We start from the raw sequence: 576,716 nt of genomic DNA on the forward strand, positions 1-576,716 counted from the left end.
TCTGTTGAGCAAAGAGGTGGTATGTACGTCTGGGGCCTCATCGCCTTGTAATCATGGGATCACAGTGTCGAGTACCCGTGAAATCACACGAGTTTTCCTTGTTAGTAATTGTGTTATGTTTTGCACTCGAGGGTGAAATTGTAAGACAATCGGTTGTTGTGTGGTTGATACTATGATGACTTTAGTCAACGTTTTTGGCAATGGAAAATAAATATTGGACGAGGCATACACATCAGACCTCAGCGAAAAAAGATGCGATTTTTATGGTATGATATTGAGAAACAGTGCTTTTAGGATGTAATGTCAAGGAAGTTGAACTGAAACTAAATTTAAAGCCGTTTATTGTGCCTCTGCGCCGTTATTTTTCCAAAATACCTTTAAATAACTTACTCGAAGGTGTTAGGTGGTTGCGCCGACGTGTTCTTTGCATAAATGAAATTGAAAAACGTATTAACTTGTGTTTTCCAGAGCCGCATACGACATGGTTATTCTTTGTACCGCACCTATCTGGTTTTTACAGTGGATTTAATATATTTAATACCATATTTGTATAGTAAGCGACGTGTGCCTATGAATCATAGGCCCAGCCCATCTATAGCATGGTGAGGCGAACATTTAATCTAACACGTAGATTAAAGTAAACAGGAAGCAGGTTTTATATAAGAGTCTAACAACCGTTTCTTTGATCGCTCCGCAGTGGGAAGATAACGACCTCTAGTTTTCCTTGATCGAGCGAGGTGGCGCAATGGTTTACACTGTCTACCAGCATTCTGCAGCAATAAATTATAAATCGCTTTCTAACTACCAGAATGAAGTTACAGATGATTTCAGAATATATATATTAGGCCTGTTCTATGTTGCTTTCCTTTAAAAAGTTGGGAGCAATTAACTTTCTCATCCTTGTAATATCTAATCTCGTGATCTGTCTTTTACGACCTGGTAATCGACGTTACATTAATCTCTAATCTTCCATCTGTACTTCCCTTGGATTTCTCCATTTGACTTTTGCAAAGCCAGCCGATCAATATTTAATGGCCAGCGAAAGTTTTTAAGTTGATTTAGTAGTAAGCATGTAAGGCAAGAAAAACACTTAGGATTCAGGAAAGCAAATATTTCTTTCTTTATTGCTCTTTCATACCCTCAACAAACACGGGCACGGACGGCCTGGGACCGGTCAAGTTTGCTGTCCCTCAACTGAAGAATACACAAATTGATAGGTTTTGCATTTAAAACTTACAAAAAGAGTGATGATGAAATATTTCGTAAGCTGAAAACCATGTGTGTTGTTTTATGACATATGGGGACGCTGATGTCAGGGCTCTTGGTACCTGTGGGACAGGAATTTGGACAAGGTTAGGGCTTAGGAGAGGTTTAGGTAGGACTGTGTGTGTATATGGGCCAGTATTGAATAGATGGAATGTTGGTATTAGGCTGTGCATGTGTGGTAGATCATGAGACTGCATGTGAGGGGAAGTTCGCGTCCCATAGGAGAGGAAAAGACAGGTCACTAACCGAAAATATTGTTCTATGATAAAATTGTGTAAAACTACGGTTACATTTTGCTGAGAATGCGAACGCTAATAATTGGTGTCGCGAATGAGTATTCCGTAATGCTACGAGTAGCGGAATGAACAAATATAATAAACTACTACTGTCTGGGATGTCAGAAGAGGCATGAAATGCAGATACCCGGAAAATAGAATCTTTTTTTGTTAATGACACACATTAATAATTTTCAGTTACTGAGATTTTGATGTTAGAATTGCCTATGTATAGAGAGAAGTCTAACTTACGATTGAAAAGGTAAGATTTAAATTTTAAACGACTAAGAGAATATAACAAAGTTCATTTCTTCTACAAGTAATTCCTTGACCTCCGAAATGCGGTGGACACGTGAGCTCTGTTACTGTATACGAGCAAATGCAGTGAGATTCACGTAAACAGCGATCGCAGTTTTTGAGTTATAGGTAACTCATCAGACATGTCAATCAACCAACCATGAATGAGCTCAACCTACATAAACCTGAACGACACAGTAAAATGGAATTTGTTCAAAATGTTCAAATGTGTGTGAAATCTTATGGGACTTAACTGCTAAGGTTATCTGTCCCTAAATTATCCGAAGGACAAACACACACACCCATGCCCGAGGGAGGACTCGAACCTCCGCCGGGACCAGCCGCACAGTCCATGACTGCCACGCCTCACACCGCTCGGCTAATCCCGCGCGGCTGGAATTTGTTGGGTGAAGAGGAGGTCAGGGGTAAGGGAAAAGATACGGGATAAGGGAAAAGATACGGTGGACAGAACGGATGTGTACCGTGTGTGGTTAGGAATCATATGGGGGAAAATTTTAGATGCTGCCATGTTATCAAAGCTGGGAGGGTACAACGTCAGAGCAGGTAGATTAAACGAAAAGTGGGTAGGCTGTTGAATATAAAGTGCATCTGATCGTGTGATGGCAGTTGCAATATGGGGAAAAACAGATCGGCGCACCTACGGAAATTTCTTAGTTTGAGTACGTTAGAATGTATGAACGTATTATTTAAGTCAGCAGTCTGTAGTAGCCGTAGTCATTGAAGGTAAAATCTTTTAAAATGTGCATCGGCCGTGGTGGGCGAGTGGTTCTAGGCGCTACAGTCAGGAAGCGCGAGACCGCTGCGGTCGCAGGTACGAATCCTGCCTCGGGCATGGGTGTGTGTGACGTCCTTACGTTAGTTAGGTTTATGTTATAGGGGACTGACGACCTCAAAAGTTAAGTCCCATAGTGCTCAGAGCCATTTCAACCATTTTTTTTAATGTGCAGTTAGAGGCACTTTGAGCCGTCTGTATTTTTAATGTAATATGCTTATACGATGAGATTCGGCGATTCACTACGTTGTCTTCAGGCCCCCTAACCAATGTGAAGGAGGAATCCAACATGAATTTTAGATTTTATACTGGTCAGCCGATGTCCGCAGTCATCTTGTACAAAGATAGACTTACAGAGCCATAATCTTTTAGATTGTTAGGCTGGATGCGTCGAGTTCTTCTTCAACTTCTTCTACACAATGAGTCTGCAGCTAGTGGTGGACACTGGGTGATCCTGAAGATCGCAGTGGAAGGTTAGAAAAGTCGATCGTGTAGAAGAAATTGAAGAGGAACATGACGTGACCCAACAACCTAATAGATTTTGCCTTGAATGTTTTCTTATTTTGTAAAGCTATAGTCACCAAGGGACTATCCTCAGCAGTGGGAGGGGATGGAGAGAATGGTTTGTCCTAGACTATAGACTTCTCGGATGGGGATAATGAGTTTAGGTTTTGTTGGTGGAGATAAAAAGCAAAGGAGAGTTCATAACATATATACACTTCTTTTTCGAAACCTCGTAGCCTAGGTAGAAGTGATCTATAAACGTTTTCCACTATACTAGTAACCTTTTATGAATGCAGTTACAATATTTCGGTAACGAGCTGTGTCCCACTGCACTATGTCCTTCCTGTGACGCTGCAGAGTCTGCTATCCGCGGGGCAACAAGCCGCGCCAGACAGTCGAGGTCTCTGAAGTGACACTGGCGGCTTCTAGCGGCGTCTGGGGGAACCAGCGCTCGGCGGGTGGCGGCCACCCCGGCGGCCTCGGTCAGTGAGCGCGCAGCCGCCACCCGCGACGGACGGCGCGATCTCCCGCTGTCGCCAACGTTGCGGCCGTGGCCGGCGCGGAACGCATCCGACTATATCTGAACCGATATTCGCCGAGTGCTGGTAGTCGTAACACTGACCGCGCTTGGCTTTGTTTTTTTCTAGTCAATCTCTTTTCAAGTTCTGGTGAAACCTTGAACGGACAAACTATCAACTATCATGTGTAGATTTACTGTGCCATAAATCAGATTCCATCTGCCGAGCAGTAGCATAAACTGTGACATCAGCGGACCGCTATCCGAAAGCCGCCACAACATAAATTGCTTCATCCAGACATCGCCACACACTCTTCAGATTATGCCATTTCCGAACATATACACATTAATACGAAGTACAAATTCAGTGAACGATGGCTAGTTACTTTGAACATTGCCAGTCGTGTGCTACAACACTATAAGGATATACTGCTTTTAGCGGGTTTTATTCAAAACTTCTGCTTCTAATCTGAAAGCATCTTGGCGTAGGACTGCTGAGGAAAAAAAAGAATACAGTAACGATATGTAACTAAGCCTTGACAGTTATGATCTCTTCTACCTTTGCTTCTTCAAAGAATTGCAAACATGACACAGGCACAGAAAGAGAATAAGGTCTCATTAGATGGTCGATTTAGAAATGTGGAAGTAAAACGGTGGTAGCATCTGGACTTTCTCAACCATCAACCAGTAGTTGGTAAGTTTCAGAAAAAAATTCTGCGTAGAAGGAAGTCATAACTTTTTTCATTACTCAATTTTCATATAAAAATTTTTAATCATTTTATTTCCAATAATTTTTTTTCAATTTTACTGTAGATTTCCTATACCGTGCAGCCTAAATAACGTGCAAGGAACAGCATGTAAATAAGGCACACCAGTTGATTACATAGCTACTGTATATGACATTTTCTACCCTTATTTGAAATGAATATTTCATCTCCCTTGTATATCATCCAAAAACAATGCGCGAACTGATATACGGAATTCTTTCCCATTTTCGTGAGTGCTTTTCTCTTAGCTATATTCACACGTGCGTAGGACTCCAAGGGTCACTTCGTCCCAGGCACGAACTGATCGTGCGCTGAGGACGAACCAGTTGAGATTTAAGATACGATGTAACGTTATTTGCGTTCCTTGTATGTATCACAGTTTACTTCATAAATGTTACAATGTTACAGTTATCATATGTATCCAAAAGAATGTTTTTACCGTGTAGTAAACAAGATGACGAGGCTTTCCCTAGACATCGTTTCAATGCTTTACTAGCGAGTGCACGTTTTGACGCATATTTATCGCGTAAACAATTACAAGTCTATGTTTTCAGATGTAACCTACAAACCAACTATTCAGCCGCGGTTGATACTAAATACTTAAAGGTAAGCTACTATTTGCAAAGATGATCTCTGCTCGCAAAGTGCGAACCCATATCTGGTCCTCTGATTTTTAAAAAGCACAAGTGTGAAATGAAGTATCGTAAGAGACTGTAGTGATATTGCAGGTTGCACAACAAGGACATTTTGTGGTTTATCACCGTTCAGCACTCACCTTCAGAAACGATAGACCTTCGTTTATCTCCTCTAATGTTCTGACTGTTGCATACGTTTTTCAGAGTTAACCACCAGTCTTAAAGGCACGATTTACTTCAGTAGCATTTTTTATTTCTTAATGTCTATCATACTGTTCCTGAGGTCTTGTGTCATTCACGACGACTCCTATTAGAACCATATCATAATATTTTAATAAATATTTTAACCTCAGTTGATTACCATCTCTCAATCTGGGTCCAAAGAATCCCCAAAACACGAGTAGAATTTTACGTATCTCCATACCTCATCGTACATTGATACGGTAAGGCCGAATTGTTCCTCAGGTCCTATGGTAATGTTGGAGGATCATGACAGAGCTTTCTTTGTTAACAGTATTTACACACAAGTAGCAAGGTAGCATAGTAGAAAATACAGTCTAGAATCCCTCTACCAAGGACACTGCTGTATTTTGTCTCTAACAAGTTACATCCTACAACTTTGTAAGTAAAGCAGCGTACAATGTGAAGTTTGTACGGGCCGTATATGTTTCTGACTTTGTGAAAGCGAGCACAGCGGATACTCGATAGCATATTTTTCTTTGGAGAAATGCTGAGGGAAGCAATGTTTCAGACCGCAGATGAGCTAAGATTTGTGAAGACGCTGGGCCTGTGAAGGAGCCAAGCGGGAGAGAAAGAGAGAGAGAGAGAGAGAGAGAGAGAGAGAGAGAGAGAGAGAGACAGACAGACAGAGAGAGAGAGAGAGAGAGAGAAACATGAATGTATGAGAGGGACCGATAGCATTTTTAAAAGAATTTTAATGGCATTACTTTTATTCAGAATTTTATCAATACAATTAATGCATTCCATAGCACTTAATGTATAATTAGACAATTATTTGGCGAAATAATAATCACCAATTACATTTTACTAAATTTATTTTGACAGTTTCTATGGAAATGGTAAAATTATTTATAAATTTATTTCTGTGAAAACACAGTTCTTGTTAAGCCAACACGTCGAGAAAACTGTATCCCCTACTGTTTAAATGTTTTAAGCTTTATGTATTATTTTTTCGCTCATAAATATAAAAGTAGACTGTGTTTGTTGTTGGGAGTTCTCCGTGCAGTTTCGGTTAAGCGGAGATGGTATATTTAATACGCACAGGGCAAGTGTGTGCATGTGAAAGAACCTCGTAGGCGAGTTTATCTCTTGAGAAAGTGTTCCGCCTCTATTACTAAAGCACCTAATTAACATTAGTAATGCTGATGTTTCCAATGTCGATCAACGGCTACGTTCAGCCGTCCTTAGCAGATATCCACCACTGTTCATCCCGTTCACGGGTTTACGACTTAAATAAATCGGAATTGGAGACGTACGTTTGACCGCCTCTCACGTAAGTACATTTTCTAATATCACGTACATCTCTCTATCTTACTCGTCCCCCGTCACCCCATTCCACCCGTCGCCTTTTGCGCTTTTGCCTTCGCATCCTCTGCATTTTCACGAGTTTGAAAATGCAGTCAGTCGAGTAATATCATCCGTAATAATACGTCTAGGGAAACACGTCGCACTGAGTGCGTATCAGTTCCATATCGCAAAAAACAACAGGGATATACGCGATACTTAGTTCCGTATTTCGTGATGCCTTTATATTCACAGTGCGATTACTGATGAATATGTAAGTTATTCATACTCCAAGCACCTAAACGTCGATCTATATGCACAAAACACTTCGCTTTTCAGTTAGAGATAATTTATAAAATGACATCGCGTTTCAACCAACCGAGACTAATTTTTGCAAAAACAAACATTCGATACGAAAGTAAGATATTGGTATCGAATACGCACCAAGAAGTGAGGAAAATCATGTGGAGTACATCAGTTGGTGTAAGTGAACCATGATGGTGATGAATCTGGAGATCAAACTGAAAATATTTGATAAGCGTTAAAAAAAGGCTGATCACCATTAAATGGATGTTCGTTGTGTGAAGTGAAGAAATGCTGGGAATATTAGATCACAAAGGAACGTATGGTACACTTGAGAGAATAGGTTCGAGAGAAACCGATGACCAGTACACAATTCTATATAAAGTTAGTTTGCACTAGGTAATACGCACAAGAATTTTTCTTTGCTAAATTGTCTTCACGGTGTAAAATACTTTCGCTGTGGATGATCCTATAATACGACGTATATTAGCGTGACGACATTATGGTAAAATAGGAAGCTGTTCCTAAACATGCGACTGGTCATTTAGTAGTTTAAAACCCACGTATGTTTTCAACTAGGGAGTGGAACAACTTGCTGAGAGGTTGAACGATTTTTTTTTTGGGGGGGGGGGGGAATACACTTCTTCTGCAGAATGTTTTGTTTGACGTTATGAATTCTTGAGACAAGATTGGTATGGCGGTATCACACGACGTCTTAGCGCCACCTCCGCCGTCATTTAAGTGTGACGACCGCTGATGAGCAGATTTCTGACTCCAATAACATACGAATTTTCAGATTAAAAAACATTTTCACGTAATTTACTCCAATTCGTGCCTGTAGCTCTCGAAGACAATCTGTAAAAGAATGAACACTGCTTAAGGCCTTAGATATTACAGGTTAGACTTGTTTGAGTTTGGAATCATAAACTAAAACCTCCCTCATTCAGCCATTCAGTAAAGTATTGCGAGTCACTCGATTGCATTCAGATTAGTTACAGCTGTTCTCAGAACCAAAAACGTAACTGAGAGTATTTCCCCAGTGGATTCCGAGATTGAAATCGTAGTTCGCAAAAGGTTAATCATTTCGCCAACCGATATATTGTTAACGAAGTTCTGTATCAGATTCTAAGAAGCGTTCTGAAGTTGTTCATCAGATTTCATGTAAATTTACTCGCTGACCCATACAGTGAAGCACAACTAGTCGGCCCAGATATGTTGTTTGTAATCTCTTCTGTGATCCCATAAAGTGCGATTGACCAAGACAACTTTCGACATCTATTTTTTTCTAATTGTAATAACATTTGCTCCCGTATCCTTTTGTGAAAAGTGTGTAAGACCACACGAAATAGCTATTGGACCCATAATAAAAATATTGGAAAGTTCACATACCGTGCGCCAATAGCAGTCGAAATATTATGACATGTTTACAGAACAGGTAATAATAGGTTCACTGAAATATCATACAATATAGAAAATAGCCGATTAGAAGAAACTGTGGAATATTTACAAGGCATCAAGATTACGGAATAAAATATAATACATTCTCTGTCGTTTGAAGCACCAGTAACGAAGCACGGTGTCACACAGAAGCTTAAAAAGGAGACCGGCAGGAATAGTTAGAGGAACGGAAGAAAAAGCATAGTAAATTCAGTCGGCGGTTCTGGCAGAATTAGAAGATAACGGCCAAGTAAAAACACGTCATTCATAGAAACTACCATTCCTTTGAAATTATCTAATACATCAGCGTCGAACGTGAAACACGTAGAGATACTAGTCGAGTACTGTCGATACCTCGCAAAAAGTAGGTCGTAAACGAGTGCTAATTTTGTGCCTCTCGCGTAATAACAGTCTACTTCGTTTCGGTGACAGAATAGATTTAAATTAACCAAAGTGATTTTTTCAAACGAGATTCCTTTGTATTACAACGGACTGGAGAATCAGTACTTTTTCAGCCTCAGGGTTTGCCAGTACCAATTTCCTTCCGTTTTTTAATCTTCCGAATACCGCCAAACCGCGGAATCCACGTCGCGTTTAACGTAATTACGAGCTCAGCCGTTGATCAAACGGCGGCGCGGACGAATGTACGTGGTCTGCGCGGGCGGCCGTTTGATATCTCCTTTGAGGCGAGACTCCATTTCAGAGGGCCGCGATTTCACAGGAGAGCAGAGAGGTCGCTCTGTCGGGCCCTGGCAATCAAAACGGCAGAGGCGAGTCCTGTTGTCAACTGTGCCTGCAAAAGGCGCTTCCGCAGTGGCCCCTGAAATAAAGCGCTAAACTGGAAAATGAAATTCTGTTTAAAAAACTAGAGTCAGCGCTTCGCTTTCTACAGAATAACCTCGCCAACAATTTAATAACTAATTATAACGGACTATCTGTGCAAAGACTAACCTTTAAATTTTAATAATAACCATGAAAAAGTTATCTGGTTATTATATTTTTTGTTTGTTTTTAGGTACGTATGTCGCTTCGAGCTAGAGGAGGAAAAAAGTAACTGGCTCAGCTCACTGATACAGTGTCGTGGGCTGCGTCACGGGTTTTTGCTCCTCTACTCGCGTGGTATGGTACTACGGCTTACAGTTTTTCAAAGTATACCAGAGTTGAAGAAATGGAACTAGACCCTTTGACCCGCCAGTTTATGTGATAGTTATGTGAAACGTTATCATAGACGTTGCCTAAAATTTGACACCAGTAACACGCATAACAGCCTGTACATTTTGCTAGAGGAAATGTTTTAGATCCTATCGTATTAACTAAGATGTATGTCTCTGTTATAGATTTACTTAATATATCGCTGACGATGGGTATTAGCTCGAAAGCCGATTTTGGTAAATAAACGTTTGTAATGCATCTCATGGTACGCGGAAGATGTTCTTTAATAAATATCTGGAAGCTGCGGAACATTAATCATTCAAGATTATTTGCTAGTCTGTTCGACAGTACATTTCCAGCGATCTCAAATTGTTATCAAACGACATACTGCTTTGAGGAAAATATATATCGAGCTCTAGACTGTAATCTATCAAGTAGAAAACAACAAAGAAAAAGCTTCCGATCTGTTCATTTATGAGTGTAATACTGCTGAAAAAGACTGGGTAGATCGATACATATACATGTTCGGTATACATGGACCATACAAAAAAGAAACAAAATTATGAAAACAATCCATACATTTCAAAGTGTGATTACTTTGGATATCAGAATTAACGTTTATTTTCTCTAAACAGATGCCTTTTCTGTTACTAATAACACCCGCTCGTAAGGTGGTTACTCTAACAGATGCCTTTTCTGTTACTAATAACACCCGCTCGTAACGTGATTACTCTATGTCAACTACTAGTACAAGTAGAGCCATTAAGCCCTGACTGAAACTATGTTGTTGTTGTTGTTGTTGTTGTGGTCTTCAGTCCTGAGACTGGTTTGATGGAGCTCTCCATACTACTCTATCCTGTGCAAGCTTCTTCATCTCACAGTACTTACTGCAGCCTACATCCTTCTGAATCTGCTTAGTGTATTCATCTCTTGGTCTCCCTCTACGATTTTTACCCTCCACGCTGCCCTCCAATACTAAATTGGTGATTCCTTGATGCGTCAGAACATGTCCTACCAACCGATCCCTTCCTCTGGTCAAGTTGTGCCACAAACTCCTCTTCTCCCCAATTCTATTCAATAACTCCTCATTAGTTATGTGATCTACCCATCTAATCTTCAGCATTCTTCTGTAGCACCAAATTTCGAAAGCTTCTATTCTCTTCTCGTCTAAATTATTTATCGTCCATGTTTCACTTCCATACATGGCTACACTCCATAGAAATACTTTCAGAAACGACTTCCTGCACTTAAATCTATACTCGATGTTAACAAATTGCTCTTCTTCAGAAACGCTTTCCTTGCCATTGACATTCTACATTTTATATCCTCTCTACTTGGACCATCATCAGTTATTTTACTCCCCAAATACCAAAACTCCTTTACTAATTTAGGTGTCTCATTTCCTAATCTAATTCCCTCAGCATCACCCGACTTAATTCGACTACATTCCATTATCCTTGTTCTGCTTTTGTTGAAGTTCATCTTATACCCTCCTTTCAAGAGACTGCCCATTCCGTTCAACTGCTCTTCCAAGTCTTCCAAGTCCTTTTCTGTCTCTGACAGAATTACAATGTCATAGGCGAACCTCAAAGTTTTTATTTCTTCTCCATGGATTTTAATACCTACTCCGAACTTTTCTTTTGTTTCCTTTACTGCTTGCTCTATATACAGATTGAATAGCATCGGGGAGAGGCTACAACCCTGTCTCACTCCCTTCCCAACCACTGCTTCCCTTTCATGTCTCTCAACTCTTATAACTGCCATCTGGTTTCTGTACAAATTGTAAATACCCTTTCGCTCCCTGTATTTTACCCCTGTCACCTTCAGAATTTGAAAGAGGGTATTCGAGTCACTGAAACTATGTCTCGTTATAATAAATTTCCTGAGATAGCCAATCAATTTTTACCGCTATCTGACTTAGATAATGAAAAAGGAAATTAAATGCGCACTTCACACTTACATATATCGTGCAACGTGGCATTTGGCAGGCATAGTATGAATAATTTACAGCAAATAAATATGAAAATCCCTCGTAGAACCTTTCAAATTTACGTATGTGTAATGGTGATCAGCTTATACTCGAGCGCTGTGCAATGAGTGAAGAGGCTTCTCTCTGTAACTGCAATAGGCAAATATGAACAGAAAATAACTGTTAGCAGTACGGTTCAGAATCATTTCAATAATGTGTTGCTCAAAAGATATTAAAACTGAAACTACTAGCAGTAACCAAGAAATAGATATCCTAGAACGACGTCAAGACAACCAGAGAATGAGCTAAACTGAAGTAGAGAGTGAGCGAATTACTGCATAGTGTTTCACAGTAAATGACCCTAACATGATTCCGAAACTAGCTTTAAGCCTGATGAGTTCACAAAGACCAGGAACGTTTGAAACATCATGCGCATAGGTACTAAGTTCATCGCATATTTAGCATACGAAGCGGATGAAAATCAACTTTTGAAACATCATACGCATAGATACTAAATTCATCGCATATTTAGCACACGAAGATGATGAAAATCAACCGAGGGATACGAATACCATGTTAATGAACGAATGGGAAACCTTGTGTGTGAGCAACCGCTTCAAATAATCGCAAATAAATGAATAGTTCTCACCAATACTGCAGACACGCTGTCACATCAGTCTCCAACAAAAATGCCCAGCCATACTCTGTTCCTGCGAAGTGTGGTACACGGTTTTAATCTGCCGGGAAGTTTCATATCAACGCACACGCCAATGAAGAGTGAAAATTTAGTTCTGGGAACATCCCCCAGAGTGTGGCAAAGCCATGTTTCCGCAGTATCATTTCTTCCAGAAGTGCTAGTTCTGCGAGTTTCGCAGGAAACCATATGTGAAGTTTGGAAGGTAGGAGACTGGCGGCAGTAAAGCTGTTGTGCTGGGGGTAGCTCAGTCGTTAGAACGCATGCTTACGAAAAGCAGAGGTCCCGATTTCAAGTGTCTGTCCAGCACACAGTTTGAATTTGCCAGGAAGTTTCATAAAAGCGCACACTCTGCTGCAGAGTGAAAATTTCATTCTGCATACTGGGTTCTGTTACTTAAGAAGTGTTCGATCTACTCACATACCTGGGAATCTATTCCGTATGTTTTTACCTTCGTTAACAGTCCACAGTGTCAAACGTTTTACTCAAATCTAAGAATATGGAATCCGTGGTTCACTGGATCTCATGTGAGAAGAGGTCAAACTATAGTTTCACACGAGCGATGTCATTTGTACGCTTGTTGTTTTAAAATACATTGATACATGCCTTCAAATATCAGTATCTTGTCATATTGTTAATACCACTGTAGATTATTAACGTTCATTAGTAAAGAAACACACTCTGTTTCGTTTGGAACAGTGTTTTGGAGTATCACTTATCCTTAATCTACGCTAGGCAGTCGACGTGGTACAGACAAATATGTCCCACATTAACTCATCAACAACCTCTTCAAAAGAATAAGATAAGTCAGCAAAAAAAATCAAAATCTATACCACTGAAGTTATTAGATCATGTTTGTCTCATCCGTCACAGGATTAAGAGCGAACTGGCGTCGCCGTAGTGTTCTGCTACGTGGCAGCGAGCACTTCTTCTTCTTATACCTGGACTTTTGCTTTGACTCTGTTGGGTCGGCGTGTTACACCGGAAGAGGCAATCTTAGTGGTATTGGCTGTTTGGATGCCCTCTCTTAGGCCAACGTCACAGCATGCACGATTCAATTGAAAGAGAGGCATACAACAACAGCTGGTCGTAAATACGGGAAGTCACGGAAATATTCGACAGTAAGCGAACTGTAATGCACTAAACACACCCACAGAGCGACATCATGTTTCCTCTGTTGCTTCAGAAATTAAAGAAAATGAACTCAAAATACCATAGACGCAGTATTGTGGAATGTGGCGGGGGGAAGGAGGGGCAGGGGGGGGGGGGGAAGGCAAAGGAGAGACTTGTTTTACATCAAAAGGAGTGTGCAGACTAGGAATCGAGTGCACTATCTTCGTTTTCACAGATAATGCACATATCATTTGAACTATCCATGTATCGCTAACGTCGACTCAATCTTTCCTACTGCCAGTATCATTTTCTTAATTTCCAAATTACTCACCTAACGTCCTATGAAGAGTGAACCTCAGCTCCGCCGACAAAATTCCGATTTTCATTGATATGATTTGAGTATTTTGGTATAAGGGGCTTCGAGTCCTCAGTGGCTTCTTAAAGAGTAATTACTCCATTTCGCGTGATTTCTTACATGTGTTTATGTTTGTATAGTCACAATATTACTAATATCGACAATCAGCACCTTGTCTGGAAACAAGTGTGTTCCATACACTCATGGGTTTTGCTATTGACAGCAGCAGTGTTCATTCTCTCTTCGTCCTGAGACTTGCTTTCAATACCACGCGATTCTACATCGGTTGGTTTTCCCAAAAACGGAAATATGACTCACTGCTGGACAACACAAAACGCCACTCAAATTACAGCTTGTCTCTACAACATGGTAGTCTGTTTCCTGCTGCTTCCTGTGTCAGTAGCACACGACTCATGGCTACTCGTGTGGATGTCGCCAGTTCTGTCCGTCTATTTATCAGTCAATATCAATAAAATTCGCCAACTACTTTGTCAGTCAGTCTAATAGTCGTCGTCCAATGCGTTCTGCAGTTATTTCATTACGGCGAACTTTCTCTACAATCAGTCGGCATGACGCTCCTATGTGCCACTTGAGAATGATTCCACGCTTCTTAAAGTCTGAAAGATGGCAACGGCTGCATCTGCACTTTCTCTGGGCATGTGGATTGCGATTTTCCATTTGAAAATTTCCGGTAAGGTTATGAAATGGATCCTGTGGTTGGCAGGCCATTTCTTCATAGGTCTAAGTGGTAGTGGAGTGTCGTGGCGAGAAGTAGGCCGATGGAAGCTTAGAAAACAACATTAAAAGTCTTTTTTACTTAATTACATCTCGAGTGGCTACACTCATATGCCACGGTGTGGCTGCCTCGCTCCTTTCGTCGTAGTAGCGAGTGCCGCAAAGTGTTGGCTAACGCTCAGATGGTAGGCTCCAACGTCTGCAGCTCACAATGATGCTTGCTTGCCAGCACATGACCTACTTGGGCGTGCCGAAGCTGCTTGCGGGTGGTGTCGGTGGCACAGATGACGGCTCAGAGCACTTGTAGAGGATGCTAGCCTCCAATTGGGGAATCTCATCTCGGCGACCCGCAGGGCGCCCACACCCATGTAGAAGGGTGTCACGACGTACTGTCCTCTAGGCAGCAGTTGGGGTGCCGCTGGAGTGAGCCCGAAGTGACCCACCAGTGAATAGGCACCAAGTACAAGAAACAGGGCTTGGTAGTGGAAAATGGTGCAGTGGTGTTGACCTACAATTGTAGTGGTGGCTGCTTGCTGACCCATCATGCAGCGATAGCTCCCGTATACCTTCTCCCCTCCCCCCCCACATCCCCCACCCACTGAATCGTAGTAGGGGAATGAATATCTCTGCTAAAAAGCTACATATATTTATATGGGATAGAAGCTGATTTGTTGTGCCGACGTATCTCTTCTAGTCCTTTTTCTTATAGCACTTGTGCTGCCTGGTGGTTGAGAAACTACTTGGACCAGTCTTTAAGACTGCTCGCCGACTTCTCGCCGACTGCCTATGGCTTCAACCAATACTACACAGTTACACTGTTGGGCCTACAATACCCAAAAATTAGTGGTTGTGCTACATTTCGGTACACCTGAAGGCCAACATGTACTCACACCATACGGCTTCTGTAGGAACAGGTTTTTTATGAACTGAAAGTCCTCAAAATAATCTCGAATAGGAATGAAATTTTAATCAACATACCCTACAGTCATAGAAATGCTGGTGTATCAGTTTGGTAGCGTTCGGTCAAGGCGTTCATCGCTTATTGCTTTCCACTTAATTCAGTGAGGATATCGATTGCTGCTTTTGACTCTTCTGTATCCCCTGGTTCCGTAAACTTGCTGTTGGAGCCTAAATGGTGGTATAATCAATGCGTTTCCTGGAAGCAGACCGTTTTGCCACAACCGATATGGTTCATCTTTTGAAAATGTGTTCTACAAATTTGGCGTATTGAACACAGATAGTCTAAAACAGCGTTTATTTTTTATTATGTTACTGTCGAGTAATCATTGAAAATAGTCATGCCAATAGCAATAGTTGAGCAAGAATAAGTATCTAACAAAATTCTCGTTCGACCGACACTTTAGTATTAGTTCTGCCGGCCATCCTTTTCAGGAAACGGAGAAGCTTCAAAGAAGAGCAGCAGGTTTCTTTAGTTGTGTAGCAAGTGCTAAGAGAGAGGCACTGTCCTTCACTGTAAGATGTACACTATCAGGCAGAACATTAGGACCATTTACCTAATAGACAGTATGTCCATCTTTGGCATGGATGACAGCGGCGATGAGTCGTGGCATGGAAGTAATGAGGCCTTGATGGGTAGCTGGAGGGGTTTGCCACCACATCTGTACACACAAGTCATCTGATTCTCATGTATTCCAGGCAGGACGGGGTGGGAGCGACGAGCTCTGACGCCACACTCAATCACATTACAGATTTGTTCGATGGGGTTCAAATCTGGCGAGTTGGGAGGCTAGCACATCAATTGAAACTCGCCTCTGCGTTCGTTAAACCACTCCATCAAACTCTTTGTTTTGTGTCATCGCGCTATATCTTACTGAAAAACGCCTCTGCCAACGCGAAACATGATTATCATGAATGGGTGTACGTAGACTGCAACCGCTGTACGATACACCTTGGCCGCCATGTTACCTTTCACGAGCTCCACTGGATCCATGGATCCCCACTTGGTGTTCCCCAGAGTGTAACGGAGCTGCCGCCAGCTTATTTCCATCCCTCAGTACAGGTGCCGAGGATCTGTTCCCCTGGAGCACGACGGATTCGCGCCTTCCCATCGGCATGACGAAGAAGGTATCGGGATTCATCAGACATTGCAACGCTCTGCCACTGCACTAACGCCTAGAGCGTTGAGTCGTAGCTGCTGACGTCGTGTTGGTAATAATGGCACATGAATGGGTCGTCGGCAGTGTAGGCAAATCGTTAGAATTTTTCGGTGCAATTTTTTGCTCAGACACACTAGTACTCTGCCTAGCATTAAAGTCTGATTTTAGTTCCGCCACAGTTCGCCGCAAGTCCTGTTCTATCAGTCTGTGCAGCCTACGACGTCAGACTTCTGTAATGATTGCCACACAAACCCACGACATCTGGACGTGGTTTTCCCTTGGTTTCGCCACGTGTTGAGACACTCACCACAGCTCTCCTAGACACCCGACAAGTCGTGCAGTTACAATTCGCCCTCGTTCAAACTCAGATAGATCGTGCACCTTCCCCATTCTTCACACAGACAGAACTCTCACTGACACAATATTCACCGTGTATGTCTCTAGCAGCCCTTCCTCGCCAGTGATGCTGCTATCGTCTGGACGGGTTTATATCAGTAGTGGGTTGGCGGTCATGATGTTCTGGCTGTTTAGTGTACGTTTCTAGAGGAGATAGCATACAAACGGCTAGTATCCACGTACATCTCGCAAAAGACCTAGAAGGTAAATGAAAGAGATTCGAACTCATACAGATACTTTTCTAGAGCCGTTCTTCCTGTATACTATTCGCAGCTGGAGCGAACGGAGAAATGTAACGGTGGTGTACAAAATGCCTCCTGCCACACTACGTAAGGTAGCTTGTAGTACATATGCAGATGTGGATAAAGAAGTCTGTTATCGAAAAGTCTTGCTGGCACTTGTTTTTCACATTTTCAGTTTCTTTGAAGTTCCGTGCTTGGTGTTACACTGACCTTTCAGACCGCACAACAAAAGTTGTTGTTGGTCATTGGTGTGCACTATCGCCCTTCCATATTTAATCGTTCGTTTCTGGTACACCTTTGTACAGAGTTAACGATTTCAGAGAACCTGCATGTTTCAGTAAAGCTGCTAAATTTCCGATTTAGCTATACTATCGATGTTTGTTATTATTGTCTTCTAAGCCTGTACCTGTATGTTATATCATGGACGAATAATGCAATTGAAGAATGTAAAGTAGATTCTTACACAAGAATATGTTTTTTCTGCATATAACATGTGTATTATTTCACGGCTATTTATGTCGGGTTTCAAGATTATTTCGGGTGATCGGAAACACTGCAAATGTTGTAAGGGTGTTGCAGGGTAGGTTGTGCTGAAAGACAATTATTGAGAAAAAATCCGATACGTTGCGCCTTGAATTAATCATCACTGAAGTTAGCCTATCATGCCGTTGCGCGCGCTAGTTTAGACGCTCCGCCAGATACAGTTAGTCGTTCTCATTGTGTAGATGACAGCGCACGAGACTGTTTAGCCTTCGGTTCGGGGTAGATCATTACTACGGTCCCATACCCAAATTTTGTATCGCTCTCCCTTGTTCGGTTTTAGGAAACCAAACTAAGAACACGTCCCGCGACACCGTCTCTGGGTGGGCGCTTGAATTTACGAGCGCAACGGCCTTATTGAATAACTTCAATAATAATTACTTCGGAAACGGTGCAACGTATCGATTTTTTTCCTAACAGTTATTTCTGATCACAACCGACCCTGTAATACCTTCATAAGCTTTTCAAACTGATATGATTACCTTTTATTTCTAATATTGAAATAAGCATTTACATACATTGGGCTTAAGGCTAAGGGACAATACGATGAATTAAACATACAAAGATAACAAGGTGATGTGTACTTAGTTATCTATGTTAAAGTGCTTGAAATATTTTCGGGGCCACATAGAGCTCCTCCTGTCCTGTATAAACATATGCCATCATATGTTATACGCTCTCAAAACTACAGGAGCTTTATTATAAATCAGTTACTGATGACAAACTGGAAAATAGGTATCAATGGCGTGCAATTTGCGAAACGGTGACATTCAGATCACCTTGTGAAAATGAAGAAGAATTACAAGATATTTTGAATAGAATGAACCGTCTTATGAGTAGAGAATGTGGATTGAGAGTAAACCAGAAAAAGAAAAACGTAATGACATGTAGCAGAAATAGAATTGCGAGGAATCTGACGTCAAAATAGGTGGCAACGAAGCAGACGAAGTTAAGGAAATTTGGTACTTTGGGCGTAGAGTAACCCATGGGGATCAAAGCAAGGAGGACATAAAAAGCAGCTGCTGATAAGACAAGAAATGCGAAGGTATTCTACAGAACAGGCGAAGAAAGGGACATTTGGAGAACACTGAAAAGAAGAAGGAACAGGTCCTGTGTTAAACTGTCATTGTTCTAGAAGGAACTTTAGAGAGGAAAGCTGTAGAGGAAGACAGAGATTGGAATACATCCAGCAAATACACTAACGGGAAAAAATTGCAACACAAGAATGAGTTGTGCAACATAAGAAAGTTGGTAGGCATGTTTATATCTCCGAAAGATGAAGTCTATTCATACACATATAAAAAAGAAAAAGCTTTGCATCACCTCTGTTCCGAGAGTTTCGGTACCTGTACAGAAAATTGGAATAGAGATCAACATAAACATCATTTCCACCCTTTTTGCAGCTCATGAAAACCACAAATTACATGTTATACCACCATACAGCGAGACCTTCAGATATGGTCGTCCAGACTGATCTACACACCGGTACCTCCAATACCCAGTAGCTTGCCCTCTTGCATTGATGCATGCCTGTATTCGTCATGACATACTATCCACAAGTTCATCAAGTCGTTGTTGGTCCACATTGTCCCACTCCTCAACGTCGATTCGGCGTGGATCCCTCAGAGTGGCTGATGGGTCACGTCGTCCATAAACAGCCCTTTTCAATCTATCTCAGGCATTGCTGATAGGGTTCATGTCTGGAAAACTTGCTGACTACTCTAATCGAGCGATGTCGTTATCCTGAAGGAAGTCATTCACAAGACGCGCACGACGGTGGCGCGAATTGTCATCCATGAGGACGAGTGCCTCGCCAATACACTGCCGTTATGGTTGCTCTGTCGGTCGGCGGATGGCATTCACGTATCGTACAGCCGTTACGGCGCCATTCCTGACCACCAGCGGCGTACGTCGGCCCCACATAATTCCACCGCAAAACAGCAGAGAACCTCTACGTTGCTGCACTTGCTGGACAGTGTCTCTAAGGCGTGCAGCCTACCTGGGTTACCTCCAAACACGTCTCCGACGATTGTCTGGTTGAAGGCATATGCGACACTCATCAGTGAACAGAACGTGATGCCAATTATGAGCGTTCCATTTGGCAAGTTGTTGGACCAATCTGTACCGCCCTGGGTGGTGTCGTGGTTGCAAAGATGGATCTCGCCATGGATGTAGGAAGTGAATTTGCGCATCAGGCAGCCTATTGTGCAGAGTTTGAGTCGTAACACGACGTCCTGTAGCTTCACGAAAAGCATTATTCAACACGGTGGCGTTGCTGCCAGGGTTTCTCGGAGCCACTATCCGTAGGCAGAGATCATCCACTGCACTAGTAGCCCTTGGGCGGCCTGAGTTAGGCATGTCATCGACAGTTGCTGTCTCTCTGTATCTCCAAGTCAGAACAACATCGCTTTGGTTTACTCCGACACGCCTGGACACTTCCGTTCTTGAGAGCCCTTCCTGTCACAAAGTAACAATGCGGACGCGATCTATCTTCGGTATTGACCGCCTAGGCATAGATAACCTATGGACAACACGAGCCGTGTATCTCCTTCCTGGTGGAATGACTGGAACTGATCGGCTGTCGGACCCCCTCCGTGTAATAGGCGCTGCTCATTCATGGTTGTTTACATCTTTGGCCGTGTTTAGTAACATCTCTGAACAGTCAAAAGAACTGTGATACAATATCCACAGTCAATGTCTGTCTTACGGATTTCTGGGAACCGAGGTGATGAAAAACATTTTTGATGTGTGTATTTCACGCAAGTCACGCTGGTAGCTCTAGTATGAGTTTGCAAATCATGTTTGCTTTAAATACAAGGTGCAACAGTCGTGAGCGTTAGTTACCTTTGATATTAGACACAGTGAGTTGATGTTAGTCAGTGTGCTACACACTGCTTGCTTCAAAACAATTCCGAACCAGACGCAGTGTATTGTGCTTTCCACTGACCCCAAACCGTGCCATTTGTGAATTCAGTGGTGTCAAGCGAGGGCTCAGAGTGGCGGTCTCCTGTGTTTTCTAATGAAATCTGGTTCTGCCTCTGTGCCAATGATGATAGAAGGTGGGGAGTTGTGGGTCTGTAACCACCCTGTCTGCGTTCAAGGCACACTGGATGTACACCTGGAGTTATGGGCTGGGTTGCGGTTTCGTACGACAACAGGAAGACTCTAGTTATTATCTCACGCACACAGATTGCAAATTTGTACGCCTGTCTAGTGATTCGACATGTTGTCCTGTCATTCATGAACAGTACACGAGGATGTGTTTCCAACAGGATAACAACGCTCTCCCACTTACCACTGCTTTAACCCAACATGCTGCACACAGTGTCGACACGTTGCCTTCGTCTGCTTGATCACTAGACCCATCTCCAGTCGAACACTCAAGGAACATCTGACGACAAATCAAGCATCAGTCTCAACCAACATTAACCCCAGTATTGATCGGCCAAGAGCAGCAGGCATGGAATTCCATCCCACAAACTAACATCCTGCAGCTGCGGAACACAATGAATGCACTTTTGCATGCCTGTATTCAGCATTCTGGTTATTGATGTACCAGCATTTCACACTTGCAGTGGCTTATCTCGCGCTTTCATTAGCCTGTGATCTTGTAACGTTAATCACTTAAATATGTTGCGGAGACAAATATATTCCAGAAATATCATTATTTTGCAATAATTATTTTACGGTTTTGCGATTTTTTATTTTTATTTTTATTTTTTTTTGCGCCAGTGTAATTGAGGATTAAGAAGGGGCGGGATTCGTGTAGGTGCTGAACATATACACATTAGGAAACTACTCCCGAAAAAAGAATACAGATGCAAATGGTAGTAAGAATAGTATATGTGAAACATGTTTCTATTTTCTACATGCACTAATGCGGTAGTATGACTCGTACCCTCTTCCAAAAGCTTTGATACATGCAGTGTGGTGTAGCGGGAGGCGTGCTGTGAATCGGCGGTCCAAATCCGATATGCGGTAATTATTTTTGCTTGGAATTCATAATTTCTGGACTCTTTTTGAAATACACTCGTATTGTATTTGTAATATTTGTATAACCGGAATATTCGATTGCTGTATAAATACTAGTATTCTGAAATAGTCGATACCTTTATAAGTAACAGCAGTCTCCGTCTAGGAGGTTAGCTCTGACCTGGCTGTAAGCTGGTGATCGTAGTAATAGTGCGTTCGGTTCTAAATCTATTACGTTACTGACAAGCCGGCCTTTGGATTTGCACTTGACTGTGGTTTTGACGGCGTAATATGCAAATGGTGAAAACATACAATAGGCGACCGTTGTAGCACGTACACAGAGCGCTCGTGGCCACTGTAAGGGTACATGTAACATTATGATGTTACTAAGCTCTCCGGACGACAGGTTGTTACCCGAGTACACTGGTCGCTTGAGAGCATTTTAAAGTGTGCCTAAGTAGTACCTGACGGTCAAGTGATCTCCTTCTGCCGACTTAAATCACGGCAGTCGATTGAACGACGTCATTACAGTAACGCTGATCGACGTGGAGACGTTGCAGTACAGCAGAAAGAAATTGTCGTGTTTACAGGTGCCCATGACCGCAACGTAAATGAAGTTAACCCAATTTGTTCCTGGTGTCAACGCGTGTACCACAGCGATTTAACACGGCATAAAATCAATGGTCTTTAAGAGTATCCTAAGCGATAGACACTAGATGTTTCATGTCTTACCTTATAATGGAGTCGAATATCACGAAAAATACTGGTCACCGCGGCACGTAAAGCTGCACGACTGCAGTCGGCCAAATGACACAAAACTCAGGCTTGAAATAGTGTCCTGTGGTTCGATCAGTTGCGATTTTGCGTCCTGTCAATTGTTGCAAGGCGTCGAGTGTACCGATGCCACAATGCGGCGTTTAACCGAAAATGTGTGGGGGGTGTACCTCAGGCCGAAAGATATTCTGTGACGTATTTGTCGTGTTTTTTCCTACCACAAGCCGGGCCCGCTCTGTCAGGTCACCTCGAACGAGAATCTCGATATTTAATCCGAAATTCTTGGTGGCTAAGAATTGCCCTTTCTTCTGCTTCTCCGTGGTATTTATTTCGTGGTGAGTTCCTATGGGACCAAACTGCTGAGGTCATTGATCCCTAGGCTTATACACAACTTAATCTAACTTAAACTAACTTACGCTAAGGACAACACACACGCCCATGCCCGAGGGAGGACTCGAACCTCCGACAGGGGGAACCGCGCGAACCGTGACAAGGCGCCCGTGATAGATATGTTACGGACACTCTTGTCTGCTAAGGTGATAAAACCTGAGTTCAGAAGGCTGCTTTGTCAAACTGCTCTATACTAACTTGACAAGTCCACTACCTCACTCAATCGTTATCCAGTAGATATGTCTAGGATTATTTGTAATAGTAGACGAAACGAAGCAAACAACATTCCGCAATTCGGTAACTCTGCTGGATTTAAGTAATAATGAGTTGCTCCAGCTGAATGAGAGACTTTCACGATTTCAGTCTTTGCCAAGACTTGGGGCGATATCATACAGCATCAGCCTAGTGACTCCTGGGGAGTCGCTACTAATGTTAGTCTGGTGTGCCTTTAAACCTCACGGTGAAGTAAAAAACGCCGACGTGAAGTCTCTAAATTTAATAGCGTGTTGGTGCACCTTTGAAATTCAATTCGTAAATGACTCCGGGTGGCATGGATTAGATAAGTCCTGGGGAGCATTCTAGAGGTATGTGGCACAAAAATTCGACTTACAGGTCACAAAAATCCCGTAAATTACGGGCCGGTGGTTTGAAGGGCCAGGAGTTTACACCCATTGTGTTCAATCCGTTTTAGATCAGGCGATTGTGGTGGAGAAGAAATGAACATACTTTCACTATCATGCTTCTCACACCTCCACAACACGAATCCGGCTTTGTGCCACGGCAGCTACCCTGCTGGAAGATGCCATCGCCTTGAGGGAAGACGTCTGGCCTGAAGGGATTCGAGTTCTGCGCAATAACGCATACGAGTCCACAGTTGCCATGGTACCTTCGACTCTACCAAAGATCTCATGGAGGACAAAGGACCCTTAGGTAGGATGAAGGGGAAACCAGTCGCAATCATCAATCTGCTGTAACAAGAAACTCATTCACCTGACCATGCGACACTTTTCCATTGATCCACGATCCAATCTCGATATTGTTTTGAGTAGAGTTCTTTTGATTCGTAGCACCATGTCCAACAATGTATGCTTAACTAAGTGCGATATACTTGTAGCTGCGTCAGTGTGGTATTGTGTTGTCACATCTGCCATAGATCGCCACCTACCCTTCTTTACGGAGTGGACGATTCACCACCATCACGTCGAAAACCGTGTCATCTCTCATACTAACGACACTAGCACGCGAAGACACATCGAGCATCAACGTTTCCGAGGGTCTTATTCTCGACGTCAAAGCCGCTTATGTCAGACGGTTTCTTTTTTTGCGACCCCTACACTCGATAGAATATTTACTTTCCGCAAGTACATTTCTTACTGCGTGTGTGCACATAATTTCACTAGAAGGCACATAGTCTTGCTGTGAGCAGTAGTCATAACGTTTTGACCGAGTAGAAAATGTGCACCTGTTCAACCGCAAGTGGAATGTAATAGCAGGTAGAATTATATGATTATACACAGCGATTGAAAACAAACTCAGTCTCGCTGCTATACTAAGTACGAATATGTGTCTATGAACCTTGTACGTTCACTAAGTGAACAGTGCTAACAACAACCACATTAATAATGGCAACTCACATCCAATTTTGTAAACAGCAAGAAGTTGTGTAACGAGATCAATGTTTTTCAGCGCACGCAGGCATTTGCGGATAGTGAGCGGTTTAATCACACTATTTGTGAAGATTTTTCAAAACATTTTCGTCAGACGGCTAGGGGTGATATTTCAGGTCAACAATTTTTGTTGGACAAAATGTTCACCGATGCTTCCCAGCGACGATACGCGTCCTTTGGTATTAGCTGGCTCCCGTACGTCTGTATTTTACCAAACAGGCAGGGTCTACTAACTAGGTATGAGTCACACAACCTGTTCCAGTTAACTGATAGAGTGACTTCCATCAAGGAAACATTAAGAACGACTGTCGCTGAGTGGAGAAAGATACCGTACAAGCGAAACAGGAACTTTAATTTTGCTCAGTCTCCCTCTATTTCATACCGAGCAAATGACAGAATTATAGGAGACACAAAGGCACACGCACGTGACAGAAAGACTATGCGTTGTGCCCCTGAGAGGTGGCGAAACCAGTACAAAACGACACCTAGATATTGCTGGGAAGCAGCAGCCAACATTTGTTTCTAATAAATGTTGTTTCCACCACGCGATCTATCAACGCCTATAGGTTTGATGCAAAGTCTTTGAAACGCCGTGCATATACAGGGTGAGTCAGGAGGAAAGATACATGCTTCAAGGAATGATACTAGTGGTGATTCTGAACAAAAAAACTCGTAATAAACGTATGCCCTTTTCTTAGCCGTTTTTGAGTAAACCACTGAAAACAACTAGGGACGGGAAAAGTGTAGCGTTGTCCTTACTAACCGTGTCAGTATGCAGTTCACTTGCGCATGGTGCAGTTATTCACCTCAAGTCTCAGTCCGACAGTGCTTGTCATAGTGCACGTTACTACAGTGTTGTTACGTGAACAATGAATACAGTTTTGTGCAGTGAAAATGCCACGGATCTTCACACATGCAGAGTATGCTGACATGGTGTTTGTTTATGGTTTGTCCAATGGGAATTCCAGAGCTGCTGTGCGAGAATACCAACAACGATTTCCGAATCGCAGAGTGCCAGATAGCAGGATGTTCAGCAGGGTGATTCACGCATTGCGTGAGCGTGGTACGCTTCCCAGCGTTAATGTTGTCTCTGAACGCCCCGTACAACAAACTCTTAATGGAGTTGAGAACATTCTTCAAGCAGTAGAACGCAACCCTACTACTAGCTCTAGAAGAATTTCTGGCGAACTTGGTATTGCACAAACACGAGGGATACACACAGTACACGAGCACTGTCTGTATCCCTTTCATCGGCAGAGTTTACAACATCTGCATGAAGGAGATGCTGCCGCCCGGCAAAAGTTCTATCAGTGGATCATTGTCAATGACCGATTAATTCCACGTATTCTGTTCACCGAAGAGTCGCCATTTACCCACAACGGAATCAACAACACGCACAACTCTCATGTATGGTCACATGAAAATGTGCATGCTCCTGTGGAAACGAATTTTCAACGACGTTTCGCAGTCAACGTGTGGTGCCGTATTATTGATGACCAACTCATCGGTCCAGTTGTTTTAGATAACCGTCTTACCGGGACACGGTATCTTGAGATTCTTCAAAATGTGTTACCAGTAGACGTGGATGATATCGCTGTGGCAACACGAGTTCGTAAGTACTTCCAGCATGAAAGGAGCTCCTATACATTCCGTACTGCCAGAATATCTCAACACAACGTATCCTGATCGCTGGGTCGTTCATCGTGGAGTCATTTCTTGGCCACCGAGGTCATCCGATCTTACTTCATTGGATTACTACTTGTCGGGGTGGTGGAAGAGTGACATCTACAAGCACAGGGTGGACACAAGAGAAGAATTTTTTGCTCTTATTTCACATGCTTGTGCACAGGTAAAATAATTCAAAACTGAGATCCGATCGGCGACACAACACCTTTCTACAAGAGCAGCAATATGCATTGAAGTTGACGGTGGACTGTTTGAACATCTTCTATGAGGAAACGTACACAATGAAACAAACTATAACCTAACAGTATCTTAATTTATTGTCACCTGCACCTTTCCCATTCCTAGCTGTTTTAATTGGTTAACCCGGAGACGGTTAAAAAAAGGGTCTATATTTATTAGAGATTCTTTGTTCAGAATCATCAGTAGTATCACCCGAAAAAGCATGTACCTTTCCTCCTGAATCACCCTGTATTATATTCAACTGTAGAGCTGTGAATCGAACATGTTTTACCTGAAAATTAAAAAAAAAGGATAATGTATCTTTCTGATACGGCAATGCAATCTAATTTTTCTTTGTTGATAGGGATGTGGAACTAGATTCGAGATTTTCGACTAACTCAAGCAAGGACTGGGTAATATTAAATTCAAGTATAAAATTTTGAATTTATTTTTTCAATTTTCACTTGTTATTAACCAATAAAGAGAGCAGTAGTTTATAGTCGCAAATACTGTATGACTCGTACGTCTCCCTGCGTCTTAGCCTAGCGAGTTTACGTTGCATAACAGGATTTGGTTATGAAAGGCATTTCAATTTTTTTTGTGTATTACGACAGGCAGTTAACTTGTAACGTAATTATGAAAATATCTGTTTAGTTACTTCACCATATCCTGTTGTCCGACGGCTTCTTGCAGTTCTAGCAGTTCTTGCAGTTCTAGCGTCGTTCGAGAAAAATCGGCTGTCCGTCCGCAGATTGCACCCTGGATAGGAACAGCTCCAGACGCAGCTGCTCGTCGGAGAGTTCGAGAAACTCACCCGACCGAGTTAACTGGAGAAAGACTCTTGCGGCCCGAGGAAAGACAATGGAAACTTTCCGACGTAGCAAGACGTCGCTCTGCAGAGCACAAAATCGCGTTACTGCCACTCTCAGGATACATACCACTGACAGAACTGATCTCAACCTCTGAGCCTCATGCAGCAGCTTAAGATAGCTTTTGTAGACACTGCACTTTCAAGTACATTAGGAAATAAATTGTACTGTTATCTTTTCTGATTGCTGTACTTGAGCGCCCTATGAGACACTGTACGTAAATGGTACTTTCGACTTTGATATTCGCCTGTAAATTTACGTCTCGTCCATTTTGACAGCTTTCCTGTGCTTAGAACTATTGTCAGGTTCGACTTAACATTTGTTGCTAATCTGAACTCATAGGAAAGCGTGGTCTACGGTACTTTTAGAATTATAGCCGTCAGTTTCAACTTTTCCCGTCACGTGTAGGAAGTACCTACAACAGTAATCATCAAGACGAAACGTGTCTCAGGAGAATTTCTACATATTCAACTCTTCGGATGAGTCGGTGTTCTGTCAGAAGAAAGCCCTCAAAAAATTTTTAACAACGAACTAAATTTCAAAACAAATTTTAACTGAAATATTGAGCGAATGTACAAGGAATTAATGTGCTTCTTAGCCGAACTCTCAGTAACGGTAAAGTGATTTGTCACAAAGATCAGATCTCCTAATTATATGTTATCGACAGTCAGTTCAACAAAGACGTAATTACCTGACGAGTAACAATAGCAAATAAGAGAAAGACGACGCTAACGAAAGCATACATGTTTAATGGATTAGAGAACTCAATGAAAGTTTTTACAGTGTAAAGAAATGTAAGCGCTGTATGAAGAAGAAGTCTGCGATGAATGTGTTTCACCATCCACAGCAGTCCAAGTTGTAAGTTTAGCAGCGAGGTTTGCTTTAAAAAAAAAAAAAAAAAAAAAAAAAAAGAAATTCTTTCAAAGTACGAATTGTAAATTCAGACATGACCAAAGGTAAAACCAAAATATAGAAAGAAGGATCATGTGATGCATACTGAAAGTGGATAAAATACTTTTGAATGTGTTGAAAAACGTTGTCCGTGTGTGAACCAAACTTCTGAATGATAGGCGAGCAAGTGCAACTTAGCTTACACATGAGCATATATTCAAAAATAATCCGCCTGTAAATGAAATTTACTTGTCTTGAGTGTAATGTCCTTGAATACTAAATTACTGACAATGTATGTAAGTTAAACATTACTGAGCACTTCTGGGTGTACAGAGACGAGAGAGTTAATTGTTTCCACGTCTAACTTTCTGCTAGTCCTGTTCCACCTCCTTCCCCTTTCCCCTCACCCAGAGAAATCGTAAAAGAACACCTTAAAATCTCTAAGTTGGAGTAAACATCCATTGACAATGGGATACGGTCAATGCAGTCTTCGGTAGCCTCCCTATGTCAACTTGTTTTCAGAGTCATTATACGTATCGCACCAAGATATAACTTCATTTTATCTGGCGAAACATCTCTCCCCGAGTGGTATAGTGTATATTTCGTTTGTGGAGTAACTTTCTGTATTTTCGCTGTTGTACGCGCATTGTTATACAACAATATCGCTGATAATCGTATAAACGAGCTGAAAAATTCGAATTCAATTGTTGACTGAGCCCTTTGAAGATACACGAGTCCCTTTTGTGGAAAAGAAAATCGAAAATACACTCCTGGAAATTGAAATAAGAACACCGTGAATTCATTGTCCCAGGAAGGGGAAACTTTATTGACACATTCCTGGGGTCAGATACATCACATGATCACACTGACAGAACCACAGGCACATAGAGACAGGCAACAGAGCATGCACAATGTCGGCACTAGTAAGGTGTATATCCACCTTTCGCAGCAATGCAGGCTGCTATTCTCCCATGGAGACGATCGTAGAGATGCTGGATGTAGTCCTGTGGAACGGCTTGCCATGCCATTTCCACCTGGCGCCTCAGTTGGACCAGCGTTCGTGCTGGACGTGCAGACCGCGTGAGACGACGCTTCATCCAGTCCCAAACATGCTCAATGGGGGACAGATCCGGAGATCTTGCTGGCCAGGGTAGTTGACTAACACCTTCTAGAGCACGTTGGGTGGCACGGGATACATGCGGACGTGCATTGTCCTGTTGGAACAGCAAGTTCCCTTGCCGGTCTAGGAATGCTAGAACGATGGGTTCGATGACGGTTTGGATGTACCGTGCACTGTTCAGTGTCCCCTCGACGATCACCAATGGTGTACGGCCAGTGTAGGAGATCGCTCCCCACACATGATGCCGGGTGTTAGCCCTGTGTGCCTCGGTCGTATGCAGTCCTGATTGTGGCGCTCACCTGCACGGCGCCAAACACGCATACGACCATCATTGGCACCGAGGCAGAAGCGACTCTCGTCGCTGAAGACGACACGTCTCCATTTGTCCCTCCATTCACGCCTGTCGCGACACCACTGGAGGCGGGCTGCACGATGTTGGGGCGTGAGCGGAAGACGGCGTAACGGTGTGCGGGACCGTAGCCCAGCTTCATGGAGACGGTTGCGAATGGTCCTCGCCGATACCCCAGGAGCAACAGTGTCCCTAATTTGCTGGGAAGTGGCGGTGCGGTCCCCTACGGCACTGCGTAGGATCCTACGGTCTTGGCGTGCATCCGTGCGTCGCTGCGGTCCGGTCCCAGGTCGACGGGCACGTGCACCTTCCGCCGACCACTGGCGACATAATCGATGTACTGTGGAGACCTCACGCCCCACGTGTTGAGCAATTCGGCGGTACGTCCACCCGGCCTCCCGCATGCCCACTACACGCCCTCGCTCAAAGTCCGTCAACTGCACATACGGTTCACGTCCACGCTGTCGCGGCATGCTACCAGTGTTAAAGACTGCGATGGAGCTCCGTATGCCACGGCAAACTGGCTGACACTGACGGCGGCGGTGCACAAATGCTGCGCAGCTAGCGCCATTCGACGGCCAACACCGCGGTTCCTGGTGTGTCCGCTGTGCCGTGCGTGTGATCATTGCTTGTACAGCCCTCTCGCAGTGTCCGGAGCAAGTATGGTGGGTCTGACACACCGGTGTCAATGTGTTCTTTTTTCCATTTCCAGGAGTGTAATAATAGCATCACGATAAGCATTCGCTTTATTTTCAGACAGATTGTACGTTACTGTCACTAGACCGAGCGAGGTGGCGCAGTGGTTAGCACACTGGACTCGCATTCGGGAGGACGACGGTTCAATCCCGCGTCCGGCCATCCTGATTTAGGTTTCCGTGATTTCCCTAAAATTGCTCCAGGCAAATGCCGGGATGGTTCCTTTGAAAGGGCACGGCCGACTTCCTTCCCCGTCCTTCCCTAATCCGATGAGACCGATTACCTCGCAGTTTGGTCTCTTCCCCCAAAAAACAACCAACAACAACAACTGTCACTAGTTCAGCTCCGATCTCGGATTCATTACGATTTATATTACCGCATAGAAGACAATAATTCTTGAGCAAGATTTTCACTCTGCAGTGGAGTGTGCGCTGATATGAAACTTCCGGGCAGATTAAAACTGTGTGCCGGACCGAGACTCGAACTCGGGACCTTTGCCTTCCGCGGGCAAGTGCTCTACCATCTGAGCTACCCAAGCACGACTCACGCCCCGTCTTCCCAGCTTTACTTCTGCCAGTACCTCGTCTCCTACATTCCAAACTTTACAGAAGCTCTCCTGCGAACCTTGCAGAACTAGCACTCCTGAAAGAAAGGATATTGGGGAGACATGGCTTAGCAACGGGGCGTGAGTCGTGCTTGGGTAGCTCAGATGGTAGAGCACTTGCCCGCGAAAGGCAAAGGTCCCGAGTTCGAGTCTCGGTCCGGCACACAGTTTTAATCTGTCAGGAAGTTTCACAATAATTCTTATTCTGGCCCCTTCTCATCAGTGAATTTTTCTGTATTCTCTTCATCCCAGAAGTCCTCATCGTCGCTTGTATGCCTACTGATTGCCATTTTCATACGTGAAAGAAACCGCTGGATAAGGATATGTAAATTTGTCTCGTTTAAGTAGAGATTTACTGCTTGCGACGGCAGGCTAGGCAAAGAAACGTGACAAAACAACGCGTCGGAAGTAGACGGATGTTAAAGCCAAATGGGAAAATCAGTACGTTGGAAGACGTTAGCCAGTGGAGCGGAGCCCGTGATACCAACTGTGGGAGGATTTCATCAAAACAATGAAAGGAAAACACTTAAACACAAATGAATCTCACCGGAGTTTTCGGGCTTGCAGCCTATGACATCGACATCTTGCATTGATATTTGAGCTAAAAATCATTTTGTAATCTTCATACGAGTTTTATAATGGAGATGATTGGTGTACGTCACTGACTTCATTCCTGAAGTAGGCGTGGAGGCAGGTGCGCATAATTCACTGCTGCGTGAGGGCCTCTGCCAAGACTAGCGCCCCCTATCGAATATTACTCCATCTGAGCTGCGGAGAAGCGTCTGTAACGACGACACAGCTTGCACGCTCTCTGTAGAATTGTGGGACGGCGGGGTGATACTTCAAAGTAAAAAAATTGAACTGTTGTAAAATCATATATTAGTTAAACCCTCTATAAATTAATATCTTTGCTGCAAGAGAAAGACAATTCGTTAGGAAAGGGAGACTTCTATTTGCTATATTAGTGGTGTTTAGTACACGGACGCAGCGTTCGCTCGACTTCAGCACGTGGCCCGAGTCTTTAGAATGTATTGTACATCCTGTATTTCTATAAGAAGAGCGTCATTAGGAAACCCACTCTGATACTTGAGGTGACGTATGTTTCAGAAAATGACGTCTAGTCATATCAAATGATCAAATTATGTGGCAGTGAAGTAACGGCTCTATAGTAAGATTTCTTGGACGAATATGATCGAATGAAGATTAGCAATAAGCAAACATATTTACTGTAGGTGACAAGCCGACGGACACACGGTTTTCACCCTTTTATATGAGGAAATTAGCGAAGTCACGGTTCATCAGAAATGACCTTGGGTTACGGCTGTTACGTTATTGACTGTGCTCTACAAGATGCAAGTCTCCGATCCCTACGGTGTCATCTTGTAGGTGAGAGGCAAAAGGAGGACATAAGAAATATTTTAATGTGGGTAATGGCGTCACGCTCATCAAAAATGTTCAAATGTGTGAATTCCTAAGGGACCAAACTTCTGAGCCCATCGGTCCCTAGACTTACACACTACTTAAACTAACTTCACCTAACTTAGGCTAACAGCAACACACACATACACCCATGCCCGGCGGGAGGGGTCGCCCAATCCGTGACATGGAGCCTTTAACCGCGCGTCCACTCCGAGCGGCACGATCATCAAACTTCAGGTCATAAATCACATTCCATGTATAAATATATAGAGATTTAAAGCTCCAGTTATGACGGCAACCGAGAAGGTTACTAATTCTCGGCGACACTAATTAGCAAACAGCATCATGCCTGCAAATAAATTCTCCACATGAAGTGTAACATCGTTCTACCTCCCGAAATTTACGCATACGAAAAATCTCGTCTAATGCGACACTGAACAAGCAACTAAACTACGTCGTAGGATAACTGTATCTACGTCATACTCTGCAGGCCACCTAATGGTGTGTGTCGGAGGGTACTTTCGGTACCACAATCTGATCCTTCCAACCACGTTCCACTCGCGAATAGTGCGTGGGAAGAATGATTGTCGGTAAACCTCTGTATTGGCTCTAATTTCTCGATTTTCCTCCTCGTGGTCAATACGCGAGATGTATGTGGCGAGGGGGGAGGGGGGGAGGCAAAGTAAAATTTTGCCTGACTCCTCCTGAAAAGTGCTGTCCCGAAATTTCAATAGTAAATCTCTCCATGATACACAATGTCTCTCTTGTAACGTCTGCCAGTGGCAGGAACGCTCTCTCGCCAGCTAAACGAAACCGTGACGAAACGCGGCGCTCTTCGTTGGATCTTCTTTATCTCCTCCAATAGTCCTACCTTATAGGGATTTCAGCTAGATGAACAATACTAAAGAATCAGGCGAATAAGCGCCTTATTTGCCACTTCATTCGTGGATGAGTTACATCTTAAGATTCTTTAGATGAATCTGAGTCTTGTGTCTGCTTTTGCCCCTATCTGTTTTTCCCATGCATGCGCAATATGTTACATTTACATTATGTCCAGGGTCAACTGCCAGAGTCTGCATCATTCATCAATTCTAAACAACTGCATCATCTGCGAATAGCCTTAAAGAGCATCCGACGCTTTCTACTGGATCGTTTGTAAATATTGTGAACAGTAACAGTCCTATCACACTTCCCTATGGTACTCCGGATATTACCTTTACCACTGTCAATTTAGTTCTATTGACATGTTGAGTTCTATCTGCAAAAAATCTTGAATCCAATCGCAGTTCTTCCCCGATACTCCGTAAACACGTATTTTCTTCATTAAACGGCAATGCGTGACTGTCAAATGCCTTACTGAAGTCAAGGAACAAGCCATCAGCTTGAGAGCGGTAGTCCACTGCGCTGTGGATCTCATGGAGGAACAGAGCGAGCTGAGTTCCACAGGATTTCTGTTTGCGGAATCCATATCGAATTTTATAGAGGAGCTGTTCACTTTCCAAAAACGTCATAATTCTTGAGCATAAAACATGTTCCTTAATGCTACAACAGACTGATGTCAACGATATAGGTCTATAATTGTGTGGATCTGTCTTACGACCTTTCTTAAAAACGGAAATGACCTGCCCTTTTTTCCATTCGTTAGGTAACCTTTGTTGCTCAAGCGATGTATGATAAGTTACTGCTAGAAAGGGAGCAAGTTCTTTCGCGTAATCTTTATAGAATCTTACAGGTATCTGATCTTGTCCTGAAGCCTTTCCACTACTAAGCGAGTGCAGCTGATTTTCAATTCCGCGATCGGTTATCTCAATATCTGCCATTTCGACGTTCGCACGACGATTGGAAGGATGGACTGTGTTACGATCTTCCGCGGTGAAACAACTTCGGAAGGTAAGTAAATAACGTGGACGATTAGGGCAAGGCCACAGTTCTTTAAGATGTAATTGCATTCTCTCAATGATGAACTGTATCAATCAGAGGAAAAACCAAAGAAGAGTAGTATTATGGTACACTGCCTTACGGCAGGTCTCCCACTTTTGTCTGTCCATAGCCAGTCTTTTCATTTCTGAATATTTGTGTCCTTTGATATTGTCCAGCATTTGATATCTTCTTTTTCCTCTTCCCCTTTTTCCCTCGACCATTCCCTTCAAAGAAGAAAAAACAGATAAAAATAAGAAAGAAGAAAATCAACCGCTGCGGACGCCAAAGACTCACGGTATAAGAAGTCACCTTCGTTCTACCGACGGCCATGCGAAGAGAGTGGAGCAGCGTACAGGTTTTCGGGTAACTTCTTGCCACTAAAAGGAGGGTGAATCAGCAGTTCAAAATGGTGCTATTACACAAATGGACTTGGAAAACTGTATATTGAAAAATATAATCTAAGGACATGTAGCGCTGTAATTGAAAGAGTGATCATCTCTCCATTGGCGAAAGATTCCGGATTAGTCCCACAGTCGGATCTTTGGGAGGGGGCTGCCAAGGGGAGGTAACTTTGAGAAAATGATGGAATAACCAACGATGGGACAGCCTGGATTGTCAGAAGTTTGAATGTTGTAGAAAAGCTAGAAAATCTGGAAGCGGAAATACAAACACTCAATATACAGTGAAGCGCCAAAGAAACTGGTATAGGCATTCGTATTCAAATACAGTGATGTGTAAACAGGCAGAATATGCCGCTGCGGTCGGCCTATGTATGACAAAAAATATCTGGCGCAGTTGTTAGATCGGTTACTGCGGCTACAAAGGAAGGTTATAAAGATTTAAAGGAGTTTGAACGTGGTGTATAGTCGGCGCACGAGCAACAGGACACAGAAGCTTGATATGGAGATTTTCTCATACGACAATTTCACGAGTGTATCGTGAATATCAGGCAACCGGTAAAACATTAGATCTCCGACATCGCTGCGTCCGGAAAAAGATTCTGCGAGAACGGGACCAACGAAGACTGAAGAGAAACTTTAAACGTGACAGAAGTGCAACCCTTCCGCAAATTTCTGCAAATTTCAGTGCTAGGCCATCAACAAGTGTCAGCATGCGAACCATTCAACGAAACATCATCGATGTGGGCTTTCGGAGCCAAAGGCCCACTAGTGTACCCACGATGACTGTTCGATACAAAGCTTTACGCCTCGATTGGGCCTGTCATCACCGACACTGGACTGTTGATGACTGGAAATGTGTTGTCTGGTAGGACGTGTCTCGTTTCAAATCGTATCGACCGGATGTCCAGTGCATGTGCGTGTCATGCATTTGACTGCTTTTAAAATATCAAATTTAAAATTAGTAGCTCACTACTCCAGCGCTTTGTCTTAAAACTTTTTAAAATATTACAATTTCAATCAAAAAAAATGTAGTGTGTCACTTGAAACATTTCTATACATACGACATTCAAACAAAAAACGTGACATCGGATCCTACAGAGCGTAAGTACGCCACGTACAGAGTTAATGGAGTTAGCGCCTCATCACACGTTCTTGGATCCATTGTCAAATGTGTGGTAGTTTAAAAAGTTTTAGACGACGCAGCTTACAGTAGAGGGCTACTACTTCTAAATCATGTATTTTAAAATATGATTAAGTGAATGACACACACGCATACACTAGACAGATTTATCGACTTCCACATCAGAAACTGAAATTAGGTGATTCAAACCTAGGAAAATGCAATTTTGAAACTGCCGAAACCATGGTCAGGATGTAATAAACCTGTATTTTGCAATAGATTGGCGGTTATTTACAGTCCATTGAAAGTCAGAACTATCTTCGCTAAAATTAAAAGCGAAAGTGTCAACATTATGAGTGCAATAGTTACTCCACTTCAAGTGCATAGGAGAGAATGAATAGATGGTAGGAGTACACTGAAGGCCTCTACGAGGGGAGGTCTTATGTCATAACGTGATTGACTCCTAAATAAAGAGTTCAACGATCTTATTTGGCTTGTGAGAATTACCAGGTAGGCACTTCTCTCATTATAGTTTCTGAGCCTTTCCAGGAAGTTGTAGCAACTTGGAACTCTAGGCTGCACAAAAAAGGCTCGTTATGCAACGTCATGTGATGGACAGAAGTCACAAAGATATGACTCAAAAATTAAATTACACAACACTTTACGACCAAAGCAGGAACATTAGAAGAACCATACGAAGCACCAACCAAATAATAATGCGGGAAAAATTAGGATTAACAAGTGTAGCAGGAGAAACTGATTCTACTGGTCACAATATTAAACAAAGTGAGATGTGCTGAATGGAAAATTACACACAACTTAGAAGACAAGCAAGAAAATTTGCAGACTACTCCATTTCGGAAATCGTTAGGGAATTCAATATTCCGAGATCCACAGTGTCAAGATTGTGCCGAGAACACTAGATTTCAGGCTTTACCTCTCACCGCGGACAACACAGTTTTCACTTAACGACTGTATGCAGCGCCATACGCGTAGAGTTGTCAGCGATAACAGACAAGAGACATTGCGTGAAATAACCCCAGGAATCAATGTGGGACGAACGTTCGGAAAATGCAGCGAAATCTGGCGTTCATGTTCTAAGGCAATAGACGACCGATGCGAGTGCCTTTGAAAACAGCACGACATCGCCTGCAGTGTGTCTCCTGGGTTCGTGGCCTTATCGGTTGGACCCTAGACGACTTGAAAACCGTAACCTGATCAGATGAGCCCCGATTTGGTAAGTGCTGATCGCTGGGTTTGAGTGTGGTGCAGATCCCACGAAGCCTTGCCTCCAAGTTGTCAACAAGCCACTGTGCAAGCTGGTGGTGGCTCCATAATGGGCTGTGGTGTGTTTATATACACTCCTGGAAATGGAAAAAAGAACACATTGACACCGGTGTGTCAGACCCACCATACTTGCTCCGGACACTGCGAGAGGGCTGTACAAGCAATGATCACACGCACGGCACAGCGGACACACCAGGAACCGCGGTGTTGGCCGTCGAATGGCGCTAGCTGCGCAGCATTTGTGCACCGCCGCCGTCAGTGTCAGCCAGTTTGCCGTGGCATACGGAGCTCCATCGCAGTCTTTAACACCGGTAGCATGCCGCGACAGCGTGGACGTGAACCGTATGTGCAGTTGACGGACTTTGAGCGAGGGCGTATAGTGGGCATGCGGGAGGCCGGGTGGACGTACCGCCGAATTGCTCAACACGTGGGGCGTGAGGTCTCCACAGTACATCGATGTTGTCGCCAGTGGTCGGCAGAAGGTGCACGTGCCCGTCGACCTGGGACCGGACCGCAGCGACGCACGGATGCACACCAAGACCGTAGGATCCTACGCAGTGCCGTAGGGGACCGCACCGCCACTTCCCAGCAAATTAGGGACACTGTTGCTCCTGGGGTATCGGCGAGGACCATTCGCAACCGTCTCCATGAAGCTGGGCTACGGTCCCGCACACCGTTACGCCGTCTTCCGCTCACGCCCCAACATCGTGCAGCCCGCCTCCAGTGGTGTCGCGACAGGCGTGAATGGAGGGACGAATGGAGACGTGTCGTCTTCAGCGACGAGAGTCGCTTCTGCCTTGGTGCCAATGATGGTCGTATGCGTGTTTGGCGCCGTGCAGGTGAGCGCCACAATCAGGACTGCATACGACCGAGGCACACAGGGCTAACACCCGGCATCATGGTGTGGGGAGCGATCTCCTACACTGGCCGTACACCACTGGTGATCGTCGAGGGGACACTGAATAGTGCACGGTACATCCAAACCGTCATCGAACCCATCGTTCTACCATTCCTAGACCGGCAAGGGAACTTGCTGTTCCAACAGGACAATGCACGTCCGCATGTATCCCGTGCCACGCAACGTGCTCTAGAAGATGTAAGTCAACTACCCTGGCCAGCAAGATCTCCGGATCTGTTCCCCATTGAGCATGTTTGGGACTGGATGAAGCGTCGTCTCACGCGGTCTGCACGTCCAGCACGAACGCTGGTCCAACTGAGGCGCGAGGTGGAAATGGCATGGAATGCCGTTCCACAGGACTACATCCAGCATCTCTACGATCGTCTCCATGGGAGAATAGCGGCCTGCATTGCTGCGAAAGGTGGATATACACTGTACTAGTGCCGACATTGTGCATGCTCTGTTGCCTGTGTCTATGTGCCTGTGGTTCTGTCAGTGTGATCATGTGATGTATCTGACCCCAGGAATGTGTAAATAAAGTTTCCCCTTCCTGGGACAATTTCCAGGAGTGTAGAATAGACTGGGTCCTCTGGTACGATCACTAACTGGAAATGTTTATGTTAGGCTACTTGGAGCCCATTTGCTGCCCTTCATGGACTCATGAATTAGAGCGATTAATTGTGCCACGCACCAGCAACACTTTCGCAATTATGGACGGCTGTAGAGGTAGCATGGCTCTGTGTTTCTGCTGGGGACTTCCAGCGAGGTGTTGCGTTCCAATGGCACGTCGAGCTGCTGCACTACGCCGGGAAAAAAGAGGTCCTCCACGACATTAGGAGATTTCCCAAGGCTTTTGTGACGTCAGTGCAGATGTAGGTGCTCGCCTTCCTGTATATTATAGCGGTCAGCAATTTTGATGCCTGCGCTGTTGATTGTACGATTGTTTGCGCACTTATCTGCCTTTGGCGTCTTCGGAATTGTGTGGATGATATTTGTCCAAAGTCTGATGCTATATTTCCAGTTTCACAGGTTCTATAAACAAACCGAGTATTCGTTTGTTAGCCACTTTCTCAGTGATGACAGCCCTAGAGACCTGTATAGCATGACGTAGTTAATGAAAGCTCCAAACAGGGGACAATCTATACGGATTTCCTGGCCCCTGCGTTTATTCACCGTCAGATCTCGATTTTGTAAACGCTCAAAATCTCAGTTCTGCCTTCAGCGGAGCACAATGGATTAGACGTGTGGCATGCAGTGTGGTTATTCTCATCCTTCGATTGGCAGTTGTGGTAAAACTTCAACTTCTGCATAACTACAATTCCTGTAGACAGTTATGTATGGACTTGAGAAATGATAGCATACAACGAATATCTACTGTGTCTAATGTCTGAGGTCACTTTGTGACATGCTGCTGAGACAGGATATGTGCAGAATGGGTGCTAATCTCCCATCCTGTTTATGCTGCAGGGTGGTGGCGCCATAGGCGGTGGCTGGTTGTCTGCTGTGGGATGCTGGTAGCGGGTATGCGGCCGGCGGCGCAGCTGCAGCAGCAGCTGACCACGGCTCTGGTGGTCACGCTACTCGGAGCAGCAGTGGCGCAACAAGGTCAGTGGAGAGGCTGCGTACCATGTCAAGGTGTGGTAACGTGTCGAGAGCTTAGTTCTGTGGTGCGTATGTACTGTTGTCCTCAACACAGGATTCACAAATCTTCCAACATAATGAACCTTGTAGTGGCAGTAAATGTGCAAGAACACAGAAACTACGGACTATATTTACACCTCTCACAAGTCTCAGTATTAGGTAGCGTATGTTGATTTCCCACCATCACGGTAACGTTTGCTCTGTTGTTTTGGGCTTCAAAGAGCGACATTGTGTTGTATTCTCGTTTCGGAGTCCCTGTCGTAGGGGGGTTGTAAAAAGAATCGTACAAAGCGGTTGGGGAGATGGGGTGGAGGGAGGGGGAGCACAAATGAGGACGTTACCTCCTCTCCTAAAAGGTTATATGTCTTTACATATACATATTTCCCAATTTCTTAAATAAGCTGTAAAGAATATAGCAGCATAAGAATGAAGAGCCTGAAAAAATGCCGAAGAAGTCTATAAAATTCCAAGCCCACATGGACAGACCTGCGTCCGGAGCACCTGTGGAGAACATTCACAAGCTAACATGCTACTGCCTACAATGCCGACACGTTTAGAGTCCACGTGTAGAACCGGTGAAGCACAGGAAGTAGAATGAGCTGAGCAGAAAGGGAAAAACATTTTCTCCACGAAAAATAAAAATTACCAAAAGTAGGCGTCTGGAACGTGTGCGGAAATGATTGACAGAAAAAGTGTTCCCCTCATTCATGCGCCCACATATTCTGCAGACCTGCGTTCATAATCGTAACACCATGTAAGATGTTGACAAATGTGAAAGCGCACTCTGATTTTATATTATGTAAGTTTCAATGTTGTCAAAAAATGTAACAGTTTGTTACAATTATATTTCTCACATAAACTTCATGTCCCACGCACTTTTCAAATTTTTGGTCAAATGTTTTTCAAATGCTGTAATTCTCTGAAATGAAATTTCTTATAAGTTATTCTAAGGGAGTGTACTCACTCATTTAAATCAGTTATTGCATTAAAGTGTTTTATTTTTATTATTAATATAACCTAGACATCTGTGGCATGTTAAAAGCTATTTGAACAGTAAGTTAGATTCTTCGAGGTAGGAATGGGGAGAGAGACTGCAAGAAAATATGACCCATTCCTCCCTCCATCTAGAACCAAACTCTGGATCCACATCTCGCTGTAACGGGTTCAGCTACATCTTAAAATTTGCTTGGACTTGTAAACGATTTCTCAGAGCCACTCCAACAGGTATAAGTGCAGATAGTTTTATTGGTGACTGAGACAGTGTACTGAAAAACATTCCGTCAGTACTTAAGTCATTTGCAAACTAATAACTACAGCTATTACAAGTCGTATGATTTTAGGTTGGTTAGTTCCTCCAAGTACTTATGGCAAGACCAAACCATTAATGCTTATTTTCGACTGGGCAGCAGGTCAGGTGTTGAAGTGTGGACGCATCGACACAAAACGGTTAGCCTATACTGCCAAACGTAATCCACTCAGTGGTGCAGTATGATCATGCAGAAAGTATCAGGTGTAGACCTTGTGGCCGGCCAGAGTGGCCGAGCGGTTAAAGGCGCTGCAGTCTGGAACCGCACGACCGCTACAGTCGCAGGTTCGAATCCTGCCTCGGGCATGGATGTGTGTGATGTCCTTAGGTTAGTTAGGTTTAAGTAGTTCTAAGTTCTAGGGGACTTATGACCACAGCAGTTGAGTCCCATAGTGCTCAGAGCCATTTGAACCTTGTGACATGTTGTTGGGTAAATTATTCAACGCAGAGAAAAAACAACCAACTACCTAATGCGTGTACAAATTTAGTTAGCACATATAATATATCTGTACTTACACGTTGTTTTGTGTGTGTGTGTGAGAGAGAGAGAGAGAGACAGAGAGAGAGAGAGAGAGAGAGAGAGAAAGAGAGAGAGTTTTTCCATTTGTATGAAGTTTTTCTTATACAATCGGAAATTGTGCTCTGGCAAGTTCATTATTTGATGATCAACAGAATGATGAATATCAGTCTTCTTTTTTCTTTTACCCATCACTGTCAATAGCAATTTCTAAACATGCAACTTTTCTTTTTTCTCTTTATGGGGAAAGATGAATAGTCTCGAACGTTTAACATAACGCTCTCGGTACTAACATTCCTTTTTATATGGTATTAATATAGTTTCTTGTACGAAAAGAAGTGGAAAGAAGTTGAAACACTATTCGTGCCGCTTTTTCTTCCACGTACATTGCAGTTGCATAACTAATTAGTGCCACGTTGTTTTGAAATTTCAGTCTTCTGTTTTCAAGTGTCATAAATAAGGAAAACTGCAACAAATGATTGTCATCGTGAAGTAAACGGCCCTTTAAAATCGGTAATGTAAATGAAGATTGCCATATTGGCAAACAAACCGCTTGTAATTAATTCCAGGCTCTTCAATTAAACTAACATCACGTTCGTTTGAAAGTTCTAAATCTTAATTTTACCATTTACAGTCCCATAGGAAGCACAGAATAGTAACAGAATGCTTGCATTTGGAAGCTAGCTGTCGTTCCTATACGTATTGATTGGCCACAATTTTGAAGTAAACTCACACTCAGATGAACGTGAACAAGTGCTGGAGGTGCAATATAGCAGAGTGGCGAAGCGATCGATTCAGTATGTACATAATAACGGCAAACAAAACCAAATACGTTTTTATGCAGCATCCCATGGGTGCAAACAAAAATAAAAGTAGCTTTTTTTTAAATATTTCTATTTGTTATATATCCAGATACCCATTTTATCCCAGATATATCATAGATAGTGAAGAAAATTAGGCTATCTACTGACGTTATTATCTGTGACTAAAAACATATAAAACTATGAACTATGATGAGTGGGTCACAAACAGGAAAATGCTTGATAAACGGAACCTCTGTTCTGTTGTAAACGTATTTTACTGAAATTTAAAGACTGGCCAAGCTGATTATGAGTTATTCGCTATAACTGTCAGAACGGATCATATCAGTACCATAAGAGCAGTCATACTCTCATTCACCCGCTGCGAATTTCTAGTGTTACACTGCGAGAATAAATAACTACACTTACCTTAGAGCCTATGCAGTAGAAAATTCTTTCTTCGTTACCGGATACTTTTACGGTTAGTCACTTAAATTTTGTATGACACAATATGACCTTTAGGCACCAACGTAGCCACTAAGCCATAACTGGAAATCTGGTACTACATGAGAATCATCGAAGGCTCTAAAGTCTTCCCGTAAAGGTCATAATTATAACCTCAGATTTCAGAAATTTGGCCTTTCTCCGGATGAATAACATCAGCTATTTTTCCTTATTTCCGTCACCTAGTAAGCTCTATAGGAAATGAAAACAATATAGAAGAACGAGAAAGTCGGCATTTTACAAAACGTGGATAAATAATCGCTAACATCTTAATTCATCTCATTATGGGTTATTCATTTAGTATAAATGATATTCTTAGACTATTTAATGCTACAACAGAACACAGATTACCACCATCGCCAGGAATAACAGATACTACAAAAGGATTAGCATAGAAGAGGAATTTTTGTTTCTCGGACATAAAGCACGAGGGAGATCAACTAGTCTGACCAAGCGGATTATTACGTACTTTATAGAACGAAAAGAAGGGGCCCTGGTTGTTCGAAATAGGTGGGATCTTTAAAAAGATGTCGTCAAATATAAAGAACTCCATGACAGCGACTTATTCAAGAAGGAACGTGGAACAATGTAGGATTCACATGAAAACTGACAAGACGTGGACTGGAGGAATAAAGAGGCTCAAAGAACTCGAACGAAATCTACTGGGTGCAAGTTAAAGTACAAAGAAAGAGTTTGTAGAGATAGAGTGGTTTTCAGATGGACTTATGGAATTACATAGTATTCTTGCTGGTCAACCAAAATATTTTTACAGACGGCAGAAACGTGAGACTCTGTAGTGACAGGATCACTGCGAATATAGGCAGAGAAGTACGCAAAATATTAAAGGCGTTCGTTATAATCACTTTTCTCCCATCTCTCACAATCAGCGGCTGTACCGAGTGACGGCACTAGGGTCTGGCCCAGACTGACGATCCGGCGGTCAGTAAGCCTGTCCTTGCCTCTGGCGGTGGGCTGGCGGGACACAGCGTTACGTAAGTCACCCTAAGCCGGCGGCAGGCAGCGCCCGCTCTGGAAAAGGCGGTCCTTTCCTGGGGCTTAGCATCAGTTATTCAGTAAGCTGGTTTGCTTTACGCAACACGCCGGCTTTTGTGAGCCAAGTGGCCCGTCCGCTTTAAGACTGGTATTGGCAACGCCACCGGTGGAAACACGGGGGCCTCTACTGAAAGGAAACCTCGCAGCCCAAAGTCCTCTGAGGGCAGTTAACAACTGGTTTTGCTCTAAGGTCTTGGATGCCGCACAGTATTGGCAAATGTTAGACAATGAAGAACACCGAGTAAAGAGAAGAATGACTGGTAGTTCACACGAAACTCTTATTAGAAGTTCTACAGATACGACTGTAATTGAGACTTCCTGAGTGTTAAAGAGAGAGAATGCCATTAGCAAATATGATGTATTTTTCCAATTTTGTAAGATTAAAAAATTGCTTATGTGTTGCACCATATTTCCATTTTTTATTTTTTTTTTTTTACTGACGTCTATGAACACCTTACTATTTCAATCATTCTCATGCACTAACTTCACTTCTTATTTATTTTTACACTACAATGCATTCTTGTGTGTTCCTTTTGTTACATTCCTGCGATTTTACAACTTGTAGAATGAATATATAGGCAAACTAAAACTACGAGAATGAGAATCGAGACGGAAAACACGAATCAGTGTTTACAAACGCAAATGAAACTGGTTTATAAGCACATAAAATGATTAAGTAGTAACCTGTTTATTTCAACCAACTACCAAGTGCCATTGTTAGCATCATTGTTATTAATAACTGCTTTAACTTTCTTGTATGGAGCATAGAGCTACAACAAAGGATCGCCATCTTGTTCTGCCTACTGCTATTTTTTTCGCTTCTTCCCATACTATTCCTTGCTGTTGACCTTCTGCATCAACTGATCGTCTCCGCGTCATTCTGGGTCTGCCTCGTCTCCGTCGTCCCTGTGGGGTCTAATGAAGTGCTTCCTTCGCAATGTGTTCATTTCGTAAGTCTCCAAGGTGTATGTCGTAAACATCGCCACTTCCTGCTTCTCATTTGCAGCTCAGTTGGGTTCTGATTGATTCCTTCCCAGGGTGTTTCATTAGAGATGACATTTGGTCACTATATCCCCAGAATGTTCCTCAAATATGTGTTGCTGAATATCTGCAGCTTATTGATTATGCCATTTGTCACTTTCCATGTTTCACACCCATATAGGAACAGAGACTTTACGGTACTTTCAAATATCCGCACTTTGGTCCTCAATGTTATTCCCTTCGATCTCCAGGTAGAGCGGACAGTTGTAAAAGCGCCTTTGGCTTTGTTGATGCGGCTGTTGTTGTCCTCTGTTGAACCAACCCGCATATGGTGTACTCATGCTTTCAAGGTAGCCAAATTAATCCACCTTCTCGATTACCTGGCGCCTTTAGGGTTAAGCTCTGCGGTGTTGTTACCATTTGCCTGTATGTTTTTTGTTTTTCGGCATTAATTTTCAAACCGAGTTTCTTCCACGCAGATTTCAGATCTTATTGTATCTCTTTCATGTCGTTGAGGCTAAGGGGTAGAAGGCAGAGGTCCTCTGCAAAATCTAGGTCTTCTGGGTGTGTTCCATTGCTCAATTTTATTCATCTCACTTTATCTGTTGCTTGCGTCATTACAAGAATTAGTACTATGTTAAATAGTATCGGTGACAGCATGCAGCCTTGCTTACCTGCTCCTTTCACTGCTATTTTATCTGAAAGCAGGACTTGATGTTAAACCTGGCACTAATAGTTTTCATACGTGCACTGACAAGAGAAATTATTTTCTTGGGAATTTCAAAAGTTTGCAGTGAGCCCTATATTTTTGTTCTAATTATAGTGTCGGATTCTTTTTCAATGGCTACAAACAGCATGTAAAGCGGTGATTGGTATTCATATGAATGTTCAGCTACTATTCTCTGGTCAATGCAAGAGCAACCTCCCCTGAATCCTGCTTGTTCTCTTCCTATTTTCTTCTGTATATACGTTTTTATCGAATTTAGTATTATTCGCGAGAGGATCTTGCTTCGGATTGACAGCCTCTCCAAGTATCACAAACCGATAGATCTGCTATCTTGGGGACCTTGACGAGCATGCCTTTGTTCCAATCATTCGCTACTTTGGCTGTCATCAGTGGAAGAAATATTTCTGCTTTTCCGTTTTTTATGTATTTGGCTGCTTTAGCGATTTATTCTTCGGATAGCAGTTCTACGTTAATTGACATATCTTCTCCGTCTACATTCAGCTGAATCACCGTGTCTACTGTAGTTTCACGATTCATAAGTTTGTCAAAATGTTAGTTCCACCTCTGGACTTGATTTTCTCGATTTGAGAGTAGCTTTCTTTGCTTGTCCTTGGTTAGCATGCCAGCCCGAAATTTCTTATTTGACTGATTCATTGTGATGTTATATAGGGTCTTGCTATCGACCCTGTTAGCTGCTGCCTCCGCCTTATTGCGAGATTTTTGATGAAGGTTCCATATCTTCTCTTAAACTCCACTTCACCATCCTATTTAATGTGCAGAGTTCCTCTTGGATTTCTTCTTTAACTTCTCTTATCTGTGTGCAATTTAGCCAGGGTCTTACTTTTCTCCTCCTCTGTATTGCATCCAAAGTATGGCTAGAGATCCATTCTTGTCTGCCGAGGTCCTTTGTTCCGAGAATTTCTTCAGAAATCCATGCACAGGCCCTCTTCACTGGTTCCCACTGTTCCTCAGTGTCGTTCTCTTCGATTCCTCTGCTAAGCACTTCAAAACGATTTCTCAATTGGGTCGACAACTCCTCTCAGACTTCCCTAAATTAAACCTATTCCTTAACTGCCCGCAATGTCTCTTGTGTGCAGCTATTTTAGACTGACTGTTGGTAGCATAAAGTGGTGATTGCTACCAAGATCTGCTCCTGTTTTATTCCTCACGTGTAGTAGTGATCTTCGTCATGTCCTGGGAATTGCAAAGTGGTCTATTTGGTGCTTTGTTTTGCCCTCTGCTGAAACGCACGACACTTCATGGCACTGTTTATAGGGCTAAATAGAACCTTCAATGACCAGGTTAAACATACCTCACATGTCTATAGACATTCACCATTGCCATTACGGGTCCGAACCCATGTTGCCCTATAATCTGCTCTCTCCCATGGTTGTCATTCCCAATTTTTGCATTGAAGTCACCCATCAACAGGAGGATATCTCTTTTTCGACTCTTTAGTAGTGTTTCTTGGAGTTTGCTAAAGAACTGGCCTTTCTCTTCATCCTCAGACATTTCTGTTGGTGCGTAGCATTGTACAATGATCACTGGTCTTAACCTCGTTGCAATGCGAGTGACTGTGATTCTCTCTTTAACTGAGTGCCACTCTATCAGAGACTGCTTTGCTTCCTTTATTCTCTTTTCTCCAAATCCAGTTATTCTTGGTTCGCTTAATCCTAAAATTTCTAATCTGTATCGTTTCATTTCTTGTACTACTTCTTTTGTTTTCCTGTTTGTCACATTGTTCTCACTTTCCAGAATCCTATTCATGTTATCAATTTCATCGCCAAACTTGCTATCTTTAAATCCGTCCGACAATTAATTCAAAATGGTTCAAATGGCTCTAAACACTATGGAACTTAACATCTGAGGTCATCAGTCCCCTAGACTTAGAACTGCTTAAACCTAACTAACCTAAGGACATCACATACATCCATGGCCGAGGCAGGATTTGAACCTGCGACAGTAGCAGCAGCGCGGTTCCGGACTGAAGCACCTATAACCGCTCGGCCACAGCGACCGGCCCCATTTATTAATTAGTACTCTGTGTTGAAGTTCCTGTGATATGCTAGCTTCAGGTCCATGGATTATCGGTCCATACACCCTATCCCGATGGGAGGGCTCCTTCCTTGATTGCAACTGAACTCACGGATGTTGTCTGTCGAGGTTATTAGCTTTTGAGGGTCCTCTCTCTCTGCAAGAGAGCAGCTACTTACTATGGTCCGCAACCCATGTTGCCCGACAGTTTGCTCTATCCCATTGTTGTCATTCTGGGGAGCGTTCCCCTATCAGCCACCTAGGGACCAATAACCCCTCAAGGGTCTGTTCATATTGTTAGACATATAAATGCGAACGAATTTCCACATCGTCGAAATCATGATAAAAGTGCTCTACCGATCGTTGAAATACCGTGTGAATGACAGTGCGATGTTACCACGGCGACATACAGTAGCCGACAGTCGTTGCGGTCACCTGACCCCTGGATGGTAGTTCAGCAGTCTCCCATCGACCAACAGCGCAGTTCTAGAGTGACTATACAGTGTAGCACTGCTGCCAAAAGCACACTGTTCTAAGTGGATACTCGAGGTCGTAACACCCAGCCGTCAAAGCCACTACACGGTAAATTCTTCCAAATTACAGGTGCTCTATATTCTTTCCCTGAAAATATGGAATAAGGACTGCGTATTACCGGGTTGTCAACTAAAGGTAGTCTAAAGTTTCCTTAACACTATATGCGGGAAGATTGTTGAGGAGAAAGAAAGGTATCCTTAACAGGGCTAAATTTATATCTGGAACGACACTGCAGTGCATGTGTTGTTCACAAAGAACGAAGCAGTGTCCTTCGGACACACGGAAACGACGACGTATGGAAGTCTGGGTGTCTCCGTCGGTCGTGTGTAGATAGTCAGAGTGGTTCCGGCGAGCGTTCGCGTAAAGCAGGAAATCCAATTTCGTGTCTCAGTCCGGTACAAATTTTCGCTGTCGTCATTGCCTTACAAAGCTGATGGCTGTTCGAATTAGCAACTGCGTTTCATTTTACATCTGCAGACTTACGGAATTCTCAAAGCAAACTCTGTGCCATATTTCGCGGCTTTCCGTGTGTCAGGCTGGATGTATCATTCTTCATCAGTCACATAGACACACACTATTTTCAGAGCACGAAATGAGTGGGACAGTTACAGCTACAGAAATTGATTTGAATAAATAAATTACCGCAGTCGCTGCCATGAGATGATTTTTTGATCTCCTATTGATTCACAACTCGTTTCGTGACTGTAAGTAACATCCTCAGGTGCCAAAGAATTTACCTTATTAGACGTGGAAGCCGTCCTTCAATAAAACATGTAAGTCACCTTTTCTTATGCTGATCATAGCGTAAAAACGCAATATAAAAAAAACTTGACACTGGACTGCGTGTGTGATGTAACAAAAGCTGCCGTGAGAGACCGTATGTGTACCGGCCCAGCCCACAGGTACCCAAGTGTTTATATTGCAGCTATAATGTTCTTGACGCTTCCTTGGATGATTTCGTCGTGTTGGTCCGTGAGTTCTCCTCTGCTAGTTAGCAACAGCACCGAAAACTTTGTCTGCGTCGAGTCTTGAGATACTTGTTAGCGTCAACGTGTAAAGAATTATTCGGTTCACCTATCACATCACAAGGTTTTCTTCTGAGGCCATAAAGATAAAGAGAAGTTAACAAAGCATTTTTGCTCGCCTAGAAATAGAATCCGCCAACCAACTGAGACCGACATGTAAAAATAAGTTCTCCAAGATCTGCCACCGAGCTAGGTGGCGCAGTGGTTAGCGTACAGGACTCGCATTTGGGACGACGACGTTTCAAATCCACCTTCGGCCATCGAGATGGAGGTTTCCCGTGATTTTCCTAAATATTTTAAGGCAAAGTCTGGGATGGTCCCTTTCAAAGGGCACGCTCGATTTCCTTCGCCACCCTTTCATAATCCGACCTTGTGCTCCGTTTCTAACGACCTCTCTGTCGACGGAACGTTAAACACTGGACTTACTTCCTTCCACATTCTGACGTTTTGTGATGTATATATTCTATCACTGATGCTGCCACATAAAGTATTTCCTTCGCCCATCGGACTCTAAACAGTTGTCAGACCAATGGCGTAGAAAATGTTAGTTCAGTTTCCTCCCGAAACGATCTTATTTCCTTTTCTTTTTTTTAGTTGTCACGCCAAAATCTAATTTTGAGGTACGACACACTGAAAGGAAGTCAAGAAAGAAGTAAGCAGAACAATAATTTCAAGGAAATTTTTGGGAATTTTTTTTTCAAAATTCCAATACATTCGTTTAAAATTCGTGGGCATTAAAGCACTGGAAAAAAGCATTTCAGGTTTAGAAGTAATAACAATAATCAGAAATTCGTCGCCATTAAAGTAGAAAAACATCAAAAATACGCATGTGTGAAGTAATGAACAAATGAGTGTAGCATTTAGCGTTTCTTGGGTCATTGTGAAATTGTGGACGAAAATGTTGTGTAGACCAGAAAATCTAGATCAAATATCAGAGTAGAGATGAAAATAAGTGGAAGACGTAGTTCACTTACTTTATGAGAAAATACATTTAATCTAGAATTGTTATAATAATTACTCATGCAGCTGTATAAGAACGTCATTAATAATAACTATTACTAGGACATACCTTAACTCGCCGTATTTCAGCGGATATCCGTGTCCGCGTAACAGTCAAATTGTTTATGTGTTCACTCAATGCTGGTTGCAGAAAACAAATGTAAGAGTAGAAAATAGTTTATGTATGTGTTCACGCACCGCTGTTTGCACAGAACAAACATAAAAGTAGATTAAGCAAACAGAATAACTCTCACGGTGTTCAGTCTAGTTTCAGCTCTCTTCTTTGGGTTGTTGACTTTAATACTCCCGTTTCATCATGCGATCGAACACTCGTACAATAGTTATAGAAGGTTGAGGACGTGCCTCCCTACCAGTACCAAGTCTCACGCATGCAGCAAGCCAAGCCAGCAGCAGAGCGCAGTGTCATATTCATGACTCTCCACAGAGTTGGGCGCCGATGTTGTGCTGACGTCTTCGACAGCAGTAAACAGGTGTCTCATAGCACCCTAGACGTGGACTCCTTAAAGTGGTTATATGAACTGACAACATCCATCTGAGTATGGACAATATCGACTGCCTCGGATTTCGATGTCCAAAGATGCTTGTTCAACGAAGCGCAGAGAGAGACCATTAGCGGGTAAATTCCCCGTTCAGTCTCGGAGTTCAGCCCTCACCTGCGTGGGACTCCGCGATTGGCGGTGTCTGTCGCACTACCTGTCAATGTTGGTTTGATGATCGAACACATATGGCGAGCGTTAGGGCATCAACAGAGATATTCCGACTCTGCGCCCTCTTTATGCTAACCATCCTACTGATTGTGAATGTGTGGAACTTAATACCTTAGCATTGCTTAACATCGTGGATTTACACTTCCATTCGAGACTCTTCTTTCTCAACTGGCGCCTTGTAAATTTACAGCCGTTCCTATGTCTGCGGATGCATGAGGTTTCATTCATTCCTTCACCTTACTCTTGATTCAGTTTTATGAAGGAGGAACGTAGTTACTATTACAGTGTCTAATGACACTTGGAAAGTACAAAAGATATCGCTGCATTACCGCGTGTGGTGGCAACACTGCAACTGACGGCTTCCAAGCACATGAAAGCTATATTGTATTCATTAGTATCACTTCCACCCTTAATCTGGGAGTTCAACGAGTAGTTCTTAAGCTCAGAATTCTAACGCTTCCTGATGTAATGATTATTGTAGTTTGCAATGCGTAACATATAGTTACGGACAAGCCGGCCGCGGTGGTCTAGCGGTTCTGGCGCTGCAGTCCGGAACCGCGGGACTGCTACGGTCGTAGGTTCGAATCCTGCCTCGGGCATGGGTGTGTGTGATGTCCTTAGGTTAGTTAGGTTTAAGTAGTTCTAAGTTCTAGGAGACTTATGACCTAAGATGTTGAGTCCCATAGTGCTCAGAGCAATTTGAACCATTTGAAGTTACGGACAAGCCGACATTTGCTTGTGTATCCAGTACCCCACTGAGCAGGACGACCCCAATCCATTGTCACCACAGGAGGACGGAAAAGGACTCAGAAGATACAAACTGGTCCATAGTCGGCAGAGGATTATTAGACTGCTAAATCTGGAAGCAGGTTGGTACAGACACCCAGTCCAAGGAGCTTTGGGAATATTTAGTGCCGTAGCTAATAGGGTGTTTGCACTGCTGGTACCGAGTGCCTTTTCGAGAAATGCACCCATAACGTCTTCACGCATGATGTCCTTCTGTTTTTTATCACTTCGTTGTCGTGATGCAAGAGAAGTTGGATTGTTCACCTGCATTCGCAGGCCAAGGCTCAATGCAGCACGGCTCCTTCGATAAATGGTTTAACGTCCTGCACTTTCCAATAGTATAGACTGGTAGTTCTAGTGCCTCGAGCATTTTCTCTGTTATCCAATGCGTCCAACGCTTAGCACATTGGTGGTATGACCAGTATTCATCATCGCAAGATATGGCCTCATTTAAAGTCGAAATTCACTATCTTCTTCCGAACTATGAATTAACTTACCAAGCCAATTTCCAGAGCAGCTGCGTTTTAATGGGGTGTCAGCATCGTACGGCAGATTGGTATTCTATAAATATACGAGTACAAAAGCAGTGCCGCAAGTGAAGGTCGCAATAAGCAAGAGGACAAATCTTAGGACGGACTCAGTGTCCAACACCGAACCTTGAAATGAGAATCAGATACTTCGTTACGTTTAACGTGTGTTAACTTGCTGTCTGTGTGACTACAGGGTGTAACTTTACGTTCACTGGCAGCTGTGTGTAACCATTCGTCGTATACCGTGACCTGAAGTGCCGTAACTATGCTACTTTCGAATATAAACATTAACTGCATACATTTCATTGAGTATGTGATGTTTGATTACTCTAAACTGGACCTGACAGTCTGTAAATGATTAATAACTGAAGGCAAAGAGTAGGTATCTGTAATACTCTGGAAAACTTTCTCATCAACAATCAAAAGTTACAGTGGTCGACTGTCACTTATGAAATCTGTATGCTGTTGTGTATGTAACTTCTGAGTTATACAGGAAGTATACAAATTGATACAGTTTCCTAAGTCTTCCCCACAGTGTTCGTGATAGTCCTACAGTCGATTTTTCCCTGGGCGAAGGAAACAGCTACTCCGCTCTGCTTTAATATTTTAAATGAGTTGTGGTGTTACATGTTCCTGAAAGAAATCACTGCACGCCTGACTGCTTTAAAAATTGCTTTAGCTACCTTTCAGTAAAGATTGATACGTTGAAAGGAACGCAGCTAGTGCGAAGTATGATAGCAAAGTTACGTTACGTTTTACTTTCAAACAGTGAGACGAATGCTTAACGAACTAAAGGCAAACGAATGAAAATGTAGTTCTAAATTGAAATTATATTGCGACTATTAACCTCATAGAATCTGTACTGCATTGGAATGAGATCTGTAGTATTCTTCAGACATGTCACAGACAATAAGACTGAACAGATCAGCACTTACAAGAAGGAAATTTCTGGCCAGGAAAAGTCTATTAGTATTAAACATAGGTCGTAATATGAGGACGAAATTTTTGAGAATGTACGTTTGGAGCACATAATTGTATGGTAGAGAAACATGGACTGTGGAAAACCCGAAGCAAAAGAGAAGCATTTGACATGTGGTGATACAGAAGGATGTTGAAAATTAGGTGGACTGATAAAGTGAGGAATAAGGAGCTTCTACACAGAATCTGGAGGGAAGAAATATACGGAAAATTAAAGAATTGTTAACATTTAAGTTACATGAAATATTCTTTTTTGCTTTTTTAAAAATCTTTTTAACCGAAACAGAAGGATGAAAAATGGTTACCACAGCTCTTAACATGTGATTGATGATACTGGAATGGATACCAAAGTATAGATTGTTGATCAGAATTCAGCTTTTGCATTACGACAATTCGCGTAAAGTTAAATATGATGCAAAACAGCATACTTTAGAGTTATAATTAGCGCTCACAGCAGATAAGACCGTTCTCCGTATTGTCTCATTCATGCCTAAAAGTCGCACCCGGGAGCACCGCAAAAAATCATCCTGTATCCACCATGCACGCCATCCGCAGAGCTCTCTCATGGACCACCGACGACAAGAGACTAATCGCATCTGAACAGCAGTGACATCATCAGCAAATAACAAGGGCGCACGCTACTAAAACAACCTCTTTCAGCCGAAGCGTTAAATGTCACCAATGTGTTTACGTATCCAGAGACACTCTCTGGGGCATTTATTAGAAATAAAGCTGCCACTTGTCATAACTCAGCAACCTTACCACTTAAACTCTCAATTACAACGACGTTATTCGACAACTACTGAGGCAAATGGTTTCAGTTTTGATGTTTACTATTGTACGGAGGTATTTGATTAGTGAGCAGAATATGTTCTGTCACCCCATCTTTTGTCTGGCGGGACGGTTCGGACGAAATTACATACAATGCCATCCGTCAGGACACACATGACGTGAGTACTGCGCAGTCGACCAAGACGATATTTCCAGCCCTTAGTCATTGTCAGGGGAAATGTAGTTGGTAAAGTAACAGTACAATTTTCTCGGTTCACTTCAAGCAATTCCCGCAACATTTCCAGAACGACATTTTTCCCCTAATCTTCTGACTAAAATGATGATGACAGACTTGCAAAGAAAATGAATTAGAGTTTTATTTGAAAAAAAAACCGAAGACATATCCAGTTTCGGTTTACTAGTCTGTAGGGCCTGTTTTGAGTTAACAGCGTTAGAGTCCGGGTTAAACTGATAAGTAAAGTGCAGACATATTAGGAAGTTTCACGTTGCCTGTGGCAAACATTGGCAAACTGCAGTTACCGCCCGGGGCTGTCATTACCAAACGTTCTCTTTGTATTTACTGTATTATGCAAATAAAAAATTTTACACTCAGCTTTCCATTCAACTAATAATTCGATGGGCATGTTCAGTAATAGGCTTACGTTTGTACGCTGTACGCATGCGTGTTTTCTGTATTAACAACGGGCTCTTATCGTTCCCTTACTTACACCCCTTTTACACGGATTATGTCCACCCGTAATTGGTGGAGATGCTTAGCACAAGGTCACTTGCCATCACAGTATCACGCGTATCATTTTATGTCTGAAATGCAGGGAAGAATCTGCAATTCTAAACGGTTGATTTTCCGGTTGCAACCGCATCCCACCGGAACCAGACTCCGTACGCCTAGTGAAGAACTATGTTCTGGGCATGCTAGAGTCTCATATATCTGTTTGCTGTATACAGAATATTTTCTTAAATTTTAACACATCGATGGGTGGATCCGGAACTAAAAACATAAATCTCTAACCTTCTACAAGTGTTTACTATCAAATTTTCAAACAGTGCCTTTGTAGCGGCACTCACAGTTCCCTTGTTTTGGAATTGAAACTAACGAATAAACGGCACACAAGCAAAAGGAATAAATTTGTCCTACCAGGAGCAAAATACATCATCGACATGACACTGTTACTCGTTTGATAATCCGAGAGATGGAGGAGGCTATAGTGTTAGCTCCGTAGTCGCGACACACCGTTACGGGTAAAACGGTATCCGCTATTAAGCAAGTACTAGCCTATCACTGTTGTAACAAACCGGTTACTACGGGTTATTACGTTATTATTGGGAATGTAAATGCTTATTGCTTGTGAAGTTAACTTGAGAAGATTAGGGTCGCCACCGACTCTAACCATACAACTAATCGAAGGTTTGGTCGAGTCGGAAAATAAATTAATTTGATCACAGACCAAAAACTCACAAAAATGCACACATGGTGAGGTCGCTCATAGCGGGTACGATGTAATTAATAGTATTGCCCATGCACTGTTCACGACAATCAAACATTTAAAATAAAATAGAAAATGCATGAACACTGCGTAAGATGAGCTCCCAGCAACACGCCTGAAAATAAGACTTAATCTAAAGAATTTGTTATGAAATACAAGGGGAGACTAATCACTGGACCTGTGCGTAAGGAAACGCATTGGATGTGCTAACGGGAAAGCTACGAGGTGAGTGACTTAGGTGCAAAAACGTAATCTCGGAACACAAGAGAAAATTGTAGATAAAATCAGTTATTCTTAAGATAAGGGTGTGAGGCATATACAAGATTCCTGATAACACGTGGTTTGTGGAGACACAATTTCTAGGTGTAGTGCCAAATTCCAACAATATCACATCACACAATCGTGTTAACATGATCTAAAACAAACATGTGATCGGACAGTTAGTGATGCCGGTAGCCCAACAACTATAATGTTCTACCACGTGGTTGGCTCCCCACGGACGAAAGACACATAAAGAAAGGAAAATTTACGAGAAGGCAAGGCTCTAAATATTTAGAAAGGTGAAAGCTTATGCAGGCACAGCTGAAGGCAAACAGACATTCATACAGAAGCGAGTGCTCACTTCTTTTCGACACCTTTGTGTGGCGCTCTTCCGGTGGATCCAAGTCTGCTACAGAAATTGGCTAAAAGAAAAATCTGCCAAAGTTTTGCATTCCTTGCTGTGACAAGGCAAAGCAATCTTCCAGATTTCAAAAGCGAGACCAAAAGCTAACAGCTCTCCCCTCGCCAAGTAACAACGCGCCACGCGGTCAGTCTAACTCACCCTTCTTCGACTGGAGCACAGCTGTGGACGCTTCCCGTACCGGCGGCAGACTGCCCCCTTTTTCCTCTCCAGCCTCCTCCACGCTCCGCGTGGACCGGAAAGCCCAAAGATGCCATTTCCGCCACCAACCTAACGCAGGTGGATTTCTCACAAGTAGTGCAAACCTCTTTGCCTACTTGACCACTACGAGAGTTGGCTATTCTGTACCAGTGCTGCTGAATCTCTACGACTATCGCAGACTTTCTGCAGCAGACTACGCCACCGTCTAGCAACGTGACCCACAACCACATTCATTCAATCGCGCCACTATGAGAGTAAAGAGAAAAGAGAAACAAGGAAAAGAAAGAGAAATACTTGTGAAATTGGGCTACCGGACTAATGAAAGATGGCTACAAGACCCTTTCATCACCCCAAACGTCCCGGTGAAGACTGTGCCGCGAATTTTCTCGCCATGCTAGGAGATTCGCCAACAGTCTTCGAAACAAACATACCTAACGAGTAACAATTGCAACAGCAAACAGCAGCACGAAAGAATTGATTAATCTCTTATAATTGTGACCTCATGCGGTCCGCAAAGCAAACAGAACAAATTAAATTAAGCGTGATATTCTACGCTAATATCATGTCATCTGACCTACTACGACCACAACCATGAGATATTATTTTAAAATTGCTTTAAGCAATTATCAAAAGTTAACATAGAGACATAGATGAACAGGTACATAATATATATAAATATATAAACAAACACGATGATGCAAAATCATTATCACGAACCAAAGCAGTATCCGCTGTTGCTGACATATACAAAAACATGCAAGTGAAAGTGCAAAATACAATATTCACAACAAATACAGTGATACAAAATCATTAATGAACCCAATGGAATGACAGCTGGTAAATAATCACCTATGGAAAATAAGACATGAGTACAAAAACACATCCAAAAAATCAACTCGTTGACACGCTGTCATTTTTCATTTTCGTCACATGGTTGTTTCACTGAGTATTCTCTTTAGGTGCTGGGGTGGGCGTCTCTTCTAAAGGCGACTTGGAGGATAAGCTATTAGGGGACCACAACACTGAACTGGGGAGTTCGCAGTGGCGTTGATTGTAACGTCCGTTGTAACCCAGGTTGTTCCTCCTAGACAGCACCCCGCGACGTTGCCTCGGCCCGTTTCCACCCTCTGCGCCCATACAGTGGGATGGTTCGACGTTGCAGATTTGCAAGACATCGTCGCCTGTGGGCCCTGCCTCATCATCGAGAAGGCAGCTTGGCGGTCGTCGTCCGTGTGTTGTTGAGGAAGGTGTTTTACGACACACGCCCCTGTCTCCTGTCGTGACAATGGAGAGACACGTGCTCTTCTCCGTCGCATCGAGGTCGACGTAAATCCGTGCGGGTGTCGGGCTTGAGACCCGCCTCTTTGCACCGTCTCAGCTGATGCGTCAGTGGTGGGACACGCGTCCCTCCGGGCAGTAGGCGGTACCTCACCGCAGCGGCCGTCTGGACTAGCGGCGCTCAGGGATCGGCGGCCTTGCCTGGCGTGCGTCATACTTTCCCTTTCGCTTGTCAGATGACTAGCGCATGGAGTGGAACGCCGGCCATCAGCTGGCGCTGCCGTGGTGACACGCCCGCGGGCCCCGGTGTGAGCCTGGGCTTGGGGGAAGACCAGCATCCCCTCCCCTCCGATGGAGAGACAGCTGTGACCGCTCGCCGCACCACTGCCTCGCCGTTGATAGCAGCGTACTGCAACGCCTGCGGGTGGACCAAGCCCTGTGCTTTCTGATGCGGAGGCTCCCTAGGCGGCCTTGCACCCACTTAAGAACTGCGCTCACAGAGATCGTTACAAAATATCATGTGTACAGATTACCACAAAATCAGCGGAGTTTCTTACTCCTGATCAGTACGTGGAATATTGCCCAAAATTAACTTGACAAGAAGGGCCTTGTTAACAATACCAATTAAAAAAATAATGAGGAAAATTACATAACCAATATTCAAACAAATAAAAAATTGTTTTTATAAAATATAGTTCCAGCATTACATCTGCTGTCAATCATTCAGGGTAGATCTTGTACAAGGTTTGGTCAGGATTTGGATAGGATTTGGCGCCGCTGCTAACTACAGACACAAAGCTCTACCTACTCCTAACTACGCTCTCACACACAATCTACCCAGCTCGTACTAGTCACCATCACAATATAGCCCGACTACAATTCCCACATATAAACAAAATATTCCTTTCAACACCAATACACATATCGTTGTTCATTGACTGCTCCTCCAAGGTTAGCAGCACACGTTTGCTGATCTGTGAAAAATTTCCGAGACTTCTTTTCTATGGACATTGCATAATAAAAGTTATGGTTAATGAGACACAGAAGGTTCATTCAAGTCACATCTGGAATGGTAAATGTTTCAACATCTATTCATCAGACTAATGCAAAAGGTCAGTGGGCATAAAAATGGAAATAAAAATCATCCGATCCTATTAGCAAACACATAAACACTTCGTCCTATAAGTACATAAAAAAAGACTGTCAAAAGAAATCCATTGTCCAGGGTCATGAGTACCCAACTTACTGCTGTCATAAGATACTCATAATGATTACACAATTACTCACCACATGTCCCCAGGGGTCCTCACCTACCGTCATGTTATTTCAGCTTGGAGGTAGTCGCACTGATTCTCTATTAAATATCAAGTTGCTTGAGTTAATAAGCTGTTTCCATATACGTCTTCTGGGGTTTCACATTCTGGTGCCCTCAACCGTACCTAGTAGTATGTGGCGGCAAGTTACACTTTCCAAATATATTATAAGATGGCAACTCTGAAAATCAAACACTATTAATCTCCCTTCGTATACAAATCCTTCGCCTACAAGTCACCAAGTCGCTTCATCCACATCGCAGTACATTTGACAAATCTCACTGAATCATGCTCACCCAAGGGGAATAAGAACATTACAACTGTAATTTATCATTAAGAATTACCTTACGACCATTGACTCCCCACGCCAACACACCCGATACCTTTTTAGTTATCAAAAAACGAAAGACATCTTACTGTAATAGGAAACGCTTCATCTGAGCCTCATAATCATTCACATTCAGACGTTTTGAAGCTGCACAACACTACTCCTTTCTGCTGAGAAGAACAAATAACTACACACATATTGGGGAACCCTTTACAACTAATAGAAAATATACACTTTAATTTTAATCACACCAGAGTGAATCAAAACATTGGAAAATATACACTGTAAATGTATTAAACAGACACGACTGGGTTTACCGCAGGCACACCAATACTGTGGCCCTCCCTCAACAAATCTTCCATAATAACGTCTTCCTTTTTCAAATGCACATCAGTATCAACAATAGCACCGGTCCTCATTAAGTTTGACGCCAACCGAGCCAGCCAACAGTCATTGATCCCTTTGATTAGAGGCATTTGTCGGATTGTGCCGCGGGTTTGCGGGACGAATTTCAACAACCACTGGCAGACCACCCGTACTGTTTACGGCACCCCTATTGTTGCTTGTTCGATAATTATTCTGTGGTCGGTCACGACTACCGTTCCTAGGTCCGCTGTAATTGCGCCTAAATCTCTGCTCATTACCATATCTTCTATACTCCCGCGGGTGTCTTTGATTTCGTCTAGGCGAATGATGACCATTGGCATAGTTCGCTCTGCCCGCGTTCCATGAGGAGTCGCGACGCTGCCAACGCTCGCGCATTCTGTAACTCTCAGGCGACCCATTACGTCTGTATTGCCACCTGTCTCTACAGCTGCGGCTTCGCTTGCGCGGCCGCTGCTCGTAGGCGCTCTGACCGTAATCCTGCGTGGTGCCATTCGCATCGCACTCAAGCTCTAAAAGAAGATGACGAAAACCCTCTACGTCATCCTTACATCGCCCTGCAAGGATAACGTGCCGCAACTGCATTGAAAACTTTCCCAGGCAAATACGAATAATTTCCGCAGGTCCATAAGGATCGTCAAGATGTTCATTCGCCTGCAGCATGTGTTCAAACATCTGCACAGGGCTGGAGAATTTTGACCTGTGTAACTCTGGTAGCATAATGAGTCCGTGTTTTACACGACTTTGCGCTGCCACTGACCAATAGATCGACAGGAAGTGTTGTCGAAACTCCCCAACAGTGTAGCAATTGCATGCAATTGACCTCATCCGCGCCGCTGGCTCACCTTCGAGGTAGCCACACATATACTCCATCTTGTGCGCACTGGGCCACGTAGGAGGAAGGGAGAACTCGAACTGCTGTAACCAGGCCCGCGGGTGAATCCCCGTAGACGAGTTACGGAAGACTTCAAACTTCCTCACCGTCAGAAAATGTTTAAAGTCAAATTCGTGAGTTTCCCTTAGCGAACGTTCCTGAGGGGATACGCGCCGTTCCCACCTGGTACGAGGTCCGTGATCATGACGATGATCAAATTCGCCATCTTTCCCGGAATCATCGTCGGAATAATGGCCCTTTCGTTCATTTCTTTCAACTTCATGGGCCTTTAACCCTTTTAGGTGAAGTTCTAAAAGGGCCATACGCTCACATATTCCCTCGGTAACCCCTCTTTGTTGTATTTTTATATCACACTGTCCACGCGGACATTTCGTTATCGACCGTATTTCGTCTGCATCCGCTGATGACGAGGTAATCGTTTCCCTATTATTGTCAGACTTACGCGCCACTGCATCTGAGATCCTGGCTATTTCTTCTCGCATCTCTCGGTGGGCTGTGTCTTGTTTTGTTTGCGTAAGCCCTTGCTCTCTCTCGAGAGCTATTATCGCCTGGCTGAGGGATTCTACCTGCGCGCTAAGGTGGACCGGGCACTTAGCCACAGTGTCCTCTATTCGGGACACAAGAGCCGCATGGTCACTCAGGCATTGTTATGCTAACGCGCGGAGATCCCTGGCGGAATTTTGTCCTACTCGGGACTCAAGAGCCGCTTGTTCACTCTGGCATTGTTCTGCTACCATACGTATGTTCCCAGCGAACCTTTCTTCTTGCTCCATCACCTGCTTGCTAATGACTTGCTGCCTCTCTTCTAAGGCGGAGATGCGTTGGTCAATGATCGCCAGTTTCTCCCCAACACCCTGTACTATTTCACTGCTCAATATTTTATTTGCTTCCTCGATATCCCTTTTATTACTGTCTAGTAATTGCCGTAGCATAGTCTGTAATGAATTTGCATCTATCGACTGATTCGAAAACACTACAGTGGGCTCAGGATGGACAACACTTGTGCTTGCGTTTTCTGCGTTTCTTTCCTGGTCGGACTCGACGTTCTGATCTCGTCCTTGTTCAGAGTTGTTGTCTGACTGGATTTTCCGATCGCGGCTCCCTGAACAGCTACGCGTCTCCATCATAAGGATAGTTACTCCGTGCTCCAAAATACAAGAATAGTACCAAAGTCTCCTAATGGACTCACAGTCCCCACAAGGCAGCCAAAATTTACTATATGACACCGATACACGACACAGGACAAGAATCAACCCACACTTGTAGCACAATGGAATACTAAATCACAATGTCTATACAGTAATACATAAACAAAATAAAACGTGGAAGAAAATGCACACCTATATCCTAAATTCAAATCAATTCTGTGGTGCAGAAAGACAATATACCAATTAGCACATCCAACCGAAAATAACTAATCCTCACTGCGCATCAGAAGATCTCTGGTTTACCGAAATCCGTGAGCAGGGTAAGCCATGTGTAACAAACCGGTTACTACGGGTTATTACGTTATTATTGGGAATGTAAATGCTTATTGCTTGTGAAGTTAACTTGAGAAGATTAGGGTCGCCACCGACTCTAACCATACAACTAATCGAAGGTTTGATCGAGTCGGAAAATAAATTAATTTGATCACAGACCAAAAACTCACAAAAATGCACACGTGGTGAGGTCGCTCATAGCGGGTACGATGTTATTAATAGTATTGCCCATGCACTGTTCACGACAATCAAACATTTAAAATAAAATAGAAAATGCATGAACACTGCATAAGATGAGCTCCCAGCAACACGCCTGAAAATAAGACTTAATCTAAAGAATTTGTTACGAAATACAAGGGGAGACTAATCACTGGACCTGTGCGTAAGGAAACGCATTGGATGTGCTAACGGGAAAGCTACGAGGTGAGTGACTTAGGTGCAAAAACGTAATCTCGGAACACAAGAGAAAATTGTAGATAAAATCATTTATTCTTAAGATAAGGGTGTGAGGCATGTGCACGATTCCTGATAACACGTGGTTTGTGGAGACACAATTTCTAGGTATAGTGCCAAATTCCAACAATATCACATCACACAATCGTGTTAACATGATCTAAAACAAACATGTGATCGGACAGTTAGTGATGCCGGTAGCCCAACAACTATAATGTTCTACCACGTGGTTGGCTCCCCACGGACGAAAGACACATAAAGAAAGGAAAATTTACGAGAAGGCAAGGCTCTAAATATTTAGAAAGGTGAAAGCTTATGCAGGCACAGCTGAAGGCAAACAGACATTCATACAGAAGCGAGTGCTCACTTCTTTTCGACACCTTTGTGTGGCGCTCTTCCGGTGGATCCAAGTCTGCTACAGAAATTGGCTAAAAGAAAAATCTGCCAAAGTTTTGCATTCCTTGCTGTGACAAGGCAAAGCAATCTTCCAGATTTCAAAAGCGAGACCAAAAGCTAACAGCTCTCCCCTCGCCAAGTAACAACGCGCCACGCGGTCAGTCTAACTCACCCTTCTTCGACTGGAGCACAGCTGTGGACGCTTCCCGTACCGGCGGCAGACTGCCCCCTTTTTCCTCTCCAGCCTCCTCCACGCTCCGCGTGGACCGGAAAGCCCAAAGATGCCATTTCCGCCACCAACCTAACGCAGGTGGATTTCTCACAAGTAGTGCAAACCTCTTTGCCTACTTGACCACTACGAGAGTTGGCTATTATGTACCTGCGCTGCTGAATCTCTACGACTATCGCAGACTTTCTGCAGCAGACTACGCCACCGTCTAGCAACGTGACACACAACCACATTCATTCAATCACGCCACTATGAGAGTAAAGAGAAAAGAGAAACAAGGAAAAGAAAGAGAAATACTTGTGAAATTGGGCTACCGGACTAATGAAAGGTGGCTACAGGAACCTTTCACTGTCAATGAAAATGATGCTCGTTGGAGTGAAGTGTTGTACAGTACCACACTCTTCCTGCAGGAGACTAGTGCCGCTCGGTAACCCAAAGAGATTTTGCCAATGAAATTCTTCGAGAATGACACCAGTTACAGGTACAGGGCGAGAGCAAATGACCCTTAAAAAACTCCTAGGAACCACAAAGGACACCTGGTGGAGAATGATTTCAATACTATCTCACTACTGTTTTCGTACAACAGTAATGAATATGTAAAACAATATTGCTTACTTTTCTGCATTTGTTATTATCCAAATGGATGAGTAATAGCAATTTACTGATTGTCTGGCAACTTTCGCTTTTGTAACCTACTACCTAATGCTGTACGATGAGCAGTTCCAAAAGTTTTTTCAGGTTTGCTGCTAATAGAGGATTGAAAATGGGAATGTAGGCCATTTCTGTGACACACGTTTTTTTAATTTTTTTAAAATTTACATTTTATGTGTATCTGAGCAAGGCTCATTATGAAGTCGTTTAGCAGTTGGAAAAGTGGCTGAAAACTGTAATATATTTCATTCAGCTGATGACCTCCAAGGAAAAGCACTGTCTTAAACGATAATACGTGTAGAGGAGAATCAGTAAATCTGGGTGTTTTGCCTTTAGACTTCCACAGAGTTTTTGACAAATTAAGAGCATCCTGAACAAAACATCTTGGCTGATAAAACTATGTGTAGGATCAGTGCACGAAACCTATATCTAGCTCTTCACGGGGCACACGCTCTGCGGGCTGAGTGAGCAAACATGACTCACGATTCGTCGTCACAGTTTTGCTTCTGCCAGTGCTCTTCTCACACTTCCATAAAATTCTTTACCAATGTCTTCGCTTCCAGGGAAACCAGACCAGCAGGAGGGGCCGGAGTAGCTTACTTCCGTTCAGTCTGGAAAGTAGGAAAGAACTGTTGGTGTTAGTACAGCCCTAAGGGTGAGTTTTGTGTAACACTTCTGAATAACTCAGTGGATTGAACACTTCCTCGCGAAAAGTGACGGATCTCGTTTAAAGTCCCAGTCCGCGACACAGTTTTAATCTGTTTAAAACTCTCAAATCAGTACAAACTCAGCTGCAGAATGAACATTCGTTCTGAAATCATCTAGAATATTACTGTATAATATGCACACACCTGTTTATTGTCGTCTGTTGTTTCTAAAGAAAACCTTACTTTTGTGGTGCGCTATACACACCAAAGACAGTCGTGAGCTCCTTAACGTTTATAGTTATTATCTCGCCCCGGGAAAAGTAATCTAGTGGAAGACCCCTTCTCCTTTATCGGTTTACCATTTATTACACCTCAGTGGCTTCTAGGGCTTCGGGGAAGTGACAGCGAAGTGCCTGTGACACCAACTGCTACGCGTAGATCGTCGTGCGGCTGCGCACGTGCTGTTGCCCTTTCTCCTCGCAGCTCTGTGGGGGCGTAACTGGCGCGTTCCGCTGACGCGACGGATGGCCTCCTCTTCCGCGTACCGGAAGACGCCGCGAGGTGCGGGGGTGCCACATGTGAACTAAGCAGTGACGCAGGCGCCGCGGCCCGCCTCCACGCGATCGTATATTGTTTTACGATACGCGGAACGACGCCGCGTTGCGCGGCCCCTGCCAGCGCTTTTATTTACATATTGCGACATGTTTTATTCAGATACGGCGCCTCCAAAATTCAGCTTCTGCAACTCAACTTTATTTACTCGCGATTGCTTCCCTGGCGGTCTACAGCAGGGCACTGGCCGAACTGAATGTCTTTTCGGACCTCTTTGTCCTTGTTTCTCACCGTACTTACAATACATGCCGTCAAAATGAACGTTTGGTGCTTCGGAGAATAATTCCAGAATACGTACGGAAGCTACGAGTAATTACTTCGTAGTGCATCTTCCCAAAAAAGGCAGTATGATATGCGGGTGTGTTTTTACTTCACAGTGCGTACTGATGTGCCTATATTTTCCACTTACTGCATCCTTATTTGGCCGAGCGGTTCTAGGCGCTTCAGCCGTGAACCGCGCTGCTGCTGCGGTCGCAGGTTCGACTGCCTACACTACACTCGCCCGTCCTCTTTGGGACTACTCCTGCGCGGTGTGGGATCCTTACCAGATAGGATTAATGGAATAAATAAGAGCGTGCCGGACGGTGTGGCCAAGCGGTTCTAGTCGCTTCAGTCTGGAACCGCGCGACCGCTACGGTCGCAGGTTCGAATCCTGCCTCAGGCATGGTTGTGTGTGATGTCCTTAGGTTAGTTAGGTTCAAGTAGTTCTAAGACTAGGGAACTGATGACTTCAGATGTTAAGTCCCATAGTGCTCAGAGCCGTTTGAAGCATCCTAAATAACGTCCGTCTTTGGTACGTTCCGTTGTGGAAACTGTGATCAATGGGGCCATCCGTGAGGGGTTGTCGTCATGGCAGAAAGAGAAGGGAAACGGTGTCAATATATTTGAAAGAGGACGGTACGACAGTAGTGGGGAGCGAGCGAGCAAGAGAGAGGCAATAATTACAATCAAAACAATTGGACGACAATGATACTGAAAATAAGAATATTCAAACTTTATAGACATAGAATTTCACACCTACATAACCCCAGAACAAGATCTAGAGAATGATGGGTTTCGGTTATTAGATGTAGATAACAGAACAATTGTACCGATGAGAGATACACACACAGAGAGAGAGAGAGAGAGAGAGAGAGAGAGAGAGAGGGGGGGGGGGGAGAGGAAGCGACGGAGGGTGGGAGGTCAGACATAGTGGTGAAGGAGGATATCTCTCCCATTTTCCTCACGTCATGTCAGGGCATTTCATCGATTTTTTTCGAACTGAAATTTATAAAGATGCTTTGCTACAGATGAAGTGGTAGGAGTGCAGTGTAATACTTTTCCCAATTAGCGGTCCCAATTTTAGTTATAGACCATAGGAAATAATTTAGTTTCGTGTGAAGAAATTTCATTCGGATTAAAAAGAGATGGTTAAGAATATGAACTCTATGTATGCCTATTACTAGTCCCCAAGGGCACCCACATCTGGGAGGCTAGAGGCAACTGGTTGCGGTCTCCTCCTAGCTCTCATGGAGACACGCTGGTTTTTAACATGCTGAGAAGTGCCACTTTTTGTGACTACTTACAAAACAAATGAAAATTTATAGTACAAGTGACCTTTTCAATTCTCAAACATCTATGACGTTTAAATGTAGACTGAAGTGCCAAATGAAAATTAATACAGACTCTGAGTTTCGAACTTATGTCTGTTGCGCAGTCTTCTGATAATTAGTCAGATGCGCTAAACCTGCTCGGACTACAACAGCACACTTCCATCCTCAATTTATAGTTCTATTCGCGCCTCAGGCCACTTGATATTTCCTCCTAAACTCGAACAGCATTGCACAAGCTCTCTGGCTGTATTGGAATAGCACTTCAGCTTAGAATGAAACGGGGGATCCTGCCTGAAATCTAAGGACAAGAGCTTAAATAAAATGGAGTCTCAAACATCTACGATGTATATATGCTTCCTGAAGTGACGCCAGGTTAGCGTAGAAGCTGTTGCATCTCGTCCATCCCCTTTCCCACAAACAATCGCATGGGCGCCTTTGCCTGTCTCATCTCGCTCTTTAGATCTGTACTACAGCATTCCTAAAAATTAAAGCCACTCTTTGTCAGATAACATTTCAGCCTAGCACTACTTCAGTCCCCATTTACTCTAGTTATTATGTTTACAAAACTATTCATATCCAGTTTTGTAAATCGCCCAATGAAGAAGTCTGTTTTTCTGTTACAACGACAATGTGCACTCTTTCTTGGACATAGCTCGTACCTGAATTTTCATTATTTCTTTTCCGGCCCTAGGCCTCAGTTTTCACGTAATTATGGTTTTTTAATAATGTTTACGGCAACCTACCTGTGTTATATTGTATATGCCACAACGACACGCTCTCGCAGCAAGATTTCCGAATGCGAATCTCTCAGTACATAAAGGGCTTATAGAAACGAGTAACATAAGAGCGAAGAAAAGTACTAATATTTCCCTCATAATCTGCTGTCTTTGCCTCAGGAATATTGCTACGTAAGACCTCTAGTAATCGGACAACGCTGTGTTACTCGATTTGCCTTAACAAAGCTCTATCATTTGAGAATTGTTTACGTGCAACAATTCTCCATGTTCGACGCTAACGGTGCCAAATTTATTTCGCAAGATGTCCAAACGTTCGTTCAAAATGGCTCTGAGCACTATGGGACTCAACTGCTGTGGTCATAAGTCCCCTAGAACTTAGAAATACTTTAACCTAACTAACCTAAGGACAGCACACAACACCCAGCCATCACGAGGCAGAGAAAATCCCTGACCCCGCCGGGAATCGAACCCGGGAACCCGGGCGTGGGAAGCGAGAACGCTACCGCACGACCACGAGATGCAGGCCGTTCGTTCAAGAAATGTCACTTATATGATATGATACATCCCATAAGGTGATATTATTTCAGAAGTTCTTGTATTATAACGCGAAAGTTGTCTGTTCTGTGGTTGCCTAAAATGGTTTCACAGACGTTTGTGGAAGCCAGCCAAGCTGTTCTTTCAAAGCCAGCAAAGCTGTTGTTTCACCACCACTCAACAAATAAAGGAACTGTTCATCAAAAGCTAATTCCTTAATTTGCGTTCCTACCATTTTTTTCCCCTTTATTTTTGCTTCATTGATCCTTGTAAAGATTTTCTCTCAGGTACATGAATTCACCACAAGTTTTTTTTATGGGTTTCGTAAATTTTTGACGACACTCGGTATAAAGTTATGCGGAGCTAGATACACGTTTTTGATGTCAGCAAGAGGGGCGTTCACCACGTTCTTTTGTCCAGCAACAGCGTATATTCAGCCGGCCATCTTTTTCCACAGAACTGTTTTTTTTCTTTTTTGTCTCTTTTGTCCCACACACGTAGAAAGCAGCAGAACTTCATGGATCTGAGCTGCATGCCAGCAGTTCTAATTACCTTAAGGTATTCACAATGATGCCATTTGTATTTTACGTAATGGAAAGATGTTAGTAATGGTTTACAAAACCGCATCACCTTTCTTGAGACAATATTAAAAAATGGCAGTCACAACAGACACTGACTTTCGCACCGCGAAGAAACCACCATCGTTTCACATTTTCAGGAGGTCGTGCCCCACAGCGCTTATATATTTGAGAAAAGTCATATTACCGCCTTGAGCTTCAGGTTAATACTTTATTCGTGCAACTAGTTTCAGTCTTGTGACCGTCATCGTGTACCGTATACCAATAATACATAAGTAACATTACAGACTTAAACAGTCGCGAATTGGTTAACTGATGTAAATTTTAAAATAACACACATGTAATGAAATGTCACGTACTCACATAAAAGCATTCACGGCATCATTCTAGGTGAGATATAACACCGCTATCGCCAGGTTAAAAGCATGAATTATAACCAAAATTTAAGTATATCATGACAGAGTAGTGTGACTCATTACTGAAGCCACATATCATGAAGACGTAAGTGGTACATAATTTTACAAAAACAATGGCTCTGAGCACTAAGGGACTTAACATCTGAGGTCATCAGTCCCCTAGAACTTAGAACTACTTAAACCTAACTAACCTAAGAACATCACACACATCCATGCCCGAGGTAGGATTCTAAACTACGAACGTAGCGGTCACGCGGTTCCAGACTGCAGCGCCTAGAAACGCACGACCACACCGGCCGGCCATAATTTTACGTAGCTACCTATTATCATATAGTAATATAAATTATATCATCAATCTACAAAACTGTGCCAGGTAGTGGACTCATCCATGTTAAAACTTGAATCGACTTTAGTACTGTGATCATATGAATAACGCATAGAGGCGACTTCACAATTGCTCACTCTTTACTGGTCGAGCCAAATATGGTCAGGTTCATAGACAGGTTGTTTTATCAGCATCTCACATAACACAGGCTTTATAAATAGCTGCTGATGTCTGTTAAACAGCAGCACTATTGCTCTTTATTTTTTATGCTTTAGCTGCAGTTCACTATCGCTATGTTACCTCAACCTTGCGTACAAGTTAAACACAGGCTTAGACGCTTCATTTGTCTGACATTCTGCTGACATGGTCATTCTAGCACTAAGTCTCTCTACATAAGAGATTATATGTTTTGTAATATGAACAATAATTAAACCTACTTTAATTGACACTTCCAAAAAACATTATTTCAGTTAATATACGTCTATGCGTGAAGGAAAGATCCTCGATTCGACATTAATTACACGCTGCTGCCGCTTTAGTTTGTTATGTGAGACGCAGACGTAACTATTTGTCCATGAAGCTGACCATCTTCTGCTCTACCAGGAAACTAATCAGCTGTGAAGTCGGCTCTGCGTAATATACATCATAGCGTTAACGCTGATTACACGAATAAGTACGCTACCCAGCACACTTCTTTTTACAGTGACTATGTAATTTACATTACCATATGATAACGGGTAACTATGTAAAAATATTTGAACCACTTACGTCTTCATGATATGTAGTTTTCGTAATGAGTCAGATCAGTGTGTCATGGTATACTTTTATTTTCAGTGTTTAATTCATGCTTTTACCACCTCATGATTAACAGTTTCGTGACAATTTAAGACTGTCATATAAAGAGTATTCTGCCAGCAGCACAAGGTGGTAATACGATATTTTTCACCAACCATTTAATCACGATGCTACAATCTCAATCTGTTTCTTCAACAATTTTAAATCGCGGGGAAGATCTTTGAGATTCCCTTGAAACAAAAAGTATACTTTTCCTGCGTGTCCGTTACGACATTCGTCTTCACTATCATGTTCTAAGGATACCAAGTATTGGCATTTCTTACTATGACAATCAGGCCTTAAAGCAGACACTGTATTTCGATGTACATTTTGTTTCCGATGTAATAACATCTATTTTTGCCTGACAAAGGTAACAGCCCATTGTATACTCGTTGGTTCCCTCCGAAGCATAGGATAGTAGCATTGTTGAACATCATATGTGGGGGCCGGACTGTGTCGTGATGGAGAACGCAGCATTAACATTCCACTTTTGCTCTTTCAAATTTAGCACTCGACATATACAGCAAAAAATATCTGCGCTCTTTACACACGTACAAGGCATTGCGTCTTCTAAATAATCACAAAATACAAACGACAAACCTTCGCGATATTTTGCAAAAAGGAGCGTCTAGATCGCTAAAAAAGTTTCTTTGTAAAAAAAATTAATAGCTATCTTGACGGTTTTCTTCACAAAATAAATACAGTGATCACAGACTCATACAGGAAATTCATCTACTTTATTAATAAACCTTCACTAACTTAGAACATCAATCAGTCACTTCCAGCAATTGTTAAAACTTACAATGTTGACATGCAAGTAGTACAAACTCATCATGATTCTGTAGTCGGGCATGGCATTTCGTTAGTGACGTTTTTTACCTGGAGGTCCATTTCTGAACTCAGAACGATGTATTTTACTTTATTGAACATACTTCGATTAGTTGTAAATAATTAAATCTGCAGAATATACGAGGGTTGGAACTTAAATAGTGCTATTTATTCACAACCGATACAAAAGAGTTACATGTTTCCACCTGTTACTGTCCTTCAAATTAGTCACCAGCGTTGTGTAGAGCCCGTTGCCAGCGATGTGGAAGGCGTATTATACCGTTAGCAGAGCCTGTTCTGTTGACGGTGCGAATGGAGCGGTCTACTGCCTGTCAAATCTCTGGAACAGTTCTGAAGCGAATGCCACGAAGTGGTTCCTACATCTTCGGAATCAAATCAAAGTCACAAAGACGTAAGTCCGGGGAGTATGGTGGATGGTACAGTACTTCCCAGTCACATCGACCGAACAGAGCAGCCACAGCTTGCGCTGTATGCGCCCGCGCATTGTCGTGCAAAATGATGGGTGGGTTGCGCAGGAAGTATCGCCGCTTCTTCCGCAAAGCTGGTCGCAGGTGATGCTCCAAAACCAAACAGTAATACTGTGCATTGGAGGTCTGCCGTGGAGGAACGTAATGCGTTAGGATAAAACCATCACAGTCGTACGCGAGAATCACCATAACTTTCACCATACTGGGACTCTGACGCACTTTCGACTTTCGCGGCGACCCACAATGACGCCATTCATTGGATTGGCGTTTCAGTTTTGGCTCGTACGATCCGGCCCATGTCTCTTACAGTGTTACGGTACGGTGTAAGAAAGCCTTTCCTTCGCGCTCATAGCGCTCCAGGTGCGTCTGAGCAGCGTCGTAACGCATCCATTTCTGCATTTCAGTCAAGTCATGGGGAATTCATCGTGATGCAATTTTTTGCATGCCCAGGCGTTCCTTCAGGATAGGAAGCACATTCGTTTGCGCTAATCCGGTTTCGTAGGTGAGCTCACGAATCGTATGGCGCCGATCACTGTGCACTAACGCAGCAACAGCATGCTCTTCTTCTTCAGAGACGCTAGGACGAGCTGCCCGATGCATGTCTGCCACAGTTTACCGACCTTCGTTGAAGGCTTTTACCAAACGTGCCACTGTTCTGTACGGCAATGCCAATTACCCGCACGCCTCTGGAAGACCTTGATTAAGACCTTGATGACACTGTCGTGCTGTACAACCTTTGGCACATTCAATCTTGATCCAATTCAGTTGTTCCTGTTTCTAAAAGATGGTGATACCGTTACTTTTGACCGCTCGCTCACAAGTGGCTGTGTTTCCCTCGATTGTCCACAAGCCAGTGACGAGGGACAAGCGAGTCCATGTGCTCGGAGGTAAGGTAGGTATGTCAACAACGTGTGCTATCAGCGACAGTAGTAGTTTCCATTGCATAGTGTCTCCACAGCAGTGTTGCCACTATTTAAGTTCCATCCTACATGTAAGTTAAGCCACAGATGATTGCAGCATAGCCGGCCGCGGTGGTCTAGCGGTTCTAGGCGCTCAGTCAGTCCGCCTTTAGCCGCGGAGCAGCTCGGGCTTGTTTACGTCCCGGCTGCGAACGTTCGCGGAAGAAGCGGTGTTTACACCGTCGTCACTCGCGTGTGTTACTTTTTGAATCGAACGCAATGGCACACAATTTCCGAAAAACCACGATATAGTTCACGTTCTGTAACGAGTATGCATGACCGAAGGCTTTCGAAATCGAACGTTTCTTGAGGGACGAAGTGCAACTTAATTACACGGAAATTATTGGAATTCATTTATCAATAGTGAGCAGCACTCTTTACGTAAAGATGATTGACGACGCAGCATGCGATAGTATCATTGAAGCCGCCAAACGAGGATTCCAGTTCCGATACTCCAATGGTCATATTGCCGAAGTTTTAATTGCTCATTCGGGCCTGGGCGTACGTACGATTCGAGCTGCGTTTCGAGGTACCAGAATCATTGGTCAATGAATCGCTACAGCCATATGGCAGAGTTATCAGTCATACGGCTGAACGTTGGGCAAGTTTTAGCACGTATCCAGTGCTCAATGGTGTCCGACAGGTGCGAATTGCCCTTACGAAACATGTGCCGTCGTACATCAACATCGGCGGCTCTCGAGCTATTGTCATCTATGATGGACAGCCCCGGACATGCTCCGGGTATGGTGGTGAAGGACATCTTCGATCTGCGTGTATGCAGAGGAGACTCGTGCAACTCCCCAGCGGAGACCTCCAGAATCCGACTACATCAACGTCACTGCCGATGACTTACGTGGCGGCGCTTCGCGGGGAGGTGACGCCGAGATCGGAGCGCACTATCGAACCGACGCCGCAGTTGACTGAGGCGCCTTCGGACCCCACTGAAGAAGGAATGGCTCCGACCAACCTCCAATCGCAGACATTACAGGTGGTGCGGAAAGAGGATGACAGCATCACAACAGGCATGGAAGCTGAAGTGGAACGGACCCAGGGCGTTGTGGCGGCGGCGAGAACGCAGGTGATGCAAGATTCGCCAACAACAGAGGCCGAGGTTAAGGCCCGCAAACAACGCTTGCCAAAGCGCCGCAAGAAGCGCCGACTAAACTCTGCGGAGACGCTCCCTTCTCTTCTTGGGAGCCCAGATGAGTCTAACACTATGGACCTGTCTGACTTGGAACCACAAGCTTCGGATGTCGCAGACCATATGGATTCGGACAGTGAAAAGATGTCATGTCGTTCAGACGACGCATCCGCTCAGGGGCCTGCTACCCCTTCTGCGGTGGAGTCTAAAGCTGCGAAAGAACAACAGATGTCACACATCAATGCCGCACAGGAAAATTTGGAGCACCCCAATAATATCAGCTGGTATGGGCAGGACGACGAAATCACCGATGCGGACCATTCTACTGGTGGGGACTCGCATCCGTCCGCATCTCAAGAAACCTAATGCCGCAGGGACACGTCCGTCGGGCGACCCTCTGCGGATGTGCTAAGGGACTATCGATACGGTGAAACTTTGTCATTTTGACATCATGTGGATATGACAGATACTCGAGCCCAGGCATACAGAATAGGGACAGTGAATGTAAATACCATTAGATCGCCCGTGAAACAGCAGTGGTTTAGGGACATGATATACGCGTAGGATGTGGATATACTGATGGTGCAGGAAATTTACATTCCTGAGTTCCAGGAAGTCCATGGATACATCTCCTACACCTCGCCGCACTCTAACAACGACAGTGGAACGGCGATATTGGTCCGGGACCTGGCTTATCTACCTTCGGCACGAGGACTGGCGATAACTGTTAATGGAATTCGCATTCTCAATGTTTATGCCCCTTCCGGCACAGACAACAGACGGGCGCGTGCGAGATATTATTCGGAAGAGATTGTGCCTTTATTTACCGGCAGATTCGATCATTTCATTATGGGTGGTGACTTCAATTGTGTTTTAGCGCAAAAAGACCAGACTCCACATTACAATACCTGTCGTGAGTTGCATATGCTATGCCGGGATCTGGAGTTAAGCGACACCTGGGACATGATTCATAGGAACGGTGAGGGATATACTTTTTATAACAGTCACTCGGCGAGCAGACTCGGTCGAATATATGTTTCGGTTGGCCTACAGGATAAGGTGGTCGACGCGGAAAGATGGCCTGCGGCATTACTGATCATCTGGCTTACATTTGTACCATATCACTCCCTAGGCAAAGTGTGTGGAGAAGCCGCGGGACATGGAAGCTCAATTCGTCACTTTTGGCGGACGCCGAATGTCGTCATAGAGTCGAGGAGGTATGGGCCACATGTCAACGCCGTCTACCAACGTATACCTCCATGCTTCAATGGTGGCTCGAGTGTACTAAGCGGCAATAAGAAAATCTCTCATACAGTATGGTCGGGATAAGACGAGATGGCAAAGAGACACTCTTGATTATTATTACACCATGCTTCGTGAGCTGTCGTTCCAGGTGCCGTCTGCAGAACATCACGCAGAAGTTCATCGTGTCAAGGCACAAATCCCATCGATCACGCGACGACGTCTGGGTGGCATCCCAATACGGGCAAGATGTCTCGACACCATTACTGGGGAACGTACCTCGATGCACCATGTGTCGCAGGAACATAAACGTTACCGCCGGGCATTGGTAACAGTGCTCCACGGTTTAGATGGCCGTCAACTGACAACACAACAGGACATTGCAAGTGAATTTTTAGAGCATTTCCGCCACCTCTATGCCGGTACACCGACGGACGTCTGGTGGGGGAAGAGATACTGCAACATCTGCAAACGACACTGACAGAGACGGATAAGGCAGCACTTATGGAGCCACTCACACAAGACGATATAAAGGTGCACTCACAAAAGGAGCGGCCCATAAATCACCAGGGCCAGATGGGATTACGCTAGAGTTTTATCGAGAATTCGTGGACATGATGATGCCACAGTTGGTGCCGATGTACAATGAGGCGATGCGTCCGGACATGCGGCTACCGTTGGATTTTGTGACGGGCATTCTTCTTCGCATCCCGAAGATGGCGGGGAGTCGCAGTATTAATCAATATTGGCCTCTCACTATGCCAAACACCGACTATAAAATCTTTGCACGACTACTAGCATCTCGTCTCAAGCTGGCGATATCCAGGACAATATCCCCTGATCAGGCTTGCCTGGGGGTGCAAAGCAACATCTCCCCGGCGTTAAGTGAATACCGTGACGTTATCGCCCTTGCGGAAACGTGTAAAATGCGAGCTGCGATGATATCTGTGAACTTCGATCGTGCGTTCGACAGGCTAAACCATGACTTCTTGGCGTCAGTCATGAGCCGAATGACGATTCCACCTGTTTTCATCTCCATCGTTATGAGGCTAATACGAGGGGCTACGTCGAAGGTGATTGTAAACGGTCGGCAAGCGGGCTCGATTTCTATTAACAGCTCAGTCCGACAAGGGTGCCCACTCTCCATGTAGCTGTTTGCGATAGCGCTTCAACCGCTGATGTGTGTTATGAGGCGCTCACTTACTGGGATAGCGCTTAATGAGAACTCTTTCGTTTGTCGCGCATATGCGGACGACCTGATCCTTCCTGTCAGATGAGGACATGAAGTGCGTCAGGCTGTTGAACATCTAGACTCTTACGGGACGGCGGCAGGCAGTGTCGTTAACATGACGAAATCGAAAATTATGCACATTGGACGGGGTCTGGAAGACGTACCGGGACCGTTTCAGACGGTGGAATCGCTGAGATGTCTAGGGATTACATTTACCCGTTCACTACGGCGGTCAGCGGCGGCGAGTTCTCGGCGGCTTCTGCAGAATGTTCGTCTGACGATACGCAACAACTCACTGAGAGCCTTTGACATGATCCAACGTGTGGCATACACCAACGTGCACATAGCGTCACGACTGCCCCATTTAGCGCAGATCCTACCAATACCGAAGGGTATTGCAGACCGCCTCATGGCTGCCTTTGGTTACTATGTTAGTACTGGGATGTTATTTAAGATCAAATATGATACGTTAACGCTACAGTTCCGGAACGGTGGCCTCAACCTCACAAACGTGCGAAACAAAGCTCTGGCGCTTTACATGCGAGCGATGATACGAAATTGGCAACAAAGAAAGCATACCATAACGTCAGCTCTGATAGAAGTACTTGTTCCGCCTTCGTACGAACCCCCTATTGCGGTGGGCAGTATTTCGCCTTCTCTTGCACACATTGCCTCATTTCTTGTTGATTACAGTTATGTTCGTCTGAAAGTACCTTCGACGAGAATACCCACGACTCGGGAGATCTATAGATGCTTGATGAATCACCATGGCCGCAACATAATGGAATTCAAATACCCGTCGAGAACGTGGAACCATATTTGGTGTGCAGTGCATACTCCATTACTGTTAACAGCAGCGAGATCGATGTGGTATATTCTTATAAACCGTAAACTTGTGACCAGGAGTCCATTACATACAATTCATATGGTCGATTCTCCTCTTTGCACAAACTGTGGACTGTTAGCAACGGAAGAACATGGTTTAGTGTGTGGCGCAGCGAGAGACGTCTGATTGCTGACGCGTCGAATACTGGCCTTCCTTCGGCGCACTAACTGCGCAGAAATCACATCGAATGTACTTTTTCTACCGGACAAGACCTTTTTTCCCAAACAAAAGACATATGCGGTCAATTGGATCGCTGGACATGCGACGAAATATTTGTATTCGTACGTTATTAAGTCCGTGATGGATTATTGGATGTATTTAGAAGAACAACACGAGCTCATACGGAGTCATACGAAATACAGAACTTACTTTTCCAATTTTTTAGGAAGTGTTTTTCACAATCCGCCCGACAGCTTGTAACCTCCCCCTCACTTACCGACCTTAATGACAGTGAAAAATGAAACCGCGTGTACCTAATGGGAGTTTTGGAAAAGCAATCGTCTCCGAAGTTAACCTGTCGGTAAAGAGGGAGGAAAGGGTTACATCTAAATGAAAGGAAATGTGCCAATGAAACTGGTGGAAATTAATTTTGAAAAGGGGTAAAGTTAATAAAGAAAGTAAATGTGCAGCCGTTACGTTAACAATTAACTAGCGGTAATTAGGTATTTGAGATTTGGGGGAAATCACGGTCGCCAGTCCTAAGGACAATTACTATAGTAACTGAAAAAGAAAGGTTATTACACATGTAATTAGCACTAGAAGTGTGGCAACTGAAGGTTGACACAGGTAGTGTGAAAACTGAAAGTTTGTCAGAAGTAATAAATTTCGCTACACCCTGACTTAATTTAGCAAAAGAATTAATAAAACCGGGAAATCGAAAGTTAATTTAGTGACTGAAGTTAATAGTGAGCTTCCTTTCTGAAGCACATCGAAATTCAGTAAAATACGGTTAGTCTTGGACTACCTCAACAATCATTTCAAAAGCTACTTGAATCTACGCAATTTAGAAATGAGAGATTTAACTTTGAACTTGAATTAAATGATTCTGAAGAATTAACAATAGTAAAATTTAGTACGTACCAAGCTGAGCTGCAGTCACAGGTAAGCTAAAATACGGTAACAAAACTCGCACTCTTAATTTGTGCTTGTGTAATCTAACTTTGAAATTAAAGCATTGAAATGATGTTACTTTAATGCTGGCGTCTGAATTTCAACGACACTCGGGTTCATTCCGGAAAAGGAAGGGACCCTGCTTGGCAATGCAATTGGGACAATGAGCAACAAAGGTTCATGCTAAGTTGCTGTAATTATAGTTACGAAAATGGTACAGTTTGAAAAGCTGAGGTCTGCCATACAGTTCTAAAACTTTACTTGCTTCCAGTCTTCCTTGTTGGTTGATTGAAGGTTTGAAGCCGTCGATCGAGGAGGTGGCGACAGTCACTCATTGTCGGCCGTCGCTGTTGCAGAAGCTGGATGTTGGCGCGCCTTCTTCTCGACACGGTCACCAGACGAAACGGGCTCTTGATGTGCACTAGTTAATGTTTCCCGTCCGCGACACCATGTCGGAAACTATCATCGCAAGTCGAGCGCAATTACATGCTGCCAAACCCCGAAAGCGCGGCAACTCGCGGGAGCGTCACACAACACACCTGCTCCACTCGCTACTCCCGCCACACTCCCTCTCTCAGCCCGCGCTCCACGCGGCAGAGTTAACACTACCAAAGATCCTACACACTTTGATTCTTCACACGACCTATCGACGTAATCGTTCGATAGCAGTTTTCCCTAGGCAAGACCCAGCGTAAAAATACAAATAATATTTACGAAACAAACCAATTATACATCGACATAAATGCATAAATATACAAATAGTAAAAAAATTACAATATACAAAGAGACAGAAATGTCATATCTTGAGGTAACAAAGCAAGGAAAAAAATAGTACAATAGATGGAAATAGGAGGATATGCATTTCCGGCGTTACAAGCTGGGGTGTCCCAGAACTGAGAAGACTCCTGCAGCAGAACGACTACAGGCAGTACTGCGCGGTTTAGTTATATTGGCATATAGCACACTGAGAAGAAAACTGGCCCCTACCTGTTGGCGCCACTTATGACTCGATTATGTTAAAGTGAAATAATAAAAAAAACACACACACACACAACGATGGTAAACACCGAAACCGCCTCAGGTAATGGTCCTTCGAATGGTCGACGCAGGAGAAATACATACCGCCCACACTGGCAGAAATGGTCAAGATTATATGGCTTTCTGCCAGGTTTATGATGCGACACCGAGTGCTGCAGGGATGGTGATGCAGATGATAACTTCATTTTCACTCCCGCCCGTGACTAGGATTGTCATTTACTTTATTCCTGTCACAAAAAAAATAAATAAAAGAGGGCGGCCTTTGCGTTGATTTTATGGTTTCCAAATTGTTTTTGTTGTCTCGATACTTTTCTTCTCCCTAGGACAGCACAAAGGTACGAATAAAAATTGTTTGTTTACCCTGCCTTCCTGTTCCCAAAATAAAAAAAGAAGTGGTCGCGTTGTTGGACCACAAAGCGGAGGAACCGCGTTTTTATTTTTATTTTATTTTATTTTCTTACAACATAAAAAACAAGAAACAAAAGTGGTCAGCGCTGCGGAATGCCATGCGAAGGGGTCCGGGTTCGATTCCCGGCTGGGGCAGGAATTTTTCTCCGCTCAGGGACAAAAAGAAAAAAAAGAAAAAAAAGTGGCTAACGCTCCTACCTAGTAAACAGGAGACCCGGGTTCGATTCCCGGCCTTGGTTAAAAAAAAAAAAGAGTCCGGAACTGCGTGACTGCTACGGTCGCAGGTTCGAATCCTGCCTCAGGCATGGATGTGTGTGATGTCCTTAGTTTAGTTAGGTTTAAGTAGTTCTAAGTTCTAGGGGACTGATGACCACAGAAGTTAAGTCCCATAGTGCTCAGAGCCATTTGAACCATTTTTATTGCAGCATATGATTTCGATAGAAACAGGGTAGTGTCTTACAAGAAAATTATGCCCGATTTTCAAACGTGGATTTCATTTTCGATTTCAGAAAACACGTCTCAGCAATGAATACCATTCGTATTCTTTTTGTTGACGAGGTTAATTATTGGACCTTAAATCAAACACCGTTTAAAACAATAAGCGTTTCTGATTATGCGAGAGCGATTATCAACCATAGAGCAATTGAGTTACCTGAAACCGAAGTAACTTGCTTCAGTATTTATTGCAAAACCTGCCGCTGAATTCTTCGACGAATATGCTTCTTTTCATCGCAGAGACTCTTTTTGAATTCCATTGACGTTCATCTCACTTTTAATATTTATAATTTTCGAGATCTCTTTTCAGTCGATACGCTGTTTACTCTAGTGTCCGATACGACAAGGAAGTGTGCCCGTTTGCGTTTCATTGTTGTAACATTCACACTTTACGATCTGAATCATGCAGAGAACCACACCGCTTTTAATCAACGCACGGCATTTTATATAGACGTACTACCGTTGATGAAGTGTATGTCCGAATACTGATCGGGCAAATAAATATATTGAAGTGCAGCTCATCTGTAAAATAATATGGCCTTTATGAGGCAGAATATGTATTATAGGTTAGTAAGATAGTGTATAATTAATTTATAAAATCTTCCGTTGACAGACGCACACAGGATAGGTAACTGCACCAGTAACACCACTCACTCGTGATTCAAACGACGGAGCAGTGAGTTTCTGTTGATGCTTCCCTTGCTTTCAATATCTGTATTCCTGCTTAATCAGCAAATTTTCAGAAGATAAGTCAAGACATTCTGAGGTGTTCAAACTTCCACGTGTCTTACATCATATATTACAAAGATGCGCTCTGCATTTGTACGTTATAGGAATTGTCCGACATTTCGCGTGTGTATGGAGTAATCACCAAGCGTTTCATACAGTATTTCGTTCAGAAGGCAGAATTTGATCCTTTTTTTTTGACGGATGGATACTGACGATCCAGTTACATCAGGCTGCAGTTGAACTTAGTATAACTGCGTACTCAGGTAAGTTATGTAGCACCCACCTTAAGGAAGCTTGCTTCCTGTATACCCAGTTGAACATACCTCAGCTACTCTCAAAATCAAAAGCAATGTAAATGAAATAACTACGTACTTCCAATAGTAAGACCACAGCACTATCTGAAACTGTGTTTATTGGAAACTTAAAAGGAAAGAAAATTGCTGAATGTTACGTTTCAGTAAGACTTGATTCCAACAGCGCAGACAAATTCTTCTAATCGAAATTCAGGGTGTTATGAGAGCATGAGACTGTTTTACCGGTACGGTAAATAAGTTTTAAATCGCAGTCATGTCCATAGCTAAGTCAGTAATGTATTCCCATCTGTTAATATCGATGAGATATTTGAACGTGAGTGTTAGATATTTGTCAGCAGAATGTAAAACATTTGTTTGCTTTTCATAAGTTGTTGTTCTGCTGTCGTCTACGATCTGTGCACCAGCTGTTTCAGGAACGATAATGCTAAGCTAACAGAGCGCTGGGGAGGGATGAAGGGGGTAGATACAATTGCAAAACCTAATTTCGAGAATAGTGTTACATTTACCGGGCTCTGGTTGTAATTGGGATTATTTAGACCTTTTATGCAGACTCATACCTGTATGAATAGCTACTTTAGGTAGTTGTATGATTCTTAATGTACATTTCGTTTATGGATATATGCTGAAAAAATTTCGAGGAAACATGTAAAAATTTGTTGCTTTAACTTGGATAGTTCGACATAACTTGCAATTACGTCACGTAATTACGACGTTGTTTAAAATGATGTGGAAAGATGGTCTGACACTCAATTAATTCAGAAACTGAAAGATATAACATTTCAACTGTGAAAAATAGTTGGTTTACTGAACGATACATGTCTGGTGAAACTATCACACAAGTCATTGGTCTGAGAACAAAAATGTACGCTCTCTACATTGGAACACATCGAGTAATGAGTAGAGTAAAAGATGGCAACCTCAGCTAAAGAACCAAGCTTTGGTGATTACCGTAAACGTGTATTGCCTTTTGTTAATAAATTGGATGTTCAGTACAGAATTCGACATCCGCTTTGACACAGTGTATCTTGATATTATCAGCAAAAAATTAGAAAGCGCACATACTCGAAGATGAAATGAGTGCTTAGCTTGAGCTCATTTTCGATCGCTGAGAAGAGAAAGCAAGGCAAGTCAGTAGCTAGATACTTTCCTGTGAAACTATATTGTGTGTAACACTGTATTGCAGAATTATACGTCATACTATATTTTAGATTAATCTCACAGTATTTAATAGTTATTTCATGTTAATGTAAATGTAGCAGAATAAAAATATTTATGAGAATGGAACAGACTGGTTGAAGATGTAGAGAGTTGCAATTGTGATATGATAATAACTTAACATAATTATGATGAATGAAGAAGTGCTGAAAGCATAGTATGAAACTGTATGATATATAAAACTGTTAGAGATATAAAGTAGGTAACTGTTGTACCACGAAAATACAAGTCTTTCAGAGTTGAAATGACATTATGAAACTGTATCGTACTGTTTCTAGATGTGGAGTATTATGAGTAAGCAAAAAGAAAAACTCCGTAGCATACATGTCCTAGCTGTATCAGAGGTGATTGATGATAGAAGAAACATCTGTAACCTACTTATGATCCTAATGATCGATCTATGCCTGTCATGAAAGAGGGAAAAAGAAGATTGTCACACATATACACACAGTCACTCACACACACACACACACACACACACACACACACACACACACACATACTTACACACACAGCGGCATGGGAACAGGGCGGGAACAAAGGCGAAGTGTTTTGGCTGTTCCAACAAGCCACGGCAAATAATTCCTGGAAAACAATGTCCATATAAGAAGCTGCAGTCAAGCAAAATGTATTAGTCAAACGCGTGGTTGAGTCTCCATTTCAAAATCATAGCCAGTGATTGGCAATGAAAAAGTGCGATTTCTTGCAGCTAGTTCCTCCACACTAGGTCTCTTATATTAACTTTGCGAGGCTCGTTCAATGAATAATGACTTTTATTATACAGCTGTTAATATATGTAAGATATCAGAATACCAGATGATTCAAATCTGAAGTTTCTTCTTAACGTGAGTGAAGTTTCGAACAATTCCAACAGATGGCAGGGCCATAGTGAATCATAAAAAGGCTTCTGAGAAAGACAGTCATTACAAGCAATTTGCTTAATGGAAATCTCGGTTGCAGATAAAGGAACCATAGCAAACATACGTCATCGTTTATGTGCAGTGTATGGCAAAGACGCAGTTGACAGGAATACTGTTTGCTGAGAAGTAAACAGGATTGTACTTCCAGGAAGTGCAGAAATGGAGCTCGGTGATCGGCTACATTCGAGAGGTCAAGTCGCAGTGGCTGTTCGCGATATAGTGGATCGCGTTTATGCCATTATCTGTGCAGAATGGCGCCTCACCACTCGACAATTTGCTCTACAGCTATCGGTATTCACTGGAAGTGTGTATCGAATGATTAAGGGTCTTAGATATTCAGAGATGTGATAAAGATGGATTCCATGAATGCTGACAACAGATCGCATGAACTGCTAGAGAAGTTTGAGGTCAAAGGAGAAACCTTTCAGTCACGAATCGTTACAGGTGACGATGAGATTTGTATACATCAGTTTGACCCGAAAAAGGTTGAATTGGGACCAAAATAGACGAAATTAAAAACGAAAGTGGTAATGGCAGTCTTTTAGGACAGTGGTGCCGTCATTCTCGTGGACGTTTTGCCCAGAGTGTAACACACTCAAGAATCATTACCGACGTATTCGGTCTGACAGGAATCAAAGAAACTTTGGTCTAGCACTGCATTGCACGCGCACACATGAGACTCTGAACCCAGGAACACGTCGACAGATTTTGTTGGTCATTTTGTTTCGTCATTTGAAATCCCACTTCAAACTTGAAATTTAAATCTTTCTCGAAATTCGCGGAAGCCCCGAAACTGGTGTCTTACTAGTAGATATGTCGATAACAGCCACAAATCGTCGTTGTTCACGATTCCTGAAATGGATAATAACCTAGATACAAAATTAAACTTGTTCGGAACCATCAGTACGCAGGTCCTACTCGCACTTTGCCAATTTTTGCCTATTGTTGTACTGTGAAACCTTTCTTTTTACCGAATTTCATAATTCTAGACCACCTGGAAGTACCTTACATCTTTTGATGAATGAGGGGTCTTAATATGCGGACGGCAGACGGAGAGTCTGGTAACAAGTGACAAAAAAATTTGGTTGTATGACATAATTACAGATTAAGAGTTTTCGGATTACTTCCTCTGTCTTGCTTCCTGGCAAATTTTGATTATAGGTCAACGAGAAGTACCCTGTGAGTCAGTTCGCGAATATAAAAAAATGTGACATGAATGTCCTTTTATCTTTTGGTTGCATTGACTCAGAAGCTTATATTTACTACATCGCCAAGCGACTGTAGACCTTAGTATAAGTTATAAATTTGAACTTGATACACCGTACTGTTACACAGAAAAAGGTGGCTTAACAGACGGATAGACAGACAGACCAACAGGAAGAAAATAAATAAAAACAAAACTTTTTCGTGCGATATAATTATAAATTCTCAACTTTTGGAATTTTTTTCTTTGGTTGTAGAGTGATACCTTTTTTCTACAAAATGTCATGGTTCTAGACTAATTGGAAGTATCTAATAGGTTTTTGCAAACGAATTTGCGGGTATGAGAATATGTGAGATATATGGCCGTATCTCTTGAATGCGTTGAAGTCTTTTTTTACGTCTAATAGATCGCAGACCTTAATGTGTGATATAAATTTCAACTGTATGCGTCTACCGCTTCGTTCAGTCGGGAAGATAGACAGGCAGACGGACAACGAAGTGATACTAAAAGGGTTCGGTTTTTACCGACTCTGGCACGGAACCTTAAAAAGAGACGTTTTCTCTCTCTTAATAGGATAAGGGGCACTGATACAATTTCCGTACCTCAGTGGAATTCTTTTTCAGTAAATTGGGACTGTTAATCTGTGTGGACACGCGAAATGAACATTTTCTGGTACAGGAAGGAAACCCGGCGATCAGCATTGAGGCCTTTAGCGTTGCTTTCTGTTAGTCAGGTAGCGTCCTGCTCAGCAATCGCCATATTCCTTTTTTCGGTATTTGTGAAGGAGTGTGCAGTTGCTGTAGTGAAAGTGACGAAACAGGCAGTGAAATATACGTGCTTCTGCATTTGATGATTAACGTCTGTCGATCACGTAAATATGCAGGCAGGCAGATACGGTGTTTGGATTAATAAATGACGTGTGTATTTGTTTCTCATACGAGGGACCACTCAGTATCCGTTAACAGCCGGTGAAAACGTCGAGAGCCTGTTGCTAATTTCATCCCACGAGGGTGGCAGTGTGCCGAGCAAAGTATTTCCGGTGCAGCCGTAACACGGTGGCCGCCGATCGCGATGGACGTTTCGTGTTTCCCCTGGGAATTTTCACTCCGCTCGACGAATCGGGCCTGCAGGCCAGGCGGTGACGCCAGGCGGTGAGGTCGCCGGAATTGAAAATGAACATTCCCTGACAGGCGGGCGGCGCACGGACACGCACAGACACGCACTCACGCAACTACGCGGGCAGGCGGAGCGGGGGTGGAGCCTCACCCGGCCACGCTCACACCACGCACAGCCGCGCCACGTGTCGGAATTTGAACGCATCGACATCCGAAGTTCTTTACCCTCTGTCTCTAACAGGTACTTTCCTTCAGATATATTCTTTTATTCTAATGCACTGAGAGAAATGGTGAGCGTAACGCCATAAAAACCTTGGGCCACCAAGACGACATTATACACTACTGGCCATTAAAATTGCTATACCAAGAAGAAGTGCAGATGATAAATGGGTATTCATTGGACGAGTATATGATACTAGAACTGACCTGTGATTACATTTTCACGCAATTTGGGTGCTTAGATCCTGAGATATCAGTACCCAGAACAACCACCTCTGCCCGTAATAACGGCCTTGTTAAGCCGTGGCATTGAGTCAAACAGAGCTTGGATGGTGTGTACGTGTACAGCTGCCCATGCAGCTTCAACACGATACCACAGTTCATCAAGAATAGTGACTGGCGTATTGTGACGAGCCAGTTGCTCGGCCACCATTGACCAGACGTTTTCAGTTGGTAAGAGATCTGGAGAATGTGCCAGCCAGGGCAGCAGTCGAACATTTTCTGTATCCAGAAAGGCCCGTACAGGACCTGCAACATGCGGTCATGCATTATCCTGCTGAAATGTAGGGTTTCGCAGGGATCGAATGAAGGGTAGAGCCACGGGTCGTAACACATCTGAAATGTAGCACCCACTGTTCAAAGTGCCGTCAATGCGAACAAGAGGTGACCGAGACGTGTAACCAATGGCACCCCATTCCATCACGCCGGGTGATATGCCATTATGGCGATGACAAATACGCGCTTCCAATGTGCGATCACCGCGATATCGCCAAACACGGATGTGATCATCATGATGGTGTAAACAGAACCCGGAATCATCCGACAAAAATGACGTTTTGCCATTCGTGCACCCAGGTTCGTCGTTGAGTACACCACCACAGGCGTTCCTGTCTGTGATGCAGCGTCAAGGGTAACCGTAGCCGTGGTCTCCGAGCTGATAGTCCATGCTGCTGCAAACGTCGTCAAACTCTTCGTGCAAATGGTTGTTGTCTTGCAAACGTCCCATCTGTTGACTCAGGAATGGAAACGGGGCTGCACGATCCGTTACAGCCATACGGATTAGATGCCTGTCATATCGACTGCTAGTGATACGAGGCTGTCGGGATCCAGCACAGTGCTCCGTATTACCCTCCTGAACCCACTGATTCCATATTCTGCTAACAGTCATTGGATCTCGACCAACGCGAGCAGCAATGTCACGATACGATAAACCGCAATCGCGATAGGCTACAATCCGACCTTTATCAAAGTCGGAAACGTGATGGTACGCATTTCTCCTCCTTACACGAGGCATCACAACAACGTTTCACCAGGCAAAGCCGGTCAACTGCTATTTGTTTATGAGAAATCGGTTGGAAACTTTCCTCATGTCAGCACGTTGTAGGTGTCGCCACCGGTGCCAACCTTGCGTGAATGCTCTGAAAACCTAATCATTTGCATATCACAGCATCTTCTCCCTGTCGGTTAAATTTCGCGTGTGTAGCACGTCATCTTCGTGGTGTAGCAGTTTTAATGACCAGTAGTGTAGTATTTTAAGGCCTATGAGATACGTTGATTAACGTTTCATCTTTATATAAGCTTATTCTCAATATTCTGACAGAGGAAACTCGCCATGCATCTCCTCCCCCTTCTCAGATTTAGTGGTGCAGTGGCCTTGTGGACAGCCCGTTAAAAACTGACCTCAGATCCAACACGGAAAGAGAAAGGTGTACTGAACTGTGCAAAAGAAGAATCAAATAGAAACAGTGAACGGTCCATGTGTAAGATGTGTAACATTGAGCGAATTGCAAGTAGCACTGTGGTTCTGTGGTCATGGTGTCAGACTATAAAGCAGGAGAACCGTGACACCTCGCTGAATCGGGTTCACTGCCGGTAGTCTGCGTTTTCTTCTAACACAACATTTCGACGTCGTACCTCGGCATCTTAATCAGGTTCTTCCTGTGACTGAACGACAGGATGACCGTGTCCCGTATTTATGTCCAGATGGTATCTGGTGTTCCCTACGCCGTCCGTTCCCGCTGCGACCGGACATAAATACGGGCCACGGTCACCCTGTCGTTCGGCACATTCGAGTGAGCGATGCAGTGCAAGCAGGATCACGCTACTCAAGCGAAGGCTGTGGCGGATCGCCGCCAGGCGGGACGGGCTCGGGTGACCGAGTCCGCCCCGTCTGCGGCCCCATCCGGCCTCCCACGTACGACGACGCAGCAAACGACAATGGACTACAAGACGGTATATTCTAGGGAAACAGGCCCGCTTACGGCGGCGCAATTGTACCTCATCCTGCACCGAATGTCACGGGATACTGATTACCGGGAACGTGCTGCCGACGAACGAGCTCTCCGCTTGTTCCACCAGTACCTAAAGTCACACGGTTGCGTGGTCAATGAAGAGGAGAGAGTACCGTCGGGAGCCCTGACAGACGTGTTGAACACAGACGACACTGTTCTTCCAGCGGCGGCCCTGATGAGTGTTGCGCCACCAGTCCCAGTTACAGAAGAAACTGGTGCACTGCTGGCTGCCACGCCGGTCTCTTCCAGTGAAGAGGCCACAGATATACCGGAATTTATACCGCCAGGCGTGACGAGAGAAGACGTCACCGTCCTGCCACGTGACGACACTATCGTAGAGGCCAACCTTGGCGACCTGCTCGAGGCGGAAGCCATGGCAACACCGCAGCCCTCCAGGAAGAGGCCGGCAGCAACAGAGGAGGACGGCTCCTCCACATTCCCTCAGTCTGTTTGCAGGAGAAGCCAGAAGCAAAAGATGGCAGACGACCCTGCCCCCACTGAGGCAGACCAGGCGCCAGACGATGGGTTCACCGTCCCGAAGCGGCGGCACACTGCTCGGGCCAAACGGCTCCAAACAGTGCAGCCGCTCCCGACGACGAACTCATTCATCGACGTCGACGAGCCAGAAGCCATGGAGGCCACTGAGCCACCCTAGAGGCGGGCACCCGCCCCACCACAGATAACTGTCTCATGGACGGACTCTTACAAGTCCTTCCTTGATAAATTTGAGACAATTGCGTTCGCTGCCAAGGTCAAGTGTGTCGGGCGAGACCTATACCGGGTTTCGACCGCCACCATGGATGACTACCGAGCAGCCATGAAGATCATTGAGACCGGCAAGCTACACTGCTTTACGCATAATGCGGAGCCCGTGAAGCAGCTGAAGGTGGTTTTCCGCCCCCTCCCGCTGAAAATGGAGCCCTCGCACCTCAAAGACGAACTGGCGGGGCTGGGCTACAAGGCCAGCACCGTGACCATCATGAAACCGCCCAGGACGAGGCGAGACATGTCTCTTTTCCTAGTTGTCCTCCCGGACAACTTCGAAAACCGAAAAATCTTCCATCTGCAGATGTTGGCCCGGATTGGGGTGGAAGTGGAACCGCTCAAGGCCAAGGGGAGGCGCGCCCAGTGCTTCTCCTGCAAGGGCCTTGACCACGTGGAGCGCTACTGTTCCATGCCGGCCCGCTGTGTCAAGTGCGCCGACTCCCACCAGAGTCGGGACTACACAAAGAAGAGAGAGGAGGCGCCAAAGTGCTGCAACTGTAGCGAGCCACACGTGGCGAGCTACAGAGGCTGCGCTGCATTCCGACGCCGCCCACGGCAGAACGGACGATCAGCACCTGCCAGGAAGGTGCAACCTGGCACCAGCTACGCCTCCGCCACCAAGGGAGAGTCCGCTGAAGCCACCACGAGACGACAAGTGGCCTTCCCGCCACTTCCGTTGCGGAAGACCGCACCATCCACCGCGCCTGGCTCGTCAGCCCCACAGGCTGACTGCCAGGCCGACCACCACAAGGGCGGACGACGCACTGCCCGTCCACTCAACACTCCCGCACCGCAGGCTGCTGGGCGCGCGGGCACGCTGCTGCGGCTGCACCCGCACCATCAACAGGACCAGGAGCCTCTCTGCCCTGCTCCAACAACTGCCCGTGCTAGTCACGGCAGTCACGGAGGCCCTCCAGGCTGCTACCGTCACCATGAAGCCGCACCATGGATAATCCACTCATCCATGGACTGACCGTTTGCGGCTTCAACGCCACCAGGTGCACATCCCGGACCTGAGAACCCTGGAAGCCACTGGGGTGACGGTCACCACGACAGCTGGACAGATCACGTTCGTGGCAATATACAGGCCACCACGTGGACACCTCCAGGAGGCGGACGTCGACGCGTTGCTGACAGTTGGGGGGAGGGTGTTCATTGCGGGTGACTTCAATGCGAAGCACCCGGAATGGAACTCCCGCCTCACGAATGTCAGTGGCCGCCGACTTTCCCGCGCTGCCGCGAGGAACGGCGCCCTGATCCTGGGCCCACAGGAGCCCACAATCTACCCAGCCAGGGGACTGCCGGACGTGCTCGACGTCGCAGTCTTAAAAGGCATCAGGCACCACACGACCGCCTCCACACGGTGTGCACTGTCGTCTGACCACCTGCCGGTGGTCTTCGCCATAGATGTCGCCGGAGCGACGCTACCACCACGCCGACAGACGTACCGGCGCATGGACTGCGAGCGCTTCCAGGAGATAGTCCTGGAATCGATCGCGGACACACCCGATCCGCAGTGGGCGCGGACGCTGCTCTGCGTGTCCTCTCCCGCCAGCTACTGCCACAGGGGCCCACTCCCGCAACCTACCGCCTCCGATACGAGAAGCAATCAGGCAGAAGAACAAGCTGTTCCGGGAGCGGCAGCTCACCCGCTAACCCGCGACGAAGCGACGCCTCAACTGCATGCGGAGAGACATCAGAGCAGCGGCTGAGGCGCACAGGAACAGCGTGTGGTCGGCCTTCGTCGCCTCCCTCAATCCAGAGGACGGCAGCACCTGGCGCACGGTGAAGTCGTTCCTGCGCCGACGACAGCGCATACCACCAATACTGGTTGGGCAAGACGTCGTCTGCAGCCCAGACGGAAAAGCAGGTGTCCTGGCGGACCAATTCGAATCGGTAGGCGCAGGTGGCGGAGGTGGCCGCACAGCTGAAGGCGCTCAATACTAGGAAGGTGGGAGGCGCTGATGGGATCACCAACCACCTGCTGAGGAACCTTCCAGCAGGGACCTATCCGCTGCTGGGTGGTATCTTCAACCAGGTCCTTCGCTCAGGTGTCTACCCCTCTGTGTGGAAACATGCAGAGGTGGTGGCCATCCCCAAAGCGAACAAGGACCCGCGTGACGCCGCCAATTACAGACCCATCAGTCTGCTACTGGCCCTCTCCAAAGTGTTCGAGCGCCTCTACGCCAGGCTCCTGCTTCGCCACGTGACAGCAGAAGGAGTCATACCGGACGAGCAGTTCGGCTTCTGGAGGGGTCACTCCACGGTCCATTAGCTGATGCGGCTGGTGGAAGATGCCATGCGCGCCCTGGAGACGCGGGAATACCTTGGGGCGGTGTTCCTCGACGTCTTCAGGGCATTCGACTCTGTGTGGCACGACGGCCTCGTGTACAAACTTTTTGTGCACGGGGTCACGACGTCGCACGGGGTCCTACTCCAATCGTATCTGGCCGACAGGACTTTCTATGTCCGCCTGGACGAGGGGACGTCCACGCACCGACCCATCCGTGCTGGAGTACCGCAGGGTTCTCGGCCCCCTGCTCTACTCCTTATTCACTGCCGACGCACCGCGCGTGGCACCGGTGAAGTTGGCACTCTACGCCGACGACACGGCGCTATTCGTGCTGAGTATGAAGGCAGTCGAGATGCGCCGCCTGCTCCATAGTGGATGTGAGACCCTTGGTGCGCCTGAAGCAGAATGCGGCGAAGAGCCAGGCAGTGGTGTTCACACGAAGACCACTGCCACCAGATCTTCCGCCAGTCACCGTCATGGGAAGCCCCGTCCCATGGAGCAGGACTGGCTGCTACCTGGGAGTCATTCTCGATCAGAAGCTAACGTGGAAAGCCCACATCGAGGACGTCAGGGGCAGAGCAATAGGGCGCCTACGCGTTCTGTACCCTCTGCTCAACCCGTCGTCTGCCTTGCCTCCCCACCACGGCATCACGCTGTACCTGGCGCTGGTTCGTCCAGTGCTGGAATATGCGGCCGTGGTGTGGGGCAACGCGGCCTACACACACTTCAACAAGCTGCAGAGGGTGCAGAACAGGGCGCTCAAGCTTGCTCTGCGCCTACCGAGGCTCTATTCGACCGCTCAGCTACACCGGAAAACCGGCATCCCCTTCCTCCGCGACAGATTTAAACAATCGGCGCGGGTCTTCTATGAGCGGACTGTACAGTCCGACAACAGGCTCATTAGGGATTTGGGCCATCCTATTCACCACAGGCCAACCACGCGTTGGCCTGACCTATTACGAGAATAATATCTCGCGACAGAGGGAGGACAACTCCACCCCAGAAAACACCTCAGGCCAATTCGGACCGTGAGGAAGCAATTCCACAGATATAGGATTATGCAGGAATAGCTGTATATGCTTGGCCTTCTCCCAACACGAGGCAGGGCAGACTCAAGTGACAGTGACAGTGACCCTGTCGTTCAGTCACAGGAAGGTAGAACCTGATTAAGACGCCGAGGTACGACGTCGAAATATTGTGTTAGAAAACGGCAGACCACCGGCAGTACACCAGATTCGAAGAGATGTCAGAAAATCGCTGGGAAAGTCTAAGAAATTACGGGAGAACCGTGTTCAAATCTCCCTTGTGCCCCTTTTTTTCCGTAATTATGAACTTTTCGTCCGATCATTGACGTGTCTCTTCTCCTTCTGTAGTTTTGGGAATTGTCATACTATACATTGGTCACAGAATATGTGTCAAGTTGTAAGAATATGTTTGCGTCAACGTTATGAAAGTGAGAGGAGGTGAGATGCTGCATAGACCTCTCACAGAAATGAAAACAACAAATAAACTGGTGTAAACTATGTTACAACAAAGTGATTCAAGACTCAAATCTTCCAAAATGGAACGCAAGAGTCACAACATGTGGTACTTAGGTAGAACAATAGTAGGTACGTACGTCTGGATGTCCCTCCATTACACCTCGCTCCGCCGCGCGGGATTTGCCGAGCGGTCTTGGGCGCTGCAGTCATGGACTGTGCTGCTGGTCCCGGCGGAGGTTCGAGTCCTCCCTCGGGCATGGGTGTGTGTGTGTTTGTCCTCAGGATGATTTAGGTTAAGTAGTGCGTAAGCTTAGGGACTGATGACCTTAGTAGTTAAGTCCCATAAGATTTCACACACATTTGAACATTTGAACATTACACCTCGCCGTTGCAAACGAATGTTGCACCACGACACAGACAGAAATTTGAGTACAGCGAACAGACACGGCAACGACTGGACGGGCAGTCCATAATTTTGTCAGATATATATGTGGCACGTGGAAGATTTGAACACGAATCTCTCTGTTAGCAGCCCAACACCGGGACCATACAACCACGACCTCTTGAGTATTCAAATTCGCTCGATGTTGCACATCTTGAGCTTGGACCGTTTACTGTTTCTATTTTGCTTGTTTATTCAGAGTTCGGTACATCTTCCTCCTGTTTTCATGCTTGGTATTCGTTTAGTTTTGACGGGCTATTCATTGGGCCATTTTGCAACTGAATCTGAGGAGGGTGCGATGTGCAGTTTCCTTGTGACTGCAGAAAGAAGCCACTCGTACCCGTGAACAATGGTGTGAACACATTATGGTCATTAGGGGTGTTCAACGTCTTACACTTACATCTACATGATTACTCTGTCATTCACAATTAAGTGCTTAGCAGACGGTTCATCGAACCACTTTCAAGCTCTTTCCCTACTGTTCCACTCTCGAAAAGCTAGCGGGCAAATTAACATTCAAATCTTTCCGTGAGAGCTCTGATTTCTCTTATTTTATTACAGTACCATGCCTCCCCATGCATGCGGGCACCAACAAAATGTTTTCACACTCTGAGGAGAAAGTTGGTGGTTGAAGTTTTATGAGATCATCCTTCTGGGGTTGAAATTTTATGAGAAGACCCTACCGGAACGAAAAATTCCTTTGTTTTAATGATTCCCAATTCGCGCATCACATCCTTGCCTCTCTCTCCCCTATTTCACGATAGTACAAAACGAGCTACTCTTCTTTGATCTTTTTCGATGTCCTCTGTCGCTCCTGTCTGATGCGGATCCCACACTTCACAGCAATACTCCAAAAGAGGGCAGACAAACGTACTCTAAGCAGTCTCTTTAGTGGACATGTAGTAGTTTCTAAGAGTTCTGCAAATAAATTGCAGTCTTTGGTTTACTTTTCCATACAAAATTAAATAAGAGACCCTTCCATTTGAAGTTATTCATAATTGTAATACCTAAGTATTTATTTGAATTTATGGCCTTTAGATTTTTATGAATGATGTGAATGAGTTAACACTTTTCATTATTCACAGTCAATTGCAAATTTTCGCACCATACAGATACATTGTCTAAATCGCTTTGCAATTTGTTTTAATCAACTGATGACTTTTTAAGACGTTATAAGACGGTAAATAACAGCATACTCTGCAAACAATCTAAGAGGGCTATTCAGATTGTCTCCTAAATCGTTTATGTAGATCAAGAAGATCAGGGTTCTTGTGGGACACCAGTTATTACTTCTGTTTTACTCGATGACTTACTCAGCTACTACGAACTGTGACCTTTCTGAGATGATATCACGAAACCAGTAGCACAACTGAGGCGATACTCCATAGACATGCAATATGATTAGAAGCCGCATGTGAGGAACGGTGTAAAAAGGCTTCTGGAAATCTAAAAGTGTGGAGTCAATTTGACATCCTCGGTCAATATCACTCAACACTTCGTGAGAATAAAGATAGTTGTGTTACAAAAGAACGCCATTTTCTGAATCCGTGATGGCTTTCAATAAACTGTTTACTTCAAGGTAACTTACAATGATCGAACACAGTATATGTTCCATAATCCTACTGCAAATCGATGTTTGCGATCTGTAATTCAGCGAATTATTCCTGTTTCCATTCTAGAGACTGTTCGTTTGGTGAAGAAAAGTGGGCGAGACACATGTTGCTATAAACCGGAGAAAGGCGGTCAGGTTCGTACCACGCTGTTCAATCACTGTGCATCACAGTATTGCATGGAGTCGCGTCTCGGGAATGGAGGAGCCTATTGATTTTCTGCATAAATAAAAAAAGTTTTTCATAACTCTTAATTATTTATTTCTGAAAATTTTTAGCTGGGCGTAATCCATAACACGAAACATTTGGTCCCTACATCATAACTCGGATGAAATCTATGTCTGTGTGAATGTGTCTTTCACAGTTTCTAAATAACTGCTGCAATTGCTTACGTCAAACTTTCCCCACGACTAGCAACACTGAATGCTGCGGCTGCCTTTGGAACGTTTGACCCACCTGATATTTGTAGCATTTAGACTCTTCCGCGAAATTCATCACACAAGTTCGAGTACGACGATAGCGTTTTACATGTTGGTCGAACGGAACGCAAGTAAATAAACTTATTTAAGCACACACCAGTAGTGTCCAGTTCATGATGCCTTAATGATCCTGAAACTGCGACGTAGGAATTAACCGCTACATTTTAAGTCTGATAAAATGTTAGCTCGAAGTATTTGCATTTTTCTTTTGTTGATTCAGTGTTATGTATCGCATAATATGGAACTGAACTCACTTCGGATTTCTGGAGTCGAAGCCAAATCTGATGCTGTCTTTCATCGCGAAGACCATTGTTAGTCGTTTGAAAGGAAACCAGAGTGGGGACCACTTTGCTATGTACTTACGTTTAATGTGGATGAATCAGTGGACCCCATGAAATCGTCCAGGAATATTTAATCGAGCTGCATCTAATAACCTACATCATCATTAACGGTTTGCAGGAAACGCGGTTCTGAAATAACGAGTTGATGAAAAACCGACCGGGAGGCCGTTTAGCTATTTTAGTAATTTACATAGTAATGTGTGCAAACATTTCAGTTCTTTAATGCCAAAGAAATGCAGCTTCACCAACTTACAAATGAATTGCATGGTGCTAATTGTGCAGTAATATTTTTTTTCATTAAAGATATCATCTGATGTAATGATCATACTTTTTTAGATACTGGCTGCATGTCTTCATAATTCTCCAGTGGCAGCTCATGATATTTCTATGGGAAGAAATGAAATTTGCACAGTTACTAATCACTTGTTGAAATTCGCTTGTACATAATAAACGAAAATATCGAGTACAGTTTAGAAAAAATTGGTTAGGTTAGAGTAGGACTCGCACACTGAGGGTACCGTTCAAAACTCATTATGTATATAGACAGTTCAACCATTCCAAGAATCGAGAACCTAGACGAATTTTGCCTGTTATCGACACTTTTACTGGCAAGATATCGATCCCTGGGATCCGTAGACTATTGAAAATGGTTTAGTTTCAAGTTTGAATTCTCATAACCAATGACATAAGTAATATCTTTTCATGCAATAAAATTACAAATTAAGAATTTTTAAAAAAATTGTTCCCTCTACTTGTACTATGGAACCTATTTAATTGCCCAATTTCACGTCAACGGGAAGATTTCCAGGAGTGTGTTTGTATCAAACTATTTGGCATAAATCGCCGTATCTTTTGATTGCATTGACTCAGATGCTTAACATCTTCATCCACCAATGGACCGTGGACCTCAGTATGTCACGTAAATTTCGATACGTCTTCCCGCTCATGAGAAAAAAAGGGGTCTTAACAGATAGACGCAGAAACAGATAATCAGGCAAAAAATGGCAATTTTTTCCCTGTGATGTAATTACAGATTCACAATTTTGGATATTTTCCTTTATTTGCGTAGTGAGATCTTGCTTCCTGCCGAATTTAGTGATTCTAGACCAAGGGAAGTACCATACAGGTTTTGATGAGCGAATTTGCGATTATCAGAATATGACGAAAATGGCTGTATCTTTTGGTGGTATTGACTTAGGTGCTTAACATATTTACACTACCAAAGGCCCTTAGGTCTTAGTATGTGACGATATGAAGTTTAGCTTCATACGTATGCCGGTTCCTGAGAAAAAGCGGAACTAACAGACTGAGTGACAGTTGAATAACAAGTGACTAACTTTTTTTCATGTGGTATAATTACAAATTAACTGTTTTTTAATTTTCTTCTTTGGTTCCACGGTGAAACTTTGCTTCTTGCCAAGTTTCATGATTATAGATTAACGGGAACGGGAAGTACTCTATATGTTTTGATGAGTGAGTCTGCGAGTATCAAAATATGTGACATTAAATGGCTGCATGTTTTGATTTCACTGAATTAAAAGATTAGTTTTTTACACCACTCAGGGACCACAGGAGTTAGTGTCTGACAGAAATTACAACTCATTATGTCTTCTCGATCCTGAGAAAAATAGTTTTTAACAGCTGGACAGATAGAGAGACAGGCAGACAACAAAGTAAACCAATTAGGGTTCCGGTTTTGCCGACTAAATTAGGGAAACCTTAAAAACGCTAAAGGGAGAACTATTTTCATAAATACTTGAACTTGTGAGTTAAAACAGTATGTGTACCATACGCTATATTTATTGAAGCAGCAAAAATAAATGTGAATAAAAACATTTCCTACGCATAACAGCATATTTATTGAAGTAAACATATGTAGCGTGAAAAAGGGCCTACAGAAAGGGTGTCCTACAGTCGTAGACCGTTATGCTATCAACTTATCTTCGATGTTAGGGAATATGTACCCTCCCTCAGATGGTACAGTCGTATTTAAGTGAAGTGATATAATAATATGCTTTAATATCAGTCGTTTGCAGGAAACGTGTCTCTCCAATAAGGAGTTGGTGAACACAGTGAAAGAAGCTGGAGACTTCGTATTCCTTATTGTTCTCTTTTGTAAGTATTTAATGGTAGAAGAGACACACGTAAGCGTCCGTAGAGTCTGTAGAGCTCTACCGACCCACAAACTAAATGAAATTTTTAAATGCACCACAACAATATGATATATTAAAGTTATACACAAGTTTTAGTTGTGTATAACAAGCAGCGGCTTCCCTACAAAATTGGAGTAGTGGAACGAGGCGAGATGGTTTACACTCTAGAAGATAACCTAGATCTGTTAATGATATTTTGGTAACACAGTGAAAGCATTACAGTGCTACAAAAATAAATAACACATACACAGCATGCAGAAAGGGAACGGTGCAGTACTACTGGGATCCATCCGCTTGAAGATAGTGCACGCAATTATTTAGTAGGGCCGTGCTCGAGGCTACCGTAGTGGCACTCAATCCTGAAGGTGTAAGAAGCTCCATTGTTGTCTTGCTACCTTTTCCTTTTAGTAACTAGTTTTAGCTTAGGTATGGGCTAGACAGAAGATCCTGGCAAACAGAAAAGAAATCAAAGCGTGGTGCTAGAAAGTTGAAAATTAGGCGGGTCTAAGGTAAGGAATAAGAGAATCTGCAGAATCGGCGAGGAAAGGAATATAATATCGAAAAAACTTGCAAGCGGAAAGGACACTATGATAGGACATCTCTTAAAACACAACTGATCAGCTTCCCTGGTACTACAAGGAGCTGCAGAGAGCAAAATCTGTAGAGGAAGACAGGGGTTGGAATATATCCAGCAGATAATTGAGGATTCAGTTTGCAACTGCTACTCTGAGATGTAAAGCTTGACGATGGAGAGCAGTAGGAGTTTCCTGGCGAGTCAGAATGAATGATGAGTCAAAAATATAGATATTACACTGAAGAGCAAAGGAAACTGGTGCACATGCCTAATATCAGTTAGGGTCCCAGCGAGCAAGGAGAAGTGCCGCAACACGACGTGGCAAGGACTCGACTAATGTTTAAAGTAATGCTGGATGGAACTGACACCACGAATCCTGCAGGGCTGTCCGTAAGTCTGTACGAGTACGAAGAGATGGAGTACTCTTCTGAAGAGCACGTTGGAAGGCATCCCATATATGCTCAATAATGTTCATGTCTGGAGAGTTTGGTGGGCAACGGAAGTTTTTAAACACACAAGAGAGTTCCTGGAGCTGATACGTGGTACTTACTGCAATTAAGGAAAACGTGGAAGGGAGGACCCATCAGTATAACTTTCTTTTCACATAACCTGTTTATCTAAAATTACATAACCATAAAAGTTTCTTTAACAAAATGAACAAATTTACAAAATTCTTTTGACTTTAAACCTTAAGTTGAGTAAGCTTTTGCAAAATAAATCTGAACTGCTCTATTGCAAAACAACAAACATTATGACAGTGATTACAAGACGGCCCGACCTGCAGCCCGCCCGTTATCGAATGAAACAGCTGTTTTTACTACGGCGCTTCACACTGTCTTATTAAATGCCCTTCTGCAACACATGAGAAATACATATGCGCCATTGATGACAAGAGTGATTCAATTACTCAAAACCGGTGACTTAACTTTTAATTTGAAAGGTGTATCACGATAGGTTCGGGGTTAAGATGCGTACCTGTGCTTAAAGGTTAAACAGATTAGGAAACAATATGACAATGATAAGGCTTATTTCAAAGCAACCAACCTCTTAATTTCAGTCGGCAACCAAGGTGAGTGTGGCTCCCAACCCGTCCCATCTGACAATTTTATTTTCACTAAAGCCCTGGTGACAGTTAGCTGTTAGTATTTTCAAAGTTAAACTGATTGTCAGTTATTAAGACTGCTCTGAAGGAACGTCTTAAAACATTACTTGTGAACACTTATTACAAGATAACTCACTCGGCGGAACCACAATATCCAGCTAAAATACTCCAATAATGACCCGGTCTTTCAAACACAGCAACCAACATCTTAGTATAAACAGGTTGTTCAGATTATAACTAATGAGTGAGAAATGCAATTACAATCAAATAACTGAACAACTAAATCTAACCACAAAGTCCCTCTTTTGTTTAACAACAACCTGTGCCTTAGTACAATTGTTTCAGCTGTATTTACGACCAAGAGCTGATTGATTAGAATATCGTGTACAAACCAGAAAGGAAAGGCAATATAATAGGGGGACAAATTTTCAAACGAAAACTAGTGTCTTAGTACAATACTACTGCCTATATTTACGACCAAAGAGCTGACCGAGTTAAGCTCTGAGTGTCGGGTACAATCCAGAAAATAATAAGGAGGGCAGGTAAATAAAGAAACAAATCACCACGAGGATTACAGAATGTCACTCCAATTAATCAGGAAGCAGTGCAATGGATCCACGGTGCGTCGCAGCGGTTACTGAGTGGTGCCGATGAAATCCAGGTGGAAGAGGGCAGCCACGCCATGAGCGGTCGTCCGTCATGAAAATTGCCAACCAGCCGACGGGATGTCGGCCTGCTGCCTGTAGTCAACGCTGACCCTGGTGAAGTATTGGAAATTTGTGGTAAGGCCTTGTGGGACCAAACTGCTGAGGTCATCGGTCCCTAAGCTTACACACTACTTAATCTAATTTAAACTAACTTACGCTAACAACGATACACACAACACCCATGTCCGAGGGAGGACTCGAGCCTCCTACGAGAGGAGCCGAGCGGGCCGTGCAAGACGCCTGAGACCGCGCAGCTACCCCGCGCCCCGTGAAGTACTCCGGTATCTTCGCTCTGGGCAGGCCTTCCTTGCGCAGCTCGTGGCTTCGGCCCGCTCGGACGTCGTGACTACCTTTTGTCGCGACGCTCCCACCAATCCCCAAACTTCGTACCTCCCTCTCGGGCCAGCGAACCCGTATATATATCGGCAGCAAAGACCTAACGACACAACCAACAGATACCAACACTTCCTTATAGATATTGGCAATGGGGCCGCAAGATGGATAGTCAATACTACAACTGAGCCAGTGACGCCAGACAGAAGTCTACCAACTCAACGGCGTCACAGCTCAGGAGCCACTCGGTAGCAATTCAGGATGTGTGGGGTGTCGCATTCCCTGCTGAATTTTCCCAAGTCCGTCGGAATGCACAATGAGCATGAATGGATGCAGGTGATCACACAGGATGCGTACCTACTTGTCACCTGTCAGAGTCGAATCTAGACGCATCAGGTGTGCCATATCACTCCAACTGCTCACGCCCAACACCATTACAGAGCCTCCACCAGCTTGAAAAGTCGTCTGCTGACATGGAGGGTCTATGGATTCATGAGGTTGCCTCCAGACTCGTACACGTCCATCCGATCGATACTATTTCAAAAGAGTGTCGTCTGACGCGGCAGCATGTTTCCAGTCGTCAACAGTCCAATGTCGGTGTTGACGGGCCCAGGCGATGCGTAAAACTTTGTGTCGCCTTCGGTTCCGAAAGCTCATAGCGAATGGTTCGGATGCTGACATTTGTTGATGGCCCAGCAATGAAATCTGCAGCAATTTACCGAAGGGTTGCACTTCTGTCACATTGAAAGATTCTCTTTAGTCGTCGTAGGTTCCGTTCCTGCAGGATCTTTATCCGGCAGCAGTGATGTCGGAGATTTGATGTTTTACCGGCTTCATAATATTCACGGTACACTCGTGAATTGGTCGTGAAATGGTCCTTGAAATCCCCACTTCATCGCTACCTCGGAGATGCCGTGTCTCATATCGCGTTCGCCGAATATAACACCACGTTCAGATTCACTTAAATCTTGATAACCTGCCATTGTAGCAGCAGTAACCGATCTAACAATTGCACCACACACTTACTGTCTTAACTCTGAATAAGCATGCCTATACCAGTTTCTTTGGCACCTCATGGTATAACATTTGGCTAAGCAGTAAATATCCTAGCAGCGATGGTATTTCATCCAGAATAAATTGTAACTGGTTTGCCCCATACGCATATCTGTCACTCGATAGAGGGGATCAGTAAAATTATCATAAACGATTCCACAAAATGCTTTTGCATATCAATGAATAACGTGCCCGCAGCAGTGGTGCACGATAGCGTGATTAAATAGTTCAGTATGTGTTAAAATGGGCATTGTGTAGGATTCATCGGCACAACGATACCTGCGCGTCAAAATACAATGGTGCAGCTCATAAAAATTAAATGTGGCATGATCACGTAATGGACTCCTGGCTGACGCTGGCAACTAGATATGTCGACCAGAACCCAACATGCAGCTTGTCTCAAACTATTAGCCCCTGTAAATTATCCAGTGTTCTCCTTCCTAATGAATCGTTTCAATAGACATTTTACTTTCTAAACGTAATCGCTGTCACATGCTGTCTTTTTGGGTAATGTCTTTAAACTAATTTACTTCTTCATTTCACCGCAGAGCAACAATAAATTTGTTGATTCATCCCATGGATGTGAACAGTGTTGTGACACTGAATATGTGGCGGAGTGGATCCTCTTCTTTCACATGGACAAGATTCACTGCATGACAAAAAAGAGAAGCAACCGGAGTAGAAGGACGAAGCGAAATGCAGCTTAACAGGTTCAGTGGGTATGTGATGTTATTTCAGTGAATACAAAACCGAGTCAGATTTATACACACAGCTTGGCAGTATGATTTTCCAGCCGGCCGCGGTGGTCTAGCGGTTCTAGGCGCTCAGTCCGGAGCCGCGCGACTGCTACGGTCGCAGGTTCGAATCCTGCCTCGGGCGTGGATGTGTGTGATGTCCTTAGGTTAGTTAGGTTTAAGTAGTTCTAAGTTCTAGGGGACTGGTGACCACAGATGTTAAGTCCCATAGTGCTCAGAGCCTTTCGAACCATTTTTTTTATGATTTTCCTTATCACTATAGCGTTGTATGTACTAATTCGCTTGGGGAAGGTGTTATGACACACAACTTTCTTAATTGATCCTTCATATTCTGGATACTGGCACTGGGACGGCACTGATATCCGAGCTGGTGTCTCAAGTGTTCCACCTGTGACAGATCTGGAAACTTTACTTGCCACTGGAGAACCTCTTCATCACGGAGTTACTACATAGAGAAATATACCATTTGTGGTCCAGCGCTGTCCTGTTGAAAAGTGGCACCATGATACTGTTGCGTGAGAGGTAACACATGAGAACGCAGGATGTCTGTAATGAACTGTTGTTGGGTTAGAGAGCTCTCAATCACTACCAGCCGTCATGGCTCCTCTGCCCAGGGCGTCGCATACTCGCCAACATAGACCATCTGGGTAGTACAGAACAGCGCGTTTCACCGCTGAACCCAGTAAACGCCATTGATCAGCAATCCAAGCTTCCTGGTCACAGCACAAGTCCACCCTCAGCCGTTTGTGTTGAAGTGTTAACGGCAACCTAAGTACTGCAAAGGTAATTTCGTAATTCGGTTCTACTGATTTCAAACCAATGGCGCAACCAGACAGCAGGTTCCGATATCAAGGGGTTATGACGTGCTTGGTGCACAGTACGTCGATTCTGTCTTGTGGTGGTCAAACATGCTCTACCGGAACCTTTACATCGAGTATGCCCGTTCTCAGGTTCCAACGCAGCCCAACAAGGGGCTACTGTCTCATCCGAATGCCCCACAAATCTGGATATTGCGCTATTGCACGGCCAAATGGAGACCCATAATGAGACCCCATCCAAATTCTTTCAGCTGCTGATAACGCTGTGTTACAAGAGTATACAGCATCTCTGTCTTCAGTTACACCGGGTGGGTATAATTAAACTTTCCCTATTTAACATTTCATAACACGGAAACTAATTACAGTACGCATACCAAACTTAGTAGCATTAATATCCAGAGTATGGGGTTCATGTTTTCCATGCGTCACAGCGTCACTGTCCAGTTCCAACTACGACCAACAGGTGCCGTCATCAGTCTTCATGATCCCTAGTCTCATATACCTGACCAATCGCAGTGCACTTGTTGATGTGTCAACAATAGCTTGCACAAAAGAAGCAGGGCATTATAGTTAAAGCTCTATTATCAAAACAACAGTAATGCTGCAGATGCACTTCGGGAATAATGCCTGCTGGAAGGATTACAGAAGGGTCCTCTTTCTCCACTTGCTGTGCGGAGCATGATGAGGAAGTTCGAATCACTCCGGGAAGTGGCGGACAACAGGTTGTACTACAGGTGGATGATGAAATCACTGTTGCTATGGCAGACAACGCTGCGCGCAATTCCCGATCGTCAGGCAGTACGCGTGCTGTGTCAGGACAGTTGAACATCCTTCGGCCCACCGTACAGAAGGTGCTTCGAACCATTCTCAAATGGTATCTGTACAAGATCCATATCGTACAGCAGATTGCACCACAGGATCCACAACGATGTGTTGACTTCGCTCTCCACTTTCTCGCAAGTATTGAAGTTGACGAGGGCTGGTCCTGGACCATACTTCTCATATAAGAAGCTCATTTTTCTCTGGCGGGTGAGGTGAACATACAGAACAGCCGACTGAGGTGATCTTAACTTTCAGTCACTGTGCATGAAGTTCCCCCGTATGATGAACGTTTCACCGTGTGGTGTGGCTTCACAGCTATGTTCATCATTGGCCCATTCTTTTTTGAACAGGTTAGCGCTCAAGGACCTAAGACGTGGAGTGTTACTGGCCAGCGTTACTGTGATATGCTTCTCCAGCATGTCATACCCGCCCTACAGAAGAGTGGCGCACTGAACTCAACGGTTTTCACGCAAGATGGGGCCCCACCGCACATCACTCGTGAAGTTCACCTTCTTCTCTGTAACATTTGAAAATGAATCAGCCGGTCGTTTCCAAATGTTTGGTCGGCACGATCACCTGATCTCACCCCTGTGATTTCTGATTGTGGAGGTACCTGAAGGACAGGGTTTATCCGGCAGACATCCACACATGTGCTGATTTGAAGCGCAGCATATCAAGAGAGGTTGGCAGTATACTTATGGACATGCTTCGTGCTGCTGTGCAGAATGCAATCCTACGCTTTCAGACTCTGCTGGACACTAGTGGGAGCATGGTGAGCCCCTTTAGTAACAGTAACAGTACGTATGTGTAATGGTATTATGTACCGTAGCAGCACATTAAAAGTATTTCAGTTTGATTGTTTCTGCGTGTCCTTTACATTAATGCTATCAAGTGTGATACTCGTACGGTAATTAATTTCCATGTTACAACATGTTAAATAGGGAAAGTTTAATTATAACCACCCGGTATGTAGGGTGGCTGTGCTTTTCGACATGTCTGAAAGAACAGGCACCACACATTTAACTATCTAGATTCGCCTCGGCGAACATACGACTCTTTCAGTGCAGATGCATTCGTCACCTTGCGGGAATACTGGGATGCTGCGAGCAACGGGGAAAATGAACGGCGTCACATCATCAGTAGTGATCAGCACTTGGAAATGTGGGTTGGACAGGAAGCATGTCCGCATGGCCGAGGCGGTTAAGGCAAAAAGCGGAGCATCCGGATTTGAGTCCTGGTGACGCAAAAATTTTCAAGTGGTGCTGTTGAATTATTTTAACGGCCAAAGCAGCTAATTTCCCTTTAATTATCTATGTCTCCCTCACGATGCCACTCAACACGTGTCACGCAATGCCAGGTAACAAACTCCAACAGCACTAACGCACTCTTTTGGCTATCCTATCTGTCACAGAGAACTGCAGTTACAATCTGTTACATACTCAACGATGATCTGTTCATATACATCAGACGATGTCTTCTTGGTGCTTCACTTTCTCTGCCACGCAGTATGTAGATACTGTGGCTATCTGACTTTAGAGGCATTTTCTGAAAGCGTAAGCATTAGGTTCATCTAGTCTGAGCTTGCACTTCGAAGCGTTCCATTATCAGTTTAGTATGGGTGTCCACTGTTCAACATGTTGACACTATTTTGAAAAGTAGGAACGTTTCGGTGAAGTTCGGAAAGTATGAGAGGAATACTGGCAAAAGTGAAAGCCAGAAGACGAGTAATGAATCACAACTGGACAGCTCAGTCGGTAATAGCGTAAGGAAAGGCTCTGAGTTCAATTCTGCGACTGGAACATTGATTTAATTTGGTACGAAGTTCCACAACGGTGTACGTCCACTGTGGAGTGGGAGAATCAGTCTGCAAACAAATCCGTGAGCTGAACCATTTCTGTACGACATCCTTTTTACGAGACGTTTATCAGCAAGTTATGCAGGCAGGATTCTGAGAAATTTTGAAAGTGAAAGACAGGAACAAGCAGAACTGGAGCTACCAGGACAGGTCGAGAATCATTACTCCATAGTGATAAAACCATTCTGGGTCCCAGATCAGAACCAAGTCCCTGTTTAAATTCTGAATAAGTCATTAGCAATATTGGCCTAACACTACCGTTATAAGGAGACACCTTCTCTGTGCCAACGGCCTTTTCAAAGAGGACGAGTAATGGACACAGATTCAAGGCAAAATCTTGCATTTGGGATGGTAAACTGCCCAGAAAATGCGGAGAAAATCAGCAGTAATCAACAGCATGGGGCTGCAATAGACAGTGGAAACCATAGCATTAAAGATAGACAATATGTATGCGTACAACATACTACCTGTGACTGAAGAGTGCCATGATGAACTCAGAAAATTCCCATTTCTATCCTCATTCGGATCTCTGGGACGAATTAACCATGCGAAAAAACTGAATAATCAACAAAAGGGTAAAGTACTACGAGTCTGACGAGGAAAGTCAGTTTAAATGTTGTAGGCAAGCTACAATACCCGAAAAGGGCGGGTGCCCCACGTCGGAGGTTCGAGTCCTCCCTCGAGCATCCGTGTCTGTGTTGTCCATAGCATAAGTTAGTTTAAGTTAGATTAAGTAGTGCGTAAGCTTAGGGACTGATGACCTCAGCAGTTTGGCCCCAATAAGACCTTACCACTTACTTACTCACTTACTTACTCACTGGTCATACCGGACTCGAGAGTGCATTACCGCAGCAACGTATTTGGGCTACTTCCCTCCATTCACCTTCAGTACCTAGGCTCCTCAAATCAGCCTTCACATTATCCTCCCATCTATGCCTCGGTCTCCCCACAGGACGTTTTCTTTCTAGGTGCCCTACCAGTATTATGCGCGCTGCCCTGCCCTCATCCATTCGAGCTACGTGACCCGCCCATCGCAGCCTACGTGATTTAATAATACTGATTATGTCAGGGCTTGAATAGAGTTCGTGAACCTCTTAGTTATGCAGTTTTTGCCACTCGCCGCTAATGTCATTCCCTTCTGCTCCGAAAATTTTCCTCAAAATTTTGTTTTCAAATACGCGAAACGGCTTTTTATTTTGCACAGTGAGAGACCAAGTCTCACACCCATACAGCATAACCGGTAGAATAATAGTTTTGTATATTGTAATCTTTAAATTCCTAGACAATATCCGTGATGAAAGTAATCTATTCAGTGAGAAATAGCACGCATTTCCTGCCCGTAATCTCTTCTTCGGTTCGGATTCAATCTCATTCCTCGAAGTGATGTCCACGCCTACATACTTAAATGTGTTCACTTTTTCAAACTGCATGTCTCCAACTCTTAACATTTCCTGATCTACAGCTGTTGGCATTCTAGTAGTAACGAGGTATTTACGTTTGTCTTCACTTATCCTTAGACCTACATCTTCACTAGCCTTGATTAACGCATTCGCATTTGCTGTTACAGATTCTTTCCTACCGCTAATGATGTTTAGATCATCTGCATACCCTAATATCTTAATATTTCCATTTAACTCCACACCCTCTGAATTATCTGCTGCCATTCGTACAATATATTCTAGGACTTAATTAAAAAGTAGCGGAGACAGAGCATCTCCCTGCTTAAGTCCGTTCTTTATTACAAATTCTTCTGACTCCAATTTCCCCACGCGTACTCTAACTTTTGTGTTTTTCAAACTCGCTTCTATAAGTCTAACATACTTCTTTGGTATTCCAAGTTCCAAAATAATTCTGCACAATTTTGACTGCAATACTGAATCATATGCTTTTGTAAAATCTGTGAAAAGATTGTGAACTGGTTTATTGTATTCCCATTTCTTTTCCAAAATTTGACGCTGGGTAAATATTTGGTCTATAGATGATCTGTTCTTCTGAAAGCCAGCTTGGTAATCCCCCACAATTTCATCTGCTTATGGTGTAAGCCTGCTTAGCAGAATATTTGAGAAAATTTTGGAACATACTGGTAATAGCGATATCCCTCTATAGTTACTACAATCCATTTTGCCACCTTTCTTAAAAATTGGGATCAGAATCGACTCCTGCCACTCTTCAGGTATCATCTCTGAGTTCCATACTTTAGTTATCACTTTGTGAACTACTTCCACCAATTTCTTTCCCCCATTTTTAACTAATTCTGCAGTTATGCAATCTGATCCTGGCGCTTTATGGTTTTTCAATTTGTTGATTGCATCTCTTACTTCCTTTAATATTGGCTCAGGTATCTGGGGTTCTGCTGTATGTATTTCGTACGCCTGCTCATTTCCTGCTTCCTGGTGTACATTTGATAGATTCCCCTAGCATCCCCTCGAACGGACGCGAATTCCTACCCAGCATCTATTTTTCTTGTTAACGAACTACGAGAGATGTTAAATTTTGCTTCTTCACAAGTAACTTACTTGAAATGCCGTGAGGTAAATCTTTGTGTTGGACAGGGATTCGAACCCAGAACCTAATTGGATTGTCATCGGGCACAATCAACTGTGACATATCGGATTTTTTCGGCAGTAGCTACATGTTTTAACTGAAATGACGAGATGAAACATTAATTTTTTCTTTCCCAGGACACCAACTTGGCACCTATCACTGTTATATTCTAGAGAAAACGAACTTTATAAATGGGTTTGTTACACCAGCAGCGACATGTGAGCATGTTTGAACTAGAAATAATATGACGAAGAGTTCAGTGCTGACTGGGAATCGAACCCCACACATATCGTTCTTGACTGCGCACGAAGAGACATCAGCTACCGAATTTTTCTCCACCAGCAGCTCGGAATAACATCCCTGAACTTACAGTGATCTCGCAAACAGTTCAGTGTCTCACTAGGACTCAAAAAGTCAGATACCGTTAGTGTTGACAACGAATGAAAATAGATTAAAAATCACAGTTATTATCCACCAGCAGATAGGGTTCTCATACTAGAGCTTGATAAGACATAATGAAAGCTTCAGTGCCGGGCCAGGATTCGAACCCTTTCACCCGCAATATGTGGAGATGTTGAGGAATGGCTCTGAGCACTATGGGACTTAACATCTATGGTCATCAGTCCCCTAGAACTTAGAACTACTTAAATCTAACTAACCTAAGGACAGCACACAACACCCAGTCATCACGAGGCAGAGAAAATCCCTGACCCCACCGGGAATCGAACCCGGGAACCCGGGCGTGGGAAGCGAGAACGCTACCGCACGACCACGAGTTGCGGACAGATGTTGAGGAATCTGCAGATTTGAACAACAACAAATTGCAGTCGAGCTGTATTGTGACGAAGGGATCAAATTCCACGTTAAGAGCGGTCTGAGTTGCATTCCCAGTTCGGAACCAATTTTGTCGACATACAGAAACTCAAATAAAAGTTGGATAAGTGTCCTGTGACCCTACACAGCGTTTGTTTCGTCACTACAAATAAGTAACTAGTATAAGAAAGGTTACTGTTGATAGAGTTTCTACGTGTAGCGAATCCTGACTTTATTGTGGTTCAAACATAGTCTACTTGGTAGAGAAGGAATATCATGTTTAACATGGTTGAGAACGAGTTTAACACCAATGGGCACAGTACTGCTAAATATTCAAAATGATTATCAACCTAAGTCTGGTCAGCGACTATGTGTAAGGTCAATGAGTCGGATGCGGGTTTTACAACTGTGAAATACTTTCCTAAATTATAAAGGTGAATATTAAATTTGAACTAATAATGCGAAAATTTTGAAGTTGGATAGCTTAGAATGAAAATCTTTCTGTTTATTGCAAAGGAAAACAATTGATTTTCCAAAACATTTTCTGCCATACACAACTTGAAACAGGTCGCGTCGTCCATATCATGTGGAAGAACTGACAGTGACGTATAACGGAAGGCAGTAAGATCTCTTGGCTTTTGGTTGGGCAGTATTCGACAGCCATTTCTTAGCGCAAGTAAATTAAGAAAGGCAGCGCGTTTTTGTTATCAAGTAACGTCTTCATCAATTACTTTAGTTTTAATGTAATCTGCGAGTAATTGCTGATGTTTGATATTAACATGAAAAGGACTCTGTAGACAGGGAAAGAACCTCTTCTTGGGCAACTACTTCTATAATGATCAAAAGGCATTAAATGATCTTCAAGCACATGTGTTTCAGCTACGACATGAAGAAACTGATAATAATAATGACGGTAATAATCGAATTATCCGGTAACTTCACAGTGGATTTTCTCGAACTAATCAATTTGCTGAATTAGTGAAAATTTCAAAATGCCTTCACATCAAGGCTATGATGCCTAGAAAAGTCCTTGCATCGTGCTGACATGAGAATAGCATAAGCTCCACTTCAGAATATTGCTTCTACTTAACCATTTAATAGACTCTCATTTTTTCCACCGTGACTAATTTTGTAAGCTAAGTACGTCATCCGTTGCAGCATGCTCCTGGGGCTGGAAAATGTGGCCACCATGGTCTGGTGGAACGAACTATCACAGGTGCAACGCGTGGGTTCAGTAATTTACTTTTAAGAGGCACAAACAGATTTACTTTACCTCTGGTAACCTCAGGAGAAAGACGTTATAATCCACAATCCGCATTAAACATCACGTTCCTTCATTACCAACTGGGCAGAGCCGGTTTACGTTGGGAAATGACATAGGCGGAAGTCATGGTAAACAGAAATACTGTCTCCAGTAAACTTACATTAGAAAATTTTATTTTATTTGATGAACCGATAGCCATTTAAAGGAACAGGGCTCTTATTTTACTTGTACTTCATTGAACTAGAGACGTTGAAAAATTTGGTGCTGGACTGCGATTCGAATTCGTATTTCCTCTTTTGAGGATCTGAATCTCACGGAACAGTATAGTTCAATCATTTCCGACCACTGATCAACATTAAAAACCGCAGAGTATGGCATAGTGGAAGTAGGATTTATTATACAGGGTGTGTCACCTAACGTTACCGCTGGATATATTTCGTAAACCACATCAAATACTGACGAACCGATTCCACAGACCGAACGTGAGGAGAGGGGCTAGTGTAATTGTTTAATACAAACCATACAAAAATGCACGGAAGTGCATTTTTGTTAGCACATCTGAACATATAAACAAATACGCATTATAAAATGTTAATTACATCCGGAGATGTTGTAACCTAAAGTTGACGCTTGAAACCTCCGACGTTCAGTTGCGTGTTGTAACAAACACGGTCCACGGTCGGCGAGCAACATCTGCAGGGGCATGTTTACGATGACGACCGTGTTTACGAGTGTGGCTGTAGTGCACTGTTGTGGTTTGGTCTAGCTATCGCAGTGTGCACATGTAGCGCTTGCTGCTATTGTTTTTCTGCATTGGTCTCCGCACGCAGACCAACTGTAGTACATCGTGTTACCAGACGTCTGTGATAGTGTAGTGTTGTAGGAACTGTGACCATGGTGTATTCGAACTCTGAAAAGGCGTAGATGATACTCTTCTATGGCGAGTGTTGACGAAATGCAGCTGAAGCCTGCAGGGTGTACGCAGAACGGTACCCGGACAGAGAGCATCCAACGTGCCGCACATTGCAAAACATCTACTGCCAACTGTATGCGACAGGTATGGTCGTAGCACGCAAACGGGTCCGTAACAGGCCCGTCACAGAAGCGGGTGCTGTTGGTGTGTTAGCTGCTGTTGCCATGGACCCACACATGAGTTCACGGGACATTGCTAGAGCCGGTGGATTGAGTCAAAGTAGTGTCATGCTCATACTGCATCGTCACCGCTTTCACCCGTTTCATGTGTCGCTACATCAGCAATTACATGGTGATGACTTTAATCATCGAGTGCAATTCTGCCAATGGGCATTAACAGAGAATGCGTTGCAGTTCTACCTGTTTACCGATGAAGCGGGTTTCACAAACCACGGGGCAGTGAATCTACGGAACATGCGTTACTGGTCCGTGGACAATCCTCGCTGGCTCAGACAGGTAGAGCGACAGCGACCGTGGACTGTAAATGTATGACGCGGAATCATTGGCGACCACCTCATTGGTCCTCACTTCATTACAGGGGCCCAAACAGCTGCAACATACATCGCGTTTCTACAGAATGGTCTGCCAACATTGCTCGAAAATGTCCCACTGGAAACGCGTCGACGTATGTGGTATCAGCATGATGCTGCACCTGCACATTCCGCAATTAACACTAGGCTGACCCTCGACAGGATGTTCTACGGGCGTTTCATAGGACGTGGAGGACGCATAAATTGGCCAGCCCGTTCTCCTGATGTTACACCTCTGGACTTCTTCTTCTGGGGTACGTTAAAGGAGAATATGTACCGCGATGTGCCTACAACCCCAGAGGATATGAAACAACGTACTGTGGCAGCCTGCGGCGACATTACACCAGATGTACTGCGGCGTGTACGACATTCATTACGCCAGAGATTGCAATTGTGTGCAGCAAATGATGGCCACCACATTGAACATCTATTGGCCTGACATGTCGGGTCACACTCTATTCCACTCCGTAATTGAAAACGGAAATCACGTGTGTACGTGTACCTCACCCCTCATGGTAATGTACATGTGCGTCAGTGAAAAAGACCAATAAAAAGGTGTTAGCATGTGGACGTAATGTGCTGTTCAAGTCTCTTCTGTACCTAAGGTCCATCATCGTTCCCTTTGGATCCCTGCGTAATTCGGTGCTCTCCGATACACACGATCGAACAGCGGAGGAGTGGTACTCAAGCGTCAACTTTAGGTTACAATATCTCCGGATGTAATTAACATTTGTATTTGATGTGGTTTACGAAATATATCCAGCGGTAATGTCAGGTGACTCACCCTGTATATGGGGAAAGTATGACAGACTGAGTTACTGCGGACAGTACAGTGATTCTGCTGTTTTCATCAGCATCAACAGCAAATCAACACCAACAACAGTTCAAGTGTACAAGAAGACGACACAATCTGAAGAGGAAGACAGAAAACGTATGTGGATACTGAACATGTAATTTGGCATGTAAAGGGAGATGGAAATCTGATCAGCGCTGGTGACTGGAACGCTGTAGCGGGGCAACGAACAAAAGTTAAGGGAGAAAATGGTATCGGTGTTAGGAATGAGAATCAAAAAAAGGCTAATTGACTTCTGCAATACATTTTTGATAGCAATAGCGAATGCACTGTACAGAAATCACAAGCGGCTTGTTGACACGGGAATTTTGACATGGAAAAAGATATAAAGAAAGCACATGAGGGTATTGAACATCGCGATATTTGAGGAAGGAATAGGAGAAAAAAAAATTGTTCAAATGGCTCTGAGCACTATGGGACTTAACATCTATGATCATCAGTCCCCTAGAACTTAGAACTACTTAAACCTAACTAACCTAAGGACATCACACAACTCCCAGTCATCACGAGGCAGAGAAAATCCCTGACCCCGCCGGGAATCGAACCCGGGAACCCGGGCGCGGGAAGCAGGAATAGGAGAAAGAGTTACTGGAGAATATGGGCTTTGCAGCAGGGCTGAGAGTAGGGAAAGACTAATTCAACTCTGCAAGAAATTCGGTTAGTAATTGCGAATACACTGTTCAAAAATCACATGAGGTTATGCTTGGAAGAAGAAATATTGGATTGTAGGACGTACGCAGCTATAGACGCAGATCGCGGTTTCCTAATGATTAAGGGTAGGCTTAAACTTAACTGACTGATCCGGAATATTCAGTATGCAAAAGAAGTGGGATACAGAAGAACTAAAGAATGAAGAGCGTTTGAAGTCCTCTGAGGCTATAGACACTGTGATAATGAACAAGACGCTAGGCAGTTGAATTGGAGAGCTATGGACGCCTATGGAAAGAGCTATTGAGACAAACATAGGTACAGAGTACGTAACTGCGAAGAAACCTTGAACAACAGAGAAAGTATTTAGCTGATCGGAGAAAGATGGAAGTACAAAAATGTTCAGTGAAATTCAGGAATACAGAGGTTATATCACCTACAAATGAGATCAACAAAAAGTGCGTGGAAGCCGAGGCGAAACGGTTGCAGAAAGAATGGTCGTTGGAAGGAGTGGTCAAAACAAATATCTGTGAAATTAATAACAAGGGTGTCAACATTAAGACCACAGAGAGAGTGGATAGGCAGAAACAATACATTGAAGGCATCTACGAGGGAAAGTATTTATCTGATACCATGAAAATGGAAGAAACAGGACTCGATGTGGAAGACATAGGCGTCAGTTTAAATGAACTTCGAAAGACTTGTGATCAAATAAGCTACAGGGGGCAGACAACATTCTTTGAGATTTCTGAAGTTATAGAGAGGGGGAGTTTGGGGAGAGGCAGAGGCAACTGAGCGACCATTCAAACATGTGTGTAAAATCTGTCTTTCTATATTCATACCACCAGTCTTCCGGAGGAAAAAAGTCATTCATATAACATCAAAGACAGTTAGGGCAACTGAATGCGAGGACTGACGCAGAGCAAACTGAACCAAGTTGCTTTCGACAATAATACGCAGAAGAATGGGAAAGAAAATAATTGAGGACCTGTTAGATGAGGACCATTTTGGCTTTCGGAAAGGCAAGGGCATCAGAGAGGAGCTTCTGACACTATGCTGTAATGGAACCAAACACGTTCATAGGATTCAGCGACCCGGAAAAATGTTCGAGAATGTAAAACGGTGCGAGATATTCAACAGTCTCGGAAAACATGGTGTACTGTATATAGAAAGATGGGTAACATACAATATGTTCAAAAACAAAGAGGAGAAAATGAAAACAGAAAGTCAAGAACGAATTGCTCGGGTTAGTAACGGTGCATGAGAGGCGTACAGTCTTTCATCACTACTGTTCAGTCTGCAATCAAAGAAGCAATGACGGAAATAAAAGAAAGGTTCTTCTCATTTAAAGTGAAGATGTATCGGAGGGTGTGTTGAATGAAATGAACGGTCTAATTATATACAATGCAAACTGAGAGTAGGCCTAAGAAAGACGAAAGTAATGACGAGTACCAAAATTGAGATTAGCTGTACTTTAACATCAGAGTTGAGGACCACGGACAAAGCCATAGAATTCCGCTACCTTGGAAGCAAAATAAATGGTGGGGGAAGCAAAGAGGACATAAAACACTATCAAAACAAGCAAAAAGAGTATTTCTGGTAAAAAGATGTCTGCTAATATCAAACATTGGTCTTCAACTGAGGAAGAAATTTTTGAGAGCGTGGGAAAAATCTGGAGGAAGAAGCGCTTTAGATGTTGTATTATTAAAAGATGTTGAAAATTATGTTTATCAATAACATGAGGATTGGGGAGGTCCTCCGAAGAACCTACAAGGAACTTGACGTGTGGAAAACACTGACAAGAAGAAGGGACAGTATGATAGGACGTGTGTTGAGATATCATGGAATGACTTCCATGGTACTAGAGCAGCAGTTCTTGAAAATGTTTTCGCTGACTAATCTCTCTGAGAATCCTAGTACTCTGATGGCACACTTTGTTTATTTTAAAGTTATTTTCAAATGTGAAAATTTACTTTTATTCAGTGATTATTTGAATTTTATCATAAATAATAACACAGAAATCATAACAAAATTTTGAAAAAGAAGAAAGAAGAACAATTTTTGCGGAACGCAGTTTGCGAAACTCTACACTAGATGGATGTGGAGAAGGTAAAAACCGGAGGAGAAGACCAAAACTGGAATACATCTTATAGATAATTGATGGTCTTGGGTGTCTGTGCCACGCTGAGATAAAGTGGTTCTCAGAATAGGTGAATACGTGGATAGCTGTATCGAAAATCATAACCAAAAACGAAAATAAAATAATAAACAAAAATATAGCAAGAGATAGGATTTGATTTTCACTTGTCGACTTGTAAGTACTTCTACTCTAACTGATTGCGGCTAGTACAAATTACGTAATATCTGAAACGCATTTTAAATGAAACGATTTCCGATATTCATTTTTATCATGCCACTTGTATTTGTCTGAAGGAGTCAAATACAACAGGCTCGCTGAATTGGCAGCAGTTCGAATGGCTGCTTTCGAAAGCGCGATTGGCGTATCGTATTGGCACCACTGGCATTGAAACTCCAACTGGCGTTTATAACCCCTGTATGTATTGAAGAGCTGCTCCCACTGATGATGGAACGTCCCTACCGTATAAAAACTAGTTCATAAATATAGATGAATATGTGTGGAGTGAGGTGATTCCGTCCATTATAAATGTAACTTCAAAGAAATCTGTGCTGATATTTTCCTTTAAGAATATGTTGGATTATTATCGTAGCGAATGAGGCACTTCGCTCAGCTACTTTTCGTTTACTGATGTATCAATCTTCAATTAACATCTGGTTACCAAGTGGTACAGATATTCCGTTGCGAATACTGAGTGTCTCAACTACTAGTGTCACCTCAAATAACTTTTCATGCATGAATATTACTGGTCACTATAAAACCCTAGGCGGAAAATTCACGGAACGCTCAAATTTAGGACGAACGTGTTTGCGTAATCGTAGTAACCAAGTAAATAAAGGCATCAGCATTATCCTCACAAGAGATTACAAAGGCTCAGTTATGTAATTAAATTGTAGTATAGGAAAGAAATTAATTAACAGAAATGCAATCCACTTTATTTTGCAGTTGACAGATAATGGCTTCACTGTCGTGCTCAGTGGGAAGACGTAGTGCCTTAAGCCTTCTTTATAATGATGCCTGCTGGTTGTTAGATGTTATAGCAGTCCTCTTTTTTGAACGACGTAGCGGACAAACGTCAGGTATATTGGATTGAGTCGCCATTAGTTAGAACAAGTGTCGTCACGATTCGTACGTATGCAAGGGAGGCTTCAGAAGTCCACGTCTTGCAGATAGTCCCACACACCGTATTTCAGGAGAACAATGCCTGACAACACGAGGCGAAAATCTTGCGAGTTTTTTCCGAAGTTCAACAGGTGCCATTGCTTCATTCGCGTGTACTTTTGAGTTGGTCAGTGCATCTGGTTCTCGGGTTATTAAGTCAGAGTTCTGAGTGGCACACCATCTACTTTTATCTCTAGTGCTGTCATTGGAGGTCATGAGGAAACGGTTTAGGCGGTCATTTTTCATACACAGTCAACAGAAATTTCCATCATGTTTTCTCATATTGTTTTCATGTCATATGGAGAAGCTCATCAGTTCTCCTTGCGAAGATGCTTTATCCGACAATATTGTTATTTTTTAATGGATAATAAATGTTTTTAGGTATGTTAAAACGAAGCACAGGGTGACACAGAAAAACAGGAACATTTCCACAATCCGATAAAACAAGAAAGATTAAGGAAAGAAATTTCATTCACAGTAACTGATACGTTAGAACGTTGCCATTTACGAAACATAGATGGTATTTATCATTATTTAAAAATTACGTCCTTTAGATGGCTTCGTTCTGTATTGACACATTCATGTAATGTGCTCTTGAGATTCCTCATTGACCCCTGGAACATCTCAGCTGGTATATTGTGAATTTCATGCCGAATTTTTCTGTCTTAAGTCTTCCAGGGTTCTTGGTCGAGTAGCGTAGACTCTTGAGGTAGCCCTAAAAAAAAAGTCAGAAACGGGTAAATGTGGCGATCTAGGGGGCCAGCGAATGTTACCGAATCGTGAGATCACACGATTGCCAAACAATTCTCGCACATATCCCATTGATTGCCGTGGAGTGTGTGATGTCGCTCCGTTCTGTTGAAACCAGGCTTCTTGAAAGTTTGGAAAGTTGTTCAATGCAGGTGTAACGAAAGTTCGTAACATCTCCACGTAACGATAGCATTGACAGTTATTGCGTTTCCTTGTTCATTTGCGGAAAAATACGGGCCGATAATCTCATGTGAATGAGATTCAATCACTTTACTAACTTGTATAGGTCGCTCATGAACGTCTTTAGGATTTGTGTTTACCCAGTAAAGGTAATTCTGTTTATTCACGTAACCAGCTAGACGAAAATTTGCCTCATCTGACATCCACAACTTGTTTAGAAATTCATCGGGTTTGTTTCGTTTCGTTATCATTTGTTGACAGAATTCTAATCGTAACCGGTAATCGTTGTCCTTGAATTGTTGCACCATCTATAGTTTATACGGATGAGATTTTAAATCAAGATGAAGTATTCTGCGAGCACTCTCCCGGGACGTTCCAATCACTGCTGCTTGATTACGAATTGAACGCCGTGGGTTCCGTAAGACAGACTCGCGTACAACATCAATGTTCGCTGGAGGAAACACACTTCTTGGTCGTTCAGTTGGTTTCTTCTTGAGGGCGGATCCAGTCTCTTCAAAGTTATTAATCCAACATTTTATCGCGTGTTTCGACGAAACGTCGAAATGCTCTTTGCATTGCTACCAAAATATCATTGCTTTTGTAAAACCTTTTTATTGCTAACGCACGCTGTTATTCGTTCCACTGATCCATGATTACTCAAATGGCGTACTGTTTACTCGCTGTCACGGACCCGCAGTGCTGCCACCTGCCCATGGCTGCCACTACTCATTTAAAACATTCCCGTTATTCTGTGTCACTCTGTAGTTCGTTTAGAGCTAGCTGAGTAGCAACAAATAATCTGTTAGTATCAGTGTAGTAGTTCTTGGAATAAAATATGTATTAAAATGTTTTTAAAGCTAGATTTGCGTGATGTATTTGTAGTAGGTTGAATATACGCAACCCTCAGTTTAATGTCTTTATTCTTCTTCAGTGCTGCTCTTATGAAGATGTGAATGAAATGCAGTGGAATCATATACTGAGAGGCACGAACAATGTCTGGGAGATTTTTTTATCTTTACAAGAAAGCCATACCCGCTGCACAGTTACTGGGTTTGGTCCTGTTTTCAACAGCAACACCTGCAATAAACTGGTTCACTACACAATAAATTAGCATTTCACTTAATTTATTCTGTGGTTGATAATATTCTGAGATTACACCATCTTTCTTAGTATGTGTGTACCAATTTTTCACTGAAATTATCGTGTGTTAACGTACGAAACGAAGCTATATTTAATATAACGGTAACTTATTTTATGCTTCCCATCCAGAGGAGGTATTATTCAGTTTGGAATCCATGGTTTTGTCAAGTAGGCAAAATATAGAGGTAGAGATTTGAAATACTGTAGGGAAATGTTACAACGACGCATATTTAGGAAGTGTTATTTAGGAAAGAACAAGTGCAGGTGGAACATGAGTTTGAGCGAAGAGTAATTGGTGAGGTCATGGTAGACAAATTCTGAAACGGCTGTAATAACAGAAAGGTAAATAACAATGAGGTCTATTAATTTTCAGGAGCATTGTGTAGTTATCGGTAAACGAGTAACTGGCAAACACAATTATCCGTAGGGAGTACGCGGACGAAAAGTGTCCTAATCAGCGATTAGCCTGGGACCTAACGAAGTAGCGTCTAGCGAGAAAACGCTTAAATCTGTTTCGTAGTGTATTGTTTGTGTTTCTATCGACAATACAGCAATCCCTACACCTGAGATGGCACGCAGTTGCGTAATCGACGAGTATAGTGTTGAGGACAAAGAGGGAATTCACCTCCCAGCACTGCCATGGCGTCGCCGAAAGCGCCGGGTGTCAAAGCTGTGGTCCTCGACACCAGTGGACAGAGTCACGTAGACGGAGAGGTTTGTCTGCAGTGCGGGTGGTACGGGGAATCAGTCGATTGCACCCACGAAGCTCCGGTTGCTTCGAGTTGTTGCTGATGGAGTGGGAAGGGTTAACTTTGGTGACGGAGAAGAGGAGTATATGGCGCAGTAAGATGAGGCATCATCAGTCTGGGTTGGATACTATAATGAGCGGAAATTTCCAGTGGAAGTGGTTACGTGCTGCAGTTGGTTTTCATGTTGCCACTATTGGTCCTCACTGCTGATGCCAAAGTAGGTAGAGAAGGCTCATTTGCTGTTTGCAATGCAGGAGTACCATTAGGAATCTCCCAATGATCTGTGTGGGCCTGTAGCGGCTTCAGAATACTGTTTGGGTGTCGACTATGGATATCCAATAGACCATTGCTTTGATTTTTTCGTTAAAGGTGTGGACCAGTTTTTCTGCCTCCAGTTGGTTAGTGGGTGGTAGGGAACTGTTGTTTACAAAGCTCTTTGAAGGTGGTAGCATGAACTGAGGCCTGTTGTCCGTTGCATACCTTAGATGGCTTCCGCCACTCTACAACATTGTTATTTTGAAAGTGATTTCTCACCCAATTGCATATTCAAAAAGAGGCCCATACGATCGATGCGAACCCACTACTAAGGATCTGATGGTTGAGGCCAAGGAGAAATATCGGTGGAGGAGAACCTTGGTGAGGAGCGCAGTCAGAATGTGGGTAGGCCGAACGATCAATTTTTTAGTCAATTTCCTAGTCTCTTGCTTACCAAAAGGCACAGCAGCCGACGATACGTCAGTGCGCAATAACGGTAGCACCTTAAGGTGGATAGGCGAGACCACCACCAGTAAGATTCCCCCAAGTAGTAGCACGCCATCTTTTGTAGTTACGCGGTGCCTTTCCGAAAATAAGATCTGTAAAGTAGGATGCGTCCATTCTGTTAGGTAAACATGGTATCCTTTCTTATCTCTGTCACAGTTGTGGATATGGTGATGGTAAGTTGTGACTGGTATGTCTCTGTGACGATTTTAAAATGTAAAACCTGCTGTTGGTCAAAATAGGGTCAGGACCAATCGTAAACCTAGAAGATGTTACCACATTCGCATGACAACTGGTAAGCTGCAAGATTTTAGCAATAATGAATGAAATTGAGATGGCTGGGTGAATTACAAGATGAAACTTGGCACCCAAGATATATGATGAAATTTGGTAATAGCAACAATAATCACCATAGTTTCTTCGTCTATTTGCACAAAATACCACTGAATTGAGTTCAAAGTCTCGGATATGAAAGCGGTGGGGGTGTTCGAAACTGTCTTGATTATTATGTAACGAAACTGCCCCTAAGCGGTATTCAGATGCCCAGTAGCTGGTATCTAGTGTTTTCCCAGGGGATTACAGGACTACATGAGGTGTAGACTGTTGTGCTTGTTTGAGGGTGGAAACCGGCTTTCACATTCCCGTGATTTTACTTCTTCTGAAGAGATACGACGGATGTGAGTTCTAATTTACTTTTTCAATGACGTTCCACAACACATTGATGGAAAATGTTCCAACACCACAAAACTATTTATGTAGGGTACTGAAATTTCTGGAATACACATTTATAGGTCACGTGCTTATGAAATAAACATCGCAAGATCACAGGTTAATTTAGCATGAGATAAGCCGTTGCAAATGTGGAATGTTGGTACATTATTAGCCGGTGTAATCGGTAGAATATTGATTCCAGCATGCAAACATGCATTCATTGTATTGTTCAGGTGCCAGATGTGAATGTGTGGGATGGAGTTCCATGCCTGTTGCACCTGGCCGCTCAGTACAGGAATGGTTACCGTTGTTCGTGGATGAAGCTCGAGTTGTCCGACTGGAGACAGATCTGATGAGTGGAAAGGCCGAGGCAACATGTCGACACTCTGTATATTGGGTTACCACAGTGGTACCTGGACGATTGTTATCCTGTTGGAAAAGAACAACTGGAATTCCGTTCATGAACGGCAGCACAACAGATCGAATCATCTGGTTCACATACACTTTTGCAGTCACGGTGCGTGGGATAAATACGAGAGAGCTACTTGTGTCATACGAGATCGCACCCCCGCCCATAGTTCCAAGTGTAGGTCCAGTACGTGTAGCACACAGACAGATTGGTTGCACGCCCTCCACTTGCCTCCTTATAACTAACACACAACAATCACTGGCACCGAGGCAGACCAGCTTTCATAAGAAATGACATCACACCTCCACCCTGCCCGTCAATGGGCTCTCGCGTGATACCATTGAAGACGCAAGTCGTGGTGGGTTGATGTCAGTGAAAAGCACACTAAAGTGCCTTTGGTTTGGAGCTGTCCATGAGGTATCCGATTTGTCACAGTTTGTTGTGTCACTGTGGCGCCAACTGCTGCTCAGATACCTGCTGCATATGCAGTATGATGTGCCAGAGATATAAGCCAACACGAATGTTGTCCTTGTCGATAGTGCGACGTGGCTGTCCGGGGCGCTGTCACCAGTTATGTACTGTACCTACACTCCAGTAAATTCATTCTGGAGTATCACAGAAGGAACATTCAGCTCCTCGTATCCCTATTACATGATCTCGTTCAAGCTAAGTGCGGTGTTTTGGTAACGGCATCTTCTTCAAATTAAAGGAATGCTTAACTGATATCAACTCGCCACGTCCAATCTTAAGGGCCACTAACGCTCAGGAACGTTACAGCGCGTACTTAAAGCAAATCTGACTTGGATCCTCACAGTGGTGCTACTAGCGCCACTATTCTGCGACTGCCGCGAAATTGGAATAGACATCATCTTTCAGATGGAAAAACACGCCTTTCCTTTCGTTTATGTTGCGCAACTCCTTCTTCGTGCTGCAATTTCTTTCCGTCGGTGTAGTTTGTTTTTCCCGTGATGGATAGGGGTTGCGTGAAGGTGGTGGCTTGAACATACTTCAAGGCTGAAATAACATCATGTTTGCTGTCAGGGAAACCAAGATAATACACACAGTGTTTGAAAAATTGATACTTCTGTAGACTGTAAATCAGGCCAGCATGCTGCAATGAACATCACGGGAAGGATATGCAGATGTTCAAGGGTGTTACCATCAATAATTCCGTCATCAAGATGATTTAATAACGCAACAATGTTACGGAAGAGCTGTTCTCCGCGCGCTGAAAGTTGATCGCGAGGGTTTGGGAGCGGAGGGGGGTAAGAGGAGTAGAAAGTCAGGAAATTCCGAATTGCAGATTATGATACTGACATATGCCGAATGATGTATTTAAAACTAACACACTTTGAGACTATGGATGCAGTAGAAGTTGTAAATAAGCGCTGGACAGACTGACCTAGTTTTATCAACCACCCCCCTCTTGATTTGGAAACGTTTTGCGGCAAAAGGCTCATAAATGTATCTACAACAACTCCAGAATTAACAACTTTGTCTTTTGGACAATTACTAACAGAAACGCTCAGGTACTGTATGAGATGGGAATGACATTCTTCTGCTGTAAGCTCTCAAGTTTTGTGGAAGACGTGCGATATGGGTCGGAACCGGACAAAACGTGAATCTTCACTTGCATGTCTTCTGCGCACCCTGATCCAAGAGAAAGAGGTCCGAAACTTTTATATATTATTCAGAAACGGTGTGGAGGGAAATCTCGATGGACACTGGGCGTTAATCGAAAATCCAACCTGATGAAAGCATCTCGTCCAAAAATATTCGGTATATGCAATGAACAAAACACCAAAAAGGAATTCACCTAGCTACACCCTTATACAGTGTGTAATTAGTAATGCTCCTCCGATCTGTAACGGAGTTTCCTTGGCAAACAGTTGTACGTAATGGAAGAGCTATATATGTGAGTAGAACAGATAACAGATGCAAAAACTCTATATCCACTTTAAATACTATTGTATTCTGTGGGTTTCCTATTTCAATTAACACATTTTGTGCATTGCCTATTTTGGGTTTGTTAAATTTGAATATTGTGCACTGAAACATAACTGTGTGGCTACTTGGCCTTGATAGAAGGATAAAAATTTCTAGCTTTTCAGCTATTACGTCTCTCACAAAAGAATCAGATTTTGTATCGCTTAGGCTGCTGTTAGCACAGATCTCGTGCATAAGCACTGAGGACAAAGTGGTAGTAGTAGGACAAGGCCACTATAGACACCCCCTCTATGCATTGTTGCCAGATTTATTCAAGATGGCGGTTCAGAGATGACAGCCATAGATGTGGCAATGTATCACTGATGTCCTGATGGGAAGCCCAAAAGTAGGAAAAGAGGTCAGTTGGGCTACCTCCACTAACTGAAGTACATCACCCTCTGCTACCCTCCCACCCTTCTTCCCCATCTGGTGCTAGAACGACTCAGCCTGTGCTGGGCCATTGGATGGGACGGAAATGTCTTTATTTTGTGTGCACTGCAGTGTATCGGTTATTTAAACAACTAGAGTTGCCATCATAGACACTAGCTCCATTTAGTGTGTTCACCTTAATGTCCAGAGTCCAACTGACCTAGTACACAAGGCCGCCACGAGAGGGCGCTTTAGGCCCTCCAACTCTCCACTCGTATAGTGTAATCCAAAATAACGGCATGGGGGAAAAAAGTGGAAAATTCGCTCAGTCTTTTTCTAGGTGCTGGACGCTGAGGATGGATGTGATTGTTTACTGTGTCCTATGTCTTCAATATACGAGATGTCTGTGTTAGAGAAGGAGGTATATTGGCTGTAATCTTGCAGCTGAGGACTGTGTCCATAGCCACCTGCATGAAGTTCGGAAATGCAGTGATATTTGGTGAATGAATGAAGAAGATGAATACTCTTCATCAAATAATAAAGATGCGGCAACATGGGGTAAGGTACACTTCAAAACTCATGCTGATAAATGTGTGTGCTGTAACTATAGATCATTTGACAGAAATCCAGTTATTCTTCCGAAGTGCAAGAGGCAAGACGTTCACCGGCTCCTGCACACACGTCCCTATACCAGCATCTGTCCACCCCACTGAAAGTGGCCACGCACCAGGCTCACAGCACCACCATATGGTAGCTGTAGGGGTGCCTGCACCCTAAGTACTCCTGTCACATAGGAAATACCCATAGGATACCCTTCGTCGTTGAACACGTACTGCTTCGGGAGTTGTTATATCTGGTGTGTAAGCAATGTGCAGAATATTGTCACCTATGTAACTTAAAGATGTCACAGGAACTAAATGTACCATGCAAAAAGAAAGTGAGATTTACAGATTACACAAGAATATTTAAACAATTTGCCATGTAACTACACATTTTATTCCGAGGAATACCACCACCGCACTTGAACACGGGGTCTAAAAAGAGATCGCAGTACACCTGTGAAAATGTTCCTGAGACGACCGTGGCGTGATTTTGTCGGAAAACAGCACATTCTTCCCTTACGTTAAGTACGAGCTGCTTCAGGAGTTGCTAAATCGGACTATATCTGACTCTAAATACACTTTCAAAAAGATCACTGAACAATACTTTGCTTCAATTTCACGATGTATACCGCCACATTTGGACACAGACTCTACAAGGATTGCGGCACGCTTGTAGAAATTCCCTGAGACACTTCGCGCGCTTTTGTGGGCAATACCACACTGGTCTTTTTGCATAAGCTGCTTCAGGAGTTATTAAATCCAAGTGAATACGGCTCTATACAAACTTTCAAAATGGTCGTTGCACAGTAGTTGGCTTCAGTTGTACTTCCACACTTCAACAGCACACTTGCGAAAACACTCTCTCTTTCTCCGTTGCTCTGGAATAATGCGTAAGCAAATTAGCTTAAGTGTTTAACGCCTCAATACATTTGCAAATGTTGCTTTAAACAATTTCCTTCAAATACACAACACTGTATTTCCAGTTGCATGTGGAATGGAAATACGTTCTGGCCAATACACTCGAAAATCATATTCATGCAGGAATATTGTTTATAAATTGAAACTAAAATAAATGAGCGCAAATACACCGCGTCGAAACTCTACATCGGGTAAAAAAGTATTGTTAAATACACTATCACAAGCCACGGTCTATCTCAGTACCCGTGAATTGGTGGCGTGTCCGTCAGCGGCCGCAGCTCGCCACAGAGTGAAACGGCAACTGGAAGCGAGACTTCCCAGAGGGATTGTCCTTGATCACGGGCTCCTTCAGGAGTCACTAAAGCCAATTGAACATACTCGTATCTCTAAATACACTTTAGAAAGATCGCTAAACATTAGTTTGCTTCAGCTCTGCGATTATACCACCACACACTTCAACACAGACTCTAAAATGGTCGCTGCACAATTGTGAAGCCTCCCCGAGACACTTCACACGCTTCTGTGGGAAATAGATCCCGAAACCATTATCAGCTGGCTGTTATACGCCAAAACGACGACATTTAGAAGTCGAAATAAGTATCTCTGTTAGTCTAAACAGGACGCTCACCATTTTGGAGTTTTAGCTGCTTGTTTGAAGGCACTGCCAGAGAGAGTGAAAAACTTATAAGTCCTTCAGCCCCTGTGGTTTTCATCACTTTTCTGAAACGGTATGCGGACTTAATTTATACACTGCTGTCCAAAATTAAAGCAACAAACTGCCATTTCCGGTTTCTGTGTCTAATTCACCATATAATCATACAAAATGTCAAGAGGATGTCAGTACGATCGTGTTCTGCACGGAAGACGGCATTCTGGTCAACAGACAACCATGCCTACGATGACATCAAGGCTAGAACGAGGTAGTGTTTACCGTGCAGACTTACATCCACAATCGCTCTGTACACAGATGGTGCAGTAAGGCACAGAGTAGATGCTTACCAGACTCTCTCCGGTATAGGGCCATACAAAGAAGGAAGCAGGATAGTCCCAAACTGATTTGGCCCGATGGCTTAATGTGAATCGTTCTGTTGTTTCTTGGTTGTGGAGAGGGTTTATGGAGACCGAAACTGTATCCCGAAGACCCGGCCAGGACCAACCACGTTTGAGTTCAGGAGAGGGGACCGCTATTTGGCTGTAAGGGCACGACATTACCGCCTTAGTACTGCAGGGCCACAGGCACACGAGCTCGCAGCATCCACTGGACATGTTGTACCGAGGCAAACGGTGTGCAGAAGTCTTCGGCAGAGTGGCCTTTATTGTCCGAGACATACTGTATATGTACCTCTGATTCGACTTCACAGAAGGGAACGTCTAGAGTGGAGTCATCAAAATGCCACCTTGACTGTCGAACAGTGGGCCGACATTGTTTTCACAGATGAGTCTCGATTTAGTTTGGAGAGTGATTCTCGGTGGATATGCATGTGGAGGGAATGCGGAACACTATTTGGGACCGAAACATTGTGGAGAGAGACTGCGATCGAGGAGAATCCCCAATGGCTTGTACAGGGATTATGTTTACCAGTCGAACCTCTCTTCATGAAATTGTATGGGTGAATCGGCAAGGTTTACTGATGTCAGGTATGATCACTAGATCTTGGGACCTCACGTGCAGTTGTAGCGAGGTGTTGATGTACGATAATCCTCGACCTCATAGAGCACGGGTGGTTGATGTTTTCTTTGGAAACAGAAGATACTGCAAGCATTGTGTGGCCTGCTCGCTCTTCCGATTTGACTCCCATAGAGCATCACTGCGATACACTAGGAAGAAGGTTTTCATCACTTCCGCATCCACCAACCACTCTCCAAGACTGCAGGCACCTTTGCAGGAAAAATGGGCGGTAATGCCTCAACATAACACTGATGACATCATTCACTGCATTCCCCGTCGTTATCAGACCTGCATTGCTGCCGGAGGTGGTCACATCCAATACTGCGCACATTAACGAGTTGCGAAATGTGTGTACAAATCCGTTAAGTTGGAAAAAAAGGAAGAACATATTTGTCTACCGTTAGCAAGTTGCAGCCGTTTGCGTTCTATATTCTTTACATAGTATTTACTTTACTATCACCTGTTTACACTGTTTTGTGGCAAAATAAATTCAACCTTGCAAAATTCCTTTTGTTCCTGTAATTTTGGACAGCAGAGTATTTGCTGCTGGAGTCACGGACGTTATTTTCCTCACTCCTTGAAGCACACGCTGGTGTCCAAGAACAGACGGCAGAATCGGAAAACTACACAAACAGAATTCGAAGCACTGTCCTATACACGAAAAAAATGGCTGGAATTTTCGGTGACTTTTCGGTGACTTTCCTGGAGACACTCTACACCCACAATGGCGAGTAAGGGACAGCATCCCGCCTGTTCATACTAGAGGAGGATGGACTGTTTGAAGTTGTCTCTGACCACTCTAACAAAGAAGACATCACATGACTCTCAGACGTCACAGAACTTCTGTATGTACCTTCCCCTTGCTTGTTTGAGCCAGTCTGTAGCGGCTCCTGTGCCCCACAAAAAAGGATATCTTGTGACTCTCCGATGTCAAGGGAAGTTCCTGTGAATGGAGCGTTATGGCTGGTTCTTACTGAATTTTCCCGCCAAACTGCTGCTGTTGCCGGTGTGAAGCACTGTCCACTATTTTCTTCAGATGGATAAATTACGAGACCTTCAGTTTCGGAACTACTTCGTGCAGATTGGGAAAAAAATACAGCAGTCATACTGAAGTGACAGTTAATCCCTGCAAAAGTGGTCTACAAATCATGAAATATGGAAAATATCACCAAAGAACTTCCTCAATTATATTACTCTGTTAGTGTGGAGGAAAGCATGAATTGTTCAGCGAGAAACCGACTCCAACCGGGCTATATCACCACAAACGATTACCATGTCGATGTAGTAAACACAATTCATAGCCTGCACCATACAAAATCGTCACCTCTGCATATAGCTATAAACCACCAGACACTCTTACTTATACCGCTAAGACAGACAGATACCAAAATACAAGAGTACATGCACTGTGCACTGCATATAGTAGTAGCGCTAGAAATTTCCCACTAGGTCAGTCGGTCATCCACCATGTCCAAACAACTATCCCCCCCTACCTCCCCCCCTCCCCCCCCCCCCACCCCCACACACATTGCCTTAATCACGATCAGCGCGCATGCAGACCATAGTCACTGTTCAGACTGGTGGACAAAGGCTGGACTAGCGTTAAATGTTTCCGGTCCTGACCTTCTTGTTTACTTGTTGCAATGCTTTCTACACCGTTCTCCAGAGTCTGGGATTACGGGAACACATGTATTTTCGGATGGTTTGCCAGAATATCATAGTTCTCGATATCAGCCACATAGCAGTATGCTACCGATCGCTTGCACAGAATAATTCCAGTGATAAAGGGGGGAAATTATATCTCTAGAAACCCAAAACTTTGGCGAGGTGGGACGTGCTGCAAACCACTGAGTAAGTAGAAACTTACCTCTTCTGTGGAGATCCACCTGTTTTTCAACACCTAGATGCGCACAACACACATCTGGTTTGGATATATAAATAGCTATATTCTCCTTAAAACTGGATATAATTTTTCAGATAAAATATTTCACCCTCATTACGGCTATCGCAGTTTTCCACGTCAAATCCATACCGCACCTTGCGACAGGACATAGTCATTTTCTTTGCACGTGCCGGAACACTGACGCGATACACACACTGTATAAGCCTGCTGATCACAGCGAATCTATCACACATTTCCTACTACGTGTAATGCTTCGCCGATAACTGAATGCTGGTGACACCAAACAATAATCAGCGAAAATCCGAGGACGATGAACATGCCTCATTTGTTTTTCTTGCTAGTGGTGCGAGTGTGTCTTACGAAGAGAGAGGTAATCGTCTGATAAGTGACCAGCTATTAAAAAACACGGTCGCAATGGCTATGTTACAGTCACCCTCCTAAAAAATGGTTCAAATGGCTCTGAGCACTATGGGACTTAACATCTATGGTCATCAGTCCCCTAGAACTTAGAACCACTTAAACCTAACTAACCTAAGGACATAATGCAACACCCAGTCATCACGAGGCAGAGGAAATCCCTGACCCCGCCGGGAATACCCTGCAAAACAAAGCCGTCTTTTTCTTCTTTTTAAGAACATACAACTACTTTATTATACATCAGCTCCCTACAGAATGAAGAGGCGACCCCAAGCGGGGCTCACCGGCTGGATTTTCTTTGAGCAGTGGCTGCGTCAGGTGTTACTAAATCCAACTGACTATGTCTCTGAATACACATTCAAAAAGATCGCTCCACAGTAGTTGGCAAACATTTTATGAAGTATACCGCCACACTTGAACACAGGCTCTTGCTGAATACTTGTGAAAATTCCCTGAGAGACTTCACACGTTTTTGTGGAAAATAGATCCCGAAGCGGTATCATCTACAGTATCTGATTTTACATGCCAAAACCTGTGGGCACTATACATCCGGTGATCATCATCGCGCGTAAGTTGGAAGTTCTCTGATGACTGAGAGGTTTTCTGTTAACGATCGCAGGTAGATTGTGGTATAAGTCATATATATACACCCAGAACACGTAACTGCATGCTAGGCAAATGCATCCGAATGAAACAAAGGAAATATGGTTAAATGCCCGACAAATGACCTGAAGCAATACAATATACCTCAACTGATCACTCCATCCACTTCCTGTCATCCTTTAAGGCAGACCCAAGTCAATTTAAAGAGAATATGTGCAAAGAAAATGACTATGTCCTGTCGTAAGGGGAGGTGTGGATCTGATGTGCAAAACTGCTAAGGCGAGTGAAAGATTTTACGAGAAAACTTATGCACAGTCATAAGGAGGATATAGTTATTTATATTTCCAGAGCCACATGTGTGATGTGTGCTTTTAGATCGTGAGAAACTGGTGGAAGAGACGTTTGCTGCTCCTCTAGAGATGAGAAACACCTTAGTTTACTTGGTAAAGTAGAAGGTTGATTTGGAATCTCTCACATAATTTACCAGTTCTCCCTATTTTTTCTAGCTTGCACGTAAGGATCTCCGCAGACAAAGTAAATTTTTAGGTACTCAGTGATTTGCACCATGTCCCATCCCGCAAAAGTCTTGGGTTACTGGAGATACAATTTCCACTCTTTTTCTTTGCATTTATACTGTGCAAGCGATCGGTAGCATACTGCTATGTGGCTGATATCAAGAACTATCGCGTAAATCGTATGATATTCTGGTATGTTCCTGTAATCCCAGAGTCTGGAGATGAGTCAACAAAGCATTGCAGCAATTAAATAAGAAGGTCCCCGTTGTGCTGGGGGAACGGGCACAGCCTTTGTCCACCAGTTTGAGCAGTGACTATGGTCTGATTGTGACTCAGGCAATGTGTGTGTGAGGGGGGGGGGTGGCAGGTGGCAGTTCACTCGTGACCTTTGGCCACGGTTGATGATCGACTGACCTTGTGGGAAATGTCTAGCGTTACTACTATAGGCACTGCCTACGCTCTTGTTTTTTGGAATACGTCTGAATTTTCAGTACATGTATGAGCGTCTGGTGGCCTATAGCTATAAGCAGGCTGCAGAGGTGATGATTCTGCATGGTGCAGGCTATGAATTGTGTTTACTGCGTCGAAATGGTAATCGTATTTGGTAATATAGCCCATTTGGAGAACGGTTTCACGCTGAAAGATTCAAGCATTCCTCGACAGTAGTAGAGCAGTGTAATTGAGGAAGTGTCTTTGGCGATATTTTCCGTATTTCAGGATTTAACTGTCACTTTAATATAAATGCTGTATTTGTTTTACATTCTGCAGAAAGCAGTTTACCGCTGAAAGTTTCATAATTTATCAGTCTGAATAAAATGGCGGTAGGGCTTGACACGGGCAGCAGCGCAGTTTGGCGAGTAAATCCAGTAAGAATCAAAGAGAATGCTCCATTCACAGGAAATACTATGACGTCAGAGGGTCACAAGACATCCTCTTTTGTGGGGCGTAGGGGCTGCTACAGATTGGACAAGGTATCTACAGGAAGTTCTGTGACGTCTGAGAGCCATGTGATATCCTCTTTATTGAGTGCTCGGAGAACAGCTCAAGCAGACCATCGCCCTCTGGTTTGGACAGATGGGGTGCTGTCCCTCGCTCACCATTGTTGCTTTGGAGTATCTACGGATCAACAGCTGCAGGGCATCGGAAGTTCATCGAAATTTCAGGAATTTTTTTCGTCTGTAGGACAGCGCTTCGAATTCTGTTTGTGTAATTGTTCTGTTTTCCCCATCTGTGCTTAGACACCACGGCGTGCTTCGAGAAATGAGGAAAATAACGTCCCTTACTCCAGCAGCGAAAATATAGTAAGCTCACTCACTGTTTGAGAAAAGTGATTGATGAACACCACGGGAGCTGTAGGACTCATAAATTTTTCTCTCTCTCTGGGAGTGACTTCAAGAAAGCAGCTAAATTTCGAAAAGTGGTGCGTGTCCCGTTTAGAGTTACAGAGATATTTTTTCGACACCCAAATATCGTTATTTTGGCATGTAAAATCAGATATTGTAGATGATACCACTTCGGGATCTATTTTCCACAAAAACGTGTGAAGTCTCTCAGGGAAGTTTCACAAGTATTCTGCGAACTTTTACAGCTTGTGTTCAAGTTTGGCGGTATACTTCATAAAATTTTTGCCAACTACTGTGGAGCGATCTTTTTGAATGTGTATTCAGAGACATAGTCAGTTGGATTTAGTAACACCTGACGCAGCCACTGCTCGAAGAAAATCCAGCCGGTGAGCCCCGCTTGGGGTCCCCTCTTCACTCTGTAGGGAGCTGCGGCCGGTGACGGACGCGTCGCTGCTTTGCAGATCCCGAATTAGACCGTGCCTCGTGCAGCAAACTGCTGTGGTATTGTATTTAACAACATTTCTTTTAAGTGATGTAGGATCGTCTTCAGAGTTTCCACACGGTGTATTTTCTCTCATTTACTATAGTTTCAGTCTATAAAAATATTCCTGCGCGATTTATTTTCGAGTGTATCTGACATAATGCACTTCCGTTCCACTTGCTCTTGGGAAGATAGTACAGTGGTTTTGAAACAAATTGTCTAAAGCAACATTTGCAAATGTACTGAGGCGTTAAACATTTAACCTAATTTGTTTATGCACAGATATATTCCAAAACAGTGGAGGAAGAGAGAGAGTTTCCACAAGTGCTGTGCAATCTCTGTAAATTCTGTGTTCAAGTGCGACGGTATACATCGCAAAATTGAAGCAAACAGCTGTGCAGTGATCTTTTTGAAAGTGTATTTAGGGACATATTCGATTGGATTTAGTAAATCCTGAAGCATCTCATGCTCAAAGACAAGGTAAGGATGTGGTATTTCCCGCAAAAGCACGAAGTGCCTGTGAGATGGTTTCACAAGTTTGTCGGACCTTTTTTTAAAGTCGGCGTTCAAGTGCGATGGTGGTATTCGTAAGAATAATTGTTTGAATATTCTTGTGTGATCTGCAAAGCTCACTCTGTTTTTAGTGGTGCATTTAGCTCCTGTGATATCTTCAATTTATGTGTGTGGCAATATTGCGCACACTGCTTAAACACCAGAGTTAATAACTTCTGAAGCAGTTCATGTTCAACGAAAAAGATATCCTCGCTATGGGGAGAGTTCTAATGAGTAACGTAGCCCTATCCTGCTGCATTCCACTGGACTTTTATTAAATGATGTACAGTTATAGCACTTGCATTTATCAGCATGAGTTCCAAAGAGTAACTTACCCCCTTCCAGGAGCATCTTCATTATTCGATGAAGAATATTCGTCTTCTTCACACATTCACCAAATATCATTGCTTTCCAAACTTCATGCTGGTGGCTATGGACACAGTCCTCAGTTCCTTGGTTCAAATGGGACTTAACATCTGAGGTCATCAGTCCCCTAGAACTTAGAACTACTTAAACCTAACTAACCTAAGGACATCACATACATCCATGCTCGAGGCAGGATTCAAACCTGCGACAGTAGCAGCTTAGCTGCTTGACTACAGCTAATATATCTGTTAAAGTCCTCCTTCTCCAGCACAGATATCTCTTCCATTGAACAGATAAGACACAGTAAATAATTACATCCGTTCTCCCAGTCCAGCAGCTAGAGCAGCTAGATGCAGACTGAGGAGCGAATTTTCAGCCATTTTTTCCTGAGACTACCTTCTTGGATTACATCACAAGAGGAGAGAGGCGGGGGGGGGGGGGGGGGGGCAAGAGCACATTCTGGTGGTGGTGTTGTTGGACTCTGGACATCAAGATGAACACACTAACTAGATAGAGATATTGTCTGTGGCAACTCTTAATTGTTTAAATAAACAATATACTAAAATACATTCAAAATAAAAACTTATATCCATCCTATCCAGTAGCCCAATACAGGCTGAGTCCTTTTCGCGCCAATGCCAGTTGCAGACAATGAGGGAGGGGGCAGGGGGGAGGGAATAGGGGATGGAGCTAGATCAGTGGAGGTAGCCCTGTTGACCTATTTTTCGCCAAAATTTGAACTTCTGGCGATGACTTCAGTGTGATGTGGATTGGATCCACCAATATGAATAAATTTGGCAACAGTGCAGAGTGGGGCCATAGCGGCTTTGTCGCACTACTTATTGTAGCGACGCTCAGTGTGTTCCTAACTCTAACTGTAGTTAGGGTTGCCAGAGTAAGAATTTGAATTTGAACAACATAGTGGATAAGTTGATTGTTTCACACCATGATTTAATATTTGCCTGGGCTCTGGTTTTTATGATAGCTGTCTCATAGTCGTGCACAATATGAGAACTGTCAATTATGTTGCTTTTTAATCTCATTCCAAAATTCATTACTTGTGCAGTTCTGAGAATTTCTTCCTAATACGGATTCGTAAACTTTAACGACTGTTCCAGGGGAGTTGCGAATAGCCTGATCCCTAAGTATGGAGTCAGCATACGACTGTTTCAGTGGTTCATTTGTACACACAAACGACGACTTAAACTTTTAAGATCTGATAGCCAAACACTGTACGATTGAGACTGCATTTTCCTACTCAAGTAAAATTCTAATCGGAAAAAGAAACATGCAATTTGTGACTATAATAATCTGGAAATACCTCATAGATCTTGGAGAACGACAGTTTGACTGTAAGTTCCTCTTTTTCTTGAGTTTCTTACTTTGACTGTTACTTTGTTACTTATTTCCATTTTATTTTTATTTAGTGTGCTCCAGTGTTTCGGCTGTGTAGCCCCTCTCAAGTAATTTTTTTTTACCAAATAACTACATTGTTTCCGAAGAAGGCGCCTTACGGCTGTGGAGGCAGTCTCAAGTAAAATGTTTAACCTGTTAACTACATTGTTTTCCAAGAAGACACACTACGGTCTGAGACGACTAAGACAAACAGAACGATATTTGATGATCACGTTCGTATTCTCTGAAAACGGTGAAATGATGTTTTAATCGATCAATTTACACATTTCCGTGATCAGTGCCACCCAAAAAATGTCTGGAATGGCGGAACCCCCGGTGTCACTGAGGGTGTAATTGCCAAATCTGTTACTGCTCGGGAAGTGCCATCTGCTGCTAGTGCCGCTGCTCTTGAGCTGCGAAATGTTGTAGTTGCTGCAGCTGTTGGTGTTTTTATTGTTGCTGTTGTTGTCGGAGCTGTTGCCCGAACAACGTCCTTTGTTTCTGTTCAGCATGCAGAAGATCAACTCTCGTTACGCCTTTATCGAAGCACTATGAATTCACACACTGTTGTGACGTGGTACATGTCACATTCCTTGAACGAAAGGGACAAGAACAGCCGGCCGCTGGTGGCCGAGCGGTTCTGGCGCTACAGTCTGGAACCGCGCGACCGCTACGGTCGCAGGTTCGAATCCTGCCTCGGGCATGGATGTGTGTGTTGTCCTTAGGTTAGTTAGGTTCAAGTAGTTCTAAGTTCTAGGGGACTTATGACCTTAGCAGTTGAGTCCCATAGTGCTCAGAGCCATTTGAGCCATTTTTTGACAAGAACAGTTTACACAAACTACATGTCATATGCACAGAATAACGTCCGGGCATAGTCTTCGGTAAAAAGTAAGCTAGTGTCTGGCCTTTGAATAATCCGCAGGGAGTCCGTGGACTAGGCAAGAATTGTAGGCGGTGGTGCAACTGGGGCGCGGCGCAACATATAGCGCGCAAACACAAGAACCTGCTTGAGTGTCGCCACGCAGGACCACAAATGTTGCCAGGGACACCACTGGTTGACGCCTTGCGATCATACAGCGATTCATCCCGCAGTGTAGAACATAGCGCTCAGTGTAAAATACTGTCCGTCCCTACAGCTGAGTGGTCAGCGTGACACTGGAGCGGAGCACCTTCGGTGGTTCTTAGTATCGTTAACACCGTTGTTGGCTAATGCAACAAACGTATCGTGTCATCACCATGTCGATGAGATCATCCCGATATTCAACTTCAATTATTCATTACTTTTACGGTACTGCGGTGATTTTACTTTATTTATTGACCATGTAATTTGATGTCCATCCTTCAATTTGTGTACAAATGAAAATGAAGAGTTTCGGATTTTGAAACAATTATACAGATAACGCAACCAAACTGCCAGAGTTATCGAAAATGCACATGCTCTCATGTGTTTTCAAGTTAATCTTCTAATAAAGACTCACTGCCTACGCAGGAAGTGTGACTGTCACATTCATGGCCCAGCTGTGGGAGCATGTACTCTTTCGGAATCCATCGTGTGTGCAGTCCTTTAGCAACAACTATATACGAAAGTTCCTCTTGAGATAGATTGTGCACTAGTATTTTGTACTCCTCTTACAGGAATCACTCACAAAATTTCTGTCCTTCATTCAGTGCGAGCCAAAATCTATAAACGTGATTGTCATTTCTTTCTCATTTGAAGCTGTGGCACACAGTGTTTAGCAGCAACAAACATCCTGGTGAAGCAGAAGCATCTTTGACTAATAAGGAAAGCATTCTTGGTCTCGTGCGCGAACTTCCCCACTCGTTACACTATGAAAAAAAAATCATCTCCCATAGCGGCTGAAGACTTCCGGTCTGGAGAAATAAATGTTGAGAGAAATGGGAAAGTGACGTAGTGAGGAATGATAAAGTGCGGATGATACTCTTTCCGGCTTTAGTTATTATTATAATGGATGGCATTTTACTTGAAGAGCAATAGACATCTAAAAAATGGCAGTCACAGAAATTGGAAAGGAAAGTATAGGTGTAAGGAAGGAAACAGCAGTGAACTCTTTGGTAACGGAAGCAATACTCCAACTGATAGACGAAAGAAGGAAATACAGGAATGTTAAGGGAAATAAAGAAATACGGCCATAAAAGTTGCTTAGCAGTGAAGTAAAGTGGAAGTGAAGGGAATCCAAGGTGAAACAGCTTCAACAAAAGTATGAAGAAATAGAAAAAGGAATGTTCGTCGGAAGGAGTACTACAGGTAATAGAAAAGGCAAAAAATATTAACATCAAATGCGTCAACATCAAGAGTGCAGGAGGCACTCCGCTGTTAATCGTAGACGAGAGATGGGATAAGTTAATATAGTAAAAAAATGGCTCTGAGCACTATGGGACTTAACTGCTACGGTCATCAGTCCCCTAGAACTTAGAACTATTTAAACCTAACTAACCTAAGGACAGCACACAACACCCAGCCATCACGAGGCAGAGAAAATTCCTGACCCCGCCGGGAATCGAACCCGGGAACCCGGGCGTGGGAAGCGAGAACGCTACCGCACGACCACGAGATGCGGGCGTTAATATAGTACATTGACAGCGACTATGAGTGAGAGGAACAGTCTAATGGCACCTACAAGAAGAAATGGGGTCTATAGGAGGGACAAGGTGTGTCCAGTATTGGATTGGATGGTAGCAATTTTGGCATATTTGAGATCAAGTAAGTCAACAGGCTTAAATGGAACGCCTTCAGAATTACTGAAGCCATTGGGAGAGACGGCAACGAAATGGCCTTTCAGATTGACGTGTAAAATCTATGAGATTTGTATATATACCATCAGACATTAGGAAAGGTATCATCCAAACGGTCTCGAGCACTGCAAGATCAGATAAGTGCTACAACTACCACACAGTCGATTTAACATCTCGTGCACCCAAGTTACTGACAAGTAATGGTAAATAATTGACAATTTCTTTCCTGACGGTAAATTTTTCTTTAAGAAAGGTAAGACTATCATACAGAAAGATCTAATGACGAACTGGTTAGTGGAACGAATACTGAAGAAGAATCAGGACGTTTTCACGGGATTCGTCTACCTACAAAAACAGTTTATACAAGGGGTTCGCGATGTAAGATGATGCAAGACGTTAGGAAACATACAATATGTATTAGAGTAATGAAGAAGCAACTTTGAACTTTGAAATCGCTCTAATGTACGTGTTGTAATCTATTGACTTTTTCCCTATATACTAACGACATTAATTGTGTCGCCAAACGCTATATATAGCATATATCATTCAAACAGTCTCTAACACTACAAGATCAAGTAAGTGCAGCAACTTTACACATGAGATTACAATTTTTTTTTATAAAAGTTAACTCAGGTGGAGTGGATTGTTAATTAAGAAAAATTCCAAGTTGTATCCGCTATCGCTTCATAAATTTTCCTGTAACTGAAAGCTTTTAGCATAAAGGTGGTATCTCCTATCAATTAGTTTTGGCTATCAATTAAAATTTTCTTGAGCAAGCTTGACGTCACAATAATATACGTTAAGTAATATACTTAATTTTACGGCTTTTTCATTCAGGTTTCCTACACTAAACAGGTATTCCAGGCGAAATCCGAGATGCAGTTATGTAGCCTTATAGAGGAGACTCCGAAGACAATTTGGCATTTATTTTAAGATTAGGCGAATTATTCGCAAAAGAATGATTATTGAACAAATTTAAATTCTCATGGAATAAAGTTGTGCAGCATCGATCTGTAAAAATAATTTCATACATACCGAAGAAAGGACAACGGAAACCTTAAATATAACTAATTTTACTTCTATGTATCTAATTAGGGAGGCACAAAAGTATATTTGATGCAGTTATGTTTCGCTGATATCGTTGCTGATTTCTTTTTCCGATCACATTCTTTCTTAGTTCAAAGAAGATTGGCAAAGACTGGGTGATTTGAGTGTATTCCATGCGTACGTTTTCCATCTCAATATAGTTGTAGCAAATGACTTCAGTCTTTGGACATTTATATCGTTTAAAATATGTCTGTTAATAATTCCAGCAATCATTGAATGCCCAACGCGTACTTGTTTTATTTATTTGTAAGTTGCTGCTTAAGGTCAGGAAAAGTAGTAATACAAGGGAGTAAGCAATTTTTACTTCCTGTAGAAATGCAGCAATTGGTGCCTATAAAAAATACTTAAAATTAATTTTTATGTTGTGGGAAATACTACAAGTTTCATTTGGTAAATAATAACATAAATCGTCTACTGAATTTGTATTTGTTACCTCCATTAGTATTTGTATATCGAAGGGTTTATTATACGGCATCGTTTATACACTGGCAGTTCAGTAATGAAACAGAAAGCATATTCCTACACTCTGTAAATAGGATGCCATTAGTATTACGTTTCACAATACGCATTTAGTAAACGATACCGATAAAAGTCTCCCTTTCAGCTGGGCAGAATGAAATTATTTTCCTACATTGCGTATGCGTTTGCATTATTGGTATTAAGTTGCATCAGTAATTGTTGGTAAACGTTTGTACTGTTTAGAGAGGGATTATTTATGTGCAGATCTTGTCATATTATGGTACATTACTTGGTTACACAAACTGCTTGAATATGAAAGAAAAACCAGAGTATGTCGTGAAGCCGAAGAATAATCTAAATTTCGCCGTATACCGTATTTTAAAATGAAAGCGCACGAAGAATTGTCCTTTTTTATAACCGTGGTTTTTACGTTGTAAAAAACAAGCAGAAAGGTTTATTCTGAACTTTTTCAAGGAATGAGACTTAGACAGTTTGGACAGGCGCTCGTTAATTCAGTATGTTATCCGTTAACGACAACAGTTACACAACAAATTAGAGTTGCAAAAATTTTTATATATTAAATTGGACGTATGTAACGGACCCTAAGAAAATTTTGTAGAGTACTTAAACTTTCCTCTACATTTTCCATACATGTGACGTTACATATCTGTTTCATACTGTACTTCGCAGAACGGTACTGAAAAATTACAATATACACTCCTGGAAATTGAAATAAGAACACCGTGAATTCATTGTCCCAGGAAGGGGAAACTTTATTGACACATTCCTGGAGTCAGATACATCACATGATCACACTGACAGAACCACAGGCACATAGACACAGGCAACAGAGCCTGTACAATGTCGGCACTAGTACAGTGTATATCCACCTTTCGCAGCAATGCAGGCTGCTATTCTCCCATGGAGACGATCGTAGAGATGCTGGATGTAGTCCTGTGGAACAGCTTGCCATGCCATTTCCACCGGGCGCCTCAGTTGGACCAGCGTTCGTGCTGGACGTGCAGACCGCGTGAGACGACGCTTCATCCAGTCCCAAACATGCTCAATGGGGGACAGATCCGGAGATCTTGCTGGCCAGGGTAGTTGACTTACACCTTCTAGAGCACGTTGGGTGGCACGGGATACATGCGGACGTGCATTGTCCTGTTGGAACAGCAAGTTCCCTTGCCGGTTCCCTTGACGGTTTGGATGTACCGTGCACTATTCAGTGCCCCCTCGACGATCACCAGTGGTGTACGGCCAGTGTAGGAGATCGCTCCCCACACCATGATGCCGGGTGTTGGCCCTGTGTGCCTCGGTCGTATGCAGTCCTGATTGTGGCGCTCACCTGCACGGCGCCAAACACGCATACGACCATCATTGGCACCAAGGCAGAAGCGACTCTCATCGCTGAAGACGACACGTCTCCATTCGTCCCTCCATTCACGCCTGTCGCGACACCACTGGAGGCGGGCTGTACGATGTTGGGGCGTGAGCGGAAGACGGGCTAACGGTGTGCGGGACCGTAGCCCAGCTTCATGGAGACGGTTGCGAATGGTCCTCGCCGATACCCCAGGAGCAACAGTGTCCCTAATTTGCTGCGAAGTGGCGGTGCGGTCCCCTACGGCACTGCGTAGGATCCTACGTTCTTGGCGTGCATCCGTGCGTCGCTGCGGTCCGGTCCCAGGTCGACGGGCACGTGCACCTTCCGCCGACCACTGGCGACAACATCGATGTACTGTGGAGACCTCACGCCCCACGTGCTGAGCAATTCGGCGGTACGTCCACCCCGCCTCCCGCATGCCCACTATACGCCCTCGCTCAAAGTCCGTCAGCTGCACATACGGTTCACGTCCACGCTGTCGCGGCATGCTACCAGTGTTAAAGACTGCGATGAAGCTCCGTATGCCACGGCAAACTGGCTGACACTGACGGCGGCGGTGCACAAATGCTGCGCACCTAGCGCCATTCGACGGCCAACACCGCGGTTCCTGGTGTGTCCGCTGTGCCGTGCGTGTGATCATTGCTTGTATAGCCCTCTCGCAGTGTCCGGAGCAAGTATGGTGGGTCTGACACACCGGTGTCAATGTGTTCTTTTTTCCATTTCCAGGAGTGTAAATGTGTTTAATTGACCAAAAAGATCTACAGTTCAGTATCTTTTACAATTCTGTTTACTTGTTTGAAATTACCAGCACAATTGTTTCACAAATTACTTGAGAGAAGTAACAGAACTACGTTCACACTAAGTATTGATACAGTGGCCCAAATCTGGTAGTTGCTCGTGCATAAACAGAAGCCTCCATAAGATCTTGTTTTATTTAGAGGCGAGTTTGTAGTTTCAGCCAGTATGTCCATGTGAAACCAAATTCTACAGCCTCCAATCTATACATTTTACTGCTATATTAGATTTTACTATCTCCCTGTTGCATACTCAGGTGTACTCTGCTCTTCCAATGAAGCGTGACGTTGTACGGGAGAGATAGCTTAATATTCCTGTACGAACACATTCACATGTAAATCTCAACACTTCCACAGACTTGGTTGTAGCATTTCTTCAAGATGTCACTACAAAGCTGATTGTTTCCGGTTTAGACTTTGATGTACCAATTTCGGATCTTTCTGTTTAAATTACATTACTAAGGCATTTTAGGTGTACAGGTGATCTTGAATGGATTGAGCTTTTAATATACCACCTATACTTCTCTCAACATTAACTAATTTATTAACGCACTGCCAACACAGGCATTAAAACAATATACTATCATTTCTTGAGAGCTAATCTTTAGTTTCCTCCAGCAGTGTCAAAGTTTCAGTGAATGATTTCCCGTGAACGCATACTAGAAGCTGATAAAGAGCTGCCTGCGTTAGATAAACCAGAAAATGTAGTGGATTCGGCCGCAGAGCTTCTCTAGGCAGCAACTGATGATGAAGCGTTAATAACCGCTTGGGTATATACGGTCTTTCCCATTTCATAACAGCAATAATTATGAGATTTATTCACGTCTTTGGGTATAGTCATGGCCAAATATTAAATTTACCCCCTGAAACCGAATTTCTTTGACGGTCGTAGTGAGACGACACAACACATATCAAATTGTGACAAAACTCAGTGACATGAAATACAAAGTCAAACTCTGCTTTTACGCGGGATTTATTTCTTGTGGGAACTGAAAATGGTCTCTAATGTAGATATTTGTGTGTATGGGAAGGGGGGAAGGGGGGAGGGGCGAGGTAGACGTAAACCCTGCTTGCGGTTCCGCAAGTGACGTTGTCTCGCATAGAGCCCCAAATATTTCACAAGCGTAATACACTCGACGTTTGACTGACGCTTCAGAGGTAGCCTATTAACAACAGTTCAGTATCAGCAACATGGATATCCAACGATGCTCGCTGAAACATGTTCAGAGCGTACGTTCAATCAGGTGTCGCGTTTACAAATACGATGGTCGTTCAATAAGTAATGCAACATTTTTTTTTTCTGAAAGCAGATTGATTTTATTCAGAATTTCAATACGTCATACTATTCTCTACTCTTTTGGGAACAAAACCGTATCTTCCAACATAATCACCGTGCAATGCAACGGCCTTACCCCACCTTACTGGAAGGGGCTGTATTCCCCGCATGGTACCACTCTACTGGTCGACAACGTGTTGCTGCGTCAATAACCTCTCCAGCATCCCCCACTGGGCCGAACAGATGAAAGTTGGAAGGCGCAAGATCCGGACTGTAGGATGGATGCGGAAGAACAGTTCTGTGATCTCCTCTCGAATGCACAGACTTGCGTGAGGCCTCCCAGATCAGAATGTCCACACTTCACAACAATGCAGGAGTCACATCTGTGTGCGTCCGGCCGGCACGCAGGAGGTCGGACAGGTTTGCGCGATCTTGTTGCGATGAAGACAGACGGCTCGCCCAATGCCTCGCCGTGCTTTTGTTCACTGCCAGTTCTCGGTAGACATTCTGCAAGTGCCTATGAATATCTGTGATGCTCGGATTTTCCGCCAAAAGAAACTCTTTGACAGCTCTCTGCTTCGAATGCAGCTCCATTACAGACGCCATTTTGAAAGCCAATGGGAACTCCATGAAACTTGGGGCTGAAGCGAGAGTACTCCGCAATACCTCACAACTAACTCTGAAATCTGCACAGAAAAAAATGTGTTGCATCAGTTGCTTGATACCCCTCGTATCTCACAGCACATGAGATGGTAGTCTCACAGCTTCAATGGAGTGCTTTAAACAGCTTTTATTCTACAAAGACAACAGTCTCTTTACCATCACTGATTCCACTTCTGTTCTGTGACTCCCACAGTTCCAGATCTCCTCAACTCCTTCGAAGACGGATGACACGCAAATATTTCTATACTGCAACGAATTCCGCCTGTTTTCACAAAACAGAATTTATTCTTTCACTAGTCTTCTCATCCAAATGTGCTTCAGAATATAAATTGACAAAATATTCCGTCCACTGCTCCGTAGCTCCTACTTTCCATTTCGCAAACGTGATCGTATCGCCACTAGGCGGTAATGGATCAAGTGGTGGGCAACGCCCAGATGTCGAAATCCACTGACGTAAACGACTTCGAGAATTGGTCGATTGTTATGGCCCAGCACCAGTGAGCGAGCACATCAGCGAAGGTGGCCGACTGTTTGCGTGTTGCTGCCATGTGCATATGTTAAAAGTACTTGAAGGACGGTGAAATCACGATCTGGGGGCCAAAGTGTTGGATGTCCACACTTCATCACAGATGAGTAGGTCAGAGGCTTCCCAGAGTACAATGACGATGTAAGCAGTAGTGTTTCGGAGCACATCTTTCTGTGCACACTGTCGAACATGGGGCTCCACTGTAGACCCCTAGGTGTTCCCATATTGACACAAAGACGTCATCAGTTAAGACTGCAGTGGGCACAGGATCATCGAGATTGGGTTGGACTGGAACGATGGAACATTTGAGCAACCATTATCTTTCGGTACGAATATTATTTCAATACATTCGTGACGAATTAAAAAGTCTCGTTTTTTTATTACACCAGGTCGATAATGGTTCCCGAATACACAGTCATTCTCACGAATGGCCGTTCCATGCATGCACTGCACCACGAACGCAGGCCGATGGGGGACAGTTTTATGCTATGAGAGAAATTCAAGAACTGTGACCGACGCCCGAACAGCAGGGAACTAACATGAATCGAGACTAGAAAATAATGCTTTGATAATGGCTAGGCATTAGCCGTAATCTGGATTTGCCAAATAAAAGCTGCTAAAAAAGGACGACTGATTGCTGCGCTGTATAATTTATAAATAATATCACAGTTGCTGAGTGCACCCACTTTCATAATCGAAGATAAGCCGATGGATTCAAGTGGGCTTACATTTGAACTTATAATCGAATGCCCCCACACAGCTGTGGATTACTTGCACATTACTGCTGACCACCTGTGTCCTTTGATGGTTCATGCCTTCCCCGACGACGACTTTCAGAAAGTTAAAAGTCCAGAACCGTACTACAGTGGCTTCCGGAGCATGATAGTAAAGTAACGGTGATACTTTAGTCATCAAATTTGTCTAATCTGAGATCGGTTCAACACGTGTGGAACGCTGTCTTTCCCAACGTCGCACCCACGAGAAACTGGTACGTAATTTACGGAAATGACGAGACCTGTTCGTAGGCATTTGCAGCCACATACCTCGGAAACGTATTATGGTTCACACCACGCAGAATTGCTGTTATGTCACGTTCCGGAGGTGGACCAACACGCTATTATACTGGTGGTCATAAAGCTTTGTGGTCATAATGCTTTGGAGTGGCAGTTTATTTGACATCAGCAGAGGATTCAAATTTTATTGATAACATTAATTACTAATTGGTTAGATCCTGTAGAGCCTTCGGAGAACCCACAGTTTGTTTTGACGCTCTGTTTAATCAGATAATGAAAAGTTATGTAATAAGAGTATTGTCACTACAGAAAATCCTAAGATGCGCTACCCGCGCGGAAAGCGTCATTGTTAATAAAACCTTTTCAACATAAAAAGTGAGGTATGAAGCTGCGTAGTGGCAGAGCTGAAACTCGGAAGCACCCATCCCAGTCGGCCACGTCAACTTGGTGCCAGCCCTGATCTGCCGTGAGCAGCGGCAGCAAAACTTCATTAGGTGCCGTAGCCATCAAGGCACGCCAGCCGGATTTGCTTATGTCCTGGAGCGGCTGTCCCAGAAATTCCCCCCACAGTCATCTGCGAAAGGAGCAGCAGCGAAGATGGAGCTACGAGGCGGGGAGGGGCCGGTTGCCATTCTGTTGGGATATGCTCTCGAAACTATGAGGACACAGGACGAACTGAACAGTGCCGTGGTGTTAGAGAGACAGTACGGAGACAAGAGAGTTTTTAGACGGTGAATGGTCGACATCGCTGGAATCCTGTAGCAAATGGTGCTTAGCTCTGTACATCCAAAAGATACAGCAGCTGAAAGCCAGGAAGGTATCGCAGAAAAAGTTTATGTATTGACGACTGACAAACAGAGTAGTACTGATAATTACGTCTGTGCTGGCAGCGGTGTCCGACCAAGAGTTGAAGTGCCAAATGCACAGTGAGGCTTGGAGAGGGGGAGGGGGGGAGGGGGCCGGAGAGGCTGCTGCACCTTTATTCATAGTACAGTGCCTTGTATAATTGTAACTGAACTGATAAAGCGCACTGAGACCGTGGTGTGATTTAATGTGTCCTAGTACTAAGCTTTAGTGACACTGTTGCTAGTCAGCAGTTCATCGCATGTTAGTTAGTTGTATTGGTGTAGATTGTGTTGTTCGTACATGATGTCTGTCTGGAGAGTGATTTAGGTGCTGGTTGTAGCTGTGTGTTGTACTTTGTGGTGAACTAGTGTTGTTCCAGAAATACTTTCAGTGCTCCCTATGTAGACTTCGTTTCAATGAGGCTAAGCTATATTTGTTCTGAATGATATAGGCACATGTGTGTTAGGTTTTCTCTTGTATGTTCGGTCGTGCCCCTTTGAACTTTTAATTATTTTATTACTGTCGGTGAGTATTATTTTTATCAAACTAAGTTTGTTGTACCAGAAGTTAATTCGGAAGACTGAGCGCAAGCGCTTGCCTTGTTTATTTATGCATGACCCCTTTCCGTAAGTTTTTCTTAATAAAGCTAAGTACGTAGTTAAGAGCCATCTCTCACATAGTCCCCAGCCTATCTCCGCTCAGACAGACATCGTGTGCCACAATTACCTATACTTCTTTCGTTTCTCATAGGATTAGTCGCGCAGTCATCTTTGTTAACGTTAGTCGGTTATTGCTGGATGTTCAGGTAGGTAAGTATTATCATGCTTCAAAATGTCCAAATTTATGTTATAATTGCCGCCGGATTCCCTGCATTTCACACAGTTTAATACCTTCCATAGTATTGTACATTAGACCGACATTCTATTATTTAGAGTACCTAGACAGCTCAGTAATGAAACCAATAATAGCCCACAGTTGAATAGAAAGCAATCCAGTCATACCGTTCGGGAACTGGATTCACTGTGACAGTGCATGATATGTATTCGAGGAATATTACGATGAGAGGTCTCGCCTCTATACAGGGTGAACATTACTAAAACCGACAAAAGGCAGAGACGGGTTCCTGGCTGTAAATGGAGGAGAAAAGGTCCTGTGATCATGTGTCCAGAAATGGACGGTGTGACTGCAAAGATAAGAAATCCTCCCGGAACACAGTACAGAGCTGCATCGCATCCAAGTCACAACAGATGATCAAAGACGCTTCCGTGGAATTCTAGGTGATAGGGATAGTAGCAGTTGTCATGCAGGATACACATATTGTAAGTTGACTGGAGCTTGTACTAGACTTCGTCTCAATATCCTGTAGAAACCGGTCCTCCAAATCTGGTGTACGCACAGTTCGCCGTCTCTCTGCACATTCATCTGTCTGGAAGGACCCACGATTACACAAACGCCCAAAAAGGGTTTGAAACGTTACGTGATGTGTTTGCCTGTGAGGGTACTTGTTTTGGACCGCTTCCATCTGTTTGCCCGTACGCAGATCCCATCTCGGCTTGTTCCCGACATGAACACCGGACATTCTGCTACTTTCAGTACTCTGCGTCAGTCACACTGACCGCGACACTCAAGGAACACGACACGTAGTCTAGTCAGAGGAACTATCATTCGTTAGTGCTATCTACTGTGACAACTATGCATTTCCGGAAACATATTCATGGGACCTATCTTCCTCCATTTCCACTCAGGAAACCGACGCTGCAGTTTGTCGGTTTTATTGATGTTCACCCTGTATCACAAAGCAGAGTCAGGTATTTCACTCAGTTTTTTGCCGTCACTTTCGCAGATGGAAGGTGGTTTACGTCTCATGATAATGAAAAATTAAGTTTATTTCCACATTACAATGGGCGGTTTCATATCTGCACATTTTTAGCGTTTTCTTCAAGAAGAAACGCCAGCCATAATGCTGGAGTCAGGTAAGAGGGTGAACCACAGAGTTGTTTGCTTTCCTGGGAGACATCGCTTGCAGAGCAGGCCCCTATGTTGCAGGTGACTGTGATACGCCGCTTGGCCTCGAGTCTGGGGCCATTCCGGACTCAGCCCTCTCTGCGAGCTCCAGCTACGTGGGAAGTGTTGGTCCCCGATACGGCAGGTTAGTGAGATACAACCATAAATTTCATAAAATTTCTACACCGGGTGTACAGGACATTCGATTAATTGTATGGAAAAAAGAAAAGAAAAAGGTGAACACACCAGGGAAAAGAAAAAGAAATATCATCCCACGAAGTGATGTGCCGCTAGTACTGTGAAACATCACCTCTGGCAATGATAATTGCCTCCATTCGTCTGGGAAACAGATATGAAAAGTTTATTTAGGTATACTATATCTAGATGAAGCCTCTCGTTGATGACAAATCCTGCAGAGCGACCAAACTGCCCAGATGTGAACTCCTAGTTCCCGATATTTTCTATTGGATTGCGATCGGTTGATTTAGAGGGATAATGGGGATGCAATACGGTCCCTGACTCTCCTAAAAACAAAGAGGGTAACGTCAACCTGTGTGAACATAGCCATCGTTATCTTGGAAGACAGCAGTACGCGTACTATTTCCGTATAGCAGAATGGGCAGTAGACTCCAGCCAGCCAAGTTCCAGTTTCTGTGTCGCTTGGCTACTCTATAGCATCTGTTTGCAGCGGTGTTTTGGGAGATGTACGACTTCAGATGTGCAGAGGGTTCATCGAACCACCTTTAGACTAATTCTTTATAATTCCACTCTCTGATACCGCAAGGAAAAAATAAGCACTTAAATCTTCCGTACGAGCTACAGTTTCTCTTATTTTATTTCGATGAGTGTTAATTTTTTGTAGTTGGCGGCTATAAAACCTTTTTGCAATCAGAGGAGAAAATTGGTGTTTGAAATTTCGTGAAATGATATCGGCGAAATGATAAATGCCTTAGTTTTAATGGTTGCCACCCCAATTCGCTCGCCTTGCTCTTGATACTCTCTTCCGTGTTTCACGATAACACAAAATGTTGTGCCCTTATTTGGTCATTTTCGATGTCCATCTGATAAGAATCCGATACCGTACAGTAATACTATAGCAGAGGACAAGTGTTGCGTAGGTAGTCTCTTCAGCACACCTCTTGCATCTTCGAAGTGTTCTGCCCGTAAAACGCATTCTTTGGTTTGTCTTCACCTATGTCATCGATTCAATTCAAGTTGTTCGTGATTGTAATTCCCAGGCGTGTAGTTGAAATGACAGCCTTTCGATTTGTGTGATTTATTGTGTAACAGAAATTTAACGGATTTCTTTTAGTACTTTTGTGGATATCCTTACTATTACGGATGTCCTCACACTTTTCATTATCCACAATAATTTGCTACTTTTCGCACCATACAGACATCGTTCTGCATTGAGTTTGGTCTTGTGAAGGCTTTAGATGATAAATAACAGCATTATCGGCCAAAAATCTAAGAGGATGCTGAGATTGCCTCCTAAATCGTTTCTGTAGGTTATGAACAGCAGAGAGCCTCAAACATTTCCTTGGGGAACGTCAGATATCACTTGCCTTCGATTACTACGTATTGTAACTTCCTGATTAGAAGCCACAAATCCATCTACTCTATAGGCATGGAATTTGACGAGAAGACGCTTGTGAGGAACGGTGTCAAAAACATTCCGGAAATTTAGAAACATGGAATGAATATGAGATCCCATGTCGATAATACTCGTTGCTTCGTGCGAATAAAGAGCTAGTTGTGGTTCACAACAACAATATTGTCTAAATCTGTGCTAACTATGTGTAAACATATCGTTATCGTCGAGGTAATTCATAACGTTCGAGCTCAGTATATTTTCAAAAACCTTATTGCATATTGACGTCAGGGATATCGATCTGTAGTTTACCAGACTACTCTATTTTATTACTTGATTACTGGAGTGAGTTTGTAACTTTCTAGTCTTATAGGTACAGATCTTTCGTCGAGCGAACAGTTGTATACTATTGTTAAATTTGAGACTGTTTTATCAACTTACTCTGAAAGAAAACTCACTGGTATACTAACCGAACCGGAAAACTAGCCTTTATTGAGTGATTTAAGCTGCTTCGCTATACCGTTGATAAATCTACTTCTGAGTTACTGTTGTAGGCTGCTTTTGTTCATCTTCTTTGGGGAAGGAATTTGGGAAAATTGTGTCCAGCTTCTCCGCTTTAGTGGTGCTGTCAACTGTAATGAAGGTATTGATTGTGTCTTGCTGTTGGTCTAATTTACGTGTGGGCAGTATCTCCTAGGAGTTTTTAACAGATTTCGAGACAAAGATGCGTTGTGGAAACTGTTTAACACATCTCGCATTGAAGTCCGCTATAAGTTTCGAGCATCAGCAAAACATCTTCAGTCGTGGGCTTTTGTGTTCCTTTACATTTGGCAACGTTTATTCTTTGCTTCTGCTAACGTATTCTGACGTGTTTTGTGTACCACGGTAAGGGCATCAGTACTATCTTTTATTAATTTATTGATTACAAATGTCTCAATTGCCGCCGATACTGTTTATCTGAATTCAAGACAAAACTAGTCCACCCTTATTTTGTCAGTTTGGAAGGAGTGGAGACTGTCTCTTAGATAATTGTGAAGCCAAATCTTACCAGCTTTTTTAAATAGATGTATTCTTCACTTCGAGGATCTGGATATTGCAGTGTTGAATGTCGCTATGACGACATTCTGGTCACTAACCTCTTTATCCGTCATGATGCTCTCTGTTTGCTCCATTTCTTAGCTCTACATGATCTAATCTACAACGGGTGCATGTAGCATAACCTAAGAATCTTGTTAGCGCTCTTCCTCGGCTAATTGAGGCCATTATCATAGCTTGAAGCGATGTTAAACTGTAGTAGCATGAGGTCCTCAGGAAGCAAGCAATTTCTTGTCCATTGTAGTTCCTTTGGTTATGTCACAATATTACTGTTCTTTTGCCTAGTCATGATGGAAAGTCATTGATGTAATTGAAGACCAAGGTTTTGTCACATTAAACTGAGATTACGAAAGTTTAAGTCTTACAGCTTAGCAGGGAAATATCCAGGTTCGTGTCCTAGTAAATGGCTTCCACCGTGCGACTGACAGAGTTGCTGCTTCCACCCGCAGGTTGCGCAGCGAGCGCGGCGGCGGCGCGTGGTGCCCTAAGTCGCAGGTGTCGCGCGGGGTGCGCGAGTGGCTGTCGGTGGCGCTGGCCGGCGTGCACGTGGTGACGGCGGTGCACACGCAGGGCCGCTACGACCACGCGCGCGGCCAGGAGTACGCCGAGGAGTACTCCGTCGAGTACTGGCGGCCCGGCCTGCGCGACTGGAGGACCTACCGCCGCTGGGACGGCAAGCAGGTGAGGCGCGCGCTCGCGAATACTGCCGAGGAGTGCTCCGTGGCGTACTGGCGGCCCAGCCTGCACGACTGGAAGACGTACATCGTAAGCAGGTAAGGTGCGCGCTCGTGAAAACTGCTGAGGAGCACTCCGTCGGGTACTGACGAACCGGCCTGCACGACCAGAAGATCTGCAGCCACTGGAACGGCAAACAGGTGAGGCGCGCGCTCGCGAGCACTGCCTAGGAGTACTCCATCGACTATTGGTGGCCCAGCCTCCGTGACTCGAGGTCCAGCCCCCGCTAGGACGGCAAGCGGGTGAGGTGCGCGCTCTCGAACACTGCCAAGGAGTATTCTGTCACGTACTGGAGGCCCGGCCTATGCTACCGGAGGATGTACACCCACTGGAACGGCAAGCAGGTCAGGCGCGCGATCGCGATCACTGCGAAGGGGTACACCGTCGAGTACTGGCAGCCCGGCCTGCGTGAATGGAGAGCATAGTAGCATAGCCACCAGAGGGCAATATCTGTCTACTATTTAATAGGGCATGCTCACAGCCAGAAAGCTCAGTGTGATGCAAACGTCTGAAGCAAGCTACGGAGACGCACTTGTGCTTTCTACGAGGTGCATTCAAGTTCTAAGGTCTCCGATTTTTTTTTCTAATTAACTACTCACCCGAAATCGATGAAACTGGCGTTACTTCTCGACGTAATCGCCCTGCAGACGTACACATTTTTCACAACGCTCACGCCATGATTTCATGGCAGCGGCGAAGGCTTCTTTAGGAGTCTGTTTTGACCACTGGAAAATTGCTGAGGCAATAGCAGCACGGCTTGTGAATGTGCGGCCACGGAGAGCGTCTTTCATTGTTGGAAAAAGCCAAAAGTCACTAGGAGCCAATTCAGGTGAGTAGGGAGCATGAGGAATCACTTCAAAGTTGTTATCACGAAGAAACTGTTGCGTAACGTTAGCTCGATGTGCCGGTGCGTTGTCTTGGTGAAACAGCACACGTGCAGCCCTTCCCGGACGTTTTTGTTGCAGTGCAGGAAGGAATTTTCGTAGGATACACCTGTTACCGTAGTGCCTTTTGGAACGCAATGGGTCAGTATTACGCCCTCGCTGTCTCAGAACATGGACACCATCATTTTTTCAGCACTGGCGGTTACCCGAAATTTTTTGGTGGCGGTGAATCTGTGTGCTTCCATTGAGCTGACTGGCGCTTTGTTTCTGGATTGAAAAATGGCGTTCACGTCTCATCTATTGTCACAACCGACGAAAAGAAAGTCGCATTCATGCTATCGTTGCGCGTCAAGATTGCTTGGCAACATGCCACACGGGCAGCCATGTGGTCGTCCGTCAACATTCGTGGCACCCACCTGGATGACACTTTTCGCATTTTCAGGTCGTCATGCAGGATTGTGTGCACAGAAACCACAGAAATGCCAACTCTGGAGGCGATCTGTTCAACAGTCATTCGTCGATTCCCCAAAACAATTCTCTCCACCTTCTCGATCATGTCGTCAGACCAGCTTGTGCGAGCCCGAGGTTGTTTCGGTTTGTTGTCACACGATGTTCTGCCTTCATTAAACTGTCGCACCCACGAATGCACTTTCGACACATCCATAACTCCATCACCACATGTCTCCTTCAACTGTCGATGAATTTCAATTGGCTTCACACCACGCAAATTCAGAAAACGAATGATTGCACGCTGTTCAAGTAAGGAAAACGTCGCCGTTCTAAGTATTTAAAACAGTTCTCATTCTCGCCGCTGGCGGTAAAATTCCATCTGCCGTACGGTGCTGCCATCTCTGGGACGTATTGACAATGAACGTGGCCTCATTTTAAAACAATGCAAATGTTTCTATCTCTTTCCAGTCCGGAGAAAAAAGATCGGATGCCTTAGAACTTGAATGCACCTCGTACAGGCAACTGTGCGAGTTTACAAGGGGTCACACTGTTGCTTTTCGAGTGGAGGGACGGTCTTTTCGGAGAACTGCCACACTAAGTGGACGTGCTAAGCAGTTGTGCAGCGATGCCGGTATCAGTAGACGTATGAACATTCTCACACTCGTAGCCGAGGCTCCACGCAGAACGGACCCTCGCCAGGATCATCGTTTTCTTAAGAGCTGCAGTGGCAGATTGTACAACTATCACAGAACAGAGGGTTTGTGAACCTACATGGATCTACACGTAAACTTGGGAAACCTGAGCCTTGCGTGGCTGGTGTTCCCACCATCATGTATTTTACACCCTGTTTTTAATGTACTTCCACCTCACTACGGTAATTTAAATTACTGCTGTCACTGAGTTGCTGCTTTGCCTGACCATCAGCGGCGATAGCAGCGCATATCGATATATCCCCTATCGTAGTATCTTCTTCGACTGCTACTACTTCCCGGTCGTTGTCTGTCGTAAGGGAGTTTGTTCGGACAGTGAGGTGGAACGTGTCTGGAGCGCATTCCGGACCTGCCAGCCGGGGAGTTGCATGCGGCACTAGTGCAGTCGGGTTGGAGCAGTGGGGTCTACGCCGACTTGGCCCGCCCGACCATTGCCGCCTCGCATCACTTGAGCCGGGCCACGGTCTTGGTGGATCGTCGGTCGGCCATCCTACCGGACGATGCGTTTTGGCTCGCCGATCGTACATGAGTCGGCTGTGTTTGTGTGCATCGACTCCCGATTTGTTTTCGTGCGTGCCTAGTTGCTGTTGTATCGTTCAGGTCTTCGTGCAAGTGGTTGTTAGGTTGTGTGTGTAGGTGGTGTTGGTTCCACTGACGACGATTTTATATGTTGTCGCATACAGGCTCTGAGAGACAGGTCCTCTCATGGGGCGACGTGTAACTGGTTCTCTGAGCGCTCCTGGGCAGTCGGTTGGGGCGCTGGCAGCCCCTACGGAGTGTCGGAGCGTGTGTGGAGCTGTCTGATGCTACGAGCTTCGTGGTTCACCTACCCAGGACGTCAAAGTTGAGTAATGGTTTCAACTACCCAAGAGACGTCCATTCATGTTATGGTGGTACGTTTCGGTGGTTTGCTGTTGGGGAGGTTTTCCTGTGAGCAATACCGAGTGTTTCTACTGCTGACATTTAGCCGCCATGCCATGCAATTAACTATTTTCGTCGACTACAATTTGAGAGCACCAGTGGAATTTTCTATCTTGTGGCCGTTAGTGTTCTGTTTACCTGCCCTGGCCACTAACGTGATTTCAGGCAGCGTCCTTTCCTCACCTGTTGTCGCTGTCCAACATGGTGTGTAATCTTGACACTTAATACATACTCCATTGTGGGTTATCACGTTTGTAACCTTTCGGGTTTGAGTTCTCATGTACTGATTGACGGGAAGCAAGTCGTGTTGGTCGGTCCGTGGCTGTCCCCTGGTAGGATACCGAAGAATCAAGTATAGCTGGGCCCACCACCTGTCTCGCCTAAGTGAACGAGGGCAGACCGACCTCTCTGGAGGCTTCTAAGTGCCACCGGTGTTTAATTATCTGTTGTCAGCTACTTTAAATTCAAGGCTTATGGTTATTTTTTTTATTTCCTTAAAAATTTTGCAAAATTAATTTTAAATTCATCTTTCAAGCTTAAACATTGCAGCCATCTCCTTTAAAAGATTATGGTAAAATATTTTAAAACTTTGAAACTTAATTATGGCCATCAGCCATTGGTATTGCATCTTGCATATGTATGTTCTACCAGCTTAACCTTAAGGCTTTCCATGTAGCCGCGATACGTCTTTTTTATTTATTTGATTTGCCTCTTTAATTGCATTTTAATCTTGTTGATTTTTAAGATTTCTTGTTGCTAAACATTCTGACCTTCTGCCTTTAAAAGACTATGGTAATATATACTAAAATTTTGAAATTTAATTGTGGCCCTCATCCATTTGTATTGCACTTTGCATATGTTTGCTGGTTTTTTAATTATTTTATTGCTGTCTTAATTGGATTTTTATCTTGTTGATTTGTTAAGATTTCTTGTTGGAGGCCTTCAACCGTGAAAGAGTTGCTTTCGGTAAAGGACCGGCTATGTGCCGCTTTGGCTGTAACGGTTATGAAATTACAATAAATGACAATTAGAAGGAGAAACTGACCTCAACCTTTGGCCCTTTCCTGAATCCTATTACCTGTTCCGCCTAGCGGGTTTAGCGGGCATCTCAAAAGCGTTATTAGCAGTGGGACTATGTGTACGCAAACCTCTAGCCCTCTTTTCAGCCACGCCACAGCATCGGTGTGCACGGATCGTCTGGTGCCGCCACCTCTACTGGAAGATGGAATGGTGCGCCATGGTCTGCAGTCATGAAAGCAGATTCTGGCTGCAACAAGCGATTGTCGTTTGCGCGTATCATAGAGACCTCGTGAGCGCTGACTCACTGAGTGCATTCGTCCGAGACACACTAGCCACGTTCCAGGCCTTATGGTCTGAGATGCAGTAAGCTACTACTCTCGTTCTCCTTTCATGTTTCGGGAAGGAACGATAATCAGCGCTGGCCTCAAGCTGAATTATGTTACATCCGCTCTTTTGCCGTTCTTGCAATTGGAAGGTGATGTTGCTAGAAGATAATGCCCAACAACATACGGCCCAGCGTAAGTTACACTCAGCGTACCCTGCAAGACGTGCAATAATTCGCTGGCCAGCAAGATTTTCGAACTTGTGTGCAATGGAGCACGTGTGAGATAAGATGCAACGAGAAGTGACCAGTCGCTCTCTTCAGCCAACAACTCTCACTGAACTACGTGAACCGGTCGAGCATTCGAGTATTCGCCATATGTACGATTGACTGGATGGCGTCGTCAGCTCCTGCGTGGCCGTCCGTGAAGGCATGGGTCGATATTTGGTACCACAGAATCGATTGTGCTAGTGGTCTGTAAAAGTAACATTTGTTGTAAAAATAAATCTATAGTAACTCGAAACCTCTAAATGGTGTACTAATTTTTTTTCGGGAGTAAATATATAATCGAAGTAACAAATGTTTCAGTGAACAAACAAAATAACGTTTCCCCGGAAAATTTTATTGAAAATCCATTTCTTCTCCAACAGCACAATCTGATCGCAAGAATGTAGTTGCTTAAGAAAAATAAGTTAGTTCTGAAAAACTTCCTTCCTGAATTTAATTTCGTTATTCTCCTGTAAAATATTTAAATGATGCGAGAAAGATTTTTGTCGCCACAGTTCTACGACTTAATCACATAACTCCTGTATTTCTGTACATGAATATCACGAATAGAACGTAATACCTCAGCGTTAATGGATCTTGAAACAGGAACTTACTTATTGCCACTGAGAACCAGACAGTTCCCTGGTATGACACCTCGAACGGTCCTAATAAATTACTTATTTTCTAATTAATTTTTGCAGTGACGAAGTGGGCAGCATAATTCTGTGTTACCGTAACACATTCTCAATTTTTTGGATACAAATAAGTTGCCTTCAGAAAGAGATACAAAAGTTTTTGATTCACGTGACTACTATCGGATTTGTCACTTAGAACATTTGACGTTTCCATTCTTCATATCACCTGCGAGCCTAGACTTCCATAGCCTTTGTACTGTCCAATAAAACATTTCTGGTATGTCACCACATCGTCATGCATCTTTTTCTGTTTTTGATGAAATAAGCTTTCCAACTTGTGTTCATTTATATCAACCAAATCAGAGCCGTTTCCGATGTCGGTAGAACCGTTGGTTTTGTAAACGACAGCAGGTCGCGGTCGCATACAAAGGAACGTTTAATTAAAGATCACTTGCAATCAGTAGAACCACACCGAAATCCGACTGTCATAACGCTGATTTCGCCTTATCACTGCACGCAATTATCGATTTCTTTTCTAACATACAAGGGGAAAAAAATCTTCTACTGGCGCCAATTTCTATTCTTTTCTCATTTTCTTTCTTTCTACATAAGCATCTGCAGTTCACAGAACATCTACTTCCATGCCGATTTCACTAATAGCAGTTCTATGCTCCGCTAAGTCGTAAGCTCCATTCCCAGTAGTGGAAGAAATTTTCGACCTCGATATTTGCCCTGCCATGAGCGGAACGGATCGGAAGTGTGGGGGTGAGAGGGGAGGGGTGAGGGAGGCTTACGGCGAATGTTTTCAGACCACCGCATTTGCGACAGTGAACTGAGTGAAATTCCGAACTTTTTCACAGTGCGTTTGAGTAAACACATGTGAAACTGTTGATTTCTAAGCATCTGTTGGCGCTAAATTTCCTGTTCAGAGACCAGATTTTATGGTGTGAGGGAGTACCACACACGCACAAGCGCACACACACTGCATTACTGTACTTGAATAAGACACACAGGCATTTTTAAAACTACGCGGAACAGAACTATGTACCTCAAATATGATTCCATTACTCTTCTGGATGACGGTATTTCTTACACACAACTACAGAAGCTATTAAAATATACCAAATTATTATTTTTTTAGCTTAAACTTATATACACTCTAAGACCAACAGAAATGATACAACAAGAAGGAATCGCATAGCTGTGCGCGCGGGCGCACATTCGCGTACACACACACACACACACACACACACACACACACACACACATACGGTGCTTCTTTTGAGAGGAGACGGCCAACTTCCTTCCACAGAGGATGAACAGGCAGAGCGATTATTGCTCTTAGTCTTCTGAAACGTCTCTGATCTGTGGATAGTACAGCATTCGAGTAAATGGCTGATCATACCGTACTGTATTCCTTCTTACATGCCGGCCGGAGTGGCCAAGCGGTTCTAGGCGCTTCAGTCTGGAACCGCGCAACCGCTACGGTCGCAGGTTCGAATCCTGCCACCGGCATGGATGTGTGTGATGTCCTTAGGTTAGTTAGGTTTAAGTAATTCTACGTTCTAGGGGACTGATGACCTCAGAAGTTAGGTTCCATAGTGCTCAGAGCCATTTGAACCATTTTTTTGTTAAATGGTTCCAGACTGCAGCGCCTTTAACCGCACGGACACTTCGGCCGGCATTTATTAAATGTCAGATAGCAAATTTTTGGAATTTCTCAGGACACACCATGCTTTTCATGTAACTTCTTTCACCAGCTTTTCCTTGGAAATTCTTGGCGATAATATAATACCAAAAGGGTGCTTCAAGTCGATAACGTTTCAATCGTCCGTGACCGTGTTTCTTAATTGTTGTCGTTACACTGTACCTTTTCATTATATTCTCGTCAAAGCTTCGGTTGAGGCATTGTTAGTACGGCAAGTCACTGTAGCTGAGAAGACTCCCCAAGCTTAGGGATTGCCTGGCCTCCTGTTCCGGTAATCCGCCTTACGTCCACGTCGCATCCTAAGGCTTCGCGGCCCACCACTAGGAACACACTCAACTAAAAGCCACTTTCACGTCAGCACTAACAAAGAGAAACTGTTTGTGTGTGTGTGTGTGTGTGTGTGTGTGTGTGTGTGTGTGTGTTAGTGAGAGTGTGTGAGAGAGAGAGAGAGAGAGGGAGAGGGGGAGGGGGGAGGAGAGTACTTGAGGGGGAGGACGGAAGGATGTGAGTATGATGACGTTGGTTTGCCAGGATTTTTCTTTTTCTTTTTCACCAGTGTTCGATCCCATTCATGAACCTTACTTTTGTTTCCGTAACTGCTTCTTCGACATATACATTGAACAATAGGGCCAGAAGGCTGCATCACTGTGTTACATACTTTTTAATTCATGCACTTCTTTCTTAGCCTTCCACTCTTATGGCTCCATTATAGTTCTTGAATACTACCCATCTCACGCTATAGATACCTGTATTTCCCTCAGGATTTCACGGTATTGCACCATTTTACACTGTCGAACGCTTTTTCCAGTCCGACAAATCCCATGAACATGGCTTGGGCTTTCTTCAGTCTTTCTTCCATTGTCAACTTCTTCTCTGGTCCCTTTACCTTTTCTAAAGCCAAAATATCGTCATCTAACTATTCCTCAACAATGTTTTCCATTCTCTTGTATATTGTTCTTGTAGTAACTAGGATGTATGAGATGTTAAGCTGAATGTTCAATCATTCTGTCACGTGTCAACTGTTATTATCTCTGGAAATATGTGGAAGATTTTTTTCCGAAAGTCTGTTGGTATATTGCGAGACTCACACGTTCTGTACACCAGCGTAAATAGTCATTTGTCACTTTCCGCAACTGTTTTAGAAATTCTGATGGAATGTTACTTCTCCCTTCAGCCTTATTAGATCTTAAGCCTTCCAAAGCTCTTTTAAGCTCTGATACTAATACTGCATCCCCTATCTCTTCTATATGGATTCCTATTTCTTCTTCTATCATAAGATTAGACAAGTCTTCCTCCTTATAGAGGCCTTCAATGTACACTTTCCGAATTCCCATTGCGCTCTTAATACTACTTCCCTCGCTATTAATTTCACTGAAGGTTGTTTTGACTTTCTTATAGGCTGCGTCAGTTTTCCGATCTTCATTTCTTTTTCTACTTCTTCAAATGTTTCATGCAGCCATTTCGCCTTAGTTTCATTGCACTTAATATTTACTTCATTCCTAAGTGACCTGTATTCCCATGTTCCTGAGCTGCCCTGAACATTTTTGTACTTCCATCTTTCATCCATCAGCTGAAGTATTTATGTTACCTATGTTTTCTTCACAGTTACCTTCTTTGCACCCATGTTTTTCTTTCCAACGTACGTAATTTTAGAGATGTCCCTCCCTGTTCAACTATACAGCCTACTGAGCTATTCCTTATCGCATTACCTACAGCCACAGAGAACTTCAACCGCGTCTCTTCATTCTTTAATACTTCTGAATCGCACTACTTTGCACATTGACTCTTCCTGACTACACACAATCTTCAGCTTACTCTTCATTACTACTGAATTGTGATCTGAGCCTATATCTCCTCCTGGGTACGCCTTACAATCCGATATCCGATTTCAGAATCTCTGACTGACCATGAAGCAATCTAAGTGAAATATTCTCATATCAACAGGCCTTTCCCAACTATGCCTCCATCTCTCGTGATTCTTGAACAGAGTGCTATTACTAGCTGAATTTTTTTGCAGAACTCAGTCTTTTTCCTATCTCATTCATAATACCACGCTCTTATTCTCTTGTAACCCTTTCTTCTACACCTTCCCCTACAACCGCATTCCTATCCCCCACGATTATTAGTTTTTCCTCCCCCATTACGTACTGAATTACCCGTTCAATATAGCCACATACTTTCTTTAGCTCTAATCTTATACTTGCGACGTCGGCATGCATACCTGAACTATCGTTGTCGATGTTGGTGTGCTGTCAATTATGATGAGAGCAACCCTATCATTTAACTGTTCACAGTAACATACTCTCTGCCCTACCTTCCTATTCACGAGTCCTACTCCCGTTAAACAATTTTCTGTTACTGTTGACATTACCCTATACCCATCTGCTTTGAAATGCTTGTCATCTTTCCATTACACTTCACTGACTCTCATTATATCTAGATTGAGACTTTGCATTTCCCTTTTCAGATTTTCCAGCTTCCCTACTACGTTCAGACTTCTGACATTGAATGCCACGACTCGTAGAACGTTATGCTTTCGTTGGTCATTCAATTTCTCGTTATCACCGCCCCCTTGACAGAATACTTCCGGAGATCCCAATGGGGCTAGTCCCGAATCTTCCGCCAGTGGAGAGATTGTCAAGGTACTTTTCCAGTTACAGGCAACGTGTTCTGTGCGCACACATTTTTTGTTTCTAAAGTAGTGGTTTCCATTCCCTTCTGGATGCAAATACCATTGATAATTGTTGATACTTCCGACTTTAGGGGCGCTTTCCCACCACCATGGCGAGACAGAGCCCTGTACCTCTGTCTTCTTCTCAGCCCTCTTAGGCAAGTCCATTGACAGGGTGACTTCTTTTGCAAGAAGCCTTCGGCCGCCATAGCTCATGTTTTTATCAAAAATTTAAGCGGATATGGTTCCATCCAGGATGTTTTGATTATTGATCAAAAATGATACCCATTTTCCTTCTTTTTTTTTCTCGTTGTTCTCAGGGTTTGTCGGGGCAGACGTCGTACGACACCTATTTTAAATGGTCGTTGAATACTTCACACTTGTTTTTTATTATTACATACAGCAGTCAGCCCTCTGATCGAACACGGAGAGCTACCGTGCCGATTGCCCTAGACCAAGGGAGCATCTTGTCCGTTGCAAAATTCAAATGAAGATTGGGTTCAGAAAAATGAGGTGTGATGAGATCAGGCTTTGTGTCAGTAAACGTAAGGTAGGGAATGCCACCAAAAAATGTTTAGAAAGTTTCCAATAGGATCATGACCGTCTGTTCTTAGTCTGACTAGCAATTACTCGTATTATACGAGCATTGGAATTAGTTATTTCACAACCATTCGAAATATTTACCCTTTCTTTACGGTTAAATTTTTTATTGCAAGCACCAATGAAAGTTAGGAATTAAATTTACTTCGGAAAATCCCAGCGTTTCATTTGGAGATATACGTGCAAACAGAGAACGGGCTTTTTAAAATTCAGTTTCTAATCATAAGGTGAGTAAATTTTTAATAAGAAAATATTTACAAAATTTTGTATAATTAAATAAAGAACTGATGATGTTGCATTTTAATCTTCAAAGTTTTAGTGCACAAAAATATGATAGACGTACACATATTGTCAATCCAAGGGCTTCAACCAATCAATGATTCAACAGCTACTTTGTATTCCACGTAATTTCTTACAATTTCGGTCCTTTAGTTAATTTACGAAACAAACGAAAAACAGTATGCTGTGTCAACTATGTGGAGATAATTATTTTATTATGATAATTCTTATTGCTATTATTACCGTAATTATAATTTCTAAGCGCAACAACACAGTTGAGCCGATGGTAATAAATCCCCCGTTAGTGACATTACCATTTTCATGCGGTTACATATATAATTCATTTATTTTACTTTACCGCAAAAACAGCCATCTTGATTCGTGCTGTGAGACAAATTTAAAATGCAGCTGTAGATTTTAAATCACACGCACTACGCATACCAGATACACGTTATGAACTGTGGCAGTACAAGTCACGAACTTCAGATATGGTAGCGCGGTGGTACAATAGACCGTTGCAGAGATAGTTATCAAGGACGACACGCGCAGTGCCTAACTCAGTTTTTATTGAAGCTGTGTCCTACTTGCGTAATTACAGTAGTAACTCTTCGAACAATATTCCTGAGTAACTTCGTGTATTAATGTTTGTATTGTCTTCTGTCGATTATTAGGTCCTCCCACTCGTGATGCACATTTCCTGAGCTAAACCACTGGACTGATTTCAACCAAACCTGGTACACATACCCCTTACTGTCAGGTAACAACCACTAAAGATTTAAGAAACACATACCTGCCGTAATTAGGGAATGTGACATCATAAACACTGAGACGAGTGAAAAGAAGGAGCATCATGCATGAAGTTTTAGTAAATTCATTCTTTAGTACTAAGACACTGCCACAGTCGAGTCAATTTAAGGAAATTGCTCACACCTGGCAACGTTTTTGACAACTTTCAGTTGCGAAACGCAAACGGCTGAGGGTGGAAATAATCTCCGTCTATAGAGTTATGAAGAAGCGCTAGCATTGAGGTGTTTACAAAATCATTTTATAGACAAACTGCTCGGGATTTTACACTACAAGCAAAGTTCATTGTTTGTTTCTGTTTCTAATAGAAAATGCACAAAATGAATATCCGGGCAATGCTATGTTTTCCTGCTAGTGTAATCATAAAACAGGAAACAATGGGTTGTCCAAGGAGATGGTTGGAAAACCAAAGGATAGTAACACTTGGAACGGAAACGTAGTGCATAAGAAGTACGAGCACCTAAGAGTTAACACTTCCAATTACAATTTATCTTCTGCCAAGCCGAGAAATAACAAACTTGTTAAATGGATAGTCATAAACGTGAAGATCAGATACATATTCATTGTTTATTTACACACCAGTGTTCAAAGTTGAAACCACGAAATTCAGTTTCAGCACGAATAAATATATCAATGAATTTGTCAAATGTTTTACTATTATGCCAAGTACGGCGCACAGCTATTATGAAAGACAATATGATCCTACAGTACCGTTGATGCTTATCTTAACTAGTTAATACAGTTGCTGTACTGGCAAGTGTGCATTCCTCACTGGCTCAGCTGTTAAGTGACATTTTAGCGATCAGAAGGTTCATCTCCAGTTATTTCAAGGATTTTATGTGTGTCTAGACGCTTCATTTAACTACAGGTGTTCTGTTGTTCTGTAGCCGTATATTCAATTAAGAAGGTAACCCTGGAGGTAAGACGATATTTTTTTTTTTCGCCAGCGGTGTTGAGGAAATTAGAGAATCGGCTTTTGATACTGGCTGCTGAACAATTCTTCTGCTGCCAACGCATATTTCACTAAGAGGCAGGAATATAAGAGGGAGACAAATTATGGAGCGTAAGGATGCTCGTAGACAGTCGTTTTTCCCTTGCCCTATTTGCGATGGAACAAGAAAGGAAATGTCTAAATTCTGGCGGCTGAAATAACGTTTCTGAGAGTAAAGCACGTGTAGCGCAGTGTGTGGAGGAAACACTCTAACGTCAGTCCGATCTTTGCAATTTTTAACGTTGCCATGGTGATGGTGCTGCGTCACCATACCTACAGGTCAATGTTGCGTTTAATGGTTCTCAGTGGATGCTAAGCGTTTGTTCTGTGTTCATCGATTTTTTTGGATCGTCGTTACCGATTTTGTTTGTGTCAGTGGTGTTGTGTGAAGTGTCATACTATCTGATACGGTGTCTTTATCAGTTCGCAGGAAAGTGGGTTGGTGCACTACCTTAAAGAGCTAGTCCCGTCATTTCGTATATATTCATACGTACGATGCTATTTTCAGGAAGACACGGATAACGGTAGTCTTCTTATATTGTTATCGAAATTCGTCAGAGGAATTGAAGCAGCTCTGTAAATTGGAACAACTTCTATGAAGGAAATAACGAGGTACAAATGTACAGGAAGTCTACAGGATTGAACTGCTGCTCGTTTGACTACAGGAGAAACTACAGTCAGCGCTGCTAAAACGACGGAACTAGATAATTTTGAAAAGTATCCTATTTCGCGACATATACGGGCTTATGATTATTATGTGTGAAAAGAATATCCCAATAGGAAGAAGCTTTCTCTGTCACAGTGGGATAGTGAATTGTTTTTTGGAGGAACGAGCCATTCAGTGGTGCTAAAGACGACAGGGTTTCGCTTGAATGGCAGGGTGTCGTTGCCCGGAAATGCTGTTTTTTGAGGAAAGTGTATAAGTGCAAACCTCACGAAATAGTTTGGTTGGACGAAACGTAACTTAATGCTGGTCACTCAAGATCGACTGCGTGGAACCAACACGCTTCGCGAGAAACATTGAAAGCTGTATTTGGATAAGACAGTCGGCTCATTCTCTTAATTACTGGAACAGTGGGTTTGTTCCAAATGATTTCTTGATCCTCACATGGTCTGGGGCCACCATGAGGAAATGACGGCAACAAAATTTAAAGAGTGCTTCGTACACTTTTTGCTTCCACTTATAGAAAAGAACTCCGCTATAATATTTGATTATGCACCATATCACTTCATTCAATTATGTAAAGCCCCAGCATGCAGCAACAGGAAGCGATAATACCATTTACGACGTTAACAAAATTGTCTTCCACCATAACATTGCCGTTTCAGTGAAACAGAACTTGTGTGGGCTCAGAGAAAATCATAAGTTACAGACAAAAATAAAGATTTAAATAAGGATGAATAATTTTTAGTAGATGAGTCGTTAGGCAGTATTACTCCCACAAAATGGATCAATGTTGTCGCACATCTTAGAAGAGGCGTGGCGACGAAAATGTACTCTGGGACCAAACGTGGAAGTGTTAATAATGTGACTAGTGCCCGACAGCGGCAGGAGCAGCAGCAGTGAAGATACTGACAGTGATAGATGTGGCTAACGGCAACACTCTCTTTGAAGCCAGTGTAGTTTACCGCCTTTCATAAAGTGCAGGTAAGAGATACATTAAAATATCTGTTGAAAGACTGAAAACCTTTACTTTTTTTCGACATATAGTGTTTCGATCCCTCGAGGCTGTTAGCGATTTATCACGTTTCAGTAGTATGACACTGCAAATACTCTACAGTTTTCAGGTGTAACACTCGTAGTTGACCGACAGTACCTAACATCAAACAGCCGCGTAGTAGCATTGGTAACACAACCGCGACCTGTCATAGACGTTTCTTCTGTGGCCCGTTGTTTCAGTGTAGTAGGGTACATGCTACTGTCCGCCATGCACCGCATGGGAAACGTACATGCAGATGTAATGTGATACTTACTTAAGTAAACGACCGGTTTCGGATTCTACTTCCAAGCCGTATTCAGATCCACTTGGAAATTGGCCTGGATGTGAAACTCAAAATCAGTCGTTGCTTTTGGGTAGGAGTGGCTACTAATTTTTCAACTCTGTCGTTGCTTGTTAACGTGAAAATTGGCAAGTTCCACAGTGGTTCGGAGTCACAGTTAACTGTAGGTTCGACTATAGCTGATTGCCAACGCACGTGTACTAAGAGATTAAAAGCTATAGCATCTGATCATGATGTAACTGCTAAACAGAAACTCGAATACTGTACTACTGTCCAACAAACTCTAGCGGAGTTCACGCGTTTCTGTTCAAATGATATTTTTCAACTTTCCCAGCATAGGTAAATATTTATTGTTAATGTAACCAAGTACTGAACCAGTCAAGAAGTTACGCTAGTTATCAGGGAAGTATAATAAGCAACAAAATTTATTCTACACATTACATTAGCAGGTATTAGAGGCAAAGTAAATATATATAATGTCAGCAATCAGCTCAAGTGCAGAAACACATGTTTCCGTTGTTGAATTAATCACAAATGTTATCGTGTCTGGGTAATAGTTCAAACAGCAATAATGAGCAAAATAATCTCTTCGACACATCTAGCAGAACGGTAAACAAGGACACAGCAGCAGAATGTATGAGAAACGATAAAATTTTTGTGTCATGTGCCACTATCAGCACAAAGTGACTGCTATCATTACGTAAGGCAGAAAAAAAAGGATAGTACTTACAGTGCTGAAATTCGTTTGGGTACAAGGAAAATAAACAAATTGCTTCGTCAGTAAAGCGTTAATTCTGTACAGTATTACTTTCCAGGTAACGGAAATGAAGAACTGTAGTATCGAAAAAAGATCACTGCGAGGAAAGCTTGTTTGGGAGGAAAAAATACATTTGGTGGCTTTTCCTGGAACGTAGATTCTAGGAATTACAGTGGTAAATCTTTATTTGAATCATGTCATTCCATCACCGTCTTAATTAAAAATTACTGGAAATTTCTGTGATACTGACTATATATATCAGTGACGAATGGAACAACACCTCTGTCAATTTTGTATGTCTTTTCTATTAGCACAACTTGATGACTTTTCTAAACTTACGAACAACACATTGATGAATATCACAGCATACAGTCTACTGACCACAAAATTAATGCAGTTCGTTATTTATTTCGATACCTCGTATTTTACATTGTCAATAATGAGCAGATTACGTATAATCGTGGTAAGATGTGTCTAGAGGAAAACTGACATCGCATAACAGCAGCAGCTGAAATATTTATTGATGTGTCAGACTAATGAATATCGGTGAACTGTTATTAAAGCTGCAGAGACAATTCTTGCTCCACTCTTCGTGTAATATGGAGATTTGCTTTGTGCAAAGCGTTCTAGTTCATTCCTAATTTTTCTTGAGATATAAATGCGAGCATAGTTACATACAGCTAACACAGGCTTCAAGGGCTCTCATTTTCCAATTTTTGCTTATAAAATCAATGGCCGCCGACTTTGCAAGCACCAAATTCCTTAAATAATAGAAGCTTATATTCATGAAATGCACTTGACTTATTCATATCAGAAGGTCTTCTGATCTGAAGTTATGCAGCCCCTTGCCGCTGGTTTAACTCACTTTGAAAAAAAGAGAGTAATGTATATAAAACTGGCAGCAAAATACACCACCTGATGAAAAATTAAGCACTCAGATGACGTGGTCGGACGACAGTGATATTTCGTAAACTTACACAGCGTAGGAGGGTATGTAAATGGTATGATTAGAACTGCAACAGTCTGTGACAAGTAGAACAGCCATCATTGAGCATAAATTTTTTTCAAGTATAGTGTTGTTACCAGTTATGCTGTATAATGGATGTGAGTAGCGTCTGATGTTGAGTGATTGCTTCGAATTCGTGTGAGATAGCGTTATCAGCATCTGACAAAGCTTGAAAAATGCCTCGTTGTGGGTCTCCATTTGCGTCTGCCAGCCGAGAATAATTAATGGACTCACTGCAATGTTTTGTGTCATGGTCGGAAACTAGCAGCAGCTACACCAGAGAATTAGATTGCCACTAACAATGCTGCAAAAATGGCTGCCTTTGGATGATGCTGTGATCGGGACACATGAACAGCTGAAGTATGGTATCGCATTGTGTTCAGCTATGAGCCGCGGTTGTGCACTACCCCAGATGACTATCGCCGGCGAGTACTGGGGAGAGGTCCTATTCTACGAAACGTGTTAGAGAATTAAAACGGTGCTATCCTGGAGTCATGGTCTCGAGGGCCATCAGGTACGACATCAGGTCATGGCTGTTTCTAATTAAGGGAAGTGTGACAGCACTGTTGCGGCCACATGTAGTAAGCATTGCTTCACACAGTGGAGGATGGCAAAACAGAGGCACGACAGCGACTGAGGAGTTGCAAAGCAAGCAGGCACAGATAGCCTTGCTCACAGCAGCAGTTTACCAACAGACTGACACTAGGAAGCACACAGACCGAGCGCCGAGCGAAGCTTGGAGAGTTACGCTGCAATATACTGCAGGAGTAATAACAAACAGCTACCACCAAGGGTAAAAAACGTCCTCCTGCCGGATATAAATAGTGGAGCGCAGACAGCAACAGACAGAATACATTAGGAAGCAGTTCGGATCTGAGCACGGACGGCAGAATCCATTAGGAAGCAGTTCGGATCTGAGGACGGACGTGGTCCGTGTCCGAATGTTCAGTCATCGTAGGTGACGATTCCGGAAGTCTGTTCCAGCTCGCAGGAGTCATCCGTTCACCACCAGATGTCAACTTCAGCTCTGGAGGTCGGCCCGAGTTCTTTCGGCACCATGTCTGACTAACGTCAGCGAGAACTTGCAGCAGGACCGGCTGCAGCGCGGTCTTGGTCACAGGCGCCGCCGGGGACTGATGCCCGGACTTCATGACACCCGGCCCCACGGTGCGTGGTCCGTGCATGATGGGACCTCGCGGACATCGCGACTGACGGCTTCCCAGCCGCCGGCACAGCAGGTGTCGGCAGCTGACCACACGGCGACAGGGCTCCGTGGGGGTGCCCGGTACTGGAGCGCCGAGTGGTGACGAGTTCTTCTCAACCACAGGGCATCCTGGCTTCATCGGAGCACTGGTGGCCTGAGGCTCCCGAGTTGCGATCAGCGGCGCGCGTTGCGCACATTGTCGCAGAATCTACACAGCAGCAGCCAGGTGGAAGGATCCGCAGGGCTGGGCAGCGACAACGAGGGAGAAATCGTAAAGCAAGTTCAATAAATAATTGTAAAACTCCACGCCATATCAGTCTTTGGCGCACCCACTGTGTCTGTTGCTAACAAATGGTGCAGAAGCCATAACAGCACGAACATCCTGCATACTCACGTATTACCTCTGGAGTGGTAGTTTCGTGGTGCTGGCTGTCAACAGGAGAGCGGTCATCCACACGTAGCGCGTGCCTCTTTGAACTGTATGTGTGGTACGAAGATACTCCCCTGTCGAATAGGAAATGAATGGCACCAGCTCGGTCGTCAACTCCGGTCCAGTGTCAGTCTCAAGAATATCAAAGACCAGTAGTGTGGGCGAGCTTGCCTCAGGAGGCCCGAGGGGGTGCGACGTCATACTGATTAATGGGTTCATGCTATCAACGAAGTAATATTACATAACCTCTCAGCCCGTGACGTTTCATTTCGTCTCCCCACCTCCTTCCTGACACTTATTTTTTTATTTTTTTTGTCAAGCGATGTATTGAACGAAGCCCTTTTGTTTTTAACCTGGTAGTTAACTTTCGAAATTCTAACTGCTAAGTGAAAAAAATAACCTCATCCTTTTATACTATAAAGATAATAATTCTTAAGATCTTTATCAAAAATGGTTCAAATGGCTTTGAGCACTATGGGACTTAACATCACAGGTCATCAGTCCCCTAGATCTTAGAACTACTTGAACCTAACTACCTAAGGACATCACACAAATCCATGCCCGAGGCAGGATTCTAACCTGCGACCGTAGCGGTCGCGCAGTTCCAGACTGAAGCGCCTAGGACCGCTCGGATACATAGGCCGGCTACAGTGAGGAGAGAATCATACGTGTAGTGCGATGACATCTTTATCCTCGTGAGTATACGTGGGTTACTAAGTAAAACCTCTCACTTATCGCCACCACCTGCCACCAGCCAAACAGGTGTTTCCATATTCTAAAGGAATAATTATAAATCACACCTATGATCGCTTCGACTCCGTTTTTTCAGTAAAGTACACAAACAAAGAAAAGCGACTCAAACTTCTTCGAGCATTACTTGCAGCCGGCCGAAGTGGCCGTGCGGTTAAAGGCGCTGCAGTCTGGAACTGCAAGACCGCTACGGTCGCAGGTTCGAATCCTGCCTCGGGCATGGATGTTTGTGATGTCCTTAGGTTAGTTAGGTTTAACTAGTTCTAAGTTCTAGGGGACTAATGACCTCAGCAGTTGAGTCCCATAGTGCTCAGAGCCATTTGAACCATTACTTGCAAGACAGTAACTCCAGGACATTCCATGAAAGTTCCTACCTAATACTTTAACTCAGAATATCACTCACATACAATACTGAAATAAGAGGTTTGGTGTAAGTCACCATCTATTGTCAGTTGTCTTCTACTCTTACACCCAGTACGTATTCGTACCTGGAAGCGGCAGTCATCAGTACACGTTGAATTACCATGTCAGATCAAATCGAAGAACACTGCCTCGTGTTTTCAAAATTGTAATAACTGCACTAGCTGGCTTGATCACAAAATCATATATATATATACTACTTAAAACTATCGGTATTGTATACTGAAATAGAAAATCGTCATTTCGTCCGAAATATCTTACACGAATCGTTTGGACGACTGTTTCGAAGAAAAATTCTTCAGTCTATTTGAAACAAACGCTTTTACTTACCTTCTACTGGAACTGTCTAGTCATATTTTGTTCGATGATTCTACGGTTAACGAAATGTAAGTGATCTTTGTGAATAGTCCTACATGCTTGTTAATACTCGTACAGTATGTGCCATGTTCCTTTCCTTCGATAATGAATTGCCTGATGTTGGGCCAGCTTTTTCGCAAGACTTAGAATCTAGTAGGCACCAAGAGTTAAGGTTTCTCCACAGTTTGTGAGACTAAATTTTTGTTTTGAAATTCGGTGACCAAGGTATGCATAAATATAAAGTGGACTGTTTGTACACGGATATAGGGAATTAAAGCAATTCCGGCTAAACGAAACATAGCGTTCAATCTAGCTGCTCCGCGGATTTACACAAAACATCTAAATATGTTTTTAAACATGTCTGTCGCTTAGCTGCTTAAAGTTAATATGGAAATATCGATTTTCATCAGAAAATGATAAATTAGGTAACAGTTTTGAATGACAGCTTGACGCAAGAAATAATAATTGTAGATCTTGCTTCTTCTCGATTATTGCTTTGGGAGCAGCTAAACAGATACATTTCTTAAAGAGATCGCACAATCGTTTTGTTCGGTTAGAAGAAAAGGTAATACGCACTTTAAGCGATCGGCAGATTGTATATTGGTATTTAAAGAGGATATGCTGTAGTCTACATTCGCAGTAGTCATACAAGCGAATCACTGACTTTCTGGTGAGAGTTATGAGCTATTGCCGGCCGCGGTGGCCGTGCGGTTCTGGCGCTGCAGTCCGGAACCGCGGGACTGCTACGGTCGCAGGTTCGAATCCTGCCTCGGGCATGGGTGTGTGTGATGTCCTTAGGTTAGTTAGGTTTAAGTAGTTCTAAGTTCTAGGGGACTTATGACCTAAGATGTTGAGTCCCATAGTGCTCAGAGCCAAGTTATGAGTTATTCCCTACCGTCACGCCGGTGTTGTCATGTGTGTATGTGGGGTGGGGTGGGGGGTGTGGGGTGGGGGGGGCGGGAGGGCTGGGGGTGTTTATGTGTGTGTGTGTGTGTGTGTGTGTTTGTATGTGTGTCACTAAGGGAGACAATAATGTTTACTGTTTGTTGTTGTGTGTTATTTGATACGCACACGTCTAATCGCATATGTTGTTTACCAGAGGTTAGACAGTTATGTTGCAGAACCAAGATTATCATTAACGTTAATCGTCACTTTATTACATCGGACTGCTTGGATTCATTTATAGAGTATTATGTATGCAGTCTTTCGTTTATCATACTAAGCTTTAGTTGGCTCGGGAAATACCTAAGAAAACCCGTAAACTACAGCCACTATATGAATTTAAACTTACGGCACTGGACTACTGTCCGAACAGATCATAGTTACTCTCATCCATTATTTTTAGACGTACTTTTCACTGAGGTCCGCGTCAGCCCCATATTACACTTATCATCCTTATTTAATTGTGGCATCACTTCAAGAATTTTAAGTGCGTAGGTAAAAAACATTTACTTAAATGAGTTTTGTGTACGGTCTTTTCTCAATTCTTTCTTTTATACTTAGATTGGCATTTTTGTAGAAAATCATTTGCAAGATGTTATTTTAGTTGTCTCTACAAAGAGAATAGTTCTTCAGCCCTATCGCACGCTAGTGAGTTTCATTTAAAGTTCATTAGTGCGTTGTAGCCTACAACACCGATAGCACGATATTTCCTCACCTTTATTCTCTTTCCTCGAGTTCCGTTAATACTACGGAATTATCCCTTCCTAAAGTTATTGAAGAAATATAAAACAAACTGAAACACCATAAAACTTTTCCCCCATTCTGCTATAACATTTTCATATTTCATGTTTTTAATCATCTGAAAGTTGGAAATTAAAAATTGCCTCCACTGCTAGGGATATTGAATCACTGAATGAGTCCACTACGAATTCATTACTTAAAATTTATAAAGTTAAGTATATTGTTTCCTTTTGAAATGTAGGAAAATTATATTTAAGCCACACCTTATATTTATTTCCGAAAAAAATTTAAATCTTCGAGCGCATAGCCGTAGCTTTTACAAAAACAACGAAAGAAAATCCACTTTGGTACAAACAATTTTATTGTTTCTCGGTATATTCGCCTGTAAAATTTGAACACTTATTTGTGATTCGAATCATATTTGGCAGTACTTTCTTTCCGCTCTGATACTGGTGCCTAATCATTGTTTTCTAACGACTAAAAAGCATACTGAGACAACGAAAATCAGTTTCCAAGGACTGTGGGTTACACATAAAGAAAGAAACGGAAGTCATTCGGTGATAATGTAGATCAGTGGATTTTATCAATATTTTTTGTAAAGGATGGTCGGAAACAGAGTTAAAAGCTTTTAAGTGTATTGCACTGGAGGTTGTGTTGTGAAATAATAGTTAAGAAAAAAACTGTTGCGTTGCGCGATTTCCGAGTTATTTAGCACTGAAGGTAGTCTGTCAGATCACTGCGCGCAAGGATTCAAGAGGCACGCTAGACACAGTGTCGCCAAACGTGTTCTTCGTTTAGTTTCCTAAAACCAAACAAGAGAGTGATACAAAACTTGGATCTGTGTTCTGTAGTATAGATCGAACACGAGCTAAAGACTGAGCAGTTTTGTAAGATGTCTTGTATGCTACGAAAACAACTGAAACTAATCGTATTTGGCGGGCCGCTTGAATTTGCGCGAGCAAAGGCCCGATGGCTAAATTCAATGTTAATTAACTCTGAAACGCCGCATGGTATCGAATTTTCTTCTTAACAATTATTTCTGAGGCTATTTCTGACCATCCTGTCTGTTGTTAACGGAGATGTGTAGGCTATACTGTAAACCGTAATGGATTCTCGCCGAATTAGTTTTTTAACTTTCGGTTTTTTTAGAACGACACGATTAGTTTTATCTCGAAGAAAGACCTGAATCCAGTCGCAGATGTGGTACGGTACCCTATAACACTTTCGTCCGCTACTGTTATACCATAACCTTAAAGTTGGAGGCAGTTCGTATAATGAAATTATTTTTTATTCAAGCAATTATGGTATAAAGCAACAGAGCAGTGCTACCCTCTGAGAGGAATTTTGTTATGTTGGCCGTGTTGTACCTAACGGAGGTGGCTTATCGGAAGTGAATGTCAAAATTACGTAAATATTTAAATAGTAACAAACAATTTTTTTACCTATCCACACTTTTCAAAGGATAAAGAAAACAGTCGCCAGCCTAATTAGGCACAAGAATGAGTAACATTCTTGGTCAAGAAAATAGATGTGAGTAACTTTAATGGACAGACACAGCCTATACTTTATCACCTGAGAGTGCAATGAACTCTGTTACTAGCTGATGTTGACATTAAAGAAAGTGCTAACAGTTATAGGAGAACAAGGCTGTTTGCATAAGGACAACAGAAATGACATACACTTTTGCTTTCAAAGCTTGGTCAAACTGAGTGGTTTCAATAATATTAGTATTACAGTGCACTTTAGAATCATAAATTGGACAAAGGGTTCGATATTACTTTCTCAAACATATTCCTATTTGACATGAAATATGGATATGGTTCACAACTAAATTAATTATTATGCATAGATTAAGTCCCTCACTACTAAACACCTTTCTACGTACAATGAAAATTAAATGTAATTCACTAACAGATTACTTCTCACTGTCTTTTGAATAAAGAAATTATTGTTTTCATAGATAGTGGTCTTTCTATTAATCGTTATCTAGCATGAGCACAGTAGACAAAGTGTTGATCCTGTTACACCATTATTATGCACTTTTAATACACAAGAGGAACCGAATATTGTACAAAATTTGACTTGAATAGCAAAAGTAATTGAAACTTTCTATAATTAAGTAACTTTGTGCCTTTGAACTACTTTCAATGGAGGGTGGCCCTTAATTTTGACCACTATAGCAGAGCAAACTAAACACACTTTCATTACATCAGTGAAACACTTAGCAAGCATGAACATATAACTCTCAACAGTTGCAATTCTGAACTTTTACTGTAGTGAAACACAAAATTGAGATATTTGTTAAAGCCTTTCAACAACCATTATTAATATTAGCACACTCTATTAGCATATTAATTTTAATATGCTTTCAATAAAGGATGCTCGGTAATCATAGTTCAAATGGAGAGGAACCTGATAGGTGTTGTGATAAGCAAAAAATCACGGTAGGTACATAAATTCGGTTATAAATTACCTTGTATTTTAGCACATTAACACATCCAATGAGCTGATCCTTCACTGTACATTACTATCGTTCTTCTGTTCTATTACAGTGATTGCGCAATGTGGTGGCGTGTGCATCCTGGTAGGTGGATTTCCGTTTAGAATTGCTGAAATCCGTCATTATTGGTGGAGATGATAGATACCAACTTCAGAATAGTTCCAGCTCTTTACCCATCCATCCGAGGCATTGGAAAGCGTCAGGAAAAGCGTCTATCGGAAGCAGCACAATACACAGCTTTTACATGAGCAGTTGATAGTTTGATAGCTCGTCCCCGACTGACTCTTTGTTCCACCTTTTCTACCTATGCCAACCACGCGCTACACAGTTCCGTTCCCGCGGGGAACCACAACACCTTTTACATACAAAATAATTAAGAACCCTAAGTGAAGGTCAGCAGTTTACATAACAGCAACCAAACATTGTAAATAAAACAGAACATTTGCATATATTGGTAGTTCTACACAAAATTATTTAATTTTAAAAATAACCAAAGAGATTATATGACAAAGACAAAACATATAACTTGCGCATCTATCTACATCCGAATCCCGCTCCAGCTACAGCCGGGTTTGGGTGCTGACGAGTCCTCTCCATTTGGCTCGGTCCAACCACCACTTTACTTCCTCTACTTGCTGCCAGGTCACACCTTTCCTTTCTACAGATATTTTCACTCCCATTTTCCACCGTGTCCTTGGGCGCCCTCCAGGTCTTTTCCCATCCATCTTTAATTCTTCCATAATTTTGGGGAGTCTCTGCCCATGCATCCTCTTAACATGCCCATACCATCTTAATCTCTTTCTTTCAATTTCTTCTCTCATACTTTCTTGTTTCAGGTCCTTTCTAATATCTACATTCGTTACTCTGTCCATTCTTGCTTTTTCCTTAACTGCTCTGAGAAATTTCATTTCCCCTGCTTGCAGTCTGCTCCAGTCCCTTTCTGTCATTATCCATGTTTCTCCACCATAGGTGACAATAGGGATGTAATAATTCTTATACATAAGGAGTTTTGCTCTTTCTGAAACTTCATTATTCCAAATCAGGTGTTTTACTGTTTGGTAGAAATTGCCTCCCTTATGTAACCTCCTATTAATTTCGTTAGTTATTCTTCCATCCCTAGATATTTCACTCCCTAAATAAGTGAAACTTTCTACCACTTGGAGGGGTTCTCCATTCAAGGTAATATTTCCGTTGATCCCTTTCTCTCTTCCAAATACCAGTACTTCACTCTTATCTTTATTTATTTTTAATCCATATCTTTTCATTATTTCCTTCCACACATCAAGCTGTAACTGTACATCTACCTCTTTATCACCCCATATTACCATATCATCTGCAAAAATCATCTTTTTGTCTTTTTCTTTTACTATATCTTTAACTGCCCTATTCATTCCCTCCATCACAACATTAAAAAGTGCAGGAGATAGAATACTTCCTTGCTTAAGTCCTTGTCTTCTTTCGAAGTGTTCAGAGTTCCCCAATGGTGTTCTAATTCTACAATTGTGTCCTCAGTACATTGTCTTTATAACATTAATGTATCGATCTTCTATAGCTATCTTCTTCATTTCTTCACAGGGTCTTTCCCTGTCAATTGAGTCATATGCCTTTTCTATGTTTATAAAAACCATTATCACCCTCTTGTTATACTCCCAACTTTTTTCCATCAGTTGACGGATAGAAAATATCAGGTCGATCGTGCTTCTTCCTTTCCTAAACCCATGCTGTTCTTCACTCAGCTCCTTTTCTATCTTTTCATTTATTCGATTTAGTAAAATTCTTTCAAAAATCTTGGCTGTATGACTCATAAGGGTTATTCTTCTGTAGTTTTTATAAAGTCTTTTATTGCCTTTTTTGAAGATGGGAACAATGTCTCCTGTTCTCCAGTCGTCAGGTATTGTACTACTTCTCCACACGCTTGATAGTACTCTATACAGCCACTGCATTCCCACTGGACCTACTGCTCTTGTCATGTCCACTGATACTTCATCAGGTCCTGGGGCTTTCCCCCCATTCATCTTCTTCACAGCTTTTTCCATTTCTTCCCGTGCAATTTGTCCTAATTCTGCTTTCAAAACACAGGAGCAGCAGAAACTTGCGCATATTGTAAATATTACAGAGATTACACTTGCTACACTCTAAAAGACATCAAAGTTTTTACAAAGAAAGGAGTATACAATTTTGTGTTATCGATTCAATCTAACAACATTTACAGAAATTTAACGATATAACACTAAACAATATAAAACGCAAAATAAATCAGTACAGCTATGGTGTTACAACCCGTTAGGCTCGTAGTTTGTTCGCAGGGTTACAATGAACTTGTTGATGCTCACCAGATACAGGAGCAAGAGCTGTGTCCTGCAGTGGTGATCGTTTACTTCCTCGACCTGCAGAGGGTGCGCCCCCTGTCCGCAGATCCTGAGCGGGAACAGCGACACGGCCACGGTGGTGACGCAGCGCCTGCTGCCCGCCATCTTCGCCAGCCAGCTGCGGGTGCTGCCCTACAGCGTCCACCGCAGGACCGTCTGCCTGCGCCTCGAGCTCTCCGGCTGTCCCGCCACAGGTGGGTCAACCACTGGCTACAGCCGAGTCCTCAGCATCATGCTTGCTCTGTTGGCTTCAAGTGACGCCACGAGTTGGTCTCCTTTCATGTGCTGTTACTGCTGTCTCTTTGAAATTCTATGTCCATCAGTTCTGATTTGTAGGAACGAGGTAGTATTGTACAGCCAGCCAGAAGGCAGAAGATTCTACAAAAAGGGTGGAGAGAGCTCTTTTAGTAGGATTTGGTGCAACCGGATTATGTGGAGAAGTTGCTGTGGCTACTGATAAAGTAGAGATGGGCTGCGCCGTGTAGTTTTTCCTCTTCTAACAGCATGTAACCATACTGTCGTGCAGGAAGTCCGAAATAAGAGTGATTTGAGGTATGCCGCAGGGGAGTGTCTTAGGACTGTTGCTATTCACAATATACGTAAATGACCTTGTGGATAACATCGGAAGTTCATTGAGGCTTTTTACGGGTGATGCTGTAGTATATCTAGAGGTTGTAACAATGAAAAATTGTACTGAGGTGCAAAAGGATCTGCAACGAATTGACGCATGGTTTAGGGAATGGCAATTGAAACTCAATGTAGACAAGTGTAATGTGCTGCGAATACATAGAAAGCTCCTTTATCATTTAGCTACAATATAGCAGGTAGCAACTGGAAGCAGTTAATTCCATAAATTATCTGGGAGTAGGCATTAGGAGTGATTTAAAATGGAGTGATCATATAAAGTTGATCGTCTACATCTACATCTACATCCATACTCCGCAAGCCACCTGACGGTGTGTGGCGGAGGATACCTTCAGTACCTCTATCGGTTCTCCCTTCTATTCCAGTCTCGTATTGTTCGTGGAAAGAAGGATTGTCGGTATGCCTCTGTGTGGGCTCTAATCTCTCTGATTTTATCCTCATGGTCTCTTCGCGAGATATACGTAGGAGGGAGCAATATACTGCTTGACTCTTCGGTGAAGGTATGTTCTCGAAACTTTGACAAAAGCCCGTACCGAGCTACTGAGCGTCTCTCCTGCAGAGTCTTCCACTGGAGTTTATCTCTCATCTCCGTAACGCTTTCGCGATTACTAAATGATCCTGTAACGAAGCGCGCTGCTCTCCGTTGGATCTTCTCTATGTCTTGTATCAACCCTATCTGGTACGGATCCCACACTGCTGAGCAGTATTCAAGCAGTGGGCGAACAAGCGTACTGTAACCTACTTCCTTTGTTTTCGGATTGCATTTCCTTAGGATTCTTCCAATGAATCTCAGTCTGGCATCTGCTTTACCGACAATCAACATTATATGATCATTCCATTTTAAATCACTCCTAATGCGTACTCCCAGATAATTTATGGTATTAACTGCTTCCAGTTGCTGACCTGCTATTTTGTAGCTAAATGATAAAGGATCTATCTTTCTGTGTATTCGCAGCACATTACACTTGTCTACATTGAGATTCAGTTGCCATTCCCTGCACCATGCGTCAATTCGCTGCAGATCCTCCGGTATTTCAGTACAATTTTCCATTGTTACAACCTCTCGATACACCACAGCATCATCTGCAAAAAGCCTCAGTGAACTTCCGATGTCATCCACCAGGTCATTTATGTATATTGTGAATAGCAACGGTCCTATGACACTCCCCTGCGGCACACCTGAAATTACTCTTACTTCGGAAGACTTCTCTCCATTGAGAATAACATGCTGCGTCCTGTTATCTAGGAACTCCTCAATCCAATCACACAATTGGTCTGATAGTCCATATGCTCTTACTTTGTTCAATAAACGACTGTGGGGAACTGTATCGAATGCCTTGCGGAAGTCAAGAAACACGGCATCTACCTGTGAACCCGTGTCTATGGCCTTCTGAGTCTCGTGGACGAATAGCGCGAGCTGGGTTTCACATGACCGTCTTTTTCGAAACCCATGCTGATTCCTACAGTGTAGATTTCTAGTCTCCAGAAAAGTCATTATACTCGAACACAATACGTGTTCCAAAATTCTACAACTGATCGACGTTAGAGATATAGGTCTATAGTTCTGCACATCTGTTCGACGTCCCTTCTTGAAAAGCAGATGCCAGACTGAGATTAATTGGAAGAATCCTAAGGAAATGCAATCCGAAAACAAAGGAAGTAGGTTATAGTACACTTGTTCGCCCACTGCTCGAATGTTGCTCACCAGTGTGGGACCCGTACCAGATAGGGTTGATAGAAGAGATAGAAAAGATCCAACGGAGAGCAGCGCGCTTCGTTACAGGATAATTTAGTAATCGCGAAAGCGTTACGGAGATGATAGATAAACTCCAGTGGAAGACTCTGCAGGAGAAACGCTCAGTAGCTCGGTACGGGCTTTTCTTGCAGTTTCGAGAAAATACCTTCACCGGGGGGTCAAGCAGTATATTACTCCCTCCTACGTATATCTCGCGAGGAGACCATGAGGATAAAGCCAGAGAGATTAGAGCCCACACAGAGGCATACCGACAATCTTTCTTTCCACGAACAATAATAGACTGAAATAGAAGGGAGAACCGATAAGGTACTCAAAGGACCCTCCTCCACACACCGTCAGGTGACTTGCGGAGTATGGATGTTGATGTAGACGTAGATTTTCCATGTGTAATAGGGTTAGAGACATGCACCTGCAGACAAACAAAAAATCAATTGGGTAACTTTATCTTCTCGAGGTGATAATTAAAACCTTATGACTACCCTTCATAGGCGCTTCACTTTGTCGTAGGGTTTTGTCGTTACATTCTGGCTCCCCTTGCGACGTGTTAAGCCACTATGGCTATCCCAATGTCCAACTGTTGTCATAGTAGGTCAGAGCAGAGATTTTGCCTGGGGCAGAACTACTGATTATTCAAGCATTAACGCCGAATTCAAAGCAAAAGTACTGTACCATCTTGAAGTTCTTTAAAAGACACTTCGCGCGGAGCAAAGAAACTATCTGTGATGGTTTCACGTTTAGCGATAAGCATATACAAAATTATGTTAAATCTGAAAATCCTCCGGCGGCCGGGGTGGCCGAGCGGATCTAGGCGCTACAGTCTGGAACCGCGTGACCACTACGGTCGCAGGTTCGAATCCTGCCTCGGGCATGGATGAGTGTGATGTACTTAGGTTAGTTAGGTTTAAGTAGTTCTAAGTTCTAGGGGACTGATGACCTCAGAAGTTAAGTCGCATAGTGCTCAGAGCCATTTGTACCATTTTTGAAAATCCTACAAATTAATAACAATTTCTACAGCTGCAATAACGTACGAAGAATCAAACGAAAGCCATTGTGGAATGCTTTAATTGGAAAACAGCATCTGTACTATGGTCATTCACACAAAGTCTCCATAGGACGAATCCTAGACTTCTTGGTCATTAATACTTATGACACAGAATTCAAGCATATCTCGTTACCACATTTTTCAAAAAAATTCAAATTTTAAAACGGCACACGATCCACAAAAACTGTTTGTGCCAAGAAAATGAATAGAGGGAACAGAGTGGAATTATGTGACATTTTTATTTGTTATTTTACTGTGCCATTCCGTTGCTATAACTATTTCACGTCTTTCACTGATTTTATACAGTAATTTCCACCTTACACATGTGGAGCATCAGCTCGTAACTACCGGTTCTGTTCTCCAATTTCTATGTGAATTCACTGGTTAAATATCGCATGAGGTAGCATTCTGGCTGTTAATATGTGATGTACAAAGAGAACGTTCAAACGGCCAGGGAGATGAAAGTGTAGGCAACACCTCAAGACCTGCACCAAGGTCAAAGGCAGGAATAAGGCGTTTAGCCCTAGTTTCGAACCTAGGTTATTTTATGCTCACAGTTGGTTTACAGTTTATTTAAATACTGATGAAAATTTGATCTATTCTTTACGAAAAGTAAGTATCTGGCTGGGAAGAACGATACATAAACTTTTGTATAAGGGATTAGGTGGACTTTCAGCAAATTGGTACGGTCTCAGGTCGTAATCGTGAAACTAGTTAATGCAACTACACTTTAAAACTCTTTTGAGTTTGAAATAAATGTGCTAAAACCATAAATTTTTTTCGGCGGAATTATTACAGTATATAACTTTCCCCAACGTGCTTTATATTCAGCTGTTGCAATTACTTTAAATTCGGCCAAGTTTTAGGCGTGTGTGTGGTGGAAGCCAAGACGGAGAAGAAGCTAATGTTTCTGTTTCAGGCTACATATGTTCCAGAGACCTATTGAATAAAAGCGTGTAAAAAACAGACAATTGCGTGGCAAGGTACAGGTGGCTAATAACATGCAAAGGGGTAGCCAAACTCAAAGTGAAGATTTTGTATTTGTCTAACTGTTATCTTCCAATTCCGAATACTTAAGAATCATTGAAATGTTCTACGAGGAATAGAGTGTCGAGTATTAGACAGTATTGGTTTCAAATCAATGTTTTAGAGTTATTTGACTCTGACAGATACGTTTAAACCACCATTTACAGGCTGCTGAGTATTGAAGATACCAAGTCGAATTAACTATACAGGAATAAACGTAGGTTACATTTGCGGAAAATAATCAACTTAGCATTCCAGTGCCTGAAAAACCACGACATCGGAAATGGGCATTTTGTTTCGGCGTAGTTACTCTCAGATCAGACTAGCTATTAATACTATTATAGTGGGTATTACGTGTCGGACATCAATAGCTCCTTCTTCGTTACAAAAGACAGTACCTGAAAATAAGCCTTCTTCATGAAGTTCCCAGAGTACGGCTACACTTCACTACACTTGCATCACAATATCATCAGTGTTCTGCCAAAAGGCAGGTTTTCACATGGTAGTCCTCCAGGCTGTCCGGTCTTCTGCCATATTCTTCAGGTCTGCATAATTTCCTCTTTCCTTTATGTCGTCTATCATCTTGTATCTCCTTCTTCCTCTCAGTCTTCTCCCACAAACTAATCCTTCCTAGCAATCTCTCCCTTCTCAATGAATATTCCAACCTGTTCTTTGTTCTTTCTCTTAAAACCTTCAGCAGGCATCTTCTCTCACTAACCCTTTCCAATACTCTTTCATTACTCACTCTTTCCGTTCAGCTTATTCTCTCCGTTCTCCTCCACATCCAGATCTCAAATGCTTCTAACCTTTTTTCATCCTCTCGTCTTAGCGTCCATGTTTCTGCCTCATATAGTGCCACACTCCAGACAAAACATTTGTCAAGCCTTTTCCTTAGACCTTTATCTAATTCGCCACATAAGAGTCTCCTCTTTCTGTTGAATGCCTCCTTCGCTATGGTGATTCGAGTTTTCACTTCCTGGTGACATCTCAACTCTTCAGTTATTGTGCTTCCAAGATATTTAAATGCACTTATTTGGCTAATGGTAGATTGTCCTTTTTTAATATTGGACAGTCTGCATCTTATGTTGATGACTATACTCTTTCTTTTTGCTGTGTTTATTTGCATCCCATATTCCACACAAGCTTCATTCATATCCTTCAGCATGATGGGAAAAGATGGGAAAAGAGGAATATGTGTTAGTGGAAAGAGAATAGAATGTATAAGATTTGCTGATGGCATGATATTAGTGGCAGAAAGTGAGCGGACAGTGCTGAAAGATCTGCATCACAATGCCCGAATCAAATTTTTATGTCATCATAAAGTGACAGTTCACGTCGAAATGAAAGATGTAAATGTGCCAACGGCATCATTATTTCAAGAGTACTTCCTTCATATGTACTTCTAAATGCTACAGAGCTCCACACTTCATATTCGAGCAAAATGTGGCAGTATAATAACTGCAGCGTCTATTTCAGACGTATGGTGTAAAGATAACCGAAATGCACGTATCGGCTTTCTAAAAAAAAATTGAATAATATGGCAACATCACTCGACCAAAACCCACCATTTAACTACAAAACTAGTACAGTCACACGAAGGTAATCTTTAAGTCAAACATATAAACCACCAGCACACCAGTATCCAATGTGGTACTTGGACTAGCAAGTAAAAATACTGTTTAGGTTAATGGCTACAAAAAATTAAGACATCCTAGTTTATAGAGGTAGTGAACAAAAGCATAAATTGATCACAATTCGTTAAGAGACGCATCCTAACGGGCTATAGTACACATTTAATAAAACCAGTAGTTCATGATGATATTAAGAAAGTGATTAAAACCATTCGTTTAAGCCGTAAGTATTAGATAATTATATTTACGAATTCTACAATAACATAACGTGTGCTAAACAACGAATGTCTACAGCAATATCAGAAAAATCTTCTGTTTGGTACATTTATTACCAGAAGTGCCTCCATTATGACGAAAATGCTATTACGAACACCGACAGTCAATCGTTCATGGGTTCCAGATATTTACATCTATGTAATATTTTTTTAGGCAGAAGATCAACCTTGTATGACGGAAGCCTCAGAGTGGCAGCCGTACAACAGCACTCGTCGACGGAACTTGTATTTCTATAGCTTACTTTCTTTCCTTTTTTTTTTCTTTTGTGGTCTAGGGGTAGCGTCTTTGATTCATAATCAAAACGTCTTCGGTCCCGGGTTCGATCCCCGCCACTGCCAAAATTTTGATAAATAATCATCATTGACGGCCGAAGACTTCCGGCATAAGAAGTCAGCCTCATTCTGCCAACGGCCTTGTCAAAGAGGGCGGAGGAGCGGATAGAGGTTCAGGGCACTCTCTTGTCCTATGGGTGGGAAATTGCCCCTAAAGGCGGAAGAATCAGCAATGACCAACGACATGAGGATGCAGAAGGCAATGGAAACCACTGCATTAAAGACACGTAACGTGTATCCACAGGACATGTGTCCTGTATTTGAAGAAGTGTCATGATGATCTCTCCATTGGCAAAAGATTCCGGAATAGTCCCCCATTCGGATCTCCGGGAGGGGACTGCCAAGTGGGAGGTTACCATGAGAAAAAGATTGAATAATCAACGAAAGGATAACGTTCTACGAGTCGGGGCGTGGAATGTCAGAAGCTTGAACGTGGTAGGGAAACTAGAAAATCTGAAAAGGGAAATGCAAAGGCTTAATCTAGATATAGTAGGGGTCAGCGAAGTGAAGTGGAAGGAAGACAAGGATTTCTGGTCAGATGAGTATCGGGTAATATCAACAGCAGCAGAAAATGGTATAACAGGTGTAGGATTCGTTATGAATAGGAAGGTAGGGCAGAGGGTGTGTTACTGTGAACAGTTCAGTGACCGGGTTGTTCTAATCAGAATCGACAGCACACCAATACCGACAACGATAGTTCAGGTATACATGCCGACGTCGCAAGTTGAAGATGAACAGACAGAGAAAGTGTATGAGGATATTGAAAGGGTAATGCAGTATGTAAAGGGGGACGAAAATCTAATAGTCATGGGCGACTGGAATGCAGTTGTAGGGGAAGGAGTAGAAGAAAAGGTTACAGGAGAATATGGGCTTGGGACAAGGAATGAAAGAGGAGAAAGACTAATTAAGTTCTGTAACAAGTTTTAGCTAGTAATAGCGAATACCCTGTTCAAGAATCACAAGAGGAGGAGGTACACTTGGAAAAGGCCGGGAGATATGGGAAGATTTCAATTAGATTACATCATGGTCAGACAGAGATTCCGAAATCAGATACTGGATTGTAAGGTGTACCCAGGAGCAGATATAGACTCAGATCACAATATAGTAATGATGAAGAGTAGGCTGAAATTCAAGACATTAGTCAGGAAGAATCAATACGCAAAGAAGTGGGATACGGAAGTACTAAGGAATGACGAGATACGTTTGAAGTTCTCTAACGCAATAGATACAGCAATAAGGAATAGCGCAGTAGGCAGTAAAGTTGAAGAGGAATGGACATCTCTAAAAAGGGCCATCACAGAAGTTGGGAAGGAAAACATAGGTACAAAGAAGGTAGCTGCGAAGAAACCATGGGTAACAGAAGAAATACTTCAGTTGATTGATGAAAGGAGGAAGTACAAACATGTTCCGGGAAAATCAGGAATGCAGAAATACAAGTCGCTGAGGAATGAAATAAATAGGAAGTGCAGGGATGCTAAGACGAAATGGCTGCAGGAAAAATGTGAAGACCTCGAAAAAGATATGATTGTCGGAAGGACAGACTCAGCATACAGGAAAGTCAAAACAACCTTTGGTGACATTAAAAGCAACGGTGGTAACATTAAGAGTGCAACGGGAATTCCACTGTTAAATGTAGGGGAGAGAGCAGATAGGTGGAAAGAATACATTGAAAGCCTCTATGAGGGTGAAGATTTGTCTGATGTGATAGAAGAAGAAACAAGAGTCAATTTAGAAGAGATAGGGGATCCAATGTTAGAATCGGAATTTAAAAGAGCTTTGGAGGACTTACGGTCAAATAAGGCAGAAGGGATAGATAACATTCCATCAGAATTTCTAAAATCATTGGGGGAAGTGGCCACAAAACGACTATTCACGTTGGTGTGTAGAATATATGAGTCTGGCGATATACCATCCGACTTTCGGAAAAGCATCATCCACACAATTCCGAAGACGGCAAGAGCTGACAAGTGCGAGAATTATCGCACAATCAGCTTAACAGCTCATGCATCGAAGGTGCTTACAAGAATAATATACAGAAGAATTGAAAAGAAAATTGAGAATGCGCTAGGTGACGATCAGTTTGGCTTTAGGAAAAGTAAAGGGACGAGAGAGGCAATTCTGACGTTACACCTAATAATGGAAGCAAGGCTAAAGAAAAATCAAGACACTTTCATAGGATTTGTCGACCTGGAAAAAGCGTTCGACAATTTAAAATGGTGCAAGCTGTTCGAAATTCTGAAAAAAGTAGGGGTAAGCTATAGGGAGAGACGGGTCATATACAATATGTACAACAACCAAAAGGGAATAATAAGAGTGGACGATCAAGAACGAAATGCTCGTATTAAGAAGGTTGTAAGACAAGGCTGTAGCCTTTCGCTCCTACTCTTCAATCTGTTCATAGAGAAAGCAATGATGGAAATAAAAGAAAGGTTCAGGAGTGGAATTAAAATACAAGGTGAAAGGATATCAATGATACGATTCGCTGATGACATTACTATCCTGAGTGAAAGTGAAGAAGAATTAAATGATCTGCTGAACGGAATGAACAGTCTAAGGCGTACACAGTATGGTTTGAGAGTAAATCGGAGAAAGACGAAGGTGATGAGAAGTAGTAGAAATGAGAACAGCGAGAAACTTAACATCAGGATTGATGGTCACGAAGTCAATGAAGTTAAGTAATTCTGCTACCTAGGCAGTAAAATAACCAATGACGGATGGAGCAAGGAGGACATCAAAAGCAGACTCGCTATGGCAAAAAAGGCATTTCTGGCCAAGAGAAGTCTACTAATATCAAATACCGGCCTTAATTTGAGGAAGAAATTTCTGAGGATGTACGTCTGGAGTTCAGCATTGTATGGTAGTGAAACATGGACTGTGGGAAAACCGGAACAGAAGAGAATCGAAGCATTTGAGATGTGGTGCTATAGACGAATGTTGAAAACTAGGTGGACTGATAAGGTAAGGAATGAGGAGGTTCTACGCAGAATCGGAGAGGAAAGGAATATGTGGAAAACACTGATAAGGAGAAGGGACAGGATGATAGGACATCTGCTAAGACATGAGGGAATGACTTCCATGGTACTAGAGGGAGCTGTAGAGGGCAAAAACTGTAGAGGAAGACAGAGATTGGAATACGTCAAGCAAATAATTGAGGACGTAGGTTGCAAGTGCTACTCTGAGATGAAGAGGTTAGCACAGGAAAGGATTTCGTGGCGGGCCGCATCAAACCTGTCAGTAGACTGATAAAAAAAAATTCTTTATTTATTACAATTATTCCATCACTGATGTTTTTGCACATTTTTTCTTCAGTGTTATGACGATGTACAAACATAGCAACCTGTTTCACGTCATGCTGCCGACGAAGGAAACGTACTGGATTTGCGTAAGGATGGTAATCGGGACACCATTTCAGTGAAAACATTGCAGCAATCCCGAACTACTTAACGGTGCATCGGCGTTTGTCTCACATAGTATATTTTATAACGTGTGAAAGTTTTCAAATGGACAAAAGATGAAGTCATTAAGCTTCCAATGTAGAGTTATCTGTCATGTTTATGCGAAGTGTTCTGCACGGTGCACGATACGTAAAATGTAACGCTAAAGCCTTTTTTGCGAATTTGACATGCCATAAATGGCAAGAAAGTATAACAGCACTCACTGATTCCGAAATAGGACCACAGTACTCTCCGAAAGACGGGTAGAAGGGTACACGTCTTATTCAAACCACAATTTACCATATCAAAAACGACAGTTATATACCTGAACTCATTAGCGGAGAACTGTCATCGACAATACTTCATGAAAGGTTTCGTAATGACGAAAAATTGATATACACACAATGAATTAAATAACTGAATTCCGTGCGTTTGAGAACGTTAACTTACTAATATCAAAATGATACATGTGATCCAGATGTAGTTTTCAACGAAAAATTTTTGTCACTTTCGATGAAAAATAATGTTGCTTACATGTATCCAGAAATTGTTTTCGTTGACGGCCGGTTATAAATTATTTCAGCTGCAATCTCTCCTGTCTTCTGATGCTTCACGTAATGATTTCTATCGTTTTCAGCGGCTGACTATGAATATCAAGGCGTACGTTTTCCAAATCAGTATACGTGCGAAATAATTCGACGTGCCATGCTGATCATCCCAAAAGTTTTAGGGTATTGTGAAAAGGTAGGCGTAAGCATGTGTATGCCGAAGGAGAGAGAGCTAGGAATAATTTGGATATTGTATTTTTCCCTTAACTTTTACCACAAACTTGCTGCTTCTAAGTCACATATTTCGCTTTTAAACCATTTTACGTCAATGAAGGTACTATGCTGTAAATTACAGCACATTTCAAGTAATGTAATGGTTTCTTTACCGCCGCTACCCGCATGAGTTTTGGTATTATAATACTGTGAGAGATCAATTTGTGTTCATATAGCTGGCGTAGGAGCAGAGTCTTCTTCGACTACTAATCAAAACGTCAAGGTTCCGGGGTTCAAGCCCAGCTATTGCTTAAATTCTGAATAAAAATCATAAGCAACGGCGGTCGAAGATATCTGGCTTAAGAAGTTACCCTTCTTCTGCCAACGTCCTTGTCAACGATGTCGGAGGAACGGACAGATGTTTAGGGCTCTGTCTCGTCCTTGTAATCGGAAATTGTTCCTAAAATTCGGAAAGATTAAGTTGTATGAAGATTCAGAGATTAATGTAAATCAATGGATTAAAGACACATAAAGTGTCATTTCCCCGTTGGCTAAAGTTTCCGAACTAGTCCCCCATTCGTATTACCGGGACGGGACTGCCGAATGGGGAGGTGACCAGAAGAGAAAGATGGAATAGCCAACGGTGAATGGAGTGCCAAAAGTTTGAACTTAGTAGAAAAACTACAAAATCTGTAAAGGTAAATGCTAAGGCTCACTCGACAGGGTGGTCCATTGATCGTGACCAGGCCAAATATCCCACGAAATAAGCGTCAAACGAAAAAACTACAAAGAACGATACTAGTCTAGCTTGATGGGGAAAACCAGATGGCGCTATGGTTGGCCCGCTAGATGGCACTGCCATAGGTCAAACGGATATCAACTGCGTTTTTTTAAATAGAAAACCCCATTTTTATTACATATTCGTGTAGTACAAAAAGAAATATGAATGTTTTAGTAGGACCACTATTTCGCTTTGTGATAGATGGCGCTGTAATAGTCACAAACGTATGGCTCTCAATTGTAGACGAACTGTTGGTAACAGGTAGGTTTTTTAAATTAAAATACAGGACTTAGGTACGTTTCAACATTTTATTTCGGTTGTTCCAATGTGATATGATACATGTACCTTTGTGAACTTATCATTTCTGAGAACGCATGCTGTTACAGCGTGATTACCTGTAAATACCACATTAATGCAATAAATGCTCGAAATGATGTCCGTCAACCTCAATGCATTTGGCAATACGTGTAACGAATTCCTCTCAACAGCGAATAGTTCGCCTTCCGTAATGTTCGCACATGCATTGACAATGCAATGGACCACCCTGTATATACAGTGGAGATCGGTGAAGTAAAATGGAAAGAAGATACAGTTTTCTGTGTAGACGAATATAGGGTGATACCAACAGCAGCAGAGAACGGTATAACAATACGAGGATACATTACGAATAGGAAAGCAGAAAGGAGAGTGAGCTACTGTGAAATGTTCCGTGGTAGGACTACTCTCATTAGATTCGAAAGCAGACCGACACCGACAACGGTAGTTCAGGTATAGGCCCCTACACTTCAACGACGCGAGTAGAACATGAAGAGATGGAGTGAGTATATGAGGATATTGAGCGGGTACCGCAGTATGTAAAGAGGGATGAAAATCTGTACCCGGCCGAAGTGGCCGAGCGGTTCTAGGTGCTTTAGTCTGGAACCACGCGACCGCTATGGACGCAGGTTCGAATACTGCCTCGGGCATGGATGTGTGTGATGTCCTTAGGTTAGTTAGGTGTAAGTTCTAGGGGACTGATGACTCAGAAATTAAGTCCCATAGTGCTCAGAGCCATTTGAACCATTTTTGAAAATCTGTAAACATGGGGGACAGGAATGTGATTACGGAGTAAGGAATAGAACGAAATGTTACAGGAGTATGTCTAATATAATTGACACTAAGAACGAGGTAGAGGAAATTGTGTTGTGCAATAAATGTCAGATATTACTAGCGAATCCCCTGATGGAGAATCACAAGAGGAGGAGGAATAATCATAAAAGATCCGGAGGTGCGGAATGATTCCAGCTGGAATACAACTTTGTCAGACAGATATTCCGAAATTAGATTCTGTAAGGTGTAACTAGGTGCAATAGTAGACTCAGATAACATTTTAGTCATGATGAAGAGTAAACTGAAGCTTAAGAGAATCGTGAGATAGAATCAATGTGAGAGGAAGGGGGATAATAAAGTAGTGAGGAATGACGAGACTCGTTAGAAGTTTGGTAAAGAGGTGGGTACGGTCATAAAGAATACTATAGTAGGGAGTTCTGTTGAAGATGAATGGTAACTGTGAAGGACCCTTGGGCAACAGAAGAAATGCTTCTTCTAATCAACGAAAGGAGGAAGTACAAAAGAGTGCAGGGAAGACAGGAATACAGCAACACGAATACCTTAGGAACAAAATAAATGGGCATTACAGGCAACCAAGGTGAAGTGGCTGCAGGAAACGGGACTGCCTCAGCATACAGTAAAGTCAAAACAAACTTCGGTGCAATTAATAGCAAGGATAGCGGCAGTAAGACTGCAGTGGGAAGTCAACTCTTTAACGCAGAGGAGAGAGCGAACAGGGGGAAAGAGTAAGTCGACAGTCTCGATGACGCGGAAGACTTGTCTGATGATGTGACTGAAGAGGAAACTGCAGTCAACGTGGAATTCTAGACGATATTGTAGTTACAATCTAAAGGAACTCTAGAAGACTTGAGATCAAACACAACAGAAGGGATGGATACTATTCATCCGGAATTTCTAAAATCATTAGGGGAAATGGCTACAACACTTCCAAGTTGGTGTGTAGAATTTATGAGACTGGCAACGTACTATCACACTTCGGGAAAATATCATGTCACTCGATTCCGAAGATAGCAAGGGCTGATAAATGAGACAACTACAGCACAATCAGCGTAACAGCTCAAGCGTCAAGATCCTGATAAGAATAATATACTGACACATGTACAAGAAAATCGTGTGGATCTATTTTATGATGATTCGTTTTGTTTTAGGGAAGGTAAAGGCGCCGTAGAAGCAATTATGACGTTGTGCTTGATATTAACAGCAAGGCAGAAGGAATATCAAGACACTGTCGTATGATTTGTCGATTTGGAAAAAGCATTCGACATCATGAAATGGCGCAAAGTGCTAAAAAATCTGAGAAAAATAAGAGTAAGCTATAGGGAAACACAGAGTATGTGCAAGTACCAAGTGAGAACAATAAGCCTGAAAGACCAAGATTGAAGTGCTCGGAACCAAATCGGGGTAAGGCAATGATGCGATCTGTTGCCTCTACTTGCCAATACGTATATCGATGAAACAATGATGTAATAAAAAGGAAGGTTGAAGAATGGGATTAAAATTCATGGTGAAAGGCTATCAGTTATTAAATTCGCTGATTACATCGATAGCCTCAATTTATTTATTTAATCGTATGGCTAAGGCCTCCCGCCGGGCAGACCGTTCCCCGGGTACCGGTCTTTCAATTCGTTGCCACTTCGATGGGCTGCAGTCGATGAGGATGATAGGATGATGACAGCACAACATCCTGCCCCTGGGCGGCGAAAATTCATCGACACAGCCAGGAATCGAACCCGGGCCCAAAGGATTAACAATCCGTCACACTGACCATTCAGCTACCGGGGGCGGACGATATTCTCAATTAAAGGGAAGAATAATTACAGGATCTGTTGAATGGTATGAACAGTCTATTGTGGACAGAGTAAAAAGGCCGGAGAAAAAAGTAATGAGAAGTAGTAGAAATGAGGATAACAAGAAGCCTATCAAAATTTCTGATCAAGAAGAGACGAAGTTAAAGAATTCTTTTAGAGCTACGTAACCCATGACCGACATATCAAGAGGACGCAGAAAACGGACTAGAACAAGAAAAGAAGGTATTCCTGGTCACGAGAGGTCTACTGGTATCGAAGTATCAAACATAGGTCTTAATCTGAGGAAGGAATTTCTGTGAATATACGTTTGAAGATTGTAAGGTAGAGAATTGACAAGTTTGAGATGTGATGCTACTGAAGAAGGTTGGAATTCAGGCGGCCTAATAAGATAAGGGACGAAGAAGTTCTCCACACAATCGTTGAAGAAAGGAACTTACGGAAAATATCAACAAGAAGAAACGACAGGATGATAGGGCATGTGTTAAGACACCAGGGAATAACCTCCATCTTGTTAGTGGGAGCTGTAGAGGTTCAAAATGTGAAGGAAGGCAGAGATTGGAATACACCCGACAAATAACTGAGGACGTAGGGCGCAATTACTACTCTGAGTTGAAGAGGTCATCACAAGATGGGAATTCTCGACGGGCAACACCAGACCAGTAGAAAACTGATGACTGAAAAATGTATGTTGTAGAATGCTTATATTGCTTCCATGTAAGTTTTGTAGCGATATAATTGACGATACTGTATTTGTGCGGTGGGGTATCATCACGAAGGGCAATTTCAATCATATTCTGCAGAGATACTCGTTGCACATATAGTGACACATATTATATGCATAGACAAACCCTTTTTCGGGAAAGAATGTGTCGCTTGCAGTATGTGAGCAATCCATGGTTACAATAATGAGAGTGAGAAAATAATTTTATTTCCACTAGTGACATTTGATTCCATGGCGGTGACTAATACCTTGGTTTAATTTCGGGGCATTGCGGAAGTTGAGTATTAAATTTATTTGCACACTGAGGTGACCAAAGTCATGGAGTAGCGATGTGCGCATTAACGGGTGGCGGTGGCAAAGGGTACACAAGGGATCAGGGCAGTGCATTGGAGGAGCTATCATCTGTACTCAGGTGATTCATGTGAAAAGGTTTTCGAAGTGATTATAGTCACACGAATTAATAGACTCTGAACGCAAGGTAGTTAGAGATGTATTGTTATGGAATTCAATATTTAGCGAGCCACAGTGTCAAGATGGTGGCGAGAATACGAAGTTCCAGATATTACTTCTCACCACGGACAACGCAGGGGCCAACAGCCTTCAATTGACGAGCGAGAGCAGCGGCGTTTACGTAGAATTGTCAATGCTAACAGACGAGAAACACTGGGAGAAGCAACCGCAGAAATAAATGTGGGACGTACGACGAAGGTATCCCTTCGGACAGTGCGTCGAAATTTGGTGTTAATGGACAATGGCAGCAGAAGACTGACGCGAGTGGTTTTGCGAACAGCACAACATCGCCTGCAGCGCCTCCCCTGGGCTCGTGAACATAAATCGGTTGCACCCCAGACTATTGGAAATGAGTCCCGATTTCAGTTGGTAAGAGCTGATGGTGGCGTTCCAGTGTGTTACAGACCCCACACACTGTGCTGCTGACGGCTCCATAGTGGTTAGGGTTGTGTTTACGTGGAATGGACTGGGCCCTCTGGTCCAACTGAACCGATTATTGACTGGAAATGCTTATATTTAGCTACTTGACGACCATTTGCAACCATTCAGGGACTTCGTATTCCCAAGCGACGATGGAATTTTTGTTGTTGTTGTGGTCTTCAGTCCTGAGACTGGTTTGATGCAGCTCTCCATGCTACTCTATCCTGTGCAAGCTTCTTCATCTCCCAGTACCTACTCTTGGTCTCCCTCTACGATTTTTACCCTCCACGCTGCCCTCCAATGCTAAATTTGTGATCCCTCGATGCCTCAGAACATGTCCTACCAACCGATCCCTTCTTCTAGTCAAGTTGTGCCACAAACTTCTCTTCTCCCCAATCCTATTCAATACCTCGTCATTAGTTACGTGATCTACCCACCTTATCTTCAGCATTCTTCTGTAGCACCACATTTCGAAAGCTTCTATTCTCTTCTTGTCCAAACTAGTTATCGTCCATGTCTCACTTCCATACATGGCTACATTCCATACAAATACTTTCAGAAACGACTTCCTGACACCTAAATCTGTATTCGATGTTAACAAATTTCTCTTCTTGAGAAACGCTTTCCTTGCCATTGCCAGTCTACATTTTATATCCTCTCTACTTCGACCATCATCGGTTATTTTACTCCCTAAATAGCAAAACTCCTTTACTACTTTAAGTGTCTCATTTCCTAATCTAATTCCCTCAGCATCACCCGACTTAATTTGACTACATTCCATTATCCTCGTTTTGCTTTTGTTGATGTTCATCTTATATCCTCCTTTCAAGACACTGGAATTTTTATGGCTGATAATGCGCCTTGTCACCGGCCCACGGTTGTTCGCAATTTTTTTTGAAAAACATTCTGGTCATTTCGAGCAAATGATTTCCCCACGCTGATCATCCAACAAGAACACCATCGAACATTTATGAGTCATAATCTGAGGTCAGTTAGTGGCAGCATGGTTCAGTATTTCCGCAGGGGACTTCCTACGACTTGTTGTGTCTATGCCACGTCGAGATGCTGCATTACGCCGGGCGAAAGGAGTTCCGACACGAAATTGTGTGGTATCCCATGACTTTTGTCACCTCAGTTTATGTCATGCACACACGTTAGAGTTGATAAGGTTTTAAAAAGAAAATAAGGAGAAATGTCTTTAGTTTACATTGCTGCTCTTGTCCTTAATCGCCGGCCGGTGTGGCCGAGCGGTTCTAGGCGCTTCAGTCTGGAACCGCGCGACCGCTACGGTCGCAGGTTCGAATCCTGCCTCGGGCATGGATGTGTGTGATGTCCTTAGGCTAGTTAGGTTTAAGTAGTTCTAAGTTCTAGGGGACTGATGACTTCAGACGTTAAGTCCCATAGTGCTCAGAGCCATTTGAACCATTTTTGTGCTTAATCGTACGTAAGAAAATAAATGCAAACAATTTACGACAGTGTTACGACAATTAGCGCGTTCTGAAAATTTCAGCTCACTCATCTCTGAGGTCCACAAATCCTCTTCTGCAATGTCTGCCGCCAGAGGAGAAGAAATGAATAACTATAAATTATTGCTGTTACAAAATGAAGCCGAGTCTGAGCCTTTTGATTATCTTTGAATCTTCTCTATCAATCAATATCCGTAAAGGTTCTACTCTGACGTTCAGTACGATCAGCTATCCCCAATTTTTCCCATAAGTAGGTTAAAGTCGTCATTTCGCTTTAATCTGCATATTTTATGAGTGTGGTAGTTTCAAGTGATTCACTGCTAATCGTTCTATCGAACGTTAAAGGGTCACATAAATATGGAGTGCATTATATTTGTTTGTGTTTGTGGCAAACTGCCAGGCCCAGCAAAAGACATGGATCTTTTTCTGTTCCTGGCAGATCTCTGCAATTTCATGGCATTGCAGCATCCGTTGGCATAACAATATCATCCATGAGATACGTCATGGGGCTTCCGACAAGGCTTTGTAGAATTACACTCGCCTTCGTTCGAAGTTATCTTCATATTTGACATTTCCTCCGCCTCGAACGCCTCTACGGATCTATACACCAGGAAGTCCTTAATGAAGGCATACAGCTAGCGCGATATTGAATTTATTTGTTCATTGTGCAGAGCAATATGGGACTACTTAGGGGAACAAGAAACACCGTACTAACTTGGACACCTTTATTAACTGCAACTAGTTGCCATGGACGAGAAGAATTTCATAACATATCTATTACTTGACTCCACGTTGTTATTAAGTAGAAAACTTTCTGTCTCCAAAATGTATAATTATAGCTGTGCGCAGATTGTTCTACAATTCTAAAAGTGATTTCATTACCCCTTTAGTTACGCCCATTAGTGCGAAAGACGCATTTCATATATTAGATAACAACCTGCACCCTTTTCCAAACTGTTTATTGCTCCAGCGATTTTCAATGTACTGCTGAAAAACTGAATGATGTTCATTCGCATATTCTGCATATAACTGTATAGATCTCCTATTTCATCTGTTCACTTTCTCTGATTCTTTCTCAGTTAGTGGGTAACTTATCTCAATATCGGTTATTTTGATATTAGTATGTGTATTAATAGGAGGAAGTGAAACAATTTCACTTGATCTAAATTACTGTTTTGGTCCGCTCTAGATCATCCTCTGTTATGTTGTCAGCATGAGCACCGATGGGCAGTATAGGTGACTGATCCCTTTACTCGTTTAGCGCAAGCATAAAACTCTTACAATATTTCGTCACACAGATAAAATTTAACTTTCAATTTCACAAAAGTCTTGTCGTAAAGCTCTGTTTTAATTCTCATTTTTCACTTTATTCAGCTGTTGTTGGTCGGCAAGACTTTAACTTCATATACATCTGTTATGAAGCTCTGTTTCCTTTCGTAGGCACCCATTGCGTCAATGTGTTATTTGTAATCCGAATTAATATCCTGACCGACAAACTAGTTTGGAAATTACTTACAACAGTAAAATACCTACACGAAAATCGTAGTTTACATTGATTTCCCAAAATTAATTAATCATTAAATATAACCAAATTTGTAAAAATGAGAGAAACATGATCGTATATAACAATGCAGAGAGTACTCCCGAGATAAATAATAGCAAAATATATTAGTTATATTAGACATGTTCGTGCGTAATTAATTAAAATTACCTTACACTTTATGCTCTGCAAGTTGGGACAACCAACTACAGTCTCAACGAAGGAATTCTTACAAGTAAATTTGGAAAATTTCCAGTTACTTTGTCTGGGTGATACTGTCGAATTTCATTAATACCGCTTCATTTGAGTAAAATGACATTTCTGCAAGTATGCTTCTAGCAATTTGATAGGGGCATAATAAATGATGTTGTCCATCGTTCAGGCCAATCTCATAAAGTGAAAGGAAGTTAACAAAAATGTTAAGTTGATGACAGAGATTTCCTTTTTCTCATGAATAAGACACATTAAGTGTGAAAGACTATTTTTTACTCAAAAACATCATTTGCTATTTTTAGATCACTGTCGATTATTAGTCTCCAAAAGAAAACTGTTTGATGGAATGTCCCTATTTCGATTGCTAGTTTGAACATAGTTTTACTAAATATCTTAAACTCTAGGACTCAACTACAACCGATGGGATTCAAGTAAATTAACATTTTTATGATAGTGGGTGATGGTTGTTGAATGGTTCAAATGGTTCTGAGCACTTTGGGACTTAACATCTGAGGCTATCAGTCCCCTAGAACTTAGAACTACTTAAACCTAACTAACCAAAGCACGTCACACACATCCATGCCCGAGGCAGGATTCGCACCTGCGACCGTAGAGGTCGCGCGGTTCCAGACTAAAGCGCTTAGAACCGCTCGGCCACATCGGCCGGCAATGGTTGTTGAAGTACAGCAATTAACAAGCAGTAGGTTCTTCAATACAAAAGCTTCAGATATGGATTGGGGTCACGTTGCTTGTATTAGCTGACCCTCTGCTCATAACTCGAGACGTCTTTACTGTCAATTACCAAATAAATGAATAATGTCTTCCTAAACACATTTTTGTTCTTCTTATAAATCTGTATCGAGACGCCCCAGTAAATAAACCTTCCAAACATTCATCCCTCACCTACTCATAGCTTGCTTTGTGAAATGCTGATTAATATTTTGCTTCCTGTAAATCTCTCAAGCGATTAATCCGCTTTTCTTTACACAGAATATCTTATCTACCTGTTCTTTCTTCTTAATGAAATAATTACCTTCCTTAATGTGAGTCACACTATGAGTTATGGTGGTGCACTGATTGAGAATAGTTTTTCTAATTCTGAAGTCATTGTACATGTACTTTTGTGTTAAGAAAAGATATTTTACAAGGTGGAGTATTAGCGAAAAATATGTAAATAAAATAAACTCTGAACGATGTTTGACAGGATCAGAAGCTTGCAGGGTTTATGGATTTTTCGTTTCACGAGGCCCAGAAAACGAAATTTAGAGCACTTGCGATCCTCTAAGTACCATGTAGTTTTAACAGTAAGTTTAGGAACGAGAGTTGTCTGCTGCCGGCCGGGATAGCCGAGCGGTTCTAGGCGCTACAGTCTGGAAACGTGCGACCGATACGGTCGCAGGTTCGAATCCTGTCTCGGGCATGGATGTGTGTGATGTCCTTAGGTTAGTTAGGTTTAAGTAGTTTGAAGTTATAGGGAACTGATGACCTCGGTAGTTAAGTCCCATAGCGCTCAGAGCCATTTGAACCAAGAATTGTCTGCTGAAGAGTCTGCCAAATGCTAACAACTGAGTAAATGACTATTGGCTGAGTTCTCGGTAATGTTTCAGTTCATTAGGCATGTTAGCTACGTAATACGTCCGCAGCAATCACTCTAGATGTTTACAGGTCATTTAAAAGCCTTTAAGATTTTGTAATAGATTTGTAAAACCTTACGAAGTTAGCGTCGCTGACGACAACAAAGGGAGGTACGCTTCGCAGATATTATATACTGCGACCTCCATTTAAGTAGAGCACAAGGCAACAGCGAAAACCGGGAAATAAATTGCTGCATCGGCAGCATTGCTGGCTACGATAGCTACGAGGAATGCCGTTAACGGAAAGAGCCCCTTCTGTCAGGGCAAATCGCCTCCCCCCCCCCCTCCCCCCGATCGTCTAACAAAACACAGGCCATTTCAATTGGCCGCCGGGGGCGAGCGGCTGTTTTGTATCGCGGGGCAACGGTTGCGCCGGCCGGTCGTACACAAACGACCGCCCACATCGGCGGCACTTGCCTTCACATGACATTAATAGCGGTCATAAATACAGCGCTTAGCGCCTGAGTAATGACAGGCCTGCTTACGGTCGTGCGCCGCGGCAGTAAAGGTACAGTAGGTACCTGCCGGTGTTCATAAAAAGCGGCGCGACCGGCGTTCGTGCCGTGCAATCCGATTTGTGCGAGCTGCCGGGCCGGCGCGGCCCGCGCGCTGCACGGGCGGGACGGGGCCCGCGGCTTATGGAATGCGAGTAGCCCGGTCGCTCGCTCGCCAGCGCCGGCCGTCAAATATAATGGAAAACCCGCCGTCGCTCCGCCTTATGCTGGCACGGGGCCGATACGGCGCACGAGCCCGGGACCTGGGGACACGCGAGCATTCATGCCGGCCCGCGATCTGCGTAACGGAAAACCGAGTCTGACATTGCAGGCATACGAAAGGGGGTGTTATTCACTCACTAGAACTGGTAACTTACGAGTATCAACCTACCATTAAGTTGGTCTCCATGTCTCCTTTTTTTCAATCTGATGGTTTCTTAAAGTCTGGCCTTGTTTATCACAATATTATCCACTATACTTTAAGACGGAAGTCCTGATCATTTCTCAGAGAATATCGTGATACACAACCTATATAAATTGTGTTACATAAATAATAACTAAAACTGGCAAGAGCAAAGAGATAACTGAAGAAAAATAACTGCAATGAACATGAGTTGTCAAACGAACGATGTAGATGATAACTGCAGATGAGTGATCACCAACTTCACTGTCATCGATACAAATCATTGTGCTATTGAATATAAATAAATTGTGATGGTAGCTGTTATCTAAAAGGAATGACCCAAATCTTGAGATTGTTCTACGCTTACCACACTGTCTCCGTCATCTCATACACTATGTGATCAAAAGTATCCGGACACCGCCAAAAACACACGTTTCTCATATTCGGTGCATTGTGCGGCCACCTACTGCCAGGTACTGCATATCAGCGACCTGTGTAGTCATTAGTCATCGTGATAGAGCAGAATGGAACGCTCCGCACAACTCACGGACTTCGAACGTGGTCAGGTGATTGGGTGTCAGTTGTGTCATACGTCTGTACACGAAATTTCCTAAGCATACCTAATTCCACTGTTTCCGATGTGATAGTGGAGCGGAAACGTTAAGGGACACGTACAGCACTAAAGCGTACGGGGCGACCTCGACTGTTGGCTGACAGAGAGACCGCCGACAGTTGAAGAGGATCACAATGTGCACTCGGCAGACATCTATCCAGATCATCGCACTGGAATTCCAAACTGCTTCAGGGTGCACTGCAACTGCTATGACAGCTCGACGGGAAGTGAGAAAACTTGTATTTCATGGTCGAGCGCCCGGTCATAAGCCACACATCACGCCGGTAAATGCCAAACGACGCCTCGCTCGGTGTATGGAGCGGAAACATTGGACGACTGAACAGTGGAAAAACGTTCTGTGGAACGACGAATGACGGTACACAATGTGGCGATCCGATGGCAGGGTGTGGGTATGGCGAATTCTCGGTGAACGCCATCTGAAAGCGTGTGTAATGCCAACAGTAAAATTCGGAGGAGGTGGTGTTATGGTGTGGTGAAGTGTTTCAAGGATGGGGCTTGTTGTTTTGCGTGGCACTATCATGCCACAGGCCTACATTGAGGTCTTAAGCATCTTGGTTTCCATTGTTGAAGAGCAATTCTGGGATGGCGTTTGCATCTTTCAACACACTCGAGCACCTGTTCACAATTCACAGTCTATGGCGGAGTGGTTACACGACAATAAGATCTCTGTAATTGTCTGGTCTGCATAGAGTCCTGACCTGAATCCTACAGAGCACCCTTGGGATGTTTTGGAACGCCGACTTGGCGCCAGGCCTCACCGACTGACATCGATACCTCTCCTCAGTGTAGCACTCCGTGAAGAAAGGACTGCCATTCCCAAGAAACCTTCCAGCTCCTGATTGAATGTTGGGATACTCGAGGGTGTGTGCCCGCTTGGTTCCACTTCCCCTGGCAGAAGACCATAAAGAGCGACGAAGGATCATCTGTGCGGAATCACTTGCGCGTTACGAGGCTCATAGTGACAATTTTTTGTTGAACATGTGTTCATCACTTATAACCGGATACAAAAAGTCAATTCTCTCCTCCTAATAAAAAATTCAAAGCCGCACCATCAGTCGGCAAAGTCAAGGCGACTGTCTTCTGGGAGTCTGAAGGGCTTATTCAGTTTCATGATCTCTTTCGTAGTGCAACTATCAGCTCCGAAGTGTACTGTGCTACCCTCAGGAAACTGAAGAAACGACTTCAGCGTGTTCGTTGCCTCAAAAATGCAAATGAATTTCTCCTTCTCCACGACAACTCAAGGCGCCAAACAAGTCTGCGCACCAGAGAGGAGCTTACAAAACTTAATTGGACTGTTCTTCCTCATCCACCCTACAACCCGGATGTCGTACCTTCTAACTTCCATCTCTCTGGGCCAATGAAGGATAAACTCCGCAGGAAGCAGTACTTGAATGAAGGGGAGGTTACTGAGGCAGTAATATGCTTGCTCCGGCGTCGACCAGTGGAATAGTATCATGCCGTCACAAATCCTCTCCCAGTAAGGTGGCGACAGGCAGTCGCACTGAACAGAGATCGTGTTGAAACATAGGGTTTTGTAGCGAAAAGAGTTGGTAATATTATAGTGATTGGAATTGTGGATGAAACAAAACTGGTTTCAGAAAAAAAATTATTTCATTACTGACTGAAAATTCCCAGTGGATCAACAATTTTACCAGCTGTTTTTACAATTTCACACTTCAAAAGAAACTGAGGACTGTGACAGAAGAGAAACAAAAAATACAACTCAGAAACATATGCAGTGACATGTACTGCCTGCAACTCTAAATATTCTGGGATGACTGGATGTAATTTGTATCAAGTACGAAGAAGATATAAAGGCACTAAATAGTGACTGTACCCACTCCACTTACGGGGAACAACTAATAAAAGTAAATCACCACAGCAGTGGGACAAAACGGAGATGAAAATCATCTCATAACAACAAAATTTAGAGAATTCTTACTCTGCAGCTAGAATTTGTCATAGTAAGACTATAAGTACAAACGAAAATAATCTGTCACCGAAATAGCAATAACCAGAGGAACAATATTCAAACTAATTGACAGATTACGGTAAAAAATCTGACAGAATATGTATACTTATTTTCTTTATGTTATAGCATACTGAAGATGTCAAGTACGAAAAGGTGAAAACATATTTCGTACACACAAAAACTCTGTTACAAAAGTCGGAATTTGTTGTTTTGTATATGATGATGACGAAGTCCCTTGCTTCTTGACAGACCGTAGGGGAACGATGCGGGAAACCCACACCGCCATACTAGGATACGTGAGGAGGTGGTTTGTCGTTGCCTTCCTCCGATCGTAGTGGGGATAAATGATGATGATGAAGACGACGCAACAACAACCAGTCATCTCGGGGCAGGTGAAAATTCCTGACCCCGCCGGGAATCGAACCCAGCACCCCGTGCTCGGGAAGCGAGAACGCTACTGCGAGACCACGAGCTGCGTATAACAAAACATACACCTGTGTATGAAACATGTGTATAACAAAACATACATTCAGGGGTTTTGTAGGGAGTTAAACAGAGAATTTTAGCTAGGACGTAAAAGACATACTGTTTACTCTGTATACCTTCAAAAGCAGTCTACCAACCTCTCCCAGGCACTTAATTGTAAACTGAAGAGTTATCACGTAGAATAATACTGTCTCGCGCTCTCAGGGTAGCTTGAACTAGGGAGTTGGGTGCTGTTTCAGTTGCCTGGCAAGTGTGAGGAATGCTGCTGCTGTGGCGTCCACCGAGTGGTCCCCTTGTCAATCTCTGGCTCAGTAAGTATACCTGCACACGGCCGAGTTGTGTCGGAGGCCTCTGAGATGTCTCTGTTATGCTCCCCAGGCGGCTTTCAGCTTATCCCCGCGGCTAGGTTGAGAGGAGCTCCTCTCAGCTCGCCCATTCCAGACTTACCCGAGAATGTCCTAAATCTCATTATCCACGCCTATATACCAACATCGGTTCCCCTCCATTAATCACCTATCACCAGGGCTTGGGACAGCATCGTGACGGGCAGAGTTCATGATTTCTAGGCACCACTCTCCAGCATTGCACCAAGGACGGCCCTCCCTCGTCTTTCGCATTTCCTTTACAAATTTTACTCTTCCTCCTTGCCGGCAACGTACTGCGGGAACAACTCACATTCGTTCTCTGCATGTCACACAATGTGGTTTACTTGAAACTAGTCGCGAACACATTAAAGCATCGTCGAAGGAACACCGTGTCAGTCGCAAGATGTATCACTGTGAACGTGTGAGTCGCCTGCAGTGTAAGCAATTGAGTCTGGTCACCTTCCTGGAATATAGCATTGACTATTAGGAGTGCCGTCGAGTGCTAATTCTGGCCTTCCGAGGAAGACTCGTTTGCATACATTATAGTGTTTGAAAGCTAAGCATTCCGATTAATTCCCTAATCAGTCTCAAATTTCACCCACGGTCATCATTTGAACAATGTGGTACGAGCATTTTGGGGCAGTAGCACATTTCTTCTGCTGATTTAAGACCGTACCCAACGAACCAGTGTCGTAAAAGCTGGATAGGTCGAAAATGACCTGCAATTAGAACTTCAGCATCAACTGACCTCAATTCTTCAGAGCTTTGGTATCATATTACAATTTTTGTGTGCCATACTCCCGTAAGTTCGAAGATCTGGTGCAGCCATGTAATGCCTTGATTTACGACATGCACCCACAGTGTTTCAAAGAATTTATAACTTACTGACAAATGAGTTATTGTATGCATATGGGAGAGGGACGATGGGAGCTCTTCCTTTAATAGGTACGAATTCACAGTAAACTGTACCATGTAATGTGCTGATGTAGTATTGCCTTTCTTGTTAAGGGAGGCCAGGGGAGAAATTTGATTTCAATTAGATGTAGACTTAGTCGAGAAGTTCACATTTCAAATCCATTTGTACTAATTAGGACAATATTTCGTACTGAAGTCAGTGACGGTTAGTAACCACACATTCACGGTCAATTCGCAAATGGATCTTTTGTGTACTTGCAGTCGACTGGGATGTTTTCGAGTCTGTTGTACTTCCAGCCGAGTCAATTTTCGCTATAAAAATGTGGTACAGCATGCATCCTCACTGATTCAGGAAAAAAGTTTTTCTGTGTGGAAGGAAGAAAAACTGGAGTGAAAGCAGGCTTCCTCGGCGTATTGCAATGATGAAGTCTTTTCGGGGGATCTGTCGAGTAGTGGCGTTGTCTTGTCGCAACGTCATGCTGAATTTCGTATCCATCATCTTCGCTTGAAGATGATCACCCGCAAATACATTGTCATGTGAATTAAACGTATCGTCAAAAACGAGCTCATTACAGACGGAATAGAAGTTCAGAGAGGGAAACGACGGAAAGGAAATCAGTTGTATCCCTTTCAGGTTAACATGAAATGTGTTCGAGGTTGAGAATATGGACAGTCATCATCTGTATGATGTAATGACGTCAATGATAATTTGTGCCGGACTGGGACTAGAACCTGGATTTCCCGCTTATCGCGGGCGGGCGACTTACCATATTAGGCTCTCCGAGCACGACTCACGGTCGGACCAAGACTTGCATATGTCATCAACCATGTGTCTACCGTCAGCCCTCATACGTTCATTATGTATATTTTCATACAGGGGTGACATTTTAATTGAATGTCGATTGCCCGGTGTAGGCGGATAAATACGGTAACTCAGTGCCTGCGTTGTTCAGAAGTACGATCCAAAGTTCTTCGGACATGCATGCATGTCTCAAGGAACAGCCGTAGGTTGTAGTCACATGATTGACGACATATGGAAACTTGGATCTGGCCCTGAGTTGTGGTCGGAGAGCCAAATGGTGCGACTGCTCGCCATAAGCGAGAAATCGAAATTCGAGTCCCTGTCAGTCACAAATTTTCACTGCCATTGTTCCATTACAAAGATGATACTTGTCCATATGCCTGTCCAACTGCGACCACATTTCATATATTTCATAACTGTTGTTGTCGCCGCAGTGCCTTTTCCATCGGACATGCATACGTATCCGAAGGAACCTTGCATCGTAGTTCGGAATAACACACGCACCTCAATATCGTATCTTCAGATTAAAGTCCCAGCATTGACCGTAAGACACTTGCTGAATGCATGGTAAACCTAAATGTAGAAGATCCACCGTAATGTTTTCCCATTGTTCTATCCATTACCACTGACCACATCACTCACTTTTGATGTCAACAGGAAGTTCAAAGCAGAATATAAGAGGAAATGAAACTCAATAAATTTTTTTTATTTATTTCTTACACGGCTTCTAGTTAACATGCTACACTCCTGGAAATGGAAAAAAGAACACATTGACACCGGTGTGTCAGACCCACCATACTTGCTCCGGACACTGCGAGAGGGCTGTACAAGCAATGATCACACGCACGGCACAGCGGACACACCAGGAACCGCGGTGTTGGCCGTCGAATGGCGCTAGCTGCGCAGCATTTGTGCACCGCCGCCGTCAGTGTCAGCCAGTTTGCCGTGGCATACGGAGCTCCATCGCAGTCTTTAACACTGGTAGCATGCCGCGACAGCGTGGACGTGAACCGTATGTGCAGTTGACAGACTTTGAGCGAGGGCGTATAGTGGGCATGCGGGAGGCCGGGTGGACGTACCGCCGAATTGCTCAACACGTGGGGCGTGAGGTCTCCACAGTACATCGATGTTGTCGCCAGTGGTCGGCGGAAGGTGCACGTGCCCGTCGACCTGGGACCGGACCGCAGCGACGCACGGATGCACGCCAAGACCATAGGATCCTACGCAGTGCCGTAGGGGACCGCCACTTCCCAGCAAATTAAGGACACTGTTGCTCCTGGGGTATCGGCGAAGACAATGCGCAACCGTCTCCATGAAGCTGGGCTACGGTCCCGCACACCGTTAGGCCGTCTTCCGCTCACGCCCCAACATCGTGCAGCCCGCCTCCAGTGGTGTCGCGACAGGCGTGAATGGAGGGACGAATGGAGACGTGTCGTCTTCAGCGATGAGAGTCGCTTCTGCCTTGGTGCCAATGATGGTCGTATGCGTGTTTGGCGCCGTGCAGGTGAGCGCCACAATCAGGACTGCATACGACCGAGGCACACAGGGCCAACACCCGGCATCATGGTGTGGGGAGCGATCTCCTACACTGGCCGTACACCACTGGTGATCGTCGAGGAGACACTGAATAGTGCATGGTACATCCAAACCGTCATCGAACCCATCGTTCTACCATTCCTAGACCGGCAAGGGAACTTGCTGTTCCAACAGGACAATGCACGTCCGCATGTATCCCGTGCCACCCAACGTGCTCTAGAAGGTGTAAGTCAACTACCCTGGCCAGCAAGATCTCCGGATCTGTCCCCCATTGAGCATGTTTGGGACTGGATGAAGCGTCGTCTCACGCGGTCTGCACGTCCAGCACGAACGCTGGTCCAACTGAGGCGCCAGGTGGAAATGGCATGGCAAGCCGTTCCACAGGACTACGTCCAGCATCTCTACGATCGTCTCCATGGGAGAATAGCAGCCTGCATTGCTGCGAAAGGTGGATATACACTGTACTAGTGCCGACATTGTGCATGCTCTGTTGCCTGTGTCTATGTGCCTGTGGTTCTGTCAGTGTGATCATGTGATGTATCTGACCCCAGGAATGTGTCAATAAAGTTTCCCCTTCCTGGGACAATGAGTTCACGGTGTTCTTATTTCAATTTCCAGGAGTGTATTAGTGAATAGCGTAATTACTTGATACATCTATACTGAAGTGAAATTTAGGTACATCATTTTTAACATTCGTTATTACATATCACTTAGCTGAAATAAAAAAAACAGGTCTTCAAATCTTCTTATCACTTCTTTCACCAATAAAGTAACTTTTCAGTGCCGCGAATCCATACAGATTATACCATTGTACAAACGTACGTATGTATGTTCCACATCTCCTCCTAAATCACTGGTCATATTTCAACCAGATTAGGTAATCACCTACTATATGGAAGCAATCGCTTTGGGGGCTACAAACCTACCAAATGGGTGAGAGTGGTATTCTAAAAGCAGTGTAGCCCAGGACTCGCGAATATACGTAATTTATTCATCCAGTGATTGAGAATGATAGTTGTTACTGACTTGCAACCAACTTAATGCATAATTCCAAATTTTTACGAAACTTTTTCTCACTGATAATCTCCACAAAATGATGGTAGGACAGAAGTTTAATATTTACTTCATTTTCTCTGTTGATGCATTGTAGAGTAACTACCGTATGAAGCATTTCATTGTAATTTATTACTTTTTTAATATTAACTTTATTCGTGGTCCAATTTACAGACAATATTTGCATGTACCACAGAATATACCAGCAAACTTTTATCATCGTCAGACACACATTTCAGGACACACTAGGTAATAGACATCCAGATGCTTGAATTTTGAATTTATTGCTTCTTTGCCACTAACTCTATTGGAAACACATTTTTCAGATAGTATCCATGTACATCTTTGAATGTAGCTGCAGAACTATATCATTTCAGGATACGTAGGAGATATAACGTAAAATACTGAGATGTGTAAGAAACTACCGCACCATGCACGATGTTTATTACTTCTTAAATGCTAGCTCTGTTCACAGCATATTCCACAGACAGTAGTCATTTATACCACTGGATGAACCTGTAAAATTATATTATTGTAAAACACGTAGTTCTGAAGATATGATGTCATAAACATAGAGTTGCATGAAAATGAAACTGTAGGCCGAAATTCTCTGAAGATACAGTGGAAATACGTATACAAATATGTGTGTAAAAAGTTGAATGTGGCCGTAGACACAGGTAAAATACTCAACTTATGTCTCTGGAATAATTGCTGCCAAATGTAGTACACATATTTGTTACGAACAGGAAAGGAATACTGAGGTGGAGGAAACACCAGCATCATATTGTGTAAGAAGTTATAACGTGAAGTGAAAAGGGGGAGGAATAGATGGACATGAACAGAGGGGAAATGAGGTGACAGAAACAAATCAGGGGAGGAGGAGAGAGGGATAAACGAACACAGAGAAGCTAGACGAGGGCATGGACAGAGGAAGGGAAGAGGGGGTATTGTACAGAGACTGGAGGAGGGGAAGAGATGGCAGAGAACGGGGGAACGAGGAAATGAACCCTTGGAGGGAGTAGAAAAAGATGGACAGCGAAATGGGTGGAATATGATGGAAAGGGAGAGGGGCAGAAGGATATGGACAGACAGTGGGGAGGTGGTAGTAGACATAGAAAGGAAAAATGAGGGAGGAGGAGACGACCAGCAAAAGGGTTTGAGGAAGAAATGGGCAAGGAGAGTGGAGGAGGAAATGGACCCAGAGAGCACAAGAGGAGAGAATGGGGGAGGTGAAGGTGGACAGAGAGAAGAGGGAGGGAAACGGATAGAGAAAGGGGAGCAGATGGACAGAGGGAGGGGTAGAAGGAGATAGAAAGATAGAGGGCAGGAGGAGATGGGCAGAGGTTGAAGGATTGAAGAGATGGACAGAGAGAGGGGTTGGAACTGATGGACTGAGAAGGGGAAAGGAGAATGTGGACTGAGAGATAGAGGATGGGCTTATGAAGTAAAAGATTGGAAAACATACATAGCCGGGCAACGCCAGGTATTCAGCTAGTACATTAGAATCGCCAGCCGCACAGCACTCACTGTGCGCTAATTGGGGATCATAAAGGGAAATAAATAAGTGTTACCAATTCGATAGATTTATGGTGGCAACGAAGGCAGCACATTGTACTGTGTACTTCGGAAGGAAAAACACCGATTTGTACTAAAATTATTTACATTCACAGTAGAACAGACTTAAACCTATTTCTAATTAATGAATAGAGCATATTTTACTGTCACACTGTCAATGATTTGCTGTAAAGTGTTAAATATATTCTATTTCAGTTGCAAGCTCTAATTGGAGCCTTAATGGACTAATACATATCATTTAAAAATACACAAAAGTTTTGGAGATTAGGGATTTGGTATGAATTTATTGTTCACTACATTTGCTGTGATAGCCAAACTTAGCCACTTTGACAGGTTACGTTAACGGTGTCTGGTTTTGAGACATATTTTTCGGACAAGGCAAGCTTTATTATTCTGGTCGTAAGGTGATTAAAAACGTTTATGCTATATAGAGACCATATAGGTACTATACTCCATTGCTAGAATCGGAATCCAAGTCCTTAATGCGATGCCCTGTATCTAATGTCCCTTAGTTAAAAGTCTCCATAAGAGCACACCACAATCGTTTCAGTAAGGACAGAGCTATGGGCTTGTTTCAGGATTCAGTTGATGTTAACAGAAAAGTTTTAACTTCTGTTGGTAGAAAAGCTAGAGTTTAACGCTCCACTATCACTGTGACCATAAGAAGCTCAGCACTAACTGATCTGAACCCGAAATGTACATGAAATTCGTCGTACAGATATTGACTGATACCTTCCTGACATTTTATTTTATTGACTGAGAAAAACTAAGACTAAATTACTACGATAAATATGACAAGTTGATAGTGTTTTATGTCCAGCTCTCCCGAAAACGAGATGCAGAATAAGAAATCCTTCTTAGCGTGTAGAGTGGACACAACCTGTCATAATCACGTATCACGGAGTGAAAGAAACAATTCCACAAAAGAGAGGCTTATTTCTCCGATCACTTTCTTCTACGCTAATATGTGTTATCTGTTATGCTAACGCAGTTAATACTTTTTAACCCTTAGACTCACGTACTATCGTTTGAGATGAATAAATGTTTCATCTTACCTCTCCCGTTCGTAGTCAAAGAATTAGCGATGTCTCGTATGCCTGTTGCTGTAATACACTCTTACACTCAGTGCTGCAGGTTTGTAATGTGCCTATATACATGGCAGCCACCGGAACTGCGAAGAAACAGCACCGTTTAGTCAGTCTTTCTGCGTCTATCCTTGTAATAGAGGACTTCGGCTGTTCAACGCGAAATCTGAAGCCGTTACTTTTGCATGTGATTAATTTACGCGTCCAGTTTGACATTGCATTACACCATCTCCAGGCCCCTTGAACAACGTAAATTAGGAGGAATCCAATTTGGACCGAACAAGTCATAACAGGAGTCAGTATTATGGAACCGATGTCCGTATATCTCTGGTTTATACGACACTATCTCTTCGTACATTAACAGTCAGTTAGAGGGATTACGAAACCTGCATGAGGATGACTGCTATCTCAAACTTACTCAAAATTATTCGCTCATTACAAAACGTCTTAAATGGCACGACTAATGGCACTTCCTCTTTAGTTTTACTCTATTTTTGGAGACTAAATCAAGACGGTCTCAGTAAGATGCGTATACAAATAAGCTCTGATTCTAAAACAGTAACTTCCTGCCAAAACCAGTTACAAACCTCCCTGCCACCACCTGTCGCAACCAGAACTTTGCGAGCAATGCTTATGAATGGCACTTGACGGATTCCCCCTGATATAGCGAGGTGCATTTCTAGTTTTCCAGAAAACTCTGAGAGTTATGTTTCACGAAGGGTGTGAATATCGTCTGGTTGCACAGTAGCCCTCAGAAATCCCAGTATTGATCTCTGGCTGAGCAAACGCTGACACATCACGCTCGTGGCCACGCTCCGCTGAATAGGGTCTTCGAACATGAGAAGCCACTTCGGACCGCGCTGGTTAATAAGGGCGCTGTAAGGAGCTCGTGCTGGAGGCTGCCCCAGACTACTACAATGTTTCCCCCATATCGATAAATGAATAGCAGGAGGTAATGCATCAGAATTAAATAATTTTAGAATAGTACATAGAAACAGCAATATACCAAGACGGAATACATCAAAGCGTGTACACTGTGAAAGACGGGAAACTGAAGTTTAGTGGCTTTGTTGACAAATTGTATTGACACCGTTAAACCGCTGTGCTCTTTGTGAAATTGCAGTATGTGTCGGAGAAGCTAATGGATACTGATGAATGAATGGAGAGCAGTCTACACGTCATGTAAGTAGTGACAAATATAACACAAATACTGAACAATATACCAATTACAAGTTCCGGCTCATCATAAAAGTGGTCATTAGATTACAAAGAGGTGATCAAAAAACTTGAATTTTTAAAGGGTTAACAATAGTGAAGCCTTTTTTCTTACCTTTCTATGTACAACAACGTTGTAGCACCGTAAATAAGTTTTAATACATGCAGAATAATGCAGTATGACGGCCTTGTTTGCAGTATACTTCTTACTTGTGGAAAGAACACTGATGAGTTGTAAGTGGCATAGCAGCAACATAGGCTGCGGTGTGGAAGTGGCTGGTGGCTGTCAAGGTGTAATGATAATTTAATAGTGGTATCCTTCATTAACAACAGTACAACTGAGGAATATCACTGAACAATTAAGTAAAATTCTCTTAAACCTGCTATTAAAAAAAAACAGTAATACAAGCAAAATTCTACTGGTTCAAAATTAATAATAATAAATTCCAAAATAATAGTACAAAAATGTTCAGTAACTAAGTCTGGAAGTAAATCACTCTGCCCGTAAGTTAAAACTCTCGCAAACCTTTGGTAGTTCTAAATCAAGAATATTCGGAATCCTCAATTAGAGAACAATCAGCAATTGGCAAACCACATTGTGTTCAGCACATATGTAGCTGTGAAAGTACATTTTGTGGAATGAAAATCGCCAACAGTTGTATGTAAGAATCATAATTGGGACCACAACCGGTTTCGCAGCTTAAAGCCACATCTTTTGGTGGGTATATAGAATACACATATGAGACTGAGACCGGAATCAGGTGATGCATAAGAGACTTCGCATTCACTGTCCACAAAATATTAATACGCCAAATGACAATGACGGCACCATTCAGCCTATTTAATATTTGGCAGTACGCTCGCTTGGCGTATCACTGTTATATGGACAGTGAATGCTAGGTCTCGCATCCATTTCCACATTTAGTTCTGAAGAGGTAGAAAAATCGGCCAACCATTTGCAAACCAAATATTCATTTAGCTTTAACATAGGTTTCGATGGTCCTAAAAATATCTTCTTCAGAAGGACTGGGTCGTGTTACGACACATAGTGAAAAATTACATTAGCGTAAGCTAATCACCATGGGATGTAACAAGGTCCACTCCTTCTGAAGTAGATAGTTTTAGAAATATCGAAACCTAGATCAAGGGCTTTGGTTTGCAACTGGTTGGCAACTGGTTGGCTGATTTTTTCAACGCCCTGAAATTTATACATTTGCTGTTTAGCAGCCCTGTTTAAGATTTTGACATTTGGATCTCATATGACGTAATTTACGTACCCATCAGAAATCGTGGCTTTCAGCTACGAAACCGGTTGTGGTTCTAAATAAAGGATCTTGCATGCATGTGTTTGCAGATTACATTCAATAAGATAAATCACCAGTTTAACGCTGAAACTATAACCAAACAGGTAAAAAATAATACTACCATTAAAATGTAGATTACACTGAATGAATAGAACATAACCAACTAGGTGAACCGCTGTAGGGTGCCGAGCAGAGACACCTCTATGTTGTCTCGATGGTATTATGTAGCCTGTAGAGTGCCTTTCGGCGCTAATAAAACGTGATTACATGTTAACATTTATTTGTTCAGATTTACAGTTCAGTAAGCAATGCGATGTGCATGAGTCTTAGGGCATGGTTACTTGGATATTGTCATACCAGGAACGCAAAGCAGCAAGTTCACGAGAAGAGCTGCAATGTCTAATACATGGATGTCACTAAACTGCAGTAATCATTGAATCAAGCACTTCGGTACAAGTGCCATTGATCCTAATGACCAGCTGACTCAGAGATGGAAAACTGCGGTATTTAAGGAGTCGAGTTGGAGGTAATGATGTGAGGTTCTTTTTCTTGACAAAAAATGTATCCCACCTCCCGCGCCCTTAGTGGCCGAGTGGTTCTAGGCGCTACAGTCTGGAACGGCGCTGCTGCTACGGTCGCAGGTTCGAATCGTGCCTCGGGCATAAATGTGTGTGATGTCTTTAGGTTAGTTAGGTTTAAGTAGTTCTAAGTTCTAGGGGACTGATGACCTCAGAAGTTAAGTCCCATAGTGCTCAGAGCCATTTGAACCATTTTTTTTATCCCACTTCTTTACTAGTGATCAGTGATACTCGGTTCACTGTATTTGCTTAACGATTTGTTACGGGCTTTTAACCGCATTGTCAAGTCTCTGGAATGTGTTATTGCATACAATGTAAAGCTTGTTGCTTCACGTAACAAGAGCTAACCAATATATCTCCGTCTCACTCCCTCTCTTTACGGGTTGACATTTTGCTTAATGTGTAACTTACACCTGGCGATTGATGCCAATAGAGGAACACGTGCTTGTGTATACATGACTGACAGAGCTGATTGTATCTTTCTGCTGCAAATCTTCACCATTTCTGCGTCGTGTTGGTTGCAGCTGTGCTAGTGTGAACTTACGAAATATTTTAATGTCTTCTCCTTTTCTACTCTGTGACATACCCATACGATACCGACTTAATCCAAAGTATTTCATTAATTGGAAACCTTCCTAATACACACACACACACACACACACACACACACACACACACACACACACACACACATGTGCCTTCCATCAGTATGAATAACATCAGATCGTAAGACTACGAGAAGCCCTTAACGGAGCTAAGCTTCAATCCTGAAAACAATATGACATCATAATCAAAACCTGAGAATTTAAGAACAATGTTTTAGTGGTGCAAACACGAATCTGCAGTAAGGCCTTCCCTCATAGAGCTTGAGTGGGACTAAACTGGGCAGAAAAGGTACCTCCCATAACGATATTGTGTCTACAGTTGCCTGTAATAGATAGTGAGCAATCAGCAACACATCTTCAAAATACAAGTACAACTGGATTGGTATCCACGAAGCTAAGCCACGAAATTCACAACAGCTACACAACACAGCATCCTTGAGTAATGCTGCGTATTGCTCCAGGGAAGTGTGGTAGGTCCGCTGTTGTTTTCTATCTACATAAACGATCTTTTGGATAGGGTGGATAGCAATGTGCGGCTGTTCGCTGATGATGCTGTGGTGTACGGCGAGGTGTCGTCGTTGAGTGACTGTAGGAGGATACATGATGACTTGGACAGCATTTGTGATTGGTGTAAAGAATGGCAGCTAACTGTTAATATAGATAAATGTAAATTAATGCAGATGAATAGGAAAAAGAATCATATAATGTCTGAATACTCCATTAGTAGTGTAGCGCTTGACACAGTCACGTCGATTAAATATTTGGGCGTAACATTGCAGAGCGATATGAAGTGGGACAAGCATGTAATGACAATTGTGGGGAAGGCGGATAGTCGTCTTCGGTTCAGTGGTAGAATTTTGGGAAGATGTGGTTCATCTGTAAAGGAGACCGCTTATAAAACACTAATACGACCTATTCTTGAGTACTGCTCGAGCGTTTGGGATCCCTATCAGGTCGTATTGAAGGGGGACATAGAAGCAATTCAGAGGCGGGGTGCTAGATTTGTTACTGGTAGGTTTGATCATCACGCGAGTGTTACGGAAATTCTTCAGGGACTCGGGTGGGAGTCTCTAGAGGAAAGGAGGCGTTCTTTTCGTGAATCGCTAGTGAGGAAATTTAGAGAACCAGTATTTGAGGCTGACTGCAGTACAATTTTACTACCGCCAACTTACATTTCTCGGGAAGACCACAAAGCTAAGATAAGAGAGATTAGGGCTCGAACAGAGGCATATAGGCAGTCATTTTTCCCTCGTTCTGTTTGGGAGTGGAACAGGGAGAGAATATGCTAGTTGTGGTGCGAGGTACCCTCCACCACGCACCGTATGGTGGATTGCGGAGTATGTATGTAGATGTAGATGCAGACTGGGCACATTTCATAAATCACAGCCACATCTGTGCTCTCCAGACGCAGCTTTCTCAGTAACTATCAAAACACCATTCTGCCCACTCCTTGCGTGTTTGGCGCAGCTCTCTCAGCTTCACAGGTATATGTTTCCTGACAAGGCTGCACCACGCCAGACACAATGAAAGCAGTGGCTACCCAATACTCCTAGACTGTGAGGCTGTCACTACAAGTTCTCAGCAAACCAACCAATATCACAAGTTGCCAGCATTGTATCATCTCTAGTAACCAGGTTCATTCTCACAGACATTGGGATTCTGCTCCCTAACAGCGGCAGACGTTAGTATAAAATCTGCCGCCCTATTCTCTTTGCATATGAGGCCGATTACTTGTGTCGTCAGCCCCCAAAGGTGAATCTTCTCCAAAGGTGCAGGCTGCATGATTCAGCGTCTCTGCTGTTTAGCCACACAACTTCAAAATACAACTAAACCAGTCCACGCACACAATGCGCTGTGCCCTCCATGCAACCGGTGCTGCACATTTCAGTCCGCCGCTGCCTACAGTCCCAGCGTTCGTGATTCGGCTGGACCGCTGTCACACTCAGGACTCTATAATGCTGCCGCACTCGTCGACTCGCCGTAGCGCTGTCTACAATGTTGTGACGCCTTGCAAGCCATCTGCTGCTGTACAGACTACATCAGCCTTTGTGACCATTGCCAAACGGCACACAATCACAGCACAATGCAAACGTTTATGTACTTTTAATCTAAGAAACACATCAGGAACAAAAGGTCTCCGTTGTTATGTGAATTAAGGCGCTAATTTTTCAAAAATTGGTGATCTACCCAAACTGGGAACAGCCTGTCACCTTTTTGACCTAAAAGATAGCATTTGACACATCCTCAACTTGGACTATCAAGTGATGGGCACAACTGTTAAGGTAATGGACTCCTATTCAGCGAATAGAAGGGGAAGATATTGTTCCAGATATTCAGACTGATATACATCCCTGGAAATTGAAATAAGAACACCGTGAATTCATTGTCCCAGGAAGGGGAAACTTTATTGACACATTCCTGGGGTCAGATACATCACATGATCACACTGACAGAACCACAGGCACATAGACACAGGCAACAGAGCATGCACAATGTCGGCACTAGTACAGTGTATATCCACCTTTCGCAGCAATGCAGGCTGCTATTCTCCCATGGAGACGATCGTAGAGATGCTGGATGTAGTCCTGTGGAACGGCTTGCCATGCCATTTCCACCTGGCGCCTCAGTTGGACCAGCGTTCGTGCTGGACGTGCAGACCGCGTGAGACGACGCTTCATCCAGTCCCAAACATGCTCAATGGGGGACAGATCCGGAGATCTTGCTGGCCAGGGTAGTTGACTTACACCTTCTAGAGCACGTTGGGTGGCACGGGATACATGCGGACGTGCATTGTCCTGTTGGAACAGCAAGTTCCCTTGCCGGTCTAGGAATGGTAGAACGATGGGTTCGATGACGGTTTGGATGTACCGTGCACTATTCAGTGTCCCCTCGACGATCACCAGTGGTGTACGGCCAGTGTAGGAGATCGCTCCCCACACCATGATGCCGGGTGTTGGCCCTGTGTGCCTCGGTCGTATGCAGTCCTGATTGTGGCGCTCACCTGCACGGCGCCAAACACGCATACGACCATCATTGGCACCAAGGCAGAAGCGACTCTCATCGCTGAAGACGACGCGTCTCCATTCGTCCCTCCATTCACGCCTGTCGCGACACCACTGGAGGCGGGCTGCACGATGTTGGGGCGTGAGCGGAAGACGGCCTAACGGTGTGCGGGACCGTAGCCCAGCTTCATGGAGACGGTTGCGAATGGTCCTCGCCGATACCCCAGGAGCAACAGTGTCCCTAATTTGCTGGGAAGTGGCGGTGCGGTCCCCTACGGCACTGCGTAGGATCCTACGGTCTTGGCGTGCATCCGTGCGTCGCTGCGGTCCGGTCCCAGGTCGACGGGCACGTGCACCTTCCGCCGACCACTGGCGACAACATCGATGTACTGTGGAGACCTCACGCCCCACGTGTTGAGCAATTCGGCGGTACGTCCACCCAGCCTCCCGCATGCCCACTATACGCCCTCGCTCAAAGTCCGTCAACTGCACATACGGTTCACGTCCACGCTGTCGCGGCATGCTACCAGTGTTAAAGACTGCGATGGAGCTCCGTATGCCACGGCAAACTGACTGACACTGACGGCGGTGGTGCACAAATGCTGCGCAGCTAGCGCCATTCGACGGCCAACACCGCGGTTCCTGGTGTGTCCGCTGTGCCGTGCGTGTGAGCATTGCTTGTACAGCCCTCTCGCAGTGTCCGGAGCAAGTATGGTGGGTCTGACACACCGGTGTCAATGTGTTCTTTTTTCCATTTCCAGGAGTGTATTTGGTGATCCCAGAAATCGTTTAATACCGACATGTCTTCTATGGAAATGCTGGAGATCGTTCTTGCATTAGCGGAATTCTCTTCCATATCTACTGACGTCATTAGCTATGGAATGCTGAACCTCAGGCTTCTTTCCTTCAGAATATGCAGCAATAGCTGAGGTAGTAAGAGCTGAGGTAGCATGTGGCTCGATTGTCAACTCTGTAGTGAATTACAATAGGGTTGTGGAAGGTAAACTTGAGGGACGATTGACTGGTAACAGTTGTTGCTGCGCCTTGTTTCTAGTGCTATGCCCAAGATGGACGTCAGAGAGACCAAAAATGCCAATTATTTACCGCGCTACCTTTACTCTCGAGACAACTTTTTAACATGTCAGATGTATACATTCGTTTTTTTAGCAAATGACACTTTCCTTCACTGGCCAATCACAGTGAATCGCACACATGAGTAGTTGCATTACACGCTCTATTTATCCCTTGTGTATTAGAATGTATCGTGGCAGTCACTACATGAGACAATGCAAGAGTTTGGGCATCGCTTTAGTCATTGAACAATTATCTACCACCCTTGTCACACATATGGGTGTGCAAAGTGGGTTGTGCTGAGAAATAACTAGCAAAAACAAGTAAATTGCATATATTTTATGATACGAAATCACTTCAAGGAAAGTAGAAGGACAACACCGTCAAGCCTAAAAGAATTAGATCTTCGAGTTGATATCATAGTCAGATAGGGGAAGAAGTTTAAAGTTTCGCTGGGACTAGGTGTGGAGAGTATGAAAAGGTAAAGTTAGGGGAAGGTGCTGGTAAAATCACATTGTTGTATGATGGTTGGTAATGTGAGGTACAATGATTAGGTAGCTGGTATCAGTTTTGTGGAAAGTGTCAGGCGTTTAATGTATGAGATGTTTAATGTGTGAGAAATTGGACGATATAAACTTACAGGATTTAAGTGGAGGAGGGTAGACGGATATGGCAAAGAAGCTGGAGTGAAAGATTTTGGCAGAAGTGAAAGAATTTAGGTGGACCGGATACCCACGTGACATTGGTGTCTGTGAGTGTGTTAAAGGAATGCAAGTTGGACTAGATAATAGATTTATCACTTTCAGTCTATTAGAGAAGTTTTGTTACATGGATAATAGGTGAAGTTTCCTCGTTAGTTTATGGGTGAGGATCTCGATAGGACAGAAATAAATGGGGAGGTGGTTGTCACGAGGGTAGAGCCCTGCTTTAGTTCTGTAATTATTGCGTGTGTCTTGGCAGATTTGATGTCGAGGAGCCAATGGTTAAGAGGGAGTGGGAATCTTTGCGTTTTCTGGAGGGTGTATATGAGACTTGGAAGGCGGTCAACAAGTTGAAATGGTGTAAGCGAATAGGGGGTTTATGCATATCGGTAGCAGAGTTAGGATTAATCCTTCAGGCATCCCCTTGTGGAATGGAAGGTGCAGAAACTGATGCTGATTATGGGTTACATTGGACACACAGTTGGATAGAAGGAATGCAAGACGATGTTCCCAATTTATTGGGAGTGTAAAATGAGTCTAGAACTTTAGAAGGAAACAGGAATGCCAAATATTACTGTATTCCTTGACTAGTTTGAGAAACACAGAGAGGACAGATTTACACTTATTAAGTAAGTGAGGTAAGAGGTGAGTAAGATACGTTTCATCATCATCGGAGAATGGTGAGGGGTCACACACTTGACTTGGAGGGGTAGGTGCACTTCAGGTGCCGATGGATTCTTGTGGAGCTGATAGTTCGAAATAACTGTCCCTTTAAATGGGAGACAACAGACGAGCAACAACACCATCGAGAACCTCCTCTTTGCTGCAGGGTGCAGAAGTCATCGTACTATACGTATGATTCTCTCCTCACTGTAGCCGGACGGTGTGGCCGAGCGGTTCTAGGCGCTTCAGTCTGGAGCCGCGCCGCCGCTACGGTCGCAGGTTCGAATCCTGACTCGGGCATGGATGTGTGTGATGTCCATAGGTTAGTTAGGTTTAAGTAGTTCTAAGTTCTAGGGGACTGATGATCTCAGATTAAAAGTCCCATAGTGCTCAGAGCCATTTGAACCTCTCCTCACGGTATGACACTGGGAGCTGAGATTAGCGTAGGTGCACTCGAACCATGAATTAATGTCAGCTGAACTGATGAGCCGCGACGCGAGGGAAGTGTACGAGCACGTCGAGATTCACGTGAGTCGCTGTGTGCTGTAGTCCATTGGGGCAACACTGATAGGGCAGTTTTGCGTGGGCTAAATTGACTCCATTATATGTATGTCAATGTCGGTCACTATCGAACGATATACAATTCTAGTCTCTAATCATGTGCATCCATTTGGTTGCCTACAGAATTCTGGAGGTGAATGGTATGTTAATAGAGATCCTTAACACTCGAACTGTGTTATATGTTTTGAGGAAGACCAAACGAGTGCGCGGGTATAGCATAAGGATCTCAGTTTGGTTACTCGTCATTCCCGGTAGTTCCTAAAGAATCAATCAATTTATTGCTCCTAGTCTCTATTGTCTAGATGGCATACCACAAACATAACATAGACACTAAGCCAAATACTAGACATTAAAGACTTCACGACAAACGAAATACTGAACTTGGTCACGACGACACTACATATTATCTGCAAGGATGGCCTCATTATAGAAACTCTTTCCAGCCGTTAATAGGCCACCATTCATTCAATTTTCACTCTCAATTCCGTTTCAATTTACTGCCACAAATTTTTGGCTTTTTATCTGGAAACTCTTATCGGGGTCGGACACATTAAATAATCGTGATGACATACAATGAATGATTTTATGTATCCAGTATTAAATTATATTAACAGCAACCGCTGCTTACATTTAAGTGGAAATAAAACATTAAATTCAAAATAATAATCAGTTAGAGAAACATAAAGTAAATGTGAATAACTCAAGTTTTAAATGAATAACTCCCAACTTGTATTATTAGTTACCCCGTTACGGGCAGTCTGGGATGAACTCGAGGTTTCCCAACTAACTACAACTGTACCTACTTCTAAACCCATTGCTGTTATAGTATTCTACATTGCCCACCCTCTGTTATGTGCGTGTCTTGGTAATCCTCGAGTCTGCACACGCCTGTGTGGGTGACCATAGCATTCTCTCTTCCCTTCTTCTTTTTTTTCTAAGTGTTTCTTATTTACTTGTATATTATATATTCTAAAGTTTCTCTTAATTACAATTGTATGTGCCTATCATTGCCTATAACGGAGGAAACCCTTTTTGTGATCTGTCGACGTTATTTTATTATCCAGAGCGTCCATATGATCTTACAGATCGAAAGTATTGCAGCTGCCTTTTAGATATTCTATGCGCAGTCACATTAAGTGTAACCGAAAAGTTTAGGTCACTTACAATTGTCTGCAGATTGCAGTCAAATTGTCTGCACTCTCTCTACCTGAAGAATGGTGCAACTGAAAACGGCAAGCTCAGCGGAACCTTCCCCTCCACATTCACGGAATGATGTCGTATTACATCCCACTCGACGAAAGTTTTGAGATATGGACCGTGACCTGTTAATAGGCCCACCATACCTCTGGTAGGGGCAATGTTGCCCAATTGGAGCCTATTCCTGATGCTTGAGACTATATTTAAACCCGCCTTGCAGAGTTTCCACTGTTTCAGTCAGGCCGCAATTCATGTGACTTCCAGGTTCGTGAATGTTTTTATCGGCAATATGATTTTCTGTTATCTCGTACACATGATCATACTATTCAAGCCGCAACAAATACAGCGCTGCCCTGCAACGTGCCACGATGTCAATCGAACATACTAACTAAAGTCGTGAGTTGTAGAAAACATTCCATAGCTTCTATCATAATGAACCTGTCAGCGATAGCTTCTCCTATCGATCCGCCAAATTAATTTTAGTTGAACACTGTCCTTCCAAGTAATCAGCGAGACACCTGTACCACAATACTGTAGGCGAGAGAGAGCACATTCACAGAAAAAATGTCGTGATGCTTGTGCCCGCAGGAGGCGTCGTGTCCTACTCGATCCCAGAGGACACTGTGGCAGTGTCGCAGGAGCTGTCGGACTCCACGTACGACGGGGAGCACCGCGGCGGCATGCTGGTGGCCGGGCTCGGCCGCCTCGTGGACGGACAGCTGGGCGCCGACAACTTCCGCATCGACGTCGGATACGGCAGAGGTCTGAACTCTCACTCTCCAAATTGTTGTCTCCTTTTCCGTCTCTACTTTACAGGTTATGGGACTCGTCAATGATAAGTGTATGCTTGTTGTCTACAATGATGAGCCAAAACATTATGACCAGCGCTCAAAAGCCAGATCGAACGCTACCAGGTCGCGGTGCTGGCACGTAACACAGTAAAGAAGTTATATAAAATGAGCAGAGACGCCGGACGGTGTGGCCCAGCGGTTCTAGGCGCTACAGTCTGGAACCGCGCGACCGCTACGGTCGCAGGTTCGAATCCCGTAAGGGACTGATGACCTTAGAAGTTAAGTCCCATAGTGCTCAGAGCCATTTGAACCATTTTGAGCAGAGACAAATGGAAACTTATTATAGCAATGCTACGATAGGGACCGGAAATGGTAAAGTACACTAACACATACGACTTCGGCAAATGGCAGATTCTCATCGTTCCGGTGCCTGGGATAAAATATTTCGGAAACGGCGAGAGTGCTGCCTGTTAGCGTGCTACCGTCGTAAGCATCTGTGCAAAGTAGTTGAATGTCAGTAAAACCACGACTGGCGACGAGGTGTAGGACGCCCACGTCTCATCACAGAACGTGAATGTCTGTTCTATAAAGCAGAATGCGTGTCGAAATGTGGAAGATCAGACACAGAGTATAGTGCTGGAGCAGGCCCAAGCGTTTCGGAGCACATCGTTCAGCAAACACTGTTGAACAGAGGGATCTGCATTAGGTGATTGCTGTGTGTTCTAATACATCAATTACGATTGCAATGCGTACGGGATCATCGAAACTCGACCGGTGAAAACAAGTGTCATAGTCGGATGAATCACGTTTCTTGTTGCACCATGTCGATAGTCGTGTCCCGATATGCAGCCATTGGGTATAACATCTGCTCGAGACATGCATCGTGCCACCGATGCAGCTCAGTGATGGTAGTATTTTGCTATTGGGGCTGTGGTAGTAATCGAAGGCACCATGATAGCTGTGGAGCAGGTGAACAACAACGCGGAACACTTGCATAGTTTCATGCTTGATCTCTTCCCCGACGGCGACGGAACCTTCCAGTAGGATAAATGTCTGTGTGACCAGAGTGGTGCGACTGTGGTTTACGTTGGCTTCTTGTCGGCAAGAGTAGCCTGATCTCAGCCAGATGGAACATTTCTTGTGCTATGTCGGTCACCAGGTCCGCGTAATTTAAGAGAATTGCAAGACTTGCGCGTAGACGTACGGTGCCGTAAACCTGTAAAAACTACCAGTGATTTGTAGAATTTACGCGACTGAGAATCCCGCCGGATGTACGGGTTAACACGCTATTAAGCATGTGATCAGAATGTTTTGTGTCATCATTTTCTTCTGGGTGGACACCAGAGCCTCGATAAATTAGGAGAAAGAGATACAATTCAATAGATTTGTATTTCAAAACTGTACTTCATGAGCACTACTAGGTTACAGAGTAGCTCTTTATAAAATGCATCTGTAACAGATATGGGAACAAAATCCACAATTGTAAGTGGCGTGCCGTGCCTAGTAGTGGATAGTTGTCAAAGGGCGCAAATACAAGTCACAGGATTTTTGTTTGGCGAGGATGATGTATACACATCCTTTATGGATACACCTGAGCCTTACTTGAATATAGCAGTACTTAACGAGGTTCAGTTTTAAAATTCAGCCTAGTGGGCCGAAAATGAGGTGTGCTGGGCCAATGTCTCCCTTCAAAATCTGCGTCTTCTGTGAATTTCGAATTTTTTCATAACAGTGCTATACTGTGGTGACAAAAGTCATGGGCATAACAGTCCTATACTTTGGTGACAAAACTCATGAGATACTTCCTAATATCATGTCAGACCTCAATTTCTGCGGCGTAGTGCATCTACTCGACGTTCCATGGACTCAATAAGTCGTTGGAACTATCCAGAAGATATACTGAGCCATACTGCCTCTATAGCCGTCCATAATTACGAAGGAGTTGCCGGTGCATGATTTTGTGCTCGAATTGACATCTCGATAACGTCCCATAAAAGGACGATGGGATTCATGTTGGGCCATCAGCGTGGTGAAAACATTCGCTCGACTTGTCCAGAATGTTCTAAAAACCAATAGTTCAAAACTGTGGCCCGGTGAAGGCGCATACACATTCATAAAATTTGCATTGTTGTTTGGAAACAAAAGTCGATGAATGGCTTCAGATGGTCTCCAAGTAACCGAACATTACCATTTCAGTCAATGATTGGTTCAGTTGTTCCAGAGGACCCAGTCCATTTCATGTAAACACAGCCCACACCATTATGGAGCTACCACCAGCTTGCACAGTTCCTTGTTGACACTTGGATCCATGACTTCGGGGGGTCTACGCCACACTCGAACCCTGCCTTCAGCTCTTACCAACTGAAGTCGGGATTCAGCCGACCAGGCCACGGTTTTCAGTCGTCTAGGATCTAGTCGATATGGTCACGAGCTCAGAACAGACGCTGCAGGCGATGTCGTGCTGTTAACAACGACACTCCGTCGGTCGTCTGCTGCTGTGGTCGATTAACGCCAAAATTCACCGCACTATCCTAACGGATACGTTCCTCGTACGTTCCACATCGATTATTGAGATTAATTCACGGAATGTTGCATGTCTGTTAGCACTGACAACTTCACGCCAATGCCGCAGCTTTTAGTCTTTAAATGAAGGCTGTTGAGCACTATGTTGTCCGTGCTGAAAGATAATGTCTTAAATTTGATATTCTTGGCGTACTCTTGGCACTGTGGACCTCGGAATAGGGAATTCCGTAACTATTTCTGCAACGGAATTTCCCATACGTCTAGTTCCAACCACTATTTGTCCTTCAAAGTCTATTAATTCATGTAGTGCGATCATAATCACGTCGGAAACCTTTACACATGAATTACCTGAATACGAATTACAGCTCCCCCAATGCAGTGCCATTTTACACATTTTATGCGCGATACTACCACCATCTGTATACGTGCATATCACTATCTCGTCACTTCTGTCACCTCAGTGTGTTTTAACTGCTCGTACGCCATCTACTACATGGTCAGCAAAACATCAAATTTTGTAGGGAGCAGAAGAATCTGTGGACACTGGATGATTCTTCACTAGGAAACCGCACAATAGCAGCACTCTAGTAGGCGTTATGAATGCAGTGGTGATTGATTATGGTATAATGCTTGTCCCGTGAACAGCAGACGGGACTATTTTCCCCTCCCACTGCAGCATGATCACGCTCCCCGCATATTTTGTGGAGTGAGTCAAGCTGTATTATCCGCAAAAGTACCTTACCTCTAAACTGCTTGAATTTCTGTCAGTGTGTCGGGGTAGATTGATAAGCAATTGTCTTTGAAGTAGACGTTCCACAGATGCAAAGTTCAATTTTCATTTATTTCTCTAGGCGATTTTAGTTTGGCAGCGACCAGCTGTTACGCCGTTTCACAGTCTGATAACTTGTCTCAGAGCAGAAATAACTGCCTCAAAGTGGGTTACAGCCCCAAAATTACTGAGTAATCAGTTAAGTGTTGTTTAGGTTAATAAGAGCATACGTAATTTTAGTTTAGTTTAATGAAAATACGTTATTATTACTATGGTATTGAGATTACTCGTAGGTTTTTGCCGAGTCGCTCAACAACTGGACAGTATATTACGATTACAATTTTGAATGATTCACATTAAATGTATAGGCATGATATATAAGAAATGAAAAGATGGTTGAAGTGTAAACCATTTTCCACTCAACTCTGGAAAAACTTGAAGATGTATGGAGATAGCCGCAACCCGAATTTCAGCTAGAGATATGTACATAAGAAGTAACGCATTACATTTCTTTCTTTTGTTTCATTATTTACCTTGATGTGCATCTTATATTACTAATTGTATTTTCTTTATACATACATATTACTGAGTTATATTGTTTAGTTTAATAGCTTAATATTGCATTATTGGAGTTAAGAAAAAAATCCTGCAGTTATGTAGATAATTTTCAGTGTACTATCTACTTTAGAAACAAATCGGAGCATGTATTATGAACGTTACAAATAAACAAATACACTATCAAAATACAGACACTTAAATAAAATATGAAAATATGGCTGTGGAGAGTCCATTTTCTGAATAAATGTTGTATCAGCTACGGACTACTTAGTAAAATTGTTCCTGAAAAGTAATGTACATGATAATGACAAATACAGTAATAAGCCTAGTAAATATTTATGAAAGAGCAGTATGTTAAATTAGGCTGTTCTAATAGAGTTAAGTATGAGTATTATAATGCTTTTGTTGATAAAGTAATACCATATTACGTTCACTTCGTAGTTAGCAGCCATTGAACGGTTACCGTCACGTGTGACTTACAGCATGGAAAGAACCTTTTCTTATTCAGACTTTTGTCTGTACATGGCTTGATAGACGTCTGTATATATACCGAATCTGATTAAGCTTATGTGCAGTTTGCGGGGGTATTTAAGAACAATTTTCATCGGAGTAAATGAACAGAAATGTCAAAATTTTAAACATGGCTGAAGCAGCTACTGTTAAAAATCTTCACGGTATATGATAACAGCCAAACAGCTGCAGGATCAAGATTAATTGAAATCCTAGACCACGGATTCGGTATATCTAAATATACCTTCACCAGAAGCAAAAATACAAATGAACAGGAAGATACCTTCATTAGCAAACAGTTAGCAACATAACTGCGATAGAAGAAAAAAACACTTATAGATTTAAGTAACCGTAAAATTACCAAAGTATTACAAGAACAAAAAATTTTAGTCACCTACTAAAATCACATCCTGCAGTGGAGATGCATCAAACAATCGTGCCAAAGGCGTCACCAGTGGTTGAAATTAAAATATCACCTCCATCTGTACAGCATATTTATGAAACATGGTTGATGCGAACGCCGCGGCATACTATCAGTACTTAGCCTGTGAACTAGCGTGAAGAAGGTGTGGAAGCACTAGAGCAGACAGTTTCACCGTGAGAGGGCACTCGTGGTATGTGCGTGACACTCGCGCACATTAAAACCCGGGATACATACTCATGCTCGAGTGTCTCGTGCATTCCACAAGTGCCCTCTCTCAGTGAAACTGTCTGCCTTAGTGCTTCCACACCCTCTTCACGCTAGTTCACAGGATAAGTACTGATAGCATGCAGCGTTCGCATCGACCATCTTTGATCTAATTTAAATTTTTTGCAATGAACTACTTTTTTTACTCTTCGGCTGCGGCTGGTTGGACCAGTCCAACTTCTCCATCCCCAAGGGGTGTCCGCCTGTGGATGCTGCGTCGTATTCTTAAGCTACCCCTGGCTTTCCTGTGTCCTTCCGCCTTCACGTTCTTGCAAGTCACCGTGCTCGACTCGGCTCTTATCGTAACCCATCGGCACACTAATTCCGCTCTGGCCGTCCGCCTGTCTGATATCCCGCTGTATTCTAAACGGCGCTCGCAGAAAAAAGCTAGAACTTTAGTTTTATTGTTATTCTTATAACTATTGCTTATTTGAAGCGTGGTAATTAGTGCATAGCACATGACCACGTTTCACACTATAGGGGAATTCACCGGAAAATATCATGGTACCGTAACATAAGAGGATGTACATGAATAAGCTCTGTTTCTGATGCAGTTTATGGATTTTCATGGTTATGGGTACCGAGGCACAGTTAGAGAAGAACCTGGCAGTGTTTAAGGGCAATTCAATCAAAGTGATCATGATTAGAACTTTAAAAAAGTACTCTTGCGGATAGTATGCCATTGTATGACAGGCAGGTATCAGGGTTCGAGTCCCCAGTCTGTCGCACAGATTTAACTTATTTATTTTTATTGTTGGGCTGTCAGTCTTCTGACAGGTTTCATGTGGTCCGTCAAGAATTCCTCTCCTGTACTAATTCCTTTATCTCAGAGTAGCAATTGCAATTATCCGTTGACTTCTCAACAAATATTCTGTCACCCTGTTCCTTTTTCTGATAAATGATTTTCGCATGCTTCCCTCCTCACTGGTTCAGCGAATCTCTTCATTTCTAATGTCGTAAGTCCATTTACATTTTAAAGACTTCTGTAGCACTGTTTCTCAGTCGCTTAGAGTTTCTTTTTCTATCTTGTGACGTATAAATATCACTGATCAGTGAACGTATTAAAGGGTCCACTCAACAGTCTAAAGGGCGTTCAAAGCCACTTTAGTATTCCACCGAAAACGGGAATATGGATTTACCAGTTGAAAATTTGCTGTAATTGGTACTGGTATTGTCTTATTATCTTGTCTTAATAGATTACTCAGAAAAAGACATGTATGTGATCGGCACACAGGAGATGGGTTTCTTCTTCGTGACTGCATTCATGACAACACATTAGCCATTATAATGGCAAAAATTCATCAAATGGATCCTGAGTTGGTTATAGTTTTGATTTACGCTAGTTCCAAAATCTGGAAATTTTGCTCGGTAGCAAAACGAACGTTTCAAACGAGAAAATGATTGCTCCCATAACAGAACCTGAAACAGAGTTTGAAACAAATCTAAATTTTCAAACGAATGGAAAAGTGTAATTTCGCGCAGTCAAGTGTGTAATATATGAAGTAGATTACAAGCTGATTATGAGACACCAAAGTATAGAAAAAGGGAGATTGAGATTTAATTTCCCGTCGACTAAGTCACGACAGACAGTTTTGAAATAAGTGTTGGACAATGAAGGGGTTATGAAACCAGCTTCATTTTTTTTCTCAAGGAATGTCCCGAGTTTTAAAGTTCATTGCTAACGGGAAAGTATATAAATCATGATTCTGGGTCGATGGACTGATGAATGAAGCCTGCTCCTTTCGAAATGAAGTGTTCTGTATTAACAGATCCATCACCAACCTCTATGCCCGCTCTTTTCATGAATAGGGATGTTGTATGTGCTGTTAATGTATCTTTATCAAAACGCAGTTTGTTCTGGTTTCTAGTTACGTCCTCATCTTGGATACTGGTTTCTTTACCAGAACGAAATCTGTTGAGGGCAAAACAGTAAGGGGAGACAGATATCAGAATACATCCAACAAATAATTGACGGTGTAGGGTGAGTAGGCTGCAAGCGCTACTCTGAGCTGAAGAAGAGGCTGACTCTGGAGTGGAAACGTGGGGAGCCATATGAAACCCGCGTGGGACTGGTGACTCAAAAAATGTTGTTGACTTTACATACAAACTTAACGTGCTGTAAATTCCATGCCACACTACACAACAACGGTCACTAACAAGGGGACCCCACCTACGTGTCATCACTTATTTGGTCCATATTTATGGTGTAGAAGGGCCTAGCCACTAATGAAAGTGGGAGAAGTTAGAGCTCCAGACGGCTAAGTAGTTTTGACGCGGGTCAGGCGACGCATGAGCCTTTTACGAGAATTTATGTACTAGGCGACAGGTTGGCGCGATGAAAAGAATACGAAATGGTAATCCAGGGGTGATGGGGCCGGGTCCGAATACGGAAACACTTTTATTTTCAATATTTACATTACTCACTGGTTGTAGATTCCTTGACCTATGCTATGGGGTGGAAGGCTGTAGGACGCCCTCGATACATCAGGGGTGCCCTACAGACAGGAAGCAGCTACATCGGTAGCACAGTACTTGTGGTGTGCACATGGGGATTTGTTAGATTAGGTTTCTCCCCAAGGGAAACAAACCGTTGGTCTGAAAAATTACCAGTTCTTGACACTGAAGTGGGTGTGAAACCTGCAAAAACTGTTAGTTCGCCTAAACGGGTCATTCCACAGGATTTAAATATGCTAAACCTCATGTTAGTAAATTGTCGAAGTGTCTGTAGCAAGATCCCCGAGTAACTCTCCGAAATAAACAGTAGTAATTCCAGTATTGTATTAAGTACCGAAAGCTGGTAGAAACAAGAAATAAATATAACTAACATTTTGAACTCGGATTGGACAATGTTTAGGAAGGATAGGACTGATGCTATGGGAGGTGTTGTGTTCATTGCAGTTAAAGCTGTTTAAACGCAGTTGAGATCGATATTGGGTCGGACTGTGAAATCGTCTGGATAAAGCTGTCGATCAGAAAAGGAGTGACCACTGTATTAGGATGTTTTTATAGACCACCAGCATCCGAAACAAACGTCGTAGAACGTTTCAGGGAAACTCTTTAGTACATAGGAAATAAATATCCAAATTATCCATTAGTTATAGGTGGAGACTTTAATCTGGCGTCCATTGACTGGGAAAATTAAAGTTTTATCACAGGGGGCAGAAGCAAACACTCGTGTGAAGATATTCTAAGAGCGCTCTCAACATACAACATTGAGCAATTGGTTAGAAAACCAACTCGAGATGGGAACATATTAGATATATTGGCGACAAACTGACCTTTTTGAGGAAGTTAATCTAGAAGAAGGTATTAGTGACCATAATGTCGTTGTGGCTTCTATGTCAGTGAAAGTTGGAAAAAAAACCCACAGAAACAGCGTAGAGTTTCTTGTTTGGGGAAGAAAATAAAAGTGTCATTAATGAACATTAATGAATACCTTCATAGTCAGCTCCAAGCATTCACCATGGGACACAAAGATATTGAGCATCTTTGGTCGGAATTTAAGGGTATTGCCTACAATGTGCTGGAGAAATATACGCCTAGCAAAGATATAGAGGAGAGAAAGGATCCACCTTGGATCAACAAACATATTAGAAAGTTGTTGAGAAAGCAGAGAATGAAAGCACCTGTCAAAAGACCACTGAGAGATTCTTTTAACGAATTTGAAAGCAGTATTTTATCTGAAGACTCTAAAAATAACCCCAGAAAATTTTGATCGTACGGAGAATCTATGAACGTACGAATAATGCATACCTTCTCTTGCTGACAGTACGGGTAATGTAAAGGATGATAATAAACAGAAGGCCGAAATTCTAATACTAGCTTTCAGAAACTAGTTTACGGTAGAGGACTGCAGCACCATTCCCGCTCTCAGGTATAGAACAAACGCAATGATGGCTGTCATAGTGTTTCGTGTAACTGGGATTGTAAAACAGTTAAGATCCTTAGACGCCAGGAAGGCATCTGGTTCAAATGGTTCAAATGCCTCTAAGCACTATGGCACTAAACAACTAAGGTCATCAGGCCCCTACAACTACTTAAACCTAACTAACCTAAGGACATCACACACATCCATACCCGAGGCAGTATTCGAACCTGCGACCGTAGCTGTAGCGCGGTTCCAGACTGAAGTGCCTAGAACCGCTCGGCCATACCAGCCTGCCGAAGGCATCTGGCTCCCACGGTATCCCCGTAAGATTTTATGATGACTATGCCACAAAAGTAGCACCATTCTTATTCAACATCTATCAGAGATCATTGGAACATCAGAAAGTTCAACGCGACTAGAAGAAGGCCCAGGTCATGGCAATATATATAAAGGGTAGAAAACCGGATGCACATAATTACCGGTCAATTTCACTGACATCGATTTGTTGTAGAATCATGGAACATATTTTGTGTTCAGACATAATGACCTTTCTAGACTCTGAGAAGCTCATCTGCAGAAACCAGCACGGTTTCAGGGAACAGCGGTCATGGGAGACACAGCTGTTGTGCATGATATACAACATGTTCTAGACACCGGCTCCCAAGTTGATGCCATACTCCTCTACTTTCGAGAGGCGTTCGATTCAGTTCCGCACTGTCGCTTGTTCCAAAAAGTGCGCGCCTACTCTCTATCCGATGACATATGCAGTTGGATAGAAAGTTTTTAACAGACAGAGAGCAGTATGTCTTCCTGAATGGGGAGACTTCAACAGAAACAAGCGTAGCATTAGGTGTGCCCCAGGGCAGCGTAACAGGTCCGCTGCTTTTCACGAATTACGTAAACGATCTGGTTGATGGTATTGACAGCTGTATTAGACTGTTTACCGACGATGCTGTAGTTTACAGGAAAGTAGTATCACACGAAAGTTTTGAACAAATCAATGAGTATTTGTGGAAAATAATTGCATGATATAATGACAGGCAGTTATCTCTTAATATTAGTAAGTGTAACCTACTGCGTATAACAATGCGAAAATCCCCATTAATGTACGAGTACAAAATAAATGCGGAACAGAGGGGATTGGGGGGGGGGGATATTACTTTGGTGTGAATAGTACCCTCCGCCACACACCGCTCTGTGGCTAGCGGAGTATATACGTAAATTGAGATCTAGGTGTAGACTCACACAGCAAATAAACCGAAATAATGCTCAGTATATTGTATTAATGAATATTTTCAAAAAACATATGGAAAGGAATGGTAAAGGAAAATTTGGTGAATAAGTATGTGGAAAAATATAGAAATGTCTTAATTACATCGTGAAAATGTGGGAGACTTACAACAGCCTTACAAAAAAAATTTAGTTGCCGTGGTGAAGCCTTAGAGTCAGAAGAACAAATTTCGTCAGATAAAGACGCGTGGAGGAGGGAGAGGGTACAAACTAGTCCACAATTAAACAAATAGATTTTTCAAAATGCAGAACTCTTACCATCGTATAGTATGAAATCCATTCGCTAGTGCAACCCTGCGATGCCTATTTTTATCGTCTCTTATGAAGAGAGAGAAAGAAATCTCGTCCAGAGCAGACATCAAAATATATTCTATTGGCAACATTTAGTGAAATGTGTCCCGCGTGATTTGGTGAGAGATATCCTGATAGTATTGTAATAAATCCTGTTTTTTCTATAGAAACTTCAAAATTACCATATAATTGTAAAAATTTGGCCTATATGACGTCTGCAAGGTGCCAAGAACATTATCACCCTTCTATTTTCGTGACGAATATCCCCCGCCCCAGCACGTATTAATCATCAACTGTAATTTAATAAAAGTTTCTGATTTTAAATATTAAGTTTAGTATAAGCCTTACAAACTATTCCTGATTTTGTTTTCTTTCCCTCCTTTTTTTTTTTTTTTTTTTTTTGCAATCCCAATTTCTCGTTGAGTTCTCCTTTTCATGCCTTTTACGGAAATATCAATAAATATAATATACTGAGCATTATTTCGGGTTATTTGCAGTCTGACATAAAAATTGAAAATAAAACAAATGTTTCTGCATAGAGACTTGACCGCTCGACGCTCGGTTTAGCATTGTATAGTATTACTGCTACGCCGACCGCCGCCTAGTAACCACCCTAACAGTGGCTCAAGCCTCATCCAACCCGTGCCAAAAAGTCCTTTTCATTTTGGTAAACGATCATCTGGTGCTCCCACTTCCACCACTTTCATTTCAACCCGAGCACTACATTTACCATAAATCAGGACGAGTAGCCGATTTCTGGAAACTTGCTTTCTAGTTGAGTTGTAACTGGAATTTTTAAAAAAACTGTCTTGCGATACGAAATGGTTCTTTAAGTAAAGGACAATTAGTTATAAATATCTTTTCTTTCTTACAACATGCACTACTTCAGCCTCATGGTTTCCTTTGCAGTTGTTTCTCCATTGCGTTTCCGAAAATGAAATGATGCTCTATCTCTACAATCCCCTAATTAATAGTCCTCAGGTTACATAAAAGCCGGTTTCAGAATATCCTGTGTACCAGATCAATCGTCTTAGTACAACGAGCGTCATCAACCATTCTCTGATTCATTTTCCCGCGTCTCATGCTTACTTTTAGCATATTACGCTACAGTGCAAAGTGACGACGTGTAACAGAATGATAATGTGTCTGAGTGTCTCATATATTTGAACAATTTTTTTTTTCCTGTTGCGATCCGTGTCTGCTCCTGTAACTCAGGAATAGCATCCAAATAGAAGAAAGCCGCACTCGCATCTAAAATATCGTCAACTTGAGATCGTATCTAGCCTAAAACGTTTTTATTGCACCGAGATCTATGGTCTGTGGGCAGAAAACATTGGTGAAGTCGAAGATAACTGTCTTAACAAACTGTTATAATACAGTATGTTATACTGATGGATGGATACAAAGTACTCTCCATTGCACAGCGTACTGCAGCATGTACTTCTATCTCTGTTATTCCGGTGTACTATGATCCCAGAAAGGTCATGTGTTTTATTCTGGAAATGTATATGTATTCGGCTGCACACAGCAAGAAAACCGGAGGCAGCAGCTATCACAGTCAAAGTCCCTTCCACATACAAATAGTTATTTCTCTTCTGTATTCTGCTTTCCGTCAGCCCCAGGAACACGGCCACCAGTAAGGACGTGTCGATATAGAATGTTAACTTCAGTAATAGCAGTATTTTCGGATATGGATGCACTCTCTTTTATGATGATACGGGGTTCTTCTTCATGTTGAAGCGTAACTACTTCTTATCAAACACTTATCGCTGCCTTCACCACTGTATTATATTTGCAAGTCCGACATTTTCCAAGTTGTAGCCTGATTGGGAATCTTCTAATTGGCTGCATAAATCGTTTCAGATGTTTGACGAAGACAAGGGTTATTTACACCGAAGCGCCAAAGGAACTTGTATAGACATGCGTATTCAAATACAGAGATATGTAAACAGGCACAATACGGCGCTGCGGTCTGCTACGCCTGTATAGGACAAGTGTCTGATGCAGTTGTTAGATAGGTTACTGCTGCTACAGTGGCAGGTTGTCCAGATTTAAGTGAGTTTTAGCGTGGTGTTATAGTCAGCGCTTGAGCGATGAGACACAGCATCTCCGAGGTAGCGATGAAGTGGAGATTTTACCGCCCGACCATTTCCCGAGTGTATCGTGAATATCAGGAATCAGGTAAAACATCAAATCTCCGACATCGCTGCAGTCGGAAAAAGATCGTGCAAGAACGGAACCAACGACGACTGAAGAGAATCGTTCAACGTGACGGAAGTGCAGCCCTTCCGGAAATTGCTGCAAATTTCAACGCTGGGACATCAACAAGTGTCAGCGTGCGAACTATTCAACGAAACATAGTCGATATGGGCTTTCGGTGCCGAAGGCCCACTCGTGTACCCTTGATGACTACACTACGCAAAGATTTAAACCTCGCCTTGACCCGTCAACACCGACATCGAGTTGTTCATGACTGGAAACATGTTGCTTAGTCATTCGAGTCTCGTTTCAAATTGTATCGAGCGGATGAACGTGTACGGGTTTGGAGACGACTTCGTGAATCCACGTACCCTACATGTCAGCAGGCAACTGTTCAAGCTGGTGGGGGCTCTGTAATGGTGTGGGGCGTCTGCAGTTCTAGTGATATGGGACCCCTGACAGTTCTAGATACGTCTGTGACAGGTGACACATACCTATGCATCCTATCTGATCACCTGCATCCATTCATGTCCATTGTTCATTCTGACGGCCTATTCCAATGCCATCAGGACAATACGACACACCATTTGTCAAGAATTGCTACAGAGTGGCTCCAGGAACACTCTTACACTTCCGCTGGCTACCAAACTCCCCAGAAATGAAAAATTATTGAACATATCTGGAATGGCTTGCAACGTGCTGTTCAAAAGAGATCTCCACCCCTTCGTACTCTTACGGATTTATGGACAGCCCTGCAGGATTCGTGGAGTCAATTCCCTCCAACACTACATAAGATATTAGTCGTGTGCATACCTTGTCATGTTGCGGCATTTCTTCGTGTTCGCGGGGGCCCTGCACGCTATAAGGTATGTGTACCAGTTTCTTTGGCTCTTTACAGTCTGTTGGACTACGACCAGCGAAGTACTGCAACGTCGAAATCAGCATCCGAACAGATGACTACAAACTTTTAATATCTTCTACTTTCTTCAGGTCTTTAAACATGAAGTTTTTTTAGTATTTCTGACACATATAGTAAATTTTAGTAATATATGTATTAAATACGAGAAATTCTCTTATCACTTTGAGAATAAATCACAGAAACGAAAGGCAGTGTACTCACACAGATACCACTGAAGTAACACAGTTTGACACATTTTGTTAACATTTAAGTACATAAAATTGAATGAATGTGCAACTTGCGTTATGGTTGTAGACTGAAAAGCTACGCCATTGTGCATGTGTGGTATGCAGTTCCTGTATTATGATGACGATACATAATAAATATTTTAAAGGTAATATCTATAGGACGTTTTCAGATCAGTAATGAATAAAAATGTATAATTACTTGAAAATTCAGAAGTTGGTGTCAAATGGCAGTTGATTACGAAAATTAAATTCTAAAGAAGCTTGCATTACGTACTTAGTGGACTTACATTAATGATGAATATTATTCCAGTGAAACCTATTTCGCCGGCCGCGGTGGTCTAGCGGTTCTGGCGCTGCAGTCCGGAACCGTGGGACTGCTACGGTCGCAGGTTCGAATCCTGCCTCGGGCATGGGTGTGTGTGATGTCCTTAGGTTAGTTAGGTTTAAGTAGTTCTAAGTTCTAGGGGACTTATGACCTAAGATGTTGAGTCCCATAGTGCTCAGAGCCATTTGAACCATTTTTTTTGAAACCTATTTCAGATTTTGATTAGTGTTGCTGCTGGTAGCTTCAAAGGTAATGTCATGCTCGCCAGTCATTATCTACAATTGTTTTGGAATTTACAGTGCAGTCTCGAACGTACACTTAATAGAATTTATTTCAGAGAATGATCCCACCCCGTTATGACGTGTGGTATTTTTCTCATTGTTTCAAGTCTGGTCATGCTTTGTAGGGTCGCCTCGGTGTTATTTGCGTTGCGTGTGACATGAAGTTATGGAATAATGGAAAACCACATGAAAGGTATGTTCTTAAGACGTTGTAATGAAGGCTCACGAACGTGATCTATAGACAAGCGTATATTCAGACCATCATCAAAAGCGTAACAGACTATCACACTATGACTAGGTAGATGTAGTTCTTAAACATGGCGTATAACCAGCTCTTCTCCCCTTGTAGGCTAAATTCTGATAATGAACATTACTTCCATCAATAGAATTCCAACCGACTATTTATGAACCGAGAGCTACGAAAATTTGGAAATTTGTGGTAAGTTCTTATGGGACCAAACTGCTCAGGTCATCGGTCCCACAGCGTACACATTACTTAATCTAACTTAAACTAACTTACGCTAAGGACAACACACACACCCATGCCCGAGGGAGGACTCGAACCTCCGACGGGGGCGTTGCGCGTAACGTGACAAGGCGCCGTAGACCGCTCGGGAGAGCTACGACACAAGTTTTGCATTTCGGTTACAGTTTGTTTTCTGATAACATACTCATTATAGTAAAACACGAATATCTTTCTCTTAAAGTTTGAAAACTGGTTTACAGCCAGCGGAGATGGTGGAATGTCGTCGATCTAAGGGAATGTGCTATTTGGGAAAATCATCACCAATTCGAGCAAAAGAAGTTCAAAACTGGCAACAGGAAAACAGAACAGGAGTCCAAGCTGTTGTGTGCACTACGTAGCGTCAACAAATGTGGTCATTAAATGTCATGTCTTATACTGTTAAGGCCGTTACATGAGAACTGCTTCACCGTGGGTGTTGGTAACTGTAAATAATGCTGGCTTTTTTCCCGCAACAGGTAACGCCTGGGTTGGCTGGACTAACGAATCTTTCCCCAGCGGCTACGTTGACCTCGTATTCGAGTTCGACCAAGTGCGTAACTTCAGCGCTGTGCAGATCTTTGCCAACAACTTCTTCCTCAGAGATGTTCAGGTTCGTATAAAGATGCACGTTACTTTGCAACTCATTTGCGTAGGCCCTAAGCAACTCTATGTAGATATCATTTCAGGTGCCATAATTATAAGGAGCGGCAGCACAACCCATTAAAAATCAATAGTAAATTGCTTTCACTATTCGTTTCGAGAAGTGAAATACAAAATTTTACTTAACTGTAAAACCGGGAGTGGTACAGCTGTTGAATAAAAAATATTCTTTGTACGACAGGCGAAGGAAAGAAAATAATAGAAACAGATTTAAGCAAGTAAAAGAGTCCTCATTAGACCAGTTATTGGTGTAGAACACGGGGACGAAATGACTGTGTGGAAAATAGCTTTGGACAGAAGTGAAATGTGAATGATGCGAACATCTGGTGAGGAGAAACAGCAAGCAGTTTATATGTGGCGCTACCCAAAAATGTTCATAATTGGTAAATCAGATGCAAAACGAGGAGATACGATAGTAAATGAGCAAAGATATAGGTCCACCGAAGAGGGATCAAAGTAGTAGTACATGTCATACTACAATTGGGGTTACTTAATGTGACATTTTAATGAGCACTAGAGCGAAATTTATACAAACACAAAGAAGCACTAAAATGCGGAACAGGCCATAGTGGGTGTGAGATGTGGTAGACATGAAAATCCTAGTTAGCATAATATTATTGCAGTGCTTATGTATAATATAATGAAGCATGGCGTCAAGCCAGTGGAAAGAATTAATCATTAAAAGAGAAGAAAAACATGATCCAAAAATATCCATCTTATCCTTTCTCTGTTCATTCTCAAGTCAGTGAAGCTGACAGTGTCACCTGCAATTTAAGTAAAATTACAGTTTCAGTTCCAGCGAAATAGATGGTCTACGTCTTTCTCCCTTATGGAGAGCTCTCACCAGCGTGTTCACAGGTAAAATCCTTTATATTACTACGATATCGCAGTAATGGGTCAGGGAGGAGCACTTACTTACTTTAGTCAAAAGTCCACGTTCCAAGTGCATTTTATAATGTATCGCATCGTATCATACATTTCTGACATGGGGGTTCCTAAAGAAAATATGAGAAAATAAAATTCTTCAACAAGCAGCCATAATTGGCTACACAGACAAATGTATGGAAAACATTTCATCACACTCAGTCCCTAGAAAATGTCTCTTACGGTAATAAGGAAGATGTCGGACGCACCGATTGCAGACGTCTTCGGGTAGTGGACACTTGCCTTTTATGTTTTAAAGCCAGCTTCACCTCGAAGCTTCACTAACATCTCCAGGTCGAATTGCAGCTAACATAGTATCTCTTCCCACACCTCTTTCTGCAGGGTAACAACATATTATTTTCTCATTTGCAGCCAAATAAACGCATCAGTAGTACTTCAATTTTCTTTTAATTTCCACGAACGGTTTCTGGCCTCAAGGCCATTTTCCGTGGCTCTCTGAACGATATTAAAAAACCAAGTACAATGGAATAGATTGCAACTAAAATAATAAAAAAGTTAGAAAACAAATAACGTTGCACAGTAACAAGAAAGTAACAAAAACATCGTAAAAACAAACATTTTAATTAAATAATATTATACGACAACTCGATCACTAACATAATCAAAACAGCGTAGTAAAATAAGTAATCCATTATTTAAGAAAATGATAAATAGTACCTGAAATTACATGAGTGTTATCGTAACAGTACACATACTGATGAGACCTGTGAAACGGTACTTAAATGGGGGAGTGTCAGGCTACAATGATCCATATGATGGATATGAAATCAATTATTTTCTCATTGTTCGACGCAAATGTCAAATTTACATTAACACCGGAGATATTAGAAAGCAAAGACTCGTACTGGATCGCGTTTAAATTCTTCTGTTGCAGACAATTCAGTGTGTTTCAAAAACATCCACCTGATATCACAAGAGGATACGTCCTATACGAATGAACATAGAAGTACGGATTATATTTTAACTTTGGCTTAAGACTACAAAGTTTATATCTATAAAAGAAACTCCTGTTTTACAGGGGCATGTCTCATACATACACGCGAAACCTAGGGGTGCATTTCACAGTTACATTTAACAGAAAAATTTTCACTTAGGTAATAGAAGTGTTCAACGTGGCGGTCAGTAGACGCACAACAAACCAGAATATGATTTTCAAATTTGTTCCATGCTCTTATGATCATGTCTGCAGTTACTGCATTCACAGCTCTTTCTATATGACGTCGGAGCTCGCTCAAAATTGCTGGAAACAGAGACCCATAGACAGTGTAGAGCCGCAATGTCAGCGAAACTCACGCCGAAATGGTTTAACTGAATTGCAAGTTTTGGTATGGAGGAGCTAAGCACCTTTTTATAAATGCACTAACTTCATTTCCACTCGCTTCTCATTTGTCAATGGGGCCATGTAGTGCTACCAGGAAAAGGTGACATGCACCAAGGGGAATATTTATTTTGGATGGGTAAGTTAAAATTTACTCATAGTTTCTTTCTTCATTCATACGATGGGTGTAATTTTGTGAAATCTGAGAATCTTTTCGAAAAACGTTGTAACTCACCTCCAGCTGTGTCCACAGCCGTATATTATCATTAATAATACCGCACGATTTACTTAGGCTATCGTACAAATAGCGTAGAGAGCTGCATCAAACCAGTCTTTGGACTGATGATCACGACAACACATCGTACAACTAGCGGATGTCGTACTAGGACCTCGCTAAACTGGAAGTACGCAAAATAGAACGTATTTTGCAAATGCAGTGACTCCGTTATGCTTCAGTGTACAATTTTTATTGTTACCGTATCGAATAACAATACACTTCTCGCTGAGTCATTCCCATATGTCGTGTCAAAGGTGTTCCTCTTCCCGTCGGGAACAACAGGTTGCCTGCATGTGGTACAGGTGTTCCGACGGGCTCTGGTGTCCTTCAGCGTGGGCGGGCAGGTGTTTCCGGGCCGCCCCATCAGCTTCACGTACATGCCGGACATGGTGCTGGAGAACGCGCGCTACGTCACCATCCGGCTGCATGGCCGTCTGGGCCGCTTCGTCAGACTTCGGCTCCTCTTCGCCGCCCGCTGGATCATGATCAGCGAGGTCACCTTCGATTCAGGTCAGCCTTCTGAAGTCAATGCAATAATTCTACATTCTAGACATTTAATTTTATTACTGTTTCTGTACTCGTGACACCGCAGAGGGGTCGAAACGTCGATTATTCTAGAAGGAAATAAAATGCGGCCTGACAGTCCACAAAATCTTAACTTTAGTGACAACGGCCACGAAAGCCTGATGACTGTCTCTTTCCGAAGTATTACCATGAGCTGCAAGTTGCACGTCCCCTGGGCATACTACCGAGCGAGGTGGCGCAGTGGTTAGCACACTGGACTCGCATTCGGGAGGACGACGGTTCAATCCCGTCTCCGGCCATCCTGATTTAGGATTTCCGTTATTTCCCTAAATCGTTTCAGGCAAATGCCGGGATGGTTCCTTTGAAAGGGCACGGCCGATTTCCTTCCCTAACCACAGCTTGCGCTCCGTCTCTAATGACCTCGTTGTCGACGGGACGTTAAACACTAACCACCACTACCACCACCACCTGGGCATTCTGTGATGCGATGTCTCTGTTGTCCAGCAATCTGTTGTCCACAGTTCGTGATAGCACTTCGCCAGTATCCTCTGCCTACATCCTAGCTGTTGTCATGAGTCAAATCGTCAGAGCCAGTCATTTCATTATGTAGTCCATCAGGAAGAACGCATGCCTACCCTTCTTGCCATACTTTTTTTCCTATGTCTATATCGTCACCACTCTTTTTGTTCTCCATGTCGCTGCACTACAGCCAATGGTACGATTTGTTGACATTATGCTCTCGCGCCCCTCATTCCAATATATCGATCTCTTTCCGAAGTACGACCATGAGTTGCAGGCGCAAGTCCCCTGGGCATACTAAGTTGCGATGTCCAGCTGAAGAGTTCCAGTTATGTTGGGATATCTAATAGTAATACTCCGTTTTCTTCATACAGCAACATGCATCCGTTGAGAGCGTTCGATACGTGAGCTGTCATTTCTGGAAATGTTCTTATTAGGTCATTTATATATACACTGTTTCATGGTGTACCTTCACTTCAGTTACTTAAATAAAGTATAAGGGCAACTTTCTTCTATTTTCATCATTAGGTCAATCACGTGAACAAATGTTATTACAGTTTTCATAGTATCGCTCATGTAAGCCGATATAGAGGTTGATATTATGAGGTGTGAGCATCTGAATTTACTTAAACTTTTAGTAAAGTTCGATGATGCTTAAACCTTGTTATCATAGCAATGGAAGAGCCTACTTTGGAAATCTGTTCATTTGTTCCATAAAAACACCGGAGAACTGCCGGATATCAGCAATGTCCTGCCACGATATTTCGGCGCAGAGTCTTCTGGCCATCTTCAGGTGAGTGCCACTGTAGTAGTACTGGCCAGTACGCGCTGAGCTCCGCTATTTAAAGCCGTACTGAGGTGACATTGCGCATGCAATGCTCAGCGTGCGCGTTCATAACGGCTCCTCGCGCTGGCGTATCGGTATCAGGTAGATTTCCATCTTTTTGCAGATAACTACGTCGACTACGAAGTTTCTCTATAACAGGATTCCAAGCAGAGTTTAGCTAATAACCGTTATCTCGATTGATGAGAGTCTCGTTGTCAGACAATCTTATTTCCACATATTCATTGATAATCGAGCTCCAAAAGTTTGATGTATGGTCCAAAATTTTTGTGTCGTTGTAGTTCATGGATTGGTCTGTGGAAATACAATGTTCGGCGATTGCGGACTGGATTGTGGGTTGGAGAAGGCGAGTATGCCGTTGGTGTTCCACACGGTGGATCAAGGTTTTGAGAACGCCCTTTGTTTGTGCTAGATGGTGGCAACTAGTAGCTTGTAGATACAGGTCTGTATGAGTGGGCTTTCTGTACACCGAGTGACCAAGTGTGCCATCACTCTTCCGTCGCACCAAGACATCTAAAAGTGGCAGACAACCATCTTTCTATATCTGCATGGTAAACTTTATGTTTTTGTGGCACTCACCTGAAGATGGCCAGAAGACTCTGCGCCGAAATATCGTGGCAGGACGTTACTAATATCCGGCAGTTCTCCCGTGTTTTTATGGAACAATCAGTACGCCGGGAAAGCTTTAAACATCATAAATCTGTTCATTTGCTTTCCTGTCCGCAGGCACGAATCGGTTTAACGAATCGGTTTTATGTGACTGTACGGAGTGGATGATTTTTTTATATGTTATGACACACCTACCCTCTAGTGGTGCTCTGCCCGCCGATATGTGTCATTTTTCTGTATGACATGTCTTCTGAAAACCCAGTGCTACTTACGAATAACCTTGTATTTATTGTTTTTCAGTAATTTCAGTTGATTTCGAAGCCAACTGGCGTCAACCCCAGTCACTTGCATTTGACAACAAAATCGTCTCCCAAAGGCTATCTTCTGAGCTTAACCAATTTCATATTAATATTCACAGTGCAAAGTTCAGAAATAGTGTTTCATTTTCTCTACTAGTCAATTCCAAAGGCTGCTCAAAGTCGTAACACAACACGCACTTGCCGTAATAATAAAAATAAATCAATTCGATAATGAAGGGAAACGCGTTGTGGAAGTAAATTAAACAGAGACTGAAAACAGTAAACATGTTGCTTCACTCAACATATAGTGGTTTGAGAATAAAACCTTTTCGCTTTGATATGGATTGTAATTAGAGCAAAACGAACAACACAGCTCTTTGCACACAAAAGTAATAGGAAGTGTCTAGCTGTTTCCCATTTCAAGTATTAAAAAAAGGACATTTTTATAAAGTTTTCTGACACTTCGAAGTAGATTACATTATAACATTAATTTTCAAGGTCTTTGTGACCTATAAGCGAACTAAAGATTTTAGATATTTCGATGAATGGTTCAACTGATTTATGCAAAAGTTCCATCAGTAACATAGCGACTTTGGTGTTTCTAGAATTATTGGTGAATGAATATGTTATAAGTTACTACGTTATGCCATACCATTGGTTATTTCTTCCTCGTCTGCATCATTATCATATACAGGGTGGTCCATTGATAGTGACTGGGCCAAATATCTCACGAAATAAGCATCAAACGAAAACACTACAAAGAACGAAACTCGTCTAGATTGATGGGGGAAACCAGATGGCGCTATGGTTGGCCCGCTAGATGGCGCTGCCATAGGTCAAACGGATATTAACTGAGTTTTTTTAAGCAGGAAACCCCATTTTTATTACATATTCGTGTAGTACGTAAAGAAATATGAATGTTTTAGTTGGACCACTTTTTTCGCTTTGTTATAGATGGCGCTGTAATAGTCGCAAACGTGTAAGTACGCGCTATCACGCAAAGTTCCGCCAGTGTGGACGGTATTTGCTTCGTGATGCATTACCCGTGTTAAAATGGCCCGTTTACCAATTGCGGAAAAGGTCGATATCGTGTTGATGTATTTGATCAAAATTCCCATCGGGCGTGTGCTATGTATGCTGCTCGGTATCCTTGACGACATCATCCAAGTGTCCGGACCGTTCGCCGGATAGTTACGTTATTTAAGGTAACATGAAGAGTCCAGCCACGTGTGAAACGTCAACCACGACCTGCAACAAATGATGATGCCCAAGTAGTTGTTTTAGCTGCTGTCGCAGCTAATCCGCACATCAGCAGCAGACAAATTGCGCGAGAGTCGGGAATCTCAAAAACGTCGGTGTTGAGAATGCTACATCAACATCGATTGCACCCGTACCATATTTCTATGCACCAGGAATTGCATTTCGACGATTTTGAATGTCGTATACAGTTCTGCCACTGGCCACAAGAGAAATTACGAGACGATAACAGATTTTTTGCACGCATTCTATTTAGCGACGAAGCGTCATTCACCAACAGCGGTAACGTAAACCTTCATAATATGCACTATTGGGCAACGGAAAGTCCACGATCGCTGCGACAAGTGGTACATCAGCGATCTTGGTGGGTTAATGTATGGAGCGGCATTATGGGACGAAGGATAATTGGCCCCCATTTTACCGATGGCAATCTAAATGGTGCAATGTATGCTGATTTCCTACGTAATGTTCTACCGATGTTACTACAAGATGTTTCACTGCATGACAGCATGGCGATGTACTTCCAACATAATGGATGTCCGGCACATAGCTCGAGTGCGGTTGAAGCGGTATTGAATAGCATATTTCATGACAGGTGAATTGTTCGTCGAAGCACCATACCATGACCCTCACGTGCACCGGATCTGGCGTCCCTGGATTTCTTTCTGTGGGGAAAGTTGAAGAATATTTGCTATCGTGATCCATCGACAACGCCTGACAACATGCGTCAGTGCATTGTCAATGCATGTGCAAACATTACGGAAGGCAAACTACAGGTTGTTGAGAGGAATGTCGTTACACGTATTGCCAAATGCATTGAGGAAGACGGACATAATTTTGAGCATTTACTGCATTAATGTGGTATTTACAGATAATCATGCTGTAACAGCATGCGTTCTCAGAAATGGTACGATCAGAAAGGCACATGTATCACATTGGAAGAACCGAAATAAAATGTTCAAACGTACCTACATTCTGTTTTTTAATTTAAAAAACCTACCTGTTACCAACTGTTTGTCTAAAATTGTGAGCCATGTGTTTGTGATTATTATCACAAAGTGGAAAAGTGGTCCAATTAAAACATTCATATTTCTTTACGTACTACACGAATATGCAAGAAAAATGGGGGTTCCTATTTTAAAAAACGCAGTTCATATCCGTTTGACCTATGGCAGCGCCATCTAGCGGGCCAACCATAGCGCCATCTGGTTTCCCCCTTCAAGCTAGACAAGTTTCGATCTTTGTAGTTTTTTCGTTTGAGGCTTATTTCGTGAGATATTTGACCCGGTCACGATCAATGGACCACCCTGTATACGCTGTTTTGTGGCGTCCCTTCACTTCAGTTACTTAAATATAGTATGAGGGCAACTTTTATTTTCATTATTAGGTCTACCACATGAACAAATGTTATTACAGTTATCATAGTATCACTCATCTTTAATATAAAGCGCAACATCAGCAAGATAAATATAATGTGAATCTAAATTATTCCTCCGTTTCTACAGTTCCTGTGTCGGGCAACTTCACGTCTGAAACTGATTCTGATACGGAAATCGTTGGGCCGGAGGAGCTCTACTACGAGGAAGAAGAAATCGTCTCTGAGCATCTCGAAACTGGTAACTGTTGATTTAAGCCAAACAGAGAATGATAACGAGCACTTCCACTCTCATAACTATATATCTGAGTCTCCAATGAAACTACTTTTATTCCTTCTAGTCCCACCTCTGGTATAGGGATAGCGTCTTTGATTAATAGCCAAAACGTCCTCCGTCCCGGGTTCGAAACCTGTCACAGCTTATACGGGAGTTGACTGAAACGTAATGCTTCCACCTTCGTAACTCTTCAACAATATGCAGCTTTGGTATGCGGCAGGTACTCGCTTGTTCCATAGATTCTTCTCTGCAGCTCCAGTTGTCCGGAGGCCTTAGCGTTGTACTGTTGTGTTGTTACAGTGTAAAGTATGGAACCCTGCGCAGACGGTCGTTCAATGCGATCTAAGCAACGTGCAGTCACAGAATTCTTGACAGAAGATGTCACCCCAAAGGAGATTCATCAGAGAATGAAAGCAGTTTATGGTGATTGTGTTTATGCGAGTACTGTGCGTCGTTGAGAGAGTAAGTTTAAAGATGTTGAGGCGGCAGTATCTGACCTGCGTGACAAACAAAGAGTTGGACGTCCTGTGACAGCAACCACCGAGTTTCACGTGCTAAATGTTGAGAGATTGATTCAGGACGATCGTCGTATCACTCAGAGAGAAATTGCAAGAACAATCGGCATTTCGCAAGAACGTGTAGGACACTTGATTTCTTTGCTTGGCAAATCACACACTTCACGTGGCACCACAGGAGAGCTTCGGAGACTTAATCTCACCACCGTACGGCATCCTCCATACAGTCCAGATTTAGTGCCGTCTGACTTCCATCTGTTCCCAATAATGCTTCTGATGAAGACGTTGAGAGGACTGTGAGACTGTGGTTGCGGAAACGGAGTGTCGACTTCTTCCGTGACGGCTTCAAAGAACTTGTTTATCGTTGGTAGAAATTTATCCAAATGGCTGATGATTATGTGGAAAAGTGAATATTGGTAATTAAAGATCACATTCTAAGGATTATTTCTGCGTTTGATTTACTAAAATATTCCCATCCAAACCCATTTAACGAAGGTGGAGGCATTACTTTTCATTCAACTCTCATATTTTGATTAATAATCAGCACTAACGGACGAAGGCTTCCGGCATAAGAAGTCACCCTCATTCTGCAACGGCCTTGACAAAGAGGGCGCAGGAGTGGGCAATGATTCAGGGAACTCTCTTGCCCTTGGGGTGGGAAACTGCCCCTGAAGGCGGAAGAATCAGCAATGATCAGTGACACTAGGATGCAGAGGGCAATGGAAACCACTGCATTTATGACACACAACTTGTATCCACAGGACATGTACCCCCTAACTGAAAAAGTGTCATGATGATCTCTCCATTGGCAAAAGATTCCGGAATAGTTCCCCCATTCGTATCTCGAGGAGGGGACTGCCAAGGGAGAAGTGACCATGAAAAAAATATTGAATAACGAACGAAAGGATACCGTTTTACGAGTCGAGGCGTGGAATGTCTGAAGCTTGAATGTGGCTAAAAAACTGAACAGGGAAATGCAGTGACTCAGTCTAGATATAGTAGAGGTCAGTGAAGTGAAATGGAAAGAAGACAAGGTTGCTTAAAATCCGTCTTGATTGCAAATTTTTTTTTTTATTATTCATATGACCGGTTTCGGTTCATTCAGAACGTGACGTAGAATGTGAAAGTTGCTGGATTTGGACGGGTTACTCCTGTAACTGAAATATCAGATCTGAAGATGGTTCTGAATGAACCGAAACCGGTCATATGAATAATAAAAAAAAATTTTTGCAATCAAGACGGATTTTAAGCAACATTATAAAATCACTGATTGCTGTTATCCCATAAGACATTATGTCTGTTTTTGCAAAGAAGACAAGGGTTTCTGGTCATATGAATCTATGGCAATATCAACACCAGCAGCAGAAAATGGTATAACAGGAGTAGGGTACGATGTGAATAGGAAGATAGGGCAGAAAGTTTGTTACTGTGAATAGTACAGTGATAGGGTTGCTCTTACCACAACCGACAGGAATCCAACATCGACAACGATAGTTCAAGTATACATGCCGACTTCGCAAGATGAAGACAAAGTGATAGAGAAAATATAAGAAGATATTGAAAGAGTAATACAGTGCGCAAAGGGAGATGAAAATATAATAGTCACAGCGGAAGGGAATGCAGTTGTAAGGAAAGGAGTATAAGAAAAGATTACAGGAGAATATGGTATAGGCACAAGAAATGAGAGAGGAGAAAGACTCATTGAGTTCTGTAGTAAATTTCAGTTAGTAATAGGGAATACCAGATTCTAAAATCAGATACTGTATTCTACGGCGTACACAGGAGAAGATGTAAACTCAGATCACAATGTTGAGGTGATGAAGAGTAGGCTGAAATTTAAGAGATTTGGCAGGAAGAACCAATATTCAAACAAGTGGGATACGGATGTACTAACGAATGACGAGAAACGGTTGAAGTTCTATAAGGCTATAGATGCAGCAATATGAAACAGCTCAGTAGGCAGTACGGATGAAGAGGAATCACTAAAGTTGATAATATAAATTTAGGTACAATGAAGGTAACTGCAAAGGCATCATGGGCAACAGAAGAAATATTTCAATTAATCGATGAAAGGAGGAAGTACAAAAATGTTAAGGGAACTTAAGGAATACAGAAATACAAGTCCATGAGGAATGAAGTAAATTGGAAGTGTAGGGAACCGAAGACGAAATGGCTGCATGAAAAATGTGAAGAAATAAAAAAAAAAAAGAAATGGTTGGCAGAAGGCCTGACTCAACATACAGGAAAATCAAAACAATATTCGGTGAAACTAAGAGCAAGGGTGGTAACAGTAAGAGTGCAACGGGAATTCCTCTGTTAAATGCAGAGGAGTGAGCAGATGGCTGGAAAGACCACATTGAAGGTCTCTATGATGGGGAGGGGGGATGGAGTTTCTAATGTGATAGAAAAAGAAACCGGAGACGTTTTATGAGACACAGGAAATCCGGTATTAGAATAAGAATTTAAGAGAGCTTTGGAGGACTTACGATCAAATAAGGCAGAAGGGATAAATAACATTCCATCAGAATTTCTAACATCATTGGCGGAAGTGCAACAAACTACTATTCACGTTGGTGTGTAGAATCTATGAGTCTGTCGACATACCATCGGTCTTTCGGAAAAATGTCATCCACACAATTCCGAAGACTGCAAGAGCTGGCAAGATCAAGAATTATTGCACAATCAGTATAACAGCTCATGCATCCAAATTGCTGACAAGAATATATAGAGAAAGATGGAAAATAAAATTGAGGATGTGTTAGATGACGATCAGTTTGGCTTTAGGAAAGGTAAAGGCACCAGAGAGGCAAATTTGACGTTGTGTTTGTGTAACCTCCCCACAAAATTCATTCTTTCACATTTGTAATCTCCCTACAAAATTCTTTCCCATTTTTACCTCCCTACTAAATTATGGCATAGCATTTATAGAGTACAACAAAAATATTATTTACAGAAATTATGGGCATAGCATATATGCATTATTACGAAACATTATTCAGTATTACTCAGAACTTATCATTCAATTGACATAGGACATATTTAAAATATAACACACTGTAACTATTACTCAAGGTCTGTGGTCCAATAACACATATATATAGCCGGCCGCGGTGGCCGAGCGGTTCTAGGCGCTTCAGTCGGGAACCGCGCGACTGCTACGGTCGCAGGTTCGAATCCTGCCTCGGGCATGGATGTGTGTGATGTCCTTAGGTTAGTTAGGTTTAAGTAGTTCTAAGTTCTAGGGGACTGATGACCTCAGATGTTAAGTCCCATAGTGCTCAGAGCCATTTTTGAACACATATATATAATGGATTAATACATCTGAGAAATTTTCATTATATTTAGAACTAGAAATATCTCTTAAACTGGTAGCATTATTTGGGACTGGCAATACACTTTTTTGTGGTAGGAATGCATTGCGTTGAGATCGATAATTAATTGCTGGGGCATGAAAATATTAGCTTTTGACTTATTGCTGCAAATGAGGATTAATAATGGCATTCGTCATGAGTCAGCTGTAGCAAGGTTATGAAACAAGTAGAGTATATGTGATCACTTTCATGAATGATACACACAAATGGGTAAAATAAAATGCAAGTACTAGAACAAGTTTAATGGCTAACAGCTTGTAGCACATTAATTTCATGAATAGCTTCTCCTGAAAAAATACAAAATGGATTATTCAGCTGAACGAAGAAACGCATATTATGCTGAAAAGTAGTGAACTTCCAATTAACAGGTAATGAAATGTGTACTCAATATGTATGTACTCTAGCTGTCCTTTCCAAAACATTCAGTCAGTCATTATACCATGCGACATAAGACATACTGTCAAAACGAACTGCAACAAATACTTAAATAACTACATAGCATCTCTTAACTAATAGTAAATATATAAACTTCATCATTATTCTCATCTGCAAGGAAAAACTTCATTATTCATACTACCATAACTTCATTGCTATCATCACCTGCAAAGAAAAACTTCATTATTCATATTCGCATATTCTTCATATAACTATTCATCACCATTCATTATCATCTGCAAAAAAGACACTTAATTATTCATTATTCATATTACCATTTACTTCATACAACTATTCACAGTATAGAGTTTCTTATTTCTAGCATATTTCATCACTAAAACTAAGATGTGTAATTCTGTCTGACATCCTGCATCAATCGCCTCGTATTCTGAAAGAAAAATAATTAGTTAAGACTGCTATCAAACGATGTGTATAATATATTCTTGTTAATGTTTGTTAATTCTGATCCATTTACTCTTCGTGACAAGATATTGCATTTTCTTTCGTTCATTCCGAAGGTGAAATTCCCATTTCATAGTAATCCACTGTGGTTTGTTTAAGTTATTTCTTTTACACGTTATTGCTTTCTGAAAGTGATGAATAAGGATTAATAACTTGCATTTAAATCATATACTCATTAAATAAAAACTTGTTTCTAGTGATATAATTAAGCATACAGCATAGCATGACAGAAAACGTATTATGTCAAAAACATAGACACTTTTCAAGTGCAAAAAAAAAAAAAAAAATACACAGAGTGTCATAATGCAGTAGCAAAAAAATGTAAAATAGTCACGGTGTTGAGATATCACAAGGAAAAATGTCAAAGTCAACTGGTGTTTGTTATATCTTAAATATTCCGTAGTGCATACAAACAAAACAGGAAAACAATCATACATACACGAAAAATGGAAAATGTGCACGGTCTGATATATAACGACAAGAAAAGCGACCTCCATACCTTACATTGCCGGGCACTTGCCGAGAAAACATATGATAATCATCAGTAAGTAATCACATAGATAGAATTGCATAATTGGTCATAAAATATGTAAGTTAATCTGGAAAAATGCTCACGGTCTGATGTGTAACGACAAGAAAAGCGACCTGCTAACCTTACCTTACTGGGCACTTGCCAGGAAAAAATATGATAATCATCAGTAAGTGTTCATATAAATATAATTGCATAAGTGGTCATATAAAAAATCGGGAAATGGCATTACAGTGTGATAAATCATAAAGTATGTTCATTCAATAAAGGATTTAATATTGGAGACATGGTGATTGCCCTTGCCTTTTCTGGTTCTCAAAGTTTCGACGTGTACTACATTGGGGTGAGGAATGCTGCGAATTCGATATGGACCTGCGTATAGAAGCTTAAATTTACTGCATCTACTCTTTCCTCTGTTGGATAAATAGTGTGTACGTACTAATATCTTCTGTCCAATGTGAAAGTCACGGCGTGTACAAACATGTTATTGCTGTCTTCTCCGGCGCTCTGCGGCACGTTTGATGTTGTTGAGTGCAATGTCAATTATTTCATGGTGGCGTAGTCGCCGCGATGTAGGAAAGGATACTAATTCTTTAATTTAGTTAGGTGGTTCAACATTTTTCAATATAACAGTCGGAGATAGCAGAGTAGATTCATTTGGTATGAAATTAATTACATCCTGGAATGAGAGTATGTGTGTGTCCCAATCAATATGTCTTTTGTGGCAGTGTATTCTACACAGTTTACCAATTTCTTTCATTAGACGTTCACAAGGGTTCGAAGAAGCGTGATACTTGGATATGTAGATCGGAGAAGTGTTTCTTGCTCGTAACATACGTGTCCATATAGCAGATCGAAACTGTGGTCCATTGTCGGAAATTATTTTCAATACATGTCCTACATAATATAGAAAATGTTTTACAAATGCTTTCGAAACAGATTTAGCAGTAGCTTTGCGTAACGGAGTGAAGGTAACAAATTTCGAAGTGAGTTTAACAGTGACAAAGATGTAGGAAAAACCTCGATTAGATCTGGGAATCGGACCAAAAATGTCTACAGCGGCCATGTGTCTGAATTTAACGGGTACAATGGGATGTAACGGAGGAGTATGTGAAGTCGTGTCTGACTTAGCTTTCTGGCAGATTTTACATGACGCTAAAACTCGTCGAATACGTTTCTCCATGTTGTCAAAATAACAGTTCTGTCTCAGTATAAGAAAACATTTTCTGGCTCCATAATGTGCATAACTTAAATGAGTATACCAAATTAATTTGTTAACAAGCTCGTCAGAAATACATATTAACCAGTTGTTGCTGTCAGGGTGAGAGCGGCGAAACAGAATGTTATTTCGTACAGTGTAATGGTTTCTAATGGTAACATTATTCCTATCTTGCCAAAGGTGTTTAATTTCGTTCCATACGTTGTCTTTACTCTGCTCTTGTGCTATCTCTCGTAATGACGCCGAAATGAAATTTTCAAATGCAACTTGTTGAATATACATGACGCTAAAATTTACTTGGCAGAAGTTGGTTGCGATGTCTTGCTGATTGTTGCTACGAGAACGGGACAGTGCGTCTGCTACAATATTTTGATCACCGGAAATATGAACAATTGTAAAATTAAATTCCTGTAAATAAAGTTTCCATCTGCTTAATCTGTCGTGTGTAAATTTTGCTGAAAGTAAAAACTGTATCGCTCTTTGATCTGTGTAAACGGTCGTATGTCTTGCATAAAGAAAATGCCTAAATCTCGTAAATGCCCATACAACACATAATGTTTCAAGTTCTGTAACAGAATAATTGCGCTCAGCAGGTGACAGAATGCGACTCGCAAAGGCGATGTTTTTAATTACTGTAGTATCGTCTTCTTCAATTTCCTGAAAAATGTGTACGCCTAAAGCGGTGTTAGAACTGTCGGTGGCAATGGAAAAATTTCTAGTAAGATCTGGGTGTGATAAAAGAGCTGCATTCAACAAAGCTTGTTTCAGATTGACAAATTCAGGATGTGCTTGGCTATCCCATGTCCAAATAGTGTTTTTACCTTTCAATTGACATAATCTAGGGGTGTCTAAAGCAGAGTAATGAATAAATTTACCAAAAAAGTTAATTAATCCCAGAAAGGTGCGTAATTGTTTCTTCGTCGTAGGTATAGTAATGTCACGTAAAGCTTGAAGTTTTTCCGGGTCAGGCGCAATGCCTTCTGCTGAAATTACATGTCCAAGAAATTTTATGGAAGTTTTCCCAAAGTGCGATTTGTTAAGATTAACTGTGAGTCCTTGTGCACGAAAAGTTTGCAACAGTTGTTCCAGAATCAAATTGTGTTCAGACCAGTTGGCTTCTGCGATAACGATGTTGTCTACATACGTTGTGATTCTGTCTTTCATGCAAAAGTGTGTATCGGATGCCGTCAAAACTAATAACATTTTCGCGAACAAGATTCTGTGTGTCAAAATTATGGCTTACGTTGCTGGAAGATGCAACCTGTACTGTATCTATTCAAATTCTTTCTGACGTGCTATTATTTGCGGGAGGATACTGTGGCATTTCAACTATTTTTACTGTTCTGTTATTTCTTCCTGACGTATTACGTTCGGGATGATACCTACTGTCTGGTTCATTTATGATAATCTGTTGTTGCGGATTATTCTGCTGCTGGTAAGACCTACTGTTATTAAATGTACGCTCAAAATTGTGCTCATTACTTTTGCGTCTATCATGATAGTCATTGCTATACGCCGCGTTGCGATAGGAATTGAAACGATATGTTTTCTATACTTAGTGATTTCCTTGTTGCTGTGCGTTACTATTTGATGGAGCCGACGCTACACGTGTAGGAGGCGAAACATTAAAGCTTGGTTGACCTTGCACATTACATTGTTGGTTAGGTATGCTAACCGGCTGGTTTTATCGCTGTTGTGGTGAAAACCCTCTATTTTTGCCTAAATGTGTCCGCGATTGCTGAAAATTTTGTGTATATTGATGATTAAAATTTTGTCTGTTATTAAAATTATGCTGGTATTTCTTTTTATTTCGCGAGTGTCTAATGAAAACTGCCACTTTCGGTAAAACTTGTCATGAGGTTTTTTTTTTTTTTACTCATTCTTAATCCTAGGTAGGTCAATAGTTGAAGAGCTGTTTTGATAGATATAAAGGATAGTAAAAGAGTAGGCAGCAGTGCAGAAAACTGAAGAAGAAATAGCACTACTACGGCTCGGGGCCCCGTGCACGCTACGGCACAAATTCATCGAAGTGTAATGAATCCCCTGAGGTCACTTACGCGCTGAAAATAAATTTTAGTTTCTGCGTTACAGGCAACGCCAGTGAAAATTCAAAAACAAATTTTTGGATCCATGCCAATTCTGGTGTGTGCATTACAGGCCAAGCTGATGAAAATACAAAAGCAAATTGTCGTATCCAGTCCAAAGGATGTATTTGTGTTCTGTCACTTTTAAATAACTTAGGTTTTTTTACGGATAGAAAGTGCTTGTAATCAAAATTTTCGTCTCTGACTGTCTGAATAGGTTCAGGATTGTATGCTAGTCTGTTTGTCTGTGACTTCGGAATGTAAGTCACGTACTCTCTGAAAATTACCTAAATTATACTGGCTGTGTGAGTCTGACAAATGTTCGGAAAGTGGCGTATGCTGTGATGTGTTAAAGGCTGAAATATTTTTCATCTCTGTCACTTCTTGCTGTAAAGTTGACAATTTTCTACGTAATGTATTATTGGACGAACCTATCTCACTGGTCGTCTGCTGTAAATTTCGAAATTCGGGTGTTTGATTAAGCGAAACTGGTGACGTATCGTCTGATTTGGTGTCATTATTATTTTCGATAACGTCAATACGACTGGCCAATTCATCATATTTTTCAGTCAGTGCTTTTACCTGACCATCGTTTTTAGTATCACAAGCATTAATTTGTTTTTGTATTTTACTTGTGGTTTTGCTCAATTTTTTAACGTCTGCTTCGATGGCATCGGAATCCTGTATTAGTTCCAACTTTTCAAGTCTGTTGGTCATTGTCTGAAAGTTTAATGTATGTGTGTCTGTTTTTGTTTTAAGATCGGAGATTTCATCATGCAATTCGGTGTTCAACTGTTTGATAGTATTAATTTCGTCTGATACTGTAGCAATATTGTGGTCTACGTATGTTTTTGCTTTCGTAAACAATTTACGCTTATCTTCCTGTCTCTGCGCAGTAATTCTTTCCATGACTTGTTGCTTAACTTTATTCTGTTCATGTATAAATTTACTGTGACGCGTTTCACTGTTTTGTAGGTGGCGATTAAAACGTTCGTCAATTTGGCTGTTCTGTTGGTCAAATTTCGCGTCTACTTTCGCATCCAGTGTGCGGGAAAGTTCTGCTGACGCTTAATTTAAACTCGTCGCGTAACTGTGTTGCGTTTTCAGAACATAGTTTAGCGACTGCACTAATTTCATCTCGAAGTAATTTCGTTGTGGCTGCATATGTATTACTTAATTCTTGTGCCACAGATCTAATTTCTTCACTATCGTTCCTAGCACAAGCCTTAATTTCCTCACGTAATTGTTCTTTAGTATCGTGACATTGCACGGCAACGGCTGTAATCTGTTCACTAAGCTGTTTGAAATCGTTGTCTTGTTTTTCATTCAACTGTTTAGAATTGTTGTCTAGTTTTGCATTAAGTTGTTTGGAATTGCTTTCTAGTTTTTCATTAAATTGTTTGTTCGATTCGTTAAGGTTGTCGTATTTTTCATTATTTTGCTGTTTGAGATTTTCATTAAGTTGTAGCAATAATGCCATAAATCGATCCATGCCAAAATTAGCTGCTGTATTAGTGTCGCAAGTATTATCGGTCAAATTATTTGAGTTAGCTATTTCACTCATTGCATACCGCGATGTACTGTTAACAGTTTTTCGCGGCATTTTTCACAAATCAAAATTAAGCACAAAAATGAAACAAAGACGAAGCAAAAATAGAACAAACAATTACAACAAAGAGCAATAAATTGTCGATGATCTGTGAAAGAAAGAGTGACAAATTAGTAAATGCGTTGCGCCAGATGCAAGCTACATTTAAGTATATAAGAGCAGATATATGACTACTTTTCAGAAATTCACAAAGAAAATACGATCCTGGATTGAGAGGGAACTGACGAAAGACGAAAGTAATGAGAAGCAGCAGAAAAGAGGACAGCGAGTATCTTAATATCACGATTGATGGTCATGAAGTAGATGAAGTTAAATAATTCTACTACCTAGGCAGCAAAATAATCAGCGAGGGACGGGGCAAGGAGGACATCAAAAGCAGACTAGCTATGGCGAAAAGGGCATTACAAAATTGTTAAGGCTTTCGTGGCCACTTGTTGACAAACTGCCGATTTGCTTTTGTCTCGGGTTCTTCGGCCGACGGTCATCTAATGATTTTACTGACGATTCGCCAGCACGAGTGGCTGGCACTGTCAAAGCTTCACCCTTCATTCACCACCGGCAATGGACGGTGAAGCTTAGGAAATGCCAAGAAGGATGGAGCAATGTACAAACTGCATATTGCAGATATGAGGAGCATGGATGCAGTTACAGGCGCAAAAATCAGCAGTCAGCGATAAACAATTTGCAGGTATTAGTAGAACTGAATTAAACTCCGTCCGAACAGGCCTAAGATGACACAAGGGTACCGACGGAACGCCAAGTCATCCACAGACAACAGGTGTCACTGGATGCAGATATGGAGGACCATGAGATCAGCACCGCTTCCTCCCAGCCTTTATCATCTGTCTTGACCGGAGTCGCTACTTCCCACTAATCTAGCTCCTCCATTGGCCATGCAGGGTATGAGTGCACCCCGCTTCCATCTGCACTATGCAGAGTAAGATGGTGGTCAAGCCTGACATCGGTTAACTTCGCTGATAGGGTAGGAACCAGTGTTACCACAGCAGCAAGTCTGTTGGCAGGAGACATTGTATAGAACTAAATACAATAAGAAATGAGCAGTTCATTGAAAAAAGTCGTTGGTCTGCATAAAGTGATAAATCTAACATCCGCCGATGTGCTAATCTCCTACTATTCCTGCGTTGTGGTCCACATGGGATGATAATGCATGACTGTCACAACTTCCCTAATTGTAATTTCTCTTCAGAACCAACTGTTACACCCAGATTCTGCCCTAAACTACATTCCAAAGAAAATGGTACACCTGCCTAATACCGTGTACCGTCCCCGCGAGTACGCAGAAGGGCCGCAATACGACATGGCATGGTATCGACTAATGTCTGAAGTGATGTTGGAGGAAACTGACACAATGAATCCTTCAGGGCTCTCCATAAATCCGATAGTACGAGGGGCTGGGGATCTGTTCTGGACAACGCATTGCAAAGCATCTCAGATATGCTCAATAATGATCATGTCAGGGGAGTTTGGTGGACAGCAGAAGTGTTTAAACATAGAAGAGTGTTCCTGGAGCCACTCAGTAGCATTTCTGGACGTATGGAGTATCACATTGTCCTGCTGCAATTGCCTAAGTTCTTCGTTATTACCGCGCGGGATTAGCCGAGCGGTCTGAGACGCTGCAGTCATGGACTGTGCGGCTGGTCCCGGCGGAGGTTCGAGTCCTCCCTCAGGCATGGGTGTGTGTGTTTGTTCTTAGGATAATTTAGGTTAAGTAGTGTGTAAGCTTAGGGACCTTAGCAGTTGCGTCGCATAAGATTTCACACACATTTCAACATTTGATTTCGTTGAAATTCACAATGCACATGAATGGATGCAGGTGATCAGGCAAGATGCTTACATGCGCGTTACATATCAGAGTCGTATCTAGACATATCGGGGGTCCTATATGACTCCAACTGTACGCGCCCCACACCTTTACAGAGCCTCCACCAACTTGAACAGCTGCTGACATGCAGGATCCATAGATTCATGAGGTTGTCTCCATACCCGTAGACGTCCACTCGCTCGATACAATTTGAAACGAGACTCGTCCTACCAGACAACATGTTTCCTATCATCAACACTCCATTGTCGGTATTGATGGGCCCAGGTAAGGCGTAAAGCTTAGTGTCGTGCAGTCATCAAGGATACACGAGTGGGCCTTCGGCTCCGAAAGCCCATATCGATTATGTTTCGTTGAATGGTTCGCACGTTGACGCTTGTTGGTGGCACAGCACTGCAAGCTGCTGTAATTTGTGGAAGTGTTGCCCTTCTGTCACGTTGAACGATTTTCTTCAACCATCTTTGGTCCCGTTCTTGCAGGATCTTTTTCAGGCCACAGTGAAGTGGGAGATTTGATGTTTCACCGGAGACACTCCGGAAATGGTCGTCCTGGAAAATCCCCACTTTGTCCCTGCATCGGAGATGCTGGGTCCCATCGCTCGTGTGCCGATTATAAGACCACCTTCAAACTCACTTAAATCTTGATAACCTGCCATTGTAGCAGCAGTAACCCATCTAACAACTGCGGTCGACACCTGTCGTCTGATATAGGCTTTGCCGATCGCAGAGCCGTGTTCTGCCTGTTTACATACCTCTGTATTTGAATAAGCATGCCTATACCAGTTTCTTTGGCGCTTCAGTGTAGATAAGGAAATAAAGTGGGCGTAGGACCTTCCAAAGGAGGCGCTCTCCTCCCACCATCAATGTTAATAAACACAATAAATAAAATAAATAAATAAAATTGTTGAAAATACAGAAAATTTGGCAGAAACGTCATTTCGATACTTTGAAAAAAATACTGAACGTGTCCAAGTCACACACACACACACACACACACACACACACACACACACACACACACTCATACACACACATTCTCACATGCATACCCAAATCAAAATGTCCTGTGACTGAAACACAATTCAGCATTATTTGAAAGCGAAGGTTAGTGAGTGATATTTAATATATGGCTCAAAAGGAAAGGAATTTTGTGAAAATTTCAGTTCCTAAACGCGCAAATAATTCATAGTACTGTATTGTTAACACCAGTATCTGGTTTTTCTTCTTTACGATAATACTGAAGCATTTTGTAAGTGGAAGGCTGTATCTCCGCTAATGGTTTTGAGAAATTTCTTGAAAAGAATCTATACTGAGGTTGCAGTGAAATTTTCGGATTGTATAGCTAAGCAATGTTCTAAATGCAAATGCCAACGAACGTTGCTAGATGGTTCCACTGAAGAGTAAACAATACCAGAAGCGAGAAACACAGCACCCCCAACAGTCATCCTCTCCAACCATCGATCACTCTCATACCAATAGCTATTTCCACATTATTTCCACTGAAATTAAAATCTAAACATTTCTTTGTTTAAATCAAATATAAATGTAACTGCTTAAGTGTTCAATTACATAACAAAGATAAAATTGTTGAAAATAAAGAAAATTTTGCCAGGAACACCATTTCGATATATTTAATGTGACCGTGTCCAAGTTACATCGTTTAGCCTGAATAATTCTAATTAGTTATAAAGCCAAAGTTAATCGAAACATTTTGGTGCGCTGTAAAATAAAACATGTCTGCTGTAATCCTAATTCTTACGCAGATACGAAGATATAGAAAGGAAGATGGTGGTTATTTTGCCGTAAATCATCACTTCGTGTACGTTCAGCGTGAAGTGCCTGGTTTAGATATCAGGAATCAAGTAACGAAGGCGTTTTTGTCATTGTTACTGTTGCCTAAATCTGACCGTCAATAGTTTTGCCACCACGGCAGTTGTACTTATAGCTTTTTACACAGTTCCCGCGACGGTGAACGTGAACGAGATACCCGTTGACGCCAATATGAAAGACGCCCGCGAGGAGCCCAGTGAGGAGGGAGGCAGCGTGGAGGTGGTGATCGGCGTGCTGACGGCGGTGATGCTGCTGCTGCTCGTCGTCTTCGTGGTGATCCTGGCGCTCAGCAGGAGGCACAAGATGCAGGCCGGCTCCTCCCCCACGCTGCTCAGGAACCCCTTCAGCGGAGTCACCCTCAACATGAAGGTCAGTTCGGAACGTGTTACCATGTTGTGGTCGGATGATTCTAATGGAATACAAGGGAGGGAAAATAGTCAGGCACAATAAAAAAAGTCGAAAAGTAATAGTTTGAAAAACAATTTTCTATTAATTATAGAATAAAAGTATAACATTTTTGTGATAGAAGTAATTTCCCATTTTATTATTTCTTTCATAAACGTCACTTCTGTTTCAGAACTTTAGCAATTATATGTTTTGGACATTTCTGTGTGGTTAATCGCTCCCCATTTTATTTATCTGGTTCTGTAAACTTTCCAAAATCCTGTTCATAAAATTGCAGTTATTTCCCGAATATGACTGAGTTTCTGTTGGTAGAAATTATGAAGGTACTTGTTGACAGCAGACATATGTGGACTACAATAAAAATCAGTTCCGTTGGCTATACGCGTATATTACTTTTTTAGGGTTAAGTTATTACTAAATATCACAGTAAATTTGGAAAGAAGCGATAAAAGTTTCCGCTGAAATCGTTAATTATGTAATCAGTGACTGACATTGCTGGTAAGGTGCATACTTAGTGACCAGCAACTCGAAAATGGTAGACGTGTTGTAATGACAGAAACATGCCGAAAGCTCATTCAGTTGTAAAAAACATTTTCATTAAGTGATAGTGATCGTTTGCTATATTCTTTTAGCTCTAAGCCTCCGTTGTCAAGATCATCACTAAAGGTTATTGCAATCCTAAGGTATACAAGACACAACTGTCAACATTTGCTGAACATACGGACGACGCGTGTGTTTCTGGGAAAAAAAGAACACTGTTGTAGTTTACTCTAGGGAACTGCAGCTGTTACGAACTGGAACGAGTATATACACAGAGTTAGCGTGATTTTAAACTTTCCCGGTGTATTATGATTTTGAAATGTTCTTGGGTTTATCCCAGTGGCGTTATATATAGGACGTACCATTACGACAACCCCAACTCCTGAATACCCGAGAGAACAGACACAGTCGTTCAACTGCATTTTTGTATGACTTAAAAGCGTCATACACTTATATGATGCATCTTACTCAGGCGAATTATACAGGGTATTTCAGAAGTGTTGGTCAATATTCGGTGATGTAACAGGAACGATCAATCGAAACAAAATAGTCAAGTAAATAAGGACTCTAAAACGCCTACAATTAGGAGAGTTGTGTTCAGAGTAGGAAAGATGAACAAGTGCTCATAGCTCTTAAGTTATGCATCTCAGAGCACATGTTTATTTGACATTTTCTCCTTGTTTTGGTCCATACTACCACTTCCCAAAATATGCAACGCGAAGAGCTTCCAGTACAAAAGATTCGTTTCACGGCATGGAAGATGAAGAATTGCACATAGCTCTTAAGGTATGCGTTTTATACGCCATTTTTATCGGTATGCGTTTTAGAGCCCATTTTTATCTGGGTTTTTGTTTCTAATGCTCATTCCTGTCATATCCCTGAATACTGACCATCACATCTGAAACACCCTGCATGTTCTGGAAGTGGAAAAGAGCATAATTATTCAGTCAGATATGTGATACAGCTGAACCAAAATTAGCATTTCACTTTCGTACCAAGAGCTGTAATAACAGCATCCGAACATGGTGTCATTGAGTAAGCATTAAAGGTATTCCTGAAGTTCTGCTTCAACCTTTAGATTCGCACCTGCTTGATACTGAGGCTCACTTAAGGACAGTACTGGTTGACTGCCGAAAATTCACGCAAAATTTGGTACAGTTGTATATGCACTGACGGGAAGAAATCTCAACACACACAAGGGAAAGATAATTGAAGTAATGAAATTTAGGGACTACGTTTGTCTAGGCAACATATTTCAGTGATTATCATTGCGAGGTCACAGGTTAATGTAAGAATGAAATAAGCCACTGCAAATGTAAAGTTCTAGTATTTTACAAACCGCTTTTACGGCCAGAATGTAGAATGCACGCATGCGACCGTGCATGCATTGTATAGTACATGTGCCGGATGTGAGTTTGTGCGATGGATTTCCATGCATGTTGCGCCTGTTTGGTCAAAACAGCGACGGTTAATGCTATTTGTGGATGACGCCGGAATTATTGGCCGTTAGTGTTCCATATGTATTCTGGTGATCGAGCAACCAAGGCAACATGGCGACTCTTTGTAGAACATGTTGCGTTACAACAACGGTCTCTGGACGAGCGATACGCCGTTGGAAAACAGGCCCTGGAATGCTCCTCATGAATGCCAGCACAACAGGTCGACTCACTATATTTACGTATAAATTTGCAGCCGTTGTGCGTGTGATAAGCATGAGAGTGCTCCTGCTGTCACAGAAAATCGCACCCCAGACCGTAACTCCAAGTGTACGTTCAGTGTGTCTAGCACGGGCATTGGTTGGTTGCAGATCCTCGACTGGCCTTCTTATAATCAGCACACGACCATCACTGGCACCGACGCAGAACCAGCTTTCATCAGATGTCACACCAGATCTCTATTCCGCCCTCCACTGAGCTATTGCTTGGCATCACTGAAGTCGAAAATGCCTGTGAATTGGGGCCAGTGGAATGTACGCCACAGGGTGTATGGCCCGGAGATGTCCATGAAGTAAATGATTGGTTCATTGTGTCACTGCGGTGTGTACCTGTGTTGCCAACTGCTGCTCAAATGGTCTTTCCTTTCAGTAGTGTCATGTGCCCGTCTGGGACCTGGACTACTTGCGAGCGTATGTTCTTCTGAACACCTGTGCCAGCAATAGTGTACAGTGGCTACATTACTGCCTAGCCCTTGTGCAATACCGCAGAAGGAACGCCCAGCTTCTCGTAGTCCTAGTACATCACCTCGCTCAAGCTCAGTGTGGTGTTGTCGCCTTTAAGGTATTCTTGACTGACATCAACTCACCACGTCCAATCTCAAAGATAACTAACGCTCACGACAGTGACAGGGTGTATTTAAAGCAAACCTTATTTACATCTTCATAGTGGCGCTAATAGCGCCACTCTCATGCAACTGGCGAGAAATCTGAATAGACATTATCTTTCAGATGTAGAAACACACATCAGCTTTCATTTATAGCACAGTCCTTGGTGTTGCAATTTTTCCGTCATTATAGTTAAGCTGCCTTCAAGGATCTACTAACTCAAAGCCGGATCTTTAGACCTGTGACACTGAATTCCTTTTGCTTTGTTCGAATGGTGAATACTATTGATAGTGCATGCAATGTAATATACCAGACAACGCCAACAGCGCCAATTAGCAATCTTCATAAAATGAGTATTCAAAAGTCAGGGAAAGGTTATCGCATATCAAGAAACTATCGTGTATGACGCACGAATGTTGCTCCTAATTGCGGTGTATCGCGCGAGTGCTAGCATGTCTCTTGCAGACCTGACTTACTTGGAAAGTAGGGCAATAATTAGAATGAGTCATATCGGAGATTGCTACAGAATTCGAGTCTAACGTTGGTGATCAGTATCGCTGAGACAATGTTTCCAACACCATAAACCGCGGCATAGGAAGAGTACAAGTGTTTGACTTAACGCACTTTACGTCAGCCCTGGAGCGCTGTACGTGGCGACCGCCGCTCTACTGCGAGTCCTGTTGATGACGATTTGGAAGAGGGGAGAGAAGAACCCATTTATTTTACTGCATATTCATGGCATAGACTTCAGTATCCGATGACATGTTCTTGTCTCCTTGCTGATATCTGCATAGAGAGATGAACGATTGACATGTCGGCGAGTAGCACGCATTCCGGTTTGTTTTATCGAGCTAATGGGCCCGTGAGTGTGGCCTATAGCCCATAACGTTATGGATTATATGTGTGTACAAGACTCTTTTCAGGCAGAAAGTGGTACAATTATGGTTTGGACTGTGTTCACACTGAATTATTTTCCAGCTTCTGGGACAGATTCATGTTATGTGGGCACTTCTGAATATCCGCATTTCTCAATAGCATTAAGGTGCCCTAATGGGCAAGCCATGTTTCCACAGGACACTACAACGTTATTTGTTTGAATGCAGTTGGCTTTTTGAGCGTTTCAGTGAATTCACGACAATTACGTACGCCTCTTCCCTAACGTTCTCTCCTCAGATCAACCAATTACAACCCAGTCTACTATTTATGAGATGCTATAGTTATCAGTGCAGTCTCAATTAATTCGGCACCAAAGGATCAGAACCAGCTGTGAGTAGCATTGACTGATGCTTGGATGGATCTCTCTCCAGAGGGATGCCACTACCTCGTAATGTCCATGCCTGTTATTATGGTTTTGAAGGGTCGCAAGGGAGAAACTAGCTCTTAACATGTCATGACTTTTGGCCACTCAGTGTATTTACGTCATGCATGTAGCTGGGAAATGATCTTAAATTACCACAATGAAGCAATTTACTTAGCCTTGGATTCATTAGCTTCGTATAGATATTCAAGCGTCAACAGTTGTTGTTGCTGCACGAGATACGAACTTACATGAATTACAGAGATGGACACATAAGAGTGTGTGGTTTCTACAAGTCTCGTTTTTTATAACGTAGAAGCTGAAGTGATTAGGTAGGAGTTACAGCTGAACGCGTGTGTAATTTCCGATGCTAGGACCTTCTGCTTAGCGTGGTGCCTGGCCCTGCGGGAGGCGCCATCGTTCCCAGGGAGTGTGCACCGTGTTCACCGTCCACCACGATCGGCGGAGACGTCGGCCTCTCAGGCGTCGCCTGTGCCCGCTACGATACTCTCCCGTCGCACACAGGTAAGACGCATTTCACTTCTCCACCAGCATTTAAACGGCGTCATGTTCACCACAGATGGGCTAAACCATTCCTTTCACTGATCAGATCAGAGCTGCTAATGCGATCGAAAGTACTACCTCTTTTTCATGACTCAACACTCACCATTTGCGTATTAAAATAAATGAGACGAACGGCCCTTGATTTTTAATTCAAGGTCACTCACGTGTATTTTTGTCTTGTTTTAATCTTACTTGAAGGAACATAGGAATGTTAATTTTCCGTTGAGTCTCGACTAGTTTTAAAACTACCGAAAGTCCTACATTTCATTTTCAGAATAAACTGAAAACATCACAACAAAATTCTGAGTATTTTTGTCAAATTTGAACCCAGAAGTAAGAAATTAATACTTGATTGTTAAAAAGTACCAAAGTTGTTGTATTATTGCACAGTTTGTTCCACAAGTCTTTCCCTGGTTACAAACACGCATTAGGCAGAAAATCTGACACATAGGCACGTACCTTTTATCTTGAAATGCAGGAAACATATCCAAGTTTTTGCGTACAGAGACACAGTTAACAAATTTCCACGTGTGCTCCTTTCGTTACCCGAACGATATCCATGCGATATTCGAATCCAAAAACGAGTCGTCAACAATTCTTCACGGATGGATGTCATGACGTCGGAAATTCTTGGCCGTAATGCTGTCATATCGGTCTCTGGTTTTGGAAAAAGTGGTTCTTGATAGCACTCCAAAGGAGGAAATCTAGCGGTATTATGCTGGCGATCGAGGAGGCCGGTTGATGGAACCAACACGCCTAATCCATCTACTTTGAAATTTTGTATGCAATTAGGCACGAATATATAACGCCAATGAGGTGGCACAGCATCTTGTTGGAAAATTATGTATGCGATGTTCTGAACCTGTGGCACAACAAATAATTGCAACATATCAAGATAGATATTACCTGTGATTGTTGTTCCACTGAAGAAGAAAGGTCGTATGATTTTATTGTACGCAAGACTACATCACACGTTCAGCAAAAGAAAGTGCTTTCCGATCTGAAACATCGGGTGGTGATTCTCGGACCCATAGATCCTAGCATTGCGTCGCCTGACAACGCCATCCAAATGAAATGTGGCCCATCCTAGAAAAGGAGACGTTTAGGCAGTCATTATCTTCCTCACTCTCTACCAACATGGCAACAACAAAGTCATAGCGAACACTGTAATCTGTTAGTTAGACGGACTGCTCAATCTGGACTTTGTACTCATGGAAAATAGATTGTTTATTGTAGGATGCGGTGCAAAGATCTCTTCGAAACCTGAAACTCAGTGAGGCGCTGCGAACGGATTTCTTGGGGCTTCTCACAAAAACGTCTCTCACTGTCTGAATGATCTGTGCACTACATCGAGGCCTGCTTGTTCTAGGGAGATCACAGACGTTCCCTGCTTCCTTCAGTTTCGCATATCACATCTTGACGCTTTTAACGTCTGGTGTCTGTCTATAGTACGCTGTCTTGAATTTTAACTTCTTTTTTTTTTTTTTTTTTTTTTTTGTGACTGCGTCTCGTGATATCGGAGAACAGATTGGGCTTTCTCCTGGTTTGAGTACATTTTGTTTGAAGATGGTGACCGATTCCGCTGTTGCTACGTTACTGCTCCCAGTAACAAAGTAACAGAAAGTATGTATGCACACAAAATATTGAATATATCAAACATAATTCCAGAAAAAAAGTATTTATCTATGTGTCACATATTATTGTTTATGAATGCTTCTAAGCATGAAAAGACTCTGGGACACGAAGGAATTTTTCTCATTGAAAAACACAGCAACGGCCATGGAGCAGTGTGCCCCACAGTCCATTCCCAGTTAACTATTTCCTCAAAGAATCTCTACTTGTTTGGTCCAAAATAAAGAGGATTCGTTAGTTTCTTTGCGTCTTTCTCAAAACTATCCAGAAGTGAGTTATGTTCCTTTCAACAATCACCTGTTCAACTAATCATTCAAAATCATGTAAATATTTGACTATTTGTCATGTATTCCATTCAGACAATTTTTTTTTGTTGGGTAAGACACTGGCTTCTGGGGAAAGTACTTCTTATGAATGAACTGAAGAGTGATATAATACGTTAATATTAATTTCTATGTCATAAACTATATGACAGAAACTTGTAGTTTAGTGCGGATTAGGTGGAAGTCGTTTGTGGGATTTCTGTTTACAACTATACCACAGTTGGTTGTGAGAACACGTATTTCATTTAATTAGAGAAGCTAGACATGATGCATAGAAAAAATTAAAGCAGAACAACAGTTCTTCGAATTATAATCTGGGGACATGTACAAATGCCGTAAGATTTTGGCCGGTTTTCTTGGCTCAGATCGTTATGTGTTGTCCTAGACCAGGCAGTGTATTGTGATACTTTCGGAGATATGTGTGCTTTGGTACTGGAACGCGATCCCACTGAAGCAACTTATTGGAGTCGGAAACTGTCTACAGTGATGAAACCGTATAATAACAGAAATTATGCACGCACTTAGCAATTTTATAGCTATGAAGCCTTTTGCAACGGAGTCATCGGATGAAAATTTATGGGTTAACTTGCCACGTAAAAGTAACAAGCTTTCGAGTAGTATCTTCATAATTGGGTGAATGTCGTGAAACAGTTTTTTTTCCTTTGTTATTATTTTAGTTCGATATGAAGGGGCAGGTGGGAACGAATAAAACAGTTCTCCAGCCAAAATATATTCAGAAATATTTAGAAAAGAAACAATAAACAATTTCTTTTAAAAAATCACATTGTTGGACAATATTTATGTTTTCAAAACTGTTCATATGATTTTATATTATAGCTAAAATCATATCACTGACGTAACGTTAATGATATGGTGTAATGGGGATACAGATGGGGCATGAAAATGACCATGATCATGATAGAAATGGTGTGATGAAATTGACTATGGGGCCATGTAGGATCGTAGACAGCGACTAAAACTCGGTGAGGTGGTGGAAGGGAGATGGAGGAACGCTGAAGGATGGTGTGAGGTGGAACGTTGTGGTTACTTTGGAAAGAAGGGTATACCTCTGGAGGGATCATAGTTGTTCGTGGGAATCGGATTAAGTTACGTCAGTAGAGAGTGGATAAGGCACGGAAGGTTGAATATGCTTATAGTGGAGCAGCAGGGACCTTGGTTTGCGCTTAGTGTCTGGGATAGTGGGTACTGTGACTGAAGGTGCTGCAGAAAGAGTAGAATTTATGGGAAGTGAGGATGCGAGGTGGGGAAGGTACCGGATGCGGAAGGCCAGGGGAGTCTTTTCCGGATTTCATAGGAACTGTAGAATTTAGGAGAGGGGGAGTTCCAATCAACATTTATTCCCAGATGAGGAATTTGATTGACTAGCCCTCTTCGTCCATAGATTACGTTTACGCTGGCTGTTCAATGTTGCTTGCCGCGCCATCACTTAGATTTATCGGCAAACTGTGAGAAGCTGGCCTCTGTGCTCTTTCTTTATCAAGTGCAGGCTTCCATAAATTGCTAAGTTCACAGCCGGTACTTCTACTGAAGTTGTTATAAAATAGTCTAATCTTCACAGCTCTGTTAATCACAGAGTCCCAACAGTTCGAAGTGTGGGACATAAATACCAAATGTTCGAACACCATCTTGTGTTCAACATACTTCCCTCGGCCACCTCTGAATTCTTTTTTCAAATTTCCTGTATGTAACGTGAGTTGTTTAACAGAGCAAATACCAGTTGCCATTATACACTTCCCTACGTAACTACTGCACACTCTCAAGGAAAATTATAATTCTTTGGTATTCTGAGGCTGAAATTATCTTCACCAAATCGCCACATTTCTTTAATTTTCCTATGTGTCTGGAAGACTCGTGTGATTCCTTGGCTGTTTAGGGTTATACCTTAGTCACTAGTTGCTGCATCACAGAATGAAAGCAGCGGTATGTGTTTGTCCTCCTGGTTTGTTTAGCCGGCGTCGCGTCTTTGCTTCCTCGATGCGTTGATCTAATACCACGGAATGCATCGGTTCATTCTTAACACCTTCGCGGTATGATTACTCTCGCAGCCGAGGTGGTCCATGCCCGGAAATCGTTGCTCCGTGAGCATATTCAACACAACTCTCTTCTGAGATGGACGATGATGGCTATGCCCCTTTACATACATGTCAATATGCGTTGATTCAGTAATATATTGTCCTTCACTGTTCACAACACTCTGGCAACGCTGGCGTAATTGTGGAAATCACATGGTCTTTAGGCGAAGATCTCTTCGAGCCGTGTTCAGAACGCATTTTCACACGGAAAATAACTTCCTTGAAGGATATTCGGTTGTTTGCGGGAAAGTTGAAACTCTGAGTACACATGATCAGATGCTACGGAGGGTGCGAAATGACTTTCCACTTCCCAACCCAGTTCCTGTATAGAGTTTTACTCAGTCTATCAGAATGCGGGCGGCCTTTATCTTGGGTAGCATCACTTCAATCAGTCTTCCTAGTCGTTGCTCTTGCAGACGTCTCATTTGTTGACAATAAATGTCAGCGGTGATGGTTACACCTCGGGGAAGCAGTTCGTAGTACACAACGACGTTGCTGTTCCACCAGCATTATATGTAGCTGATGCGCGCGGGTCTTTGCACAGGGAGTTGCTGGTTTGTTTAGCTTAACCAGTCCTTTCCTTTCTTTCTGTTTGCATAACGACGTCACTTCTCATCACCAATAGCGACAGAGGATAGGAAGGGTCGGTTCTGTTCACGAGCAAGCAGAGATGCACACATGATCATCCACTGATATTTGTGACTTTGGCCTAGAGCAGAAGGTACCAATACAAGAGGCTTCTGAACCTTCCCCATGGCACGCAAATGTCCACGATGTCAGAATGATCACAGTTCATCGCATCTTTCAGCTCTTGACTATACTGATGTAGATCATTGTGGACTAATGCTTTAAAGCAATCATCAGCAATTCCCAAATGTCATCCTGAACGTGAAGAGTTACTAATTTCAAAACGATACTCCTTAAAACGAGAAAACCATTTTCTTGCGGTGCTCAGTCCAGTGGCATCATCCACATAAACGGCGAAAATGTTTCTCGCTGGCTCCACTGGGGTCATCCCTCCTTTCAACTCAGACAGAAGAATATATGGGAAAATATTCCGAATTCTCCACCTGGCATTGCAAAAGCAACATAGCTCCTCTATCTCGAAACAACAAAATGACAGTATGTAAACACAAATAGCAACAACGAACTACAAATAAAAAATCGGAGGTATAAAATAATAAACTCATAGCAACCGGAATATAAATGTACAAAAGAAAAACCCTTCGATCTTATGCACCTACCTACCACTATAAATCAGTTAACGAATGGCTCACGATGTTATTTCTCTGTTTTTCAATTTATGGAGGCATTATACATGCAGTAAAATTATCTGGAGCTTCGGGCAACGTAAAGTGGTTACGCTGCATTCATAGGACACTGTGCGCAGCTCATTTCTTCAACGGCATCAGCTGATCTTGCCTGTTGACGGTGCCTGACGCAGCAGTGGCTGAACTACAACATAATATTGCCCCCCGCGCAGACGCAGTGGAGGTGCAGTCGCTGGTGGTGCGCCTGGACGAGGAGTCGGGCGGCGGCGCGGCGCGCCACTTCCACACGCTGCAGCTGGCGGCGGCGCCCGCCGGCGGCCCGGCGTCCGCCCTCGCCTCGCCGCGCCACGCCAAGGGCCGACGCTGCCACACGGCGCCCAAGGAGCGCCGGCCGGTCAGTGCCCGCACTCAACACACTTTTTTCCATTCACAATCTTTTCCGCCTCTCTCTTTGGATACGGGTGTGCATCGAGTTGAGTAGCGACTCTGACTACTCCTAGTATCGTTCAATAGATTTCAAACTCATAGATGATGAAGAGGTTGAAGAATTGTGTAGTAGATAAAAGAAATTATTCAGATAGCTAAGGGGGACGAAAATTTAATTACGACATAGGACTGGAATTCGATAACAGGAAGAGAAAGAGAAGAAAAAATAGTGGGGGGAAAAATTATAGAGAAAGTCGTCTGGTAAAATTTTGAATACAGTGTAATTTAACCACACTTGCTTTGAGAATCATGAAGGAAGGTTGTATTCGTGGAAGAGACATGGGAACACCGAAGGGTATGAGATTAATTGTATAATGGTAAGACAGACATTTCGGGACCAGAGGTCAAATCGTTAGAAATTTCCAGGGGCAGGTGTGAACTCTGATCACAGTTTATTGATTATGAATTCTAAATTAAAACTGAAGAAAAAGCAAAAAGGTTAGAATTCAAAGAGATGGGAGCTGGATAAACTGAAAGAACCAGAGGGAACGATTGACAAGAACAGGGGAAAGGAATACATTAGAAGAAGGATGGGTTCCTTTAAGAGATGAAATAGTGAAGGCAGCAGACGATCAAATAGGTAAAAGGATAAAGCCTAGTAGAAATCCCTGGATAACACAGGAGACACCAACTTTAGCTGATGTAAGGAGAAAACATAAAAATGAAGCAAATAAAGCAGGCGAAAGCGAATACAAACGTATAAAACTGAGATTAAGGGGAAGTGCAAAACGGCTAAGCAGCAACATCCAGAGGTCAAATGTAAGAGATTAGAAGAATATTTCGCTGGGGGTAAGATGGATACCGCATACAGGAAAATTAAGGACACTTTTGGAGAATGGAGAAGCGAATGTATACATAGCAAGATCTCAGATGTTAAACTAGTTCTAAGCAAAGAAGGGAAAGCTGAAAGGTGGAAGTAGTGTATAGATGTTCTGTATAATGGAGATGAACTTGAACGCAATAATACAAGCATAGATGTAGAAGAATACGAGATGGGAGAATTCTACGAGAAGAATTCGACAGAGCTCTGAAAGATCTAAATCGAAACAAGGCCCCTGAAGTAGACGACTTTCCGTCAGATATACTGACACCATTCGGAGAGCCAGTAACGAGAAAAGTCTTCCATCTGCTGGGCAGAATGTATGAGACAGGCAGAATACCCAAAGACTTTAAAAAGAATGTAATAATTCCCCAAGAAAAACAGTTTCTGACACTTGTGAAAATTATTGTCAGTTTAATAAATCGTGGTTGCAAAATGCCAATATGAATTTCTTACAGCAGAATGGAAAAACTGGCAGAAGTCGACTTCGGGGAAGATCAGTTTGGATTTAGAAGAAATGTAGGAACACGTGGGGTAATACTGACCCTACGACTTACCATAGAAAATATGGTTCAGATGGCTCTGAGCACTATGGGACTTAACATCTGAGTTCATCAGTTCCCTAAACTGAGAACTACTTAAACCTAATTAACATAAGGACATCACACACATCCATGCCCAAGGCAGGATTCGAACCTGCAACCGTAGCAGCAGCACGGTTCCGGACTGAAGCGTCTAGAACCACTCTGCCACAGCGGCCGATTTAGAAGGTATGTTAAGGAAAGGCAAACCTATCTTTATTACCGTTTGTAAACTTAGAGATAGCTTCGAATTGGTGACTGGAATGCTATCTTTGGAATTCTGAACGCAGAAAGAGAAAAAAGGCAGGGGGTAAAAATTATTTGCAGCTGGTATACAAACCAAAGAGCAGTTACAAAAGTCATGAGGCAAGGAAGGGAAGCAATGGTTAAGAGGGATTATAGCCTATCCCCGATGTTATTCAATTTGTATACTGAGCAAACAGTAAAGAAAATCAAAGAAAAATTTGTAGCACGTATTAAACTTCAGAAAGAAGAAATAAAAACATTGAGGTTTGCTGACGATATTGTAGTTCTTTGGGGACTGCAAAAGACTTGGAAGAGCAGTTCAACGGAATGGACAGTGCCTTCAAGGAGGGTACAAGATTAACATCAACAAAACTGAGACAAGAATAATGGAGTGTAACAAAATAAAAGCAGGTGATGCTCAGGATACTAGTTTAGAAACTATACACTTAAAGCAATACATAGGTTTTGCTATTTGGGCAGCAAAATAACTGATGCTAGCCAGACTGGAGCGGCAATGGCGTTTCTGAAGAAGAGAAATTTGTTAGTATCCAATATGGGCTTAAATGGTAGGATGTCTCTTGTGAATGTATTTTTTTAGTGTAGTCGTGTATGGAAGTGAAACATGGACGATAAACAGTTTAAAAAAGAAGAGAATAGAACCTTTAGAAATGTGATGCTACAAACGAATGCTGAAGTAACATGTGTGCATCACGTAACTGGTGAGGAGGTATTGAACAGAACTGGAGACACAAGAAATTTGAGGAAAAATTTGCTAAGCGAAGGAATATGTTGATAGAACGCGTTCTGAGATATCAAGGGATCATTAATTTAGTATTGGAGAGAAGTGTGATGGGTAAAAATTGTAGAGGGAGAACAGAGATGAATACAGTAAGCAGACTCAGAAAGATATAGGTTGTATTAGTTATTCGAAGACGATGAGTCTTGCACAGGATAGAATAGTGCGGAGAGCTGCATCAAACCAATCCTTGGACTGAAGACCACGACGACGATGACAACAACAATAACAAGAACAATAACGGCAACAGATGACAAAACGTAGCAAAAACCTGTTTGAAAATAATGAAGTCTTACAAATTATCTAATAACCTGATTTATTTGCGCAGAGGTCACTGGTACAAGTTTAATCCATGAGATGTTGTGGAGTGAATTAGCAATGTTTACGATCATTTGGAAGCGAATTAGCCTACCACATAACATTAACAGAATCATAAGGTTTTGCCCAAAATCATGAATCTTTTTCAGGTCAGCAGCTGAAATATTTCAACTCGATAGTAAAAACTGTTTGTACAGTCATCGTTGGTATATTTTTAATCCACATGACGGCTTTAGATATTTTAAAACTCCTTCTCATATAAGAAGTCTGTTGTTGACATTATGCGCAGCGAGTACAGAAATATTCGTTTTATAAATTGAAACGTCATTTGCTCGATGCAAGCTAATATTTCTTTCATTTGCGTTCCAGACGAATTTCACCTTCATGTTAAAGGTAGATTTAGGTTAAAAACCACTGAAGATGTCTTTAATACTAGTATAAGGGGCAGAACACATCTGGAACGCAAATAAAACAAAACAGCCTGTAGCAAGAAAATGGAGTTTGAAATTATAAAACGAATGGTTTTCAAACCATTATTGCGTCTTTTTGTGGTATCTAAAAGGCCAATGCTTGCTTCATTGTTTTTGTAGCGCTTATAATAATTTTACCTTGGGTAACTACAGTCATGGCCTGATAAAATTGTCGTCAAATGTCTCTGACTCGCCCCTATAATCTCACTTTCTCTAATGTATTTACAACAATTTAATGACTTTTATGATAAAAAGCTCCTCCATTTCTCTAACGTATGGTGTTAATACATATATTCCATTTATTTCGTAGTCTGACTCAATCATTTTAGTGAAATATTCATAGACATTATGTCATTGAATGTGTCACGCTCAGATACTTTTCTAGTCACGTGGATTCTTTACGGAAGATTTTAACGTCTCTCAGCAGCCGTGAACATGTGCTCTTTCCTGCTTAGCTTATCCATATTCTCGTTCACACATGTTTTGATAGGATCGGAAGAATAACATCCAAAAGTAAATGTGATGAGCTAGCTTATTGTATAGGAGAACCTGAAGAGAGAATCATATATTTCCTGAACGAATAGTCATGCGACATGAAAGGCATATCTACGTATGAAATTTAATAGCAATAAAATTATTACGAATAGAGTATAACAATCGCAAGCTCAGATCCAACAATTAACAACAAAGCTACTTATTTACAGCATTCCTTTTATTTTATTTCTAGAGTAAAACAGGTTGGTTTTATTTCCATAGTAAGTTCCACACTGTTTATTACGCATTCGTTTTGTAGGAGACGTTGTTAATAACGTTTTACGACGAGTATATGACCAGAAACTATTGGTCTACATATGACAAGAAAACTAATAGGCTTGAATGAAGGTCATTATTAGGTAGCAATGTGCTGTAGAAACGTATCCCGATGCGATAGACATTATGTTCATTCCACAAATTGTGACCGCGTAATGAGACTGAATACAGCCACTCACAAATATTTGACAATTTAATGGAGAAATGATATCCTGTGCAACCTGCTCGTCTTCTGACGGTACAGAGGCTTGTAAACAAGTCTCTTTATAATTCTACATAAGAAAATTAAGAGAATAAAGCTGGGAAATCAATGCTACCAGCCATATGGAGCAATTCTAAATGTCCGACTTCGAATCGATATGGTTTCGAACGAGAGCTGCAAAATGCAGTTGCTTCTTCAGTAACGCTCAGTAAGACATATTCCAAGCCTCCCAGAGGCACTTCTTGTAGCGACGACAGGACTTTTAACTTTTTTTCTTTTCGTTGCATAGATGCGGGTGATAACTGCGTCTGTTTTACGAATTTTATAAGCAACTCAATTTGCCGCTTCAGTCATGTTTAATAATAGCTTTTAGTTTCGCATTTACATTTTGGCAGTGATAAGTTATTATCATGTACCCATATCTTAATGGTACACTAAGCTACACGGGGTGACTTAGCTCCACTTGCCAATGGGTTTTATGCAATCCACAGCGCCCTCAAAAATCACGTGTGAGACATTCATATTCTCTCGCTCGTTACGGCAAACTGTTAGTGCTATAAAAAAAGAGGAACAGTACCTTTCTGTAGAAAATTGAATGTTTTCATTTTTTTTGCTATGTATTTTCGCTAGCGGCAACGGTTTTCGACTTATTCAAGAGAAACCTCCAAAAGTGACCTTCAAATGCACCTCCACCTTCACAATCACCCATCATCAGTCAGGATTTCTAGTGTATTCGACCTTTTTAGTCTACTGACTGAGTTAGTACACCACCAGCATAGTTGGCCATTTCCTTAACATTATTGATTTAAATGTGCCCGTGAGGCAATAAAAGAAAAACGAATTCGTAACCTTACGCTAAAAGTGAATCCGTTTGCAATTCGATACAAACTTAACCCTTACAAGCGTAGTACAAGTAGATTCGTAGTCAGAAGGCTTGATGAATACAACAACGTAATTGTATACTTTATAGTGCCAAAATTCACAAAACTCTTGGGGAAAATTTACACACATGTCTGTTATACAGTTTGTAATTGCTCGACCTAGCTGGTGGCATAGTAAGGCCAGTCAATGAAGACCAAACGAGGTCGAATGTGGGAAATAATTTGTGCAGTCGCAAATACTTTTACAGTGTTAGGAGGTAGTGGGAATAAACGACTTACTAGAAATTCCGACCGGTAGTGACTGAATATGAGAGTAAGGGTGCAGTTGAAGGTCACTTTTGTACGATTATGGTGAATAACGCGAAAACTATACCCTCTAAGGAAAACATATTCCAGCACCAAATTTAATTACATTAAATGTCCTACAAAAAGATTTTGTTCATTTTTTTCTGTAGGGCCAGTAGTTTGCTTTTGGCGAGTGAGGAATTATGAAACTCTCGCCCGTGTATTTTAATTCGTTGCAGGTTTCATAAAACCCATCAGTAAGGGCAGCTGAATCATGCTGTATATGAGTGAGGTTTTTATTGGTGTTGTGTGTGAACCTCGCTTGCGCACACAACAAATATTAATTTCTTGTTATTAGACGGGCAGTTGATGATAGCAGAATTCTGCCAAAACGCATTGTGCTGAACTACGTATTGCTGTTAATTATGACTGAAGTGGCACGGCGCGTTCTCTAGGATCTACGTGGTGGGGTCTAATGGTAAACTTCAGTTTGGACTAGTTAGTCACTGGACAGCTTTGAAATTGAGAATATTTTGTAATATCAATTGGCAATATCATATAATTATTTAGTATGTGTAGCCTACCATACATGGCTATTACATACGAAATGAGAGACATCCATTATGTGTAACTTCATCTTGTATATTCTCACTATTACCTCTACAAGTGTCTTATGTAAAATTGCGATCACTTTCTTCCACTCTAACTCGACACATATCACATAATCAGTGAAACGTTGCAAGTTCGCTCAAAGGAGAAAAAACTAAAATAACACACAAATTATACATGAGGAAGACTAAAGTAACGGCAAAGGGTGTATTACTCGCTGATCGCTTACAAAAATTTTGAATGAGTCAGCAACGCAGATAATGTATTAAAATCCCCTCTCAGAATTATTGTCGAGAAAGGTAGCGCAGTGGACAGCACACTAGACCTGCATTCGGGACGGCGATGCCTAAATCCTCTTCGGTCCAGACGCATTTAGGCTTCCCTAAACCGACTGATGCAAATGCCAGAACGGTTGCTTTGAATAAGATGCGGCCGACTTCCATCCAAGCAATCCAAGCATGTGATCCTTGTCCAATGCCGTATCGCCCATGGCACGTCCGACAATTCATGGAATCTTAAGAGTCGTCCCATACTCTTCTTTTATCAGCTGATATAACTTGAAGGCGTGTAGATAAACTAGCCCTTTCATCTCAATGTAAGGCACAGCCAACCATATTGCTTCATACTGTGTCCGAAGCGACACAAGCATCACTCATTAAGGGAGGATCATCAAGCGGCAGATACATGTCATACATTATAGGGCTGCGTCCTACGCGTGGTGGAGCACACCTCGCCTGTGTGGCTGCTCTTCGTCCTAGCTACATGTAACTCTACCTGAGCAGCAAAGTCACGACATGTACGGGGCAGGAGTATTGCACTGCGTGCTTCATTCATTGGCTGCTTCTCCCGGTAATTCGTTCTCTTGATTTACTATACACCCTGGTATCGAGCAGAATAATAGGACATGTAGTAAGTAGGAAATTACCCACTATTAACTTTCCATATTACATATTCCGATATACTATCGGTTGCAACAGCGATCGACACAATTAGAAAAAATATTTGCTTTAATGTATAGTCGCATTTTCATTATTATTATTTTGGCATCAAGAACTATCCACGGAGCATCCCCTGGTGACAGCCGTCAATCTTGTTTCCCAAGTTGGTGTGTCACAGATTCCACACTATTTAGCACATCTAATTTGGAAATGAGACTGACGACTGGCACCAAGGGACGTTCCGATGGTTGTCCATCTTGTAGCCAGTAGACATAATAAAAGTGCAACTATACATTAAAACAAATATTTTTTTCCTTTTCATTTTCCGTTGGTTCTACATTACTTTTCTCGAGGATAAGCTTTTTACTAGCTTTTTAAGATGTGCGTTCTGCATTGTTTAGAACTGAGTAATTTTTCTGAAACATTGACTCCAGTGTTTTTGAACGTTTTGCAGCGCCAGACGCCGCCCTCCGTGAGCTGGAACATCGTGCCCGTGGCGGACCGCCCTTACCGCTGCAAGGAGGCTCCCTCGCTGCCGCAGGTGCCCAGGGAGTGCCTCAGGGTCATCGAAAGGGTCGGCTCCTGCCACCTGGGAGAGGTAGGCAGTCTCCCCGCGAGAGAGCACTTTCGTCGCTCGTAAGCACACATTAATTCCAAAATCAGTAACTGATATTGTACCTGAAGTAGCTTCGACTTTCGGAGAACAAATCATTAGTGATAATGGACGGGAGTTAAGGCAGTTCAGCACTTACAGTAAACTGAAAATACGGTTTTTTAAGCTAAAAATACATTAATAAAATACGTGGATTGTAGAATGCTTTAAATCTATAGTAGATTACTTTGTCGTAAAATCAAAACAGAGTAATCAACTACAGGAAATAAGGGTACATGGAGGAAAAGATGTACAAGATTCAGACCATTTTCTCTTCGTTGAAAAAAAAAATTTAATAGGGACATGGAAGAAATTTGCTGAAAAGAACCAAATCCTTCAGAAGAAGTGTTCAACTATGTTTATGACGATAAAGTGAGCTTTAAGAAACTGAATCAATAGAGACAATAGGTATACCTAGTGCAAACTGCAACTGCACATGATGAGTAGGCAGAATGGAACCATGTAAAAGAGTGTGTTTAAAGAGCTGCTTTTGAAGCGATTGGTAAGCAGAGAAAGTTAAAAAGGAGAGGGTTAAAAGTATGGAAGGCTTGAAGGGTAAACAAAAGGCTTATGTGCTCGTACTAGAAAAGAGCACAAGAAACAGAGTAACGGTAGACGAAAATACCCGAACCATGTTAAGCAAGTAATACGTAAAAATTCCAAGAATCTTAGTACAAATTAATTACAAATATCGAACATGATATACATGGGAAATAGAACGTTAAAGTACTTAAATCAGTCAAAAAGAGTTAATGCTCGAATTATAGTAATTAATGAAGAACAGTGGATACAACATTATAAGAATTTATAATATTCTGAATAAATACAGTATAAGTAACACTCTGACAAACCCATTAATTCAGTAACCTTACATGAGGTTTAGCAGGTTGTGAGACATTTGAAAAATCGCAAAATTTGTAGCCCAGATGGAATAAAAGTTGAACTTATTCGGCATGGAGGGACGCTGTGGGAACTAAGGCTCTTTAATTTATCTAAAAAATGCTGGTAATGCTATAGATCAATGATGATTGGAAAACCGTCCTAGTAATTTTGTTTATAAAAAGCGTCAAAGACAATTACAGTGGTACAAGCCTCTCGATTGCAGTTGATACAGCTCATTCAAAACTAATGAACAATTTTTAAAGTAATAACACATGCTTCTTTGGGAGAAGAGCAAAGTGAACTATGAAATGGACGCTCGTGGAGTCTTACTGTTATTAGTATCAGGAGAATTTTAGAGGAACGACATCTGGTCAATCTAGAAATACATTTTTCTTTTACTGACTTCGAAAAAGCCTCTGATTCGATCATTAGCAGTGATAGGCTTCGGACAGTAATGGACAAGACAAGCAATCTGTAGGTGATCAAGAAGCCTATACAGAGACACCAATAATAATAAAGCCAATAATAAATACCAATAATCATAAATACGGGATCTCCATAAAAAAATAAGACGAAAATAAATCAAGATCTCAGACAGCGTTGTAACTCGTCACTGACTTTTCTTAACGCCTATAATAAGGACTTACTAAGAAACTGGAAGAAGGAGGTCAACGAAGATATACAATTGAAAAGAAATGCTACACTTTGTGCAGATAATGTAACTGTATTACAAAATACAGACATAGATCTATAACAGCCTGTGTTTAAGTTACATGAGTTGGCAAGAAAACATTACAATAAAAAAATATATGCTACTTACACAAAAAGTTGTACCTCACTACCGAAAACTGACAGTTATCGCTAATACCGTTTTAGAGAAAAAGGTACTTGAGAAAGTCTACAGTATCAGTAAGACCGGACATAGACTGAGACACAAAAAAGGAAACCAACGAACTTCAACATCTCGTTTGTCGAACTATAAATAAAACTTTAAAGAAATAAAATTAGAAAAGTCACAAAATCCAATATGTATATAACAGTGGCAGTGCCTCTGCTACTTTATAACTGCGAATTCAGGGACTGAGAGAAAAAGAGAGAAAATTAACATACAGTCTGTAGAAATGAGATTTCTCAGAACTACCAGACGTTGCTCAAGGAAGGACCACATAAAAATGATGATATCCGGGAAGAACTGAAAAGCTACAATTTAAATGAGAATATTAAGTGTACAGAGGAGAACAGAGACAACACTTCAAGCGGATAGATGAAGGCAAAGCTCCAGACGTTATAAACAAGGAAAATCTTTTAGGAAGAAGAGATCTAGAAAGGAGGGCAGACACAGATGAAATTAACTATGTGAAGCCGGAACAGTTATATTACATAGACGTAGAAATGCAGAAGAACGAGTAAATTATTTCCCAAGGCGTGAAAACATTCAAGCGTCGGAAATGTTGGGTTCTTATCTGAAAGTAAGCTCTGAATCGGTTGAGCTGTCAAAACACTCGTTGATGAATTGGCAGTTTAATATAGTGTAGTAGGACAAACAGTAATTTGTGTCCAGAAACTTAAAGGAATAAATATGATTAAATTTCAAGTTGCAAGTGCCAACTACACTCCTGGAAATGGAAAAAAGAACACATTGACACCGGTGTGTCAGACCCACCATACTTGCTCCGGACACTGCCAGAGGGCTGTACAAGCAATGATCACACGCACGGCACAGCGGACACACCAGGAACCGCGGTGTTGGCCGTCGAATGGCGCTAGCTGCGCAGCATTTGTGCACCGCCGCCGTCAGTGTCAGCCAGTTTGCCGTGGCATACGGAGCTCCATCGCAGTCTTTAACACTGGTAGCATGCCGCGACAGCGTGGACGTGAACCGTATGTGCAGTTGACGGACTTTGAGCGAGGGCTTATAGTGGGCATGCGGGAGGCTGGGTGGACGTACCGCCGAATTGCTCAACACGTGGGGCGTGAGGTGAGGTCTCCACAGTACATAAATGTTGTCGCCAGTGGTCGGCGGAAGGTGCACGTGCCCGTCGACCTGGGACCGGACCGCAGCGACGCACGGATGCACGCCAAGACCGTAGGATCCTACGCAGTGCCGTAGGGGACCGCACCACCACTTCCCAGCAAATTAGGGACACTGTTGCTCCTGGGGTATCGGCGAGGACCATTCGCAACCGTCTCCATGAAGCTGGGCTACGGTCCCGCACACCGTTAGGCCGTCTTCCGCTCACGCCCCAACATCGTGCAGCCCGCCTCCAGTGGTGTCGCGACAGGCGTGAATGGAGGGACGAATGGAGATGTGTCGTCTTCAGCGATGAGAGTCGCTTCTGCCTTGGTGCCAATGATGGTCGTATGCGTGTTTGGCGCCGTGCAGGTGAGCGCCACAATCAGGACTGCATACGACCGAGGCACACAGGGCCAACACCCAGCATCATGGTGTGGGGAGCGATCTCTTACACTGGCCGTACACCACTGGTGATCGTCGAGGGGACACTGAATAGTGCAGGGTACATCCAAACCGTCATCGAACCCATCGTTCTACCATTCCTAGACCGGCAAGGGAACTTGCTGTTCCAACAGGACAATGCACGTCCGCATGTATCCCGTGCCACCCAACGTGCTCTAGAAGGTGTAAGTCAACTACCCTGGCCAGCAAGATCTCCGGATCTGTCCCCCATTGAGCATGTTTGGGACTGGATGAAGCGTCGTCTCACGCGGTCTGCACGTCCAGCACGAACGCTGGTCCAACTGAGGCGCCAGGTGGAAATGGCATGGCAAGCCGTTCCACAGGACTACATCCAGCATCTCTACGATCGTCTCCATGGGAGAATAGCAGCCTGCATTGCTGCGAAAGGTGGATATACACTGTACTAGTGCCGACATTGTGCATGCTCTGTTGCCTGTGTCTATGTGCCTGTGGTTCTGTCAGTGTGATCATGTGATGTATCTGACCCCAGGAATGTGTCAATAAAGTTTCCCCTTCCTGGGACAATGAATTCACGGTGTTCTTATTTCAATTTCCAGGAGTGTATCTTTGTGCCTTGAAATATGACGGAGTGTTGACCTGCTGGAATATCGTCGATTCTCGAGTACGAAACCAAACTGCATTTTAGAAAGTTGTTTAAACTTTTATACGTAGAGAGGAACTCACGTTTCATATGTATTCGGTGTTTCTCAAGTAATATCCTGCTGAAGCACCAAAATCTGGAATTTGTACAGGGCTGCAGTTTTCAGCAGTAGAATGTTCGGGGCATACTGACACTTCAAGAACAGATGACATCTACTAAACAGAAAAAATGGTGTTCGTCATTAAAATCGGATTCACAACTGTTACTGAGAATCATATGACAACCTCTAACAACATAATTGCTTTTTTTACGTATTTCTGTTACCAGTGAGCCCCTCACAAGCTAGAAAGGACGGCTTCACAAAGTTTGTCACCTTCCGATACGTAACACGGGTTCAGCAATAAAAATTATCCGGATCCTAGTGTGGAAAATCCAAGATTCGAATCCCACTGTGGCATAGTAAATCGCGATTTTACTCCTCTAATCCGTGAAAGAGGGTAAGTTCCCTGGCACCAATTGTATGACACTTCTGTGCCAATTGCAAAATACCTGTCACACTGCAGTCGCTTGTGGTGACTGTATGACGCTTTTAATAGGAGGAAAGTGAAAATTTGGTACACACGGAGAGTGAGTGGGTTTCGGCAGCTTTACACATGAAACTTCCTGGCAGATTAAGACTGTGCGCTTGGCCGAGACCCGAACTCGAGATCTTTGCCTCACGCGGGCATGTGCTATACCGACTGAGCTACTCAAGCATGACTCAAGATCTGTCCTCGCAGCTTCCAGCGGATTTCATATCAGAGCAGAGTGGAAATTTCACTCCAGCACTTGTGTGCTTGCTTCACTGTATCCTAAATCGCAGAAGTACGCGAACAATAGACTTAGCCTTGCCACAAGTTCAACGCTTTATCGTCTGAGGAAGACATGGGTCTTTCATCACATAAACATAGTCAAAACTGTAATCCTAGAAAAATTTCCTTAAGTTGCGTACTGTAAAGTGAAAGGCTCTCACAGGTACTGTCCTTGGTGCTACGCATTGTCTTTTCTCTCTTTACCTACTGTTTTATTGTTATACATCTTGAGCCATCATTCCAAACATGATTTACCCAACATTTAAAAATAAAGAAAGGGAATTTTGTCAAAATTTCATTGTTTGCAAACTTATGTAACAATGACTCTCTGAGCTGTCACTTTCGTCTTCTCTAGGACTAGGATTACATACGCAAAAGTTCACACATACGAGTTCAAATGGCTCTGAGCACTATAGGACGTAACATCTATGGTCATCAGTCCCCTAGAACTTAGAACTACTTAAACCTACCTAACCTAAGGACAACACACAACACCCAGTCATCACGAGGCAGAGAAAATCCCTGACCCCGCCGGGAATCGAACCCGGGAACCCCGGCGTGGGAAGCGAGAACGCTACCTCACGAACACGAGCTGCGGACTCACACATACGAGTATATCACTTTTCCTGTTGTCATATTCAATATATATTATAAAAGTAAGTGTACAATGTGCGTGCCACTAAACCTCAGAAACGAGTCCCTCTTCAATCAAGGGATTTATATGATGTGGTAGCCCTCTAACTCCATCTATGAAGAAGATTCCCGTTTGTACCTGAAGTGTGTGCTTTTGAAGATATAAAGGCTGGGAGGTTCAGCCCTCTAGCAATTTCTAGAACATTCCAGAACATTCAAGAGTATTCGAGAACATTCCAGAGAATCCTAAAGCATTCCAGAGATTCCAGAATGTTCCGGAATGTTTCACAGTGATCCGGATTGATCTGGAATGTTCAGAAGTAGTCTGGAATATTTGGAAATATTCGGGAACATCCAGGAGCACCCCAGATCACTGTGAAACATTTCATAACACTCTCGAATGTTGAGGAATTCTCTGGAACATTGTCAACCATTCGAAGTCATTTTGCTATGTTTTGAAATTCGCCATTGGTGAAGATACCAATTAGTAGGGGATATAAAGCAAGACCCGTCGTGGGTTCGAGCGTCAGTCTGAATACGTGGTTCTTGGCGAAAAATTACATGAGTTTCAGTCATACTGCTCTTTAATCAAGCTGAATGTTAAATTGAAAGTGCAAGATATCTGCGTATGTCTAGAGTTAAATTTCGTTCTACATTAACTGCGTTTCAATAATAAAACTGTCATTATTGACTACTTCTGACACATGGATGTGATACTATTTTCTGGTTAACTGTAGAAGAAAAATGTAAACCAAGGTTTTACTGGGCAGTCACTGACTACAAATTGGCCACAATGTGCTAATGCTAAACGATCACAAACATTTAATATTGAGTTTGTCTTATCAGTTAGAGAGAAAAAAATCTACTTAGGTGAAGGGCCTTGATTTATTTTGCTTTGTTTTTCAGCGTGCGCACGTTCCGAAAAAGATGCGCTGTAATTCTTGTATAAGTAATTCAGTCAGTTCACGTGCTTGTGAGTTAAGTGCCTCGGAAGTGAAGCAAGCATTTTCCCGCTAATATTAGTTTTTTACATCAAGAATATTGAAGATTTATGCCAAGGACGTATTTGGAGACACAATGAAAATATTTTTGTAATTATAGGGAGGGAATGACACTGATATTCGAAAGTTGTATTAACAATATTAGGAGCTGAGAGGAGACTTAGCAGATAATTCAGCATATTAGATATGAACAAGCCTCGACTTAAACACTCGCGACAGAGACAGACTACTGCCATGATTCGTAGCTGTAAGTTCTCATCATTTCCCTTCCTTGAAGAATTTACTCTTATGTGTACGTTTAGAAGATGCGACAGTACATACCACTGTGCTTAATATTAAACGTCATCCTTCATATTTTCTTTCAATTCTGACATTGTGCTGGTGTAAAGAGGGTTGTTACGACGAGATCATGGCCGCAATATACACTCATCGTTCACCAGGTGCATAGCCATTATGTTTCAATCAACGATTTCCGATAGACTAGTCAGCTATGTTCGTCGCTTTTCCCGGCAGTAAAGAGATTCCTAGAAAGAACGGAAACTTACTACCTCCAGGTGATGACACAAATTGAATCTTTAAAAAATGGTTCAAATGGCTCTGAGCACTATGGGACGTAACTTCTGAGTGGCCACTCCGCCCGGCTTGAATCATTAAGTCACAGGTGGTGATACATGTGTTGACGAGTACCAACAGAGACCTAGAGACAGAACGTTATATAACTGAAGTGACTGAATGCGAGGCTGTCTACAGAAAGTGAGATTGATTCATTTGTAACCTCTGCTTCCTTACTTTCATTGTAATCTGCAGACCATTGAATAGGCGGTGGCTTTGTCATCGTTATCAAGACTCAGGTATAATTTTCCGCTATTAAATTCGGCTGTTACATTGGACTATGAACTGAAATCACTCCGCCTTTCTCTCTCTCTCTTCTGTGTGTACTAGTGTTTAACGTTCGCTACTACTTACGATCATCTTTTTATTTGTCTTTTTATTATACACTCTTGAGACTGTGTCAAAAGCAAATAATATATCATTTAGTACGGGACAAATCTCAATTTCTCAAGTCATTCATCCCGAGCCTACCCTGCATGAAAATGAGTACAGAAACCTGTTAAAGACAGAAAGTTGTTAGAACTGATGGAAATGTGACTTCAGATAGACAAAAAAAGAGAAAAAAATATATTTTAAAAGAGATGAAACTCTTAAGCAGCACTGTGGCTTCCGGATTTCGTTAAACTGTAGGGCCCCAGTAACTGACTGAATAAATTAGTTCAAAAATAGGAAAAGGCAAGTACATGCCACCTCCAATAGGACTATGCCCAGTAAAATATTGCAGTTTTCACCCAAATCTTTGAGTCAAGGACAGCTTCACTTTGCGGTGTACAGAGAGTATCCATGTTGATAGTTACGAGAGTAAATTAAAAGGAAACAGAAATCAATGAAATAGAATATATTACTGAAAACTTCATTACAGGCCTTGGACACATTTAGATATAACAGCCATCGTGTTAAGACATTTGTTGTAAGAATATATCACACATTTTACCTCCACGGAGAAGAACGATGCTGTCTGTTTTGATGCCCAAGTTATAAACTTTGTTTCGAGTCATTGTTATATTGGATCATATTGTTAGCAAGCAAATTTCTCAAGTGCGAAAGCAAACGAAAATCAGAGGCGGCAACGTCAAAACTGCAGATGAACTAAAATAATGTTTCAGGGACAAGGTATATCGTCATGGCTATAAGTACAGTCTTGGAGATAAACAGCAACAGCGTACAGTTTCAAGCCCCTCCATGGACATGAGCTTCTAGGCAGTCATAAAAGGCAAACGTTTTCGGTGTAAATACACTCCTGGAAATGGAAAAAAGAACACATTGACACCGGTGTGTCAGACCCACCATACTTGCTCCGGACACTGCGAGAGGGCTGTACAAGCAATGATCACACGCACGGCACAGCGGACACACCAGGAACCGCGGTGTTGGCCGTCGAATGGCGCTAGCTGCGCAGCATTTGTGCACCGCCGCCGTCAGTGTCAGCCAGTTTGCCGTGGCATACGGAGCTCCATCGCAGTCTTTAACACTGGTAGCATGCCGCGACAGCGTGGACGTGAACCGTATGTGCAGTTGACGGACTTTGAGCGAGGGCGTATAGGGGGCATGCGGGAGGCCGGATGGACGTACCGCCGAATTGCTCAACACGTGGGGCGTGAGGTTTCCACAGTACATCGATGTTGTCGCCAGTGGTCGGCGGAAGGCGCACGTGCCCGTCGACCTGGGACCGGACCGCAGCGACGCACGGATGCACGCCAAGACCGTAGGATCCTACGCAGTGCCGTAGGGGACCGCACCGCCACTTCCCAGCAAATTAGGGACACTGTTGCTGCTGGGGTATCGGCGAGGACCATTCGCAACCGTCTCCATGAAGCTGGGCTACGGTCCCGCACACCGTTAGGCCGTCTTCCGCTCACGCCCCAACATCGTGCAGCCCGCCTCCAGTGGTGTCGCGACAGGCGTGAATGGAGGGACGAATGGAGACGTGTCGTCTTCAGCGATGAGAGTCGCTTCTGCCTTGGTGCCAATGATGGTCGTATGCGTGTTTGGCGCCGTGCAGGTGAGCGCCACAATCAGGACTGCATACGACCGAGGCACACAGGGACAACACCCGGCATCATGGTGTGGGGAGCGATCTCCTACACTGGCCGTACACCACTGGTGATCGTCGAGGGGACACTGAATAGTGCACGGTACATCCAAACCGTCATCGAACCCATCGTTCTACCATTCCTAGACCGGCAAGGGAACTTGCTGTTCCAACAGGACAGTGCACGTCCGCATGTATCCCGTGCCACCCAACGTGCTCTAGAACGTGTAAGTCAACTACCCTGGCCAGCAAGATCTCCGGATCTGTCCCCCATTGAGCATGTTTGGGACTGGATGAAGCGTCGTCTCACGCGGTCTGCACGTCCAGCACGAACGCTGGTCCAACTGAGGCGCCAGGTGGAAATGGTATGGCAAGCCGTTCCACAGGACTACATCCAGCATCTCTACGATCGTCTCCTTGGGAGGATAGCAGCCTGCATTGCTGCGAAAGGTGGATCATGTGATGTATCTGACCCCAGGAATGTGTCAATAAAGTTTCCCCTTCCTGGGACAATGAATTCACGGTGTTCTTATTTCAATTTCCAGGAGTGTATTTTTGAATTATTTAGAGCTGCCTATTATATTTAATTTAAATGCGGGCAGTTCTTGCCCCCCCCCCCTCTTCTTAGACATCGGTGAGACAACATGTCTCATTAAAATATTACTCAATATGGTAGAAAGAAATGCAGTTTCTGACTGCTGGTACCGCTGTATTGTGTTGCCATCATTGTTTTGAAATAAATGTCCTTTGTTGTTCGAGCAGTTGCACATTACTCGCAATCCTAATAAAATGTCTCGTCAGTATCATAGGTTCCTCACAGATGAAGAGGTGTCAGCTATAATAAATGGAACAAGTGAAGGTGATGGAAATGATTCAGGAGAAGATTATACAGTTGTGACATACGACAGTGATATAGCAATTGAAAATGAGACAATTTCACGGTGTTCATCCCCTGATGAACAGCAGCACCTGCTTCCAGCATCACTGTTACAGCAAAAAGCAGTGGAGAATATATCACTGCGATTCCAAAACAAGTACGCACGTCAGTACAAAGTATAATGAATTTTCGTGAAGGTTTGACTCATGGAGGCTTGACCTCTAGTGTGTCAGAATCTTTCAAAAGTTTATAACTCCCGAAATAATGAAGATTATCGTAGACTATACAAACCAAGAACCTCGCAATAAGAACTTAAAACTTATAACCATTCAAGAAACGCACGCCTTCATTGGTATTTTGATACAAATGGACACAAATAATGACACTAGACTGCGTCTTGAGGACGTATGGGAGACAGTACTGGGAAAGAATATCTACATAGCTACAGTGAGTCGTATTGGATGTGGAGAACTTCTATTCCTAATAAGATTTGATGATAAAGAAACAAAACCCGAAAGACGAAAGCAGGATAAGTTTTGCTCCCTTCGTGAAGTTTTCGACAAAATTGATGAAATGTTTGTGAAATACTACATACCAAGTGCAGATCTAACGATCTATGAAATGCTCTCCCTATTTTGAGGAAGATGTCCCTGTAAGGCCTTTATGAAAGACAAGCCTGGGAAGTATGGCATATTGATTAGGATGTTATCAGATGCATGCACCCGGTTAATTCTAAAAAAGGAGGTCGATGCAGAGAAGGATGAACGACCTGCTGAGGAACGGAGTGCAAAGGCAGTCGTTAGACGCCTAGTGAAACCGCTGGCAGGAAGTGGAAGAAATATAACAACAGATCGTTGTTATACATCCATAGACATGGCTCAGGAGCTTTACAATGATAACAAGTTATCTTTGGTGGGAACATTGCAGAGTAACAGAAAACACATAACAGAACAGCTAAAGAAGACGCTCGAGACCTGTTTTCTTCTAAGTTCTTCTTCACAGATCCGAAAACAGGCAACGCACCAGTTACCTTGGTTTCATACATCTCCAAACTAAAGAATCCTAAGATTCTCGTACTTCTTTCCACACAACCCAATGATAACAAGGTGGATGAGTCGACAGAGAAAAGGAAAACAAACATCAATCTCTATTACAATGCCCGCATCTCGTGGTCGTGCGGTAGCGTTCTCGCTTCCCACGCCCGGGTTCCCGGGTTCGATTCCCGGCGGGGTCAGGGATTTTCTCTGCCTCGTGATTGCTGGGTGTTGTGTGCTGTCCTTAGGTTAGTTAGGTTTAAGTAGTTCTAAGTTCTAGGGGACTTATGACCACAGCAGTTGAGTCCCATAGTGCTCAGAGCCGTTTGAACCATCTACTACAATGAAACCAAAGGGGGTGTAGACAGCATTGATCAAATGACGCGACATCATTCAGTAAAACGAGGGACGAGAAGGTGGACATTATCCGTCTTTTTCACCTTGATAGATATTGCCTGTCTCAACGCTGGAATAATTTCCACGATAAACAACCCAAACTGGAATAAGAAGAAGCGTAATGTAAGAAGGCTGTATCTGCTAGCATTAGGGCAACAGCCCGAAAGGCCAGCTGTGGAAGAGAGAGCCAAGAATATCCTGATTTTACAAAAGCTTGTCATCTCTGTAGTGGAAAGTGCTCTAGGGAAAATGGTGCCCAGCATTACTGCAACTGATAAATCTGTTGATTTTTATTCAATTGGAAGATGTCACATCTGTTTGAAGAGCAAAAGCTCTAAAAAGGAAAAAGACAAGATGAAAAAAGTGTCTATAGTTGGTTGCAGGTGTTCCAAGTATGTGTGATCCACTCATTCTGCACAAACAATCATACGCATAGGTTGTGAAACTGAAAGTGAAAGTGAGTAGGAAGGAAAAACTCAATTGTAATTTCTGACTCTGATTTTCTGTTTTCTTATTTGTGGTTTGCTATTGTACATTCTTTTATGATTTCTTAACACAAGTCTGATGTATATGGATCCAGCACGGCGTTCCGTATTACCCTTCTGAACCCACCGATTCCATATTCTGCTAACAGTCATTGGATCTCGAACAATGCGAGCAGCAATGTCACGATACGATAAACGGCAATCGCGATATGCTACAATCCGACCTTTATCAAACGTGATGGTACGCATTTCTCCTCCTTACACGAGGCATCAGATCAACGTTTTACCAGGCAAAGCCGGTCAACTGCTGTCTGTGTATGAGAAACCGGTTGGAAGCTTTCCTCGTGTCAGCACGTTGTAGGTGTCGCCACCGGCGCCAACCTTGTGTGAATGCTCTGAAAAGCTAATCATTTGCATATCACAGCATCTTCTTTCTGTCGGTTAAATTTCGCGTCTGTAGCACGTCATCTTCGTGGTGTAGCAATTTTAATGGCCAGTAGTGTATAATAATCTTTCTCAAATTCATTATTTTATTTAGTTTATTTGTATACAAAATACAAAATAATGTTAAAAAGTGAAAAGAATGTGAGGGTGATTTGCCCCCCATTTGACATCCATGTGACAGATCCGTGCTTAGTCGTGCTAGGGTTAAGCATTCAGTGAACTTTTTATTAAGTCTCAAATTTTGTACCAGATTAGTGACACTTTTGCACTTAGTCCGTGTTGAGCTTCAGTACCGGTCAAAGGAGACAATTTGTGTTGAGGAACATAATTTTGTTAATAAATATAGACAATTCTATTATTATGTTTTCTTGCGGGAGTGCTCCGAGCCACGAATACTTCATTCGTCTGCCTCGAAAATTTGATCATTGTGGCTGTAGGGCACTTCGTAGCATATGCTGGCTGCGGTACGTGGATAAATCGCGTCTTTGCAGGTTCTGCTGTGCGAGACGGAGGAGCCCGCGTTGCAGACGGCGGGCGGCGTGTGCCGCACGGTGTTTGCGCGGACGCTGCCGCGCGACTGGGACGGCGGCGGCGGCGGCGGCGGCGGCGGGAGCGCGCGCGAGCTGCGCATGCTGGCGGCGCTCAGCGACGAGCACGTGGCGCGGCTGCTGGCCGTGTCGCCGGCGCCCGCGCCCGGCCAGCCCGCCTGGGCGCTCACGCAGTACCCGGAGCTGGGCGACCTGGCGCTCTACCTGCAGTACCACACCGCCACCAGGCCGCCCCTCAGGTCCGCCAGCGCCCCCCTCGCTGCTCCTTCGTACCAGGGCTGTTAGGAAAGTAACGAACGACCGCCCGCGAAAGGGAAACCGCAGTGAGAAACCGATGAAGTTTGGCACAGATGTGTTGGACAGTGATCTTCTATGCCCGTAGACAGCGTTCCGTCGAATCTCTCAGTTCTGAGCGCACAGTGAACACGAAAAGATGCCCAGAAAACAGTGTCTCAGCCAATTATATGTGCTGCCGCGATATTTCGATTGATTTCATGCAACCCCACATAACTTAACTGTCATGCATTTCCTTCTTCATGGCAGATCTCGGCCGCAAGCTGCAGGGGAAATGTTGCATTCTGGGTGGGAAGTGTTTGATCACCTACCATACAGCCAGGAGTTGGCCTCCCCTGAGTTTCATCTCTGCTCATATGAACTGCTGGCTATGAGGACAACATTTTGGCACAGACAACGTCCTGCAGTGCAGCATAAAAAACGAGCGGAAAGCACATACGGCTACCATATATACGACGATGGTATGAGAAAAAGTTGGAAGAACTCTACTATGTCGGAGCGGCGATTATGTTGAGGAGGAGGAGGAGATTACTGTTAAACGTCCCGTCGACAACGAGGTCATTAGAGACGGAGCACAAGCTCGGATTAGGGAAGGATGAGGAAGGAATTCGGCCGTGCCCTTTCTAAGAAACCATCCCGGCATTTGCCGATTATGTACAGCCGTTGCAGGAAGATGTAGCTAACTGTTACAAATAAAACGGTTTTGGTTTTCGCTGCGGTTTCCACTTTGAGATCGATCGTTCCTTACTTTCCGAACAGCCCTCGTAGCTAACGTGTGTACCAATAGTAAACATAAACGATTTGGCATTTCAACATAACAATAGAAATTTACTTCAAAAAGGTGGAGTGGTGGGCTGGGCTGATTCACACTCACAGATTGGACATTATTCTGTGCATTTTCTCGTAAGGAATACTCTTAACGAAGTTCACAAGACACGATTCTTTCAATACAAATGACATTAATGTACTACCTTAATGACAGCAATCTTTAGAATTTCTCAGTTTTTTTTAAAAGGAGTAACTTAAGTTAAAGATAAGCCGTTAATCAAGTACCGTTAGTAAAATACTATTACTATCTAACCTAGCGATCAAAACTGAATCTGATCAAAGTATGAAACTCAGTTCAGTCTTTATGTCCTTCCCATATATCCAATAGATAACACATTAAATTGGACCTTAGTATTACTTTATTGAATGAACAGTTAATTAAATCTTATTCTTCCTTGAACACTTTTGATGAAAAGCAAATATCACAGAATCACAAGGAGCATCAAAGGGGTTGCTCTCCTGTGACGAACCAGCTCAGTTGCAGTCAAAAACGATCCAATGAACGAATTCTTCACAAATCACGAATTAGAGGCATTCGTCAAATAATTACCACCGGCAACCTATCAGACTTTAGAAAATTATGACATGAAATTAGCCCCATGCTCGCCCCATTCTTGTGTACTGCAGTCAGTATTACAGAGGTGACACAGTACTTTCAGGAGGAGGACTCCTGGTGACTGATTACTGCATTTGACACCCACAACACAAATACAGCTGCAGCCGGTTTACGTACCCAAAGGGGCGGGAGGAAACATCAAGATTTGAAATGGGAACCCCCATTTTTTTACTATAGAATCATATTCTACATAATAAGCTACGTACATTTTGTCTTAAATATTTGTTTTGATTCTTGGTAGTTGGCGCTGTACTTCAAGAAAATCCATGTTAACATTTTTGCGTGGAAAATGGTTATGGATAAATAAGAAATACTTACTTACTTCGTAAATTTTGATTCGCTAGAACTAAAACTCGCCCTATCTCCCCATAGGGCGGAGTTTGAGAGTGAGGAATTAGAGGTTTAGAAATGTTCACCGTGAAACAAACAAAACTTACTTGAATTTGCGGAAAAAATTAATATTTGGCTCAACATTTGTAAAACGCTAATTCCTCTCACTCAAACCCACTCATATGGGGAGAGAGAGGGATACTTTTAGTTTTAGTGAATCAGAATTTACGAAGTAAATAAATATTTTTTATTTATCCGTAACTACACTCCTGGAAATTGAAATAAGAACACCGTGAATTCATTGTCCCAGGAAGGGGAAACTTTATTGACACATTCCTGGGGTCAGATACATCACATGATCACACTGACAGAACCACAGGCACATAGACACAGGCAACAGAGCATGCACAATGTCGGCACTAGTACAGTGTATATCCACCTTTCGCAGCAATGCAGGCTGCTATTCTCCCATGGAGACGATCGTGGAGATGCTGGATGTAGTCCTGTGGAACGGCTTGCCATGCCATTTCCACCTGGCGCCTCAGTTGGACCAGCGTTCGAGCTGGACGTGCAGACCGCGTGAGACGACGCTTCATCCAGTCCCAAACATGCTCAATGGGGGACAGATCCGGAGATCTTGCTGGCCAGGGTAGTTGACTTACACCTTCTAGAGCACGTTGGGTGGCACGGGATACATGCGGACGTGCATTGTCCTGTTGGAACAGCAAGTTCCCTTGCCGGTCTAGGAATGGTAGAACGATGGGTTCGATGACGGTTTGGATGTACCGTGCACTATTCAGTGTCCCCTCGACGATCACCAGTGGTGTACAGCCAGTGTAGGAGATCGCTCCCCACACCATGATGCCGGGTGTTGACCCTGTGTGCCTCGGTCGTATGCAGTCCTGATTGTGGCGCTCACCTGCACGGCGCCAAACACGCATACGACCATCATTGGCACCAAGGCAGAAGCGACTCTCATCGCTGAAGACGACACGTCTCCATTCGTCCCTCCATTCACGCCTGTCGCGACACCACTGGAGGCGGGCTGCACGATGTTGGGGCGTGAGCGGAAGACGGCCTAACAGTGTGCGGGACCGTAGCCCAGCTTCATGGAGACGGTTGCGAATGGTCCTCGCCGATACCCCAGGAGCAACAGTGTCCCTAATTTGCTGGGAAGTGGCGGTGCGGTCCCCTACGGCACTGCGTAGGATCCTACGGTCTTGGCGTGCATCCGTGCGTCGCTGCGGTCCGGTCCCAGGTCGACGGGCACGTGCACCTTCCGCCGACCACTGGCGACAACATCGATGTACTGTGGAGACCTCACGCCCCACGTGTTGAGCAATTCGGCGGTACGTCCACCCGGCCTCCCGCATGCCCACTATACGCCCTCGCTCAAAGTCCGTCAACTGCACATACGGTTCACGTCCACGCTGTCGCGGCATGCTACCAGTGTTAAAGACTGCGATGGAGCTCCGTATGCCACGGCAAACTGGCTGACACTGACGGCGGCGGTGCACAAATGCTGCGCAGCTAGCGCCATTCGACGGCCAACACCGCGGTTCCTGGTGTGTCCGCTGTGCCGTGCGTGTGATCATTGCTTGTACAGCCCTCTCGCAGTGTCCGGAGCAAGTATAGTGGGTCTAACACACCGGTGTCAATGTGTTCTTTTTTCCATTTCCAGGAGTGTATTTTCCACGCAAAAATGAGAACATGGATTTTCTTGAATTGCAGCGCCAACTACCAAGAATCAAAACATATGTTTAAGACAAAATGTATGTAGTTTTTATGCAGATAGTGATTCTGCAATAAAAAATGGGGCTTCACATATGAAATTTTGAAGTGCCTCCCACCCCACCCCCAGGGTGTAGGGGTGGCGGGCTAATTTAGCACCAGCAGAGGTCCCCCTCGAAAATAATCAACTTTGGATTCTACACAGTTTTTCGTGTGTAGCTTATTTTTCGCGTTATTCTGATTTGTCGACTTAAAATTTACACCCTGTATAGATATGAAACTTCGCATTCATGAGGCCTATTTGCCCACTATAGTTAAAACTCTTTTTATGTTATAATGTATAATAAGTAGTAAGTTTTAGCAAAAATTGGTATTCAGTGTCAGAATCCGGTTAAAAAACTTTCTAACGATACCTCATTCAACCATGTACCTTTAGTATGAGTGGAAAAGAGGAACGTTGATATGAGAAAAAATATACACTGATCTATCAGAACATTATGACTACCAACCTACTATCGATATAAACCCGTCCAGGCCATAGCAACATCACCTGGCGACGAATGACTGGTAGTCAAGACACACAGACGGTGCACGTAATAGCAGTGAGCGAGCTATCCGTGTGTAGAGTGTGGAAGGTGCGCGATCTATCTGAGTATGACAGAGGGCAGGTTGTGATGACCCGGAGGCTCTACACGAGCATTTCGGAAACTGCACGAGTTGTCGGGTGTTCGAGGAGGGCTGTAGTGGGTGTGTTCAACGCGTGGCGAGACCAAGGTGAAAGCAGGTCCAGACGACGTAGGTTGGGCGGTCACCCTTCGTTACTGTTGTCGGACGTTGCAGCTTTGGCTGATTGATAAAACAGGATAGACACTGAAACTGGCGGAACAAACATCAGATATTAATGCTGGGCAGAGTACAAGTGTGTCAGAACACACAGTGCACCGAACACATCCAACGATGGGCCTCCGCAGCCGACGCCCCATTCATATGGCAATGATAACATCACGACATCGGCAACTACGACTGAAGTGGGTAGGTGACCATCGGCACTGTACGTTGGTGCAGTGGCAGAGCGTTGTGTGGTATGATGTATCCCGATATCTCTTCACCATGCCAATTGGAGGGAATCAATGCTCATCGCCCTCCTCCCTGGAATTTACAGGAATTAGGTGACTTTTACAATGGAACATTTTTTTTACATTCGACCTGCCAGATACATCTAGCGAAACACTGTCCATTCGTTCATTGTGAAAGAGAGTCCCATTTATTCGAATAATATTTACATTTCTGTATTACAGCATTGAGTGCCTTACCTCCATGGCAACGCAGATAGCGTCTGGAATGAAGTACCTGGAATCAAGAAACCTCGTTCACAAAGATCTGGCTGCAAGGTAAGGTACTCATTACATCTGTAAACAAATCGTAAAGTATACGGTTCACTCCCTTGACATTTTTAAATATAGCAACGTAGATTTATTGTTGGTGCAAATCAGGAAGATGCCTCTGGGTCACAAATGTCCAACAATAGAATATGATGATTTGGTTCTACAGTTTAAAACTTTCTTTATAGCGACATTTTGTAGAACAGCATTCAAAACACGTATAATGTTGAAAATAGGGGAAACATGTTACGTGGTATTGATAAGATTATTATTAAGTATTTAGCAGAAATCCATATTAAAGACAAACAGGGTCTCAAGCCCCTAGGTCACTCAGAAAGGAATATTTGCTAGTGTAGTATAATCTTTCCAGAATACCTTATTAATTCTGTAACGTAGCTTGGAACATTGATTACCTGCTGTTAAAAGCTAAAGGCGAAAAAACGGACGCATGATTTATTGCTCACGCGTGACGATGGGTAGATCCAGTGCCAAATATAACACCACGTGGATGTCCTTTCAACGCCAATGCCCGTACCACCTGCTTAAACTGTGACATGTTGACAAATGTGACGCACCTCGTTGTGGCTTTCCTCGTAGAGTAAACTAACTGATAAGAACATCATTGCCCAACGCTGAACGTTCTGTCGACGGCGGCTTTTTCTTGAGCTACTGGGTGGCTCCTGGTATGTTCGATTCCTGCATGACGACGAGATATGGGGCGTATCACCTCTCGGTCTCCAACCTTCCAGCTACGATTACATGCAATGATATTGCGCGTCTGCGGAAATGGGAATATGTGATAAGGACTATGGGACCAAACTGCTGAGGCCATCGGTCCCTAGGCTTACATGCTACTTAATGTAACCTAAAGTAACTTACGCTAAGGACAACACACAAACCCACGCTCGAGGGAGGACCCGAACTTCGACGGGGAGAGCCGCGCGAACCGTGACAAGACGCCCCAGACCGCACGGCTACACGTCTGCATCCAGTGACACCCTGAATGGCAGTTTTTCGATATCCCAGTTATTTGACACGATGAATCATTCTATTCGATGCGGAGATATAGGCGCTCCATTTACAACATAGATTGTCCAGCTGTTCATGAGTGCATACTGCTGTTAGAAAATTTTCTCGATACTTCTATAACCATCGTACAGACACTTAAGTTTCCAAACGTTAATAAATCGAAACTATAAGTGCTCTTTAGGGTGAATACTTGTTCAAAATCTGGATTACTGAGTCCTATTTGATGTTGCAGTCGACCGAAGGTGGTCTAATATTCCAGTTCAACTTTTCTCGTTATTATCCATTCACATAACTTTCAAGAGTCTGATAGTAGTCTAAATGTATTTATTTCACTCTAGCAAATTTCTGCAGACAGAGTGTGATCTTTTGATGGTCTTTAAACGGCGTGGGAGATTTGTTCAAAGTAAATATCTTGATAATGATCTCTCATTGAACCTTAACTAGGTCAGATACTAAGCTAATTTCACAATGGTGGATAAATATTAATGAGCGGTGTCATTCGTGGCGTCATTAATTTTGCCCGCAGTCCACTGCGTAAGTTATACTTTTATCGCAGGTAGAATATTAGTAACAGATTATCTGGTGCAACAAAAATTAGAAATTTGCAAGTTTTGTTCAGTAGACATTGGTCCAAATATAACATCTTATCAACGAGTTATTATTATCAAGAACATATTTTTTTCGCTGTAGTTAATAAATTTTAACAACAAATGCGTTATATATCATCTATGAACTGTGGATATAGCTCAATAAGATGGTTATAACGGTTCCCATCTTCATGAAATCGAGCAAAAGTCATGAATGCTTAGTTGAGTCAGTGGCCCACTATGCGTTATAATACTCTTTTTCTTCAAAATGGCAATACTTCTCTGTTATCAACATCTGTGCATTTGACGAGGTGGAAGTGAAAAGCTCTTCACCTGATAGTGAATGAATATGTATCGGATGCGAATTTCTCGACCTCCGCTATTGGGTATAGAATTTCTGGTTTCCCAATTGCTGGGGCTCCCTTAATAGGTCTGGCGTGCACTACAAGCAGGAAGCGAGTATCAGCGTAGCGGAGTACATGGGGCTTTTTTAGGTTAGAGAAATCCTACCTTGAATTCAAAGACAATGTGCCTGATAAATTAGTCACAATGTCCCCAGAGAAATGATTTTAGTAAACTGCACGAGCATCCAAGGAAAGGTCCCAGAATTAGTGTCGCTAACTGAAGATTATAAAGCACAGATAGTATTAGGATCAGAATGTTGATTGAAACCGGACAATAAGGACAACGAAATCCTAAGTTCCGATTGGAATATTTATCGTAAGGATAGGTTAGACGCCAATGGTGGCGCCGTATTTCTTGCATAAAGAAATCGTTAAAATCTAGCGAAGTTATCACGGATTCCGCTTGTGAATTAATCAGGGTGAAGGTAAGTATCAAAGATACGTCCAAAATAGTAGTCGGATGCTGTTATAGGCCGCCAGGGTCAGAAGCTCTTGTGGTAGAGCGCTTCGGACAGAACTTGCAGAATATAGTTAGTAATTTTCCAGATCATGACGTTGTAATAGGCAGTGACTTCAACTTGCCAGGTATAGATTTGGAGTGTCATACTATCAAAACTCGTGCCAGAGACAAGGATTCGTCTAACATTGATCTGGATATCTTGTCCGAAAATTACGTTGAGCAGATAGTTAGAGAACCAACCCATAAGGATAACGTCTTAGACCCCCTGGCAACAAACATTGCTGAAATTATCAAATCAGTTAATGTAGTGGATTGTATCAGTGATCGTAAGGCATCTGTGACAACGAGTGTCACAAAGGGTTGTTAAGAAAGGCAGGAAGATACTTTTGCTCAGCAAGAGTGACAGGTTACAAATTTCAGAGTATCTGAGCAGTCCGCATCAAGTATTCGGTGATGAGAACGGAGCTATGGAAAACAAATGGAAAAGAGAACTTCACCTCAGATTCAAGCTAAGTAAAAACCTAGCTGACAAAATAAGATGAACAAAGCGACAATGAGCGTAAGGAGAGCAATGATAGAAGTTTGCGATTACTTTGAAAGTAAAGCTTTGTCAATAAATCTAAGTAAAAATAGTAAGAGGTTTTGGTCGTATGTAAAATCAGTAACTGGGCCAAAATCATCTATTCATTCAATCAGTAACCACACTGGCACCGAAACGGAAGGTGACAGAGAGAGGGCCGAAATACTGAATACGGTCTTCCAAAATTGTTTCGCCGCGGAAGACCGTAACACGGTCTTTCCCTTCTATGGTCGTATGAACGTCAAAACTGCAGATATTGAGATAAACGATCACGGAATAGAAAAACAACTACCATCCCTTAGTAGTGGAAAGGCGTCAGGACCAGATGAGATACCTATAAGATTCCATAAAGATTATAGAAAAGAACTTGCTCCACTTCTAGCAGTAATTCATCGTAGATCGCTTGAGCAACAATGGATGCCTATCGACTGAACGAAAGCGCAGGTCATTCCCGTTTTTAAGAAGGGCCGTAGAACAGGTGCACACAATTATAGGCCTATATCATTGACGTCAGTCTGGTGTAGAATTATGGAACGTGTTTTAAGCTAAAGAAACATGACGTTCTTGGAGAAGGAAAATCTCCTCTATAAAAATCACCATGGCTTCTGCAAACAGAGATCCTGCGAAGCTCAGCTCCCTCTGTTCCTCCATGGCGTCCACAGTGCCGTAGACAATGGCGCTCAGGTTGATGCCGTGTTACCTGACTTCAGGAAGGCATTCGACACCGTCTTGCACTGCCGTTTAATCAAAAAATAAGATCTCATCGAGTATCGGAACAAATTTGTGACTGGATTCAAGACTTTCTTGCAGACAGACCTCAACATGTCGCTCTTAACGGAACAAAATCGACAGATGTAAAGGTAATTTCCGGTGTACCCCAAGGAAGTGTGATAGGACCGATAGGAATAAAATTTTCTCGGTTTTCCAGCCGCGTCAATTCAAATAAAATGCTCGAGCTTTCGATGGCCATCTCAGCCATCGTCGTCAGGAGTTCACTGACTGCCGGGGCTACTACGGTTTCTCGCTTATATAGGCATGATGACATCATCAGCAGCCAATCAGATCGATCCAATGTGGCACGCGCGCGTAAGTGGACCCGGGCAGCTCGTGGCAGCACCGGTGACGTCAGGTGGTGCCAGGGGGAGGCGCCACGTTTGAAACTGCCGCTCCCGCGTCGCGCATCTTTCTCTGCTTTCTTTCGATGTCCAACGTCCGTCCCCATGCCCTGCTAAGTGTCTATCCCTGGTCTCGGTTGAAATTATTTCTGTTTAGGCGAATCTCGGCCGCTTCCTTTATAACGGAGTCCAAATATGTAGAAGCATGAGCCAGCACTTAAGTATTTTCGAACTGTATCTTATGTCCGTTTTCTAGGCAATGCTCCGCTATGGCCGACTTGTCAAGCTCCCTTTGTTTTATATGGCGCTTGTGCTCAGTACAGCGCTCCGCAACCGTGCGAATTGTCTGTCCAATGTACATGCTGCCACATTCACAGGGTACACCATACACACCGGACACTCGGACACTCGTATCTTGGGGGCGGGCCGGAACACTGCTCTTAGCCCATGTTTCTGCAGCAGACGTCCTAACTTACTGCTAGTTGCTCCACAGTATGGCAGGAATACAGTCCGTTTGGCCTCTTCTTCTGATTCACCAGCTGTCTTTCGTCGTCGGCCCTTGAAAGCGTTTGCGATGTCTTTTTTGCTATATCCATTTTCCCCGAAAACACGTTTTAAGTTCTGCAATTCAGACTGTAGGTGGTCCTCGTCAGAGATAATGTTGGCTCTATGAACCAACGTGTTAAGGAGAGATTTCTTGTGTACAGGATGGTGGAAACTATTGGTCTTCAAGTACCGATCAGTGTGTGTTGGTTTCCGGTACACTGAGTGACCAAGCTGGCCTCCTGCCTTCCGCTCAACCAAAACATCCAAGAATGGTAGCTTGCCGTGCTTCTCCATCTCGACAGTAAATTTAATGTTGGGATGGACACCATTCATATGATCGACGAACTGCTGTAGTGTATCTTCACCATGAGGCCATATCAGGAAGGTGTCATCAACGTATCGTAGAAAGCAAGATGGCCGTAATGTCGCAGTTTTTAGAGCCTGCTCCTCAAAGTGCTCCATGAAAAAATTTGCGACTGCTGGAGACAGTGGTGATCCCATGGCTGTGCCGTCAGTCATCTCATAATATTCATCGCAGTACAAAAAGTACGTTGTCGTTAGGACGTGATGGAACAACTTAATGATTCCGTAACAGCCCCGGCAGTCAGTGACCTCCTGACGACGATGGCGGAGATGACCATCGAAAGCTCGAGCATTTTATTTGAATTGACGCGACTGGAAAACCGAGAAAATTTTATTCATGTATGCCTTCGCGAAAGACTCCGAGGACACAGGACCGATAGGGTTTACAATATACACAAATTATGTACTAAAATGCATCGGATGCTCTCTAAGGTTGCTCGCCGATGATAGGTTGTCTATAACAAAGTAGCAACGCTAGAAGATAATAACGATTAGTAGAACTAGCCCCAGATAACTGATTAGAGGTGCAAGGTCTGGCAGTTGACCCTGAACGTAAATAAATGTAATATATTGCGCCTACGTAGGAAAGGAAATCCACTACTGTATGGATACACTACTGATGTCAAACTGGTGCAAACAATATCTGTCTTAAAATATGTACGAGTAATTATCCGGAGCGACCTTAAGTAGAAAGACCATACAAAGCAAATACTGGGAAAAGGAGATACCAGACTCAGATTCATAGGAGGAATCTTAAGGAAATGTAACTCATTCACGAAAGAAGTGGCTTAGAAGGCGCTTGTTCGACCTATTCTTGAATATTGTTCATCTATATGGGACCCCTACCAGATAGAACTGTAGAAGAGATACAAAATATCCAACGAAGAGCGGCACGTTTCGTCACCGGATCGTTTATTCGGAACAAGAGACGTTACGGAGATGTTCAACAAATTCCACTGGCAGACGTTACAAGCGAGACGTTGTACATCAATGAGAGATTTACTACTGAAATATCGAGAAAGCACTTTCCGGGATGAGTAGGAAACATATTACTTCCCCCTACATATGTCTCGCGTAATGACCATGAGCAGAAAATTCGAGAAATTAGACCCAATACAAACACTTACCGACTATCATCCTTCCCACGCGCTATTCGCGAATGGAACAGGTTTGGAGGGCTCTGTTAGTAGTACAAAAAGTACTGTCCGCCACACACCATTAGGTGTAGATGTTTCTTAGAGGTAGAGGGTAGTTATTCTTCCAGGTGGTGTTCTTCAGATAATACTGTAATCTTGATAATGTAGTTTAGTAACTTTGGAAACAATACATCAAGTTATTACTTAGCTATACCATTTGACGTTTGACTACGAACTATTTCTATACTTAAGGCAAAATTTTCTTATTTTCGAACAATAGATTTCAGGCTACTATCGATACCAAGGATTGTGTTATCTCATCTGGATGTAGCAAAATATCACTTCAACTAACCGAATTGCTAAATAATCTTCTTCATTATTGATAATACTACTAACATGTATTTTTGAATGTTAACAGAAATTGCTTGCTCGGCCGCGGGTACGTAGTGAAAGTCGCAGACCTGGCTATGGGCTGCGACCTCTACAAAAAGGACTACTACCAAGTTGGTGGACCTGCTCCAGTTCCAATCCGATGGTTGCCTTGGGAGAGCATATTACTGGTAAGATATTTCACAACAGTACATAAATGTTTAGGAACACTAGTGATACACTCAAAAGGAATGGTATGAAGATTACATTGACCTATTATAGGAATATCGTAGGCTTAGAAAAAGTTATTAGAAATCAGCAACAGGTAAGACAAATTTTTATTTAGGGAAATCAGTTTACCTGAACTTGTGTGGTTGTATAGGGATTTTAACCTGGCTCTTTTCGGAAACTAAATAAACTTTCCGCAGTAATCACCACAACATCGAGTAGAAAAATGGATATTTATTTGAAATGTTAAAATTATCGCCAAACTTAATGTCGATATTACGTAACGCCTAAAGGGACTGGACATGAATTCGAGAGAATTCTCTCTGATTCTAATATCTCATTGTTCAAGAGATTTTAGTATTAAATTTCCTTTATCTTCGTTCGAAGTCGGTAGAACTATTGTCCGCAGGCACTCTTCAGCGTTTCGGTACAATACAGAAATTATGGCAATAGCGTACTGGTATGATAGCTTATATTGTCCTGCTCTAACTTCCTTCATCTAGATGAAACTTCATATCTATGATCTTTGTCGCTTCTAAGTACAACTTTATGCAAAGAAACTAATATCATAGTGAGCAGTTGTCGGCGACTAGCTGCAAGCCTGATATTTCATCCAACACTAAATTCGCGACGAAAATTCTAAAATTTTCTCCTACATTGTAATATACTAGAAACTGTAGATAAGCACTGTAAGACAAAAATACGAACGACGCGCCGCGAAGGTGTTATCCGAATGGGGCTGAAATCAGTAGATGTGATGTACATCTATAGGCAAACAAATGATTACAATTTCGGAAAAATAGGATCAGTCATTCAAGAGAATGAGCATCACAAATTGAGCAACTCAATAACGCGCTGGTCCACCTCTGGCCCTAATGCTAGGAGGAATTGATTCACAGAATTGTTGGATATACCCTTAGAGATATTTTGCCAAATTATATCCAACTGGTGCCTTAGATCGGCAAAATTCCGAGCTGGTTAGAGGGCCTTGTCCAAAATGTGACAAACGTTCTCATTTGGGAAGAGATCGAGTGACACTCCTGGCCGAAGTAGGATTTGACAAGCAGGAAGAGACGCAGTAGGAACTCTCACCGTGTAGGAAAAATTAGTTCATGAGCCCAGTCGATGCGTAAACTGTTGCGAAAGCATACTTGACCTCTTAGCAACAAATAATCCACGACAAATAGTGAGTATCGTGACGAATACAGGGATTAGCGACCACAATGCAGTAGCTGCTAGGCCGAATACCGTAACTCCTACAACCATCAAAAAGAAACACAAAGAATATAAGTTTTTAAAAAAGCTGATAAAAATGCTCTTAACATCGTTTTAAGAGACAGTCTGCACTCCTTTTGATCAGATCATGTAAGCGTAGAAAGGTTGTGGAATGTTTTCAGAGAGATAGTATCGACAGCAATTGAGAGACATATACCACATAAATTAATAAGGAATGGTACTGACCCCCCATCGTACACAAAACAGATCAGATCGCTGATTTAAAAGCAGCGATAAAAGCATGCCAAATTTAAAAGAACACAAAATCCCGAAGACTGCCAAAGTTTTGCAGAAGTTCGAAATACAGCGCGTACTTCAATGCGAGATGTTTTTAATAATTTCCGAAACGAAACTCTGTCACGAAATAAGGCAGAAATTGCAAAGAGATTCTGGTCATACATATAGCACACCAGTGGCAAGACGCAATTAATACCTTCATTGCTCGATAACAACGATGAAGTCACTGATGACAGTGCCACTAAAGCAGAGTTATTGAACACCGTTTTCCGAAACTCCTGCACCAAAGAAGACGAAGTAAATATTCCCAAGTTCCAATCAAGAACAACTGCCAAGATGAGAAACATAGAAATAGATATCCTCGGTGTCGCAAAGCAGCTTAAATCACTTAATAAAATTTAGGTTTCCGGCCTAGATTGTACACTACTCAGGTTCGTCTCAGAGTATGGTGATAAAATAGCTCCATATTTGGCAATTATATACAACCGTTCGTTCACAGGAAGATCCGTACCTAAAGACTGGAAAACAGCTCAGGTCACACCAATAGACAAAAAGGAGTAATCCGTTGAATTACAGACCGATATCACTCATGTCGATTTGCAGTAGGATTTTGGGACGTACACTGTATTCGAACATTATGAGGTACGGTACCTCGAAGAAACGTTTTATTGACACGTAATCATCACGGATTCAGAAAATATCGTTCTTGCGAAACACAACTATCCCTTTATACTCATGAAGTAATGAGTGTTATCGACAGGGGATGTCAAATTGATCCCATTTTCTTAGATTTCCAGAAGGCTTTCGACAACATTCCTCGCAAGCGTCTTCTAACCAAACTGCGTGCCTATGGAATATCGCCTCAGTTGTATGACTGGATTCTTGATTTCCTGTCGGAAAGGTCACAGTTCGTAGTAATAGACGGAAAGTCATCGCGTAAAACAGAAATATTATGCGGCGTTCCCCAAGGAAGCGTATTGGCCCTCTATTGTTGCTGATCTGTATTAACGACGTAGGAGACAATCTGAGTATCTGCCTTCGACTGTTTTCAAATGACCTAAACGAATTGCAAAATGATTTAGGGACGACATCTGTATGGTGCAAAAAGTGGCAGTTGACCCTGAATAAAGAAAAGTGCGATGTTATTCACATGAGTACTAAAAAAAATCCGCCAAATTTCGACTACGCGATAAGTCACACACATCTGAAGGCTGTAAATTCAACTAAATATTTAGCGATTACAATTAAAAATACCCTAAATTGGAACGATCACGTAGATAATGTTATAGGTAGAGCCAACCAAAGATTGCGATTCATTGGCAGAACACTTAGAAGGTGCAACAGGTCTACTAAAGTGAGTGCTTACACCACGCTTGTCCGCCCAATTCTGGAGCATTTCTCTGCGGTGTGGGATCCGCATCAGATGGGACTGACGGAGAAGTACAAAGAAGGCAAGCTCGTTTCGTGTTGTCGCCAGGTAGGGGATATAGTGCCACAGACGTGATACGTGAATTGGAGAAGCTATCATCAAAACAAAGGCGTTTTTCGTTGATACGGGACCTTCCCATGAAATTTCAATCACCTACTTTCTCCTCTGATTGCGAAAACATTCTGTTGGCACCGACCTACATTGGGAGAAATGATCATCACGATAAAATAAGACAAAATCATGGCTCGCACAGGAAAATGTAAGTGCTCGATTTTTCCCGCACGCCGTTCGAGAGGGGAACGGTAGAGAGACAGCCTGAAGGTGGTTCACTGAACCCTCTGCCAGCCACATTATTGTGAATAGCAGAGTAGTCACGTAGATGTGGATGTAGGTATAGATATCAGACATTATCTTGCTGAAACATAAGCCCAGAATGGCCTGCCACGAAGGGAAACAAAATCGGGTATGGAATATCGTAGACGTACCGTTGTTCTGTAAGGATATCCTAGCTGACGATAAAAAAGTAATCCTGCTATGAAAAGAAATGGCATCCCATACTATCACTCCTGGTTGTCGGGCCATGTGGGTGTGACGTTCAGCTTTTTATCCCACCGCTGTCCGGTCGGGACACGTCTTCCCTTGTCATCGAGGCACAGATAGAAAAGAGACTCAGCACTAAAGACAATGGGATTCCAGACCGAAGTTGTGCCTGGAGATAGATATGGGATACCAAGCTGAGTGGCCGAGGGATTCTAGGCGCTACAGTCTGGAACCGCGCGATTGCTACGGTCGCAGGTTCAATCCTGCCCTGGGGGACGGATGTCTGTGATATCCTTAGGTTAGTTAGGTTTAAGTAGTTCTAAGTTCTAGGGGACTGATGACCTCAGAAGTTAAGGCCCATGATGCTCAGAGCCATTTGAACCATTTTGAACCAAGCTGAGCGTCACCCGCCAAATTGCCCGAAAATCAGGAATGAGATTCTGGGGGGCCATTTCGCCTCATAGCAGGATCCCTTTGGCTGTCGTCTGCGGCACCTTACAGCACAGCGTACTTAGACTAAGTTATACGCCCCGGTTTGTTGCACTTCATGGCAAATCATCCTGAGGTTACACAGCAGCAAAATGCCTATCACCCACAGTGAGAGTTTCTACTGCTTGTCTTCATTCTTGCCGAACCCTGCCCTGGCGTGCAATGTTACCGGATCTCTCCACAACTGAGAACGTTTGGAGCGTTATGGACAGGGCCCTCTAAACAGCTCGGATTTTGACGGTCTTACACCCTAACTGGACAGAATTTGGCTCATTGTCCCTAAATAACGAAAAGTGTAAGGTCATCCACATGAGTGCTAAAAGGAAATCGTTAAACTTCAGTTACACCATAAATCAGTCTAATGTAAAAGCCGTAAATTCAACTAAATACCTATGTATTAAAATTACGAACAACTTAAATTGGAAGGAACACATAGAAAATGTTGTGGGAAAGGCTAACCAAAGACTACGCTTTATTGGCAGCACACTTAAAAAATGTGAAAGACCTACTAAGGGGGCTGCCTACAATAAGCTTGTCCGTCCTCTTTTAGAATACTGCTGCGCGATGTGGGATCATTGCCAGATATGAGTGACGGAGTACATCGATAAAAGTTCATAGAAAGGCAGCACGTTTTATATTATCGCGAAATATGGGAGAGAGTTTCACAGAAATGACACAGGATCTGGGCTGGACATCATTGAAAGAAAGGCGTTTTTCGTTGCGATGGAATCTTCTCACGAAATTCCAATCACCAACTTTCTCCTCCGAATACGAAAATATTTTGTTGACACCGACCTACATAGGGAGGAACGATCACCACGATAAAATAAAGGAAATCAGAGCTCGTACGGAAAGATATAGGTGTTCATTCCTTCCACGCGCAATACGAGATTGGAATAATAGAGAATTGTAAAGGTGGTTCTATGAACCTTCTGCCAGGAGCTTAAGAGTGATTTGCAGATTATCCACGTAGATGTAGATGCTGATGGACGTCCGGCAACTCTTATCAGCTGATGCCAAGCCGATTAACTGCTTGCATAAGGAACAGAGGTGGACCAACTCGCTATTGAGTTGCTTGGTTTATGTATCTCCTGCTTTTGAATAAGTTATCCAGTTTTTGTGAAATAATCATTTGTTTGTCTGTATACGCACAGCACGGCTATCGATTTCCATCTCATTTGGATAATTCCTTCGTCCTGTCTTAGATTGTATTTTCAACATCTTCGCGGATCTGAACATATTCTATTATATATGAAGTCTTCACGGGTTGTGACTTCATATATGAAATTCGGGAGAAAGCCTGCACACGCATATATTCTATTATTATCCGAATGTTTGTTAACTCCATAAACGACGACTGTAATATGTTGCATTTCCTTTCATGTAGCCATGTGAGATTTTACACAATAGCACGACGCAACTCGTGTACAGTTAGCACTTTCTCTGGCCTCAGGACCGGTACACGCCAGCGAGCAGCGTGTGGGCCTTCGGCGTGACGCTGTGGGAGATCCTGAGTCTGGCGGGTGAGCGGCCCTTCCAGCACCTGTCCAACGAGGAGGTCATCCAGAACGCCGAGCACATGTACTACGGCAGCGAGTTGCAGGTACATGTGCAACCCTGCTGCTTTCCAGGATAATGAGCTTGAGTTGGGCAGTAAAGGTGTGCCGAGACCTAGATAGTAACGTTTGCTTGGGCAGGAAACGGGACAAAATTGGCAATCCTACAAACTTCAGCAGTAGCACACTCAGAAATAACAGTTTATTTCCAGCTTGCACGCTTGACTTAGTTAAGCTAAATTAATTCCAAAGTAAACGGAGGCAATTAGGCAAATAAGAGGCAACGCGCATGACAGGAGGCGACCGTAAGTAAACTCTAGCAAGACTGAGAAAAACATATAATCCCGTCGCTAATCAAATTGAAACGCTCATTTGAGGAAAGCTAAATCACAGTCCGTACCAAACAAGCACGCACTGGACCGTGTTTCAGTCAATGCTAACGCTACGGTATACAAACTAAGGTGCCCGACTGCGGTGGTAACTAACTGCAGGGACCGAATGTCTGCTGAAGGCCGCGCCCGTGGCAGCGCAATGCTGACGGCGGGATACGACTGCTACGTTCAACAAGTTTCCATCTCTTCCGGCGCCCCCTCCACATCCACTGATTCTGGCTGAGACACCAGAGTTGATCCATTTGTTACCGTATTCACGATACACGGTCGTATCAATGTTTAGATTTGTGTGTCTCAGAACTTTCCGGTATGATAGGAACCAGCACATTAAAGCCGTCCTCATCTTTTCATAGCTTTGGAAATATAAATCAGGGATCCTCTTTTCCAGTTTATTAAAAAATAGAAAAGTAGATACAAGCAAGAGTAGGACTACAAAATGGTCATCAGAAACTCTTTGTGCAAATCCAGCAGGAGACGTGTTACTGAGTAGCACAACACTTTTTCTGAGTTACGCAAACATTTGGGACTGAAGAAGCCGCTGCTATTAACACTTTTTTTGTAATACCGTTCAGCGTTTGCCTATTGACATCAGGGAAAGTAGAAGGAAGAAAGGAAGATTAGTGGGTAACGTTCCATCTTTAACCAGATCATTACGGGCTGAGCACATGTTCACACCACAGAAGGGTGAGTAGGGAAATTAGTCGTGTCCTTTCAAAATCACAATCGAAGCATTTGCCAAAAGTGATTAGAGAAATCAATGAAAACCTAAATACGGATGTTAAATACCTCCAATATACTGTCAGTGGAACAGTGAGCAATACAATACTGATTCAGACGATTATATACATATATTTCTTTTTTTGCCTGCTGGCTACCAGTTTTGGTACACAGTACCAGTATCACCTTCAGGCCATCCTTAAAAAGTATCAGTAGCCTCTTACCCCCTGCGCACTGTCGTAAAATGCATCTACTTGGAAAGTAAAAGTAAGTGGTAAGAGGCTACCTATACGTTTTAAGAAAGGCCTCAGGATGTTATTGCGTACCGAAATCGGTAGCCAGTACGGAGAATAAATAAACTGCGACTGTAGATTAAAATAAACTTTTTCAGTAAATCTGTAAGGTCTAAGGAGGATCTGAACCGTGGTCATTCTGAAAGCGAGTCTATCCCGCTCGGTCGTCTAGGAAAGAACTCAACGGAAAGAATGGTCTTTCGGATCAAAGTCGCCATTCGCACCTATTTACAGACCGACACTGTCTGATTGAATGTAGCCTTGCCAAAAATCCAATACGACGCCAATGCAGCGAATGCAGCCTAGTTTCTATTACAAAGTAGCCAGCTCATTGTTCATCAGCCATGTCGATCTTGTTCAAAACTTTCGCTATTTTGTTTCTGCTAAAGAACTGTAATCACTGCTTATATGGATTTCGTTTTTTATTCAGTGAGGACCTGCACATCACTCTGCTCTCACGGCCATTTTGACGAAGTTCTGAAAATATGAACGCAGTCCAAATTTCTTTTATGACGTCCTATCGTTAAGGATGGATCTGCCGATGAATTTTAATTAGCCTTTACCTTTATGCATTTGCCATTTATCTGATCCTGCAGTTCGGAACAAAAAGAAGAATGATACCATTTTCAGCCGCCAAGGCATTGATAGACTCATAGGGAAACGTCAAGTGCCACTTTACGGCAGTCATGACCTGCCTCACTCATTTATGCGGACTCGTTTCCGTCAGTGCTCGACCTTTCTCATTAGACTGCCTAGGTAGCTTACTTTGCGGATAGCCTGTTAACTGGAGCATGAACTCAGAGTCAGTGATATCCTTATACGAAATTTCTAATACACAAAATCACATACAATAACTGATAAACACATTGACAGAGTAAATGAATAAAAGGTAAATTAGGAACTGGGCGACTAAGGAGCTAAAACTAGAATGACGTGATCAAAGTGCAGGAGGACCGTTTTTATTGGACAAGAAAGTACGTTTCCACCAGACAACTGTAGAGATATAATGTTCAGTTTTATTGCACAATCGATTTCGTTGCACAGGTCACTTAGAAGTGGTTTTGAGATGCCTTAGCACATGCTCTAACTATAACCGTAAGCAAATAGTGGACCAAACTGATTCAGTTGCTTTGCCTTAGGTTCTCCAAATACATCAATAATCCAATTCTCAGCTTCGCGATCTATAGCATATTACTGAGTCGGGACCTTTTCATTAGAGAGCAAAGAGTTACTTTTCTTAGATAAATGTATGACGAAAACAAGACGTGTTGCACAATAATGTTACGTAGAAATATTCAACAGGAAGCTGCTACGCTCTGTTCGTTACTTGCACTCGCCAGACAGCAATTTAGTTACCAATCTAGTATGAGCGCAAATATTGATTCATGTCTGTACAAACAAAATTTATTTTTGTCCGTCACTTATAAATCTGGAAAATAAAGCTGTACAGTTTCCGGTTGAATCTGCTCTAGTTGCTGGTATGATTTTAATTTTTTTGTTTTGTTTCAGGTGTTCCTTCCCAAACCAACAATTTGTCCGACAGAACTGTATGACCTGATGTGCGATTGCTGGAAGAGAGATGAAACAGTACGACCTAGGTTCAAAGAGATCTACCTTTTTCTGAAATACAGAAACTCTGTCCATCCAGTTGAGTACAGGGAGTGATCTCGCACCCATAGTTGCGTGAAATTAGAGTAATGGGGCCACCATGATTTCAGAATGTTATTCATTAAAGACTTCTAATAACATATGAACTACGGCTGACATACTTGGAATATATCAGGAAAAAAGTGTTACTAGGAAGTCGTGATGGTCTGTGAAATGCTCGTGACGCTCTAGGAAAATGAAAATTTTTATCACTAAAGCCAATATGAGATACATTAATACATTTTTTATCACAATTTGTACTATAACTTCTTTTGGAAAAATGTTATCAAAAATATCTGTTACATGGATAATATGTGTACAGCAATGGAGGTACAGACAACAGTAAATTTTTCACAGACTTCTTGTCTTTGTCGATTTTACCCAAACATTCTTGCGGTGAGTATTGTAAGTTTCTCCTATTTGTTTTTTCATTATCAGTGAATGCATTCCTCCCACACCCCACACTTTCACCACCATATAGGCACACAGTTCGTAGATAGTTACATAAAAGTGGGGTTTTAAATTTTATGGACTTCAAGCGGGATTAAATGCATTAAGGTACTAAGGCTCTGAAGGGATGTTTCGACGAGAATATGGCGTTTTGGTGATAATATGTAAACATTACGCTTGTTTTCTTTCGGTTTCAGATGGTTATGCTTCAACCCCTATTTCATGGCACTGTACATTCCAGTATTTGATGTCCTGAATGGAACGGAGCATTCAGAGTGTTATGTATATGAATTCTGTTTATATATATATAGATGAGTTATTTCTACTGCTGACTGAGAACGGTGTGCTGAACAACGTTACATCGGTAGTTTCGTCATTTACTGACTACTAATTACAGCTATTACAAGTCGCATGTCTTTAGGTTGCTTAATACCTCTAAGAAAATTTGGTAAATCGCTGATTTTCCCTTGGGCAGCAGGTCAGGTGTTGAAGTGTGGACACGCGAACGCAAAAACCTAGTCTACACTGACAGACGTAGTCCACTTAGTGGTACAGTTATGACTGTGCAGAAAACATCAGGTGGTAAATTATGTAGCCGGTTTGTGGGAAGACTGTTAGACGCAGAGAGAAAACAACCAGCTCACAGATGTGTCTAAATATTAAGATACCACATGTGCGCTACAGTCCACATGTATGCGGATGTTAGGCGGCTAAAATGGACACTTGTGGGAGAACTGTAACGTAATTCCCAATCCTTATATAAATGGGTAACTATTTAACAGGAAACGTCAAGCCTGAGTAATGTATTTGAATGATGAAAAACCCAGAGAGATTCACCTGAATAACTATCTATAACAAGAGAACAGCAACGCATGGTTGACACTGTAGTGAGATGGGGTATCCACACGCTCAGTAGCACTCCTTTTGGAAAAGAAAGAAACATCCAGCTCCATCCGTCAAAAGCTGCCCGACAAGCAGAAAGTGTGAATAAGTTGCGACTGCGAATCTTCAGCAGAGTATCGGTATGTATGGACTGTAATCAAGACTACCTGGGAACAGATGTAACCGCCCAAATACCTTCCTTATAATCACGGAAGAGGAAGAGGAGACTAGTGTTTAACGTCCTGTCGACAATGAGGTCATTGGAGACGGGGCACATTCTTGGATGAGGAAAGGATGGGGAGGGAAGTCAGCCGTGACCTATCAAATGAACCATCCTGACGTTTGCCTGAAGCCATTTAGGGAAATCACGGAAAACCCTAATGCGGACGGCCGGACACGTGTTTGAACAGTGGTCTTCCCGAATGCGAGTCTAGTGCGCTATTATAAGCAAAGTTTCCCACTGAAATTTCCTGGCAGATTAAAACTGTGTGCCGGACCGAGACTCGAACTCGGGACCTTTGCCTGTAAAGTTTGGAAGGTAGAAGGCGAGGTACTGGCGGAAGTAGAGCTGTGAGGACTGGGCGTGAGTCGTGCTTGGGTACCTTAGTTGGTAGAGCACTTGCCCGCGAAAGGCAAAGGTCCCGAGTTCCAGTCTCGGTCCGGCACACAGTTTTAATCTGCCAGGCAGTTTCATGTCAGCGCACACTTCGCTGCAGAGTGAATATCACATTCTGGAAGGTTTCCCATTGTTGTTGCTGCAATGATATCCCCCTGTTTGGCAGATGGACAGTGCGACCGAACCTCGAGCGGGGCGAATTACAAACGCATGGACCTAAACAATTTCAAAGGGAATGGACGTCACGCGAATACATTTTATCTGAGTCACTCGCCTTTGCGTTCATTCACAGCTCAGTCCCACGCCACGCCGCTTCTTTACAGCTCTTGCAGTTGAACTACACTAAACAGGTTGAGGGCGTGTTGCATGACGTTTCGAATGTTGTGGACACTGTTAAAAAAGTGCTTCATCGAAAGTATTCATTTACGCTTTCCACAGTTCAAAATATATTGGTTGGCTAATGGCCAAGCGATACTATTGACGGAGCATTATTGGCGTTACAATCCCGTTATACTCCGCAGCAACTACAGAAAAGTTCTATTTGTGACTATCAGTATCGCACTGTCCTTAATTCATTCCCGACGTGATGTAATATAGTAATCTTATTCTTAATACATACACCTTATAAAATAAGCATATACACTCCTGGAAATGTAAAAAAGAACACATTGACACCGGTGTGTCAGACCCACCATACTTGCTCCGGACACTGCGAGAGAGCTGTACGAGCAATGATCACACGCACGGCACAGCGGACACACCAGGAACCGCGGTGTTGGCCGTCGAATGGCACTAGCTGCGCAGCATTTGTGCACCGCCGCCGTCAGTGTCAGCCAGTTTGCCGTGTCATACGGAGCTCCATCGCAGTCTTTAACACTGGTAGCATGCCGCGACAGCGTGGACGTGAACCGTATGTGCAGTTGACGGACTTTGAGCGAGGGCGTATAGTGGGCATGCGGGAGGCCGGGTGGACGTACCGCCGAATTGCTCAACACGTGGGGCGTGAGGTCTCCACAGTACATCGATGTTGTCGCCAGTGGTCGGCGGAAGGTGCACGTGCCCGTCGACCTGGGACCGGACCGCAGCGACGCACGGATGCACGCCAAGACCGTAGGATCCTACGCAGTGCCGTAGGGGACCGCACCGCCACTTCCCAGCAAATTAGGGACACTGTTGCTCCTGGGGTATCGGCGAGGACCATTCGCAACCGTCTCCATGAAGCTGGGCTACGGTCCCGCACACCGTTAGGCCGTCTTCCGCTCACGCTCCAACATCGTGCAGCCCGCCTCCAGTGGTGTCGCGACAGGCGTGAATGGAGGGACGAATGGAGACGTGTCGTCTTCAGCGATGAGAGTCGCTTCTGCCTTGGTGCCAGTGATGGTCGTATGCGTGTTTGGCGCCGTGCAGGTGAGCGCCACAATCAGGACTGCATACGACCGAGGCACACAGGGCCAACACCCGGCATCATGGTGTGGGGGGCGATCTCCTACACTGGCCGTACACCACTGGTGATCGTCGAGGGGACACTGAATAGTGCACGGTACATCCAAACCGTCATCGAACCCATCGTTCTACCATTCCTAGACCGGCAAGGGAACTTGCTGTTCCAACAGGACAATGCACGTCCGCATGTATCCCGTGCCACCCAACGTGCTCTAGAAGGTGTAAGTCAACTACCCTGGCCAGCAAGATCTCCGGATCTGTCCCCCATTGAGCATGTTTGGGACTGGATGAAGCGTCGTCTCACGCGGTCTGCACGTCCAGCACGAACGCTGGTCCAACTGAGGCGCCAGGTGGAAATTGCATGGCAAGCCGTTCCACAGGACTACATCCAGCATCTCTACGATCGTCTCCATGGGAGAATAGCAGCCTACATTGCTGCGAAAGGTGGATATACACTGTACTAGTGCCGACATTGTGCATGCTCTGTTGCCTGTGTCTATGTGTCTGTGGCTCTGTCAGTGTGATCATGTGATGTATCTGACCCCAGGAATGTGTCAATAAAGTTTCCCCTTCCTGGGACAATGAATTCACGGTGTTCTTATTTCAATTTCCAGGAGTATATTTACGCAAGTATGTTCCACATCTTCTTCTAATACACTGGTCCATTTTCAACCAAATTCGATACACTTATCAGTTATTGTCTGGCATGTCTGGAAAGAATCGATCCGGTAGTAAGAACCACCTTTCTGTTAGACTGGTGGTGGTGAGCGCAAATAGACTGATTATATTCATGTAATATTTCAAAAGAAGAGTACTTAATGACTTGCACTACACTCTGCACGTAATTTCAAACAACTACGAAACTTTTCGCGCAGAAACCCCCCACAAAATGTTGAAGCGAAAAGAAAAGTTTTTATCGCTTACTACACTTTCGCTATTCATGCACAAAAGCTGGCGCATCAGGCATGACGCTTTAATTTATTACTCATTTACTAGTAACTGTATTCGCGACACACTTAGAACACAGTAATTACACGTAGCACCGAACATACCTGCAGAAGCTTATCGTAGTTTGGCTCATACATCAGAAGATATGATCATAAAACCTGAAATACGCGAAAGACTGCCACATCATGCATGACGTTTAAATTTATTACTTCTTTGCTACTACCTCAATTTGAAATAAACTTCGCTGACATTATCGACAAATGCGGCTGAACTAACCTAAAAAATAATAGCTCTGCACGACACATAGTTCAGGAGACAAGGCGTCAGGGGAGCATTGAGTTCTGTGAAGACGGTACTGCAGGGCGAAATTCGGTAGAGGTACAGATGAAATTCGTGTACAAATATGTGTGAAAGATACTAAATATGAGAAAAATACATTTCACATGTGCTTATGTGGGGAATGCCGTTGATAAAATACTCCTCCTAAAACCTTGGATCGATTTAAACCAAACTTGATACACATATTACTTACTACATGGAAAGAGGTACTGTGGGGGTGAGAACCAGCAAACTCTTATTGGAGTTGCAGTGATAACTTGGAGAGAGAATGGAGGAAAGAAGAGCTTTACGGATGAACAGGGAGAAGGAGGAGATGATTATAGATAATGTAGAGGAAAAGATGGACACAGAAAGGTGAAAAGTGGAATAGGCGGAAAAATGGAGCAAGAGGAGATGACTAAAGATAGGGGTAGGAATGGATGGACTGAGAGAGGGGTAGGAAGGGATGGAGAGAGAGATGAAGAGGAAGACATGGAAAGAGAAAGGGAAGAGGAGATGGTCATAGAGAAGGGGAGGAGGTGATGGACTTAGGAAGAGGGAAGTGACGTGGACAGAGAGAGGATGAGTAGGTAGAGAGGGTGAGTGAGAGGGGGCAGGAGGAGATGGACTCAAGGTGGGAGGAGGACGTGGACCGAGAGGGAAGGAGCGAACGGGCAGAGGGGGAAGGAGCAGACGGACAATGTGAGTGGGGAGAAGCTGGTGGACAGAGAGAGGGGGAGTAGCACAACCACAGAGCGAGGGGCAGCAGGAAATAGAGAGTGGGGCGGAGAAGGGTGGAGAGGAGACGAACAGAAAGGGGGCACAGAAAAGGGACAGAGAGAGAGAGTGGGGGGGGGGCAGAGATGAACTAATAGAACTGGAATAAATAAATGCCCTATCAACACAGGTATTCAGCTATTATAAAACGAAAATATGTCAGTTTGTCCAATACATTTTGGAGCGTACGGAGTACGCTGTTACGTCAGTAATGTATGCATAAGTAGAAACAATGTCCAGGGAAGTGTTGCACGGAGCAACTAAAAGTTATTGCTCCTAATGTTTGTGAACAGCAAACGAAATGGCAGACCTTTTGTCTATAAAGCCGTAACGGATCATACAACACGTCCACGGTGTTTACGCCGAGAACCCTTTCACGAATGTGAATTCGTTTCCGACTACGTCGACATTTTCATGCTGTCTGTTACAAGTTATTCTAGTGTTATGTTTGCCATAACGACGTCTTCTGACGTTCAAAAGCCGCAAAATCACACTCCATCGGACACATTAAGGATACGACCGACCGATACATTAATTTATGAGTATCTCTTTCCGGTTAAGAACAGAGAAGACGGCGGCTGGGCGTGGAGAAGCTGCGCCAGTCACAGATAATTCTCAAGAAGTAAAAGAAGAGAAGAAAGTACACACTTCTTTCAATCACGCTCTCATTACAGCTGTGTGAAACAGAAGTGGCTGCTATTTTTCTGATTACGCAAAAGTGTTGTATATAGTGCTAGGAAAAAGTTGTATTGATTTTGTTCTATAATAAAGCTATGTGTCCTTACAGCTACTGAGATGCATCAACTTTTGATAGAGTTGTAATGGCTATACATCAGCATAATGAGACCGAAAACCTGCTGCCTGTAAGATTGATAATATTTATGGTCACACTAAACTCAGCGTCGCTAAGACATGCAACGTCACTCAGCCGCATTCACATTCAGGAGGATACTTCGCAGAAGATGCTTATATTGATCGATTCTAATTATTGGTACACAGTTTATTAAATTTTTTGAGAAGTATGAGAGGTAATGTAGATTGAAGAGTGATGGAAGAGATAAAAATTTAGTAATCACTGACCTTTTGGTGATTTTATCTTCAGTTTTTTTTCTGGTGGGACGTCCAGAACCGTTATATGCACTGCTGCTGATTGAAACATCGGCTACAGTTGTACAGTTTTTGACTGAAGTCACACTAACAGGTTTCAGGGACTCAATCCCATCTTCACGTGTATCTGTAAGTCAAAAGAAAACAACATCTCTGAATTACAAGACCATAAACAAGTTAACAGAGATAGAAATGTTGAAAGTTGTATATTATGTTATACGGTTGAGAGTTGTGTTATAAAATCATTATGTGTTGGAAGGATTTCAGAGTACGGTGATTACAGGATAGATGATTTTCTTCGTGTAGGATACCACAGCCGCAACTTTGTTAAAGGACAGTGTCAAAGCATACGCTAGCTGTGGCTTAATTAACAAGTATATAGCTTATTATGTTTTCAGACCAATCAGCCAGTTTCTCAGATACTGTAGGTTGCTGATACACAGGGTGAGTCACTAACTGTTGCCACCACGAATACCTCGGAAAGTATGATAAGAGCTGAAAAGCTTTTAGGACAAAAGTTGCATGCGACGACGGGGGCCATAATATGACGTTGATTTTTTGTAGCTAGTTGGGGTCGCTTCAGAGATATGAAGGTCAACTTTGTTTTTTTAAATGGGATGTTATAGTTTGGTACTTATTTTCTGATAGCGGATATCGAGGCGAATCCAATGACGTTAACAGTAAGGTCTTTGAAGATCAACGAAGGTCACAAAGGTGACATGAACGTTCATTTACAGAAGGCGTTCTATGTGATGATCATTGATTTCAATGCAGTGCTGTAATCTTCTTATCATGGACTGAGAGGTATTCCTTATCATATCGGCAATTAGCAAAGCACATGCTCTGATAATTCGCTCTTGTATATCTTCAGGTGTAGTTGGAACGTCTTTATAAACAATGTCTTTTACGAATTCCCACATGAAAAAAATCCAGAGGTGTCAAGTCTGGCGAAGGAGCCGGCCACGAAACAACTCCTCCGCGTCCATTCCAACGATTTGGGAACTGTCTCTGCAACTCATTTCTAGCCATCAGCGAAAAATATGCCGTACACCCATCGTGCTGGTACCGTATTCTGATCCTTGTTCCTAAAGGTATTTCTTCCAATAACAGACCTAATGTTTCTTGCAGGAATGTGGTGTACTTCCTACCATTAGGATTTCCTTGGACGAAATAGAGGCCTATAGTTCTGTCCTCCAGCATTCCACACCATACATTCACCAAGCACAGTTTTTGGTGTGCAACTTGCCGCAGCCAACATGGATTTTCAGTTGCCTAATAATGCATGTAATGCATATTAACATTTCCATGGTTCGTGAATGTAGCCTCGTCAGTAAACAAAATCAAATTAACAATTGTGTCATCCCTTTGGATCTGAAGACAGAATTCATTGCGAAAATACAATCCGTACCAGTTAATTCTTGGAGAGGACTGATATGGTAATGATGATATTTATGGCGATGCAGTACCCGAACAACACTTCTCTGGCTCATGCCAGATTCCCTTGCGATTTGACGCGAACTTACACAAGGATCTCGAACCACAGTGGTAAGAGTACAAATCTCGTACCTTGAGGATTTCTTCCAGAGTATAAGTGTCCATCTCTCACTGAATTTCGTTGGAATTCTTCGTAAATGAGAAGCATATCGACTTGTTCTTCGAAGGAATACATCATTCACATTCGCTTGATTCGACGATACTAGTCTTACCGTTGCTATCAGTATTGTATTGCGAAACCGTCGATTGGTGTTTAGATGTCAATGGCACGTTACATGGATACGCCGTATTCGGCGAATAATTTCTATTTGCACGATATACGAGAGAGAATTGTCAGGGTATCTGCTTCGTTATGTTCCGAAGTGATAAGGAATAATAATCTATGATAAGAAGATTGCAGCACTGCATTGATACGAATGGTCTTCGAACACCTTCTGTAAATGGACGTTCATGCCACCTTTTTGACCTTCGTTGACTTTCAAAGACATTACTGTTACACATCAGTGGATTCGTATCGATAGCCGCTATCAGAATGTAAGTAACAAACTATAGCATCCCATTTAAAAAAGAACAAAGTTGACCTTCATACCTCTGATGCCTCCCCACCTAGCAACAAAAAACCAACGTCTTATTATGACCCCCATCTGTCCTACAAACGTTTCAGATCTTACTACACTTTCGGAGTTATTTTGTGTGGCAATAGTTAGTGACTCGCCCTGTATATTCTTGAGAATGTTTTCGAACTGGTATAGGTTGATGTTATATGTTGTTGAGAACGTCCAGTAAAGCCTAAATTGGCCAATGTCGCGAAATGAATTAACGTAAGTAGCTGTTAATTAAGCAACAGCCGATGTGGAGCCATGACACCGTTATTTAATAATGTAATAATGAACTACGTATGTCATCATTGCCATCTGCGACTAAATCGATGAATATCCCACAGTCACCGTCGAGATAATAATCTCATAAAAATGCCGCACACATACTGCATTGTTATTTTGTAAACCAAGGAGGAAACAAATAACCTAAACACCAGTATCTATCTATTAGGAACATAGTAAATACTTCAGTGACCGTCTGCTCGTGTAGCGCGTAACAGAGCTCTACCAGTAACACTTTCTGAGCTGAGAACGAGATAAACAAGAAAAAAGGATCCATAATCAAGTGAAAGAATGAATTCTTCTTACCGTATCTGCAGATGCAGCACTGTTACTCTAGGTGGCAGAACAGTTTGTACGTCCTTCTTGGGGCAAACTTGACGATACCTTCACAATGCCTGCAACCAAGCTGTTTCGTGTGGTAACAGCTATCGTGATTTTTACGCGCTGCATACTTGTTGTCGAAGCTATAATTTTCCTCCTTAAATATGTGTGTCATTTTGCAAGCTACGCACATCTCAGTTCTGCTTTCCTTTAAAATCGGTGCTATCGGTACTATAACACTGTGAAACGTCCCCTTTGAAAAATTGTACAAGACTGTGCTTAAACTGACACACAATGTTTTTAGCGCAACGCAGTCTGACTATCAAAAATCCCTACAAAAGAATGGCCCTGACTAACCTTAAACTATACCTTTCACAAATCACTTACCTCACAAAAATCTTCATTACTCGAACTACTGCAATACAGCGAGCGCCACTACTGCCAGCTAAATAAAAGATTCAAACTATGGAAGTCACTAACTACTGATAGGGATAGTTAGCAAATGAAAGATTTTAATAGAGAACAAACAATGTATTTACCTTAACAGTCATAATATAAATAGCAGTTCATAATATCCAGTATAACAAATTTCAAAACTCCGCCATCTCTCTCCCCACATCCACCACTGCTGGCGGCTCACCTCCAACTGCGCAACGCTACGCGCTGTTCACATCCAGCTGCCGCTGCCCAACACTACAATGGCAGACAACAATGCAAACTAGCTACAGACTGCACACAGCACAGCCAGTGATTTTCATACAGAGCGCTACGTAACGTTGCCAATAAGAAAACATAAACAGCCTACTTACATAGCCCCATGCTCCCCACAAAAAGTTTTACAAATTGTTTTGGGCAGTGGCCAATAATGATTTGAAAAAAATTTTCATAATTACAATAACAAAGATATCAAATGCACACACTTATTTATACAATGTTGGTCAAAAGCTAAAATTTTCTCACAGTCCGTAAAGACAGTCCAGATTGTTCATCACAGTACAATTTCAGTGGTTTTTTTCAAAGTCTGAGCAGTAAAAGACAATGCACACGGAAGTAGTGGATGTCCATGCAGTCTTGAAGAAGTAGTGTTGTCCTTCCAACAGAAAGACAGTGCTGACTCTTGACATGCTGACAGGTAATGGGCCACAACAGAGCAAACCCACAGCAGAGTCATTCGAAGTTTTGAAGAATATTGGTAGGTAGGTCATCACAGAGCAGACCCACTGTAGTCCTGGTAGAGAGTATGGTATTGGTGGGCCACCAGAGGTGCAGACCCACTGCAATCCTTGTAGAAATAATGGTCCTGGTGGGTCACCAGAGATTCAGACCCACTGTAGTCCTTGTAGAGATGGCCAGCAGCCATCTGTTGTGACTGTGTGGGTGCACAATCACCATTGAAGAGTCTTGCAGTTAATATAGCAAGTCCATAACCACCACTTGTGCACTCACAAAGTTTTTGGAATTGTCCTTAGAACCAGCAATGCTGTTATCCAGTCCCTTGCTGAATTATTAACACACGTGCAAACACTATCAGTCCATACTTCTCACATATTGTCCATATACTATGACCAACAGAAACGTGTGCAGTGAAATGGAACTTACAAGTTACTTAATTTGATGAACTGGTGTCAATTACAATTTTATAACATAAGAATACAATAACAAAGGTACAAAATACATCATTAAAGAACATAACAATACAGATAACATTTGTAGTACAAGCTTTACAAAAGAATCGAAATAACATATACATCAGTGTTACAGGAATTATGACATGAGTACATACATAAAAGATCAGAATAACTTGCGAAACATCAACTTCACATGTGAGCATTAAAACAAAACAGAATAAATAATGTCTAAGCATATTTACAAGGTAAGTAACATATTATTAATGCCAATTATATTTGAGGATAACAGTATTCCTCATCATAGTGAATATAGCTTAGTATTAGAAGAAGAAAAATTCTATGAAACTACACAGAGACATGAAGAAAACAAATACACAAGGGTACACAAACACATAGTGGGATAACACAAAAGGAAAGGACAGGGTTTGTTTTCGGTGTAACATTTGGTACTGCAGTCCAGCCCAAAACTTCATTCCATAGATCTTTCGTCTTATTTCGATATTTGCTCCAGCCAAAAAATTCTATCCAAGCATGCTTTCTGTATTTTTTTCGCATAACCTCTCAGTGCATTTCTTCAAATTCATCGCAACTCATTCTCTTATATAGTCTACCCCTTCTTAAGCTAACTTAATTCTACTGAGCTCAGATGCTAAACTAAAGGATGAGGCAATGCAGCAGCACAAAACAATTAACACAAACAGCAATGACAAAAAATTCAAATTGGCAAAGTAAGCAACAATATTACAACTAATATGCAATGAGCAGCAAACAAGAAAAATAAATCAGTAATAAACTGGCTTAGCAGAGTAACACAAAATCAAATTCAGTAACACTATGCCTGGCAAACAGCAGTAACTTATACCTAAACATGACATAGCTCAAGCAGAAAAAAACATTACACTAAAGACAATAATGCAGACAAGGCAAATGTATATTCACATCTTAATGTTTATGTAATTAAAGTGGTGCACCACAACTTATTCTACAAAAGAAATTACCAAGTAGTTGAAAAGAAAATTCCGTATGCAATTCCTGTGAAGGGAAACGTCTTTGTGCTCCCCCATTTTTGGGAAATGTATTACAAAATTAGTATTTAATGGATCTGTAGACAGAAAATATTTATATTACTACATCTATAAAATTCTATTTTAAACAATGCTGCAGTGCAGCTAGAAACTAGATATTAAAGAAAATGAGCAAATAAATACATAAAGCAAGCCATATGGCATTTCTCTCAACTAGAAAGACAGTAGTCATAATCAGGTGTATAGACATAAAAATATTTCTCATCATTTCATTAGGCATTGCAGTAAGTATCATAAATTAAGAGCTCCACAGTGTTATCATGTTTTCAAGTTTGAGGGTGTCGTATTTACAATGCTTTCTACAAAGGAATGTCAACAGCGAGGATAATGGCCTCCCTTTTTTTTTCTACCTAATGGCTTTCTTTTGTCAGACGATTACCTCTCAGCTCAGCGCCCAAAACGCATTACATCAAGGTCACTTACCTTTCTTACTGAAATATTTATGACAGCAGTTTCCGCTACAGTAACAGTCTCATATAAAAAATTTCACAGGTCGAGAATTTGCGTTGCAAATGTGTAGAAACAAAATCCTATTGATATAACAGTGTCGAAAAAATTATCGTCGGCATTGTAATACATTCACGCATTTACACACATTTCATAACTCTTAAAGTACGATTCTCGGTTTCCAACATCCTTTTTCACAAACCAGAGTCCCTAACCACCACTCATTATTCCTTACCTTATTACACATATATATATTCGTCGACACGTCAATCTTGTGACGACACTTCAATATTTCATCATAATCAATACATAGCATAATCAAATGCCTCATATAGCATCAACTTATTGATCATAAACATACCGCAACAGCCTAATACACATCGTCATCGTAATAATAACATCATAACACCTCAGTCAACTCTCAAATCGTCGTAGCTTCCTCCAATAATTTCAAAACCTAAAAAAATTCTCTGCTCATGTCAAAAGTGTCATCTGCCTCAAACATTATTTAAAAATCGTGATCCCATACCAAATATATCATTCAAAACTCTCATAGTATCACAATGGTTGCAAAAAAAATATGAACAGTTCACAAAGTACAGACAAAATACAATTTTGTAAGTGTGAAGTTATCCAACTGTGTAATTACGTAAACATCTGTCACTGCCGTAGTAAAAAGCTTGTCTCTCTCAGTTAAATCATCAGATAGCTGTGTAATTTATGTGTTAGAGGAATATGGTACCGATGTGTAAAGTTGTATAAGCAAATACCATATTAGCTAGGGCTCCTTGTGCTTGCCAAACACATGATACACGAAGTAGGCGTGTACCCCCCTGAGGATTAATGTAGTTATACCCTCAGGTGTTACAGATTACAGCAATGGAATGAAATGTATCACGGAAAACTTTCTTTGTAATTCAAAAATCTTTAAAAATAAATGTTTTAAGTACAAAATTAATCACTGAAATGCGTGTCCTGTAGCGCTAAATGTGCGTCTTGTTGTAAGATAATCTCTGTGCAAGTGTCGTAGTTATTGTCCTCTGAAAGCTAAGTTCTGCAGAAGTCAATGTACTTACCTCATGATAAACAAAAGTGAAATATTTTGCGTATAGATTTCTTTGTTATTACGCTTATTGTTGTGATGAAGAAATTACTGTGCTGTAACGTATTGTTGTGCTACAGAAAAGGCTGTTTCATTGTAGCTATACCACAAAAGTTACTATTAAACATGTTTTACTTTCCAGAAGAATTCAGAAAAACTTTGCAGATATAAAACAGATACACCGCAAAAGCAACATTGTAAATTGTCACTCATTAGTAACGTCGTGATATAATCGTGTAGCTGTCACATAAACTAACCACTGTGTCATCTGGTATCTCTCAGAAAGTACTTTAATTCAGAATGTATTTTCAAGTAAACCAAAATGTTGCATTAGCAGTACTGGTAAATGTTCTAAGTATGTGAGCCTTATAGTCGTTACGTAATCGTGCAACTAACAAGCAAGAATGTACACACACAATAACACTGTGTCCTCTGTTCACAATAACAATGCATTCGTAATTTCTGTTTAAATAAGTTCTCTTGGTTCTTGAGTGGATATTGAACTTCAAAACATTGTTGCATGTTAACAGTTTCTCAGTGTGACAAATTGTACAAGTAGCGTGAAGTGAAACGTTTTATGGCAAAGACAAAGTTAAAAAGCAGATTATCTCCCAATAAATGGTTTTACATGTGAAATGTGGTGTAGCCCTTTGCTCTTCCTAGTATGCAGAGTTTCAACTTTAACGCAATTATCATGTGGTATACGTCGGTGAGGAATGCTAAAATTTTTCTCAAGGTTAGCGTCTATGTTATTTTTCCCTGAGCCAGTGGGCGCAAGTGGCTGCCTGCGGTGCGAGTCATTGTCTGTTCCTTTGTTGGCGCGCGTCGTTATTGGGATTAGGAGACCTAGCTTCTACAAATTCACATTGTCGAAAGTGACCTGCTCTGTTTGAATCCCGCCAGTTCTGATGAAATTCAGGTCTGTCGTTTTGTCGGTAGTTTACATAGTTTCCTGTTTGTCGGTCATGTGGTGGAGAATTTCTCCCTGAGTCGTAACTGCGTGCTGGACCGTTGCGTCTAAAGTTATTCTGTCTCCCTTGATAATAATTGTTTTGGTTTCCATATTGTCTGTTTCTATGGCTATCTCTGTCATATTCATAATTACGGAAGTGCGATCTTTCTCTGTAACTATTACTCTGCCAGTGGTTGTCATATGGGTGGTGTCTGTTTTGTTCACGATTTGCGTTGTAAGAATAGCCTTGTCGTATATTATTTCTGTCATCACGGAATTGTGACGGATGTGATCTGTAATTGTTGTGCTCCTGTTTTCGCGTTCCGCGATTGTCAGTGTCAATTTCCAGTTCTTGTAACAGTCCCTGAAAAGCTTCAATGTCGTCTTTGCAACGTCCTGCCAAAATAATATGTCGTAAATGTTCAGGCAGTTTGATTAAGCAAATGCGGATGAGTTCTGAGGGGCTGTATGGGTTTGAAAGATACTGATTCTTATGCAACATGTCTTCAAAATATTTCATAAGACTGGAAAATTCAGATTGTTCGAAACGTTTCATCATTATGATGCTATGTTTTACTCAGTCTTGTGTAGCTTGAGACCAATACGCTGAGAGGAACGCATGGTAAAATTATCCTTTACTGTGACAATCGTGAATGACCGATCGCATTCTTACAGCTGGTTCATTCTCCAAGTAGCCACACATAAATTCTAACCTGTGCTCCAATGACCAGTTGGGAGGAAAACAATGAGAGAATTGATGGAGCCACGCTTGTGGATGAATTTCGTTGGCAGAATTCTTAAACGTTTTGAATTTACGTGTAGTAATAAACAGCTTATAATAAAAATCATCATGTCGGCGAGTCGCATGTCGGTCATTGTTACGTCGTTTCGGCGGTTCCATCTCAAAATTCTGTGCACCTTGCCAATTTCTTTCATAATTTCCGAAGTGCCCTGTGTTATTATTTTGTGGCTGTTCCATATTTCTATGTCCCTCTTCCCGTATTGGAGCGCGAGTGGCCTCTGAAATATGTAATTCTTGTATTACCTGTGTCAGCTGATACTGTACTTCCCGGATTTCTCTTTGGTGTTGCGTATTAATTTGATTCTGATTTTGTTTGAATTTCCTAATTTGTTCGCACTCTTCTGTGTCAGTGATGGCTACAGGTCTTGTGTCATTCAGATCATCATCTACCTTTGCAGATAAGTTAGTGAACTGATCCGAAAGTTCGGCTACTTTCTCCGATAGTGTACTTATTTCCTCAGTGTGTTTTTCTGAACCAAGTTTCAGAGTGTCCATTTGTGTTGAAATCGTATCTACTGTGTCCTTTAAGTTTTCTTGAGTTTTTGCAAGTTGCGTAACCGAATCGGCAGATGCAACTGAGTCAATTTTAGCTTGCAAGGTGTCGTGATTTTCATGAACAATAGTTTGGAGTTCTTTTATGGCTACTTCGTGATTCTGTAATGCATTTTCATGCCGCGAAAAGATAGGTTGAAAATGCTCACAAATTTGTGTTTTTACATCATTACAGACTTTTTGACATTTCGATTCAATGTTATGTAACTCAGTAGCTAAATCTTCACGTGTTTGTTCAAGCTTATGTTCCACTGAGTCTAACTTTTGAAGCTATGGTTCCATTGTGTCTAACGTTTGAAGATTTTGTTCCATTGTGTCTAACTGTTGCTGTGTTTGTATCTGGTGTTGTTCCATTGTCTCTAACTTTTGAAGATTTTGTTCCATTGTGTCTAACTTTTGAAGCTTTTGCTGTGTTTGTCTCTAGTGTTGTTCCATTGTCTCTAACTTTTGAAGATTTTGTTCCATTGTGTCTAACTTTTGAAGCTTTTGTCCCAGTTGTTGCATTAATTGTAATAACAATGCACTGGTGTCTGAAACATGTTCCTCAGTGCTATTCGGCAATACATTTGAACCGGCAATATTTGCAATTTGAAAAGCAGAAAATGTGTCTTGACTTATTTGAGAAAAGGGTGAGGACGCAAAACCTGAATCTACAGTATTTGCAAGATTGTGTCCTGTCATTTCGGATTCCTGAGGCAAGCTGTTGCCGACCGATCGATCGATAATGCTTCCCTGTTCACTAATTGTTTCACTGTCTACACCATTGTTTGCAGCCCGCTCCATTTCCCTATGTACAATTACCAAATTACTATGTTGAACATTAGTTAATTCATTACACGGTGGCGCTAACATACTACTTTCGTCTTCATTGTCATTTTTCAGTTTACTTTGGAGCCTAGTGTTACGTTTTTCACACGCCATTATTGTCACAATATTTCACACGACAACACAGAAAAACACAATTTGAAGAGCAAAAATAGGGGAACACATTAACATAGCACTGAAAATAATATCTAATTAATTGCAAGCATAGCTGCGAAATACTTGCTGCAAATCTACATGCATGCCGCAACTGTTTTACTGTACAACAATGAAAGGCTGCAACTACAAAGAAGATTCTCTCTACAATTACGTGCTAGCAATAAACAAAATCTACACTAATTACACAAACTACAAGAAAAAATCAGAAGATTCCAGTGAGGTATCCTAGGCTAAGGGTCGACATATGAAACGTCCCCTTAGAACAATTTATACAAGACTGTGCTTAAACTGACACACAATGTTTTTAGCGCAACGCAATCTGACTATCAAAAATCCCTACAAAAGAATGGCCCTGACTAACCTTAAACTATACCTTTCACAAATCACTTACCTCACAAAAATCTTCATTACTCGAACTACTGCAATACAGCGAGCGCCACTACTGCCAGCTAAATAAAAGATTCAAACTACAGAAGTCACTAACTACTGATAGGGATAGTTAGCAAATGAAAGATTTTAACAGAGAACAAACAATGTATTTACCTTAACAGTCATAATATAAATAGCAGTTCATAATATCCAGTATAACAAATTTCAAAACTCCGCCATCTCTCTCCCCACATCCACCACTGCTGGCGGCTCACCTCCAACTGCGCAACGCTACGCACTGTTCACATCCAGCTGCCGCTGCCCAACACTACCTTGGCAGACAACAATGCAAACTAGCTACAGACTGCACACAGCACAGCCAGTGATTTTCATACAGAGCGCTACGTAACGTTGCCAATAAGAAAACATAAACAGCCTACTTACAACTGTGTATCTTCATAACTTCTTGCATAATGTGCACAAGAGATGCTCACTCAACCACACACACACACACACACACACACACACACAGAGAGAGAGAGAGAGAGAGAGGGAGAGAGAGAGAGAGAGGGGGGGGATCTGGGTCACAGCTACATGCCGTATCCATTATCTACGAGGTTACACATTTTCTGGTTCACTTCCATTCGTAATTGAACATTGTGACTGGCAGCAGCATCCCACGCTCGGTGTCACCAAGCGTGAGGAAGAAGCTTCGAACACCTTTAACAAATGTATCAAGTTTTAAGTTGCATTATCCAATGTTGAAAATTAATATGTCCTCCTTAGGTTCAATCGTTCATGAGTAATTACTGTAGTCTCTACCGTCATTTAATTCGTTAGACATACATAAACCTCTCTCCTCTACCAGCTACATTGTTGATACGCGTTATCGTTATGCCACACACGGCCTGTTCCACTACTTTTTTGTTTTCACAACCGATTCCGTGTTAACTGTGGATTGTGTGTGCCTTTACAAAATAGCTTACAGCTGGGTTAGCTGTATAACTCAAAACTGTTCTGTGGTGTGCTTCATTGAAGTCATTTATGAAATGCGGCAAGAAAAATGTTAAGAATAGCAGATAAGTATAGAATTCTAAAAATTCCAGGCGTATTTACCATTCACTTCTGCTATAAAGGACGCTTGTTATAATATAGTTTGCAGTGCAAAGGCTTCTTCAGGATGATACTATACACAAATACTAACCATTGTTGACAAATTTTGACTGCTATCGGGAGACAGATAAACAAACTGCTTTTCGGAGAGCACCCTTGTCCAACTTTTAGTGCAAAAAGTAGCTGCCGTACCTTTTCGTTGAGTGGTCCATTGAAACAATTGTTTAAAGGACCCTGCTTGAACGTAGCCGAATTAGTTAGTCTTCAGTGATACATAAGTTAGACAGTTGTAAAATATAAAGATATGTTCCAAATGAAAATTTACGCAACCGTACAACTAACAGCCAGTTTGGGAGTGGACCCAGATACCTGCTTTTCGGAGGTACCTAGTAATCCAGCACACCTTAGAGACTGACTAGAATCTTCAGAATTTCACTGACAGCAGAAATTCTTAATTTGCGGTATTCATCTGATATACACCCCGCTAAAAAGAATAGACCTGTCATTTCAGCGACTTAAAACTCTTTCATTCGGTCGTGTGACGTTTTCGTCGTACATTCCAGTTTTAGAAATTTCTTTCCTACATCTTAATAGATTTTGATTACATTTGTACAAATTAAAGCTCTTTTGCCTTCCTTTTCTTTATTCGTAACACCAGTCATCAAACAAAAAATGTAATATGTTGTTACTGGAAGTGGCAACATTCACCGTAGTATTTCTTATCCATTCCTTCATAATGAAACTTTCCGCACCTTCTCGAGACTTTTTCATACTTCCTGATGAAACTATCCGGTTTGACAAATGCATTTCTGCTGTGAATATATAGATACAAACATGCCGGTAACGAATATACTGAAACGAAGGACACTGCTTTACTAGCCCCTTCCTTTTAGCAGTTGTTGAAGCAAGGAATTTGCATTACCTGTTGCTTTCTTTTCCTTCAATGGGTCGAAAATAAATATCTTGGGCCGGCCGCCGGCCGGTCGCAGGTTCGAATCCTGCCTCGGGCATGGATGTGTGTGATGTCCTTAGGTTAGTTATGTTTGAGTAGTTCTAAGTTCTAGGGGACTGATGATCTCAGATGTTAAGTCCCATAGTGCTCAGAGCTATTTGTACCATAAATGTCTTGGAAGTAAGAAAAAATATAGTATTTTAGATGGTAATCATATTCTGCATCTTAATGTAAGTAGATGGTAAGAACAGACCGAATTAGCTACTGTCAGTTTACATAAAACACAATTAAGTCATATCTTACAGTTATGCTGCAAATATGATGCGTATTTAAGCCTTCACCAGATCTAAAATACATCTAAAAATAATTTCCATACCCACCAATACTGTGCAGAAACAAGGGAAAAAAATCACGTGTCAGATCGTCAGTGAGAGACTACCTCGAGGTCCTGCGGTTAATAAAGCGAGTACACCGTTCGTTTGTTATATATTTTTACGAGCCTCAAACAGGAACAACTGCAGTAATGGATAGGAACTGTGATTGCTGTGTACAGATGCGAGCTCAGTTGGTGACCCTTCACTCAGAGTTCCAGGCAGTGTTGGCTTCTGTCACACAGCTTGAGGCTGCTGCCAAGGGGGAGGCGAGAGACGTTGAGCACGCCCAACTTGCACCCCGATTGGTCCACTGCTGTGGCCACCCTGAGTACTGCCTGCACTGAGGTTGATCCCTCATCCGTGGTCGAACGGGAGAACATTCCGAAGTCTGGCAGGCAGCAAAAGACTTTCCAAGGGGCTGATCATAGGGATTTCCGGGTTTGTTTGACGAACAGGTTTCTGGCTGTGGCTAACAAAGTCTCTAAGCTGGATGCAGTCGTCCACTTGTTCCAGAAGAAGCTTCTCTGCCCGCAAGGTCTGGACATTCACAGAGGGTGGGTTTGTTGGTAGTTGGGAGCTCCAATGTTACGTGTATTGGTGCCCCTTAGGAAAACGGCTGCCAAGATGGGGAAGAAAGAAAGTGCGCACTCCGTGTGCATATCAGAAGGAGTCATTCCGGATGTGGAGAGGGTGCTTCTGGATGCCATGAAGAGTACATGGTAAAGGTCACTGCAGATGATGGCCATGTCGGTACCAATTATATGTGTCGCTTTGGATTGAAGGAGGTTCTCTCGTTTTTCGGGCGTATAGAGGAAATAGTAAAGAATGCTTGCGAGATTAAGACTGAACTCACCATTTGCCGCACCGTCGATAGAACTAAACGTCGTCCTTTGGTGCAGAGCCGAGTGGAGTGTCTGAATCAGATGCTCAAGCGGTTCTATGACCGTGTACGCTGCAGATTCCTTGACTTTCGCCATCTGGTGTTGGGTTTCCGGGTTCCTCTTAATAGGTCAAGAGTCCACTACACACAGGAAGCAGCTACAAGCCCAGCAGGGGCTGTGTGGAAGTACCTGGGCTGTTTTTTAAGTTAGAGGGTCTCAGGAAACCACAGAGCTACGGTCGCAGGTTCGAATCCTGCCTCGGGCATGGCTGTGTGTGATGTCCTTAGGTTAGTTAGGTTTAAGTAGTTCTAAGTTCTAGGGGACTGATGACCACAGCTGTTAAGTCTCATAGTGCTCAGAGCCATTTTTGAAACCACAGAAAGGACGTCCGTCTAAAAGGGGGGGCAGGTAAAGCACAGTAAGGTAGTTGTAGAAACAATCGGAATTGTTTAACTTCTCATGGTTGGGATTCACAGTCATATAATATTTCTTAAAATACATCATAGTCGCCGATGACTGTATAAAATATTTATTGTTACTATTGCAATTTCGGCCTTATGGCCATTTTCAAGTAACAGTGCAAAGTTACATTCTGTCAGAATATAAAACTTTCTGGCATGAGTACATGTCGTCAAAAGGCTGCATTGAGACGACGACATGTACTCATGCCAGATAGTTTTATACTCTGACAGAATGTAACTTCGGAGTGTTACATGAAAATGGCCATAAGGCCGAAATTGCAGTACTAACAATAAATATTTTATACAGTCAACGGCGACTATGATGTCGTTTAAGAAATCGGAATTGTAATTGTAAATTGTCGTAACTGTGTTGGGAAAGGGCCAGAGCTCCAAGCCCTGCTAGAAGGCACTGAAGCTCAAATAGTTATATGTACAGAAAGCTGGCTAAAGCAGGAAATAAGTTCAGCTGACATTATTTCAACCGACCTAACAGTGTTCGGAAAGGATAGATTAAACGCAGTTTATGGTGGAGTATTTATCGCTGTCAGTAGTAGTTTACGTTGTAGTGAAATTGAAGTAGATAGTTCCTGCAAAATAGTACGGGTAGAGGTTACACACTACAATCGGAGTAAACTGGTAATTGAATCGTTTTAACGCCCCCCCCCCCACCCACTCAGAAGATATGGTTCTTGAATAGTTCAAAGAAAACGTGAATCTCATTTCAAATAGGTACCCCACTCATACAATTATGATCAGTGGTGACTCCAGTCTACCCTCGATATGCTGGAAAAATTATAAGCTTAAAGCCGGCGGCAGGTATAAAACGCCATCTGAAGTTCTACTGAATGCTTTCTCAGAAAAAAATCATTTTGAACTTTTACTTCATGAGCCTACTCGAACCGTAAATGGTTGCGAAAGCATACCTGACCTCTTAGGAACGAATAATCCTGGATAAATAAGGAGTAGCATGACGGATACAGGGATTAGCAACCACAAAGTCATTCCTGATAGGCTGAATAGCGTAACACCAACAACCATAAAAAAGAAACGCGAAGTACATCTGTTTAAAAAGCTGAAAAAATGCTCTTAACGCCTTTTTAAGAGACAGTATCCTCTCCTTCCCTTCTGATCATGTAAGCGTAGAAAAGATGTGGAATGTTTTCAAAGAGATAGTATCAACAGCAGTTGAGAGATATATACCACATAAACTAATAAGTGATGGTACTGATTCCCCATAGTATACAAAACGGGTCAGATCGTTGCTACAGGGGCAACGAAAAAAGTATGCCAAATTTAAAAGACCACAAAATCCCCAATATTGGCAAAGTTTAACAGAACGAAACAGAGCGCCTACTTCAATGCGAGATGCTTTTAATAATGCCCACAACGAAACTCCGTCTCCGAATCTGGCAAAAAATCCAAAGAGATTCTGCTAAATATAAAGCACACCAGTGGCAAGACGTAATCAATACCTTTACTGCGCGATAACAACGGTGAAGTCACTGATGACAGTGCCACTAAAACAAAGTTATTAAATACGATTTTTCGAAACTCCTTCACCAAATAAGACGAATTAAATATTCCTAAATTCCAATCAAGAACAAATGCTAAGATGAGAAACATATAAGTAGATATCCTCGGTGAAACAAAGCAGCTCAAATCACTTAATAAAGACAAGGCTTCCGGTCCAGACTGTATACCAGACAGATTCCTTTCAAAATATGCTGATAAAACAGCTCCATATTTAGCAATTACATACAACCGCTCGCTCATAGGAAGATCCGTACTTACAGACTGGAAAATTGCTCAAGTTATAGCAATACACAAAAAGGTAACTATGTGTGATCCGCTGAATTATAAGGCGATATCACTAACGTCGATGAGCAGTAGGGTTTTGGAACATATACTGTGTTCGAACATTACGAATTACCTCGAAGAAAACGATTTATTGACAAACAGCCAACATGGATTCAGAAAATATCGTTTTGTCACAAGCCAGTAGGTGTTTAATCTTAAAATGTAATGAGTGCTATGGACTCGGGATGTCAAATTGAATCCATATTTTTATATTTCCAAACGGCTTATGACACTGTTTCTCATAAGCGACTTCTAACAATTTATATATCTCTGGAGTATCGTTTCAGTTTTGCGACTGTCTTCGTGATTTCTCGTGGCTCTGAGCACTATGGGACTCAACATCTTAGGTCATAAGTCCCCTAGAACTTAGAACTACTTAAACCTAACTAACCTAAGGACATCACACACACCCATGCCCGAGGCAGGATTCGAACCTGCGACCGTAGCAGTCCCGCGGTTCCGGACTGCAGCGCCAGAACCGCTAGACCACCGCGGCCGGCTGATTTCTCGTCAGAAAGGTCACAGTTCGATGTAATAGATGGAAAGTCATCGAGTAAAACAGAAGTAACATCTGGCGTTCCTCAAGAAAGTGTTATAGGCCCTCTATTATTGCTGATCTATTTTAACAACATAGGAAACAATCTGAGTAGCCTACTTAGATTTTTCCGGATGATGCTGTCATTTACCATCTTGTAAGGTCATCAGGTGACCAAAATGAATTGCAAAATGTTTTAGATAAGATGTCTGTATGGTGCGAAAAGTGGAAATTTACGCTGAATAAAGGAAAGTGTGAAGTTATTCACATGAGTACTAAAAGAAATCCGATAAATTTCGATTACGTGACAAGCCACACAAATTTGAAGGCTGTAAATTCAACTAAATACTTATGGATTATAATGAAAAATAACCTAAATTGAAACAATCACACAGATAATGTTGTGGGTAGGGCAAACCACAGAGTGCGATTCTTTGGCTGAGCCCTTAGAAGGTGTAACAGGTCTACTAAAGAGGCTGCTTACACCACGCTTGGCCGCCCTATTCTGGAGTATTGCTGTGCTATGTGGGATCCGCATCAGATGGGACTGACGGATGACATCGAAAGAGTTCAAACAAGGGCAGCTCGTTTTGTATTATCGCGAAGTAGCAGAGATAGTGCCACAGACATGACACGTGAATTGGTGTGGCAATCCTAAAAACAAAAAGGCGGTTTTCGCTGCGACGGGATCTTCTCATGAAACTTCAATCACCAGTTGTCTCCTCCGATTGCGAAAACATTCTGTTGGCACCCACCTACATAGGGAGAAAATGATCATCACGATAAAATAAGAGATATCAGGGCTAGTAGAGAAAAATTGAAGAGCTCGTTTTTCCAACGCGCCGTTCGTGAGTGAAACGGTAGAGAGACAGCTTGAAGGTGGTTCAACGAACCCTATGCCAGGCACATTATTGTAAACAGCAGAGAAATCACGTTGATTTAAATGCAGATGTCTCATGAACGATACAATTTGTTTTGGAATTTTTATTTTGTGAATGAAACTCAGTGGTTTTGCAGAACTGGGCAGAACTTGAGTTGCTGTGTTCTATGTGGGTAGCCAGCTGCTCGTTTTTGTGATACACTACACGACTACACTACGTAGTATATCAAATATAATAACAAGTAATATTATAAAATATGTAAGGAAAATGGAAACCACTTTTAAATACATGTGTGGTAAGTATATTAGATAACAATAACTACTTTGAAACTTTAACAGAGGTAACCAGATACGTTCTTCTTGTTTCTGCTATTTCTATTTCTTTGTGCCTGAACTTCAGTAGTTCCGTATGCGACACCTGGCCAGCAACGTTATCGCCGTTGGAACAGTGTTTATAAGGAAGCAATTGATAAATATATACAATGGCTTTCCTCTCAGCAGGACGTGGAACCCTGTACTAACCCGCATCAAAACAGAACCTTCTTCGGTGCGCTAGCCCAAGAGTTCGAAAATAGTCTTTGAGTGCGGATATCGTTGCCGCCGATGTTCTACTCAATGGCGGCGCCACCCGCCCAGTCTTGGAGAGCAGCTATTGTGATGGGTGGAGCATGCGCCGTATACGGTACGGAGACCTATATAGAAAGACGATTTGCAGCCTTGGCATTTGCCCTGCTGCGGCACTACACCCATATTCCACCCTCCACGCACCTCCATGCCTCATGCATCCTCTCCCGCCGGGATTTTGACAAACTTCCATTCACCGAGATATACCCCTCTTTCCAACTCTAATAACAAAGCTCCACCTCACACCAGCCTCCCTTTTTATGCATCCCCCTTATCCACCTTGCCGACTTAGTCCCATAGTCATGCTCATCATCAAACCTTCATCATGAAAATTGTTTCATGTGTCACTTAGCATCACCATTACACCATGGCGTCATTCACATTCATCAGTGCTACATTTTAACTGTTATATAAATCGTGAAACTAGTTTTAAAAACGATCAGTACTTTGCATCCATGAGTATTTTAAATGATCCCTTGTATTGTCAGCTGTTTTATGTAAAAATCGCCAATATCGCCAGCAGTAGCAGCGTTATCCACAAGATGGCGGACAGCTGGATCGCTGAAATATTGAACGAAGCTGATTTTAGGATCCGACAGTAAACCTGAGGAAACTTTCAAGACTTATTACGCCAGGAAAGCCTACGAAGTCACAGTGTTATTTGTAGTTACCCAGTGTCTGGATTTCGTACTGTGATGTGGCGAAGATGTACATGTGCAGCGTTGTTGTCACCAGTATTACTGTTTAGAGGAGACTGTAACTCAACACGAAACTGTGGCACGACATTCGTGTGTGTCTAATTGTCCACTGCTGTTTTTATACAGAAATCAATTTTCAGCAGACAGAAGATAAATCGCTAATTAAACATAGAAAGTACCTAGAAAACTTTAGCTACAGTGTTACATATTGTCTGCACGTCATAAACACCGAATTACACTTATTTCTCTTCACACTTCCTAGAGAATCATAACTGGCATACCAATACCTAAGCAGAACAAACCTGACGTATGCGAAATTAGGATTAGGTTTACAATATATTACAATGTATTTAATGTTCCAATCGCTATCAAATCCCTATACACCACTAGACACACATAGTTGCCCAAGATTTATAATTTTCAAAAGACAGAGGAATCTCACAGCACATAGCCTTCCTACCACAGATACGTGTATACAACAAAAACTCTTGAGACAAATTCATAGACCATAGTACCAAGTGGTAATAGAAAGTACTTAAACTGGCAGTGTTCGTGTGCTGCAGTGCGGGTTGTATACACTGCAGGATGCTGAAGCATCGTCGGTATTCTTATTAATGGGTGCGCTGGCAGAGTATGCCGAAAGAATAATAGTTCCGCTTTCTGTCACCAAGAAAAATATGGAGCTGTAAGCAAACAGAATCAAAAATGTTTCACGTTTTCACGTCAAATGCTGTTTTTCGCTTGGCGACACATGTCGACTTTTTTTTAAAGTGATTGTTGGTGTAAAGCGTTAGAAGGTTGAAGTAGATCGTCAACAACAATAGCTCTAAAATCGGGACTATGGCTGAAAGGAACAGCTGCAAAGAAGCCTCATGCCATAACTGGGCTAAAGAAGACAATGAAGACATTTGAAGAAATAGGTGAATTAATGCTGCAGCAGTGAGAGTGAGGCAGCCCATTCCCACGACGATTATTCATGTCGTTGGTGTAGCTATAGCCTATCGTTCATCAATTGCTTCACATTCTATGACCAGTGGTCGAGCTGTGTCACGGGAATCGTCTCACTCCTGGTCAAGAGTTCAAAAGATTTTGCTGCGCATTTTGTATTGGTAGCACTAGAACCTTCAGATTGTGCACCCAATAAAGATCCAAGATGGGCTACATGGCCATGACTATGCAGTTCATCTTTTGTCACGCATGGAAGTGGATGACATGTGACCAGGGAAATTTCTTTGCATGGACACGGCACATTTTACTCTGTACGGCGCCGTGAACGCACAGAACTGTCGTCAATGGGATTTTAAATATCGCGTTATAGTCAGCCTCTTGTTGTGCAGGAATATCCACTGTACTCAGTTTATGTGAATGTGTGGTGTGGTTTCAGAAGGTCCTTCAATGCCGGTCCGTTAGTCTTCAGGGGCTGACACCTCTGACAACTCCCGGTCGTCTTGGTTCTACAGTGATATCTGCATATTATAAGCACCCCCTTGTGTAACACGTGATTTCAGATTTGCAAGAACGCAACTGTGTCCACACGACTGTTTTCATGCAAGACGGGGCGACACAGTATGACGCAGACGAGGTGAAAAGTCTGCTTCCATAAATCTTCGCTAACGACTACTTCATTTATAGGTATTTTCAAGATATGTTGCGTTCCATATCCCATGACCTGCGTCCGTTTCATTTCTGGCTGTGGGGATATTTGAAAGGTCGTGTCTATCAGCGATGTATCCGGGCTCTTCATAAAGGATAGCATTCGATAATATATCGCTCTGACAACACCGGATATGCCGCGAGGAAATATCGACCATGCCGTTTTACAAATGCAGGATGTTGCTGAATCGGGAAATCATACTGAACACATGTTGTAACAGATGACCATATCCTAATAAACGTGTCAGAATCACTGCTGCCATGTGTTTGATCGTTCCTCCCTTTTCCTGCACGCAAGCCACATTCTGAATGCTTGTAGCGCCACATTTTCACCTAGTGGCAGAATGTAGAACTGTTATTATAATTTTTTTCAGAATATTCCACGAGCGCACCGATTAATGACCACACTTAAGATGTTTCAGCGTCCCGCGATTTATACAGCTCACACTGCAACGCTCGGAACACTGTCAGTTTAGTTATAACCACCCGGTGCCTTTACTTAAATACAAACCAGAGTATTAGACCTTAGAATTTTCACGATAACACTTCTCCAGCTACCCCTGAAATGGAACATCATGCGAATCCTCACGAATATTTACTCCAGAACATGAACATTATATCCTCATTTTCGAATCTTCTGTTCTTCGCTCATTTATTACTGCGTTAACTTGGTTATTTATTAAAGGTTTTAGAAATTGAAGATGCATACCAAAATTTCTTACCTTTGTTATTAATAATAAAATATCCACGTTTGACGTGCCTTCTCGAATAAGTAAATGAATAACAGTGACAGTTTGTATCTAGAATAATGGCTACAAATTTCTTAGTTGCTTGTAGACATCCACACAAAATTAAGATGCACGATGCGTGACTTGATGCTACAATTCTACATAACCTGTCATATCTCTACTTTTAATTTACTCACGAACGTCCTGCTGGTAATACTTCAAGACGAAATGAAAAAACTCTTTCCGATAATGGTAATGAAGCGACCAGGCCTTGAATAAAATATTCACTCCCACAGCGGGGTGGCGCAAATGCAAAAGGTTCGATCTACGCGTCTTAATGGGTTTACCCAACACAAAACGCTCAAGAGCGCTGTCTCATTCAGTTGTGACAGGCTTTGTCACGGCATTTCAACCCTGAAAGACAGAAATAAGTTGCGCCTCTCTTAAATAGCACACAGTCCTTACACTATTGTCGCTGTCTATAATCGGGATTTGAAATTGAGGCAGTACATTGAACTGTTTACGAAGATTCAGTTTTGATTTGTGTTCTGGACATCAAGTAAATTACGCGTCTCCAATAAGACAGCAAGATTTAAAGAGGTTGATAACCAGGATGACAGAAAGGGGAATACGCATCTTCTACAAGTAGAAAGGTTTCTTATTGAGGACTGTTTCCGCAGACAGACGATTTACTTAAGCGCATCCTTTCCTAAGACCGTTTTTATGGGGCCGTATAACGTGGCAGTCCATTAGCAGAATTTCCAATTCCTCCGAAATTTTTACAGTGATTGGTAAATTGTGGCACTATACGGTAATTATTTATGAGGATACGTTGCGGAACTCCGTGGTAGGATACAATAAATCTTGTTATAGCTAATATCGCATTAAATAACATTTGTTACTGACTCCCATTTTAGACAGTTGAAATTTTTATCTTCTGATTTTCAGAATATTTTTTGATTGTAAATCGCATTCCATTATGAGTTTATCACTCGTGCCCTTTCGTTATTATGGTGGATAATATACTGCACGTTATACTTTGTACATAGGTCAGTCAAAAGTGAAACCACACACAAATAAGAAACACCTTGGGTAAAAGAGCATGTTCACACACTAGCACTACACTGAGGCTTTTCAGTTCTTAAAATGCACGATTTATAGTAAAAATACACAGTTGTACACATGTTTACGTTTACATGACGTGTTATATACAACATGGATACATCTTAGACAAACTGTACGGCGTAACTAGAAACTGCAACTGACATCTATCCATGATGTATACAACATTTCATGTAAACGTAAAAATTTGCACAAATGTGCGTTTTTACTACATACGTGGAATTCAAGAATAAACAAGCCTCAGTGGAGTGTTACGCGTATGAACATTCCCATTTGCAAAAGGTGTTTTTTATCTGTATGTGGTTTCTCGTACTTTTGACACTTTAATGTACGGTATATTCCTCATTATAATGACGTCATGGCTGAGTGATATGGCGTGAGTGATGTGACGTGGGAACATTGTGCGTTTCATTTCGAAGTAATTACTGACTTGTGGTGTTCAGATCGCAGACAGACATTCGTGCCATTACCTTGCTTCCTCGGTTCATAGATCATAAGGAACATGCAGTTTCCAAGAAACTTTCGATGTTTAAAGACTTCTGTCACATCGCCCTTTTCCCTACCATTGATACAGAAGAGATACTACTCATTGTACATTGCCAACAAATCTTACTTGTAGAATACATGAAGGTAGTAGCCGCAGCAATAAGCAGTAAGAAATCTGGACAGACCTAATTCATCTTTCCATAAAGCTTGACCATTAGATTTATACGAAGAGTCACAAAGCAAAACTTGGTTCAGACGGTAGAGTAATTGCGGATAGGTTACAAGTCGTACTAACACGTAACTAGACACTCGCAACAGTGGTGTACGAAGGTAGATATGTGAAGTGAAAAACATTTTGCCACGTATCGAAACATGCAATGGTGGCATTTTCTGTGAAAGCTGTGTAAGGGATGCCGTTAACATTCTACTGCTATTCGTAGGTCTTATGTTCTCCTGCTCCTCGTAGGATATAAGGGCAGATTTCCTTTGTCCTATGTTGCAACGTTATGGTACAACTGGGACGACAAAGAACTTTGCATTTGTGCAGTGTTCTCGCATGCATGCAGAGCTCTGTCGCCACGCTGAACATTTTTCCCATTACCACTCCATGCTGTCTAAGCGACGGAGGAGGGGGAGGTGGAGGTAGGGGGAAACTATGAATGTGCTGCATTTAGATTGAAATGCAGTGGCGCACGGCCACAGGAGGAATTGCATGCGGCTTGGTTTCATGTTTCTCAACGGTATAAATCACAAACAAATCATAAATTTTCATCACGGCTTACTTATTTTGCGCATGCTGATGAATAATAAGTTTTTATCTGGCACGGACCTTTTCGCACATTTTCATTACTCAGGTAACGTAACCCTTTCGTATTTAGTTTCATAACTGAAAAACCCTTTCAAACACATGTTTTGATCGAAATATTGAATCGCGTGTGCAGCCTCATTACGGTGTCGTGGAAAAACTTCCAGACAGAAATAATGCAGAACCCCTGCACAGTTTCATTCCAAAAGAATATGTCTTTCGTACGAAAATTACACTGCAGTTCTATCAGTACCATTTGCACATGCCTTTTAAACGAAATCGGTAAACAGTCTCGATACCAGTTCAGAGACAAATATAAGACCAGGTGTGTTCTCAAAACGTTTAGAAAACTAACCTTGTTATTCTTTCGACACAGCTCTCAATTCTTTAAAATCTGCGCTTGCATAAACGTCAGTGAGCCTAGGGACATGAAAGGCATTTTTGTCAGAATTTGACCTTTCAACAATGCGATTTTCTCTTTAAGCGCTTACCCATCTAATGAGAAGCAAGTTGTTTCTCATTTTGCAACATGTTACTGTCGGCTGTGCATACTGGGGTCCACATAAAATCTGAAGTCTGCAATCCATGTTCTAATTTTTCTTCCTGATTTCCTTTTTCCTTCATAAATTCAACAGTAGCGGGTTTTAAATCGAAAAATCATTCCTCGTATTTCCCTTGACTTAAACAACGCACGTTTTTGTAACATACATTGCTTCCAAACTCTTCCTTCTGTTCCATTGAAAACATTTTCACTGACTATTACTAATGCGTGCGACTTTAGAAAATTTACTGTTCGTACCACCAATTTCACCAAGTGATTCACGCCTGTAAATCTAGCGCGAAGTGCTTCTTGACGTACAGAACAATGAATCTCGTAAAAATTGTGTGTCGATAGTTATAACTTTTCATTCAACATCGTCACCTGTGTCCTTAACTTCTTTCGCATTGTATTGTATGATCGTTCCATAGTATATCTGCGGTACTCATGGATTATGAGGTTGCATAATAGATGTTTAAAATCCTCATCTTCCCTTCTGTGACTTTCACTCATTTTTGAAAGCTTGTCCCTACAAATCGCAAGACTGGCTCTTTTTTTTAACAGCCACTGGGCGTGTGAACTTCTTTTGTACTACGAACGAACAGCGAAAGGTAAATAATGCCGACACCAGATTCTGCAGAACCGAAGAAAGTCGTACCAAGCAAAAAATGTCGCACTACATTGCTAAATCAGATCTCGTGCTGTACCGAACACATCCGAGAAGGAACGACCAAAGCTGCGGCGTCCAGTACTGCTTAGACACGCCGACCCTTTGACTGGACACATGAAGCACACTGTGCATCCTGTCGTACGGGATTCTCTAAGAGTTTTTGGGAACTTGCTTTTTCCTACCTCAAAAGAACAGCGGTGCATACAGTATCAATACCAAGTGAATACATTGCAAACGAATTCGTAATTCTGAATGTAACAGAACATAACGAGACATTATACACTCCTGGAAATGGAAAAAAGAACACATTGACACCGGTGTGTCTGACCCACCATACTTGCTCCGGACACTGCGAGAGGGCTGTACAAGCAATGATCACACGCACGGCACAGCGGACACACCAGGAACCGCGGTGTTGGCCGTCGAATGGCGCTAGAATTTGTGCACCGCCGCCGTCAGTGTCAGCCAGTTTGCCGTGGCATACGGAGCTCCATCGCAGTCTTTAACACTGGTAGCATGCCGCGACAGCGTGGACGTGAACCGTATGTGCAGTTGACGGACTTTGAGCGAGGGCGTATAGTGGGCATGCGGGAGGCCGGGTGGACGTACCGCCGAATTGCTCAACACGTGGGGCGTGAGGTCTCCACAGTACATCGATGTTGTCGCCAGTGGTCGGCGGAAGGTGCACGTGCCCGTCGACCTGGGACCGGACCGCAGCGACGCACGGATGCACGCCAAGACCGTAGGATCCTACGCAGTGCCATAGGGGACCGCACCGCCACTGCCCAGCAAATTAGGGACACTGTTGCTCCTGGGGTATCGGCGAGGACCATTCGCAACCGTCTCCATGAAGCTGGGCTACGGTCCCGCACACCGTTAGGCCGTCTTCCGTTCACGCCCCAACATCGTGCAGCCCGCCTCCAGTGGTGTCGCGACAGGCGTGAATGGAGGGACGAATGGAGACGTGTCGTCTTCAGCGATGAGAGTCGCTTCTGCCTTGGTGCCAATGATGGTCGTATGCGTGTCTGGCGCCGTGCAGGTGAGCGCCACAATCAGGACTGCATACGACCGAGGCACACAGGGCCAACACCAGGCATCATGGTGTGGGGAGCGATCTCCTACACTGGCCGTACACCACTGGTGATCGTCGAGGGGACACTGAATAGTGCACGGTACATCCAAACCGTCATCGAACCCATCGTTCTAACATTCCTAGACCGGCAAGGGAACTTGCTGTTCCATCAGGACAATGCACGTCCGCATGTATCCCGTGCCACCCAACGTGCTCTAGAAGGTGTAAGTCAACTACCCTGGCCAGAAAGATCTCCGGATCTGTCCCCCATTGAGCATGTTTGGGACTGGATGAAGCGTCGTCTCACGCGGTCTGCACGTCCAGCACGAACGCTGGTCCAACTGAGGCGCCAGGTGGAAATGGCATGGCAAGCCGTTCCACAGGACTACATCCAGCATCTCTACGATCGTCTCCCTGGGAGAATAGCAGCCTGCATTGCTGCGAAAGGTGGATATACACTGTACTAGAGCCGACATTGTGCATGCTCTGTTGCCTGTGTCTATGTGCCTGTGGTTCTGTCAGTGTGATCATGTGATGTATCTGACCCCAGGAATGTGTCAATAAAGTTTCCCCTTCCTGGGACAATGAATTCACGGTGTTCTTATTTCAATTTCCAGGAGTGTATGTCCGAGTTACGTGTAGCAGCATTCCTTTTCAGCCAGCAGTGCCTGGTCAAGATCTCACGTCTGGTATTTCATTGCGCTGGACAAACTACTTGAAGTCAGGTCAGTTCAATTTACAGAATTTTCCGATCTTTTTTGATGAGTTAACATCCCAGTGCCACCCCTCACAGATTGCTATCTCGTTGTAAATGATGGCACTCTCGTGGACACAGTGGTAACATGGGGACAGTTATTATAAGCTAATAACATAACAAAATGTAAAAACCGTCGGAACTGCTCCTTATAAACAGCACCAACCGAAACGCGTAGCTTTAACGTCCACATTCGTCATAGACGCACATGGTCTCACTCTAGGAAACACTACTGGGACTTTTTTAATTTTATTCGGCACATTCGCGCGAAGCCTCATGACCTGGAACTGTATGTTACCACCTCTGATCCCATTCCCGACCAAATGATGCTGATAAAGGTTTCTTCTACTAGCAGGATTCAAACAGGTTACAGGTTACCACCGGGTCCACCTCCATAACACAAAAGAGCGTAAAGATATTAGCCACTTTTTGTGCCTCATTTCTCTCCGTCAGCACCATTTATTTGCTTCCAGTCTTGCTCTAGATCGTTTCTTTGCGGATGTTTCTCCTGTGTGCCAAAGTATGCAAATAAAAACTCATTCTAGGTACAGCGAGACAGAACTACTGAGGCCTGGGGCCTGGACCCGGGCCTCTACGTCGTGCCTATTGAGATGGGAGCTCTGTGACGGATACTGTTTGAACTGCAGTCGAAATACTGTGTTTTATTTCCGGTTCTGTTTATTTAATTTTCTAATAGTTTATTAACTACTACTACACTACTGACCATTAAAATTGATACACCACGAAGATGACGTGCTACAGACGCGAAATTTAACCGACAGGAAGAAGATGCTGTGATATGCAAATGGTAAGCTTTTCAGAGCATTCACACAAGATCGGCGCCGGTGGCGACACCTACAACGTGCTGACATGAGGAAAGTTTCCTACCGATTTCTCATACACAAACAGCAGTTGTTGCGATGCCTCGCGTAAGGAGGAGAAATGCGTACCATCACGTTTCCGACTTTGATAAAGGTCGGATTGTAGCCTATCGCGATTGCAGTTTATCGTATGGCGACATTGCTGTTCGCGTTGGTCAAGATCCAATGACTGTTAGCAGAATACGGAATTAGTGGGTTCAGGAGGGTAATACGGAACGCCGTGCTGGATCCCAACGGCCTCGTATCACTAGTATCCAGATGACAGGCATCTTATATGCATGGCTGTAACGGATCGTGCAGCCACGTCTCTATCCCTAAGTCAACAGATGGGACGTTTGCAAGACAACAACCATCTGCATGAACAGTTCGACGGTGTTTGCAGCAGCATGGACTATATGGACTATCAGCTCGGAGACCATGGCTGCGGTGGCCCTTGACCCTGCGGCACAGACAGGAGCGCCTGCGACGGTGTACTCAACGACGAACCTGGGTGCACGAATGGCAAAATGTCATTTTTTCGGATGAATCCAGGTTCTGTTTACAGCATCATGATTGTCGAATCCTGTTTGCCGAGATCGCGGTGAACGCACATTGGAAGCGTGTATTCGTCATCACCATACTGGCGAACCACCCGGCCTGATGGTATGGAGTGCCATTGATTACACGTCTCGGTCACCTCTTGTTCGCATTGACGGCGCTTTGAACAGTGGACGTTACATTTGAGATGTGTTACGACCCGTGGCTCTACCCTTCATTCGATCCCTGCGAAACCCTACATTTCAGCAGGATAATGCATGACCGCATGTTGCAGGTCCTGTACAGGCCTTTCTGGACACAGAAAATGTTCGACTGCTGCCCTGGCCAGCACATTCTCCAGGTCTCTCATCAATTGAAAGCGTCTGGTGAATGGTGGCTAAGCAACTGGCTCGTCACAATACGCCAGCCACTACTCTTGATGAACTGTGGTATCGTGTTGAAGCTGCATGGGCAGCTGTACCTGTACACGCCATCCAAGCTGTGTTTGACTCAATGGCCAGGCGTATCAAGGCCGTTATTACGTCCAGAGGTGGTTGTTCTGCGTACTGCTTTCTCAGGATCTATGCACCCAAACTGCGTGATAATGTAATCACACGTCAGTTCTAGTGTAATACATTTGTCCAATTAATACCCGTTTATCATCTGCAATAGTTCTTGGTGTAGCAATTTTAATGGCCAGTAGTGTATAATTGCGCTTAGTTATGAGAGTGAATGAAGTTGTGACTGTGAAACACAGTTTTTTGTAAAGCTGTTATGCTATACAGGGAAGTAACTGGTCTCTTTGAGGAATGTTCTGGTATGACGTGTGTTGGTTATTCGTAGAGGGAAATTTTTTATTCACTAATTCGTTAATTTATGGTACTGGGACGATGAGATTATGATTTCGCTAAAGTAGTTTTGTTCAGAAGGAAAGAATTTTGTATTTGTGGATTTTCAAAATTAATTGTGTTAATGTACTGTTCTGAAGCAGCGAAGAATTTTGATTGGTTCTGTATATACACACGAGATTGAACGGATTTGATGCTGCTTTCCGATTGGCTTTGATGTTTCTCCGCCAATCAGAAATTAGCGTATTCGCACATATTATAGGGAACTAGAAACTTCAGTTGTAGAGTAGAGTGGGGACTTCGATCTCGAAGTGATCAGCACTATTGATATGTTCTGCGTTACAAATCACTAAATCGCGTGTAAAATTGCGTGAGAAGTGTGAAATTCAGAACATTTGTTGACATTTACATAACAAAATTCCGCGTGGCGAGTTGCTTACTCGCGAAATTGAACATTTTGTTTCGTGAGACTGATTATATCAACATTTGAGCTAACTATTTTAAAAGACACAATCGGTTTGTACACTTTCGGTGAAGAATAATACATAATTACCACAAACTGACCACGGTTATGAATGATGTGTGCGTGTAGACATTTCAGAATTTTTACAGCTTAGACTAATGCACGGTAGTGACTGCTGTATGGAAGCTTATCGTAATAGAGTTAAATACTACGCACATAAATAATTTCATTTAACTATTCCTTCCACCGAAGAAACAATTTTAGTGCGATTCGTGGTTACGATGTGTACAGCTGTTTTTTTCTGTAGCTTTTGCCGGACGAGAATAGCATGTTAGTAACATATAGCTGGCGTGCGTGTAAGAACAAAATTTATCACCAAGTTAGTGGAGCATTGCAATGCATTGCGCCGCCGCATTACTTCTCTTCAGTCTTATTGTTGGAGGTTAAAAAAACACACATTTATAGAAGAAAAAACCCCCGTTCTAGTGGAACCATTATTACTAGCTTGTAAAAAAAAATTGGAAATTTGTGCTAAATTCTATGGGACCAAACGGCGGGGGTCATCGGTCCCTAGGCCTACACACTACATAACCTAACTTAAACTAACCTACACTAAGGGCAACACACACACACCCATACCCAAGGGAGGACTCGAACCTCCGACGGGGGGAGCCGCGCGAACCGTGAGACCGCACTGCTACCCCGCGCGGCTACTAGCTTGTAGAAAGAACTTCAGGTTATATCTAGATGGAGCTAATTTGAAGTCTCCATGTCGCTGATTTATGCAGCCCGGTGTTTACACGACGGTAATCACTAGTAATATGGGTTTGTGTGTATTTCTGCTCGAAATTGTACTAGCACCAGTTTCGCTTATTATTTTGGGGTACTGACTATGTCTATCTGTCGCTTTATGAGACTGGGCGTCTCAGTTTGGACTTAGTAATTGACCCAGAGATTAGCTTATGTAGGACAAACTAGGCTGCTGGTAAATAAAAAATTAGTTCAGTTGGAAAGAAGACGTCGACTTTAATCCGATGACAGCACATGCCACCTGGGGGATAGAAGGTGTACTGATAAAGGTTTCAACGTTCTTCTCCAACATACAACGTAGTGGCATACCTACCAGAGCGCAATCTGTGTCAGACTTTTAATATGGAATGCACACAGCCAGATGGCTCAGTGTAGTGCAGATGTGTGAAGCACTCGTGTTTCCTACAGCCAACTGAGCGAGTTCGAAAGGGGTCAAATACTTGCCTTCCCGATGGCGGGATGATCCTTTCGGAATATTGCCACGTGAATTGGGCGTGCTGTGTGAACTGCGCAACGATGCTGGTATCAGTGGTCACGTGAACTTTCTACAAACCATAGACGAGATTCTGCACGTCCACGCGACACGTGTGCCAGCCAGGATCGTCTTATTGTAAAGGTGGCAGTGATAGCCGGCCGGAGTGGCCGAGCGGTTCTAGGCGCTACACTCTGGAACCGCGCGACCGCTACGGTCGCAGGTTCGAATCCTGACTCGGGCATGGATGTGTGTGATGTCCTTAGGTTAGTTAGGTTTAATTAGTTCTAAGTCCCATAAGTAGTTAAGTCCCATAGTGCTCAGAGGCATTTCAACCATTTTTTTTTTCAAGGGGTGGCAGTGGCAGATCGTACAGCTATCACAGCACAGAAGACAGGGCTTGTCAGCCCAGATATGCCAACACGAAGTGTTGGGAACCAGTTATTAGCAGTGCGACTACAGACACGCACACCTTTAGCCCATCTTTCACTTACGTTACAGCATCGATGTGCACGACTCGACTGATGCTCTCAGAGGATCACATGGAAGATGGAATGATACGCTATTGTCTTCAGCGATGAAAGCAAATTCTGCCTCCACGCCACTGACGCTTCTTTGGGCGTACGACATAGACCTGGTGTGTACTGTCGCGTAGAGTACATTCGTCGCAGACACACTGGCCCCATCTCAGGCCTTAAGGTCTGGTGTGCGATAAGCTAAACACTCGTTCATCTAACAAGCACTCTGTACGTGGAGAAGGTTTCTGGACCCGTTCTTTTGCTGCTCTTGCAACAGGAACCTGTTGTATTGTTCCAACAAAATATCGCTCGGCCACACGCTTCTAGCGAAATTCAGCGTGCTCTGCAAGACGTGCAGCAAGTTCCCTGGGCAGCACGCTCTACAGACTTGTCTCCAATCGAACGTGTGTGAGATGGGATATAGAAGAAACTCGTCCGATTCGTCAGCCAACAACTCTTACTGAACTCCGTGAACAGGTCGAGCAGGTTTGGCACAGCGTATCACAGGACAGTATTCGTCATCAGTACGCCAGACTGGATGTCAGATTCAGTGCCTGCATTGCCGCCCGTATAGGCTACACCCTGTAGCAATATGAGTGTTTCAGCGTGGGTCGATACCCTGTACCTCAGAACCGCTTGAGATATTCATTTGTGAATGTAATCGTCTCCTGTACTCCATATAATCCGTTGCAACAATAAATCTTGAGTGAATTGGAAACCTATAAAAGGATGTACTATTTTCTTCCGGCAACGCATTCCAAGTCGTCGATCGCAATACTTAAATATCTGTGGAAGAATGAGTTACATTTCACTCCTGCTCTTCTGTACATAATCCTCTGCGCTTGCTGATTATAATAGATTCAATCACCTATCACTACGTTCTGTTATTGTTAGAGGAGTGACTGATACATTATGGCCAGTTCAAAATGGTTCAGATGGCTCTGAGTACTATGGGACTTAACTTCTGAGGTCATCAGTGCCCTAGAACTTTGAACTACTTAAACCTAACTAACCTAAGGACATCACACACATACACGCCCGAGAGAGTATTCGAACCTGCGACCGCAGTGGTCGCGCGGTTCCAGACTGTAGTGCCTTAACTGCTCGGCCACTCCGGCCGGCTATGGCCAGTTAACCATGCGCAACTGTCACTGCTAGTCCTGGAGAAACTGTTGCATTCCGTACGTAGTATTACAACAACCGCGATTTTAGTTGAGGTTATTCTATTAACTATCACAAACATTTTGTTTGTCGGTGCCTATTTGTTGTTCTCCACATGTGTAAAGATGAGCAGCTAAGTCAATCACCTAAATTATATGACAACAAGGATAATAGGCGAGGCGTATCTTAAAATTCTGCTCTTTAGTACTAAAAGAGTGTCATGAAGTCATATCATGTGGTTTCTTTTCTGAATTGTTTCAGATGAATGTTTTCAAAACGTTTGACCAGTTTTTCGGGGGATATTTCAATAAAGTCAGACGTGTGTAGAAGTTATCTGCAAATGGTTTACAAATTTGTGACTTGGACTTAAGTAAGATTTGTTCGTCTATATCCGACGCAGGTATTTGCCATCACTGAAACTTGAGTTATCTGTGAGGCATCACAGCATAAGCCTGAAGAATCATCTCGCTGTAGACTAACAATATACCTAAGAATAAGACACTGTGATTCATAACTAGGGACAGACGCTTACAATTTGGACTGATTACGGAAACTTCAGTGCGGAACTTTTCAACTTAGTGCATTGCTTTCTTTACCCTAAACCGCATCAAAAGTCTGGTATCACCGTCCAAAAATTGTATTACCTATTCTGGACATATAATTCCACATTTTTGTGGTATATCGCACACAGGAAGGTGATGCTACAGTCCTACCAGGTGAAAACATTTTAGTCGTTTGCTTCTGTCAGGGAGTGGCAAGGTCTTCATACTTTAGCCACAAGAGTAAAAATGTTTTAAGCGACCCATAACTCACAGTGGTTTATAATGCATATATAACATGTGTCATTCCATTACTATTTTGATCTTAATTAAGGATCTGATTGTCACGGCTAGTCTGGTTTAGATACTTATTATCAATAGTGGACTCGGTTGCCGTCTTTCAGTGGAGACGATAATGATTTTATTCAGTCGTTACCCAGTAGTGTAGTTTTCATTATTATTTTCTTACATATAACATTTTTACCAAGTAAGCTGTGAAACAATGAGTACATTGTATTGTATACATATCTTCATATTTTTAATGAATTTTGTCCTCTAAGATATTTGAGCAGCCTCAAATCATCATATGCAACATAATGTACCAGAAGGTAACTTTACATTTTTAATCGGTTTTGTCGTCTAAGATATTAGCGTACACAGCCTCCAATCACATAAGACACAATGTGCCAGAAGGTGACATTAAAGAAAATTATGATGTAGAGCTGTTTCTTGGTTACCGTGCCTGGAAGAAGAATAGTAATAGAACATGTTACTTCCTTCTGATGGGCTGAAAACAATATTCCTGTAAACAAAGTATAAGTTTCACTTTATTATACTTATCCAAGTTGTGTTAGATAGGAAACAACGAACATTTGCGGCTAGATGAATACAGACAAAGATGCTGAATATCTCATCGCATGTCAGATCCTCTCGATACTAACCGTAAATGTAAACAAGTCTCCTACTTCACACATATTTTAAAGTAGTACACTGTGAAGTAGTTACGTTGCAATTCCGTGGTGCACTGAAGCAAAAATAGTTGTTCGTAGACAATTTACCGTGAAAGACACATAATTAGGTATTTTATGAAATATGTCAAACAGTTCGAAACGAGTTCCTCATCTTCCCTGAGTTCAGGTAGTTCGATTCAGTTAGAGTCTTAGGGACTGTAATTTTACTTACACCGAAATACAATAATCAAAAAGCACTAAGGAATTTACAAACACGGGTAGAAAATAGAAACAAATGAAATGTATCATCAACATACCCATGCACATGCGAATACACACACAAACTCACCCACACATACACAAACACACACACAGCCACAAAGTAAAAATTCATGACCTCATTTGCAAGTCAGTTCTCTTGTTGCATTCAGATTACAGTGAACACTCTGAATAACAAAAGAGCGGTCTGTTTAGTCATCGGATGTTTATGGCATAGCCCTTGATTTCCATTTCCGTCGAGCCCTGTAAAGCTGAGCCGGACTACGCGAAGAAGTCCATGTTTACTACTATAATTAAGAAAGTGTAATTCATCTTCGCTTTTAGGATTATGCTGAAAAACAGTCAAGTTTCGTCGATATGTTCTCCACTGTTTTCAATAATTAACTTGAAATCAGTATATTCTAAATAATGATTTCGACTACTGGTAATTACGAAAACATAATAATTTGAAATATATGTATAACACGCACAATAGTACAGGGTGATTCAAAAAGAAAACCCCAACTTTAAAAATGTGTATTTAATGATAGAAACATAATATAACCTTCTGTTATACATCATTACAAAGAGTATTTAAAAAGGTTTTTTTTTCACTCAAAAACAAGTTCAGAGATGTTCAATATGGCCCCCTCCAGACACTCGAGCAATATGAACCCGATATTCCAACTCGTTCCACACTCTCTGTAGCATATCAGGCGTAACAGTTTGGATAGCTGCTGTTATTTCTCGTTTCAAATCATCAATGGTAGCTGGGAGAGGTGGCCGAAACACCATATCCTTAACATACCCCCATACGAAAAAATCGCAGGGGGTAAGATCAGGGCTTCTTGGAGGCCAGTGATGAAGTGCTCTGTCACGGGCTGCCTGGCGTCCAGAACTTTTCCCTTTGCACAAACACCCATTCTCTGTAAACTGTATATACCAACGTTTAATACACCACCTATCAGGAGGTTTTACACCATACTTCGTTCGAAATGCACGCAGAACAACTGTCGTCGATTCACTTCTGCCGTACTCAATAACACAAAAAGCTTTCTGTTGAGCGGTTGCCATCTTAGCATCAACTGACGCTGACGCCTAGTCAACAGCGCCTCAAGCGAACAAATGTACAACTAAATGAAACTTTATAGCTCCCTTAATTCGCCGACAGATAGTGCTTAGCTCTGCCTTTTGTCGTTGCAGAGTTTTAAATACCTAAAGTTGTGGTATTCTTTTTGAATCACACTGTATAATGAACAGCATGCTTACTGTTGCTAATAGACGTTCAAATACCCACGGACTGTTACACCGCCTCGGTGGTGTCAGATTACATTCATCAAGTAACAACAAAGCTAGTTTCGTAGCGTGAGACCATGTTATCTCAAGGAACGACATTAAATTACTATTCTAGATTAGAAATAATTATAGTACGAAGAAATAATATGTCGGAATATTTTGGCATTAGAATGGTTTCTAAGATGCCTCGTACTTGAATATTATTGGTATACCTATTTCTCGAAGTTTTAAGCATTTTAAACGTATTTAAACCTATTGAATCATTTTAAACCTATTTCTCTTTGGTACTAACTAACTTCCAATTTCAGTGACTTTTATACACATTAACACATAGTGGCTGGACAAAAATACGGAAAGTCCGTGACAAATGCGTACCTGAAAATAAATAGAAATGTTATCCAAGCCTGCAGGTTGCACTATTGTATTTGACTACGAACGGAACTTACTCGATGTCCTCGGCGCGTTGCAAGTGTCAGTCGTGCTCAGAATAGTGTTGAGTGTAGTTGTGGGTGCACTATATTGGAGCTAAGTCGATTAGAAATTGCTGGTTCTCGAATGGTGGGAGCATCCGCATCTGAGGGAGCCTAAGTGCTCGGTATTTCAAGAGGCAACGTATCGAAAATTTTACTGGATACAGGGAAACTACGGCTGAAAGCAAGGGGAAACTACAGCCGTAATTTTTCCCGAGGACATGCAGCTTTACTGTATGGTTAAATGATGATGGCGTCCTCTTGGGTAAAATATTCCGGAGGTCAAATAGTCCCCCATTCGGATCTCCGGGCGGGGACTACTCATGAGGACGTCGTTATCAGGAGAACGAAAACTGGCATTCCACGGATCGGAGTGTGGAATGTCAGATCCCTTAACCGGGCAGGTAGGTTAGAAAATTTAAAAAGGGAAATGGATAGGTTAAAGTTAGATATAGTGGGAATTAGTGAGGTTCGGTGGCAGGAGTAACAACACTTCTGGTCAGGTGAATACAGGGTTATAAACACAAAATCAAATAGGAGTAATGCAGGAGTAGGTTTAATAATGAATAAAAAAATAGGAGCGCGGGTAACCTACTACAAACAGCATAGTGAACGTATTATAGTGGCCAAGATAGACACGACGCCCATGCCTACTACAGTAGTACAAGTTTATATGCCAACTAGCTCTGCAGATGACGAAGAAATTGAAGAAATGTACGATGAGATAAAAGGAATTATTCAGGTAGTGAAGGGAGACGAAAATTTAATAGTCATGGGTGACTGGAATTCGACAGTAGGAAAAGGGAGAGAAGGAAACATAGTAGGTGAATATGGATTGGGGCTAAGAAATGAAAGAGGATGCCGTCTGGTAGAATTTTGCACAGAGCATAACTTAATCATAGTTAACACTTGGTTCAAGAATCATAAAAGAAGGTTGTATACATGGAAGATACTAAAAGGTATCAGATAGATTATATAATGGTAAGACAGAGATTTAGGAACCAGGTTTTAAATTGTAGGACATTTCCAGGGGCAGATGTGGACTCTGACCACAATCTATTGGTTATGAACTGTAGATTAAAATCGAAGAAATTGCAAAAAGGTGGGAGTTTAAGGAGATGGGACATGGATAAGCAGACTAAACCAGAGGTTGTACAGAGTTTCAGGGGCTGCATAAGGGAACAATTGACAGGAATGGGGGAAAGAAATACAGTAGAAGACGAATGGGTAGCTCTGAGGGATGAAGTAGTGAAGGCAGCAGAGGATCAAGTAGGTAAAAAGACGAGGGCTAGTAGAAATCCTTGGGTAACAGAAGAAATATTGAATTTAATTGATGAAAGGATAAATATAAAAATGCAGTAAATGAAGCAGGTAAAAAGGAATACAAACGTCTCAAAAATGAGATCGACAGGGAGTGCAAAATGGCTAAGCAGGCATGGCTAGAGGACAAATGTAAGATTGTAGAGGCTTATCTCACTGGGGGTAAGATAGATACAGCCTACATGAAAATTAAAGAGATCTTTGGAGAAAAGAGAACCACTTGTATGAATATAGAGAGCTCAGATGGAAACCCAGTTCTAAGCAAAGAGGGGAAAGCAGAAAGATGGAAGGAATATATAGAGGGTTCATACAAGGGCGATGTACTTGAGGACAATATTATGGAAATGGAAGAGGATGTAGATGATGATGAAATGGTAGATACGATACTGCGTGAAGAGTTTGACAGAGCACTGAAAGACCTGAGTCGAAACAAGGCCCCAGGAGTAGACAACATTCCATTAGAACTACTGACGGCCTTGGGAGAGCCAGTCCTGACTAAACTCTACCATCTGGTGAGCAAGATGTATGAAACAGGCGAAATACCCTCAGACTTCAAGAAGAATATAATCATTCCAATCCCAAAGAAAGCAGGTGATGAGAGATGTGAAAATTACCGAACAATCAGTTTAATAAGCCACAGCTGCAAAATACTAATACGAATTCTTTACAGACGAATGGAAAAACTAGTAGAAGCTGACCTAGGGGGAAGATCAGTTTGGAGTCCGTAGAAATACTGGAACACGTGAGGCAATACTGACCTAACGACTTACCTTAGAAGAAAGATTAAGGAAAGGCAAACGAACGTTTATAGCATTTGTAGACTTAGAGAAAGCTTTTGACAATGTTGACTGGAATACTCTCTTTCAAATTCTAAAGGTGTCAGGGGTAAAATACAGGGAGCGAAAGGCTATTTACAATTTGTACAGAAACCAGATGGCAGTTATAAGAGTCGAGGGGTATGAAAGGGAAGCAGTGGTTGGGAAGGGAGTGAGACAGGGTTGTAGCCTCGCCCCGATGTTACTCAATCTGTATATTGAGCAAACAGTAAAGGAAACAAAAGAAAAATTTGGAGTAGGTATTAAAATCCAGGGAGAAGAAATAAAATCTTTGAGGTTCGCCAATGACATTGTAAGTTTGTCAGAGACAGTGAAGGACTTGGAAGAGCAGTTGAACGGAATGGACAGTGTCTTGAAAGGAGGATGTAAGATGAACATCAACAAAAGTAACACGAGGATAATGGAATGTAGTCGAATTAAGTCGGGTGATGCTGAGGGAATTAGGTTAGGAAATGAGTCACGTAAAGTAGTAAAAGAGTTTTGTTATTTAGGGAGCAAAGTAACTGATGATGGTCGAAGTAGAGAGGATATAAAATGTAGATGGCAATGGCAAGGAAAGCGTTTCTGAAGAAGAGAAATTTGTTAACATTGAGTATAGATTTAAGGGTCAGGATGTCAATTTCTGAAAGTATTTTTATGGAGTGTAGCCAAGTATGGAAGTGAAACATGGACAATAAATTGTTTGGACAAGAAGAGAATAGAAGCTTTCGAAATGTGGTGCTACAGAAGAATGTTGAAGATTAGGTGGGTAGATCACGTAACTAATGAGGAGGTATTGAATAGGATTGGGGAAAAGAGAAGCTTGTGGCACAACTTGACTAGAAGAAGGGATCGTTTGGTAGGACATGTCCTGAGGCATCAAGGCATCACAAATTTAGCTTTGGAGGACAGCGTGTAGGGTAAAAATCGTAGAGGGAGACCAAGAGATGAATACACTAAGCAGATTCAGAAGGATGTAGGTTGCAATAGGTGCTGGGAGATGAAGGAGCTTGCACAGGATAGATTACCATGGAAAGCTGCATCAAACCAGTCTCAGGACTGAAGACCACAATAACAAAACAGGGAAACTGAAAGAAAACATCATCTGGCAAGTCACAATTTTTGTGATTGTGACAGATGGTCATTGAGAGGTGGAAGAAGCCCCCTCTCATATTTCTTTCTTACTCTGAGTAATTCGATTTTCCTCTCTAATTGCATGCAGTTAAAAGTTGGTATTCCTTCACATGCGGACTTCCCACGCAGCGTCTCTCGTCACCCGGGTGGTCCGGTGCAGGCGAGTTCTGCTGAGCTTGAAAGGGTTAAGCCGACGGGTGTGAGGGAGTGGAGTGGATGCTTTCCAGAAGCCATTGTCATAAGAACGGGAGCGACACGTCCAGATGCGCCGGAAGGGGCGGCTGGGCTAGAGATTCCGTTACATCGCAGAAACTTTGTGAAAACCGTTTCTGGCGGGCTACCAGCGAGGCGTGGGAATAACTTGTGTTCCTAGGCAGTCTTGGCGGGAAAATTCCTGCGTTTTCTGCAAAATTGTAACTGTGATTGGCTTGCTCAGGGCATACCTCCGTGACGTAGCAAAATAGGCGCAGAAATTGGCGCCAAGAATCTCCATTGGTGGAATGGCAGTGCTTCAGCGATAGAGTGGAATTTTCCGCCGGTTTTCGAGTTGCTGATTGCAACGTTTAACCACGGCCACTGTCGTGGGGGCGGGAATGTTCTGTGTTTGGCTTGAACGGGTGCTCTTGAGAGAGTCGGCTCTCGCCTTTCGGTCGGAATAGGTTACAAGACTGAGCTCTCGCTGCTCTGGATAGCCTGCTTTCCGTTGGCTGTCTAATATACCTTTATTTAATTGTAACTGTTTGACGAAATTGCCGAAGTTTCGACTTCAACGTAACTTTCCGAGTACAGTCGGCAATTGAGCGTCCTTCATACAAGCGGCCTACGTTGTCTGTCTTGAGCAGTTTTTGCTAAAGTTGACTGTATCGGAGTTACTGTGTGACTTCGCTTGTTAAAATCAATCACTATACCATCAGTGATTGTATAGCGAGCCTTCTTCGTCTCCCTCAGAGGCGGATTTGTATTGATAGGAAGTCTTTAGTCTGGAACAACCAGACTAGGATAATTTGTTTCGGGCTATACTCGCGACATTATCATCACCACGACGGGACGTCGAAGCAACCAGCCGTCGCCTCCGGTACGCCAGATCGTGTTCTTGCAGTTAAGAAGACAGTTTGGTAATGTATGTCCGCAACACCGGCACATAGGTATTTTCCTAGGTGATAATCAGAGCTCAGCAGAGCGCACCTGTTCGTCTTTTTCCAACTTTGTTCTGTCTTGGGTGTTCACTGTCTGAGTTCTCACTACTGTAGCAGCAATTAATGTTGGGTTGGCTGTGTGTTTCTCTTAAGATTTGAGTTGCAAGGAATTGGCTCCACATACCACTTCGTTATAAATGTCACAATCTAGATTAGGGACAACTTCACCTCCACAACATTTATTTGAGTATCGAATATGAGCCAATTGATGTATTGTAAATGTTTCATGTGTTTTGTTTATTATTTTGATTTTAGTCATAATAAATCATGTTGTTATTTTGGACAAAACTTTCATTCTGTTAATCGGTAGAGCAACCCTTTCATTTCTCACTACGTTAATGAAACTTTCCTTTAATTAACTTATTTATCAAATTAAATTATTACAGGTGCCAAACTCTTTTCTACTCCGCTTGCAGGGTCGATTACAGTCAGTTCGCGTTTCTTTTTAATCCATGTGCAACAGCAAAAGTCGGAGTTAGAATAGGGGGGGGGGGGGGGCTTAGAGCATCATTTATATATGAATATTCTAGAAGAATTTAGTGTTAAATACACTGCTAGACCCGGCACCTCGCAAGATGCTGATGAAAAATAAGAGGACTCCAATTCCAGACATCACTGCAGAACTGAACGTCTCACTAATGAACCCTGTCAGCACCAAAACAGGTACCTTTTGGCTGATAAGGTGAATAACATGTTGCAACGCTTGTTCCCCACAGGTGATGCTGTGTTGCAAGACAACAGGACCCCTCATCACGAAGTTTGCAGGACTGGTTTGATAAGCACGAGGATGAATTTTCGCATCTCCCCTGGCAACCACACTTACCAGGTCTCATTGTTATTGAGGCTCTGTTGTCTACTTAGAGAGACAGAGACGTGACCGCGAGCCACCTCCATCACTATTACCTATTTTTCTTGAAGAAAAAAACAGTGTAGGACCTGTATTTATCCATTTCGAGGTGGAAACTGTTTTCATTGTCGACGGGTTTTCTACATCCTATCAGTCATGATAGTTTGTTGAGTTTTTGGTGTTTCTGTATTTTTGTCCAACACTCGCAGCGCAAGCGTTTAAAGTAGAGCACGAGCCAATTTTAGTCGTTGACAGTAAATACACGGTCGACCGTCAATTCTGACTTTTTATCAACTAAAATAATTTCATACACTTTCCAGAACCTATTTTTCGTAAAAAGCTGATAACAGTTTAATTTTATCATGCCAAACCTCAGACATGAATGTCTCATAGACAACGTAGAACAGCAGCTTCCGCTCCACGTTCGTTCGAGACAGTTCAGATTTGGAAAATACCGAAAGAAATAACAAAATTGTGTAACGTACTCACTTTCAGTACTAGTTGTATAATTTAGTATCACACCAGATGTAATTGCATCGTGAACAACTTAAAATTTACAGATTCTGTCCAGTGTTGACTAAACGTCCGTTCCGGACTGGACAAGAACGGGAATTTAAATTGGGCTGAGGAAAAAGTGGTCGGCGAGGAGGCACAACTAGGCCGCGGCTCGAACTCCCGTAGGTAATAAATCCTAATAAGGTTCCGAAAAAAGTAAATTGCTCTGGCCGCTGTTTCTACCTGCTACAGATGTAATCTGCTACCGAGGAGCGTGCGCGCACCTCAGGGGAATAATTCAGAATGCAATTACTGGCTCGCTGGAATACAGTATTAACTTCCTGTTTACGGATGGTCTCTGACAGTAACACTCTTACCGGTGTTGAAAAATCACAGGTAACGCATCCTCCCATTTCTGAGTGAAAGCTACAGAAGCGGATCATACCGATCGCTAGTTGCGAACGTGTAACAACACGTTTCAGTGCTAAATTAGTAAACGAGCGGCTGCTGAGTACTTCAGAATTATTCTGCTTCCCAGTCACGCACCCATGTTTATCACATGAATCACATCAACTTTCTCGTCAACAGGACACTGATTAACACTGCGACAGCGTAAAATTCATTGAGCGGTACAGAGACTAGATGCAACTATTTATTACTATATTTAGTTAACAACCCAGCACTAAATTTACTTACGTCGCTGGTTATAGCTCTCTTACATTCAAAGAAAGCTCTTTCGACCCAAACCAAAATGGAATCATCTCATTAGACGATTCTTCTAGTTTTACAATTTCGTAAAAACCATTTATGCGCTTTATTGGCGTGCTTCCACATGTTCTTCCGAACTGTTGTTTCAATTTTATTCACAATATTATCGAAATATTTCATCATTTGCAGCAAGTTTTGCTGTTGTCTGTACTCGCTGCCTGGACTCCTACCAAACTGCGCACTGCTGTTGGTCTCACGCCGCTATCTATAACCGCGATTAATTCAAGACGCCCACTATGCCATTTGATGCTCCTTTCATTTTCAGAATTCGCGCTTGAAATCGGAAATCACCAGCATCAGGGAAATGACATGGAAGGACTAGACCCCTTTAACTAACATCATTTATCGTTTTGACCAATAATTTTTTTTAAAGTATCAACAGGTTCCCTTTAAGAAAAACAGTTAGGAAAATTCCAAGTTAATTTGCCATGTTCAGTCTGCAGACTTGATGGCGTTCAAAACAGTAAATGACACACTCACTGAATTACAATAACAATGACCTTAAACAAGACGCGAAAATAAGCCTTCAACAAAGAATTTAAATTAGAAAAATTAAATCATCATCATCATCATCATCATTTAAGACTGATTATGCCTTTCAGCGTTCAGTCCGGAGCATACCCCCCTTATACAGTTCCTCCATGATCCCCTATTCAGTGCTAACATTGGTGCCTCTTCTGATGTTAAACCTATTACTTCAAAATCATTCTTAAACGAATCCAGGTACCTTCTCCTCGGTCTGCCCCGACTCCTCCTACCCTCTACTGCTGAATCCATGAGTCTCTTGGGTAACCTTGCTTCTCCCATGCGTGTAACATGACCCCACCATCTAAGCCTGTTCGCCCTGACTGCTACATCTATAGAGTTCATTCCCAGTTTTTCTTTGATTTCCTCATTGTGGACACCCTCCTGCCATTGTTCCCATCTACTAGCACCTGCAATCATCCTAGCTACTTTCATATCCGTAACCTCAACCTTGTTGATAAGGTAACCTGAATCCACCCAGCTTTCGCTCCCATACAACAAAGTTGGTCGAAAGATTGAACGGTGCACAGATAACTTAGTCTTGGTACTAACTTCCTTCTTGCAGAAGAGAGTAGATCGTAGCTGAGCGCTCACTGCATTAGCTTTGCTACACCTCGCTTCCAGTTCTTTCACTATGTTGCCATCCTGTGAGAATATGCATCCTAAGTACTTGAAACCGTCCACCTGTTCTAACTTTGTTCCTCCTATTTGGCACTCAGTCCGTTTATATTTCTTTCCCACTGACATTACTTTCGTTTTGGAGATGCTAATCTTCATACCATAGTCCTTACATTTCTGATCTAGCTCTGAAATATTACTTTGCAAACTTTCAATCGAATCTGCCATCACAACTAAGTCATCCGCATATGCAAGACTGCTTATTTTGTGTTCACATACCATAATCTCACCCAGCCAGTCTATTGTTTTCAACATATGATCCATAAATAATATGAACAACAGTGGAGACAGGTTGCAGCCTTGTCTTACCCCTGAAACTACTCTGAACCATGAACTCAATTTACCGTCAACTCTAACTGCTGCCTGACTATCCATGTAAAGACCTTTAATTGCTTGCAAAAGTTTGCCTCCTATTCCATAATCTTGTAGAACAGACAATAACTTCCTCCTAGGAACCCGGTCATATGCCTTTTCTAGATCTATAAAGCATAGATACAATTCCCTGTTCCACTCATAACACTTCTCCATTATTTGCCGTAAGCTAAAGATCTGGTCCTGACAACCTCTAAGAGGCCTAAACCCACACTGATTTTCATCCAATTGGTCCTCAACTAATACTCGCACTTTCCTTTCAACAACACCCGAGAAGATTTTACCCACAACGCTGATTAAAGAGATACCTCTGTAGTTGTTACAATCTTTTCTGTTTCCATGTTTAAAAATTGGTGTGATTACTGCTTTTGTTCAGTCTGATGGAACCTGTCCCGACTCCCAGGCCATTTCAATTATCCTGTGTAGCCATTTAAGACCTGACATTCCACTGTATTTGATGAGTTCCGACTTAATTTCATCCACCCCAGCCGCTTTATTGCACTGCAATCTATTGACAATTTTTTCCACTTCCTCAAATGTGATCCTATTTCCATCATCATTCCTATCCCATTCTACCTCGAAATCTGAAACATTACTGACCGCATTTTCACCTACATTCAGCAACTCTTCATAATATTCCCTCCATATGCCCAAGGCATCCACAGGATTCACCAGCAGTTTTCCTGACCTGTCCAAAATACTTGTCATTTCCTTCTTACCTCCCTTTCGAAGACTGCTAATTACACTCCAGAATGGTTTTCCAGCAGCTTTACCCATAGTCTCCAACCTGTTTCCAAAGTCTTCCCACGATTTCTTCTTGGATGCTGCAATTATCTGTTTGGCTTTGTTTCTTTCTTCAACATAATTTTCTCTTTCTACCTGGGTTCTGGTATGTAGCCCTTTTTAATACGCCTTCTTTTTTCTTTTACAGGCTGCCTTGACTGTATCATTCCACCAAGCTGTTTGCTTCATCCTACTTTTACACACTACTGTTCCAAGACGTTCTTTAGCCACTTCTAGTACTGTGTCCCTGTACCTTGTCCATTCCTTTCCCAATGACTGTAATTGACTACATTCAACTAACTGGTACCTTTCTCAGATCGCTGTTATGTACTTGTGCCTGATTTCCTTATCCTGAAGTTTCTCCACTATTATCCTCCTACACATGGACCTGACCTCCTGCACTTTCGGCCTCACAATCCCAATTTCACTGCAGATTAAATAATGATCAGTGTCATCAAAGAATCCCCTGAATACACGTGTGTCCCTCACAGCCTTCCTGAATACCTGATCTGTTATTATATAGTCAATGACAGATCTGGTTCCCCTGCCTTCCCAAGTATACCGGTGAATGTTCTTATGTTTAAAAAAGGAGTTTGTGATTACTAAGCCCATACTGGCACAGAAATCCAAGAGTTTTTTCCCGTTCCTGTTGGCCTCCATATCCTCTCCAAATTTACCCATAACCTTTTCATATCCTTCTGTTCGATTTCCAATCCTGGCGTTAAAATCACCCATGAGCAGAACACTGTCCTTGTCCTTTACTCTAACAACTACATCACTGAGTGCCTCATAAAAACTATCCATCTTATCTTGATCTGTCCCTTCACAATGCGAATATACTGACACAATCCTAATTTTCTTGCTAGACACTGTCAAATCTATCCACATCAGTCGTTCGTTTACATACCTTATTGCAACTACGCTGGGTTCCATTTCTTTCCTGATGTAAAGCCCTACACCCCATTGTGCTATTCCTGCTTTGACTCCTGACAGGTAGACCTTGTATTCTCCCACTTCCTCTTCTTTCTCACCCCTTACCCGAATGTCACTAACAGCTAAAACGTCCAGCCCCATCTTACTTGCAGCCTCTGCCAGCTCTACCTTCTTCCCAGAGTAGCTCCCATTGATATTAATAGGTCCCAATCTCATTACCATTTGTTTGCCAAGTCGTATCTTAGGAGTCCCTGGTTTGTCAGTTAGAGGTGGGACTCCGTCACCTCCAAAGTTCCGAGGCATTTTGCTCTGATTGTTGCCAGTATCATATTTAAAGTACCAGGGAAGCAGGTTGCTAGCCTTACTTGCCCCGAGTCCCATTGGGTTTTACCCCTAACGGCTGAGGGACTAACCGGTGTATTTGGTAGTCTTTGCCGTATGAGCACAAAGGTGACCACGACTCAGAATATGTCCGAGATGCCCAGCCTTATTCCAAAGTAACTGGTATCCCGACTGTCGGGACCACTTACTTGGCCACTCATACGTTGCCTGTGGTTCATGAACTAGGACATGACTACAGGAACCCACACCATGAACCACGAAAAATTAAATAATTTAACAAATAAAATTAACAAAAACTGAGTTACAGATAAATTTCTTCAAGCCAGCTGAAATCCAAGACATTAGGCAGATCCCCGAAAGATAAATATTAACTAGTTAACAGGACATAACATTTTGCCTTTATGGCTTACCTAGAAGGTTTACATCAAATAATTTAGTTTACGCCAAAATTATTTACAATAAAATTTATATCTATGTTACACAGAACAATAACACCAAAGGGAAAATTCTCTGTGGGAAGCCAATTTATCAAAGCCCTCTTGCCTGACAGCAAAATTTCATTTACAGTGCATTTACAGTGCATTCAGCACAGACAATGAGGGCGTGCGACAGCAAACAATAGCAAGCCTCGCTAGGAAATGCTAGAGAACGACCCAACAGTCGACAAGCAAGCCTAGCCGACACTCAAGAAGAGGCCGACACGGAACGCTCTCCCGGCAACTTAGTAGGTTTTCTTAACAAACACCGACCGTAAATGTGTCACTGAATTACACTACAACTGAAAGATTATGTTTAAGCACGATTGCAGTTACAGAACCTTGACAATAATGTCACACGCCTTGGGAAATAAGCTTCTCTAAAAATGTAAGGTGTAAAAGAGAACTACTCAAAGGGAGCTGTAAATTCTTCCAAGAAGTAACATAAATAACAACTCGCTAACGTCTTACCGTTAGATGGAGGTCATAACACAAAAAAAGTTAAAGGGTCGGATAATAGTAATACCAGAGAGCACGCCAGCTTCTAATACATAGTGAAAACAAATATTAAAATTCAGAAACAATATGTTCTTCCGCTTAAAACAATTTAAAAGTAAGATTTTAAAAACCCAAATAATTGACAGGCCTCTGATACAGTTATGTGTGAAAGCTGAGCTTATTGCATATTCATAACGACATCAACCTTAGCAAACTTTTAGAGAGAATGCTGCCCAGCAGATTAACCCAAGGAACTTCAAAAACACGAAGAGCAGACAGGGCAATAATTTTGTCCTAGTATCTACATAGAGTCAAGGAACAAAGGCGTGCATGTTGAACCAATGAATATAAACTCGAAAATCTGCTCAAACAGCTTGTGGAGCAGGAAATCGGTTCACAGAGTTGTACAACCAGATACGTAGAGCATAGACGAACCAAAACTTCTGCCTTCTACACAGTCCTGGCGAAGAAGAGTGAACGACGATCTGGAGAAGACGTCGTGCGATCCACACGGCGTGTCCTTTGCAACAGGCGCGGCCGCTGGCTCCACCTCCTGTACTGCGGTGTTCCAAGGCCTCTCCCGACGCAGTCTTAGCGGTCGCCTTTGAAGCCTAGCCGGCAAAGCGATAACCGCACAAGCGAGTGATCTCTGGTAAACGTGATGGCCGAAGAGATTTTAATAAGTGAATCCGAACTCCAAGCGTTATTTAAATCGAAACTTACGTCCGTTTTTGTTACGTTTTCTGATATCTTCATTTCGACAGACTCCACAGTTATGCTATTCCAGAAACTTGACGATTGCACGATAGTGGCCTCATCGTATTTGATTTCATAGTTATATTCGAGAAAGCACTCGGCGACAGCTTATTTCCTTGGTTGTTGTAGTCCACTGTCTGATGTTCCTTTCACCTCTTCTTGACTGTTCTAACAGTCTGCCCTATGAAAAACATGTCACATTCGCATAGAGCGCATAGAATGCGAAACCCACCCAACTTTCGGAGACCTAGATCGTCTTTAACATTACAAAGAATACTTTTTATCCTAGTCGAACGGAACGAAATGCACTGGATACCATGTTTCCATAGGAATCCACCGATCTTTCCGGATACTACGCCAACGCAAGGTAAATAAGCGATTTTTTGCTTCTCTTCCTCGGTCTCAGTCTCAACCTGTATCTCACTCGTTCTTAATTATAACTCCATCGCCTTCTTATATACCAAAGTAGCCTGAGCTTTCTGTAAGCTAGTAAGACAGATTCTCGTAAATCTCGATCACCTTAGAGTCTGCCATGCAGATCTTGCTTCTACGATAGTTGCATCATATCATCGGTCCGTGACACCGATTCCTAACGCACAGTAGCGAGAGAGCGCTGAGAGATAGGCAGGCTCCTCGTTGAAAGAAAATTTGGTCTCACAATTAGACGGGAGGATAAACGAAAAGTGATGTCATAACACGCGTTGCCACTAAACTGTACAGCTCGTTCTGAAGAAAGTCTCATATCTCCTATGAGTGTTTTAGGAAAGGGTCACCTAACTCACTGTTGAAGGTGATACATCCTTTCGAAAGGATAGTACAGCCCGACGCACCGTTCGGGGTCAGTCAAAAGAACTAAATTTAATGTGGGTTCTAGGGTTTACATTCCGTCTTTTACGATAGTCATCTGACACGAACAAATACTACACTTAACAGAAACTCATGATAGGTACCTTAAATATACACATAACCTCAACACAACTTCACCCTTTGCGCAGGAACAATGATCCTCTTTTATTCTGTGGATATGGTTATCTCGACTACTAACTGTGTAGTGTTCTCCGAAATATTAGTGAAGGCAGTATGTATTTTCTCCTTTTTTCTGTTAACGTTGCTTATCTTGGATTGTAACTGTTTTGTTTGTACAGATTCAGTGCAGAGTATTTTGTAGAATCAATGTTGTTATTTATTGCGTAATGTTAATTCGATGTCTGTATGTAATTTCATTGTAATTTTAGGAACTTGTGTCCGTCAGGAAAATTACCATCTGTGAATAATGATACGAAGAGACAGCTAAAGAGGGATGATGATCTATGTTGGGTTGCAACTACGATTTAAGCTGAATATTACGAGTGGAACTGACTGTCCTCGTTTGGGGCCGTGAGGTGTCGATGATATGATGTGGTATGCTCAAAGCTGTATTGGAATCTGTGAGTGGCGAGCTCCGGAATGGTTTAATTTTGGTAAAGTGAAAAATAGATGGACTATGTGTCGGGGTTCGTGCTCGGCCGGTCATGCACTGTTTCTCTGGAAATCTGCATTCTTCATATTAAATGTACTTGATTGAGACTGTCCTGTTCTGATTTTAGACCAGAGAAGTTTTATTTATGGTGAACCCTGACGGACCGGCGATCGACGAGACAGTGGAGCGTCGTCACCAGAGATCTTGCAGCAGCCGTCTCAGCAAAGACATACATTACTAGTTTGTTTGCTGTTTGGTTTTTTGACTACGGTTATACATTACTAGAATGGCAATACTTACCCAGTATCACTGATGTCACCGAAGCCAGCTCATTAGAACCGCAAAGTGGCAGCGAGCGCAAATGACGTGTAAACAGCTGTTTATTAACTAATAAGACAGTATTAAGAAATAGGGATGAACTGATGTTACTGCGTTACCTTTAGAGTTTTGAAATAATGGTCGATACATGCGTCGTATTCTGCTGTAATTTTTCGTACAGCATACGTAAGATAACATAGAAAGGGACATGACAATGTATTAAACGTGTGTACATGTAAATTGAGTTTCTTCTCATAACACGATTCTACAATGTATGTGTTTTTACTCAACTAGTACGCAAATAGTTACTCAACCGTAGAGCTTGTTTAGACCACCTCGTAAAGCTTACAACGTCATTTCGTTACAGAAAATCGTAGTAGTACCATATACATATCTCCTTACGTCGCCATCTGACCTCACCAAACGTCAGGCTTCAGTAAAAGGTACGTCTCTGCCAGTCTAGAAATGTATGTCTGTGCGTCTCAGGTAGCAAGCTGCAGAGCGCATATCTCTACAATCACGCTGTCGACTTTCAACCGACATTTCAAGACTGCGAAGCAATAAAAAACAATTAAACTCCTATAGGCAAATATTTGTAAGGCGTGTTACATAGCTTCAGGTCAATTTTGGATTTTCCATTTAACAGTTCGCCTTCAGCACCTCAAATTGAAGTTACATTTCTGCTGTTGAGGGAGATTTCGATTTTAGAACTCTACTTAGATGTCACGTAAGAACGTGTAATCATCTAACGGTTGTAATTTAACTAATGATATTTTGAAGACCCTTGGCATAAAGATTGACCAATTTTGTTCTGTTGATGTTATGAACTCACATTATTCAAGACAGTGTTCGTGAAACAATAGAGGCATTTATAACCAGGAGGAATGGGTGTCCCTATAGACGACGATTTCTTGTTCACTCTATTTTTTGCTGACGACGAAGTGGTAGTAGCTGGAGAGGAGGAAGATGCAAATTACATGCTCCGCAAATTAAAAGAAGAATATGAAAAATAGGGTCTCGTCATAAACGTATCTAAAACAGAAGTTCTGAAAGTGGGAGAAAATACTGTTAACGACTTACAGCTCGGTTCTGATACTTTTAAAGGGTGTCATAATTTTAAGTACTTGGGAGTGACACTGTCGTACAATTTTAGAAGTATGAATGATGTAAACTATAAAATAGACCAGGGCAAGCGAGCCGTAAAACAACTAAATGGTATTCTCTGGAACAAAAGCACAACGCGCAGAACAAAACATACCATCTACCACACAATTATTGAAAGTATCACAATATATGGTGCAGAGTTTTGGGAACTAACTCAGAGGCAGAAAGATCGCCTGCTGGCTGTCGAGATGGATTTCTGGAGACGGAGTTGTGGATACTCCAGACTTGACCATATTAGAAATGATAGGATCAGAGAGGTTATGAAATTCAAAACGCACAATCCTAGACTACATAGAAAGGAAGCGCCTACTCTGGTAAGGTCATTTACAGCGTATGCCAGACACAAGATGGCCAAAACGGGTATGGCAATGGACTCTACATCATAGACGAAAGCGCGGTAGACCTGCGAGATGCTGGAAAGACGACGGAACGAAGCAATGGCGGCGAGAGGACTTAATGAAGGAGTCTGGAATGACCGTGAAGGAGGCAGATTGGGATGCGAGAGCGGCGGCAGCCATAGAAATATATAACAACGACTTGAAGTAGAATCTGTTTACAGCTGTGTCATTTCAAGCCAGGTTATCACTCATCTTCAGTGCTGAATTTAACTTTATTCCAGTCAGGAATCATTTGCACCGCTTAATAACTAAAATTTCCCACCAAGGGCATTCTTAAACAGATTCAACTTGCTATCAATAGTATGCCAATATGCATCAAATTTACTATTATTGTAAAAGACGTTATTGCACAACAAACGTGCACTACCTTGCCCACATATCCATCTTCTATCTCAAACAGTAGACCAGAATTATTTATTGTTACAGCAGCTCCTGCTAAATAGTATTTGCAGATATTCAATATGTCTCACTCACATGTATTTATTTGGTATGTGATTGAAGTGTGCTTGTGTATCTTATCTCGATCTCAGTTAATCTTTCTTGGAGATGGACGCTATCTACCGAATAATATCAGAGACGAATTAGATCGGGATAATCATAGACCGTCAAAGGACTGTATTAAACGAACAGGTATGTGATGCTATAATTCCAACAGTTTACGAGGTGCTTTGGTGATTGTTTTGCTACAGAACATTTATGTGCGTTTTACTACAGAACATTTATGTGTTATATTTAGCAAGTCATTTTCAAATTTCAGTAGCTAGTTGACAAGGCGATGGAAGGTATCAGCAACGTATTTACTTGTAGGCGCCCTGCATTGACTGCCGGCGATGCACCACAGGCGCCGACTATGGACACGGCACATTTTTGGAGATGTGCTCGTTCCGAAGGCTCCAGCTGACTGCCTATCGCTGACCGCACCTATCCCCAGCTAGCCCGTGGCGGCACGGCGCTTGCGTCCATCATTAACAGGCACTGTTCACCGTTTCGCGACACGAGCGTGACATACAACTTGACAGCAGTCTCTTCAGGTGAGGATATCGAATGTGCTATTCGAAACGGTACACAGAAAATAACGTGTGTACAGAACGACAACTTTGTGGTCATTACCCCGAAATATACGAAATTATTACAAGAAGGCAGAATTTTAAATAGCTGTCTGTTGTTTAAAACTGTATAAACACAACGGGCAGAAGTTCAGGCACCTTATATCCTACTTCATCTCTGGTTTCCTGGAGGATGAAACTGACATAAGGCTGATGTATATCAAATACCACTCAGCAGTAGATAGCCAATAGCAACTGGAAACCTCCTACATGACAGTTTCCACAAATGTGCAGAACAGCCAGAAGACTGTGTGAACACACTTTAGCATCATATATTATGGAGAGCAGAAGGACAGGGTAACAGGGTAATCTGAACTCAGAGCTTAAAGGAACAATCATTTGAAGTGATAGAAATATAATGGAGAAGATACCTAAGTCGAAAATCAGAAAATGACAACTGGAGAACACCATAGTAATAGTAAATATGTTTCTTAGGAGAGACGTCACACGTCGTTGTGAAATTTCTACAGTATTTCACTGGCGCAACTGCCCTACATCTGCGCAGTTTATTCTATGGCTGGGACAGACACGAAACTTTGGTCATGGCCTCGGCAGTGTGTTCGCCGCTCCTCAAGCTGTCGTTCAGTTACGCCCATGACGCATTGTGGAAATTTCAAGACATCCGAGTTCTCACGCGAGAACCACAACTAGTCCGTTAGGAAAGCCTCAAACACATAACCATAGAAATTCCTTTAAGGATAAAAACAGATACTGCTGCAAAAACATAACGGTTCTGCAGTTAAGGCATGGCAGTATACCGGCAATTCTTTCTGCGTAAATGCAATGAAAAACATGGCACAAGTCCTGCCCCTAAGAAGAGCTCGAAAGGTATAATACTCGACCACTGTATTCAGTAATTCATTCAGATTAGATAGAGTGCTTCCCACCTAGAAGACTATCAGAGCAGCTATGGTCGAAAGAGCAGATGACGATGGCCAAGCGAAATGAAACTCGTACATGCCAGTATGATTAATACTTATTCGAGGCAGCTGCCACGACTAATATTCAGGAGTGACTGTTGTTTGACCGCCTCCACGTTCACTTTCTGTTCTGCGACGTTTTGCATTTTTGTTTTCGAGCCTACTCTAAAGACCATATGGAATTCCGAAGACCACAACTGACTAGAAAGACAGTGCCAGTTTGTGAGCTAATTTTATTGGAATGTACATCTGAAAGTTTTATACAAAACAAACACGTATGAGCGAAAGTAACGTAACAGATGGTCAAAAATTGTAAGCCCACATAAAAATTACCTTGTCAAGCGGTTCATTATGTTCTTTTTTGCTATATCGTGCTTAGTAATTGGTGTGCAGCCATACTGGCTAACCGTTGTGCGATGTAAAGAATGTGTTTTCTTGCAAGTTTGTAGCACTTCCGGATATATCCTTGTGGAACACTTCATCATCTTTTGCATATACGTGACAAATATATGACTTAGTAACGGCTTTATGAAGCTGAACCAAGTATGAAGGAAGGTCACGGAGGGGATAAAGGGTAAATTCTAGTTCAGGACTTGATAGCTAATTACGCAGGGCGCGAAATGTGATAGTATCTGTAAGGAGAACTAGTCTTCGCTGTTTTTCCTTTTTGCCACATCGTGGGACACGCCTCCGCAGCCAACATCGCTAATGCACGTTTGTGCGGTGGCTGTTGACTCTGATTAGCCAGTACTGCTCCTAGTGGTAGAAGAAATTGTCGACGCCAGTATTTCTACCGGAAAGGGGAGTAGAAGTGATGGCGTAAGGTTTGTAGTTACCACTGTTTCTTCCATCGTCTTTGAGTAAATTACGAACCACATTACCTTACCCATTTTCTTACGTAAATTTTAAATGTTCATTATAAAGTAGTGCAAATTACAAACAACAAAGAGAACGACAAGTATGACGAACTTTTGAGTAACTCACAGCAATCGCTTATTCCTAAACTCGGTCGCTAGTCCAATTAGACAAAAATTTTTCATTAACCAATTGGATATCAGAACAATAATTGTAATGTCGCTTACATGAAGTAAAGTGTGCTAACAAAATAGTCGTCACACTAAAACAATTGAGTCATTTTGCTAAAAAAAAGATAAATATTAACTACGTTGTAAGTTAGCACAGAAAATCAGATATAATGATTAGGAAATGAAAATTCAAATAATTCTTAGAAAATCATTAAAATGTGAGGTTTCTCCATTGCATTCGTCGTTATATTACATGGTAATAACGTTTACCTGCATGCACTAAAATTATCTCCACGTATCAAGTTTATAGAATTTGTACCTTTTCTTTGAAAGAATTAATAACAGTTAAAATTCGATGCAGTTGCAAGTTGGAAAGTGAGGAAGCAAGCGACAAGAAAGACTTTCACAAAATCAGTTATAAATAAAAATGTTTGGAAAAATATAGTCTTTATTTAGCTGTATTATTGCAATAAAATTAATTTTATATTACGTTAATATCATTAACATTCAAATCATTATGATTTTAACTGTCTCTGATTCTTATTTTGAACAAACTGACTGACTGAGTTATTACTGAGTACATTAGATCAACAAAACGAAAATGGCATAAAAGAAAAATTCTTGCTTTAACAGGTTACATATTCATTAACAATAGTCGGTTTTATAACAGTAGGAACAGTGTAGGATCCTAGTCCATATATATGAATGAGTTTAATGATAATATCGAGGTGTTGGAATTTTATATGATTAGCATTATTACTCGGTTTTCGATTAATTTCGCTGCTTGTGTCTAACAGAAGTTAAAGGGTAGTATCATTGGTACATTCACACAGGTTGTTGACGCAGCTAAGACAACACGGACAATGCTCTATTGCTAGTGAGTCATTCAGAAGGTTCTTGGCTAACCTGAGGGTGCTTCAGACCTAGGCTCTTGATGTTAGTTATGACACTGCTTCATAACATAGGATCCTAATGGGAACACTCTTGTTAACTGCAGACGAGTTATAGATACTCTATTGATGTTACTTGTGGCTTGTAATGTTTCTCTACGTAACTTAAACGGTAATGCAAAATATTCGACTACTCTTTAAATACTCTTCACTGCTCTTAAATAAATAATTACTACAGCAAAGATTTATCCTTCGAAATGTCTTTTTAACCGACTGAGATGAAAAATAGTCTTTGTGTAACTGTAGCGTCGCACGAATGTGGATCAAGTGTTAGTTTGTTTCTGTGAGATCCAACAAAGTTTCATACCTTACTCAGTTGATGCAACGTTGTCTTTGCTCACGACTAGGATTGTGTCCGTTTGTAGTTCTCTGATGAATGGCATGGGCTGCCATTGCGGCGATATGTGGTTTTCGTAATGAAAAATTTGCTAAAACAGTCAGACTGTACGAGGGTTGCCCAGATAGTAATTCACCACTTTTTTTTTTCAGGCGAAAACAATGCTACGAATTTGAAACGTAGCACTGGTATTATTCGAAGTCTCTTGACTGGGCGCGCCTACTTTCCGTTACTTCTGACAGGTAGCGTAGTTGCAGGACAGAATCAAAATGTCGTCTGTAGATGATGTACGTTATATGGAACGTGCCGTCATTGAATTTCTCACTACAGAGAAAGATACTGTGGGGAATATTCACAAAAACTTGTGTAAAGTCTGTGGGGCATCTGCTGTCGACATAAGTACGGAGGGTGAGGTCATCAGAAGGTGGTTCGGTTGAGCTCCACGATTTTCAGCGATTGGGGGGACCATCCACGGCTGTCACACCTGACACGTTGCAGCGAGCTGATGTTGTCATTCGCGAGGACAGACGCATTACGACTCAGCAGTTGGCGCTGCATCAGGAGGTGATTCACACTATGAAGCACTGGCTCCGCCACAGGGACAAGGATTAGTACCGACAGAACATACATGCCCCAGTTTCGCGCTGGAGGAAAGCCATAGAAGGAGTTGGAGATAACGTGGAAAAATCGGGTTTGTAGATAAAAAACAATTCTTTCGTGTGTGTAATTCTCAATATGTTCAATAAAGAATTGGCCAAGAAAAAAAGATGGGCATTATTTTCTGGGCAACCTCGTAGCTACATCACCTTGTCCAACACTGGAAACTGCATCCAGCAGCAGGAAAACAGTAGTCCGCTCCTTATTCGAGGACCAGCAGTCATGATACCTAATATAAGAAGCTATAGATAAGAGCATATCTCCGTTGCCCCCACCACTATGACCTATTACAATATAGTTCCCCCTCCTTCCATCTTAAAAGACCAATCGCAGCAGCAATCTTTTTAAAAAATGTGGAGTAATGTCATGCTCAGCGAGTAGTAATGACAAAATATAAGGTACTCTGCAAAGCTAAAACTTATCAGTAGACCCGGATGACACCACTGTAATCGTCGCCGAAACTATGCTTTCTCCAACGCAGTTTTTACATTATGACGCTGCACCAAATCAGAAAACTTTTGTGTCAACTTTTCAATACAATTTAGTCGGTATCGTGTGTGTTTGTTTGAGTTTATTTGCATGTATACTGTTGTCGGTAACAAGAATAGGTTCCCTGGTGATAATGTATTTGACTGGAATGGCATTAATTTACTTATAATTCTCACTTCTTGGATAACGTGCGCTTTGACCCTCACAATAAATCATTTGACAATAGATTCTCCGTTCCCAGTCCACCTCCTCAAAATAAAAAATATCGATAAACAGTTATCTTCTATGGCGCAGTGCACATCTCTGTTGTAGCTCGCTGTCTCTCTCATTCATTATCTTCACAGGTTTCTTTGATGAAAGCGATTCATGACTTTTGTTTATCCGTCATGAAATCTTCGTTCTTCTATCGGCCTCGTTGTGGATCTCCTTGATAAATCTTTGGTTCTTATTCCTTCTCTCTTTGTCTTCCCTTTATCAGGTTCTCTTTACCAACGAAATATTCAAACATGGTGTTCCTTTTTAAAATATGATGATTCATTACAACAATGATACCGTGATGAGATTCTTGCAACTCCTCCATTCAGCTTGTCTCTAAATTTCACAAATATATTACAACTTGCGTCTTGATATAGCAACCTCCATCAGGGAAATGATTTCTTTCCACAAAATACCAGTCTTTCCTCCACTAAATAATCGGCCATGTCTTCCCAGTTCGACTTTCACCCCATCCTCCTGTCTTCAACTATCCTTTATAGCACAATAAAAAAGAAACACATAAAGTTTCAGCCTGCATCACATCTGCATGTTTATACAGCAGTTCACAATTTAGTGCCTGGCAGAAGGTTCATCGATCTACCTTCAAGCAACTTCCCTACCGTTACACTCTCAAAAAGAACTCGTCGTGAAGAACGAACGCTTAAATTTCTCGTTGCGATCTCTGATTTCTCTTCTTTCATTATGATCATCATTGCTGCCTATGAGATGGGCGCCAACTAATACTTTCACACTATGTGGGGAAAGTTGGTACTGAAATTTCATGAGAAGCTCCTGCCGCAACGAAAAAAGCCTTGTTTTCATGATTGCCACAACAATTCGCGTGTGACATCCGTGGTACTCTCACACCTACTTCAAAATAATACAAAACGAGCTGCCCTTCTTGGAAACTTTCTCGATGTCCACTGCCAATCATATCTGACGTGGATCCCACACAACACAGCCAGAAGACGGCGGACAACCATAGTGTAATTAGTACACCCATTGCATTTTCTAAGTGTTTTGCCAATAAATCCCAGTCGTCGGTTTTCCTTCCCTACAACATTAGCTATGTGGTCGTTTCAGCTTAAATCATTCGTAATAGCAATCCCTAAGTATTCAGTTGAATAGACAGCCTTTAGATTTGCGTGTTTCATCCTTAACGGAAATTTAGCGGATTCCATTCAGTACGCATGTGGATGATACTCATATGGAAGTCTTTACGCTTTTCCTTATTTACTGTTAACTGCCACTTTTGACACGATACAGATTCCTTGTCCAAATCGTTTTGCAGTTTGTTTTGATTTTTTAAGTCGCTAAATGACAATATCATCCCGTGAGGTTCTAGGCGCTACAGTCTGGAACCGAGCTGTCGCTACGGCCGCAGATTCGAATCCTGCCTCTGGCATGGATGTGTGTGATGTCCTTAGGTTAGTTAGGTTTAAGTCGTTCTAAGTTCTAGGCGACTGATGACCACATAAGTTAAGTCGCATAGTGCTCAGAGCCATTTTTGAACAGTATCATCTGCAAATAATCGAAGAAGGGTGCACAGATTGTGTCCTAAATCGTTTATGTAGACCAGAAATAGCAGATGGCCTGTAACAATTCATTGGGGAATCCCAGATATTATTTCTGATTTACTCGACGGCTTTCTGTCAGTTTCTACAAACTGTGGACTCTCTGACAGGAAACGATACTACCTAGGTATGTAATTTGTTAGAAGTCGTTTATGAGAAACGGTGTCAAGAGCCCTATGGAAATATAAAAATGTGGAATCAGTTTGATATCCCGTGTCGATAGCAATCATTACTTCTTGAGATAAAAGACCTAACAGTGTGTCACAAGAACTACATTCTCTGAATCTATGTTGGCTGTTAGTCAGTAAATCGTTTCCTTTGAAGTAACTCATAATAATCGAACACAGTACATGTTCCAAATGCTACTGTAAATCGACGTTAGCGATATGGTTCGGTAATTCAGCTGATTACTCCTATTTCCTGTCTTGGATACTGTTGTGACTTGTGCAATTTTCCAGTCCTTAGGTACGGATCTTTCGACGAGCGACCGGCTGTACGTATATGGCTGCTAAGTATGGAGCTATTTTGTATGCATAACATAACGAAAATAAATTGGTATACAATCTTGCCTTTATTAAGTGATGCAAGTGATGTCTACTTTATAGTTGGTAATGCTGACAGTTGTTCTTGATTTGAATTATGGAATATTTACCTCATCTTCTTTGATGGAGGAATTTTACAACAATTGCTTTTAGCAACACTGCTTTAGTGGCACTGTCATCTGTAGCATCACCATTGTTATAATGAAGTGAGGATATTTATTGTGTCTCCCCAAGGTGTGTTTTACATATGACAAGAGTCTCTTTGGATTTTTGCCAGATTTCGAGACAGGATTTCGTTGAGGAAACTACTAAAAGCATTTTGCATTGAACTTCGCTCTAAATTTCGAGATTCTGTAGAATTTTAACAGTCTTGGGGATTTGTTTTCTTTGAAAGTCGGCATGCTTTTCTCGTTGCTTCTACGACAGTGTTCTGTTTTGTTTACCACGGGGGATCAATACCGTTTCTTATTATTTTGTTTCGCATACTTCTCTTAACTGCTGTGGATAACATTTCTTTGAATTTAAACCACATCTGGTCTACGCTTGCGCAGTCCTATTGGAAGAAATGGAGACTGTCTCTTAAGAAGGCTTCAAGAGAATTTTTATTTGCTTTTTTAAGGATATGCATTTTGCGTTTACTTTTATTTTCTACTAAACCAAAACATCTTGTACAGGAGATGAATGTTAGAAAGAACATAACATATTTTTTACAGATCACATTGAATTCGGAGACAATCATACTCACATGAGCGTGAAACTTGTACTTCCAGCGCCGGCCGCATTGGGCGAGCGGTTCTAGGCGCTTCAGTCCAGAAGCGCGCGGCTGCAACGGTCACTGGTTCGAATCCTGCCTCGGACATGGGTGTGTGTGATGTCCTTAGGTTAGTTAGGTTTAAGTAGTTCTAAGTTCTAAGGGACTGATGACCATAGCTGTTAAGTCCCATAGTGCTCAGAGCCATTTGAGCCATTTTTGAGGCTTGGATCACACCAGGAATCCATCCGCCTTCAAGGGACTCTACACACCGCAGACAGCTTCTGACACCGATGACGTTCCCATCTCTCCTCTCGCATCCATCAAATTATCTGGCTCTGGCCACTATATCAGAACAACTTTGTTCTAATTTGCTGTATCTGTTAGAATGTAAGCTATACAAACCACCCAGATACCCAAACCGTATATCTTTCGGGGCGTCCAGAATACTAGAGTACATGAACAAGGTGTACTGAACGTAGACAGTATTAGTCAATACGTCGCTGTGAGACAAAGAGCTTTATTAAACGTGTAACTATTCTGTCTAGTAATAATGCGATTGAACGACATGAGGATAATATCTATTCCGAAATTCATTTGTGAGTTGAAAGAGTTGTCAATGAGAAATGACAGAAAGCTCCATTTAAAACCTTCATCGACAGCGATCACCTTTTATTCACGAGAGTGCTAATCAAATATTTTTATGAATGTGTGCTTGCCTCGTTTCTGTCCAAGAGGGAAGTGAAGTTATCGATACTGCATCCCAGTTTGCCCCACTGAGCTATATTTATGGATGTCAATATTTCTTTCATATTGTGCCTGGTTTTACGTAGGAAACTTTACGATAAAGTACTGTAAATCTATTGTTAGTATGCCTAGATTTTAAATCGTTGCTTACTTGAGTTTCGAGGAAGGAAATACGAATTTCCAATCGACCATGTTTCTAATAAATGAAAAGCACCAGTTTGCTTTTGTTCTACATGTAGAACAACAGCAAACTGGTGCTTTTCATTTATTATAATGTTGTTCTATCAAGAACCACCGGAAGATTCTGTTAATATGACCATGTTTCTGTTGATTTAATACTCTTTGTCTGTTTGGGGAATGTCCACAGAAAATTATTCCACATCAAAATAATTAAGAGACGTCTCCGAACTAAGATCATTATCGGCAATGACAGAATAAATGTTGTAAAGTTGAAGCATTTGAGAAGATTAATGTAATGTGCAATTTTCAGTCCATAATTTAATCAGTACGAACAACAAATTTTGAATGTTCAGTCTTACATATTTCGTCTTTCCTTGCAGTGAACTGAATTACCGGTAGGTTTACAAGTGATGAGATAGGTCGTCTATCAGAATTTAATTGCTGTTTTTCAGTACCTTATTTATCATTCGTCCCGTCATTGCACATCATTTGAGCTTGACTGTAATGATTCCATCGTCAACCATGAGCGGTATTTCAGAGTTATCAGCGTAAAATGGTCATTTATAAACTACAGTAATAAGAGCAGTCTCAAAATTCAAATGTGTGGAGCACCTGGTCATGTGTTTACACTCAAAACAAGATTCAGCACGAAAACAGCATGAAATATCTCATACGCCATTTGGCTTCGTATCAGTTAAATATGCAGTAAGCCACCTAACCAATTTACTTTGGCACCCACAGAATTTAATTTTCTCCACAACAACCAGTCCAGAAGAAAATTACTGAAATTGGAATTTTGCAAGTTTAGTATGTTCTCTTACATAATCTCATATACTTTATATTTCTATTCCATAACCTTGCACCTCAGTATATAAAACCATTTACGTTAGGGACTGCTTTTGCTCAGCTACGAGAGCATTTGAAATGTTTGGGAGTCGAAATAGCACAAGAGTCTATCTTTTCAGTTTTTATCCTGTTCGGCTATCTTTGTTTCTGTTAGACAGTTTTAAATTTCGAATAATCACTGTATCTTTTTAACAACATGAAATGAGACCGAAAGGAGTGCTACTAACATTATATAATCGTATGGCCTGGTGTTTTAACTAAAACCAGAAACCCCTGTCAAGCAAACGCAAAAAAATATAAAAGTGAAGAAGTTTTTGACCTAACATAACATATGAAATAGAATAAGACAATATACATCCTCTCAGTATACTTCCTATACTTGCTTAAATGTCGTAAGACTCATTCGCCGGCATCAGACATTTTTTTTCTCTGAAGGTCTTGCTGATATATCTTTGATACATGGAAAACTCCAAAATTGTGAGAGAAAAGACTAAGCAAAATGGCGGATATGTTAAATACTGTAAATCTGCACTACTGATGTCAGCTGCAATGGGGAAAGTAACCACTAATCGTGTATGTTTCTGTAATGAGAAAAAAGTCCAAAACTTACGAGATATTGCTTTATCTATTACTCAAAATAAAACGTGCTACCAAACTACAAATTCGGTAGTACTAATTTAACTAGCAATTAGAGATCAAAGCATATTATCTGTCAAAAATAATTATATTAAAGATTTTAATAGACATATATATAAATATAACACAAAATTTGGTCTCTAATTACTGATAAGTAGTAGGTACAAAATGTGTACAGAATACAGCAGTAACCGGACACAATCTGATATTTGTTTAATTTATTGACACCGTTACCTCGATGTCACATGTTCATCGACCGTTTAGCGTGAATTTGTAAAACTACATTGTCTGCGTTAGTTTACATGTGAGTTCCAGTGAAATGACCGCCCGTAATATTTATTTTCACTGTCTTCCTCCAACTTCTTTCTCCACATACACTCGCACTGCTCATCATTATTAATCACTTTCATTGGGGTGGCGACACCAGTTATTTAAACGCAGGCTTACTTGAGATAAAAGTATGTAAGCCACATGTTTGTGTAAAGCCAAAATCCAATTATGCCATTGTCGGACAAAGTAGAATTAAACTGGTTAATGTCGTTCTAGACTTACATGGAGTTAATCACACTGTAATTTGCGAAAAGTTTCATCGTGATAGCGTCAACAGGTTGCAAGAAAATGATCCTCAGTGAAATACGCGTTTATGACTGGAGACAGGTCCTTCTGGTAGCCTTAATAAATGCCTGGTCATATTTGGGCAGCTAAAGTTAATTCCGCCAATAATCCGTGGGCTAACCCCTGAGTAATGTTTACAGCCTTCCCGGAACACGGTCGCCTCCCGAGCCGAGCGAAACGGACGAGAGCGAGAATGGGCTCGCGGACAGCGCGCAGAGCACGCCGCAATGCCGTGCGGCCGCAGTTTGTACACAGGAGATCCGCAGCGCAGATTAAGGCCTGGCAAGTGCGCAATAAAATGTTTACGAGCGCAGCGCCGGGTTACGCGGGATGTCTTTGAAATAAGGAGCCCCTCGACGGTCGGTGCCGCCGCTCATAAACCTTTGCTTTGTAGCGGAGAGCTCTTTTGAACAATTTTGTGCCGGCACGGAAAGAGTTTCCACGAGATAAGGACACTCCTAGAGCCCTCCCATTGCGTCAGCCCGTTAATTCACAGCGAGGCTGCCTCACCCACAGCAGAGCGAGACTTCTGCTGACAGCGTGCGTCAGCTGCTGCAGCGTAGAGGGGTCATAATTACCTCAAACCCACTACAGTCCTCAGATTTCGTCAGCTTACTTCATGAAAAAATTTCCTGCTAGCAAATCTTGAGTACTCGCGTTTATGGCATATCTCTTGTTTTCATTTTCCTAACCATAAATTTGGAGACCTGTCAGCATGTATAACCTGTGACATACATGATACATCATATTTCGGGCATGCAACCATTGAACCCTTTTGTAATCCCAAAACGTAACGGCTTGTGCGCATTTTTAACTTCTGACGGGGTAATGAATAATCCACCAATTTTCTCGCATGCAGCCGCTCAAAAACTACTTCTGCAACAAATATCATCCGGGCAATCTCAGAATGAGTCGCAAGACCGACGACAAACTGCTGCTCTATAACCAAATCGAATGTCTGAACGCTGTCATCACAGGTGACGCATGTATAAGTGAACCTCTTTGCCACCGACCAACGTCAGGGACCCACATGCGCGATACCGCCACGGTTGGAGCACACAAGAGGCGACTGCTATGAGGGCGTGAGTACAGTTGCTTCTGTATCAGGAGGCACTCACCCAGTTCGCTCTATCCTTCTTCCTTTGGCCGTCGGTGGGCGCTGTGAAAGAAGATTCAGAATTAGTTATTTACTGTGATTACGTAGACTTTCCCGGGGTAATAAATCTTGAAAGTCTCTTAGGGTTTGCTGCAGGATCCTAAAATAAACTTGACACGATATTTCGGCGATCCAACTGGTCGCCATCACCAGGAAAATGCTGCTTCTGCTGATAAGCCCCGCTGAGAACTGACGCCAGGCTGCCAATCGACGTCTTATATAGGCCACCGTTCAGTACACGACGCATGCACCGCCCATCACGGTTGCTGACCTCCAAGACAGGGAGGTGGCGCCGCCCTTAGTGGAACACTGCTGGCAACGATTTGTCGCACTCAGGGCCGCACCGAAGAACGTTCAATTTTGATGCGAGACTATACAGGATTCCACGTCTTCCTAAGAGGAAACCATTGTCTCCGTTGATTAAATTATCCACCAACCTAATTTCAATCGCCTCTTTATAGGCACTGTTTAAAAAACCGGAAATGTTGGCCACGACCACAGTTTCATCAAATTTCATACTGTGTCCCCCATTTAAGCAGTGTTCTGCTACTGCCGATTTTTACGGCTGTTGTAGCCTCGTATGACGGCGATGTTCCACACACCTGTCGTGCACTGTTATTTACCACCGTAAAAATTCAAGTAGCGTCTTGATTCGTGGTTGGCATGGTGTGTCAAAGCCCGCTGAGGAATCGCCGTAAGCAGCCTTCAGCCCGCACCTTTCTTCCAGCTGGCTGCTGCACTGGCGGCTCGCTGCTTGCGGTGCCCCGAATCTGGCTGTGTCGTGGCGCCACGGCAGTGACGGCGGCGCGTGTATTGAACTTCCACACGCCGACATGGGAGGTGCTCTGTCCGCTCCCGCTCACCACTGTTCTTCGTCATCGGCCGTACCGCGATCACGGTTGCCATTCAGTCGTGAAGTTTGACGGTATTCGCCTGCCGAATAGAGAGTCCCTATTCATTCGTCCGAAATGTCAGGAACACTGGTACCCTGATCCTCGTGGGACAGGAATATCTCCAGGTCCTCTCATCAGTTACAGAGGCATTCTGTGGTGTCGATATCTGCGAGTGGTAATTATGGCGAGATAGTCATCTCTCCTCAATAGTGAGTGTTGTTGCCCTTCGCATGCAGGAAATCTACAACCGACTTGTTCCAGCCGGCCGGAGTGGCCGAGTGGTTCTAGGCGCAACAGTCTGGAACCGCGCGACCGCTTCGGTCGCAGGTTTGAATCCTGCCTCGGACATGGATGTGTATGATGTCCTTCGGTTTGTTAGGTTTAAGTAGTTCTAAGTTCTAGGGGACTGATGACCTCAGATGTTAAGTCCCATAGTGCTCAGAGCCATTTGAACCATTTGAACTTGTTCCAGACGTCACTTCGTTGCAGTCAGGTAAACGAGTGCGAACGCCCTGTACGCCATCGATCCGTCTGACCGACTGCCATACGAGCTTGGCTGCTGGGGTATTTATGGAGCGAAGTAGTAGCTCATGTTTACACGAAATCATTCGTCGTGACCTCATACGGCTTGCTGCTACGAAGGTATCACCATTTTATATTCTTCTGTGCTTGTTTGACGAGTTTGTTATAGCACAGAACTGGTTCCTGCTTTGGGTATCGTTCGTTGCGTTCGCAGTAGCCTTTCTTTCGTCACATACGAAGGTGATGAGAATCTTTACGGGTACTCTCACCCACTACACATCCTGCCCGACTCGCCAGAAACGCTCATGTTCCGCTTTGTTCTGACCTAGTCTCGATGGCGACATGTTTTCACTGCGGCCGCCTCGTTTTGTCATTGCTGTAATTTAGCCACATTGCTTCGCTCAGAGATTTTTAAATTTTTACCCGTTTTACTGCCAAATACAAGGTTGGCATGCAACTGCTAGCAAACTTTGACTACTTATGTTTCTGCAATAACCTTTTTTTTCCATTTCACTGACTATAAATTTGGAGACGTGTCAGTATTTATGAGTTGTGTCACATATGTTATATTTCAAGCGTACACCCATTGAAATCCCATCGTATTACCAAAATCTAACGGCTTGTGCGCATTTTAGCTTCTCGTCATGTAATAAATAATCCATTAAATTTCGGACATGCAGCCGCTCAAAAACTACTTCTTCAGCTGATATTTTGGTCGCGTATCGTTCAGGAATCCTCAGAGTGAGTCGCAAGACTGACGACAAGGTGCTACTCGATAACTGAATCGAAAGTCTGAACGGTTACATCACAGGTGACGCGTGTGTAGGTGAGCCTCTTTGCAGCCGACCAGCATCTGTGACCCGCACGTGCAGTAACGGCGCGGTGGAGCATTTAACGGCGCACTTGGCACGTTGTCGTCGGTCATGCGAATCACTCTAAGGATATCAGTTGATATCGCGAGAGAAAGCATTCGAAAAGTACAAAGCATTCGAAAAACAGAAACTGTAGCAACTGCTTGAGTTACAGCTTCACGTGGTCCAGAAGCGGGATATATCGTCCCCTCCTGCAGATGCGATCTGCAAGTACCAGCAGGTAGTTGGCGGTCACAAGAAAACACAGAAGAACCAGAATCAAATACTGGTTAAATTAAACTACTACAAGATTCATGACGAGAAAGAAATGAACCCCAACTGAGGGCAAAGCAGCTAACATGGAAAAGAGACATAATAAGAAATTGGACATAAAGAGAAAAAAAAAGAAACACCATGAAGGAACTATCCGAATGGGACAGAAATTTGTAGATGTTCCGTGCATGTACAGATGGACAAATGATTACAACTTCAGAAAGACTGTATGTTTCACTGAAGAGGAAGAGCTTCACAAATTGAGCAATTAAGCAACGCGTTAGTTCACCTTTGGATTTTATGCAAGTAGTTACTCGGCTTGGCATTGATTGACTGAGCTACTGGATGCCTCCTAAGGGATATCGTGCTAAATTCTCTCAAACTGGCTCATTACATCGTCAAAATTCCGCGCTGGCCGGAGGGCCCTACCCATAATGCTCCAAAGGTTCTTATTTGGGGAGAGACCCGGTGACCTTGCAGGCCAGGGTAGGATTTGGTAAGCACGAAGATCGGCATTAGAAACCCTCGCCTTGTGCAGATCGGCATTACCTTGCTGAAATGAAAAACCAGAATAGCTTGCACGAAGAACAACAAAACAAGGCGCAGAACATCATCGACGTACCGCTGCGCTGTAAGGGTATCGTGGGTGACAGCCATAGCGCTCCTGCTATAAAAAGAAGTGACACCATAGATAATTAGCCCAAGTTTTTCTGGACGTATGGCGGGTGACAGTCATGTTGATATCCCACTGCTACCCGGGGCGTCTCCAGGCACGTCTTCGGCTTGGAATCTCATTAGCTGGAGTACAATTGTCCTCATCGATCAGTCCTATCCAGCTTCAAATAGTGCTCCGACGACCTGTGAAGACGTGTCAGCAGACGCCTCGGACAGCAGTAGGATACCAACCTGACTGTCGATCGCCATACGGCCCGACAACCAGGAGTGGTAGTTTAGTTGCTATTCCTTTCCTAGCCGGATCTCTTTGGTTGTCAGTCGCACCACCATCACAGCACGGAGGGTTGTCGAGGATATTCTACGACCCGATTTGTAGGTCTTCATGAAAAGCCATTACAATTCAGTGGGATAACACTCGCCCGCACACTGCGAAAATTTCTACGACTTGTCTTCGTGCCTGCCAACCCTACCTTGATAGAGCGTGTCAAATATTTTGACTTCCTCTTAAAAAATGAAAGGGTTCATCAAGTTGTGTTTTGGTTAGTAATTCCCATTTATATTTACAAGAAACGCTGTTATACTGTTTTTCTTGGTAAATAGCTACTTCAGTTTCATGATATTTCGACGATACCTATAAAATTTGTAGCAAACTGTCTTCTTACCAGAAATGGCACCTTATTTTTATCTTTGTCTATACTTCTGCTCTGATGATAAGAATATATAAAATCTGTAAACGTATTTTATGCCTCTCGTAAAAGATTTTAAACTAGCAACCCTCATTGGCAGCAGCGTGTCTTAATATCATGCTAATAGTGACATTTTTTGTCTTACAAAATATGAAAATTCGCAATAACGTCCAGTAAAAGGAAGAAAAGACCGGCATCATGAGTAACTTCATTGGAAATGGCCGAGAAATGCTGTCTTCTGAAATCCCAACTCTGTATGATGTAAGATATGGGCTTCTGCTGGGCAAGTAGAGTGGATAGAATCTTAATAATCACCCAGCAGTCACTCTTGCAAAGGACATGTATCCGAAACTGTTTTTCTGGTGCCAATTTTAAATTCGAGATTCACAGTCCTGAGGCGATAGAAAGATACTGGGAAAGGACAAGAAATTACTTGGCAGAGGAAAATTGGAAATGAAAGAGGCTTTATAGCAATGTCAGATCAGCTGTTTGACATCTTCAGTTGCAGTTGTGAGAATTTGAGGGTCCACGTCCTAGTAGTGCTGACTGTAAACATGGAGTGCACATCTCGTGCTCTTGTGCTAAGGATATGTAGGTCCCTGTCAAATGACCAGTGTTTATTAATGGTCAAAGAGAGAAAGATGGGTCTGTTGGACAGCACAGATCTACCTGCGCACAGAATAAATGTTCAAATGTGTGTGAAATCTTATGGGACTTAACTGCTAAAGTCATCAGTCTTTCAGCTTACACACTACTTAACCTAAATTATCCTAAGGACAAACACACACACCCCTGCCCGAGGGAGGACTCGAACCTCCGTCGGGCGCACAGAAGACAAATTAAAAAACAGAAGAGGGAAAAAGATGAGGTAAGAAGATTTTATGATTACAAACAGAAAAGGAAGAAAGAGTTAACATTACCACCAAATGAAATTATTTTCCCCAAGGATGATGAAGAGACATCTGATGTTAAAAATAAAGCTTCCGAAGATCTTCTGCAGATACCATTTGATGATTCTGATGTACCTTCTACTTCAAGTCAACGTAATAATTATAACTGCACAATGCTGCATTGTAAAGTATTAGGTACGGTGTCAGTCTACGTGCTACAACTGCCATCACAGCTGTTGCATAATTGAATGATAGATTCATAACTGAAGGAGATATGAGACTTTCTGTTGTTCACAATAAAGTGAAAAGCGCCCAAGAAAAGGTTGCGAAATATTTGATTATAATTTTGATTTCGATGAAAGACAGGTAAGACTGAACGTATCTTCTTTGATGGACACCAAGATTCCACTGAAGTTTTGCTATAAGATGACAACTCAACTTATCAGTTTTCAAGTATTGTAAAAGGAGAGCATTAAACTGTTCGCAGTGAGCGAGGTGGAATGCATCTTAGCCATTTTTTGCAGAGAAAGACTTAAGAAAAAGGAAACCTGCAGATGTTATTGCTAGCCATCTTGTGGACTGTTTAAAGAAAAATAGCACTGATAAAAGTTTTCATGCTATACATGGTGTTCAACGAATTTTACCACTGGACGGAGGAGTCATGCATTGAGTTGAGACAAAGCTGAACCGTAAACTCATCTAGCTGGTATGTGCTCTTCATACTAATGAGCTACCTTTGCGCTACGACTTTAACAACAAATGGATTGGTGAGACTGGCAACATGCTTGATAGTGTAACAGAACTTGAAATCAATACCTGATTTGTCAGAATATCCTTTCCACATGCTTTAGTTCCGTTAAGTGACGTTATTGCCAAAAATCTCTCTACAGATCAGGCTTGTGGTTACAGGATAAATCAGGTTACAAGAAAAGGTGCACTTCCAACAGATCTGGCACTACTAGAAATTGGCACTCTAAGTCACTTTCGGTGGTTACCAGCGGCAAATAGGATTTCTCACATACGGATTTTAAAATATGGACTTAAAGGCAATAACTTGAAGAAATTACAAATGCTTTTGCAATGCTTTTTTGGCATTCAGTATCCATACTGGTTTAGAATCAAGTCGGGATTCTACTGGGTGGAAGAACCCCGCCAAATACTTTATCATATGAAGACCCTAAAATCCCGGAATAAGGCAGTAGCAAAAATTGTTTTGCCAACAGTTCTACGTTTATCGTGGTTCCTATTTAATGAAATAGAGCTTCAGGCACTTTTATGCTCAGGAGATGAAGAAGAAAGAAAATCATGGGTACAGCGTATAACTGAACTGAGGAATGAAGATTATGATACACCAGCCTATGAAAACACTTGCAGTAAATCGAAATGCATCTTAACTTTTGGAAGTAATACGGTGATGAGAAAACGTGTATGGACCTCCAGTTACTTGTAAACTCAAACTATCAGAAATAACAAAGTTTGTTCAAGAGCCAATGCAAGTTCAGAAGTGGCCTTGCCACCGACAGTCCATAGAGACATGCGCGAAGAGGAGTGTAAAACAAATAACAGCGCCTTGCGGTAAAGTGTGTAGTCATGAGGAATCAGAAGGATGCATTAGAGCTCAGGAAGCAAGCAGAAGAATGACGTCTAGGAACGAATCAAAGCAACACTTGAAGAATGTTGTTGTTTGGAGCTTTTTGCATTTTTTACAAAGAGTTTTCTGTGTCTCGTAATAGAGACAGAATATATGAGCAAATTCTAGTTGAGTTTGTATTAATCTGTCCTCTATGTCAGAAATTTCAATGTACTTTATAATCAAGAGGATATTTACCAAGCTAAACGTTTACTAACAAGGAAAAACTTTTTAAAGTAGCAGATAACACATCAAAAATTCAAATCACTCTAAGCACTATGGGACTTAAGATGTGAGGACTTCAGTCCCCTAGACTTAGAACTACTTAAACCTAACTAACCTAAGGACATCACACACATCCCTGCCCGAGGCAGAATTCGAACCTGCGACCGTAGCACCAGTGTGGTTCAGGACTGCAGCGCCTAGAACCGCTCGGCCACAGCGGCCGGCAATAACACATCAAAAATCTCATTTTGGACCCCCTAATTCGCAAAAAACACGAATTTTTGTTTTGTCCCTCTAAAATGACGCGCTCTACTACGTTGGCCAGCAAGGCCGTCGGATCTCTCCCCAGCTGATGTTTAGAGAATTATGGGCACGGTCCACCAACCATCTCGGGATTTTGATTATCTAAAGCACAAATTTGATAGAATTTGGCACGATAATTCTCAGGGAGACATCCTACAACTCTCTGAAACAGTTCCAAGCCTATTAATTGCTTGCATAAGGGCCATTCGTGAACTAACACGTTATTGACTTGCTTGATTTGTGAAGCTCATTCTCTTGAAAAATCATCTAATTTTTCTGAGTTGTGCTCATTTATTTTTCTGTACGTGTACATCACATCAACCGATTTTCAGCGGCCCACTGCTCGATCTAACACTCTGGTAAACTGTAGGAATGAAAACTCAGATGACGGCGTCAATTTCCTGTAACAGTTAAACAGCTTTGTTCGGTAAGTAAGTAGAGGATAGCATCTCGGTAAAGATCCATGAAAGTAGGTCACAGCCTTTGGACTTAATTTAGGCTCGTTTTGATATTTGGTATGTCGGATGCATTTAACAAAGGTGAAGTGATGCGTGGGATCACACGTGTCATCTACTGGCCATTTTACCTGCAAAACTCGCTGCTTAAAATTCCACTTGGACGGTACCCGTGTACGAGTCCGACTCGTCCGAGCAGCGGGAGGAGCGGCTTGTGTGGAACGGAGCGCGACCAGTGGTCGACAGAGGAGCGGCCCGGAATTATTCAGCAGCTCATCAGCGGCTATGAGTGCCGGCGTCTGGGCTATCCCTAACGCGGCCGCTACTGCCGGCTGCCTCTAATATTCAGGGGCGGACTGCTGCCGCCGGCACCGGAGGCTCGCGAGGACGCCGCCGCCGCCGCCGCCGCCGCCGCCGCCGACACTGTCTGCAAGCAGCCGACCGCCGAGCGTCCCCGGAGTCCACCAGGCCACTGTCGTAGCTGTAGTTGGCAAGGGGGTTACGCTATTCCCACCTCCGCAACGACGTACCACGAGGCTGTTTGTACGCTATTCATGAGACTCATCTTTGACACAGTTTCATTACAAGTACTCTTTCCTCTATGCCTATACCAAGACTCCATCTCCCTCGCTGCTTGGCCACGTTGAAGGCCTACGAAAAGCCTATATTTTCTAAAAAAAATTCTTTTCAAAATTCAGTCTTGATCGCACCACGTATGCTACAAGAATATAGGTGACCGGTTTCGGTCATACCACATGACCATCATCAGACCCATGGCATCCTTCGAAGATGGTAGGTGGAGCACTCTTCTCAGCTGCTGTGATGTCAACTGTTGACATCACAGCAGCTGAGAAGAGTGCTCCACCTACCATCTTCGAAGGATTCCATGGGTCTGATGATGGTCATGTGATATGACCGAAACCGGTCAACTATGTTCTTGTAGCATACGTGGTGCGATCAAGACAGAATTTTAAAAAGAAAAACTTTTAAAAATTTTTTGATCGCTGTTCCAAAAATGTTTATTAAAATCCTATAGTTTCTGTTGGTAATAAGAGGCAGAGAGCACATAGGAAGAAACAGTACAAAGAGGTTCTCTATAAGGGGGAAGATCGGTCTGATGTGTAATAGGAGAAGAAACAGTAGTTGATAGAGCTACAGGATACAGTATTAGAAACAGACTTCAGAGTGTAGCGGCAGCCGCCGAGCCGAGAGCACGCGCAGCAGAGCAGCAGCAGCAGCCCTTGTGTGAAAAACTGTAAATTACTTTAGTCTTTGTTTTTTGTTCACGTGCAGCTACAAAGAAGTGAAATGTGCGTGTCTATTCTACTGTGTAGACCAGTAGTTAGAAAATTAAGCGTAAGTGTTGTAAATATCCTTGTGTAAGGCGACTTCCTAGTGTATATCTTCCGTGTAGAGAAATTTATTTCTGTTTAATAGCTTGCAGTCTCAGAATTCAGTGAGAAATCTGCGCACTAACTTTTACTGTTATTTTATCCTCCTTTTGTTTATTTTAAAACTCAGCAGCGCCATTTGAGACCTCTTATCTATTTTATATACAGTACGATATGACTAGGGTCTCTGCTTGTTGTGAGCGGACACAAGGAGAGTTGGGTGCCGTCCGTAAATAGCTGGAAGCTGCATTAGCTACCGTCGACAAGCTTCTAGCTAATGCTCGAAGTTGCGGTGACGTCGAGGAGCCAGTGACGAGACCTGCGAAACCTTTGGTGTCACTGGAATCCCCTGGTGGCCTGGACGTCACTGTGGCTTCCGATACACAACATCTGACCGAAGTGGGTGGCAGGCAGTGGTGGGTTCGCGTGTCACTGGGCGGAAGGAGAAAGAGGGAGCAAGCCGTGCGGCTGGCCCCCTACGTCTTAGCAACAGGTACGAGGTGCTTCCCAGTGTTGATGATAACTCTGAGACAGCATGAGATGACTCTCCTGTTGGGCCAGCGGTCAATGTTCCTGCCCAGTCCGGACAAGTACACGGGGTGGGTATGCTAGTCATTGGGAGCTCCAATGTTAGGCAGGTGGTGAAGCCGCTCAGGGAGATAGCAGGCAAGGCGAGAAAGAATTCCTGTGTGCATTCGGTATGTCTCATCCGTGATGTGGAGGGGGCCCTGCCGGCGGCTATCGAGCGCACTGGGTGCAACCGGCTGCATGTAGTGGCCCATGTCGGCACGAATTGCGCCTGCCGCTTGGGTTCCGAGGCCATCCTCGGCTCCTTTCGGCAGCTGGCTGATTTGGTGAAGCAACTAGCAACACAAGCGGGATGCAGGCTAAGATCTCTTATATTGTAGCACCATATCCAGGGTTGATCGCGGTCCTCTGGAGTGGAACAGAGTGGAAAGTCTAAACCAGAGGCCCAGACGGCTCTGCGACGGTATCGGACGCGAATTTCTCGACCTCCGCTATCGGTTGCAGATTTGTAGGGTTTTCCTTAATAAGTCAGGCGTGCACTACAGCCAGGAAGCGGCACTAACGGAGTACGTGTGGCGTGCACATGCGGCTTTTTTAGGTTAGAGGACCCCTTTCTTCGAAGCAAACACGATTTGCCTGTTAAATCAGCCACAGAGATCTCAGAGAATCTTAGTCCTCACAGATCAGAGATAGAAAAGATTAATATGATTTTAGTTAACTGCAGGAGCATCAAAGGAAAGGTCCCAGAATTAGCATCGCTTATTGAAGGTTATTATGCACAGATAGTATTGGGAACAGAAAGCTGGTTGAAGCCAGACGTCAATGACAACGAAATCCTAAGTTCATACTGCAATGTTTATCGTAAGGATAGGTTAGTCTCCAGTGTTGGTGGCGAATTTATTGCAGCAAGAAATTCGATAAAATTCCGAGTAGGAATTAATCTCGGTGAAACTGAGTATCAAAGAACGGCCAAAAATGACGGTCGAATACCTATATAGACCACATGGGTCAGGATCTATGGTTGTAGAGCGCTTCAGACAGAGCTTGCAGAATATCATTAGTAATTTTCCTGATCATGCCGTTGTAATAGGGGAAGAATTCAACTTGCCAGGTATAGATTGGGAGTGTTATGCCACAAAAACAGGTGTCAGAGACAGGGAATCGTGTGGTATTGTTCTCGATGTCTTGTCCGAAAATTACCTTGAGCAGACAGTGAGAGAACCCACTCATAAGAGTAGCGTCTCTGACCTGGCAACAAACAGATCTGAACTTATCGAATCAGTTAACGTAGATGAGGGGTCCTACAAGGAATGTTATGAAAGGTAGGAAGATACATTTGCTCAGCAAGGGTGACAGGATACATATTTCAGAATATCTCAGCAGTCAGCATCAAATATTCGGTGATGAAGACGAAGAAGATTTGTTGAACAAATGGAAAAAATTCAAATGTATCGTTCAATATGCCCTAGTCAAGAACGTTCCGAGTAAGGTTTTAAGGGATGGCAAAGATCCACCATGGTTTAATAGCCGTGTTCGAAAAGCGCTACGTAAGCAAAGAGCACTTCATCTCAGATTCAAGAGAGATAAACATCTAGCTGATAAATAAAAGCTGAACGAAGCGAAAACGAGCGTAAGGAGCGCAATGAGGGAAGCGTTAAATGATTTCGAAAGTAAGACGTTGTCAACCGACTTGAGTAAAATGTAAAATCAGTAAGTGGGTCAAAATCATCTGTTCATTCTCTCAGCGACCCACCGGCACCGAAACGGAAGACAACAGAGAGAAGGCCGAAATACTGAATTCGGTATTCCGATGTTGTTTCACCGTGGAAGATCTTAACACTGTCCCGCCTTTCAATCGTCGTCCAAACATCGAAATGGCAGATATTGTGATAACCGATCGCGGAAATGAAAAGCATCTACAATCGCTTAGTAGTGGAATGGTTTCAGAACCTGATGTGAGACCTATAAGATACTATAAAGATTATGCGAAAGAATTTGCTCCCCTTCTAGCAGAAAATTTATCGTAGATCGTTGAGCAACGAAAGGTTCCTAACGACTGAAAAAAGCGCAGGTCATTCCCTTTGTTAAGAAAGGGCGTAAGAAAAACGGTTGAAATGGCTCTAAGCACTACGGGACTTAACATCTGAGGTCATCAGTCCCCTAGTCTTAGAACTACTTAAACCTAACCAACATAAGGACATCACACACATCCATGCCCGAGGCAGGATTCCAACCTGCGACCGTAGCAGCAGCGCGGTTCCGGACTGGAGCGCCTATAACCGCCCGGTCTCCTCGGCCGGCGGGCGTAAGGCAGATCCACACAATTATAGACCTATATCTATGACGTCAATCTGTTGTAGAATTATGGAACATGGTTTATGCTCAAGAATTATGACGTTCTTGGAAAATGAACATCGCCTCTATAAAAATCAACAAGGATTCCGCAAACACAGAGCCTGCGAAACTCAGTTCGCTCTGTTCCTCCATGAGATCCACAGTACAGTGGATAACGACGCTCAGGTTGATGCCGTATTCCTTGATTTCAGTCAGGCATTTGACACCGTCCCGCATTGACGTTTAATGAAAAAATTGGGAGCTTGCGGAGTATCGGAGCAGACCTGCGATTGGATTCAAGACTTTCTTGCAGATAGAACTCACCACGTCGCTCTTAACAGAGCTAAATCGAGTACCACAGTGAAGTGTGATAGGACACTTGTTGTGTACAGTATATATAAATGATCTAGTAGAAAGCGTCGGATGCTCTTTAAGGCTATTCGCAGAAGATAGTAAGAATATGCAGAATGACCTGCAGAGAACTGATGATTGGTGCGGTCTCTTGCAATTGCTCCTGAACATAAATAAATGTAACATATTGCGCACACACAGGAAAAGAAACCCACTACTGTACAGCTGAACTATTGATGACAAATAGTTGGAGACAGCGTCTGTCGTAAAATAACTAGGCGTAACTATCCAGAGCGACCTTAATTCGAATGACCATATAAAACAGGTGATGGGAAAAGCAGACACAAGACTCAGATTCATCGGAAGAATCTTAAGGAAACGTAACTCATCCACGAAAGAATTGGCTTACAAGGCTCTTGTTAGCCCGATTCTTGAGTATTGTTCATGTATCTGGGATACCTATCAGGTAGGACTGATAGAGGAGATAGAGAAGATCAAACGAAGAGCGGCGCGTTTCGTCACGGGATCGTTTAGCTGGCGAGAGAGCGTAACAGAAATGCTAAACGAACTCCACTGGCAGACGTTACAAGAGAGACTTTGTGTATCAAGGAGAGATTTGCTACTGAAATTTCGGGACAGCACTTTTCAGGAGGAGTCAGACAAAATTTGACTTCATCCCACGTACATCTCTGGTTATTGACCACGAGGAGACAATTCGAGAAATTGGAGCCAATACAGAGGCTTACCGACAATCATTCTTCCCTAGCACTGTTCGCGAGTGGAGCAGGATTGGAGAGATCAGATAGTGGTAGGTACCCTCCGCCACACACCATTAGGTGCCTTGCAAAGTATGATGTAGATGTAGAGGTGCTTTAGAAGACTTAAAGTCAAATAAGGCTGAAGGGACAGATAACATTCCATCTAAACTTCTACAGCCATAGGTGGCAACAAAACGATTATTCACGTTAGTGTGTAGAATGTATGAGATTGGAAATATACCATCTGACTTTCGGAAAAGCATCATCCACACAATTTGCAAGACTGCAAGAGCCGATTAGTGCGAGAATTATCGCACAATTAGCTTAACAGTTCATGCATCCAAGTAGCTGACAAGAATGACATACAGAAGACTGGAAAAGAAAACTATGCTTTGTTAGACGACAGGTAATTTGGCTTTAGAAAAAGTAAAGACACCAGAAAGACAGTTCTGAGATTTTGTTTCATAATGGAAGCAAAACTAAGGAAAGATCGACAAATTCTTAGGATTTATCGACCTTGAAAAAGTATGCGACAATGTCAAATCGTTGTAAGGTATTCGAGGTCCTGAGAAAAGTACTGGTAAGCTATAGGGAAGATGAGTATGCACATGAGCTTAGAGAAAACAGTAAGAATGCAAGCCCAAGAACAAAGTTCACGGATTAAAAATGATGTAAGATAGGAACGTATTCTTTCGCCGCTGCTGTTCAATCTATACGTCCAAGAAACAATGAGGGAAATAAAAAAAAAGGTTCAGACAGGAATTAAAATTCAAGGTGAAGGGACATCAATGTTAAGATTTGCTAAAAACACAGTTATCCTCAGTGAAAGTGAGGAAGAAATATACGATCTGCTGAATGGGATGAACAGTCTAATGAGTACGGAATACGGACTGAGAATAAATCGAAGAAAGGCGAAAGTAGTAACAGGTGGCAAAAATGTGAACAGCGAGGAAATAAAAACCATAGCTGGTGATCAGGAAGTAGATGAAGTTAAGGAATCTGCTACCTAGGCAGCAAAATAACCTATGAGGGACGGAGCAAGGAGGACATAAGAAGCAGACTAACAAAAGGCTTTCCTGGCCAAGAGAAGTCTACTAACATCGAACATAGTTCTCAGTTTGAGGAAGAAATTCCTGAGAATGTACGAATGGAGCGCAGCATTGTATAATAGTGAGATATGGACTGTGTGGAAACCGGAACAGAAGACAAGCATTTGAGATGTGGTGCTACAGAAGAATGTTGAAAATTACATGGCCTGATAAGGTAAGGAATGAGGAGGTTCTCCGCAGAATCAGCGAATCAGCCATTAACCTCAGTGGTAGAAGAAATAGCTGTAGAGGGTAAAAACTTTGCAGAAAGTCAGAGACTGGGATACATCCAGCAAATGACTGAGGGTGTTGCTACTCTGGGCTGAAAACATTTGCACGGCAGAGACATCCGTGCAGTCCGCATCAAACCAGTCAGCAGACAGAAGACTCATAAGACAATGGGGCTATAGATATAAAGCTGAACTACTTGACTGGGTAATAATTTCCCTCCAAAAGCTCGTAGAAACGGGAAAGTTGTTTTTATGATATCAGTAGCTCTGGGGGAATCCGAAGTACCGCCTGTTGTTGGCAAGTTTATTATTGTTTCTGCGTATGACGTCCTTTGCCCGGTATAATACCGCGCCTGCTCAGCCCGAGTAAGTTCGTTCGTAGCCTCTTCGGTCACGGTTTGTCAAATCTGCGAGTGTGCTGTTGGCACCGGGTGACAATAACTAGCAAATTAGTGAGTCGCTACCGGTCTTCAGCTGGCAGAAACATGCGGTTCTTGCGAAAACGAAGACAGAGTCAATTGTTCAACATAATGGGCGTTCTGGTGAATATTCATCGTGTGGAAGATTCTAGCGATTATATCGACTGTAAGGAAGTTGGAGACAACTGGTGCATTAGGAGCAATCAAATGAAACCCGGTCACTAGTAAAAAGTAAAGGTAACGATTGTATTAACTCAAAAATGTAGTGATACATAGTACACATACTAAAAAATAGTCGCCAAAACTGTTGGCACCTTTATCCCATTGCGACACTAACCGATCGATTCCGTCCTTGGAGAAGCTAGTAGGCTGCTGTCAGATACAGGCCTGGGCCCAGTCACACACTTCGTCGTCCGTTGCGAATCGATGTCCGCGAATAGCTTGTATTAGAGATCCGAACTCATGAAAGTCACACGATGAAAGGTCGGGACCGTACAGTGGATGTTCCAGCGTTTCATACCGAAAATACGGCACTGTCGTCTTCACCGCAAGACCGTGCATGGGCGGGCATTATCGTGCAGGTGGGCAACGCCACTGGACAACATGCTTCGGCGTTTCGACTTGATAGCTCGTCTAAGGTTCTGTAAAGTGGCTTGATAACGTTGGGCATTGATGGTGGTTCCCCGGAACTCTACAAGCATTGGGCCTTTGTGGTAAAATAAAAAAATAAAAAAAAAACAACAAGGAAATCTTGACCTTACCAGAACTGTTGTGCATGGCCTTTGATTTCTTTGGGGGTGGTGAAGTCGCATGTTTCTACTGCGTGCTCTGACGTTTTGGTTTAAAATGGCGACACCACGTTTCGTCACCTGTGACAATATGCGATGAAAAGCCGTATTCCTCCTCATGATAAAGTTACAGATGACTCAAAGACAGGGCCTTTCGAGTATTGCGCTGTTCAGCGATCAGTTAGTGGGGAGACCCGGAGATCCGGATAGGGGACTACTCTGGAATATTTGGAAGATCATCCCTTCACTTTCTCAGTTACCGGCCACGCATGCTGAAGATACACATTAAGTGCATTTAATGCAATGGTTTCCATTGCCTTCTGCATCCTCATGCATTTGATCATATCTGACTCTTTCGCCTTTAATTGCTGTTTCCGACTCCAAGGGCAAGAGTGTGTCCTGAACATCTGTCCGATCCTCCGCCTCTTTGACAAGGCAGAACGGGTGTGACATGCCGGAAGTCTTCGGTGAGGCGAGGTGTTGAGGTTCAAACCCGGAACCGAAGACATTTTGATTACTAATCAAAGACGCTGCCTCCTAAGCACGTGTGAAACTGCCGATTGTGACGACAAAAGAGTCAGTGATGTACATTTTTACACTGCATATGTTTCTCAATTTTTTTCTTTCTCGCTCGAACTCCTTCTTGCACTGTTAGAGCTTAGTTCGCAGATTAAGGTTTCTGTTTAGGAAGCTGGAATACAGTATGTCTTCCACCATAAAGTGGGAATATTTACTGAGTGAGTTGTTTCTAAAGCACATGTTGCTAACTTCAAACCGACACCGTGACTTCTTTACGACGCTGTGGTTTACATTTTACACGACCCAGTTTTCTAACTTTTATTTATTAGTTCGAGCAATAATGCTGATTCACGTTAGCTGTAAATAAATATCAAAACTCGTCAATTGGCGAGTAGTTACATTGCATAAGTAAGTACCAAAAGATCTAACTATAGTTTTATACTGCTCATAGTCGCTTTATGTGTTGAATAACACAGTGTAAGAAGAAATAAAAACGTATCGCTAATTTATCTGATTTAATGGGCACATATTTACAAGAAGACTCCTACTTAAAAATTTCATCATAATATGAATTCTGTAATGTAAAATATATAGAATTCCTGGTTAGATGTAAGAGAGGACCTGACGGCCCGAATATTTCCAGGTTAAATAAATCGTAATAAAAACAATAAACAAATAATTTAATGTGGTGTTCTTCGAGAGTACTTCTATTCAGTCGCAAATGTATACACTTTTGAGCAGTTTGCACCATCACATGATTTATTGCCCCTAGATTACCTCTAGATACCCATCCTCCCCCCTCCCCCCTCCCATCATGGACCACTGGTGGTGTTGGTATGTACATGAATGTGTGTGTGTGTGTAAGGTTAAATGAATATAACATCAGTTTGCCTTAAATATTCCTGAGGTAAAATAGTCCCCCATTTGGATCTTCGGGCGGGAACTACTTACGAGGATGTCGTCATCGGGAGAAACAAAACAGCCATGGAACGTTCGATCCATTAACCGGAGAGGTAGGTTAGAAGATTTAGTAAGGAAAGCGGCTAGATTGAAGTTAGGTATAGTGTGAATAAGCGAAGTATAGTGGCAGGAGGAACAGCACTTCTGGTAGGATGAGTACACGGTTATATATCTAAATTCAAGTTGCATTAATGCAGGAGTAACGAAGCCAAGGAAGACACGAAGCCAGCACCCAATTCAGTAGTACAAGTTCATAACCCAACTAGCTGCGCAGGTGATGGAGAAATTGGAGAAATTTATCATTAGATAGAAGAAATTATTCTGGTAGCTAAGGGAAACGAAAATTTAATTGTGATTGGAGTCTGGAATTCGACAGAAGGAAAAGGAAGGGGTGGAAGAGTAGCATGTCAATACTGACTGAGGGAAAGTAATGCAAGAGGAAGCCGCCTGAAGAATTTTGCACAGAGCATAATTTAATCGTAGCTGACACTTGTCTTATGAATTATGTAAGAAAACAGTGTGCGTGTATGAGACCTGGAGACGTCGAAATTTCCGATTTATTGTATAACGGTAAGATAGAGAATCCAGAATCAGAGTTTAAACTATCAGAAATTTCCATGAGCAGATGTACAACTAACATTCATTGGTTATGAACTGTAGATTAAAAGTAAAGAAATCGCAGAAAGATGCGAAATAATTGAAAATAGGTGGCAAACAATTTGATAATACCAAAGGTTGCTAAGAATTTCAGCATGAGCATCAGGGAATGATTGATTACAACAAGAGAAAGGAAAACAATAGAAGACGAATGAGGAGCTTTGACACATGAAATAGTGAAGGCAGTAAAGTGTCAAAATAGTAAAAGACCAAGCCCTAGTAGAAATCCTTAGAAACCACAGGAGTTATTGAATTTAATTAATGAGAGGATAAAATATAAAAATTCAGCAAATGAAGGAAGCGAAAGGGAGCACAAATATCCAAAAAATGAGACTGAGAGGAAGTTCAAAACGGCTAAGCAGAAATGGCTACAGAATGTATGTAATGATATGGAAGCATATATCACTAGGGAAAAGATAAATACCGCCTAAAGGAAAATTAAAGTGGCCTTTAGAGAAGAGAGGATTACCTGTGAGGATATTAAGAGATGAGACGTAAAACAATACTACGGAAAGAAGGGAAAGTTGAAAGCAGTATATTGAGGGGCTATACAAAGAAAATGAACTTGATGGAAAATTTTAAGAAAGTGAAGATGACGTGTATGAAGATGAGATGAGAGCTATGATACTGCGAGAAGAATTTGAGGGAGCACTGAAAGAACTAAGCCAAATCAAAGCTCCGGAGTAAAAGACTCAACATTAAAACTACTGATATCCTTGGGAGAGCCAGCTGTTCCATCGGGGTGGAAGATATTTGCGACAGGAAAAATATCCTCAGAAATCAAGAACAATGTAGTAAATCCAAAGAAGGCAGATGGCGACAAGTGTAAATAATAGAGAACAACAATTTTAATTAGGTATGACTTCAAAATATAAATATGAATTCTTCACAGAAGGTATTCAGTAAATCATGCCAATCAGCTGTATAAAGTTTATTGCAATAAGTCATGACCAGGCTTCACTATTTGTAGTGGTATCTTCTTCAGAAACAGTAAGGCAACCTAAGTATGCTAAAATAAGAAGCCTACGTTAAGAGCTTGTAAATTATGTGACATTATTCCGTTTGAAGAAACTACCCCGAATGTTACTGAAACCTGCTCAGTGTTTTTGCAATATCCTTTATGCAACTGATTTCCTGTGTACACCTTTTATCACAAATTTATTTATAGCTGCTGCCGTCCACATATTTAAATATGTAACTTTACAGAAGAATGGAAAAACAGGTACATGACGACCTCAGGGATGATCAGTCTGGATTTTGGCGAAATGTAGGATCATGCGAAGCAATGCTGGTCCTAGGACTTCTTTTACAATATAGGTTAAGAAACACTAAAGCTTAGTGTACAGTATCTGCAGAGTTAGACAAAGGTTTTGGCAATAATGACTTGAAAACACTCTCTGAAATTCTGAAATTAACAACAGTAAAATACAGAAAGAAAATGGCGTTTGAAATTTGTACAGAGACCAGTTGTTTCAGCCGAGGGGCATGTAAGAGAAGCAGTGGTTGAGAAGGAAATAAGACGAAGCTTTAGCTTATTCCCAATGCTATTCGCGCTTTGGAAGTATAAATCTGAGCACTTAGAAAATTGAAACTGTCACCAAAAGATTTAGAGGAGGAATGAAAGTTCAGGGATGAGAAATAACGACGCTGAGGGTTCCCGGCGACATTGTAATCCCGTCAGAGGCAGCAAAAGAATTGGAAGAGCAGTTTGGTGGAATGTGCAGTGCCTTAAGGATATGAGATGTACATAAACAAATGTAAAACAAGAGGAATGGAACGCAGTCATATTAAATCGGGCCTGATGAGGAAATTATATAAGAAAACACTGAAAGTAAAAGTGAGGAGTTTAGCTATTAGGGCAGTAAAATAACTGATCATAGTCGAAGTAGAGAGGATATAAAAAGTAGACTGGCGATGGACAGAAAAGCGTTTCTGAAGAAGAGAAATTTCTTAACATCGGGTAGGAAGTCTTTTCTGAAAGTATTTCTGTAGACTGTGCACTTGTCTGTAAGTGAAGCTTGGACGATAAACAGTTCAGACCCGAAGAGAATAGAAACACTTCAAACGTGATGCTACAAAAGAATGCTGAAGATCAGGAAGATAGATCATGTAACTAATGAGGAGGTACGGAATAGAGTTGGGGTGAAAAGAAATTCGTGGCACAACTTGACTAAAAGAAGGGATTGATTGGAAGGACACATTCTAAGATGTCAAGTAATCACCAGTTTTTGCTGAGCACTTAGAGTAAAAATTGTCGTTGGAAACCAAGGGATTAATACAGTACGAAGGTTCTACAGGATGTCGGTTGCATAGTTATTCCGAGATGAAGAGGCTTGTACAGAATAGAGAAGCATAGAGAGCTGCATAAAACCAGTCTTCGAAATGAAGACCACAACAACAACAATAGATTACACATCTCCCAAACCATAAAGATTATTATGAAGTAGTGACTATAGGAAGTAACATTACTATTACGACAATGGGAATGATTACGTGCAGTTAATAGTTAAGCTTCCGTAGAGATGAACGATGATGAGTGATTTATATATATAATTTACTTTTCAGTCCTACTTGCACAATTTTTACAGCATGCCTAGTTTCGACCTCTCTGAATAATCTTCTGAGCGATATAGTAGCGTCAGCGACCTGTCGTGTCTGTGTCGAAACTACACATCACAATACTGCAGTGTTCGGTGTTCAAAACCAGTTGGTTGTCCCATTACTAGTGGTGGAGGTAACCTGAGTTTAACCTACATGTTTAATTAATTTTAATGTAGACGACCTGTCCCAGTCCTGAGAGGCATATTCTGCAGCATAAAAACACTGTGGCACTGGACGGAACGACTGTCGAAGGATGTGCGTCCCTTTCTGATCTTGACAGTTTACGCATAACATTGTTTCGTACTGAGATTTTTAGTTTGCTGTTCATATGAAGGTTCTGAATGTAAGAGGTCTTCCAAGCGCTACTCCGAGGTTTTTTGGGGCGTGACAACGCTGTAACCATGTTCCAAACTATACTGTACATAGGGCATGAGCTTTTCACGTCTGTATATGAACTGAACAGAGTTGTAATCGTCAGAAGTGTTTACTGAGCGTTTACAGTTCTCATCGACTTATGATGGACTGTCTAACATACTCTCTGCAATGAAATTCAAAACATTCGACGAGCAGAAGGAGTTGCTTTCGACGTGATACTCGACCTCGCAATGGCCGACAAGGCTGTTGGGAACCGTCTTATCTCCGCCGGAGCCCCTATGTCGCGCCCTACTTCCTGCTCATTGACTTCTCGGTCGAGCGTGAAAATTGGATCAGGAACGTAGGCGACGCTGTGCCACGTCCCTGCTATGTGCAAAGTGGATCGGTCAGGTCATTCTAGGTGAATCGTATTCTATGATGATGAGTGTTTCAGAAAAAAAAACACTGAACACAATGGTTCACAAAGATTACCCAACAATTACAGTGCATGTAAGCTCATTACCTTATAGCTAGGCCCTACACGATATGATAAAAGTAAAAATTCATTAATTTGATTGGAGTCGATAAGATCCCACTGCGCGCAGCGATCATTGAATACAGATAATTCACAGAAGAATAGTATTCTTTTGCGAAAGTCATCGTTTTATTAGAGCAGTACTCGTTTACGTTCATGTTAGACTCCTGTACGTTCTACATCAACCCATATTGCTTATTACTTGACACTTTGCACTAATATCTCAGTTTGTCTTATGCACTGAAGATGACTAAGTAATAGTTGAAGTTTATAACTGATGTAATAAAACGACGAATTTCGCGATAGATTGCTGTTCTTTTCTCCACTGTAAATATGGTAATTCCTAAGCTGTAGATAAATTCTTAGAAACTTTCTCTCTACATATTGAAGAATACGCGAGCCTCTAAGGTGCCATTTCGTCTGGGCAACAATAGTAGATTTCTATACCACCAAGTGTGACATAGGATCGATTTCAGCCGTAGATGGCTATTTTTAAAGATTTCCATGAGACATCGTCAAAGGTATTCTATACCCTTCACTGTTGTTTCATTCCACTCACCCACTATGCAATGGGAGGGGGGGGGGAGGGGTGCTGTCAGCGATACAATACTCCGCTCTCCAGCAAAGCGAACTGAAAAATATAACAACAATGATGAAAAACGACTTTAGGGCTATTATTCTATTTTAAATTACAAATCAAAGACAGACAGCTAAAAAACGGAAATATATGAATTTTAAAAACAGATAGCAGAATACTCAAATCCTTCTGAGAAGAAAACATTTTCATTTAAAATCTGAAGGATCTGCACTGCGTGAGAAGTATTTTGAAAGGCGAGAATATGTTCCATAGAGTTGAAGGGTGTGCGTAGAAAAGATAGGGGTCAGTTACAGACAGACAGTTATTGAACTACATGAGATAAACGCAAATTATTGACAAACTACGGCGTGCAGACGCTTTATTCAACATGTAAATGTCAGTACAGATGTTCGATTTTAGTTATGACACGTTCTTTGCACCTGCTATCATTGGGGATGATGTGGTGCAGACGAATGGAGAAATTATGCTGACCGCTGAAGCGTCGGAAGATCGATGATGCCGATGACCTCCTGAATGGCTGTTTTCAGCTCAGCAACGCTTTTAGGGTTATTGCTGTACATCTTGTCCTTAATACAGCCTCGTAAAAAGAAGTCGCATGGGTTCAGATCCAGAGAATATGTTTGCCAATCGAGGCCCATGCCAGTGGCCTCTGGGTACCCAAGAGTAAGAATGCGCTCCCCAGAGTGCTCGTCTAGGACATCAGATATTCTCCTGCTTTGATGGGATCGAGCTCCATCCTGCATGAACCACATCTTGTAGAAATCAGGGTTACTTTGTACAATGGGGGTGAAATCATCTTCCAAAACCTTCATGTACTGTTTGGTAGTCATCTTGCCATCAAAGAATATCGCACTGATTATTCCGTGACTGTACACTGCACACCATACAGTCACCTGTTAAGGGTGAAGAGACTTTTCTATCACGAAGTCCAGATTCTCAGTCCCCCAAGTGCGCCAATTTTGCTTATTGATGAAACCGTCCAAATGAAAGTGGGCTTTGTTGCTAAACCAAATCATGCATGCGCATACTAATTCTCATCATTCCGTGCGGCCAACTGTACAGTTTAAACATCCTAACGCAAGTCGTTCGGAATGTATGACGATTTTATTCGATATAATTCAATATGACAGGATTAGCAGATGGGACGGCAGTGGGTGTTTTGGAAAGAGCAGTGCAAAGTTTCTTTTGTAAGGTCATTTATTGGCATAAGCTACACTATAGAGAATACATCGTCGGGCCAGGGGAGGTGAGGGTGAGCCAGAAGGTAAAGTATGGTGAAGGTTGGTGTCTGCGTAAACTAAGTCCACAGTGCCGCAGCACCGGGAGAAGCAGAAGATGTTCACTGCTACAGGGCGCGCGTCAGACTCACCGGAGAGCAAGAAAACAAGAGAGCAAGCCCGGCGACAGGCAGGCGGGTATATTCGATGCTCCACGCGGCTTCCTCCACCTTAATTGGTCGGGATCGAAAAAACCGTGTTGGCAGCATCGAACTTTCCAGAGCGTAGCCAGCTCAGTGATGCCTCTGCATAGCGTACCCTCGTCAGCACACGAGGGAGCCTCGTGGTCAAGGTGCCCTTCCTCAGTGCTGACTTCCTGCTGCTAGACCGTGGTGTGAAAGAATTTACAGACAGCCAACACTGCAGGCTGGGGCTTGGCCATAATGGAAAAATGAAGTTATCTCTGGAAGCTAATAAAATAAATTAAATTTTCCCTACTGACTGGCTCTTCCTTTACAAATAATTGTAGGAAACCTATGGAGATGAAGGTAGGGGCTAGGGTAGATACTGAGAATACAGAAAGGGGGAAAGACAATCAAGAGGAGTTTGGTGTGTGGGTAGTTGGTAGAAGGAATAAATTTCGGGGCCGATGTTATTGTCAGGGAGAGATACTTGGTTGACATTTCGTTGGGATAGGGTATGGGGTGAGTGTAGACGAAGGGACGGTGGGATAAGTTTTTGAGGACGCCGTAGCGTTTTAAGGTTGGTGATCAGAGGTGAAACAATGGGACTATTGAAATCTACTGTGCGACTAGCATAGGAGATGTGCATGTGTTCGATGTGAGTGAGGGGGGTAACAGACATTTTTGCAGCTTGCGATTTGTAGTATAACCCTACTTTAATCTCAATTCGAACCAAACTGATGGTCCATGTAGGTTCAGTATGACCAAAACAGCTTCATGATTTTAAAAATAAATGACATGCAATCAAAGATCGATAGAATAACACAATAAACTAGATGTTTATTGTGAAAGCTGTAATAACTTCGTACAGAAGTGGCGAGGTAGTAGCTCCAAATGCTCCCATTATATGACGCTCTACGCTGCGCTGCGAGTATCAGCAGGCATAAAATAAGCTCCACCTTTGCAGGCAGTATTTGCAACCACATGGCCAGTATTTCAAAATGTTCATCTTTCACAATAGAAATGTGACACAATGAGAAATGAAATTTGTCATCTGCCGTGACATCTCATAGTGCCTCAGTCGTAAATGGATTCAGTTCAAAGATCGACCAGCTCTTTCATTATATTGGAATAATTGCAGTCTCATTAGGAAGTGTCTTCCAAACGTGCCCCACAAAAAGGAGTCGCATAGAGTCAAATCGGATGAATATGGAAACCAGTCCACATCTGCTCCAGTTAATCTCGGACAATCCATCGCAATTACGATATTCGCAAAACATACATCAAGAAAGCAAAACACCTTTTGTATATGATGCGGTTGGCCCTCATATTGCTAGAACCAATCGGTGCCTTGTCGAGTCGAGCTGTATGGCAACAAGTCGTTCCTAAAGTGAAAAATAATGTTCACCTGTTACTGAGCCAGACTTGATAAAAGACCCATAATGTCTCTTCCGTAAACCGCAGCAAAAATATTATCTTAGGGAAACTGCTGTGTTACAGAATTATGGGGATAGGCCTATTCGGAAATCCAAAATCACCAGGTTTGTTTATTTAAGAATCTATTCAGGTGAAAGTGTACTTCATCTGTAAAGCAGATGCACTCAACAACAAATTCTTCATTATGAATTACTGTTCGCATTCCCTTTGTGGCAAAGTGGGAACTGATATGACCTGTGTAAGTAGGCTGTTTATGTTTTCTTATTGGCAACGTTACGTAGCGCTCTGTATGAAAATCACTGGCTGTGCTGTGTGCAGTCTGTGGCTAGTTAGCATTGTTGTCTGCCATTGTAGTGTTGGGCAGCTGGATGTTAACAGCGCGTAACGTTGCGCAGTTGGAGGTGAGCCGCCAGCAGTGGTGGATGTGTGGAGAGAGATGGCGGAGTTTTGTAATACAGTTGGCATGGTGCCAACATTTCTCACTAGCACGTTGCCTCTCAGTTCGAATTTTATGGACAGCTTCTGAGTAATTGCCACTTAGAGTTCTTTTGTAACATCAAATTGTACTTGAAAAATGTTCCTTTGTGCTTAATATAGCGTTTTACTCCGTGCCTTTTCAGAACCAGAAACATACGTTGTTCACTGTATTTCCAACTCTTCCTTCAGTACCCCAATCCCATGTTGGGTTGCAACTGTGGAACTAATACCTCTGGGCATTGGACTATGATTTATAGGCACTACCTATTGTGAATAGATCGCCATCTACTAGAGGATTTTGTAACTACTACTTCGAAATATTTGTATAAAATTATTACAGTTTTCACAATAAACATCTTGTTCGTTGCATGCTGCTATCGGTCTTTGTTTCCAATTTATTTAATTTTCCTTAAAAATTGTTGGGCACCACAAGGTGCAAGTGGCAGAGTACAATCTTACAAAAAATTTTGCCGCAAAATCTTTCTGTTGCTGCGACAAATAGTGGGATGACTACGACGAATGGGTCCCATTCTTCAGCACTACAGCGCAAGGCTGCAGCAAGAAGTCCCCTTCCGGTGGTTGCATCTCTGAAATAGGCCTGTGTGATATACATGTGATGGCACATACTTAAAAATTATGTTGTTAATGTTATTATCACGTCATTACATGTAACACAAATAACAGTTGCTGAAGCTGCAAGACCTCTAATGATGTCAACGATAGTGATATCTTACTATTTTTTTCAGTTCAGTGAACATTAGAAAGTGTAAGTAGTTACCCTTCGGTCAGAAGTCAGAAACCTGAGAAACATTTTATTTTTTATATTATAAAATATTTAGTAGCACCAGACATTTGGATAAACAGTATCATGGAAGCCCTTTATTTTACAACAAAGTGCGCACCTAGAACTGCGAACCACTCAGATAATCAAACTGAAGTAGACTCCCACCGCCCATCTCGTTTAGGGGCGTTAGATGTACAAATGAATGCAACGAGTGTTGTGCAATGTACGGCTACTTTTTTGCCGATCTGAGTAAGTACAACTCAAAGGAGAATCAGTGCTACACAACTAGCTGTTTATTATTGTTGCAGTCTTCTGATGTAAAACTTTTTATTTGCCAAGATCGCAAGGAACGATACAACGATCGTTTTATTTTCCTTGCGATAAGATCGCAAGGAACGATACAACGATCGTTTTATTTTCCTTGCGACCTTTCAGACAAAAAGTTTTCGAAAAGTAGACGGCAACGCCTTACTTAACCATCGCGTCCTGCACCAATGACTGCATCCGGTAGTTACAGCTCCTTATTCCCAGGAAGTAATGACCGCTGTGGAAAGAGGATCACGTACATATTACATATTTCCAGATTTCCACAAGACTTTTGATATCGATATTCACAAGCGAGTTCTAATCATATTGTGTGCGTATGGAGTATCGTATGAGTTGTGAAAAGGGATTCATGACTTCCCGTCAGAAGGATCACATTTCGTAGCAATTGACGGACAGCACAGAGAAAAACGGAAGTTGAACCTGGCTTTCCTCAAAAAAAGTATTCATAATCTATATAAATGATTTATGAGATTTTATATCATCAGCCATCTTAGATAGATGTCAGATGATGCTGTAATTTACCGTCTATAAAGCGCTCAGAAGACCAAAATTAATTGCAAACTGATTTAGACAAAATATTGGTATGGTGCGAAAAGGTGCAACTGATCCTAAGTAATGAAATTTCGGTTACACAATGAATTACACAAGTCTGAAAGCTGCAAGTCAGATAGATATCTGGGAACTACAATTATGACCAACTTAACGTGGAAGTACCATATAGATACTGTGGGAAAGGCTAATCAAACACTGCGTTTTATTGCTCGAACAGACGCAACAAATCCATAGACGAGACTGCTTTCAATACCCTTGTGTGTTCTAGAATACAGTACTGCTGTGTGGTATAGGATCCTTACCAAAAAGCACTGACGGAGAGCATCGAAAAAGTTCAAAGAAGGGCACCTCATTTTGTATTATCGCGACGTAGAGGAGAGAGTGTCACGGATATGATACGCGAGCTAGAGTCGCAGTCATCAAAACAATCTCCTACTTTCTCCACCGAAGGCGAAAATATTTTGTTGACGTTCACCTATAAAAATCAGAAATAATCATCGTAATAAAATAAGAAAAATCAGAGCTCGCGAGGAAATATTTCAGTGTTCGTTTTTCCCGGGCGCTTTCGAGATTTGAACGGCAGAGAAATAGTGTCACACTGGTTCATTAACCCCCTGCCAGGCGCAGAGGACGTATGTAAATACAGTAGGATGAAACGCGATGTAAGCATGTGGCCTCTTCCTCTCGAATAGCATGCAAACTTCATCTCCCAGCGTACTGAGTGCCATAAATATTATTACATAAATAACTTTATAACTCACAGGTTTTTGAAATTCTGTCTAGGACGCTTTCGTGTTCGTAACTTATGTCTGTGCTGTAGTGCGTTAAGCTAGCCCGGCAACTGAGGCTCTAGAGAGAAACTAGACTGTGCAATTTTTAGAGTCTGGAGCAGCGGCCTCGACAGGCTCGCTACTCTTCCGGTTGGCAGCAGACAGCATACGGCCCCGCAGGGAACGACGTGGCACGAAACGGCACTGTGCGGTTCTGACGCCGCCTGTCCGACAGGGAAACCTACTCTCCAGGCGCACACTCGCCGCACTTGCACCAGAAAAGGGTGACTGCAGGAGCGCTCCGCCGTCGGCATGTAAATGCGTTTGTGGCAGCACTGTCTCCACCATTCCGTATCTCTGTTGTCGGTGGACCTACTATGAACCAGAGCTTTTAATTTATGTGTTTCTTCTAGCATTTCTTGTGTTATTGAAATAATTTTCAAATTCATCCTTGGTGTCCAAGATTTATGTGGAAGTGTTTATTTTGTACCGTCGCTGAACATAGCATCTTTTCGCAGATACAGAATATTTATTTTCCACCTCAACAATGTTTCGAATATATTAGATATGTAGAAATGTAGAGAATTTTGACCTCGTTCGGGGAATACACATTCCATTTCTAATTGTATCTTTTTCGGCTTTAGCTGAGGTACAGAAAAACAATTCACAGTATTTCCACGATAATCAGGTATTTCACTAACAACGAATAGGCTTCCCCTGAAACCTAAAACCAAAAGAATTTCAAAAACTCTATAATACAATTCGGTTTGCGTGTCATAGAACTATTCCAGCACAAGGTACTGGTTAACACTGATGCATTAGACTTCCGCACGTAGTTTCACTTACATACTAGTGCAGACGTTGTCTTCTTTACACCAATTTTTCTGTAGTGTTTCAATTATATCCGTCGTCGAGTTGCCTCCCATCCAAATTCCAAACACCTTTTTGTGGTGAAGATGGTTACCCAACTGAGAATAATTTACAGGTATTTCCATTTCATGTACTCGTATTAGCCTCACGAGCAAGGAAACAAATGGTTCAAATGGCTCTGAGCACTATGGGACTTAACATCTGAGGGCACCAGTTCCCCCCAACCATGCCTGAGGCAGATATTCGAACCCGCGGCTGTAGCTGTCGCGCGGTGGCAGACTGAAGGGCCTAGAGCCGCTCGGCCACAGGGGCCGGCGAGCAAGGAAACAACTCTCTATCATTCGCGTATTATGCCATACGAAAATATGAGAGACAAATTTGGAAGATTTGCTCAACACGCTGTGCCGTGCATGGCGACATGCTTTATTACCTCTCTCATGGGTCGTCTGGCAATCTCCGCAGACACTCCCGCCAATTGGCAGTGGTGTGGTTTGGCAAGCCGATATAGAGGCAGGCTCGAGCTGTTCGAGAAGTAGTTGTGGTTCTGTGGGAAATGGAAAGTGCTTCCTTGGTGTCCAAGATTTATGTGGAAGTGTTTATTTTGTACCGTCGCTGAACATAGCAGAATTACAGCAGCCATGACTGAGGGCAGTACGTCTTGTTACTGTAGGTTTCATTTAGAAAGGGCTGAACACTCAACCATGGGAAGGAAGGTGCCTTAGCTAACTAAATTAAATTAATGATGAACAGCCTACTCGGTGAACTTCACATGTTTATATGGATTGTAACTCACAAGCCTGGTTACCTAGTGCCTAATTGTGGGATAGTGATTGGATTGTTAGCTGTAGCTTTGCATCTTGCCTTATTACAGGCATCGATAGATGTCATTTATTGTTCTAATCAAGATGAATTGGCAAGTGGCCGAAAATTTAGGTGTTTTGGTGTGTAATCAGCTTTTATGCTTGAATCATGCTACCTGCCTTCTTCTTAGTGAACTTCTGCATGGATTCATTAAACCGTTTGCCTACAACTGTTATGTGTTTTTGGACGTACGATACCTAATCGAAAATTGTTTATATCAGGCTGTCACTAAACTCATTCATTCCCGTTGTGTAAAGGAAAGTGTAATTAAATGAGCGCTTTTATTTGTGACAGCATCCGTATCAGTTCCCACCAGACCACCGAAGTTTCGCGCTGTTGGTCTAGCACTTCGATGGCGACCGTCTGGGCCTGCCGAACGCTGTTGGCAGGAGGGATGCATTCAACCCTTGTGGGGCCAATTGAGGAGCAAATGGACTATCAGTTAATTGTTACAATTATTATTTGTTTAAATTAAGAAAATTTGTTCTGTGTGTCTATTATTATTCCTGACGTATCGACTTCCAGTTGTTAATGTGTTCTGTTAGTACGAATTATTTTATGTAAGTCTACAGGCTTTCGTGGCAGTTATGACTGAAGTTAAAATCATCTGGGTTGTTAGGTCGTGTCATGTTTTCTCTACAATAATCAACGTTTCCACCCCTCTGCTGGGAACGTCTTCAGGATCTTTCGGTGTCCCATACTGCTAGAACACTGTCAGAGACAAGCATCGCGTTCTCTTGTAGAGGGTATTCCCGCGTTTGTGCTGGAGAAATGCGAGTACTGGTTAAAATTCTTGTGACTACCATTTGTAGGCCATCGCCATAGGCTAATATTCCAGCTCTGATGCAGAAGAAGGGGCTTTATTGACTAAATAGCACAAGCGCGGGAAACACCGCCTTATAACAGAACGCGACACTGGTCTCTGACAGTGTTCTAGCAGTGTGGGACACCGAAAGAGAAGAAGATCCCAGCAGAGGAGTCGAAACGTTGATTCTTTTAGAGGGAAGCTGATGCAGCCTAACAACCTAGATGATTTTAACTTTAGGAACTATTTTGTTTAACGTTGGGTTCGCACTGTTAATGATGGCTACTGTTGATTTAAACTGAGATGTCTTTACTGAACTGCCTTTCGTTTATTAGCCTTAGCTAAACATGAGTTAGGACCATTTCTACCTTTGGGTCATGAAACGTAAGTGTTAATTTCTTCTGCTGCTGCTTCGTAAGATTTCTGTAGTTCATTTTGGTGCTGTACTACTTCTTTGTGTGTTCTTTGAGGCGATGCGTAATGGCCTCTCACAATGTCATTGTCGCCTGTGACAGCTTTCTCATGCAAATGGTCCTGTTGGAGGCCAAATAATATGGCGGACCTATTAGGATTAATACCACTATTTAATATTTTGCCTGTTTAAATATTTTTTGTGTATGTGTGTATGTGAGGGTGGGGGGACTAGAGACTGGTCTTATTAGTTCCTTTGTTAACTATACCTCAGCTTTTGTAAAAAAAAAAATTGTGTCACTCTTCATTTTAAAGGCTTGGTTTTGTCGTTTCCTGTTTTTTGACTATTTTTAAAAATTTATGTGGTCAGTTATTTAAAGATTTAGCCCACGGTTAACTGTTTCCGGTCTGCTTTAAAATGTAATATTTTAGAAACGTATCATTCACTTCAAAATTTTATTTTGACCAACTCTTACCGGAAAGTACTCTCACAAATTTCAAGAGTAACCCTGTCTATGGTGCACAACACCTTCTTGCAGCGCCTGTCAATGGAGTCTGCTGAGCATCTATTTAACGCCCTAGGACTGACCAAACGATTCCGTAACATAATGCAGCGCTCTTGGTTGGAACTTCCTTATCTGTTCTACAGTCCTACCCGGTAGGGGATTCACAATGATGAACAGTACTCAACTATCGTCGAACAAGCGCTTTATAAGCCACTTCATTCATGATGGATGATCTACCTTTTATTAATATTCTTCTTGTGAATTTCATCCTGGTATCTGCTTTTCGTACTATTTCTTTTATGTAGTCACTCCATTTAAGTTCACTTGGATAGCACTCTTAGATATTTTACGATTTTCTACAGTGTTTAGGAGCATACCGAAACGAAAAATGAAAGAGGTTCGATTCGCCATGATATACTAGTGTCTCAATTTTATGGAGGCAGAAGCCGTGCATAACACTGCGGAGGGTATGCGACTGGTGCACCGATGCCACATACTGTTCGTCAGTAATTGAGTACAGCTGATCCTAAATCGGTAAGAGGTATTAAGTGCTTTTGTTGTACTCATGGAGAACGCAACTGTCCAGTAGCTAAAGTAAGAGAGGAGGCGACGGAGGGGTGGGGGCGAGGGACGGAGTTCACGCCTTGGTTAAACACTGCACTAAAGTCAATGACAGCTTCCGCTCATACCTACCGTTCGTGGGTGTTACCTTAAATAACGAACCAGTGGACGCTCTGTTGGATTCTGGGAGTAATATTTCCTTAATCGATTCTGGATGGTATGAGAAGCTAAGTAGAGTTTGCAAGTTTGTGGTGTTACGTCGGTCACTCACGGCATGGAGAACTGTTAATGCGAGGCCGCAGGTAGTAATAGGTCTGGTGACTAAGGTATCTTAAACTGAAAGAGTTATCGTGGGCAAGTGAGTTGACTGTAGTGAAAGGATTAGGCACTGATGAACTATTAGGGTGCCACTTCCTTGAAAAGACTGGACGTATATCAAATTATGTTGAAATAGTGATTTCCTTCAACCCTGTAATGCAGTTGTCCACTGCAATGAATATCTGTTAATGTTATTTTTTGGCGTTTTTGATCGACCCTAAGGCTGTAAATACACACAATCCACTCCAGTGGGTAGTTCCTACTGTTTCTGTACCTTATGCACACTTGCAGCCTTAGGACAGATTAAAAACGCCAAAAACACAACATTAACGGATGTCCACTAGTGGACAACTGCTCACACAGTTAACTTTAAACCTGGAGAGGCTTTATATTTGTGCCAACATCAGTGCTGTCGTGAAGTGTGCTCTTATAAGGTTAAGGATTTACATTTCGATATTCCCCATTTAGACTAAACGCAAAGTCGGACACTGTTAGAGGTTTTATCCCAATAAACTGAGGTATAAATCGGCCAGTTGGGGCTAACCAATAGATCTGAGTACAAGTTTCAGTTAACAGATCAGATTGCCGTCCGCCTGTCTCCATTTGTCACCTCACAAGATGAAGAAGATTCGTAAGATCGTTGATCAGCTGTTAGCTGATGTTCTTGGTGTTAGGGGTTACGGCCAGTCATCAGTTACCAGGTTCTCAAACAGAAGGTGATTCAGAACTCTACTGTTGACAGACTTCCACAATTGCTTCAGATGGTTCTCGGTGGCCCAATATTTCACTGTCCTCGTACTCAGTCACACCTTTCATCGAGTTTCTTTGGCGGAAGAGTTATCTCTCACTCAGCTTGGAACTTGTTCGTATACAATCGTCTCCCATTTTTGCTGGTAGTTGTACTGTTCGGCTGTTAGATTCAGTGATGGGAGACATTAAATTTAGCTCTGTAAGTATCTAGACGACGGCGTGATCTATAGTATGAATCATGAGAAGCTTTTAATCCACTTAGACTATGTGTTTTATCGCCTTCACTATGCTGCGCTGACCATCAGGCGCCCTAATATTAATTTAGATCATAGGGAAATTTCTCTCCGAGGGCACATAATGTCAGCATATGGAACCGAGGTTGATCATGAGTGCATATAAATCAATCACGCCATCCCACAGCATAGCAACAAAAATCACATGGCCAGATTTATTGGCATGCCAAACTTCTTCAGAAATTTCATTGTCAATTTCGTTCAGCTTGCAGCTCCCCTTAACCAACTACGACGGATAGGTGAGAAATTCCATTGGGGTGATACCCAGGAGGTATCTTTTAGTGCGTTATAAGTGGCCCTGGTTGGTTCACAAGTGCTAGTTCAAAAATGGTTCAAATGGCCCTGAGCACTATGGGACTCAACATCTTAGGTCATCAGTCCCCTAGAACTTAGAACTACTTAAACCTAACTAACCTAAGGACAGCACACACACCCATGCCCGAGGCAGGATTCGAAACTGCGACCGTAGCAGTCCCGCGGTTCCGGACTGCAGCGCCAGAACCGCTAGACCACCGCGGCCAGCTACAAGTGCTAGTGATATCAGATATCGAGAAAGATATTTTTTATTTGCGGGTGGGGGAAGGCGGGTGTGACTGGCCCCCGTTAACTATACCTCAGCTTTAGAAAAAGAAATTGTGTCACTGTTTATTGTATAGGGCTAATTTCAATATTTGCCATTTTTCCTGTTTTTAAAGTTTTGTATGGCCAGTTATTAAGAGAGTTATTCCACCAATAACTGTTTCCGGTCTACTTCAAAATTTGATGTGGTGGATCACTTAAAAAAGGATAATTTGATTCACTTCAAAGTTTTATGTGATCAATTAACAATGTGTTTTTTTAATGCTTTGTGTTAAGTTGATTTTTTGTTTTTGTAAATAAGATTCTTAAGTGCACTCCCCCCACCGCTCCCTACGGCTTGACATATAGCAGTGTGTCTCTGCATGAGATTCCACACGGAAATTACTTCTCATGTGCATGCTGAACATTATCCCCCTAGTTTGTTCATACAATTCTTAACGTTCAGATAGATAGTCGCATTGCTCAAGAATTTGTTAAACCTAAAGAAATTTTTTCACTGCTTATATGCTGCAAGTATAAATACACGTACGTAATTATTGACAGTCTGTCCTGTTGCTATTTTAAAATTATTCGTTTTATTTTGAAAAATTGATGCTCTTTATATAGGGAAAGAAATATTTTTCCCTAAGTTTTCTCCAGTTTCAAGGGAAACCCACAGTTTCTTTTCATTCCACGTGCCTGACGTGTCTTCGTCAGCTTTGAAAAGCGCTTTAAAGCAATACCTTACGATTACATGTAGCGTGTAAAATCATTCCTAATAGTTCTGTGAATGCGAACTATGACGGCGAGAGTTCTAGGGCTCATATTAAAATGAAAATTCTGTCACTGAAATGGTTACAACGTTAGAATGTATGCTAAAATAAAAAACAAAAAAATTACTTAAATTTTGCTTTGTGCAGGTACACACGCACTTACACACTCTCACAAACATATAAACAGTATAAATTGTTCTCACATAAGCTGCTAAAAAGGTTCGTTAAAATAGAGTGAGGTCATTAGGCTAAAGGGACTCAAAACAGTCTGAAACAGCGTGCAGTTGCGTAGTTAGTTTCGCTTCTGCCCTAGTGTGGGCATGTAAAATTTACGTCATAGCCGTTACAGCCTGGAGGTTCATCTCACTTGAGTACGAAACAACATGTTAGTGGACCGTGGAACAATATTACTTCATCACTCCCAAACTACCAGCTTGAGTTCGCTACGTTCGGATTCCTGGCTTCACAAACCGCAGCTTACTGTCCCTCATGGCAAGCTGTTGCTCTTCCCCCAGCAACATCGACGAAACCTACAGCGAGAGGGCACTTTTTAAAGGAGTGGCACATTGAGTCATGTTGTGTTTCCGGTGCATCTCCTTATCTACTAGTTCTGACTGCCTTTTCAACACTTTCCATTATGTCACACATTCACACGGAAGAATGATACTTGCTGCCCTTGATATTGAAATAGGAGCACTGTGTCAACTGTTACCTGGATAATTTTCTCTGGTCTGTCTATTTCCTGCAATTCTTGTAGAGCAATAAGGTAATCGAAGTGGCTCAGATGTACAGTATATCCATACATGTTACAAAATTGAGTGTAGGTGTGTGTGTGTGTGTGTGTGTGTGCGTGTGTGTTTTTCACCACTAGACCACTAGACCAATTTCAGGCAAACATGGTACACAATCGCTTACTGTTAGGCAATAATACCTGTGGAGGTAAGAACCAAGTACCCGTCATGGTTGAGGAGATATGACGTCTCAGACGATGAGTTGCGTGAAAAACTGCTAAATCATGCACTACGTTTAAATTTATTTCTTCTGTACTACTGACTCTATTCGGAATAAATTTCGCAATCTGTATGACACTAAATACACCTCCAGCTTGCCATGGTACCACACATACTTCAGTAGATGTGGCATCATAAACACTGAAAAGCGTGAAAAACTCTCGCATTGCGCCTGACAGTTTTAAATTTATTATTTCTTTATAATTAACTCTATTAGCAATATATTTCGCAGACAGTATCTGTTGTGGGTTGGCAGGAGAGCCAACACCGGTATGAGAGGAAGCCGAAAGGCACGCGTTTTAGCTCACGCAGGCTGGCGTGAGGTCTGGAACAGGACAAGGGAATTAGACTTTAGAAAAAAAAACTGACGTAGCTGGTGGAATACTTAACTTTAATCCATAAATGGTGAACGTCGCTCATGACGGTACATGTTTTACAGTATCAATAGTAACTGGTAATGGCGCCTTGCTAGGTCGTAGCAAATGACGTAGCTGAAGGCTATGCTAACTATCGTCTCGGCAAATGAGAGCGTATTTTGTCAGTGAACCATCGCTAGCAAAGTCGGTTGTACCACTGGGGCGAGTGCTAGGAAGTCTCTCTAGACCTGCCGTGTGGCGGCGCTCGGTCTGCAATCACTGATAATGGCGACACGCGGGTCCGACGTATACTAACGGACAGCGGCCGATTTAAAGGCTACCACCTAGCAAGTGTGGTGTCTGGCGGTGACACCACAGTATCCACATATACCTCTAAATGTAACTGAGCACATACATTGTTCTACGACACATAATTCGAGACATATTAAAAATATACCACTGTACGACATACAGTTCAAGAGATACGTCGTGATAAACACTGAGATGCGTAAAAAAATGCCACATCATGCAAAAAGTTCTAATACATTAATTCTTTACTACTAAGACACTCCTACGACCATGTCAACTTAGGAAACCCCTGGCATCTGGCAGCGCTTTTGACAGACTTCAACTGCGAAGCACAAACGGCTTTGGGCGAACCAATAGCCATCTATAGAGCCCTAAAAAGGCGTCTCCATAGAGACGTTTACAATATCGCCTTGTAGACACTTGAAGCAGCTGTACATTTGTAGTTGATGCATATTACTTTGTACGACTGTTTCATAATTTCAAAAGTGTTTTACGAATACATGAAAATGAAATTTTTGCTACATTAAAATACAGTTCATATTTTGTTTCCGTTTCTGATAAAAAAAATTGGCAAAACGAATAGCGATATTTCATGATTTAATAAAATAATAATCCATATATACTATAATCATGATAAATTTCATTGTAACGTTATTAAGAGGAAGCGCAAACTGACTGACGTTGAGGATCCTGACTAGGAAGCAGAATGCCGCTGTGAGATGTAATAGCAGGGAATTTAGCAATAATTAACAATTATTTCCTCATTAAAAGTAAGACACGCATACAAATGTTAAGCTAAAACACAGTTCTTGGAATGCTGGTGCTTGAATCTCGACACGTGGTACACTATACAAGGCAATAACTCAACCGACGCGTATGGGGGCAAGTCTTCTAAATTACTGGTTACAATTGATCAAGATCACACACACCACGTTCACACTGGTCACACACACAACAAAAGATAGAATTCAGAACAATGCTTTCATACTCCACATGTACACTGAGTCAGAGCGTGACTGGCTTTAACGGTCAATTTCAGAGAACAAAGCCCACTTACGAAATTCCATACAACGCAGTAATTTTAAAAATAAATTTACCCAACTTGAGTGCATCTACTCCGCGATGAGACTGAGGATACAATTCGAATACTAGAGGTATTTACATAGATTTGAAGGCTCACTGTTTGCAAAGCAACGCACGTGGTGCAGCAGAGTATGAGCTACTACGTCCATGGGTAAGAAGCACAAACTGAACGGCAAATTAAATAAAATGTAACATAACCATTCCACAAAGCACACAACACATCCATGCATGATACACCGAACTAACAAACTGTACATCCCATGGCTGCACAACTCGTCCACGGCAAGTTGCATTTGCATAAAAGATGTCATCGAATAAACTGTATACTAATGAAATTTCCATCTTTCCCAGACTGAAGTGGCTGGCTGCCATGATTATCAGCGCAATACACCAGAGTGACTACAGGAAACTGAAGAAAAGCTATCTCTTACATGTTTCAACGTAGCGTCTAGAGATACTGCCTCCTTACTCACTGGCGTCCTGGGGAAGGGTAGAAGAAATTTGTCCCGTCGCTGTGTCTACACAGAAACCAACGGATCAAATACCGTAAGCCGTTTCTAGCTGTATCACCATCACATTGGATATTGACCAATGGTTACTATGCCTCTCTGACCCTACGAAGCAGTATTCAAAGCTCTACACAAAGGTTAGCTAAACTGTCCTCAACATCATTCAAGGAAACCTCCCGGAAACTTAGACAAACTATACATTCATTCCAGCAGACGACAGTGGGGACAGGAAAGATACAACGTGGCTACATGACAATAACAGATTACTCAGATACATACGGAACACAGATATGAATTTGAAACTTAAAAAGACATTCTCCTTAGGCATCGAAATGCCATTTAGAAATGCCGCTGTAGTATCATACTTTCTCTTGTCCATCTTTCTCTCCAGGCATAGTCATATCAAACATTTGAGTCGCTAAGAATTATAGCAAAACCGGAGGTTACTTTCCAAGCTCAGTGGAACAGCTCACATGGAAATGTTTCATAATCTGGAGGAAGAAAAAGAGCAGGTCCTTGTCGTGGAATGGCATTTCCAATCATTTTTTATCACGAAACTTTCGCACAGTTTAGAGATAAGACAAACATGTGTCAACCGGAAACCAATTTTTGTGTCAAGCATTCCAGTATGAAGCTTGCGATAAACAAAATACGCGGAATTAAGACAACTGAGTGCAAAATACAGATTTTGAGTGAACTCATGAAGATGATTTTTCATAGAGCTCTTAACCCTGCGAGAAATCAGACTAATCAATTACATAAAATGACAAGATTAAGTCACTAATGGCATAAAAAACCAAGCATCGTCTATAAACAAATCAAAGCAAATAACAAAGTACAAAATCATCATAAGAAGAAAATATCGAGATGTATCAAAACGGGGCGTCCAGTTATTGGTTAACGGTGCTAAAAATGTGGTCACCTGAGTTAGTTAAATAGTCCGAAGTTTATGTGAAACATTAAACAAGCGAATCACTGATAATCTTTAACAGTCAAGCATACAGATTTTTAAGGAGATTGGAGTATAAGCATTCCACTTCATTTAATCATGTAGTTCCAATGAATAATATAAAATAATTGCATCAGAAAATTTTGTCTCACTGAAGGAAAACACACGAGATTCACTTTATTTTAGCAGGTCTTTGGAACACAGGTCACACGCACAAACACTGGTGGGGTTGGGGTATGTGGGTGGACTTCCATGTGGGATATTTGAGGGACGGTGGGAGGACTTTATGTGCAGTAGTCAGCGACTGTCGACAGTTCATAGCGGATGTCGACCGTTCATCTGCAACGAAGTCACCTCCTTGCCCCTGAGGTTTCTCATCCGACTGGATGTGGCTCATGGCGACTCCATGTCGAATTGCGTGCACGGCCACACCACAGGAGTGAGTGGCACGTGCAGCTACGGCAGATGGGCGCCACCACAAGGACCGGATGGCATGAACTCAAGTGTCACGTTGCCTGCAATCGGCCGGTTCGTTACAAGTGTAAGGACACGCCCAGAACATACCTCGTCGTAGTTTGGCGTTGTCAGTGACTGGGGTACTGATAGCCATTGCTGTTTATACACTGCCCTGTGGGAGAGAATTCTTCAACTGCTGTCATGGGAGCAGGTCCCACATAACCACAATTCCCGACTCCAGCTGAGAGTCAGACACGCTTCTTGACAGTGGTGTAGTGATTGGTTATAACAGGAGGGTCTTAATGTGTTGCAGTCTCCACATCTGCAGGTCGTCCGTACGACTTGTACCCAAATGTCTTGTCGAGGAGCTCCTCGCACCGCCGATAGAGGGCTGCTCTCGTTATCACCATTGCTGATCTGCGGCCGGGCCTAGCACCGAAAGCCAAAAAGTCACGAGGGGTTGGGGCTGACGGCGGGCACCTTGCAGATGGCCGGCATTCCCCATCTGTTTTGCCGTTAATGACACTCGCCACTGCTGCTGGACCGCGCTAGACAGTGGCGGTTGCATTCTCGACGACTACTGAGCCCTCCCACGTGACTTACAAGGTGGTTTGCAACCAAAGCCAATCTTAACTCTACCGTAACTTAGAATGAGAAAGTATGATTTGCCCCAAAGATTCTGAAATAATATCTTTACAAAATTAAAGAAAAATTATAGATTTTTAAGTTTTCAAATTAAATGTGTTTCACTAAGGCCGTGAAATTGAAGGGCACCGAAGGTTTTATACAATATGTTCTTCGCACAGTTTTAAAATTTTATGCATCAGTAATGTTTGAAATTTACTGAATAAAAAAAAATTATTTACTAACTTAACCGTGAACATGGAGGCAACACGTTAAGAATAGTCACATAGTAAAAATTGGGATTCGCAACGTTGCCTATAGATTCACGCATCATAGTACACATTCTTTCACAGCGACAGTGATGTGTCAAACTATACACACAATCCTCACCTCCTGTGGCGTCACAATTACCCAAACACGTGACTCACTAAGGTAACTGACTACCCTTTGTACCATTTTCAATTATTATAACCGCATAAACACATATTACTATTTATAACACAACAGAAAACAGTTCTATCACCACAGACATGTATCATGACTTACGATACAACACAGACAGTTCTGTTACTATTAAAACATACATTTCATCTATTCTCCTCTGTAGCTAATTATGTTCTTCACGTTGCTTCTCGTCGCCTGATTTTATTCATAGAGTTATCTAGTCATCACGTACTTGTCCACAAAATGCACTGACTGTTTATAACTTATCACTAATAGCACATTAGACATGAAACGAAACATACATATTACTTGTTTCCACATACTGATTACAGCTTAATGTCGCTCTCTCGTTCACTCCATGGGCGGCTTGACATTGGAGATATAATGTAATCCCCGTGATATGCGCGATCGGAGAGTCTGGACTTCCACGTTGTTGGAGTGAGGAATGCGGCATATTCGGTACAGACGACTGATAACACTAAAGAACTTTTTGCAGACTCCTTTTCGCTTGCTAGACAGTTTATGATAACGAATTAGGACATTGTGACACACATGAAACTCAGACTTCCTTACTTTCTTTTGATAGGTCTTCTGCCTTACTTCAGCTACACCTTTAATATTATTCAACAGCACTTCAATGATAATCTAGTATCGGAGTCTTATCTCTGTTGGCGGGGCACAGTCGCTGTCATCCTAATGTGTGGCTCCTCATATTTCTGTACCAAGACAGGAGCTAACATATCAGACAAATTAGCAGCTCATTCAGGATTTCTTGGAAGGACTCGAAATACACATCCAACGGGCTATGTTTTCGATGGCAGTACAATCTACATAACCTACCCAGTTATCTCATTATGCGTGCTGCAGGATTTGAAGATGGGTGGAACAATGAGATGAATGTCGGTTTTATCCTGCTCCTCCTAAGCGTCTGTAACCAATGTTGTGATCTGAATTGCGGCCCATTACCGGAAACAACTCGCTTCAGCCGCCCGACCTCACGCAAGAAGTTACTGCCGCAGCAACAGTTTTCCCTGTGGCCCTCCGCAATGGAATGAGACATAGAAACTTTGCCACAAAAATATGTGACTAACCTGACTTGGTACGCATTATTGGCGCGAATAGGAAAACAGCAGGGAGGTCTCGCAATTTATTCGTAATCTTTGGATAGATAGGAGCGCCAAAGGACCCAGTGGGTGGTTTGGCCTTTTGGCAAGGTTGGCACACTCTAATATTACGCTGTATCCTGTTCAACTTGTTATTGAAATAACGTGTTTCCGTAGTTTTCGCTAGCACTTTCTTGCCCCAAAGTGACAGTAGCTAAAGTGACTATACCAAACTAACTTTTCCACCGGTTCGTCAGGAGTCACCAATAACCACGCCGAGTTCTCTAGACTCTGTCTTCTGAAAAGAGTAATGTCGTTCACCAAATAATATTGTCAAATAACCGCTTGGTTCCAATCTCTCCAACTTTCTTTCACCTCTCTCAGAATCGCTTCTTTGTCTTGCTCGCGACCAACATTTTGCGAGGACTTGATAATAAAAGTCTCCAACGGTACTTTCTTAGATAGAGAATGCTGAAGTTATTCTCACCCAGATCTCCATCTCCCCCGTGCACAAGTTCCACTGCAAGTGGATCTGCAATGGTATTTTATTCTCCCGAAATATAATCGATTGTAAACTGATGTTGTTGGAGGTACAGAGCCCAGCGAGCCAAACTTCAAAGTCCTAGCTTCGCCGGCATCAAAAATTGCAGAGCGCGGTGATCCGCATTCCGGGCATACAGATAGTAACTGAAGTTGGTAAATGAGCAGATTATTGCGAGACATTCGAGTTCCGTTATAGAACAGTTTTTCTCAGCATGAGATAGAGAACGACTTGCAATCGATGTAGTTCTCTAGGTATAAGGATCACTTTCTTATTCCGCCTGGAACAAAACCGCCGCAACCCCGTTCAGCGAGCTGCTCATCGTCAAATAAAAATCCTGACTGAAATCAGGGTTGCCAGAATGGGCGCATTTACTAACGCTTTCTTGAGAATTATAAATTCATCTTGTGCTTGTGATTCCAATTCACCGGCCTCTGTGGCCCATCGATTCTAGGCGCTGGAGTCCGGAATCGCGCTGCTGCTACGGTTGCAGGTTCGAATCCTGCCTCGGGCATGGATGTGTGTAATGTCCTTAGGTTAGTTAGGTTTAAGTAGTTCTATGACTAGGGGACTGATGACCTCAGATGTTAAGTTCCATAGTGCTTAGAGTCATTTGGACCATTTTTTATCCCAATTCCAAACACTACTCTTCGCCGTGACAGCACACAGACGTGAGGCGAATAACACACTCACATTCACAATTTCTTTCATAAATATTGGCGAGGTCTAAAATTCCTCAATGTTTTCTTTTCGTTGTTGACGTAAGAAACTCGATAGTCGCTTAAATCTTCTCAGGGTCGGGTTGAACTCTCTATCGAAATAATAGGTCCGAAGAACTTTATTTGCTTTCTGCAAAACTGAGATTCTTCTAGGTTTACTGTCACACCTTCTCGTTCGAAAGCATTCCAGTAAACGGTTGGGCACATCATTGCATTCCGCCCTTGTTTTTTCCGCGACCAAAATGTCATCGCTGTAAGATGTCACCCGCTCCCGCACGTCCTCGGGTAGGATGCTATTTAAGCCTTTCATGAAAGCTGTCTATAACACACTTAGTCCACGGAAACGGTTTAAACTGATAGAAATCCCCATAGCACAGAAATGTGGTGTACTGCCTACATCACGCGTGGAGTACAGTCTGTCAATACCTAGACCTCAACTCAATCGAGGAAAGAACCTTCACACTGTGGAAGCGTTGTAACAACTCGCCAAGGCTCTCAGACCTATTTGCTTCTGACTTAAAATAATTGTATTTATCTGTCTAGAGTACAACAACAATCTCACAGATTCATCTCTTTTAGGAGCGACCAAGAGAGAAGGACTGTAGGAGGTTATGGCCTGCTCATTCACACCTTGCTCCAACATCCTGGCAATTTCGGCCTTTACTTTCGAGCTAACGGATTCGTGTATGGTTTGACAAAGAACTTTTGATGTTCCCATGCTTTGAACTTATAATCAAACCTTTTAATCGCACTAGGTGCATCGAAAGATATTTGCTTATCGTTCTTTAGTATCTTATACAGTCTCATTCGGTCGGCGTCTGACGCTTTCCCCACATTAGTCACGCTCCCTTCTGCAATTTTCATGAAAGCTTCATTTCTTTCACACTCGGAAAATAGAGAACTCACACCAACTCTGTAAATGCTAAGGATTTCTGGTTCCTTTATCAACTCTGGAAAAGCGAGAATTCACAGGCAGATCACTTCCGACTTGTCTCTCAGAATCCAATCATTGAAAATCAACACAACCATGTTTCCCTCGAAACTGAGCGTCATGAAACCTCCACCTAAATCCACAATTGCACGGCGTGCAGTTGTGACGTCCACCCCCAAAATCACTTCAACATTCATTAGGGACACAGTTAATAAATTATTTTCACATTCCTTACCCTGACACTTAAGGACCTGAGGCTGCAATTCGACCTCTGCATTCTTTCCATAAAGTGCTTACTTCACCTTCGTTCCCAGCAACGGCGAATTTGGCCAAGCTCCTGCCTCTTAGTATTTCCAAAATGCACCCTCACCTATCGTAGGAAAAGGGCAACCAGTGTCGACGACAAAGGGCCGAAGTACCTCCACAATGGAGATCGCAATAATAGGGCTAACCGCTGAAATTTTATTAGTAGTTTGTTTCTGCAGTAATGTTTCTTATATCTTCCAGACCAACGTAGTACACAGTAGATGTTTCTGTTTCTGTGGGTCGTGTAACAACACATCCCTAATCAGGTACCAGTCATAACCGATGTTTCCCACTATTATTTGCTTGATTATTGTGTTGTTACATGGCTGATCTTACTTCCATGTCCCCTGGAACAATTCCACAGCCATTACCGTCGTTCCGTTCGTCACCATTTATTTTCTCGAGCCCCGTCACCATTCCTTTCCCAGTTTTGCCTGTTCCTATTATTTCGCCTATTGTTTCGATTTCTGTTTCCCCACTGGTTGCAATATGGCTGGTAATAGTTATCATTGTGCTGCCCTTCAAGCGTCTGCTTGCGCTGCAGAGTCCTACTCCGGCCACAATTACTATCTCGTGGTCGTGCCATATAATGACCTTTCCCGGCATCTGTATTATTCTAGAGTATTAATCTAGTTTCTGTAGTAGTAACTTCAAAGCTTCTAAGTCATCTTTGCACTGTCCTGCTAAAACAATATGACTAAGGTGCCTTAGTAGCCTCGTTAACGGAATCCCAATCAACTCGCCCGAACTGTAAGGATTGTACAAGAACTGGTTGATTTGAAGTATGTGCTCAAACAGCAAATTCTGACTGATTTAAATTCGACAGCATCATTATTTCGTGCTTCACTCGTTCTTGAGCGGTCTCGGGCTAATATGCCAGTTGTAACACAAGGTGGAAGTTATGTTCAGTGCCGCACGTGCGTCCTATCGACTTCATTCTAAGCCTGGTTTCCCCTCTAGATACCCACACAAGAATTCAATTTTATAATTACTCGGCCAAATAGGAGGAAGGCAATACTAATATTGTTCAAGTCAAATACGAGGATGAATCCCTTTTGATGAGTTCTGAATTACCTCAAACTCTTGGACAGAAAAGAAATGCTTATAATAAGAACCCTGCACTTCCTCACTGTGCGATCTTTCACAATGGTTTCTGCTTCTCTCCAGACTACTGCTAACGTCAATCACCTTTATGGCCCAAATCTCTATCGTTATTATTTTCATTCATGTTCTTCCGCATGTGCACTCGGTGCCCTATACCTAGCCGAGAAAGTTCTCCACGTGAGACACGCGTTCCTGCAATTAATTTGTGGCATCTCGGTGCCTCCTATTGACCTCATGTTGCCCTTGCTGAAACTTAAGAAGGGACTTGACCTTCTGACTTTCCCCAACATCTACTGGTGCAGTCCCATCGCCACTCTCCGACACCGTCAAAACCGCTACTTTCTCCGTAAGTGTATCCGGATCAGCTTTGAATTTTTCATTTTACTCACTACCCTTTGGCTTCAATGGCCCAATTTTATTTCCTAGTTCGTGAATCAGGGTACTATTTCTTTATACTTTCTTCCTAAGTGACACACAAATTTCATAACGCGCTTGACGAATTCTTCACTATCACGCTAACACCTTATTTCCTGGAATTGTTCTAGTCTTTCAATACTGATTCTGACTTCGTCACTCACCCTCTTTTGTTCCGTTTCTATCACATTTAATCGATTCCCTGCCTCTTCACATTCCGCGTTAATTTTCGCGGCGACCCGATTTTTAATTTCGATAGCTAACTCTTTATTTCTCTCTCGTGACCTTTCCACCGACTCCTCAAATTTTGCTTGCGTTTTTCGTCCTAGCATTTCAGCTAAACCGTCTAGCCATGCATTGCTCAGAGCTATACTCACTTGTGTACTCCGGTAGTTAACTGTGGTTTCAGCCTCGCCCACACTCGCAGTTCTGAGATTGTGCGTTTGGTTTGAAACATCATTAACCGCGGGTGGAACAGACTGTGCACTGCATAAGTTTAAAATCGACGCAGCGCAATTGAAATTTGGGTCCGTCAGATTGCTTACCTCGAAAAGACCTAGTCCTTCACTTTCCGTACTCTCCTGACTAAACGTCGCGAGTTTATTATCTCCTCCACTCGCCTCTGTCTCCGGAGCCTGTTTTCTGGGCATTTTACCTAATTCCTGAGCATCTAATGTATTTTTCTTGTACTCCTCTTAGAGCGATCGCGAGTATCCATCTTGGAAAGAAAGCAAATGAGAGCTAATATCAAAAATACTCTTTTATTTATAGAAGCTTCACCTAAATACACGCTAAAACAGTTTTAAAATTTTTGCGCAGATTAAAGTAAAATATTCATCGCACACAACCAAATTCAAGGAAAGGAAATTTCACTTCCAAGTACTGAGGCAAAAATAAATCGCCACAGATACACAAATTACATAAAATTCTCCAATCACTTTTAACGCTTAACGTCTCCCAAAAACATCAATACACTTCAGACATAAATTAAAAATAGAAAAGAACGCAGTGTTGCACAATGCGCGTAACAACGTTGTTGAACGACTATAAAGAAACAGTGTGAAACCTGAGTAAAAGCTAAATTATTCGTTAGAATGTCCTAATAATCTTGCAGCATCATGAGAAGATTACTAGTGTAACCGAAATCCTGACAGACGGTCGCCATTATGAATGATACCTGTCGTCTTTTACTACTGAAAGGTACTGGTAAGATCAGTTCGCGAAATATCTGTTTTCTCTCAGGAGGCACTATGTAATTAGAGCCTACGTTTACTTGCCTTGAACGAGTACCAAACACAAAATTTCCGATTAGAGGGCCAAATTTATTTAAATATTGACTAATAAAACTGGTATCCATATATTGGATACACAACAACCACGATAAATTTCATTGAAACGTTATTAAAGGGAGGTGCTAACAAACTGATCTTAAGGATCCGGACAAGGAATCGTAATTGCCCTTTGAGATTTAACAGCAGCGAATTTAGTAATAATTAACATTTATTTCCCCATTGAAAGTAACACAGATACACACACACAGTTGGTTAGTTAAAACACACTTCTTGGAATACTGGCACGTGGATCTCTAGACATGGCACATTGCACAATGATGTGCCAAATCATTACGATCACATGCTTACTAGCTTGATTGTCTGTCTCTTTTTTTACGTAATACGCCACTGATTGTGCGCATCATGGGTCCAGCAGTTTGTTGGTAAGTTTGTGAAGGTATGTGGCATTAGATGTCATGTAATCCGTGTAAATCAGACCGCGGATTTGCGTACGCAATCATGGCACCCGATAGCGAACCAGATGAGTTCCATAGGATTTATATCAGGTCAGGTGAATTTGGTCGCAGAGACGTCAGCGTCAGTTCAACATAATGCTCCTCAAACCTCTGTAGCATGGCTCTGGTTACTAGACACGGACAGTTATACTGCTGAAAGATGACATCACGGTCATGAAAGACGTCAAGAATGAAGGGAGGCAGGTGGTTCGCAGCTGCCAGCGTATCTTCAATTACTACCACAGGTCCCATGCAAGCGCAAGAGAATGTGTCCTATAGCCTGCATCCGTGGCGCGTTGCACGTTTCGAGCCCCCGTTCACCTTGATGGAGGCGTTTATAGAGACGACCATCGACCTAGTGAGGCAAAAATGTGACTCATCCGAAGAGCCGGCACGTTTCCATTGATCGACGGTAGAATCCTGGTGACCTGCACTTTGTCAAAGTCGCTTATCTGAATGGATTTCCCCATTTGCAGCCCATAACTTCATTATGGAGCTGTCCGACCGTGTTGGCTCCGCTTACATACGTTTGTTACCGCGTCACGTGCTCGCAAAGTCACCAGACGGTATCCAATTTCGCTGTTAGCGGTGGTTATAATGTTTTAGCTTATCATTGTGCAATGCAACAACTGAAGCGACACATATGGGGGCATGTCTGCTAAATTACTGGTTATAAATTATCAAGATTACACACACCATGCTCACACTGGTCACTCACAGAACAAAAGATAGAATTTAGAAGAGCTTCCATGCTCCACAGGTAAGCTCACTGGTCAGAGCGTGACTGGCTTTAACTGTCAATTTCACAGAACAAAGTCCACTTCTGAAATTCCGTACAACTCAATAATTTTGTAAATAAATTTACCAGACGTGGGCACATCCATTCAACGATAAAACTGAGGATTTAATTCGCTCGTCCACATCAGGTTGGAATTGCATAAATGATCTCATCCAATAATCTGAATACTAATGAAATTAACACCATTCTCTGACAGAAATAGCTGGTGCGGCATGGTTATCACTGCCGCACACCAGAGTGAATACCCGAAACTCAGGCAAAGCTAACTTTTACACATTTCAACGTAGCATCCAGAGGTACTGCTCAGAGCACTCTTACTCACTGCCCCCCAGGGAAGAGTAAAACTAACCTGCCCCGTCGGCGGTGTCTACAAAGAAGCCCGAACGGGATCAGAGAGAGTAGGCCGTTTCTCCCTGCACCAACCTCATAGTAGATGCCGACCAATGACAACCAATGCTGATCCAACGTAGCCGTTTCCAAAGCTCGACAGAAAGATCGATTTAACTGTCCTTATCCCCTAGCAACTAAGAAAATCCGAAATGCCCGTAACAGACAAACCATACATTAATACTAGCAGACGACAGTAGGGACAGGAAAGATATGACATGACTACATGGCAGTAATGGATTACACAGATAAGTGCAGAACAGTTTATGAATTTGAAAGTTAAAAAAGACATTCTGCTTTGGCGTCGAAATACCGCTGTTATATCACACACTCTCTGGTCCATCTTTCTCTCCGTGCATGGTCGTGCCGAACATAAGAGTCATTAAGGACTGCAGCAAAATCAAAGGTTGCTCTCCAAGATCAACGAAACGGCAAATATTGAAACGTTTCAGTCTTTTTCTTTTGCTTATTTAATAGCTTACTTCCGAAGGTCAGTTATTATGTGAGTCGAATAATGCGTCCCCTGTGTCTTTCATATCGACTGTCATATCTTCTTTTAACTTATTATTTTGTCAGGTAAGTCCCCCCCCCCCTCGTAAGGGCCTTCAGAGTACGCTTTCTACCTATGCGCTCTCGCCTCTGCTTTTAGCAGTGTAGATCCCATTGCGCTATACATGTTTATCTTAATTGCGCCAAAGACTGTTTTGACTATTCTATACGCTGGATCTTCACCGAGTCCATCCTTTTTTTTTTTTTTTGTTTTTTCAACTTCGCCTTGGCTTCCTTGCACTTTGTATTTATTTCATTCCTAAGTGCCTTATGTTGCTGTATTTGTTTCATGATTGACATTAAGAAAACCAGACATCAACGGTGAACCGTCAAACCGTTTCATTACTAAATATATATGCTGATAACTATGTGTATACGTTGTTAGAGAGTGTCTGTGATGATGTGAGAAGGTTCCTACTCGTATACCTTTATGACCTCTGGGCTGGTTTTGTTTTCGTATTTATGTATGACATTCAGTGACGCAAGTGTGTGTATATAGTGACCTGCTGTGTGCTGTTTGTTAGAACTTCTTGTTAGTAGCTTTGTTATTGTTTATAATTTATAACTCGGCGCCATATTTCGGTAACCTTTCACAAATAATAAGTAACTGGTAAAAAAAAAACTACGCATTAAAGACATCTGCATAGATTCAGTAAATTGCATACACTGATATACATAAACATGAGGATGTAAGCCATCCAGACAAGTCGTGGAAGAAAATAAAGGTAACTGACACAGATAACTGTTTTAATGCTACCTTCAAATTACTTCTGTGTGTTATAACTCCGATGTTAACTCCTTATACAATTTACTAAATCTTGTGTCATTGAATTGCAGCTTTTTCAAACATTATAGTCTATATTAGTAGTGGGACAAAATGTTACTCTTTTTCTCTCTTCTATATCGCTTCGAAGAAAAAAAATTAAATTACTGAAAATTAGGAAAGTCCATGGGAAAAAATAATAGAGAGAAAGACACCTCCATCCTCCAGGCTTTCTTTACTCAATGAAATAACCAAAACGCTTTGCCCTTCGTAAATAAAAGGTCTTCAGGTAACAATAAAAAACTCATAACTATACTAAAGTGAAACGCGGAATGTATTTGTTTGGAAAACGTAATTTATGTCTTGTAAGTGACATTTTACTGCCATTGTGGATTTAGTCAGTGCTGAGTAATATTAATATAAAGGATTTAACTGAACGTTAAAGTATATCTGGTCTCTTTTGGAATATGAAAATTCCGTGAAACCCGAAAAGCAGATATGCTGAGAGGGAAACAGAATTTAGAGCGAAGGGCGTCACTGTGACGAACTGTCAATTTATGCCACAAAAGAGAGCGGCTGAAATTGTCGGAATCAGAGAAATTACTCCAGTCAATGGCTGTCAGCAATAAAACGTCCCAGTAAATCGCTACATACATTCCCAATTTGTCATTCGTATTGAAATTGGTTGACACAGCACGGTAATTGAGGAAGTGGGGGTGCGGCCCAAGTGCTGAAGGACAAGTGTTCCGTGTAATTTAGCAATCCCTCAATGGCAGCCTCGAATTACGTTTTCATTCAGCAGACCACAAACAGGGCAACTGAATGACGTGTTGATGCAGTTATGCCGCCGTGTACTCTGAGTCTCGTGAGGAGCAGCTGAAATATTTTTTTCGTCCAGTTAACCGTAGGTGCCTGATTTTAAAGTTAAAGCCTACAAGAATAATAGATGTTGTCCAAGATTCAAAGAAGATAATTACACTTGTGTGCCTTAACTTCACAAGCGTAGTAAATTCTTTTGCAGTGGAATATTCTTATTTACATGACAAGAGTTTACTTGGATGAGAGGCCATGGTCCAAGAGACCTGTATTTCATCCGTAGTGTTTCACCTTGAGTTTCGCCGTGACTCTTCAGACCTCCGCTGTTCCTCTGACTACTGGTCAATTATATAATACTGCCATCGGTTGCAGGAGTTTACCTCATATAAATATCAGTATTATTTAATTCTATTTATAGAAATCGAAAGTAACTTCTTAAATTATCTATAATACAATAGAAATCCTATAACCAAAGTCCCATGTGTAATCGAAATAGTTGTCTACAGAAAAATACACATAATGCAAGAAGATAGAATTGAAAATAGAGAGCAACTGACGTACGTCTGCTGTCTGGCTATATGCATGTAACTGCTGTTCTCAAAGGTACATGAAGCATATTTTCTCCCTCTTTACTTTGCATATTAGTGTTTTAAGAAAATAATTAACATAGGAGATGCTTTTCAGCTTGCATGAAGCATCCCACAACGGCCAGAGTGCCTGATAATGTACAGCAACACCTCACGTTTACCGTTTTCGCACTGGTTGTTTGAAGCGAAATAGTTAATTCTCGCAGTTACGATGCAGTTAGTCGAGCACCATCCAAAGCGGTACTCAGATGCTCCGCGGTAACACTTTGCACCTGAGCAATAGTTATATTAGCACACATCTTATTGACGTCACACGTCATCATACGTGTGGTTGGCGTCATGATTAAATCCTGCAAATTGTTTATAAGCTGTTTCCTGTTTTTATACTTAAATTAGTAGGATGACGGACAGGTTTATTCAGATACGACTTCCACTAATGTATCCAGCTGTACCAAAATTACATGGTACTGCAAAGCTTCACAAACCAGGTAAACCGTTACGTCCTATTGTGAATGCCAGGGCATGGGGCAGGTTATGAAGTAGAAAAACTGCTAGCAGAGTATCTGAATAAACATTTCCGTCATACTACTAATTTCAGTATAAAAACCGGAAACAGCTTACAAACAGTTTTGCAGGATTTAATCATAACGCCAACCACACGTATGATGACGTGTGACGCCAATAAGATGTGTGCTAATATAACTATTGCTCAGGTGCAAAGTGTTACCGCGGAGAATCTGAGTACCGCTTTGGATGGTGCTCGACTATCTACGGCAGGCAATCTAGGGAGGAGACAATCTAGGGAAGTCGAAGAATCGCTGGCTTTATTAAAAATTGTTTTATCTTTTAATCATTTTAAATTCGGGGCTAACTTTTATTCACAACAAGAAGGCTTAGGCATGGGCTTTCCACTTGCCTACTGCATAGTAAATATTTTTGTGGCAAGCTTTGAGCAACAATTGACGATAAATTTCCCTCATCGTGCTAGAAGATTAGTTTTATGGAACAGATACGTTGACGATGTTTTCAAATTATATTATGGTAACAACGAGGAAAGTGATCAGTTTCTTCGGGATATAAATACGAGGGTTCGAACTTAAATAGTGGCAACTACTTATTCACTACCGATACAAAAGAGTTAAATGTTTGCACCTGTTACTGTTCTTCAAAGTAGTCACAAGCGTTTGTAGTACCCGTTGCCAGCGATGTTGAATGCGTAGTATACCGTTAACAAAGCCTGTTCTGTTGATGGTGCGAATGGAGCGGTCTACTGCCTGTCGAATCTCTGGAAAAGTTCTGAAGCGAATGCCACGAAATGGTTCCTTCCTCTTCGGAATCAAATCAAAGTCACAAGGACTTAAGTCCGGGGAGTATGGTGGATGGTACAGTACTTCCCAGTCCCATCGACCGAACATATCAGCTACAGCTTGCGCTGTATGCGCCCACGAATTGTCGTGCAAAATGATGGGTGGGTTGTGCAGAAAGTGTTCTTTCGCGAAGCTGGTCGCAGGTGATTCTCCAAAAACGAACAGTAGTACTGTGTATTGACCGTCTGCCGTGGAGGAACGTTAATGCGTTAGTGTAACCTCATCACCGTCGTACACGAGACCCACGACAACTTTAGACCGCTCCATTCGCACCATCAACACAACAGGCTCTGCTAACGGTACACTACGTCTTCAGCATCGCTGGCAACGGGTTCTACACAACACTGGTGACTACTTTGAAGAACAGTAACAGGTGCAAACATGTATTTCTTTTGTATCGGTTGAGAATAAGTAGTTGCCACTATTTAAGTTCCAAACCTCGTAGTTTGAACCAAAAGGTACAGTTCACTGGGCAGTGCGCTGAGAATGACACTTTACCGTCTTTGGACCTCCAGCTGACCGTACAAAATGTAAATAAAGGCTTCGATATTTACAAAAAGCTAACCACGACAGATCTTGTCATACATAGACAGCCATGTCACCCAGTGAAATATAAATCCGCACCAATCCGAGCCATGTTAAACAGTATGTATGGAGAGTCCCTTACCACAGAAGCTCAAGTGGCAGAATATAAGGTTATACATTATACAGCGCATGAAAACGATTACGAAATCTTCCTTCCCTTAGTGGATTAGAAGCAGATTTTACAACACTTAGAGCAGCCGAGCAGATAAAGGAACGCTCTGTTTTCTGTAGACTACCATATCTGGGTGCAATATCTGAAAAAGCTGGGAGACGTATGAAATCCAAAAACATTATTTCAGCGTATTTTACATTTTCAAATCCAGGCAGAACGAAAAATCTGTGGTGAATAAACATAATGATGCGGATGTATACAGCATTACCTGCAATGACAGGCCTAAGATATATGTAGGACAAACCGGTCACACTGTCCACATGGATAGCTTACGTTCAGGCAGCCACCTAATCTCTCTTTGTCAATCCGGTGGGCCGCTTTTGCTTTACCCTGCACTGAGCTGTCCTGCTGTCATACTGGTAAGACACTGCCACCTGTTCCTGACACATTGTAATTTGTGTGTGTCGCGACTAATCACGTTGCAGTGACAATTCTTTATGGTCAATCCGGACTCTCTCATAAAAAAATTTTATCATCCGCTCATTATAAAATATTTTCTTTTTTCGTTTTAGAGACAAACAAATTTTAACGAATCAGGAAGTTTTCCTTTATCTTTCTATCGCCTTAGTATTGAGGATATCCACTGAATAGTAAATTTTGACTAGGATCGATGGGTATGTCTACGATCTTTTAAGGTTGTGAATATATTTTAGACATTCCTTTACTAATTTTAATACACACAAAATGTGGTGACACTGTACAGTATGTTCACGTGACGATGCGGCTTAAAGCAGCGAAATGGGCTGTTTTTAAATAAACAACGATTTTACCATCTGTGAAAGGAGTTCTTCCTAACATTATGGATTTTCATTTTAAGCTACTCATTCTTTCTGGAGAGAGGTACAGTCAGAAGAACTTCAGTTGAAAAACTTATATACCCTATGAGAAATGAAAAGTATCAGTACTTCTCAACAGAATTGGGAAGTTGGGAAGGTAGAATGTGATTTCCCATGGACGACGAGTTCGTTAAAAACGGTACACCAGCAAGGAAAGTAGAAGGACAGGCGAAGGGAACTGGTCGTGTCTATATCAACGAACATCAAGGACATGTCTTAAGTCATTTACGGAAACAGAGGAACCTCAGTCTACATTTCAGGACGGTAAGTTGAAAGCTGACTCTCCCAAATGTTGAAAGGTGGCTACACTGAGCCACAGCGCCAGAGATCGCGCCAGAGAGTATTGTTCCGCCGCCTCCACTGGCAGTGATTATTGAGAAGTAGCGGCAGGCAGTTCTTATCGAGAAGCGGTGCTAGGCGGTTCTTGTTCAGATGTAGTGGAGAGTTCTTGCCGACAAGTTGTGGTGGACACTGTTTGTCGTGAAGTCGGAGTGAGATGTGATAGTGGAGAGTGTTGTTCCATGTTTTATGCAGTGGTTTGATAGATAGCAGATGTTGTTCCAATGGAGATATTGTAATGATCTGAGTGCTTTTCGTCAATATATATGAAGGTAACAAATTCCCTGTTTTTTCTTTTTAATATTTCTGTATCTCAAATAATGCATCATTACAGGTTCCGTCAACAAAGCATCTGGCTTGTGTTCTTGTATTAGAGTGTAATTCTGCTTTCCTTACGCAATTATGGTATTTCTAATTTTCTTTTATCACGTCAGTATAATTGGTATTTAAAAATTCTTGTCTTGTTGAAGAAGAACCGTGCCAGATGTGCGTTGAGTCATACTACCACACACAGAACAGCTACACTTGTGCTTTGTTGGCTTCGTAGATTTTATAGTTGCTGGGGACTTAATTAATTAACTGTGTTAACGAAAATTTTCATTTCATTCTTTGTTGTTGTTCCATGCAGTCAGATTGCGTACAAAAACTAGTCAGGGCCAGCCGTTTACGAGACTTGCGTAATCGGACATACAGATACAAAAAATATTTGCATTGTTTTTTCATTTAATAAAGCCCCCATGCAATGTGAGTACATTAACTTAACCACTGAACCACTTCGACTGGTGCAGTAGTTCTATTAGCGAGGCAAAGAAATGTGTCAGTTTCATTTGGTACGGAAAACAAAGAAAGATGCACCACTGCGTTCATTACAAGTGGCATACAGCTTCTCATCCAGCAGTTTACTGGCCCTGAATCACAAAACTAGGATCTTTGACTGCCTCTGATGAAGAAAGGCATTTTTGCCTTGTGCTTTTAGTATAACTGTCTCGTGGCTCTTTCCGACCCGGACGCCAGCGTATTATCATGTTAGTACTGTATTTCAGTTTAATTATAATGAGCAAATTAAGTAGGTTTTCATTATGTGCAAAAATGTAGGAAGTGTAACGTAGAAACATTCGCCTGCATCCAGAGTGCTCTCATACTGTTGTTATTGGTCCCATATCATTCGAACAATCTGCGTCAGCAGTAGAATGTTTTTGCTCGCAAGCGACGTGATGAATAGCTGTGGCATTAGTCCGACAGAATATGTCGCCTATGGTTTCGTATTTACTGCTATATAATGCGTAAGAGGAGAGATTACTCAGTCTATCGTTAGTTATTACGCTTTTTGTGAGTTGTTAAAGTAATGGCAGCTGAACGGACGCGGTGGTCATGTGTATAGAAATAATTACCTATCCATTTACCTGACATTAGCGACGACTACCTAATTTTATAGAAATGACTGCTATGGAAGACCAGTACTGCAAAAAGTGAGGCTGAGTACCGCTGACCCTACCCATTTACTGTTCAAGAAATAATATTTTTCTTAATGTCATTGATTAAGGTTGAACAATCCAGATAATTAATTATGAAATAAGAAAAGTGTAAAAATGAATATGTTGTGTTAGTTATTAATCGTGTCAGGCTGCGATATGAAGCCAGATCTTCTGCTTACAGAGAGAAGTCACATTAACTAATTAAATTATCTAAGCATGACTGTGGCACCGAGCAAATATTCAAATTATATATGAGAAGAATGCAGGACATTACAAAGGGTAGTTGAGAAACGCACTGGAAATGGTAGCCAGTTCATGTGAGACAGTAATTTTAATGTTTGGTCTGAGAGAATATTACTATAACCCTCTACGGAATGGAGAACGACTTACGACTGACACACATTTTATACCTAACATTATAATGTGTACCAACATATCTAACACAAAGTTATTAGCCATAGCAACATAATTGGTGAGCAGACTTTGGTCAGTAGTGAGAGAAACTATTATTGTTCACACAACTACGTAGGCTCCTGTGACTAGAGTTAGCTGACATAAATGATTTCTGAATTTCATACCGCGTCATAATGCAAAACATACTTGTATACTGGAGAAACCAACCCTTCGATTATAGTTACAGTGACCGTCTTCTGGTGGCCGAAAAATTGGTTCCTCCAGTGTAGTTTTTTAAATAATGACTTGGTATAATACTCAGAAAACTTTGATGTCTGTACTGTTCATATTTGTAAAATTATTAATTGTTTATCATGGTAATATAACCTGAAAATTCCTGGATAGTTCGCTTTGATCTGTCACTTTATTTGGACGTGTAGAATCTCCTATTGCTGCGTATTACATAAGATTTCAAGAGAAATTTTTATGTATTTATAACGCCGAATCGAGAAGGAAATACACGTCTCGTAATTAAACTAACAGTTTCATGACAGTGCACGCCAGGAAGCGTAAATTTTAGGTCATCTTCGTTGAAGTACTGGGGATTCAATTAAAGTACAAGATAGAGAAAGGCACTTCTGCCAAAATTTTAAATTTTCGTTTTCTGTTTCTTTTTGTATCAACTGATAACTGGAGTGTATTCTACGCACTGTACAGGAGGGTGACACATTTAATCACAGGAGTATGATTTCTCTGGAAGCTGATTATGTTGCAGAATGCAGAGTGGACATGTCTAGCACAGCTGTTCTCTTTCTGCAAATATAGGTAATGTCGGCTATGCGAGATTGTACACAGAGGTGACAAAAGTCATGGGATAGTGATATGAACATTTGGAAATGGCGGTAGTATCGCGTACAGAAGGTATGAAAGGTCTGTGTGTTGGCGGAGCTGTCATTTGTACTCACGACAGGAATTACCAGACTTTGCACGCGGAATAGTAGTTGGAGCTAGATGCAAGGAAATTTACGTTTCGGAAAATATTAGGGAATTCAATTTTTCGGGATGCACAGTGTCTAGACTGTGCTAAGAGCACCAAATTTCAGGCATTACCTCTCACAAAGAACAACTTTTCTCGCCGATGGCCTTCACGTAACGACGGACTGCAGTGGCATCTGGGTACAGTTGTCAGTGCTTAAAGACGACAAACACTGCAGAAATCAATGTGGGACTTGCGGTAAACGTATGCGTTAGGACAGTGCGGATAAATGTGGCGTAATACGCTATAACAGCAGACGATCAACGCGAGTGACTCTGTTAACGCCTGCGACGCATCTCCTGGGTTAGACCCTATATGACTGGAAAACCGTGGCATTGTCATAAGAGTCCCGATTTCAGTCGGTAGGCGCTGACGGTAGGGTTAGAGTGTAGCCCAGACCCCACGAAACCATGGACCCAAGTGCAAGCCAGTGATGACCTCATAATGGTGTGGACTGCGTTCATACGTAACGGATTGAGTCATCTGGTCCAACTGAACCGATCATTGACTGGAAATTGTTACGTTGAACGTACAGGACACCAGTGTTCTACCTTTACTTGCGTAGAAAATTACGGTGTCTACGAATGAAACTGAAAATAGCAGGTCAAAAAGTGCCCAATTAAATCATCCACCGCGTACGCGAATCAAAGATGTGAATCCAGCAACCCACTGAACGATTTTTCAGTTAGTACTATGAGCTTGTGTCATTTGACTGCAAAAATTCACTAGAAAGATACTCAATTACTAGTTCCAACACAAAAACTTAACCAATAGGTTTGAAATAATAAGCTAAACATGTGGTCTCTATAGTGGTTGGGATTGAAGCAAATTTGTCATTTGATGGTGCATATTAACATATCCGTTTACATGCCACGTATGTCTGTCATGAATTAGTACTTTCTCACATTATTTTGTATTAACCATTGTATTCTGTATTGTCCAGAACATATCTACAGTTCATGGCTTTACATGCCACTGTCTAATCAGTCCATGAAATATAACTTACCTCTGATGTCTCAAAGCTTGTGTCTAAATCTTAACTAGTACTTCGACAAATATATTTAAATATACATTTCTCCTTGTGATTAACACAACTGATAATTTTTCTGTGACTGTCAAGATTTAAACAAAAATATTTACTATCTATGACTTAAATTGAAAATGTTCTCTCATCTTTGTTACGAGGCTTGATATTTACGTGTGAAATGCCTTTGGTAACATACTTCAAAATTACGAAAGTTCATTCATTTAAAAGAAGAATTCATCAGACTTATTTTAAAATGCCAACATAACTATTAATACTACGTATGAAGTGAAATTATATACAAACACTGGACATTCCTCATGCTTCACACTTTGTCATAAAATAAATGCAGATTTAATTACAGTCTTTTTATGATCAGTGCACTATATAATAGCTTTATCATATTCACTGCATGGAAACCGACTTTGTCCTTAGCGAAATTAGATTGTTCCAGATTCGCTCTGACTCCGCTATCAGAAAATTTCTGCCGCACATATGACAGCAAACCAATTTGTTCCTCCCACGATTCAGTAGCTATTAGAAAAGATCATTCAAATAAAGTGTTAAGTTGTCCGAGAGTTCTGAATCTATCACAGTATTGAGAGTAGTTATTCCCAAACTTACATTAAGTCCATATGGTACTACTCGGAGCTGAAATGATCTCCCACCAAACATAAATGCAGTGTACTTCCTAGACTCTTCTGACAAGAGAATCTGCCAGTAGGGTGAACAGAGGTCTGTCACAGTTCAATATTTCACTCCATGAAACTTCTGTAACTATTTCTCTACGCATTCAAGTCTAGTTCTCATCCAAACTATGATTTTATTGATAGTCATAGCGTCAACGACAAGGCATACTCCTCCAAGGTGAGTACTACAGGGCGACAAAGAAATTTCAATTTTCTTCCGTTCTACTATTTTTTGCAGTTCGTTTTTCACTTCCCCTCTTCGTGCCCAGCGAATGCAATAGGTCACATGACAATAGGTTTGATGTGGGACTACCTGCATGTCATACTGGTACCGATTTATAATGCCAGGATTATTCTAGAAGACATTTGAATATCTATTTAGGAAATGAATTCAGTCTTGTGTTGTTTCTTACACACCCTGATTCTCCCGTTTTCGTTTGAATGTGGGATAAAATATCCATGGCATCCTCTGTATTTTGACAGTCTGGTGCATTGTGACCACAGTGTGTCCGTCATTAGTGTACAGAGCCTTAGTTTTTATCACTTTGAACTTCACTTTCTCGTAGTACTTGTCATGAAGTGGCTTTGTCCCTAATAAACTTAAAATTAATTTCCTACCACCTATTACTGAACGACGCGTTCCGTTCATAGAGTCTATTTTCGCGTCCCCTCATCGCGGAAATTCCATGCCAAATAGATAGGACTCAGACAAATTCTTAACAATGAGAAACGTACATGCTACTGTTCCACCCTCAAATTCTACAGTCACCAGCGCCTGCCGCTTAAATAACTGTCCCCTTGGCTTCAGCAACACCGGAGACTATACAATTTTGGACTGGCAATGTCGTTACACGAGTTTGACTGGTTTCTCCTTTAGACACATTCGCCTCAAGGACGATAACACTTACACCTATATCCAAAGCAGTTATCGTGGGTGTGCCTCCCACTACAGCACAACCGCTGCCTGAAGTAGTTCTCCTTTAGGTTGCGTGAACTATTCAAAATCGCCTCAAAGTTCTTCTTAAATGTTTGTATACTCATTATATCGTAACATGTGAGTCTCTTCATGTTGACTGTAAATTCCATTCCATCCATATCCGACCGTCATCAGGGAGCACGACGGGGTCAGTTGCAGTCTGATGCGTCAGCGTTCGAGTGCTGTTCCTCGGACACCTCCAAAATGCGCACGACATGGTTTTCGTGGGTGGTGCCCAGTCGGTGCAGGCCCCGCGTTTTGTGCCAACATACCTTGACCTTTGTTATTGTCATAATTATTCGGTGGTATGGTTTCGTATTTACTGCTATATAATGCGTAATGCTACATTACTAAGAGGAGAGATTACACAGTCTATCGTTAGTTATTACACTTTTTGTGGGTTAAAGTAATGGCGGCTGAACGGACGCGGTGGTCATGTGTATAGAAATAATTAGCTATCCATTTACCTGACATTAGCGACAACTACATAATTTTATAGGAATGACTGCTATGGAAGACCAGTATTGCAAAAAGTGACGGCTGTCTAAAATCTGGCTGCCATTGGCCAGAATATTGTCATTGCTACCTATGACTTTTCTTGTTACTGTAGTTCCGAGAGCCGTGGTGCGCCGTAGTAAATCGATGTCTTTTATTTTAGTTCCAGTGTTGCCTGTTTGCGTGCGACGAGTAGTGCATATTTTGTTGTTTGTCGCGGCGTTCATTCGCCTGATACGGGGTTGCCCGTTGCCACGCTGTCCCGATACGTAAACGTAATTGTTGCTGTGCCGTTAGCCGGCGGACGCTGCCCCCACCGTTGCCATTGCAACCTGTACAGTCTTCCTGTATCAGATCTGTTGAACCCAAGACAGATAAAAAGTTTTCTAAATCATTGTCCGGTACATGGATAGGTTTTTCACGTATCGGTGTTGGTAGTTTGGTTTTAGTATTCTTAACAGATCTTTAATCGCTATGGGCTCATCCTAATAGCTGCAGGGTTGCCAAATGGCTGGTTTTAGATTGGGCAGCCCGATTTTTAAATAAAAACTGCATGACCGGTCAAACAGCCCGACCGGACATCAGAAGGCCAGTACTTTAGGACCACCTTAAATTAGGCTAAATTCATACTGACTAATTTCATTTTTTTTTTAATTTTTTTCCAGAAGCAGTACAATGAAAATCGAGTAAGTTAAACTTTTCAATTAAACTATCCTTTGATTCAGTATTTTGTATCAGAGTGTGTCACGAGTTGAGAGCATTGTGGATCTGTCACAGCTAATTCCAATGTTGTTTAATATGAGGTGGCACTTTCATTTGTTCGACAAGCCGTGTCAAAGAGATTTTGTATTTTTATTAGACCGTGGTGTTCATTGTCACTCATTGTCATCAAGTCATTTGAAGACCGCTCCAATGAGAACGAACTAGGAAAGACAAGCGAATAAGAGCCTGCATTTTCTTACGACAGCAGCATGTCACTTACACATGACAGTAAAGGAGAGTTACAATATCAATTTACGTCTGTTTGTTCCTCTGCATTGTTATTCTATACAGGGTGAAGAAAAATTCACGCACTCGGACTTCGCAGTACAATTCCTCACGTACAGCAATACAAAAATGTCTCTCACAAAATTTCGTTCCCCGTGTATTTCCTGCAGTAAATGGACTTTAAACATTGGCAATCTGGCAACACTGTAATCACATGTTCGGGATAACTACATCTGTCAGGATGTAGCAGTACTACTGTGCACTTGGTGCAGTGGATAACGTTTTGGGTTAGCACACAGGAGGTCGTGGATTCGATTCTGGGTTGAGGTGTATTTGTTTTTGTTTCTTAAATGTAGTCTGCGTGGTACGTTGTCTGGTATCTCTATCCTCATACAACGATTGCAGAGGGTCTTGTACAACCATTTTCACTTACATACCACAAACACAGAATTGTAAGTACAACCGTTTTTACTGGTCAGCTTCTAAAGAAGCCTTTTGAAAGTTGTGGACGCGAACTGTTTCACACCACTGCCCCTACTGGATTCCTAACCTTATATCTGTGTACCTTTCCAAAGTAGTTCGATCGAATAGTATCAACTATTATTCTTGCCAGTTCACGTCCATTATATAATATCGTTGCCTTACGTCACCTGTAGGGGTAGCAAAGTGCTTTGCAGATAACTTTCAAACATATAGTACGTAAATTTCTGATGTATGCCGCTTAATAAACGGGTATATTACAGTATTACATGGCGGGATTGAACTGGCAAATAAAAGCAAATACCCGACGCCCCCGAATCGAACCCTCGACCTCCTGCTTGCTAACCTAAAGCGCTATCCACTGCACCAACTACAAAGCATTGCTCCGGTATGCTGACAGAACTAGTTACCGTGTATCTGATTTCTGTGTTGCCAGATTGGCAATCTTTAAGTTAATTTACTGCTGGAAATGAACGCAGGACGAGATTTTATGAGAGACATTTGTGAGGAAACGCGTAGCGAATTCCGAGTGCGCGAGTTTTTCTTCGCCGTGCATAGCGGGAAAAAAACAACAAACAAAACAATCCATGACAATATAGGATTTTCATTTTATTATCGGTGCTTGCAATAAAGAGCTACTAAGTACCGCTGTCGGACAACTGAACTCGCAAATATACTAACATTAGCATGCGGCTGATTGATGTAGTGAAGTATTTGTATTAGGTGAAAAGCGCACGGCACGCTTTTAGTTTAAAATTCAAGTGTTTATGAACTGCAGTACATAACATTGTATTACACTGAGCTTCTTAAATGCGTCAGGCTAAAAAGCAGTGACGTGGGTGTCATTTCAGTGACAAATGGCTACAATAAACAGACTTTTCGGGGTGGTTTCCAATTATTATGAATCCACCGGTAATTGTAAATCATGCCGTGAAGTATTACAGTGAAATACGACTGAGTTAACCGGCCGGGGTGGCCGAGCGGTTCTAAGCGCTGCAGTCTGGAACCGCGCAAACGCTACGATCGCAGGTTCGAATCCTGCCTCGGGCATGGATGTGTGTGATGTCTTAGGTTGGTTAGGTTTAAGTAGTTCTAAGTTCTATGGGGCTGATGACCTCAGATGTTAAGTCCCATAGTGCTCAGAGCCATTTGAAGCATTTTTGAACGACTCAGTGAAAGCAGTAAAGCCAGTATCAAGACTCGTATTGATAAGGTGCAGGATGTGTTAAGAAACTCCACTGTTCAAACGTATTTCGTGCGAACGGGAATTGCCAGGGAAGGATGTGTCAGCAACGGAACTAATATATCATAGAGTGAAACACCATCACAGTTAAGTTTCACAAGACTGAGGAAATGCTCTTCTATCTCACTCTTTGTTTCAACATTCTAGAGTATCATCCAGTATTCACTGTGGATGGACTAAACATGAAGATACAGTAGAGAATATATTTGCTCCACATTCTCTGCAGTAAATTCTGGGAGAAGCTGGTACAGTTCTATTCTCGATTCCATGTGGTGCTTCAGATATAGGAAATATGAAATTATTTCCAGTTGCTATCTGGTACTTCGACCAAGAAATAGGAACGATCCAACTGTCATAGACTTTTGTGAAGAAACTGACGAAATGTCAACTTCTATCGCCAAGGAATTTAAAGAGAGTGTCATTAAGACCGGTCTTTTAGGAACGCAACTAGTTGATTATGGTGCGAGCAACTGCTCCTTCAATTACGGGAATAACCAACCTGTTTTCGTGGAGTTGAAAACAATGTTTGACGCACCACATTCTATTGCAGGATATTTTCACATGTATATACTGCAGACTACCATGAAATACGGACTGAAACTACTGTCGCACGGTGCTGAAACGTTAGTGATCAAGGTATTTAATGAATTTCCTTAAATAACGAAGAAGGTGAGCGAACTGAAGAGCTTTTTTGAGTTCCTGCAGTCAGAGTAGCCTACACAACTCGGGCATGTTCCTGTATGCTTTTTGGCTCGTTTTTCTGTTGTAGATAGATTGCTCGAGAACAGACCATTGTTGATTTATTTTCTAGGCCACGGTGAAGACAATACTGCCAAACTTATCTGGACATTCGTAGCCCATGAAAACGACAATGAAGTGGAAGATAAAATAACACTCCCAGAGATTTGCATTTATTTTGTCTACAATGTTATGCATTATATTACATAACAATACAATCGTAAAACACGTGGAAAGTGATTATATACAGATAACTGAAATATAGTCTGTATTCCGGAAATTTCAGGTATTCATGCCAATGTCGCAAGCCGAGGATGAAGAAATAGAGAAACAGAGAATGGAATGGGTAATTCAGGGAAATGAAAATCTATGTCATGGGGAACTGGAACGTAGTTGTAGGGGAACGAGCAGAAGAAAAGGTTGCAGAAGAGCGTGGAATAACATCAAGGAATGAGGGGGAGAAAGACAAATTGAGTTCTGAAACAAATTTTACCTAGTAATACCGAATATTCTGATGAAAAATCACAAGAGAAGGAGGTATATTTGTAAAAGAGCGGGTGATAAGGAAAGACTTCAGTTAGATTACGTCAAGGTCGGACAGAGATTAAGAAATCAGATACTGGATTGTACAGCGTACCCAGGAGCAGATATAGACTCCGTTCACAATATAGTAGTAATGAAGAGTGGGCTGAAGTTTAAGAGATTAGTCAGGAAGAATCAATACGGAAAGAAGTGGGATACGGAAGTACTAAGGAATGATTAGATTCACTTGAAGATCTGTTCGGCTACAGACAGAGCAATAAGGAATGGCTCGGTAAGCACTACATTGGAAGAGGAACGAATATCTCTAAAAAGGGCAATCATCGAAGTCGGAAAGAAAAACATAGGTACAAAGAAGGTAACTACGAAGAAACCATGTCTAACAGAAGAAATACTGCAGTTGATCGATGAAAAGAGGAGAAAGTCTTTCAGGAATATAGAAATACAATTCACTGAGGAATGAAATAAATGTGCAAGAAAACTAAGACGAAATGACTGCATGAAAAACGTGAAGGAATCGAAAAAGAAATGACTAAATGACTGTCGGAAGGACTGACTCAACATACAGGAAAGCGACACTGTTAAATTCCGACGAGAGATCGGAAAGATGGAAAGAGTACATTGAAAGCCTCAATGAGTGGGAAGATTTTTCTGGTGTTATACAAGAAGAAACCGGAATAGATTTAGAAGAAATAGGGGATTCAGTAAAGGAATTTGAAAGAGATTTGGAGGGCTTAAGGTCAAATAAGTCAGAATGGACAGATAACATTTCATCAGAATTTCTAGAATGGTTGGGGGAAGTGGCAAAAGAACGACTATTGACGTTGGTGTGTATAATGTGTGAGTCTAGCGGCATACAATCTGACTTTCGGAAAAATATCACCTACACAATCCCGAAGACTGCCAGAGCTGACAAGTACGAAAATTATCACACAATCAGCTTAACAGTTCATGCATCAATGTTGCGGACAAGAATTATATACAGAAGAATGAAAAAGAAAAATGAGGGTGTGCTAGATGACGATTAGTTTGGCTTTAGAAAAGGTAAATGTACGAGAGAGGCAATTCTGACGTTGTGGTTGATAATGGAAGCAAGACTACAGAAATATCAAGACACGTTCATAGGAACTGTCGACCTGGAAAAAGCTTTCGACAATGTAAAATGGTGAAAGATGTTCGAAATTCTGAGAAAAATAGGGGTAAGCTAAGGAGAGACGGGCTATATAAATATATATGTGCAAGTACCAAGAGGGAATAATAATAGTGGACGACCAAGAACGAAGTGCTCGGATTAAAACGTGTGTAAGTCAGGAATGAAGTCTTTCGCATCTACTGTTCCATCCGCACATACAAGAACAATGATGTAAACCAAAGAAAGGTTCAGGAGTGGAATTATAATGCAAGGTCAAAAGATATCAATGATACGATTCGCTGATGACATTACCATCCTGAGTGAAAGTGAAGAAGAATTACATGATGTACTAAATGGAATGAACAATCTAGTTAGTACAGAATATCGACTGATAGTAAATAGAAGAAAGACAAAATAATGAGAAATAACAGAAATGAGAACAGCGAGAAACTAAACATCAAGACTGATGAAGTTAAGGAATTCTGCTATCTAGGCAGTAAAATAACCAATGACGGACGGAGCAAGGAGGACATCAAAAGAAGACTAGCAATGGCAAAAATGGCATTCCTGGCCAAGAGAAGTCTAATAGTATTACACATAGGCCTACATTTGAGGAAGAAATTTCGCAGAATGTACGTCTGGAGTACAGCATTGTATTTTAGGGAAACATGGTCTGTGGGAAAACAGGAACAGAAGGGAATCGAATCATTTGAGATGTGGTGCTACAGACAAATGTTGAAAATTAGGTTGACTGCTAAGGTAAGAAACGATGAGGACCTGCGCAGAATCGGAGAGGAAAGGAATATGTGGAAAACACGGATAAGTATAAGGGACAGGATGATAGGAAATCTGTTAAAACATGAGGGAATGACTTCCATGGTACTATAGGGAGCTGTAGAGGGCAAATACTGTAGAGTAAGAAAGAGATTTGAATACATCCAGCAAATAACTGAGGACGTACGTTGCAAAGTGCTACTGGAGATGAAGAGTTGGACGCAGGAAAGGAATTCGTGGAGGGCCGCATCAGTCCAATGAGAAGACCGATGACCGGAAAAATATTCTAATGATAGATTCTCTTTTCCTGGACTACTTCTCCACACTGAACGAACAAATACTTCATCAAAATTGTGCACTGGAAAAATTAAATTAAATTACTACATCCAAATGGATGCCACTATTTTAAACAGACGACAAACAACCGTCATCCATCATGTACGCATAGTGCACCATTACTGCCTTGTGACTTCGACGACATTTTCAATTTCAACAGTACTAACAGTATTGAATCCCTTTATTGGAAAGGGTCCAATTTTTTTTCTTTCAAGATCAGTTTTCCGACTGGTAGCACTTGCAACCTAGTTCCTCAATCATAAGCTAGATGTATTCCAGTCTCTCTCTTCCTCCACAGTTTTTCCCCCTACAGATCCATCTAGTATCTGGAAAATCATTGTCTGATATTAGATATCCTGTCATCCTGTCCCTTCTCTTTGTCAGTGTTTTCCAAATACTGCTTTCCTCTGCGATTCTGCGCAGGACCTCCTCATTCCTTAACTTCAGTCCACCTAATTTTCAACATTCGTCTGTAGCACCACATCTCAATTGCTTCAATCTGTTCTATTCCGGTTTTCCTGATGTCCATGTTTCATTACCAAATGCTATGCTCGAAACGTACATTCTCAGGAATTTCTTCCTCAAATTAATGCCTATTTTTTATACTAGTAGATTGTTTCATCCCTAGGGCGTTCCTAGAAGAACTGATTGTGCCCATACACAAACCGAGGCTACGAACAGCATATTGAACGCATTATTATACAAAGATAAACACGGGGCCCACGGCTACCACAGTAGTACAAGTTTATATGCCAACTAGCTCCGCAGATGATGACGAGACTGAAACAGCTCGGGGTAGCCGAGGCGCTAGCCAAAGCTCTCCAACGTTGTCGGAGGCCGCAGAGGAGTGGCCCAAAGGTGCCTTTCCACGGTCCGCGCGGCTCCCCACGTCCAAGGTTCGAGTCCTCCCTCGGGTAGGTTTGTGTGAGTTGTCCTTAGTGTAAGCTATATTAAGCAATTTGTAAGCCTATGGACTGATTACATCAGGAGTTTGGTCCAAAAGGAGCTGTCCACAAATTTCCAGACAAAAAGAGAATGAAGAAATGTATGATGCGAAGAAAGAAAGTATTCAGATGGTCGGACACACACAGAATTTACCTGAAGGTCTTAAATATTTTATACAACCGTATCTTGAAAAATACAGAACGTTAATAACATAATTTATCAAGTCACTATAGCTTTATACTGAATTTAATCAGAGAAATTCGACTGCGTATTTGTTTACGGCTGTCAGTGCATTCGCACTGAGCGCTCGATCAGCTGTAGGTACGAGTGACGTAGTAAGTAATTGTTTGCGGTCAACGACTGCCTTGTGCGGCGCGCAGACTTGACTGTAGCTTTGAGTATATGCCGCTGCCAGAACACGGCGCAGTATCCTTGTATTCTCTGCGTGTTTACGTGTAACTCTTAATTTCTCAAAAGTATGTCATTCCACAAAAATTTTAACGTTCGATATATGATGTATTCCCTTAGACCGCCGTGATTTAAGAGTTTCTACTTCGACAGTGTTATCGTGAATAATTTTGCGAACTCTATATGGACCGTTATAAAGCAGAAAAAAATTGCGACACAAGCCTTTTCCTTTGTGAGACAAACGATGAGACTTAATTAACACCTTTTGACCAACTGACAAGGTTTTTAGCGAACCAGGACGCTTAGCTGATTTCTCTCTTCTAGCAGCCGTCTAACATTCTGCGTGGTGTGTCTGTTCTAAGTCGTGTCTTCCTACCACTTTCGCGCAACGACGCTTTGTGCGCGTTTTTTAGGGAATTGACTAGTTTGAACCTGAGACCTGTTGCTGATAAGGAGACGACAGACCACACATGACATGTAGAGTTCAGAAGAGTTCAAGGAGACTAACGATGATATAACCAAATACTTAACGATTTCAGCATCAACTCCACTGGCACTCCCTGTAAAAGAATCTTAATACTAACTAAATTTAGTTGAAGTGATTCAAGGCTTAACTATTTTTAGTTAGCAGATAAAATAACGTCGAAAAAGCAGTTAAGTTTACAATTGGAAATTTTATTCTATTCACAAAACACAGTTTATAAATTGCATTATTGATAAAAGGAAATATTTTAATACTGGAGATAAAAACCATCTGCATTCAACAAAAATGTGAACGAATATTCCCTGAATGGGTTTCCAACTTCTACAATGGATCGAAGGATGACCTATGCCATATCACACCTATAATCCGGATTTAAGTTAAGTTTCATAAAAGAGAAAACTATCAAAATGGTCTACAGTGACCCTCAATTATCTTTAATTACTTATTTAACTTGTCGTAAAGTACAGTGGCTGATGTGGCTTCTCAATAATTATATAACAGAAAAATCATCGTGTTTCAGATTTGTACTTCACGTAGAAAATGTGAATACCATGAGCTTCAATTGACAATCGACACTAGTATTACGTAAAAAGGGGATGTAACAGATGGGACTTCTACAGTTCTGAGTGAAGCCTTATGCACTCAAAAATGCGACATCACGTGCGTTCATTACCTTGTCGGTGTTCGTCAGGGGGCGACGGCCGGCGCAGCTCCATACAGCTCGCTGTCTCGGAAGCCACAGCCACAGATGCAATATTTTGTAGAGCCAGGTTGACAACTTCAGAATGCCGCAGTTTCCGTGTAGGCGGAATTGTAACGATATCAGAAATGCGATTTGTCAGTGCTTTATGTTTTAATATCAATATAGGCGGTAAAGAAGTTGAATCATTAGGGAGTTCATTCAGAATGTTTTGAAAAATATGAAGATACTGATCCCACGTTCTGTGATTCTGAAGACAATAAAGACGACACAATTTATTGATTTCCTTCACCTATCTCTCTGAAGCGTTAGATTGAGGGTGAAAAAGTGAAATGAAAATTGGTTAATCTTATGAAGCCGTAGGGTACGAAGCCAAATTTTAGAGTGAAACTGTGAGCCGTTATCCGATATAACTTTATCAACACACATATTTTGTTGTCAATTCCACTGCTACCATAATGTACGCAAAACCATTAGTAGAACGAACCACTGGTCCGAACAAAACGACTGCAGCCATCTCCTTTAATTTCGCTGGAATGATAGGAAACAACGGTGCTCTGTGAGAAATAGTTGGTGGCTTAGCCTTTTGACATAATTTGCATTTGGCAAGAACAAATCGAATACGTTTTTCCATGTTACTGAAGTAGCAATTTTCTCGTAATTTATGAAAGCATTTGCTGGGACCAAAGTGTGCATAACTGAAATGTGTATACCAAATCAATTTATTAACCCATCATCAGGGATGCAAACTAACCAAACAGAGTTGTCATCTGATTTATGTTTAAAAAGAATATCATTCCGAACTAAATAATCCTGTCTAATTGCTGCGCTTTCCTTTGTCAAAAGGCTGGTATCTATTGTCCTATCTGTTTCATCTGTCATTTTCAAAATTACCGCTATAACGTCCGTTCCGATCATTATCCCTCTTCTCTGAAAATCTATTGTGATTACCGTTACTGAAAAAAGTACAAGAAGTTCCGTCGTCGTTGTCATACTCAAGTTCCTGTTGCAAAGTCTTAAAAGTTTCCATGTTGTCTTTACATTTTCCGGCTAAAGGAATGTGTCTTATCGATTGTGGCAGCTTAGTTAAAAAACGCGAATTAATTCAGTCAGGCTATAAGGGTTGGAAAGGAATTGATTCTTTCGAATCATGTCTTCAAAGTATTCTGACGGCGTGCGGAATTCAGATTGTTTAAAATTACGCTGCATAATAAGACTATGTTAAACTCTGTCTTGCGTGTTTTCGGACCAATATGCCGATAGAAAACCATGATAAAAGTCATTTAAATTATTACAATCTCTAATAAGTGCGCGCAAGCGCGTCGCCAGTTCGTTTTCTAAATATCCACACATAAATTCCAGTTTGTGACTTAGTGGCCAATTTGGTGGAAGTGCGTACATAAATTGATCTAACCATGAACATGGATGTATGTCATTATTAGAATTGCGAAAGATCTTAAATTTCCGAACAGTTAAAAAGTGTTTATAGTCAAAGTTTTCGCCTCGTGGCGACAAAAACCTCCCGCGTCTGTCCCAGTCCGAATGTCAATTATTGTCAAGTTCGCGCGCCTGACGCACTCTTGTTGCATCTCGTAAATGAAATAAATTATTTTCTTCAAAACCCGCTGCTATCGGTGATTCCAAAATTCTTCTACTGTCTTTTCCTACGATTTTGCTTTCAATTTGTTTAACTTGCTTTCGTAACGCCTCAAATTCCCTTTTAACGCGTTCATCAAATTTTCCCTGATTTTCAACATGTTTATTTATATTCTGATACTCTTCTGTTTCTGCAAATGGCAATGGAGCTGTATCATCTGAATCTCTGTCCCCATTTAAACTAAGATTTGTCAATTTATCTAAAATCTCCTCAACTCTTTCCGACAAGCCACCTATTTGTTCTTTCTGTTTATTTACGTCTTCCGTAAGTGTCGCGACTCGGGTTTCAGTATTGACACATTTAGTAGTTAACTGTTCATATTGTTGTGTTAGGTTATTTATTCTGTCATTTGATACGGATTCCTCGATTCTTTCAAATATTTCTTCCTAATTGTGTGCACGTTGAAGATTTAACTCTGAAAATTTGTGTACTATCACGCGATCTCTTTCTTCATGTTCCTTTTGTCTAATTTTTATTGAAATTAATCTATTATTGTGAGCATTCAAACTCGATTGTACTTCTTCTCTTATTTCTTTCTTTAATTCATCTTTCATGTTTTTAAAACATGTCCTTATTCGTGATTCTAACTGTGTTTCCATTGTTCCCATATATATTTTTAATTGAGATCCTAACTGTGATCCCAAATTTAATTGTGCACTCATCAACTGTTCCATATTAACTGGTTCGAATTTCTGTTCGCCCCTAACATTTCCCGTAAAACTAACTTCCTTCGTCATAGCTGTAAAGCTATCTGTGTTCGATAGAACACAGAATCTTCTGTCGTTAATCTCGTATTCTGTGAATTTTTTGATTGCGAAAACTTTTGAACTGGTTCCGGGCTATTTTCCTGGCTTATTAAAATGTTGTCTACTTCATTATTCATCATACTGTTCTCCTGTGTTGGCGAGTTCGCCATGTTAACAATTTCGTTATTCTGACTATCCATCATTTTTGCTTTTTTCATCGTTCGTGTAATCATTTACAAAACATACAAAACTCGTCACTATACGGAAATTACACACAGTATAACACTTTATCATCCATAATACCATTCACACGAAATGCTTCCCGACAAAGACGATTAACGAACAATTAAAACCTTCACAATTGCACAAAATTGTCAAACCATTATACGAACACGAAAAATTAAATTCTGCGAAAATACCATTAGATGAATGACAATACACTACAAATGTGCAGTTACCAAATCACACATGCAATATAGACTACAATTACTAAACTGCAAATTACTACAACAATACTACTGTCTGCTATTTTTACTATCAGAAGATTCCAAGGGACGATCCGAAGCAGCGGTCGCTACGTGCATGGGGGCTTAATTAAAATGCAATAATTTTAGTAGCTGTGTGTCCGGTTACGAAGTCTCGTAACCGGTTGGCCCTGACTAGTATTAGTAAGCAATCTTACTGCATAAAATAACAATAAAGAATGAAAGGAAATTTCCGTTAACGCAATTGATTAATTAAGTCCCCTGCAACGTTAAAAGCTACGAAACAACAAAGCACAAGTGTAACTGTTCAGTGTGTGGAAGTGTGATTCAACGTACATGTATCTGGCACGGTTCTTCCTAAATACGAGAAGATATTTTAAACACCATTTACAATGAACTAATTGAAAAACCAGAAATCCGATAATTGCACATAGAAACCAGAATTACAAGTCTAATACATGAACACGAGCCAGATGCTTTGTTGACTGAACCTGTGACCAAGAGGCTCTGTCATTAAAGAAATGTGAAATAATCTTTTTTCCTCCATATATATTGACGAAAAATACACTGTGATCATTGCAATATCTTCCATCTATACATTACACCAACCGAACAGCATCTACTGTCTCGCCCAACATAACAACAACTGCACACGACATCCTCTGAACTAGTACTGCTCTCGACATCCTCTCAACAAGTACGGCCCACGGCAACCTCTGAACTGCTACTGCACCAGTGGAGGAGGCGGAATAATAATCTTTGGCGGAATAATAATCTTTGGCGCGATCTCTGGCGCTGTGGGCGCTGTGACTCAGTGTATCCACCTTTCAACTTCTTTCCTTAATCGTCCTTACATGCCACAGGACCAATAGTTACCGAGAAACGCCTTCTCAAATTCCTCGTAAGTTTCAAACGTATCCATCGTATCCGTGGCCCATAAAGCACCATCACCTTGGATATAACCTGAAAAGTAGCTAACATTTAGCGCTTCAGTCCATGCCCTTGGTAGTACGCCATGAAATCCTCGTATGAACACAATCGAGTTTATTGATTTTCGGTCAGGTGAGAACGGCTGAAACTGCCGATACTTCAACAATCATTCTTCCATTAGCATTGCAGCGTACACATTATTAGCTCTGGCACTGCATGTTGCAGTTTACATTTCCCATAGGCGAAGCATGTCCGTTACCAAAACATGACCCGTGGCTCGAAGCCTGGGTTCGCTCTGTTTCACACAGCTCGTTTCTACAATCTTTTACTGCCCCTCGAATCTGTTCCCCATCTTTCGTAATATTTTACACAGAATGGACTATTTCGTCCTTCCATTTTTTGAAATTTGTTCCTAAGTTTTCTTTTACCTCCTTAATATTCTCTGATATTGGTAAGCTGTCAATAAGCAATACGCTTAGCGCTTCTTTATGCTTTCGTCACTTGGCATCATCTGCTGTTCTTTAGCAGATGCCCATTCGTCTAGTTTAGTTGAGAAATCTAGTTGGTGCTTACTGAAATTTGCTTGTATCAACTGATCACTACCATAAGCTACGCTAGTCAGAGTTTCTGTTAACTCTGCTACGGAGAATTCTACGACTTCCTGCTTCGATCTCATGGTTGGCATGTCTTGGGTAATCTTCTGAATTTCCAGAGGAAACTGCTTTTGCTTATTTCGCAATTCCGTTATATCATTTGAGATTTGTTGTTGCTGGCTAAGTATTGCCTGAATTGCAGTTGACATGTCTGCTTGCTTCTGTGATACAGTTTGTATCACCGCTGACATATCAGTTTGTACCCCCAGTGACCTATCAGCTTGTTTCTGTGGCATATCAGCTTGTTTCTGTGACATATACTGCACCACTACTGATATATCCGTTTGCTTTTGTGATATTGTCGTTGACGACACAGATAAAAGTCTCAGCTATTCCAAAATTAAAGTTAAAGGATTAGTCTCGTGTTGAGACGAAGCTACAATCTCCTCTACACTAAGATTTTCACAGATTTCCTGAATCTCTGAAACTTTCTCGTCATCCATTTTAATTAGTGGCCGAGTCTTGACCATAACTCAATCAGAATCACAAAATACCTATATGCTTTTACACCCCTAAATATACTACTTCACATAAAATAATTATCCTGAAAAGAGTGAGCAGAATAATTGCGCATGACTACTTCTGAAGACAATACAGTAACAAAATGAAAATATAGCACTAGTCTACAATGTAATGGCTGAGGCTATTCAGATCATAGACCCAGATTTAGACAAAAATGTTGATCGTTGTGTGTGCTTGCCTTATACAGATTGCAGCGATGTGAAGTTCTGCGGTGGGGATCGGGACTGCTCAACTCACACCACCGGACTCCACCAATATTAATTATTGTACAAGAAATACACACACGATATATGGATTAGTACATGCATATAATAGTGAAATAATATATAAACAATGACTGCTAATTGTGGGACGTCCTGTCTGGTCACCAATTAAATATATTATCATTATTGGTCGTTGATTAAAATATTTTTTATTCATTATTATAAATAAATATTCTTTATGTGTCCTTTTATTTTAGTTATTGGTTTTAGTTGGCTTAGCTTAGTTACTTATATCCGTTTATCTTTTCTCTCAAGAAAACCTGGAAAATACAAATATTTCGTTTTAAATATCACAGGAGAGCAGGAGATGTATTCCGCAGCGGCGATCTCGCGGTAATTTCTAGTCGTTATCTGCTCCGCCTGAAATCTCTAAAATCTGTACTCGCTACGCAGAGCGTTCGGCACAACTATTTGATATGTTGTTTGATGAGGCTGAATTATAGATACTACAATTTAGAAAGTTAAAGTGTATTAATTTGGAGATAATCTCTCGAAAAGTTACGACCGTGAAAAATTCTGGTCCGCACTATCGTTCCAAACTTCACCTTCGAGCGATCTACGTCTCCTAATGTCTGTACCAGGATAATTAACGAATTCCGGTATGAAGATACACACACCTTCGATATTTGATGTGAGTTACAGGATTTCTTTTCGTACAAAACTATTTTAACATTTAAATATACGGTAATGGCGTCTCACAACAATACAATCTCTCTCTTCCTCTCACACGTCAGGTCTCTCCATTTAATTCACAAAGAGTCCTTAAAACAAAATCTTTCATTCGGTAAGACGCAGAGATGCGTTCGTAACACGGAAAGTCCAATTCTCGCAGACGGTATATGCCGTCCACCACAGAATCAATTCGTCGCACCCGAGTTACAGTTTTGGATGCTTTGTTACACGTCACTGGTATTCCGTTACTTACTGGAATATAAGGTGAAACTCCCTGAAATCGAATTGCCGACCATTTCTTTTCATTTTATGCGCATATCTGTGCGGAAGAATGATGTTCAGCTGATTGGTTGGTTACATCGAACAATGGCATCGGCAGTCGTATCAATGGTCTTATGGTCTTCTGCCCCATGGTATTTCTCAACGACGACGCAAACGGATGCTTAATTCGCATCTATTGTCAGGAAACCGGTGTACGCTCTTTATCAGCAATAAACAAAGCAAAACGACGTAATAATTGTCTGAAAAGATGTAGTAAAGAGACACAAACGATAATGAAGATAAATGAAGTAACCGTATAATAAAGCAGTCTCTTCTGATACTTCGGATGCTTTCGCTCAGTACAACAGGTGCACCTTGGAAGTCGAAAGCAGAATTTCCCTAGCTCAACAGGCCTTCAGTAAAAAGTATCAACTCCTGACAAGCAGCCACAGAACTATTAAAACTAGCAAATAATTCATCTAAGCGCTTGTCTGGAGTTAATGATTAAGCAGTTGTTCATCAGATGACGTCCACACCACCTGAAGTTGGCCTTTTAAGGCCGACACCGATTATGACTGTATCATAAAAAAGTAACTGAATCAAAAATAAAAAAATAATACCTTGCAATAAGTCGGTCTCCGTCTCCACAAATGATTGAATTTTTTACAAATGTTTGTCTACAGTATTTATTCATATAGCTCAGAAACATGGGTCCTTATGAATCATGATATACAAAGCCTCGAAATAATGGAAATGTGGATTTGGAGAAGGAAGCTTAAAAGAAGCTGGAGAGAGAAAAAGTCGAACGTGTAAGACCTCAAGTAAGTATACGAAAGAAGTAAACTGATCACTACTATACGGGATGAGTCACTAACTATTGCCACCATGAATAACTCCGTAACTATGATAGGAGCTGAAAAGTTTGTGGGACACAAGTTGCGTGGGACTACGGGGGCCATAATATGACGTTGGTTTTTTGTCGTTAGGTCGCGTCAGAGGTATAAAGGTCTACTTTGTTTTTTTTTTTTTTTTAAGTGGGATGCTATAGTTTGGTAGTTAATTTCTGATAGCGGCTATCGAGACGAATCCAATTATGTTAACAGTAAGGTCAACGAAGGCCAAATGGTTCAAACTGCTCTGAGCATTATGGGACTTAACTCCTGAGGTCATCAGTCCCCTAGAACTTAGAACTAGTTAAACCTAACTAACCTAAGGACATCACACACATCCATGCCCGAGGCAGGATTCGAACCTGCGACAGCAGCGGTTTCGCGGTTCCAGACTGTAGCGCCTAGAACGGCTCGGCCACCTCGGCCGGCTCCAATAACAGACCTAATGTTTCTTACAAGAATGTGGTGTACTGTAAGTAGGCTGTTTAGGTATTTTTATTTGTAACGCCACGTAGCGCTCTGTATGAAAATCACTGGCTGTGCTGTGTGCAGTCTGTGGCTAGTTTGCATTGTTGTCTGCCATTGTAGTGTTGGGCAGCTGGATGTGAACAGCGCATAGCGTTGCACAGTTGGAGGTGAGCCGCCAGCAGTGGTGGATGTGGAGAGAGAAATGGCGGAGTTTTGAAATTTGTAAAAATGGATGTCATGAACTGCTGTATATATTAAGACTTTTGATGACTATTAAGGTAAATACATTGTTTGTTCTCTATTAAAATCTTTCATTTGCTAACTATGCCTACTAGTAGTTAGTGCCTTCCGTAGTTTGAATCTTTTATTTTTAATGATGTATTTTGAACCATTGTTATTGTATTTTTATGTTATAAAATTGTAATTGACACCAGTTCATCAAATTACGTAACTTGTAAGTTACATTTCACTGCACACGTTTCTGTTGGTCATAGTATATGGACTACATGTGAGAAGTAGGGACTGATAGTGTTTGCACGTGTGTTAATAATTCAGCAAGGGACTGGTTAACAGCATTGCTGGTTCTAAGGATAAAAAAAAAAAACTTTGTGAGTGCACAAGTGGTGGTTTATGGACTTGCTATATTCTCCGCAAGACTCTTCGATGGTGAATGTGCACCTGTACAGTCGCAACAGATGGCTGCTGGCCGTCTCTACATAGACTACAGTGGGTCTGCATCTTTGATGACCCACCAATACCATTATTTCTACATGGACTACAGTGGGTCTGCATCTTTGATGGCCCACCAATACCATTATTTCTATAAGGACTGCAGTGGGTCTGCATCTCTGGTGGCCACCAATACCGTAATCTCTACCAGGACTACAGTGGGTCTACTCTGTGATGACCTACCAACCATTATTCTTCAAAACTTCGACTGACTCTGCTGTGGAAATGCTCTGTTGTGGGCCATTACCTGTCTCCATGTAAAGAGTCAGCACTGTCTTCCCATTGGAAGGACAACACTACTTCTTCAAGACTGCATGGAAATCCACTACTTCCGTGTGCATTTTCTTTTACTGCTCAGACTTTCAGAAAAACACTGCAATTTTACTGTGATGAACGATCAGGACTGTCTTTATGGACTGTGAGAAAATTTTAGCTTTTGACCAACATCCTATCAATAAGTGTGTGCATTTGATATCTTTGTTATTGTAATTATGAAAAAAAATTATCAAATCATTATTGGCCACTGCCCAAAACAATTTGTAAAATTTTTTGTGGGGAACATGGGGGCTATGTAAGTAGGCTGTTTATGTTTTTTTTATTTGTAACGCCACGTAGCGCTCTGTATGAAAATCACTGGCTGTGCTGTGTGCAGTCTGTGGCTAGTTTGCATTGTTGTCTGCCATTGTAGTGTTGGGCAGCTGGATGTGAACAGCGCGTAGCGTTGCACAGTTGGAGGCGAGCCACCAGCAGTGGTGGATGTGGGGAGAGAAATGGCGGAGTTTTGAAATTTGTAGAAATGGATGTCATTAACTGCTGTATATATTAAGACTTTTGATGACTATTAAGGTAAATACATTGTTTGTTCTCTATTAAAATCTTTCATTTGCTAACTATGCCTACTAGTAGTTAGTGCCTTCCGTAGTTTGAATCTTTTATTTAGCTGGCAGTAGTGGCGCTCGCTGTATTGCAGTAGTTCGAGTAACCAAGATTTTTGTGAGGTAAGCGATTTGTGAAACGCATAGGTTAATGTTAGTCAGGGCCATTTTTTTGTAGGGTTTTTGAAAGTCAGATTGTGTTGCGCTAAAAATTTTGTGTGTCAGTTTAAGCACAGTCATGCACAATTTTTCTATGGGGACGTTTCAGTACTTCCTAAGATGAAATATGGGCCTATAATTCTGTCCTCCAGAATCTCACACCATACATTCACCGACCATTCACTGGTGAAGCGCCCTACCTGTATTTGGCCAGAAGAAGAGCTGTGAAGCTGTGCTTGGACTGTGGCGTGACGCTAACCAAATTGTCGTGCTTCGTTATTATGACGCAGCAAAATTGCCGTGTCCTCGCGTCACAGAATGGGCAGAAACGAACAGAAGAAGAAGGCAGACACAGAGAATAAGCCCTCGACGCCGCAACCCACCAGGAATGCGGAACGGATGCGTGACGAACGTCATACATCTGCCCCCCCCCCCCCTCTGCACATTCAGTGCAGTAGAGGGTAATGGGCAGAGATGTGTGATATCATAGCCAACTGCTGCAGGGAAGAAATAGGCAGAGAGTCCCTGGACTCAGACGCCATCATCCAGCTGCAGGCAGCGAGCGTGGTCGACCACGGCGCACTGAAGAGCGCTGTGGCCGCCCACATTGTTGATCCACCTACTGTGGAGAAGACGACCGCGCCGAATCAGCGCGAGAAGCAATCCAAGGCCCTGATCAGAGGCTGCCCTGGGTCTGTGATGAAAAGACGGTCGAAGAGGGACTGTCACGTGCTGGATTCCGGGATGCAACTACAACCGGACAAATAAGAAGAGGCTGCCGCTGTACATCGTCTTAGTGGAAACTGCGACGGATGGCAGCGACATCTTCCGGATGAGGAAGCTCTTAGACTTTCCTGTGACCGTCGAGACTCTTCCCCGAGGCATGGAACCTAAGCCACAGTGCTTCAGGCGCCAAGATGAAGGGCATGTGGGTAATTACTGCCACAACTCGACGCGGTGCGTTAAGTGCGCCAGCACGACACCCGCGCCTGTGACAGACGACGAGAAGAGGTGCCAACTTATGCTCGCTGCGGCGCGCCACGTGCGGCAAACTGGCGTGGCTGCCCGGCTTTCGCCAGCGACGGCTGCGCTGGAGACAAGGCGCAAACCGAGACGACGCTACGACAGCACCGCAAGCTCCGCCGAAAGAAGACGCAACCGAAAGGCGAGAAGAGAGCTCCCAATGCCAACAGGCGGCCGGAATACCGCTCTAGTGAGTGTGGCGCGGGGGACCGGCCGCCGGCGGTTGCACAGCAAGCGCCGCAACTGCAGGAGATGCGCGCCATCCTGGCGGCCCCCGCGGCGGAGGCGATTGCGGCCTTTAAAGCCGCCATGGACGCATATAGGGTAGATTTCAAGGCCACCCTGACAGCAGAGATGGAGGAGGCATGCAGCCAACTGCGGCAGTTGCGCTCGCAGATGGCGCACGGCATCCGTGGGGACGCCACGTTCCACTATCGGAACAGCCGGCGGAAGCTCACACCTTGGCGCACACACCGAAGAGGAAGACGGGAGCCGCTGAAACAACGCCTAAGCCCATCGCTACCAAGCAGCTCCACTTCGGCGAGTGGGCTACCACAGTGGTCAGAACGCTGAGGGGTATTGGCTACGTCATCCGCTACCACGGGGAGAGACAGCCGCGGCCCTCACTGAGTTTGTCAGCGCAGCCAACGAGTGAGGAGTGGTGCCGCCACGCGGAACCGCTGTTGTCGGTTCGCGTCGCGCAAGCCAATCAAAAGCAAGCAGCCGCAGATTCGCGCAAGCGCACTGAGCGCGCACAGTGCCACAAACACAAAGCGGCTAACAGACGACACAGGCGCGCTATTCTTCCAAGTACCGAAAATTTCGTTTACGTTGCCACAACGCATGACGCCGCATTCCATCGAGCTGACGTGCCCGCCTTCATTGCTCTTGCCTCCTCCTTAACAGTGTCAGGCGCAGTATATCAATGTCCATGATTCTTTGCTGAAATGGTTAGAAATTTTTGGTTTTCCTGACCGCATGTTTCCATACATGCATAGTAACGTTAGCGTATTTGACTGTATTGTGCACTTGCACGAATAACAATGGCTCAGAACGTGTTGAATGAATGAAGAGGGGAAAAAATTTTGAATCTATCAATGCGTGAACCCGTGTCTTTTCGTATCACATTTCGCCGTGCTAACTACATCGCCACGCCAAGTAACACTAACAGAACGCTCAATTCTTGTACTACTGTAGAGAAGGGAGACCACGGCAGAATAATCTGGATTCTATGATGGTGGGACTTAAATTCAAACTGTCAGCAGATATGAAACGTTCAGCAAAGAAGGGACAAATAATGATGCGTCGGCGATGATGATGATGTAAGAAAATGCAGTGCACACAGTTTTTGGCATGAAACTGTTGTAAATATGAAATGTTACTGTCAGAAGTTGATCAGACAGTCAGCGAAACCGACCGTTTTAAGCAATTAGGACTGTGGGTAGAGGGAAAGCTTGTCCAGAAACTTCATGGCACTATCGTCACTGTAAGAAATGTCTGCTCTGTGTTTGACAGTGGAACAATAATGTTTATTTACTTTACTGACTTTCACGCCGTGTAGGTTCAGGTGTCTCGGAATACTACAAGTGCCGTTTCTAACAACCCTACCACAACAAATTTAATAATGATTGTGGTGTTGCTCACGCTGCTAAATACTGCATTTTCGGGCAACGACAGTCATATTATGTGGCAGGTGTCATTAGAGCACAGTTAATAAAGTCATTTCATGTAGAATAAAGTAGGCACTGATCTTTTTGTGTTTCCCACGCTGGTCTCGTTGTAAAATCATGACTCAGTCGTCGAAAATCTAGGTGGTGATGATTCCAAGCTCGGATGCAAAGAGTCCTTGGTTTTATTCTGCTATATTCAAAAGTTTTATAGATGTATTTCACACACCATTCTTGAAGATTACACTTTTGCAGGACAATGGTGATGTAAAAAAAAGTAATCAGCACTCCGAATTTAAGTTACACTTCCTTTTTATTGCTTTTATTGCAATATCACGTAACACACAAAACATCACTTCACAATACAAAACATACTAGAAAACATCTCCCTCACTGTTAAAGATCACATCTTATAAGCTGACTACAATATGCGTCTTTCCAACATGACGTCCCAACACTTGACTTTTTCAAGGTCCGACTCTCTAATAACTAACTAATAATCGCTTACGCGCCCTAAAATCAGAGTTACAAGTACGTCAAAGATCATAGTGACAAAAGAAAGAATACACATAAAAATAATATCAATGCAATATAAACATATCGATGTATCAAAGTATATCTACATTAATGATATCAAATCTGAATGTTGTCTCAGAAACATGTTAACTACTTTGCAGAAACACAGTACAATACTGCTGGTACCGAGAGGTTGAGGAGAGGTGCCGTAATGGTTACGTAATTCACGTACCATTACACGTTCTTGTAGATTATTCCATAATAAGTTGACAGTACAGACTCACTGAGAAGCAACTGGTACAGGCCCTTGGATAACTATTTCTTAAACATTTTACATAAATATGGCTCTAAGCACTATGGGACTTAACATCTGAGGTCATCAGTCCCCTAGACTTAGAACTACTTAAACCTAACTAACCTAAGGACAAAACGCACATCCATTCCCGGGGCAGGATTCGAACCAGCGACTGTAGCAGCAGCGCGGTTCCGGACTGAAGCGCCTAGCATTGTACAGAAAGATATCCACTGATCAGCAGGTTTCGTTTCTAACAGACTTCCAGCGGAGCTGAGAAATGTTACGTGATAAACTCCAATAATTCAAATCCAAGATGGAATATTTTCGTTTGTCGCTCTCCTATTCTGTACAGTAGTTCCTTGCAGTAGTTAAACGATTCTCTGTAACATGCTATTTTTACGTGCACATTCTGCTTCTTCGTGATTTATTAGTTATTTAGCTCATTGTTTATAAATTTTTCAATTAACTTCCTGTAAACTGTGAACTAACTCGTCCCAGGAGCATGTAGCTTTCACTCACTTGGTCCCACGGAACCTAATTTACGATTAAGTGAATCTTAAGAAAGGCATGTCAGCACTTACCTGATATCCATGTATATGCTAATAAACCAATATATTAAATGTAAATAGCACGGACTGGGTCGATTAGTACGCAAGCTAAACACCTGTGAGGGACGCTCTGATTTGAGCCCTGGAAATACCAGCGACCTAGCTGCCACACGTGAGGTGATCCCACGACGCTCGTCTGAGGATAAGGTGCCGAGGGTGAGCAGTTGAATGGGAGAGTAAGTTCCTGTTTGTGTGTGGGTAGAGATGGAGGGCAGGGAGGGGGGGGGAGGGAGAACTGAGGGAGGGAATCTGCCAGGATAAAAGGGAAAACCTTTTCCACAGCTTTTCTTCACATTTGCAAACACACACACACACACACACACACACACACACACACACGAGCACATGCACAAACACATCACGCACGCGCATACACACAGATTAGGGAGGTAGGAAGGCGTTTCGGGTGGCGGGAGGGGGGGGCGGGGGGGGGGGGAGAGGAGGAGACACACACTCTCGCTCTTTCATTCTGCTGTTGTCCTACTCCGGACCGAATCGCTTGCTGCCTTCGACTGATCTCTCATAGTGTAAAAGCTAAGATAAGAGCGTGCTCCAAAGCTTCTCTTCGAGCAAAACCTTTCAAACTGTTTCCGTTGGTTGTGAAACAGCGGTTCGCTCCTTTCCAATGTATAAGCAGTCGTGATTTCATTATTCCCTACTGGAAGTTTACCATATACAGAAAATGGTTTATTTTTGTCAACTGCCAGTAAATTAGAGGGTTCCTATAAGATACAAAATGATTAATTTCGTTCGTAGATACTTACATTGCTGAACCAATGAATTCTACTGCTGGACGATCATCGGCTTTGGTAATTTGAACATAAGTACTGACTATTCCAGTACAATGTGTTAAATGTGACAATAATTTCCGTATCTGACAATAACTCACTTAGTACGTTTTTCATAGTTTTTAATGTTACATTATACGAAGAGCAACAGAATAAGTCTCGGCAAGCGTTTATTAAATCGATTTGGCGTGTATTGAGTATAAAGTGACCAAAATCATATATTTCTCCTGTCTCTCTCCCTCTCTCTCAAGGTATTCTTCCACAGAAGAGCGATTTTTAATTGGGAAATAGGTTGGAAAACCTTAAAGAAACTTATGGTTGCTTCCTGTTAATAGTTAAAGGTATTACACTACTAAGTGTCATTGTACTCAAACTTGTAAGATGATTTTCAGTGCAATTGAATGATAAAAACATAATCGATGTCCTGTTTTTTTTTAATGTATATCGTTATTTTTGAAGTAGACTTCCTAAGTGCTGTCATTGCTTAGGTGCAACTTCCCGCGCTGTTCTGCCCGATGCAAGTCTCTTCACCTTAACATAAGCATCCACTTGTACACGCTTAAGACAATAAAATCTTGCTCTCTCTCTCTACAGTTTCTATGCATGTCAAAATTAAGTACTGTTTGAGACGTCCTATCAACCGTTTCCACGTTTTTGTCAAGTTTTACCATGATTTTCTTTACTTACAGCTTCGATTAAGTTCCCCTTCATTAGTTTTGTGACCTGCCAATCTAATCTTCAGCAATTTTCTGCAGTACAACATGTCAAAATCTTCTATTCTCTTTTTATCTGCACTGTTTCGTCCACGTTTAACCCTTGAAATTCCAATGTGTTTTCCATAACGCGCAATGCCAAGGGTCTGGGTGTCAGCGTAAATAAAAAATAAATGTCTTTAACTTTATTAAAAACATACGTTTTAAATAGGTACTGATGGACAAGTAGGCTACAGAGCCTTGAAAATATCTTTTGGCACAATCTTAGCAACACCAACGCATTTTTCTTTGTGTTTGTAGCGAGTGGAGGAGTATTTCGTGACCACCATATAAACTTCCTAAAATTTAGTTATTGTAGTCGATTTTCGTTAACAAAATACATTTTAAAGTTATGTGGACGTGTAAAATGGCAGTGAACCTGAAAATGTGAATATGACATTTGTTGTGACAAGTCACGTTCAACACTAGGATTTAAATTTTAACGATAAATTTAAAATAGTTGCGGCATTTCATATAAAAATTGTTATAAGCAATAAATATCTTCTTCAGAATTTTAAAATATAAAGTACCAGACTAGATTACGATATTTTCAAAAGGTGGGCGCAAAAAAATTTGTGCTATATGTAAATATAATTCTCTCTTCATCACAGCTTTTATTGATGCTGCATGTTTGGGTTTTATATCTTACTCATCGCTGCCGTGATTAAGGATTTACCTGCCAAAATGGCAGTAGTAAAACTCGACTATCAATCTCAGCGTCTTATTTCATAATCTAAACTCCTCACAGTTATCTGATTTCATCTACTAAACACCGTTCTACTTCTTTTAATTTGGTTGATGTTTATATTACTATACTTTTTCGAGAGAGTTTTCACCTCATTCAACTGATTTTCCAAATTCTTTGCTGCCTTTGATATAATTACTAAGTAGACGAGATACATTGAGCGTTGAACAGATTTCTTTCATTATCAACCTACAAATTGCTGCCACTGCAATTACGGGAAATGTTGCGGTCCTTCATGAGGAACCATGTTAGGCTGACGTCTATTAGTCCATCCCCTCAGTGTGGTTGCAACTACAATGCGAGTTCCTGTATAGCTGAGGCACGCTCGCCGCCCCACTGCGGCAAGAAAATTTTCCGCAGGACAAAATAATTAAGACATTTTCTTCAGTTGTAATCTGAACAATTAGAAATTGAATATTAATCTGCGGTATGAAGGATTCGTGTTGTCGATGGAGGATTATCAGCTGACAGCATAGAAGAATCCAGTTAATCGTAACTGAAGCGATGGTAGATCGTTAGTAAGAAGTGCTACAAAACAGTAAATTTAGCTTAAAAAGTGAGAGGGAAATGTAACTAACGTTTAGTAATTATCACGAAATAAAAACGTCGATTGTAATATGTTATATGTGGAATTATGAAATTTTCTGGTCGATTTCAAGTATGGTTCGATTATTTTCCGGTTGCATTCGATATCTGTGTCTGCAGAATCACTTGCTCGTGATATTAAGAAAACCAAGTTAGCTTCAGCTGTGGGATCCTTGCCTACATGATGCTGATATTCTACAATGGTTTGAAGTTCATGCAAGGAAGTAATTGACGTCAGGTCACAGAAAGAGGCCTAAGAGTTAAATTTAATAAACTGTCTTACTTCCATTCCATAACAAAGCACAGTATCATATTTTGAAACACCTCGTCAAGATAAGCTAAACATTGGATTTCTGTGCCCGAAAACTAAAACAGGAATTACGTTTGTATTTAATTCCAGAAGGTCCTGGAATAGCGTACAGAAGGGACTGTGTGTACTAACTACTACTGCTTCTCAGCATACAGCTGCCATATGAAATTTTTCATTAAGTGAATAGGTTAGTACACAGAATAAAAATCAGGAATAAAAAAGAACTTCAAAGACTTCACGTTACTCGCTACTTCGCGAGTAACATTAACCAGGAATAAACTTTTTCAGTATATTCTCAGAAACTATTAAAAATTTGCTTCTAAGCAGATACACTTAAGAGGATCCTATTGGATTCATACTGTGGTGGTTCTTTTTTGTTGTTGTTGTTGTTGTGGTCTTCAGTCCTGAGACTGGTTTGATGCAGCTCTCCATGCTACTCTATCCTGGGCAAGCTTTTTCATCTCCCAGTACCTACTGCAACCTACATCCTTCAGAATCTGCTTAGCGTATTCATCTCTTGGTCTCCCTCTACAATTTTTACCCTCTACGCTGCCCTCCAATACTAAATTGGTGATCCCTTTATGCCTCAGAATATGTCCTACCAACCGATCCCTTCTTCTAGTCAAGTTGTGCCACAAACTTCTCTTCTCCCCAATCCTATTCAATACGCCCTCATTAGTTATATGATGTAGCCATCTAATCTTCAGCATTCTTCTGTAGCACCACATTTCGAAAGCTTCTATTCTCTTCTTGTCCAAGGTATTTATCGTCCATGTTTCACTTCCATACATGACTACACTCCATACAAATACTTTCAGAAACCACTTCCTGACACTTAAATCCATACTCGATGTTAACAAATTTCTCTTTTTGAGAAACGCTTTCCTTGCCATTGCCAGTGTACGTTTTATATCCTCTCTACTTCGACCATGATCAGTTATTTTGCTCCCCAAATAGTAAAACTCCTTTACTACTTTAAGTGTCTCATTTCCTAATCTAATACCCTCAACATAACCCGACTTAATTCGACTACATTCCATTATCCTCGTTTTGCTTTTGTTGATGTTCATCTTATATCCTCCCTTCAAGACACTATCCATTCCGTTCAACTGCTCTCCAAGTCCTTTGCTGTCTCTGACAGAATTATAGTGTCATCGGTGAACCTCAAAGTTTTTATTTCTTCTCCATGGATTTTAATACCTACTCCGAATTTTCTTTTGTTTCCTTCACTGCTCGCTCAATATACAGGTGTGTTGGTATTAACGCGTCATGAAAAGTTGGAATTAGTGTTATTCTGGCTGCTTCACAACTGGAGAATTATTTACGTCAGTGACTCAGTTGTGTTACTTCTCGCAGTTAGTTGGCCCGACATGATGTTTTTATACTAAAAGAATTTCCAACAGACCTGTGATGCTGTATTGTAACCTATCACCTCGGACTACAAGTCCATAAAAAAAAATAAACACCTTCACCTGTCCATGTTAGGCAAAATTTTCTGCCTGACTCATGTAGTACTATCACCGTCAGAGGGTGGTACGGGACTACAAGTCCCACCGCCACACCTCCAAAGTGAATTGCAGTGACTTCGGACTACAAGTCCATAAAAAAAAAAAAAAAAACACCTTCACCTGTCCATGTTAGGCAAAATTTTCTGCCTGACTCATGTAGTACTATCACCGTCAGAGGGTGGTACGGGACTACAAGCCCCACCGCCACACCTCCAAAGTGAATTGCAGTGACGCAGTCACTGCCCTGTGGAAATTTACTGCCTCACCAACACGGTTAGACCGCAATAGACCGGTGATGCTGTATTGTAGCATATCACCCCGGACTACAAGTCCTTTTAAAAAAAAAAAAAGTTATTATGAAACTTATGTTTATTATTGCAGTTGACATTTGTTCATTGTTTTACTATGGTGAAAATGCAATGCCATTCCCGTTAAGCGGGGGTTCAGAAGAATTTACTGAAATCACTTTACTCAAATATGATAAAATGTTTGAAAAACTGACAGCTTTAAGTATGTCAAAGGAAGAACAGCTAATCAAGAGAATCCATTTACATTTATTTATATTTGTCAAAATTAGGAAATACTAATTTATTTATTACGACTCTGGGCCATTATCATTTAGAACAAGGGCATTGACCTCTGCACCAAGTTTACCCTATAAAATTTGCATAAGGCATTTTAGTCATTCACTTCTTGACTACAGGATCTGTTACAGTAAAACATTAGCGACACTTTTAAGTAATATTTGATTGTATTTAGGCTAAATATTACATGAAACTTATACGTTTTCGTGCCTCGTCACAAAATGGCTTCCGACACTGCGAAGAAAGAAAAGGGAAGCGAGCGCGATTCTTTTTCAAAAGGAACAGAGACTGCTATTACATTCGTAGATAATATTAACTGTTTGTAGAGTCTTTGTGATTTTTCTGCGATAATATTTATTTCTTTACGAGGACAGTTTTGCTATATTTGCAAAGTTCTTCAATATTAATTTTTCACGTTATTTGGCGTACCGCCACAATATGTGGACAACATCTTCAACTCCACTCACGAATTTCTTAAAAGGAGCTACGTATTTGTCGAAAAAGATATCACTTAACATGAATGTTATGAAATACCTGTTTTCGACATAGTTTCTGCAGCATGGCGATTAATATTCATAAACAGTTGAAAGTTTTTCTTTTTAGACACTACTCTATCCTAGGAATTATTTTCTGCTCTTGATTACATAAAGGTTTCTCTTAAGCTTTTTATCAAACCTGTAAATGGGGAAACGTATAACAATTTTTACTATTTCCACATCATTTAGAACCATTACATTTAGGATCTATGGAAATAAGATTAGAGTGTTCGTTCTTTCGTAAATAAGTGTTAGGCAATTTTACCTCGTATCTTTCGCATATTGATGTACAGTCTATGTAATATAAGCTACATCAGGCTGAGCCGGGGTCTTGATACTGTATTTGGGTGACAGTAAGGGCACGATAGTAGAAAAGAAACCAAAACTGACAAATACAGTTGATGGACAGGAAAACAGGTAGCCTACTATTATCTCATCAAATGAAAAGCAGCAGAAGGTGGGTAAGTCATCTTCGATGAGCACACTTTTCGTCATGTTTTACAGGAATCCTGTGATACGGAAAAGCTCATCTATTTGCTGCACTGTTTCTGAAACATGCAACTCATTTAAAATCCTCGCACGGATAATGAACGAGGCCCGTCCGGTAAAGTCGCTCTTGGGCTCTCGAAATAATGATGTAGCTGTATCAGTCGTCGTTTCATTTCAGCAGACAGTAACAGGAACATCGGAGCTGTGTCCCGCACCAGTCTGGAAATTAACGTGGAGTGATGGGAGTACCTGTTAATGTTGATGGGCGGCCAGTTCGGCGTAACGTTGCGTTGTCCGCGCATTGTTTGGAGAGCTGCTAGCGCTCTCAAAACGGCACTGATTTTCAGCTCGACATTGCAGCCGGATTACCACATCAATTCAGAGACGCAGAGTACCGCCGGAATGGTGTAGTGGGTGGAGCTGTACTCGCGACCTAATAACAATTCCAGCAACTCACTGACGAATTACGCTGAAGTGTTCTGCGAACTATGCGGAAGGACTTTTTTTCGAAAATCTGAGTTTGTAAATTCCATGACGTCCACTGCGGTAAGTGCAGCACACGGTATTTCGAACTGCGGTTTTTTTGTTGTTTTTCAGTTTAGCCTGACACTGCAGTTTGCTGCTTTGTTTCCTACGCAGATGTAATAATTTTTCCGTAAATTGCTGAACCAAAGTTCTTTATAACACGAGATTTTTTTCCCTTTCTGAAATTGTTAGCTTGTCTCTACTTCGTCGCCTGATTATATGCTAAATGGCCTATGGTACATGACACTGAACTTTGAAATAGTTTTTCCCAAAGATTTCTTTCCCCTTTTTCTCTTCGTTGTATAGTGACAACGAAAAAGCTATTATATAGACAGCATTCTGTTCGATACCTATACTGCAAATGACTCCACTCAAGGTGCCCCTAAAATATGTTTTTGCGTTCTATCGTTTCTAGGGTATGCATTTCATTTCTCGGATTTTCCTTATTTGCCAGCCTATCAGTGACACACTCAGGACGTTATAGTAGATTAGAATTGCAGTTCTAGCACATATCGTAACATAAATGCTTGTCTAAAAGATAATAGGGCTCTTTTATTATTATTTTCATTCTGTATAGCTTTTAGTTTTTCTTGTGCAGCTTGCAGCGTTACAGCCGCATAGTCTTAAATACCTATAGTAACATGACCACCCGTACTCGCATTTCCTTGTGAGTCATCTACACTTACATCTGTATCTACTTTTACATCTGCATGACTACTCCGTAATTCTCAATTCAGTGCCTGGCAGAGGATCCATCGAATTACATTCAAGCTATTTCTCTATTGTTCCTCTTTCGAACAGCCCACGGGGAAAACAGGCACTTAAATCTTTCTATTCGAGCTATGATTCCTCTTATTTTATCACGATAATAATTTCTCACTATGCAGGTAAACACTTACATAATATATTCACAATCGGAGGAGAATGTTGGTGATTCAAATTTCACGACAAGATCCTGTTGCAACAAAAAACGCTTTCGCTCTAATGATGGCCACGTCAATTCACGTATCAAGTCCATGGCACTCTGTCCATGGCACTATCTCCCCTACTTCGCTATAGTAAAAAAAACGAGTTGCCCTTCTTTGAATTTTTTCGATGTCCTCCGTCAGTACCGTTCGTTACGGATCCCACACCGCACAGCAATATTCTACAAGAGGGCGGACAAGCGTGGTGTAAGCAGTATCTTTAGTATATCTGTTTCATTTTCTGAGTGTTCTTTAAATAAATCGCAGTCTTTGGATTTCGTTACCCAAAACATGATCTATGTGATCTATCTAGTTTAATGTATTCGTAACTGTTATCCCAAAGTACTTAGTTCAATTTATAGTCTTTAGATTTGTGTCATATATAATGTAACCGAAATTCAACACATTTGCCGGCCGGAGTGGCCGTGGGGTTCTAGGCGCTACAGTCTGGAACTGCGTGACCGCTTCGATCACAGGTTCGAAACCTGCCTCGGGCATGGAAGTGTGTGCTGTCCTTAGGTTAGTTAGGTTTAAGTAGTTCTAAGTTCTAGGGGACTGATGACCTCAGATGTTAAGTCCCATAGTGCTCAGAGCCATTTGAACCAATCAACACATTTCTTTAAGTACTTCATGCGGATGAGTTTACTCTTTTCTTTATTTCGAGTCAATTGCAACATTGGCAACATACATATTTTTAAAAACGTTTTGCAATTGTTTTCGATCATCTAATGACTTTACAATACGTTAAATGATTGCATCATCTGCAAACAATCTTAGAGGGTTGCGTCTCCTAAATCGTTTATGTAGATCAAGAACAGCGGAGACCTGTAACATATTCTTGGGGAGCGCCAGATTTACTTCTGACTTACTTGGTAAGTTTCCATCAGTTACTACGAACTAAGATTGTTCTGACAGGAAGTCACGAATCCATCCGCACAATTGAAGCGATGCTTCTAAAAATGTGGAATCAATTTGATATCCCTTGTCAACAGCATTGATTATTTCCTGAGAATGAAGAGTTCTTGTGTTTCACAACAAAGTCATTATCTTACTACATTCTGAATGTTTGTCAATAACTCATTTTCTTCGAGAGAATTCATAATGTTAGAACACAGTACACAAGGTCTGTTCAAAAAATTTCGGAACTTTGTCAACAAAATTTTTCTACGCTTATCGCTTACTTATTGTTTATGACCTTCGAAATACTTTCCTCCACAACTGATACAGAGCTCCCAAAGCCGTTTCCACTTCCAGAAGCAATCTTGGCACGCGTCTTGCTGGATCTTGTGAAGTTCAGTCTGCGAATTTTCTTTTATCTAGTCTATTGTTGGAAATCCTTCATCCTTTCAATGGGGTTTCTACTTTGGAAATAAAAAAAGTCTGCAGGGGCCAGGTCTGGACGGTTAGGGTTAAGGGCTAATTTGGTGGAAGGAGACCAAACTGCGAGGTCATCGGTTGGGAAAGGACGGGGAAGGAAGTCGGCTGTGCCCTTTCATAGGAACCACCCCGAAACTTTCCTGAAGCGATTTAGGGAAATCACGGAAAACCTAAATTGGGATGGCTAGGTGTGGGATTGAACTGTCGTCCTCCCGAATGCGAGTCCAGTGAATTAACCACTATGCCATCTCGCTCGGTGGTCTGGAGAGTACGGAGGATGAGGTAGCACAGTGATTTCGTTTCTTATCTATTTATTTATTTATTTATTTATTTTCAATAGTCCCTCACAATGAAGGATCAACGTGCGCGTGCGTTATCAGTATGCAAGAGCCACGAATTTTCTCGCCACATTTCAGACCGTTTCCTTCTCACTATATTGCAAGCATCGCAATACGTCCTGATAGCACCGTTGACTAACAGTTTGTCCCTGTGGAATGAATAAATGATGAACTAATCCTTCAAAGCATGGCTTTGACATTTGATCTGATATAATGAGGTTTTTTCGGTCTTGGAGAACATTTCCCGACCCACTGTGAAGATTGAACCTTGGTAGCAACATCATAACCGGTGATCCCTGTCTCATCACCACCTTAAGAAATATCTCATTCTGATTTGCACGACCCAAAAGCTCTTCACAAATTGTGAGACGATGGTCTTTCTTGTCTTTACTTATGTGCCATGGGGCGAACTTGGCAGATACATGACGTATTCCAAGATGCTGTGATCTGATGACATCATCCCACTGAAATGTTACATTCTCTTACAATCCCTCGGACAGTTAGTCTTCGATTGACTCGCACAATTCCGTTGACGTTCCTGACATGAGCGTCGTCGGTAGACATCGAAGGACGTCCTGAATGAGGGTCATCCTTAGCCTCCATCCGGCCACTTCGAAACCATGTGAACTATTCGTAACACCGAGTACGTCTTAAGCATTCATCACCATAGGCTTCCTGTATCATTTGATGTGTGTCTGTAAGGGTTTTCTTGAGTTTCACGCAAAATTTAATGCAACCGCATTGCTCCTCTAACGCTACCATCCCGAAATGCACCAACTGTGAGATACAACATCCTGCTCAATACAGCCCTCAACAATAACTAACAGACATGCAACAATAAAACTTCTGGCAGTTGCACATTAAACACAGGCACCATACTTCGCTCCAACATCCCATTGGCTCAAAATTACGAAAGTTCCAGTATTTTTTGAATCTCTGGTATGTTTCAGAACCCTACAGCAAATCGACGTTAGGGATAAGGCTGTGTGGTTCAGCCGATTACTGCGATTTCCTTTCTTGGGTACTGGCGTGACTTGTTCAACTTTCCAGTCTTTAAGCATGGAGTTTTCAATGAGCGAGCGATTGTTTGCGACTGTTAAGTATGGAACTATTGCACCAGCATACTCTGAAAGGAACCTGAATAGTATACAATATGGACCAGCGACCTGGCCTTTATTAAGTTATTTAAGCTACTTTGCCACACCGAGCAAGTCTACTTCGAAGCTACTCGTGTTGACAGTTGTTCTAAATTCGAATTTTGGATTATTTACTTCGTTTTGTTTGACGAAGGAGTTTCGGTGAACCGTGTTTAGTAACTCTGCTTTAGTGCCTCTGTCGTCAGTGACATGACCATTTTTATAGCGCAGCGAAAGTATTGATCGCGTCTTGCCACTGGTATACTTTGCATATGACCAGAATCTCTTTGGTTTTTCTGCCAGATTCCGAGACAGCGTTTTGTTGCGTCAACTATTAACAGTATCCTGCTTTGAAGTTCATGCTACATTTCGAGCGTCTGTGAAACTTCGCCAATCTTAGGGATTTTGAGTTCTTTCAAATTTGAAATTTGTTTTATTCGCTTCTGCAACAGTGTTCTGCCCCGTTTTGTGGCGCATCAGAACCACCGCTCATTAATATACGTGGTATATATCTCTCAACTGCTGTCGATACTATTTCTTTCAATCCAAACCAGATCTGTTCAAAAAATGGTTCAAATGGCTCTGAGCGCTATGGGACTTAACATCTGAGGTCATCAGTCCTCTAGACTTAGAACTACTTAAACCTAACTAACCGAAGGACATCACACACATCCACGCCCGAGGCAGGATTCGAACCTGCGACCGTAGCATCAGCGCGGTTCAGACTGCAGCGCCTAAAACTGCTCGGCCACATCGACCGGCCCAGATCTGTTCTATGCTTACATAATCAGATAGGAATGAGTGGAGACTGTCTCTCGAAAGGAGTAAAGCGAATTATTATTTACTTTTTTAAATGTATATACTTATCGATTATTTTTGTTGGTTTTGGATGTAAAGTTATTCAGTCACGCTACAACAGCCATGTGGTCACTAACCCTGTGTTCGTCAGGATGCTCCGTCTTTGCTTAGGATTATGTATTGCTAAGAGGTCAAGTTGGTTTTTGCAACCACTTACACTTCGACTAGGCTCCTGGACTAAATGTTCAAAATAATTTTCTGAGCTAGTATTCAGCACAATTTCGGACTGCGTTTTACGTCTACCACCGGCTCTGAAACATGTATTTTTACCAACGTATCGAGGATAGATAGAAGCCACCACCAACTGTAATTGTATGAATGAGTTTCTATTTAAATAAGAATCAAGTTTTCTTTGAATCAGCAACTGTATCATCGGAGCCAGGGCATCGGTAAAATGAAATAATTATTGATTTATTTCTGTTATCAAGTATGACCTCTTAATATCTACTCATACTAACTCACAGGAGCCATCTACTTTAATTTCACTGCAAGTTAAACTAATTCTGCCAGAAATGAAAGCTACAACATCAAATGAATGGTTTCCTTTTTTAATCAGTGAAAGTATCAAAAGGTAAAATTGTTCCAAATTAATTATGCAACAAACCTGCATCTGACTGTGCGAACTTGTTTCTTGCACTCCTCCATTTTGCCAGTAATGAAACATGTATTTGACTCAGCAATTTATTAATGAAGTTATATCTTGCCTTGAATAATGCCAGTTGTGCAATGGCATACAATTAGTTATTTGAAATAACTTTGCTCTGGTAACTTTAGTTATACCAAAATCGATTTTAAAACATGAACTGTACATATATATTGCGTAGAGGCCTCATTTTCTTTACGTTCTTTCATTGGTGGGTAACTTTACTACTCGTTTACATATTCAGTACAAGCAAAGGATGTGGATTATGATTCAGGCTGTTAGATTTAAACACAATGTTGATCTCAATATGTATATTGTTAACATTTTAACTCATACACAAATACTACCATTTCCAACATTTTTGTTGGACGAATCCCTCTTACAAAAAATTTTACAAAACGCTTACTGCGTCAAACCGTGGACATACAAATCCTAACGCTGAACATTATCTACCAAAAAAACATTTTGAATTCATTATATATCGTGCTAAAGTTTGCTCAACGTAATTGAGCAGCGCGAGTCCTACCTTAAAGGTGTCACCACGAGGGCATCTGCTTCCTCCGGGCACCTAGCTGCGACTCCCGTTTTTTACTGCGCGCGCCCGGCTCTCTTAACCATCAAAGATCCTCCCACTCGAAGATATTATACTCATTCCACCTTGCGGTTGGCTACTACCAACTTTATTTTCTGGATCTACCCTGATCAGACCTTAGCACATACCTTTCATATCCTTTTTGAACATGATTCGGCTTTTGTAAAAATTTCGGCTGAACTTATTTTCGGTTTTAGCCAGCTTTATGTATCTATAGCGACTTGAGGTTCAGTGCTTTGTGTTAGCGCCTGGAGCTCTGGTTATTTCCCAACACAGCTGTGGCAATTTACATCTAAAATACCGATTATGTATAGGTCTACCTTCCTGTGTTTGCCCTGCACCGTTTCAGAGTGATGCGCTTTCTATAGTTCACCGCGACCCTTTAACCTAAGAAACAGCCCATTCCTCTCCAGACTGCCAGCCCCTACTACACGTATAGCAGCGTCCTGTGTCTAGTGGACACATTAAGTGAAACCCGCAAAAGCACCATCCGATAGCACCAGTCGAGGAATCTGCAAACTACACGGTCGCAAAACAGCCTGATCCTCTGATTCAGACCCTCCACTCGGCCCTGTAGGAAAGGACAACTGTCGGATCTGTCGACCATGCTACAGATGGTGAGCTCCGCCTTCATCTCGCAAGCATGACTGGAAATCTTGGACACTTCAGCTTGTCACCCAAACTCAGAAAGAACCTCTTCTGATCCAAAGAGACATATATCACTGGTACCGACATGAGGCACCACCTGCAGTTGGCTGCCACCTGTGCTCTTCATGGCATCTGGAATCGCTGTTTCCACATCTGGAATGACTCCTCCCGGCATGCACATAGAGTGAACACTGGATACTTTGCCCTCCTTGGAAGCCATAACCCTGAGGGGCCTCATTGCACGCCTAACATTGAAGCCCCCAACTACCAGTAACCGCACCCTTCGTGAATGCGCAGACTTCAGTGACCGACACGATCCGTCTGGAACAGGGCAAGCGACTGTATCTGCCGCAGCGACTTCGTCAGTGCCAGTTACCTGTTCTTTAGATGAACTAGGGGGCTCTCTGATCAGTCCCTTGGAATATCATTTTCTACCTGCCACACTTTGAAACGATCTCGCACTCGATCATACGCGAGGGGTCAACCTCAGTGCTGGCAGTAGCCGGCGTTGTCAAAGCAGCGAACAATCTGAGGACGCCGATGTGCTGGATATCAATCACATTTCCATTTTCGGCCCTCGACATTGATGCCCATCGGCATCGGCATTCGTACCAGATAGGGTCAATAGAAGATATAGATAAAATCCAACGGAGAGCGGCGCGCTTCGTTACAGGATCATTTAGTAATCGCGAAAGCGTTACGGAGATGATAGATAAACTCCAGTGGAAGACTCTGCAGGAGAGACGCTCACTAGCTCGGTACGGGCTTTTGTTAAAGTTTCGAGAACATACCTTCACCGAAGAGTCAAGCAGTATATTGCTCCCTCCTACGTATATCTCGCGAAGAGACCATGAGGATAAAATCAGAGAGATTAGAGCCCACACAGAGGCATACCGACAATCCTTCTTTCCACGAACAATACGAAACTGGAATAGAAGGGAGAACCGATAGAGGTACTCAAGGTACCCTCCGCCACACACCGTCAGGTGACTTGCGGAGTATGGATGTAGATGTAGAACAGCCACAAGCTGTGTGACTGAAGCCAAGCCCACCTGAAGCTGTGAGCCCAGGGTCACGAAATCAGTTTTCATCTGTACACAGCAATCACAGTTTCTACCCATACCTAAGATGGCGAAAATATACTTCAGTCAGTGAATAAACGTTGACCTGTGCCGGATAAATAAACAAATTCGCACGAAATTAACGCGTTTAAACCAAAGACCACAGAGGAAATTTTTAAAAAATGTCGCCTCGTGGGACAAGCTTCTGTCAAATCAAACCCATAGAGTAAAGTGTGCGTGCAGGTGTGCTGCTACCAGGGTACAGTGTAGTAGTGTCACTGATGTAATTTTCTAGAAGCTTGAGTTTGTGATCTTAAGAAGTTCGATAATGTAAATTCGTGTTTAAAAACAAAAATAGTCGTTCCTGTTCTCTCTGACAATTTAGGGATGGAGTGTGGTTCCAGTGTGTAGACGCAGGAGGGGATAGCCAAGGAAGTCTGCAGGCTGCTGCATCGTGGAGTTGCAGCGTCGCTCGTCGCACGGAACACCTCAAGTATGGCTGGATTTGCCCACAGGCTCTGCTGCTGAGGCATGTGGCAGTGCACCCGATGTCCGGTGGTGGGTGAGGGGGGGGGGGGGGGGGGGGGAAGAGGAATGGGCTCGTCTGAAATGTGGAGGAAACTGCAGTCACCTTCAGCTTGTATCTTATGTCAACACAAATGACGCCTGTCGGTTGGATTCTGAGGCCTTTCTCAGTAAGTCAAGACAGCTGATGGAAGTGTTGTTAGCGTTGCTCCTACGTTGTAAGAACAGTCGAAAATTTACAGCATCATACTGAGAACTGATCGGGCTCCTTGACGTAATTGATCTTTGCAGTAACAGAACGCATCTTTGCAAGAGGTATGTTTCCCATGAAGAAATAACATGCAACTCTAGCGAAAGCAATCAGTATTGTTGATGCTCCATGCCTTCCTATTCGTTTGATGACCATTAGTAACAAGAGAACGTGAAGATACAATTGTCACAAACCAGAAGTCGTGAAGCCTATACAGTAGCGATAAATCCGACTGGCATGACGCTCTTTTGAAATTAATTCACCAACAACTGTAGTTTAGAATTACAATAATACTGTTGCACCTAATGCCAGATGGAATTTAGATAATGAAACTCCAGGATACTTCGGAATCCGTTTGGAGCAAGAACCACAATTTCCTGCAAGGCAATTAAAATACTGACCCAAAGAGTCACGACTAGAAGGTCATCCGCAACCTTTCAATACACTGCCGCAAAAAAAAGTCAATACATTGTTTTAGAGGTTTCCAATTCACTAAAGATTTATTGTTGCAACAGAGCATACGTATCATGTGAAACGATAACATTCACAGATCAATAGCACAAGCGGTTCTGACGTAAAGGGAATCGAGCAATGCTGAAACACCCATATTAGTACGTGAGCTATAGCCTCCATGGGCGGCAAGGTAGACGCTGACTCTGAAGTCAATTCGATCGTAGCGTTGGCGAATACTATCCTGGGATAACTTATGCCACACCTGCCCGCCTTGTTCACGTAGTTCTTGGTTGACGGGTCGCATGAACTTCTCGCTCCATTATGTCCCACATGTGCCCTATGGGAGACAAGTACAGAGATCGTGCTGGCCACGGAATTTGCTGAACGTCTTGCACAGCACGTTGTTTTTCTTGGGCTGTATACAGGCAACCATTATGCTGCTGAAACAACGCATGAACTTCCTGCTGCAAGAACGGCAGAAGAACGGGTCTAACAACTTCTGCACGTACCCAGCGCTGGTTAGCATCCCCTCCAGAAATCAGAAAGGTAAACGAGAGTTGTGTGACCCGAGAGCATAAGATCTGGGATGGGGCCAGTTTGCCTTAGACAAATGCGCTCTACAAGACAGCACTCGCGAGGTCTACATCGTACATACAGACGACCGTCACTTGTACGCAGGCAGAATTTGATTCCATCGCTGAAGTCCACTCTGCACCATTCCATCTTCCGAGCGATCCACTGACGGCACCAGTGTGTTATGAACGTTGACGTTCTGGCATGAGTGAAAGACGAGATACAGGTGTGCGTGACCTTAGTCACACTGTCAATAACCGGTTCGCAAACAGTCCGAGTTAACATATCAGGGCTGACAATCCCCCTTATCTGTGCTGTAGTAGATGTACGGTGTGTCGATGCTGCCCTTACAATAGGACGGTCCTGGCGAGCGTCGGTGCTGTGTGTGTGTCCAGAATCTCATCTACAATTGTGAGAATGTTGACGTGACTACTGATGAAGCATCGTTGCACAACTGACAAGGCAAGTCCAACTTGTGTTCTCCTAAAAGACCATCCTACCACAGAAAGACCACGATCTGACCCGTTTCAAACTCGCTCAAATGGCTGTAGGAAGCACAATGCGTGTTCGTGGCATGGTAGAGGGGGCTAGCTTCGCAAGTTTGCACCACACAGAACCGTCTAGCCGTGAGCATTCCCTATTAACGGGTAGACACAGATGGCGCTTTGTTAGATACACCACTACGCTACCTGTTGGCGGACGACGTTGAAACCGTTATCAGTACATTTACTATCCTCCAGGTGGCATATGCTGTCATTGTATCAAAATCGATGTTGTCTTTCCAGCTGTTCTAATTTTTGTTTTCTGGCAGCGTACAACATTGAGGAAGCTCAAAAAAAAAAAAAAAAAAAGGTTCAAATGGCTATGAGCACTATGGGACTTAACATCTGTGGTCATCAGACACCTAGAACTTAGAACTACTTAAACCTAACGAACCTAATGACATCACACACATCCATGCCCAAGGCAGGATTCGAACCTGCGACCGTAGCAGTCGCGCGGTTTCGGACTGCGCGCCTAGAACCACTAGACCACCGCGGCCGGCAGAAAGCTCACAACCAGACGATAAGAATCTTCCTTCTTGACGACAGTTAGGTGAGAGATGGCATAACAGAGCGAATTTGTTGACTTACACGACCAACGTCTAAGTCATTAGTATCGCCACAATCACAATTATAGCTTCAAAACACCAATAGGAGGCACTGCCTGAACGGCTGTTCAGCTTTCGTCGAAAAAAAAATTAACAGTTACTAAGATTATTGTGCCACTGACGTGGAACTGCCATCAACTACAGGTCCTTCCTCAGCCAACATCCGATGCATTCTGTCTCTAACAATGGCCTATAACCCATATTTATAACTTTTCTGTCGACTTTTTTTTCTTTATTCTAATTTCATGGGCAGGGGAGGGATGGCAGCGGCACAGTCCACCGCTCTTCAGCCAAACGGTCGTATAACATACATGGAAGGGGAACGCTTACTCAAAAGGGGGTGATAATCTGTCGACTGTGGTGTCAGAAACGTCAATTCCCTCAATATTTACGCTTTCGATTTTAATGTGCTGCACTGATCCCTCGAGTGGCAAATGTTTCATAAAATTGCTTGAAATAGCGTTACCATCAGACGAACTCCTTAAAAACGTTTTTTTCTAGATGGACTACATTATCTTCTCCCTGGATTCAGGGCTGGAGACAGGTCCAATCGCTTATTGCTAAGGGGTGTCTGCCCTGACAAGCTGGATCTTACTTTTAGTTCTGCGCATCATTGTGTCAATACTCCAGAACCCTTCCAACGCTCTGCTCAAGCCAGGCAATCAGCGGGCCACTTCACTCCAATGATCAGACTAGGACGTCGCAGCTTCAGCCAGTTCTGATAATAGCGCCAATTAAAAATGTAAATATCTGGCGATTCAAAGGTCGAATTACAATGTTATTTGCACCAAACTACCTCAAATTAAAGAAGGCACAGATTAATATATGCTCCCCTATCATACTTCCTTTTAATCTACTGACTTGATTACTTAAGTAGTGGGAAGTGATAGCATGGTCTGTGAAAGAGCAGATCACTGCCATGTCTCAAGGTTAGGTGGTAGTTTGAGGTCCTGTAAAAAACACTCACCAGCGGATTTGCAGAGACCTTATTAGATTGTGTAAAAATTAAAGACACTTCGAATATGAAGATTTTTAACAGTTAACTGTCGAATCATTTTAAACAAAGTCCCTGAGTTTAACGCTCTCCAAGAATGCTGTAGCGCTCAAATTTCGCTCAGAACTGAGAACTGGATAACACCCGCTGTAAAAGAAACTTCGAATTATTTAACAAGGCATGGAACGTAAATCGAAAAGCAGGTTAGACGCCATAAGAGCTTGTGTGTTCATTGCAGTCAATGAAATAATGTGTATATCTTGGTAGAAACAGAGACTCACTGTTAAGTTATCTGGACATGAGTAAGTTTCCTACATGAACCCAAGTTAGTCATCGGATGTTTCTTACCAGCCACCCGATTCCGCTGCAATAGTTGTAGAATCATTCAAAGAAAAAGTCTACGCACAGAAGTACTCCGATTATGTCACATTAGTCACAGGTGACTTTAAATCTACTGAGTATAGCTGGGGCCGTGATAGTGTCATTGCCTCATTAAGTAGTTCTGAACATATGTTTTGAAAACTGTATTGAGCATCCACTTCGACAAGAAATGGAGGTATTTGAGACCTAGTATCTAGATACAGGCCGTACCTTATCAACAATGTCATTACAGAGAGAGGAATTACTGATCATAATGTCAACATAGCAACGATGCTTAATAAAGTTAATTAACACATCAAGAAGGAAAGGAGAGTTTTATGTAGGAAGTAGCAGATTATAAGCAGTTATCGCCAACATTCTAAGACAGTAAGTGTGCGCCATGTAGTTCCAATGTGATGAAAGTAGAACAAGTGTCAGTAAAGTTTAGATTGATTGTAGATCACCCACTGGAGAAGTATAAGCCAATTAACTGTATTAAAGATGGAAAGGACCCACTGTTACTTCATAACAAAATTCATGCTAAAATGAATTTTGGTAAAGCCATCCATATTACCAGACTCCTTAATAACCTACACAAGAAAGGTGTAAGATAGAAATGGTCAAAGCAGTGACAGGATGCTTTTCACCAGTTACATCATTATCTAAAGTTCGCTCTTTGTCAGGCAACTTATGACCCATCAAAATGCTTTATCCTGGCCACTGACACGTCTCATCGTGTCGCTGCGGCCCTTCTTACTCACAAAAGCGATGGTGTGGTTGAACAAACAACCCATGGCATATACGTATAAATGAACATTTCATCCAGAATCAATTAATCACAAACCGAAAAAGAAACGCTGGGTACTGTGTATGACAACCAAAAATTTCATACATTTCTCTACGGCGAAAAATTTCTCCTCGTAACAGAGCTTAAACCGTGAACACCATTCTTAGGTCTTCACAACCACATTTTAGAGAAAATAGTACTATGGTTTAATGCAGGTTCCCTTTCTAGAATAATCAGATTATTCAATTCAGAAGTGTCTCAACCACGCTGCATATGGGACCAAAACAGACACTTGACTCTTGGGAAATACTGTGATTCCAAACAGTCAGTACCTTTCAGAATCATCTGCAAGAGTTTCCTGTAATTGCATTTGTAATTGAGAAAGATAAAGGCGAGGATTTTATCCTCAAACTAGCTGTAGAACACATCCACCATTATTGGCTGGAACACATCGCACTGCATTCCCTTGCGGAACTCCACACATTTTTCCATAGAACTAGGATCCAGATGTTGTAGGGAGTACTGTCGTTGACAGTGAACGACGAGGATACGGTGTGGTCATACCGCTGCCACTGTTAACGTGTCATAAACCTCCTACACGCTGACCTGTGTGGGATGACAATCATGAATGCGCCTGCAAGGCCGCACGCCTCCTGCAGACATGGAGAGGACAGACAGCCCACATCTGCAAGACTTGCGCCTCAACCCAGTCGGCACTCGCGAAGTGGTTCCACACATAGCCAACGTCGCAGCACCTGTGGGAGTGAGTTATGTGCATTTCGCTGGTCCCTTCCTCACAGAGAATTCGTGCATCGTCATAGACACTTTTTCCAAATTCCTTATGTGGCTCGAATGTCAAACATCACAATAAGGGAACAGCAAGTTCCTTGCAGAAAATATTTACTATTGAACAAGCAAAAAGACAACTGTTTCAGCCGGTGGTCCTACTTTTCTACCACGATGTTTCAGGATTCCTGCTCTCGAAACGGCATAACGCATCCAACCATGTAACTTAAAGTAGTGAAGTTAAACGGTTCATCCATACCTTTAAGATGCAGATGTGAAAGACGCTGTCAGCTGTACCGAGGGTCAAGGTCCTGACAGCTCCTGACGCCCAGAGGGACCGCACTTATAAAGGGCGGCACTGTGACGGAACCGCGGTATGGTCACGGGCACCGAGCATGTTAGAACCCCTGAGGCAGCAGAGACCATGTCAGGTTACCCGTCACCCACTAGGCATTGAGATTTGGTCCCGAACATTGAGGGGAGTCTCAGGGTGAACACAAGGCGACATCACAGGTGTTCAGGGATGACAAACGTACAGTGTACGGCAATGACGCCATGCTGGTGTGACTTGCCAGCCACCTACGCCGACACATAGGGGCATCCATCTCGAGACAATAAAAAACCCTCGAAGAACAAGCTTGATAGAACTTCAGGCCTCTGGCAGACCCACATGCCAAGGCTGAGCGACGTCAGAGCTGGCCTTCCGTAGAATGGAACCCGTTTCCACCGTCAGAACTAGTGACTTCTAGCATGGACTTAGAGACCGAAGCATCACTTTCAGCGGACTCCAACTCCAAACTCTTGCTGCGTGCACAGGGCACTGCAGCACCGTACAGGTGGACAATGAAACATTAATTGGCTTGCCGTCGCGTACTTCTCGCTAACAGATATGGCAATCACAGTACCAACAGGGACACTTCTGTGACTACGCACCAGTTAAAGAGGGGAAGAACGTTATACTATACTCAGTTATTCGACAGTAAGGTCGAAACTTTGTGATGTTCGCTCCAGCAGATAACAAGAGGCGCCAGTAGGCCATCAGATGGTTATTGTCGCTGACATCAATGTAGAGACCAAGCCCCGTCAATGGGCTGGTGCAAGACATTTCGAATCATGCTGTGCTAAAGTCTATGCTTCACTTACATTTTATTTTTGTTACCTGGCTGTTTACTGGATTTTAACTGGACCAAATTTCGTATTGCTGTTCTACAGATTACTGACGGATTTCCTTGAACCTGCGCTTTCTGGTTTCTTCTCATACTGTGTTCTCCAGTTACTTATGACAGTCTAGCATGAAATGGAATTGTGATCAAGTGAGTTATTGATGTCCATGTGTATACAGCTTACAATAGCGTGTATTACTTACTTTAATAAAATATATAATCGAACTGCAATTGCATAGATGCCTTCAAGTAAACGTTAGTTACTATGCAATTTTTTAATGTTTCATTCCCTGCCACCTAATCCGATAAATAAATGCAGAAGTTTGTTATCATAGTCAGCTGCTGTTCGGTTTAGTACGTACGTTGCCCAGTTTGCCTCCGTCGCATTCACTAATTTTAACAGCTGACAATGTTAAAATACCTCATTCACGTTGAGGCATAGAACTAGTAATACATCATCCAGTGAGCAGGTCTACGTCTTAACGAAATAACCACCACCTCAGGATTGTCACATTCCCATCTCTTACCTTTCATACTGGACACGTAACTAATACGTCGCCATGGCGGAATTCCTGCAATTATAAATCAGTTCTATGGCTTTTTTTAGATAGATATTACTTACCCGCTTCGTGCGTTTATTTAAATATTGGACTCACCAAGTTCGTTACACTAATTTACGCTAGGTCATCTACAGTTATTGATATACAGCATAGTTGGTGAAATATTAATCGTAGTTGTGAAATATTAATCGTAGTTTGAGCCTAATTTAATTTTGAAAGTCCTTATTGGAGTGTCCTCTCACATTTATTCTCCATTTTTATCACTCACTCGAGTTGCCCACATGTGTTAACATGTGGTCGGGTACAGAGAGTAACTTCACCTACTCTGATTAAGCTGATTGTTGGCTCTGGCGCCGCGCGGGATCAGCTGAACGGACTAGGGCGCTGCAGTCATGGACTGTGAGGCTGGTCCCGGCGGAGGTTCGATTCCTCACTCGGGCATGGATGTGTGTCTTTGTCCTTAAGATAATTTAGGTTATGTAGTGTGTAAGCTTAGGGACTGCTGACCTTAGCAGTTAAGTCCCGTAAGATTTCACACATATTTGAACATATTTTTTTGGCTCTGGTCTTGTATCTATGTTTTTCTATTGAGTCTGTTACTGCGATCCCTCTGTAAATAGCGATGCGCCTGAGCGAATCGCTTGTGGTTGGGCCAAAGAATTCCCATAAGGGAGCCGGCTGGTGACAGTTGTGGGTTGCTGAAAGAGGCGACCCTCGGGGACGTTTGGCGGTACGCCTTTGTATCAGCTGGGCTGTAGAGGCCAATGACCCGACTGGATGGCGCTTCTGGAACTAGTTTTACTACTGAATATGGTGTACTGGTGACCGTCTCGGGGCCAGGCATGTGTTAAATATGTGTTTTTTGAGGGCGATGTCCTCAGAGCTTGATGCCTGACTCTGTGGTGTGCTCTGCAGATAGGTGCCACATGAAGGCGCTGTTTGGTAGTGGTCGGGTGCAGTTTCTTACATCTCTGTCCACCCACGTGTGACAAAAAAGAGAGAGATGATTGGAGGACTGAGATGGCTCATGCTGACGTCACGCAGCGCCGCTCAAATTTGGTGGCAAGTCTCTTCATTCGAACTGGATTTTGCATGGTATAGCTGGAAGAGTTGTGAGTGGCGTATAGTATGGAAATGATTGGTTTATAGTACCAGTCGTAACGGTGGTCAGCAATCTTGTTCGCAGCCTTCAGAACAAACCAGTGGTGACAGCTGTCTACCAACGAACCGACTTAAAATTTTCTGAAGAATTCAAAGGGATTTATTATGCTGACGCTTTGAGGTACATGTACCGTAGCGCTGTGGCTACACCAGGGATTTTTGCATTTGTGAAACTGTAGATCTTATTCGATCACTGTTGCTCACCTTAGTATAGTTTTTAATCCTTTTGTAATTCCGTCCCACTCACAGTACAATGTAGAGAACGGTAGTTACGTAGTAAGTCCCCATTTGACTTTGAAACAGCTCATTCTGAAATATCTCTTTTTTGTCGATAACGTATAGAGTCATTCCACAGTTTAATGAATTATATCTGTGTCATAGGATAATAAATCTCATTGTGATATCCAACTCCAATCTGATTATCATTTCCGAAGTTAAGGTACCACGTTTAACATTCTGTCCCTGTGCCATACGTTTTTTGGGGATATTAATTAACCATATTATCACAAAATAGATATGACGGAGGTGTCAACTGTTGGACTCTCCACTCTGGGGCCCAAACAGTTTCGTGTGGCGTTATTTATCACCCATTACGTGTCAGGAAAAGTGGCAGTTCAATGGGGAGAAGATACTTGCCTTTCTGACCCAGCACCCCGAATAATATGCGGACTCGGCCCTTGATGTTACCTGGTTGACACAGGGAGCATCAGTTAATTAAATTGTTAATGATTGTTAATTAGTCAGATTCCCAATTATCTCTCTCTTTAATTCCTCAGTACGTTAAGCTGCTTATTAATCAATGTGTTTTTTTCTCTTTTTCAAATTTTAATTAGCTGTTTTTATTTATTGTTCAAGTATATCTGTTCGTGGTTTCTGCACCACATTTCATGTGTTGCTGAGATAAGTCGTTGCTAGCATGTTGTTGATCATTTTGCAGCGAGTAGGAATTAATGTGTACAGATATTTTGCATGAGTTACGTTTGTAGGATAGGAGAATCTCAGTTTTTTCCCATGTCATTCACTAATGTCATGCGTTGCAGTTGCATGAAAGATAACGATAGGTAGGGCTAAGATGTTATAAAGGGGACGTCAACCATTACTGCACAGTAATATGGAGTATGTACACGAAAGGGACGGAAAAGGTTTTGGGGGATGAGATGATGTACTCTCCTGTGGGACAGGAAGCTATCAACAGTTTTTGTATGTCCATCCTTTTGTCAGGAGGTCTTGGGGACCACGGCCGTTTACTATTGTAAGAAAATGAAACGGCTACAACTGTCCTTATGATTTTATTTATTTTGTAGCTACTAGTTTCGGCGCTTCAATGCGCCATCTTCAGGCTATAGTTGATGCTGAAAGAATTGACACGATCCCTATACATACTGCATCAGGTATGTTGGCCTCTGATGCCGTACATGTAGGGATCGTGTCAATCCCTTCAGCATCAACGACGGCTTAGAAGATTGGGGAAATGAAGCGTCGAAACTGGTAGCTACAAAATAAATAAAATCTTAAGGACGGCTGAAAGCGTTTCATTTTTTTGCTGTGGACAGTACGATAGGAACAATTCAGTGACAGGTCGTGTGTGGTTGGGCGGAATACAGAATATGAGCGAGGAGGAAACGCGGTTGAGGTTGAGGGTATTGTTCACGGCAGACGCAATGTAGTTGATGGTGGAAAGGGCTTCTGCTTCCCCGACAATGCAGTAGCAAACGGGGACTTCATGTCATGTCACCCAGAGGTGTAAAGAAGCCGGAGAAGGAATTAAATTTTCTGTTCCAAACAGTAAAGGAGATGACAGAATCAGAGAAGAAACGTGAGGAAACCAAAACAGAAACAAGACGTGAGTCACTGGTACAGAAGATAAACGTCCAGTTAAAAAACTGGGCAGAGACCACGAATAGTCGTCTGGACAAGGTTGACATCCATGTGACGAAAATAGAAAATATTAATATTGAAGCTCATAATGAGCTGAGGGAGGACGGCTTGGCAAGACAAGAAGCAGCTGATGCCAGGAAATTAGCTAAAGTGGGAGTCAATCGGTCCAGAATTGCCAGCCGCACTGACGACATAAATTCTTAAGCGATAGTGTCACTCCAAACTCAGGGACAGAGTTCAGTTGTGGGTATCACGCAAAGAGTAGACAAGTTGGAGCACCACAACGTTCATTGGAACAGGAAAGGTGGAAGAATACTTCGCGTTCAGAGATAATAGAAGTAGCACAGAGAATCCTGTCATCGTCAGTAGACTCTCAGTGCACGGGCTTACCGCAGCGCAACGGGCCACAGGGCGCCCATCGCAGGAGTGAAAGCGAATGTTGGCACAACTGCAGTCTGCTTAGGAGGCGCAATGCAGCGGCCGAATACCACAATAATGTATGGCTAGTCGGTCGCGCACGGCACTCAGCATCAATTCCCAGGGCATGTGGAGCAGACTAGAGAATCAGACTCTAGGTTGACATCGAGCACGACACACGATCTAGTATTTGATCACAAGCACTTCTTCGTCTTAACATTCCAGAATTTTCATGAGAACGGAACTCTCCGCGCAAAGGCTTTGCTGTCACAATTCTGCAATACATTGTTTGGATCATGGCCATTAGAGGCGATGTTAGAATTCACCTGTGGACATATCGAAGGCCAACAGCGAAGAAAATGCGAGGGGGAAGAGGGAACTTGCGTTCCATAGTAGGAATTTAAAGACGCGTATCTCGGAGCATATTGGTATAGACAGATAACAAGATATTACACTCCTGGAAATGGAAAAAAGAACACATTGACACCGGTGTGTCAGACCCACCATACTTGCTCCGGACACTGCGAGAGGGCTGTACAAGCAATGATCACACGCACGGCACAGCGGACACACCAGGAACCGCGGTGTTGGCCGTCGAATGGCGCTAGCTGCGCAGCATTTGTGCACCGCCGCCGTCAGTGTCAGGCAGTTTGCCGTGGCATACGGAGCTCCATCGCAGTCTTTAACACTGGTAGCATGCCGCGACAGCGTGGACGTGAACCGTATGTGCAGTTGACGGACTTTGAGCGAGGGCGTATAGTGGGCATGCGGAAGGCCGGGTGGACGTACCGCCGAACTGCTCAACACGTGGGGCGTGAGGTCTCCACAGTACATCGATGTTGTCGCCAGTGGTCGGCGGAAGGTGCACGTGCCCGTCGACCTGGGACCGGACCGCAGCGACGCACGGATGCACGCCAAGACCGTAGGATCCTACGCAGTGCCGTAGGGGACCGCACCGCCACTTCCCAGCAAATTAGGGACACTGTTGCTCCTGTGGTATCGGCGATGACCATTCGCAACCATCTCCATGAAGCTGGGCTACGGTCCCGCACACCGTTAGGCCGTCTTCCGCTCACGCCCCAACATCGTGCAGCCCGCCTCCAGTGGTGTCGCGACAGGCGTGAATGGAGGGACGAATGGAGACGTGTCGTCTTCAGCGATGAGAGTCGCTTCTGCCTTGGTGCCAATGATGGTCGTATGCGTGTTTGGCGCCGTGCAGGTGAGCGCCACAATCAGGACTGCATACGACCGAGGCACACAGGCCCAACACCCGGCATCATGGTGTGGGGAGCGATCTCCTACACTGGCCGTACACCACTGGTGATCGTCGAGGGGACACTGAATAGTGCACGGTACATCCAAACCGTCATCGAACCCATCGTTCTACCATTCCTAGACCGGCAAGGGAACTTGCTGTTCCAACAGGACAATGCACGGCCGCATGTATCCCGTGCCACCCAACGTGCTTTAGAAGGTGTAAGTCAACTACCCTGGCCAGCAAGATCTCCGGATCTGTCCCCCATTGAGCATGTTTGGGACTGGATGAAGCGTCGTCTCACGCGGTCTGCACGTCCAGCACGAACGCTGGTCCAACTGAGGCGCCAGGTGGAAATGGCATGGCAAGCCGTTCCACAGGACTACATCCAGCATCTCTACGATCGTCTCCATGGGAGAATAGCAGCCTGCATTGCTGCGAAAGGTGGATATACACTGTACTAGTGCCGACATTGTGCATGCTCTGTTGCCTGTGTCTATGTGCCTGTGGTTCTGTCAGTGTGATCATGTGATGTATCTGACCCCAGGAATGTGTCAATAAAGTTTCCCCTTCCTGAGACAATGAATTCACGGTGTTCTTATTTCAATTTCCAGGAGTGTATTATGTGTCCAGACCTCTAATCGCCGGGGCATAAGAGCCGTATCAAACTATTCGAAAAACTTATTAATAAAAACTAATTCTTAGATGGGCCCCGCACTGATGGCGAGATAATCAAGTGTTGGTTTTCAAAGTTACCAATTAATTATCACCAAACATTGGTAGGCAAACGTAGCGCGAACATCAAACATAAAATACCACTTCGTGAGCTTGAGCTAATACTTCAGGCACAATCCGCATGAGGGTGAAAGACGTACCAGACTGGGAATTGCCAGCAGCCCCACACAGATAATGTTCTTAGGTTAGTTAGGTTTAAGTAGTTCTAAGTTCTAGGGGACTGATGACCATAGATGTTAAGTCCCATAGTGCTCAGAGCCCTCTGAACCATTTGAACCATACAGATAATGACAGACGAAATGAGAGCGAAGGCGCCTGAAGGAGGCAAGACAGAATTCAGAACGAAGATGAAACAGGCAACAGTTCGGTGGGAGAAATAACGAAAGACACAATGAACGCAATTGGCTCGAAACGAACAAGTGTCATCAGGAAGCTGAGGAGGTGAAAGTACACCAATCAAAACCCACCAGATAACAATGAGACCTTAGCGCGATACGAGGTTGATGTTAGTCTTGTTCGGAAAGGGCTCAGTACAATTCCGCAACTGTTATCGGACTGAGCTGCCTACGTATGCTAAATTTTATGGATATTTCCGAGGTATTGTTGGAAGAAAGAAGAAAGGGAGAAGTAACAAGATCTTCACCCCATGATGACTGTTACCATAGGAGACGAGCGATTGCACGGTATTTTGGACAGTGGCAGCTACATTACTGCGATTTCAGAGGCAGCGTTGTTCTGAAAAGAGGAGCTGGCGAACATTGTTGTTGAATAAGACGAAAATAAAAGGGGCCGTGGGGGACAAATGCACGGAAGTACTCTTTCAGATTCGATTAGAACACTTGTGTCAAGAACACAGACTTGAATCCAACTACCTGGTCTTGCCAAATTGGACATAGGTCTGATCAGTGGGAAATGTTTTTTTTTTTTTTTTTCAATAAATACAAGGCCATTCTTGAGCTGGAAGAGGCGAAGTTACGTTGCGAAATGGCACTTCTATTTCGATTACATTTGAAGAGCATAGGAGCGCAATTTCCCACCAGTTACATTAGACTTCAGAACAATTGCCATAACGGAGAAGCCTGTTCATTTGACGATGTATCCAAAGAACCTTACGTGCAGAACGAGGAAACAGTAATCAGAGGCTGATAAAAAAGTAAAGAAAGTTAAAGTGTGGAACCTGGGGAACGTAGTGAATTACGGGACTTGTTACTGGACAACACAGAGGTTTTTCTGCCGAAACCGGAGACGATAAGGAATTTCCGATATTAATTCAAAGCTCATCCGCACAAGAAATTCTTTGCTCCTGCTACCTAATTCCTCTGGTTTAAAGCCATAAGGTCACTCAAGAGATTTAGAAAACTGCTGGTCAGTGGGGTGACGAAACTTGCCAGATCTACATGTAACAACCCGCTCAGGATAGTCGACAAGCCAGACGCATCGGTTAGGCTGCCGGCCAAGGTGGCCGAGCGGTTCTAGGCACTTCAGTCTGGAACCGCGCGACAACTGCGGTCGCAGGTTCGAATCCTGCCTCGGGCATGGATGTATGTGACGTCCCTAGGTTAGTTAGGTTTAAGTAGTTCTATGTTCTAGGGGACTGATGACCTCAGAAGTTAAGTCCCACAGTGCTCAGAGCCATTTTTTTTTTTTTCGGTTCGGCTCATCTTGGATTCCCGCGAACCTCCACTGAATAATATGATATTGTAGTGCGGGTTTTATTCTGATGACTATGCACTGCGGCGACCACAGCCGTTACTAAACATATTAGATGAATTCGCAGTTGCGAATATTTACTACCATCAGCTGAAGAATGGAAAGACGACAATGAAAATTTTTCATCTGATGTGTTTAGTAACTGCTGTCGTTGCCGCAATGCATCGTTATCAGAATAAAAGCGGCACTGCAGTATCATATTTATCTGCCGATACCGGACATGCGACTTTCAAGCACAACGTCTGATCTGTACGAGAATACACACAATGGATGTGCGAGTACAGATCGTAGGCGTAAGGTTGACGGCGTATGGAAGTTTGGGTCTGGCCGTGAGTCACGTACCGATAGCCAAAAGGTAAGCCGACCGCTCGTGATAAGCGGGAGATCCTGGTTCGAGTCCCAGTCCGGCACAAATTTTCACTGTCGTCATTCCATTCTACAGCTGATGGTAAAAATTGCGAATTCGTCTGGTGTGTCCACTGTAAAAAGGTTACAGGACTGAAAGTTGTTGTATGTCCTATATAAAGATTTCTTGCTACAGCTGGGGCATGTAGAGAGAATTATCTCTGATAACTGGCCACAGTCCAAGTCGGGAAGGAAGTGGAAAGAGACTTTAAGAAGACATAATATTGAGCAAATCTACATCTCATCCTGCTATCCGAGTTCGACTTTGGGGAAAAGTTGGGAAACCTGCGCGGAATATACTGCTACAAGCGGCACACATCGTGAGACATCTTCCTCAGAGACTTTCAAAATATCATCAACGAGGCACCACATGATGTCACGAAGCTAGTGCTGGTTTCTGTCTTGAAAAACCGACAACCGCAAGACATCTTCAGGAAAGTGGTGGACTTTCCACCAAGGGCTCGCTTACAGCAGAGGCAAATTGTGGAGCAAGTACTCTACAGGATTCCATTTGCAGCTCGGAGCAGGAAGAACCACACTGACAAGAAAGCGTGGGAATGGGAATTCTATTTATGCAGGAGGTACTCGTAAAATCCTTTGGAATTTCGAACGAACTGAAACAGAAGTGTCACAAATTCTTCTGTGTGAACAACGGACCCTGCCGTATAAGGACTGCCCACTAAAATGCGTTTGAGCTGAAATCTTTCAAGACCAATGACTCAATTGGTCTACACCATACTTCACATATCAAGTCATTTGTAGAATAATTTTGTCTAGTGAACTCATATGCCTAACGATTACACTAGTGATTCTAGCTTCTATGTCTTCGTAACGTAGAAGTATAGGCAGAACTGCATTTTGTAAAGCGTATTAGTGAAAATGTTTACTGGATGACCGATAATGTCGACAGCCTGCACAATGTTGTCTTGCACAATTTTCATGCCACCTGCGACAATGTTGAGGAAATACCAGTGGTTTGTTTTCCATCCACAACAAATGATGTTCTGTTGCGGGGGATCGTTGACAACCATCCACGAGTAACAGAACCTGATATGTGTCACACATCTTGGACGTTTTTGCGTCATAGACGACATTGGGGAGGAACTAGCTTTCTCACGGGAGTATGGGTATGACTTTGGTCATGTTCCACCAGTTTTTTTCGAGAGACTATTCGTGTAGTGTGATGGGCACCGGGCCCACTCACACCTTTGTAACGTTGGTTACATCCTCGTTGTAGTAGCGAATCGCTCACAACAATACCATGTTGGTGGACGTGTGCTCTCGAGAGTATGACTGAGTAATCAGTACAATAGCAGTATGAGCAGCAACTCCTCGACGACCCTACGATCAATAGTCGGTTAAGTGTGAAGCATGCACGGATAGCAGTTGGGCAGTAATTTCGACAATTCCAGGAATGTTTAAACGAGTAGGGGAGGATGTGAAGTTACGTGTGTGACGAGGAATCTGTATTCTTACCTAAAAGAAGTGTCTAAGTTTCAGTTGTGGTCGGTTCGGAAGTGGAGAAAAGAGGAATAGAGCCCAATTCACAAGGTGTCACAAGATGCCTCTTTAGGCCGTAACAATTTGACTCGAGATGAGTCAATACAGTGTAACTATGGCCGGTTTTTCCATGTTGGTAACTCCAACATCTTCACACTAGTCATTCTTTTGATTAACTGTGCAGTATTTCTTAAGTTGTGTTGTGATTTGTTCACAGGAGAACGAGAGGGTATTTTTGCGGACTGTAATGTCGAATCCCTACAGATATCATTGGCTGATTCTCTGCTACCATGTGCACTGTTGCCCAGCAGACCTGGAGCAGTCTGCCTGGTGTCGTCATGACTAACGCTTATCTCTTATCTGTGTAAAGCCTCAGCATACTTCTCCTTTTGGTCAGTGTAGCATAATGTAAAGACAGCGAATCTGAATTTAAATTTGGGTCAAGTACCTTATACATTAATAGCACCTCAGTGGGTCAGGATGGAATATGGTTTACGAAATAGAAGACCTTGGGTATGTTTAAGATTTCGTTAATTAAATTTATTTTCAAGCCCATTAAAAACTCAAAATCGGCTTGACGCTTTTCAAACTTTACATAAGACAATAATAATGAGCGTATGGCATTGGTGGCCGGGAGACCCCTCGCGGGGCGGTTCGGCCGCCGCTCCACAAGTTCTTTAACGCCACGACGGCGACTTGCGAATGAATGAGGATGAAATGGTAATGAAAGACACACAACATCCAGTCATCTTGAGGCAGAGAAAATCCCTGACCCCGCCGGGAATCGTAACCGGGACCCCGTGCGCGAGAAGGGAGAACGCTACAGCAACACCACGAGCCGCGGAGACATAAGAAAATAATATGTGGTTACAATGAGATTAACCATAAAGAGATTTATCAAATATAGCCCGAGATCATTGCATCTCAATGTAAGGGCCGGGAAACAAAACACATGGTTTCCTAAGGGAAACGATTAAATTGGAGCCACACATTCGATCACACTTATAAGAATAGATTTAGCGGGAGAGAAGCTATCGCACTAACGTATCTACTGAAACTAGTACAGACTGGACAGAGAAGCAAGTCATCGCAATGAATAATTAAGAAAATGGCGAAAATTTGTTAAACCGAGAAAAATAAAAATTGTCAAAATATCGCTATACATACAGATAGACCTACTCACTTTGCGTCAAAGAAAGGGAGAAATCGATTACAGAAAGTTGGAGCATGCTCTAGCATAATTTTATGAGCACGTTGGCAAACAGGACCAGGCACGTAAGAAAATAATGAAAAGGAATTGAATTGGAAATCAGAAAAATAGACGAAATTCGACTACACAGATAGGTATTCATTTTCTGAAGAACATTTAGCACAAATCAAAGGTGGATACGAATAGGCACCCCAACACTATCTAGCGAACAGTCGGTAGAACATCGACTATTTGGCGAATACAACCAAACCTTAACGAAAAATGACCCAGTTTCTAAACAAACACCGAAGATGTTAACAAATATAAAACAGTGCAAGAGCAAAAGAAATAGACCCTATTACAATATCGCACGAAAGGGTGGTTGAAGCAAAGACCCACTAATAGAACCACAGGAAATCTAAACCACCCCATTCCACTGTAGTCCTTAGACCATGCTCTACGTGGTATTTACTGAGCTACCACTGATGAATCTACCTTATTATCTACCATACTTGTGGGAAATAAATCATATTCACTTATGTACCAAACTAGTCCATTGTGAGGGGTCAGCTTGCACGTGGAGCCCAATTTTGTAATACATTTCATGAAAAATGACATGAAATGGTTATCACATGTAGAAGAGAGTGTATCTTTGACACCACTGAACCAAAGATGTTGCTTGAGTGGCAGAATCGATTGTAAGTAGGAGCATGCAGAGGGCAGTAGCAGTTGTCGTTGTACTCTGTTAACAGTAGGATGTAAGACTTTAAGCTAGTGGCTAGCTGTGAAAATTTAGCTGTTGGCCTATGGACGCAGCATAATACAGTTTTGTAAGGTAATGAAATTTTGTATATTTAGTTTTAAGTATGCAGCAACGCAGTGTGGATGTTGCTAGTTCTAACCGTACCATCCCTTGAATGTAGGAACCAATTATCTTCCATTAGATTTAATGTATAGGTTGGTTAGGTATTCCCGGTATGTAATTGTGTGTATTTTGCAAATCTGCTACAAGGAAATTAAATTTTGGAATCTGTTTTGTCAAACGATGTGAGACCTTTTGTCATGCAACAATCCAAGTATTTTTAACTACGTCAGTACGTGAGAATTGTAGAACAGTTGAGAATGTAGGGAAGCAGCCTACTCATGCTGTAGTAAATTCACATCAGTTTCCATTGTGGTGGCCAGTCAAACAAATTTTAATAAACGGTTTGAGGCAATGGACAATAAATTAGAATCCAACAATGCTGAATTAAAATCTAATATAATTGAGGTAAATAACAGGATTGTGGCCAGCCAAACTAATTTTAATAAACGATTGGAGGTAATGGACGATACCTTCAAGGCTGGTTGCAATAAGTTGAAAGAGGATCTAGACAGTTTGAATTGTAAAATTGATTACAGTCATGAGGATATTAAGAAAAAGGTTGCTCAACAGTTTTCTGAAATGTATAAAACAGTTAAATCCGAAGTTGCTGAGGTTCGCAAAGACTTCCAAATGGAAGATGCGAAGCTGGAGCACAAGTTAACAGAAAAGATCGAGGCGGAATCTGAACTGTGCTCAGATAGATTTAAAGATGTTAATATTAAAGTAAACATATGTCAAGCAGACGTAGATGCAATTAAAACTGATACTACTCATATTGTACAAAGAGTAGATAATGTTGAATTGAGAGTAGAAAATATCAGTACTAACATTGCTAACATTGAAAGTAAAGTAGCTTCAGTAACTTCTGGTAATGGTAATATACAACATGTTGTAGCTGCAAACACCGCTTTTATCGGGTGTCGGCAGTTCTTGCGGTTCGATCCAGATAAAAATATCCACCCGCTAGATTTCTGGAACGATTTTGAGGATGTGATTCCACCAACTTGGTCTGAACGAGAGAAAATCTCATTTATTAAAAGCCATTTAGCAGGTGACGCCATGCGTTGGTCAGCTGATGTTATGTTGAAGTGTAAGACATTAGCGGAGTTTAAAACAGCTTTCATTAATGAATATTGGTCTAGCAATAAGAAAAATGAAGTGTTGAGAGAATTTTGGAGTGGAAAACGCTTCAATGCAGGCAAGGAATCAACTAAAGAGTTTGCTAGGTCATGGATTTCACGTTTGTCACATTTGGCGGAAAAGCTAAAGCCAGAAATGATTATCCTAGGTCTTGAAGCCAAACTGCCATGGTATTGGCAAACTAGAATTATATCTGCCCCTAGAGACAATCTTGATCGTTTCATTGAATATTTGGAACGTGTAGAACGTGTTGCTGCCAATGAGGAGCAAGCACGTAATAATAGAAATGCCAATAGCAATAATAGTAATTTTAGGAACGAGCAAAATGGCAATGTAAATATCAGAACAGTAGGTGTTCGCCATCCTAAGAGAGGTAGGAATTGGGGAACTAATTATCAGAACCAACAATGGCATCCAAAGGATAATAATTTTGTTCCAAACAAAAATATGCATGTAAACAACAGTACGGAAAGTAATGCTGTGCCAGTCAACTATAATGAAACTAAAGGAAACAGTAGTAGGCCGAGGCAGGAAAACTAGTTCCCGTCTATGAGGACACTGGCGCTCACCAGGCGGTTACTTTTCCCAAGCCAGTAGTTAAGGGAATTGGTAAGACAGATCAGAATACTCAGACTGAACATGTGGATGAAGTGTCGGTAGCATCTAAGGATACAACAGAAATATTAGATCACTCACAGTATTTGATAGATACTTCTTTCTAAGTGGGAAGAGAAAGAGAACGCGCAGTAGTGTAACGATAGGGAGGAGCTACAAAATACTGAATTGACAGGTGAAGAAGCAGAAGAAATTCATGCTTATATTTACGATGAAGATGATGTGCTCTTATCTAAAGTGCCTGTGCAGGATGTTGATAATGCACTAATAGATTTAGGACAGGAGATAAGTGAGAAAGTAGAGGGTAGGCTGTTGAGGGTCGATGAACCCAGTAGCTGTGACCAGTTGTCACTTGAGAAGGAAACCGACGATAATGGTAAAAGTGGTTTAGCTGTAACTAGTGTTATGCCCGGTCTGGAGACGCAGAATCGCTCAGACTACAGTAATTTGGGTTATGTTCAGCAAACTAAATGTAATGAAGTCGTGCGGTGTTTCGATTTAAAATTAATAGACCGACTGGAAAAGGCAGCTGAAAATGTAATTCAGGAAACCCCTACACACTGTGATCTAAATGTAATGAAGACAGATTGGTCTTGGACGCTCGTTGGTTGAATGAAATAGTGGTTAGGGAAAGTGATAGACCGCAGAACATGGACGAGTTATTGCAAAAATTCCGGGTAGTAAAATTCTTAACTTCTATGGACATCACGTGTGGATATTGGAATTTGCCACTGGCGGAAAGTTCAAGGAAGTACACAGCTTTCTTGTACGAAGGAGTTTGTTACCAATACCGTGTGGTACCTTTCGAACTTAATATCTCTGTTTGTGCCTTCGTACGTGTGATGTGCCATGTTTTAGGACCAGCTTTAAGTAATAAAATAACAGTCTACGTAGATGATCTGTTAATAGCAACTCCTACCTGGGAAGAACACATAGCTTTATTAGAGGAAGTGTTAGAGGCTATTGAGAGAGGTGGCATGAAACTAAAGATTGAAAAGACAGAGTGCGTTAAAGAGGAAATAGGTTTCTTGGGATATAGGATAAGTGGAAAAGGTATTCTGCCTGACCCAGGGAAGCTAGCAGTCATTGAAAAATTTGAGGCTCCCAGAAACAAGAAGCAGTTGAGATCGATGTTCAGTCTGTTTGGCTTCTATAGGCTTTTTGTTAGTGACCAGGCTTTTAATGCTCCCTGTCTTCACCTCCTGCTGAAAAAGAATACCCCTTGGGTTTGGACAGCAGAATGTCAACAGGCATTTGAGGTGCTTAAACAATCTTTAATTAATAGTCCAATTTTACATCATCCTGATTTTGAAAAACCATTCTGTATGTCTGTTGATGCTAGTGGCTATGGTATAGCTGTGGAAATATTCCAAGTAGAAATAGAGAACGAACAAGAAGTGCACAGGACTATAGCTTTCGCAAGTCGATCTTTACAGGCAGCAGAGAGAAATTATGGCATCTCAGAACTGGAAGCATTAGCAATTGTATTTGGGGTACAGAAGTTTGAGCAGTATTTATTAGGTCACAAGATAATTGTTTACATGGACCATAAGGCGTTGACCTTTTTAAAGACCTGTAAGTTGAGGAATTCTCGTTTGGTAAGATGGTCATTGTATCTCCAGCAGTTTGACCTTGAGGTTAGATATATTCAAGGGAAAGACAATCTGGTAGCTGATGGGTTATCTAGAAGTGCGGAGCTCTGTGATGACGGGGGAATTACAGCAACAGACCTAAATGAAGTTCGAATGTTTGCATTGCACGAAGTAAAGGAAGAAGGTGCATTAAAGAGAGTGATTAAGAACTTGAGACGTGAGCAGAATGCAGATGACCAACTGAAATTAGTGAAGAGCTATTTAGGAAATGCGAACTATCCTAAGGTTTCACAATACTATTGTCTGCATAAAGGTATTCTGTTTAGGAGGAAAAAGATAGGTGTTTCTGAGTGGAAGCTGTGCTTTCCCTCACAACATGTAGACTTACTAATCGACTATGTACACCTGAGGTATGGGCACTACGGTGCACAGAAGTGCATTGCAAAATTAAAAGAGAAGGTTGTGTTTGACAACATGTACCGCCGTGTGGCCAAGCGTCTAGCATCTTGTGTAGTGTGCCAGAAAGTCCGTGCTGCTAACACCAGAATACAAGGGGATATGCATTCAGTAGAGCCCACTGAAACCCTAGAATTACTGGCTTGTGATTTGTTTGGCCCTCTTCCTGTTTCGAGAGGTGGTTGTACCCATGTTTTGTTGTTGTGGATGGATTCAGTAAATATGTTAAGCTATACCCAATTAAAAGAGCAAATGCAAAAACATTGGTTGAAACGTTGGAAAAAGATTTCTTCGCGAACGTTGGCGTTCCAAAGAATTTGCTGTCAGACAATGGGCCTCAATTCACTTCTGATAGATTTAAGGAATGTCTAGATAAGGCCGGCGTGAAACAACTGAAAATATCTGCATATTTCCCCCAAGGAAATATGAGTGAACGTATTATGAGGGAATTGAATAGGCTTTGCAGAACTTATTGTGCTCGGAAACACTCAAGTTGGGCAGAGCACATTAAGTATTTTGAGAATGTAATTAACAACTTAAGGCATGATGCAACTGGTTTTGCACCTTGCGAATTGATGTTTGGCCAAGAACCGCACAATGTGATTGCAGATATGGTAGAATTCCCTATTCTAACGCAAATATCCACAGACGAGAAGAAACTAAAGGCTAGGGCTAATATGAGAAAAAGAGCGTTGGAAAGGAAGAAGCGGCATGACGCAAAAGCTGTACCTACTAGCTTTGAAATAGGTCAATTAGTCCTTGTTAAAACCAAAGAAAAATCAAAGAAAGTAAATGCAGAAACAAAGAAATTCATGTTCGTATACCAAGGACCTTTCAGGATCATAGGAAAACCACATGCCAATGCATATAGGCTAGAGTACCCTAAAAGTAAGAAGCTATTAGGTCTCAGGAACGTGATCGACCTAAAGAAATTCATAGGTAGTGAATGAATGCTGTAGGGAGGAGGTTGTTCTGTAACCTCTACACAGTGTGGCAGCTGTGCAGTCCCAGCTGTGTGAGATCTTCTTTCCTTTCAGGTCTCACTCACTCTTCCTCTTTCCTGTCGTTAAAAATTTCGACCTTTTCTTTCCAGACATGAAAATTTTCTGTCATGGCTATCAAGCCATGAGTTCTGTAACCATTCTATCCACCGATTAGTGAAGAAAAATACTTAATGTGACAAACCTAATAGTGACAAACAATAGAGAAGTACGATGTAATTAAGATACAATGTATTTGAGTAGCAAGTATGTATAGAACCCTGGTAATATGGTAAGTACAAAGTGTTGTTTTATTGGAAATGGTCCACCAACAGTAATTTAAAAAGATATATGAATTCATATACAAGCAAGATCTGAAGTGGTAGTGAAACCTAGTGTATGCATTAGAGCTAACTAAGAAATAGTAAAAGAGATTGCTTAGTGTTAGGAAAAATATGTAGATAAGTTGTAAGATTAAACTCACCTGGTGTAGCAAGGAAAGGCAGTGTAATAGAATTGAGCAGTGTTTGTGGTTGAGACGTGAAGGACACGTCCCTGAAGTATTTATAAGGTTGGAGCTGGCCATTATTTTAGTGTAGTGTGTGACAGGATACACCTACACGTATTGAGGTTATGAGTTGGAGGCGTGAATGCGACCATAGGTACCCTTATGTTAGATGAGACAGAGCAGCTCATGGTGTCCTATAGGTTTAAGGAATTTAGCATTACGCTCGTCCATAATTACTTGATGCACTTTAGTGGTAGGTCTGAGAGAGACTACCTGAGGTTTCAGCGTCCGATCGAGTGGAAATGGATTGCCACGTGAGCAAACTGATCAGTTGCAATACACTATGAATATGAAATAAATGTGCTATCCTATGCTTTAAATATCAATAGAGTGAGTGTTAAATAAGTACATACACTAGCAAAATAAATAAGTAACATACTGACAGACGTGAAACATTAATTTTAGCTCAGCATAAATACACTTCAAAGTAAGTAAGTACCTAATTGCAGATGTGGAACTGACAACAGCAGAGGACCAATAAGTGGATTTTGTAGTCAACTAAACGTAGTGTGTTTTGAACACTCAGAACGGTACTATTACCAAAAGTTACTCACATGTACAAAGAAGCTGAGAAAACAACCACTAATCAAATATACTCATACTATCTCTAAGAATAAGGTAATCAAAGATGAGTCAGTTAAGTGCTTAATATACAAATGTGTCAGGAATGTACCGAGCATTGGTTCAGTGTTCCGGCCCAGAAATAATAAATTGATGTTAAATAGGATTCACGATTGTATGCCTTGAGCATAGATTTTCTCTCGTACGTGACTAACGGCGTTTTGAGCCATTTGTTTACCGATTTTATGACATTTAAGTAACCGCGAGAATAATGTTGAAAAAGTTCTGTTAACTTTGTTCCAGCAAAATATTGAAGGATAAAATGTATATATACCCATTTCATTGTGACCCACCCTTAGATGTTAAGTGAACAGAGTCTGAGGCACTCTTTTTGTTTGTTCTACAGGACAAACCAGATAATGGCAGCCTGGTAGCTGCGTGAAAGCGTGGAGTGACTTGGACACAACTCACAGTGACCCCTCCCCTTTCCCCCATGTAATTTAGAGAGAACGTGAAGGACGCACACCATAGCAACTTCCCCTCCTCTACCCTTCTGAATGGAAGTGTAGGACGCCAGCCAAAGCGGCTACAACCACGTGTGTAAAAATTATTTGTGAACTTTTCTTTCAGGTTTAGAAAAGATGGCCAAGGGATAATCATCTGTTTATGTATCATGTTATTTTCTTTGAATTTGTGTATGTAAAAATGTATTTAATGTATTTAATGGATCTAAGATTTTTATAATTTTTCAATTCGTATGTGTTTGTCTAAGGCAATATGTATGCCAAAATATTTCATTGACTTTGCTTAAAATTTTGAGTAATGACATTGTTTAAAAGGCAGTGAACATGCCCACAATTTAAATAATTAATGTAGGTAATCAGTTTTCTTTAATGTTTCTACATGTTTATATTTCAATTTTGATTTTTTTATAGGGAGTTAAACTGTACTCTTGCTTCCCTTTTTGTAATTAAATTTTTTTCATTCATTAACATTCATAAACAAAAAAATTTAAGTAGTGGGTGATGTAGGGAAGCAGCCTACTCACGCTGTAGTAAATTCACATCAGTTTCCATTGTGTGCCAGCCAGTCTGCTGTAACTAGCTCTGACGTCATAAATGTTGCGCAATACCTTAAAAATCAAGCAAATGACCTAAAACTTTTCTAGCATGTCAGGAATAATACTAAATTAATGTGTGTTAAATATCAGTTCGATAACTTCAGCCATTTTTGAAATTTGGACGTTTTTCTGAAAAAATCATTGGCGCAACAGAAAAGAGCTAGAGACTTCAAAATTTATATTTAGATTCATCTTTCATAATGATTTAATAAAAACAGTACTTTGGATTTCACAGATTAAGACTTTAGTGGAAATTAATGATTTTCTGGTTTTCGTCTCAAAACTGAAGGAAGCAAGATAGATTAAGTAGGCTAATAAATAAGGCTAGGATGTTTAGATTTAAATAGGTTGGAGGTCCGCTATGACTGTGAAGATGTGAAAAGTTTCTTTTGAATACCTATAAAATTATAGCGATAGCGGATCTCAAAAGGGCCAGTTCAGAGCTCATCTGCTGCGTGCAGTGTAATTTAATTAATTCTCTCGCCCAAAATATTTAATTTAGCCACGTCAAAATTTTATTATCAATACTTACCTGCGTGCTGAATACACGTTTAAATTAAGAGCTTCATCGGCCATCAGCAAAAGAAGCTATAAATTATTATGTAACTTGAAGTGGTGCGTTACTAGCCCAGCGGCTAGTCGGGAGAGCCGATTTGATCAGGCGTTCCCTTAGCCGTCCGCACCGCGACTACATATATAAGAGCGCTGCGCGAGAAAGGAAGGCCCCAGTTCTCTCCAGACGCTGAATAGCACGTCAGCTGTGTTGGGAGTCGCGTCGCTTCGGTAGCACTGCTACAAACAGCCTCAGGTGCCGTATTAAGTTACTAGAGATACGCGGAACCATGAAATCATTTCAAGTGAAGGGTTAATTCTGGGATGATTTTCATTATCTAGCTTCAGTTTGCGTATTGTCGTATTTTCACGTGCCGTCGCGGGACAGACATTCTACCAATTATTTAGCGTGGCGTTTGATGAAATATTCTCATCAAATTTTGGCGAGCATTCTTGTTAACATTTAATTCGGACATTTATAGTTGCATCAGTGCATTAGACTCTGAACTGCTCTGTTAGTTAGGTTGTAGGGATACTTGTGTTTTTTATCAGTGAATTTCAGAATATACTCAACTATTTTGGAAAATCGTTTTTGATTAGAAATCCCGGACAATCTCCTAATTCCTCAGAGCTATAAGCTGCAGCTATAATGGTATTCTCAGATGAAGTGGGCACTAGGATCTCTAATTACCGGCTTCATGTTTTGTTAAATCACTTTCTGGGAGCTAAAAAAGTAAATAGAGAGCCAGTGTTGAGAACGGCGAAAGACAGCATTAACAACCTTCTAAAAGCCTGAAACTGCTTCAACATTCAAACATTTATACAGCAATTATTTTAATTTTCACGAGTAACTCGCTGCCCCACAAGAAGTTCACTGATTTTGAAGTTAATGTAAAACGTTTCATATTAGATTTTGTAAAAGAGAAACTTTGTTTTGGATACAATTTTTGAACTGAAGAATTATGTCTTAGCATATCCTGTTATCAGTATGTCATCTTCTACCATGTCATGCGAAATCTTTGTATGTAGCTATTTTACTGCCAGCATTGCAATTCGCTGAGCAAGGACTGAATGCTTTGTATGCCTACTGTGGAGAGAGCAGAATACCAAGATTACATCTGTTGCGACTCAAGTTCTAAGGAAAATGAGTTTTATTGTTTATTTGCCTAGGGAACATTATCAATTTATTGCACAGGACCATAGGACTCGGTGCTCACGAGACTGAGTAAATTTCAGAGGGATTGATTTCATTATAGGCATCACATACTAGTTTCCCAGATTAAGTTGTTTAATTTTTCTTTGGATGACAGTAAAACGGATTAAGCAGGCCATTTGCTCAACAACACATCACACAGTAAATCTGGCTAACACTAAGTTGTTTTTAAAGAACGTTACACTTGTAACGAACACAATATATTTAAAGAACGTTACACCTGGCGACTGCTCTGTCAGTCGTTCGTTTAGTGAATTCTTTGATATTAAAATAGTCACATATATATTTTCTGTTCTCTCGACCACTCTGTAGCAATAATAGTAGTTACATTCTTTTTGGGGAACGCAGTTTACTAACGTTTATAAAATGTGGATGTGTGTGTTATACTCCGCCTTGTTATTTTTCATTGAGTTGAGTATTGAATTTTTATCTTTGGATTTACAACCTGCATATGATTTACAATGGCGCGCAGAACTGTTAAGGTTCCGGCGCGTAATCTCATAATTAAAACTACCGAAATTGTCGATTTTCCTACTATTGGCAACAATGTTGAGAATGATAGTGACCACTCTGCGATGCAACAGTTTCAAAGCACCACAGAAAATGTGAGTTCCGTTTCCAAAAATAACGGACAAATTCCTGACACCATAATTTCACCCACTAATTTGACTAGTAATCAGACGGTAGATTCCGGTATTGAGGACGCCGCTGATCTGCACATGGCTGGTGTGCACAGTTCAAAACTTCATTGTTTAACGAATGAGTTCAGTGATTTAACCTACTTCGCACACAATTAGCCATCTACATCTGCATGGATATTCTGCGAATCACATTTAAATGCCTGGTAGAGGGTTCACCACACCACCTTCACTATTCTCTATTGTTCCAATGTCGTGTAGCACGCGGAAAAGACGAACACCTATATCTTTCCGTAGGAGCTCTGATTTCCCTTATTTTATCGTGGTGTTCGTTTCTCCCTATGTAGGTCGCTGTCAACAAAATATTTTCGCATTCGGAGGAGAAAGCTGGTGATTGGAATTTCCTGAGTCTCGACGAAAAACGCCTTTCTTTTAATGATGTCCAGCCCAAATCCTGTATCATTTTAGTGACACTCTTTCCCATTTTTTGCGATAATACAAGACGTGCTACCCTTCTTTGAACTTTTTCGATGTACGCCGTCAGACCTATCTTGTAAGGAGCCCACACCGCGCAGCAGTATTCTAAAACAGGACGGACTAGCGTAGTGTAGGCAGTCTCCTTAGTAAATCTGTTACATTTTCTGAGTGTCCTGCCAATGAAACGCAGCCTTTGGTTAGCCTTCCCCACAATATTTTCTATGTATTCCTGGTTTTCCAGATTAAGTTGTTTAATTTTTCTTTGGGTTACAGTAAAACTGATTAAACACACAATTTGCTCAACATCACGTCACTCAGTAAATCTGCATTACACAAAGTTATTTTTAAAGAACGCTACACTTGTAACAAACACAATATATTTAAAGAACGGTACACCATCTCCTAAAGGTACATTACCATTTATTCGGGCTGCCAGTGTGTGCGATCAGACTAAACATGCTTAGTCGCATATTCCAGGTAATATAAGTCTAATCTAAAAACTTCTATAATCCTTTTCCTAAACTTTACTATTTACGACTCATTCTGTTTTACAAAATTCCTATTTACAAGAAAACTTACGGCTCCTTTGGCCTATGTCCTCCCTGCACCCACAGTTTTGCGCATTAAAACCAGGCGCACTCTTGGCACTGCCTTGCGTAGTACCCTTTCGCTGGCAAATACAACGAATTGTATCGTGCTAAACTGCACAGCGTTATGTTCTCTGGTAAATTACGTAGCATACTTACTAGAGTTATTAACGGCTCAGCTCAAATCTTTACCAAACAGTAGAAAAGACCCAGAACTCGACATAGTAAACATCAACAATACAAGGTTACAGGGCACTAAGGACGCAAAGATACCTGGATACAAGGGTCCCATCAGTGAAAATCAAATGTCTTCGCTGCCACTGGTATATCTTGCTCTCGCAGGAGATTCTCCCAGATTTCTGTCATCAGTATAAAACGAGACTTCTTCTTTGTCTCCAAACCATCCCACTGCTATTATCAAAAACGAATCTGGTTGGAGTGGCTGGGAAGAAACGGGAGGATCAACCAAATAGTTCTTCATCAATACAGTCAACTTGGAGTGTTTTTCAGGTGCACCTAGTATCTGGCACAGTTTAGCGTCCGCTCATAACAATACGGCTGATAGTGGTGGGCGTGGTAGATGCAGTAGCCAGTGTATCATGCGCTGACGGGAGGGCAGCATTCTGACTTTCCGTAGCGAGCAAGCTGGTGCTGAGTCGTCCAGTGACTGGACGTGGCCCAGCCATAGCACGGATCAGGGCGGCGAAGTCTTCACACTTCGGCAGGTCATGACGTTCCCCAGTCCGAAGTTTGGAGAGATGGGGCGGATGGTAGGCAGTCTCCTGCGTCAGATTAAATGTCGAGTGGTCCTACGGAGGTGGTGGCTCAGTGCTGGCTATCAGGGTCTGGGCAATTACGTAGTGGTCCTTGGATTGTCACCCGAGAGCGTTGGTGGTGGCAAAAACATAGTAATGGCAGAAACTCCAAGGCTGTGGCTAACACACAGTGGGTGAAGCTACATTACCTACCTGGAAACGGATGATGTGTGGTCCTAGAGGGGCTTAAAAGCCGCTGCTCCTGGCTCAGTTCGCGGAAGTGCCATGTTCTTGTGTCACTCCGGGAAGATATGGAACAGGGTTGGTTACATACGTCTGTTGCTATGCAGAAATGTGGCGAACTGCAAAAGCTTTTGGAGACTTCTGCTGGTATGATGACTGTATCGGCAGAGGTACTGTCTAGCAGTTGACGTCCGGATTTGGTGTTGTGCCAAGGCAGTCGTACTACCCAAAATATTCTCTGGCAAAGTTTTTTCTCACGGTGCTTGCTGTGGTAGTTTCTTCCATCTGCGCTAAAACCGCTAGCCGCAAACAGCTTTGTGTCTACTACTTCCTAGATGGGACCATTGACTGATCGCACCCAGACTGTGTACATCACAGTCCCGTATCCTGTGACTAACCCTTTCTTGGAAGTGACATTAGAACATTTTTGATGATCAGAACGCAGTGCAGGTATGCAAGGGCATCATTCCTTTAAAGGGAAAAAAGAGAACAATATACCATTTACTTGTAATATTGTTAGGAGAGTGTCAATGCTGGAAGAGTAGGCTGAAAGAAAGGTAATAGTTGCAATGTTTTCTAGTTGATGATCGTGTTGTGGCCAAGATCCATACTGACATTTAGTACATGCCAGGACAAAAATATTCAGGGACAAGGGAAATACTCGTGGTTGACATAGTGTTAATGAAGGTACCTCTCGGTAATAAACGTATATCATAAAATTCCACATACCTTAGAAACAATTCAAAGAAAATACATGAGTGACAGACAAAACGAAATATCATTAGTCATGAAAACACTGAAACTCGACTCGAAGTTTAACGTTCCACAGAGTCGCAGTATCAGTAGATATTGCAGTCTCTTCCCAAACTCAAGCGTCGGCAAAGCTAGAGGTTGCTAAACAGGTTCCATTTTCTCACACTTAATCAAAAATTATTGGTAGACCGACTAACGAGCAACGAGAAATCTCTACATGCTCTGAAAGAATGATATTTTTTCCATCAATACTACATTTTAGAGTGCTCACTAATAACCATGTGGTACTCAAGAGTCAGAATCACAATAACAACTTACATTGCGACATGGTCTAATTATACGGAATATTTCAACTGAAAGACTCTGTCATCATTTATCCCTTGAGTGTCAATAATGTAGCTACAGGAATGTCATATGAAGATACACATTGGCTTGGTATATCTATTCAAATAGTATAATATCTTCAGAAACGTATAATAACAAATTTGCAGTACAAGGCGTTAACGAAATGAATGTCCAAGAGAATGTGAAACTAATAAGCTGGGTGAAGGCTTTGTCAGTTCAGAAGGAGCACTATCAAGGCAGTGGAGTCTATTTATTAATCTTACAAATCTGCTAACAAACACTACCCAACCTATTCATCTGAAAGTATATATCATGAAATAATAAGGTGACTATCATATTCCATATACAATCGGGACAGGATAGCGTCAGTGTTTACTGGCTTCGTTGCGGTTTGCGATGACGATGCAGGATGTCTGGCGGGGCAGCACGTAGAGACTGTTGGATGGTTCTCGGAAAGTCACAAAATCGTTGACACGCAACAGACAATTAATTCACTGCAAGCAATAAAGCAGTCGAAAAGTTGTTTCGCTATGGTTAGCGTACAGTGGCGCCTATTGGCTCTGGACTGTGGTGTGTCCTTAGCTCAGTACCTTCCTGACTTGGCTGGGTCATAGAGTCGTTGATCCAAACAGGTGGTAGTGGTGACGAAGCGATGTCAGTCCTTCGGCAAATGTAGGGTAGCATCAGTCCCGGCATTCAGTACGTACGAATCGGTAACATCGATCACGCTGTTAGGCGCTGATGAATGAGCAGCTAACAACATGTGGAGAACACAGTGCAGGGAGGACTGGAGCCCAACAGACGCAAGTGTGTGATGGCAGAGTACATGCGAGCAACGCAGGCGGCAGTATGGCAGCAATTCAGGTGGAGTTGCGAACCCCTAGGTAGGTGTCCTGAAGTTGGTTAAATCAGCCATCTGACGGCCCTCAGCTGGAAGGCACCTGTGCAACTTCAGCAGCATCATGACTAGGAGCAGCTCAGAGTCCCGCAACTAGCAGAAGCGACATGTAGTAGATGTAGTAGTAGTAAGCTGGATAATCCACAGCAAGTCGACGAATGTATTGGAGTACCTCTCGAGACAGACTGAGGACGATGACAGGCGGGCGGTATAAATAGTTGCCCGAACTCGCCATTTGTGACAAGATATAACTGCTCATCACATAGGCCCTGGAAGTGGCGCAGTGTTGGTTCGGGCGTGATATAAACCAGTTCACAAGTGCGACAGTACGCCCACTGCAATGGGGACTGGACGTGTGGTAACTAGTCTAGATCTAGGGAAGGGGCGTAAACTTTAGTCGTGTCACTGCACCCTTTCTGCAGCTCCTTCCTTCAGGATGCGGTGACAGCTTGCCAAAGGCGACAGTCGCCAAATTGACAGTGGTGAAACATGTACAAACGCCACCAAGTAATATCGTTTCCACTAAATCGCCGTACTACGAGAAAATGCTGACTGCTCTCCGCTAGGTCCATTACACGCAAGCCCATAACTGTCTACCTTTTCCTCACGCTGCCTGCCAAAGCTCCAACATTTGCATGACAATTGAGTATCATAGACTGACCTTTCCCCGTTTAGATACGATACTAGCAACTGCCAGAGTGGAATCACTGACCAAAACGACGGGCAGTTTGTGCACTATAATTGATAACTCATCACTTGAAGTAGAAGCTCTTTCTCTTTAGGACGTAAGGTATGAAAACAGAAACGAATGATAGCAAAAATTATGAAAATAACTCGTTTCTTTCCGCTACCAAGTCGAAACCTGCCCTGTGCGTTTTGAAATTTATTCTACGCCCATGTCTCGTATTCAGACCTAGCTCATGCAGGTCTTATTCGGTACCCTGATAAATTACGTATCAAAGAACGTAACTGGCCCAAAAAAGTTAGTGATAAGAAATCTACTTCTAGCACACAACAGGGATAGGCATTTATTGATTACTCGGTCGAAAGGTAGGGAAAATAACTACCCGAGCAGTGAAATATCCTCCACTACTTCTTTAATTTAACTTAAACTACGTCCGACTTCCTTTTAATATTCAGGTTATATTCCCTGGGAGATTCAGAATTAACGTATGAAGAAGTGGTCTGAATTTGCTGTCATTAGTCTTTTCGAAGTCTATTGCTCACGAAATTAATTTATTCATTGGCCTCAGCAAGGAAACATTGCCGACCAAGGATTTATAAGAACAATGTTACGTATCGTGCTATAACGATCTCTTAACAAAAAATTGCTGATGAAATGTTAAGAAAGGTAAAATAATTAGATTTTTCTCCGTGGGAATCAGGGATCAAAAATAGGAACCAGAGGAAGCACACTCTCTAATCTTCTTACATCTACATCTACATGGATACCCGGCAAGCCACCGTACGGTGCGTGGCAGAGGGTACCCGGCACCACTACTAGTCATTCATCATTAATGCATGTCGGATCTCATCAATTGTACTCTAGCTGTCTGATATTCATCAAGACTTGGAGTGTGCAGGGAAGTGCAAGTGGTAAATCTGGATGGGCCAGTGGAGTCGATGACCAACTCATACAAGTGCACAGAGATATGAAAATCATTACCTCCAGACAATTCCTACTAATATATCTAACAATTTTACTTACTCTGGAATAAGCTCAAGAGACTGTTGGAATTGTATTGCAGTGGGATCCGTATCCATAAGACGCGGTCGACTGAAAGCCCGAAATTGGTCTATCATTAATTCAGAGAGTACAAAATAAATAAAAAAATGCACACGCGTTTGAGTACTGAGACCTGGGAATTTGGATCTGTCGTTATGCATAGCCACGGGTTGATGAACTTGAGTTTAAAGCAACATGGTTGGTTGATGGCCAGAATCAAATGTGTCATTGTCAACAGCATTTTCCTCTTAAGGATTAGGCTAACACCTGTTTGGAACTCACAAACTAGATCATTCACATCTTTTCTGAAGATCGTCTGGGAACCAATCTTAACGATACTTTTCAATTTTTCTTTCATGTTGAAAAAATAAATCTGTTCTTATATCTTCAATTTCTAATGTTGTATCTTCTTGTGCAGTCCTATTTCTTCCTTATGAACTCTATCTCTGCTATCTGAATTTCATTTTCTTTTTCGTTGTGTAAACCCAGCTTTCACTTCCATATGATTACACACGAAAAGCAGTAACTGTGTAGAATTTCATTATGGTCTTTTTTTGCACTTCGTGTTCCAATTTTCTGCTAATGGCATCACAAGCAACTTGGAATTCGTATGCTTTTTTTTTTTCAGTGTCTCAATCAAAATCAATTTTACAGTTTCTTAATTTATGAACGGTTGACTGAATTAATTTTTCGTTTTTTAGTTCAGTCCGTCTTTCATAAATTCAGAACCAGCAAAATAAATAACAATTGCATATGAGTACTCATTAGACTCAGGGGATTCAGATCTGTCAATTAAGGATAGCTCTAGGTTAATAATCTTGATTTAAAAAGCATGTGGATGGCTGATACCCAGAATCTAGTCGATCATTCACAAAGGAAAATGCACTAAAAGTACGAAAAATCTAAAAGAGAGAATGTAGCGCAAGAATAATAAGAACACAGAAATACATTGTAAGTAGAATCACCAATTTTACAGTAATATTATCATCACAATGTCATAGCCTTAACAGTCGTCCTCCAGAGATAAAACACGACCCATAGAAACGCGTTTAATACGCCCGTGAATTTACCTAACAAAAACTTAGAGTTAACAAAAAAGATGAATCCTTTGTGTCATCTCCCAAAGAAATGTACCAAATTAACTGAGAACTGAAACTTAATTATTCTAACTGAATGCTTTGTCCATGATACTAGAGCAGTGCTTGCAGAAGTACATCCCTGACTTTCCAGGTACTACCATTAAGTGCCTGCCTGGCTTGTTCGAAAGTGTTAATGGTGGCCGAAAGGGTCATTCCCAACTAAAAGTATATGTACCTCGTAGAACGGGACCATGGCCTGTCACTGACCAGCGTCTCTGGTCTTAGCACAAGCTATCTAAACGTTAGGTTGGCACTTTCAAGCTACGTCTGGATAAACTGGAGGAGGAGATTTCAAATCATCTTATCCTCCCTTTTACACACACTCACACGTACACAGACACAGATAGGATAAAGGTGGGAAAGACTGTGTAAGGGGAAATAAATAAGCACAGGTGCACTCTACTTCTCCAGGGCCTACATTTGCATGTGACGACAAAAATACAAACAAGAAAATTAGCCACCGTCTTCATGCCTAGGCAGAAATTGTACTTAACGTTTATGAAACTGGCGTTATTGACTACTTCAGAATTTGTGTTACTGTACGTTGCTTTCAAATCCAAATACTGAAATGGGACTGGCTAGTTATAACGATCTTTCTAAATCACGAGAAAATTAAATGGAACTTTCTATTCATTTCGTAATGTTCGACAGCTTAATAATCAGGAATATTTTGTCAGTATAATATTGGCATTTCTACTTGCAATGCGTTTCTTTGTTCTTGTTATTTGTGCGCTGCATTCGATCTCTTGGACTATTCTTATTTTTATTGCAGTTTCAGTTGTGAAAAACTACTCCCTACCCCTCAGGCATGAACATAGCTTCGAAATATCTTTCAATTATAGACCTGAATTCACCGAGTCTAGTGAGTACTTAAGCCCGTGTGTAATTCGTATCATTTTTCGGATTCTGAATTTATGAAAGACACACTGAATTAACAAAATGTCCTTCATGACTTCAGAATCAGCAGAATAAAACACGCTAAAACGTCGGCTAAAATATGGTATTAATGCTACTAGGTATTACACTCGTCGTCCATGCATTTCGTTGCAATTCTGCGTTCGTCTTTGCTTTGAGTTAGGATTGCTTTCAACTACCGACGGATCATCTCAAAAATGTTGACAAGACTATATGATAAGCCACTGCAGTCCTTCACCAGATCAAAGACATTACCGTAAATTTCTTTTTTGAGATGATCTTAGCCAAAAAAGATAAAGAGGCACAAGTTCAGGTGAATTTGTAGGTCAAGCTACAGACCATGCTCGACTGTTCCATTTGGACGATATTGGAGAACTAGGTGTCGAGCTACATCAGTAGCAAAATGAACCACTGCACTATCATGCATTTACCACATTCCCCAATCATGTGCCATCCGCGAAATTTGGGTCCGATTGGGTGGGAAATTAACCGAAAAGTTTACGTTTCAAACACATCCGTACAGACTGCGACAATATTTCATACTGATGTCAGTTGGGTCTCTAACCCTACACTGGCATTTACGTCGAAAATGTCTCGTTTTCGAGCCTGTCTTTATTGGAAAGTTGTATTATCGATCTCATCCGGCACTGTCAGTTTTCACTAATAATTATGATAAATAAGTAGTACAGTATTCATTCGAGTGAAACAGGCACTAGAGAGTTACACCTAGATTAATTTTTAATTATCTTCAGAAAATAGCACACGAAGCTACATGCTGAAAACTTTTGCACTTGTGAAAGCAAACCAGTGTCACTCACCCTAGTCGCGCCTATATACCAAAATGTCTGAGCATTCTGTTTTAAGTGGGATATCTCTACCACTGATAGAAAAACATCTGCATTTTGGTTATTCGTGAGTGTGCTTACGTCGTTCGTCTAAGCCTCACGCCTCAGTAGTGTGTTTACATTTTGCGGCGTGCACTGCAGCTGTAGCGGTTATAAAGCTAAGTACTGACAAACTTATTTGTGCACTGATATACAGTTATTAAATTTAATAGATTTAGGGGTATTTCGCGCTGTTTGTGGCGGCGAAAAAAACGATTTAATAAACTTTTGGAAACGTTCGCTCGCTGTGTTGTTTAGAGTTTTCTTTATGTTGAAGTCGTTTAATAAATTTCTTGCTTTAGTTTTCAGCTGACATTTCTTATTGTTTCTAGCAAAATATTTCAGTAAAATTTTCATTCAGTGCTTTAACTACGTTGAGTGTTCCAAAGGCCGTTTCAATTTTTGGTTTTAGCTAATAATTTTATGAAGTTTTACTGGTACTGCTATATCTGTGGTGTAGTAGTATTAATTAGTTGTTTTCTTAGTAGGCAGAGAATTTCGAGACCGCTATTGTTAGTTCTATAAATGCTTCTACGCGTGTAACTGAACTTCTGTAACGTAGACGTATAGTTTTTTTTTTTCAGTAACTGTAAAATTTTACCATGAGTGAGAAGTGTGGGCTCTGCCGTAGGTTTGTGAGTAGTGGGTTACGGTGTGGGATTTGTTCAAAAATTTTCATTGGGGGCAATGCAGTGGGGAAGCCAGTGGGCATTCTAGCGAGATCTTCTCTTGGGAATGCAGAATCTGTAGTAGAAATAAGTTGATAGAGGAGCAGGAGCGTAAGATATGTGCCCTTCAGGTGCAGTTACAACGCACAGAGGAGGAACTAGATAGTTTGAAGAGTGTGAAGGGTGGTGGGGAATGGGAACTGGCAGTTGGCAAGAAGGTAGCTAGGAAGAGGAGGTTTACAGACAGTTACACTTCGCGTATATGCAATAGATTTGACCAACTTGGTTCAAATGGCTCTGAGCACTATGGGACTCAACATCTTAGGTCATAAGTCCCCTGGAACTTAGAACTACTTAAACCTAACTAACCTAAGGACATCACACACACCCATGCCCGAGGCAGGATTCGAACCTGCGACCGTAGCAGTCCCGGGGTTCCGGAATGCAGCGCCACAACCGCTAGACCACCGCGCCGGCATAGATTTGACCAACTGTCAGAGATGAGTGGAGAGGAGCCTCGTGTAGCTGTAGATGTAGGAAACATGCAGCAGTCCCCAGCAGTTAGGAGGCCGAGGTCAGTTGCAAAGTCTAACAGAAAGAAGAAGGTTCTGCTGCTAGGTACGAGGGTTGGAACTTTAATAGTGGCAACTATTTATTTACAGTTCTTACAAAATAGATACGTGTTTCAAAGTTTTGCTGACCTTCATAGTAGTCACCAGTATTGTGTATAGCCCGTTGCCAGAGATGTGGAAGTCGTAGGAAACTCTCAGCAGTGCCAGTTGTGTTGACAGTTCGAGCGACGCGGTGTATTGCGCGACGAATTTGTAGCGGTTCTGAAGTGAATGCCGTGAAGTGTTTCCTTCAGTTTAGAAATCGAGTTGAACTTACGAGGGCTTAATTCAGGGGTGTGCAGGAAGTGGTATAGCACTTAGTAACCACATCAGTCAAACAAATCAGTAACAGCTTGCACTGTATCGGCTTGAGCATTGTCCTGCAAAGTGATGGTAAGGTCCTACAGAAAGTGTCATGACTTCTGTCTCTATGCTGTTCATTTTTGTAACACAACCTAGGACCAGCTTAGAGACAGAAGTGATGACACTTTCTGCAGGACCTGACCATCATTTTGCAGGGCAATGCTCAAGCACTTACAGTGCTAGCTGTTGCTGATTCGTTTGACAGATGGGGCTGGTGCTATATCACCGACTACACTCCCCTGACTTAAGCCCTCCTGAATTCATCTCGACTTCTAAACTGATGGAAACACTGCATGGCATTCGCTTCAGAACTTCTACAAATTCGTTGGGCTTTAGGCTACGTCGCTCGAACTGTCAACACAACTGGCGCTGCTAAGAGTATCCTACGAATTCCACATCGCTGGCAACGGGTTATACAGAATGCTGGTGACTACTTTGAAGGTGAGTAAAACTTTGAAACACGTATCTACTTTGTACGAGCTGTAAATAAATATTTGCCACTATTAAAGTTCCAACCCTCGTAGTTTGCACTGTAGAGGTGTGGGCCAGCAGTTGCAGGAAGTGTTGGGGAGTGAGTACCAGGTCACCAGCATTGTGAAGCCTAGTGCAGGGGTGGCTCTAGTGACTGACAGCACAGGGGAGTTATGTAGAAATTTTGCGGAGGAGGATCAGGTAGTGATAGTGGGTGGGCAGGGTACAGTCTTGGTAGGAACGGGGAATATGATGGTGGTGGTGACCTGGTAAAGATAGCTACTCAAACTGGTGGCCCTAATGTGCATTTCGTGAAACTGTTTCAGCGTCATCATCGGCCTCGTCTTAATGCGGCTGTTAGGCGCGTTAACGTGGGGCTGGGGAGGGCGCTGATGGCAGAGAGCATGGGTCACATCTCAGAGGTGCCAGTTGCGCCGATCAGTAGATCGGGATCGGGTTTCAATAGGTATGGGAAGGGGAGGCTGGCAAAGATTATAGGTGATAGTGTAGTGGGTTATGGTGGTGGGATTACTCATGGAAAAGTTCCTGTAGTAGTGTTAGACCTGAACCTTTTTTAGATTGAAGTCAGGTGATAGGTATACAAAAGTAGAGAAGGAATCAGCATATTTCATCAAAATATAAAAGGTATCAGAGATAAAGTTAGTGAACTGCTTATAGATGTTGACTCTGAGATTATTGATGTTTCAGAGCACCACTTAAATAACTTGACAATTCAGAGGCTTCCTTTACCATGATACAGATTACCTGGCTATTTTACAAGGAGTTCCTTGTGGGATGGGGGAGTGACTATGTGCGTAAAAAACAATATTCCATTTGAGTCCATAGACGTATCACAGCACTGCACTGAACAGATATTTCAATGTTGTGCAGGGGCAGTTGAATTTATTGAAAGTACACTTCTAATTGTTGTTGATTATAGGTACCCTAACTCTGAATTGAGAGCATTTCTGCTCAAGTTAAAGAGGGTTCTAGATTCATTTTGTAGGAAGTACTAGAAACTAGTTATATGTGGTGACTTCAATATAAATTTTGTATGTGATGGTGCAGGAAAAAGACTGTTGGTAGATCTCCTAAATTCATATGATCTGATGCAGACTGTGTTTTATCCAATTAGGGGGCAGGCGAACAGTAGCACAGCCACAGACAATATTTTTATTTATTCTTCATTACTAGGTGGGCATTCTGTTAGTAAAAGCGTGAATGGCCTTTCTGACCATGAAGCACAAATTTAACAGTAAAAGGCTTTTATACTCAAACCATTGTCATATTTAATTAAAAACTATGTAAGAAAGTTTATCCAACGGCAATAGAGAGTTTTTTAAACCTTGTGAAGGAACAAGACAGTTTATAGTACCAATAACATAGATTATAAATAGAATGCTTTCCTTAACACATTCCTCATGTTCTTTGAGAGTTGCTTTCTATTAGCACGTTCTAAACGGGGTGTTAGTAGTAACAGGCAGTCCGGGTGGCTGACTAATGGGATAAGGGTATCTCATAGAACTAAGTGGGAATTAAAAAATATTAAAATGTTAGAAGCAGTCACAATCAGGCTATAGTAGCCCATTACAAACAGTATTGAGAGGTGCTTAAAAGTGTTATTAGGAAGGCAAAGAGTATGTGGTATGAAAATAGAATAGCTAATTCACAGGATAAAATTAAAATCATATGGTCAGTTGTGAAGGGAATGTCTGGTCAGCAGCACAAGGTCGACGATATAAAGTCATTTCGCAGTAAAAACAGTTATGTTACTGATAAATCAGATATATGTACAGTATTTAACAATCATTTTCTGAGCATTGCTGGTGAATTAAATAAAATTTTAGTTTCTACAGTGAATCATATAAATTACTTGGCAAATGCCTTTCCGAGATTGATGTGTGAAATACTCCTCTGTGACACAGACAAGAAGGAGACTGAGTCAATAATTAGATCACCGTAGACTAAGGACTCTCATGGTTGTCATGGAGTGCCTATCAGAATATTAAAGTACTGCCTTGCACATGTTAGCCCTGTATTTAACCACATTTGTAATTTTTCTATTAGGAATGGTCAGTTTCCTGAATGATTAAAGAACTCAGCAGTAAAGCCGCTTTATAAAAAGGGAGAAAGTTATAATATAGATAATTTTAGACCTATTTCTATGCCATCAATGTTTGCAGAAGTTATTGAAAAGGCTGTGTATGTAAAGATAATTGATCATTTTATATCACACTATTTGCTATAAAATGTACAGTTCGGCTTTAGAAGTCGTTTGACAACCGAAAAAGCTATATTCTCTTCTCTCTGGGAATTACTGGATGGGTTAAACAAAAGGTTTCAAACGCTTGGCATGTGTTTTGATATAACTAAGGCATTTGATTGTGTTGATCACAAAATATTGCTCCAGAAGCTGGACCGTTATGGAATACTGGGAATTGGCTCACAATTGGTTCACCTTTTACTTCAGGAACAGACAGCAAAAGGTCATTATTAACAGTGTTGAGAATGGCTGTGATGTGGGGTCTGAGTGGAGTATGGTCAAGTATTATATTTTGGGGTAACTCTTCCCATTCTAAAAGGATATTTTTGTCTCAGAAACGGGCGGTTCGGGTGATAAGTGGTGTAACTTCAAGAACCTCTTGTCGACCCCTTTTTACGAGTCTGGGTATTTTGATATAGGCCTCTCAATATATATATTCCTTATTGTTATTTCCTGTTAACATTATTAACTTATTCCTAAATAAACAGCCTTCTCTCAGTTAATATTCGGCAGAAATCAAACCTGCATATGGATCGGACCTCCTTAACTCTTGTGCAGAAAGGTGTGCTGTATACTGCTGCATCAATTTTCAATAAGCTACCACTCGAATTCAAAAATCTTAGCAGTAATCCACGCGCTTTGAAATCGAAACTGAAGAGTATCCTCATGGGTCACTCCTTCTATCCTGTGGAGGAGTTCCTGGAAAATTCAAGCTGATTCTTGTTGTATTGATAATTGCGTTTACTTAAACTTATGAACCGACTTTTTTCGGGGTCATAAACATTTATTTTTTATTGTTGTTACATTTATGTTGTAATTTCGTGTTCTGACACGTTCCATGACCTTGGACATTTGCTCCTCGATTTGATCCTACGGAACTTGACGTGTAAATAAATGAATAAATTAACACACTTGGTGATAAGTAGAAATACAGTCTCATTGAATCAGTTACAAGCTCCGATATATCAGAGGAATACTGGGTAACTGCATTACGACTACGAAAGGGATTCATTGCAAACCATTTGTAACCTAAATTGAATCTGCATACTTATTAGAGTCATTGCAGCTTAAACGCTTTTCACTGATAAGTAGCAGAATAATTGTTGTATGAAACAGAGCGGCGACGAGACAGCAAACCTGGCTGTTTGCACTAAATCTTATGAGACAGTCAGGCCGTAGTTTGGAAATTTGTGGTAAGTTACTGTGGGACCAAACTGCTGATGTCATCGGTCCCTTGGCTTAAACACTACGTAATCTAACTTAAGCTAAGGACAACAGACGCACACCCATGCCCGAGGGAGGACTCGAACCTCGGCGGGGGAGCCGCGCTAACTGTGGCAAGGCGCATGAGACCGCATGGCTACCCCGCGCGGCAAGTCACGTCGTAGTGAAATTTTTGGAAGAATGCTGATGAAGTTTTAATGCTCCTGGATACGTGGCCATGTAGTGAACTCTGTATAGATAAGTGACTGAATTCTGTGTTTTATTTGAGGTACTAATGGGTGTAGATTCCGCCTTTAGTAAAACTTAGGTGAGCCAATGAAGTTGATCACTACACTAGTATCAGTTTTTGTTGGTCGGTACGCTTCCGAGTCTACAGAAACTAATGAGCACGGTCAAAAAATGTATTCAATCCTAGGCTCTTTGTGCTGGTGAAATAATTACACTGAAACTGCGTAGAATATTCAGCTATTTCAATTCGCCCTATCAGAGCTGTAAATCGTTTGCAGCAGCACGCCACGTTCTGCTATCGCCACTGTTCGCGTTAGGTGAATGGCTATCGGCGCTCAGGTAGACACCATTGCGACACGGGCGCCCGCAAAACAATTCTGCAGGGGGCGATACAGCGGGACAGCGTCGGCCTACCTGCTACCTGGGGAGTACCGGCGGCGCGCCGCGCGGATTTCATTAACGGTAATAATGCATCGCGAAACAGTTGCCGGCGCGGCAGGTTAATCCGCTATAAAACCCGGCGGCGCGCGTTAATACCTGCCGGGCGACGCCGCGACCGGTATCAGGCGGCGCCCATCTGGACGCCTAATCCCAGCCCGTCCGACCGGCCCGTAACTCTTCCTCCGGTCAGAGTCGTGTCCGCGCTCTCACCTGAACCCCGCTCCCTCCTCCCTCCCCCCCCCCCCCCCCCCCCGCCTCAACCCACATTCACACAAATCGCGAACTGCTGGATTCACAATGCCATCCACGACTCCCTCCACTTCTTCATCACACATGTATGAGGCTTCGGCATCACGCTCTCCGAGAGGCGCTAACAGAACTGTCGATCTGTCGTTCAAGTACAGCTCTGTAGATTTAGAAGGAAAACTCCATTTACGGGACGAATACAATACCGCTCCTGCTCTGTGCGGAGGGTTGAACCGCACTGGCAATTTTCATCCTGTCAGATTACGTCGAGTAATGTTGACAGAAGAGCGAAAGGAAATATGTACTTCATCAAATCCGTACAAAGGGTGTTAGTGGTTGGTAGATTAATATGTACCCACTTCACTGTGTCAGTTGTTTTTTCTCTGAATCTAACAGTTTTTCCTGAAAACACCTCCATAATTTACTACCTGATGGTTTCAGGGCCATCGTAAATGCTCCACTAAGTGGACTGCGCCTGTCAGTATAGATTCACCATTTTGTGTCCATGTATCCACACTTTATGACCTGACCTGCCGCCCAGGGGAACAGAAGCATTAGTGGCTTGCTCTTGCCACATGTACTTGGATGTACTAAGCAGCCTAAAAACCTACTGCTACCGAACTATAATCATTAGTATCGAAACGAATTAAACACTGACCTCAGTCAGCAATATAAGTTTCTGCAATTACTCCTCCAACACCCTGTATGCGGTATTTTGCGTACAGAACCTAATTTATCTGTCACAGGTGCCCACCATTTCATTAAACACAAATCAAGTACCTTCATATGCCTGAGAACGGCTGATGAGTTGAAGTTTGAATAAGTAACACATTTCTTGTACTAGAACGTGTTTATTTTCTCATCATGAGACTGTTATATGTATTTATTCACGGATAAAATAAAAGTTATAAGCAAATTAAAAGAAAAGTGAAGTAGTGAAGATACGTATTGAGTCCTTCCTTGCTAGCCCATTCGGTAGACAAATTGTGCGTGGAAAGCAATGTTTTCGGATTCTAGTCCTGATCTGGTTTACAAACTATATCTGCCACGTAGTTGCAAATGAGCTCACACTCTGCTCCAGAGTCAGTAATAGATTCTGGAAAGAATGAAGGTAGCTCCTAAAGTTATGAAAGATTATTTCAAGAAACGGTACTTTTTTTAATTGCAAAGCAGAATTATTCAAGCTATTTGGTTACTTCACCATTCTGAGCAAAATAATTTCTAAACTGTGTCGTAATTTTCTCCATAATAATAAGAAGAGTCTGTGTTGCCTCTGACTTTTACTAATTATGTTCTAGGACATTATTTCAATGTATGTTGTGAAAGGTCTCTGTTGGATTCCTTTCATGTTTAATTTCTTAAATCTGTTGCCATTTATGGAATAAATTCCTCTTCTAAATGTACTGTGGCGTTTCTGACTATCTGGGAGGAGACTGAGCAGTGGAACGTGTTACTTTTACACATAAACAAGAACGATCTGTCACACTACTACACTTTAAAGCACAGTTTATATGTAATTCTTATATGTAATTCATGTCACACAGTCTCATACGGAACCTACATCCGCTTTCTTTTATATACTGTATATGATAAGATACTGTCATCCCCCTTCCCTTTTGTGTGAAAGGATGAATGAGCATATGTATTTCTAGTTGCATGCTTGAGGGTAGCAGACAAGGCTGTCTGCTAGAGAACTGTAGGACCAACGTCGGAACAGGTAGCTACGCTTCCTAAAAGCAAAGAGGTTTCTATCCTTAGTATGGTCCTGTCCATCCGTTGTCATGTTGGTATAGGAAGCTGCCCCTCTGGCGACTTCCGTTGGTCTTTGTGAGCCACCCTCAGGAAGCACGCTCGGCAGTAGGGCAGTTGCAGTGTGGCCGTGGCGAGCGTCTGAAGTGGTAAGATCTCCGGCTAAGCGCGTGTCTGTTAAGTCCGTAGGACAATGGATTTCTTAAGTTCAGCCTAACTGAAAATTTAATCACCTTTATTTCGGGTTTAGGTCTAAAATATCCGATGTTATCTTAAATTGCAGCGCAATATAATTCTCGTGGGAAGTTCACATTATTTTCCGGTAGTTGCCTGGTTACTACTTTGTCAGTAAAGTGGAACTACGTGTTGATCAGTAACTCTAACTAAGATCAATCTTAAATGCGAATGCTTGTGTGATTATAACGTCTCGTCTTGACTATATTTTCAATATAGCAACTTTTCTTTATGTTCACCCACGTGGGGTGTACTTTGCGAGGCCACTACCACGTGCTTATATAACTGTTTGACCCATCAGGTTAATAGTAAGACGTTAGTAACCAGTTCAAGGTTTTTCTTTTGTCAATTGCTTTTCGATCTAATGTATTTTAATTATCAAAGTTATTGTGGAGTTGTACGCTTTGTGTAAACCAAGTTGACCACGTGGAGCATGTGGTGTAATCATCAAAGTAGCCCTCAGCTATTCTTTTTGCGAAGACTTCACAAAGAGTTAATATGAATTTAGTATACCAGTGTGTGGTAATTACATGACGGACAGGATTGTGGTATGAACGTAATTTCTTTGGGTAAAAACTGAATCTGTTGGTTGTGGTTAATTTCTTCTTGCTTATGTTTCAATGTTCTTCGTGTGTTATTTTATGAATGCAGTGTTGTATGCAGTCTCCCAATCTTGGCTCCATATTTTATGTGTTCCGTAAGATTACAATCTCACTTTTTTCAATCGTAAATAAGGCACCAGCTCAGTTATAACTCACGTATAATATGCTGAAATTTCAATGAACAATCTTAAAATAAATTTCCAAATATAAACTGATTTCTTTCTTTTTATTTAAATTCTCCTTTATATATATATATATATATATATATATATATATATATATATATATATATATATATTACCGGTTTTGTATGACTATTAAAAGATTATCATTAATGTTAGTCTGCTTGGTAAACCTAGACTAAATATCTGATGAAACAGTTGCCCAGTAATCCACGGTTAACGTCCCCAGACAGATCACGGCTTTTAACCCACTTTCATTGTCTATTAGCACCAAATCCAGCATACCAAATTAAAGTTACAATATTACACATCAGCATACCAAATTAAAGATACAATATTACAGTTGTTCTTAATGTATGCTGCATTGTCTTATTTCACGTCACACAGCCTGTGTCAGATAATTTCAGGACATAATTCTTTCAAAATCATGCCACATGTAGTCACTGGACTGAGTAGAACTCAGAATTTTCAGTTATGACTTTCCAGGTAAATCTTGAATTTTGCTCTTCGAACTCACACGTTAACGATTTTGACAGAAAGCAGCCTTAGTTTCGACCCAATATTACGGGTCTTATATTTTCAAATGCAGTTGCAGTGAAATGTATTCAGGAAGTATCCTGAGGTGTGCGTGTTCCACAGTCCAAGCTTCGGAATATTCAGTCTGACCTATTCATTCAGAGCCCTAATTCGTATGACTTTATGGCTTGTAATTTATAACTCTTACTACATTATGGCAATGATCACGAATATTTTCTAAATGAATCTTAGAATAAGTTTAGTAATCATTCTATGGAATGGTAATGGCAGGCAGAAAGATCAGTGTTACTAATAACTATTAAATTCATCCAAACAAGTGTGTCAAGAAATACGGGTATATCAGATCGTCATTTATCTCAATATGATATTTTAAGTCCTCTGCCTCATAGCATGTTTGATTCTCATACTGTGGTATTGTAATACTGTATTACTAATTAGATGTTTACAAAATGAAACTAGAAATACTGATAGAAAAAAATCGTATGAAGATACAGGTAAGTGAATCGTTTCGTCATCTAGAATCTAAATTATTTATTTCATTGATAAAACTATGAACTCATAGTGCATTAGACTCCTTGTCTCACCATCACAAAAAGAATTTGCAATCGAATTATGTGAATCAGACACATTTTCGTAGAACATCTAGAGAGTCGAACTGTTAGCCATTACGATCGGTGATTCTTTATCCACCACATGTAGCGTACAACTGAGTACAGCGACATTTTTCTAACACAATTATTAATTTATACAGTCTTAAAAATGTTCCGAACATCAAAAATTGATATTTGTGTAGTGATTCGTTTCATGGCCTCACGTGGTTTTCCAAGGGGCTGAACAAATATTAATTACTATCTCACTTAAAATCAAATTTTCTCTTTGATATGTACAGATTAGACTAGAACTCATACTTCGTAAACAATCCTCCGAAGGTTACACTGCGATCTGATTGCTCCCTATAATTTTCATAATATGAGAGACCCATTCTTCTACCCATCAACTAAAACTAAAAAACCTGATACGTCTTTATCATGTGCTCGCCTTTTTAGGTTACACAACACGATTGCCACTATCACTCCAGTGACAATGACGAGAGATTAGCGAATTCTTTTTTATCTTTTATTTATTTAATTTTACTTGTTTACTTATTTATTTATTTATTGCATCGTCCTCTGTATAATAACTTCATATCTTATGCGTTTATGCTACAATGGTTTTGGCATACTGGGAAATATAATTCAGGTCCTACATATGTTTTGAAACGAACTCCTCCGTAGATATATTGCAATTACCCTGCAGTCCTCCAACAAATGAGAGCTTGTAGAAGAGTCAATTTGATCTTTCACCAAGTATGTTGCTGTAGGTGTCGTTGTATCAATGGTAGAATGAAAAATGGATGCATATATTGCTTTGATTGCCCAAGTACAAGACCTTTAGCATGTAACTTCAAGTATTATGTTCTGGAGATTATTAGTAATCTAGATTCATAAGAAATTTTTAATCTGTTTATTGACTGTTCACTCAAATAAATACTGTACGACTATAGAGCGTTTATTATAACTAATAGCTAAAACTGACAAGGGTAGATGTACACAATGGTTCGAAAACGAATTGTTATCAAGATAACTGAGCATATGTGGATACGTGCGGCCAGTGACTTTAGTACGAAATGTTGCCGTAGTTAGTACAAATTCGTTTGAAGTGTACACTTTTCATTCGTGTAACTGGACTCCAATGACATTTCGCCGATGATCCATGGCTGGGGTGTTACGGTCAACGCAACATAGAAGCTAATTCTGTCACTAGAGTAAGTAACATCCTGGCTTACAAAATTAACTCACGCCGTGCCTATGGATCTTTTTTTGTTTAGGACCATCTCATAAATGAAATATTCAGCACTTTCGTTGGTGTGTTTGGAGAACGGCAGTGCTGAATTGTACAGTCTTGTTTTACGAGATGGGCCGACGGTGTTCGAAAGAATTCCTAAGCCACATCACAGATGAGTGCTTTACTGCAACTAAAGGCTTGGGCGACACGTATAATAAAATGTGGCATTTATACCACATTTCAGTTAATGTTTAAAATGCTTTACAATACAGTGGATGGAAGCTCACGCTACTGTAACGCTGGTATACGTTAGCAAGCAGTCCAGACCGGTAGAACCACCAATCGACAAAGCGACAGACGGTCACGAAGTGAGGGAAAGTGCTGTCAGTAGAAGCAGTGCCGTGCTGGAGCGCCTGGAGAGAGCGGTTATTCGTCCATTTGGCACGGCGCCAGACGCCTACCTTTGGTTATTCAAGTTTATTGTGTAAATGTTTGTGCTGGGTTCCTACTACGCTAATGACATTGTCCACACTGACGGCTTTCTACTTAGAATTTCAGTTACTCCAAATCCACGTTCAAAAATTGGAGTAATCAAAGATTTCGGTTAGTGGTATAAACCAGCGGTTCCCAGCCTCGGCAGCGTGGCACAGGGTCGTGAACGCAGTTCAAAGTTCGAATACAAAAATTATCGGAAGCTTCATAGGTTTCACTCGTCTGTCGACAAGATCAGGGTGTGCAGAATAAAATAAGACCTGAAATATCATCTCGCTATCCCATACCACTCACAACGGAGTGATTAAGGCTCTCATTTCTTTATGTGAAAGCTAAGAATGTTAGTGATGAAGCTTTTCTCACATTTCTTACTGTGGAGGGAAGGGATGCGATCATGGCCCTTTTACGGAACCTTGCCGTCATTTGCGTGGCTGACCGTAAATGGGTTCTACAGAAACGGGATGCGGGGTTTTGTAAATTTACTGGACTACCGAATGCTAATGCAAATAAGCGCTGTGGCATTTTTTTTATGGTAGATTATTTAGGTTCAAAATGGCTCTGAGCACTAAGGGACTTAACATCTGTGGTCATCAGTCCCCTAGAACTTAGAACTACTTAAACCTAACTAACCTAAGGACATCACACACATCCATGCCCGAGGCAAGATTCGAACCTGCGACCGTAGCAGTCGCGCGGTTCCGGACTGAAGCGCCTAGAACCGCTCGGGATTATTTAGGGTAACCACCCAACGAAATTGGGAATGAATTAATTACAGTTAATTAAAGAAATTATTAACTTGTTGCACAGTAACCATTAAGATGTAAGTATTCTCATCAAATGAACACTGAAATTAATTTACTCAAAAGCGTGATCATAGGGAATGAAAGCAGTTAGTTAAATTAAAACATAATTCTTTACAATCTAATTAAAATTGAGAATATGGGCCTGCAAGAACACTGCGACTTGGTAACGACAGGTTGGATGTACTAAGATCGATTTCGGAAGGGGTGGCTGCGTTGAGGGACACTCATGAGGTATAAACAAAATTTATTTTAACCAAAAACACAAGTTAAACACTAAACAATAAACAGATTGTAATAACGCTTGTCGTTGCCTGAGTTAAGTTTAACACTGTTTCAAATGGTTGAATGATGACGGACCACATGAAGGGGAAGGTATCTGAAAATCGGTAAGAGGATACGATAAATCACGTACTTACGCAACATCCATACTAAAGAACAAAGCTGAAGACACATTGCGCCTTCACCAAAGCGTCAGGGAAAGAGATACGTGCCTTCCGAAGTAGTAATCTTTCGACAAATGCAACTGCTTAAAATATTCTCACATAAAGAAAACTGATACAAGGTGAAGGAGGGGGGAGGGGTGGGTCACGTGGAAACTAGATTAGGAAAAGGTAGCACATCTACCAGGTGGCTGACTATTTTCGGAAAATGGTTAAATTACATGCGCGATAAGCAAAGGAAGATAAAATGAACTGCAAGGAATTTATCTCTCGATGGACACAGAGAGCTGAAGGCTCAACTGGCTCGTCCAAGTACCTAGTTCAGACTAACACTGCAAGCACTATCTGAAATTTCACATGGTAAAATACACTGAAATCCATCATAACATGGAACATTCAACAGAACCTAAATTAACTCTAGGGAACACAATTGATTACCGATGATCAACACAGAAGGCAAGTTTACGCCATGTTGTGCAAAACATAAAGGCAAATTTATCAAATCACAGGTGAAACCGAAAGAATTCAGTCTGGGATAATAAATGAAAATCTACTGTAACGTAATGTCAGCATCGCTAGATGCGAAGCCTTTGCACACAAGAAGTTCTGGTAGCACAAAGAAAGTACCAGGAGACACTTATTAAAAGTGGCAAATTGAACCATGGCCTATCCTGCGTAAGCTGTGGATCATATAATGAACCCATCGCTGTAATAAAAGGTGAACTGTACTACTTCAACTAGTCTGAAGTCTTACACATATCACTCTAAGGTGAGTCTTTAGCTACCGACCACACTCACCGACTGCCCAGCGTCAAGTGCTTATCCAACCCAGAACAGCGAATCTCCGCAGGTAGCCAGAACAGACCAAAGGGGTTGCTTCCGGTACTAACCTACCCACTGTCGATAAAGACGACTTAGAAGATACTAACCTCTTTGCTTTGACTCAATACCCAAAGTTGGCCAGACTGACCACAGCACACAGCAAGTTCCATACTACTAGGTACCAATCGAAACAAGAAAAATACCTTTGCATGTCCTTTCACACAGACGGTAATGATAAGGATAGAAATCTAGGAGCATAAAATATATTCAATGGAAATCTAATTTAGGGCTTTCATATGTACAATTACGAAATTAAGGTATTTTTATAGTGATGCAGTACACAGAGACCTTTCATAATCCCCATGGCAAGTGAGAAAGACTGTTTTTATCATGCTAAGATATTCACCGGCAAAATTATAAACAAACCCTTTAAAAGTTGAAAATATATGGCAAGAGGCTAATGGCATTTTAAGAAAAAGAAAATACAATCAATAATCTAAAGCTAATAAGTGTGTGTGTGTGTGTGTGTGTGTGTGTGTGTGTGTGTGTTGAAGTTAACGTGTGGCACTGACATTTGGTGAATTTAAGGCATTGACCTCATTTGGTCATACAGTTTAATGCAATTAAAATTTAACTAGTAGTGTACACCATTTGATGCTCAATTTAAGAGTCAAGGTAAGACAGCAGTTAATCAGATTTGTGAAAAATAACGTAATAGTGAAAGCAACAGCAATTTTTAAAAATGTTTTAAATTTAGTGTGTAACATGCAAGATATATTGGAAAATGTAATACCAAAACATTTAGAACAAAAATAAATAGAACTTCATGAAATGAAAATAATGATAACAATACTGAAGCACATTTCGTCACATAAACATATAACAAAACACATAAGTAAAATCAAAACAACAGCAATTAAAAACATGTAAATACCTATGAGAAAATCTGTAATTGAATCTGAGTCTCTTTAATTAAGACTTCATATTTAGCGGACTCCTTAGATTTTTTACGAAAAAATGTTCAAAAGGCAAAACGTAAAATTTAGTCAAAAATCTTATCTGTTGTAATATAAATAATCAGTAATTGTGAGGGTGATTTGTAATTAAAGTGTGGGATTTTAAAATTAAAAGTTCTCTTCGCAGCACTTCTTCAAAGTGTCTTAAAAAATGTTAATAGCACAACTGTACATAAATGCATAATTAAGAATATGAATAGTTAAAAACTGATCTTGGACCTTGCCAAAGAGTTAATTGTCAAACACAAAGGAAATGGCTTTATCGTTTTTCTAAAACCTTTGATTTTGGAGGCACCTATACCTTTTTATGTCGCCCTGTAAATAGCAATTTTGCTATTGCTGCTTTGACACACAGCTGTAGTAATGTGTTGAGACACGAGTTGTTCACTGTTGTCGAACGAGAGCACGTATGCCCGTCACAGCTATTACGAGGCCAGTTAAAGGCACTGTTATATTTGTAACACAAAGGTTACTGGATTGGAGCAGTTTTTGCCTGAAGATGACATAGTGTAACGTCAAAACAGGTTGCCTAGAAATAAACCTATATAACGGCGATTGGTATTGTTTTTATTGAGTATCCGACACCTAGTTGCTATGTCGCTCATGGTCAGGTGGGTTGACACCGCTCTAGTCATCTAGTCGTCCCACCGGGCGGCGCCTATGATCGCCCTTGACGTCTCCGCGCAAGGATAACACGTAATGGCTCTTCTGGGCACCACCCTAAGCCACGGAGACATCGATCAAAGAGCCGTGCCGTGTGACAGCAGAGGCAGGACACATCCGATGAATACGCACACCTCCTTGGCGGGCCATCCTTTCCGTCTGTCAACAATGGTACAGATTCAGACTCTGCAGTTCACTGTTTAGGCCTAATGAGCTCTTCGTCTTCTTCCACGTCGGGTGTTTTCATGACCGAGTCGTGCTTCTGCACTGCTCAGAAAGTTTTGGTTACGCGCCATCTCATGTGTACGTCAGTGCGCCTGCCCCTATTGGCACATCATGTAGGAATGCTGCCCAGCGCGTAGCTTGCTGAGAGGGGCGGGGGGGGGGGGGGGGGCTCGCTGTTCAGGTAGACAGGCTCGGCGAAGAGCAGCAAACATCCGATGTTCGTGCACCAGCGGGTATCAGAGATGGGGTGAGGGAGCTAATTTGGCTCAATCCCTCTTCGTGTGCTTGGCTTGCTGTCAAGTTCCGCCGGCTTCAACCGCCTCAGAACGTCTGCTGGGAACAGCTCATCAACAGTCCCCAACCGAGCCACCGGCTTGTGAAATCTGTTCATTTGCACTCAGAAAAGTACCTCACGATAGCTTTGCATAGCTCAATATATATCAATACACATAAAAGGAAATGGTATCCTAAGATCACATAAATGTTTTCATGAATAAGGTCCCCCAAAATAACTTAAGGAGGTAGGCTCTCAAGTTTAGAAGAAATTAGTGTGAATACATATAAGCATTTAAAAGAGCAAACTGCCCCAAAGTGACTTCATAAAATGGGCTCTTAAAAGTGTATTTTAAAGAAAAATGACAGTTATGGATACTTTTATTTTATGTTGGCCAAATGGCTGTATAAGTACGGTATTTTAAATAAAAGAAATTCAGAGGTAAAATCAATTAATAACGAAGTTAAAGTTAATAATATAATTTTATATCACGAGTGTGGTGAAGAATAAACATTTTTTTAAAAAAATCCACTCATAAAACAAAGAAAAGTTTTCAATGACAGAGGATACTACCTAAAAACACATATTGCTATCTACCGCTAGCTACAACCACATAGACAAATAAAACATAAAACTAGGTCTGTTCACTACAGGCCACTTGTACCCACTAACATACACAAGCTTTCACTACACAGATACGTTTACCCATCACTACCGTCATGTACCAAGCTGCTCTTCAGCTGCTCGAAATACATGTCAGCTGATCTGTGGAAACCACTGAGAGACCTACCTTTAAACATACCTCAAGAGAAAACACCAGTTATTCTGTCAAAAAATACTTATGTTCTACATACCTGGAGCAAAAATGGGGTTATATACAACATCTAGATTAGATTAATCCATAAAATATTAATACACATTACACTAAAATTAATTCCTGAAGATAAGCAATAAAAAAATTATCTTACACTACAGTAGCAATTCTTTTTCGCCATCTACATTCGTCGTTGTACTGATCACTCAATAAAAGGTTTCACATTCGAGATGTGATGAAGACCTTTTTGTTTCCGTGTCCGAAGCGTCTCCACTTCCTGAGCATTAGGGTGTGGAATGTGCCTTACGCGATATGGACCGTTGAACTTGTAGAAAAAGTTCTTACACAAAGCTGACCACTTGTTAGGCAGTTTGTGTGTCCTGATCAGTACTTTATGGCCTATGTGAAATTCAATCTTCCCTCTCGCGTCTGCTGCACGCTTAATATTTTGCAATGCAAGATCGACAATTGCGGTGCGTCTCAATCTCGGCTCAGCTGCCCAAGGAACTATCTCCTTCACCTTGTTTGGTGACTCCTTGCTTCTTAGGACCAGAATGGGAGGGAGCATTGTTGACCCATTGAACATGTGAAAATGTTTCAGATGCGTGTCCCACGACCTGTGGTCGCAAGTACAATACAATACAATCGACAAAGTTTACCCGATTCCTTTATCAGGCGTTCGCAAGGATTGGATAAGGCGTGTAATAAAGATATACATGGTGTAAATTTTAAGTTGGCAAACCAGAATAACTCGAAAAATAAGCGTCACACGAAAAAAATGTGTAGAATCTAAAGTTGAATATTTTCGAGTGGGACATCTGCTGGTGCTAAAATTAGCCCGCCACCCCAGCCCCCTGGAGGTGGGGAGGGAGGAAACTTGAAAATTTCCAATGGGAACCCCCATTTTTCATTGTAGAATCAGATTATATATAAAAAAACTACGTACATTTTTAGAATGAGATTTTCACTCTGCAGCGGAGAGTGCGCTGATATGAAACTTCCTGGCAGATTATAACTGTGGGCCCGACCGAGACTCGAACTCGGGATCTTTGCCTTTCGCGGGCAAGTGCTCTACCATCTGAGCTACCGAAGCACGACTCACGCCCGGTACTCACAGCTTTACTTCTGCCGTGCTTCGGTAGCTCAGATGGTAGAGCACTTGCCCGCGAAAGGCAAAGATCCGGAGTTCGAGTCTCGGCCGGGCGCACAGTTTTAATCTGTCAGGAAGTTTCATACGTACATTTTGTTTCAAACATTTGTTCTGATTCTAGGATGTAAGCGCTGTAACTCAAGAAAATCTATGTTCTCATTTTTGCGTGGACAGTGGTAACCGATAAATAAAAAATACTTATTTATTCCGTAAATCTTGAGTCGCTAAACCTAAAACTCTCCCTCTCTCCCCACAGGGTGGGGTTTGAGAGGGAGGAATTAGTTTTACAAATGTTAACCCAAACAAAGCTTATCCGAATCTGCGGAAAAAATTAATATTTGCTCGTTTCGATTTCGTTTGTTCCCGTTATCACCGTAGTGATTCCCAAGGTCATTGCGGCGGTTCTGGTATGGCGGGTGCCTATCATAGTGGTTGTTCTGACGACGTGCACGGGTACAACCCCGTCGCGCGTTTCGACTGCGTGCGCTATTACTATTACTCTGTTTGTTTCCTTAGGAGTTCTGCACGATATATTGTGCTCACTCGCCTCCATCATATTGTACATCCTGCAGCAAATTCCCAAACTCCTCTACGTCGTGTTTACACCTTCCCGCGAGGATAATGTGCTGCAGGTTCATAGGGAGCTTCGATACACAAATATAGATCATCTCCGCGGGCCCGTAAGGATCGTACAGAAACTGATTTTGGTGCAACATATGATCGAACAGCTGATCAGGATTTGAGAAACCGGACTGATTAAGATTCGGAATCAGAGCAAGTCCGTACTGAACGCAGTCCTGGGCCGCCTCCGACCAGTAATCTGACTGAAAGATCCTCTGGAATTCCCTGACTGAACTGCCGATCTCATGCATACAGCCGGCTCGCCCTCCAGGATGCCGTACATGTAATCAATTTTGTGTCCAATCGGCCAGAAAGGGGGGAGGGAAAATTCAAATTGTTGCGACCAACCACGAATATGGATGCCTCTTGGCGAATTTCTGAATACCTCAGACTTTCTCACCGTGAGGAAGTGATTGAAATCAAACTCTTGTGTTTCCTCTCGTGGAGATCATTCGTGAGGGTTCCTGTGTTGCGCCCACCTGCCCCCCATAACATACACTTCCTTATCGTCCTCAGATCCCACATCGTGTCCGGAATACCTGTCCAAACTATCTTGCCTGCAGTTGTGTACGTGCTCGCATGCTTCATTGTCACACTTGACGCATTCCTCTAAATGCTTTCCGCGTTTACAAGGGTCGTGTATAACCCCTTACGCTGCCTGTTTATCTTATACTGACCTTGTTGCAATTTCATTAGAGATTGCACTTCTGACGTCTCTCCCCACCCCAAACGGTCCAGTCTTTTCACTGCTCTCAGTAATAGTTAAGTTTCCTATCTTCCCTACTATCTTCGCCATTTCAGCGTCGAGCACATGGATCGCCTGTCGTTCTCGTCCACCTGGAATTAATGGCCTCCAATATCTGCGCCTCTACCCTTTCGACCCTTGTTTGCAGTTCCTTGTGCTGCTGGCCGCACGACTCACTTAGTGCTTGGAAATCCCCAAGATGCCGTCCTGCCTGCAGGCTATATTGCTTGTCGACTTTTGCCTGCCCCACTTCCAGTGCGCTAAGTCGCCGATCGACTATTTCAACATGTTCTTTAAATTCGGTATTGTATTTTATGTTAACCGGGGACCTAGAAACGACGGAGAGTCTCCGTCCCCGCCGCAGCCGCAGTGGTCCACAACCCCACGACGACTACCGCAGTCCGCTTCACCCCTCCGCCCCGCCCCCCCATATCGAACCCAGGGTTATTGTGCGGTTCGGCCCCCGGTGGACCCCCCTAGGGAATGTCTCACATCAGACGAGTGTAACCCCTATGTTTCCGTGGTAGAGTAATGGTGGTGTACGAGTACGTGGAGAACTTGTTTGCGCAGCAATCGCCGACATAGTGTAACTGAGACGGATTAAGGGGAACCAGCCCGCATTCTTCAACATAATGCAGCGCGTCAGCAACTGTGAAATGTACAGAAAATAAACAATTTTTTCAGCCTTCAGTTGCAAGGTAATTTTTACTCGTTTACCTAGGTTTCGATTCCAGTAATGGAATCTTCTTCAGAACAAAAGAAGAAAACAAAAAAATTAAATTATTTTGAGAGCCAAACACTGGCCATGTCAGATTTTTTGTTCTGAAGAAGATTCCATTACTGGAATCGAAACCTAGGTATATGAGTAAAAATTACCTTGCAACTGAAGGCTGAAAAAATTGTTTATTTTCAGCCCGCATTCGCCGAGGCAGATGGAAAACCGCCTAAAAACCATCCATAGACTAACCGGTTCACTGGACCTCGACACAAATCCGCCGGGCGGATTCGTGCCGGGGACCAGGTGGTCCTTCCTGCCTAGAAATAAATTCGGTAACTATATCCTCTCTAATTTTCACCGCGAGACAATTAATCAGTTGTTCCATATCCTCGGATAACTTTTTTGTATGATTCTCATTCTGTTCAGCCAGATCTTTTGAAGGACTTTGACTTTGATCAGATAACTTTGTTGCTAGCTTTTCATTTTCTTCAGGTAACATTTCTCTTGGATTTCTTGTAACATTCGGATTACCCTCGGATATTTTCTTTTCATCCGTACATATCTGCTGTGGAGTTCTCATTAGTTGTGTCATATCGAAAGGGGTGCTAACCGTGGGGCTAATTGTGGTTTCAACCGCGCTTTCACTACTGCATCGCAAATTTTTCCCGACACTGTCCAACAAATCTGGGGATGCCGTCTGCTCACTTCCGAAGTTTAAGAGTGTGGCGGTATCATTAAAGTCCGGCACTACATATTGCCCGTTTTCCAGTGTAGTGCCAGAAGAATTTGATGCTGCGCTTTCTTCCCGATTCTTCATTTTATTTACAATATTACGCTTCCTAACGCTCATAGATCTACTACACGTCTCCATAAACAATCCGACTTTCGCAGAACGATTATTACGACACTAACAAACTCAATACCTCCAAAGTATTAGACACTGTCTTACTCAAAATTTCACACGCAACCTAGCACATAGTCACACGCAATAGACCCCTGTACAGCAATAAAATGGAAAGAACCCCCAAAAACACACAAAAGTAAGACACAAAATATAAGACGAAGCAAAGCAGTTCACCAAACAATGCTGTAAATTGATTATAAATTTCATCTCTGAACAATGTGGAAGTTGTTTGAGCACTAGAGAATAAAATCTGTGCTGTTAGTACATCCTACCTAGTGAATGCTTCTCATTACTACCACTGGTAGTCTCATCGTATGGCGGTGGTAGGCCATATCAATGGCTTCTACACAAACGGGATGTGAGGCTTTGTGAACTTACTGGACTACTGAATGCTAATGCAAATAAGTGCTCAGATATTTTCTTTTATGGTAGATAATTCTGGGTCCCCATCGAGGTTAGGAATAAATTATTTACAGTTAATTAAAGAAATTATTAACTTATTGCACAGTAACCAGTAATATGTCAGTACTCTCATCAAATGAACACTGAAATCAATTTACTCAAAAGTGTAATCATACTGAATGAAAGCAGTAAATAAAACATAATTCTTCAGAATCCAATTAAAATTCAGAATTTGGACCTTCAAGAATGCTGTGCTTTGGTAACGACAGGTTGGATGTACTAAGATCGATTTCGGGAGGGGTGGCTGTGTTTATGGACACTCATGAAACATAAACACAATTTATTTTAACCAAAAGCACAGGTTAAACACTGTATAATAAACAGATTGTAATAACGCTTTCTGTTGCCTGTGTAGCCCTCACTGCCAAACGTAGATGTTGGTGTACGGTGGAGGAATGTTGGACGTGGATCGAAACTGTCAGGATGTGCCGTATTAAAACTCAGCTCCTATCTTCAAGTATTTTATTATTCTCAGCTACAGTGCCGCGTTCCTCTCTGTCTGCGTCACAGGGTCCCGTGATGCCAAGGACGCCACTTTGTTGTCTGCAAAACAGCTTGGCGTGGAAGGGCTACCTCAGCGACCTGTGCAACGTACTGTGGCGTGCTGGCTGTGTACAGCCACGGTGTTTTCATGACATCAGGATGTGCCAGCACCCGACTCTGTGGCCTTCGCCGCCATTGCCTCAGTGCGGCACGCTGGGCAGCCACAGGGCGGCCCGCTACATGCTTTTTCACTGTCGTGGTTAAGATCGTGGCGACAACAAGCGCCTGCGATCCAACAGCCAAATCTGCAGCCCTCACCTCAGGATGCCTGCGGCGTGTGTTGGGAGCCAACAAGACTGCCCGTGGTAGCGAGCTGTCGAGTGGTCCGCTGCTGCCTGGCTACAGACCCCGCACTGGCCTCAGAGGGTCGAACCACTGTCTTGCCTTGGACTGGAATGCTGGCGCCTCATCTGCTGCTCCGTGTAGCTGGTGGTGTAACATGCCCCGCCATCCAGGAGAGCTGCCACACTTGAATACTCGCTGTTAGAAAACTGGCACCTATGGCTGTGCGCCTCTGTTTTGCTATCGCGCCACTCCAAGTCATGTACTCATAGCCCCTAGGTTGCTCCAGTGGGCCCCTTCTGCCTGTAACTTGCGCCAAGTTGCTGCTGCGTTTACTCTTTTCAGTGGTTCTCAAAAAAATGGTTCAAATGGCTCTGAGCACTATGGGACTTAACATCTATGGTCATCAGTCCCCTAGAACTTAGAACTACTTAAACCTAACTAACCTAAGGACATCACACAACACCCAGTCATCACGAGGCAGAGAAAATCCCTGCCCCCGCCGGGAATCGAACCCGGGAACCCGGGCGCGGGAGGCGAGAACGCTACCGCACGACTTCAGTGGTTCTACGGCCCTGTGACCTCCATTCTACTTTGCAACAGCTGGTAAGCGTAACTTACTGTTAACAGGCCTGCGCCTTGCTGTAACTTGTACACTCAGAAATATTGCACCAATTCTAACTTTTTCCTATCTTAAACGGTGGTGCCGCTACATTATTTCCCCTTCGGAAAGACCTGATCCCTGGGTCCACCTCTAAGTACTCTTAAATTTGTTTGGGTCGGCATGTACTTATGACATATTTACCACTAGCATTAGATAACTTAAACATGGTCTAGTCCTCTTAAGGCACATGACATGAGACAAAATGTAAAAATTCCTTACTGGATGACCACTCCACTTAATGCTCGATGAACCCCTTACCTAATCGTCTTACAACCTCAGTATCCAGTCCACTGGGATTTGGACTACCATCAGTTCCCTGTCGGAATTGGCTCTCTGCCTGATCAGAATGAAAACAACACACAACAAAGTTGAGGCTGCGATGGCACTTGACACAGAGGTGCTCCAAACGATCGTTGACTTTTCCTATATTGAGCGACATGTTGCAGAAGCTGTTCGGCTGATATGCGCCACTCTTGCTCTGAAATGAACTGGATTACGAATCTCAACAGACCTGACTCCAGAGTCTGATTTAACAAGGTCAGATTCTCCCTTGGCAAAAACTAATGTGGCTTCTGGCCAGTACAGCTGTGGCTGTGTAGCATTCAATTGCTTGACTCCTGAGAGAGATGCTGGCAGATGTAGGGTTGGTCCCATTATATTACACACAGTTTCACTGGTTAATTTTCCGTTCCCCTCGAGTTCAATACGTTTCGCTTCTGCAAATACTCCCTGCTGTAAACGACTTGCTATTACCATCAAATTTTCGTAGGTGGAGAAGATCCAATGCATCCCGATCCATTACAAGCTCAATTTTGGTTCCATGATGTTCCTTCGACAGTCTATTTCTTTCCTCCTGGCAAAAAATAACTACGCCGTGCATATGTCCGGATTGGTGCTTATCACCATGGCTGGACATACCGTTACCTTTCCTCTATGGCAGCTCCGTAATTCCTCCCTTGTCATCTCGACTTACTGGTTGTTAACTGCTGAGATCAGCAATACCTCCTCGGTTGTTTACTTCTACCAACTTGTTCAATGCTATCCTTTTCATTGACCTGAGGACAGTGATCACCATCACCCTTCCTCCCTTTCCAAAAAGACTGCTGTCTCCAGCAGCCTCACAATAGTCGAAAACACATATAACATATGAAAATACAATGCATAATTTATCCACGCAAACCAAATGATACACAACAAGAAAACAAAAAACTATAAATACTCTACTACTTTCTGGATGGCAAAGCATACTCTGTACTCTATCTTCCCGGTTTCCCCTGTGCTTAACACCTGTCTCCACTCTCTCTTTCTTCCCTTCCTGTGACATGCCTGGAAACACATCCAGACAAGCCCAAATGGCCACAACTGCCCAATGTGTACTATCATTGTTCTAGTTGGCAGCTGAAGCTTAACATTAACGGAGGATGTGGTTTCAACTACTTGATTTGGCCCTTGACACCTTGTGACGAACTTCTTTGTTTTCCCTTTTGGCGCACAGGTGCTTGATAGCATTACCCATTACCCTACTCTGTACTGCTGTATACTTAGTTGCCACTTCACTGCGTCTTCCTGCCTTTCCAAAGCCTTTGTATCTGCCTTTTGTACCCGTTTCCAAACATCCCGAACTGTCCTCGCAAATTGAGGTACTGATTCACCGGCCCTTCTTTTCTGTAGCTTCACTAAATCAGACGGTGACGGCATTATTCGCCCGTACACTACCTCAAACGGAGACAAACCACTATTGGTATATACTTTTGCATTTTATGTACATGCAATATGCTTCAAATACTCGTCCACCTTACGGTGATGAGAATCCACATAAAAACTCAGAATCTTACCAATGGTTCTGTGTAGCCGTTCTGTCCTTCCATTCGCCTGTGGATGCAATGCGGTCGTCCTCAACGCCTTTACATTCAACAATTTACATACTGTAGTTCCATCATCAAATCTGACATGAAGTTGGTCCCTTGGTCAGTAATTATTTTCTCTGGTACACCAAGCTTCAAAATTCAGTTGTTTATTAACGCTTGTACGACCATTGCTCCCTGTTGATTTGGCATAGCCACCATCTCCACGTACCTCAAAAAATAGTCAGTTATTGTCAGAATGAATCTGTTCCCCTATGGTGTTCGACTGAAAGGTCCTAGGACATCAATTCCGAACATAGAAAATGGACGTCACTTCCTCCAATCGTTGTAGTTGTATCCGTTTCCGACTCAAATCTGCTCTCTGAGCGCATGGTATACAATTCTTGACATACTGATCCACATCTACTTTCCTATCCGTCCACCAATACCTCTCCGCCACTCTATTTGTTGCTCTACTCCCACCATGACCAGATACCACGTGATCATGTGCTTCTTTTAAAACCTCATCTCTCAGCTTCGCTGGCACTACTACCCTTGGCCCTAACATCGTTTCCCTGCATAGAAGGCCGTCGTCCATATTAAACTGTAGCTGTGTCCGATACAACTACCAATCATTGTCAACATCCTGTAATTTTTGCCATACCGCTAGGTCATAACCTATGACTTCTACTTTTGCCAACTTTGTACTCAGTGCATCCGCATTACTGTGCTTCTTCAGAGGCTTGTGTACCACCTCGCAGTCGAATTTACTAAGCCTCACAGCCCACATAGCGAGTCTAGCGGATGGATCCTTCAACCCCAACAACCACTTCAACGCAGCATGATCTGTCACTACCCGAAATCTTCTCCTACATAAATAACATTTAAAATATGTGATTCCATAGATTACGCTAAGCATCTCCCTCTCTGTTGTTGAGTAATTCCTCTCTGCTGCATTCAACTGCCAAGACGCATAGGCTACAGGATGTTCTTTCCCATCAATTTCCTGACTAAGAACACACACAAATGCTTGATTCAATGCATCACATGCTAGTATAGAGTCCTTTTCAAAACCTGTAAACACAGGAACCGGACTTGATGTTAACACTTGTTTCACTTTGTCAAAGCTTTCTCACACTCTTCTGACCACTCAAATTTCACACCCTTTCGTAACAATCGCATCAATGGCTGCGTTAATTCTGCAAAACCCTTCACGAACTTTCGATAGAAATTGCAAATTCCGACGAATGATGGCACTTCCTTAACTGTTTTCGGCTCTCAAAAATCCCTTATAGCCTGTACCAACCTGGGATCTGTTCGCACCCCGTCTTTACTGATGATATGACCTAAATATTTTACTTCTTCCAATGCAAAATGACACTTCTCCAGGCTCAACGTCAAACTAGCTGCTCTTAACCTCATAAGGACTTCCCTTAACCGCTGTCTATGTTGCTCCATACTACCTGAAAACACTATAATGTCACCCAAATACACAAGACACTGCTGTGGTTTGAAACCCCTCAACACAGTCTTACAACCTCTGAAACGTTTCCGGAGCGTTTTTCAAACCGAATGGCATTCTGATGTACTGGTAATGGCCTCCAGGAGTAGAGAAAGCAATTTTTGGACGATCCTCTAGAGCAGGGCCGCACAAGGTGCATGCACCGGTGCATCGCACAGTGCAGAGTGCAGAAGACGGGTGCGCTATGTTGACGACGGTGCAGACCCCCCACTCTTCGGCTTTGCGCAACAGCGCTGCCTCTCACTTCCTTAGCTTGTGTCGCTCGCGCCGCCTGTCTCGACCTGTTTCAAAGCTATTACCCTGTTGTCTTCGTCATTGCCAAATACTAATGTACACTAGTTGGACAGCTTAGTTTGGTGTACCGGTACAAAAGAGATTTATATAATAACTGTAATGGTAACAATTTTAAATTTTGTTTCAACACAAATGTATCTTCCTATGTGCTCTTTATTTTATTTGCAATTATGCTACTAAGATCTGGAACAAGAGATTGGCTGACAGCAATTCTGAGAGAATTTTTTAAATTACAATTAGAAATACTAGCACGCAATCTAGTTTTTGTACAAGACAAAAAAGAAAAAAACCTTTCACATACACAAGTGGAACCAAACATAGAAATAATCTTCGCTGCTTCTCTGTGTAACTTGGGAAATTCTTCCTTCGGCAAATTCTGGTAGAATTCGAGCAAAACTTTTGTATTGTAAAACACATCCTTTCGGTGAACATCGCTTTGCAAATCAATTAGTTCGAAATGTAAATTTGAAGGCGCACTTTCAATATCCATCGAAAAAGGTTTCACAAAAACATGGAGAATTGGCTGCAGGTAGGTAATTTCCTGAAACAATAAAAAAGCCAATGTTAATAAATGAAAGTAATGTAAGCCGTTGTTTCGAAGTACTAAAATGCGATAGATTTTAATAAACATGTAATGTGTACTATTGGTTTTAATGTAATGTTACGCTTGCATATGTAACGCAATCTCCTTTATTTAGCTGTATGTCATATACCGGCACATTACCAGGAATCGGTCGTTAAACGCATTTTCAAGGGATTGTAGCACCTCGACGTATTTTTCAAAGACTGCTCCTTCCTGCACAGATGCTGTCAAACAAAAACATAGTACCGTTTTGATTAGGGCGGTTATAAAAATCAGGCTGTTTTAATAAAGGTACAATTATAACTCGCTTACCTAGTTCAGGAAAGTATTGCGTATTTTTCTCTGAAAGGTTCTTTCTGAGGAGCTTCAGTTTATACTGGAAAGCGTTTATTTTGCTGATCATATCATTGATGAGATTGTTTTCTTTGTGGAGTTTCAGACTTAAATCATTTAGGAGAGCCATAATGTCTGCTAAAAATCCTAAATCAGTTACCCATTCAGAGTCATGAAAAAGTGGCTCCGGACGTCCTTTGCCCTCCAAAAACTGAGCCACAGTGTGGCGTAGTCGAAAAATTCGGAAAATCACTTTCCCTTTGCTGAGCCAGCGCACCTCAGCGTGGTAGGGAATATCTGGCTATTCCTCTTCAAAGGAAATCAAAAATTCTTTGAATTGACGAAGAGTGAGTCCATGAGAACGAATGTAGTTCACGATACGCACCACTACCTTCATCACAACTTGAAGACCGATAACTTTCGCACAAAGAGCCTCTTGGTGTGCAAAACAATGAACGGAAGGTAAATTCGGCATGTTAAGTTTTTTCCGCAGTAGGCCAATAAACTTTTGCTTTACCGCACATTGCTGGTGCCCCGTCTGTGGTTACGGAAAACAGCTTTTCCCAAGGGAGTCCTATTCCTTCAGCTGCCATTTCAACAGCTGCTAAAATATCCGCCCCTGTAACAGTGACCTTCAACGAAATCATATCCAGGAGCTCTTCCGTTACATGTAGGTCGTCGTCCACGCCACGCAAAAATATTGCTAACTGAGCCGTGTCGTTAATATCAGTGGACTCATCAAGTGCGATGGAGTACGCTAGGAAGTTTCCAGTTTTGGTTGCCAGTTGTTCATGCTCAGCAATGTCGTTGATTCTCCCATGCATTGTCATTCTGGAAAGTGGTATTCTACTGTACGCGGGAGCTACGACCAACATAACATTTTTTATTAATGGCCCGTCCATAAATGGCCTCCCAGCTCTTGCTAAACGTAGAGCAACTTTGTAACTAGCTCTGAGAGTCCTTTCGCAACACCCCTCATCTTCTTCACCCTAAAGTAGAGAAAAAAAGATATGTTAGAAATAATTTATGAGAAAACGAAAACTAAGGAATCTAAACAAATGTTATTTCGTTTCGCATGACCTTTAACCAAAATATACATGCTAAAGTACTTGCAACAAACCTCGTTTGTAGATACAGAATTCTCTTCTGCAAGAGTTTGCAACTTCCGTAATTCTTCCTCTCTGGCATCCCCTGTTATATCACTATACTTTTCTAAATGCAATTTGCTGTAGTGCCTTTCAATAGACGATTTTCTGACACACGTAATTAGTGTACCGCAGATTAGACATTTGGCTTTATCGTCACAACGCACAAAAAAGTAGGAGGGTTCCCATTCCGGTTTAAATTGACTTTCGTCAATTCCCGTTTTTGGAGCAGATGGTTCCATTATTCCGGTAATTGTCTTGCGCTTACGTATTCCAATGTTGACTAAGCCGTCTGGCAGCGCGTTCGGCAGCGCACAGCGTCGGCCTCACCTAGCAAGCCGAGTTGAGGCGAAGCATGCCGAGTTGAACCGATGCACTGTGCAGGCAATCGCTGCACCTCGCTTTGCACGCGTGCGGTTTTCCGTGTTTGTGCGGCCCTGCTCTAGAGCCACCTCTAACTGAAAATAACCACTAGTCATCGTTGGTGTAGTCCATCAGAACACTATCCTACATGAGCTTAATAGGACTAGTTAAGTTTGTCCACTGTGCATTTACCAGATACATGCTAGTAGTTTAATGGCTCCCACCGTCATTTGACAGGCTATTGTTAAGTGAAAATATGATATCTTGCTTAATAACGACGAGAAACAGGGAACGGACTGTGGCGGTACTCCACATAACGTGAAAAAATAATATTGAAGAACTTCACAAATATGACAAAACTGAAGTCGTAACGAAATAAGTACTATCGCCGAAAATTCACAAAGTCTATGTCATCAATTAATATTATCTGCGAATGTTATTGTAATCTCTATTCCTTTTCAAGAAGAATCGCACTCACTTACCTTTTGTTTCTTGGTAGTGTGAGAAGTCATTTTGTGACGAGGCAAGAAAACGTGTAAGTTTCATGTAATATTTAGTCTAAATATAATCAAATATTACTTAAAAGTGTCGCTAATGTTTTACTGTAACAGATCCTATATTCATGAAGTGAATGACTTAAATTTTGTAGGGAAACATTGGTGCAGAGGTCAACGCCATTGTTCTAAGTGATAACGGCCCAGAGTGGTAATAAATATTTTCTTCTTCTTAAGTTGCCAATCCTAAGATTGATTTGCAGCAGCTCTCCATTCAGTACGATTGTCGGCCAGCCTCTTCAATTCCGTGAAACTTCCGCATCCTAGGTCCTGCATTATCTGGCTTATGTACTTTCTTCTAGGTCTGCCTCTTGCCCTTTTGCCCTCCACAAGGCCTTCCGTTATAGTGTGGAGAAGACTTTCATGTCTCAGAATGTGTCCCATCCATATATCTCTCCTCTTCTTGACCGTCTTCCAAAGAGCTGGAACTTCCTCCGCTCTCTGCAGGACTTCTTCATTTGTCATCCTGGCCGTCCATGGAATTTTTAACATCCTTCGCAGACACCACATTTCGAATCCTTCAATCCTTCTTCTTTCGTCCTCTCCAAGTGTCCAGGTTTCGCTGCCGTAGAGAAGCACACTCCCAACAAAGGTCTTTATTATCCGCTTCCTTAACGACAGACTTATTATATTTGATGTGAGGAGTCCTTTCCTTTTATAGAATGCAATCTTTGCCTGATTTATTCTACTTATTACATCTTTCCTACTACGACCATCTGATGTTATTCTGCTTCCCAAGTAGACAAAGTCTTGTATTTCTTTCAGCTTCTCTCCATTCAGCCTTATATTCGTAATTGGTTGATTATTTTGTGTGCTTGCAACTAAGATTTTTGTTTTTGACTTATTAATTTTCATGTTGTACCGTGTAGCAAGAGTGTTTTCCATTTCCTCCAGCACTACTTGTAATTCTTCCTCATTTTCCGCTAGGACAGCAATGTCATCCGCAAAACGCAGCATATCAACTATTTTTCCCTGGATCCTGATTCCATTAGCTTGTCCTAACTTTTCTCTGACCTCGTCCATTGCTTTCTGTATGTACATATTAAAGAGGACAGGGGAGAGTGCACATCCCTGTCTCACACCCTGTTTAATTTTTGCTTGTTGTTGATGTTCCCCACATCTCACTATTGCCACCTCTTCTTTGTATATGTCCCATATCGTTCTCCTGTCCTTATACTTAGCTCCAGTTTCCCTCAATATCTGGAATAGCTTTTTCCAATCAACCTTATCAAAGGCTTTTTCGAGGTCAATAAATGCTATGTAGGTGTCCTTTCCTTTTTCCATTCTTTTTTCTATTATGAGCCTTAGGGCCATAATGGCTTCTCGCGTACCTCTCCCTCTTCTAAAGCCAAACTGGTCTTCTGTGAGCATGCATTCCACGTTCCCTTCAATTCTTCTAAGGAGGATGGTCGTCAAAATTTTTTATGCATGTGATGTTAGGCTGAGGGTTCTGTATTGTGCACACGATTTTGCTGGCATTTTCTTTGGTAATGGAACAATAATACACTTTTTGAAGTCCTCAGGCAGCTCTCCAGTATCATATATTTGGCAGATTAATTTATACAATTTATCTTTTATTTCTGTTCCAGCTGCTTTGATGATTTCTGCAGGCAGTGAGTCAATTCCTGGTGCTTTTCCATGCTTAAGTGCCTGTAGTGCCTGATCAAATTCAGACCTTAGTATGCTGTCTCCTAGTTCATCTTTATCTACTTCGTCCTCACTTTCAATCATGTCATCTTGTACGTTGCCTCCATATAATTTCTCTAGGTATTCCTTCCACGTAAGTGCTATATCTTCATGATTATACACCATCTTATTATCCTCTCTTATTAGGGCATTACATCTAATCCTTTGTCCTCCTGAGAAGAAGCGTTTCACTGCTTTGTATGCTAATTCAAGGTTCCCTTTCTTCAGAAGGTCTTCAACTTCTTTGCATCTGTCTTCAAGGAATCTTTCTTTTACTTGCTTCAACTTCCTGTTGATTTTGTTCCTAAGCACTCGGTTTGCCGTTTTCCCTTCTTCCGTTTCATTATTTTTGAGCTTCCTTCTTTCCTCAAACATAAGTATTATTTCATCAGTTATCCACTCCTTCCTCTTTTCAGGTTTTTGTTTTCCAATTATCTCTTCAGCTGCTTTTATTAGGCCATCTCTCATATTTTCCCAATGTTGTTCTACATTCTCTGTAGGATGCTGTTGAATTAGATCCTTAGCCCTTTCTTGGAACTCCTTCTGCGTCTCACGGTTTCCAAGCTTCCCTATATCCAGTTTTCCATTTCCTATTTTCTTCCTTATGCATTTCAACTTGAGTCGGCATTCCACAACAACCATGTTGTGATCACTCACAATATCTGGGCTTGCGAATGCTCTAGAGTCTTTTAGTTGATTTCTAAATCTATTTTTGACTAGAATGTAATCAATTTGGTATCGTTCTCTATCCCCTGGTGACTTCCAGGTGTATCTTCTACGGGGGTGATGTTGAAACCACGTGTTCGATATTATCAGTTGATTCCTGTTACAAAATTCTATAAGTCGATCTCCTCTATCATTCCTTTTACCAAGGCCGTAGCGTCCAACAGCTGGCTGTACCTCTTTATCTCCTACTATTGCGTTCCAGTCTCCCATAATTATTAAGTTTGTTTCTCCTTTGATTCCTCTCATGGCTCCATTTAACTCTTCATATACAGCTTCAACTTCCTCATCCTCCTGGTTTGTGGTAGGCATATAGACCTGTATCACAAACGTCTCTGTAGGTTTGGTATCCAGACTGACAAGTATTATCCTTCCTCCATATTGTATATATCCCTTCACTCTCTGCCCCAATTTTCGACTCATAACTACTCCAACCCCACCTGCTCCAGGTCTATCTTCTATCGTTCCTGTGTGAATTATCCTGTACTCATCACTCCAGAAATCTCCGCAGTTAGGCCATCTCATTTCAGACACTCCTAGTATATCCAACTTCATTTTCTTCATTTCTTGCTTAAGGTTTTCGAGCTTCCCCATCTGCACTAAGGTGCGGACGTTCCACGTTCCAATTCTACTATAGCTCTTTTTATTTCCTTTCTTCCTATGAACTGTTGAAACGAGATCTCTGGTAGTCCCCTCCCGGAGATCCGAATGAGGGGCTATTACTCCGGATTGCATTTTTACTAGAGCTTGTTTCATATTCATATTATGGCTGCTGATACTTGAGAAATCTAATTAGATCTTTAATGAAGTGGTTTCTCCTTGCCTTCTTCATTCTATGCCGTTGGCCATCATGTGGCTCTTCCGCCTTTAGGGACAGTTTCCCATCCCAAGGACAAGAGAGTGCCCTGCCTCTACCTGCTTATCCGCCCTCCTAGGAGGCCGTTTCGCTTGGTAGAGGGTGTCTCGCCATATCCTCGTTAGTGGTAACAGGGTGTACCGTACAGCAATCCTTGGCTGCAACTCGTGAAGGTGAGGTTGGCATTTGTATGGAGAGGCTGTTTGAGATGCATCACATACCTTTTTAATACCATTTTAATATTTGCAAATTTTGTCAACTTGAAACTGTGTTGGTGGGCCAGTAGTCCGAGGTGATAGGTGTCTTTTAATATAAAAACATCGTGCCGGACAAACGGACTGCGAGAAATACCACAAGTGAGTCACTGGCGTAAATAATTTTCCAGTTGTGAAGCAGCCAGAATAATACTAACTCCAACATATAATAGCCAATACATACAAAAGAACCACCACAGCGGTGCCCAACGTGGGGCACTAGCCACCGATTTATATGAATATACCAGCCCAAAGCGTGCAACTGGAACTACTTACATCAAACCGATGTACAAACAGATATATAGCTATATTTAGTTTTTGATTAAACTCAGAATCTCAAACTACAACTTAGATGTAAATGTATATTTTGTGTATGTAGAAATTACAGGTGGCACATATTTTAACGTTGTAAAAATAAATTGTTTCATGTACCACTTCCACCAAAATCTTACAGGCAACCTATCCATGTGTGAGAAGTGGCTGCAGGAACTGATCCTTGGGCTGCAGCTTTGAAAAAAAAATAACCAGAACAACAAACCAAAAACTACAAAAGGTAAGAGTGCAGATATAAGTGCTGCTGGCTGGTGGATGAAAAGACATAAATGAGTAGGGGTCAGGCACTCTGCACAGTGAAAAATTTTAAATAGTCTTCACATTTTAATGAATTTATATTTGCCTGTTTCTGCAGTGAAATCAAAACGTTTCGTTTACTAAAATCATTATTGAATGATAGTGTTCAATTTGACTGTCTGACATGGATAATTTAGTGCAGTGCCTATTTTACACCAACTTTCTTGCCAGATTAGTGTAAAGCAATTTAAAGTAAAGTGTACACAAAGGTAACTTCAGAGCAAAGATAACAAGTCAATTTTCCATTGCTTTTGGTAAGTAACAATTCAGTACAGGTAAAACTTGCACTGCAGTTGCAGAAAGTTCTGCATAGGTTTATTAGCTCAATTCATGTACAGAGTCAAGTTTTTAGGCAATTTGAAAGAATTATTATTAATGATAGGCTTACTTAAGTATAGGAAAGTGAATATAAATAGAAATTTCTAATTTTTATGTTTTTCTTTTTTTAGTATATTGTGAGACAATTCCACTTGAAGTCTGTGTGATATTTCTTGTGTTTTTGTGTGTGTCTTGTGTATACTGTCACAGAATAAACATGGGTAGGCCATGTAGAGAGAAACCTACCGAGAGAGTGAGGCTCTGTCTGATACGTAAGTGAACGGTAATATCCACGAGCTCCAAATAACTGACCCTCGAAGAATACCCGTTGGCAAATTCCTCAAACGGAACCAGAAAAGGGAGCAACATTTCACGATTTTACTGGAAATACTGAAAAAGCTCAAGTGAGCACACAGGTTCATGAAACTAGGCCGGAAACGATGACTGATGTCACAGCATCACCTGATGGATGTCACAGCATCACCTGATGGTCCATCAGTAGAAGCAGGTTCCAGTCCTGAATTTCTTGCGATGCTGTTAGCACAATTAGATATCCGGGAAAGACAACGCGAACAAGCACTTTTACGTCAGGTAATTAGACGTGTTACAATTAGAACGTAACGAACGTGAGAAAAGAGAAAGCGTACAAGCCAGAGCTCTTGAAGAAAGAGGGAAGGGAGAAGCCCTGGCTAGGAAGAAAAGAGAGAAACAGCGTGATGCCCTTCTTGTACAGAAATTTAACGATCTTTTAGAAGTACGAGATAAGGCTATCACCTTACATCTATCACAAGAGATGAAAGTGATAAAATAAGCTTCGTAACTTATAGAACGAAACAAGGGTGTTCCAGGAAGAATCAATGACTTTAACGTTATATTAATTGAACTACACAATGCCCACACCGTTCTCGAGGGTCAGGTGTGAGTCATTAGTCCGATAATCGACGCCGTCGCACAATACTTGAACCAACGCACCAACGAGTTTACATCGGAGAAGGTTACAAGTAAACGCAATTCGTTAGTCATGTGTTACTGACGAAAAACATGTTGATCAATATACGCATCCATATGGTAACTTTCCAGTTGATATATGCCTTGACGAGAAATATGACTGCGAGAGTCAGCCAAGCCAGATTCTACCGTCTTTTACGGGCATTGTTGGTGCCGCAGATTCAAGCTTGTTACCAACCCTTGATAAAACAAGACAGTTTCAGATATACAATGATGAGGAAAACGGTGTGCATCACGTCATCTTTATAAAAAACTTTAAAAACGTTTTGACTCTCTCATGGACAGAGAGGCAAAAGATTCAGTTTGTCACATCCTTTATAACAGGAGATGCAGCGCTAGGGGCACTAGAAACGGCCGAACAGTGCGCGTCGTCTTCTAATTTTGGAAACAAATTTCTTGTTAGGTTCTGATCCCGATCTGTACAACAACGTTTAAGAAAACAGGTCTACAACCCCGAACTGCTCAACCCCTCCAGGAACACGTAAGAAAGTATTTTGAGAAATATCTTAATAAGACGCGCTATTAGGATGAACCGATGTTGGCAAGAGATGTATTGAGAATTCTTAAAGGAAAACTACTCATTGCCATTCGAGAAAAAGTCGTGCATGTCCCAGACACGGACGTAGAACAATTTATGTCAACACTAGATACTTTGGATTTAATCTAAGAAGATGCACGTCAAAACGAATATGGCAATGCAGGGAGCAATCAAAACAACTATGAAGCACGAGAGTCGAATAGTGACAGCCCCAGAATGAACGGATTCGCGAAAAATAATGACCCTTTAAATGGTGAACCGTACAGGAAAAGGCAGGCGGGACATAACCAGCAACCGGGTAATGGTATTTGGCATGCTAACCATGCGGAAAGAAACCAATATTCACGACCTACTTACTCACCGAGTAAAAGCGGCAATGAAGAGTACAACCGTAAAAGGAGAGGTGACGGTTCTAGGCGCTCAGTCCGGAACCGCGCGACCGCTACGGTCGCAGGTTCGAATCCTGCCTCGGGCATGGATGTGTGTGATGTCCTTGGGTTAGTTAGGTTTAAGTAGTTCTAAGTTCTAGGGGACTGATGACCACAGATGTTAAGTCCCATAGTGCTCAGAGCCATTTGAACCATTTAGTGGTGAAGGAGGGAGTAACCACAACTTCTCCCAGAAAAACATGCGCACTTCCAACGACCAATGGCAACGCCCAGGGCCGGCCAACTGGCAGGCACAAAGCCAAACGCAAGATAATAATGTACCGATCCATCACATAAACGTTACACCCATGCCACCGCCACTGCCGCATCCACCTAACCCTAATGCCCAAGTGTATGTAACACGGGGGCAGTCTTGCGCTCAAAACGAGGGCGTGAGGATTGAGGACGTCACAAATGAGACACCTGCATTTGTAGACAGGCCGTCAAACACCGGCCGACCGCTGTAGGCCCCTTCCAGTCGGTCGGCAGTGGAGGAGTAGGGGGCGCGCTGAATGTAAACGTGTATATGGCACAATGATGGCCACCATTTAAAGGACTAGCTAATAACTGAACCGCGACAGCTAAGTACGGATGAATCGGAATGGATACAAGCTGTCTTACAGGCTAAAATTAACGATATTTTAATAACTGTGACTCTGGACACCGGTGCCAGCACATCTGTGGTAGATGAAAAATTATCCCTTTGTGTGGACAAGATCAGAAAGCTGCCGATTTTACCAGTAGAAAACGATAGAGTGGTAGGAGCCCAACAAGTCTTGTGACAGCGAGAGCGAGAGCACCAGCAGCAGCACAGTACTGTTTGTATAAAGCGTTTATTTTGCATTTTGTTTACGACCTTCCACTAAGGAAGGGATTCTATTTGTGTTTATCTGCTCTGCATAGTAACTAAAAGTTCTTGATAAAACTTTACGTAGTTTTCGTGTTAGATTTCTTAGTGTTTTCTTGATCGTTTAGAACAGAAAGCGCCCTAAAACCGTCTTTTGTTTGTTTCGCGGCCGTTAGCCACTAGTCACTTGAATCAGCAGTTGTCTTGTGACAGCGAGAGCGAGAGCACCAGCAGCAGCACAGTACTGTTTGTATAAAGCGTTTTTGTACTTATTTGCTGCGCTTAGCTTTTAAATAGTTTTTCTGGGAAAACCTAGCGTAGTTTTCGCGTCTCGTATTTCAGTGAGTGTTTCTTGATTATCAGAGTAGCTCATCAGAAGATTATCTTGGGAATTTGTCACCGTATAGGGTAGGGTAAACATAGTCATGTGTAGGGACTGTGGTTGTTGTGAGCGGACGCAAGGAGAATTGGCCACTCTTCGGGGGCAGGTGGAGGCTTTGTCTGTTAGGCTCATCGAGCTCGAGGCGCAGGCGTCGGCTCGTAGTGGCGTTGGGGCAACTGTGGTGAGACCTATGCCTACTTCGGTGGCCTTGGAATCACATGGAACCCCTGATGTCGCTGCGTCTTCCGGCAGTGAGCATCTTACCGGTCAGCCATCACTCCAGGGTGAATGGCGGACAGTGGTGGGCTCTCGCGTGCCTGGCCGAAAGGCGAAGGTGGGATCTGGCCGCGTGGCAGCTGCCTTACCCCTTTCCAACAGGTACGGGGTGCTTCCTAGTGGTGATGACATCGTTTCCGAGCCACCACAGGATGCCTCGCCTGTTGGGCCAGTGGCCGATTCTCCGGCAAGGTCCCGACAGTCACAGAGGGCGGGCCTATTAGTTATAGGGAGCTCCAACGTTAGGCGGGTTATGGAGCCCCTCAGGAAAATAGCGGGTAGGTCGGGGAAGAATGCCAGTGTGCACTCGGTGTGCTTGCCGGGGGGTCTCGTCCGTAATGTGGAGGAGGCCCTTCCGGCAGCTATTGAACGCACTGGGTGTGACCGGCTGCAGATAGTAGCACATGTCGGAACGAATGACGCCTGCCGCTTGGGTTCTGAGGCCATCCTTGGTTCCTTCCGGCGGCTGGCTGATTTGGTGAAGACAACCAGCATCGCACGCGGAGTGCAAGCTGAGCTTAATATCTGCAGCATAGTGCCCAGAGTCGATCGCAGTCCTCTGGTTTGGAGCCGTGTGGAGGGTCTAAACCAGAGGCTCAGACGACTCTGCGACTATAATGGTTGCAAATTCATCGACCTCCGTTATTGGGTGGAGAACTGTAGGGCCCCCCTAGACAGGTCAGGCGTGCACTACACACCGGAAGCAGCTACTAGGGTAGCAGAGTACGTGTGGCGTGCACACGGGGGTTTTTTAGGTTAGAGGGACCCCTCCTTGGGCGAAACGATAAAATACCTGACGGCTTACCAGAGAGGACATTATCATCGTTGATAAAGAACGTCCGTCCTCAGAGACCAAAAACAGGAAAAGTTAACGTAATATTGGTAAACTGCAGGAGTATCCAGGGCAAGGTTCCTGAATTAGTATCTCTTATTGAAGGAAATAGTGCGCATATAGTATTAGGAACGGAAAGTTGGTTAAAACCAGAAGTGAACAGTAACGAAATCCTAGACACAGAATGGAATATATACCGCAAGGATAGGATAAACGCCAATGGTGGAGGAGTATTTATAGCAGTAAAGAATTCAATAATATCCAGTGAAGTTATTAGCGAATGCGAATGTGAAATAATCTGGGTTAAGCTAAGTATCAAAGGTGGGTCAGATATGATAGTCGGATGCTTCTATAGACCACCTGCATCAGCAACCGTAGTAGTTGAGCGCCTCAGAGAGAACCTGCAGAACGTCGTGAAGAAGTTTCGTGATCATACTATTGTAATAGGGGGAGACTTCAATCTACCAGGTATAGAATGGGATAGTCACACAATCAGAACTGGAGCCAGGGACAGAGACTCTTGTGACATTATCCTGACTGCCTTGTCCGAGAATTACTTCGAGCAGATAGTTAGAGAACCAACTCGTGAAGCTAACGTTTTAGACCTCATAGCAACAAATAGACCGGAACTTTTCGACTCCGTGAATGTAGAAGAGGGTATCAGTGATCATAAGTCAGTGGTTGCATCAATGACTACAAGTGTAATAAGAAATGCCAAGAAAGGAAGGAAAATATATTTGCTTAACAAGAGTGATAGGGCACAAATCGCAGAATATCTGAGTGACCACCATCAAACGTTCATTTCTGAGGAAGAGGATGTGGAACAAAAATGGAAAAAATTCAGAAACATCGTCCAGTACGCCTTAGATAAGTTCGTACCGACTAAGGTCCAAAGCGAGGGGAAAGATCCACCGTGGTATAACAATCATGTACGAAAGGTACTACGGAAACAAAGAAAGCTTCATCATAGGTTTAAGAGTAGTCGAATCATAGCTGATAAGGAAAAGCTGAACGAAGCGAAAAAGAGCGTAAAGAGAGCAATGAGAGAAGCATTCAACGAATTCGAACATAAAACATTGGCAAACAATCTAAACAAGAACCCTAAAAAGTTTTGGTCATATGTAAAATCGGTAAGCGGATCTAAATCCCCTATTCAGTCACTCGTTGACCACGATGGCACCGAAACAGAGGACGACCGAAGAAAGGCAGAAATACTGAATTCAGTGTTCCGAAACTGTTTCACTGCGGAAAATCGTAACACGGTCCCTGACTTCAGCCGTCGCACGGACGCCAAAATGGAAAATATTGAAATAAACGATATCGGAATTGAAAAACAACTGCTATCACTTAGTAGCGGAAAAGCATCCGGACCAGACGAGATACCCTTAAGATTCTACAGTGATTATGCTAAAGAACTTGCCCCCTTTCTATCAGCAATTTATCGTAGATCGCTGGAAGAACGTAAAGTACCTAGCGACTGGAAGAAAGCGCAGGTCGTTCCCATTTTCAAGAAGGGTCATAAATCAGATGCGAATAATTATAGGCCTATTTCGCTTACGTCAATCTGTTGTAGAATAATGGAACATGTTTTGTGTTCTCGTATTATGACGTTCTTAGATAATACAAATCTCCTTCATCATAACCAACATGGATTCCGCAAACAGAGATCATGTGAAACTCAGCTCGCCCTATTTGCCCAAGAAATTCACAGTGCCGTAGACACTGGCGAGCAGATTGATGCCGTATTCCTGGACTTCAGGAAGGCATTTGATACGGTTCCGCACTTACGTTTAATGAAAAAAATACGAGCTTACGGAATATCGGACCAGGTTTGTGATTGGATTCAGGATTTCCTAGAAGAAAGAACTCAACATGTCATTCTTAACGGTTCAAAATCTGCAGATGTAGAGGTAATTTCGGGAGTACCGCAAGGAAGCGTGATAGGACCTTTATTGTTTACAATATACATAAATGACTTAGTTGACAACATCGGTAGCTCCGTGAGGCTATTTGCAGATGACACGGTTGTCTACAAGAAAGTAGCAACATCAGAAGACTCGTACGTACTCCAGGAAGACCTGCAGAGGATTAATGCATGGTGCGACAGCTGGCAGCTTTCCCTAAACGTAGATAAATGTAATATAATGCGCATACATAGGGGCAGAAATCCATTCCAGTACGATTATGCCATAGGTGGTAAATCATTGGAAGCGGTAACGACCGTAAAATACTTAGGAGTTACTATCCGGAGCGATCTGAAGTGGAATGATCACATAAAACAAATAGTGGGAAAAGCAGGCGCCAGGTTGAGATTCATAGGAAGAATTCTAAGAAAATGTGACTCATCGACGAAAGAAGTAGCTTACAAAACGCTTGTTCGTCCGATTCTTGAGTATTGCTCATCAGTATGGGACCCTTACCAGGTTGGATTAATAGAAGAGATAGACATGATCCAGCGAAAAGCAGCGCGATTCGTCATGGGGACATTTAGTCAGCGCGAGAGCGTTACGGAGATGCTGAACAAGCTCCAGTGGCGGACACTTCAAGAAAGGCGTTACGCAATACGGAGAGGTTTATTATCGAAATTACGAGAGAGCACATTCCGGGAAGAGATGGGCAACATATTACTACCGCCCACATATATCTCGCGTAATGATCACAACGAAAAGATCCGAGAAATTAGAGCAAATACGGAGACTTACAAGCAGTCGTTCTTCCCACGCACAATTCGTGAATGGAACAGGGAAGGGGGGATCAGATAGTGGTACAATAAGTACCCTCCGCCACACACCGTAAGGTGGCTCGCGGAGTATAGATGTAGATGTAGAAGGGAAGGGGCAGTTAATAAAAAATCAGATACAGTTAGAACTAACACTGAAAAAAGAAGCATTTACAAGCTCTTTCCTGGTGGTTAGAAATCTCGCCGTACCCTGTATCCTGGTTTTAGATGCTCTCCGTGAAATGAAGGCGAAAATTGACCTGGCACAGGGCATCTGCACCTTAGTATACCATGATAAGCAGATCGAATTGCTGTCAATCAGGACGCCTGATGCGTGCACGAATTGTTGTCGGCACGTTAGCGTAGTGCTCCCTGACAGTCCCACACTAATGGAGCCGAATAATCTGTCAGTGGAGAGTGAAAACAATACCGAATATGCCTGGGTGTTGGAATCACGAAACATTAAGCAAAATACTGTCGAAAAGGTAGGCGAATCCACATATTTGAGTGGCCAGCAACAGAATGAACTAACACAGTTGCTTAACCAATTTGCCGATGTATTTAGCGACAGACCCGGTATAATCACAGGCTATGAGTACAATATACAGGTCCGAGCTCACGATACATTCCTCCGCGCGACCTATTTCATCCCCTGGTGGAAGAAACATGCAGTAGGGAAGGAAATACAGAGGATGTTGAGAGAGGGAATCATCGAGACCTCCCTGTATGGTGAAGTACGTGAAAGCTCTACCTGCTTAATATTTTGAATATTATGATGTATGCTTGCCCGTGACAAGTGTTACTGAAGGCATTAACAATCATGTGAAGTGATCGGGTCTGATAGTGAGTGAGACCCAACATTGGAAATATTTGGGTACACCCTCACTAGGACGCCAATGTGGCGGTACGCCACATAACGTGAAAAAATAACAGTGAAGAACTTCGTAAATATAACAAAACTGCCGTCGTAACGAAATAAATACTATCGCAGAAAAATCACAAAGACTATATATTCAACTAATACGATCTGTGAATGTTATTGTAATCTCTGTTCCTTCTGAAGAAGAATCGCACTCACTTCCCTTTTGTTTCTTGGTAGTGTAAGAAGCCTTTTGTGACGAGGCAAGAAAACATGTAAGTTTCATGTAATATTTAGTCTAAATATAATCAAATATTACTTAAAAATGTCGCTAATGTTTTACTCACTTCCCTTTTGTTTCTTGGTAGTGTAAGAAGCCTTTTGTGACGAGGCAAGAAAACATGTAAGTTTCATGTAATATTTAGTCTAAACATAATCAAATATTACTTAAAAATGTCGCTAATGTTTTACTGGTACAGATGCTATATTCATGAAGTGAATGGCTTAATTACTTTATGCAGATTTTATGGGGAAACGTTGGTGCAGAGGTCAACGTCATTGTTCTAAATGATAACGGCCCAGAGTCGTAATAAATATTTTAATATTTCCTAATTTTGACAAGTAAAAATAGCAGTAAATGAAGGAGGATTCTCTTGATTAGAAGTTCTTTTGACTTGTAGTCCGGGGTTATAGGTTACTTCATATAAAAACATCATGTCGGGCAAACTAACTGCGAGAAGTACCATAACTGAGTCATTGACGTAAATAATTTTCCAGTTGAGAAGCAGCCAGAATAATACTAACTCCAACTTGTCATAACATATAAAAACCAATACATAAAAAACCACCACAAGACGTCTGAAAACTAAAAAGCGAACCTGGCGAGGATTCAAACCATAGCTCCATTCTAGGTGTGGGTTTGATATCCAAGCAGTCTACTCAGTGAGATACACTGCCTGGTACGGGAGGAAGGGATGATACACGTTCCTCTGTACTGCATTGCACGATGAGATAGTGTTGCTAGCTCCTCGTTTTCATACAGTTGTCTGGAATCCGGATGAAAAATCGTATGCCGACCTCCAAATACATAATTTTTCTTCAACACACACACACACACACACATATATATATATATATATATATATATATATATATATATATATATATACAGGGTATTGCAAAAAGGTACGGCCAAACTTTCAGGAAACATTCCTCACACACAAAGAAAGAAAATATGTTATGTGGACATGTGTCCGGAAACGCTTACTTTCCATGTTAGAGCTCATTTTATTACTTCTCTTCAGATCACATTAATCATGGAATGGAAACCCTCAGCAACAGAACGTACCAGTGTGACTTCAAACACTTTGTTACAGGAAATGTTGAAAATGTCCTCCGTTAGCGAGGATACATGCATCTACCCTCCGTCGCATGGAATCCCTTATGCGCTGGTGTAGCCCTGGAGAATGGTGCATTGTATCACAGCCGTCCACAATACGAGCACGAAGAGTCTCTACATTTGGTACCGGGGTTGCGTAGACAAGAGCTTTCAAATGCTCCCATTAAATCATGATAACGTGCTCCATTGAGCGTAGGTGGACGAAATTACAATGAGCTCTAACATGGAAATTAAGCGTGTCCGGACACATGTCCACATAACATCTTTTCTTTATTTGTGTGTGAGGAATGTTTCCTGAAAGTTTGGCCATACCTTTTTGTAACAACCTGTATATATATATTTATACAGGGTGTGTCCGGAAACACTTAATTTCCATGTTAGAGCTCATTTTAGTTTCGTCAGTATGTACTATACTTCCTCGATTCACCGCCAGTTGGCCCAATTGAAGGAAGGTAATGTTGACTTCAGTGCTTGTGTTGACATGCGACTCATTGCTCTACAGTACTATATATATATATATATATATATATATATATATATATATATATATATATATATATATATATCCACTTGCCGTTCCATTATTCACTGTTCACCACTCGCTTGTTAGGATCTGCGGCTGGCGGAGAAGAATCCAAGGGATCATCAAGGCAGCGTTAGAAGCCACGAAGTAAGCAAAATCTTTCATTCTGTGTAGCTAGTAAAGAAGGAAAAAAGCTAGACGTTGTCAATGCGAATTGGTCAACATAACAACCCAAATGCAACAATTCGGAAAGAAAATCTTGCATTGTTAGCATGTTCGATATAGTATAATCTAACTGCAGGAACATTCCATAACTCATCCACATTAAGTCAATTAGCGAAGTAAAGGTAGGAAGCTTTACCATCTTCTTAAAACGATACGAATCTACAGCGAATTGTAAATAGCAACCTGTCTGGGTAGTAATGCATTTCTTTTTGAGGTAGACCATGACTGAAATTTTAGCCCAATTAGATAGAGACCGAATCCAAGATTTTACCCTGAACGACATTTGTACTAACTGGGGAAGTATTTTGTATAGGAGTCAGTAGCATCTAGCATCTAGCATGTTCTCGGAAAAGTCGTTTGCAGACCCATGTTTCCTGGGTCTTTTTTGCTTCAATTATCATCTATTTTCACCCCTGTAAGTCTTCGTTAGTAATTATGAAACACGCTTTATTCTACACCAAAGGCATAACTGTGTGAATTTAGTATTAGTCTGCTGTGTGTTGCAATTTCCATTTTGCCTATTACAACCAACATGGACCTCAATGTGCAGTCGGCAACTATTCGATTTAGAAGGAACATAAGAGGCAGCAACAAAGTTTCCATACTTGTATACATGAAGCAAGATGTGATCTAAGGATAAACCTAAGACATTTTTTCTGGTCTAGGAAAAAGTCTCCTAAAATCGAGAAGGAAGTAAGAAATGAAAAATGTGGTCTTGTACCCCAAATCGCCGCCCAGCCATCATCACTAGTCCATCTGCCAGCGCCGTCCTGCAAAATATTAGGCAATGCAAGATACCGACACAAGCGTCGCCAGAGCTGACCGCCTGTAATCTCTTACCAGACAATTCTGCGAAGTATGACAGGCAATTGTTAGCGGAATGGGCGTATCTTTGTGTACTGTTAACTTAAATTCACATTCCATAGTGGTAATGGTATTCAACAAATCTCATCTTATATCTGGCAGATTATTTTAAAATCTTCAACCCCTAGGAAATGGTTGAATATTGTTGGAGATCCCTTTCCTACAACTACAGCTGTCCAAGCCATATTGATAGGGGTGTAAAAGTAAAATGTAGACTCAGAAGAACGTAGAGCAGACAGAAAATCCAGGACATTCGTGGAAGCGGAAAAGATGACAAATGATCGCATTACTTGGGCAACTGCTGAAAAAGCAGTCCAAGTGATTATGGTGGATGAGGCATTTGTTATGACATTGAATTACTGTATAAAAATTTATCAATAAATGAAACACAGTGTAGAGTCAGTTCAGCAGTGTATCGTACATATCGACTTCTATATCCGTTCTTTGCCAACTACCGTCAAGTTCGGCAGAAGGTATGTTGTGGCACATAATAGAGTGTGTTCCCGTTTCAGTCCCGTATGGGACGCGGGTTATGGGCCGGGGGAAGAATAAATGCGTCTTTGAGGGCTATAAATAGTCTAATCCCGCCTTCAGAGTCCCTACCGAAATTAATTACTATTGGGCTGTACTATATTCAATGATTTCTTACTTCATACTGCTTTTGAAATTTCATAAGTAGGATTTCGGAGAGCAATTGGCGTCCACCTTCAATGGGATTTAGCAGTTTCAGGTCTTCCAGCAAACCCATGACGCTCTCCCATGGGGTCATCAGTCTTCTGACTGCTTTGGTTCGGTCTGCCATGAATTCCTCTCTTGTATCAACCTCTTCATCTCAGAGTAGCACTTGCAACCAACGTCCTCAATTATTTCCTGGGTGTATTCCAGGCTCTGTCTTCCTCTACAATTTTTACCCTCTACACTTCCTCTAGCACCATGGAACTCATTCCCTGATATCTTAACAGATCTGCTACCATCCTGTCCGTTCTTCTTGTCAGTATCTTCCATATACTCTTTTCCTCTCCGATTCTGCGGAGAACCTCCTCATTTCTTACCTTATCACTCCACCTACATTCGTCTGTACCATCACATCTCAAGTGCTTTGATTCTCTTCTTCCTCAGTTTTCACACAGTCCACGTTTCACTATCGTACAACACTGTGCTCCACGGAGACATTCTCAGAAATTTCTTCTTGAAATTAAGACCTATGTTTGATACTAGTAAACTTCTCTTGGCCAGGAATGCCCATTTTGCCAGTGATGGTCTGATTTTGATATTCTCCTTGCTCCGCCCGTCATTAATTATTTTGCTGCCTAGGAAACAGATTTCCTTAACTTAATCTACTTCGTGATCAGCAATCCTGATGTTACATTTCTCGCTGTTCTCATTTTTGCTACTTCTCGTTACTTCCGTCTTTCTTCGATTTACTCTGTTGTAGTCTGTATTCATTATACCGTTCCATTGAGGAGATCCTGTAATTCTTCTTCACTTTCAGTCAGGATAGCAATGTCATCAGCGAATCGTATCGTTGGAATCCTTTCAACTTAAATTTTATTTCCACTTTTAAACCTTTCTTTTATTTCCGTCATTGCTTCTTCGATGTATAGATTGAACATTATGGGCGAAAGACTACATCCCTGTCTTAAACCCATTCAGTCCGAGCAATTCGTTCTTGATCTTCCACATTATTCCCTCTTGGCTCTTCTACTTATTGTATATTATTCGTTTCTCCCTATAGCTTACCCCTATTTTCCTCAGAGTTTCGAACATCTTGCACTATTTTACATTGACGAACGCTATAGCCACATCGACTAATCCTATGAACTTGTCTTGATTTCCCTTTAGTCTTGCTTCCATTATCAACCGCAACGTCATAACTGTCTCTCTGGCATCTTTAGCTTTCCTAAACCCAAACTGATCGTCACCTAACACATTCTCAATTATCTTAGCCATTCTTCTGTATATTATCCTTTATAGCATCTTGGATGCATGGGTCGTTAAGCTGATTCTGCGGTAATTACCGCACCTGTCAGCTCTTGAAGTCTTCGGAATAGTGTAGATGACATTTTTCCGAAAATCAGATGGTGTGTCGTCAGACTCATTCATACTACACACCATTGTAAACAGTCATTTATTGCCATTTCCCACAATTATTTTAGAAATTCTGATGGGATGGTTCAAATGGCGCTGAGCACTATGGGACTCAACTGCTGAGGTCATTAGTCCCCTAGAACTTAGAACTAGTTAAACCTAACTAACCTAAGGACATCACACACATCCATGCCCGAGGCAGGATTCGAACCTGCGACCGTAGCGGTCTCGCGGTTCCAGACTGCAGCGCCAGAACCGCGCGGCCACTTCGGCCAGCCTGATGGGATGTTATCTATACCTTCTTCTTTATTTGATATTAAGTTTCACAAAGCTCTTTTAAATTCTGATTCTAATACTGGATCCCCTACCTCTTATATATCGACTCCTGTTTCTTTCTGTTTCACAGAAAGCAAATCTTCTCCTCATGGAGGTTTTCAATATCCTCTTTCCACCTATGCGCTCTCTCCTCTGCATTTACAATGGAGTTCACATTGTACTCTTATTGTTACCATCTTTGCTTTTAATTTCACCAAAGGTCGGGTAGAGTTGCCTGTACTGTGACTTAGTCCTTCCGACAATCATTTCTTTTTCGATTCCTTTACATTTTTCCCACAGCCATTTTATCTTAGCTTCTCTGTATTTCCTCTCTATTTCATTCCTAAGTTACTTGTATTTCTGTATTCCTGAAAATCCTTGAACATTTTTGTGCCCCCTTCCTTCATAGATCAACTGAAGTGTTTCTGCTATTACATATGGTTTCTTCGCAGTTACCTTTTTTGTATCTGTTTTTTTCACTTGGTGATCGCGCTTTTTAGAGATGTCCATTCCTCTTCAAACTGAACTGCCTACTGAGCTATTCCTTGTTGCAGTATAATTACAGAACTTCAAGCGTATGCCTTCATTCCGTAGTACTTCCGTATCCCTCTTCTTTATGCGTTGATTCTTCCTGACTAGTCTCTTAAATTTAAGCCTACTTTTCATCACTACTGAATTGTAATCTCAGTCTGTATGTGCTCCTGTGTGTGACTTACAACCTAGTATGAGATTTCGGACTCTCTGCCTGACCATGATGAAATCAAAATAAAATCTTCCAGCACCTCCTTGCCTTTCCCAAGTATACCTCCTCCTTTTGCGTTTATTGAACAGAATTTCACTATTACTAGCTGAAACTTAATGCAGAACTCAATAAGTTTTTAACATCAAGCTCATATTCTCCCGTAAGCCTTCGTTCCACTACTTTCACTGCGCCACGTTCCAGTCCCCTATGACAGACTTTCATCTTCCTTTACGTAATGAATAACCCGTTCAGTATCCTCGCACACTTTCTCCACCTCTTCACCTTCAGCTTACGACGTCGGCTTGTATATCAAAACTATCGTTGTCCATGATGTTTTTCTGTCGATTCTCATGAGAATAACCGTGTCACTGAACTGTACACAGAAAGATACTCACTGCCCTATATTCCCATTTATATGAATCCTCCTCCCATTGTATCATTTTCTGCTGTTGTTGATATTACCCTATGCTCACCTGACAAAAAATTCTTATCTTTATCTCATTTCACTTCACTGACCCCCACAAAACCTACATTGAGCCTTAGTATTTCCCTTTTGAGATACTGTAGCTTCCCATCACGTTTAAACTGCCGACAGTCCACGCCCCGACTCCTAAATCGTTATACTTCAGTTATCTTTTCATCCATTTTCTCCTGGTCACCTCCCCCTTGGCAGTTCCCTCTCGGAGATTCGAAAGGGAGGACTTCAGGAATCTTTTCCCAAGGGAGAGATCGTCGTGACGATTTCTCAGTTACGGACCACGTTTCCTGTAGATATATATTACGTGCCTTTAATGCATATCATTACACCATTTAAATAGTAACACCCCAGGTATGAGTTAGCTGATACCAGTTAAGACTCACTGATATTATAGGCATAAGATAATACATTTTTCCCCGTTTTGTTTAGTGAATTACTCTACATTTCCGAACATTTTAAATGAACCTAACGATCTGTGCTAACTTTTGTGTTTCTATCAAGGTTTGACTGGGTAGCTGGACCGCTTTTCTCAGACAGTATATCATTAAAGAAAACTGATATCGCAAAAACTTCTGCGCTATTATTAACATTGCCTGCCAGGTCATTAATTTACAACATGACTAAATCAAATTTCCCCGATACAGTACGGATAATAATTACCGCATTTTTTTAAAAAAAAGAAGAAAAACAACGCCAGCTTAGCTCGGACGTTAAACCCGCTCAAAATAACGGATTTCTGAAACAATCGATTTTAGGTTTTTTGTTGCTATTACTTCCTGGTATAAACATAAAGATCGACTAAAGCGTGAACATTTTTCACTCCCTTATTTTCAATATACGTTGAATCGAAATATTTAATTTAATAGGCACATAAAAGAAAATTTATTACGTCCCCAATTAGCACCTTTTCTCGAAAGGTGAAAAGTGGTTGATTACTACAAAAAGCCCCAGTGTCCTGCTACTCGTTCTAATTTTTTGAAATTCGGCCCAAAAATAATGTCATCTGGGATCATTCCACTATCAGAACATTACGAATAGTCTGTGTTACTGTGTGAAAACCAAGGTTGAAGAATTATATTTCTCATGTTAATTTGTCCGTTTTCAAGGTCTAACAACCGATGAAAACATGTCGTGCGAACACAGGCACCAAATCAGCTGCTTTCTATTTTTATTATAAACTGTGAACGATCTGTTCTGTTTTAAGTATCTTGCTTATATTAAATCGCAAGTTTATTGTAACTTATAACACTACCGCGGAATGTTAAATGCCAAATATGACATAAATCTGCAATATAGCATTCCCCTCTGGGAGGAATTTTCAAATTGACTGCGTGTTAACGTAATGGACAGAGCGTATCGAACACGGATTTCGTACTATGCCAATTAGTAGAAAGCAGAAAGACTATAATTTAGAAAATAGTGAAAGTAGAGAAAGTTTTTGCAATTGAAAAGAAATAGTCGCCAGCCTAATTATGCATAATAATGTGAAAACATTACTTTAAATGGATTTAAATATGCTCTTGCAAAAGGGACTTCCGTAATTTCTCTCTTAGCAAAGTACAATGAACACACACAAGACGAACTGCACAGTAGATAGCAGTAACTATTAATTGCATAGATTAGCAATCAAAGAAATATAAAAGAGACTTTACTCCTGTCAGGTATAATTACTGCCTCAACAATTAATTAATTTAGCACAAAATTGTTCTCAAAGACATCACGAGATTATGTGGCACATGACAAGAGTTCAAGTTTGACTAACACGTACACATCACAAATGCAATAAATAAATCAATAACACCCTACTAACACATTTCATGTTCACTCTACTGTGGATGGTCAAAGGCGCTGCAGTCATGGACTGTGCGGCTGGTCCTGGCGGAGGTTCGAGTCCTCCCTCGGGCATGGGTGTGTGTGTTTGTCCTTAGGATAATTTAGGTTAAGTAGTGTGTAAGCTTAGGGACTGATGACCTTAGCAGTTAAGTCCCATAAGATTTCACACACATTTGAACTTTTTTTCTGATGTGAAAATGTTTTAGATTTCATTAGCGAGAACCAAATTCAATTGGTCTTTCTCCTACTAGTAGAGATTAAAGTGGGGCCCTTAAACTGTCCCTTCCTTTATAAGTAACTATGCACACCTTTCATAAACAATTTTCATCACATTATTACTGACTTCTATCCTTACTTGACATTATTTATCTTTCAATGCTTTATAGCAATACACAATGACAATACTCTTAATTAACTTCAGAAATAAGTTCAAGGTAAAGTAAAGTTTCAAATAGATTTCTTAATATGTGCCTTTTTCATTACTTGAGAAGTAAGCGATTTTAAGTATCAACATATATACTCTTTAGCACTAAACTTAGGCACAATCAACGTATTAGGAATTCAAAGCAACATAAGACATTTTAGCAAGTTCCCAATAATGTGCCTCTTTCTTTATCTGTGAAACAAATGATTTAACTAGTAACTTTTATACTTTAAATCTGAAACTTAGGCACGTTTACATAGAAGCAAGTTAGTATTCTTTCATAAACAGGATACTCGGTCTTAAGCACGTTTAGGAAAGGACCCTGCTTGGTATCATGAAGAGGACAGTTTCAAAGTTCAAACACGAATTTTGCAACACTATAATTATTATTGCAAAAGCACACACAAGTATACTGTATCATACTGGTATACATATCTGATCTCTAAAGTTGGTGAAGCAGTGGCGCAATGGTGGTGGCAAGCACGTGGCGGCTATCTGGTCTCCCCTCCGGCGGATTTATGCTGTATTTAATTCTTCTTGGAAACGTTTTAGCCATTTTTAGAGCCATTGCAAATGCGAGCGAACCATTTTACAGCCGGAACCAAATCCGAGGCCATTCTATCATAAATTCGGTTCCTGAATGCCTCACTTGGCACCTGCGGTGTTGACTACACAGCTGCTGACCACTGACTGACTGACATACTCCCTCTTTTGCCGCCCAGTTTGACCGCCATTTCCACCTTTTCTCGCGCGCAAGGTCTCTTCCGTAGTGGAGGGGGTTTCCTAGGTCTTTTAAGTTACACCGTACAATTTCCCTAACTATGAACCACTTATTTACATACAATTTCGTTTTCATAAACACACATATTTAATAAAGTTTCTTCATTTTAGCACACTGTTAAGTTAAAACAAAATATACATCACAAATGTCCAATTCCCTTCAACAATTCAAAGAACTTAATGCGTAAAGAATAAACACTCCATAGTTATATACACTTATTTACACTGTACTAACCACTCACAATCGATAATAGTGTTGCAAACTTCTCCCGATGATGCCATTCTGTAATACAACAGATGTCCGTAGACGACAATCGGTAATTACCATATAGACCAGATTGGGCAACTGCATGTACGCGCTACCATCATGCCACATGCTAACAATCACTTTTATGTCTCAGCAACGCTGTTCCAGTTCTTATGCTACGTGTTTCTTGCTCGTTTCTACCTGCATTGTTGTTAAAATAGCACTGATCGCTTTTCCCCATTTTTCTACAAGTACTCAATATTTCAAAGTTATGCAAATTTTCCGAATAAAAATTACTTGATTAAAAAAATTATTTAAAAACGAAAAATTTTAACACTGCTGCTGTGGCTTTCTGATATTTCGGATTTTACTCGGTTATTAATAAAAATAAAAACACTTTTATAACCGAGAGCAAACGAATACCGAAAAATACCGGTTATTCGGAACTAAAATATCGGCATGGGTTTTAACTGGTCCTGTGAGACGGAAGTTACGTCTATATACGATTCCAGTTGTGAATGATTAATTTCGTAGTCAAAGGATAATTCATTGTCTGGATTTTGTGAAGCTCACAATTTTACATTCTTGAATATAGAAAAAAACTGCCGATCTTCTCATCATTTTGAAACCTTACCGAGATCTTACGAGGGCCCGATCCAAGATAACGCGTTGTGACCAGGCCAAATAATCCTAGTTAATATAGTGCAGGTGCTGAGAAAGAAGTTAACAAATCCTCATCGCTCGCAATGTAATGAGACTACTTATCATTTTGCAGCAAGCTAAGGATGATCCCGCCATTTCAAAAATCCTCAGTTATATTTCCGCTAATCAGTACAAGGAAGTGTTATCATTTGTGCATAAGAAATGAGTATCGCCGTCATCTTTGCATAATAGCTATTCTAGGCTGGTAACGGGACTCTAATCAAGTCAGTGTACTTATCCGAAATGGTTTTAATTAAAACTCTACCATGTTCGTGAAATGAATCTCTGAACGGGCTGTTGTTATATTATGAGAAACGGTATCCACAGAAACAACGAGAGAGTCAAATTCGAAGGAAGTACATGTTACATTACTCGTTGATGGTAATTAATCTGCCAATTACAACACGTCAGCCCACCTCATCATATATCTGGACGGTATGTCGATAAATCAGGAACACGGCCAATCAATCACCGGACAATTTGTTCGCAACATGACGTCAAATGTTATCCTGCATGAAAAAGAGAAATTGATGAAACACCTGTGACCTTTTATGAACTGATGTCGAAATCTCGTTAAGAAAAATTTGTTCTCTGTCTTCCAAAACAACCAGCGACTGTGAACAGTAACAACAGACGAAAGACCGTTCGTAAAAGCAAATGTGTTGTGACAAAATCTGAGTTTAGTGTTTTATATTCCATCGAGTTTTAAAGGTAGATTTTCAATATTACTTTGACCTGCGTTATTAATTATACATATCGCCACTACAGCTATGAATCAGGGTTAATTCAATTACCGCTCTCAAATGGTAATATCCAGTTTTAATTCAGGGAGAACATACAGTTTATGGCTTCGGACACCCATCAGCAATTTATTTCTTGTCACGCAAAACTTTGTATTTTGAAGGAGTGCATTACACTACAAATATAAACTATGTGAAATGGTTACGCCTTTAGGGAACTACCACCTTGAGAGTACATGGGGTAGTAACCACGGGGCCGTGAGATGAATTCGAGACATATTCCAGCCACCGGTATCAAGCTCCATCTGTTTCCTTTCCTGTCGATCTCTCTTAGCCAACTCTATAGATTTTTCACCCCAGAAGTAAAACGTTTCGAGGTCCATGAAAGTCTTTCATTTTCTGTGCACAGCTAGGTCTTTAGAAGCGTCTATCTTGTGGAATTGGTTTTTGGATCAGCAAATGACAATGGAAAAAGACCTGAAGGAAAAAATCTGCGCTTCCTGCTACCTCGCAGCGTTAATGGTACGTCAGCATCAAGGGATAAGAGAAGTAAAGGCTCCAAATAAAAGACTGATGTGGCAGCTGTAGTGAAATCAGCCAGCCTCAGAAAGGATAGTCTTGAATAAAAATCCGCTGACAGCCTGATCAGCGACCTGCGGAAGGTTGTAGCGATGCAAGTATCGTCACAGTAATAATGAATACGAATCCACTGACAACCAGATCAGCGAACTGGTGGAAGTATCATTACAGCCATGAACGGTAAGCTTCCAACATTTTCTTCCATAACAACATCACATTATAACAGATGACACAATTTAATCACATGTCTGCTTTCATGGGTAAAGAGGCGCATCATAGAGTGTGACTAACTATAGGCGTATGCCATCTAGCAGATATAACAAGAATTAATGTTGTGAGGGGACGGTAACATGCTGCTATCTCATGTCTAAAGTTCCAAGTAATGGTGATTTAGATGTTCATAAACCATATTTTTGAACGATGCAAATGTATATTCTTTCATTTACTTTCTTAAAACGATTACATTGTTAATAACACAAGATTATGTGTTTCTCATTGTAAGGAGACATGACTTTTATGTTAAGGAATATACTCGGGAAACGCTGCAGGTGCATTGATGTGACAATATCCTGTTATCCTGTCTTTTCTCAGTAAGTGTAGTTCCACAACACTACAATAAAGAGAGACGTAGTTCAGAAGTGGTGAGATGATTAAAAATGGTTCAAATGCCTCTGAGCACTGTGGGACTTAACTTCTAAGGTCATCAGTCCCCTAGAACTTAGTACTACTTAAACCTAACTAACCTAAGGACATCACACACATCCATGCCCGAGGCGGGATTCGAACCTGCGACCGTAGCGGTCGCACGGCTCCAGACTGCAGCGCCTAGAACCGCTCGGCCACCCCAGCCGGCTAGTGAGATGAAAACATAATGTATGGATGTGGTGTTAATTGAGTTAATTATCAATGAGAGCCTTGGAAGACATCTGTAGAATGCTACATTTGAAGAACAGCTCAACAAATACGTGTAATTGTCTAGGAAGAAGTCAGATCTGTGATGTTTAAAGCTTTCCCGGCGTACTCATAGTTCCATAAAACACGGGAGAACTGCCGGATATCAGTAATGTCCTGCCACGATATTTCGGCGCAGAGTCTTCTGGCCATCTTCAGGTGAGGGCCACTGTAGTAGTATTGGCGAGTATGCGCTGAGCTCCGCTATTTAAAGCCATACTGAGGTGACATTGCGCATGCGCTGCTCAGCGTGTGCGTTCATAAGAGCTCCGTGCGCTGCGCCTCGCGCCCTCCACGGTGAAAGCTTGGCGTATCGATATCAGGTCGATTTTCATCTTTATGCAGATAACTACGTTGACTACGAAGTTTCTCTATAACAGGAATCCAAGCAGAGTTTAGCTGATGACCGCTATCTCGATTAATGAGAGTCTCGTTGTCAGACAATCTTATTTCCACAGATTCATTGATAATCGAGTTCCAAAAGTTTGATGTATGGGCCAAAATTTTTGTGTCGTTGTAATTCATGGAATGGTCTGTGGAAATACAACGTTCGGCGATTGCGGACTTGGTGGGTTGGAGAAGGCGAGTATGCCGTTGGTGTTCCACAATGCGTTCCTGCACAGTTCGTGTTGTTTGCCCTATATATGATTTGCCGCATTAACACGGAATTTTGTAAGCACCTGATTTACGCAGGCCCAGGTCGTCTTTAACGGATCCCACCACTGATGAAATTTTGGAAGGATGGCGAAAGATGACTCTCACTGGATACTTTCTCAATATTCTGCCTATCTGTGAAGAAACATTCCCAGTAAATAATACACAAACAGTCGACCTGAAGGCCTCTTTCTCTTCCTTGTTCCGTCGTTTGTAGGTCTTCATCACTCTGTTGACTTGCCTAGGTGTAAAGCCATTCTTCAGAAATACTTTTTGCCTGTGTTCCAGTTCCGCTTGAAGGCTGTCGGCGTCAGAGATGGTATGGACACGGTGGATCAAGGGTTTGAGAACGCCCATTGTTTGTGCTGGATGGCGGCAACTAGTAGCTTGTAGATACAGGTCTGTATGAGTGAGCTTTCTGTACACCGAGTGACTTAGTGTGCCATCACTCTTCCGTCGCACCAAGGCGTCTAAAAATGGCAGACAACCATCTTCCTCTATCTCCATCGTAAAATTTATGTTTTCCTGTATGGAGTTCATGTGACGTAAAAATTCTTGGAGACGGTCCAGACAATGAGGCCACACTACAAAAGTGTCGTCAACTGATTTCTCAGGATCTATGCACCCAAACTGCGTGAAAATGTAATCACATCTCAGTTCTAGTACAATATGTTTGCCCAATGAATACCCGTTTATCATCTGCATTTCTCTTTGGTGTAGCAATTTTAATGGCCAGTAGTGTAATATTTTTATGATCAGTGTCTCTGAAGTGTCGCCCATTCATAGTAGTTATTTGAGTGTGAGTGTATGTACATATTTTCGTTAGGCATTGATTCACGTAAAGTGTTCATGTTAGTTAACCATTTCCCGCCATCGTCACCTCAAAGGCGGTTCATATAAAATTAGTCAGGTTTCCTCTACTTCTGGATTGCAACTACTGTTTTATTTATATACTGTGAAATGTATGATATGGTAGTTTGCAAGCGCTGTTTAAAATAGAGATTGATCAGTAGTTTTGTTGCCGAAAAGTTACTGCACGCGATCGTTTCCCCTTTTTTCTTTTTTAGTCCAATTTCCTAACACGGTCGTCAGAACAATGAACATTCCTGATTTGGATATAATTTAATTGAACGGGAACGCCGCAAAGTGTAGAATCGTTTCTCAGAGTAATAGTACTGTTCCTCGGAAACGATGGATTACAAATATGACTACGAAGGCTAGAAACAGTTCTACGACAAGGAAGAATATTCAGATAATTGAAACATGCAACATAAAACGTGTCAATAACAGAGATCAAAAGCTTACAGAGGAATTGAAACATCACTAAACCTCAATATGTAGTATTCAACCGGCAAAAAAGTAAGCAAAGGGAGTAAAGAAGGATTATTACCGGTACAAACTCATTTACAGTGGAGTCGAAAAGGAGACAAGGGCTAAAGCAGAAGTACTGATATTTAGCCACAGGAAATGCAAGATACCATTAAAGATTCCATATAAATTTACTAAAACTGAAACTGTCTCATCACAAATTAAATATTATCTCTCTGTACAGTTCAGACGACTGAAAAGAAAGAGAGGACATCTGTACGAAACGTCAAGAAATTATACAAATGATATCTTGTTATCTTCCTTCAAACGACCTTACACTGCTAATGGGGGAACTTAAATTTTTTTGTGGAAATCAGTGACATCCCTGAAGTTAAACGACGGTTTAGTGAAGACTTTCTAAATGACGATGATGAGATTGTGAATAATTGTTTCTATGACGATTGAATAATTGTTTTTATGACGACAAAGAGTAGTATAAATACACTTTTCAGTAAACAGGACGTTATAAATATACAATAGGATACATTCGTACAAAGAGGAACATTCCTCCCAGACAAAAGCATATGTTAGGACTAAACACTGCCAACATAGGAAACAGTAATAGCCTGGTCATGATAAAAATCAGATTGCTTGTAGGAAGGAACAAGAATACTAAAGAACATAGCTTAAGAGAACAAACGTTTGATATAGAGTCACTATAGAATGAATCTACAAAAATCTTGTATCATAAATGCTTAGCTGAGAAAATAAAAGAGAACACCATTAGTATAGAGGATGATGAAGATCAAAGTTGGGAGAAAATCGAAATAAGCTTTGAAACAGCAGCTCAAGAAGCATTACGTACACAGGCTGTAAAGCATGACACGAAAACAAAAAGAAAAATATGCTTGTGCAAAGAGGTTAAAGAAATTCATGAAGATAAGGGGTGCGCCTGTCTGCATTATAAATCGTTCAAATCACAACAGTCTTTTGCAGAGTATAAAAGAACTCGTAATGAGACAAAATCACTAGCGAATCGTTTTGAGGAGTAGGCCTACCAAATAATTTTTTCTGAAAACATATAACATAATTTCTATGGGCTGCCGAAACAAATTTGGCGAATGATACGAATGCAGACTAAAGAATTAAACGAGATTTTGAAAGTGAACAACATAAACCAGGAATTACGGGATGAATATCAAACAGAGTTTTTTAAAGGTAAAAAAGAACCAGAAAACTAAAGACATCAGAGATCAGCACGCAGGTACACCATGGCTTAACTGTCTCCTATGCAGTGGTAGAAGACGCTTTTACTGCAAATTGAGAAAGAGAGTGATATTTCTGCCTGAGTATGATTAAATCTTTCCCTCGAAAATTGCTCTCCGTCATACCACCTCTGTGTTACCAAAGGTGACGTGTCAGTCACCTCATTTGTAATACATAAGAGGTGCCTATTTGCTTCCGCCGGCCTGAGCGGCATGCATAAGTTCGAATTAATGTTCACCAACTTACAGTTTCCTGTAGTTGTACCCTAGTGGTTCAGAAGTAGAATCATAGTACGTGCAACTTTGGTACGTTGGACCCAATTTTGTGATCTGAATCAAACGGGAGAGTTTCCTACAGAAAGAATGTGTGGAAGTGCGTCAGCACTATGCACACAAATGGGTGGGGCATCACATGAAAGACACGAAAGGCAAAATTTACACCAAATGGTGACAGATGACGATGGCGAAGCGTCTGATAGTGTGTTCGCAATGTTGAAGTAGTTCATCACTGTTGTCAAGCAAAGAAGTGAAACGATGAGAGCAGGGCTAGCAGACGTAAAAACAGAAACGAATGTAGGGTTAGGAGACTCGATATCTCGAACAAATTCTGCTTTGAATGGTCTCAAAATTGAAACCAATGCTGCGTTCGAAAAAGTTCGCAAAGATCAGCAAAAGTTGCGAACGGACGTTAAGGAAAAGTTTACTGAAATCCGAAAACAGGCGAGAGACTAGCGCGAACTAATTGAAGAGTTGATAATTTAGCACGTAAGGTGTTTGGTAAGGAGCAACAAATCGTGGAAGAACTCAATGTCAGAAAACGTGTTACGCTAGCTGGGTTAAAAAGATTCGATACACGCATTGTAAATATCGCCTCGAAAAATAATCAGCAGTATGAACATCTTCGTACAGAACTGAAGCAGTGTATTGAGAACTGTACACAAAACAGTAGTGAAGCAACGGAATCGGTAGTATCATCTGACATAGTGGTGAAAAAAAAAGAAACCAGATGCAACAAAGTCCGTTACGCAATCTTCCACTTGTATGTCCGCAAGATGTTGCGTCAGTATTTTCCTATCATAAGCAGAAACAAATAATAGAAGTACAGTTGAGACATGTGAGCGAAAAGGATAATGTGAGTTAACAGCAGACAATGGTACAAGAAGCGGTAACTGCACGCATACCAAAAGGGCGGCAACCGATCGTCCGAACGTACGCGAATGACGCGAGAATAGAGCAGTTTACTGCGCCAAACCTATCAAATTCTCGATTTACGAGTTACAGTACAGCAGGCCTTATACCGCAGGTCAATATGAAGCAAGTACGAAGACAAAACACTGATTCAGTAACGGGAAATTTGAACGTATCTTCCAGTCCGATACACGAGGAACGGTATGGTTTAGATAATTGCACACCACTGCGTAGCTGTGATACTTGACGGGACTCAAATATGTCGTCTCAGGTTCGAAATGTGGTAGTACGGATAAAGAAAAACATGAGGCAATTGAAGGGAACGGAAAATATTGCGAAAACATGAACACCGTATGGAGCAATAGAAAAATTTGACAACGATCATTTTTTGACAGAGAGAAAATTCCAACATTACAAGGAAAACGTGAACGGCTTACACCCCCACACGTTTTTACATCAATTCCAAGTCGGTTTACCAGAACATTGGCCACTTGATTTCATTTGTGGTCACATGGAAGGCGCAACAGCGGAAACGATGCAAAGAGTCGCAGCAAACTGTCAGCCTATGAACAATTCAAGTCTGCATTCTTGGAGCGATACTGGTCCGCAGAAAACCCAAATAGGATAAAATATGAATTGTTACAGAAGATGTCATTTGTAAATTCGGAAGAAAAGGAGCCAGTTAGATTTTCTGAAGAAATGAAAAAGAATCAGCGTTTGTGCACAACGAAGTTGCCCTTGCGTTATCAGCAATCATTGGTTGGCAGAGCTGGAGATAATATACAGGCATTTAAAGGGATATTTAGAGAACTTGAATTCATATTCAGTGAAGATGACGCTAGGAGACAACGTGCAGTGGGAGATACCAATGATAGGGGGAATAATATCAACCGATTGGCTTTTAATAATGCTTACAATGGCATTACTAATGTTGGGAAAGGTAATCGTTTCGAGAAGAACAGTAATCGCCCATGGGAAAATAATAGCTGTGGTTTTGGCAACTCACCGAGGTCAAACAATAATTATGGTTTGGTGAGCCGCGGAATTACAATATGGGCTTTGGTTCAGAAACTTGGTAGTAAGTATAATTCACAATATTATCACCATGCAAACGAAGCAGGAAGGTTTAGAAGTTTTCCACCATAAAACCCAAATTATTAACGTGGAACTAGAATGTCTAGAATGCAGAAAGGTTGGAAGAATCAGACTTCAGCAGTACAACACAGGCGAGATGACCCGGTACAGGAAGTCGAGTTGAGGCCACTAAACCCTGGTAAAAAACGTAACTGACGAGATGAACGGTACGAAGACCAGTCACAAGAGATTCAATCGCCAAATGAAGTTGATTTTATAATTAAATTGCATGTCGTTCATAGTGAGTGAGAAACTGTGTCTTGAAGATAGGGCCGATTTTACCATGGACGAACTGACTGACCGTGTCATCGATGGGTATGTATATTTTCTTTCATATTGCGTCAATAATTCTGAAACTTGTCATATAATATCTTAAAGAATTAACCTATATTATTTATGGGTTTATATTACGATTGAAAGTTTTCGTCAGTTGTAATTCAATAATGTTTTCAACCGCCCTTCCAGAAGGACGTCAGGGTAAAATGTTGTCATTTTGTATTCACAGAAAACGATGTACACTGATGGAAGTTTTGGACATGTTAGAATCAAAAGATGAGGAAATACCTAATACTGGTGTGAATGTAACATTACACCCTCCTCTAAATTCAACTGATGACGTAACAGATGAAGATTCTGGTGCTGAAGAAAATCCAAGTGTAGATAAATTACAAGCAAGTCAGCTCAATGCTACTGCGCTTTCTGATTTGGCCATTTTTACCAATGGTAATGCTGTTAATGCAACAAGGAAACAGTCCTTCACCTCTGATGTTGTTCCAGGACCCTCCAGCAGTACAAAAACAGCAACAATAACAACAACAACCACAAACAAACCAGCAAGGCTATCGAAGAATAAAGTTCCAAACCTCAACAAATATAACTGGAAAACTGGTGAAATTGTTAATCCAACACCTATATGGCCTCTAATGTTCACAGTTGGAATGAAGAAAGGGCGAACACCGCTTGAATATTTCCAACAGTTTTTTGATAACGAAGTGCTTCTAATGATGGTCACATACACAAATCAGTACGCAGCCAAGAGAAATAGACTAGGTGATTGTTCAGAAGATGAGATGTTGATGTTTATTGCAATACTTCTGCTAAGTGGATATGTAACAGTGTCACGCAGAAAGATGTACTGGCAATTGCATGTATGCAACAATGACAATTTAGATAAATCAGACCGTTTTGGGAAAATCCACCCATTACTGTGTGTGCTGAATGATAGATTCAAACAATTTGCGGCTCACGTGCGGCATCATTCTGTCGATGAATCGATGGTCCCATACTTCGGAAGTCACGGGTGCAAACAATTCATAAAATGGAAACCAATCCGATACGGATTCAAATTTTGGTGTGGAGGCACAAGTGGTGGATATATTATTTGGCTCGAACTCTACCAAGGAGCTGGCACGTGTAGTAAGGATTATGAAACGAAAGGTATGGGGTACGGTGTGGTAATGACTTATGTTGACCAATTACTTCCACATGTTCCATATCGAATATACTTCGATAACCTCTTCGCCAGCGTTGAAATACTACATGACCTAAAAGAGAGGGGCGTGGAAGCAACAGGAACAATAAGAGGAAACAGAGTTAAGAATTGTACTCTATCACCTGTAGAAAAAATGATAAAAGAAAATAATCATATGAAGTTTGTTCTGACTCAGCATCCGGGATTTCCATTGTACGTTGGAATGATAACAATGTTGTTACTGTAGCCACCAGCTTTGACAGAGTGCAACCACTACGGTCTGTAGCAAGATTTTCCAGGGAACAAAAGAAAAGGATTAGCGTGCCTCAACCTAACTTATTACACTCCTACAATACTCATATGGGAGGCATAGATCGAGCTGACCAAAATGTATCCCTATATAGATGCTCAATAAGAGGGAAAAAGTGGTTTTTCCCGATCATTGCACATTTTATAGACATTGCAGAGCAAAATGCCTGGGATCTTTACAAGCACAACGGAGAACCCATAAATCATCTGACATTTCGTCGTCGAATTGTCACTGAAATTCTTGAAAGCCACAAAAGAGTCACTACCAGCAGAGGACGTCCTAGTAAGAGGGCAAAACTAGATTCTAGATTTGATGGAAGAGAACATTATGTTG

At 42.3% G+C, this 576,716-nt stretch overlaps 1 protein-coding gene across 1 annotated transcript; it reads left to right on the forward strand.

Annotated features, from left to right (window-relative positions):
• Positions 1–3,634: 3,634 nt before the first annotated feature.
• On the forward strand, positions 3,635–310,246 carry LOC126119508 (discoidin domain-containing receptor 2-like). Its single transcript, XM_049915069.1, has 19 exons — positions 3,635–4,346; positions 39,381–39,518; positions 146,922–147,024; positions 150,015–150,246; positions 176,086–176,233; positions 219,951–220,124; positions 235,583–235,716; positions 238,609–238,816; positions 243,865–243,975; positions 258,032–258,273; positions 262,841–262,991; positions 268,562–268,743; positions 276,246–276,389; positions 286,294–286,584; positions 289,259–289,554; positions 294,413–294,505; positions 301,135–301,276; positions 306,737–306,886; positions 309,751–310,246. Exons 2-19 carry the CDS (start codon positions 39,437–39,439, stop codon positions 309,904–309,906), a joined length of 3,039 nt encoding a protein of 1,012 aa, XP_049771026.1. The 5' UTR covers positions 3,635–4,346; positions 39,381–39,436; the 3' UTR covers positions 309,907–310,246.
• The last annotated feature ends 266,470 nt before the right edge of the window (positions 310,247–576,716 follow it).

Source organism: Schistocerca cancellata, chromosome 1 (assembly GCF_023864275.1).
Source record: "Schistocerca cancellata isolate TAMUIC-IGC-003103 chromosome 1, iqSchCanc2.1, whole genome shotgun sequence".
NCBI lineage: Eukaryota > Metazoa > Arthropoda > Insecta > Orthoptera > Acrididae > Schistocerca > Schistocerca cancellata.

Coding starts and splice junctions, on each gene's coding strand:
- LOC126119508 (XM_049915069.1), top strand. CDS start 39,437: ATGCGGCCGGCGGCGCAGCTGCAGCAGCAGCTGACCACGGCTCTGGTG. Junction 262,992..268,561: donor TACTCTCCCGTCGCACACAG/GTAAGACGCATT, acceptor CCCCCCGCGCAG/ACGCAGTGGAGGTGCAGTCG. Junction 286,585..289,258: donor AGTACGCACGTCAGTACAAA/GTATAATGAATT, acceptor GCGTCTTTGCAG/GTTCTGCTGTGCGAGACGGA.